The 541943-nt window shown below is 46.7% G+C and overlaps 178 protein-coding genes across 178 annotated transcripts in view; 85 read left to right on the top strand and 93 right to left on the bottom strand.

The window, feature by feature from the left end:
* JR316_0000467 (Peptidyl-prolyl cis-trans isomerase pin1) overlaps positions 1–476 on the bottom strand; it is a gene marked incomplete at both ends in the record, with an annotated part of 545 nt that extends 69 nt beyond the window's left edge. The window contains 2 exons of the mRNA XM_047886282.1: positions 1–198; positions 315–476. The exon at positions 1–198 is cut by the window's left edge and continues 69 nt beyond it. Of these exons, the coding sequence (XP_047754028.1) occupies positions 1–198; positions 315–476 (360 nt within the window). The remainder of the gene's footprint in view (positions 199–314) is intronic.
* Positions 477–1006: 530 nt separating this feature from the next.
* Positions 1007–3818, top strand: JR316_0000466 (uncharacterized protein; the record flags this gene model as incomplete). Its single annotated transcript, XM_047886281.1, has 8 exons — positions 1007–1165; positions 1222–1283; positions 1338–2028; positions 2084–2179; positions 2243–2367; positions 2518–2770; positions 3737–3746; positions 3802–3818. 8 exons carry the CDS (start codon positions 1007–1009, stop codon positions 3816–3818), a joined length of 1413 nt encoding a protein of 470 aa, XP_047754027.1.
* Positions 3819–6203: 2385 nt separating this feature from the next.
* Positions 6204–7675, bottom strand: JR316_0000465 (UDP-glucose 4-epimerase; the record flags this gene model as incomplete). The annotated part of the gene is made up of 8 exons (XM_047886280.1): positions 6204–6348; positions 6398–6625; positions 6676–6819; positions 6870–6909; positions 6959–7208; positions 7261–7520; positions 7577–7610; positions 7661–7675. 8 exons carry the CDS (start codon positions 7673–7675, stop codon positions 6204–6206), a joined length of 1116 nt encoding a protein of 371 aa, XP_047754026.1.
* A 192-nt stretch (positions 7676–7867) lies between these two features.
* Positions 7868–10428, bottom strand: JR316_0000464 (THO complex subunit 1; the record flags this gene model as incomplete). Its single annotated transcript, XM_047886279.1, has 7 exons — positions 7868–8110; positions 8162–8639; positions 8694–9178; positions 9231–9505; positions 9557–10033; positions 10091–10184; positions 10246–10428. The coding sequence occupies 7 exons, from the start codon at positions 10426–10428 to the stop codon at positions 7868–7870; spliced, it is 2235 nt and encodes a 744-aa protein (XP_047754025.1).
* Positions 10429–10510: 82 nt separating this feature from the next.
* JR316_0000463 (uncharacterized protein) lies at positions 10511–10882 on the top strand (the record flags this gene model as incomplete). Its single annotated transcript, XM_047886278.1, has 1 exon — positions 10511–10882. The coding sequence occupies one exon, from the start codon at positions 10511–10513 to the stop codon at positions 10880–10882; it is 372 nt and encodes a 123-aa protein (XP_047754024.1).
* A 575-nt stretch (positions 10883–11457) lies between these two features.
* JR316_0000462 (putative ubiquitin carboxyl-terminal hydrolase 2) lies at positions 11458–16436 on the bottom strand (the record flags this gene model as incomplete). Its single annotated transcript, XM_047886277.1, has 15 exons — positions 11458–11535; positions 11596–11994; positions 12047–12232; positions 12290–12530; positions 12580–12694; positions 12748–13278; positions 13333–13492; positions 13542–13630; positions 13681–13789; positions 13841–14346; positions 14393–14491; positions 14553–14878; positions 14927–15019; positions 15073–15202; positions 15227–16436. The coding sequence occupies 15 exons, from the start codon at positions 16434–16436 to the stop codon at positions 11458–11460; spliced, it is 4272 nt and encodes a 1423-aa protein (XP_047754023.1).
* Positions 16437–16962: 526 nt separating this feature from the next.
* On the bottom strand, positions 16963–18332 carry JR316_0000461 (putative quinone oxidoreductase; the record flags this gene model as incomplete). Its single annotated transcript, XM_047886276.1, has 7 exons — positions 16963–17158; positions 17217–17345; positions 17412–17806; positions 17869–18016; positions 18072–18112; positions 18164–18238; positions 18291–18332. 7 exons carry the CDS (start codon positions 18330–18332, stop codon positions 16963–16965), a joined length of 1026 nt encoding a protein of 341 aa, XP_047754022.1.
* A 603-nt stretch (positions 18333–18935) lies between these two features.
* Positions 18936–20264, bottom strand: JR316_0000460 (Tyrosine-protein phosphatase non-receptor type 11; the record flags this gene model as incomplete). The annotated part of the gene is made up of 1 exon (XM_047886275.1): positions 18936–20264. One exon carries the CDS (start codon positions 20262–20264, stop codon positions 18936–18938), a length of 1329 nt encoding a protein of 442 aa, XP_047754021.1.
* Positions 20265–20364: 100 nt separating this feature from the next.
* JR316_0000459 (Nuclear receptor 2C2-associated protein) lies at positions 20365–20925 on the top strand (the record flags this gene model as incomplete). The annotated part of the gene is made up of 3 exons (XM_047886274.1): positions 20365–20414; positions 20465–20546; positions 20608–20925. The coding sequence occupies 3 exons, from the start codon at positions 20365–20367 to the stop codon at positions 20923–20925; spliced, it is 450 nt and encodes a 149-aa protein (XP_047754020.1).
* An 88-nt stretch (positions 20926–21013) lies between these two features.
* JR316_0000458 (37S ribosomal protein S35, mitochondrial) lies at positions 21014–22583 on the bottom strand (the record flags this gene model as incomplete). Its single annotated transcript, XM_047886273.1, has 4 exons — positions 21014–21325; positions 21385–21609; positions 22053–22244; positions 22305–22583. 4 exons carry the CDS (start codon positions 22581–22583, stop codon positions 21014–21016), a joined length of 1008 nt encoding a protein of 335 aa, XP_047754019.1.
* A 126-nt stretch (positions 22584–22709) lies between these two features.
* On the top strand, positions 22710–24194 carry JR316_0000457 (Protein-lysine N-methyltransferase EEF2KMT; the record flags this gene model as incomplete). Its single annotated transcript, XM_047886272.1, has 7 exons — positions 22710–22943; positions 23000–23070; positions 23124–23389; positions 23442–23627; positions 23682–23818; positions 23871–24018; positions 24073–24194. 7 exons carry the CDS (start codon positions 22710–22712, stop codon positions 24192–24194), a joined length of 1164 nt encoding a protein of 387 aa, XP_047754018.1.
* A 42-nt stretch (positions 24195–24236) lies between these two features.
* JR316_0000456 (DNA-dependent metalloprotease WSS1) lies at positions 24237–25666 on the bottom strand (the record flags this gene model as incomplete). The annotated part of the gene is made up of 5 exons (XM_047886271.1): positions 24237–24280; positions 24468–24858; positions 24915–25208; positions 25264–25371; positions 25418–25666. The coding sequence occupies 5 exons, from the start codon at positions 25664–25666 to the stop codon at positions 24237–24239; spliced, it is 1086 nt and encodes a 361-aa protein (XP_047754017.1).
* Positions 25667–25781: 115 nt separating this feature from the next.
* Positions 25782–28323, bottom strand: JR316_0000455 (DNA-dependent metalloprotease WSS1; the record flags this gene model as incomplete). Its single annotated transcript, XM_047886270.1, has 8 exons — positions 25782–25879; positions 26321–26582; positions 26643–27026; positions 27090–27434; positions 27492–27788; positions 27853–27953; positions 28018–28023; positions 28080–28323. The coding sequence occupies 8 exons, from the start codon at positions 28321–28323 to the stop codon at positions 25782–25784; spliced, it is 1737 nt and encodes a 578-aa protein (XP_047754016.1).
* Positions 28324–28635: 312 nt separating this feature from the next.
* JR316_0000454 (uncharacterized protein) lies at positions 28636–29684 on the bottom strand (the record flags this gene model as incomplete). Its single annotated transcript, XM_047886269.1, has 4 exons — positions 28636–29192; positions 29251–29317; positions 29370–29398; positions 29462–29684. 4 exons carry the CDS (start codon positions 29682–29684, stop codon positions 28636–28638), a joined length of 876 nt encoding a protein of 291 aa, XP_047754015.1.
* Positions 29685–30163: 479 nt separating this feature from the next.
* Positions 30164–31073, bottom strand: JR316_0000453 (uncharacterized protein; the record flags this gene model as incomplete). The annotated part of the gene is made up of 2 exons (XM_047886268.1): positions 30164–30831; positions 30884–31073. 2 exons carry the CDS (start codon positions 31071–31073, stop codon positions 30164–30166), a joined length of 858 nt encoding a protein of 285 aa, XP_047754014.1.
* Positions 31074–31265: 192 nt separating this feature from the next.
* Positions 31266–34033, bottom strand: JR316_0000452 (Elongation factor 2; the record flags this gene model as incomplete). Its single annotated transcript, XM_047886267.1, has 6 exons — positions 31266–31603; positions 31655–31769; positions 31825–32271; positions 32325–33670; positions 33733–33933; positions 33988–34033. 6 exons carry the CDS (start codon positions 34031–34033, stop codon positions 31266–31268), a joined length of 2493 nt encoding a protein of 830 aa, XP_047754013.1.
* Positions 34034–34982: 949 nt separating this feature from the next.
* On the top strand, positions 34983–35831 carry JR316_0000451 (uncharacterized protein; the record flags this gene model as incomplete). Its single annotated transcript, XM_047886266.1, has 3 exons — positions 34983–35172; positions 35228–35515; positions 35572–35831. 3 exons carry the CDS (start codon positions 34983–34985, stop codon positions 35829–35831), a joined length of 738 nt encoding a protein of 245 aa, XP_047754012.1.
* A 725-nt stretch (positions 35832–36556) lies between these two features.
* JR316_0000450 (uncharacterized protein) lies at positions 36557–37416 on the top strand (the record flags this gene model as incomplete). The annotated part of the gene is made up of 3 exons (XM_047886265.1): positions 36557–36758; positions 36803–37063; positions 37127–37416. 3 exons carry the CDS (start codon positions 36557–36559, stop codon positions 37414–37416), a joined length of 753 nt encoding a protein of 250 aa, XP_047754011.1.
* A 388-nt stretch (positions 37417–37804) lies between these two features.
* On the top strand, positions 37805–39121 carry JR316_0000449 (uncharacterized protein; the record flags this gene model as incomplete). Its single annotated transcript, XM_047886264.1, has 4 exons — positions 37805–37885; positions 38208–38454; positions 38512–38814; positions 38871–39121. The coding sequence occupies 4 exons, from the start codon at positions 37805–37807 to the stop codon at positions 39119–39121; spliced, it is 882 nt and encodes a 293-aa protein (XP_047754010.1).
* A 63-nt stretch (positions 39122–39184) lies between these two features.
* On the bottom strand, positions 39185–39918 carry JR316_0000448 (uncharacterized protein; the record flags this gene model as incomplete). The annotated part of the gene is made up of 2 exons (XM_047886263.1): positions 39185–39736; positions 39790–39918. 2 exons carry the CDS (start codon positions 39916–39918, stop codon positions 39185–39187), a joined length of 681 nt encoding a protein of 226 aa, XP_047754009.1.
* A 251-nt stretch (positions 39919–40169) lies between these two features.
* Positions 40170–41411, top strand: JR316_0000447 (High osmolarity signaling protein SHO1; the record flags this gene model as incomplete). Its single annotated transcript, XM_047886262.1, has 5 exons — positions 40170–40253; positions 40319–40376; positions 40433–41161; positions 41212–41328; positions 41380–41411. The coding sequence occupies 5 exons, from the start codon at positions 40170–40172 to the stop codon at positions 41409–41411; spliced, it is 1020 nt and encodes a 339-aa protein (XP_047754008.1).
* Positions 41412–42277: 866 nt separating this feature from the next.
* JR316_0000446 (putative RING finger protein P8B7.23) lies at positions 42278–44448 on the bottom strand (the record flags this gene model as incomplete). The annotated part of the gene is made up of 4 exons (XM_047886261.1): positions 42278–43846; positions 43899–44061; positions 44123–44198; positions 44259–44448. 4 exons carry the CDS (start codon positions 44446–44448, stop codon positions 42278–42280), a joined length of 1998 nt encoding a protein of 665 aa, XP_047754007.1.
* Positions 44449–44629: 181 nt separating this feature from the next.
* Positions 44630–48325, top strand: JR316_0000445 (Protein EARLY FLOWERING 5; the record flags this gene model as incomplete). Its single annotated transcript, XM_047886260.1, has 11 exons — positions 44630–44666; positions 44720–44751; positions 44806–44863; positions 44914–45222; positions 45278–45316; positions 45366–45497; positions 45552–46428; positions 46522–46548; positions 46745–46834; positions 46975–47203; positions 47258–48325. 11 exons carry the CDS (start codon positions 44630–44632, stop codon positions 48323–48325), a joined length of 2898 nt encoding a protein of 965 aa, XP_047754006.1.
* Positions 48326–49022: 697 nt separating this feature from the next.
* JR316_0000444 (Phenazine biosynthesis-like domain-containing protein) lies at positions 49023–50048 on the top strand (the record flags this gene model as incomplete). The annotated part of the gene is made up of 3 exons (XM_047886259.1): positions 49023–49551; positions 49609–49673; positions 49731–50048. The coding sequence occupies 3 exons, from the start codon at positions 49023–49025 to the stop codon at positions 50046–50048; spliced, it is 912 nt and encodes a 303-aa protein (XP_047754005.1).
* A 482-nt stretch (positions 50049–50530) lies between these two features.
* On the bottom strand, positions 50531–51778 carry JR316_0000443 (Salicylate hydroxylase; the record flags this gene model as incomplete). Its single annotated transcript, XM_047886258.1, has 6 exons — positions 50531–50758; positions 50811–50921; positions 50975–51208; positions 51283–51318; positions 51369–51679; positions 51751–51778. The coding sequence occupies 6 exons, from the start codon at positions 51776–51778 to the stop codon at positions 50531–50533; spliced, it is 948 nt and encodes a 315-aa protein (XP_047754004.1).
* Positions 51779–53075: 1297 nt separating this feature from the next.
* JR316_0000442 (Bis(5'-nucleosyl)-tetraphosphatase [asymmetrical]) lies at positions 53076–53787 on the top strand (the record flags this gene model as incomplete). Its single annotated transcript, XM_047886257.1, has 4 exons — positions 53076–53181; positions 53248–53298; positions 53360–53454; positions 53518–53787. 4 exons carry the CDS (start codon positions 53076–53078, stop codon positions 53785–53787), a joined length of 522 nt encoding a protein of 173 aa, XP_047754003.1.
* A 113-nt stretch (positions 53788–53900) lies between these two features.
* On the bottom strand, positions 53901–55130 carry JR316_0000441 (uncharacterized protein; the record flags this gene model as incomplete). The annotated part of the gene is made up of 3 exons (XM_047886256.1): positions 53901–54779; positions 54837–54911; positions 54972–55130. The coding sequence occupies 3 exons, from the start codon at positions 55128–55130 to the stop codon at positions 53901–53903; spliced, it is 1113 nt and encodes a 370-aa protein (XP_047754002.1).
* A 643-nt stretch (positions 55131–55773) lies between these two features.
* On the top strand, positions 55774–57110 carry JR316_0000440 (Peptidyl-Lys metalloendopeptidase; the record flags this gene model as incomplete). The annotated part of the gene is made up of 6 exons (XM_047886255.1): positions 55774–55867; positions 55919–56179; positions 56238–56526; positions 56588–56767; positions 56827–56890; positions 56940–57110. 6 exons carry the CDS (start codon positions 55774–55776, stop codon positions 57108–57110), a joined length of 1059 nt encoding a protein of 352 aa, XP_047754001.1.
* Positions 57111–57460: 350 nt separating this feature from the next.
* JR316_0000439 (Sphingomyelin phosphodiesterase 2) lies at positions 57461–59175 on the bottom strand (the record flags this gene model as incomplete). The annotated part of the gene is made up of 13 exons (XM_047886254.1): positions 57461–57498; positions 57559–57722; positions 57803–57828; positions 57889–57957; positions 58010–58069; positions 58131–58299; positions 58383–58392; positions 58447–58515; positions 58595–58719; positions 58757–58763; positions 58823–58965; positions 59017–59070; positions 59120–59175. 13 exons carry the CDS (start codon positions 59173–59175, stop codon positions 57461–57463), a joined length of 990 nt encoding a protein of 329 aa, XP_047754000.1.
* Positions 59176–59328: 153 nt separating this feature from the next.
* Positions 59329–60551, bottom strand: JR316_0000438 (Sphingomyelin phosphodiesterase B; the record flags this gene model as incomplete). Its single annotated transcript, XM_047886253.1, has 5 exons — positions 59329–59467; positions 59521–59641; positions 59697–59862; positions 59918–60286; positions 60339–60551. 5 exons carry the CDS (start codon positions 60549–60551, stop codon positions 59329–59331), a joined length of 1008 nt encoding a protein of 335 aa, XP_047753999.1.
* A 1185-nt stretch (positions 60552–61736) lies between these two features.
* Positions 61737–62048, bottom strand: JR316_0000437 (uncharacterized protein; the record flags this gene model as incomplete). The annotated part of the gene is made up of 1 exon (XM_047886252.1): positions 61737–62048. One exon carries the CDS (start codon positions 62046–62048, stop codon positions 61737–61739), a length of 312 nt encoding a protein of 103 aa, XP_047753998.1.
* Positions 62049–62716: 668 nt separating this feature from the next.
* On the bottom strand, positions 62717–67154 carry JR316_0000436 (uncharacterized protein; the record flags this gene model as incomplete). Its single annotated transcript, XM_047886251.1, has 9 exons — positions 62717–63021; positions 63084–63530; positions 63585–63722; positions 63776–64099; positions 64177–64329; positions 64387–65561; positions 65618–66424; positions 66484–66554; positions 66606–67154. 9 exons carry the CDS (start codon positions 67152–67154, stop codon positions 62717–62719), a joined length of 3969 nt encoding a protein of 1322 aa, XP_047753997.1.
* A 1000-nt stretch (positions 67155–68154) lies between these two features.
* On the top strand, positions 68155–70690 carry JR316_0000435 (Protein sly1; the record flags this gene model as incomplete). Its single annotated transcript, XM_047886250.1, has 9 exons — positions 68155–68175; positions 68229–68467; positions 68519–68732; positions 68793–69012; positions 69069–69239; positions 69292–69589; positions 69640–69814; positions 69871–70197; positions 70265–70690. 9 exons carry the CDS (start codon positions 68155–68157, stop codon positions 70688–70690), a joined length of 2091 nt encoding a protein of 696 aa, XP_047753996.1.
* A 220-nt stretch (positions 70691–70910) lies between these two features.
* JR316_0000434 (Growth hormone-inducible transmembrane protein) lies at positions 70911–72037 on the bottom strand (the record flags this gene model as incomplete). Its single annotated transcript, XM_047886249.1, has 7 exons — positions 70911–70959; positions 71013–71117; positions 71171–71344; positions 71407–71534; positions 71586–71686; positions 71738–71933; positions 71987–72037. The coding sequence occupies 7 exons, from the start codon at positions 72035–72037 to the stop codon at positions 70911–70913; spliced, it is 804 nt and encodes a 267-aa protein (XP_047753995.1).
* A 581-nt stretch (positions 72038–72618) lies between these two features.
* Positions 72619–75450, bottom strand: JR316_0000433 (Protein MEI2-like 2; the record flags this gene model as incomplete). The annotated part of the gene is made up of 13 exons (XM_047886248.1): positions 72619–72654; positions 72709–73107; positions 73159–73200; positions 73250–73628; positions 73677–73777; positions 73828–73858; positions 73897–74048; positions 74100–74162; positions 74218–74283; positions 74343–74447; positions 74498–74503; positions 74633–74700; positions 75078–75450. The coding sequence occupies 13 exons, from the start codon at positions 75448–75450 to the stop codon at positions 72619–72621; spliced, it is 1821 nt and encodes a 606-aa protein (XP_047753994.1).
* A 335-nt stretch (positions 75451–75785) lies between these two features.
* Positions 75786–76801, top strand: JR316_0000432 (GTPase Ypt5; the record flags this gene model as incomplete). Its single annotated transcript, XM_047886247.1, has 7 exons — positions 75786–75822; positions 75876–75900; positions 75948–76006; positions 76057–76117; positions 76165–76195; positions 76329–76605; positions 76662–76801. The coding sequence occupies 7 exons, from the start codon at positions 75786–75788 to the stop codon at positions 76799–76801; spliced, it is 630 nt and encodes a 209-aa protein (XP_047753993.1).
* A 329-nt stretch (positions 76802–77130) lies between these two features.
* Positions 77131–79598, bottom strand: JR316_0000431 (Cell division control protein 25; the record flags this gene model as incomplete). The annotated part of the gene is made up of 4 exons (XM_047886246.1): positions 77131–77967; positions 78020–78348; positions 78404–79031; positions 79083–79598. 4 exons carry the CDS (start codon positions 79596–79598, stop codon positions 77131–77133), a joined length of 2310 nt encoding a protein of 769 aa, XP_047753992.1.
* A 736-nt stretch (positions 79599–80334) lies between these two features.
* On the top strand, positions 80335–81609 carry JR316_0000430 (IST1-like protein; the record flags this gene model as incomplete). Its single annotated transcript, XM_047886245.1, has 8 exons — positions 80335–80396; positions 80536–80663; positions 80717–80807; positions 80863–80882; positions 80937–80993; positions 81047–81141; positions 81202–81339; positions 81400–81609. 8 exons carry the CDS (start codon positions 80335–80337, stop codon positions 81607–81609), a joined length of 801 nt encoding a protein of 266 aa, XP_047753991.1.
* A 1906-nt stretch (positions 81610–83515) lies between these two features.
* JR316_0000429 (Putative ATP-dependent RNA helicase) lies at positions 83516–90219 on the top strand (the record flags this gene model as incomplete). The annotated part of the gene is made up of 28 exons (XM_047886244.1): positions 83516–83780; positions 83846–83975; positions 84253–84337; positions 84396–84758; positions 84817–84971; positions 85170–85229; positions 85291–85540; positions 85615–85716; positions 85776–86075; positions 86132–86197; positions 86256–86396; positions 86450–86595; positions 86647–86884; positions 86940–87046; positions 87104–87232; positions 87284–87687; positions 87738–87835; positions 87895–87960; positions 88015–88188; positions 88242–88430; positions 88487–88672; positions 88728–88863; positions 88925–89055; positions 89106–89333; positions 89384–89563; positions 89626–89913; positions 89966–90134; positions 90191–90219. The coding sequence occupies 28 exons, from the start codon at positions 83516–83518 to the stop codon at positions 90217–90219; spliced, it is 4815 nt and encodes a 1604-aa protein (XP_047753990.1).
* A 281-nt stretch (positions 90220–90500) lies between these two features.
* JR316_0000428 (uncharacterized protein) lies at positions 90501–91938 on the top strand (the record flags this gene model as incomplete). The annotated part of the gene is made up of 2 exons (XM_047886243.1): positions 90501–91001; positions 91051–91938. The coding sequence occupies 2 exons, from the start codon at positions 90501–90503 to the stop codon at positions 91936–91938; spliced, it is 1389 nt and encodes a 462-aa protein (XP_047753989.1).
* Positions 91939–95829: 3891 nt separating this feature from the next.
* JR316_0000427 (LEC14B-like protein) lies at positions 95830–98395 on the bottom strand (the record flags this gene model as incomplete). Its single annotated transcript, XM_047886242.1, has 9 exons — positions 95830–96084; positions 96351–96519; positions 96577–96801; positions 96855–96990; positions 97045–97199; positions 97335–97533; positions 97666–97741; positions 97804–98255; positions 98308–98395. The coding sequence occupies 9 exons, from the start codon at positions 98393–98395 to the stop codon at positions 95830–95832; spliced, it is 1755 nt and encodes a 584-aa protein (XP_047753988.1).
* Positions 98396–98634: 239 nt separating this feature from the next.
* JR316_0000426 (F-box-like/WD repeat-containing protein TBL1Y) lies at positions 98635–101036 on the top strand (the record flags this gene model as incomplete). Its single annotated transcript, XM_047886241.1, has 10 exons — positions 98635–98707; positions 98756–99304; positions 99361–99503; positions 99553–99602; positions 99661–99901; positions 99961–100090; positions 100155–100266; positions 100318–100557; positions 100610–100775; positions 100824–101036. The coding sequence occupies 10 exons, from the start codon at positions 98635–98637 to the stop codon at positions 101034–101036; spliced, it is 1917 nt and encodes a 638-aa protein (XP_047753987.1).
* Positions 101037–101169: 133 nt separating this feature from the next.
* JR316_0000425 (putative hexaprenyl pyrophosphate synthase, mitochondrial) lies at positions 101170–103568 on the top strand (the record flags this gene model as incomplete). Its single annotated transcript, XM_047886240.1, has 6 exons — positions 101170–101433; positions 101488–101625; positions 101689–101800; positions 102166–103160; positions 103218–103355; positions 103407–103568. The coding sequence occupies 6 exons, from the start codon at positions 101170–101172 to the stop codon at positions 103566–103568; spliced, it is 1809 nt and encodes a 602-aa protein (XP_047753986.1).
* Positions 103569–105988: 2420 nt separating this feature from the next.
* JR316_0000424 (uncharacterized protein) lies at positions 105989–107071 on the bottom strand (the record flags this gene model as incomplete). The annotated part of the gene is made up of 2 exons (XM_047886239.1): positions 105989–106615; positions 106673–107071. The coding sequence occupies 2 exons, from the start codon at positions 107069–107071 to the stop codon at positions 105989–105991; spliced, it is 1026 nt and encodes a 341-aa protein (XP_047753985.1).
* A 658-nt stretch (positions 107072–107729) lies between these two features.
* Positions 107730–111130, top strand: JR316_0000423 (Nucleus-vacuole junction protein 2; the record flags this gene model as incomplete). The annotated part of the gene is made up of 2 exons (XM_047886238.1): positions 107730–109136; positions 109193–111130. The coding sequence occupies 2 exons, from the start codon at positions 107730–107732 to the stop codon at positions 111128–111130; spliced, it is 3345 nt and encodes a 1114-aa protein (XP_047753984.1).
* An 829-nt stretch (positions 111131–111959) lies between these two features.
* JR316_0000422 (uncharacterized protein) lies at positions 111960–114998 on the top strand (the record flags this gene model as incomplete). Its single annotated transcript, XM_047886237.1, has 5 exons — positions 111960–112587; positions 112643–114060; positions 114119–114445; positions 114515–114883; positions 114945–114998. 5 exons carry the CDS (start codon positions 111960–111962, stop codon positions 114996–114998), a joined length of 2796 nt encoding a protein of 931 aa, XP_047753983.1.
* Positions 114999–115153: 155 nt separating this feature from the next.
* Positions 115154–119852, bottom strand: JR316_0000421 (Guanine nucleotide-binding protein subunit beta; the record flags this gene model as incomplete). Its single annotated transcript, XM_047886236.1, has 13 exons — positions 115154–115825; positions 115877–116692; positions 116744–116935; positions 116988–117175; positions 117200–117388; positions 117441–117721; positions 117787–117920; positions 117986–118211; positions 118578–118588; positions 118643–118955; positions 119019–119150; positions 119204–119684; positions 119741–119852. The coding sequence occupies 13 exons, from the start codon at positions 119850–119852 to the stop codon at positions 115154–115156; spliced, it is 3747 nt and encodes a 1248-aa protein (XP_047753982.1).
* A 3116-nt stretch (positions 119853–122968) lies between these two features.
* JR316_0000420 (uncharacterized protein) lies at positions 122969–123386 on the top strand (the record flags this gene model as incomplete). Its single annotated transcript, XM_047886235.1, has 4 exons — positions 122969–122987; positions 123041–123061; positions 123114–123206; positions 123265–123386. The coding sequence occupies 4 exons, from the start codon at positions 122969–122971 to the stop codon at positions 123384–123386; spliced, it is 255 nt and encodes an 84-aa protein (XP_047753981.1).
* A 1167-nt stretch (positions 123387–124553) lies between these two features.
* Positions 124554–125017, top strand: JR316_0000419 (uncharacterized protein; the record flags this gene model as incomplete). The annotated part of the gene is made up of 5 exons (XM_047886234.1): positions 124554–124560; positions 124618–124641; positions 124701–124793; positions 124850–124923; positions 124988–125017. The coding sequence occupies 5 exons, from the start codon at positions 124554–124556 to the stop codon at positions 125015–125017; spliced, it is 228 nt and encodes a 75-aa protein (XP_047753980.1).
* A 471-nt stretch (positions 125018–125488) lies between these two features.
* On the top strand, positions 125489–125802 carry JR316_0000418 (uncharacterized protein; the record flags this gene model as incomplete). Its single annotated transcript, XM_047886233.1, has 3 exons — positions 125489–125537; positions 125591–125648; positions 125709–125802. 3 exons carry the CDS (start codon positions 125489–125491, stop codon positions 125800–125802), a joined length of 201 nt encoding a protein of 66 aa, XP_047753979.1.
* A 133-nt stretch (positions 125803–125935) lies between these two features.
* Positions 125936–127903, bottom strand: JR316_0000417 (putative mRNA-splicing protein ubp10; the record flags this gene model as incomplete). Its single annotated transcript, XM_047886232.1, has 8 exons — positions 125936–125962; positions 126023–126249; positions 126304–126454; positions 126504–126649; positions 126712–126819; positions 126872–127370; positions 127423–127605; positions 127661–127903. 8 exons carry the CDS (start codon positions 127901–127903, stop codon positions 125936–125938), a joined length of 1584 nt encoding a protein of 527 aa, XP_047753978.1.
* A 196-nt stretch (positions 127904–128099) lies between these two features.
* Positions 128100–130368, top strand: JR316_0000416 (Rsm22-cox11 tandem protein 1, mitochondrial; the record flags this gene model as incomplete). Its single annotated transcript, XM_047886231.1, has 7 exons — positions 128100–128523; positions 128579–128864; positions 128915–129060; positions 129114–129298; positions 129348–129488; positions 129537–130011; positions 130067–130368. The coding sequence occupies 7 exons, from the start codon at positions 128100–128102 to the stop codon at positions 130366–130368; spliced, it is 1959 nt and encodes a 652-aa protein (XP_047753977.1).
* Positions 130369–130682: 314 nt separating this feature from the next.
* On the bottom strand, positions 130683–131820 carry JR316_0000415 (50S ribosomal protein L1; the record flags this gene model as incomplete). Its single annotated transcript, XM_047886230.1, has 6 exons — positions 130683–130750; positions 130804–130927; positions 130980–131201; positions 131252–131467; positions 131528–131722; positions 131779–131820. 6 exons carry the CDS (start codon positions 131818–131820, stop codon positions 130683–130685), a joined length of 867 nt encoding a protein of 288 aa, XP_047753976.1.
* A 541-nt stretch (positions 131821–132361) lies between these two features.
* On the top strand, positions 132362–133063 carry JR316_0000414 (54S ribosomal protein L28, mitochondrial; the record flags this gene model as incomplete). Its single annotated transcript, XM_047886229.1, has 2 exons — positions 132362–132418; positions 132485–133063. The coding sequence occupies 2 exons, from the start codon at positions 132362–132364 to the stop codon at positions 133061–133063; spliced, it is 636 nt and encodes a 211-aa protein (XP_047753975.1).
* A 195-nt stretch (positions 133064–133258) lies between these two features.
* On the bottom strand, positions 133259–135291 carry JR316_0000413 (COP9 signalosome complex subunit 2; the record flags this gene model as incomplete). Its single annotated transcript, XM_047886228.1, has 12 exons — positions 133259–133418; positions 133476–133588; positions 133644–133777; positions 133823–133914; positions 133975–134131; positions 134192–134291; positions 134345–134482; positions 134543–134617; positions 134667–134916; positions 134969–135047; positions 135108–135192; positions 135247–135291. The coding sequence occupies 12 exons, from the start codon at positions 135289–135291 to the stop codon at positions 133259–133261; spliced, it is 1428 nt and encodes a 475-aa protein (XP_047753974.1).
* Positions 135292–135764: 473 nt separating this feature from the next.
* On the top strand, positions 135765–143282 carry JR316_0000412 (1-phosphatidylinositol 3-phosphate 5-kinase FAB1; the record flags this gene model as incomplete). Its single annotated transcript, XM_047886227.1, has 14 exons — positions 135765–136398; positions 136446–136550; positions 136602–137343; positions 137394–140352; positions 140406–141682; positions 141733–141947; positions 142001–142171; positions 142228–142331; positions 142383–142529; positions 142578–142668; positions 142726–142847; positions 142898–142937; positions 142986–143140; positions 143199–143282. 14 exons carry the CDS (start codon positions 135765–135767, stop codon positions 143280–143282), a joined length of 6846 nt encoding a protein of 2281 aa, XP_047753973.1.
* A 162-nt stretch (positions 143283–143444) lies between these two features.
* On the bottom strand, positions 143445–149582 carry JR316_0000411 (Transcription initiation factor TFIID subunit 2; the record flags this gene model as incomplete). Its single annotated transcript, XM_047886226.1, has 16 exons — positions 143445–143787; positions 143836–144114; positions 144171–145092; positions 145144–145334; positions 145386–145973; positions 146026–146385; positions 146437–146504; positions 146553–146780; positions 146837–146947; positions 147002–147163; positions 147212–147331; positions 147387–147821; positions 147871–148890; positions 148939–149148; positions 149202–149350; positions 149411–149582. The coding sequence occupies 16 exons, from the start codon at positions 149580–149582 to the stop codon at positions 143445–143447; spliced, it is 5358 nt and encodes a 1785-aa protein (XP_047753972.1).
* Positions 149583–150199: 617 nt separating this feature from the next.
* On the top strand, positions 150200–152075 carry JR316_0000410 (Protein LTV1; the record flags this gene model as incomplete). Its single annotated transcript, XM_047886225.1, has 5 exons — positions 150200–150340; positions 150395–151162; positions 151224–151572; positions 151624–151830; positions 151882–152075. The coding sequence occupies 5 exons, from the start codon at positions 150200–150202 to the stop codon at positions 152073–152075; spliced, it is 1659 nt and encodes a 552-aa protein (XP_047753971.1).
* A 186-nt stretch (positions 152076–152261) lies between these two features.
* Positions 152262–156217, top strand: JR316_0000409 (uncharacterized protein; the record flags this gene model as incomplete). The annotated part of the gene is made up of 19 exons (XM_047886224.1): positions 152262–152376; positions 152436–152614; positions 152673–152699; positions 152752–152826; positions 152889–152954; positions 153008–153027; positions 153084–153186; positions 153236–153482; positions 153533–153589; positions 153646–153685; positions 153745–153793; positions 153852–154134; positions 154182–154213; positions 154272–154346; positions 154400–154450; positions 154503–154628; positions 154677–154811; positions 154872–155013; positions 155067–156217. 19 exons carry the CDS (start codon positions 152262–152264, stop codon positions 156215–156217), a joined length of 2973 nt encoding a protein of 990 aa, XP_047753970.1.
* Positions 156218–156400: 183 nt separating this feature from the next.
* On the top strand, positions 156401–157064 carry JR316_0000408 (uncharacterized protein; the record flags this gene model as incomplete). The annotated part of the gene is made up of 3 exons (XM_047886223.1): positions 156401–156505; positions 156619–156708; positions 156777–157064. 3 exons carry the CDS (start codon positions 156401–156403, stop codon positions 157062–157064), a joined length of 483 nt encoding a protein of 160 aa, XP_047753969.1.
* A 135-nt stretch (positions 157065–157199) lies between these two features.
* Positions 157200–157732, bottom strand: JR316_0000407 (Tubulin-specific chaperone A; the record flags this gene model as incomplete). Its single annotated transcript, XM_047886222.1, has 4 exons — positions 157200–157292; positions 157354–157440; positions 157512–157617; positions 157674–157732. The coding sequence occupies 4 exons, from the start codon at positions 157730–157732 to the stop codon at positions 157200–157202; spliced, it is 345 nt and encodes a 114-aa protein (XP_047753968.1).
* Positions 157733–160004: 2272 nt separating this feature from the next.
* Positions 160005–161119, bottom strand: JR316_0000406 (uncharacterized protein; the record flags this gene model as incomplete). Its single annotated transcript, XM_047886221.1, has 4 exons — positions 160005–160216; positions 160276–160415; positions 160470–160908; positions 160966–161119. The coding sequence occupies 4 exons, from the start codon at positions 161117–161119 to the stop codon at positions 160005–160007; spliced, it is 945 nt and encodes a 314-aa protein (XP_047753967.1).
* Positions 161120–161870: 751 nt separating this feature from the next.
* Positions 161871–162633, bottom strand: JR316_0000405 (uncharacterized protein; the record flags this gene model as incomplete). Its single annotated transcript, XM_047886220.1, has 5 exons — positions 161871–161890; positions 161958–162036; positions 162097–162271; positions 162370–162470; positions 162556–162633. The coding sequence occupies 5 exons, from the start codon at positions 162631–162633 to the stop codon at positions 161871–161873; spliced, it is 453 nt and encodes a 150-aa protein (XP_047753966.1).
* Positions 162634–171065: 8432 nt separating this feature from the next.
* JR316_0000404 (uncharacterized protein) lies at positions 171066–172150 on the bottom strand (the record flags this gene model as incomplete). Its single annotated transcript, XM_047886219.1, has 3 exons — positions 171066–171370; positions 171419–171952; positions 172009–172150. 3 exons carry the CDS (start codon positions 172148–172150, stop codon positions 171066–171068), a joined length of 981 nt encoding a protein of 326 aa, XP_047753965.1.
* Positions 172151–172266: 116 nt separating this feature from the next.
* JR316_0000403 (uncharacterized protein) lies at positions 172267–176793 on the top strand (the record flags this gene model as incomplete). The annotated part of the gene is made up of 4 exons (XM_047886218.1): positions 172267–174162; positions 174216–174290; positions 174346–174569; positions 174684–176793. 4 exons carry the CDS (start codon positions 172267–172269, stop codon positions 176791–176793), a joined length of 4305 nt encoding a protein of 1434 aa, XP_047753964.1.
* A 748-nt stretch (positions 176794–177541) lies between these two features.
* Positions 177542–181343, bottom strand: JR316_0000402 (Chitin synthase 2; the record flags this gene model as incomplete). The annotated part of the gene is made up of 18 exons (XM_047886217.1): positions 177542–177611; positions 177693–177806; positions 177933–178388; positions 178488–178618; positions 178681–178833; positions 178903–178980; positions 179039–179167; positions 179238–179286; positions 179354–179426; positions 179486–179636; positions 179701–179736; positions 179805–179877; positions 179938–179977; positions 180028–180090; positions 180155–180309; positions 180362–180432; positions 180484–180625; positions 180679–181343. The coding sequence occupies 18 exons, from the start codon at positions 181341–181343 to the stop codon at positions 177542–177544; spliced, it is 2649 nt and encodes an 882-aa protein (XP_047753963.1).
* Positions 181344–182517: 1174 nt separating this feature from the next.
* Positions 182518–183794, top strand: JR316_0000401 (casein kinase I; the record flags this gene model as incomplete). The annotated part of the gene is made up of 4 exons (XM_047886216.1): positions 182518–182602; positions 182662–182936; positions 182997–183643; positions 183704–183794. The coding sequence occupies 4 exons, from the start codon at positions 182518–182520 to the stop codon at positions 183792–183794; spliced, it is 1098 nt and encodes a 365-aa protein (XP_047753962.1).
* A 1571-nt stretch (positions 183795–185365) lies between these two features.
* Positions 185366–188750, top strand: JR316_0000400 (putative coatomer subunit gamma; the record flags this gene model as incomplete). Its single annotated transcript, XM_047886215.1, has 11 exons — positions 185366–185611; positions 185676–185834; positions 185919–186367; positions 186424–186557; positions 186609–186787; positions 186851–187350; positions 187406–187503; positions 187556–187690; positions 187741–187979; positions 188036–188453; positions 188512–188750. The coding sequence occupies 11 exons, from the start codon at positions 185366–185368 to the stop codon at positions 188748–188750; spliced, it is 2796 nt and encodes a 931-aa protein (XP_047753961.1).
* A 527-nt stretch (positions 188751–189277) lies between these two features.
* JR316_0000399 (Baculoviral IAP repeat-containing protein 6) lies at positions 189278–192174 on the top strand (the record flags this gene model as incomplete). Its single annotated transcript, XM_047886214.1, has 7 exons — positions 189278–189847; positions 189910–191228; positions 191290–191490; positions 191540–191632; positions 191691–191820; positions 191880–191929; positions 191985–192174. 7 exons carry the CDS (start codon positions 189278–189280, stop codon positions 192172–192174), a joined length of 2553 nt encoding a protein of 850 aa, XP_047753960.1.
* A 792-nt stretch (positions 192175–192966) lies between these two features.
* Positions 192967–194070, top strand: JR316_0000398 (uncharacterized protein; the record flags this gene model as incomplete). The annotated part of the gene is made up of 1 exon (XM_047886213.1): positions 192967–194070. One exon carries the CDS (start codon positions 192967–192969, stop codon positions 194068–194070), a length of 1104 nt encoding a protein of 367 aa, XP_047753959.1.
* Positions 194071–197459: 3389 nt separating this feature from the next.
* On the top strand, positions 197460–198374 carry JR316_0000397 (uncharacterized protein; the record flags this gene model as incomplete). Its single annotated transcript, XM_047886212.1, has 3 exons — positions 197460–197616; positions 197669–197809; positions 197860–198374. The coding sequence occupies 3 exons, from the start codon at positions 197460–197462 to the stop codon at positions 198372–198374; spliced, it is 813 nt and encodes a 270-aa protein (XP_047753958.1).
* Positions 198375–201489: 3115 nt separating this feature from the next.
* Positions 201490–203155, bottom strand: JR316_0000396 (Homeobox protein 10; the record flags this gene model as incomplete). Its single annotated transcript, XM_047886211.1, has 4 exons — positions 201490–201958; positions 202032–202385; positions 202496–202906; positions 202956–203155. The coding sequence occupies 4 exons, from the start codon at positions 203153–203155 to the stop codon at positions 201490–201492; spliced, it is 1434 nt and encodes a 477-aa protein (XP_047753957.1).
* Positions 203156–203342: 187 nt separating this feature from the next.
* On the bottom strand, positions 203343–205213 carry JR316_0000395 (Pantothenate kinase; the record flags this gene model as incomplete). The annotated part of the gene is made up of 7 exons (XM_047886210.1): positions 203343–203391; positions 203440–203533; positions 203590–203651; positions 203716–203935; positions 204007–204955; positions 205010–205075; positions 205124–205213. The coding sequence occupies 7 exons, from the start codon at positions 205211–205213 to the stop codon at positions 203343–203345; spliced, it is 1530 nt and encodes a 509-aa protein (XP_047753956.1).
* A 2733-nt stretch (positions 205214–207946) lies between these two features.
* Positions 207947–213664, bottom strand: JR316_0000394 (Lysophospholipase NTE1; the record flags this gene model as incomplete). Its single annotated transcript, XM_047886209.1, has 26 exons — positions 207947–208126; positions 208178–208253; positions 208310–208440; positions 208502–208558; positions 208608–208621; positions 208673–208747; positions 208799–208913; positions 208964–208993; positions 209045–209196; positions 209258–209309; positions 209370–209609; positions 209662–209703; positions 209753–209908; positions 209967–210068; positions 210117–210399; positions 210451–210471; positions 210527–210815; positions 210868–211026; positions 211076–211279; positions 211330–212217; positions 212273–212978; positions 213031–213042; positions 213098–213168; positions 213216–213369; positions 213421–213518; positions 213568–213664. 26 exons carry the CDS (start codon positions 213662–213664, stop codon positions 207947–207949), a joined length of 4404 nt encoding a protein of 1467 aa, XP_047753955.1.
* Positions 213665–214205: 541 nt separating this feature from the next.
* Positions 214206–216536, bottom strand: JR316_0000393 (2-methylisocitrate lyase, mitochondrial; the record flags this gene model as incomplete). Its single annotated transcript, XM_047886208.1, has 11 exons — positions 214206–214581; positions 214631–214673; positions 214732–214787; positions 214848–214972; positions 215020–215066; positions 215120–215269; positions 215334–215649; positions 215707–215754; positions 215808–215859; positions 215915–216082; positions 216145–216536. The coding sequence occupies 11 exons, from the start codon at positions 216534–216536 to the stop codon at positions 214206–214208; spliced, it is 1773 nt and encodes a 590-aa protein (XP_047753954.1).
* Positions 216537–216896: 360 nt separating this feature from the next.
* Positions 216897–219627, top strand: JR316_0000392 (Vacuolar protein sorting-associated protein 33A; the record flags this gene model as incomplete). Its single annotated transcript, XM_047886207.1, has 13 exons — positions 216897–216983; positions 217063–217143; positions 217194–217305; positions 217361–217569; positions 217630–217740; positions 217785–217991; positions 218067–218273; positions 218329–218419; positions 218479–218553; positions 218606–218772; positions 218835–219315; positions 219367–219459; positions 219515–219627. 13 exons carry the CDS (start codon positions 216897–216899, stop codon positions 219625–219627), a joined length of 2034 nt encoding a protein of 677 aa, XP_047753953.1.
* Positions 219628–221582: 1955 nt separating this feature from the next.
* Positions 221583–224543, top strand: JR316_0000391 (uncharacterized protein; the record flags this gene model as incomplete). The annotated part of the gene is made up of 2 exons (XM_047886206.1): positions 221583–222776; positions 222834–224543. 2 exons carry the CDS (start codon positions 221583–221585, stop codon positions 224541–224543), a joined length of 2904 nt encoding a protein of 967 aa, XP_047753952.1.
* A 1196-nt stretch (positions 224544–225739) lies between these two features.
* Positions 225740–226930, bottom strand: JR316_0000390 (Nuclear nucleic acid-binding protein C1D; the record flags this gene model as incomplete). The annotated part of the gene is made up of 5 exons (XM_047886205.1): positions 225740–225954; positions 226038–226484; positions 226531–226585; positions 226639–226694; positions 226744–226930. The coding sequence occupies 5 exons, from the start codon at positions 226928–226930 to the stop codon at positions 225740–225742; spliced, it is 960 nt and encodes a 319-aa protein (XP_047753951.1).
* An 811-nt stretch (positions 226931–227741) lies between these two features.
* Positions 227742–230981, top strand: JR316_0000389 (uncharacterized protein; the record flags this gene model as incomplete). The annotated part of the gene is made up of 4 exons (XM_047886204.1): positions 227742–228331; positions 228382–228630; positions 228668–230482; positions 230543–230981. The coding sequence occupies 4 exons, from the start codon at positions 227742–227744 to the stop codon at positions 230979–230981; spliced, it is 3093 nt and encodes a 1030-aa protein (XP_047753950.1).
* A 2612-nt stretch (positions 230982–233593) lies between these two features.
* Positions 233594–235379, bottom strand: JR316_0000388 (uncharacterized protein; the record flags this gene model as incomplete). The annotated part of the gene is made up of 3 exons (XM_047886203.1): positions 233594–233949; positions 234007–235170; positions 235229–235379. The coding sequence occupies 3 exons, from the start codon at positions 235377–235379 to the stop codon at positions 233594–233596; spliced, it is 1671 nt and encodes a 556-aa protein (XP_047753949.1).
* A 1268-nt stretch (positions 235380–236647) lies between these two features.
* JR316_0000387 (Putative agmatinase 1) lies at positions 236648–238444 on the top strand (the record flags this gene model as incomplete). Its single annotated transcript, XM_047886202.1, has 12 exons — positions 236648–236880; positions 236939–237062; positions 237112–237266; positions 237317–237338; positions 237397–237468; positions 237525–237659; positions 237715–237848; positions 237915–237934; positions 237993–238013; positions 238077–238155; positions 238220–238260; positions 238326–238444. The coding sequence occupies 12 exons, from the start codon at positions 236648–236650 to the stop codon at positions 238442–238444; spliced, it is 1155 nt and encodes a 384-aa protein (XP_047753948.1).
* Positions 238445–238863: 419 nt separating this feature from the next.
* JR316_0000386 (uncharacterized protein) lies at positions 238864–240702 on the bottom strand (the record flags this gene model as incomplete). The annotated part of the gene is made up of 3 exons (XM_047886201.1): positions 238864–239348; positions 239405–240406; positions 240474–240702. The coding sequence occupies 3 exons, from the start codon at positions 240700–240702 to the stop codon at positions 238864–238866; spliced, it is 1716 nt and encodes a 571-aa protein (XP_047753947.1).
* Positions 240703–242805: 2103 nt separating this feature from the next.
* JR316_0000385 (uncharacterized protein) lies at positions 242806–243958 on the top strand (the record flags this gene model as incomplete). Its single annotated transcript, XM_047886200.1, has 3 exons — positions 242806–242877; positions 242932–243673; positions 243732–243958. 3 exons carry the CDS (start codon positions 242806–242808, stop codon positions 243956–243958), a joined length of 1041 nt encoding a protein of 346 aa, XP_047753946.1.
* A 368-nt stretch (positions 243959–244326) lies between these two features.
* Positions 244327–248891, top strand: JR316_0000384 (Transcriptional regulatory protein SIN3; the record flags this gene model as incomplete). Its single annotated transcript, XM_047886199.1, has 10 exons — positions 244327–244649; positions 244715–245357; positions 245428–245703; positions 245773–246267; positions 246327–247586; positions 247753–248004; positions 248070–248120; positions 248230–248388; positions 248445–248620; positions 248690–248891. 10 exons carry the CDS (start codon positions 244327–244329, stop codon positions 248889–248891), a joined length of 3837 nt encoding a protein of 1278 aa, XP_047753945.1.
* Positions 248892–249217: 326 nt separating this feature from the next.
* On the top strand, positions 249218–254289 carry JR316_0000383 (putative ARM-like repeat-containing protein; the record flags this gene model as incomplete). Its single annotated transcript, XM_047886198.1, has 12 exons — positions 249218–249664; positions 249718–251185; positions 251504–251814; positions 251879–252054; positions 252116–252203; positions 252257–252369; positions 252422–252534; positions 252590–252757; positions 252826–253194; positions 253260–253705; positions 253772–253903; positions 253981–254289. The coding sequence occupies 12 exons, from the start codon at positions 249218–249220 to the stop codon at positions 254287–254289; spliced, it is 4140 nt and encodes a 1379-aa protein (XP_047753944.1).
* A 454-nt stretch (positions 254290–254743) lies between these two features.
* On the bottom strand, positions 254744–255656 carry JR316_0000382 (uncharacterized protein; the record flags this gene model as incomplete). Its single annotated transcript, XM_047886197.1, has 3 exons — positions 254744–255202; positions 255270–255427; positions 255476–255656. 3 exons carry the CDS (start codon positions 255654–255656, stop codon positions 254744–254746), a joined length of 798 nt encoding a protein of 265 aa, XP_047753943.1.
* A 496-nt stretch (positions 255657–256152) lies between these two features.
* Positions 256153–258646, bottom strand: JR316_0000381 (uncharacterized protein; the record flags this gene model as incomplete). Its single annotated transcript, XM_047886196.1, has 4 exons — positions 256153–256914; positions 256970–257136; positions 257193–258252; positions 258311–258646. The coding sequence occupies 4 exons, from the start codon at positions 258644–258646 to the stop codon at positions 256153–256155; spliced, it is 2325 nt and encodes a 774-aa protein (XP_047753942.1).
* Positions 258647–259654: 1008 nt separating this feature from the next.
* JR316_0000380 (uncharacterized protein) lies at positions 259655–261002 on the bottom strand (the record flags this gene model as incomplete). The annotated part of the gene is made up of 2 exons (XM_047886195.1): positions 259655–260586; positions 260639–261002. 2 exons carry the CDS (start codon positions 261000–261002, stop codon positions 259655–259657), a joined length of 1296 nt encoding a protein of 431 aa, XP_047753941.1.
* Positions 261003–261593: 591 nt separating this feature from the next.
* Positions 261594–262292, bottom strand: JR316_0000379 (Protein priA; the record flags this gene model as incomplete). The annotated part of the gene is made up of 3 exons (XM_047886194.1): positions 261594–261717; positions 261774–262123; positions 262176–262292. 3 exons carry the CDS (start codon positions 262290–262292, stop codon positions 261594–261596), a joined length of 591 nt encoding a protein of 196 aa, XP_047753940.1.
* Positions 262293–263316: 1024 nt separating this feature from the next.
* JR316_0000378 (Exonuclease V) lies at positions 263317–265727 on the top strand (the record flags this gene model as incomplete). Its single annotated transcript, XM_047886193.1, has 6 exons — positions 263317–263825; positions 263877–264027; positions 264083–264187; positions 264312–264386; positions 264433–265586; positions 265646–265727. The coding sequence occupies 6 exons, from the start codon at positions 263317–263319 to the stop codon at positions 265725–265727; spliced, it is 2076 nt and encodes a 691-aa protein (XP_047753939.1).
* Positions 265728–266260: 533 nt separating this feature from the next.
* On the top strand, positions 266261–267258 carry JR316_0000377 (uncharacterized protein; the record flags this gene model as incomplete). The annotated part of the gene is made up of 5 exons (XM_047886192.1): positions 266261–266391; positions 266455–266568; positions 266622–266657; positions 266732–266857; positions 266913–267258. The coding sequence occupies 5 exons, from the start codon at positions 266261–266263 to the stop codon at positions 267256–267258; spliced, it is 753 nt and encodes a 250-aa protein (XP_047753938.1).
* A 146-nt stretch (positions 267259–267404) lies between these two features.
* Positions 267405–271881, bottom strand: JR316_0000376 (Actin-regulating kinase 1; the record flags this gene model as incomplete). The annotated part of the gene is made up of 5 exons (XM_047886191.1): positions 267405–270826; positions 270882–271367; positions 271425–271530; positions 271585–271715; positions 271767–271881. The coding sequence occupies 5 exons, from the start codon at positions 271879–271881 to the stop codon at positions 267405–267407; spliced, it is 4260 nt and encodes a 1419-aa protein (XP_047753937.1).
* A 640-nt stretch (positions 271882–272521) lies between these two features.
* On the top strand, positions 272522–274035 carry JR316_0000375 (putative oxidoreductase YfjR; the record flags this gene model as incomplete). Its single annotated transcript, XM_047886190.1, has 8 exons — positions 272522–272878; positions 272930–272974; positions 273081–273297; positions 273348–273470; positions 273533–273551; positions 273607–273693; positions 273745–273943; positions 274000–274035. The coding sequence occupies 8 exons, from the start codon at positions 272522–272524 to the stop codon at positions 274033–274035; spliced, it is 1083 nt and encodes a 360-aa protein (XP_047753936.1).
* Positions 274036–278552: 4517 nt separating this feature from the next.
* JR316_0000374 (uncharacterized protein) lies at positions 278553–279935 on the top strand (the record flags this gene model as incomplete). Its single annotated transcript, XM_047886189.1, has 3 exons — positions 278553–278687; positions 278745–279339; positions 279406–279935. The coding sequence occupies 3 exons, from the start codon at positions 278553–278555 to the stop codon at positions 279933–279935; spliced, it is 1260 nt and encodes a 419-aa protein (XP_047753935.1).
* A 424-nt stretch (positions 279936–280359) lies between these two features.
* JR316_0000373 (Nicotinamidase) lies at positions 280360–281103 on the top strand (the record flags this gene model as incomplete). Its single annotated transcript, XM_047886188.1, has 1 exon — positions 280360–281103. The coding sequence occupies one exon, from the start codon at positions 280360–280362 to the stop codon at positions 281101–281103; it is 744 nt and encodes a 247-aa protein (XP_047753934.1).
* A 1213-nt stretch (positions 281104–282316) lies between these two features.
* On the bottom strand, positions 282317–287356 carry JR316_0000372 (Putative DEAH-box ATP-dependent helicase; the record flags this gene model as incomplete). The annotated part of the gene is made up of 19 exons (XM_047886187.1): positions 282317–282518; positions 282571–282710; positions 282761–283171; positions 283223–283346; positions 283399–283514; positions 283567–283599; positions 283656–283778; positions 283824–284117; positions 284167–284403; positions 284456–284630; positions 284681–284862; positions 284916–285187; positions 285238–285258; positions 285312–285420; positions 285477–286463; positions 286524–286823; positions 286888–287049; positions 287100–287139; positions 287202–287356. 19 exons carry the CDS (start codon positions 287354–287356, stop codon positions 282317–282319), a joined length of 4083 nt encoding a protein of 1360 aa, XP_047753933.1.
* Positions 287357–287509: 153 nt separating this feature from the next.
* Positions 287510–291317, top strand: JR316_0000371 (ATP-dependent RNA helicase DHX8; the record flags this gene model as incomplete). The annotated part of the gene is made up of 6 exons (XM_047886186.1): positions 287510–288242; positions 288294–289153; positions 289211–289577; positions 289632–290787; positions 290842–291244; positions 291300–291317. 6 exons carry the CDS (start codon positions 287510–287512, stop codon positions 291315–291317), a joined length of 3537 nt encoding a protein of 1178 aa, XP_047753932.1.
* Positions 291318–291862: 545 nt separating this feature from the next.
* Positions 291863–292465, bottom strand: JR316_0000370 (Nuclear transport factor 2; the record flags this gene model as incomplete). Its single annotated transcript, XM_047886185.1, has 3 exons — positions 291863–292086; positions 292144–292367; positions 292428–292465. 3 exons carry the CDS (start codon positions 292463–292465, stop codon positions 291863–291865), a joined length of 486 nt encoding a protein of 161 aa, XP_047753931.1.
* Positions 292466–292565: 100 nt separating this feature from the next.
* On the top strand, positions 292566–294074 carry JR316_0000369 (Inositol phosphosphingolipids phospholipase C; the record flags this gene model as incomplete). The annotated part of the gene is made up of 5 exons (XM_047886184.1): positions 292566–292609; positions 292662–292835; positions 292894–293080; positions 293132–293251; positions 293307–294074. The coding sequence occupies 5 exons, from the start codon at positions 292566–292568 to the stop codon at positions 294072–294074; spliced, it is 1293 nt and encodes a 430-aa protein (XP_047753930.1).
* Positions 294075–294501: 427 nt separating this feature from the next.
* Positions 294502–296687, bottom strand: JR316_0000368 (Putative epoxide hydrolase; the record flags this gene model as incomplete). Its single annotated transcript, XM_047886183.1, has 10 exons — positions 294502–294664; positions 294726–294906; positions 294964–295220; positions 295281–295348; positions 295406–295434; positions 295503–295545; positions 295609–295766; positions 295831–296142; positions 296229–296259; positions 296682–296687. The coding sequence occupies 10 exons, from the start codon at positions 296685–296687 to the stop codon at positions 294502–294504; spliced, it is 1248 nt and encodes a 415-aa protein (XP_047753929.1).
* A 472-nt stretch (positions 296688–297159) lies between these two features.
* On the bottom strand, positions 297160–301788 carry JR316_0000367 (Methionine aminopeptidase 2; the record flags this gene model as incomplete). Its single annotated transcript, XM_047886182.1, has 15 exons — positions 297160–298215; positions 298276–298562; positions 298621–298842; positions 298909–298989; positions 299046–299379; positions 299430–299560; positions 299609–299786; positions 300124–300313; positions 300383–300435; positions 300489–300655; positions 300709–300805; positions 300864–301009; positions 301068–301366; positions 301421–301559; positions 301617–301788. 15 exons carry the CDS (start codon positions 301786–301788, stop codon positions 297160–297162), a joined length of 3552 nt encoding a protein of 1183 aa, XP_047753928.1.
* Positions 301789–302891: 1103 nt separating this feature from the next.
* Positions 302892–304095, top strand: JR316_0000366 (uncharacterized protein; the record flags this gene model as incomplete). The annotated part of the gene is made up of 4 exons (XM_047886181.1): positions 302892–302947; positions 303004–303148; positions 303230–303527; positions 303587–304095. The coding sequence occupies 4 exons, from the start codon at positions 302892–302894 to the stop codon at positions 304093–304095; spliced, it is 1008 nt and encodes a 335-aa protein (XP_047753927.1).
* Positions 304096–304381: 286 nt separating this feature from the next.
* On the bottom strand, positions 304382–306627 carry JR316_0000365 (Protein polybromo-1; the record flags this gene model as incomplete). Its single annotated transcript, XM_047886180.1, has 6 exons — positions 304382–305509; positions 305564–305692; positions 305743–305845; positions 305900–306033; positions 306092–306308; positions 306410–306627. 6 exons carry the CDS (start codon positions 306625–306627, stop codon positions 304382–304384), a joined length of 1929 nt encoding a protein of 642 aa, XP_047753926.1.
* Positions 306628–306924: 297 nt separating this feature from the next.
* JR316_0000364 (Acyl-CoA desaturase) lies at positions 306925–308887 on the bottom strand (the record flags this gene model as incomplete). The annotated part of the gene is made up of 6 exons (XM_047886179.1): positions 306925–307086; positions 307143–307429; positions 308112–308221; positions 308276–308304; positions 308520–308631; positions 308688–308887. The coding sequence occupies 6 exons, from the start codon at positions 308885–308887 to the stop codon at positions 306925–306927; spliced, it is 900 nt and encodes a 299-aa protein (XP_047753925.1).
* Positions 308888–309470: 583 nt separating this feature from the next.
* On the bottom strand, positions 309471–310672 carry JR316_0000363 (Copper homeostasis protein cutC-like protein; the record flags this gene model as incomplete). Its single annotated transcript, XM_047886178.1, has 7 exons — positions 309471–309834; positions 309901–309949; positions 310018–310062; positions 310114–310142; positions 310197–310357; positions 310422–310545; positions 310605–310672. The coding sequence occupies 7 exons, from the start codon at positions 310670–310672 to the stop codon at positions 309471–309473; spliced, it is 840 nt and encodes a 279-aa protein (XP_047753924.1).
* Positions 310673–311527: 855 nt separating this feature from the next.
* On the top strand, positions 311528–313334 carry JR316_0000362 (FAD-linked oxidoreductase patO; the record flags this gene model as incomplete). Its single annotated transcript, XM_047886177.1, has 2 exons — positions 311528–311809; positions 311868–313334. 2 exons carry the CDS (start codon positions 311528–311530, stop codon positions 313332–313334), a joined length of 1749 nt encoding a protein of 582 aa, XP_047753923.1.
* Positions 313335–314029: 695 nt separating this feature from the next.
* Positions 314030–316646, top strand: JR316_0000361 (uncharacterized protein; the record flags this gene model as incomplete). Its single annotated transcript, XM_047886176.1, has 5 exons — positions 314030–314059; positions 314139–314249; positions 314316–315343; positions 315405–316182; positions 316251–316646. The coding sequence occupies 5 exons, from the start codon at positions 314030–314032 to the stop codon at positions 316644–316646; spliced, it is 2343 nt and encodes a 780-aa protein (XP_047753922.1).
* A 289-nt stretch (positions 316647–316935) lies between these two features.
* Positions 316936–318187, bottom strand: JR316_0000360 (Palmitoyltransferase PFA4; the record flags this gene model as incomplete). Its single annotated transcript, XM_047886175.1, has 6 exons — positions 316936–317429; positions 317619–317733; positions 317790–317804; positions 317863–317962; positions 318009–318094; positions 318143–318187. 6 exons carry the CDS (start codon positions 318185–318187, stop codon positions 316936–316938), a joined length of 855 nt encoding a protein of 284 aa, XP_047753921.1.
* Positions 318188–319211: 1024 nt separating this feature from the next.
* JR316_0000359 (uncharacterized protein) lies at positions 319212–321127 on the top strand (the record flags this gene model as incomplete). The annotated part of the gene is made up of 2 exons (XM_047886174.1): positions 319212–319473; positions 319824–321127. 2 exons carry the CDS (start codon positions 319212–319214, stop codon positions 321125–321127), a joined length of 1566 nt encoding a protein of 521 aa, XP_047753920.1.
* Positions 321128–322097: 970 nt separating this feature from the next.
* JR316_0000358 (uncharacterized protein) lies at positions 322098–323648 on the top strand (the record flags this gene model as incomplete). Its single annotated transcript, XM_047886173.1, has 2 exons — positions 322098–322230; positions 322291–323648. The coding sequence occupies 2 exons, from the start codon at positions 322098–322100 to the stop codon at positions 323646–323648; spliced, it is 1491 nt and encodes a 496-aa protein (XP_047753919.1).
* Positions 323649–323862: 214 nt separating this feature from the next.
* Positions 323863–326538, bottom strand: JR316_0000357 (uncharacterized protein; the record flags this gene model as incomplete). Its single annotated transcript, XM_047886172.1, has 3 exons — positions 323863–326028; positions 326098–326345; positions 326400–326538. The coding sequence occupies 3 exons, from the start codon at positions 326536–326538 to the stop codon at positions 323863–323865; spliced, it is 2553 nt and encodes an 850-aa protein (XP_047753918.1).
* A 495-nt stretch (positions 326539–327033) lies between these two features.
* Positions 327034–328611, top strand: JR316_0000356 (putative oxidoreductase C19A8.06; the record flags this gene model as incomplete). Its single annotated transcript, XM_047886171.1, has 3 exons — positions 327034–327198; positions 327249–328024; positions 328077–328611. 3 exons carry the CDS (start codon positions 327034–327036, stop codon positions 328609–328611), a joined length of 1476 nt encoding a protein of 491 aa, XP_047753917.1.
* Positions 328612–328907: 296 nt separating this feature from the next.
* Positions 328908–329478, bottom strand: JR316_0000355 (Cytosolic arginine sensor for mTORC1 subunit 1; the record flags this gene model as incomplete). The annotated part of the gene is made up of 3 exons (XM_047886170.1): positions 328908–329025; positions 329087–329162; positions 329220–329478. 3 exons carry the CDS (start codon positions 329476–329478, stop codon positions 328908–328910), a joined length of 453 nt encoding a protein of 150 aa, XP_047753916.1.
* A 5034-nt stretch (positions 329479–334512) lies between these two features.
* JR316_0000354 (uncharacterized protein) lies at positions 334513–336780 on the bottom strand (the record flags this gene model as incomplete). Its single annotated transcript, XM_047886169.1, has 1 exon — positions 334513–336780. One exon carries the CDS (start codon positions 336778–336780, stop codon positions 334513–334515), a length of 2268 nt encoding a protein of 755 aa, XP_047753915.1.
* Positions 336781–337357: 577 nt separating this feature from the next.
* Positions 337358–339902, bottom strand: JR316_0000353 (H/ACA ribonucleoprotein complex non-core subunit NAF1; the record flags this gene model as incomplete). The annotated part of the gene is made up of 5 exons (XM_047886168.1): positions 337358–337500; positions 337684–338759; positions 338818–339083; positions 339181–339592; positions 339652–339902. The coding sequence occupies 5 exons, from the start codon at positions 339900–339902 to the stop codon at positions 337358–337360; spliced, it is 2148 nt and encodes a 715-aa protein (XP_047753914.1).
* A 141-nt stretch (positions 339903–340043) lies between these two features.
* On the top strand, positions 340044–341069 carry JR316_0000352 (Elongation factor Ts, mitochondrial; the record flags this gene model as incomplete). The annotated part of the gene is made up of 1 exon (XM_047886167.1): positions 340044–341069. The coding sequence occupies one exon, from the start codon at positions 340044–340046 to the stop codon at positions 341067–341069; it is 1026 nt and encodes a 341-aa protein (XP_047753913.1).
* Positions 341070–341411: 342 nt separating this feature from the next.
* Positions 341412–342442, bottom strand: JR316_0000351 (Alkaline ceramidase 3; the record flags this gene model as incomplete). The annotated part of the gene is made up of 5 exons (XM_047886166.1): positions 341412–341419; positions 341484–341815; positions 341877–342088; positions 342158–342295; positions 342359–342442. 5 exons carry the CDS (start codon positions 342440–342442, stop codon positions 341412–341414), a joined length of 774 nt encoding a protein of 257 aa, XP_047753912.1.
* Positions 342443–343786: 1344 nt separating this feature from the next.
* Positions 343787–344131, top strand: JR316_0000350 (uncharacterized protein; the record flags this gene model as incomplete). The annotated part of the gene is made up of 1 exon (XM_047886165.1): positions 343787–344131. One exon carries the CDS (start codon positions 343787–343789, stop codon positions 344129–344131), a length of 345 nt encoding a protein of 114 aa, XP_047753911.1.
* Positions 344132–344264: 133 nt separating this feature from the next.
* On the bottom strand, positions 344265–346554 carry JR316_0000349 (Putative amidase; the record flags this gene model as incomplete). Its single annotated transcript, XM_047886164.1, has 10 exons — positions 344265–344569; positions 344667–344851; positions 344910–345040; positions 345112–345458; positions 345544–345804; positions 345867–345968; positions 346019–346046; positions 346097–346258; positions 346305–346487; positions 346534–346554. The coding sequence occupies 10 exons, from the start codon at positions 346552–346554 to the stop codon at positions 344265–344267; spliced, it is 1725 nt and encodes a 574-aa protein (XP_047753910.1).
* A 105-nt stretch (positions 346555–346659) lies between these two features.
* JR316_0000348 (Mitochondrial-processing peptidase subunit alpha) lies at positions 346660–348312 on the top strand (the record flags this gene model as incomplete). Its single annotated transcript, XM_047886163.1, has 3 exons — positions 346660–346878; positions 346929–348056; positions 348112–348312. The coding sequence occupies 3 exons, from the start codon at positions 346660–346662 to the stop codon at positions 348310–348312; spliced, it is 1548 nt and encodes a 515-aa protein (XP_047753909.1).
* Positions 348313–348973: 661 nt separating this feature from the next.
* JR316_0000347 (uncharacterized protein) lies at positions 348974–350269 on the bottom strand (the record flags this gene model as incomplete). The annotated part of the gene is made up of 1 exon (XM_047886162.1): positions 348974–350269. One exon carries the CDS (start codon positions 350267–350269, stop codon positions 348974–348976), a length of 1296 nt encoding a protein of 431 aa, XP_047753908.1.
* A 797-nt stretch (positions 350270–351066) lies between these two features.
* On the bottom strand, positions 351067–352155 carry JR316_0000346 (uncharacterized protein; the record flags this gene model as incomplete). Its single annotated transcript, XM_047886161.1, has 1 exon — positions 351067–352155. The coding sequence occupies one exon, from the start codon at positions 352153–352155 to the stop codon at positions 351067–351069; it is 1089 nt and encodes a 362-aa protein (XP_047753907.1).
* Positions 352156–353193: 1038 nt separating this feature from the next.
* Positions 353194–356849, bottom strand: JR316_0000345 (Breast cancer type 2 susceptibility protein-like protein; the record flags this gene model as incomplete). The annotated part of the gene is made up of 10 exons (XM_047886160.1): positions 353194–353322; positions 353401–353574; positions 353642–353817; positions 353880–354003; positions 354063–354170; positions 354240–354437; positions 354516–354792; positions 354858–355160; positions 355211–355259; positions 355349–356849. The coding sequence occupies 10 exons, from the start codon at positions 356847–356849 to the stop codon at positions 353194–353196; spliced, it is 3039 nt and encodes a 1012-aa protein (XP_047753906.1).
* A 1105-nt stretch (positions 356850–357954) lies between these two features.
* Positions 357955–360209, top strand: JR316_0000344 (Small ubiquitin-related modifier 1; the record flags this gene model as incomplete). The annotated part of the gene is made up of 13 exons (XM_047886159.1): positions 357955–358084; positions 358151–358309; positions 358379–358446; positions 358506–358578; positions 358645–358715; positions 358787–358804; positions 358858–358905; positions 358965–359390; positions 359440–359501; positions 359558–359593; positions 359646–359817; positions 359941–360024; positions 360090–360209. 13 exons carry the CDS (start codon positions 357955–357957, stop codon positions 360207–360209), a joined length of 1467 nt encoding a protein of 488 aa, XP_047753905.1.
* A 288-nt stretch (positions 360210–360497) lies between these two features.
* On the bottom strand, positions 360498–362026 carry JR316_0000343 (UDP-N-acetylhexosamine pyrophosphorylase; the record flags this gene model as incomplete). The annotated part of the gene is made up of 2 exons (XM_047886158.1): positions 360498–361381; positions 361432–362026. The coding sequence occupies 2 exons, from the start codon at positions 362024–362026 to the stop codon at positions 360498–360500; spliced, it is 1479 nt and encodes a 492-aa protein (XP_047753904.1).
* A 1193-nt stretch (positions 362027–363219) lies between these two features.
* Positions 363220–365016, top strand: JR316_0000342 (Glucan 1,3-beta-glucosidase; the record flags this gene model as incomplete). The annotated part of the gene is made up of 9 exons (XM_047886157.1): positions 363220–363360; positions 363425–363588; positions 363645–363794; positions 363927–363959; positions 364022–364135; positions 364220–364247; positions 364305–364333; positions 364387–364537; positions 364597–365016. 9 exons carry the CDS (start codon positions 363220–363222, stop codon positions 365014–365016), a joined length of 1230 nt encoding a protein of 409 aa, XP_047753903.1.
* Positions 365017–365937: 921 nt separating this feature from the next.
* On the top strand, positions 365938–367715 carry JR316_0000341 (Glucan 1,3-beta-glucosidase; the record flags this gene model as incomplete). Its single annotated transcript, XM_047886156.1, has 10 exons — positions 365938–366081; positions 366141–366304; positions 366359–366504; positions 366554–366575; positions 366633–366665; positions 366721–366834; positions 366894–366939; positions 366994–367022; positions 367081–367234; positions 367299–367715. The coding sequence occupies 10 exons, from the start codon at positions 365938–365940 to the stop codon at positions 367713–367715; spliced, it is 1269 nt and encodes a 422-aa protein (XP_047753902.1).
* Positions 367716–369326: 1611 nt separating this feature from the next.
* On the top strand, positions 369327–371857 carry JR316_0000340 (uncharacterized protein; the record flags this gene model as incomplete). Its single annotated transcript, XM_047886155.1, has 4 exons — positions 369327–370246; positions 370306–370961; positions 371022–371188; positions 371246–371857. The coding sequence occupies 4 exons, from the start codon at positions 369327–369329 to the stop codon at positions 371855–371857; spliced, it is 2355 nt and encodes a 784-aa protein (XP_047753901.1).
* A 317-nt stretch (positions 371858–372174) lies between these two features.
* Positions 372175–373773, bottom strand: JR316_0000339 (Mitochondrial oxaloacetate transport protein; the record flags this gene model as incomplete). The annotated part of the gene is made up of 12 exons (XM_047886154.1): positions 372175–372253; positions 372306–372342; positions 372395–372527; positions 372583–372609; positions 372665–372778; positions 372833–372979; positions 373038–373081; positions 373134–373244; positions 373297–373321; positions 373370–373381; positions 373447–373611; positions 373690–373773. The coding sequence occupies 12 exons, from the start codon at positions 373771–373773 to the stop codon at positions 372175–372177; spliced, it is 978 nt and encodes a 325-aa protein (XP_047753900.1).
* A 325-nt stretch (positions 373774–374098) lies between these two features.
* On the top strand, positions 374099–378264 carry JR316_0000338 (Sorting nexin-12; the record flags this gene model as incomplete). The annotated part of the gene is made up of 9 exons (XM_047886153.1): positions 374099–374989; positions 375048–375070; positions 375119–375360; positions 375410–375540; positions 375602–377179; positions 377236–377750; positions 377807–377988; positions 378049–378164; positions 378220–378264. The coding sequence occupies 9 exons, from the start codon at positions 374099–374101 to the stop codon at positions 378262–378264; spliced, it is 3723 nt and encodes a 1240-aa protein (XP_047753899.1).
* A 161-nt stretch (positions 378265–378425) lies between these two features.
* Positions 378426–380282, bottom strand: JR316_0000337 (tRNA (adenine(58)-N(1))-methyltransferase non-catalytic subunit TRM6; the record flags this gene model as incomplete). Its single annotated transcript, XM_047886152.1, has 10 exons — positions 378426–378585; positions 378644–378717; positions 378768–378957; positions 379015–379147; positions 379201–379341; positions 379394–379602; positions 379657–379748; positions 379820–379923; positions 379975–380102; positions 380155–380282. The coding sequence occupies 10 exons, from the start codon at positions 380280–380282 to the stop codon at positions 378426–378428; spliced, it is 1359 nt and encodes a 452-aa protein (XP_047753898.1).
* Positions 380283–380452: 170 nt separating this feature from the next.
* On the top strand, positions 380453–382528 carry JR316_0000336 (Protein unc-45-like protein A; the record flags this gene model as incomplete). The annotated part of the gene is made up of 1 exon (XM_047886151.1): positions 380453–382528. One exon carries the CDS (start codon positions 380453–380455, stop codon positions 382526–382528), a length of 2076 nt encoding a protein of 691 aa, XP_047753897.1.
* Positions 382529–382847: 319 nt separating this feature from the next.
* JR316_0000335 (class II myosin) lies at positions 382848–387448 on the top strand (the record flags this gene model as incomplete). The annotated part of the gene is made up of 16 exons (XM_047886150.1): positions 382848–382850; positions 382906–382980; positions 383031–383199; positions 383256–383578; positions 383625–383787; positions 383835–383938; positions 383992–384384; positions 384435–384965; positions 385019–385381; positions 385436–385742; positions 385794–385882; positions 385934–386062; positions 386120–386241; positions 386292–386502; positions 386555–387352; positions 387410–387448. 16 exons carry the CDS (start codon positions 382848–382850, stop codon positions 387446–387448), a joined length of 3819 nt encoding a protein of 1272 aa, XP_047753896.1.
* A 458-nt stretch (positions 387449–387906) lies between these two features.
* JR316_0000334 (UPF0654 protein C22G7.11c) lies at positions 387907–388604 on the bottom strand (the record flags this gene model as incomplete). The annotated part of the gene is made up of 5 exons (XM_047886149.1): positions 387907–387971; positions 388027–388188; positions 388241–388261; positions 388332–388538; positions 388595–388604. The coding sequence occupies 5 exons, from the start codon at positions 388602–388604 to the stop codon at positions 387907–387909; spliced, it is 465 nt and encodes a 154-aa protein (XP_047753895.1).
* A 1173-nt stretch (positions 388605–389777) lies between these two features.
* Positions 389778–390440, bottom strand: JR316_0000333 (UPF0654 protein C22G7.11c; the record flags this gene model as incomplete). Its single annotated transcript, XM_047886148.1, has 5 exons — positions 389778–389842; positions 389895–390035; positions 390093–390113; positions 390178–390378; positions 390431–390440. 5 exons carry the CDS (start codon positions 390438–390440, stop codon positions 389778–389780), a joined length of 438 nt encoding a protein of 145 aa, XP_047753894.1.
* A 1186-nt stretch (positions 390441–391626) lies between these two features.
* JR316_0000332 (Riboflavin synthase) lies at positions 391627–396143 on the bottom strand (the record flags this gene model as incomplete). Its single annotated transcript, XM_047886147.1, has 11 exons — positions 391627–392310; positions 392364–393523; positions 393576–393790; positions 393824–393963; positions 394093–394485; positions 394549–394628; positions 394682–394898; positions 395491–395547; positions 395599–395631; positions 395681–395791; positions 395856–396143. The coding sequence occupies 11 exons, from the start codon at positions 396141–396143 to the stop codon at positions 391627–391629; spliced, it is 3378 nt and encodes a 1125-aa protein (XP_047753893.1).
* A 618-nt stretch (positions 396144–396761) lies between these two features.
* On the top strand, positions 396762–397511 carry JR316_0000331 (uncharacterized protein; the record flags this gene model as incomplete). Its single annotated transcript, XM_047886146.1, has 1 exon — positions 396762–397511. The coding sequence occupies one exon, from the start codon at positions 396762–396764 to the stop codon at positions 397509–397511; it is 750 nt and encodes a 249-aa protein (XP_047753892.1).
* A 774-nt stretch (positions 397512–398285) lies between these two features.
* On the bottom strand, positions 398286–400568 carry JR316_0000330 (uncharacterized protein; the record flags this gene model as incomplete). Its single annotated transcript, XM_047886145.1, has 4 exons — positions 398286–398930; positions 398981–399147; positions 399209–399858; positions 399910–400568. The coding sequence occupies 4 exons, from the start codon at positions 400566–400568 to the stop codon at positions 398286–398288; spliced, it is 2121 nt and encodes a 706-aa protein (XP_047753891.1).
* A 327-nt stretch (positions 400569–400895) lies between these two features.
* JR316_0000329 (2,5-diamino-6-ribosylamino-4(3H)-pyrimidinone 5'-phosphate reductase) lies at positions 400896–401825 on the top strand (the record flags this gene model as incomplete). Its single annotated transcript, XM_047886144.1, has 3 exons — positions 400896–401077; positions 401133–401203; positions 401269–401825. 3 exons carry the CDS (start codon positions 400896–400898, stop codon positions 401823–401825), a joined length of 810 nt encoding a protein of 269 aa, XP_047753890.1.
* A 199-nt stretch (positions 401826–402024) lies between these two features.
* Positions 402025–404212, bottom strand: JR316_0000328 (Exocyst complex component SEC3; the record flags this gene model as incomplete). Its single annotated transcript, XM_047886143.1, has 7 exons — positions 402025–402915; positions 402973–403007; positions 403060–403105; positions 403164–403211; positions 403378–403839; positions 403891–404003; positions 404056–404212. The coding sequence occupies 7 exons, from the start codon at positions 404210–404212 to the stop codon at positions 402025–402027; spliced, it is 1752 nt and encodes a 583-aa protein (XP_047753889.1).
* Positions 404213–405436: 1224 nt separating this feature from the next.
* On the top strand, positions 405437–407308 carry JR316_0000327 (uncharacterized protein; the record flags this gene model as incomplete). The annotated part of the gene is made up of 4 exons (XM_047886142.1): positions 405437–405512; positions 405580–406209; positions 406272–406438; positions 406496–407308. The coding sequence occupies 4 exons, from the start codon at positions 405437–405439 to the stop codon at positions 407306–407308; spliced, it is 1686 nt and encodes a 561-aa protein (XP_047753888.1).
* A 1238-nt stretch (positions 407309–408546) lies between these two features.
* On the top strand, positions 408547–409630 carry JR316_0000326 (uncharacterized protein; the record flags this gene model as incomplete). Its single annotated transcript, XM_047886141.1, has 3 exons — positions 408547–408727; positions 408794–408948; positions 409001–409630. 3 exons carry the CDS (start codon positions 408547–408549, stop codon positions 409628–409630), a joined length of 966 nt encoding a protein of 321 aa, XP_047753887.1.
* Positions 409631–410696: 1066 nt separating this feature from the next.
* On the top strand, positions 410697–411877 carry JR316_0000325 (uncharacterized protein; the record flags this gene model as incomplete). The annotated part of the gene is made up of 4 exons (XM_047886140.1): positions 410697–410880; positions 410942–411093; positions 411146–411240; positions 411283–411877. The coding sequence occupies 4 exons, from the start codon at positions 410697–410699 to the stop codon at positions 411875–411877; spliced, it is 1026 nt and encodes a 341-aa protein (XP_047753886.1).
* Positions 411878–412885: 1008 nt separating this feature from the next.
* On the bottom strand, positions 412886–416980 carry JR316_0000324 (Protein JOKA2; the record flags this gene model as incomplete). The annotated part of the gene is made up of 12 exons (XM_047886139.1): positions 412886–413291; positions 413352–413434; positions 413501–414905; positions 414999–415033; positions 415091–415136; positions 415191–415254; positions 415309–415336; positions 415409–415677; positions 415733–416048; positions 416191–416540; positions 416608–416752; positions 416885–416980. The coding sequence occupies 12 exons, from the start codon at positions 416978–416980 to the stop codon at positions 412886–412888; spliced, it is 3243 nt and encodes a 1080-aa protein (XP_047753885.1).
* Positions 416981–417717: 737 nt separating this feature from the next.
* JR316_0000323 (O-methyltransferase tpcA) lies at positions 417718–419720 on the bottom strand (the record flags this gene model as incomplete). The annotated part of the gene is made up of 10 exons (XM_047886138.1): positions 417718–417754; positions 417808–417886; positions 417942–418140; positions 418198–418268; positions 418322–418488; positions 418544–418678; positions 418837–419025; positions 419084–419210; positions 419276–419462; positions 419526–419720. The coding sequence occupies 10 exons, from the start codon at positions 419718–419720 to the stop codon at positions 417718–417720; spliced, it is 1386 nt and encodes a 461-aa protein (XP_047753884.1).
* Positions 419721–421910: 2190 nt separating this feature from the next.
* JR316_0000322 (uncharacterized protein) lies at positions 421911–423282 on the top strand (the record flags this gene model as incomplete). The annotated part of the gene is made up of 9 exons (XM_047886137.1): positions 421911–421959; positions 422013–422069; positions 422123–422195; positions 422245–422306; positions 422356–422434; positions 422486–422596; positions 422653–422732; positions 422787–422989; positions 423052–423282. The coding sequence occupies 9 exons, from the start codon at positions 421911–421913 to the stop codon at positions 423280–423282; spliced, it is 945 nt and encodes a 314-aa protein (XP_047753883.1).
* A 188-nt stretch (positions 423283–423470) lies between these two features.
* JR316_0000321 (Putative aminodeoxychorismate lyase) lies at positions 423471–424384 on the top strand (the record flags this gene model as incomplete). The annotated part of the gene is made up of 2 exons (XM_047886136.1): positions 423471–423740; positions 423827–424384. 2 exons carry the CDS (start codon positions 423471–423473, stop codon positions 424382–424384), a joined length of 828 nt encoding a protein of 275 aa, XP_047753882.1.
* Positions 424385–424389: 5 nt separating this feature from the next.
* On the bottom strand, positions 424390–427573 carry JR316_0000320 (Transducin beta-like protein 3; the record flags this gene model as incomplete). Its single annotated transcript, XM_047886135.1, has 6 exons — positions 424390–424918; positions 424992–425128; positions 425188–426235; positions 426293–427224; positions 427312–427459; positions 427530–427573. 6 exons carry the CDS (start codon positions 427571–427573, stop codon positions 424390–424392), a joined length of 2838 nt encoding a protein of 945 aa, XP_047753881.1.
* A 1236-nt stretch (positions 427574–428809) lies between these two features.
* JR316_0000319 (Forkhead box protein J2) lies at positions 428810–430836 on the bottom strand (the record flags this gene model as incomplete). Its single annotated transcript, XM_047886134.1, has 2 exons — positions 428810–430093; positions 430147–430836. 2 exons carry the CDS (start codon positions 430834–430836, stop codon positions 428810–428812), a joined length of 1974 nt encoding a protein of 657 aa, XP_047753880.1.
* Positions 430837–431011: 175 nt separating this feature from the next.
* JR316_0000318 (Nitrogen assimilation transcription factor nirA) lies at positions 431012–435181 on the bottom strand (the record flags this gene model as incomplete). The annotated part of the gene is made up of 21 exons (XM_047886133.1): positions 431012–431716; positions 431767–431840; positions 431904–431923; positions 431974–432046; positions 432098–432183; positions 432252–432269; positions 432330–432558; positions 432629–432734; positions 432800–432858; positions 432909–432928; positions 432988–433109; positions 433165–433181; positions 433235–433339; positions 433396–433610; positions 433662–433856; positions 433905–433987; positions 434038–434105; positions 434160–434360; positions 434413–434563; positions 434622–434809; positions 434977–435181. 21 exons carry the CDS (start codon positions 435179–435181, stop codon positions 431012–431014), a joined length of 2940 nt encoding a protein of 979 aa, XP_047753879.1.
* Positions 435182–435818: 637 nt separating this feature from the next.
* JR316_0000317 (Protein NipSnap-like protein 2) lies at positions 435819–436646 on the bottom strand (the record flags this gene model as incomplete). The annotated part of the gene is made up of 5 exons (XM_047886132.1): positions 435819–435887; positions 435944–436016; positions 436076–436177; positions 436233–436402; positions 436458–436646. The coding sequence occupies 5 exons, from the start codon at positions 436644–436646 to the stop codon at positions 435819–435821; spliced, it is 603 nt and encodes a 200-aa protein (XP_047753878.1).
* An 828-nt stretch (positions 436647–437474) lies between these two features.
* Positions 437475–440229, bottom strand: JR316_0000316 (Proteasome subunit beta type-3; the record flags this gene model as incomplete). The annotated part of the gene is made up of 11 exons (XM_047886131.1): positions 437475–437651; positions 437730–437875; positions 437944–438271; positions 438328–438711; positions 438768–438890; positions 438949–439130; positions 439411–439433; positions 439487–439876; positions 439939–440003; positions 440057–440176; positions 440227–440229. The coding sequence occupies 11 exons, from the start codon at positions 440227–440229 to the stop codon at positions 437475–437477; spliced, it is 1941 nt and encodes a 646-aa protein (XP_047753877.1).
* A 284-nt stretch (positions 440230–440513) lies between these two features.
* Positions 440514–442770, top strand: JR316_0000315 (Molybdenum cofactor biosynthesis protein 1; the record flags this gene model as incomplete). Its single annotated transcript, XM_047886130.1, has 8 exons — positions 440514–440639; positions 440701–440815; positions 440868–441035; positions 441087–441207; positions 441264–441487; positions 441538–441761; positions 441808–441979; positions 442067–442770. The coding sequence occupies 8 exons, from the start codon at positions 440514–440516 to the stop codon at positions 442768–442770; spliced, it is 1854 nt and encodes a 617-aa protein (XP_047753876.1).
* Positions 442771–443614: 844 nt separating this feature from the next.
* JR316_0000314 (Thioredoxin-like protein Clot) lies at positions 443615–444264 on the bottom strand (the record flags this gene model as incomplete). The annotated part of the gene is made up of 3 exons (XM_047886129.1): positions 443615–443689; positions 443806–443884; positions 444011–444264. 3 exons carry the CDS (start codon positions 444262–444264, stop codon positions 443615–443617), a joined length of 408 nt encoding a protein of 135 aa, XP_047753875.1.
* Positions 444265–444766: 502 nt separating this feature from the next.
* On the bottom strand, positions 444767–446484 carry JR316_0000313 (uncharacterized protein; the record flags this gene model as incomplete). Its single annotated transcript, XM_047886128.1, has 6 exons — positions 444767–444967; positions 445035–445187; positions 445250–445423; positions 445480–445963; positions 446021–446073; positions 446131–446484. 6 exons carry the CDS (start codon positions 446482–446484, stop codon positions 444767–444769), a joined length of 1419 nt encoding a protein of 472 aa, XP_047753874.1.
* Positions 446485–447034: 550 nt separating this feature from the next.
* JR316_0000312 (Calcium-binding mitochondrial carrier protein) lies at positions 447035–450342 on the bottom strand (the record flags this gene model as incomplete). Its single annotated transcript, XM_047886127.1, has 18 exons — positions 447035–447220; positions 447354–447376; positions 447434–447520; positions 447584–447667; positions 447734–447768; positions 447836–448087; positions 448141–448166; positions 448223–448357; positions 448406–448532; positions 448697–448769; positions 448825–449120; positions 449176–449194; positions 449254–449374; positions 449432–449553; positions 449609–449661; positions 449719–449808; positions 449861–450064; positions 450167–450342. 18 exons carry the CDS (start codon positions 450340–450342, stop codon positions 447035–447037), a joined length of 2109 nt encoding a protein of 702 aa, XP_047753873.1.
* A 276-nt stretch (positions 450343–450618) lies between these two features.
* Positions 450619–452449, bottom strand: JR316_0000311 (tRNA(m(1)G37)methyltransferase; the record flags this gene model as incomplete). The annotated part of the gene is made up of 9 exons (XM_047886126.1): positions 450619–450753; positions 450813–451205; positions 451267–451503; positions 451558–451668; positions 451728–451792; positions 451843–451920; positions 451971–452066; positions 452132–452226; positions 452292–452449. The coding sequence occupies 9 exons, from the start codon at positions 452447–452449 to the stop codon at positions 450619–450621; spliced, it is 1368 nt and encodes a 455-aa protein (XP_047753872.1).
* A 250-nt stretch (positions 452450–452699) lies between these two features.
* JR316_0000310 (uncharacterized protein) lies at positions 452700–453823 on the top strand (the record flags this gene model as incomplete). Its single annotated transcript, XM_047886125.1, has 5 exons — positions 452700–453151; positions 453213–453456; positions 453507–453555; positions 453617–453675; positions 453737–453823. The coding sequence occupies 5 exons, from the start codon at positions 452700–452702 to the stop codon at positions 453821–453823; spliced, it is 891 nt and encodes a 296-aa protein (XP_047753871.1).
* A 934-nt stretch (positions 453824–454757) lies between these two features.
* Positions 454758–456195, top strand: JR316_0000309 (Cut9-interacting protein scn1; the record flags this gene model as incomplete). The annotated part of the gene is made up of 3 exons (XM_047886124.1): positions 454758–454977; positions 455193–455767; positions 455830–456195. The coding sequence occupies 3 exons, from the start codon at positions 454758–454760 to the stop codon at positions 456193–456195; spliced, it is 1161 nt and encodes a 386-aa protein (XP_047753870.1).
* Positions 456196–456698: 503 nt separating this feature from the next.
* Positions 456699–457377, bottom strand: JR316_0000308 (Golgi SNAP receptor complex member 1-2; the record flags this gene model as incomplete). Its single annotated transcript, XM_047886123.1, has 4 exons — positions 456699–456825; positions 456887–456948; positions 457001–457132; positions 457195–457377. The coding sequence occupies 4 exons, from the start codon at positions 457375–457377 to the stop codon at positions 456699–456701; spliced, it is 504 nt and encodes a 167-aa protein (XP_047753869.1).
* A 1163-nt stretch (positions 457378–458540) lies between these two features.
* JR316_0000307 (uncharacterized protein) lies at positions 458541–459338 on the top strand (the record flags this gene model as incomplete). The annotated part of the gene is made up of 4 exons (XM_047886122.1): positions 458541–458726; positions 458793–458816; positions 458864–458965; positions 459018–459338. The coding sequence occupies 4 exons, from the start codon at positions 458541–458543 to the stop codon at positions 459336–459338; spliced, it is 633 nt and encodes a 210-aa protein (XP_047753868.1).
* Positions 459339–459483: 145 nt separating this feature from the next.
* JR316_0000306 (uncharacterized protein) lies at positions 459484–463664 on the bottom strand (the record flags this gene model as incomplete). The annotated part of the gene is made up of 16 exons (XM_047886121.1): positions 459484–459534; positions 459597–459666; positions 459727–459892; positions 459965–460227; positions 460280–460385; positions 460437–460814; positions 460873–461076; positions 461135–462533; positions 462588–462665; positions 462720–462742; positions 462793–462846; positions 462905–463058; positions 463113–463143; positions 463199–463283; positions 463333–463458; positions 463511–463664. 16 exons carry the CDS (start codon positions 463662–463664, stop codon positions 459484–459486), a joined length of 3342 nt encoding a protein of 1113 aa, XP_047753867.1.
* Positions 463665–464119: 455 nt separating this feature from the next.
* Positions 464120–468998, bottom strand: JR316_0000305 (uncharacterized protein; the record flags this gene model as incomplete). Its single annotated transcript, XM_047886120.1, has 6 exons — positions 464120–464930; positions 464983–465261; positions 465316–467784; positions 467836–468728; positions 468784–468875; positions 468923–468998. 6 exons carry the CDS (start codon positions 468996–468998, stop codon positions 464120–464122), a joined length of 4620 nt encoding a protein of 1539 aa, XP_047753866.1.
* Positions 468999–470423: 1425 nt separating this feature from the next.
* Positions 470424–472348, top strand: JR316_0000304 (Damage-control phosphatase; the record flags this gene model as incomplete). Its single annotated transcript, XM_047886119.1, has 8 exons — positions 470424–470558; positions 470614–470908; positions 470979–471097; positions 471150–471288; positions 471351–471587; positions 471642–471832; positions 471883–472239; positions 472295–472348. 8 exons carry the CDS (start codon positions 470424–470426, stop codon positions 472346–472348), a joined length of 1527 nt encoding a protein of 508 aa, XP_047753865.1.
* Positions 472349–474881: 2533 nt separating this feature from the next.
* On the top strand, positions 474882–476619 carry JR316_0000303 (Polyporopepsin; the record flags this gene model as incomplete). Its single annotated transcript, XM_047886118.1, has 10 exons — positions 474882–475158; positions 475219–475243; positions 475306–475378; positions 475435–475542; positions 475602–475636; positions 475690–475859; positions 475915–475957; positions 476013–476122; positions 476179–476324; positions 476383–476619. 10 exons carry the CDS (start codon positions 474882–474884, stop codon positions 476617–476619), a joined length of 1224 nt encoding a protein of 407 aa, XP_047753864.1.
* A 1304-nt stretch (positions 476620–477923) lies between these two features.
* Positions 477924–479774, bottom strand: JR316_0000302 (putative RING finger protein P32A8.03c; the record flags this gene model as incomplete). The annotated part of the gene is made up of 10 exons (XM_047886117.1): positions 477924–478372; positions 478522–478614; positions 478668–478778; positions 478836–479005; positions 479055–479185; positions 479236–479309; positions 479368–479479; positions 479540–479587; positions 479642–479668; positions 479730–479774. The coding sequence occupies 10 exons, from the start codon at positions 479772–479774 to the stop codon at positions 477924–477926; spliced, it is 1260 nt and encodes a 419-aa protein (XP_047753863.1).
* A 1425-nt stretch (positions 479775–481199) lies between these two features.
* JR316_0000301 (Pleiotropic ABC efflux transporter of multiple drugs YBT1) lies at positions 481200–486675 on the top strand (the record flags this gene model as incomplete). The annotated part of the gene is made up of 23 exons (XM_047886116.1): positions 481200–481430; positions 481489–481676; positions 481738–481832; positions 481892–482186; positions 482242–482337; positions 482390–482477; positions 482534–482627; positions 482685–482781; positions 482836–482999; positions 483053–483340; positions 483525–483662; positions 483718–483800; positions 483861–483880; positions 483934–484411; positions 484462–485094; positions 485143–485175; positions 485223–485259; positions 485314–485672; positions 485731–485749; positions 485802–485862; positions 485913–485967; positions 486027–486326; positions 486379–486675. 23 exons carry the CDS (start codon positions 481200–481202, stop codon positions 486673–486675), a joined length of 4149 nt encoding a protein of 1382 aa, XP_047753862.1.
* Positions 486676–487124: 449 nt separating this feature from the next.
* Positions 487125–488756, bottom strand: JR316_0000300 (uncharacterized protein; the record flags this gene model as incomplete). The annotated part of the gene is made up of 1 exon (XM_047886115.1): positions 487125–488756. One exon carries the CDS (start codon positions 488754–488756, stop codon positions 487125–487127), a length of 1632 nt encoding a protein of 543 aa, XP_047753861.1.
* An 11441-nt stretch (positions 488757–500197) lies between these two features.
* JR316_0000299 (uncharacterized protein) lies at positions 500198–501182 on the bottom strand (the record flags this gene model as incomplete). The annotated part of the gene is made up of 2 exons (XM_047886114.1): positions 500198–500492; positions 500941–501182. 2 exons carry the CDS (start codon positions 501180–501182, stop codon positions 500198–500200), a joined length of 537 nt encoding a protein of 178 aa, XP_047753860.1.
* Positions 501183–503938: 2756 nt separating this feature from the next.
* JR316_0000298 (uncharacterized protein) lies at positions 503939–506070 on the top strand (the record flags this gene model as incomplete). Its single annotated transcript, XM_047886113.1, has 2 exons — positions 503939–505754; positions 505913–506070. 2 exons carry the CDS (start codon positions 503939–503941, stop codon positions 506068–506070), a joined length of 1974 nt encoding a protein of 657 aa, XP_047753859.1.
* Positions 506071–518062: 11992 nt separating this feature from the next.
* JR316_0000297 (Calcium-binding component of the spindle pole body (SPB) half-bridge) lies at positions 518063–518778 on the bottom strand (the record flags this gene model as incomplete). Its single annotated transcript, XM_047886112.1, has 3 exons — positions 518063–518150; positions 518208–518355; positions 518517–518778. The coding sequence occupies 3 exons, from the start codon at positions 518776–518778 to the stop codon at positions 518063–518065; spliced, it is 498 nt and encodes a 165-aa protein (XP_047753858.1).
* A 1526-nt stretch (positions 518779–520304) lies between these two features.
* On the top strand, positions 520305–523687 carry JR316_0000296 (RNA-dependent RNA polymerase 1; the record flags this gene model as incomplete). The annotated part of the gene is made up of 10 exons (XM_047886111.1): positions 520305–520504; positions 520565–521027; positions 521081–521180; positions 521238–521882; positions 521935–522108; positions 522165–522271; positions 522324–522365; positions 522413–522512; positions 522631–522925; positions 522976–523687. The coding sequence occupies 10 exons, from the start codon at positions 520305–520307 to the stop codon at positions 523685–523687; spliced, it is 2838 nt and encodes a 945-aa protein (XP_047753857.1).
* A 1104-nt stretch (positions 523688–524791) lies between these two features.
* Positions 524792–527582, top strand: JR316_0000295 (uncharacterized protein; the record flags this gene model as incomplete). Its single annotated transcript, XM_047886110.1, has 4 exons — positions 524792–525109; positions 525166–525790; positions 525844–525901; positions 525950–527582. The coding sequence occupies 4 exons, from the start codon at positions 524792–524794 to the stop codon at positions 527580–527582; spliced, it is 2634 nt and encodes an 877-aa protein (XP_047753856.1).
* Positions 527583–528284: 702 nt separating this feature from the next.
* On the bottom strand, positions 528285–529245 carry JR316_0000294 (uncharacterized protein; the record flags this gene model as incomplete). The annotated part of the gene is made up of 3 exons (XM_047886109.1): positions 528285–528683; positions 528765–529024; positions 529083–529245. The coding sequence occupies 3 exons, from the start codon at positions 529243–529245 to the stop codon at positions 528285–528287; spliced, it is 822 nt and encodes a 273-aa protein (XP_047753855.1).
* A 787-nt stretch (positions 529246–530032) lies between these two features.
* JR316_0000293 (uncharacterized protein) lies at positions 530033–532060 on the bottom strand (the record flags this gene model as incomplete). The annotated part of the gene is made up of 14 exons (XM_047886108.1): positions 530033–530548; positions 530601–530673; positions 530730–530752; positions 530803–530840; positions 530895–531012; positions 531068–531075; positions 531134–531185; positions 531234–531259; positions 531316–531438; positions 531491–531533; positions 531585–531669; positions 531721–531770; positions 531821–531873; positions 532000–532060. The coding sequence occupies 14 exons, from the start codon at positions 532058–532060 to the stop codon at positions 530033–530035; spliced, it is 1269 nt and encodes a 422-aa protein (XP_047753854.1).
* An 859-nt stretch (positions 532061–532919) lies between these two features.
* On the top strand, positions 532920–535410 carry JR316_0000292 (Alpha-1,2-mannosyltransferase ALG9; the record flags this gene model as incomplete). Its single annotated transcript, XM_047886107.1, has 8 exons — positions 532920–533032; positions 533087–533193; positions 533260–533414; positions 533471–533630; positions 533685–533971; positions 534028–534489; positions 534555–535052; positions 535114–535410. The coding sequence occupies 8 exons, from the start codon at positions 532920–532922 to the stop codon at positions 535408–535410; spliced, it is 2079 nt and encodes a 692-aa protein (XP_047753853.1).
* Positions 535411–535692: 282 nt separating this feature from the next.
* JR316_0000291 (uncharacterized protein) lies at positions 535693–538038 on the top strand (the record flags this gene model as incomplete). Its single annotated transcript, XM_047886106.1, has 1 exon — positions 535693–538038. One exon carries the CDS (start codon positions 535693–535695, stop codon positions 538036–538038), a length of 2346 nt encoding a protein of 781 aa, XP_047753852.1.
* Positions 538039–538250: 212 nt separating this feature from the next.
* JR316_0000290 (Copper amine oxidase 1) lies at positions 538251–541202 on the bottom strand (the record flags this gene model as incomplete). The annotated part of the gene is made up of 13 exons (XM_047886105.1): positions 538251–538401; positions 538463–538499; positions 538559–539212; positions 539268–539445; positions 539501–539576; positions 539629–539782; positions 539835–540122; positions 540181–540229; positions 540282–540418; positions 540469–540641; positions 540701–540720; positions 540780–540968; positions 541020–541202. 13 exons carry the CDS (start codon positions 541200–541202, stop codon positions 538251–538253), a joined length of 2289 nt encoding a protein of 762 aa, XP_047753851.1.
* Between the last annotated feature and the right edge of the window lie 741 nt (positions 541203–541943).

Raw genomic sequence — 541943 nt, 5'->3', positions numbered from 1 at the left:
CAGTCCGTAAGCAGCATCTTCGAAAGGTTTCTGCATTTGCCCTCGTCCAAACCATCCAAGATCCCCTCCATTGCTGTGAGATGAGCAATCAGAGTGGAGCGTAGCGAGCTCAGCAAACTTCTCCTGCGATCCGTTGATCTGGGCTTGATATCCGCGTAGTATTTCAATCGCCTCCTCCTTTGTGCGCGTAATGTTGCTCTACATGATAATGTCAACCTTTGAACCCGTTGTAATAAAATTAGGGAAAACACCTCTTTCCAGCTTGAGGGGCGCCTACTGCCGCGGTGCTTCACCAGCAAATGGCTAGCACGCACTTGTCCGGCATGGGCACCTGCAGCTCCACCCTTTCCATTGAGATATTCCTTAGCGCCAGGTAGAGAGTCTATCTCTTGCTGAGATAACTCTGACGGCGCGTCCCAAGACGACTGTTTGGTTTGGTTATTGAAGAAATAAGGTAGCCCCTTGGACGAAGACATTCGGACTTCCCAATGCGACTTTAAGCACATACTTGAATACTAGCACCCAATAATTATTAGGCACATGCGTACCATTTTGCTTTGATGCTACAATGGGTTGGAAGATGGCAGATGAAAGTTGACGTTGGCAGTGCTGAGTTTGTGAGATTGTGGCTGGACGCGGAAGATAGGTGTCGATTATCTAAACAAAGTCCACGGTGACCTAGCCCCTATCTCCGACAACAGCCAGTAAGGAGTATACCATCACCCACTCACCTTGAAGTTCAACTAAGATATATGCAAAATATGTCTAATCAACTCTTCTCTGATAGGCATTTAGGGTATAGACATCCTTTTCTGTTTGGTATTCACTATTTGGGTGGAGTGGGAGGCAAGTCGCACATCTTATCAAGGAACGATGCTATTCTTCGACTGATATTTTGTTGTGACAGATACGCCGAGAACGGTAAGCCCTGAATGTGGGTATATACAAATCCTTTGGTCTTAAAAAAAGCAATACGGCTTGTATCCAAAAGCTTGCAGAGCTTGCAATGTCCCAGTTCTCAGCAGAAATCCGTCGTTCCCATGAATGGTGGGTTCAATATACAGAGAAGGAAGCAAGAAAGGAATGGGCTACTTCTGCTCTTGAAAGGACCTGGATTGTTCAAACTCCGTCACAACAGTCTAGTGTAAAGCTTTCCCAACGACAGGTACGTCAATCAAGACCAACTTCAGTTGAAGACCAACATTCTTTACCGCAAATCAGGTGGATTACGTATTGGATGAACTCGAAGGATACGCTGCTCTGCGCGATGAGCATGCCCGGTGGTAAACAACAGAAGCTTACTTTTCTTTTTCTCAGAATTAATTCTCGAATTTCAGCCAAGTATCTTGCTTTGAACGTATCTGGGAATCAGATAATCTCTTAGATCTGTCTGAGACAGCAGAACTAGTCAAAGCGCTTGAGCTGCTGAAATCTGAAGTCAGCTTATGCGACGACGGTATCACCAGATACTTTGTAGACCATAGACTATATCCTTTGATATACAACAAAACCTTGGTATCTCAACTGAATGGAAGGTTTCTCCGTCCGGTATCCCCCCCTCCATCTACTGATGTATACACCGTCTCTCCCAACTTCACATTTCTACCCTCCGACGTGTTTGTTTCGTCCGACGCTTCTTCAGTAAAATTTATTTCCTACATCAACAACCTTCATCCACAAACACATCGTAATACATACCGGCTGTTGGAAAATCTTTTGGCACGCTTCATACCACTCTTTGAACATTCCTTGACAGATCTTCACAGAAACAACCACCTCGTTCAGCGAATAGCCGGACACTGTCGGTACACCATCTGGGACGAGCCTGAACCTCCAGAGCACTCTGATGATGAAGACGGGTGGACGAATTATGAAAGAGCACTTCGTGAATGGACAATGAATCGGCCAATAAATCTTCCGGATGTTCCACATACTGGCTACCCAGGTGGGCTTGAGAAACGACGGTTCAACGTAAAGTTACGAAACAGAACTTTACAAATCATCGTCAGTGCCCTCGAAATTGAACTTGTGAGTTTGTGGCCGTGACTTAGTATTTTGCTGTTCTGAGAGTTCCCGCTTGAAGAGTCCTCAGCGGTCGACATTCTCAGGTTCGGTATGGCATGTGGAAGGAATGCGAAGCGAGAGAATTGTCGCATGTGGCTTCCATTGTCTTTCGATTGTAAGTTCCCTGTCTTCCCTGCTTGTTGGTCTGAATAGAACATTCGCCTATTCATTCATGTAGGATAACATCACCGAAACTTTACTAAAATTTCGCATGGCTGTGACGTATCCTAGAGGATTCTCTGCAGGTGACACAGGTGCTACACTCAGAACTTGGGGCATCCGAGATGGAGATTCATGTCACCAGTATGTTGGGGAAGTTCCTTTACGGCCAGGCCTAAGCCTGGTATTCCCCAACATTTATCAACATCAACAAACACCGTTTTCTCTTGTTGATTGCTCTCGAGATGGTCATTTGAAGGCAATCTGGTTCTATTTGGTTGACCCGGATATCAGACCAATAGTCTCCACCGCAAATGTCGCCCCTCAACAGAAATCCTGGATGCATAAGGCGTTGGATGACAATCTTGACACTCGCCTACCTCACGAAGTGATTGAAAAAATTCTGGAAAACGTAGAGGGTGTCATGACCTCTCAAGAAGCGGAAGAATACAGAAAGAAACTGGTCGAAGCAAATGAGCAATTCACACTGGCCAATAATAGTTATCATTTCTGTATTCCTTTCGACATATGGAACGGTCCCGAGATGGTGCATTGAATTCATACTCATATCGCTATACGATAAATGATATACAGAAGCACTAGTTTTCTTTTTCTGCAGCAATGATGAAAATTTCAGGATGGCGGGCGATCTGCACAAACTATCAGCCAGCATGCAACGAAAGATGTCGAATCAACACACGAATGATCTGACTCGCTTGCCGTAGATATACATGGGAATTGAGGAGAGCCAGCAGGTCGCTTGACAAGCGGCTAAAATCAGGAGAGAAACTTTGACACCCCTTCTGGCTATCATGCCATTCGCAAAAAATGTGAATCCGTAAAGGACCATATTCTTTGCGAAATTACTCATAGCCAGAATGTGGAGTGCATTTTCTTTATGGGTATCCAGAAGATAGGTCACCGCCGCAGATCCAGATATTGTCATGCTGAAATTTGCCATGCTGGAAAAAAGTAAACAAATGATAGAAAGCAACATGTCTGCTGAGAAGACGCACGCAATGCACGCTACTGCGCCAATCCAGGGCATATTCTGTGTCGTTCCGACTGGTCATACTTCATATCAGAGGAATGTTCGCAACAGCAATGATGGACTCACCTGCCCATCCAGCATAACCGAATACACCAAATAACATTGTGACCATAAACAATATGCGGAACTCAGGTTCATAAACTCCTTTATTGCGCCTAGAAAGCCAGACCGTTCCCCAGTCGGTCAGGGGGCCAGTTATACACGTTGCCAGCACTATTCCAACTATGCCACCGAGGTTCGTCAAGCCCTTCAGATATGTAAATATATGTTTAAGTCTTGTTTCCAAAGTGTCTTACAATTTGAGTAGCATTGAAGTTATACTCGATTGTGAAAATCGTTGAAGAGCATATTGGCATAAGGCCTGCCCATAAACAATTAGTATAAATTGCAAAAGGATATAGTATGACTTACTGAGCCACACAGTTTGCATGCCATGAGAAACAAAGATAAACCATGTCTTAGTGGTCATTGAGCCTTGTAGAAATAAAGCAATTTGAAAAAAATGAACTGACCACAGGGGATAACAGGAAAGGGAAAGGTCTGAAGAATAACTTGAAAATGCTGACATTGCTGAAAGTGCCATTCCAGATCTTTAATTCAGAAACGAAGTTATGGCGGGGAGACACTCCAGCTTCATCCACAGAGGACTTAGCTTCTTCAATGCTGTGTTTTTCTGGATCCTTCTCCGATACTGATATTATTTTTCTCTCACGTCCATATGTAGTCTTCAAAACTTTGAGATACGTCGTTGTGCGGTTCACAAGAACGGAGACTAACCTCCGGGACCAAAAAAAAGACGAGAAAAATGGACATTCCCAATGGGATAGTCACAAACCAGAACCCCATCTGCCACGATAGGTTCTGAATAACATAACTGTACAGAAGAGGACCACTGGGAAAAGATTTCTGTCATAATCGATTTCACGGAAATAAGTGATCTACACACAGCGTGATACCAGACAAGATGGCAAAACTCCATACAACGGTCCGACTTCCTCGCTCGTGAACACTGTATAGCCCATAAATTATTGTGTTTGGATTCTTGACTTAAGCGGACGCACAAATAGATTTGCTCGATTGTCGATGCAACGAGGCTATAGAGAATTGAATATTGGTGACCAACTGGTAAGGTTAGAGCACTATTACGCACCTTTGTAAAGCAGACATTCCAAATCCTTGGAACACCCGAGACGCTTTGATAGAAGCGATGTTGGGGCTGACTGCCGTCCATATGCAAGCGATAAACATCTATTCTTAGATCAACGAAGAAGGATCTGGTGTACAGCTGAACGAGACAAACCACCGTCACAGATGTAAGATAGACTATACGGTGGCCATACTTAGCGGCCAAGGTGTTTTGGAAAAGCCTACAGTCAAGAATATGTTTGATAGTAGCATTGTTTCAAGTACAATTCATGCTTACATGAAACACCCTAGTCCAAGTAGGATGGACCCGAAGGAAGAGGCCACTTCATCCACACTAACTCCAAACTGGTTTGAAAGCAGAACGTATCCCGGTCCCACCATCGGTGACAATGCGCCATCAAGAGAGGCCGCAAAAGCTCTGAAAACCAATATCAGACTACAACAATACCCCAACCTAACTTTGGAAATCTTACAATGTCCAAAAGCAGGCTTCTTTTCTCCACCTTGGCCAGTTTAACCTGGCATGAACACCGTAAGCATTTGGGCCATAAATTGGCAACGAAGACACAAACGGGTCATTAGGGTCATCTGACGGTTGGGGGACAAGAATGATGTGGCTATTCTTGCCCGTGCCTCGCTTCAAATGAGCACCTTCGCTTACCTTGACCTACTTACCTGTCCATAAATTCGTAAGAAAAAAGCCATAAGCTACACACCTGGTGGCCATGGACAATGCCCAAGTCTGATAAAAGTGCTGTTCCGGGAACAATTTGAAGATGCTTGTCTTCTATTGAGAGACAACCAGTCAGAGAACTGTAGCAAAAAGGTTATGCACTTTTTTGGAGTACCTAAAATCCCGATAGCCATTATGAGTGAAGATGTTGTAAAACTGAAAGCCAAGAGGCCCGTTTAAATAGCAAGCCCATCGGTTGGGAGGCCCGTGGCTGGATGATAAGAACCAATTAGAATGTGACGTCCCTGTAGGATCCCTGTATTTTTCCTCCTGAGCAAATATCGTTCGCAGCGATTCATTTCAGACAGCACATTAAAATAAACCTTCACATGTTATGTTCTCAAGAAAAATCGCGACTCCAACACGTCTCTGTCATGGCATGGGAAGATAACATCATATGGGGCCATGCAACTATTAAAACTTTTAGAAATTGAGTCCATGAGAGATAAAGGCAATTCACTAGGAGGTACGAGATCACCGTCCTTCGATAAACCAGACAGGGTTGAAGGATAGGTCAATGAAATCAGAACCCTCGTTCGGATCGTGTCGCAGGATATAGGGTTTTATGGTAACAAGACTGGTGTTCCAATGAAAATGGGATGGAATGCCCGTCTGCCTGCCCTAGAGAGAGAGAGAGAGTAAAGCCAGTGATAAGATGGGTTGGGAAGTCACTGTCAAGAGAATCCGACATGGATCGGATAACTGTGAGAGGCATGTGAGCACACGCGTGTTTTCAACTGAATCATTCGGCACCAACTTTCCAGATCTAGGGCCCTTCACAAACACGATTCATCAATAAGGCGAGAAATTCCCAGAGGTCAAATAACAGGACGTACCGACGGTAAGTGATGAAGACACGACATTACAGATTCAGACAAACCCAATGGAAGAAATACTGGGCGTTCCTAGGGTGAAACAAGTCGTGATAGGATGTATATAAACAAAATAATTCGACGTTTAGTTTGAGTGACAACAATATTATGAAAATCTATGCGACTGGGCCCATTCTTAACGCGCGTACCAATAGTGTTCGTTCTGCCTGTCAATAAATTACTGGGTATCGTATCCAAGACGATTCTTCGTTTGCCAGTTCCACAGGTCACGGCACATTGTTTCTAGATTCGCAGGCGCCTTGAACCCAAGTTCTTTCTCGGCCAGGGTAGGGTCGGCGGTGAGGTCAGGGACATCGCCACGCCTGACAGAACACGTCAAAATGTGCTGATGCGAAAAATGATTGATATTACCTTCGGCCAATGATCTCATATTTATAATCGAATCCAGTCGCTTTGCGCATAGCATCGACAATCTGCAAGACACTCAGTCCTTTGCCTTTGCCGAGATTGTACGCCTTGAAGAACGCGTCAGCATTAGCATCAAATACTTTAGACTCAGGTGCCAGAGCATCCAGAGCTAGAACGTGTCCAGACGCGAGATCCATGATGTGAAGGTAATCGCGGACACAAGTGCCATCTCTGTGGGGAATTGAGACCGTATTGCGGGAAGTATACTGTTTGTTACTCACGGGGTTGGGTAATCGTTGCCGAAGACCTTCAACGTCGCGTCTTTGACGCGTCCAACAGCCATCTGAGCTAACAGAGGAAGAAGATTTCCTGGTCTTCCACGGGGGTCTTCGCCAATTTGTCCCGAAGGATGAGCGCCTGCAGGGCTAATGTACAGATCAGCATCAGGGTTTATTTTTGAAGAAATGAGATTTACTTGAAGTATCGCAAAGAGATCGCCCTCCAGCTTTTATCCGCTAGTGTCCGATGAGAACGATGATTGGCCACAAAAAATATTGTACTTACAATGGCACAGATCATCAAGGATTGTTTCACACATCACTTTGGTCTTGCCATAAGGGCTGTCGGCTTGTAGCTTCGTTGATTCAGGGATTGGAATGACAGGGGGTGTTCCATAAACAGTCGCGGAAGAGGAATAGACAAAGCGATGGCATTCGTAGTCTGCCATCACTTGCAAAAGAAAAACAGTGGCGCTGACGTTGTTGGCATAGTATGTTAGTGGTATTTGAGTCGATTCTCCGACTGCCTTGTAAGCCTAGAGCAGATAGTTGGATGAATCGTCAGATGATCAAGCAGTAAGTACTCACAGCGATGTGAATTACACCCCAAATCCCGCCCTTCCCGTACTTTTCGAAGACCGCCTTGATTTGTTCTGGTTGAGTTAGATCGCATTTGTAGGACTCGATCTTTGTGCTCTCTCTATCGGCATCGGTTGCATCATCTGGCAACTCGCTTTGGGATAGTTTGGATACACGGTCCAAGGCAGCGGGGTGCGAGTTGTGGTGATTATCGATGGATATTACTTTATATCTTCGTGTTTTCTGGAGTACATAGATAACATGCGAGCCTGAGGAACATAGGTAATGCGAACAAGAAGCCCAGTCAGAAAGTAGCGGGACACACCTATATACCCTGCCCCCCCTGTGACGATTACATTCTAGTCAATCCGGTTAGGATTCAGGCGCCTAAAGAGACTCATTAACATACTTTGAGGGTTGTCATGGCTGCAAAAGCGGGTTTGACGACAGGGGAGATTGTGAACAGACTACTTAGAGAAATAGTTTGAAGAAGATCGGATCAAATGCTTGGTGCACTACTTACATAGCTTTTATATATTCTAGCCGATCACGCTTCAGGTTCACACTTGATGTACATCCAATATCAATAAAATTATAGTAGATATATTTACTGACTCTATCCTTCCATCTTCACATCTCCCTCAGTGTCTCTTTGGAGCTGCCCAAATGAAGGACTTCCAGACCCCTGTTCCTCCCCTATTGTTGAGCTAGCTACATCTTCCATCCTTTGCGGTTTATCTTTTTCTTTCTCGATTTCTTGGGCCAAAGCTTCGATGTCTCCGGTTCCAATCCTTCCGAAGTGTTGCAAATACTGGTCGCGGGCCGCACGAAGCGCAAGCCATGCCCATCGTTGCTTGTTCTGGATGACAGTCAGTGAAAGCAAGGTTATAGCTCTAAATCGAGAACTAACATCTTCGTATTTTGTAATCTCTGGATCAGTTGGGACAGGTACCGGTGTAGGGGCCGGCGAAGCCGCAGGTACTGGGGTAGACACAGGAAGTGGTGCGGGACCAACATTAGGGGAAGAATTAACAATCTTGACAGGTTCTTGCGATGAAGATGCGAGTTTCGATGGCGATCCAGGTTTTGGAGGGAGAGACGGGTGTATTGGTGAATTACTTACGGCTGATATAGGTCGCGGTGCAGCAAGGGTTCCGGGAGCCGGCTCGGCGCGAGTTGTGGCAGTTTCTGACTTGACGGGTGTAGAGGACTCCGCTGAGACAACAATTGTCGGAGGTGGATTTGGCGTAGCGCTTTTAGCTTGATTGGCAGCGGAGGCGGCTCTACTTTTGGCTAAGGCAGCCATTTTCTCCAACCTTTGGTTTCGCAATGATATACGCGCATCTTCTTGTTTGATTTTTTTAACGAAGTCCTTGACGTCGCCAGGCCTAAATATCAAGAAATTTCATAATATTATTTGATAGAGTAAGTAAATGACATACTGGAAAGGCATCTTCAAATCTTCCAAGTTGGTGTACCCCATATCCCAAATCTCAGTCAATGCCTCGGTCCCCATTTTCCATTGCCATTCTGAAGGCGGTTTGCGCAGCTGTTCTCTATCGCCTTTTGTAGCCTCAAAAAAGTCGACCTTCTCACCGTTAATATCTTGCGACCAAGGCTCTCGATCGAAAGGCGTGCATAATTCGTTTTTCCATTTCACCCAATTTCGTTCTCTCTCCAATATGACGTTAACGGTATCGGCGAATGTTCTACCATTTGGTGTCGTTTGTCGCAGTTCTTCTGTTATTTTCGTCAAAGTATCTTGAACCCACTGTACTTCCAAGTCTTCAAGGGTGAAATCCATTTGCAGTGACCGGTTGCGTACGGTGTACCAAGCGGCTTTTGCGGTTTTGGTGAAGTTAAGAAGATGGTTCAACAATGTCGCAAGTTGGAATAAGAATTGTCGACGGAAGTGTGTATCTGCGATCTTCAAAGCAAACCATTGACATCAAATAGTTACCTTCGTTTGGAGAGCTTACCTCTAGGTCAAGTAAATCTGGGTTTGTCAAGAATTTAGCGAAGAAGTATTCGTTTGAGTTGGTTTCTTCTTCAGAATCTCGTTTCCTCTTGAGGGTACCCAAGTTACCGACGCCACTTCTACTACCCATCATTGCTCTTTCTTTCGCAGTTGCTTCCTTAATTACCGGCATAACTTTGCCAACTGCTTCCTTGAATTCTTCAAAAGTTGTCTTCTGCGCAAAAAGGGAAGGTTTTGAGAATGGCAGCTGGAGTGACCAAAATGTATTGTAGAAATCTAGTAATATAAGGCATTTATATTAGGCCACAAGAAAGGTGATTCACGTACCTTCTTTCTTTTCTGCGGGGGTTTGGACCGGAAGCGCTTTCTTTTCGTCCACCTCCATTTTCTCACTATCCTTTATGTTTTCTTGTGTGGGTCCATTCACTTTATTTTCTTCGGCTCTGACATCTGCACTAGAATTATCAGGCTTTGCCTTATCCGTGAACAGAACGCCTTCCCATGTCGGTCCATATTCTCCTCGGAGGTTGACGCCACTTCGCTCTCCTAGAGGGAATACGCCGCTTAGGAAAGTCAGGATCCGACCGCAGAATATCGTGGTCGTCCCCATCTTCGATAGTCGTCGCAAGAGATCATTCAGAGTACGCAACAAAATAAGAGCCTTGCCCTTTTGCGGTATCATACCCTCGGTCAATCTGTCAGCGCGCGACTCTATCCATGAGAAAATATGGGAGCAGGATGCAATGGTCTGTGTTTCAAGTAGGTCTTGAAGCACAATCAAAGGAAAAGATGGTTCGCAGGCATCTTTTGTAGTGCAAAAGTGAGTGTCTGACCGCCGAAGGAACTGTAGTATCCTCGTACCTTGCTCTGTAAATGTTAAAATGACATCGAGTTTCTCGCACAACTGAGTGTAGTACTTCTGTTCGTCGCTTTTCAAAGCGGTCCCTTCGCTGGCCTGTATGAGAGCTCACTAAGCTTTTGGACGCAGCGGAGCTGAGCCCAAAGAATTGACGTACAGCCAACAAGAATATGTCATTCTTTAACAAATACTCCCATTGACTTTTTTTGTTTTCTGGCGAGGATTTGTTTTTGGTTTCGAGTAAAGTGTGTTCTACGAGTTTGTCAAGAGCTTCCTTGTCGGCAGGTGAAGGCGGTAGAGACTTCAAGAGGCTCGTCAGATGTGGTTGGAGGGAAGCCATAATTGGCGGAATTTCAAATAGGAACAATCGACAATAACAACAACAACAACACCACTTGCTTTGGCCGATCACTACATATATCATGTCCTTACGCCCAAACACAACTTCAAACCATGTACAAACGTCGGCCGATCGCATAGCCATTGCTGAAACAGAAAAAGAGATAGCAGAGGTTGAAGCAGAGCTGAATGCACTCATGGACGAGAATTCTAATTTACTAGGCAGCGAGGATGTCACTGAACTACTCCAGCGTCTAGCAAATGCAGAGAATATGGCTGAAGACATGGAGAGCAAGGTTGATAGCGTTCTGCAAAAGCTGGACGAGCTTCTTTCTGGTCTAGGTGCCTCAGAGTGTGTTACGGGTCCATCTGACGATGGTGTGACGGGCGCCACTCCAACTGAAGAACAGCATTCTGCACCTCTTCCCAGCACAGCAGTAGAAAGACCTACTTAAAACTGCCTTCGGTAGGTCTGTTGAACAGTATATATAAATTTGACATTCAAAGCTGAAGAGGGCGTTAAACCCACTTGTTCGTTTTTCTCAATCATTTGTTTTCGCTCAGCAGGTACCACTATCACGCATTCACCATCCTATATTTCATTATTGTACACCCGTATTGCAATTTTTCAGTATTTACACTACTCTGCATCGATTGTACACCTACACATGGACATTGCCATATCGTAGAGGGTCCATCATCTACCTTGTTCCACTTTCACTTGCAAATTAACCTACTCCGTACGATTAAACTAACTTCTACAATTCAAATTTAACGAACCGACGCGAAGAGAAGCCAAAGAATGAGGCTGTGAGTCCTGACGGTATAGCATCCCCGTATTTTTTTTTTTCAAAACAAACCAAAACGAAGTACGAATGATGATCAGCTAGTAATACATCGTATAAATGTATGGTCCGATGATAAGTTAATCTAATTATGCCATTGAATACACTGTCATATCAACCAGTCAATAGTAACTTGGCCTACTATACAAAAATGCAAGATTCTGAGAAATAAAACAACAGTATCATTACGACGAATCGAGCATCGATGGATCGAACCGTTTTACGGTATCAACTACGTTGGAGTCTTTGCGAGCAAACACGAGCTAGAGTAATCAATCAGTACAGTAGCCTCCGGGCCATAGTGTGTAGAGAATACAACATACCAGATATGGGTTGGCAGTGGAACCCGTCGTATCACAGAGAACTTCATCTTTCGAAACAACCGTTACATCGGAATCGTTGTATTTAAACCATGAGTCGGGAGATCCAGGCAAATGTCGAGAGTAAAAAAAATAATGTCCCCAAGATGGTGACGAGCCACGATGAATGAAGACAGATGTAAGCTCGTACGCAGCCTGTTTGCAATCTGCCCAGATGGTTTCTAATTCGGTTTTCAACACATCGATGCGAGCGCGAAGGCGATCAATATCATCATTGATTCGTTTCTTTTCATCCTCCAATTGCTGCAATGTTTCGTCTTCAATTGCAGATATACTCCCTGTGCTTTGTAAGCCGAACAAGAACTTCTGTGTATGCTCAAGGGACGAAGCATAGGGTAAATCCTGCATGAGATAGATAAGTAATTATCGTTTGTGATTTACCACATCAACTCACTTTTCCTTCAACCAGAATGCGAACTCTTTCTCTACATGCATTCAACTCTGTCTGTATGGCCTTTGACTTTGACTTCTTATCTGGGTTTGCACTATCCAAAAAACGATCCATGTAGAGGTTCTCTCCAAACTTTACATACGCTTGCGATTTGTAAGGCTGCAGTGTTTCACGATTAAATTGGACTCTCTGGAACAAATTTTATCAATATATTGGTCTCATAGTTGTAATGGAAAGATGACAAACCTGGAGTTGGATCTGAAGCACTGGAGGCAAGTCTACAAGAGTGACTTCCATGCGCGCTTTTCGACCTTCAAAGTCAACTATGTCGTCAAAATAGCCGCTCAGTCCGTCATAAATATCAACACCATCGTTGGTCACATTGACCGGAAGGTGGGAGAAAAGGTCCTCCTTTTCATGGATTGACGCCCTTGATTGTTGAGCATCCGCTGCGGTCAGACGTTGGCGGATTTTTCCGTAAAATAAGCTGAAAGTGTATCAGTACTGACAAAAAAAACTAGAAAGCTTGGATAAACCTCTTGACAACACTGGTCTTTCCGGAATCATCATTCATGTCATCGAACCTCAACAAAGCAGTTTCAATCTGGAACATGCAGTTGTCCATGCACTCAGCAACGTCGTGTTGTTTCCCTTATGGTGAAGAGTTAGCTAAATATCAGTCGGTCTATGATAGATAAACTCACCGAACATCATTGTTGAGTCATTGGTCTCAACTCTTTTTCTGGGAGGGGGAACTGGTTTCTGGGAGGTTGGCACAGAGAGCATCTTGCTGTCACCGTCTGTGCCTTTCGCTAGAAGTTTGGACGATGACGCTTCTGCTCGCGAGGAATTAGAACCAGACGAACTAGGATCTTTTTGGGAAGGGGAAAAATTAAATCCGTCTTTGTCTTTCGGTGATTGTATAAGAGGCACGTCGACATCCATCGCAGTGTTTTGTCGTTCCATGTCTCGAGGTCTTTTTCCCAGCACGGAGTTCGGGGAGCTTGGAGAACGTATAGTTTGAGGATATTCAGGGGCACTTGACCTTAAAGGACCATCGTCGACCAATGTAGCGTCGGTATCATTCGATGAGTCTGTTCCACCCTTGTCCATTTCGTCCTCTTCCTCGTCCCTTGAAGTGATCAAGGCAAGCTTGGCAAGTTCTATGGTCGGAGTAACCGCTGGATTTTCGCTATATTCCAAATGGAAAAATAGCTCCGCAAGTTGATTGATGACTATAATATTCAAATTAGCATCCGTTACAGATAGCCAACATATGAAGGATATACATTTCCTAGAACGGATGATTTCCCTTCTTGTTACCAGTCTTCCGCCTACGCGATGACGTTTCAGATCTTCATCGGACAACTTCTCATCATCGAGAGCTTTGATGTCCAGCTTTGACATAGGTAGTACAGCTTCCCGCAGGTCTTTGATTGTATAAAAATACTACAAAAGATTAAGATGACGAAGTTTGACTAGAAAGATGAATGAGTACCTGTAACAATGAATTAAGATAGCAGGTGTTTCCCAATTGATTAAGCCCTCGGGGTAAATCTGACCTAGTTGGGGCGATAATCTCGCCAGCTACAATGAAAATGAACATCACTATTTAAAAACACAATAGAAAGACGTACGATCCAGTCCAGAGGAAATGAATTGTCTTAGACGTTCACTGTCTCGAACTTCTGCTATCACTGACATAGCCTCGCGCATTTTTTCCAGCTGCATTGGCGTTTCTTCAAGCTAAAACAACGCATGTCAACTGCCTATTCATATCTTCTAGTAGGACCATACCCTCATATTATAAACCGTGATTAACATGTGGTCATCCACGTCTTTGGGTATCTCCAGGGTATCGTAAGCGCGATCGGGGTTCATATACTTGTTTTTTCCAACTTCCCAGGCCTTTCTGAGAGTTATGCTTCCTCTTGATTCTGCCAGAATTCTCAAAGCCTCGTTGGAATGCCTTTGTGTCTCTGAGCCATGTTCATGATCACGCCACGACCGTTTTACACAATCCTTCCAAGCGTTTTCCACAAACTCGTCGGGGATATCGTCTTGGTCGTATTCCACGCCCAATACATTTTCAGAACCGAACCCAAGGGTCGTAGCAGCATTAGCTACATCATCCAGCGTAAACCGTTCGCGAGACTGTTCCATCACAACGAGTTCCTGCACTTGCGCAGGACAACCTCCATATTCCTCAAGCTGCTTTACAATAGCCGTTAGATAGCTGAAATATTTTGAAGTTCCACCAGGATCGCATCGACATTGTGCCAGGTAAGCGAATATCAACATATCTAAGAGACGTTAGTTAACCAATGATACGAAATAGATAACGCCCACCTGCGGAGAAAGTCGTCGCGGTAAGGCCAAGGCCTCTCCAGGCGGCCTCTAAAGGCCTCACTGCTTCAAGTAAGGTATCTGACAACCCGCCTCGTGGGACTATAGAAACCATAACGTCAACATTAGTACTAATGAATTGAGACCGGCCCCCTTCACTGACTTTGATCAGGATGAGCCCCAATAGCAGTTTGGTACATCTCCCTAGCGCTGTCCAATTGGACGTAAAGTTTGAACTCTTTCACAATATCCTTAAGATAAGAAGCTAGATCACAAATAAGTGAGCATATTGCCAAGGAAGAAACAAAAAACATGCCTTGAAGTTTCTTGTAGTCTGCGACCCAGGATCCTATCTCCACCCAAGCACGAAGTAGCTTGCGGCGATTTTGTTTTCCAACAGCAGAGATTGTATCCGTTACGGGGGGTTTCAGCGTGCTATCTCGCTCCATGGCTTCTTCCACGAAGCCCAAGCATTCAAATATACGTTTACTACAAGACATTAAGTAGTAAATATATAAAGAAGATAACGCGACCTACATATTTGGATTCCATCCCACTTTTGCCTGGAATCCAGAACTCATGACCTTAATTTGACGGTTATTGCCTTTCCATAGTTTATTTTCAATGGCACTGAAGAACGTTAGATGCGGAGGAAATCATGGTTCAACAAAAAAAACACTCACGTCAAAAAAGTCTCAAGGGCACAGAGAACGGTCGCTTCACCAGTTCTGTTTAGCATTGGGTGTGCTTTTTTCTCCTTTACGAGCTCATCGATATATTTACGGGGTATGACTCCTGGAATCACGCCCGACGCTATGCAATAAAAAGAGCACTGACAGCAAACATAGAGATCCAAGAGTTGTCCCTCGTCCTCGAGTTCTCCTTCCTGCTCACCTGGTTCTGCGGTATTGATATCTGTGTCAGATGTGATGATTGTACCAGCGCGTCGTCTCTGCTTGAGATTTTCGAGGATTTGCCACTCATCTTGCCTGAAAGGTGGTGTTAATTTGTGACTGTCGACGGCCTTTTCATATTTATGAAAGTGGTGTGTCTTGTTTGTTTTACCGAAAGGCTGGTCAGAATCTTCTATACAAGATTGGGTTTGTCTCCGACGCGATTGATCGGGAAGAGGAGATCCTGAATTATTGATGTAGGTGCGTGAAAGGGGAGGTGGAACAGAAGACGATTTCCAGCTCAGGATGACCCATCCATTGTCCTTGGGGCAATAGTACGCATTTGGGTGAGGAACTGACATCCTAATTTCGTCTTCCGATGGCGGAGGAGAATTATCGCTGGTGGCATGATGTGCATGGGGGGGACTAGAGGAAGTGTTAGAAGGACCAGGAGAAGATTGATCTTTTGTTGGAGTAGAAGAAATATGCGTATTTGCTGGGTGTTGCGGGGTGGTGATGTTAACAGAGAACAAGGAGTGATTTGGGTCATGAAGTTCTTCTGCCAGAATAGGGGGAAGTATACCGAATCCTGGACGCTTGTTTTTGGCACGCTCTTCTGGGTTCCACCAATTTAATTCTTCAAAATGACTTCTACCATCGATGGTGAAGTCATCGATCCTACTCGAGTTGAGATAATCCATGGAATAGTCGGTAGTTCCGACCGTTGTGTGCACCTTTTCAGCCCAATTTGAAGGTGTGTTGGAATTTTCCCAATCTGTTAATGATGAGCTCCAATTATGGGCTTGCCAGACGCTGTTATCTTCAGGAATATCTGAGGCCCAGTTTGTATCTGACTGAGGAATTAGATCCGGAAGCGTGTCATCTTCATCAGCAACATCTTCCACCAGCTCAGGCTCTCGATACCCAGATGAACCATCGTATGACGGTGAATTGTAACGCGCTGGTGGTACATATGCTGTGTGAGACGAGCCTGGATTTTTAGGCCTCGAAGGAAGCGGTGGTGCCTTTGTGCCATAGAAGCTGGAGGTTGGAATCGGGGCAGGACTCAAGATTGGAGTGCTTGGCCTTTGCGACGCTGGTGCGCCGGGGGTTGGCAACGGACGCCTGGTTTTCGGGGTATCCGGATTATCCATAGCCAGATCTTCGTCTTGTTGATATCTGGATTATAGTTATGAGCGTTTAAAGGATCCTGTACAAGACCTGATGAGTGGCATACGTAGTTGTAGTGCTCGGGAGATCGGTTGTTGGCTTGGACTTCTCGATATACAAAGAGGGCTAATATGTGCACAAAGATACTTCCCCGAAGTAGACCAGCGATTTGGAGAATGGTAGCGGTATATAGGAGATTAAGAAGATAAACGCGAGTTCAAAGCTGGAACGCCTACAAAAGCACTTCTAAATCAGAGCCCACGCAGTGTCCATTATTATGTAATTCACCAAGTTAGGGGACAATTACTTGACTTGAATGTCACTTGTCGTCCCTTTTCAATCTGCTCTTCCATATCACACTCGCATATTTTACAATGCTGGTTGCATTTTGTCTTTCCCTCTTTTGCTTCGGATTGGAACATTTATGTTTCTGTTATAGCTCTTTGGTCATTTTTTGTAAACATTCACGGCGTGTGAAGCTTGGATCATCTATCGAGACTTTCTTTACATTTACACCTTGATCAGCAACTTCCCGGTGGTCTTCCCTCCAGCGGCGGTGAGATCGCTTTGTGCCTGCCTCACTCCCTCTACAGTGAAGGGGTACTCTTTATAAATCTGGATCTTGAGGTCCCCTTTCACCACCAAGTCAAAAAGAATCTTGCCATAGTGCTCGGCTTCTTCTGGGGTGTAAACATAGTTACTCATTCTGAATCATTAGCCATGTTTTCAGTACCTGTCCATCCTGAGCAAATATGACAACTCACGTTGGGCGCAATAGTTTGACATTTTTTTCGACAAGCCTAGGGATTGAAAACGGCGGGACGGCACCAGAAGCGTTCCCAACTGAGACTATGGTACCCTTGCGCTTGATCAACTTAAAGTTATTGTCAAACCTGGAACACGAAAACATGTATTAGCCTTCTAAACAATGGAACTGGGAATTTTTTTCCATTACATACGTGTCTTTTCCAACACCATCGAAAACGGCATCTACACCCTCGCCATTAGTGATTTCCAAAACCCTTGCCACAGTGTCTTCTACAGGATATAAAATAACGTGATCGGCTCCATTCTGCTTCGCAAGTTCTGCTTTTGCCGGAGTGGACGTCGTACCAATCACCGTGGCTCCAACGCGTCTTCCAAGCTGTGCAAAAAGTAATCCCAAACCACCTGCAATTGTATGTATGAGGATGGTATCACCCTTTTTAACCTTGTACGCCTCTTCAAAAAATGTGACCGCTGTCAAGCCCTGAAGTGCTGCGGCAGCAGCTATCTTAGTCGACAGGGAGTCGGGCACGGGATACACGAATTTCCAAGGTACTGAGATGTATGTAGCATGGGATCCAAGGAAATCCTAGTTTATTTGAAGGCATGTAAATCGAAGTTTATTGAAATAGCTGTTAGGGATCGACTTACGGCAGCGACTTTGCCGCCAATCTTATATCCTCGCTTCTTGTATGTCTCGTTGGACAAAACGGCATCGTCTGTTGGCAGTGCGACAATTGTACCAGAGGTCTCCTTTCCTATAATGGCCGGGAATTCTGTGTACTTATACAACCCAGACCTTCAAATAAAATATATGGTCAGTTTCGCGGAATCCAAGTTACAAGTGACATCACCTATAGTATGTATCTATGAAGTTAACACCGAAGTATTCAACCTGGTGAATGGAGTTCAACTGAATCTCAAAGTAGATTATCGGATTGATTACCTTGATAACAACATCACCAGGGTTAACTTTAGGGAATGGGATTGTGGTTTTCTCAAGCACTTCCACGCCCCCTGTCTTTGCAAGGATTGAGATTACCCTCACACAAAGACTGGACACTTTCACTTACATGGGGAATAGTGATGGCCTCAACTGTGGAAGGAAGGGACATTGATCGAGTATTCTGTGCAATGTGAGAAAGGTGGCGAAGGTATTGGGAAAGACGAAATTGCACCGCTCGGTATGGGAACATAAATCTTGGGGGCAAACAGAGCGGACATATACTGACCATATAAATAATCCGTACGCTACATGAGATAAAGGCTGATTAATCGGTCGTCTATGACGCCTTTTCAGGAATTTCACCATCATTCGCACATTCTGAAATCAAGCACACAGGCCTCGTGAACGGCGGCATGGCATGTCCGTAGGGAGCCGTAAATGTTAGCTCTCACGTCTACTTGTCCTTCATAACCGTTTCTTATATAGATAGAACGCTGCTTCGAGAATGCGCATCTCGCAAGTACAGTAGTCTTGTCAAAATCAAGCCGAGTATGGAATAAAGTGAGTCTAGGTCGTTAGGCGCTGGCTACAGAAACTTAGTAATTTCAGTTTTTTCCTTCAAATTCTACACATTCGACGAGCAGTGAAAAGAAAAGGGCCTGAGGGAGAAATAGAAAACATCACACAAGGACATTGCATTCCATGCAACATTCAGAAAGTTATAATGTCATTCGAGAAACTTACATTAAACATATGAGGCAATGACGAGCGCCTAATTACTCTCACTGGCAAGCACGGATGCCAAAACTTCGTAAATGAGTGACATCTGTACCTTTCGCTCAACCATCCCTGGTCTTTGTTCTCTCAGGGAATCAACTTCTTGTAGCACCAGGTCATCCTGGAGATCAGGATCAGATGGTATTGGACCAAGAGGTGAGGTGTACACATGAGGTGCAATAGTCGGATGTGCTGCTGGCAAGAGGAAGCCATATTTACGCAGAAGTGAAGAAAGCGCCACAAATGCTCCAGTACGGCCAATTCCAGCAGAGCATCCAACAATGATTGGTGGGTCGGGATCAAGCTCTTCACAGATATGATTTGTAGTCGCTGCTGAATGAATAGGACACTGAGAGGTGTCACGATTGATTCGGTCTACAAGTTGTATGAAGTGGACTAAACTGAGGCGATCTTCTGGACTTGGAACACCGTGATCAGGCCACGAAAGATATAACAGATGGTTGAATACTATTGCTTGGCCATGATTGTCTTCGTCTTGTACACCCGTTCCGTGACGTCCTTCTGCGAGGTGCGAGGTTGCGTTTTTGATTGGTGCAACCGACACAGTACTTTGGATGCAGTGGGCTTCGTCGATGGCTTTCTTGGCCAAAAGAGTAACCTTTAATGGAGGCGCACGCCATCCATGTTCGGCGAGCACCACAACGGATCTCCCCACTTCACTCGGGAAATAAGCATCTGCTTTCTTGCGACCGTTTTCGACATTTCGCGCCAACTGTACGACGGTCCGTACGCGCCTAGTTTTCGAATCTTTTAGAGGCAAATCAACATGAGGTGGGCGTACAGATGGTTGGAGCATGACACTCAAAAATGCGTGTGCAGTGTGTCGTAGGGGTGCCTGCGTCGCGATCCACCATTTATGCCCAAACTTTTCCAACACCCAATTGGCGTTCAAGTATCGTTCGTGCCGTTTCCCTTCGCTCTCATCCCCAACAGCTGGTGGGCTTCCATCGTGAACAATAATGCGGGTGCGATCGTAAGGTATAATGTCAGTATACCGGTTGAGATCGCGGTTGTCTTCATGCAGACCAGCTGTGATTCCGTAATATTCAACGAAATCCACTGCGCTCCCCTCTTTCCTCTGAGACGATCTTTTGAAAACTGGAGATTTATCGTGTTGTGTAGATTCAGAAGCTTTCAATGCAATCTGGTGTGATGCATCCCGAGCGGCATACCGCGTTGCTTCTCTCGAAGAAAGCAAACGCTCAACCTTGTAGATATGCTTGTCGGTGTTAGCAAGAATAAGCCAGGGTGGTATCGTCGTCGTCTTGGCTGTTGTTTGTTTAGATTTTAGAAACGACGGCATATGGATAGAGGAATGAAGGTGGAATAGTCGCAAAACGTCACGTTACAGGTGAAGTTAATTTTAAATTTCTAAAAGATAATGTTCTCTTGTCTATACAGCGATGGCAAGCCACGAGTGGGTGTCCCTCATTGACAGTAATACATCCTTAAAGTCTGTTTTTTTGTTTAAATCAGTTTAATCACATTGCTGATCGAATATAGAGTTAGTTCAACCCTCGAAAAAGCCACAGGAAAGAAAAATTTAATCGACAACAACCCAGAAACATGTTGGACATCACAACAGGTTTGTAGTTGCTCAATCTTAATTTCGTGTTCTCGTACATTTATTCAGTGTAATCTTGAAGGGTCTTCCTCAATTCATACAGTTAGGGTTCGAGGATAGAGTATTACCCAAGCGCCTCTCGATCACTTTTCAAGGAGGATTCGTTGGGACACGCTGTGCATTGTTCGTCACGGATGGCAAAAATAAAAAGGATTGGCAGATATTTGCCACTGTCTACCCGGAAGATGTTAATCGCAGGCAGGCGTTTAACCTGATGCCTGAACAATACGATGGATTCAAAGAAGGAATAGTGGCATTAAAACTAGTCTTCGAAACCAGTTCAGACTTCTTCGGAAGAATAACTGTGTATGACTTGAAGATCGAAGGACTTATAATATAATCTCGACACCATCTAGTTTATTATTCACTATAAGAGAGATATACACAAATCGACTGTATTCATGGATAAACAAAGGCACAAGGAATATCTACTGCTTCGAGTTCAAAATTTTCTGCATCTTTTCAGCAGCTTTCTTTTGCCGTTGCTCTTGCCTGTGCCTGCGAGGCGCGGTGTTCTTGTTTAATTCCTCCACGCTCAAGAACTCAGCCCCGACGTCGACGAATCTGGTAGCGACACGGCCCTGCCTCCAGGAAACGAAGGATGGACGCGAGGGTCGACGTATCCAAGGACTCTTCGGCAGTCGGCCTTGCAGAAGTCTTGCAGCAGCCTTCTTCCTGCGTTGCTCCCTCAGCAGCGCTCTCGTCTTCACAGCCTCCAACACTCCAGGTACGATAGGTTCCTGCGAGGTCATTGATATGGTAAGCAGTTTAGTACTAAATAAAATACGGGACACCTTACCCGTCCATCTTCGGGAGTAGATTCCCAATATAAACGTTCATAGCGATAACGCGCAGCATCACGTTTCTCCGCTTGTTCCAGGGCATCGGCTTGGGAAACATCTTCACGTTCCTCGATTTTGCTTTTGCTCTTAACACCTGCCTTATAAAAAGGTGTTTTCGGATGAGTCCAAGCGTTGAGTAACCTATCCATGCCAATCTGAAACCCGGTTTGTAGAGGAATTCCCTGTAAATAAGCTAGTCAGCATCACTTTGCAAAACATGTACACAATTCAGGGGAAAAAAAGTTCAGATGGGGTTGAAACAGGTTATAACCATATCCCGGGCGATGTAAGGCACCACAGAATTATCTTCCATTTCGCGAATGAAGTTATGTCTCATCTCAAGAGCTGGAATGGTTGCAGTAAAGAGTACTCACAGTCTAGAACAATGACGAAAAGGTAGCACGAGTTAGCAATGAGTGAAAGTGATCATTTAGATATGTACCTGGAAAGAAGAGAAAGGTCAGCGCAGCTCTTCACAAACATAGTTCTTAGAAGAGTGAGATGTCAGGGTTTAAATACGAGTTGTAACCATGGGGTTGTCTATAAGACTAATCGAAGAAGGCATCATTCATCGATCCGCCAATGATATTGGGGGAAGATGGTTGAATAGAAAGATGAGACAAACCTTAGTGAAGTGCCTTTCCAGTCCCTTGAGGCGAAGGATTGCATCAACACGTTTCAAACTCAGGTGATAGCGCTGAGCAAGTCGCCGAGGAGAATGTAATAGAGGGTCCGCAAGAAATTGTTGAAATATTATATCCTTTTGAACATCAGATATTGGGGGAGGCGGTTTGAAAGAAGGATTCATAGGAAATGGCTAAAGCGAAAGAGTACATGTAAGTCTGGCGGAACGGAGAGGAAGTGGAGTTAACTGAACTGTTTTTGGCGCTAACCAATTCTGTGGTGAGGCATAGCGAAACTTGGGGCCAATGGTTGCCATGAACTCCTTATAATTCCTGGGTCCTTTGTCGCCCTGGTCAGCGTCCTGTGAATCTGCCTCCTCAAACTCAGAGACACCATCCTCTGAATCATGTAACTTCTCCGATGTGACAACAGTTGAGTTACTCCTATATTGGGACAGACGAGATGTGCTGGCTACAGGACGTGATACCGAGCGCAGACATGGTCTGAAAGAAGAGAGGTGGTGGCAAAACATTGAGGAGCGCCAGCAAAAAATTTGAAGGATTTCTGGGAACAGTCACGTGAATTTCGGACTTTGAAATATCTGAGTCCAAATAATTGCAATCAAACGCGATGGGGTTTTAACGTTTAACTTATGATCATGGACGCCCAACTCTTTGCTCTCCTGCGATGTTTCTTTTCTCTGACTTCACCCAGTGAACTTCAATTTCCCGATAATTGCTCTCTGACTCAAATAAATAATTTTCTTGTTAACAATATTTTGCTTAATGACCATTTCAGGGCCTATCCACCCTCTGATCAATACCAACAACGCTTTTGGAAATGGGCTATTGAAAATCTTGAAGACAGAGCACGCAAGTGCATAGAAGAAGAGGTACGTTTTTTCTGTGCCATTTTTCAATTCGAGCAGCAAACGACATGCTTTAGTAGTTTTATGCCGACTTCGAAATCGATGCTCGAATCTACAACCATTATGTCTCTCTCATGCCAGGCTCCGGTCCGTAAGTAGCTAAGCCTGCCATGAGGTCACGATTCCAATCGCATTAATACTTAGGGCAACTGGGTCAATGCAACCAAGTATACGTTCCCAAATATGCGGGCGAGGCCTTCCTGGGAGGGCAGCACCACAGCATTCATATATTACACATTACTGGAATCCCAGAAATCCTAACCGCTCAACCTCGGAGTTCTCTATAAATCTATCGCAGTATCAAACTACTACACTTCTTGAATCGAGAACTACGATTGAAAACGGGACTACAGGGTTAAGAACCTGGATGGCAAGTTTCGTGTTGTCTCATTATGTGATTAAGCATCCAGGTAGTGTCACTCAAACCTTTCGATGGTCCTTATAATTCATTTCCACAATTAGAAGTAATCACTTCTAGACGTGTTCTTGAACTTGGGTCAGGGATAGGTTTTCTCGGAATCGTCGTTGCTAGCCTGCAGAAATTCTGGGAGAGCAAGGATCAGTCATCTCCTTTGTCATCTCTATTCCTCACTGATGTCAACAACGAAGTTTTGCTTCGGTGTCGCGACAATATTAATTTATCTTGTAGTACGTCTTATCATATTTTTTATATAGCCATTATTCTTGACTTTTTTGGTGTAGACTTGTCTTCCCGACACCACAATATCCACTTTTTAAATCTTGATTGGTCCGAATCAACCGACTCCATCCAGTGCAGCGCATTGAAAACTTTAATACAACATAAGATAGACCCTGATGTGATCCTGGGTGCTGACGTCGTAAGATCTACTACCCTTCTTTTACATCCTATAGATTGATCCACGACTATAGGTTTTCGACCCATCTCTAATTCCGTTTTTGGTTGGGACTCTCAAAATTGCTCTTTTTCAAACGGAGTCACGGAGTCCCAGATACGCTATCATCGCGCTCACAGTTAGAAACGAATCGACTGTCAATATTTTCATTGCTCATGTACGAGGTAATTTGCTTTTTTCCCTGATTGTTGGTCATCATCAGCTGACAGCCGTACCAGAGTCACATCTTGTCATTGAGGAAATGAATACCGGCATTGATGAAACAACTTTTTCAGAGACATTTGAAACCCATAGCTCATTTGAGAGTGTCAAAATGTTTCGCATTATGAAGGCTACTTAACTTTTCATGTGATGGTCGATGGTATCTGATAAATAAACAGTACTATCCAAAAGAAGGGTTCCACGAATTCAGACCGTCCCGCCAGTCTACAGTGACCATATCAACTGTGTAACTTGATTGCCCCGCAGAACTTACATGCCCAGTGTTCATGCAAGTTACCTCTTTCACCGCAAATATGACAGGACCATCCCTCATTGTCCTCGAACGGCCTCTTCATTCCGCAAGCATCACACTGGACAGCGTTCGTTGGATTTATCAACGTGCAAAACGAACACGACCAATTGGTCGCAGCGCCCGAAGGGCGTAGCTTCACCCTTTCCGCAGAAACAAATGGTACATTCTGGCCTATTTCAGTCACCGGGGACTTCGTCGTAGGTTTTGACGATGGGGCTATGGTAATATTTGAACTCTTGAATGAATTTTTGGTTGAAAAACCATGAGTCATAGCAGCGGATGTGGTAGGCCTTGGAAACAAGTCTTTGACGAGAATAACCTCTGAATTAGAATCAGAATCAGGTTCTGTCTTTTCAATGTCCATATCATCATCTAGCGTCAAATCGATGACCTTGTTTGTGACGCTCTCTTTGGCTGCTTTGGCTACTTCTCGTTGAGCTTCGGCTCCTGTTCCACACGATTTTTCATCGCGGAGCCTTTTTTCAGCGGCCTTAGTCACAATTTGTCAATCCAGGCATTCGAATTCTGATAAGGAATGATACGTACCCTGGATGCTAGCTCTCTGGGACTCAGTCCAGTATTTCTAGTTGACCCACCCAGTCGACCACCCGACCCAAGGACTTTCGATGCCTTAACACGCTTCTCTGCGGCCTCTAAAGCTTTCAAGCGGGCTAAGTGTGGTGGAAGGTTATGGGATATGTTGGTACCCAGGCGTTTTCCTTCAGAAAAGAATCCTTCGCCAGCGTAGCCTGACCGTTGCAATGCATCATATTCGTCCTGCAGGCCGTCGAGGTATTTGTAAAACTTTTCATCGTGAGGACCATGGACGTTGTGTGTAAGCTGTGCAGGCGATAACTACATTGCAGCTCGTGTAGCAGTTTCTCACTGGGCATACCTCGTGAAGCATGGTCCCAACTACGTCGGCTTCTGGGAGAAATGAGCTGGGAGAATGAGCTGGACGAAGTCGAACAAGAATTTCCTGTCCCATGTTCACATCTAAGCGCTTATCAGGATCATATTCGATGAAACACAGTCCACAAAGAACGCACTAAGTCCTGCCAGTTAAGAGAGCAGGATATATTAGCAAAGTTGGCATAATTGTGCAATGTAGCCAAGTCATCATCACCTAGTAGATTGGGATTATCCGGAAAGAATTCGGCGAGAACTGGTAAAACCCAATTATGCTTTCGCATAATGGGCTTGACCAGGGATGCTACCCTCTGGAGTGTATGTAGTGCCTTGTCGGCATTTGGCTTGTCCTTGAGGTGGGTGAAAGACTGCACAAAGATGTCGGGCATGACCCTGCAATCTTTACTATGTGAAGGTTGGGGAGAAAGGTGAGAAATTCATGTGAAGAACGTGAAGCCTTTTATGAGCGCTTGCGTAAGTGCTCGTGGTCTTTTCTACAGTTTTCTATAACTTCATGGTGACAAACCTCATTAGTCGTCGCGTTACGAAAAACCTCGTGATGTGATTAATGCCAATGTACGCGTCCGTAGTGTCACGCGCCACTTAAAATAGATCTATTTTTTACAATGAAGTACAGTCCTCGTGTGAGTCAGACACAAAAAAGAAACGGTAAACATTCGATGTCCAGAATCGGAATAGAATGTTGCGAAGAAGTAATTTTTTTGCTATCTCCACTTGACCCAATCGCAAGAGTTGCCACCACTCCCAAGTTTTCTTCTGAAAACCAGTAATTGCTCACTACCAGTCAACCTGAAAATGAAAAGCCCATGCGCAACGCACAGGTTATCATAAAAATCGACGCCGCCACTAACTCTGTGTTTTTATCCATCCACAGAAACGGCATGACCAATGCTCAGGTATATTTCCGGGCTCACCGCACAGGAGACATGACCATCCTTCATATTCATTATGCAGTTTGCGCAGGGCTCGACAAGCGTCACACTGAAAATTTTTGGATGAGATTATCGTAGCACATCCCATACATGTTCGTTCATTGCTTGCTTTTGTGATAGTTGATTTATGCCGAACTTTCACCTGCTCTGGAGGTCCAAGGTTTGCAGACAATAATCTGGACTTCAGGGCTTTTGAAACTGGACGCAGCATAGCTTGAGAATTTCTGGATGAACCAACGAGAGATCGGAGTGCAAAATCCTTGACTTTGCTTGAATCGTCCTCTAGAGCCGCCATTTTCTCTTCATGGACAGATGTACATGCCTCTATACGTTGCAGGCTTTGTTCCATCGTCTATGCACAAATAAGGTCGTTATCTCTCATTAATACTATTGATCCTGCAATAACACTAACCTGTTCGGCTGACTCTTTGGCTTCAGATACAGCCTTTTGGCCTGATTCGTTTGTCTTCGAGCCGGCAGGTGGTGTTTTGATCAAGAGAGGTGAAGCAGTTGGATTTTGTCCGATTTTCAGCTGCTTTGCAAGTCCAAAATTTCCTGTAAGTAACCTCGATCTATAAGTTTTCGGAACCGACCGCAGTTCAGACTGAAGGTTTCTAGATGAACCGGCGAGGTGAGAGTTAGATGGGGAATCCTTGATTTTGCCAGAACTGTGGCAAGAAATAATCTCGTCCTGGGGCTTGTAGGTGACATCCTCTACACCTGCCTTTTTCGCTTCTTGTTGTGCTTCTTCCTCAGATGCACATTCCTTTGTACTTCGTAGACTTTGTCCTGCTGCCTATGTGCAGATAACGACGTATATCAAAACGCTATTTGATCTTAGAGAGAAAAAAAAACAAACCTGTTCGGTTGGTTCCTTGGCTTCAGATTCTGCCTTTTTACCTGGATTGTTTGCTTTCGAGCTTGCTGGTGGTGATACCTTTAAGGGAGGTAATATAGCTGAGTTTTGTCTGACTTTGACCGGCTCTGCAAGACCAAGGTTTCCCGTAAGTAACCGTGACTTAGAGCTCTTGGGAACCGGCCTCAGGTCAGAGGTAACTTTACTTGGACCGGGATTGCGGCTAAAAGAAATGTTCGTTTCCGTCGGCTTGGAAGTGATGCTTTGTTTAGCTGCTTTTTCCACTTCGCGTTGAGCTTCTTCGCCCGATGCGCACGCCTTTGAATCTCTCAGCCTTTTGTCCGCTGCCTGCATACATTAACGTTAAACCTTCATTGCTAGTGTTTATCATGCAAAGACACCAACCCGTGCGGCCGACTCTCTGGCTGCAACTATCGCTTTCCGATTTTGAGCTCCTATAGGAGCTGCAGAATTAGCCAAGCGCGCTGCCTTTGCACGGTTTTCCGCCCCCTCCAAACCCTTCAATCGTCCAACCTGAGGGGGTAGATGTGTGGAGAGATCGTTTATTCCAAGGAGGTGTCCAACGGAGAGAAAGCCTTCGCCGTCCCAGCCTGACCATTCCAAGCCTTTATATTCTAGCCTCAGATCGTCGAGGTATCTATAAAAATTGTCGTCGTGGTCGGAATACACGTTATGCGTGAGCTGTCGGGGAAGAGGAAGCGTAAGCCTGAATCGTGATTCATGCATAGAATTATTCAAGTCTCACTTCGTGCAGCATAGTCTGAACAACTTGGTCTTCTGGGAGAAGAATGACCTTTGAGTTGGGCGGTCGAAGCCTCAATAGTATCTGTTGTCCCTTATTTTCATCTAAATATCTTGCTGTTAGAAACAAGTAAACAGGCGGTGGTGTCCGCGCTCGCAAAGAACGTACTAAGGCCTGATGAGACGGAGTGAGTATCAAAAGTCTGACTTCAATCTTTAGATCCTGCTCACCATATAAGTTTGGGTTCTCTGGATAAAATTCGGAGAGAACGGGTATGACCCATCCCCGCTTGCGCAGGATAGGCTTCACCAGGGACGCTACTCTCTGGAGCAGATGTAGTGCTTTATCGGCATCGAATTGATCCTTAAGGTGTGTAAAAGACAGCACGTAGGTATTGCGCATTTCTAGATCGATTTTGGCTTTGTAAGAGTTAAATGGAAAGTAAAGGGGGTCGTGGGCGCCAAATTCCAACATCAAGGTGTGAAATGAGCGTGGTCGTTCGCGGGAATATCTGCCAATCACAGTGTATCGGTTACAACGGTCTGACTCGACCTGGGGTCTTTAATTAGAGGTCGCGTGCCAACAAACACCGATGCGCGTTATGAAATAGGATAGCAATTGTAATCATCGCCAGTATCAAACAATTCAAGGTATTAGATGTAACTGGGCGATGAGATTCTCTCTCAAGAAAAAGAAAATCAAGAACCATCCAAGCAAAAATTTGATGTTCAATGAGAATACAAGCTTCATATAACAAAGACTTCCAAAACTTCCCTTCAGATGTTATCAGGTCCTCTTTGCATTTGTCGTCCGCAAAGGGGTAATAATCCATCTGCGCCTATTCCTCGTTTTTTCCGACAGCAACAAATCCATCATGTTCTTCTCCGCGGTCGGCACCGAGACGATCGTGACTTTCCTGGCAGGTTCAGGCGAATCGTCGACCTCTGCCTCCTCGCCTCTCTCTTCTTCCACAAGTTCGTTTTCGTTCAGGTCGATATCCGCATTGAACACATCGTCAGGCCTCGCCGGAGTAGGCGCCGGCCCTCCGGTCAGATAAGATATCGGTGTGAAAATGTTTGTAGCAAGAAACTCGGACGCGTCGTCGATGATTGTCCGTGGCTTCCTCAGAGGAACGGAGGTGAGAAGATAAGTCTTGTGCTGCCATGCTGTCGAGGCGGTTTCGCCTGGTCCTGGTGGAGGAGGATAGGCCGGATCGCATGAAAATTTAACAGAGATCTCGCCTGTGTGCGGATTGTACGAGAATTTGGGTAATGGGTGGGCATATGCGTTAGGGAAAGGATATGAAACTGGGCGTCTGTGGCGCAGCACAAGGCGAGAAGCGTCTGTATCAACAGTCTGAGTCCCAGTTAACTAGTATATCAAGCAAGTGTAGAACGTCACCTTCAACGTCTATGGCATGGCCAGAAGACCTTGAACATAGCGCGCCAGACGTGTCGATAAAGAAAACCTAGCAGGTGGACCGATTATTACAATTCGAGGGGGTCGACACACAGGCTAACCTGGTTATTTGTCTTAGGGTCTCTAAAGCCTGAGTAGTGCGAAAGAGAGTCAAATAAAAGAGATGGGCTGGTATTGTATTTGCTCTGCTTACTTTCCACTAGAGATTTCTCCTTCTCCGTCCAGAGAGCAACTTCCGTCCCATCCTCAATCTCGTCCAGAGTTACATCAAGAAGCCTGTTGGTAGCCACTGATTTAATGACGAAATAACCCGGTGGAAAACCCGAGGTATCGACATCTGAGGTTTGAGTCATGGTTTGTTCGATAGAAAACTGGGCGTTGGCGCGGGGCGCTTGATGATAAATGCCAGACACCATATCGGGTGCAAGCAAGGAGCACGGACGCATTCCACTGCTTCTGGCGCGTTCTATTCATAGGGGGATTACCTCTTTTCCTCAATCGATGAGCCTAACGACAAATGCACTGCGGGTGCTGTGAATTACGACCAGCAAGTCGTGCAGGGCTAGTTGGTACCATTGGATTTGTTACTGCGGTGCGGTGTAATAGATATACATCATATGCAAATGCATATCCTGAAGCGAGCATGGCTCTTTATAAAAAGGATGTACTAAATGTACGTATTAATCGACCAAAGCGCGACGGGAAAGGTGGGACCAGCTAATCCTCGCTCATTCAACACAGGGAAGATCATAGAGAAAGCCGGGCGAAAAATCAATACGAAAAAGCAAAAAGGGGGAACAAGGAATGGAAATATTACCAACAATCAATCAGGATAACACTACAATGCAGACCCGACAATACACAGACTCTCTCAAAGGCGGCATACGTGTGCTGTTTACTCGGCAACAACGAGACCTCCCATTGCCCTCTGCATGTCCCGCATGTGGTCAACGCCATTCCCTTGGGCAGGGCCTGGGCTAGCACCTCCACCTCCATTAACCATCCTGGGCCCGAGAGCAGGGTGCCTTACTCCCAAGGCAGCACCTAGCATGCGTTTGCCGGGATCGCCAATTCTAGGTCCGCTTAGGGACTCGTGCTGCTGTTGCAAGCTCGTGGTGAGAATTGCAGGGTCTGCAGGAAGACTTGGATTGGTACCAGCGACTGCCTCGCCGAGAGAGGAGCTTATGAGGGCGTTGAGGGTTGGGTGTGATGGAAGAGAGGGGAGGGTTGGAGATGGCTGACCCTCTGAACGCTCTGTCAAGGGCGGAATGTGCTGAGCGGTGGCGGTAGAATGGTTGTTACGAGAGTGGTGGTTGGCGGAGTTGTTTGGGTGGGCGTTGGAGTTGGAAGAGGAGCGAGAATTGGGGAAAACGGACACAGAGGCGGCACGGGGATTGTGGGTGCGAGACGGGTTGGAGTTGTGCTGTCCGCGTGAGTTGACGTTCTGTATTACTGCCTGGGCATCAGGGCCATCGTAGGGCCTGATAGAGACCGAGAGACCAGGTGCTGAAGAAGTGAGAATAGGCGGGGGGAAAGCGACGGTGTTGAGATAAGCGCGCTTCGCTGTCGGGGGGGATGAAGATGGAATTGAGTGTAAAAAAAGAGGAGGACATACCGACAGCGGCGTCGTGGAAGACGATGAGGAGACTGGTGTCGTCCCTCCACTTTATCTTGAAGCCACCAGAGGCATTCTCGTAGTCAGCAAAGGCAGCCTGGATGTCCTTTGTTTTGAGCTCCTTTGGAAAGCCAGTGAGATAGAGAATGCGGGTAACGGAGGCAGAGAGACCCGAGAGAGAGGCGGCCATCTGAAAGGACTGTAGTAGTATATCGACTGTTTTAAAAGCTGGTAATGGTAATGGTAGTGGAGAAAGAAAGAAAAGTGGAAAATCATTTCATGTTTTACAACTCATCCACTTTTGAAACAAGTCACGCGGTGTCACATAAATTGGTCTCGTTACAATGCTATGCTATGGATGTACAACAAATCGATTCATATCTTAGAGCTTGTCGTAGTATGTGTCCAGAGGCGGGATTTCTGGCTTCAGTCCCTTGCGCACTCGGATATTCCTCACAAGCTCCTCCATCTTGCTGCCCTTCTCCAGCGGCGATCCGTTCATGATCTCCCAGTGGTCGAACACACTCTGCGGGAATGCCTGTCCAGCAGTATGCGAGCGCAGCTCTCCGTTGAAGCCAAATGACTCTGCGACGGGCAGGAACGCCTTCACTGTGAACATGGGCGTTCCTGGCCTCTGTTCCTCGCTGAACACCTGTCCACGGCGCTTGTTCAGACAACTGTAGATGCCACCGATGGCATTTTCAGGGCATTGGATCTCGACTGTCGTATTCATCTGTAAGTACATGCATGCTCTCCTGGCTTGTTACTCACCGAGGTAGATGGGCTCCTGGAGAGTGGGGGTGGCCAGCAGGCAGGCAGCATAGGTGGCCCGACGCATAGTGGGGATAATCTGTCCTCCTCCACGATGGATGGCATCAGTGTGCAGCTGTCGAGAATGAATTAAGTTTCCCAATTTCAATAAAGCAATGCAATAGTCTTACAGTGACATCAAGAACGTTGACACGGACACCACGCATGTTCTCTTCGCAAGTAACACCCTCCTTGGTGGCCCATTGGAAGGCAGCAACGCAAGAGTCCTTAATTTCGTTCAGGTACTGCACTCCCTTGGTCACATCAACCAACAAGTTAGGTCCAGTGGTGTCGGGACCGAAACACCAGATCTTCCTGGCATCAGTGACATCCCATCCATACTCATCAGCAAGGACACGAGCACGGAGCTTGTAATCATCACGGGCGTTGACCTTGCCTCCCTCGATAGCCTTGGTCAGTTCCTCGTCGATGGGCATAGCCTTGACAAAGAGACGATTGTGCTTGTTCTGCGACTTGGAGAGAGCCACAATGCTTGACTCAGTCTTGACTGTCTCACGGTAAGGAACAACGGGGTCGGAAATCTTGAGGGGGACACCAGCGTGGTCTTCTTGGAGATCCTAATACAATCATCAACATCAAGATACTCCGTCATATCGAACACAGAATTTACCTTCAAGCAAATCTCCAAGTGAAGCTCACCAGCACCAGCAACAATGTGCTCACCAGTCTCAGAGATCCAGGCTTGCACACAGGGATCGGACTTGGATAGGCGCTTAAGACCTTCAACGAGTTTGGGGAGATCAGCAGCGTTTTTGACCTCAACAGCAACCTGCACGACAGGGGAGACGGAGAACCTCATAACACGCATGTTGTGGGCGGTTTCGGAGGTGGTCAGGGTTCCACTCTTTAGCAAGAACTGATCGATACCGACGAGACCAACGATGTTACCAGCAGGGCAATCTTCAATAGGTTCGATGTAACGACCCATCATGAGCACAGTGCGTTGGATAGATTTGATGAAGAGATCGTCCTTCTTTCCGGGGAGATAATTGGGTCCCTGGATACGGATCTTGGGTCCGGACTTGACAGTTCCAGAGAACACACGACCGAACGCATAGAAGCGTCCCTTATCGGAAGTAGGCACCATCTTGGAGACGTAAAGGACGAGGGGGCCAGCAGGGTTGCAATCACGGATACCGATAGCAGACTCATCGTCCATAGGGCCTTCGTAGAGGGTCTCAACACGGTACCGTTGAGCAGTGGCAGGGGATGGAAGGTTAATGACTATCATCTCCAAAAGGGAATCACCAGCGGGCAAGAACTTGCGCATGATGACCTTAAGGAGAGCCTTTCCTTCGAGATCACGCTCATCCTGAGCAAGTTTAACGTCGAGCTTGTCGAGCATGGGGCCGATAGCATCCTTCTTGAAATTCATGACGGCATCGAAGATCTTGAAGATGGGGTCCAACACGAAGGTGTTGAAAGCACGGTCAAGGGCCTTACCGCTAGCGTCAGTGCCAACGGTGGTCCACTTGCGGGTGGCAGGGTTGAAATAATTGTCGCCCCAGAGCTTGGTCATCATCTTGTCCTTGTCAACACCAAACTTCTTGGCGTATCTTCCAGCGAATTGACGGAGGGTGAAACCCCATCCGTGGAGACCTGAACCAAAGGCCACAGTTCCTTTTTCAGGATATACCTGAACGTCACCGAGAGCAGCATCGTGGTAAGTGGAAATGGTGACGTTGACGTTCTCGATGGTACGTTGGAAAGATTGGTACAGGGATTCCTTGTCGACCTGGAGTTCGAGGAGGGCACGATCAACCTTGTTGATAATAACAACGGGCTTGATACGCTCGGCGAGAGCTTGTCGGAGTACTGTTTCCGTCTGCACGCAAACACCCTCCACGCAATCAACGACAACAAGAGCACCGTCAGTGACACGGAGAGCAGCAGTAACTTCCGAAGAGAAATCGACGTGTCCAGGAGAATCGATCAAGTTAATTAAGAACTCAGTTCCTATATTGGGCAAATGGGGGTTAGATTTCGTCGGCTGAAAAAAAGAATAAAGTATTACTAACCAACAGTTTTTTGTTTTATAGCACCAACATCCTCCTCGTCGACCTTAAAGTACATTGAAATGGCAGTAGATTTGATGGTGATACCACGCTCCTTCTCGTCATCTCGAGTATCGGTAAAACGCATTTCACCAGCCTTTGCATGGGCTATGATACCGGCCTTCGATACCAGCGAGTCGGTGAGAGTGGACTTTCCGTGATCGACTGTGAGATTGATTTAGCTTTTCCATTGGTTTGAGAGAAAGCAAGAAATTTTACCATGGGCAATGACACTCATGTTACGGATGTTGGTGGGCTTGTCCATGAGCTCACGGATCTGGTCTTTTTACAAGAAGAGCATTGATCTACAGGAACGCAATCTGACACAATTTTTTACTGACCTACGGTGAAGTTACTGGAGACGATCAACGAAAATCGATGAGCACTGTGGCGACAAGGATATAGACTGAAAACTTACACCATGGTGGCCTAGCTGATATGGGAAGGAGATAGAAAAAGGGTTTGGTAAGAGTACAACAATCTCGGCGATGGAGATTAGTTTTGAACAGCGGGTGCAAGCACTTTCACTGTTGACGAGCAGGATAAGGTTTCAAAAAAGTTGACAAATCCTTGTCTTATCGATCTTTTGCGTGAGGGGAGGTCATATACTTCACCACGTGACTCATTTTTGGGTCGGCCCCGGCTCATCTAAAAATAAATTTTCACTTTCTTATCAGCAACGTCCACGGTCGTCTGTTGCCAGCAGCAGAAATACACGAGATAGAACGTGCCTATACAAAAGTGACTTTATCTGGTTCGAAATTATTAACCATTGTTAGCTTTGCGCATATGATACCATATGTTAGCGCGTCGGCAGTGGTGTATCATACAATCCGTCAAAAAATGGAGGAGTCATTCTTTTTGCTAACGGCCCGATTTTTATCGTATCTCGTCGACAATTAGGCGTCTATAACTGGTACTCTGGGGTAAATTTTTCTATCTGTCGATATTGATGCATCAATCTGCCAGCGCAGGTGCGCCGACCATCCTTAGCTCCTTTCCTCTCGGCGAACAGCCCCGACTGAAGTTCCACAGCAAAATACGTCGAGATTATGTCAGTCATACATTTCAGATAGTTCATATAACTCAATCTATGAATCAAGGGAAAACTTGCTGTCGAGTCATCATCCGAGTCATCTTCGTGAGCAATCTGCTCCCGGCGGTGATCATATAAAAGAGGCGGGTTTGCGGAATGGCTGACAATACTAGCGAAAATGCCTGTTGATCAGTTCTTCCCTCTCGAAAGAAACCCGTTGACTCAAGAACCGTTCCTGCGGTTACGACAGCATAAAAATGTTATCATGACTCCAATGCGTTGGGATGACGCGCCACATATCGCCGCATTACTGAATGACCCACGCGTCTATAAATGGTTAATGTACACACCCTATCCGTATACACACGGTGGGTTCTCTTCCCCTTCGCTCATTTCCAAGACAACTTTAATTTCTCATTACAGAGGACGGAGAGGAATGGATTCAACTCACCAAACCAAAACTTGATGCTATTCTTCAGGAACTGCAAATTGCGCAAGGTCAAGACGAGCTCAAGATTGTTGGTGGTGCCCCCATTTGTTCCATACGTGAAATTCAGGAAGATGGAACGGACAAATACATCGGGTCTCTCGACATTATCCGCTGTCTAGAAGTTGCGTTGCTCGATGTTGACACGAAAGAAGCCCAGCAGAAAGCTGATCGCAACAAAATTCTCGGAAAAGGAGACCCAGATATTATATGGTCGTTCGGCGGTATGTCGGTCATCAACTCATACTACGGTATGAACTATCTCATATTTGCACTCTAGATTACCTTGCACCAAGTCACCATGGTCAAGGCATCATGACAGACGCGATCAACACACTCTTACACGACTGGGCTATCCCGCGCATGAACGTTCATAGAATTATCTGTTCTGCTTTTCTTGGAAACCGCGGCAGTGTACGGGTATTCGAAAAGAATGGCTTCGTAATGACGCGGACAATCCAAGAGCATGCAGTCGTAAGAGGGGAATTGAGGGGTTCGCATATTCTAGAATGGACCATGGAGGAAAGCAAAAAGTCCTAACAAGCTATATGTTTTTATACTAATAATAATAACTAGCAGTGCCCCCGTGCTTTACACGGAAAGTTGGGCGGCAATTTATCATGTTATTTCCCCAGCGTTACCATATTTTTCAGGCCCAATTACAGTGATCCAAAAAGCAATGTTGCTTTGATTATATTGATTGATTGATATACCGCGCCTTGTTCCATTCCGAAGACCCTTCTCAGACGTTATTGAAGATAGATCCCAAACAAAACTGAATAGTGTTTCCGACTGTGGATGCTCAATCAATATCATACCTAAACGCTCGCATATTTATACATTTTGGACCAAGCTCATCGAACCAGGATGGATAGTGACGGGATATGGGGAGCTTGTTGTCAATCCTTCTTGGGACAAGTTCGATTTCTTGTTGCACGATACTAAAGAGAACAAAAAAAAATCGACGTCAATGAATTTACGAGTATTATTTTTTTCTCGATCCTGACTAGTAAATCCCGTGCTCCATTATAACAGATTTACATGATCCAAATTTACGAATCAGCGCTTATATGCGTCTCAGGAAGCCTAGGCCCTCGTCATAGACGCCCGGAGAATTAGAAAACTATTTTTACTCATCCTATCCAGGTGCAAGACAGAGCACGTGAATAGTCAGTGATTGAGTCATTTTTCCCCCGGACTATAGTACGCTTTAAAGCTGACCCATCGCTAGATCGACAAGAAACCTCAACCCTTGACAGACCACCATGAGCAATCCTCTTCCATTCCCTTTGCAAAGAAACCCAGTCAACAATGAGATTGTCCTTCCCTTACGGAAACATAAAAACATTGTACTCACGCCAACCAGACAGGAGGACTCAGCGCCTCTGGTAGAATATTTCAACGACGTTAGGGTGTATCATTGGTTGGCTAGTCCCCCACGCCCATTCCTTAAAGGCAAGTTGCCCAGTAGTCTTCATCCGTATCCAAACATTCGAACACCACTATTTTAGAACACGCAGAAGAGCTACTAGGAAATTTAAAGGCGTTGTTTGATGTCGCATTGAGCCAGCTAGAGGAAGTAGAGCTCGGTAACTCCCCAACATCCAGGCTTTACGACGGTGCCCCTGTGGGTTGTATTCGCGAGCTTCAAGAAGATGGCTCCGACCTGCTCATTGGCATTATTAAAATCAGACGGGATAACTTCGGTGAACACCTCCACACAGATTCAACCAACTGGGAAAACAAAATAAAGAACGAAATGGAAAATACAAGTAAAAATATAGGAGATCCATCCATCTACTGGATGATCGGATGTAAGTGCTGAATGTTTGAAGAACTTGAAAGGGCTACTGACCAGGACACGAAAGGTTCCCTTGCACCAAGTCATCACAACAAAGGTATTATGACGGATGCTGTTGACACGTTATTACAGGATTGGGCCGTGCCGCACATGGCAGTGCGTCGAGTGATTGTGGGCGCCTTTTCCGAAAACATTGCTAGCATCAAGATGTTCGAGAAAAACGGGTTTCGTAGAACCCGGTTCATTGAAAGTTATCGGGAGGTACGAGGCGAAATGAGAAATTTACAGCTTTTGGAAAGGGAATACGACATTGAAGAATCATAGTCTTAATAGTTATATGATTATATTTTCTCCCATAGATGATAGTGACACGGTTATATATTTATTGGACTTGTTTATGATCGCGGCGGCTACTCCTACTGAGAGAACGATTAAAATCATCATACTCATACCATGTAGACTGGAGAAATCTTCATCACTTCTGAAAGAATAAATAGTTATGATCTGGCGTGACTGTATATATCTCATATGAAGATTCCGAATCACTACTATATGAATATCGAATGTTGAAAAGGCAGAAGCTGAAAATGAATCAGCTCGTAGTAGAAGTTAACCGTCGGTGTGACCAAGAGACTTACTTGGGCAATCCACCACAAATTTCGGCCATCCATTATTCACCGAACGCTTCTATGTAGACAAACTATATCGAGCAATGGCCCCCGAGAACATGAAGTGCCCTACTCGTACGGTGAAAGATGCCTGCAGAGGTTTGGGAAAGAGGTGGGGCATTAAGGTACCGACTTCCGAATGTGTTATTAAAGACGCCGCGCGGTATATATGCAGTTCGTATTGTCTTCCACTGCAAATGATCATCTTATCTTTTGGGCCAATACACCTATATACAAATTCTAAAATTAGATCACGATCATAGGCGCTGAGTGGCGCTCAAGATTAAAAGTCGCTTAGGTGACCGCTTGCCCTTCTCGACATAAAACTCTTCTGCCAAAAGATGAAGCTGACCTTAAAGTTTTTTTTACTAGCAATAACGACTTCCTATTATTATTATACCCCAACGTCGGCGTTCGCCTAAAACACGCGCAAATCTATTTACAAAGCGGCTCTTTTTGGAACCCAGTACTGCGTACGACTCGACAGTCAACACAGTCGGAATGGGGTACAACCCTCAGCTCTACCCTCTCGAGGTCAATCCAACAACAGGAGAGCCCTTCCTTCGACTGCGTGGTCACCACAATATCATAATAACTCCCCCACGGCCTGAAGATGTACCAGCGATGGTTCCTTATCATAACGACCCACGGATTTGCGAATATTTGGGAGGTCCTCCATTTCCATATACTCTAGGTAAAGGTCGCTCTTGAGCAGCATTTAGTGCTTTTAACGTTCTTCTCTATTCGGTAGCTCATGCACAGAGTTTTTTTGACATCACAAGATCACTTTCCGACCGTTTGCTGAGCCAATTAGAAGATACAAAGGATCAACGAGGACTGGTCATACTGGAAAACTGCCCAGTAAGAGCCATAAGAGAGGTTCATGAGGATGGAAGCGACACGTTCATTGGGGACATAGGATTTATGCGGTGCCCAATTGGAGAACTTATGGGCACCAATGCCGCGAGTCTAGATTGGGAAAACAAAACCATTGTGGAGGAACGTAACAACAAACTTCCTGCAGGCGATCCAAATATCATCTGGAGCATAGGAGGTATGTCAAATCTACCTGTAAAAAGCACGATCTCACAAAGCACATCTTTTATGTAGATTTTTTAGCTCCCTCTCATCACGGCCGGGGAATAATGACTGAGGCAGTCAGAACGATACTTCATGATTGGGGTGTTCCACGAATGGGCATACGCCATGTTTGGGTATCAACATTTACAGGAAACGATGGCAGTGTGAAAGTGTTCATGAAGAACGGGTTCAAATTGATTTACACTTGCGATGAGCATAAGGAAGCGAAAGGGAAGATGCGTGGGATAAATGTTTTGGAATGGAAATATGGCGAGAGTTAGATGTAATGGCTAAAGGCACTGTGAATTTTAACCTGGAACAAATCTAGGAAATCAGAATATGCTTTAGATTACTTTGTTATTTGCACAAAACCCAATTTCTTTCCACATAGGCGCCGTTTCGGGGTGCTCCTGAACGTATGCTCTGACACCTTCAATGGCTTCCTGCAGGAACCAATCAGGCAACCAGGTATGATTCTCGATTTTTACCTTGTGAATTTTGACAGCAAAATCGAGCAGTTCACTGATGTCTTGTTCATCATTAGATCGCTTGATGCGGGCGCTTTCTTTTGGTGAAGCGCGATGGGCAAGCCAAGCTTGGACTTTGTGAAGGAGGGTTGGAAAAAACGGCATGGTGGGTAGTGCAGTCTGTGCAGAGTAGATTATGTAACTGGGAGGTATGGGAGGTAGATGTATCATCCCTGGCAAGAAAATGTCGACATGACAGCAGCTATTGTTTTGCGATGATATGAGCCGATATTTTAAAATGAAATATGATGCATTGGGGTTCGTTACTGGCTTCTCGAGGAAGAAGCGTGAATCTTTTGAGACGAGTAAATTCTTCATTTCGGCTGGATTCATGGATTTGGCGCCTGATAAAACTAAAATGTCAACATCCTAATTGCATGATATATGAGTGAATTAAGAAGCCAAACACGGGACAGGCGTACGTTGGGTATCCTAGAAATACCATGCTCTGCCCCTGCTGCGCTGCCAACCAAGCAGGCAACCATGTCCGATGCCCTGAGTATTGATACAACAGCATGGGCTGTAGAGTGAATATCATCCAAAGTCAACATTACTGAGGGGGTTAAAGGGTGTGTGAGAGTAGGAAATGGGCAGAAATAGAAGCCTGCTCGGCTGTGATAAATTATGGGATTGCTTGGAATCTGTCAGAAAATATTGGCGGATCTGTAGGAACGAGCTCTCAGCTACTGGCCAAGTTTCAAGTTTGTTGAAGCCACTCTTGTTGTAAGCGTGAGAAAATGCAAGAGTAGTGTGGTCATTCCCAACTTTGACCATTTGCACATTTCGCACTCTCTCTCCAACCATGCCTCCCCGTGGAAACGAAGGGCTTGACTTCACTCCAATACTTACCCATTATCTCTTTCTTTTTACCAGTTTCCTCTCCGTCGTATGTATTGTCTCCTATATATTTCCGCGCGCTCTTCTCTGACAGCGCAACGCGATGGTCCATAGGCAGGATGGTTGACCGCGTTCATATCACTATGTATTGTCACCGCAACTCCAGCAGACGGTGCGTATCCATCTATTTCGCTCAATGGCATGTTGCATCTAATACCCGGCACACAGGTGGTAGAGCAGCAACTGGCTCATCCTGGTTCGCCATCTTCCTCCAACTATTCCTCATCCTCGGTGTCTTGTACACCCTCGCGACAGATTCAATATCCATGAATCGCTTCCAAATATCAGTCTTCGGTGCAATTGCTATTGTGTTTGCCGTAGAGGGCGTCACATTGGGCATATTTGCTTCAAACAGTGCTCTCAATACGCTAGGCGCAGGTTGGCTTATCCTGGCCATCGTCGATATTCTATGGGTCCTCTATTTCACATCAGAAGAAGATTCCCTCACTCTTCATATCTTCAACATGTTGGGCACAGGTGGCCTTACACCGCCTTCACGGCGTCGTAGACGGACTCAGTCAGTTATGAATATGCAAGCCGGCAACGGATATCCGACCAACTACGCCCAAGGCGGAGGTATCGGATCACATGATGCCTATGACGCCAAGTTAGGCGGTGGTGCTTATTCCAGTCCCAACCAAACTGGCATCAGAAGTCAGAACAGCTTTGGAGGTAGTTTGAACGACAACATGACTAGGAGCATGGGAGGAACAGGAGGTGGAGGCAGTATTCACAACCAGACAACTACTGGAGGTCCTGGCTCTATCAACGATAACGGTCCAAACTCACCGCTAATGGCTGGAATTGGCGCTGGAAACTCTACTACAGGGACAAACCCTGAACAGCCTCAAGCTCAAACGGAGAGCTACTCGTACAAGGCCAAGGCCTTATATGCTTGTATGTCATCACTATTCTCATGTAATCCTCAATCTGACTTGATTTTGCAGATGTCGCAAATACTGATGACCCCAATGAAATTTCATTCACAAAGGGAGAGATTCTTGATATCGTAGACAAGCAAGGAAAGTGGTGGCAGGCTAAGAAAAGTGATGGAACGACTGGAAGTATGTGTATTCCTTACTTTCGAAACTTGTGTCTAACGTTTCATTCCGCAGTTGCGCCATCTAATTATCTGCAAATAATCTAAAGTGGCCCTGGGCGGATACCATAAAACAAACATACCATTGGGATCTTTCCTTCACACATGGAGGTTTGATCACTTGATATCACGATACGACATATTACCCAACTGCTTACGACAAGCTATGCCATTCTCCCTTCTTCTCATTCTCTTAATTATATGGAGACCAACCAACGGCTATACATCGTTGTTTCCCAAATTCAAGACACACTTCACACGGAAACTCGCATTTCAAAGCATACACATTCTCTCTCGATGTACTGTTGTATATGTTGTATCCATCTATCTTATTTGGTCTATATGCCGACCATTTTTTCTTCCCGACCCCTTTATATCCCGGTAACATTGTTTTTTGTCTGCTTTTTCTTCATAATGGTCCGAACAGAATCTTGATGATATTATCGGTGACACCTCCGGAAAGGATTTCACGTTTGCCATTGGAGGATGTGTTCTATCAACATCCTTCCAGCAAGAGCGATGTCCAAGAAAGGCCATCATGGACATACGCCAAATCATAGCCAGATTCTAGGTCAGCAGGCGCCATTCAATTCCCCTTTGTACTTCAGCAGCGACCTGGAAATATATAAATATATTACTAGTATACTCATGCTTTGTTGTACTGTTGCTACACTGATAAAAGAAAGATATGGATGTTTGTATGTATGATGATGATGATGTATAATTGAAAACCAATGAAGAGCGCCAAGGAAATGTAACGTTTCGGGTGTGGAATGTCGATTGTATATATCTACACTTAAATTGTGTCTGGAAAGGGACGGACTGTAACGAAAGGAAAAGAAAGCAATAACGTCAACAAACAAGGTGGTTGAGAGAGTACAGGACAGAAAAAAGGTGTTTGAAAACTTGTTCCTTCACCGTCGGCGGGCCCCACCGCCACCGCTGCCCAGCACTACTAGTTTGTTTGCACGCTTTCTGCGCCCGCCGCTGTTGCCGCTTCGTTGCTCAAGCTCGTGCCAGGCAACGTCAATATCCCATTCATCTTCGACACTTTGTCTCGTTCTTTGCGATCCGGCAGAGGAACGATTCGCAGGAGACGAAGAGTGCAACGCAGAAGCAAAACTCCTAGCGCCCCAAGCACCCGGTGCTGTAACAACTGGAGCTGGAGGCAGTGTGTCTGTCTGCAAAGAGCCCGCTGGAGATAGTTCTCCTAACGCAGAAAGGTCTTCTCTAGGAAGGTCTGCAATTAAAACGGGAGCGCTTGTACTGTACCCAGCCGACGACAGCCATGGTAGATGTGCATTCTCCCTCTCCTTTTCTTCTGCTCGCTGACGAGCGCGATCTTCTTTACGGCCTTTCTCCTTCCTACGTGACGTACGCATTTTTAGAGGGCCTTCAAAGTTCTTGAGGCCCTCAGCACCGACAACTCCCTCCAGATCGGCTTCAACGAACACCACATCTGCACCCTCTGGCATATGACCCAGATATTTGCACCGTTTTCGCAGATCGTCATCAACAGAACCTTCGTTTGCAGATTCAACCCGAACTGTGATTGTGTCTGGAAAGGCGGAGTAACTGTTGAAATGAGATAACAAGATTCTTATGTCGAGAGGGTGCAAAAACAGGGGAAGGCCGGAGGCAGCTTGGTAATAATAATAAGTTGATGTTGATGGAGGAGGTGGATTGAGATTTCGTCGCTGGCGCGGCTGGTTGCGACTTTGGGGAGGAATGTTATTTTCCACCGCCGGTCGCACTGGAGGGTTAGGGGCGTTGGCTATGTTTGATCGAGATTCAAGGAACTCGCGGGGAATCTCAGATACAAGTGTAGATGCAGATGAGTATGCCTCTTCCTCGGCTTTCTTTCTCTGGGTGTGAAAAGCCACTCTTTCGTCGATCTCCTGTTGAGCGTGTTGGGCCTTTTCAATTTTTTCCTTGAGAGCGGGTGTTTCTAGCGCAGCAGCTTTGGCAATCTGTTCTCGGACTTTATGGTCTGCACCATCAATGAACATGACTCCGAGAGTGTCGTTCATTGATGATAAAATGCGACGCTCGTCTGCAAGTTCATCGAGGTCTTTTGCTAAACTGGCAATGAGATACGCAGGTGTCGCTAACATAAACTTTGCAAAACTGAAAACATCGTGGAGAAAGTGGAAGGGAGCCTGATGAGGAGGAAGGAGGTCCGAAGGCCATGTGGGCGACCGGGGTAGCGCAAGCGTAGTGATTTGCGGACGCTGGACGAGTCTCATTCGCAAGAAAGATCCAGCACGAGGCGTCGTGCTATCAAATCCTAAATTGACGGTGGATGACGACGATGATCCCTCGGCGTGCATGCTATCAACATCTTCATCCGACTGCACAGGTCCATCGTACCATTTGACGCTCTTAAGTTGCCTCTCATTGACAGAATCAAAGCATATAGGGCAACGAGCCCATTTGTTCGTCGATGTGCTTAGATAATGCAGAATACAAGGGAAGCAAAAGACCTGTTAGATAGATTAACAGTTATGTCCTTGTTATAAAATGTTTACGACTGACATGACCACATTTTGTCATGCGAGGTGCAGTTGGGGGAGAAAGACAAATTGGGCATGTAGTATAGCCTTCACCCTGTCCAGAGAGCTCCTCCGATGCGGCAGCGGTTGCTAATGCGGACGAACGAGGTATGATAACCTGAAGAATGTCCTGCCATTGGAAAAAGCTAGAACATATAACTTATCAACACACTTCGAAGTAGCAGACTTATGCAAATGTGTATTTACATATCCGGATCAGCGAAATGCACAGTGTAATCACCCGTAGGATTCATGACGAAGCGATACTGAGCATTCACAAACCCTGCATGGTAACCTTGGAGGTCGGAGAGATGACCACAAAACTGAAAATATCTCAACTCACGTTCTTTGTTCCAGACACCTTGCGATGTACCTGTCTTCCTGCTCCTCCTGGGCAGGTTACTCAAGGGCCGGGTCTGCCTCGGAGGCAAGGTGAAGTTGAGGAGATGATTCAAATTCACAGCCTGATTGGAGGGCATCTTGGAGAGACGTTTGGGGGTAGGTACCTGGACAGATCGAGGAGTGCTAGTCATTGGAAAGTGTGTCGATGGGCTGATAAGACTCCCTGCCAGTAGGAAGGATGACCTTCACTGGAAAGGGTAACTAGAGGCCCTGTGTGAAGTCGCTCCTCTATGTCATGACTCAAGCGTATCCACGTGCCCGGTCCCGGGCCTAGCAATCCATTCGATCCGCTGTCGTTTCTTCCCTATAACAATGGCTAAGAAAAGTCTTAACCCAGCAGATGCTCACCGTAAGTTTTCCATATGACATTCTGAGCATACACATATGAATTTTCTTCCTTAGGCAAAGCCTTGCGCAAAAAAGAACTCAAAAAGGCACAGTTTATCCCCCAGAACTGTTGTTTTGTTCTAATGGCAATCTTGCAGTAGAACAAGGCCGAGCGTTCTAAAGCTCGTGATTTTGCACTAGTGAAGAAAGATACTACAGGTAGCCCCTTCTTCAACTGCCTCTACCACGAGGTTTGATTCCTTGTCCAGATCTTGAGAATACTATCAAGGAATTCGAAGAGAGTCGCGCAGACCCTGTCAAACTCGCGGAATTAAAGGCAGAACTCGAAAAAATCAACAAAAAGAAAGCCGAATATGTTGCAGAACATCCCGAGCAAAGGCGACTGGTGTATCGACGACGTAAAGAAGGAGAGCCTGAGCCTGAACTGCCTACCAAGAAGAAACGCAATCTATTCAACAAAAATGGCCTTCCTCGTCACCCAGAACGCAGTATCTACTATGACCCAATCATGAATCCATTTGGAGTTGCTCCTCCTGGAATGCCATACCTAGAAAGAGGTGTGTATATATGATGCGTTTGGTTCGTTTTTTCATGTATTGATCTGTTACTTAGCGTTACTACCTGGTGAGGTGGACAGCGAAGCCGAGGAAGGTATGTCCCCCGCGATGATGGTTAAATTCACTATTTATCAGTGGTTCAGATGAGGATGAGGACGATGACGATGACGATGTTCCATTGCCTCAGGGTCTTCCGCCTGGTACAGAAGAAGTTCATAGTGACGACGATATCCCGATGCCGGATGGACCCCTACCGGGTCGAGAAGTAAATGAAGGTATCTACAACCACCTTAAATATTTGACTTGCTTTGAAGACAATGGGCTTTTAGACGAAGATGAAAACATGTTGCCTCCGTTATCTCATCCCCTTCCCGTAGGATTACCTCCGCCTCCGCCTTCTGGCTTGCCTTCAAATACTGGTCCGGGAAGTACATTACCTCCCCCGCCCCCACCTCCTCCCGGATTCCAAATTGTGGGTGGACCTATGCCATTCCCTCCCCCTCCTCCCCCTTTTCCTCCGGGATTTAATACGGCTGCACTACCTAATTCGTACCCACCACCACCTCCTGGACCTCCTGGATGGAGTGGCAGTATCCCCCTTCCACCACCGCCTCCTGGTTTCTCTCAATTTCTGCAGACTTCGATTCCTCCTTTTCCTCCAAATGCGTTTCCTCCCCCTCCTCCTAAATTTTTACCTCGAAATCAAAGTGCATCTGCAATGCAAGATCCCTTATCGTCTGTTCCTCATCAAACTTTCCAAGCCCATAGAGCCAGCCAACTTGCTCCTCCCCATCCTTCTCTGCCCGCTAATCCCAATCCAAAGGCTACTCCAACCCTGCCGCCTAACCCTTCATTACCTCCCAGACCGACGGCGGCTGCAGAGTTGGCGGCTGCAACAGTTTTTTCTGCACCTCAACTTCGTGACTTTAAGAAGGAAGCGACTGCGTTTGTTCCTACGGCTGTAAAGCGTAAGAAAGCGCCAGCTGGTTCTAGTTCTAAAGTCAATGCTGCACCTGTGATTAACTCGTCAGCACCATTGGTCGAAGACTCAGGAGATGCTGAGACTTCACCTGCTCGGCCCGATCTTGTAAATGCTCTCAAGAACCAATTTGGACCTGCTCCTCCGAAACCTACGACACCTATGAAGTCTGCAAAGAGTGACTACGATAAATTTGTGGAGGAAATGGGAGATATTTTAGACCCGAAGTAATTTGTTTATGGTATAGGTCTGATATATTATGAACCACCACCACCACACAACACATTTTGGTGGATATTTTTGACTGTTTTCCATTTCAGACTTCCACTTGGGCCAGTGGACGACCCGTGAATGCCTCTAGATCTAGTTTTCATGCTGTTTGCTTCGCTAGCTAGACATAAATCGACCTAGGTTAATATCAAAGGCTGCTTTTTATTATTCAAGGGGTATAGAGACGGGAAGTAACCTATGCTCCAATCCCTGTTGACATTTGACTGAGGAATGCCAATCTGATGAAAAACTATGTTTTATTTTATGACTAAGTACTAAATCTTACCTTGAAGTAAGGGAGGATGCAGGCCCTCAAGATCTTGTTTGGTTCCCACGCGGGGCAATTACGGAATGTGGGGAACGGTTCCTCAAGAAATAGAAATATCCCAAGGATATCCCGCAACTGCTACCATTATGTTCTAATCTCATCTATCATGTTATATCTATAAAATCCACGTCTTCAACACGATACGTGGTCTATACTCATTAACATTTTGCTTCAGAGCCTCCATGAGCCCAACCGGAACTGCGATTCTTCTCCGACCAAGACCATATGCCAGCTTTTCGGGGGCCCTTCTCCTCCTTCCCTTACTACCCCAGCCAAAACCAGTGAAACCTCTGCCATCTGAGATATGGTCAGAGATATTTGAGTTTGCCTTCGCTGGGTATTCGGGGAGGAGCGGAACAAAACCATGGGCTTGGTCTACCTTGACGATTTCCAAAAGCTTTAGTGTGAGTGATACTTTCTCCACACGAGTGTATTCTATTCAACTGGATGTCACACAGGCACTAATTCTCCCTCTACTTTACGCGTCTATCAACCTTTCTAATATCAAAAGCATTGAATTGTTTTCCAACCAACTCCATATTGCGGACCGCAAATGGGACTCTATACGACGCATCCCTTACTCAACACCTGGACGATGGGTCCAAAGCTTAGATCTTTCGGAACTAACTTTTGAGGGTCAAGCCCAAGCTGTTCTTCTTGATAGGATCCTCACACGCCTATTTCCCTTGATCCCATTCCTCTCAACACTCTCTATCAACCCTGCTTTCGTTTTGAGTAGCGGAGCATTGTTGTCGTTGGCGCGACGAGAAGGCTCGATCAATCTTCGGTCCATCTCTGGTCTTAGTTATATCCCCCCACAGAACGCCGAACCGGACCTAGACCCCTTCGTGCAGCTTCTCAGACTCACCCCCAACCTGGAAATATTGATTGTCATCGGTCAGGGACTGGACCCTACCGAACTTGAGATTCCATTCCAAGGAGTAGAATTACCCTCTATGACAAACTTTGTGCCTCTTTCTCTCCCTAAACTGCAGGTGTTATCAATTTTATCAATGCACTCCTCGCCTCTCATGCTCGCTCTACTTCATTCACCTCTTCCTCGTTTACGGAAACTAACTTTGACTCCCTACGAGGATATTCCGTATCCAGCGTCTTTGGCTTCACATTTCATTGACATTCATGGGTCCCGCTTGACTTCTCTACTGCTATTTACGCCTAAGTCGTGGCCGACGCGGCTGCGCCCCTCACCAACAAACTTACTGGCATGTGCACCTGATCTTAATCACCTTTCATTGGAAATTCCTCTTCCTCCGTTAACTCTTTCCGATAAACATGGCCTCAAGATTCTCTCCATTCCTCGCCCAACGGCCGAGTTCTGGCGAGTTCTTGAACGACTTCTCCCTTTACTTCCCAACCTAGCAGTACTACATACAAGGGACATACGTTGGCTGCCAAAGGGTATTTCGAACGTGGCACAGGAGGCTGGAGTTCAGGGAGAAATGAAAGAATGGAAACGACGCCTTGGCCGAAGGCGAATCCAGCTCCTTGATTGTGACTGGCAATAAGCCACTGAAAGTTTGCTTTTTTCCACGGTAATTTCTATTATAAAATCTCCAATTTATACTTGGTTGTAAACTTAGCAATGTACCAATTTCAGGCATTTCCAAATTCCAGACGTCCCATATTTCGGCTAATCTCGCTTGAACCTCCCTCGTTCGTGGTCAAAGAAGAATTGGATGGAGTGCAATCACCGTTCATTCTTGACGTCAGTGTTTGTTGACCACATATATTCATGATACAGGAAAAATGGTTTTCCGTTCGTATGGGTGGTTATCCCAAACGGGAAGTTATGGTTTACAGGGAACTGGCTATTAAGTACGACTATGTGTGGATACAAGGGCGTCGGGTTCAGGCGCAATTTCTTGCTGACAAAAGGCAAAATGAAAATCGTTCAAGTTTAAAATCCTTGGCCAGATAAGACTCAATAGTTGCTAAACCCAATATATTCCTGGAACTGATTGTCTAGTGCAGCTCTGCCGGCAGCGACAAAAAAAGGTACGATGGTGGGAGGTGACTCCCTCCCATATTGTGCAAACTCCCAACGGCCGAGATATCCGATGGAATATATCTATCATCACAGTTATGACTCGAGTCGGTCGTTTATATATATATATAAGTGACTAACTAATTATTATTCGTTTATGACTTCCCTCCTTGCTCAATTTCAAAAAATCTGCTACAAATACTCAAACATCCTCTGCTATGTTATCGAAAACCGCCCAATTTTATCTCGGAACAGCGTTTACCACGTCTCCGTTCAAGGGCAACCCAGCGGCCGTACTCTTCTTGGACACACTGGAGTCTATATCTATTGAAACTTTGGGAGAATATGCCAAAAACTTTAACCAACCAATGCTTTCCGTGGTATCGCCCTCCTCCCTTCCATCAGATAGAAAGAAAACTTTGCTACGTTCTGTGAGGTTCTTTGCCCCAAATGGCAAGCCCGTGCCAATTTGTGGCCATGGGCTGCTTGTCGCTAGCAAGCTGGTGTTCTCTTTACCTGAAGCCGTAGCTTGTGGTATAGATACTATCCGCTTTGAAAACGGGCACGGGCAAATTTTATCGGCTTTCAAACACGATGACGGATCCGTGGCGATAGAAATACCTGCTACCATTCCTGGCATCGTTTCAGACGAGCACAAGGAAAGAATCAAGGAAGCAGTCTACAAATCCTTTGGAAGGGAAGTTAAAATAGATGATATCGTTAACGGTGGTGAGGTCTACGGCCAATGTAAGTTCCAAATATGCATGCCTTTATGTATGTCTAATCGCGACATGGTCCTGCCAGATGTCCTAGTGAAATTGCATGAAAATGAAGACTTAGCCGGATCCTCTGTAAACGCAAAAGAATTAGTACGCCCCCCTTAACGCTGACTACCCATCTTGAAGAAAGGCTAACGATACGTACAGATATCCACTGGTTTTAGCGTCAATGTTTTCACAACTAAATCGCCGACCTCGGATCAACTGTTTGTCTCCCGCATGTTCTCTCCCTCAATGTTACCCGAGCCATATGAGGACCATGTTTGTGGCTCGGCGCATGGTGTGCTGGCGCCATACTGGTCTTCGAAATTGCCAATCAAACCAGGCGAGCAGTTCAAAGCAAAGATGGTTAGCCATCGAAGTGGGGATCTGAATTTGACATATATGAAGGCAGAAGGGATACTAAAACTAAGCGGTGACGTCACAATTTTTGCTTCTGGGACTGTCCCTTTAGCCACTCTTTAATTTCAGAGTCTGCGTGGTAAAACTATTTTTTCATTGATTTGCCTCGAATTTTGGTGTTGTATACAAACTTTACTACTTTGCTGAAATGTAGATTTTTGTGCGCCCTGAAATATTGATATACATATCTCGCACCTTCATTCTCATGTGCAGAGTAGTCAAAAGGTCGCTGTGATGTTATCACTTTCGCGTCTATAAATAAATTTTCGAGCGCTTGTCCGAAATGGCAAGCGCCTATAATCAGAAAACTTATTATCGCAATTGCATGTTTGGTGCAATGTAGCGCATGATCAAGATTTCAATATGTATGGATTTAAATAATTGCCTATACCTATTTCTACGTTAAATAAATCGGGTGCCACTATGCTCATGAGCCACCACACTGTGAGGGTTTACCTGTCAATCCAAGGACAATCTACAAGCTGCGACGTGCATTACAATTTCATATACATATCATGATTTGCCACCCCTATCTTCGCATAACTTCACAACTTCTGCTTCAATTTATCAAAGTATTGCAGAGCGCGTGAGATCTGCGTTTCAAGGTCAAAATTCCAAACAGGTTCCCACATTCCGGTAAGTTTCTGAACCATTTCAGGGATGTCGTAAAGACCTGGACCGTAGTTTTCATATATCCTTCCCATCCTGATACTTCTTTCTAAAACCATACTAGCGCGGGGAGGCCTAATCTCATTGTAGATTTTCAGGGCATCCTATGTTAACCGTAAATATGCAAAGGACTGCCGCATTGATATGAAAACTAACCTCAAGATTGGCCTTGTGGACAGTAGGGTGAGCGAGAAGCCGGCATAAAGCATAGGTGTCTTCAAAACCTTGTCCGGCTCCAGCACCCAAGTGCGGCACCATAGCGTGAGCCTAGATATACACCACATCAATAAGGATAGAATATTGGATATACAAATACTGACTGCGTCACCGATCAAAACAATTTTACCCTTGACATAATTCTTTAGAGGTGGGTAGGTTGTGTGAATTGACCATTTGGTAGGTTGCTTCATATGCTTCAAAATAGCCCTAGAGTCTCTCCCCCAATCAGAGAATCGATCAATGACCTCCTGTTCGGATGCTGACTCAACCCATGGCTGAGGAAGTTCGGGGATCATATCACCGCCACTGATATTGTAGAGAGCGACAATGTTCAACTGTATTTCAAATGGTTGAGTAGATTGTGAGTATAACCCAGCATATATCAGCAAGGAAAGCAGTGCAAACATACCACAGTATTATTTTTGATAGGCAAGGTGATGATATGCTACAAATGCGTCATTGCCAGATCAGAACCGGATAAAGGCGTAAATTGACCTTATTCTTTCCAACCCAGCAATAAGGTCGATGCTTTATGTCTGCCTTAATCCCTTCTGCCATTAAAATATCCATTGGTATCAATGCACGATAGGCATACGAGCCAGAAAAAGCAAGGTGACGAGTATTTGGAGGAAGAACGGCAGTTCGAATGGTGCTCTTGATGCCGTCAGCGCCAATAACGAGATCGGTCTCGTGAAAAGTGCCGTCGGAAAACCGCAACAAAAGGCGACCAGATTCAATTTCTTCGACGGCAATGCAACGCTTATTGAAGTGGATAGTGTTGGGATTTAATAATGGCATGACTGCATCTAAATAAAATGGCCTTAAGATATGATGAGTTTTCAATGGAGTTACACCTACAGACCGGAAATTAACGTACCGATATACCGCGAGACCCTGATGGCCATGATTTCCATAGGATTCTCGATACTGGTATCCTTAGTCTCCTCTAAGCCGATACACCAAAATAGAATTACTTACGTCAAAAACCTTCTCATGGTTTCCAGCGCCCTCCAGAAAAAAGAAAAGACGTTGATTCGGTTCTGGCTCGTCAACAGCTTTAAGTAAAACGTCAAGTAACCCAAGCTTGTCAAGGGCACGAATAGCATTTGGCCCTGCGAGTATGGCTTATCATATGGTCGTTGGTTTGGAATACAGATACCAATACCTATACCAACACCCGCCCCAACTTGATGAAATTGAGCCTGTCAGGAAAGTCATTTTCAAACAGAGTCGCATGATGCATACACTCTCACTGTAGATTCGAAGAGATCAACTCGAATACCCGCTTTGGCAAGGCCGTGTGCGCTGTATGCCAATATACTCTTTAGCCAGCCATCATATGCTTTATCTGAACGTGATCATGCACCAAGCGAGGCCACACAACCCTCCACCGATGATGGCAACCGCGAAATCTTTTGGCGTAGGGGACATCGATGTTGAAAAATGCAGTTTGCTCGTCAAAAGTTCAAATCGTAAGTTTGGGGAAGAAATTTGAGTTATTATATACCTATGCGCAGCCACATAGTATATTCTTAAGCTTTGTGATTCAATGGGCAATGGTGGCAGACCGTCCTGGTGTCGGGGACAGCATCCCTTCTGCATCAGCCAAATGTGGTGCTTGTTGCATATTTTCGTTCAAATAACATCTCGATATACTTGCAAGGGTGAAAGGGCATGGGAAGAACTCTGAATAGTTGGAAATGATTGGGAATAGTTGGTAATAACTTCTGTCTTGATTGGCTGGTCTTGATACTAGCGAGCCACATGAGCAAGTCAGCACAATGCACATTGACCTCGCTCTGGAGGGCCCGAGTCTAGTCGTTATGTGATAAATCAGTCACAGTGCATACTATGTAAAGTAAATGACGACTCACTCTGGAGTCTGAGATAACATAAATGATCTAAATCTGTAAAATAGTGGAGGCGGCTAAACGGAAGCATGCATCTACCGCGAATGGCCAGCCGTCCTCTTGTTTCGCTTAAATAATCCATTCCGTGTACATGAAGACAGTACTGGCCGTAAAAATACATCACAATACATGTGCTTGTCCGGGTCGTTTCGAGACGGTGCTGGGGAAAGACGGGGTTGGATGGGGTTTAGAAATGAGATGTTGAGTACAAGTTCGCCCATTAGCTCAGCACGATTGCAAATAAATAAAGTCAATTATGCATGTAGATGCCACACAACGTGCACGCGCTCCGATGTCCTCCAAATTACTATTCTCCACCTTCGAAGTCACAACTCAGGCTTTCTACCGTGCTTCGTTGTCTTATGCGATTGTCAATCTCAAGCCTATAGTCCCCGGCCGTATGTATTCATTTCATTGCCTTACGGTCCGAAACTGTAGCATGGCTTATCAATATTTTGAGCTAGATGTACTTGTGATACCTAACAGAAATGTCCCCCGCATAACAGACCTCAACGGTTGTGTTCAAGGTCTATTTTGATATACATAATTGCGCCTAATGCCCTCTTTCCAAGTTAGACGATGAACTTGCATGCATGATGCGCTCTATCAAACGCGTTGGCAGTGTTATCCAGAAAGTATACGGTGCGAATGCATTGACCATTGCTTGCCAGGTCCTTCGCCCTCTATCAGAATCAATCATTCAAAGCTCTTATCTCTTGTTACCTTTTTTATAGGATGGGGTAGGGGCTGGTCAATCAGTTCCACATGTTCACTTTCATCTCCTCCCTCGCAAATCCACCGATCCATTTGCTGGGAGAAACGACGATATTTACCCAGAGCTGGAAAAGACGGAAGGGAATTTAGCCTCGGATATGAATGATGTGTCAGGATCTTCCCGTCTTAAAGTCGACGCTGACGAAGATAGGGCACCCCGCTCTCTTAGAGACATGGAAGAAGAAGCTGCTCACCTCAGACGATTTTTTACGGAAGCTGAATCACCCTAGAGCATAAAATTATCATCAACTTCTGACACGCATTGAGGGAATCAAGAGATCATTCAGTTTAAGTATTTCTACCAGGCTATTGTTAGGCTTCCATATCTAAGCTGATTTTGCCCCTAAATCAACCGCATTTGAGTCTGCTCAGACAGCTGCAATTCTCTACCGCTATTCCTAAGATTTTCTTGAATAGCAGCAAACCGAGGATGACGAAGAATACCCCAATCTCCGTGAAGGACAACCCTTTGCAGCCCAGGTAAGCTGACACCACAAAGAATTTCAAAATGTTGGTCTATCAAGGTCCATATAGAGTTTCCATCGTCAAGCAATGCGTTCACGTGTGGATGAAGTCCGATCGTTGTAAGATTTGAATGAACATACGTTGACTCCGGTGGGGCAGTGAAAAAAAGGTAGTAGTTCAGCTCCTTCAAATTAGGACAGCCTTTTAAGCATGGTGTTAGACAATCGTTCATCCAAAAGCGAACGTGCTTTCCAAATTCTACAGTTTCGAGACGGTCACCAAGTACCTCCCATACTTCTTGAAGACCATCTTTAACTGGAGGTGAATCCAAAACGAGGTGAGTCAAAGAAGGTAAGGACCAGCGGGTGATTATTTGTCGAAGAAACAGCCCACTCCTGATGTATAAGCGTAGAATACGTAGATGCGGTAGAATAATGTTCTGTCTTTCCTGCAAAGTGGTGGTTGTACCGACGACGCCGCCAATAAAAAGATAGTGTATGTTTGGCGCACCACGAAGCACAGCACCGAGCGAGTTGATGCCACCCGATCGTTCAGCTTCGTTGCTATGCCACCATTCAAGATGTTGCAGTGAAGGTAGAGACACTCCCATGACCTCGTTATCAAAATTGAGACCATCAAAGACCGAGCGTTGGGGGCGAATAAGAGTGTGGAGATATGAACATAATCCGAGAATTTCGAGTGATAGAGGAAAGCATGTCGGCACAGTGCTTTGATATGGAAGAACCACGCGTTGGACCTACGCGTGATAATGAGGACATGCGTACACAGTAGCAAACGGAAGGTATCAACGAACCGATTCTCCGTAGCTGCGACCTGATGGTTGGCGCACTTCTAGAGCACGTTTGAGAGCATGTGCACCAGGCCTTATCTGAATGTCCCTATACAAAGATCGCGTTGTCCACATCCACATCTGCCATGTACGACACACCCCAGAAAGACTGGCCCTAACTGGTAGATCAGAGTCATCGCCGTGGTGAGGAACATCGCGGAAGGGAGCATGATGATCCTGGGGAAAGCTAGAATTATAGGTAGCCCATTCAAATATTTCAAGCCATATTTCTTTAGGAAGGCTTCGGTGGTCGTACATGGTCAGAACCAAGTGAGTCAGCAAGCTACTCTAACTTGTGACACTATAAACAACAAATCTTATCTAATCTCGCATCTTTCAAATTGCTTCAATGCGCTCTTGCTCTCAATAGCTGTCTTCTTGACAATCTCCAGACTCTGCGAGGGACTCATTCGCCCACCTCTTTTGCCCTTAGTATCATCAAGCTCCCATACTGATATAATGGAGATCGGTTCTACCCACTACCCATCAAAGTGTAATAACATAGACTGCATCTGCACATGGCTCTGGAAAACCAACTTCAACCGTGAGGCGTACTCCGAAATGGCGACTCTCCTTTCGCAGCCTCACATGGATTAACATTTCTCTTGGCTTCCTCTCTATTTACTCTGTTAGAAGTCCTTATGGTGCTCACCGAGAAACTGGCGCGTATTGCTGGTGTATTCTTTGTCCGCCCTCGTGAGCGTCTCTTGATAACGCCATCAGCTGTCGCAATCCTCTACTTTCTTCCTTTTTATCTGCAAAATAACCTGCTGCACCGCATATTATCGAATGGTTCTTTATTCTGCCAAGTAGGCTTAGCTTCTAACGTTGAGGTTTCTGTCGTCTATAAATTCAAGAGACACTGCAAAGGCGATATTGAACAACGCCCCTCTTCATACCAATGTTCTCTTTTTACCTCCGTTCAGTTTTGGCTGCCTTTGTGCTTACAGCTGTCGCTGTCTCAGCCTCTCCATCTCTTTCCCTGAAGCTGAAGGGTGCGCTTTTATCGAAATCGTTTTTATAACAATACACTGAACGTTTGATAGGTCCGAGCTCTGTTACTGGCGTTGAGAACTTGAAGATTACCGCCACCATTACCAACACGGGCACCGAGACTCTTAAGATCTTAAATGATCCTCGTAGTCTCCTCTCCAAGCGCCCTGCCAACAAGTTTTCCATTACTGATGGCAAGGGCACCCGCCCCTCATTCACTGGTATCAAAGTGAAATATTCCCCCGAGTACGCCGCGCAGCAAGGTGCATTCACCGTCCTCACGCCTGGTGCATCGGTATCCATAACACACAATTGTACGTTCTGTAACATTTCAAGCATGATTTTCTATTTAACGTGATGTTTATGTATCAGTGTCTGAGGGTTACAACTTTACCATCTCTGGTGCTGGAGATTACGATTTTGAGGCCGACAGCACCTTCTACGTTGTGAACCCCAATAACGAAATTGGAGTTGTTCATGCTACTACACAAGAAGCCGTTATCACCACCAAGGTGGTTGGAAACTTGGCCGTTGCGCGCCGGGACGAGATTAACTCCCATCTTTCCAAGCGTGCTACCTTTATAAGCTGTTCGTCTTCGAGACAGAGCCTTCTCAACACCGCCATTGCTTCTGCAGAGACCTATGCATCCAACTCGTACAGGTTTGCTGCTACTTAATTTTCTTTTGCTTGAAGGGGATCTCACCTATATCACCGACAACAGTTATCTTAATTCTCTCACCACCGGCTCTCCTAGGTATACCACCTGGTTCGGAGCCTATACATCTGCTCGTCGAAGCACCGTCCTGTCTCACTTCAACCTTATCAACGCTAACGACTTCTCTACCTTTACTTACGATTGCTCTTGCACCGACTCTGCATACGCTTATGTTTACCCTGGAACGTAGGTTTAAACCAAATTTGCTATACACTTTCATAATACTAATCCTCGTCTCTTTCAAGTTTCGGAAAGATCTATCTCTGCAGTGCTTTCTGGAATGCTCCTAACACCGGTACTGACTCCAAGGTTCGTCGTTGTAAATTATTCCAAAGACATATTTAGAACTCTTGTTTAGGCTGGCACCATCATTCACGAAGCATCACACTTTACAAGGAATGGTGGCACTGATGACTATGCTTATGGTCACTCCGCTGCGAAGAGCCTCGCCACGAGCAACCCGGCTCGCGCCGTCATGAACGCCGACTCGCATGAATACTTTGCTGAGAACACTCCCGCCCTCTCTTAATCAACTGCGTAACGTCTGAAGTGAGGGTTGCCTTCTAAATCTATGTCGACCATAATTTGTAGAAGAAGAGCACTGCGTAACGCCTAATTGTATGTAATAAGAAAATAGAATGTAACTGATAGGAAAATATTCCTTTATTGCACTGATCCGAAGCCTGTCTGGCAATTCTGCATCGCGATGGGCACTGACCCACTCCTAATGTAGCAGATTTTGGCCGTAATACAGTCGTCTTTGCAGGGCGGTGTGAGCAGAGAGCTTTTGCCTTGGAACGTGTTGAAGGTCTACAGGTTTGTAAAAATGAGCATCGGGCGGCTTTGACTACTCCGACGAGTATGTGAGGTGGGGAGCGATTAACTCACGGTGACCAGACCAGAATCAGCTTCCATTGCTATCATTTGAGAGTCAATCAGCTTCAATATAAAAAGTGGACAAAAATTTAAGACTTCACCTTCTGTGACCCGATGCCACCACGTTGCATTCAGGGGATCGTTTGGTCCCCATTCAGTAATTGTGCCCCCATATGTCTGTCGGGTGTTATACTCATACGAAAACGTGGGCCCAAGAGCAACTTGAGCATCAAGAGCGGGGTAAGAATTGACGTCGCTGATCCACCTAAAAAGGACGAAATAGACAATCGTGTAAGCTATGATGGATTGTATCTGTTAAATATATGGAAGAAGGAAAGAACAAACGTATGTGCGTCCAGAATCTCAAAAGTCTAGAATTTGTGTATTCAGCTGAACAGAGTAGAGTCAATCAAACAGACTGTTAAGCTAACCGCAGTATCAACTTCGTAAAGCCGGAAACCAGAGTTTATGTTTGTTCCTGGTGTTATTGAAGGTCCGGTCTTCGAATAAAGTAAAAATATGCAGTATAAGAGTGATTTAATAGGCACTTACCCAAGCAAGGGTTTGAGCAGTCTCAACTGACATTGTCGTGCCATTATTGGCATAATAAATCTATATTTGACCATGTAAGAACCCAAAAGCATAGTGGCGAATCGAAGCAGGTAATACGCACGCTCATCTGGTCTTCATGAGTGCTAGACAAAGCTTTGGTCTGAGCTTCTTCGTCAAGAAGAAAGGCATACGCACTGTCCCCAAAAAATATCTGCAACGTGTTCAATTTATGTTTTGCCGAATCAAACTGGATCTTACTGGCTATGACATGAGGGCTGAATCGATCAACTCTAGTGAGACAGAATGGCAGAAGAAGGGTTGATTTAATTTAATTCTCCTTCCGATTTTTGGGGTAACAATGTGAACCACTTACATCTGGTAAACTGCGAGATGTGTGCTTTAATTTTCACGCTATCCATATATGGAAAGACACGCACAGAGATTGGTTGGATTTCTGAGTGGGTTTGTACCATCCCAGCCACTAATTACATGCCCGATGATCCATACTGCAGATAAAAATGGTATCAATACGGATATTGATAGAACAGTGAGCTATGACGATTATAATGACGAACACAACCGTACCTCTATCTCCAGAATCCTCTGCATCTTGAAGTTCGTCCGTTAGAAACCGCAACATCCCGGATGTATCAGGATTCGTCATATTAATATAGTTGAAATAATTGGCTCTGTTTATCTCAGTGAGCCTTCTGCACAAGCTGAATCATTTGTAGGAGAAATTCGTACCTGTACCCTAAGTAAAATAAGGATAGTTAACGCTATATTGACAAAAAGTAACAGATGTATACACACATAAGTTTGTGTTCAGGCTAATGATCCGCAATCCATCCGATCGTTTTACCATGTAGCCGGCATAGTGGGTACGGGCCAAATTCACAGCAGCTTCTGGAAGCCAGTGTTCATGCTCCCAAAGACTAGCGAGGTGGTCGTAATTCCTGGCTTGACATCACTACGACACAACTTGTTACTGAAAACAAACTACTTACCAACTGAATTGTTGGGCCAATTCTCCCCCGATGGCGTGCGGAGCATCTTGTGCCCTATTTAATATATAAAGAGACTGAAATTCTTCGAATAGGACACTCTTACTGATTGAAACTGTCGTGATTGCCAACAGCCGCATACACTGGCCCGTTTCCAAGCATCCGTTTGAAAAGATCGTAAACTACCGTCTACGGAGGAGATGGCATAAATAGGATGGCATTAGTAGAACAAAGATGCAAATTAACCTCAGCGTATTCGACGTATGCCCTTTTTCTCCATCAATCTAAAGGTAATAAGAAACATAGCACAAATGCCTACCTTGAAAGTTGGTTATCAGGATCATGAGACACTAGATCGCCCGTGTAAAGGGTGATAGGAAAACCGGTATTGGCCGTGCCAGTCAATATAGGAATTGCATCAAGGGCAGCAATAGCAAGCGATAGAGGAGAATCACTGCAATAACTGATAAATAAATAGCATAAAGTTCAAGGCGCTTTTGCGCATACCATTGGTATGCTCCAAATCTAGGAGCGGACAGTAGTATTGAGTTCGGACTGTTGGCGTTACGCTTGTTCGTACGGCAGCATGAACCAGATGTACAATTGGCTTCTGACCCAGTAGAATATCCTATCAAAGTTTAATAAGACTACCATTCGGTATATCATGTCGAAAATGTACCCACTAGGATCCAAATGAAGATCTGATATGTGCAAAACATTCATTCTCTTCCCACTTGGTTTTCTAGGAGGCGGGAGAGGATGGGGTTTGGGTTTTGTAAACCAGTTGGTCAAATTCAATTCTACAGTGGGCGGCGAAGGACACATGCTGAAAAAATTCTGGCATAGCGCCTTTGGAAAATGATTAACGACACCCCGAATAAGATCACAAAGAGCAAGATAGTACCTGTCCATCATAACCGCCAACGTCCGCATTTGCCACAACTTGAGTGAGAACTGACCCAACACCTGTGAACTGACCATACGTAACTTCGCATGCACTTGTAATATTAAATATTTCACAAAAATGTACAAAAAATTCTGGACCGTTGGCTGGTGTTGCGAGGGAAATGAACTTTCCGATTTCCAGAGCAGCTTGGCAGCGGGCACACGCGTTGGATCCAAAAATAGAACTGGTTGAAAGTGATTCCAATTGCGTAAATGCGCTGTGCAAAATCAAGGTTGAAGGTGCTGTTGGGGGTAACGGATGAGGATCTGTTGTATCATTTACAGGAATATCGTTGGGATCCGTTAAAGCGAATGGATACGTCGTATGCTAAACATTGAATTAGCTCATAAAAAGAAGCACGAAAAGAAGATAGCGCAACAGTAATAGGGTCTGATATGACTGGTTGGGGCTGAGCCGACGTAGCAGTAGGTTGATTGTAATATTTTGAAAACACCGAAGTGGGAAATGCTCCTGGGACGGTGAAAGTTGACGGTTGTATCGCCGTGACAGCAGCGGAAGTGCCAGCCACCACCTGGATAACTCTGAGGGCCCAAATCATGGAGACAAGAGGAGCAGACTCTCCAGGGGACATTACAGAGAAGCCTCTTTTAAACCTGTAGCCGCCGTCGAAACCATGTGCTTCTCGTTGGTAGCTGCGTTTAGCTGTTGTGGTTCACACAAGGCGGCGGAATTTGTGTGGTTTCTCGAGCTATAAATAAATTGAGCTACTTCAACATTGCTGAACCTTCACAAGCAGTCGAATCAGGATAGACAACAAAGCTGCTTCACTCGCCACATGTTCAGCAAGGAGGACTTCACTAGCATCATGTCAAAGAGAAGGTGTACTGAGAAGACCATCGGCATGACAAAAGCAGAAAGCTCAGGGTATCTGCTTGTACATATAAGCGGTCGGTTGAACGTGGTAATGTCTGTGGGTATGGTATACCCTAGCGCGGTTAGTGGTAGGTTGCATCGAAAAACGTTCGAGGTAACTGAGAAATAAATTTGAAGCTCCTATTTACGTAGCTTTCCTGTCACGGGTGCCTGTAAACAAGTTCTGATCGATGTCCATTTCTGGATTGGTTTTGATTTGCTTGATTGATGACGCAGTGTTTCCCACAGTGAGCTTGAACATTCACAAAGTGTCTTGGCGGCATTGAACTGAGAGTCGGGATTTCATAACCGAGGGACACCGAACAGATGCTATCCAATGAATGCTTTCGAGTGGCCAGGGCCATTTTCTTTCGCCTACATGTTGAATTCATGAGTGAGCACTCTAAGAGCCTCATCGAAGGAGGACAACGATCCTCCTTCGGGGGCTAGCTTTGACTGCCGCTTGTTCCGGGCAGTCAAATATGGTTGAAATATGTGCATCGCTGACGGAATGCGTGAAATAGATGGATGTAAACCATAATATATATATACAACTGAGATAATGAGGTATTGGGTGTCTAGATTATAGTAGAGAAGATGGATGGCAGCGACGTGCAAGGTGGGAGGTGTCCCCAGTAATGAAGCAGAAAATACAAGAACAAATCCGTCATATAAATAATGATTGAATGTGGGCAACGTCGACGTTGTAGGTATTGATTGTTGCAGCCAAGCGTCGGACATCCAGAAGTATTCACAGAAAAAAGACCATTGGTATTTGATATCAGGTCTGTCGAAAAATGGCCTAAAGAATAAAAGGGCTACGGCCGGTCAGTTTGTTGAACCAGTAAAAAAGATGCGACTCAACCAACCAGAAAAAATGCAAAGACAGATTCAAGCTTTGCATCTAGCCAGATAATGTGGCATCCTCTTGCCTGTCTGCGTCCGGGTGATTCGTCGGCGCCAATACGTCTGTATCAACCGAAGACGTGGATGGCGTCAACTGAAGGACCTCGATCTTCTCCTTTATCTCGTTTGATGTGGGCGAGTGGACAGATGACGATTGAACGGTCGGAGAACCCTCACTGCGAGCCTTCTCTTCTGCAATTCTCCGCGATTCTGTCCAAAGCGCGAGAGTATAATTGTGCAACGAGCGGGTGTAAAGAGCAAGCGAGTCGAGAGTATTATCGGTAGGTTGGGAGTTGGGGGACTCGGCCATTTGGTGAAAGTTAATATAAAGGTGTAGCGAACGTATAAAAGTTTGAAAAAAAAGCTCCGAGCTGTGCTTCGTGTATGTTGGCAGCTGGCGGACGGAATAAAGGCGTGAACGTGAGGAAGAAAAAGAGAACAAATTTTGTGTCGCGATGATGATTATATAGGCATTCCGACCCCAGATCACATTACCTCGATATTGAAACATTTGTTTTAAAAGAGCACTCTTCGCCAATGTAGCGCCCTCTATCGTTGAGGCGTGGTGTGCCTGCAGGAAATTGAGCACCGAGTCTCCTCCGATGGAAACAACGACTTTCTGGACATCAGGACAGGTGTATGGAGGGACAGGTTCAAGAATCTGATGATTTCATGGGAATACCAACACAATCCAAGGGTCGAGGTTTCAACGGGTCAAAATCGTTTTATCCTCATCGTACACACCAAATGGCGTATATCATGACGTCACTTAGCAGATCCGCCCTCGGGACCCCTAAGCGAAGGCCTAGAACAACCTGGATTCCTGATGGATTTCAAATGTTTCCTCTACAGAAATCGCAGATCATTACAAGATCATTAGCCTAAGTACAACAAGCAAGATGGAGGATATACAGTTGTCAAGAATTGTTCAGTAGTCATCAGTACCAGGGAACTGTCCATACATAGCACAACAATAGATTATCTAGAGTTTCGACGCGTCGACGAAGACCTTCTTGTCATTACGTCTTCCTTGGCCCGCACGTCCAGAGTGACTTGCAGATCATGATATTTCTGCAAATCGACAGCCTCCGACCGAGCTACACCTGCTGAATCATTCGGCAACCAGATAATAGGAGGTGGAGCTATCAACTCTGGTGCGTACATGATCCCAGCCATATCTTCAGCGTGATCAGTGAAAGGCAATGGCGGCAAATGGGGTGGGGCGTCAGGATGTGTACGCGCTGCCCTCTCCGTGGCCGTTAGGTCATCCAAGGTTTCGGTTTCTACGTAAGGAAGGGATTAATAAGAAATCCTGTCACGTACAGCAAAAGAAGGCAAAACTCACGAAGGGGTAGAGCACCTTTATAGGAAGAGGCTGAAGGCATCACAGCCAAAGTCACACTCATCATTTCGAGCACAGAGGCCATAGAACCACGGGTTCGCGTTCCAGGAATACTACTTCCATTGGCTGTATCCGTCTCGAAGTTGAGATATCTATCAGCTCCACTTGCAAACGTATCCAATGAGTTTATGGTGATTGGACTCAAAGATTTACGTCCCGGCAACCGTGTTTTCCAGCTGGTGTATGCTTCGACAAAAATAATCACGAAGACCCCTGTTCCAACGAGAATGCCGCCTTCGGCCCAAAAACGCAAAGACAAGACAATAAGCCCAAGAAGAATGGGTTGAAATGATAGTAATGTTCCGAATCTTTTCAAGAGCCATATTTGTAACAGGCCGCCTGTCTGGGAATGGGTACGAGCATATACATATCCAACAAGATATCGATGAGCTGATAGAATCAAATCAGCGGGGCGTCAGACGTAAATGACACAAAGAACCATACCAATCAGTGTAAGGAAAACCAATATGACTACAGCAGGCGCAATGAGAGGGAAAATAAGAGCAAAGGTGGAAGCAAAAACAATCGCCAGGACGCATGCTCCGATGGCATACGAAGGGTCATAGGTTCTCGGATAAACAGCTAGATATTATACGTCAAACTGGTGGCAGTTACCAGAAAATCAAATTTCCTACCCCGGAATCTTTGCCGTGGAGTCAATGCCTGCTTCTCGGCGCGGAGAACACGCCAAAGGCGGATGGGCTGCAACATGAGGAGTGCAGGGAAGATGATGGCGATATTGATAACGATGGCAAGAGCAAGCACGCTCATATATATTGCACCAGTAGCGATGGTTTTCGTGGTGTTTACATCTGTGCTGAAGGCCTGCATGGAGAAAAGGATCGCACCAATCGCGATCAACCAGACTGCGCCAATAGCAGCTAAAATGAAAAATGAAATTTTGAAGACGAGAAGTTGGTTTCCTGAGATAGAAACAGAACCATGGATTTTGGCCACCCCTGTCACAGATTGATCGATTAATATCAACATAAGCAGAAATGGCGTCTGAAAGACGAACAATTTATCATAGCTAGACCCAAAACAATGAAGATAGTCACAGCCACTGCTGGTGCCAGAATAGTGGCAACCCCTGCAGCAATAGTATTCGCCGAAATGAGGGGCTGTAGAAATGGAATGAAATGTGCAACATCAGGTGCTGGTGCAAGAGTTAAGCCAACAGCTGCAGTCACTGAAAAAAATGCAGTTCAGCCCTTTCCCCTAGTGTGTGAAGAATAGAAACCCTTACAAGCAGCTCCTAACATAACCGCCACAACGATGATAACAGACCACATAGCAATTAAATCGAGACTGGTCCTCTCGTTCTGAAGTACGTCCCATCTGATGTCTTCTTTCGCCCTGCCTTCGATCATCTGAATGCCTGGAATAAAACGAAGACCTTTCCCAATCATCAACCATCCATTTATACCCGTGCCAGACGCGATATCGTTATAACTGTCCCTCTGAGCGTCAGCAATTTCAGCGTTGATAATCTTCAGCCGTGAGCGCCATTGAGTTATTTCAGCATAGACATTTCCGAGTTCCTCGAAGCCTAGGCCGTCGAGGGGTCGCACAAAGGGCTGGGAAGGTTGAAGCCGAAGGTGTGGAGGTGGAACAGATTCAGGATCAACCACTTGTGTTTGACGACGAGGAAATGTTTCTCGTCGTGTAGAAGGAGGAGGATCCGATTTCGGGGTGCGAGGTCGACGTAAGAAGGATGAGGGCCCTGCTTGCTCTGGCGGGAAGCCATTATGATCGTCTCCGATCATTTCTGGGCCATCTTGAGATATATCCACCCATTCCTCGTCCTGTTCGTGAATAGTACGGACAACTCCATGTTCGTCTACTTCCATATCTTCATACGGAGTGATTCCATAATTGGGCCCGAATAATCTGGGATCCGGTATATGTGGAAGCCAACTTCCATGTCCGTCCACTGGTCCCAATTCGCCTGTTTTTTCTATCGCTACGCTGGTACCTAAGGGTAACCGGCCATAGGCGACAGAGTTCCGATTCACTTCCATAAATCTACTGCCAATAACGCGCGAGTTTATTGACTCTGACAGGCTCTGGTGTCGATCAACACCAACTTCTGCAAACCTTCCCCCGCTGACACCCGAAACTCCTCTAAGTTTGTAATAGGATGATGGTGCGACAAACGAAGTAGGGGCTAGCGAAGAGGCTGCAAAGGCGCGATTCATATGTCTTCGTGAACGAGACCTTCGTTGCTGAGGTGCAAGTGGAAGAGGTCGGCTGATATATGGGCGTGATGGATCTGCAGGAGGAGGAGGAGGAACAAAATCTATGATGGAAGGGTCTGGAGTAGTCACTCGGAAAGAGCTTATATACTTCGTTTCTGATATCTCAAGGTTTTCCAAAATTTCGTCTCGTTCATCTATGAGTAGTGCTAGTTTGTGGGTATCTCTAAGTGTAATAGTTCGGCGCTGATTTAGCACAAATTACAGTCAAAATAGACTCACCCTATAGAAAATAGGCTCTGAATGTCAACTTCTGCACCAGTCATATCTTCGTTCCGATTCAGTGGCTGTTCTTCTTCTCTATTTCTAGTTCTTCTTTCGCCATTTCTAGGACGGACACCTGCGCTCTTGGAAGTATGGTTTCGTTTTCCAGCATCACCCAACGACGAACTCAAGCCAATTTTCACCAGATGATCCTTCAGCTGCTTTTCACCCCACATAGCGTAACCAGGCGCTTTCTTCGCGCTCAACCATCCCATATCTTTTCCCTCGCATTTTACCGCCAACCACCGTTGTCTATAGTCTACGACTCTGTTGAACTCCTTGATGATTTTGTATAGAGGCGGAAGGATCCCCAGCACGATGGTCATAACGGTCAGCACAATCACTCGAACATGAGCATGGAAAGGATCAGAGTCGGACAGAGTTTCCCTCCTTTTAATCGAGGAAGACCCGGTGACTGTGATACCTGCATCTTCAAAGAGTCTCACAAGGCGGATTAGGCTGAGGTCCGTGAGCGTTGAGTAACCGCCTCCAAAAACGGAGGCAGGAGGAAGATTGCCATTACAAGGTGTGTTGATAAGATATAGAGGGAGAGCACCAGCAAGAGCTAGGAAGGACCATCCAAGCGTAATAAGTAAGGCAACCCATAACGCGCGTTGGCTGAGTTGTTCATCTGATGGGAATAATTTGGCGTCTTGGTTTGGAGAACGGCCTGCATCTGATACGTCTGAAGGTAGTGAAGGGACTAGAGGGACCTTTGGAAAAAGAAACGCAAAAAATGAAGAACCCAAGGGCTTTGGTCGAAGACTTTGAATGTCGTGGTTAGGCTCAAACTACGAAAAGCAAACATTCAGGTTTGAACTTACTCCTGCTGTACAAACCATTCTCGTAGGCCGTATACTTGTCGGAAACGGGGTCGCAGAATCGCAAATGTGAGCTATTGAACAATCAATACCCTCGGGTTCTAGAATGATGTAAAAAATCATACCCATAGTATGAAACCGATTGCACTCGGAACAATGACTACAGATAAAATCCCCGCAGCGGTAGAGTCCAAGCCATCGCCTGGGCAAAGTTCACCAGACCTTGACAATATTGGAGAAGAGGTGCTGAACGCGGCGGAAACCATTGAAGTCGTTGAGGATAATGTAGTTGAACTTGAGGATATACTTGTACTCCGGGTTACCAAAGATTCGGAAAAGGATGTAAACGTAGTGAACTCTTGTGTAATGGTGGATATAGGGAAGATTGTTGTGAACACCAGAGAACCATCGGCAGACGATGCTCTGGTAGCGTCAGATGGTGTGGGTGTCGCGTCAAGAGTAGAAATTGATATATCCTGAGGATCAGTCGGGATAGGTGGTGTATTTGTGGGTATCGCAGGAGGTATAGAAAGCGAAGTCGGCGTGGAAGTAGGTAGGCTTGGGCTAGAAGCGACTACCCCAGTCGTGGTCCAGTCGTTATTGAGTTCGTCTGTGCGCCGTTGAAGGTACACTGGATATCGTAATTCATGAGCATCTTTAGAGAGCGGAAGCATCCTAGACCTGAGGCCAGGGGGTATATGGAATACAAAAGCAAGAAGGTGTAGTAGTAACGTTAACTTTTCAACCATGAACAGATAACCCCAATAAGGCAAGTGACCTACTTCTGATCCCGGCTTGTTATTCGCTTATGGTGGGTTTGGTTTTAGTCTTTGCAAACACCTATTGTTCGGGAAATAAGAGGGTCGAAGATCGTACTGTTCGATGGCCATGCCTCTGTAAACACGTTTTCTCCCAAGGAACTTCCAAGTTCGGGCACATTTGCCTTCACCTGGAATAATACAACAGTTTGGGAGTTGCCATAACTATAATTTAATTCGGGTTCCCTTAGGCGTCTTTTATTCTCATGAACATACCTCGATGCTGCTGGTATAAGGTAGAACATCTGAATACCAGAGCGTCGACAAGTCAACTCGTCTCCAATAGTAATTGTCAACCTTTGCCCATGATACTTGTGCCATGCGGCGGGTTGTAAATAACCATGGTTCTCTTACGGAAATGTCGGGCCTGGGACGTCATCATAGTTCTCAGGTGGAGATCACGACAGATCACAGTAAAGTCCGTTTAAGTGTCAAGGTATACCAGTGGAGATTGGACGCTTCCTGACCACCCAAAACCACTGGTAAAGGAGTTGACTTGTCAGCAATAATGATACTTGAGACTATGGTGTGCACTGTGATTGGAACGTCGCCGCTTGCAAGAAACCTTGGGTATGGCAGAGTGTTGTCCGTTTCTGTTCCTACTTTGAGAGACTGGTTAAGATTTTGCGAAAAGGACCAAGTTGTGGCCGGTCGGTGGTAGTCGAACCAACTTGTCGAATGCCAGAACAAGCACTCATCAATGAATAGATGCACAAAGTTAATGCGATGATTGCACTGACAATCTATAATCATGTGATCCCAGTCACCTTCAGTCGCCACACTCGAGTGGTAGCTACTTGACTTGTTACTTGGTTGCTACAACTTCTACGAGTTTAATTTCCATTTCAGCCTCGCGATGGCGAGCGCCTCGAAGCAGGTCAGTCATACGCTGGATTACTTGTCATAGCATTGGTATTGAATGTGCCTTAGTCTGTGGTATCGACGTTACAGCATGCACAAACAACTGCCCTGCTGAACTTGCTTAACCTCAATCAACCTGTTGAGGCTCCCTCTGCACACTCAGGAAAGGGTGCCCCAGGCTTTAAAACCCCTCCAGTATCCGGGCCACCTGTATGGAAAATTCTGGTCCTGGATCAGCAAACCAAGGATGTTCTTGCGACTGTCCTGCGCGTTCAGGATCTACGTGACGCGGGGGTGACCCTCCACGTGTAAGCTATTGCTCCTATTCATCGTAGTAATTGTATTGAAGGGTACTCCAGACAGCTTCACTCCTTACGACCTCCTTTGCCTGATGTTCCCGCCGTATATTTTGTCTCTCCAACATTGACAAATATCAAGCGCATCGCTCAAGACCTACAAAAGTCGTTATACGAATCTTTCCATTTAAACTTCGTCGAACCGCTTCCCCGCGCTCTTCTAGAAGAACTTGCAGCTTCTGTGGCACAGGACGGTACTGGAGAGCTCGTCGAACAAGTGCGTCATAATAGCAATTCCCGGCGACGGTTATTGATCTAGATACATGTCGAATTACAGGTCGTTGACCAGTACCTCTCATTTATAGCCCCTTCACCTTCACTTTTCTCCCTTTTACCTCATCCACTTATACCCTCTGTAACGTCCCCTACACCACCGACTTCATCTGGGCCTGTTGCCACTTATACCATACTGAATTCTCCTTCCTCCACTGAACAACAAATCGAAGAAGAGATTGAACGCGTAGCTAATGGACTCTTCAGTGCAGTCGCTACCATGGGTGTGTCATGTTCTTTTCTTACATCCTTGATTTTAAGCAATTTACAACCATTTCAGGACACGTACCCTTTATTCGAGCACCAAGAGGAAATGCAGCCGAGATGGTTGCAAAGAAACTGGAGACCAAGATTCGGGACGCCATTCTTTCCGGCGCCCGTTCTCATGGCACATCTACTACTTCACTCTTCTCTCAAGATTCTACTGGACTTTCAAATTTACAGCGCCCTCGTAAGTCTCATCATGAATTCTTTCTATATGGTACTTAGTGACTTTCTTCCAGTTTTGCTTATCCTGGACCGTAATGTGGATTTGGTGTCAGTCGTTGCTCATGGTTGGACATATCAAGCTCTGGTTTCCGACTGTCTCGACATTAAACTCAACCGCGTGACCGTCACTCAGCAGCAAGGGAAGAAGTCATACGACCTAGACTCAAAAGACTTTTTCTGGGCTCAGAATGCCGCCAACCCGTTTCCCCAGGTCGCAGAGGAGATTGACTTGGAGCTGAACAAATACAAACAAGATGCCGCGGAAATTACGCGAAGTACCGGTGTCAGTGATGTTAACGATATATCACAGCTGTGGGTATTCCATGATATTGTAATGGTACAGTCTGCTCATTGCTATACAGAGACCTCACAGCAAATGCTGCACATCTGAAAACCGCTATAACTCAGCTACCTGAGTTGACAGCGAGAAAAGCAACATTGGATACCCATATGAATATAGCAACTGCCCTGCTAGAACAAATCAAGAAACGCTCCCTTGACGAATTGTTTAGCACAGAAGAAGCCATTACAAGACAGGTGAACCGTTTTGAATGATGTATGCCTGCGTAATAGTTTACACATAGTTTTGTTAGACAACTGCGTCCATTCTGGAGTTCCTACGTGCCCCTCGTCCCGATGGAGAACTCACCGCTAATGATAAGCTCCGTCTCGTTCTTGTGTTCTACCTCTCAGCACCCGACAATTCAGTTTCAAAGGACGACGTCGCAGAGCTAGAGAAAGAGTTAAAGTCTGCAGGCGCAGATGTGGCAGCGTTCGAATATGTCAGACGAACACGCGAAATTTCGCGCATGACCTCTTCTATCAGCGCTGCAAATACAGGGACTGCAACTCCCGCCCTTGGAGGTGTAGCTGGTCAAGGAGGGGAACTGTTCAAAGGCTTCAGTGCTCTAGGGAATAAGGTACCATCAACATTGCACATGCTCCCCCTTTTGCATCTCTGACTCAATTATTTTCATGCTTCTATAGCTTACAGACCGCCTCAAAGATGGAAGATTTGACACCCTCATCTCAGGCGTCAAGAACTTTTTACCCACCAACAAACTTTTCCCCGTTTCAAGGCTCACTGAGGCGCTCATGGACTCATCAGCGGCTTCTAACCAATCTTTGGCGGAAACCGACGAATATGTCTTCCTGGACCCCCGCGCCCCACGGCATGGCCATACAGGGATGCCTGGAGCTCCTGGTAGCAGTGGAGTTGGGAGAGCCAAACGCATGGCATTTTCGGAGGGAATGGTCTTCATAGTGGGTGGTGCCGGTTATGTGGAATACGGTAACCTACAGGAGTGGGCAAGCAAAACAGGCAAAAGAGTGACGTACGGTGGAACTGAGATTGTCGACCCAGGAGGTTTTGTTAAAATTTTAGAGAGCCTTGGGAAGGCCGGAACTTCTTAAATCGAATTAGCGAACTTTCGGTTAATATGATCATCTTTCCTCTGGTTGTACAGCAGCTTTTACCTTGAAATAAATTGATATCCACGAGTTAGTAGAAGTTCGTCGCATCGACTGGCACGTAGATAGAAATACACATTGTATGATAGAAGATACATGAATTTAAATGTAAATAATGAGAGTAAGTGGCGAAGGATCGTTTTACCTGCAAGATAACAACTGTTTACTTTTTGCGGTTGCCCTGCATAGCGAGGATCTGGACAAGTCGAATGCTATGCATTAAGAGATTAGAATATATTTGAATTGATATGTTGCGGAATCTTACAAGATATTGATCATATCGAGTTCGAGGCTGATAGATTCTTTGATGGGGTCTGCTTTCATAATGCCCTGTTCAGCTAGACGGGCGTGCTTAAGGATCTTTTGCGTACTGCATACCAATTAGGGTTGAAAAATTAGGGCAGAACAGAGACAGAGACGCACTCATAGAGCACAAATCCGCCAAATAGAGCTAGTCCTCCGTAGAGAGAAATAGATTCGGCAATCATAAGACTACGCATACCCATAGAAGGCAGAAGCATTGGCGCAAGGGAGCTAAGAGCGACTACAGTCACTCCTGCCAGAAGAGGTCCTCCGAGGTTCAAATACTTATCATTGCTGTTACACGAAGGTAGATCAGATCAGATAACAAAGTAAAACGAATCAACTTCAGGGCTCACGTAGCAGTTGCACCGACATATGAGATAGAACCAACTACACCAACGGTATACAAGGCTGCTCTTGAAAGTATAGCTGGGCTAAAGAAAAAGAGGGGACTCAAAGTTGCTGCCTGGCATGCATTAAACCCCTGGAAGATGTGAGTAATTTTTTAATAAACGGCTGTGCTCAAATGACTTACAAGCCAGAACAAGTGCTTCTGAACTGTATTTTCAGGAGCAGTATATATCGTCCCCATCATTGTGCCAATGCTTCCAACCAAACTGACACCAAGTACCATCCCTAGAAAGTTTGTCAGAGACATTCACAAAACAATAAAATGACCCAATCTACATGGATTGGCAGACATGAGTCTGAAAGCGAAGCCAGAGCGAAACAGGTTGCGAGCAGCCAGTGCTGTTAGGACAAGACCACCACCAGTGTACTTGAAGCTATCGTTCAGTAAGCTCCTTTCAGCGACAGTAAGTGGATCTCGTGTGTCGCGATTGAATATAGCCTCAACAGCTACCACGGCGCCAGCAACGCCAGCCTGAATTGCAGAAAATGTGAGTTATTAACATCATTATAGGATACAATACTTACAGCCGTGATGGCAAATTTTCTCCAGTTGAAGGCTGTATCTTGCTGGAGCATTGGCCTTTCGGTTACAATGGACCTGACTCCCTTGAAGTAGGGCGAAATCTGCAGATTGGAAGTAGGTTTGCGGTGAGACAATTGTTGAATAGAACCTAGTCCATGGCTGAAGCTCCGTGAACCACACGAGAACCTATGGAACGACGAGAGTAGTGTTGAATTAACAGTGGGTCTCAAAGAAGAGACTGAAAGACGTAGCATAGCGAATGGCAGTGAAAGAAAGCGGAAGATGGGAATGTTTCTGGTGCTCTACCTATATTTATGTGCTATTTGCCTCCGGTGCCCAGCCAAACTGTCGCCGACACAACCACGTCATGCGCCATTCCCTCATGTTCCGTCGGCATCCGCTAATTGAAATTCATAATCGGTGTGCTACAAGATACTAGAAGATACCCGAACACTACATAACTATAGCACAGCGAAAGAAAACTTCAAAGTAATAATGATAGATAAGCAAAAGAAAAACAGCCACAAAGCACGTTGAATGACAGATAAAACAACTACAAATTAATAAAGTCGAATTCAGTATTTTGGGAGGATGCCTCTATTCATCCATGTAACTTAGTGAAGACACTCATTCGTTATGGCTTCGGTACCTGAGCAGTGGCCTGGGTTTGCTGATGGTTAATTGTAAGTCATTATCCCATGCCAATAGCTAAGCCAGTACTCACCAGATAGGCCATCAACTGCTGGTATTGTGGATTAGTCGATGATGGTGGCGCACCAGCCATGGCCCCAGGTGGTGGTGTGCCCATTAAATGGGGTGGAGGAGCACTAAAAGCTTGTCCTGGAGGTGGAGGTCGTTGTTGCGACTGCTGCTGTGCAGATTGCAATAGCGCAAGGATGTTCGGAGGCAAGTTAGCCAAGTTAGGGTTAACAGGTGGTACACTAGCAGGAGGTGCGTTGGGTGCACCATAAGGATTGGCGGGACCTGGATATTGGGCAGGCGGCTGCGAGTAATATGAGTTTGATGTAGGCGGTGCTGCTGGGATTGCAGGCATTGGGGGAGCGGACGTTGGAGGGGGTACAGCCGGTGGAGCAGATACAGGTTGCTTCAACGCGGCCAACAGCTACATCATATAGTAAGAATATGACAGATGAGTTTGATTGGTTTTGCTTACTTGTTGAACTTTTCTTGCTTGTTCAAGACGGTCATCCTGAGCCTTATGATGTTGTCAGATAGATCAACAAGGAATAAATTATATAACCCACAGATGGAGGTGGCGGCGGAGGTGCCGGAGGCATGCCATATCCTGGAGGTCCTCCGCCATATCCACTTATAGGTGGGGCACCATAACCACCAGACTGAGGAGGAGGAGGCGGCGGTCCACCATAACCGCCACGGTTATTTTCGTAACGGTCGTTGTACCCACCTTGCCTTCCGCCACGTCCTGGGTTTTCGTCGTCGTATCGACCATTCCGTTGCCTGTAGTCGCGATCTTGACGACCAAAATCCCCACGGCGATCATCATAATCTTCACCTCTACCCCTTCCGCCGCGATGGGCGCCTCGATTTCCCCCTCGACCGCCCCTCATCCCACCACGCATCCCGCCACGATCTTCCCAGTGGCCGCCACCACCGCCACCCTCACTAAACAATATAAGCGCATCGTTCATCCAATCCACGTCGAAACCTTACCGGTGGCCAGCTGAAATAGTTTCATCCCATGCAAAGACTATGTCCATTACACCATCTTGTAGGCCCTGATGACGCAGACGATCATGGGCCTCACCACAAGCCTATCATAACTTTCAGGGGAAAAAATTGCGAATGAAATTCAATCACTGACCCTTGTGTCGTAAAATTCAACGTAACGTGAGCTGCAATAAAAGAATGTCAACATAGTGTTGACACAGACAGTCGGAAATGTTCTAACTCGATGCGATCGCCAACAGGTTTCACGGCCTTAACGTCTCCAAATTGCTGGAATTTACGACGCACTTCGTTGTCATCGATGGGTAAACCAGAAACGGAATTCCGCAAAGTCACTTGAAGAGTTCCTTGGAATTGCTACAAAGGTTGTAAACAACGGCCCTTCAACTGAGAGAAGATGTTACTGACTTGATTTTTTTCGCGATCGTTGCCTTTTTGGTCGTCCCGTGGCAAAGAGTAATGGACATCGATCTGCGAATATGCGTATTGTTAAAGAGAAAGGATCTGTGCTTTCATTTGTGCTCACTGGTCGGCCACTGATTTCCGAGCCTTGAAGACGCTCCCGTGCTCTTTCAGCTGCCCGAAGATCAAACTAAACATTGACACAATACTCAGCGGTCACGGAAATCGCCGTATACATGCGTCACGTACATAGGTAACAAAAACCATCCCTCTTGTTGATATCAAATCAAAAAAGGTCTTGATTTCACCATGTTCTTCAAATATTCGGCGCACATCCTCGCTTGGAGTTTCGTACTAGCAGTGGAAGTATATTAGCACACTTAAATTGAAATACATAAAAATACGTAGGTCTGATGAACAGAAGCAAAATTCGTAACTCAAAAAAAATTTTCATGGCGACTTGCCTTTATATTGCGAATGAAAAGAGTTCGACATGGTCTTTCGCGTTGGATGCGCTCTTCAATTATTGAGTCATGTACTTTGTCATCTCTTTCCTTCCTAATAGGTCGTCGATTCCGATCTTCTTCATCGTAGGTTCCTGGTCCGTCTAACACGGTGAATAGGCACAAGTGAGAAACTTAAACATCATGGCGTGGAGAAAAAATCAAGTAAGATAGGACGTAGCATTGAGAGGGAAGCACGGGGTATCGGCAATATTTCATGATTCTCAAGGACAGATCCATGTCATCATCTGGCGTAGACGCTCAAGGAGACACCGATATTTACGATTCAAGTCAACCAAAGTGAACGGGGATCGTGGAACATATCACTGAAGCTCGCAGCAGTTACCAAGATATGATGCTGATTTCGAAACAAAAAATGCGCCAGATCCCGCGTGCCTCACACCCGAAAAAGACTAAGACGAACGAATAGTTCTTCTTTTCCTATCCTTTATATTTATGTTAAATCTTAATTGTAGCGCACCTGCAAATTTAGAATAGTCTTGGTATCCTGATTGACCTGTTGATGGAGGAAAATGGGCAGGAGTTGAATCTGCATAACTGTTTTGGTAATATGACTGTTGGTGGTTTGGTGGTGGAGGCTCATAATTATTGTAGCCACCAAAATCGTTTTGGCTTGGTCCTTGATCGTAAGCACCTTGATTGCTCATTCCCTGATCATAATGCCCGTAGCCTCCGCGACCTCGTTGGAAACCACCGCCTCTTGCTCTGAAGGGTGGGCCGCCTCGATCTGGATAGCGGTGGCCTCGATCACCTGGAGGGGCAGGAGAATGGTTACCCCGACGACCTGGAGAAGAGTGGTCGAAATTTGCACCGTAGGGATGGTGTCGATTCATGTTTGCTCTCAAATATGACTGATTTAACGGTCTGCGCTGATGACGTGGGACTGAAGACAGGCCAATGAACGCTGAACTGGATAGACTGCTGACTCGAACGAACACAGCCAAAAAAAACTGCAGACGAAAGGAGATCAGAAACTTAGAACTTAAGCCGAGGACAGAAGTGCAGAACGGGAGAAAAGCAGTTGGTGGTATGGAGAAGAGGGACGTGAACAAAAACTGTTTGCAATTCACTAACCGGAAAATGCCGGCAACAGCAGCCGTCCCGTGCGGTCAGGCTGCGGTGCTGCTGCATCATCAGACAGTCAGAGCTACCCCTACTCTTAACGACCATGTCCAAACAGTTTCAATTCAAACTCGTTCTCTTAGGTCAGTTTTCTTTATCTATTGTATTCTTTTTCTTCTCATTTCTTCTTTCTTAGGCGAATCTGCCGTTGGTAAATCAAGGTTAGTCTAGCATGGTTCTCTATCGCCGCTAACTCACACCTGTCCAGTCTGGTCCTTCGCTTTGTGAAAGACCAATTTGACGACTATCGCGAGAGCACTATTGGAGGTCAGTTGTACGCTTACATCACGTCTAACAGTCTAATACTCCTCTATCAGCCGCTTTTCTGACGCAGACTGTCACTCTCGATGACCAGACGACGGTGAAGTTCGAGATATGGTGCGGACTCCTCTTCATATGACATAACCGATGGAACTCAAATCCAGCAGGGATACGGCTGGACAGGAGCGCTATAAGGTGTGTTCACTGTGTTCACTGTTTGACTCATTCATAAGTTGTGGAACTGACTCGCAAGCCTATTTACAGTCTCTTGTGCGTAATCAATCTATTCCTAATGTCAAGAGCATACCCTGATCTTCACATCCCGTAGGCACCTATGTACTACCGAAATGCTAATTGCGCCGTCGTTGTGTATGATATTACACAATCAGCATCACTGGAAAAGGCTCGCACATGGATACGAGAGTTGCAGCGACAGGCCGACCCTTCAATAGTAATCGCTTTATGCGGAAACAAGTCAGATTTAGCGGCACGACGCCAAGTCTCACAGGAAGAAGCAAAGAAGTATGCTGATGAGGAGGGTCTCATGTGGACAGAAACCAGTGCAAAGACGGGCGAGGGCGTCACAGAGATCTTTACTGCTATCGGTAAGCTTTTGAGGATCCGCAGTTTTGAACACTGAATTGAAATGTGCGACCCTCAGCTCAGAAACTTCCTCTAACTGCTCCTTCGGCTACACGAGCTGGAGCTGGTAGAACTGGTACAGCCGCTAGACCTGGCCTCGATCTCAATAAACAAGCTGGTGCGGGAGCTGCAGGCCAACCTGATGCCTGCAACTGTTAATTTCTCGCTTCCTCATCAAAGCCACATTTTTTCTCTTCCACATCTGTCTGTTTTTCTGTAACGTACTACCATACCTTTTTGCCTCGAATTTTTCTTTTTTCTGGTTACTTCGGACCTTCTGGGATATACAATCTATTTCATAGCTGCCTTCTCACACTTTCAGAAACCCCCTCATTGGGGCGATAGTGCTACGCCACTTATCATTCTGGTTATTCAGATTTTCGTTTCTATATAATCGATAGGATGTGGTGACATACACAGTTGATACAGTTAAATAATGTTACATATATTACATATTAGACGTCCAAGATAGGCGTCAAGCTTGCTCTTCAGAAGCCTGCAGCCTCTAGACCTTTCCTGATGTCTGCATGCGCCATTTCGCTGCGCTGAAGCTCCTTGCTCCTCTTCCAAAACCAATCCTTGTCTCTGACGTCACGAAGCTGCGCTTCAATGAATAGCGTCGTTGACTCACTGGTGACGAGTTTGTACGTCCGAGTTTGGAACTTCAGCATATTGGTGATGATTTCATACCACCGCGCTTTCTGGAAAAAGCAAACTCGACCATCGGCTTGTTTATGTTGGTCGTTTGCATGTACAAGGTCAGTTAAGTACATCCCTATAAATGGCACACAGGGACCTTCGGCCTTTTGGGCTAAATTGCGATACCCAGCAAAACCGCCTGTGGGCTCATTGTGCCGCAGCAAGTGATCTAGTTGTGATTTCCGATGTACGTGCGACCAAGTCAGATGTAGATCTTTGATGTCCATACTGGACAAGGCTATGATTATAGCACTCATGGACGAGAAGTTGTTCAACGTTCGGCACTTTTCGGCGACTTTGATCCAGAATTCGACGGTGTCTGCTCGTTTGGGAAGGGAGTCGGAGATGAGGATAGTTTTCTTTACCCATCCGTTGAGCTTGTCATGAGTAGCACAAAACTCCTGTAAATTGGCGAACGCGGGGTCTGGATTAGTTCTTGCCTTGGCTTTCGCATAAGAGAGACATTGTTGTGGAGTTATTTTGATATACAAGGCATACTCCCAGAGAGTGAGTTGCTCTGCTACGCGTATGGGATCCAGTTTAAGTAGGTCGATCCTTTGCGCTTTGGCCATTTTGGTTTTGCTCGGAGAAACAGCACGCAACGATGAAGATGGGAGGACTGATGACTGTAAATACAAGATTAGAGTTTTCTTCTGTATATACTATTCTTGGTCATACCGATTGTGCGATCTCCTTTGCTAGCTTGATAGCCATCTCTGCATGTGTACCGCCCAAATTACTCAGAAAGGCGCCAAGAGCTCGTCCAATGTGAGGTTCCTCTTCCAAAAGACGGTGCTTCGATAGCCATAGTTCAAAAACTTCAAGAACCCTTTGACGAACGGGTTCTCGAAGATTTGTCGACCAATCCTCGTACTCAGTTTCTATTAGTGATTTGGGGGGTCTCAAATTGAACCTGTCAATGAGTAGCTCGAAAAGTTGATCTGCAGTCATGAACGTCCGAAAGGTTGTAAGAAAAACATTTGTGAAGGAATTGCCTTCGGTTTGTTCTAAACATATACTGTTTAGTGTACATATGCCAGATTTGAAAGCAGTTCAACTTACTTGTAAGATCGTTACTTCCTGTAACTAGCGTTAGTCGTTCAATTAGAGCTGGTATTGATGCAAAGCGTATGTGCCCCTTGTCATCCTCATCAATCTGATCGGCATATTGTGGCTTGAAATAGCGAGGTTTACAAATGGATATTGTCGGTATGTAATTTTTCTTCGTCATCTGTTTGATTGTCTGGCTGGGTTTTCGGCGAAGCTGGTCCTGCCGCGTGCTCTTGAACATGGCATCGAATGAACCAGTGATGTCTGGACTTGCTATTTCATCGATCTTCTTCAAGTCCTGGGTTTCAATAAGAGTAGACAACTGCCGCAATGTTGGGTCATCGTTGACCATGACAGGTCGCCGACGAATATGACGGTTGGACAGGGAACCCGCTCTCGCTCGGCTATCGGTGTCTGGCGGAGGTGTCAGTGGAGTAGGTTTATCAAGCGATATAGACCGCGAAACTCCGGCAGGGGGTATAGGCATGGGCGATGACGGAGATGGTGGCGGATGTAGTTGTTGGCACCGCCGTGATGAAGAGGATGACGACTGTGAAGTGGAGGGTATTGTTCGGCCTTCGACCTTGTTTGGGGTATCTTTTGAATTATAGGATGTGGCAATCGAAGAACTAGAATGCGACTGGAATTCATTCATTAGCAACTTGATTCAGCGAGTAGAACACAGATGTACCTTGAAGAAGTCTTCGTAAGTAGCAGATGTGGGACTGTCAGAATCGGAATCAAAAACATGTGCGCCGCTCTCGTAGGTGTGTGTGTTGTTATAGAGCTCTTCGGCCTCGAATTCAGGTATTCGAAACTCTTCGCCCAAGTTTCGTAACCGATCAGCCATATCGCTAGAAAGAGCACGAACAAAGGCCTGAGGTATCCAGCCCACGACGGTACCTTCTTTCGGCATGGCTGCCCACCAGCCCGTCCCATCACGTTTGACAACATCTAATATCTGCCCCTTCCTGAACGATAGCATACCGGATTCTTGGGCTTCAAAGTCGTATTGGCAAAGTACGGAGAACATGACGGAATCGGGTTGTTGGGGGCTCGGTGGAGGGCTAATATTGTCGGATTGAACGACCAAAGGAGCCGAATCAGGGGTCTGAGGGGCGACAGCAACCTTGGAATTGGGATGTGGAGGGGATATGAGGAGATGCAGCGACTGACGCACAGCCTGTGAGCGAGTCTGAGAGACCATGATTATAGTTGTAGAAAACGATCGTATCAAGAAAGTGGAGCGATTATATATTGAACAGCAAGAAAGGTATTACAGAATTGGCAAATGAGCGAGCATGTAGATGAAGATAGAGAGAGAATCGAAAGGAAGGGGCGAGAGTCGGTCGTGAGTAAGAAATCGAGTTGTAACGGGCAGACTGTCCTAATCCAGGTGTCTGGGCCCCGACAACCATCAACACAGACGGTTAATCGCCATTAGGGGTAAAACCCTTCATCGGCCATTGGCTTATCAGCTAGCTATAGTCGACATATAAGAATCATTGCAAAAAATACCATGTTTCCTCCACCAACCCGCCGTAAATCACTCACGAATAAGCACAGCACAACGGAGATGTGCCCCGGCCGAGATGCTGTCTAGTCACTGCATTTCTTTGCAAACTGAACAGTGTTCCATGCCCTGTTTTTCTCGAACGAAATATGTTCCTCGACTTGTCGAATCATTTGAACAAAGAAATCATTGAAACGGTTCCTCGCTGAGGTTGCGACTTTAAAGTGTCGTCGTCCCTGAACCTGATCGCTTACGGTGCCTTGAGAGGACTTCTGCATGACTCATCTCAATTTGTCATTCATATTTGCCAACAGCCTTCAATGCAAGCACACCGTCATTTGCAATGATCGCGGGCCAGCACTCCTTGCACACTCTTTGTCAAGTTAAAGCTGCCTCCTGACTACTTCGCTTTCTAATAGATATCTTGACGATGTCGATGTGGAACTCCGCCAAAGCCAAGGTGAGATCGCTGCCAAATGATCCTGCGCACTCGTAGAAAGTAACCACAGTCGCGCGCTGACTGGACGATCAAGTACATAACTCATCACAACCTATCTGTCTGAAGGTTCAACTGAAGTGATCGTTAATTCTGCAAGTCCATACCCTCATATCTTATCCATCACTCTTTCAGGTTGTCAGTTCAGCGCTTGCGAACGCTTCAGCAAAAGAAAGAAGCACAGGCTAAGGCTGCTCGCCGCGACATAGCCAACTTGATAGAGCGAGGAAAGATAGAAACTGCCCGTATCAAGGTAGAGACGAGTATGTTACCCTTTACCTCACCATCCCAGCAACGTTGGTTGATCCCTGGACAGTAATCAATGAAGACATTTATATCGAGTTACTGGAGCTCCTGGAATTGTATTGCGAGTTGCTATTGGCGCGATTCGGGCTTCTAGATCAGAAGTGAGCATTCTATATTTTACTTCTACGACGACATCGGGCATTAATAGGCTCTCAGTACTCGAGAGCCCGATCCAGGTGGGCAGGAAAAATAGTCAAGCTGGAGCGGAAAGTTTAATTTGTTCCTTGCAGGTATTGTTGAAGGGGTGTGCAGTATTATTCATGCCGCACCACGTACTGAACTCAAGGGTAGGTTATAAAAGTTTGCATATTTTCCATGCTGGTTCACGCCATGCGAATAGAATTGCATATCCTTCGGGATATCTTGATGCACAAATACGGACGTGAATTCGCTGTGGGTGTCATGGAGAACCGCAATGGCTGTGTAAGCAATCGCGTAAGTTGTCGAGTTTCTAAGTATCTAAATATGCGAACGTTTTAACACCGCATCTTGTAGGTTATGAGCAAGATAATTAATGTTACTCCTGCCCCTGCATTGGTAGACGCCTACATAAGAGAAATCACCAAGGCATATGGTGTACCCTGGTCGTCTCCCGATGACCCTAATCCCGCGAGCCTTGTCCAAGACATGAAGGTACGTCATAACTCTTAGATAGGAAAAGAACCTCACAGATTCTAATTTATCCGTTTCCAGGACGAACAAAAGGAAGACGTACCACCTACTGATCCAACCGAAAAGACGGACGAAGCAAACAAATCAAAGGATCAAGGGAGTTCTTCTACAACTCCTGAACCATCTTCAAAAGCAACAGACTCTAAAAAGTCTTCTGTTTCGAGTCCACCGCCGATCGAGGACGAATTCGAGGTTCTATCCAGAAGGTTTGCTCAACTCAAGAAGCGATAGGTTGACTAGGGAGGTTAAATAATTATACCCATTGCAATGTACCAGTCAACATGTTTTTCTCAGAATAGAAGAATTATAACCCGGGTCGCTTTCATTGTCAAAATTTTCTTTTGAGTCGTGGCTTGTAAGAGCTCCACCCGACTGTGAAGACCATGCGCCTTACATGCTTTAGATATGCAAGTTTACTATGTAATGGGTATGCAAACGGTGATCAACTAGGTACCCGAAATTACAGTTAAATACGAGAATGAGTTATGGGAGCTCAGATCAAAATTTGCATGGCATATACAAGCTAGCGAGGTTGAAGACATGCATGGGTTATCTAGCTGTAGGACAGAAGAACCTAGAAGGGTTTGTGGCAAATGGATAATGACATATATCGGTCGGACATGCATTTCTTTACCTTTGACACTACAACTTGAAGAAGTCGCACTTTAGCTGCAATGTATCATGTCCCTTCTAGTCTTGCAATTGTCAGGGGGCAGGCTTAGCTCAACAGGGCTCCAAAAATATCAAAAGGCGGCTCCAATTCCTATGGCAAAGGTGAGGCTATTCAATCCACCACGAGAATCCAGAAAATTCTTCTAGTCTGTGCGGAAACCAAAGATACATTTGGTAGGTAATCCTGTCCCTTGCCACAATGTTTACATCGACAGGACATCCTCGCGGAATTATGCTATAAGACCCGATGTTTTTAACGACTGCGGTACAGATGGCGGAGGTAAGAAGTATGAGATGGAAAAGAATCCAGTATGAGATAAATCGTCAGATTTTTTCATCCTTAAAGCACACCTGATTCGACGGAATATGATTCAAAAGTATCATATGCAGCAGTCGCCGTGCCCTGTTATCGGCGGGGGTAACGGAGCGTGTCGTTTTGAAATCGGGACAAAACACGCAGCATGTCCTACATGAATTGATGGATTGTCCAGGCAGATCAAGCCACCACAAGGGTTATCACAGGGACTTTGGTGTACCATGACGGCTGAGATTGTTTCAGAGGGTATATACGGTATGTTTGTCTGCACAGTTGAGCAGCTGATGTCAGGGGTTTTCAAAGAAAGATTATGTCCCGTAGGTTGTGCTTGTGTTTAACACGGTGTGTAAGCGCAATATTTAGCCCCGTAGTACCGGCAAAATGGATTCACAGCTTCCCCAGATCACTGCCTCATACAGGAAGGGTCTGTAGGGGTCTGTTAACCCGGGTGACGCATTGTTGATACCTTTTGTAAATAAGTGTAGCCCAAAGAGACTCCGTGTACCGAAAAATACCCTGCGCCTGTATCTGCGGCCAGAAATAAAGCGTGGTAGTATCAGCGAGAGCACCCCAGAGTTTCTAAAAACAGCTGGCTGTAGTGAGAACAACCAACATAGGCGTGTTAGCCCACAGAAAGGATATTTCTTCCTGATAAACCGAGAATAAAGTTGCAGAGAAGAAGCGACCAAGTCCTAATAGACAGATACGTTTAGCGGAGCTGGATTGGGCGTGGTATGCAGGGGCATGTACAGCCAACTGGCGGAATAGACCTTCCAAGTTACCGAGTCAGATTGTGGGTTTGGCGCGAGACTGGCGAGGGCGAGCCCTTACGGCGGTGTGGCCAGAAATTGCCTAAAATGGAAGAAAAGGCCGGTAACATTCGGCAGCGGACAGAAATAACACAACCGTGCCAAGTAAACGCCAACTCCAATTGCAGAAGTTGGCACAAACAGTAGTCTGGTCTGTCCCTTGTATTTTGATTTTGCGTGTTCCTCCTCATCCTTGCCACGTTTATATATTCTTCGGGGATCACCAATATCCGCCGAATCCGACTCGCACGCTGATCTATTCAAAAAACTACTTTAAGCCTGTTTTTTTTCGTATAAATGGCCGTCCTCTCCCAAATTCAGTACTAGTCCATTGATAACCATGGACGTGGACAGCGACACCGAAAGCGAAATCAACTCTGTGCGCTCAGGAATGCCTCCCCCTAGCGAGTCGGACTACAGTATGGCAAGCTCACTCACCTCTTACGACGTAGACCCGTCCATGCGTTCAGAATCCCCGGAATCAGTCCTTTCTCTGACCGATTCAATGCAAGCAAACTTCCAAAGGCAAGAATACGGTCGCGGTCTCCAAACGTACTCAGAACTTTACCGTCTTCCCGCAGACGAACAGGAGCTAGAACGACTTGGTATGCCCTGTTGATGCCCAATTCCTCCGGATGCGCCACCAACGACTATTTTCCATCTTTCTAAGACAAACAGCATACAATATTTGTCGATATCATGGGCGAAAAATATGCACCTCCCATGGAGGCTGTCATGGCAGACGATGTCCCGGGGGAGACGAAGGCATGCTTAGATCTTGGTTGCGGAAGCGGAAGTTGGTAAGGCGGATAGTTTATATCATTTACGCAGTTCACTGACCTTCATGAATGGATTTCCTCAGGATTATGGACGTTGCTCGGGATTTTCCTCATTGCAGTGCTGTCGCAGTTGATTTGATACCTATGCAATCTCCGTTAGTCGTCTATTACCTCCTTCCAGTCTATAGACGAATGCTAACATATAGCCTGCTTCGATAGAAGCATGCCACCAAACCTTAGGCGAGTGTCCAATTCTCTGACATTTCTATGCACACTGAACTGTGTAATTTACCTATAGGAGCGAGGTAGATGATGTTAATCTTGGTTTGGAGCACTTCTACGGAGATTTCAATGTTGTACATGCACGTCTTATCTCATCAGGAGTACGGACTTTTAAGTCTTTTCTGTACTCGCCTCATGGCTTATTAATGCATTTCTCAGGTCAAAGACTATCATCTTCTTGTCGATCAGATGTGCCGTGTTCTGCGGCCTCATGGCCTACTTGACATTTCTGAGTTCGATTTCCACATGTACGACAAAGACCATAACCGCCTTGAACTGGGCACTCACGAAGTCGCTCCGCCTTGGTGGGCCCGTTGGATGTCATTTTTGGCTGCCTCGATCAAGAACATCGGCGGAGATGTGGACGCTGCAACGCATCTTCACGAATGGGTACTAAGCAATCCCTTGTTCGAAGATGTCGTATATAGAGAATTTTGGTTGCCAATAGTCCCTCCGCCTTACAGTCCCAATGAAACAGAGGCTACACGGCGGTTTTATCGGAAAATGAAAGAAAATACAACGGTGCGGCATCTCACTATTTCAAAATTTATTTTCCGAAGCTAATCCTTAGTGAACACAGGCATTTCTAGGCGCTGGTAGGCCTTTACTTTTGGGAAGTGGCCTGCCGGAGGAGATTGTTGACACCCTGGAACAAGGCGCAATACGAGAAATGGAAGAGCGAAAAGTTACACAATACACGCGATTACAATGTGTATACGCTCGGAAGAAAGTAAGGTAAACATAGTCCCGGTCAACCTTAAGCTTTTCAGAGTTGGCTTGAGGCTTGCTACTTACGAAACCAATCATACTAATGTGATACCCTAACATCCTGCGTAATACTGTGCTCTATACAAAAACTTCAGACATTATTTCTGTTTAATGGAATTGTTCTCTATATCGATCAACGAATTATTTCATTGTTGCTTGGTTCAGGTACCTAAGCGAGATGAAGTTCATAGCGCTTGAGCCAGCCTCATCCAACAACACTTTCAGGTGGCTGTGTTATTACGTTAGTTCAATGTAGTGAGTTTTACTACTGTATCATTATTTTCAGCTCGCAATTACATGCCTATGTGTCGCCTGCTCTACAGGACTATCTAATCAAACATTCTCAAATGGATATGAATTCCCGCCTTGAAGTTATCGACCGGATCGTAAATCCTAGCATTGAGGATGCTTCAAAGTTTTTAGCACGATTACAATTAGCTGAAACGCCAACGGCTTCCGAGGTTCACAACGATATAGAAAAAAGGCTTCTTTTACCTCCCAGTACTTTCCCAGACCAATGGCTACCTTCTTATCAAGTGTGCGATCTGCCTTCACTTCAGCATCAGTGGCGACTGACCCTTTCATTTCTATCAGTCATTGGCAACACCAGATCTCCGTTCCTGATTTGCTGAACGCAGAGCCGGCGCCTCCACCTACAGTCTTAAACTTTATTCGTTCTGGCCTTGATGGAAGGGTAACGGGATACAGGGAGGTTCGATAAGATTTCATTGGGGTGTGGCTTCTTCGTTAAATTAAATTTGTTTCCTGTAGACGGTTCCAGTTCGTCAAAAAACTGGCTCGACATCAACGTCGCTTGACAGAACCCCGGCACCCAGCAAAAATTTTGTAAGAGGGAAATCTGGATATGTACCGTTTTGGCCGGGAGGATTTGAGGACACACAGCTTGAACTATCCAAAGATAGCAAGAATACGGAGCAACCAAAGGGCATCAGGACAATTCCGCCTGGGTTTGAGAGGGGTCTGCGCCTTCCTGGAGATCCAGTCGAGGATGAGAATTTAGTTGATTTTGAACAGGACGTTGAAGCAGATGTGGATGAAGCAGAGAATGAGGTCAGAATTAACAACAAAACAGTGCCCACAGCCCCAATGCTAATCACAATATGAAGGCTGACGTAGAAGACGAGATTCCTCTGGATCAGACCAAGGAAGTAGATGCCCTTCTACCCGCTTCGGTGAGTATTCTCGTTTTTTTAAAAAAATTCTATACCCTTTAACTTTTCTGTAATGCAGCGCTCAAACCTTAGGCCTGTTGGGTTGAAGAAACGACGCATGAAGAGAGTTATGGCTCAAACACGGGATTGGGCACATGTCATCGACGTCAATATGCCTCTAACGAACTTTCACGAACTTGTCCCAGAAATGGCCCATAAAGTATGCTCTAATGTTTTCCGCTGCATTTCAGAAACTAACGCAAATACATTAAGTACCCCTTTGAACTTGATACTTTTCAAAAACAAGCGGTATATCACCTTGAAATGGGTGATTCAGTTTTTGTTGCTGCTCATACCTCTGCAGGAAAAACTGTGGTGGCCGAGTATGCTATAGCTTTGGCCGAGAAGCATATGACACGGTAAGTACTTGGATCAAGTATCGATTCTTGAGTTTAACTTTTTCCATTTAGAGCTATATATACATCCCCTATCAAAGCCCTCTCAAATCAAAAGTTTCGTGATTTCAAGCAAACATTTTCTTCTTCATCGGTCGGAATTCTAACTGGAGACGTTCAAATAAATCCTGAAGCAAGTTGCTTGATTATGACTACCGAAATCTTGCGAAGCATGCTCTACAAAGGTGCCGATCTTATACGCGACGTGGAGTTTGTCATATTTGACGAAGTACACTATGTCAATGACGCTGAGGTATACGCGCCTCACTAGCCTTGCAAAACTTTGAGCTCATTCCTGATTGCAATAGCGAGGTGTCGTTTGGGAAGAAGTCATTATCATGCTCCCTGACCATGTCAATATCATCTTGTTGTCCGCAACCGTCCCGAACACAAAAGAGTTTGCTGATTGGGTTGGGTGAGATGCTCATATCCGACTATGTTTTTCTGATTTTTATATTATTTGGCCACACAGGCGGACGAAGAAAAAGGATATTTATGTGATATCTACACCTCAACGTCCCGTTCCACTTGAACATTATCTATATGCTGGTCGTGATACGTATAAGATTGTCGATGCACAGAGAAACTTTGTTAGCCAAGGGCAAGTCGCTGTCTTAAATAAACTCCTCCGTGTGGATTTACATTTTATTAGATACAAAGAAGCTGGAGAAGCTTTGCGGCGAAAACAAGATAAAGAACGCGAAGCTGCAGGACTCCCCCCTGTTCAACGTGTTGGTGCTCGTGGCACCGCCCCAGCCCAGCGAGGACAGCAACGCGGTGGCGGTGGTCGAGGTGGTCCTGTACCTCTGAGAGGTGGGCGTGGCGGCAGCGGAGGAGCACCTGGGAGAACAATTCACACCGGAGCGGACAAAAATCTTTACGTGCACCTGCTTGGTCATCTGCGTAAAAAGGCCCTACTCCCGGTTGTTGTTTTCACCTTCTCGAAGAAACGTTGCGAAGAGAACGCTGCGACATTAACAAATGCAGATTTGTGTACGTCTGTGGAAAAGAGCGAAGTTCACGTCGCCGTTGAGAAGGCACTCGCCCGTCTGAAGGGTAAGTCTGATTTCCCTTTCATAAATTCTATCCTAAATGTGAATGGGAAGGCTCGGATAGAAAACTTCCACAGATTGTGAGAACTCGGGATTTACTATCTCGTGGAATTGGTATTCATCACGGTGGTCTTCTTCCATTGGTGAAAGAGGTAGGTTTTTATTTTGTTTTGCTAATGCCAATCTCGCCTAATTAATGTTGTTCTGGAAGTTGGTAGAGATCTTATTTGCTCGTGGATTGGTGAAGATACTTTTTGCCACAGAAACCTTCGCCATGGTGGGGAACGAATACTATCCTCCCTATCGTTGCTCATTTTTTTGTGGTTTATAGGGCGTAAACATGCCAGCAAAATGCGTGGTTTTCTCCAGTATTAGGAAGCACGATGGTCGCAATTTTCGTGATATTCTTCCCGGTGAATATACGCAGATGGCCGGTAGAGCTGGTAGACGTGGTCTTGACCCTACTGGGACGGTTATTATTATTGCAAACGACAATCTGCCTGAGGTCTGCTTCCCTGTGTGTTATCACCAATTCTATGTCGCTCAAACCAATATTAGCAAACGACACTCCATACTATGATTCTTGGCGTCCCAGGAAAGCTTTCTTCTCAATTCCGATTAACGTATAACATGATTTTAAACTTACTACGAGTGGAAGCTTTGAGGGTGGAAGAGATGATTAAACGTAGTTTCTCCGAAAATTCTTCCCAACGACTTTTACCCGAGCAGCAACAGAAGGTGATAGAGGTCAGTCATTAACAGTCCTGATCATCAGTTTTTAATTGTGCTAATTAGCGACTTAGAGCGAAAGGTCTCTATCCGCCTTGCCACGGTTGGATTGCCCAAAGTGTTTGCCGGATATCGAGCATCATTATGATCAAACTCGAGATATCATAGAAAAAAATCAAAGCCTGTTGGAAATGGCACTCAGTCAATCTCAAGGTTCCAAGATACTCAATGCTGGACGTGTTGTCATTTTACGGGATGGGGTAAGAGTCCTCTGTAATATTTAAGTGTCCATTTTTATCGAGAGCTGCACATTAGCACTTCCGACTTAACAACGTTGCTGTGATTCTCAAACAAGCCCCTATTCAAACCTTGGACTCTGGACTGCTCGCCAAGGTTAAGACTTATTTTGTGCTTGCTTGGGTCCATCCAAATACTAAGAGTGGTGGAGAAGGTGAACTTTTGTGAATGCTCTCGTTCATCCTTGGCATTTAACTGGTGAATTCAATTCCAAGATATCGAATCCTATGCCATTCCCCCTGCATGGCCAATAAAACCCCAGCAACTGAAAGTCGAATCCGGAGTTTATGAACTAACAGCTGTTCCGCTAACTAGTATTGTCATGGTTAGCAACCGCATGATTCAGGTCCGTTTTTGATTCGTAACATGTACACAAACTACTCATATCGTCGACAGGTTCAGGTCAATGACATTGTCGATCGGCATCTGATTTCACGAATGAAAGATGCCATCTCATCTCTCCAGTCAGTTGTTGAAGAATGGTCATCAGGGGAATCGATACCAGAGGTTGACTGGAGCCGGATGCGTTCTTTGGAGTTCCAAGAAGTTCTACGCTCTCGAGATTTTCTGGTCAGACAAATCCAGAACAATATCTGTGTTATGTGTCCGGATTTTGATCATCATGTAACGTCATATTCCAAATCTCTAAAGCACAACGTCCTGACAGCGAGCAGTATAGGCTGATACACGGACAGAAGATACTCCGAGCTAACATAGCCTTCTTAAAACTTGCGATATCGGATCAAAACTTGGAGTTAATACCAGACTACGAACAACGCATTGCTGTTTTGAAAGACCTCAAATTCATCGATGAAAATTCTACCATCCAGTTGAAAGGCCGTGTGGCTTGTGAGGTATGTTGCTTTATATTTTGGCAGCATGGGTACACTCATGCAGGTGTATGAAAATGTTGTAGATCAATTCAGCGAATGAGCTTGTCCTGACTGAGCTGATTTTGGAAAACACATTGGCCAGTTATGACCCTGAGGAAGTTGTTGCTTTACTGTCGTGTTTTGTTTTCCAAGAAAAAACGGACGTGGAGCCTCTGCTATCACCAAAGCTGGAAGTGGGCCGAGATGCCATCGTGGCAATTAGCGACCGAGTTGGCAGAGTTCAAGACTTCCACAAGGTTTCTGTAGAAGAATTCCGATCCAACCTCAAGTTTGGGCTCGTCGAAGTGGTCTATGAATGGGCTAAAGGCATGGTAAATGGAGCAGTCCTCGTTAATTTGCCTTATATTCTCACTATTATTCCAGCCATTCGAACAAATAACTGCACTGACAGACGTCGCGGAAGGGACCATTGTTCGCGTTATCACTCGACTAGATGAGACTTGCCGTGAAGTTCGAGATGCCGCTCGTGTTATAGGCGATGCTGAACTGTTCAAGAAGATGGAGGAGTGTCAGATCAAGATCAAACGAGACAGTAAGTCTTCAGTCTGTTTTTTATTATTCATTCATGATATCTTATTTTTTGTCTAGTTGTGTTTGCTGCTAGCTTGTACTTTTAAGAATACACAACTCAACTAGGACAGAATGAATAATGTTTGTCAATGTATCGGATATATCCCTAGTGATAACGCAAACATAGAAGATTACTGTGTTTGGTACCGTCATATCTAAATTTTGTCGTACTGCAGACGAACCATTGTCAACGAAGCGCTGGTGCACAGTCACGTGCATGTATTTTCCATAATGACGCGTTCGTCTCTTACTTCCTAATGCGGTTACGTTTGTGCCTTGATTTTTTGTCACTCAGTGTTGTCCCAGTGCCGACATTTCGCCAATACCTATGGCGACACCTTCAAGCTCCCGAGACGATGAAGGTGTTACTTCCGAATGTCCATCTGATTCGGGGCTTTTATATACACCTGACTCGAAAAACTCGCGAAAGCGCATCCGCGACTCTGTAGAGGATAGCTATGATGATGGGATGCTGTGGGATCTCACCGAAGATGGTCGCCCTAAGACTCGTCGAGTCAATCCACAACGTCTTGCTATACGTCTTGGGCCAGATCTTGTTGCTGAAATGGAAGCTCACATCGTTCCTGGTGCAAAAATGCCAACGTTTGCCGTAAGGAAAGATTTTCAAGAGCGTTACTCGGTCGACCGAAGGCACATATATGACTATTTTCACTCAAGAGGTAAAGGCGTATCTCTCGCACGCCAAATATATGTTCTTTGGCTAAACGAAGTCGCAGGTCTACGTGTTGCAAAGGAGGACAAACACACCAATCTCATTCGAGGGCGCGCGGCGAAAGCAGCCCAGGCACAACTTCAAGCAGCATCTAAAGTAAGTTGACTAAAGTTCTCTTTCACCTAACACGATAACCCCAGTGTAGTCTGCCGATATAGATAAAGAAGTCAGCCCTTCCTGTAACGCACCACCTAAAAGACCTTTCCTGAGCAAAGTCGCACCTTCCGCGAGGGGTCGACCAAAGGTACCGAAGAGACAAGTCAAAGCCCAGGAAAGAAAACTTCGAGTAAAATTGGAGCAATCTCCGGAAATACCCCCAGTCGCTATCAAAACCGAACCGGATTTTTTCATTCCTGCTTTGTGTGGCGTTTCTTCTGAAAATGAAGCTGGCCCTTTTAACTCTTCTTCTGGAACTGAGACCGACTGGGAATCGTCTATGCCTTGTCCTGGACTTTCTGTTTCTTGCGACACCTCCGATGAGAAGGAAGAAGATACTGTCGACATGTCGGACTTCTTGACTTTACCTGACGACGAATTTGTTTCTGGATATTCCGAGCTCCCTGTACCTGCTTTGCAGCAGCCTTTCTTGGAAACTGAATCGAGCGCCATCGAAATGGATTCTATAACTGCGATTGATCATGGCCTACTTACTGAGGCGGAGAGAACTGAGCTTTACAATCTAATCGACAACAATATACCCATGGTTCTATACGAATCTGTTGGGACATACCACAGCTTCATGAACGAAAAGGCGCAAGCTTTTTTTGACCATATGCTTCCCATGTCGGTGCAGTCACTGCGTTCTCGATCTTGGAGAATGGGTTCTAAATCAACGAAAACACTGCTTGTTGATTCTGCTTCGGACTGTCCTGAGCTACATAAATGGCTTTCTGATGATCTCGATATCTGCCAGAGTAGCGCCATCGATGCCTTTGAATTAGATGCTATTCATGATAATCTCGACAGGAACAATGCCCTTGATATAGCATCGGGCCATTATCATGGAACATCTGGTGGCCCATATCATGTCTGATGACATACCAACAGCATTGAGGTTGGTAATGCACCTGTTCTTGGAAGGTGAGTTTTTTACTATTTAATCTGACAAACATAGCCAACGTCAAGTGCGCAAAGGTTTATGAACACATGAGTCTCAATCGCACGCAATGACACCCCCCGCCTTCGTATGGCCTTCCTCATATCAATGTTTTTATCCCGACCGGCGAAGTTTTGTCGTTGTTCGGCCAAGTTAGTTTCCCTCCGCTTCGTAACTTTGAAACACCATATATTCCAGCGCCTCCAACCCTGTACAGTTAATGGATTGCGATACCTTTCATTTTCTATCTTCTATTTCCAAATGCCGGCGATATACCAATTTTGGATACCAAGCATGTCCTTTTTCGTTATTTATGAATGATTCGATTTGTAATGTATCCTTCTATTCTGTAATGTACTGTAAACGTCGGTCTCTCTCATGCAGTAGTAATAACGATGATAATGTGTATGATGTTTGTACAAATGGGCGAAAATAATTGAAGTCAATAGAGGGTTTCAAAGTTAATGGAATGGATATGATGTCGTGCTTTGACCGCAACCGCAAGAGCACATAATGGTACTTCCCACTTGCAATGTCGACCTGTAATCTCCTGTGTCGATACTGACAGGGAAAGAACGTGTAGAAGAATGATTACTGGATGAATACATTGGACCTGCGAATGTTGACATAGAAGGACGACTAGTTGGATTCTTCCTTTCCGGCGCATTGGATTTCGGCTCCTTTGAATGCGTAGGAAGTGTGTCACACGCGGAAGCTAAATCTGACAGAGAAATAATGGGAATTCGACGAGAAGGCCGAGGTTGATGAAGTTTCAATGGAGGCTGGCCCGTAGTAGGTGGACAAGATGATGGAGATATTGGCAACGGTTCTGGAAGAGCCGGAGTTGACATATTTTCAGACAGGGGAGAAGAAAATAATGATGATGCAGAATGTCCAAAATCTGTGATCAACTTGTTGTCGACAGATGTGTGTGGGTAAGATGATGACGAAATTTGGTGCGTTGAGGTGTAATCGTCAAACGAGTCCAACATGACATTGGGTGACTCGGTGGTTTTGTGGTGATAATGCTTCCAACTGCAATTGGTATCAATCGGGGCTATTGTGGGGCGCGAGGCGAGGTTTGGGCCAGCGAACGATGTTTGCCATGACGAAGGTAGATAAAGTGGCTCATTAGCCTTGAATTTAGGTTCAGACGGCTCCCATGACATCGGCCAGTCTGGCGATGGAGTTGAGACCATGTTCAAAGAAGTGGCTGAGGGAGGAGAAGGCCAGCCCTGGTCATAATATAGCTCTGGAAGATCACTGGGCAAGTAAGTCTGCGAAGATGAAGCGAGTTGATTTCGTGTGAGCGCGGAGGAACTTGATTCTCCAGATGTGCACTGGTAGGAAAAATTTGTCGGCACATTGGCGGACTCAAGGTACACTGAACCTGCAGGGTATGGAGAAAATAGGGGGTTGGCGTTTCCTTGATAGCTTGCCATATCTCTCCAGAAATGGGTGATGGGGAGAGTGAGAGAAGTGTATGGGAGGGAAAGGAAGAAGGCGAGAATGGCGACTGTAGGGGCCTTTTAACTGCATCACGTACGCTGGAGCCAGATAGTTCTCCAGAGTTCCTATGCCCAGCCACAAGGGACATGTGTTATACTGGCAAGTTAATTATATGGCGAATAGACAAAGGGAGATCAGGTACGCCACGCCGTTGATGGCCATACTTGGGTCAGCCAATACTATGGACTGCGGCAATGACGACCGGGGCGCTAAGCTTTCGCCGAAACGTGAAGCATCTTTTCTTTCAGATCGCAAGACAATCGCAGAACCGGAAACGTCTGACACTGGTCCTGGCAAATGCTATATCAGGGTAATCAGTTCAGAAGGCCATGGAAAGCACCGCAACGCCACTCACCAATCCCCTTCCGAGTCAGTTGGGCCCGTTTTCGCAGCCTTTTGCGGCAGGCTGTCGTAAGTTTAATGCTGCCTACCTTCTTAATCCACGTTCTCGATGTATTATTGCCAAAGAACTGCGCCCGCGTTGCTGTCCTCATGTAGCCACAGGCCCTGCCCAGTTGCCAACAGCCAGACCCATCCTGTACATAATTACATTTGCATATCCTGATATCACGAGTCATCAGTTGCTGTTCAACGCACCGTTAAAATGCTCAGCCGTCGCCTTTTGGACCCACCTTTCATGCTGGATCCGGGCACCCACGTCCACCAGAACAGCGACATGCATGATGTCTGTTTGCACTGTTGTTTCCGATTAATACGATGCACTTATAGCGAATTTCTAGCTGAGCCTTACATTTTTGAATGACAAAATTTATTGAACCTTTCTGTCAGCCATCGCGAGTCCCATTTTCCGGTACATATTCACCCCGATTTCTCATAGAAGCAAGCAATTTTTGCCTGCTTTCACAGGTACTCGTGGTTCATTGTGAATTCATTCCATCGATACCGGCTTTGGGACTCAAGGCGGAGCTGGCTGCAGTCCAAGCCCTATCACATATGACCAACTCCAATCTCGAAATGACCATTCTGATCGACAGGTATCTTTTCTTGTTGACGGCCCTTTTTCAAGAAATAACATGAAAAATTTAACCCATTGTGGATGGTCTACCTTGATTCAAAATACAGAAAGTATATGCTCTGTATTCTGATTTAGATGGATGCTTACCACCTCTTTCGGCGATAAGAGGCTCTTTTGAAACAGCGCATAGACATTCAACTACATTCAAACGCTTAGATGATCGGAGAAGGCATGACGAACTTATCAAACAGGAGTTGCTCTTACTGTGCTGTGGCTAAATTTCTAGTTTTCTAAAGCCTCCATGGGGACTCTAAAACCCTGCATATGCAGTTGTGCAATGGGTTTTTGGGCGGGCGAAGCCAACCGGCTCCCATAGTCCAATCAACTGCGATTCGCAACACCTGTGCACCAATATCCGGTTTAAGAATTCCTCACACAGGGTATTTTTACTTGCGAACTTTGGAATACGAATAGACGAGATTCCCAGTGCTTCGATTTACTCTGCTAAAGGCAAAACGGGAATGGCGTGGTGCCCAACAAGTGATTTCATCACATGAAAGATGTCCGATGGCACTGCGCACGCAATAGATAGTCCCGGAAGTGGCCATCGTTGGTGAGCAAAAATGATAGTTTGCTCACTAAAGACGGTGGACATGATAACAGGAATACACATTGTTAGTGAATCGGGAGACGATATTGATAACGGTACAAACAGAGTTGAAACGCTGACTGTGGATATGAATGCTACCAACATTTGACCAAAATAGGGTGGGAGCGAGCATTAAATATTCGGCGAAGTACGTGTATCTGAGCTGTTGGAGTTGTGTTAGGTATGCATGACAATAATGTCAGCCAAGGGATGTGGCAAGCTCAGGTTGTCTTGATTTGACGGCATATTTAATCGGTGCCATGTGTGGCGACTTCGTCAACGATATTTAACACAAGTGAGGAACGGAAACATGCCACTGGAGCCGAAGTCTAGCTCAGGTCAAGAGACCGACAAATTATAAAACAGCCATTCAGGGGTTAATCTCGAGCTACCAATGCTCCTGACCCACAAAATATCCTTCGTTTCTCGCACTTCCCAACTCTTCTTGGGCACCCAAGCCCTTCAAAGATGCTCTGAAAGCCGTGAACCACGATTTCATCATTAGGATGTCATTTTCCACGGTGAAGACACCTCGGCCCCTCGTGGCTTGGGCAAATGAATATCCCCATAAGACCATCTACTATACATTAGATGCACACACATTTATATACGACATGCTTCAATCCTATAGATACTCACACAACTCCCATCATTTCCAGAGCCACAGGGCATTGATACTCTGGAATAAGGAAGCTCAGAAAAAATCGAAATCATCTTCGTCTTCCTCCTCGTCTTCATCATGATGAAAAGTTCCAGGCATGAGACCTCGTTGCTGGGCGAGGCGGCCTGATCTCCTAGGTCTATTTTCCGTTTCTTCTGTCTCTAGGCGATTCTTTTCTACCCAGTCTTCCAAAGCCCCTGGCATCTTTGATAACCCTTTATACTCGTGCCGAGCGATGACAGTACCACCCCGGGCGTTCTCCCATCCAGCGCTCATGATAACCGGTTCCTGTTAAATGGCCCATCGTCATGAGGGAAGTGCGTCAAGAAAAATAATAATAGACTCGCCTGTGAATGCCAACTGACATCGCGAACACAACTGCTTTGCATACCTCTTGTGGATTCTGGTTCCCTTCCTGAAGGTGAAAATGATGCTGGCAAAGTGCGTGAACGGTTCAGAACCTGAACTATCCGTCCATCAAGAGACCAGATCTAAATATGCGGAGACGACATGATGATCCAAACCACGGTGGTTGAAGCGAAGAGATGCCTTACATGTATTAGCCCATTCGCTGAGCCAGAATAGATGTACTGAGATCCAGTAGACTCTGCAGGACTGAAGTGACATCTAATAAGCGTCCGTAGTACACTGTGACCACGGAAGGTCATAACACTACAGTCCTTAGGATGGGCCGGATAATTCGGTTCAGGATAGTACGGATATCTACAAAATAACATATCAACGCCCGCTTCCCGCATCTGACACAAGGAATGGAATTACCTGTAATCGAATTCAGGAATACCATAGTACCTGCGATCGAGTCGTATTTCGTCAAACTCGGCGCTAGATCGCATTTTTCTCAGGTCCCATAGACGGGCAGCCTGATCCTTGCCATTGGAGACAATATATCTCCCATCGCCTTTCGCCGATACATAGGTAATTCCCTCAGTATGTCCAACGAGAACACCAGATGGTTTGCGAGATGAGCCCAATGACCGACGATCCCTTTCAAAGGTTCAATTACGACGGACCACACGAGAAATCAAATCGATACATACCAGACTTTGATATAAGTGTCATCAGATGCACTTACAAGAACGTTGCCAGATGCTGTATCTGCCCAGCAGCAACTGTTCACATCATCTTCGTGAGCCTGTATCTTGACCGTCCTTTTGTTGGCCAAAAGATCATAAACTATTGATCCCGTATGTGAGTTAAAGATAGAAAAGGTGTTGCAAGGCGCCTGACCGAATAGCTTTCCATCTCCTCCAGCCACGATTTCATTCCCATCAGCTGAAAACCTGCAACTCCATATTCCGAAACTAGAATGATAATGTCCCCTACCACTAGGGTGGTCAGCAAACGGAATAGGAATTTGTGAATTGTTTCCATCAGGTGAGGTACTGGTCATGTAAACTGTCGGTGTCTAGAAATACATCAGTGGAACTTGGCCATGCGAATGTGAATGAAGCACCTACTATGGACGAGTACACAATGCTGATGCAGGACTTGTGATCAGAACTGTTACAATATGCGACGAGGAGTAAAATATGCACCGTTCGTTATCTGGAGAAAGGTTTGCATCGGTAATGGTCCACCGACCTGGGTGGCCTTGGATGACCTTCCTCAAAGGCATTCGAGTGGTGAGACCACTGTCACTCATGCTTCGGCTGGATGGTCCAGGAGTTGAATGTGTGAGTGGGGGAGCCCTCATGTCAAAGATATGAAGTTTAAAATCTGTTGGAAAGCACATAAGGTACCGCTAAGAAAATAGATACTTTGGTTCTGGCCTTGAGAGCATGTGTAATAAAAAGATGAATCTGAAGCAATGTATGAGCTTGACAGTAAGGGGAGTGCACGCATACAAACCATCTGAAAACTGTGCAGTATACATGTTTGCATCATAAATTGCAACTGTCGTTCCATTGGTGTTGGGTACGAATTTCTGAGCAAATTACAAAAATAGATTGGCTGAGTAACAGGATTATAAACAGAATGGGGACGCACATTAAGAATGTCCTCTCGATTGAACAAAGGAATTGGATGAGAGCCCCTTCCTAATATAGTTCTTGCAATATTGGCTCTATTTCTCCTGCCGCGGCTCTTTACCCCGACCCTCCCAAAGTCACCACTAGCCAACAATTCCAAACCTTCTTTCTTTGGTTCTGTGACTGGGGGAAAGAACGGGCGTCCTCGCCTTCTGGCTGGCCGATTATATGTATCTTCGTCGTCGTCATCATCGTCAATGGGGATGTATTCATCATCATCATCGTCGTCGTCGGCGACCATGGAATGGTGAGCGCGTGCGGAGGCCGATCGTTGATCAGCGGTTGTAACTGGCCTTGAGCTTAGTAGTCGTGCCATGTCTCGTAGCGTTAGTTCAGACACTCTCAAACGTGTGTTTCCCCCGGCGTCGATAGATACGTGAGAAGCATTTTGGGGCTGCAGAGCGAAGAGAGCTAGAAACTAGTTCAACGAGTGGGTGTAAAGAAGGCAATACGGAAGACTAACCAGACAAGACATCCTGAAGAGAAGCGGGCTCCCCGCGGGAAGGATTAGCTCTTCTGTAGGATTCGCGAGTATCATCTTGGTCTGCCATGTCTTGGACCAGCAGAAGAAGCTGGAGGCTTCACCTCCATCGGCAAGAGTCCACTCATATCTGGACCGAGTGGCTTATGTCACTTGAGGACTCGGTGCAGGGAATTGATCAGCAGCTCCTTTGAGTCCCTTGCCAAGCATTTGCAAACAAACGAGTTATCACGCCTGTGACCCTGTCACTTTCGCACTTCAAACTTGGACGCCGATATCATACAAAGCGCACGCTCTGTGCGTTCAACCATGATTTCTCCCCCCAATGTTATTACCTCGGAAGAGGTAAACTGCCTCATCTACTCCTACTTTCAAGACTGCGGCAAGTCTTTTCTCTGCTTCTTTGATACAAATTCTAATTTCATTTTAGGCTTCAACCATTCTGCTTTCGCTCTTAGGAATGAAGGCCGTTTGCAAAATTCGCCCTTTTCACAAAAACACATTCCGCGCGGGCAGCTCGTAGATCTTCTTAGCAAGGCTCTGCTTTATATTGAAGTCGAGGCTCATTGGCGGAATGATTCCCTCACAACTAACTGCAAAAGCAATTTCTCCCTTATTGACCACCATATATGCTCTCTGGACGCGCCTCAGGAAACACACGACTCTCTTCAGGATAATCAGATGGATATTGGTGAATCTGATTCAATATCCACACACGGCATTACTTCGTCATTGGCCAACACATCACGTCCGTACGCCACCTCACAGCCGAAGGATGTACCATCCAGAAACGGTCCCCAGACTAATGATACAAAAGCGCCCAATCATACCTCTCATAGAATTAGCCCACCACGATCACTTCCATCTGCCCCCGATATCAATACGAAACGGAAAACATCACCAATACCGAGTGAGGGACCTGTAGAGAAACGTGCAAGGCGTGCCTCTACCGACATGGACATTGACGAACGCTCCGAATGTCTGTGCCTTTGTATCAATGCGCATCGGAAATTAAGCTTATTGTTGGCTTTTTAGCTGCCGCATCAACTTCACAAGATCTTAGTCTTAAAATTGAAACCAACCGGGCGTCTACGAGGATGGAAACACGCGCACAAGGCCCTGGTGATAACAAAACAGATCCTCGCGTTATGTTGTTACTTCCCGGACATCAGACAGAGGTATTTATGTTTCATGATCTTACTGAAAATTTTACTGACGCAAAGATAGGTATTCGTATGTGCCTTCAATCCCAAAATGCACAATTTGCTGGCTTCAGGGTCAGTAGTAATCGGTGAACAATAGCCTTTATGTTTTTTCTGATTTAATCTATCTCAGATCGAAAGACGCCGTTGTCAATCTATGGGACCTTCCAGACCCACCTACTACTCCTGGCGAGTATGCTGAGAGTCCAGGGGAACCTCTTGTTTTGGATAATGTGTCAAGAGCTGTACAGGGAGACCTTACTTCACTGCATTGGAATCGAGAAGGAACACTACTTGCCATCGGTTCATATGATTCAATTCTTCGTGTATGTACCGATTCTGGTTCGGTATACTTCTCGCATCCTCAGCACCAGGTAGGATATCTCACCACATAATCCTTGACTGTATCTGAATAATCGCGTCTTGTAATGAGAAGGGCCCGATCTTTTCAACACGGTTTTCCAAAGATGGCTCGTGGTTATTGACTGCGAGTCTTGACGGAACCACGTGCCTATGGGATGTGAAAGAAAAGCGCTTGCACAGACAGTATCGATGTCACAAAGGTGGCTGTCTGTCTTCGTTCTCTTCTTTATGTATATGAACGGTTGATTCTAACATATTTTATAGATTGTTGTTTGGATATTGAGTGGCTTAGTGAAGACACATTTGCAAGCGCCGGCGCGGACATGCGTATTTTTGTAATGCGCGTTGACGAGGATGAGCCGATCAAAACATTAGTGTATGTATCCAATTGGTCGAATTATGACTTGATATCTAACGGTTTCTTCAGTGGGCACAAAGATGAGATCAACCAGATTAGAGTTAATCCTGCTGGGACCAGATTAGCATCCTGTTCTGACGATGGGACAGCCCATATATGGAGAGTGGATAATATTGACGAGGCCGCTGATTCCATTCCTGGTTTATCCGCATCGGATCATGGTGTTTCCCTAAAAGGCCACACGCATTCCGTCAGTACTGTGGGTTGGTGTGTCGATCATCCGGCAGGGACGAATGAACTTCTTGCCACGTAAGAAACCCAAGAGTTTGATACGAAGAGACAACTAAATTTTTGTTATCAGGTCATCCTTTGACTGCACTGCCCGGCTGTGGGATTCAGTGACAGGGGAATGCTTACATGTGTTCAAGGATCATAGAGCACCATTATACGCACTAACCTTTAGCCCTGACGGAAAATTCTTTGCCACTGGGAGTGGAGACGGATGGCTGCATTTGTACCAAACAAGGGTACGTGTTAACCATGTTAATTTCCGTGCGTTGCCTAATGCGTCACAGACATATGCTCGAATATGGTCATGGTTCGCTGGGTTCGAAAAACCGGGTATATTTGAGATCGACTGGCAGGAATATGATGGGGTGAACCGGATCGCAATGGCGCTCGAGTGTCGACAGGTTGCGGTGCTGGACGTGAATAAGCTGGATAGTTATCGGACAGCAATAGCAGGTGAAAAACGGACAGCCTCTCGGATAGAGGAGGTTGTTGTATGATTGATCTTTAATATTATACTTAATGCATAATTGTAACACGACAATGTATACCTATTCACCATGGACTCTAGATCTGTTTTGCCACGTGGCTATTAGGGGTTGCACGTGATATGGAAAACTTTTTAGGCTATTCATGGAATGGTTATGGCGCGGTGCAAGTGGTGCCCTGTTCAAACTCACAGAAATGTTGATGCTATCCACACTGCACGCCCTGCTCGCACAGGTCCTGTCTCCGCCTCATCTGCACACCGCCGTTCTTCTCACACCCGCAGGCGAGCTTGTCTCTTTTGCAAGCGAGCCCTCGCGCCCAAAGGACGAAATCCGAATCATCGTCGGTTTGTGTGGAGAGGTGTGGCAGGAGACCAGAGAACAAGGATATGGCATGGTCGACAGCGAGGTCAGGACCTTTCCTCCGCATCCATTTCAACCCTAATCATCCTTTGTCGCACAGCTCGGCAGAATCATTGTTCTTCCAGTGGACGAGTTTACCGAAGGGCCCGAACCCGTTTTCTCAGAAGAACATCAACCACTGATGTTGATCGCCTTGAACGCGACAGATGCAGTCGAGTGGGAAGAACTGCAGACAAAGGTTCGCACCCTGCGTTCATACATTTCTCGTGACGAACACGAGTCGACACCGAGTCTCTGACAGGGAAAGGCCCTTGCCACACACTTTGCAAAGCCTCTGAGCAAATTCCGAGACCTTGTAACTGTGCGCAAGTCCTCGATGGGTACGACGACAGCCATGTCACCCGCGCCTGCCCGTATGTGAGCGCGCGCAAAACCCGCAGCAGCTTACGGCCATCATGGACACTGATACCCCTTTGTTCGCTTTCACCCTTTGCATAGCTATCTAATTGCTTTAGAGATAAATTGTACAGCACACTAATATCGCGGTAGCATATGTAAAATATCAATTAGAACAACTACAAATGGATTTATTTTTAAGAGCCGAGTCCGTCATGTATGAGCGAATAATTGTGCGCGGGAAATTTGGCAAAAAGCCTGTTGTAATTCCCTGAGTTGGGCTGCGATCACATTCGACAGCCGAGTCCCTCTCTTCCCAGTCGACTCGTTATCCATGAGATGAGACCTTCTTCTCTCCATTCATTACTCAAATCACTGCCAGTTACGCGCTGTCAACGACGAAATCTCTCCGTCTTGGCCCAACATCTCGAGCCAACTGCAAAGTCACGACCGGAACCTATTTCAAACCAGCATGACCTCCCAAAAACGCGCCAGCGGCCAGATCCCTACCTCCTCGTCGCCTCAGAACTCACTCATGTACGAAAAAACATGCTTAACCTCCTGGGTTCAGCGCATCCCGGACTAGCCGATATGGCAGAGTACTATTTCCTGCATCCTTCAAAGCAACTTCGCTCTTTGCTGGTGCTGCTATTTTCACATGCGACAAATGGCCTGGGGCAGGACTGGGAACAAAAACAGTGGGATGCTGCGTATGAGTCCAGTTCAGGTCAGCTAGAGGTGCTCGATCGCCCTTTGCGGCTTCCTGAAACCCTCAATGAATGGAATCCTAGCATGCCGGACCACACGAAATCATTCGAGGATGTGTTTGCATTGCAGAGACCAATACCACCGCCAGCACCGCCGCCACGAGCACCCCTCCATAACATCCCTCCATCGCTCATCTCGCCGCCCCTGCTTCTTCCTACACAAATACGGCTAGCGCAGATTGTAGAAATGATTCATGTGGCATCATTGCTGCATGAAACGATCGCCTCAACTGCAGAAGAAGAGCAAAATGGCTTTGGGAACAAACTGTCAATCCTGGGAGGGGACTTTTTGCTAGGACGTGCCAGTACGGCTCTGTCACGTCTTGGGGAGAGCGAGGTTGTCGAGCTTGTCGCGAGCGTCATCTCAAACCTGGTCGAGGGAGAGATCCTGAGTATGCAACAAGTCAAGACGCCCGAGCTGGGTATCCTACAGGGACCTACAACGCTCTCGGCTGCGTGGGAACTTTACCTCCGAAAGACATACCTCAAGACAGCCAGCCTGATGGCAAAGGGGGCCCGTTCCGCCGTTATTCTGGGAGGAGCTCTGGAGGGTGACATCCGGAAAGAAGTTGCGTATGCTTATGGCCGGAATTTGGGTATGGCGTACCAAGTGAGCGGGTTCGACAGACATGTTTAACTAAACATGGTCATTGACTTTCCTATTTAGCTTCTGGAAGATTCGGAGAATCTGAAAAATATCCAGCCAGGACTGGCTACTGGACCAGCTTTGTTTGCCTCCGAAGAATGTCCTGAGTTGCTACCCCTTATTCAACGTAATTTCACGGCACCAGGTGATGTGGACATCGTAAGCAATCAAGAAATATGTTCGTCGTGTGACAGGCTAACCAAATATCAGGCCGTGGATTATATCCAAAACACGACGGGCGTTGAACGTACAAGACTACTAGCCCATGCGTATGCTCAAAAGGCGCAAGATGTGCTCCATTTGCTACCGGACAGCGAAACCAGACAGGCGCTGGATATGCTCACAGAACTCGTCACTAAACCAACATGGTGACCTGCATTTCCTCTGCGATGTACTTATTTCTTGGACAACGAACTCTTTGCAGTGAACTTTTGCAGTATTTATTCATAGATTAGACCTCGTACGTTGTCATTTGCTTAATCTATAATATCTAGGGAAGAGCATTTCCCCTTTGTTACGAAACTTTCGCATACAGACGGTTAACGACAGCATAAAGCCCAAAGTATTGGGTGCTGCAGTAACTGAGCAAATGATGTGTCCAAAACGTTATAATAGTTACTCGTAGTGGAAAACGGCCAAGGTCAAACGCATTGCCAGCGAAGTCTGACAACCCAGAAGTGCGCTGTTGGTACTTGGTAGACAAACCGACAGGTCTTTAGCTGGATTGATCAGGATGTCGGGCGTTGACCAGGCGGTGGGCGCAATGTTCAGTTTCTCTAGTGAAAAATTTCGTAGGGATGGTCATGGCATACGAACAGCGGACCTGGGTTACTCGACACGAGATAGCTTTCAAATGTTGACGCTGGTGTGATGTACCAAAACCGCCATGCCGGGATTGACTCTTATCCTGGAGACGTTGCTATCTTGGAGAAAGACAAATCACAGCTGTTCTTCAGATCACTAGTTTAATTTCATCTTGGGTCTTTTCATGGACATGCCTACCTTCGCCCAGGATTCACCAAAGAGTTTACTTTCTCGTATATTTATCATTTGATGGAGATTGATGATTGTGCTGATGTTGAGTGAACAGTTGCCGCGGGACTCATCAGGATGATAAACATCATTAACGTTAGTGCTTTAGCCTTCGTGTTGATGGCAGATGGCAAACTTAAAAAGACAAAAATAGACTATGGAATTAGGCATCGGCAAATGGGTTACCGGGTAGCCGGATCTATGCGGGGGAAGTGACCAGGCTGCCTGCCCCTACAGGAAGTTTGTCCTTCTTCTCCATGGTTTGCTGTAGACGGTCATCCGCATCTCCGTTGAATTCTTACTACGTTGCAGGAGAGGCTTTAGTAGCCCTCATGTTGGCCCGTATCACTACAGCAACCGCTCACTTGGTGAACGTATGCTTTGATTCTTCTGCGCTTTCCACGCAGGAGAATGAGGATGGCGAACATGCCTTGGTGGGTTTCTTTTTCATAACCTGCACTCTCCTCTTTGAATCGAATAAAATGCTAGGTGATTGACCTTGAAGCCTTGCGGAGCCTTCTTCCATCAGCAAAAGACAACTTATGGAGTCCCGTCATGGCTTGCGGGAGAGTCATTGCTCCCCTTTGCTCAAACCTGCAACAAGCGCTGAGCAGCGATTTGGAAAATATTGCGCAACTTCTTCATGATCTGGAATCTCGTCATGAAGAATCTTTTCAGAATATATTGGTGTGTCGATCTGCTAGGGTGTTTTGTCCGCTGTATTAATTGGATATTGTTTGGATTATAGCCTGTAGGTTTATTAAACGACAATGAAAAGGTTGAAATCGTAGAGAAAATGGAACGTAGCAATGAAATTCTGTGTCCGAAACTTCTTATGGGCGACCGGCCTCCAAGAAAACGTCGGAGGTCTTCTCAGGTCAAGTTCGAAACAAATAATAATCACTACTTGGATTCTTACCCTCCCTTACACAGACCAAGCAGAACATTATTATTCATAGTACTCATCCTTCTACTCCGTCAATCATTATCACTTTGGCGCCACCACAACGTCGAGAAAGATCTAGTTGCATCCCATACCAAGATAACGCATTCGGAAATCTCCTTCCTGTTCCATCTCACCCGGTATTCAACAAAATATATCCCCCAATGTCCCTAGAGTCCAGCTTCTTACCCAATATTGACGATTGGGAATGGAGAAATGGGCGGTGGGTTGCCATTCTACCTTCTTTGGAAGAGCAGCATAGACGTGGGCTTTTTTCAAAGCCCATTTCGTCCAAGAAGAAACCATGCCGGTCACTCGTTTGCAGTGGAAGTAAAGGTCGTCACTGCAGATAAAGTTTCAACATAGGGGTACTTCAAGATTACATTCCAAATTACGATAAAGCTGCAAAAAAAGCAATTTCAATGTTCATGTACCCTGAAGGCTTCGATAGCATTAATGCCGCTTCAGTGTATTAGATACCCTGATACTTCTCTTCGTTTTATTGTTAGAAAACTGTGTTGTCAACTGTCGTTGTTAGTAATTCTTCTATCCCTGTAATTTTGGAGTTATCCTTGTATAGTATCTTCGAGTTGTATAGTACTGTTGTATCTGTGAATATGATTTCCAAGAAATTACTCGATTGTACATAAGAAATATTATGGACGAACAAATATATTACATGTGGTAGTAGCGAGCTTGGTTATTGGAGACTGCAGCGAATATCAAAGATACCAGAACGGTGTCTGATGTTGAAGTTGTGGGCATGGAGGTAAAGCATACTACATGCCGAATATCAAGAAAGGAAGAAGTGCATGTATCAAGAGATTGTAGTAAGATCTAGGAAGATATTCCATGTGTCAAGTCGCTTGCTATCTGGAAACGAGGATTTTATTTTTTGATCCGATCCAAGAAGATACATGCGTCCATTGGCAACCGTAAATCCTTGAAAATCAGCATCCATTTGGGAGACTTTTTGCATATAATCAAGATTTTCGCATTCGTCCATAGGTCCAAAGGTGATTCGCCATATTTCGGGCTTATAATTCACCACAACAGGGTCTGTCCGTTCTAAATCTATATATCCATGAGGGGTCTCGCGTTGGGCGATCCACGCGCATATGACAATGGAGGGGATTGGAGGGAAGAATGGAGTTCTTGGGTGAGAAGGGGGTGCAAAGGCCACAGAGGGTGATGGTGATGATGATGATGGCAAATTTCTAGGTGGGCGGCCCCTCTTTTTTGGTACAGAACCGACAGTAGCTGAAACATTCAGGTTTATGAAAGGTGGTAGATTACCCGCAGTAACGGTGGCCATTGTAGACTGGAGGTCGCAAATTACATACCACCCAATATCTTTAGGGGTATCTCCCTGGAGGAATAGAGGTCGAAAAGTTTCATCAGAGGGACGAAAATAGAATAAGTTCTGGTTTGTAAATCGAAGATACTGTAAAGCATAATCTAACATTAGTCAAGATAGAAAAACACAGGATTTAATACCCACTTTGTTGTTTTTGTCGTGTTCGTTGGTTTTCCCGGGGGCCAACAAAATGAATTTGCCATTATATACTGATAAAGCTTCTCCAATTATTGTTTTCTCAGGCATAGGTTGTTTATACGGATTATTGCAGCATTTCCAGGACCAAAGACTTCGTGAAGTGGCCGACGAAGGTTCCCATTCCAAAACACTATAGGAATAACATGGCATTGGATCAACATTGTACGATTGGTAGCCGCCAAATATGTAGATCTTGTTGCCCACAGTTACGAGAGACGGGGAAATGCAGGGAGTAGGCCCTCCTATGTCCAGATGTTCTTCGTACCACCATTCAGTAGCACTAGGATTTATAATGATGACTCGAGCACTTGGTTTGTCTGCCTCCAGATCATACCCTCCAAACATAACAATTAGACTAGTATTTCCGCAGCGCCAAAAGGTACATCCTGGCTGTCCAAGACGGGGTAAGGGTCTGTTAGGTTTATCCAAAGTCTGTCGAGGGCTGATTTAAATCATCGCCAGGCCGGATCCCTCCATACATATACACCTTGTTATTAGTTGGGTCATCAACCCAAGTGGAATTATCGTTGTACGGAGGGAGTGTGCCTGTCATTTTCTTGATTATAGATGCAGGTAGACTTTGATTTCTCTGGGAGGAACCAGACGGATCGTTTCTCTGGGGAACCGTCCTAATACGTTTATTGGATGCACCACGGATCCTCCGCGTGGTACTATAATTACTGGAATCTGAATCCGAATCACGAGAGTTGGCGGATATCATGTCAATATCACGTTTTCTTGAGCTCGGAGAAAGAGGAGAACAATACGGGGATGTGAACGTCCCATTGTTAGAGTCGAATTTAGGCCCATATGAACCCATCATCGAAGTATTAAAGTTGAACCAAAGTTGAACACGCTGAAAAGTAACAAACCATTATAATTCTTTGATGGTGACTACTGTCACGTACACGTGTACAGTCGTCACCGTGACCCTCTTGGGCTCGCCATTGTACGGACTCCTTCCACACCCATTTCTTCAGTAACCTCCACCAGGCATTAGGCGATGCTTAGAGCCCTCTTCTATGCATACGTTCTCGGAGGTATAACATTCGTTCCCCTACTTATTATTTCTGTCATCTTCATCACTATCTATACGTCTGTCCCGGTTGGGGATGCCGATGTCGCCAAGAAGACCAGGGAACGACTAGAAACCACCAACAAAGAGGACGGGGAGGATGGGGGCAAAGAACAAGCATCACCTGAGAAACTTTCCAACACTGAGATAAACGACACCCCGCGTACGCGAAAAGGATGGCTGACCATGCGCCGGACATTCGAGGAGACTGCTGGGGATGGGAGCTACGTCACTCTCGTTCGTTCATTTTTGGATTCGCGCTCCAAGGATCCAAAGAGGTCGCGGCCTAAAGACATGTGGTATGTCGTGCTGAAGGGTAAGGTTCTTTACCTTTATGAAGATGAGGATATGTCGGAATGCGAGGCAGCGGTGGAACTCAGCGGACACCAGGTCGTCATCTACCCCGAGGACTTGCCTGATGGGGAACTATTTGCTAAACGCAACGCCATCTGCCTCAAGCCAAAGATAATCCAATCAAACTGTATGCCCAGTGTTACCAGACAAATGGGCCACGAACAGGAGAGCGTAGAAGACAGACTAGACTCTTCGAATGGGAAAAAGCGGGACGTCCAGCGGGAAAATAAGCTAGACTCCGAGAAGGTCAAAGATGAGGCCAGGAAGGAAGCGTTGGATCCCTCGACACCTTGGTTTATTTTTGTCCGGTCGAACGTCGAAATGGAGGACTGGTATTTTGCTCTTATTCACGCCTCGGAGCATCCAGCTCAAACGCCAACTCTTTCGCCACTGAACAGTATTTTTTCCGTTGATGATATGAACCATCTCGTCTCGACCTTGGATGCACAACCGGACGTAATACCCATGCGTTGGTTAAACGCACTTTTGGGACGCATATTCTTTAGTCACTACAGGACCCATAACCTTGAGGCGTACATCATTGGCAGGCTGATGAAGAAGCTTTCTAAAGTCAAACGTCCAGCTTTTCTTACAGAAATCGCTGTTACGCAAGTGTCGGTTGGCAATAAGCCTCCTATGTTGAGTAAACCCATGCTCAAGGAGCTGACCAAAGAAGGAGACGCGTCTATGGAAGTTCATCTTCAATACAAGGGGGAGGTGCGAATTACAGTTGAAGCCACTGCAGTCATCAACCTAGGTGCTAGATTTAAATCCTACACAGTCAAACTGGTTCTGGCTGCTGTCCTCAAGGAACTGGAAGGAAACCTCCTAATCAAGGTTAAGCGCCCGCCTAGCAATCGTATTTGGTATGCATTCACACAGACACCGAGAATGGTCCTCGAGGTAGAACCTATTGTAAGCGATCGTCAAATTACGTGGGGCATGATTCTGGGTACCATTGAATCGAAATTCAAAGAAATTGTATGTACCAACGTTTATTTTTTCTTGCTTGTAATTCATGTTTGGCATTTGTTTAGATCCAAGAGTCGGTTGTAATGCCAAATATGGACGATATTGCGTTCTTCGAAACAGCACCTTATGAACACCGCGGCGGCATCTGGCCAGAGGCAGGACGAAAACCACACGTCTCCACAACTGTCCCTTCCCCAATACCAGATGATGTCCAATCTGTTGCGTCCATGCCATTACCGGACACTTCATCCATAATTTCTAAGGATTCCACCCCCTCAACTAGTTCGAAACACACAGAAGAGACATCTACGAATTCAATGGAGCGTTCTGTGTCGGCCCCTGTGGATATTCCCATAATTTCCACAGATCTGGTTGACGATCACCAAGATTCAGCCAATAACAGTACAAGACGTTCTACTTGGTTCAACTCTCTTCGCAGTGAAGATCTTAATTCGTTGACTACAGATAGTATATTTCCTAATGTCAAGGAAGGTTCTTCCGACGGAGATCGTGGCCGTACTGTTGAACAGGAGAGAAATTCAAGTCCCCGTTCTCAATCTACTCCGAAATCGTCAAGTCCTCGGTCTCTTACACCAGAGCGCTCGGTGAAAGACGAGTCTGAACAATTGCGTACAAGCCAAAGCTCCCGTCGTTCTTCGTCGTCGCAGTTCTCGTATAGCGCCGGCAACTATTCAGAAAACGAAGAATCCGGAATAAAACCGAAATCCGTACCAAATACCCCTCGCAAAAATTCGGACGCAGCCCAGATCGCCCGTTCTGCAAGCCCGCCTTCCTTCTTTTCAACTTTGAAATCGAAAGCTGCAGGAGCCGATAAACAAGCTATCAGTAACTCTGCGAAAGAGGCTATCCGAAAATGGGGTGCTAATTGGGCAGGATTCAAGAAAGATTCGGCTAGTTCGTCTGGGGAAGATGGTCCCCAAGTGGGGAGTAGCCCACCACGGTCTGACGGATCTAGTACGCTTGCTCAGAAGGCAAGGGCAAGTTATGCGGAGGTGCGAGCAGCGGTAGCCGAGCGGAAGGAGAGAGCACCTCATCAGCGTGGCGAATCCTCGGACACACTGCAGTCGGCTGCGTCTCCTACTACACCACGGGCAAGAGTTATGAGCTCACCCAATCAGGCGTTACCCAGTAACTCTGTTTATTCCGAGGTACCTGCCAATCCTTCGATCATTACGTCGGCGGCCCGTTTGACAACCCCTCGATTGACAACGAAGAAATCCTCCCCTTCACTTAGCGGGGTAGAGACTGAAGTAGACTTGAAGGATCTGCCAGAGGCCAATGAACCTGTCAGACATGCCCCTATACATGTTCAACCCGTTGCAAAGACCATGTCTATTCCCGGCATTCATGCCAGCCATCGTGGAGAAGTACAGTCGATGGGGCATGTTGCTGCACCTCAACCACCGGCACAGTCGGACACTCCCCTTTTAAAAAATCCAGCCATTCAATCTGTGTATCGTTTGTGGAAGAATCCGTCAAATCAGGGCCACGATTCGGATACCCGTGGTCAACCAGAGCCAAATGTGCAACAGCAACAGCAGTCTATTGATGATCCTATGCGGACTGAGACCCCTGATGATGACCCCCCATCGTTAGCACCAGCAGCAATAATTGTTTCGTCACCGACTCATACTATGGCGAAGCCGACCCCACCGCCACTACCACCAAGGTTTCCAACAATGCGACCCGCGACTATCGTTTCGCCAGACACCACGACTGCATCACAAACTCTGAAGAATATTGTGGAGAAGGACATAAACCGTTCGCAGCCTATTAATGCTAATACCTCTTTAGCGTCCAAGTCCGATCCTGTAGTCAAATCCGATTCTACTGAAGAATTGTCAACAAGCAGCAACATAGACATGGACTCAAGCACCGAAAATTCTCATCCGTCCAGCTCGGTGGCCATTGATGTTCAGTCTCAGCCCAAGTCACCTCCGGCTCTTCCTCCTCGCCGGCCTCAGATGCCAGCTCCAGCTTGAATTACTTTACGGAACAACTTTTTTTTTGGAATCATCTCCCAGACATTCACTTGCACTGTATCATGTATACACCTATTATTACTTACATTGTATTCTAACTCAATCTATCATGAAATTTCTGCCCCTTCTCGACTTTTCTGGGAACCATTGTGCACATTGATCGACGGGTAAGAAGACCAATAATACTGACCCAAAGTTCGTGAGGTGCACAAATGGTAAGAAAAAGCTGATGATCTGTCATATACCCATAGGTTGTCATGAAAACCACTCATGTGTCTATTAATCAAGAGGTACACAGCCTTCTGGAGAGTTGTGTCCTTTCATTTCGTTAGCTCAAGTGGGTACATTTGCTTATGTTGAAGGAGACTGTCTGAATAATATAACAATCCTACCATAGCCTATAAACTGGAGCTTTTTCTTGGAACGGATACTAGAGATGGATAGAAAGCGGAGGTTTCCTTGACGCCTTTGGGTCGGACGAAGCGGAGGAAGTAAGGCGTTTTACTGTGTGAACGTTGCACGGCATCATCAAAAATGGAACACGAGGAGACAGCTTTCGCGGTGTCTATCAGATATCAAGAGAGTGGTGGATGAAGTTGGACAGACATCATCCTCCTAACTATAACCTGCTAGAAGAACCAGATAGGCGCAGGCTTCAATTAAATTCTAGCAATAGCGATAGACACAGAGTCCGGCGGCCGCTGTCCAAGGTATCTACAGTTTTCAGTTTGAATGAGAGTTGTACTGACGTTTGGCCAGTTGCTTCAGATTGTAACCGCGGGGTCGCATATCTAGGCAGGTGCCAGTACCATCAGGTTGGGGATATAGTATGAGTCTGAGTACAGCAACGGATCCGTCGTCGAATGCAATAGACGATGTTGTGTCGCCAGGACAAACAAGAAGGGTAACACCACGGTCATTAGTAATCTCGCCCAATCTCGACGCGCTACTGGAGCATGAAGATCGGATACGCGCCCAGATTAGCAACACGGCAGGCGGGACAGAGCCAGGCACGCCAGAGTCCGCACTGAGAGTCTCGCCTCAGCACGGAGAGTTACCAGGGCTTCCGCCGCCGCCCAGACGGGTGAAAGGACCAAAGTGGCCGCATTTGGCAGCAAAAGGGGGGCGACAGACATTGGAAATGGAGGATAAAAGAGGAGCAGAGACGGTGAGCAGGGTGATGGGAGCAGCGAGCTCGTCGTTGTCGAACCCGTACATTAATCCTGCGCCGACACTGGAGGACGTGCTTATGCGGGTTGAAGAGGAGGAAGTGCGTGACGGATCAGAGTCAGTGACATTATTAGCACTGCCATGGACCCCGAATGATGGCTCAAATGCACGGCAACAATCACATCCAACTCGAACATATGTCGCTAAACTCGATTCGCCCTCTTCCCTCAGTCCTCTCCGCCACCCGAGGAGCGCTGTCAGGCTCTTAACCAAGCCGATGTCCCAAGGTATGTCTTGCTTTCTCCCCGCTGGGCATTAGGTTTACCTTTGACCCTCTTTTAGACATGCCGCGAGCAGCCATTGCAAATTTTAATGCAGTGCCGTACCCGCTTGGCCCCAGCCCAGATGACCCTGACGGTGACGGTGTCGTCAACACACCCTGGCGGCGGCGACCCTTACTTTCTCACGGACCACAGTCGTCTATCTCTTCTATGGACTCTTCAAACACATCTTCTATTCGCCCAGCATCTACAGAGGAAAACGGTCCTCGTTTCAGCATCTCAAGCACTATATACCCCGGAAGTTCGGACCAATCTCATCAGCATTCACTCCTCAACGAGCCTATTTCTTACGACATGGCCCGCAACTCCTTCATGGATATTTATTCCCCAGCCAATCCGGCTTTTAATTTCGGACAGCATTCACCCTCAGATTCAACACAAGAGCCACTGTCGCCCATAAGCTTCGCTCCTTCTCCAGTCTCTGAGAACAGTTTTATCCCATATCCCGACGATACCAAACCAAAACAGTCTACCAAACCCCCTCTTCCTACTACTCCGAAACCTATCTTCAACCGTCAGACAATGAAGTCGAGACAAACGTCTCCGAGGCGTTCCCCGCCGCCATTAGCTTTGCATGACCAAACCACTATGGATACCCAGCTACCGCCAACGACAAACTTTCTCGATGTCGACGAACGTGCTGACCTCGTACGAAAATCCCGTAAATTAGCCCGTGTTTTTGGCCAAACTCCCGGAGCAGACGCTATGGCTCAACAGGATACTGGCCGTGATTCTTCAGACCCATCTTCAAAACCGCGACGTCGAAAATCCAACGCTGTTTACTTGGACGGCATGAGAAGGCATTCTATGCCGCTCTCTCCAGATGATGTCTCATTTTTGAGCATCGTGAGCCCTACATTGGAAGGTTATCCTGCTCCACCACGAGCAAAGTCTAAAAACAGTTCAGCAATTTACTCGGGTAAATCAAATGACCTACATCAGCCAATAAGTCAAATCAAATCAGGTTCACGTACATCGTTCATTGATCTGTCTGACGACGAGAAGGAGGTCCCAGTTTCTGCTAGCCAACCATCGGAGAAACTGCTCCCAGAGTCACCACCTCATTCTTTGCTTGAAACAATGTCCCTGGATGACCAGCCTGACGACGAACGCAGGAGGAAACGTGAAAGATTAGCCAAGCTTCATCGCTTTCTGGGTTCCCGCGTCCCAGCCAATTTAGTTTTGGGGATCGAAGATCTTGAAGCATCTTTGCCTGCTGCCAGCATGGCCCCTTCAGCGTATAGGGGAAGCTCCTCTGACAACGACGAAAACAGCCGCAAGGCCTGGCTGAGACGCAGAAGGAGCAACTCTTCGAGCACTCCGCAATCCACTAGGCCTGATGAACTTGACAGAGTAAAGGAAGATTTGGACGACAAGGAGAAGGCTCTCAATGTACGAAGAGCTCAGAAGATGGAAAAGGTATGTCGCAATGGATAATTTTCTTTATCTCGAGGCACCCACTTAATCTTTGTTGCAGGTCTTTGGAGTCGCCCCTCCTCTCACGCTTTATCACACTCGCCATTGTCCATCCCCTTCCTCGTCAACCCCTCCAATCCCTATTGGCGTCCTTTCCGATTCCGCTTTACCTGCCACAAAGACTCTGAATATGAGTCTCACTTATATCAAACCCAAGACGAAGAAGACTCATCGTCCTGGTACATCTGAATCTAACCGACAACTCTTGCCAAAGGGCAAAGACGACCACGGATTTGAAGACCGCGGTGCCCATATAAACATCCGACACTCTTTAATATACAACCATTATCAACACTCTTTGAATTCTTTGAATGATATCTTGGACCGAGTAAGTATTTCGATCTACCTTTGTAGTTGAACGGACTGTTAAATCCCGGACCATTTGTCCCCTATTCAGGACGATAGAGAGTCTTTGGCTGAGCTACATGACTATCTCAACAATACGGACACTCCTACTCCCAAAGCAGATGAAGATTTCTCAACTCGGCTGGACCGACGTGCCTCAATAGCTTCCACAATCAAGTCCGAACGACGCCGTTCGCTTCCTGCCAGGACATCCATGATATCTTTGGCAGGTTCAGAATACAGTGTAACCACGCCCAAGGCGGAGATTACAACCTTCCAATTGCGTCGAAGAAGGGCCGCAAAACTTACCCAATTCTTTGGTGTCAACTACCGAGAATTGATCAACGATGTTCTTGAAAGCATTGAAAGCGGAGTGGAACATGAGCAACGGCGAGGTACCTTGCGGGCAGAAGAAGTAGAGGTCTGTCTTCGACTAATGATTCTCTCTTTATCTGTCTTTTAATGATTTTTTGCTTTGTCAGGATCTTCGTACCAGGCTTCGCAATCTGAAATCTAAACGCCAGGGGCTGTTTTAAATAATGCCAGACAATGTCCACTCATGAAATCATGCGCGAACTATTTTTCTCTCTTTTGTTTTGTTCATCGGAATTCATCACATTCAATGTCACTTCAATTTTGTGTAATACCTTCACAGCCGTAGCTACTATAATCCCAATACTAGGTGGACATTTTACAGAATTACAAGATCCCCTTGGCATGAGTGGCACCAAAATACGTGAGACTCGTCCAAAAACTGCGGTCGATGTATATGCGGTACTGATGCTACCGATGATGGTCGAGAATGGCCTTCAGAATGAACTGGTGACAATGCCCGGGATGCTGGCTGGGAGATCGGTTTCGCCTCACTTTCTATGCGAGCTTTCAGCATACTGAGGCTGACCTTCCGTTTATGGCGTGTCTCGGGGGTCATGGCATGATCGAATATTGTGCGAGCTAAAGGTGGCTGGTTCCCTCGGTGGGAGTGCAAAGACGACCGGCGGACATCATTTTCCAGCGACCGACTGGCTGGTCTTGAGGGCGGTCCCAGTCGCGAGTTCGACCTCAAGTGAGCCAACTCCTCTTCTAATTTGTTGATTTGCTTCTGGAGTGAGTGATTGATACTATCCTTGTCAAAGATGGTGTTTTCCAAGGCTCTAATTTGAGAGGTGGCGGCGGAAATCTCTATTGCGTGCTGCTGCCTGATCGAGCTGAGTAATTCGTCGTCAAGAGATCTAGGTGCATCAGACTGAGGGGATTTGGTAGATTCACGAAGATGTTCAATTTCGCTATCTCGGGCACTAATTTCGGCTCGAAGGGTTTCAATCTCGTTTTGGGCACGCTCCAAAAAATCTTGTTCTTCCTCCTACCAAAAAAAATCAGATATAGAATATGGAACTGAAAGAGAAATTTTTACATGTGCCTCATTCCGTGCTTCCAGTTCATGCCTAACGGCGTCTAATTCTTCTCCCTGCGTTTGTAGGAGAATTGTCAAACGCTCGACCTCCTCCAAAAGACGTGATGCTTCTTGATGCTGATTTGTGCGTTGGGTTTCCAAATTTTTGACACTAGCTAAGGCGCTATTGAGTTCTTCCTGAAGTTCGGTATACGCCTTTTGAATATCCGTGACACCATTTTGAGTTTCTTTGTGTCGCTTTTCTTGTTCCTCCATGCGTTTTTTCCATGTTGCCTCAATCTGTTCATTCTGTTCGCGTGCTTCCCCTAAGTCATTTTCCAACTGCGATATGACAGAATCCCGGTTTCGAAGTGTGTGTTCCAGATTTTCCACCCGCTCAGAAAGTTCAAGCTTGGTAGACGTAAGCTCCACGATCTTCGGGCGCATTTCATCAACAGCTTCCATAAGTCTGCTCCCTTCAGCTTGCAGGTTTCTCTGAGTATTCTCTGCATCGTCTGCTCGTCGGATAGCATTCTTCAGATCCTGCTGAAGATTTTGAGCCTGTTTGGCACTAATAGCCAGAGCAGACGTGGCCAGAGTAAGCTTCTCTTCAAGGCCATTGATAGTATTGGATTGAGTTTCTGTGACCTCTTGAAGCTTCGACTTTTCTGCAATGATGGCATTGCGCTCAGATTGGATGGCAGTTAGCTCTTTTCGAGCCTGGTCAACCTGTGATTCAAGCTTCGATCGCTGTACAGTCCAATCTGACTCCTTCGCTTTACTACTGTTCAATTGGGAGTCAAGAGCTTCTTTTTCGGACTTGAGGGATGCATAACTCTATGTTGACGATGAGTGGGGTTGTGTGAATAATTTCAATCATTTAAGTACCTGTTTGAGTTTGGATACTTGGAACTCCAGCTCATCGGCACGATCTTGAGTATTCTTTAAGGATGATTCCAGGCGTTCAACGCGGTCGTCGCTTTGGATTTGATCCTCCAATTCGCGCAGTTTGCGTTGCGCTTCGTCGGCCTCTTTGCGTGACTCTGCTCCCGCGGTAGTGGCAATGTGTAATTGGCGTTCCTATGAATGAGTTGATCATCGGTGTACCACATCGCAAAGTTATACACCGTACGTGATCTTTACAACGGTCAAGGATTTCTTTCTCTCTAAATTCGAGTTGTTTCAAACGTTGAGATACATCCTGAACCTGTGTTTGTAACTCTGAGGCTTGAGTTGTTAGATCCTTCGACCTCGTTTGCTCTGTCTCTAGCTGTTCTTCCAATGCTTGAGCCTCTGGAGCAATGTTATCAGTGACCGTCACTAGATGATATATCATTGGCTTACTAGATTCAAATTCTTCACGTTTCTGCAACTCCGAGGTTAAATGAGCCTTCTCTGTCACCAATAACGATACAGTTTCTCGTTCATTTGCAAGAGCAATATTTGTATCCGATTGTAACTTGGAATAGTCAAACTGAAGTGCCTGAAGTGCTTTCCGTTCGGCTTCCAGTAAGGTCTGCGCCTCCTGAGCAGCTTTAGGACGATAATTATGACAGGAAACCTATAGATTCATAACTGGACCCACCAGTCTCGAACTGCCGTAGCTGGGCTATTGTAGCAACCAGCGTTTCATTCTCTTTAGAAAGTAAGCCTAACTGGACTTGCAAAGTAGCGGGATCTGCAGATAGTAATGTTGCTGACGAAGAAGCCGGGTGGTCGTTTGGCACAGCTACGGCTTGGGGAGAAACCAGGGATACACGGCGACCAGGCGGTGGTGATTTTGGTGGGATGTGAGCAGGCGGAGGAGAGGATGTAACTCGCGGCAATGAAGTGAGCCATGAAGTGTCTGAGGTGTCTGCAGAGAAGCTGCGCGGATGCATATTAGCCCTGCTATTGTAAGAATGACCACGGCCTGGTAGAACATGACCTACACGTCTCCTAAATCTCGTTTATCTTCCTCCGGAGCTGGAGAGAAAGTCCTGGAAGGAACAACGGGCGAGCCAGAGGTTGAGCTCACTACGGCGGCAACAGAGTCCGCAGCCTTCTTTTGTTGGCGTTTCTTGAGCTACAGTACATTGATGAACATTGAAATTAAGCAGGGTAATAAAGTATTGAAAGAGAAATCATTACCAAAGCCTTTGCTCTTGCTGCCTTGGCTGCGCGGTCTTCTTCTGACATATTGAATGCTTGGAGTTGTTTGCCAACGATGGCAATATATGTGAAGGTGAATGAAAAATGAGCAACGTTTGTGAATCGACTTGTCGCGTCGACGACGTCAATATGTATTACCAAAAACGGAAGCCGTAGCACATCACGAGATTCAAACCACTCCCGATGTGTCGACGTGTCTTCCAAGCTGTGGTCAAACGTAAAAAGACAAAGGTTATGGCATAGGGAGTGCAGTAATAATAGAATTTGCCGGTATATAAACAGAAAGAAAGGAATAGAAACCAGAGAGCACAGAGAAAAGCAATGGAGCTGTGAACAATAGATGGAAAAGAAAACTGGTATCGAAGTTGGAACATTGATGAACGCTACAGTTACGCAGTAACAATAAACTCTTTTGCCCATTTCCATCATGTTCAAAAGCCCTCGCAAGTAAGTAATAGATTGTCATATAAGATGCAGACACCGAATCGCAACTGACATCGACGGATAAAAAAATTTCTTCTTCTATCGAAGAAGCGACGGTGAAAGAAACAAAACATTAGTTTGTAAACACTACGCCCAGACCTGAAAAAAGAGTGTAAGCAATTTTTTCGCGCATACATAAATCGGAGAGCGTACTCTGAGGGTGCTATCCCAACTACCGGTGCAAAGAGCCATTCCATCAACGCTGACGCCCAAGCAACTAACTCTGTTCTCGTGGCCTGTCAAAACACCAACACGCTCTCCCTTCAAGGTGTCCCAGACATTGCAAGTCCAATCATCGTAGCCTCCAAAAAGGATACGACCGGAGATTGAAAATGCTACAGACGTGATACCGCACAGAATGTTATCATGGGTGAAGGCGTTTAATTCACGATCCGCACGAATATCAAACAAACGGCAAGAGGCGTCGTCGGAACCGGTAGCAAATGCATCACCGTTGGGGAAGAATCTAGGGGTAAAAGCAATCAGTTGAAATTGTCTCAAATTGATTGCATATGAAATTGATACATACTGGACGGCGTTGATATCTGACTCGTGACCAGTGAATGTCTGTGTGGCGCGACCAGTTCTAATATCCCATAGTTTGGCAGTCGCATCACAGGCGCCAGAGACAAAGATGTTTTGATTAGGTCCCAAGGAAAGGCTAAGAAAAAATTAACGCCATGCAACAAAAGAAAAGTACATGAAGGACTCTACCTCATGACATCTCCGGTGTGGTCACTGAATTCGACTACTCGTACACCAGCTTCAATGTCCCAAAGCATACAAGTCATGTCACCCGAACTGGTCACAATTTGGCGATCGTTGATGAAGCGGCAGCAACTGAGATATCCAGAGTGGGCGCTCAGCTCACGGGCGCCTTTGGCACTTGTCCCGTCTTTGTTGTTCAAAGCGTAAATGGAGCAAATGTTGTCTAGCCCACCACAGGCAACAAAGTTACCCGATGGTGAGTAAGCACAAGTCATGACCCAACTGGATCGCAGGGGAATAGCATGAACTTTGTTAGTGGTATAAGCGTCCCAGACAATGAGCTTTCCATCTTGAGAGGCAGAAACAAGATGGCGTCTGTCTGCAGCCCAGTGCATAGCGTAAATCTTCGCAAGATGGCCCCTGAGAGCGCGCCTAGGGCGCATTACAATTCGAGGGAGCGCATCGACCTCTGCGGCCATAGCACGCACTGGATTCAGTGTAAGACACCGAGAGCGACATGCGTGAGGTGTCAGAAATACTCACAGCTAGTATCAGCTGATGATTCTCGCTTTGCTCTGATTTTTTCCTTCAAACTTTCCGCTTCTCTACGCGCGGCAGCAATACGCTCCTGGATATCGCCTTGATTTTGAGACATGGCTGGGGGGTGTGCTGTGGGACTTGGAGGAGACAGGCGGAGGATGGGGGTACTGGACGAAGTCAGTCAGAAAGCAGTTGAAATTGGGTACAAGAAGAGTCACCGTCGGAAGAATTAGAAAGGAACGCGGAGAGCGTGGGAAGAGAGACTGGGCCAAGAAATAGGATGGATAGGATGGCTGGAGGACGTCGTGGACGACGAGCAGGGCGGTGGGGAGGGAAAGGACGATGAGTGAGAAAAAGAGTGCTGATGTAAAAGGACAGACCCCGGTTGTCTTGTGCAGTTGTCTGATCCCTGTACGCTCACATCTCCGCAACTTGCCGCCCTTGCCACTCTCCGCGCCAATTCATTTTAAACAATCTTCATTCCGGCACGCCCTTCATTCAAGTGCCGTGCTCTGACATATCACCTCGTCTTGCCCTCATATATGCGCTCAATTACCTCTGCTTCTGTTCCTGTTTCATTAAGCTTTTTCAATATCCCCCACACCATCTCCTAGACGGAGATATTGCGAATGTAGGTTGCAGAAAAAATATCCAAGACATTTTCCCGTACAGCCGTACAGCCGCTGTTCGTCCTTATCACCGTCTGTTGCAACCTGGCAGTCTTTTGCTTTCAGGCCGTTCCAGTGTCTGTCCTTTATCAACCGATTAGATCCGCAGACCAGAATAGACATTTTCACTCGATTGGGTTGGCCATCTTCTCACTTTCAAATATGCATATGTATCTATGTTCTGATTGCAACATTCCTCGAAGCGCGCGAACACTTCCCGCCTGCTGTGATCTATCTTCGATGATTATATCGCAAAAAACAGGCCAACGCGAAGAACCTCTGGTGAACTATAATTCTCTCACTGCAAACGCACCGCTAAGATCCATAATGAGGTATGACCTCCCGAACTGATGTCGGTAACTCTGTTTTGACCAGTTTTTGTATCTTAGTAGGTGGCTCGTGTATCACGACATAGCCTCCGCAAATCGAACTTTTTTGTGCAGTCAATATGTATGTCATTGAGTTGTCTCAAAACAGAGCCATGTCGATGTCCATTATCAAGCCCATCACTTCTTCAAACTCGGAATTGTTATTTGCCGACACTGTGTCCAAAATGTAATCCCTCCGAGCTCAAGCGTACAAATTTTCCGCGGCCTCTCCGGTTACGATGACTGGTCTGCTGTTGGTGTTGCTTCATGTGCCATTTCTCTCTGGTATACTTTCAAATGATCCATCCTATTCGAAGCTCAAAGGTGGATACATTTTAGTGTTGCCAGGCTGCCTACCCGGTGAAATCATGAGTACTCTGGCATTTCGAAGCTTGACAGTGTCTGTGAAATAGAACCAAACACGGGTTTCATTCCAGCTCTTCGCAGATTCCTGTTGGATTTACTTAACTAAGTATCGAGTTAAAGCGCAACTATTTTGCAGCACGTACCGCAAATCCAAGGATCCACTTGCCAATCGGGGAACAACGATTTCCCTGGACAAAGCGATTCAATGCCATACCCCAATTTTTCAAAATTCCGACATGTTCGATTTGTATCTAAACTGCATCTCGCAGTTTTTCGCCGTGGTGAGCCTCTTTCAGTTCTTGACTCTGGTTCGGTGTCCGAAATATTCACTGTGGGATACCCAGTTAGCATATCCGACGTTTTGGACACGGGCGCTGTACAGATCTCACAGAATCTAGCCGATGGATAAGCATTTTGCTGGATGCTTGGTTACTCAACAAGAAAGAGAAAAAGAGAGAATCGCGATATGCATCAGGGCTCTCTATCCACGAAGTCCATAGCGTCAAATGAAGATTCTATGCGCTATGCCATTGGACTTCCTCTCCTCAGGTAACCAGTTAGGGTGAGTTTTGATCGATCTGTTTGCGGAAAATTCCACCGGCGTCTCTGATCCATCTTGATGATAAAATCGCCTTTAGTCTCATCCATTGAACGCGGGAACCCTAGATGGATGATTACTCGCTCTGTATTCTGAGCGTTGATGTAAATAATATGACAGACAAGGCCAAATGCCCGTCAGTACCTGTCGCATTTGCAAAATGAGGATTTTCTTCTCAAATCTTTCTCTTCGCACGATGTGTTTGGAAAGCTACGCCGCACCTTCTTCCTAAACTACTTTCTGCAAGGAGACACGTCCAAATTTACTTCATCAAGAAACGTTTTTATAGGCAACCGTACTTGGATCTCTGGAACCGATCTGGTACATATATGTGCTATCCCGCGCCATCTTTATCAGTATACGTTGAATATGACGTGAAGAACCATCTGGACCTTGCTTGCACACTGTTTTTGAAGAATCGTAGGATAACAGAAAATATTTGTGCCGATAAGTACGCGACCGCAATCAGCAAACTTGGGCCAAGTTTATGGTACAACAGCACCACGACTGAGCACGGCCTGCCATATTTTCATCCTCTAGTAGCCATCGATTAACCAGATCCACTTCTCAAATATCACAAAATATCACCTCTTACAATGCTATTATAGCCGCTGCAGTGATGCGTATGTATATCCACCTCTTCGCCGTGTTTTGGACTCGGTCTGTCTAACCGCCGTTCCATAGCTAATGTACCTTTGGACCCATATTTGAGTTCCGTAATTTTTTTGATGTTGCGGTTTTCATCGGATATTCGAGTCGAGTTCCGTTTCGTGCGTGGCCTCCGCGTGGCTGAAACCAACCTTCCAGTGTCCTTACCCGCAGCCTGGTAGTCCCAGCCATGTCTTTTGTTCCCACCAAGAGACTTCGCAAACAGGACAATGCAGAAATTGTCGAAGGAACCAGTGATCATAACCCCCGTCTTCTCCATTAAATGTTCAATCCGCGGTATTGCCTGACCTCGCGCACAGTGGCATCCCACCTTCGCTGTTTTTTATTTTCCCTGGAAATTGCAATCGTTTCATACACTCCACCATTCCCTCTTCTCTATACAGTATCCTTGGCTTCTCGCTTTGTCCAACTATCGAGATTTGCGACATGGATTAATGTTAATCTTCCGATGATTAATGGTGCCTTTTATGTCGAGCTGAAAGGACAAGGCACTTGCGGGGGTTCGTTGAAAGGGATATAAAGGCCGTCGAGGCTGAGAGGGGGAATCTTCAGCAGAGTTAGAATGTCACAGACATCGACAGGTGAGTAGACTCACACGATGTTTTTTCTCTGCATTATTTATCACGCATGACAGGCACTTCTCGCCTCAACATCTGTAAGTCGGCTCCAATATCAAGCACAGTTTGCTTACCCGGGCGGGAATCTAGACCTTCAAGCCCATGGGCGGTTAACAGCACTTAGTTGGCTTGAGTCATGCTCGGGCCCTGCCCACGAGAGAATGTGGACCTGTGTCTGCAAAAGTGAGCATCTACATGCCTGACCTTCTGACAGATAGCAGCTCAAATGGAAACAATGTAGTCAACGGTGTACCACGTGGGGAAGGGACTGCTCCTCAAAAGCATGCTGCCAAAAACATTGCGGCCGACATTGCGTGGGCCTATCTTGTGGGAGCAAGCACCAGTTCTTCAGGCACCTCTTGACGGATTTTACTCTTTCCATGCTCAATGATTCGCAGGCTTCTTTGTTTTGTCTAATTTGCCCTGTAATTTTGCATTTCTGTATGACGTACATCCCATTGATATTAATGCGATATATGCATGAAACTACTGGCTGACAATTGGCTCATGAACTAGTTAACAAAAGGGATGTATTCCCACCGCACGATTTGCTCCTTCTTGGTGACATATTTACACAACGACGCTTTCTTTTCTACATATACACTTTCAGATATTATTCGGAAATCGGACCGTCTTGCGCCCATGACCTAGCTGGGTATAAGCTACACGGGAACTATTTTTCGAAGTAAGTGAACCGACAAAAAGGGGGCTACAGATGATATCATTCGGGGGTTATTTGCTGATGTTTTCCTCAATCATAATGGAAATTTTAAAGATTATACTCTTTTTCCAGCTCTATGACTTTCCCTTATATTACCATTAGAACATGTGAACATCCAAGCGCAGATATCAAGCTCCTTAAAATACCTATCGCCGAGACGCTCATGTCAATTACCGACAAGACGACTATGGACAACGCTCCCGAGGCAAGCTGATCAGCCAGCGACTTTGTCCGGGACATACGGGCTACCCAGGATAGCGTCTTTGGCCTTTCAGGTCATTGAATACCCCTGAAATCCCTCGCAGATCCATATTTGAGAAATAGATCCATCTGTCCTGTCTCGAACCAATTGGAATTATCGCAGGGTTTTCCCCGAGTCTTGCTTTCACGACCACTGTCGGAGGGCTGGAATGCGCCTTCACTTTCCGAATACCCGTTTCGCACAAAAGCGTATATGATACGAACAAAGATGATTCATACTTTATCAATCTCTATCGAGCTCCACATTGACCCCATGGTTCATATAGGTTATTAAAGCATGCCACCTTTTGTTTTGTTTGGTATGTGTGGATCTGTCCGCAAGATGCGGGCGATCAATAGGATGATCTGAATGTACAAGCAGATGCATCATTACCCATCAAGTCTTTCACTCGGACATTTTTTAATTGGCATAGATACACAGTTTGCCGGGTTTTCTGATCACTAATATTTATTTCTCGGTCGACCAAGCGCCTACAAAAGGACGGACGATTGCTCACCAATTCTCAACTTCTGGTGCCCTCTTTTCAACTCACCTAGATCAACCTACCATGTCTAGTGAGTGCTCACGCTTTCACTCTGCATCATTATATAAGATCCTGACATTCACCTTAGACCCCGTTACTTCGCTTCACAATTGTGCGTTTTCATTTCCCCTCACTGTCCAATGATTATGGAATCATTTAATATACGTATAGACCTCGCTAAGACTCAATCAACGAGCTCCCTCAGCTGGGCGGAAACCAAGAAAGGCACTGATCATGCGCCGACTTGGCTTGTCGAATGCAAAAGTCAGACATATAGTTATACTAATGGGAGGTGGATTCTGAATCTCTCCTAGTTTCAGGAGTCGTCAAAGGTACCGCAGAGGCACCCACCATAAACCAAGCTAAGCAGGAGGCTGCTAAGAAGGCACTCGCGGTAAGCATTGATTGATATGTCCTCTGTATCATCTAGTAACTATATCTTTGCTTTCACTTATTAGGCGATCAAAGCCGACTTGGAAAAGAAATGAGATCCTGTGAACTTGAATGCATTCGTGAAAGACCCGTATTTCAAGTTCTCCTAAATATCAGGAATACGATATATCTTGCTTATTTTACCGAGTTCCGTTCTTTTGTTGGCCGATACCATAATTGATTGAGCAGCAGCATCGGTGTTCATCTGATGTTCAAGTTTGTTCTAGGATTTCCTTTTGCAGTAAATGTTACACCACCTTTGTCCTTGTAAACCCATTTGAATTTTGCGGGATCTCAATTCATCATTTTCAAAGTCGTTTGAAGTCCGTTTCAAACGGCGCTATGCGTTTGAAGTTGAACGACTTGATCACTTGACTCTTGACTCAACCTTGACTCACAGTTATATCCCGTTGTTCAGACATCGTGCGGGTAAGAGCTTCCAACGTTTACAATTCTCCCTTCAATTAGATATTTATCTTAATCTTTTCTTGAAGTGAGCACGGGACGGTTTTCATCAGGTACAAACTATGTCCGCAATTCGTCGAGCTACCCCATTCCTCGTTGCATCAACAGCAGGTGTGTGTTCGCTCGTTGTCGGGACTTGGTAAACGTCATTTCAACTTCTGCAGGCATTGTATCGGGAGTTTACATTTTCAGACCTTTGATTCTGCAGGAAACGGAGAAACGGTTCGTTATAGCAGATAAATCACATGCATTCAGGGACTGATTGCTGTTATTTCTAACTAGACGTAGCACTGGTACACCGAATCACCAAAACGTCATAGGCGCGAACGATCTCCCGAAGGGACAAGACAGTACCAAGAATAGGGAGACCCACTAACGTAAAAGTCGACTCCACTGTTTATGTCCAGTACCTCGAGTGCCCACGATGCCATTTAATCAATATACAGCAGCACCATTGCCAGCACCCAAGTGGGCAGGTTGACTAGCAGGCGCTAGGTGTCTTCCGCTTATTAAACGTCTTTTCTGCGCTCCCAGATCTATCAAACAAGTTGTTAGAGTTTGTTGCTCACTGCCCGGCAATCCAGACTAATAATTACCTGCAAGGTTGTCTCGCCTAAAAATATCATCTCTTTCCGTGTTTCTTCCACAATGAGATCTTGTATCATGAACCATTTTTCATTATCGCCTCCTCCTCCTCCTGCTCTGATGTAGGCTTTCCACACAGTATTTTCCTTATCTCTGGTGGTCCCTGCTACGGATTCATGGGTAACGTTGGCGATCAGATCGTACATTGTGGGCGAATTAGTTGGAGGAGCATCAACATCTGCGAAATAAAAAAGTGGGTTGATAGGCATTAAATGATGATGAGAGCACATACATTCTTTGAAATCTAGGCCACGTAACGGAAAATTAACGATAGTTGGGTTTTTCTCTTCTACGAATATATTCTTCGTAAAGCGTTTGAAGTGAAGAATAATGTAAGGGGGAAGTCTCTGGCATTTGTATCTACGAAGTTGACCGGGTGATTCCTACGTAACATTGGTCGTGGTAAAGATGATAAAAAAGCTAAACAAATACCTGGGCAGTCCTTCCGTCATACTTCGCTAACACAGAATGGATGCTAACTTGCGGAATAATATTTTTTTCAACGGCGTCTTGGAAGAGAGGAGGGGGAGGTAGATCGACGGCTAAAAACAGAAAAGGTGAAACTGATGTTTTCAATTCTATGGGATACTTTTTTTAGCACCTGAATCAACGAAAGAGTGAGTTAGCGATGAAGGCATACCACGATCTATATCAAATTTGGGTTTTTCATTTGGTCCAGACTCTGGTCGAACCAACACCTGTTGTGTTTCAACCCTAAGCTCTCCTTGGAAGGTCTTGAAAATTACACCTTCGATACCTCATGATTAAATGAAGCCATCTAATGCATGGAGCTAACTCACTAGAATCTTTCTTCTTGGTCCCACCGCAATCTTTATGGAGGCGGTTAAGTAACCAGCCAAGAAATTCGACTGGGTCACCTTGTTGTTCTAGACTGAACTTTCCTCCACTGGCTCTATTTACCTCTTGGAGAAACTCGTGAGGGCTGACTTGACTCTTGAACAATCTAGGATTCCAAATCTTCTTCGTTAAACCCGCAAACCTTTTCAAAAGTTCCGGTTCTTTCCCGCGAAAATTTGACAGCAAGAGATAATCCCGTAGAGGTGGGACATGCAAAAGGGAATGGATGATGACGTTCAGATGATCGTTCCTTTTGATGTTATTCAAGCCAACGTATCCGGATAGGTATGGTTTGTGTCCGAGATCGTAAGAGAGTCGAGAAAGGTGTGAAGGGGATGACAAGCTGGATACGGAATTTTTGGTGAAGGTCGGCGCCAGGACATAGGCAATGTCATCCAGCGAAGGATCAGACACAAGGTATCCATCTGGAAGTACGTAGACCTTATATCCCTGTTAGATCATATACATAATTATGATAGAACATAAAAGGCACTTTTGTAGTTTCAAGATTTATGAATACGTGGTGATCGTCGTGAATGGAATGTGCATATGCGTAGGATTTACGGCCTCGACCTTGGAAGTATTTGCCACAGACTAGACATCCATATATATTGATATTGGATAGAGAAACAGAGCAGACCTTTTCGAAGTCGAAATCCAAGCTAGCTCTATTAATCTAAACGCATAATGAATCAGTATGGGTAGAACGAGGAACTAATGAAGGAATATACCGTGTCCAAGTATAGGTCAGATGCTCGTGTTTCCTCAGATAGGTCTGGTGTTTCATTCTCATCCTCTTCATCCCCTTGTTCGATGACGGTCGCTTCTTTACCGGTTGATTTGTCCTGAGGCCTTGAACCAACCGTTTGGTCTTCTGGTTCAACGCTCATCCTTGCGCGTTTGCTGGGTCGATCTTCCTCCATTGATTCTTCATCCCCATCTACGCCATAGCGTTTAGATGCAATTGACGACATTCCGCGTAGGAATTTGGTAGATAATAGGTTTTCTCGAGAATTGAAAGCGGGTATACCGTGTTAGTCGCGATGACTGCAATGGTCGCGACTAATAGGACCTTACATAAGCGAACATCAAATTTCCCCGGCCCGAGTCATGAACTGGTTTTGTTGTCCCCTCAAGTTAAGGAAGGGACCTCACTTCCCCAAAGCAAGGATGCTAAGGAAGTCATTTTTAACTCCTCAGCGGATAGGGAATCGTATTTCGCTGAGGTACATTTTCTATGGTGCGCTTAGCACTACTGGGGCCAGGAGATATGCGTCTCCAAAACCTACCTTGAACCTCGATCCTAGCTATCAAGCTTTGCTCAACGACATCAATATTGCTTTGAACAGCAACAAAGCCAATCCACCGGTACATCGAGAATTGGAGATTATTGAAGGGTCATCAAGCCAGGTAACGCAAGAACTATCTGTTCAAGATTGGCTACCAATGCAAATGCCACTTGAACCCACAATCGAAGATGATTCCGACGATCCTGAACACCGAAAATCTCCTGCTGCATTGTTCGGTTCCAAGCGGATATCCATGGTCGTTCTCCCGGAACAATTAAAATCTACTGTAGACCAGTTGATCTTCGGTAATATTTCTGTAAAACTTGTTGGTGATTCATTAAATCGGTATTCCTGATATAGAGGAAGGAACTTTGGCTTTGCGCGGCGATTCGACACGTCTTTTCAAAGCGCCTGAGGATGAAAGTGGCGGAGGGCAGTGGGATACAGAGTATGATGTCAAATATTCTTCTCGAGAACAGGCTATGAGGCATGCTATCCGTGACGGAATGGCATTTGCTACTGTAGCTCTCCCGGCACACTATTCAGCAATCATGTCGGTTTTACAACACATCAAACAGAGATTGGAGCCTTCATGGGAAGTGAACAGAATAATAGACTGGGGTGCGGGTACTGGAAGTGGACTATGGTATGCATTTTGAGTCAAGCAAATTGCATCTTCTACTAAAAGTTGCCAAGGGCCTCAGTTTATTCTTTTCAACACCAAAGCAATCTGGATTCCGACGCTGTTCAGGATGCAGTTATCGAAAAATCTAAAATTTTATCCTACGTTGGGATTGAGAAACGTGTTGGACTAGCGTCTATCGGAAAGAAGTTGGCTGCCCGTACGTTTCGACCTTTTCTATTTAACTATCACTGCACATCTCACTATTCCCAGGTGTTCCAACTGGTTCCATTGATATTTCGTGGAAGAAGTCCTTTAACGAACAACAACACAAGGTGCTCCGGGAGGAAGGACCGGCTACAATAGCATTATCGGCATTCGCTCTCACGTCGTTGTCGACAGCTACAGCCCAGAAAAAAATTGTTCAGGAGATGTGGGACAGTGGTGCTCATACCATAGTAAGATTTGGTCATCATTTTTATACCATGAAATAACATACGCACACAGGTAATTATTGATCATAATACAGAAAAAGGTTTCCACGCTGTTGCTCAAGCAAGAGAATATCTGTTACGGTTGGGTAATGAAGAGGTTGAGGACCCTGCGATCGCGAAATTGGATGTTGTGGGCTCTCACGTTCTTGCTCCAGTAATATTTTTTTCGTCTACTCCCAATCGACTGTTAACATCAATTTAGTGTCCTCATGATCGTCCTTGCCCTTTGCTTCGTCCGGGAGGCGTCACTCTCACCTGCGGATTTTCTCAGCGGCTACAACGTCCACCATTCATGCGACACAGCAAACAAACACGTGTTGGCCACGAAGATATCGGGTATTCGTACACTGTCATTCGACGAGGCCCTCGTCCTACGCTAGTCAATACTTCGGTCGGTAGAGTTGGTGCAGTAGGGAAAAGGGCTATGGAAATGGCCCGTTTTGCCAATGAGGAAATGAGAGAATTGAAAGTCGAACTTGATGCAAATGACACTGTTAACAATATTCTCACTGCTGAAATACCCGAAACCGAGGGTACCATTACCCTTCAAGATGACGAACTAGGGGATTCAGATCTGCAGGTGGCGCTCCGAAGAGAAGCATACGAATGGCCCAGAGTTGTCTTCCGACCAATAAAAAATCCTGGGCACATCATCTTAGATAGCTGCACCAAAGAAGGTGTGTCAACCCTGGTAAAGATTAATTGAAAAACTTTCACTAATGCTTATATTAGGACAATTGATGCGAATTACCATTCCTAAGTCCCAAGGCAAACAGCCATTCTATGATGCTCGGAAGTCTAATTGGGGGGATCTTTTCCCCCATGCACCAAAAAACGCGCCGGTAGAGCGTCACCAACCAAGGATTAGGAAAGGCAATCGTGGCTCCGGGGCAGACATTGGGAAAAGAAAGGATAGTTTCAAGGCTCGCCAAAAACAAAGCTATGGCGAGATAGCGTTGAGTGTCCGAGAACGCAAGAAGCAATCTAAGCAGCAGTTCGCTCGCACTCGCGGAGACAAGGTTTGGCAAGATTGATACAATCGCTGATCCTATTGCCCTATACATTTAGCGACTTTGTCAGTCACTGTGTTAACTTGAAAGATGTAGCCATCCCCACCTCTACAATTCACCCCCTGCATTATAACCCATCGCTCTTTTGCCGTATAGATTATTTAATACTATAATGTACTAACCTGCTTATATTTTGTAAACCAGACATAGATTAAACTCAGCTATAACCTTTCCCAATCTGAGTTTATATGTTGCATTAAGTGCTTCGATAAGCAAACGAATACGAATTTTTTATCCGAGGGTAACAATAGTACATCTCATCTAGGCGCTGTACTTTTTCAGTAATCTTCTATCCGAATTCCTGGACCCTTTGAAGAGCTTAACAACACTCTGGTAATGGGTGTAACTAGAGTTGCGACCATCAGACGGCATCAACGACATTCTCAAAGAAGGACATACCAGGTTTAGCTCCTCCAGATTTACGATCTGTATTCTCCGAATCCTTCAAATTGCCGGTCGCTCGCTTCACGGACAACAAAAATTGACGGAAATTATTGGCGACATCTTCCACCGGAAAGCTCATCTATAATGTTGCTAAGTGGGAAAAAATGGGGGAATAAGCATTAACATCTCACTGTCGCTATTGGAGCCCGGATTGTCCCAGTTCTATCTGCCCTCCATTCGCTTGAACCGTGGAGCTTCTGAATGTATCCGGCAATGTCCTCTGTAACAGTGCCTCGTCGTTCAGATGGCATGAGACCTAAGGGGCCAAGGAAACGACCGAGTTTCGGTGTGATGGCTCTGATGAGAGCAGGTGTACACAAAATTGTAGTTGCACGGATACGATTGGTCAAAATCTGAAAAGCAGTCAAAAATCACAAGAATGTGGAGTATCACAGAGACGTACACCATCAATCAACTCGGTACCGCCTACAATGTGTGCTCCAGCTTTCTTTGCCTCTTCTGCGATTCTCCCCTCTGCGAAAACGAGAATCTTGTCTTCGGTCTTGGCTTTGGCCTCTCGAGGAAGGTTCACCCTGCCTCTGGGAACAGCGACACCATTTCCAACGCTGGTCTTGACCGTTAATTCATAGGTAGACTTTGGAGAGGCAACTTCCACGGCCTGGTTTACAGAGTATGTTATTAGCCAGTCACTACGTCAATGGTATATGTCCAGACTTACCCGGAGAACAGCGATGGCGTCTTCTAGAGTAAGCTTAAGAAAACGACTGTCTTCTTTCGCCGCAAGCAAAGCCTTTCTCCTAGCTTTGGCAGCCTGGGCCTTTTTCGAAGGCACGCGTATCGTAGATGCATTGTTTTTCCGGTTATATTGCAATGCCACAGATGTGCTGAATAGGCGTGCTCGAGACGCAGTACACTACGCCGAATTTCATGGTTCAGGACATTGTATAGTAAATGATGCTAAACACGTACTGGGGGTGATGAAACACACTGCCGAAGGAGTGGGGAAAGCATTTTGAACCTATGGAATTAGAGAACGCGACTTGCTCATCCGTAAACCAAATTGAGCCGTGTGAACGTTGGGCTGATGGCAATGGGAATGGCCGCCGCAGATGCCGCATCATATTCATATTCCACCGTGTCCGAGTCGGAGAAGTTCACATCGAAACCACTTGTGCATTCGAAGAATCAATGCATCGCCCGGATTGCAGATTGAAAAAAATCCGATCAGGAAATCCTAGGGTGCTCAAACATCTCGATATTAGTTTTTTTTTTGCTGAAACGTAACTCACGACCATGGCTCCTGGACTGAAGCTTCCGTTTCGGACAAGATATTTTCCAAGCTGCACAGACTCAGTTGATAATTAATGCCACCTGCTGTCTCCATCTGTCATAACCAACGTCACCAACTCGTTGTCTGCATTTTCTCCCATGTTTTTGGTAATTAACTGTCGCAGAACTACTGGTTTGTATCATCGCCGATCCAAGTGTCTACAGACGCGGGTCTTTCAAAACTTGCCTTGCTTCTGTATCATTTTCTCAAAAATACCTAGCGATGTCCATATATTACAATGTATATTCAAAGCCAGAGATGTTCGACAATTACAAGTCCGTAAGCCATTCGTGGGAATAACACCCAAATCCAGAAGACAACTCACTGCCAATTTTCTGTTCTCAGTCAGCCGCCAATATGTCGAATTCATTAATTCGTTCAGCAAAGTCCAGGCTCCCTATCAAAACACTTGCTGCCATCAGGCATTATGCTGCTCCTGGACTCGCTGAAATTCAAAACGATCCACAAAAAGAGATCATCCGACGCGTTCTCTATCCCGCGAATCTGCGGAATAAGGCGACACCAACTGGTACATGGCGCCCCGACGTGGGACGTGCCCTGCGTCTTGCCATTCCATCCGTTCAAGCCCACGAAACAATAGAGCGCGCGTGGCTCCTCCATAAACGACATATCAGAAAGGCTCGGGAGGCAGAGACGGCTAGGAAGTTTGAGTGCATGAAGAGAGCCATGGACGTTCTGCATGAGGTGGATCAGAGGTTGTTTATGGAAGCCAACAAGAAGGATGACCCGCGTGCTAGACTTCCAGAGGAGGTGGAAGCGATGAAAAATATGAAAGTGTCCCATATTCGTGCTTTGGAGGCCCGGATACGTGGGCTCTTCCCTCGCGAATTACGGATACCTACGGATACCCCGTCGCGTACAGGATGGAAATATGAGTGGCAAGCTATCAACAGGCATATTTAGATGTCAGTTCCACCTTTTCAATTTCATGAGGCATCATGCTGAATGGTATCTTTCAGTTTACACTCTTGTTGACTTATTCAACCCAATATACCTACCACCATGCCCAGTCGTTATACAGGCGAAAGAGGGTTCGTTTTAACAGTTCTTTAATATACAGAAAGTAATTCAATCAACTTGGACAAATGATATACACTATCAACTCCATCTGTCGTCCCGTACACCGAAGCTCTCTCCCCCCAACATCACAGGATCGGGACCCCTAGAAGTACTGGCAGTTTTGCCGACAACAACACCATGAACAGACTCTAGAGCGTCTGTCCATTGACTCAGCGCAGCATATCTTTTCTTCTCCAGACTTTGTCTAAAGTAATAATAAGAATTGACAGAAGAATTGTCAAAATAACACACTGACTTTCGATCAAGCTCAAGTCGCATGCCAACTTGGTCAATCCGGCCTTCGACCTTACCTTCCAAAATAAGGCCAATGAGGAGCTCTTCCACTTCTTCGATATCTACATTGAGTTGCTAATTTTCCGAGTAAACCTTCCATCGCCTTGCTGGTCTTTCTGAATATGCATACCTTGGCGAGAAACGAAAGCTCCAATCGGGTGTATGGTTTGATCAGGTCGATTAGGTACTGGGTACGCAAACTACGAAGTAGCTCGCCGATATATGACCGAATGAAGCCATCATCCATAATGGTTGACCGGTTGTCTGTAAAATCTTAAGCACCTTCATAAATCCACAGTTTGTACATACCTTTTAGAATCTTCTCCGCCAAGTGCACTTCACGACGTTGGTATGCATCAACTAGATCTGTCATTGCTTTGATCTCAGGTTTGGTCTTGTATCTAGAATGTGCAGCCGATCAGCAATTTGTTGTGTGCCAAACAGCGACAGAACGTGATTACGGTTTAGTTTCTTGACTGTCGAATGGATTGACTTCACTACCAGTAAGCATGTTCGCTAATACTAAGTACTTGAGAACTTGGATTCTTTGCGGCGATCCAGCCTCGTCGTAGTTTCTGAACGATTCAAAGAAGTCTTCACTGGCTCGGTTCCATTGACCTTTTGAGGTATAGTCATTGACTCTGGAAAATGAATAGACAATCGTATGCGAGAACTTACGTTCACCCATCCACATTTTGCCACCACATTCTTTGATAACGCCCATAATTCTAGGATGTGGTATAGCTGAGCGCACAGCATTACTGGCATTGTAAATTTCCTGTATCAAATAAGGCTTTCAGAGGGTTATTAATAGGCGGGAGAGGTATTTACTTTGAGCTTCTTGACGTTTCGGGTTTCGTTGTACATCTGAATCTCTAAAGCATATATTTCCAAGAGCTGGGTACCGCGTTGTGATTGGTCGTCAATCTCATTCGCAGAAGTTGTGGCATTGTGCAGTTCTCGAATAAGCTTCGGTAATGATTTAAGTATCAGCCATGTTCATATTCATTACTACCTTAAAGGACAAACCTTGGACAAACGTGTGTACTCTTTGCGGTCAAGCCACAACTTCGCTAATTTCAAATTTGTTTTGACCGAAAGACGCTGAGGGATATTTAATGAAAGACAAAGGTCACTAAAAGGTAAAACGTACCTCGTTCTTTGCATCTTCTAAGGCTTTCCGGGTGACCTGGTAGAACTTCTCAAGTACGTCAACTTCAACCACACCGCTCTTTCCACCGCCCACATAGTCCAGAATTCCATTGATAGATTTCTCGGAATAGTTGCGCGTTACTGCCGATTTGGTATACGTGAGAAGTTCTGTATACGTCTTCAGGGCCTCGCTAGGTCTGTGTAGCACCTGAAAGAGAAGTTTGGTCATTTGCTTAAGCGCTTTGAATCCCCTAAATACTTGTTAAATAGTTTATGATATGACAATTTTTGCGTATCACAAACCAGTCTCCCTTTTCATCTTCCTGATCCACGATGGCGCGGAATTCTTTCAAAGCTTCTTCAGGGCTATCTTCTTTCTTTGCTAGGTTCGAACACCGGAATTCAATGATGTGTTCGAGACAACAAACAACAAATAACACACATTTGGCTTTATAATACATGTTTTCTACATCCACACTGCCGGACTCGTTGGCATCATCGTTATCAGAGTAATCGAAGCCATAGTCCTAGGTAGTAAGTAATTGGTAAACATGACGCCGGGAAAGACATATAGTACATACTTCATCATCGCTTCCTTGCATATAGTCAGCATCATCATCATCCATATTTGCAAGGTAGGGTACAACGCGATTAGGATTTGAAGCGCTTTGGATGCGTGGATCTTCCTTGAGGACAATGGGTTACTGTAAGCCAAACCCAGATAATTACGGCAGTTAGTAGTTCAAGCCATTAGTGCACGTGCAAGAATAGGAGACTAAATACGTGCAAATAGTGACATAATCAAGTTAAAGCACATTATTTCTCAACGGAATAACTGAAAGTTATATAGAGAGATCCAATCTTTTTGTCTGTCTCAAAGACGCGAAATTTACTTGTGCACGACTTATATTCTGCTATGGTCAATTGTGCAGAAATGAAATGCCTGCCTTTGAGTCGGATTCAGTAAATTCGATCCACGTGATCTGCGATGATCGCATTGTGAAGGTCCCTAACTTGAAAGCGATTTAGCAGGTGTGCAACAGATGCTCCAGCTATTTATCGCTTCCCATCTCCCCACACTGTAACAGCAGGTCTGCCAATGGAATCTCCAACCGCGTCTCCTCTTGTAGACTCTGTCAGCGGCCAATCCTCCAGGTCGAGGAGCAGTACTAAATTGAACGATGATATAGCGAGTCTTACTTCATTCAACCCCTTCTCAGAAGAAGATGAACATGACCAGTCATCCTATACCCTTGTTACGTCAATACTTTCACGAGTAAAGAACTCCTTATCAGCCCCGCTTACTTCCGCGGCAGCAACTACTACAAATGCGACCACAAGCAATAACAACGCCAACACTGTGACCAATACCGCTGAAGCTCGACGTCCCACCTATGCGACTATTCAAACAAATTCATCTAATTTCTCTTCGAGGACGTCTGCATCTGACCGACCGAATCCTCTTGTTGCCGCTCCAGCACAAGCAGCTCCTCCGCTTGTCTCATTAACACCTGCTCAGTCAGAGCTTCCGACGTACACAGTTGAATATGACCGAAGCACAGCACCGAAAACTCCATACTCCCCTGGCATAGACCTTGCTGATAATGCTCCATTTGGAACTTCAATTCCTGGCTTTCCCATCCAGGATGATGCGCGCAGCATCAAAACCACAACCAGTATTCATAATAGATCTGGGTCAGTATCCAAAGTTATGCGAAGGTTAAGGGGTGAAGGTATGTATTATCTTAGAACTGTCAAGTTTATTATCTAATGAGTATAGGTTTGTCTCGCGACTATTGGATGGATGATGAGAACTGCAAGGAGTGCTATGACTGTAAGAGCATATTTACTACGTGGAGAAGGAAACACCACTGTCGGATATGCGGTAAGAAATCATTTTACTGTTGAGGTGAAGCTTCCATTCAAGTTACTCTAGGACAAATCTTTTGTTCGCGTTGCGCTTCGAACATAATCAAGGGAGCTAGGTTCGGCTCGGAAGGGATGGTCCGCGTCTGCAATTTATGTCTAGAAAAACTTGCTAAAGTGGAGGAGGACGATGATGATGATAGGCGCTCAGTGATATCGTCGGCTACCACATTCCCAGCACATCAAATGGGAATTGAATCATTTACTAGTTTACCTCACCCCCAATCGCCCTTTTCCGCTTCCCACCTTTTTGCGAACGAGCCATTTAACTTGTTCTCTATAGCAGAGACCAGAAAGCCCCTATACGGATCGGATGGTAGCTTTTCGCGTCCAGAAACACCTCTCATGAGAGAAGGAGAAGATGGAGTCTGGGAATCAGTTAGGGACAACCCCGCGCCGTTTCGTCGAGCATTGTCAGACGAAGAAAAAGAACACCAGGAAAGCCCTCCTGCTTCTTTACCCGTAGACCACACAGTACCGAATGGCAAGATTAAGAAGCAACTTGGAATCGACTTTCCGGCTTCCAAACCTATCGATATAGATGCTTCTCAAAGCTCCATTCAGTTTCCAATTGGGTCTCCAGAGCAATTAGGGACGCCTCGCCTCCAGTTGAAATCAAGAACTACTTCAAGCCATCCATACGGGGAATTTGATGTTGCAACGCCTTTTATCCGGAGTCGGGTGCAGAGCAGGTTGGAGCCACAGACCTTGGAAGTGGAGCCTGGATGGCGTATGAGACGAGAAAGTACCGCGTAAGTTTTACTTTGTTAGGTCACTGATATGCTTCTCATTATTTTGCTAGCTATGCACAAGAGCTTAACCTTGCATCAATGCACCATTTGAAGATTATGCTGCGTCAAATGTTGACTAGCGAACAAATCCCAAATATCAGGGAATGGGAAGAAACCTTGCTTCGACTAGCTCTTCGTATTGCAAGGGAGATGACCTTCACTTCGCTTCCTCATCGACAAGGACAAGATATGGATGTTCGACGATATGTCAAAATCAAGAAAATACCTGGTGGAAAACCGAGGGATTCAGAATACGTTACGGGAGCCGTCATCACCAAAAATGTTGCCCACAAGCGAATGTCGAGACTCCAGGCTAATCCACGGGTCATGTTAGTGACATTTCCCTTGGAATTTTCACGTGTCGAGGGTCAATATATGCACTTCGGTCAAATTGTGCGTCAGGAAAAAGAATACTTAGGCAATCTTGCCTCTCGCATCGCAGCTCTTAGGCCCCATGTTGTTCTGGTTGAAAAATCTGTGTCTAGACTTGCATTAGATGCTCTTGCACAACACAATATCGCTGTTGCTCGAACTGTTAAATCGTCCGCCATTCAGACCATAGCAAGGATGACACAGGGCGATGTGTTCTCATCAATGGATAAATTGGCACTTGAACCTAGATTAGGTCACTGTGCACGCTATTGTATTCAAACCTACGATCATCCACTGATACCAGGCCATCGCAAGACTTATATGCGTTTTGAAGGCTGCAATCGGGATATGGGATGCACAATCATCCTGCGCGGCGGAAATATTGATACTTTGCGGCGCATTAAAAAGGTCACACGTTTCCTTACCTTCGTCGTTCGAAATTTGAAGCTAGAAACCCACCTTTGGAAAGATTCTGTCATCAGCCTCCCGTCCGACAATGCCTTTGCTATACCCCTTTCTGAAAGTCGCCAGTTACAACTCGACGTGTCGATGAATTCGCTACCTTCTGCTAACTTCTCAGCACCTAAGCTTCTCATATCGAGTACGGAGCCTGAAAAGAAAGATGGCGTTGTAAGCCCTCCTATCGATGGAACAGAAGAGGATCTTCCCAATGAAGATGCGGAGCAACTTCGTTTGACTCGAAGGATCGACGATTCCCTCGAACCCTATACCAAGACCTTCATTTCCATCTCTTCTACACTACGATTCCCCCCGCCATACCCTATTCGAAGAATGAAGGAACTTGACAATAAATTGTTAGAGGCAAAGAGAGCTTGGGAAGATGAAATAGTTCGGAAAGAAGAACGCTTCCAATCGATGCATCGGCACGAGGAGACACTCACAGCGTTGACGCCAACTGGCAATGGACTACTCACTTCTAACATTGAAGAATGCGAAGATATATTCGCACAGATTGAGGCGCTACCTGTCTTAAATATTCCGTCTACTCCTTTGAACGCAGATGGTTTCCCTACCGCGAGCCTTGCAGATCAGGACTCGTATTTTTCATTGCCAACATCATCACCTAGCCCTTCGAAACCCACTACACCTGCACTCTCCGCCGTCTCATCCTCTTTCCTTACTCCAGAGGAACCGGAATGTTTGAAGACTGTCGCCGATATTCACCATCAGAGTTACTACACGTTCCTGAAATGGCAGCATGAAGAATTCCGTCGTATTTGGGAGTGGTATTTGCGAAAAAATGCCGACGATTTTGTCATCGAAAAATATCAATGCATTCATGTCAGAGAGTACACTGTTTCTTCCGCTGATGTCAATTTACATCGGCCTTGTTTCGCTCCTCGAATAACATATATCAAGTTCTACGGGGAAAATGACATGACACTCGGTCAATTTATCGAGAAGTCCGTTAATGAAACACTTATGCAGTACCAGGATCCGAAGGCTATTTGCACAGGCAAAGGTTGCGAACAACCTCTTGCTCGACATTGTAAAGTTTATGTGCACAATGAAACATCCTTATCGGTCGCCGTTGAGCAATGGGACGGCCAAATTATCGGCTATCCATCATACGACCTTGTTACAACATGGAGTGCTTGTAGAGTATGTGGATCAGCTACGCCATTCATTCCTGTTTCGGAAGAAATGATGCGATATTCGTTTGCCAAATTTTTGGAACTTCATTTCTACCCGGCGGATGTTTTGCTTGTACATGGAGCAGGGTGCCAACACAACATATATCAACACCACGTCCGATTCTTTGCCACCAAGGGCATGACAGTGCGATTCCAAGCAGATCCTGTCGTCTTACAGGAAATCGTATATCCGCCTTTCCGCATTCGCGTTCGGCCTGAGACACAACTTGAACTTAAAAATGCAGACTTCGAAAGGCTACATTATCGTAATATGCTTTGGTACACTGGTTTGATTGACGATCTCAAGTTGATTAGCATCGATGCCGCGACAGGGGATGAAGAGACAGACGCACGCCTTTTGGCGGACATCAATGCCTTGATCACCAGGGCAGAGTCTGAAAGAGAAGATATCAGTCGATCCATCAACGAGACCTATAGAAATACGCCACCTACAGATACACTGGCCCTTAATCAAATTCATGCATATCGTCAGGATAAAATTGTTGCATGGCAAATGGACTTCGATAGATTGCCTAAACCACGACCAGTTCAGAACTCCATCAATAGGAACAGTAATCGATCGTCTGCATTTGACTCCATAAGGTCTATGTGGCCTCGAAGATACGATTTAGCTAATGCTTTCGACAGTCCCCACCTGCCTTCTTCAAGCGTTTCTGAGGCCGAGGAAGTCCCATACAAGTCACGTAGGATTGCAGCTAGTAGTTCCGCATTTGCGTCATCTGCTTCAGACACCGAATCTAGCGCTGACAACAACGAACGGGGGGAGAAACTTTTCTTAAATTCAAATTTACAGGAGAATACAGAAGGGGTATCTGAGAATGAAGTCCATGAAGACCTTCCGAAGTCAGATCCGGACAGCGATTCCACTATCGGAGCTCCTCGTGAAGAAGTTGCCAACGCCGAAACAACGAATATCATAAAGGTTTGGCATTTACTTTTGTGCTCCAGTTATGCTTTACTAAACCTTTCTTCAAGGATGATGGGAAGTTCGAACCTACGATAGACGAATTAATTTCAAGGCCGTCTCGAGTTCCAAGGCGCCTCAATTCCAACATGAGTGTTGCGGACTTGGTCAAAAAATATCAAGATTTTTTACCTGCTCAGGGGATACACGAATTGACGAGAACAGCATTTCCACCGAAACCAGCCATGTCAGAAAGCGAACAAGAATATCCTTCCCAATTGACCTTAAGGCAGCCAATACGCAGTAAAAGTCGCCACCGAATTCCTGTCCGAAAAGCATCCACCTCTGATTTTGAACAAGGTTATGCTGCCAATGTTGCTCCAAAATATCTGACCCATTCTCGTCGATCACCTGCTGTAACAAACGGTAGTCGCATTCCAGCCCCGAAAGGTTCCAATCTTGAATCACAATCTTCCTCCCGAAGGCATTCTCCAGAAAAACGTTCTTTCAGCGCTCATGGGAAAGAGGTTCGTTTTAGTCGTCCTTCCTCTCCATCTGGCAAACAACCGGTTCCCCCTGGTCCTAAACAACCAAAGCCGCGCATCGTCAGTCGAACTAAAGACAAACCCCCACCCCGTCCTTCCTCGAGTTCCGCGACTAAGTCAACTTTTCGAAGGCTTCCTAGTGGCACTGGAAATAAAGTTTCCAATATAGCAAAACACTTTGAACGCTTGGGTCGCGACGCCGAACGGTCTAAAAGTAGATATGCTGTGATTCGCGGGAAACGCGCCCGCCCAGTTGCCTCTGCACGTGCTAAAGTTGAGGTGCTGAACAGTGTAAAGGACGCCATACGCGACGACTCTGAAAGTTCTGATTCTTCCAGCGAAGCTGATGATGAAGATGAAGGGAACGACGAAGATCAGCCTGCTACGGCAACCTCTGCGCAAACATTGCCAGAGAAAAATGAGGAATTACCCACGGAGCCTGTCACCAAAGTGATTCCGACGATTGATTTAGCATCAACAGAGCATTTACCCATAGGACAAGAAGAACCTACAACATCGCTTCCTCCTCCTGGTCAGATATCAGTACCTTCGTCACCATTCTTATCTGCCACAATCAGAAATAAGCAAGATACGACGCTCACACCCCCTCCATCGGATTTAGAGCTTACAGGCGGCACGGAAAGGAACTCTATTTTGAAGGCGTTATCAGGGTTTTGGCCTCAGCCCGTTAGACATTCCGTTGAAGGTGATGATCCTATGAGCGACCCTGAACACATTTTTCGTGATTCCTCTATGGTTGTTCGGCTTGATGAACCTACTTCAATCATAGCCCTTGCCTTGAAGTAACGCGATCTTGATTTCTGAATAAAACATTTCTAACAGTCTTCTCTAGTTCGCCACAGTATCGTGATCTGCTAGCCAAGTCACGGGCAGAAAAGAAAACCGCAAGGGAAGCAAAAATATCTGAAGGAAGTGAAGCATTCATGCCAGACGACGGTTCTGTCGGGGACTCATCCTCTACATGGGGTGTCGTTAACGTGGATTCTGACTCGGCCGATCCAACAGAAGACCTTAGAGCACCTTCTTCCAAGCTGCCTTGGGCAATCTGTATGTGCTTTCCTATTCTTATTATGGTGCCTCTTTCCTCATATAGGTCACAGCTTTTGAAAGTGGCGGATTGACGATCAGCTGCACTGTTCTGTACCCAGAACAGTTTGATGCTTTGCGCAGAACATACGATTGTGAGAAAAGTATGGTGGAGTCTTTATCACGATGCGTCAAATGGAATGCCAGCGGTGGTAAATCAGGATCCGCATTCCTAAAGACAAGAGGTTTATTTACTTCATACATCGCAATTGGCTGGTCAATTAACCCTCCTATTCTGAAGATGATCGATTTATTGCGAAAGAGTTATCCAAGCCTGAGCTACAGACCATGGAAACTTTCGCTCCTGCTTACTTTGACTATATGTCTTCTTCAGTACATGCAGATGTCAGTGTCCTTTTTGGAAGAAAATTTTCTGATTCTCAATTTATCTTGTAGCGGCCCACACTTTTGGCCAAAGTCTTTGGATGCTATAAATTAACATTCAGGAAGACAGGAAAGGATAAAGGCCCTGGCAAATCGAAATCGATGCAGATGAACTTGCTGGTTATGGAAAACCTCTTTTACGATAGACGTTTTACTAAGGTTAGTTATTTCGGTCATATCGTGACGCCTCGTCTTGACATAGTGTAGATATATGACTTGAAAGGGTCCACAAGGAACCGTCATGTCCAATCTACGGGAAGAGAAAACGAGGTTTTACTGGATGAGAATCTTGTTGAAAGTAAGTACATCTCAAAAGCTTCTGCAAAAATATAGTCACCTATGTCCGGTTATCTAGCCTCGCATCTCAATCCCTTTTACCTTCGTGAACATTCTAAGCGAATACTTCGCGGTGCATTATACAACGACAGCAAGTTCCTATCCGATATCAATGTCATGGATTATTCTCTTGTCTGTGGTGTAGGTGTTTTTCAAATTTGACTGCGGGATTCATTAAAAATTCGCCCCAGGTTGACAGCCAAAACAACGAGCTCGTTATTGGTATCGTTGGTAAGTATGTTCTTGAAAAGGCGAGTTATGTACCTATTTTTTACACAGATTATATTCGCACATACACTTGGGATAAGAAACTCGAAAGTTGGGTCAAGGAATCTGCGTTCTTAGGAGGAGCAGGAAGGGGAGAACCCACCATCGTTACTCCAAAACAGTATCGGCAACGGTTCATTAGCGCCATGGAACGCTATTTTCCTTTGGTGTGTTTCTTCCCTCTTAGCAAAAATACTGAAAATCCTTACTATGAGCAATTTAAAGATACCGGATAGATGGATGAAGCAACGCGACACACCAGAAGAAGAGTCATCTATCATTTTATCTGAATTATGGCCGGACTGGTAGATATTTCATCCTTTTTTCAATGTACTCCAAGCACCATGTACCATCACATCTTCCTCATTCACTTTGCATACATTTGCGTATACTACTGTACAATTTGTTTAATATCGACATTGTTGGTGTAATTAGGTTATAGAATAGTAATGTAAAACAACAAATATAGTATCATCCCGTCTTCAGTTTCTTTGCAACCGGTTGCGGCGTCCCATGGTCCCCCTCTTTACGTTTTTTGGATGGTCCCGATTTCCATCCTGCCACCAATGTCCGGAATTGCTCTCGCAATGAAACAGTAATAACCCCGACTTCTGAATCTATGCCATTGAATTTGATGGCATTATGGAACATGAGCTCAACATCGGCTTCAAACGCTTCGACGCTGTCGTATTTGTCAGTGTCAAGTTTTTGCCGGATAGTCTTGAGATCGCGTGCATCTTTCTTCGGAATAACATCAAAGTAAGTTGGAATACCCAGAGCGATAGGATCGACAGGGTTTTGGAAGATCCAACACCTGAAGCGTTGTTAGTTGAGAGTAAGTATTAGAAGTCGAATGACTAACATTGGATCTTTGCTAAGTGTGTTCAAGACTCCTTGTAGACCCCGTTTCTCTGTCCAGGACAATTTGCGTTCCATCGCTTTTGGCCATTCCTTCCGAAATACCTTCTCTACGACGGCCACGATGATGGTGGGTGACGTGCCAGGAGGATTAAACTGTCTACAATTGCTAAAGACAAGTTCGACATCCGCCTTGAATTCCTCCATGGTCACGTATCTGCCATCGTTCAATTTAGAGGATATAGTACCAAAATCCATGGGGTTTTCAATTTCGTCATAATAACTACGAAAATGTATGGCATTAGTGATGTAACATAAACGGAAAACACACACTCTCACGTTGGGCACCCGTCTAGAACAATATCAACAGGTCGCAAAAATATCCCAGACTCAGGCAGTTTGCACAAAACTTTCATGAGCTCTTTACACTTCTTCACGTTAATAGGAGTCGTCTGTGTAGGTTTGCGAGGCTTATTCTGTGGAGCAGGAGTAGGCGTAGAGGAAGGGGATGGCTTAGAAACCTCTCTTTCCTTGCCCTTCAGCGACGGTGGAAGTGGCTGGTCAATGGGTACCGATGAACGTGATGTATTCGATGATTCGGCCAATCTATCCTTCTTGGGCTTGGCCGGAGGTTCGCTAGGCCTTGGAGTTGATACTGGTGAGTTCTTGTGAATCTTGATATTGTTGGATGGTCCAGGGGGTGTTGGGCGCTCCTTTTTGGAAGTAGCTGCCAATGCCAAAATATCTTCTTCCACGTCCAGTTTCCGTCGTTTGCCCGAGCTTGTTGCGGACTCTGGTCTTTCTCTGTCAGAGATTCGATGGCGTTGTTCATTCTTCTCTCGCTCGATAGCAAGCACTTCCTGAAGAATGTCATGTGACCCGTCATCGACGTAGGGTGGAGGAGGGGCATCAAGTACTGTCGGTAGTTCAGACGGTTTAGACTTCCGCTTAAGGGGTTTAGTATTGTCTGGTGCCCTTTCATTGGGTTCTACTGACGCCTTGCTTTGGGAAGCAACTTTCAACTTGATCATCGGCCGAGACGTTGATGCAACCGAAGATGTTGTCTCATTTCGCTGTGGTTCTGGGCGTCGTTCAGCAGGAGATGGGGCAGAAGGAGGGGGGGCAGGGGTTCTTGAAGCAGAGATGATCCGGGGTTGTGGTTTAGGGGCTTGAACAACAGGGGGAGAGGAAGCAGCTGGAATCGGAGGAGGGGGCCGCGCATTATCAGTTGCCGCCAAAGTTTTATTGATGACCGCCCATTCTGAAAAAAAAGGTGAATAAAGAGATAAATCAAAAGAGAAAATATCCTCACGTTTCTCGAATATTGTTTCCAGGATGATAGCCTCATTGTGAACAAAACTACCCGCGACATTGTACAACTTGGCATTGTTCACCATCAACTTGAAATCTGCCTGGAAAGCAAATCTATCTTTGTACAATCCTTCCTCCAACTTGGCGCCCATAGTACCAAGGTCCATGGGGTCTTTGATAATGTTAAAGTAACTAAAACACACAGTCAAAACCAAGATGAAAAGGCATTCGCAGCAAACTTACTTCGGTGCATGATCTCTGATGGGGTCGACAGGTTGCAAAAATATTACAGCATGTTTGTTTGATTTGAGCTTCTTCAAGGCAGCTCTTGTAGCTTTAAGATCATTAAGCGACATTCCTCCCGATTGGGCTTTAGGCACATGAGCAGGTTTGGTTGTAACTTTGGCCACCTTGGAAGTTGAGGAGTGGACTGGAGCTGGAGTCGTTGAGGGTCGAGCTTTCAATGATTTAGGAACTTTCGGAGGCAAATCCGGTTTGGCAAAATTCACCACTTTCTTAGGAGCTTCAGGCACTGGTGTAGGAGGTAGAGGCTTTAATGAAGTGCTCTCTAGCATTGGACTAGCAGGCAATTTTAGCTTTGTGGGAGGATTAAGTGTGACGAGGGGTGATTTGATGGGTGGTCCACCCGATTTGATGACTCTCGGTACTTTGGGAGGTACTTTGACAGCAGGCAACATAGGCGCTGTGTCGAGTACCGGAGTGCTTGGGATGTGGATCTTCACAGATGGAGGCGACTCTTCAACAGGGCGAATAAGGAGATCGGCGAGTTTGAGGATACACCATCTAACTTCATGATCAAGGTCAGGATTTCTGTTTTGCCTCTGTCAGTTCATGGGAAGATAAAGAAAAAGGTCACACATACAGCGCAATGGGCATTAGGAATTCTCTTAATATTTCATTCTTGCCAACTTCGCGATCTTTGCGTAAAACTTTGATCATAGTTTCCATTTCGCTCCTCTTCGATTCTTTAGCCTTTTCTTGAGAGTTGCCGTCCTCTTCGATGAGAAGGGCCTCAGCCTCTTTTGACGTAGACTTCATTTCGCCCATTTGGACAAGGAGGGCCAAACTGTAGCAAGCGTTGCGGGCAACATGTCGCTTAACAACTTTGGAAGGATCATTGGCCATTACGGCCAGTATATATCGCATAATTTGAGGGGTATACCATTTTGTGAGAAAAAGACCGTCAAATGCAGCGATCCGAACTTGAGTAAAGTTTCCTTCCCTAATGATTATATGAGAACAAGAATAAAAGTAAAAATAAATAATGGGGAACCTTGTAAAAGGAAAGAAAATTCGGGGATGACTTGGTACAAGATTGGCAATACCGAGCATCATGTAAAACTACAAGACACAATCAGCAATTGTGGCATTGTAGTAAATAAAAAATACCTCAAGAGCAGAAATTGTAACAATGTTGTGGGGAGAAGGGATAAGTCTATCCATACTGCGGTAACGATCGACTTCAGTTCGCGTTTGTTTGACGAGGTCCATATCCTCTGCTGTATATTCAGTGCGAGTTTCAGAGGGTAGAAGCTCTCCACGTTCGGGAGGAGCTGTAGAAACATTAGCATGAGCAGCAGCAGAAATTATGGTACTGATGTAAAATCCATCAGAATACTATATAAAAAATGGATTAACTGAGATGCATAATTAAATGACGAAAAATCACATACAGGATTGGAAGTGTTATCGTTATAACGCAGTTGGTCAATGAAGAATTGTCGTACGACGGACGGTGTTTTGCCATTTTCGAAGCGGACTTGAGATATCGCAGTAACCAGACTCTAAATATCATACATGATCAACGGGTAATATTTTGTCGCATCATTACAACAAACCTTGCGGACGAAGTATTCAGAAAGATCAGAAAAATCGTTGGGCTTGGGTACGTATTTATGTGAAAAGAGATCTTGGTTTGGGTCTTCCGGATCGTAACAATATCGCAAAAAGAGCTTGAAAAGATGGAAGAGCCCCAAAAAATCGAGTTTGCGCACAGCACACTTGGAACGGTTAGTATTACCAAAAAATTGCACTATATTATCACGTACGTTAACCAATGCCGTAGCCGCCTCGCAACGAATCCGAAAGTAGTAGCTGGATACCAACACCGTCTTCGTCAAAGTGCTGGAAACAATTGCTGTAGGCTTCTCGGCAAGGGCATTTACGGCCTAGAAAGAGAAGCAATCGTATCAAAAAAATGACATATAACCAAATATTAATTACCTCAAGTTGCGCTACAACATCCCTATCTCTCTGCAGTTGCGAAACCCACATAAAGTCAGGCTGCTCAAACTTGATATTCGCTATCCATTCAAAATCTGCGTCCATTCGTATCCACTCGTAGGTCGCGCCACTCATAATCCCTTCGTCTTCTTCCGTCCAATCAGCGACTTTCCAATTCTCTCTCTCTTGCTCTTTCTCCCAGATATCCAAACCAAAGCTCATATCCACCATGCCCATAGCTTCGGCTGCCTCCGCATCGCCCTCGGCCGCAGCTTGGGCAGCAGCTTGCCGAGCGAGATACCGCTTCGTATTGCGGCGTACTCGCTTGTATTTTGTATTGAAAGGTACTTCATAACGTTTAAAAGGACTCCGTATATCAAGAACGTGTTCGTAGGGTGTCCCGTCCGCTTCATGAATCCGAATAGTCATTTGACCCTGATGTTCATTCTGAGAAAACTTTTCATTTGAAAAGAGTAAAAATTACCTCAAAAAATGGAACAGGCTTCATCAAGAGCTTGGATATCTCGTTATTTTCTAGCACGGAATGAGCAGGAGCCTCTTGTCGCATTGTGATTTCGACTGCCATTTTCTTTCGGTTGAACGAAGCCGAGAACGAAAAGGATGGACAACCACTTCCGTATATCCACTGTTCCGCAAAACTCCGTGGATCTACACCACTGACTTTCCGACATGTCCTAAGAAATGTATGCGTAGAAAGAGCATTGTTTTGAAGTTCCCCGCTGATCGCAGATAAGAAAAGCTTTGGTAAAACCCGACTGAGACCAAGTGAAGTGCCGGATTTACCTAGCCTTCGGTCAAGAATATGAAGTACCAGCGGCGCTTTGAGGTTGATGAAGGGTAAAGTGACTGAATCTGGAGGATCCAGAACTTGTGGTTGACATATTGGTGGCATCCCCCCCATGTCCCAGTCTACCACCCTTTGCATGTCTTTCTTCAGCCGGAAACGGTAATCGTTGTTACCAAAGAGCTTCCTCATGAAGAGACCGGTGATATACAATGCCAGGCCATTGACAAGCCAAAGATCCGACCAGCTCTTTGGAATGATGTTAATCCCTGCCCACTGACATGCAAGTGCATGGCCAAGGGCGTGCCTTGTTTCTATAGCCTGTTCAAGGGCGTCCTCGCCATGTAATAGATCTGTAGTTACAATAGACAGTGTAGCGCTGTCAAATCGTTGGGTGGGCAGTTGGTCAACAAATACGATCTTGTAGGATCCAAATGGATATGAACCGCATTCAGATGTATAGAACGTCATGGCAGACCGAAGGCAGGTGGTCGAGGAACTGAGGAGTTGTTCTTGTCCGGGCAGGCAAAATGCGTACATTAGAGGCTGTGAGGACCCAGAAGGCTCCTCGGCAATATTATCAGGGGGTATTGAAAGTAAATGGAATGGCCCAGCGGCGAAAGCAATATGTTGGACTGATGTTAGAACGGCTTGGGAAAATAGGAAAATAGTTTTGTTTGAATTGTATGGATGGGCGACCTAGGGAGAGCTTAGAACACTATCACCCAAATTACAGTAAAATCGTACCTGTTCTACGAGTTCACCACTACACACCACGATTGTTGGGCTTGCTTCACTCAATTCATCATCATCGTTCTGTAAATCCCGTTCTTCCAGATATCTAGGAACGACGAATTCAAATTCCCAAGTGCATTTTTCCCATAGGTTATCTAAGCAGGGAACCCAGCATCTCGCGGAGTCAGGAGAGGTGGGAGAGGTATATGCATGAGGTACGCGCTTTAAAGATTGAGTCAAGGAAACAAACGGATAGAATAGAGTATCTAACTTACGAATGGATAGGCATCACTAGGCAACACGAACTCAAATCCATCAACAGGATTTCGAAGGCTGTAGGCAATGTGGACCACTATAGGAGAGAATTCGGGTACGAGACCGTTGGATTGGTTAAACCCCGGTGTTTGTGGTTCCGGAGTGGACACTGGTGTTGAAAGTAAATATGAGTCATTGAAATGAATCTCGATAGAAAGGCCATGCTTACCATCGTTCGGGAACGAAATACCGGTTGAAGAGTGGCTCGAATGTTTGAGAGCAACCTCTGCTGGTATTGCGATAGATAGTTCCCCTTCATCACTTTCTTGAAGAGCAGAATAAATCTTTCGTTTTAGTTCGGGATGCCTATGGCAATCTTGAGTCTCTGAAGGGCCTCCCATGGTGATGTTTGTAAGAGGATCCACGTGTGTGAAGTCCGCTGGGTGGCCTGCAACGGTGACACTTTGGATGGCTAAGTAATGAACAAGGGTAAGCCTCAAAGAGTAGTAGTTGGAGTAGTAGTCAAAGACACACTGCATTGCCTCGAGTGAAGGTGAATGGTCCTGAGTTCGCTGCTGGTGGGTATAATCGTGATCTCCGTGTATCCCTAATTCAACATAAACGCCGGAACTGGAGATACGAGAACGGAGATTCGCGTACCCATAGGATACCTGAGAAATCTATCTCGAGAACGACCTTTTGGTGACTAGTATATACACACAGGATTGTCAGTACGGCGGAGTGACCATACCATAATGAAATGGGACTTATAGAGAAAAACCACGTCGTAGATGTTCGCGTTGAAGACTGATTCTGGTGTCCATGTCGAGCAGACAGAGACAAAAAGATCAATGAAGACCTATGTCCTGGGGTTGGTTGAGGAAAGGAGGGGGAAAGGGTCCAAATGAGCTGCGTCCTTATACAGAGAACGGGTAAGATGATGGTGGTCAGGCAAGACCAAGCTGAGGATTATGTAAGACATCCATCTCTCGCTTCAAGACTCCCATCATCCACTGGCATGCCGTCAAAGTCGATATTTCGCCAACCAGGCGCAAAACATTTTCAACTCGTCCATCGCTCTCAGCGAGATCCCCTTATAAACGATCCAGATGCGAGTGATCGTGTATTAAAGCCTTTCGAACGTGAAAACTCGAAAAAAGTATTTTCATTTCATTTTTTATTTTTTTGAAAAATTGAAAAACACTTTATATAGGGAAAATCTCGAGCTGATCTCGAAAATGTTCTATCTCCCGAAGACATTGTGGACGCCAGAGGAAACATCGGAGAAGCCAGTCTCTATGGAGTTTATTTTGATGATACAGAATATGACTACATGCGCCACCTTCGGACAGTCGGTGTACAAGAGGACGGTGTAGAAAGCGTTCTCATTGAGGCCCCTTCAACATCCACACAAAAATCTAAAAATCGCCGAAAAAACGGTGTCGAGATGCTGGATCTTCCTGAAGGTGTTCTTGCATCGACATCTGAATTACCTAGAACATATGAATCGCAACAGGCGGTCCCTGCAAGCATATCTGGATTTCAGCCAGACATGGATGCCCATCTTCGTCAAGTCCTTGAGGCCTTGGAGGATGATGCATTCGTAGATGATGATTTGAACGACGATTTTTTCGGTGAATTGGTAGCCGATGGAGAAAGAGCAAGCGATGAAGAGGTTGATTTTGATTTCACGGAAGAAACTGAGAATGCGGCTCAATCAGAGCCCGATGGAGAGGAACAGATTAGTTGGGAACAACGATTCGCAAACTTCAAAAAAACTCAGTCGGCTCCCCCTAGAAGTGATGATGGATATGATTCTGAAGGAGGCGATACCGTTGGCACATTGCCTGCGATATCTGTCATCGGTGGAAAGGGGAAAAAAAGAAGGAAGGGCACCAGTGAGGCTTCTGGATACAGTATGAGCAGTTCATCTATGTTCCGAAACGAAGCTCTCCAAACCCTCGACGAACGGTTTGATCAGGTATATTTCACATTTTTTCTGCTGGTCAGCTCAAGGCTTGCTCATCGCATCTGCGCTATAGATGATTTTGAAGCAGTATAATGAAGATGAAGAGGAAGAATACCAAACTGGATCAAACGATGAGAACGACTCTGACGAAGCCCCCGAATTGATTACTTCTCGTGAAGATTTTGATTCCATGGTTAACACTTTTTTGAACGACTTCGAGATTTTGGGCCGTAAGATGAAACCCAAGATGGAGGGCGAAAATGGTGTTGATAAGCTCGATGTCCTACGCCGTGCGCTAGGGCAAGATGAGCGTGTCCGGATAATGGATGGGGAAGAAGCAGAAGTCGATGATGCAGAACTGGATGCTCAACTTTTTCCTGAGGATGACAAAAAAGACAGATGGGATTGCGAAACTATTCTCAGTGAGTGCACTTTTTCCGTGTCTTAATTTACCTATTGATAACCTCTTAAAGCCACTTACACCAACCTTGAAAATCATCCCCGCCTCATTCGTGCTCGTGATATGACTCCTGGACCAAAAATTGTTCTTGATCGAAAGACCGGCATGCCCTCTGTTTTGAAAACTGCTGAAAGTAAGAAATTAAACTCCAAAACGACTAGAGTCTCCTTTGGTCCATCCACGGATGAAAGTAATGATACTGAATCTGACGAAGGCACTGGTGAGCAATACATCAAGCATTGCTAAGGAACATTTCTAATACGTTCTCAAGTCCGACGGTCAGCTGCTGTAGGCAGGCCCCGCGATGAAACCAAGGAGGAGAAGAAAGCCAGAAAAGCCGCAATAAAGGCTGAACGGCAGACCAGAAGAGCCGAGAAAAAATCAACGAAGGAACAATTTGGGGCAGAAGTCAAAGATCAGAAAAAGAGAATTGTGAATAAAGAACTTAGATTAAAGAAACTGTAGTCCCAAATGCCAAGCGCAAGTAGATAACTATGTCATAATCTGCGACGGCTAGATTGGCTTGGCATTACTAGGGGGAGCTCCTCATTAAGACACGACAAATCAAATCCTTGATTTCACTTTTTAACTCCCAACTCGACTATTAACCTCCTATATACTACCTGCACCATACTTGCTTCTGCACACAACATGGCAAACAGCTTTACAAATACTTTCCTCCTTTTCACGATTCTCATCGTTCTACTTCCTGTCGAAACTTATGCCTTTGGAGCTGGAGACATCCCTGACTTTGCTTACCTCAATGGTGCGTCGTTTCGTTTGATAACGCTGAGAATCCTCCTCATAAAGCAATCTCAAATTCAGAGAAAGCTTTCCGCCATGGAGACATCGAAAACATCTTGGAGACGTTGGTTAAATCCGCTGGAGGCGCAGCGATGGCGTCCCATGGGTCGGGTCTTTTGGGGAAACTCGCCTCGACTGTGATCAACCATGCCACTGGAGGATCGAAATTCACTAAAAGTGACATCAAAAAAGTTTACTTCGTGAGTCAAGACTGATCAATCGAGTCCAATCGCAACAGTTGAATGTTCTTATACGCAGGGAAATTGGCTCAGAGATTATTCTCAGGTATATCTGTGACATATTCTGATCGAGCTGACTTACTTATCTGAACTACAAGGCTATGGATATTGCTGGTTTGAGCAAACTGTCTGCTGATACATTGGTCCTCGTTGTTTCTATTCTTGGATTTATGGTCAGTCTATTCTACTCCCACAAACTACATACTTTTAATGCAGCTATCTCAACACCATTCAGACTTTTGGGTTCGCTTCTCAAGAATTTGAAGTCACTGCAGATCGTCTCGGAGTTTATCTTCCTGTGGTACGTTTTTGCCTTCTTATGTCAATTTTTTTTGCCGACCAAAGTCAATTCAGGAACATATCGATAATCCTAAGTGAGAACATATCAAACCACATCGCATCATCCTATACGTATCTTACCAATGTAAAGGGGCTATGCCGAGACTGAAGGAGATGCACGAAAATATCACCCGAAACTCCGTCCACCTGTTGATCCTCGTGAGCTTGAAATTGACGAAAGAACTGGAATGAAAGTAAATTAATTTGCAATACTAATTTATGCATGTTACTGACTGTCCCAAGAAATATATGGCTACAGAGGATCAAGGATGGGATACATCGACTGCTTTCATCCGTCGAACTCTCAAATCCTGCATCGAGCACGGACGTCGCGCGGGCGGAAATGAAAATGCCGACCTCTGGGAAGCATACCGCCTTCTCGGCACCGGTCTTCACACTTTGGAAGATCTACTTGCCCACAGTAATTGGTGTGAACTGGCTCTTCGAAAAATGGGCCACAATCAAGTTTTTTGCCATGTTGGTGATCAAGGTTAGTTTTGATTCAAGAACTAAAACTTTTTGTTTAATGATTTTAACTAGTTACTGTCAATACTCCAAATGGACATGCACCTCCTCTCGTAACGGGGACTTTTGGAAGTTAGTTCTAAGACCTCGAATTTTCCAATTTTTTCATTTAATCTTGCTTTATCAAGGCGCCGATTTTTTGCACTCCTTATTAGGAGAAGCAGGAGAGTAAGTCTCATTGCTTTTGAGTGAGACATAATTTTCCCTTTACTCACATCTGGATTCAGCAAATTGAGTCAGGCAAGCGTCACTGACCTTTCTCAAAAGATCGATAATGTAACAAATACATTCGTATTCGTTGAATTACTTGCTAACAAACCAATTGTTCGTATAGGCTGCCCAAAGCGGTAACGAATCCAAGATTATCGCCCTTAAGAACATTCTGAGCAAGTTTGGTGGTGGAAACGATGACAAACTTAACCAAGGGGAGAAAATTCAACAGGAAACAAAGGCGTTCGATTTCAATCCAGATAGTATTGCCTCTCCTGAAATCCAAAAGAAACTTTTGGATTTGTTGAGATGGCGTGATGACGTTATGAGAGACATTATTAAGAAGATCGAGATGGTTCCTGGTCTCTCCAATTTGCTCGAAGAATTATCCAATGCTATGAATGAGTGTACGCGGTCATGAAATACCCCCCGGAGTTGAACTAATTGTTCGCAGATGTCTATACCGTTCTGGCACCATATCTCGGGGTACGCAATACTTCTTCAAACTTGTGATTTCCTTGCTGATCCGGTAGTAATTATCTAGCCAATCTTGACTCAGGCAACAGCAGTCCTCGATGAAGGTAGCAAAGCTGTAATCGACAACGACGATCAGTATGAGGTGCGTCTACCTTTCTCTGATAGAAGTGAAACTTTTTCTGAAGATTTTCACAGGTGTTCAACAACCCCAGAGCGCATGATCCTTCGCATAGTCTTCTCTCTAAGGTCGGCTGGCATCCACTATTCATTCACATATGTTGCCTGAAAACCCTTTTAGGATCACTTTGGTCTGATCCTTAACGAGCCCGCTGGAAAGATCGCTCAGATCGTTGTTGAAAATACCGTCAACCTCATTGTCCAGGCCTGGGGAAACAACGACAACCCTGACCACACTCTAGATCGAGTACGTATAGAGACAACATATCTATTGCATTGATTTACAAAAATACAGATCCTTGAGGCCTTCCATCATCCATATTATGCGTCTGGTCGATCTGAAATCCAGAACAAAATGTACGACCACATGGAACGTTGGATCAATGGACTTGGTAGAGACTCGCGTGAGATTCTCGACTGTTTGACCAAGGTTTGTCTGATTCTATGTGTATGGGTCATCTCGGTTTAAAGTTGTTTTGTGAATATCCAGGAAAGTGTCCGTAACCACAAAAACAAACGACCCGGTTTAGATAATACGGTGGAAGCTGGTTATGGTAGCTGTGGCCATGGAACCAAGCCAATCCACAAGCCCGCAGTTGCAGTAGCAGGTGGTGCTGCAGCGGGTTACGCAGGTCAGATTCCATCGCTTTATTTTATGCAGCGCATGTATTAACGTCTCTTCAAGCATCTAACACTTACGGTCAACAAGCCCACGGCCGCCCCTCCCATGCCGATTCATCATATGGACAAAACACGTCGTATAACCAAACACAGCAGCAACAGAGTAGTCCTTATCGCAGAAACGACTCCTCAAATGCGTACGGAGCGTCCATAGGTGGCTATGGGTCTCAACGTCGAAATGACGAAGATGATCCATATGGAGGATCTCAGAGACAAGATAGTCATGGGGGATTTGGTGGTCAACGCCGTAACGATACGGCAGGATATGGAGGTCGTCGAGATGATATTTACAATCAAACAGCTTATGGAAGTCAGAGTCGTAGGGACGACGATGACGGTCGTTTAGGGGGTTCGCAAGGTTATGGTCGTCAAAACCGTAGGAACGAGGACGAGGAACGTGGAGGAAACAGTCAAGGTTATGGACATCAAGTACGCAGGGATGATGATGATACTCGACGTGGAGGCGGTCAAGGTTATCAAGCACGTAGGGATGATGATGATGACCGTCGCGGAGGTGGACGAGGTTATGGGCATCAAGCACGCAGGGATGACGACAACGACCGACGGGGAGGTAGTTCGGGTTATGATCATCTCGCCCGCAGGGATGATGACAATGACCGGCGCGGAGGTGGTCAAGGGTATGGCTATCAGGCTCGCAGAGATGATGAGGACGACCGACGTGGGGGAGGACAAGTGTACAGTGCTCAATTCGATAGACCAAGCTACGGTCAGACAGCCTATGGACAAGATTCTCGGCCTCACAAGTCAGGACGTGATCGTGATTCGGACAGTGACGATGACAAGAAGCACAGAAAAAACCAGCCTCAAGCTAGCTATGGAGGTTATGGTCGTCACAAAAATGACTCGGACGACGAGCAGAAGAGCCACGGCGGGCACAGGCAAGCCGCCTACGGACAAACTCAGCAACAAGAATACGGAGGATACCAACAATCTGGATATGCGCCAAGTTACGGTAGGCAGCCACAAGGTCATGGCCAGGGTTCATCAGGATATGCACCGAGCTACGGAGGGCGCAATGACACTTTTGGTGCTGAGAATCTTCATATTGGGGGCGGTCGAAACCGCCGAGGAGGTGACAGTGATTCAGATGACGACAAGAGAAAGAGACATGGAGGTAGACACGGGGGCTACTGAATGTCTACCCGAAATAAGGAGTGTTAAAGAAAAGTAAAAGAAAGGACATGTTCTGTACAATTAGCATATCAGAATGGACACCATTGTTGACTGATGCAATACTGATGCGTGATTGGTGGAAACACCTCAGTTCTATTTCGAGCCTTGCCTTTGACTTGACTTCTTCACTTGAGCGTTCAAGTAATGGCTTCCACCACTGAGCATGAGGTGGACCCTACGGAAATCGATCCTATCTGGACAACCAGTCGAACCGCTAGGCAAATATATGCCCTCGGTGAAGTGGATAAGGTAAACCTATTCACAATTGATCTTCGCGGTGTGATCTCATAGCGCAATACTAGGACATAACGCGCTTGCTCGCACTCGCTGCATCCTCTATCTCTTTATTGACCTTGCCACAGACGGATGCGCCAGGTGATAATTTACCACAGGGCGAGGAAAGGTCTGAGCAGTTTGTTCTTGAAGTCAGCGAATACTTTGAGCGCCTCGACGTGCGTTTGTGAATGCATTCCGAAGCTTGATGGATTCTAACTCCCCCCAATCCTTATAATCCATGTAGTCAATCCAAGTAGCTATACGTTCTTCACTTGCTCACATCAGGCATTCTCGTATTGCACCGTCTGCGATCAATGCTCCTCCTCCAGGATTCGTACCCCCATCGCTTGGGGTTGGTCTTCCGGCAGATGGCAATGTGTTGCAGACAAACCGGGGACTCCAAGAAGAAAGAGTGGAACGCGACGCGTGGAAGGGTATTTTGGATGCTCTCACCCGCTTAAAGGACGCGCGAGATCAGGAATTTCGACAGAATTCCCAGTCAGGTCCCAGTGCGAACGGTGTCCATGGATGATAAGGCCTATGTTCTGCCATTTTCAAGGTATTCGTTGTGTACATTGTCCGTGTTCGATGATTACATTTCCCGCCTGTCCCTTTTTTACATGTACATCCATTGTAACCTATCACACCCAGCATTTTCGTACGTCAATTACGCTGTAGTGGTCCCTTCTTTGATGACTTCTTCTGCTTTCACGAGAGCCTCGTCGTCCGCAGGCAAAGCCGATTCTTCTTTGGTCGACGTCTGGAGGTTATATTCAGTACAATTAGATACTGTGTAAAACGTAGCTGTTATGATTACGCACAACAAGTCCCTGAAGATCCTCCACTGCCTTCCCCAGACGAGTCGAGGCATCGAGGATCATCTTCTTGGATTCGTCGACCATCTTGCCCTAGGCAATATCAGACCCGATATCAGCACTACTTCAACCTTGGGGGGTCATAATTTTTGTACTCGACTTACGGCATTCTTCAAATCCCACTCATCCGCATTCTCCGCGGTAAGCTTGGCGAGCCTCGCCTCAAGCTGACTCGTCTCTTCGATGTAAACCTTACTCTCCTTCTGGAGTCTGAATGAGAGTGTGGTCAGTTCCCCGATCTTATCAATCCTGCCGAAAAAAGTGACCTTTGTACAACTCCGGTCTTGATTCTGAGTTGTCTTTGCAGAGCAGCGGTGTCACTCATCTTATCTAAAGGGGTATGTATGTGTGTGTGGGGGAGAGAGAGAGAGTTGCAATTTGGATTTGATGGGGATTTGAACAGAAACCTTTTGGTCTTTTCAAGTCAGAAAATATCAATGACGAGTCAAGACTCCAGTACCGAAAGCCGTCGTCCACATGAATATCTTCTCCACAGGTTGATACATGAGTCAAGACGGAAAGATAGACAAATGGTCCGGAAGCTTCTCGACAGTTCGATACGTTCAGGTTCACATACCACCGTTCTAAGAGGTTCTTAAATCAATTGACTAACAAGTATTCACACCTTGCAAAACATACAGGTTAACGTGGAGTTTCATTGCGTCGTAAGATCACACAGAAATCGTACTACAGCGTAACTATGTAGAACACAATCTCAGATTGAGGTGGATGAACGTGAGGTAGGATGTACGTAAGTAGAGGAGAACGGGATAGCGAGGAGCGAAAGCAGAGAGAGCAATACCGCATCGTGCGCAAGCACACGAAGGCGCGACAATAGCAATCCCATCGCAATACAAAGCATATACACTACTACGAATAAAGGGAGGGGATGTCTGGAAAGGGATAATGAACAATGGTGTCATGAAAAGGCGTAAAACTCGAGTCGTAAATAGATACTTGTGTGCCAACGCTGTGACAAGCTGGAGTATACCACAAACACCCGTGTCCCGAACCCGAAGGCGCCAGCGAAACCGAGCTAGCGGGGCGGCAGCAATCCGGAGATGGGAGGGTGAGAAAAGCGTCAAGCTCTTCAGCGAGGAGATTGGGCAATGAAGGGTCCCACAGTCCCTATTAGACCGGTCGCATAAGCCGCCGTCGGAATTTGCTGGCTGCCGTTGTTTCCGATGACCGCAGTCTGTTCCATGAATGTCCTACTATTCAGCGACTAGATCGAGGCGTTCGCGAGCTGACGGACTAGCCGTAGCTATAGGCGCGGCAGCGACGAAGAAGGCGAAAGGTAAGGCATCAGGATGTGACCGAACCGCATCGGGTGGGTTGACAGGACGGGGTGTAGGTGCGAGGTCGAGAGACGTTCCAAGCGCTAGGTTCCAACTGAGCAAAGAAGGCAATAAAAAGATCCGTTTCGTCGTCAAAGATAAAAGCCCGTCATAAAACCTTATCCGATTCCGTATCCCGAGTGCAATGCCAGCATGACAGGACTGCCATCATGCGCCCCACGAATAGGAACATGGTGCGGCAAAATGACCAAACGAGAAAGGGAGATCGAGAGGGAACAGGTAAACAGGCGCGAGATATGTGAAAGTCGAGGAGAACGTGAGGAAGATATGATAGGGATACATGATGAGTAAACGGGAGTTGACCGTCGCCGGGTATGTTGATCAGACATCACGGGCGAAGATCGGAATATGAAGGGGGTTCGCGGAGAGTAGAAGAGGTGTTGAGGAATAGCAAAAATGGTACAACAAATAATTCACAATAAAGATGCTGCGAAAAGAATATACAGAGAAGATGTCGATGGTAGACTGATCAGGACGGTGGTGCTTCGATCGAAGGCCAAAAATTGATATCCATGTTGTGGATCGTCTGCCGAATTCTCGAGGAGATGGTTGAACGAAGGATGTACGATGCCAGTGTGTCGGCCACAGCTGCGAGGCACGTAACCACAATTAAGTGGTCGTCGCCTCAAGCAGGTTGATGAATGGGGATGAATGGGAATGGGATTACAATGGTGGACAAGTCGACGGGTTTCAAAAAAAGATAGGATGCAAGAAAGCGCCTCAAACGTAGGCGAAGCATGCACTCACACACACTCATTAAGAGCGGGAAGATATTACGCCTCAAGCTCTAGTCTGGGTCTTGCGAGGTGTCGTGCCCGTGCCATGAATCAACCGATATCCGGGGGTCCCATTAACGTAATCGGTTTTCGTCGACGATAACCTCCACTTCGTCATTCCTGAAAATCGAGGATGCTCGAAGATGACCACAGGCCAAACATCGACGACCAAGAATATCCAGGCGACAAAAATGTGCAGCGCGGCTGCAAGAGAGGAGGGGTGCAGATGGTGGGAGATCGTGTGGACCATGGAAGAATGTGTCGGATGCCACAAGCCTATAAGCATGGCGTCCTGAACAGTGTGTTATCGACGATCATGAAGGAGATGAGTAACAAAACAAATGCAATGCGTGGGATAGATAGAATGCGTGAGAGTCCGTTGTCATAAATCAAATGCAGTGAGTGATGAGAGGAGAAATGGACGAGAACCTGGCCGGGCAGGTAAGCTGCCTGCTGACAGTATTCACGAGAATTTTGTGGGGGCGGTGATGTCAGCGGGGTTCATCGAGGGCAGGCAGTCAGCATAAGCGGCGGCAGGAACGGGTGCTCCAGGGATGCGGCCGAGCATCAACGCCTCATTGACATGGCGAAGACGGGCGACCTCGGCATCAGCGCTCTTGAGGCGAACTTCTAGCTGCTCCTTGACTGCTTCGAGATACCTTATGTGGCTTGTAGCTGGAGAAGAAAGAAAATAAGAGATTGACAATCGATCGAAAATCAGAAGGGATACACACCTCGGTCAAGAAGAGAGACTTTGCTGGCTTTCTGGTTCGAAGCTGGGAGGTACTCCTTGAGGCGAGAGTAGCCTTCCCTGAGCTCATCGCGGCGACGTTGCTCGGACTCGATGCGCTGCTTGCGAACAGTCTCGCGGCGCCTAAATGCTCGATAAGAATGGCAGAACAAGAGCAACAGACAAATAGAAACTCACGTGTCCCGAGGGGCGTCGGTGGCTCCAGCAATGGATCCAGGCTTGAATTCCTCGTCATCATCGTCATCGGAGTCGTCGTGGTCCCTTGTTGACCGTGTGCGCTTGTGGGCGGCAGCTGCGCGGGTGCTGGGCCTGTTGGCGGGCACAGCGATGGGGTTGAAGCGGTGGGAGCGGGGCACGGTGGCGGCGTAGGACACAGCCGGGGGCGAGTGAGAACCACTGCCGCGGCTGATGCGGCCAGAGGCCATGCCATCAGAAGAGAGCTCACCGGCGCTTAGGGGGTAGCTGAGCGTCTGTGGGGCGACGCCGGTGCTGCTGCTGCTGCTTGCGCTGCTTTCGGCCGGGGTAAAGGGGCGCTGGGGAGACGGGGGTCCGTAGGGCGATGTGTAGGTGTACTCATTCATGGGCATGTAGTCCATGTTTGGGCTGCTCTGGGGCACTGGCAAATGCAATAACAGTTAGCGCTGAAAGAGGCGCCAGCCGGGATTCAACTTACGACCGACGGGAACACCAAGAGGGGACGAGGGAGGATACTGGAAGTAGTCGAGGCCGCTGTCCATGTAGCCGAACGACGATTCAAAGACGGAGTCTGGGAAGGGAGCCTTTGGATCGAAGTCGATGTTAAGGATCTGGGAGGTAGAGGTCGACATTGCTGAATAGTGGAGCTCGAACAAGAAAGGGCTAAGGAGACGATAAGCAGGTGGAAATATGGTAGGAGGAGTATGTAGTTACCTGGGAGGAGGGGAACTGCAAGATCTAACGGAGAGGCGGGAGGCGGTGGCGGGAGGAAGGGAGATGGGGAATGATTGACTGGCCTGGGTGAGTGGACTTTATATAGCTGGGCCGGAGATTGAAGAAACGGAGATGAGTGCACACGAGGCATTCTCTACCGCCACATATTTTCTCAAGTTTGCCCACTGCCCACCGTCGCCTTTTCGCCCCGAAAACCGGCCAGTGATAGCTATCCAACCAGCTGGGTCTCTATCGCCTATCAAGATCCGACTTTCCGTCTCTTTTCGGTCTTGCTGGGACAAAACATCTCCTCCCTTCGTCACAAGACCCCCCATCGTTCGTTTAATCCCCCAGTTTCGCCCTTTCTCCCAATTTCACAACTTTGGTCCGATCAAGGTCTACAGATGTGTCCATACGGACTTAGTCTTCTTGCTCTCTCACTACTATACCCACTCCATTTATCCGGTCTTTCACTCAAAATAGTTACTAGCTCGCAATAGCAAACAAGGTTGTCATAAACCAGCGATGCCGGGCATCGTAGGCATGTCGTAAATTCGTGACGGGTCGTAAGCTTGTCCAAGTAGAGAACATAACAAAAAAACTGATAAAGACAGGGCGCCGCTAAGAACAAGGTCCGTGGGTCTCGACAGAATAAAGAATTCTAATGCCTTAGTATGCATTGTAATACCCTGTACAAATCAGGCATAAGCTTATCCTCTGTGTGTCACTGTGGGGTATAGGGTTTCATTTTCTCACCTCCGTGGAATGGCCCCTTCATGGTTGAATAGTGTTCCAACCGCTTCGAGAAACGCCATGTCAAGAAGAACATGTAAAACTAGATGTCACATTTCCCGTTATCAGTTTGCGTCCGAGGGACAATGTCTCTATCACCTACCTGGAAGACTAGGTCCACGAGAAGCGAAATTATGAAGGCGGTATTTAGGCTGGCAAACCCTAGAGTGCAGAACCCACTCGGAATAGATCCAGAATCTGCCGTAGTCGTCGTCGCAGCCATAGTAGAATTCCATAGCTGTCCGCCATTATTGCACTCCCATGTGATCTTGTCTTGCCTGTTATCACGTACGTAAAATAAATACAGAGTTAATATCAGCGGGTCAAGAATTAGGACGAGAAGGACAAGTTAGAAACAGGAAATTATTGTGCTTACCCTCGTTGGAGTTGGACGATCATTATGATAGCTCGGACAGCACATATCACAATAACGAATGGCCAAAGGAATTTGACGACACGTATCCAAATGTACGATCGCTATAAAAAAATAAAGAGAGAGGGATCAGTTACCGATCACAGTCGGAGCTCCTGCACTGGAGAAACTTCGCGTAAGGATACTAACATTGGACAGTGCAAACATGCTGATGACCGCAGCAGCAGCAACTCCCAAACCAATACCTCCATAGATTTGCCTGATCATCGTCGAATTAGTGAGTATCATTCAAATAGCATAGCATGGAGTGGAACACATCAAAGATGATAATATTTTACCATTCTGGGAAGACGAAGAAGAGAAACTGGCCCTTCATTAACAAGAAAACACCACCAGCGATACTGTACGCCTACAATGCCGTTAGCTTTCTCGGGTCGGATAAAGCGGAGCATGAAGGTTCTTACAGCGATCACGACAGCCCAGGCAATAGCTCCTCCCCTCTGTAAAACACAGACGAAACGGACGGATCAGACACTTTACTCCGACCATGGGAGTTGGGACAACTCACAAGAGGAAGCACGAGCAAGCAATTGTCACACCTGGGAGGATAAGAAACCTAGTAAAAAATCAGAGATATCGTTCCCAAAGGGGAGAACTTACCACATAGTCAACCAGATGATTTGGATATGGACTTTACTGGCACCAGAGGCAATGAAAGGGTATCGCAGAGAAGATCAAGCACTAATTAAAGGATTGTCTGGATGGATACTCCCTGATATTATCCAGTGATGTGATAGGATATCGTTAGTCGTGAGCAGGATGCAGCAAACGCTGCAGAGGTTGCCCTGCGTGGTGGAAAAAGGGGTGCGGCGTGACACTATATCATAGTGACAGACGCTCCTCAATACCACAGAGGGTCATGTGATATTAGTGTCACACGCGTCAACGGCCCTTTTTCGCTTAGTCGCAACGTTCGAACAAAACATCCATATACTCTTACTGCTGGCTCTTGCCTCACTCGTCCCTATGTTCTATTCAATTTGAAGCTTGTCGATCTTTTGCATGTACAGGTCTCCTTTGCTTTTGCGGTCTACTATGCTTCCCATCACACGCAGAAGTCCTTCCGAAATCGTCAACTTTGTCTCAGACCTCGTTATTCAACATGTCGCGTCTTGGTCCTGGACAAAGGCGTCTGCGGTCCTTGCTGGACTACTTAACGGTCTTAAAGTTTCGCCAGCCAATCATACCGCTACGCTCTGTATACAACACTAAGTATAAGCGTCATGTGCGATTATAATGAAGTTGATACACATCACCGTTTTCATTTCTGTTCTTAATTCTTTAAATACCTCTGTCCACGATCAGAGTGTATCCGATGGATGGGCTCACAGCCAGGGTTAAGGAAATATAAGTTTTCTAACTGCGACCCAGGTATGCTCTAATTAATCCTCTATTTTTGTGCAAGCTTGACACATCTCGCTCAGCGTCATTTTGTACACGAATCCTGTTCCTAACATGCCATTTGTCAAGAACGTAGAAAATGGCAAGGTATACTAACCAACTAGGTTTTTTGGACCACGGTCGTGGAATACGACAATGTATCGTCATCGGGCCTCCATTACATTAGCGAACCTCTGCTGTCGATGGAAGAGAAGCCTTCGCCACTCTTCCTAACTTCCCAGTTATCTTGGATTTTTGCTCCAGACTCGTGCTTTTACTCTCATCACAGTCATTTGGCGCCTCCACAGCCTTTGTCAGGTCAGAATTGTGTCCCTTGTCTTTCACCACGTTCCTTGTTCTATTGAACCTAGGCCTGGGCGCTCTTTCATATCTTTGACTCTTACTCTGGCATTGTCAATTCATATTGAATCACAATACTTCCTATCTATTTTGGCCGATTGGGTTTTGGAACGTGCCCTGAACCAATGCGATCTGCCGCACCCAGCACGGTGGCGCACCACTCATTTTTTTTCTCCGATGACAGGCTACACGACATATTAGGTCGCAGGGACACTTCTGGAGCGTCTTGGTCAAAATCGGACAGCGTGAGCAGTACAATGAAGGCGTCGATCTTCCGAGAGTGGGGTATAGGTATTACCTTGCTAAAAACGCGAAGCCCTTGTTCCTTTCAGAAAGAGGAAAGATGGCTCGTCGATAGCGGTGGCTATACTGATGGCGTTTCCTTTGAGGAAGATTTTCACTTATGCCCCCTGGATTCTCGGGACCACCGCATGGTTTTTCTTTGGGAAACGAATACCTGTAATACTGAACGAACTTGAAAGGGCTTGTAATATCAAAAACTACTCTCAAATGGGACATATACTATGGGAACCAAATCGGCTTAATCCTATTTTCCTCCGGTGTACTGCTTGCAAGCGAGCTCACGAGATGTGGCTTATCCTAACGATGGGATCAAAGGGGTGTCTTGCGACTCGCGAGGAAGCGAGGCGCCTGTTCATTTAAAGTCGCCTGGAATATATCAATAGACACTCGCCAAATTCTTGGCTTAGGACAGATGGGCATATTAGTCAGTTGATCACTTATGGGCAATTAGACAGTCCACTTGCAAGTTTCGGACCGCGGTCAAACTAGCCTCTTTCATAATTGTCCAACGGATTGTAAAGACGGTCAAGGTCGGCGGTGAGTCATTGCTCTTCCTATACCTCATCGATAGAACCTGAGTATACCAGTTATGAGTATCTCACCGTCCAGAATATACTGTTCATTTCGGCGAGTTGATATTATACCGAAGCTGTGCGCAATGAGGCTCACAATCACGGCTCGTTATGTGTTCTAATTATCGAGCCTCGACGACTCTCTATCATCTATTACAAAGCGATGCGATAAACGCGAAAGGGAAATGCTTTAATTGGATAGGCGAGCACTTATTCTTGGGCTTTATTTCGGGGGAAATCTCCTCGGTGACGCTTTGCCCAACCATTCGGATGGAGATAATAAATAACATATGAAGGCGGCACCTCTCAAATCCAGAACATACTACTCATTTTGTTATCTTGTTTCTACGCAGAGACAAAAGGAATCAGAAAAATGCATAGTTTTGGTTCATGGACGACCCGAAATTAATTAGCTTCTTGGGACAATCTATTCTTCAAACTATATTCTCATGTATGCCATCCCATTAAATTGCTGTGGAAAACTCTGAAATCAAAGTCCGCATAGTTGACCATTCATAACTCAATTAGAGGCGAAACAATCATACTAGCTGTGTCATAGGGGATTCCTATCCAACACCCTCGAACGGAAACCCGTTCGGAAAGAAACCCCAATTTCAAGGGGACACAAATTGTACTCGGAAGCTGGAGGAACGGATCTCTTGATGGTGATGGCCGCCATGGGAGGAGCTGTCCACGAGGCGCGCAGCTGGCCTCAGACTTGGACACTGCAACGAGGCGGCGGGACATGCTGTTAATATGTCGACTTTGTTTTTTTTTGACAAGTCTCACACACGCGTTTCAACTGTTGCGGCGTTGAATACAATGTATAGTTTGGCAGATACAAGTAGACCGTACTGTTAGGCCCAATTCCGGAATTCCAAAAACTTAGTGTCATATAGTAACAGGAAGTTCCGAGAGCACGATTACTCGGATGCGTATAGGCCAGGGGGGATTCCGAAGTGTTTAAAGACAGCGTCCGACATTCAGACTTGAGGCTATGAAACACGGAAACTTTTACATAGAAAACCCCCAAAGTTGGTTGCACAAAAATGAGACGATGATTCGTTTCCCGGCTCTTATTTGGAGCAAACTTGTCAGTAAGTAAAAACTTCTCTCTCTCTCAAATCTCAAATCAACAGAATAATGAAATGTCGAGGGTGGAATGGAACTTATTGACGGGCGTATTTCGACAAATCGCGACGCCTCAAACTCGAAAGAGACTCGGCCAGAGCACAATGCTTTCCACACGTGTAGGGTGGATGATGGCGTACGATCACCCAGTTCTCATTGGACGCGTTATTTCCAAGCCATCGATTACCTCTATGATATATATATGTCGCGACTCTCCGGCCAGCCAGCATGGAGGCTTTTGTGAGCGAACAATGACCTATTCACCCATACCCTTTGTTTTTTTTCTTTCTGGTGGACATAACTTGTATAGGTTTTGGATAGGTGAATAGGCTCCTCCAAATTCAGCCTCTTCCATTTTCCACGGACGAAAAGGCACCACAGAGCTGGCTCCGAGATATGATCATGATCTGCGGCTTCAAACCAGTCGAAGAGAACACGCGAGGGGGCGAGGATTTTGCGGTAAAAGTCGGATATCGGACTCCTGGAAGTCAGACTGGAGCTCTTCGACTCCAGTCGACGATCGCCAGATAGGGGGGCCAAATGGCGCAAAGCCTCGGGCACAAAGCTCTCGCCTCAACTTTCTTTCTGATGCGCTCCAGCAATACATTTGGGCGTATTATATATTACGCACACGCAGATGTCATATTCATATTCCCCCAGTTAGTGGGTGGTTTATGATGCGCGTATAATTAGCGCAAGGTTCGCAGTGGGCTCATGATTCATCAATGGACGTCGTGCAAACTTGGACGGGGGTCGTACTGTCGTGTTTTAAAATAGCCAAGGGACTCGGGGGACAGTGACCCGGCATCCTGGCGTCATGAATGGGTGAAGGTCGTCGGAGTCGCAAACCGCGATAAGACGTATCGTTCTCTTGAGAGAGAAGGGGAAGCCGAAGGGAGGGGGTGGCATTTCATATTCTGGGCCGTCTTCTGTGTTGGAGTGGGTAAGCACGATGTACGAAAATATCGAGATAGACAGAACATGAGAGGGAGAGAGGAGGGTCTGCGTTTTGAGCTTGAGGCCTGAAGGTTCAGGGGAGCATTGGTCACACCAGAAAAAAATGTCGCAGCTAGAGAAGAGAAAAAATTCAACGCTCAAGTCCGACCAACAAATTAGCAGCTGGAGAAAGAAAAGGAAAGAGCACCGATAGGCGGCTCGACGACAAACGTGCCTTCACACCAGGGCACTAGGGTGCAAGGGTACCACCCAGGCGCGTCTTCATCCAAAAATTCCGAGAGATTGGCATCCATCCATCATCACGCTGCCATCACAGAAGCAGTTGCAAGTTCTGACACAAGGGTGGTGTAAGGTATGTTTTTCGAGGACAAAATCAAATACCCGGATGTGCCACATGTGAGATTGGTAGTTGGAACTCGATAAATTTTGAGTTTCAAGAGCATCTGTATCAGCCTACTAGCAAGGCTCAGACGAAAGGACCAAATGCCAGGCTGGGAGCGATGATCATTGGGCCCATCTCGAAATACCAGATCTCCCCCGCAACACGACTTGGTGGCTGGTTGGGTGCAGGACATTATGGAGTCCCGAGTTTTCCGCTTTGCATCATCGAAGGACGAGAGGATGATCGCGAGATTATAGCAGTAGAAACGGACCGCCACGGCTTTCAAGAGCTCAATTGTTTAGCGCACGTACTGCAAGTTGGCGCCTAACGTACGGAGAAATGTGCTCTTGACTCGTACGATCGTTGGCACGGGACCAAGAGGGATTCTCAACCGCCCAGATACTTCCATTGCATCTCCCAATCACCGGTGGGCGAGTCATAAATTCATGATCATGCACTCATCGAACTGAGTCCTGGAAGAGAGCAGCGCAACCGTATCTAGAAACCATTCTCCCTGAGAGTATTATCTCTTTCCCTTTCCTTCCTACATTTCCCCAGCTTGGTGAGAGAACGCAGAGGACGAGAAACCGTGGCAAGAGAGCCACGGGCTCGATCGACTTGATGTGATGATAGATGATGACTCTGAGTCTGACAGTTGACGTCCCGTCCCTCGTTTCTTCTTCTTCTTCTTCTCCTTCCTTCCTTCTTCTCGGCGCCTATGTAGCAATTTATGGCAGTTCACGAGAGAAGGACGATATAGGACAGATTGCGATTCCTATTTCCGGCATGTACAGCGCAGCAACTTGAGAGCTGTAAGCTGCAATAAACCAGTAAATGGTGACCTAGTAGCATAATGGAAAAATTCCTCAGAAGTTAGCATACATCCAGCGCGTTGAGAGAAGAAGAAAAAAAAGAAGAGGAAGGAGCACTGGACGTACCGAGACTGCCTATACTCCACCATCCACGTATTCACGTAAATGTATCCGATTAATAATATCTAAACATTCCCAGATCTCGAATCAGATCTCAAAATAAAAAAACAAAAAAGAGTATAACGTTTTAAATGGTCAATGACAATCTCCATCTTCCAATCCGTTAGCTCATTAAAAGGAGGAAGGAGGAAGAACGACAAGATAGGCAATATCCAAGGATCACTTCAATCATAACTTGAAAAGAAGAACAGAACACCCTCCCGATATGTTCACATCTGCGGCATCGTTGTAAAAAAGGTTTTAGCGTAAAACATCCATACCAAATGGATATCCCCATTGCGAGATTCCAGCCCAAAGAAACCAAAATGCCAAAGAAAACAAAAGAAAGAAATAAAGAAAAAACACATTTTTCAGCCATCGGAGGAACGTGTGAACGGTGAAACTGATTGAAGAGAGAAATAAAGAGAAGGCAAAAAAATCACACCGTTCCAATTAATCATGATCATACTTCACGCTTCATGAATTTGAAAATTGTTGCGCGACTTGATGATCCTGGGTGCGTTGAAGGATAGAGCTGAAACAATCTTGAAAACAGGGTCATTGGGTGGTAGGGGTGTGGTTCGTCAAATCATAAATTGGTCGTACTATCTCGTATCTCGTAACTCGTTAAAAAGAAACCTGGGGGTTGGACGGCTGGCGTAAACATGCAGGTGTGATGTGGGTGGGGTATGGTGCGGTAAGATGTGGGTGATGTGGTGGGTGTGTGGTATGAGTGCGGGCGTGTGTGTATATGTGACAACATCATCAAAAAAGAGCAGCAAAAAAAGAGTGAAGAAAAAAATGCGAGCGAGCAAGTAGTGTATGCATGCATGTATGTATGTATGTACGATGTGGGCGTGTATGGGACTGTGTGTGTGCGTCGTCAGATGTGTGTATGTGGATGGATGGATATATGTAGTTCGTCAGAGGTCGTCGCAAAAAGAAAAAAAAACAAGCAAACAAAAGCCAAAGCATTCAAGGCAGAAAACAGATAAAACCGGGTTATGAAACAACGAGATGATCCAAAAAAAGGAGAAAAAAGACATAAAAAAACGAGGTAAAGATATGAGAAAAGATACAACACGGAAGAAATCTTGAGTAAGGACGCGGTGTCCCCGAACGGAAGTAGGAGGGGGAGTGAAGGAGGAGAGGGAGAAGAGAAGGAGAGAGAGGAACACAAACACAAACACAAAGCAAAACAACAACCGAGACGCAAGCCTCCACTGCCCGCCCCATCATGCCTCGCGCCAGCGCGCCCGCTTGCTAGAAGCGAGAACCAATGACTAAATAAGGCAAGTGGGGAAAGTAAAAAGGCCGGTCCATCGATCGTGTTCGAGAGTCCGTGTTCGCGTATGTATTCCATCCGACACAGCTCGCTCACGCTTACACGACGCGTCGCGTCGCGTAGAACAAAGCTTGCCGAGATTGCAGGGGGTGGGGGAATAGAGGAGGGGGGAAACAGGGACAGAGCGCGTCGGTTCAAGATGTTTTGGTGGTCAAGAATAAATCACGGAAAAAAGAAATCGATAAACACGTCCACGTCCATGTCTTATTCCTCGACTCTCGACTCTCGGCGCGAAAGGAGAAAAAATAACATAGACGGTAGATGCTGATGGCGTTATTCGCACGAGCAAGTGCCAAGTCCAGCTTGAGAGCGAACACCTGCATCAGGTCTCCTTCGAGGAGATTTTTGGGTTCTTCTGTTTCTGGAGTCGATGCCGCGAGAATTTGGAAGACGAGGGATAGAGGGGGTCGGAACGGATATAACACGAACGTGATGCGATACACGACGATAAACCGGCGATTCGTATTTGGATCGATCGATTGGTTGATCGCGGAAAGTTATCTGCAGCAATCAGAATTTACATTGACATGCAGAACCAGAACAAGCAACATAAACTCCCAATCGCATGGACCATGTGACCCTGGAGAAAACTTGGTGAAATTCCTCCCACTCGCAATCGAGGCATGCCATCGTGTTGTTTGCATCGTGTTCCGTCGTGTGATGTGTATGTAGTCCTCGAGTTGTGTATAGTGCGCAGCACGTAGTGTATGTATGGATGTGACTCGGAATAGGAACAGACAGCATCGAGCCATCCGTCCTAGTAATTCCACCGCGGACAAAACAAAACAAAAACAAGGCAGTGATGGATTCGGAATTGGGAATGGGAACGGGGGTAGGGAGGAGGAGAAAAGGGACAACAAGACGCTTTGGCAACCATGCAAATACACCAGCAAATCAAAACTAGACGGAATGAAAAAAACGTCCTTCGACACGCGACGCCTGCACAGCAGGTGGATGGAGGATGTTTAGTTCGGATTCGGATTCGGAGTTGGGTTCAGAGCTGGTTGTGCGTTTGTTATCGACCTAGCCTCCAAAGGAGTGTTTTTGAGTCCTGGGAATTATTCGAGTGGATAGGAACCAGTCCCGTATTTTGCATCGTCCAGAAATGAGAAATAAGTGAGAGAGGCAGAGAGGAGCAGGAAACGGCAAGAAGCGTGAATCTAAACAATGATAATAGAAGAAAGCAAGAATGGATGGATAACATGAGATGGGGTTGGAAAACGTCGCATCGTGAATGATCAATGCCCTCCTTCAGAAGCAGAGGGGCTGGAGTGCTCTGAGCTCATGTGCTGACCTCGGACGCTCACGAGGGAATGAGCGGGGGCAGCGGCAGTGGGGTTGGATCCAGGGAGAACATCGGGAGGGGGTGAGAGGGGCCGGCCGCCGAGGGCAGTGGCAGCGTGCTCTGGAGAGGGAGTGCCTTCGGTCGATAAGGAAATCTTTTCATTGAGGGCGCGGAGACGCTGGGCGTCAGCCTCGAGTTCTGCGATGCGTTTCTGGAGCTGCTGATTCTCTTCCTCCAAGGCACGGATATGGTTGGTAGCTTGATTGAAAAGGTTAGGTTAGACTAGATGAAAGAAACAAGACGGACCTCGCTCGAGCAGGGTGACCTTGCTGCTCTTTTGGTTAGAACTTGGGAGAGCATCCTTGAGCTTTGCATAACCATCTCTGAGCTCGTCGCGTCTGCGCTGCTCTGCCTCGATACGCTGACGACGAGTAGCCTCCTTGCGGGTGTTGGCGAGATTCTCTACAGCGTTGTAGGCGAGACCCATTTCTTCGTCGTCGGAATCGCCCTGAGAACGACCGCGGCGGTGGCGAGAGCCTGAACTTGAAGGAGAAGGAGGTGGATTGTACCTGTTTGGGGTAGTACGATGCACGAGACTGTGGCCCCTAGAGGAAGAGGGGGAGTTTGCAGAAGAGCTGTTGGAGTGGTGGTAGAGGCCGTCGGCGGAGGTATCTGATCCGGAAAGAGGAGGAGAAAGGGCCTCGTAGTTATCCGGGGAGGGAGGAGGGGGCGTGTTTGAGAGAGCCGGGGAAGAGGCGAACACGTTGCCTGGATAATGCTGCTGCTGTTGCTGCTGCTGCATGGCGAGATAGTTTGGATGGATATCCGGAACGATCTGGGCTAGAGAAGAGCTGGTGATCAGAATAAGGAGAGAAAGAGAAAAGAAAGAAACAAACCACGGGCGGATGGATGGGGGATGGATGCATAGGAGGCGAGAGAGGGAGGATAGCCCATCGCGTAGGCCGAGTCATGGTCTGTGCTATGATAGAAATTATAGACGGGCACAGAGGCAGCGGGGTCGTCGACGTGGGGATCCATGGAAGAATGCAATCCAACCTTTCTCTTTGTCCCAATTTATCGCTCTCTTGTTTGCACCAGTTGGGCAACACCCGCCCCTTTTTCGGTCTGCCTTCCCACCCTCCACTTCTTTGGACATGGCCATGCCCACCGACTCCCTCTCCCCGACATGGCGCCCTCCAAAGTCGCCTCTCCCGCCCCACCGCCTGGCCAAGCTCGCTAATGCCCTCGGCGTCGCCACCCCCATCCCCGCCGCCCCGCCCCGCCCCGCCCACGACCCCCTCCCCAGTCCTGTCCTCGACCCCCATTCCCGCCTCTCCCCTACGCCCTCCACCGCCGCCTCTGCCCGCTCCTTTGCCGCCCTCCAGCCCCCCACCTCCAAGTTCCTCCTCCATGTCGTGCCCCCCGCCCATCTCCCCCACAGGGCCGCCGACCCCCATCTGCGCCGCGGCACCCTCGTCCCTGTCCACCCCACCCTCCATGCCCAGCTCGGCGCCATCGCAAAGGAGTACGCGCTCCCGTCCCCCGCCGGCCTTGTCCTCTACCTCGTCACCCAGTCCCAGGAGGCTGCCGACGAGCCTGGCCCCCGTCTGTCCGAGGACATCTGGCGCCATCTCTGGACCCGCGTCCTCCGTGCTGAGCAGCGCGACGATGTCCTCAGTCCATCCCTCAGTCCCCTCTCTTCACGCAGCGTCACTCCAGCTACCCCGCGCACCCCCTTTGCTCTTGCCCCAGCCGCTCGCTCAACCCCCTTCCTCCCCCAGGAAAATGCACCTGCAACAGGCCCCCTGCGTCCCCTGCTCTCCATCTCTAGCACCGCTCCCACTGACTTTCCCCCATACTCACCCCAGGCCTCCTATTCCTCCTCCCCTTCCTCTCTCTCTGACATACGCGCAGCCCACAACAAATCTGCCCCTCCCTCCTCTTCCACTTCCCATTCCCACTCCGAGGCAGAGGAGGCGTCTACCCCAGACACATCTGTCGTAGATGACGCGAGCGGGCTACCACTACCCGGCCTCACATCCCCCTCGCTTATCCCCATCCTCGCCAAAGTCGAATTCGACATTGATAAGCGCAAGGCCGCCTGGTACGAGCCATGGCTGCGCAGCCGTCGCGCAAACCAGGCAAAGCGCGCCCGTGTCGAGAAGGAAAAGAAGGGCAAGGCGGAGCAGAGAGAGGGTAGTGAGAGCGGGGACGCAGAGGAGGAGGGAACCAGGGCCGCGCCGATTGAGCTCTTGATGGGCAAAAAGGACACGAAGGATCCATTCGGACTCGCCTCAGCTCCTGTCACTGTGCCCATCGAGCCAGAGGAGGAGGAGGAGGTAGCAGCCGAAAACGGATATGCACGTCTCTCAGACGATGACAGCGACGACGACGACGAATTTGCAGAAGAAAATACGGCGCGCGTTATGCCTCCACCACCCCCCGACGCCGATCCGCTGAGCGACGTGTTCGGGAACGATGCAGATACCTGGGCCGAGATTCACGCTGAACGACCGAAATCCAAACACCTCTCCAACCCTAACATTGTTCCTCTCGCGCTGACCGCACAGGAACTCGAAGACGACTCTCATGACCAAAACGACCACCACGATGACAACGACGACGAGACGAAATCGACGAAAGAAGAAGACGAGGTATTTGAGATGTTGGATATGATGGGCAACCCCAAACTCGCAATGTCGCTACCGTCGCCTGAAAAGCCGCATTCGCCAGATATGGGTGCGACCCCACGCAAGATCCCCCCGCCGCTTGTACTGAAAGGGAAAGACAAGTCGGTCGTTTCTGCCCTTGTCTCTGCTACCAAGGAGGACAGCGGCTCGAGTGCAGTGGGTTCGCCTGGTTCTGCGGGCCTTGCGTATCTGCGAGAGGGGGATGTGTCCCCTCAGAGTCAGGGGTCAACGGAGGAGAAGGAGAAGGCAGAGGAGGTGTATGTGACGCGCGTGCGTAGCCCGACAGAGTCGCTGGAAAAGCGCGCAGGCGCCGTGTTTGACGATTTGGACTTTGACCTTGGACTGGATCCTACTGAGGACGTGAGTACATGCAGTGATTATTTTTATTCATATTTTCATGTTCTATGTTACAGTTTGACGAAGACGACCCTCATGACCGACGGAGGAGCCAATATCTCATGCGCGCTCAGCTCGACGATCTCGAAAAGGTGTGCTTCCAGTCTTTTCTGGTCGTAACCATCCACTTACCCCGCATTCTTGCAGACAATGGCCCAACTCTCCCCACGAATTCTCAACCTCAGCCTCGAGGACGAGCCACACAACATGAGTTTCGGTAGTTCAGCCACGGGCCTCTCGCCGCGCTCCATGGGCGCGAAAACTGTATCGCTCTCGCCGGGACGCAATTCAGATCTCTTGCCTTCGACGACGCTGACGGGCTCGCCGCGCCTTCCGCGGCATCCTGAGCCTGATCCGGCTGATGGTCCTATGTACGTCTTTCACTTTTATTTGCTTCATTTCCGTCTGCCTTCTCCTTCCTTGCCTTGTATTGTTTACACAAGGTCTAACAAACTTTTTTTTTACCGTTTATTGTACTCGTTCAGGTCATGGCCCGCAGTTCCCTTCTCGGCGATCAAAGACCGCGAGGCGTCCTCTTCCAGCAACGCAGACGCGCCCCCGTCTCCACCGCGTCTCGCGGTCAACGGCGTCACGACCTCTGCGCCCCGCTCGTACATGCCCAGTCGCGCACCCACAGGCAGCGGTCTTTCTGAAAGCGAGCGCCGGAAGAAGCTAGAGGATAACGAGCAGGCGCTGTACCCTGGATCCTCCTCTGTACCTCCTCCGCCGAATAGCAACAATAACACGATCACCATTAACAGCAGCGGGACGGGCGCAGAGTCACCAGTGATACCGCTCTCGCCTGACCCCTTTGGGCGTCACGGACCATCGCCGTCTCCTTCTTCGCCAGAACCAATTGTTATGACAGGCGCTCAGTGGGATACGATGACGATAGGAAAAGGTGGTGGGCTGTCGCCTGATGCGTTTGGCGCCCACCAGCAGCATCTGCACTCGCCGTTTTTGGCGCAGCAGCAACAGCAGCCGATGCCTATGTCAATGCAGGGGCAAGGACAAGTGCAAGGGAGAGAGCGCTCGAACACCACCACGAGCCGGTTCTCTGCTGACTCGCTCAAGGGCGACGAGGTCGCTGCGTCCCTCGCCTCGGGCTCTTCATCGTCACTCGCTACCGCGTCGAGTGGGAGCCTCGCCCCGGCGAAAAACCAGAACAGGGCGACACTGATGTCAGTCAAGAGCATCAAGAAACTCTGGAGGAAGAGCAACAACAAGTCGCAGGGCGGGTCGAGCGCGAGCAATACCGTGCCGGTCCCCGCGCTGCCTCCTATCCAAACCAAAATGCAAAATCAAAATCAGACGCATGTGCGGGGACAGAGCTCGGTCTCGATGCCGCCTCCGACACCAACGTCCGCGTCGATGTCGATGGCACAGAAGGCTGCCGCCTCCGGGCGCACCTCGCCTCTTGTCCCGCCGCAGCGCCCTACCCGCCCGTCGGAGGAACAACTCGATTTGCCGGATGTGCCGGATATACCGGCCTCGGCACATGTGCACGCGGCGTACCCTGCGAGCGGGCGGGCGTCTGCCCAGTCGATGGCGTCGATGACGGTGCCGCAGGCGCAGGCGCAGATGCCGATGAATGGCGCGGGGGTGGGCGCTGGTGGCGGGCGGCTGTCGCCCCAGCCTTCATTGTCGGGGTCGGTGGGGAGGCCGTCGTTGGATGGACATAGACCTTCTTTGGAACAGCAGCAGTTTCAGCAGCAACAGCAACAGCAGTTTCAACAACAGCAATTTCAACAGCAGCAGCAACAGCAACAGTTTCAGCAACAACAATTTCAACAGCAGCAGCCGTTTCAGCAGTACCCACACCCACAGCAGCAGCAACATTTTCACCAACTCTCTGTCCCCTCTTATCCCGGGAGGAACCCTAACCCGGGGCCTATAATCACCCCGCATATGAAAGCCGGTAAAGCAGCCACATCGGGGCTCGATCGTCTGCACTTTGACCAGGAATCGCCTTACCCTATGCCCGCGCGCCGCTCACCCCAGCCGCAATCGCAATCTATGCGCCAGTCCCCTATCCCCACCTCGCCGCCACCACTGCCCGGGCATACCATAGTGTCGTCCGACCAGGAACAGCAGAACCTCGCACGCAAGTCGATTCTGCGGTGGAAGTCTGCTGCAGCGAGCACGACAGCGGGGTCCGCGCCGCCTACGCCCGTCGAGCTGCAGCCGCGGTCCGCGAGCGCGCGCGGGCGGCGGCCTAGCGCGGCTAACCTCGGTGGAAGCAGTAGCAGCAGCAGCAGCGGTGCCGCGTCCGCTCGCGCGTCGGTGACGTCACCTGACCTGCTACCGCCGCCAAGCCCACAAGTTCCAACGCAGTTTGCGGACCACCGCGCGTCGCAGCGCTCGCGGCTGACGACGTCGTCGACGGAGGACGCGGCGTCCGGGTCGTACTCGCCGCCGAAGCGGCAGGCGTCGCTGCTGAGCCAGGCGTCGTCGCTTGACGCACGGTCGATGGCGTCCTCGCGCTCGCGCGATTCGCAGGGCTCGCGGCCGAGCTTTGATGCATCCCAGTTCGAGTTTGTGTCGCCCAAGGCTGGCGGCACGTTGAGTTATCCGTACAACACCATTGATCGTTAGATCGCTAGACCCACATAGCTTTGTTCATTTTTTTTCTTTTTTACGCAACTCACTTTTATGGTTTATCTGTGTTTCATTTCCATCCTCTTTTATCGCATTATTACGCATTTTAAGTAGCTTGATTACGCATCGCATGCAGCATCGCCCCCAGCATACCCTTTTATACTTTCGTATTTACATATTCTCCCTCGATTTCATCTCACTGTAATTTATTAAAACACATAATGCTTCGATTTGCTATCTCGCAGGTTGCTCGTTTTATTAAAAAGAACTTTGGCCTTACGATTATATATTTCTTTAGACCACTCTTAAAGTAATTTCACCCGGGTCTTATTATCTTCAACTGTAGTATTCGACGCAATCAGATTCAAAAATACTATTAAAGTAGTCAACAAGGCCGAGGGGTCGTAAGCAGGTTATATATTCGTTCGAAGCATTATAAAATGACAAACAAGAAGAAATTCCGTTCCACGTCGTCGAAAAATGAGAAGATAAAGGATGATACGTGCAGGAAAAGGTTTGCAGATACCATTGTCGAAACCCCTAGAAAATCAATTTACAGGGGTGCAGGGAAAAGAGGAGGAGGGTCCATGGGAACATGGGAAGGGGTATCGGGTAGCAATACAAATTTAGGGTTCTCGAAATGACGGTCCGTAGGGGGGTTTATCACAGCAAGCAGCAATAACAGGCATATAGCAAGTGCGAAGCGTATAGGATAGTGGGTTATTACGTGGTCGGTTGGTGGACATTAAAGACCAACTAGTCGCAGGACCAGGTACAAAAATGAACCTGTGAACCGTACCGCTGATAGACCAGCACTAGATGAGGGAGAGAGCATTGTTTCAGTTCCAGGCTAGAGGTCAAGAAGCCCAGAGAGCGAGGTGAAAGGAAAAACTTACAAGGCATAGAAGAGGAAGGTCAGGTAAGGGTTAAACGCAGTCTCGCCGGATTTGTTCACATGCGTGGCCACCCAATCCGTGAAAGTGGTTGATGTGAAGACGATGATCATGAGCCTAATGCAAGAAAAGAAAGAGGGTAGACAGATTGCATCAGTATCAGTAGGAGATTAAGGTATAGATACAATTTTCCGCGTGCACGTTGCGTAATGGGAAAATGAAGGTTGAATGAAAGGTACATACATGTTGGATCCAACCCATGCCAGGACAACATTAGTTCGACTATTCCTGTCGTGGTCAGTCTGCTTCGTGGCAGCGTCGCGATGTTCCTTCTCCTCAGGGGGCTTGTTCTTGAGGGCATTTCTTGAAGCGGCCCAGAGCTGATCAACGTCTTCTCGCGCAGTTGGCAGCTCCACCTCCATCAGTTCCTTGCCATCGTCGCCCTTAACTTTTTTAGCACCACCCAAATCTTTTGCCGCTCCGTTGTCTCCCTTTGTACCCCAAGTGACATCGTGCAGATTGCACATGGCGTACATCATGAGAATGTTGACATACGAAGGGAGGAGGAACATGTATTGGGTGAAACTTGTGAACATGTGCCAGGGTTCAAAGTGCATGAAGGAGCTAATGAAGTACAATCCATAAGTAGCGAGAAGGGCGACACCAATTTCTTGGAGGGTCTTGTTAGTCCTGATGAGCCTGTAAAGTTTCCCATTCATGTTAGCAATATTTTGGGAGAAGCGTCGCCTGTGTTGATGCGAGGGATCGACGCCACCGACAATGAAGAAAGATACTCACTCAGGGAAGTTCTTCCAACCCTCGACGTTGTGCGGAACAGCAAGGTAAACAGTGTATCCAGCACACCATGTCGTAATAACGCTGCACAAGCCAAACAGCACCATTGCCACAACGTATGCCCATTTCGAACCCTATTCCGAAATGAATTTGAACATTCACATGGTCATGTAACTCGAGTCAAAAAAGCACACACCTGGGGTCGATTGCCCAAAGAACAAACAAGAACGAGGAACAGAAGACCAATGTACAGATTCAGGAAAATCTCGAAGACAGCCTTGCCGGCACCTCTACTAAGGAAATTGAATGCATCCGCATCCCCAGAGTCCTTCGTGGCCGAAGAAACAAGCTATAAGATGAAGCGGGGAGGCATTTAGCTTCGGAGAAATATGCAGGGTCTTTGAAACAAAATTCTTACGAAGAAGAATGAAAGATAGAAGTTAGCCAGGGACGTCCATGTGAAAATGAGCTGGATAGCGTTGTAGATGAACTCAATCTACTCGTCGTATGTCAGTCAGTACAATTCTGCTACGACATGATAACATATTTTTTACCTGTAGGAAAATTTTGCGGAAGAAGTTTTGACCGGATGTCCAAATTCTGAAGAAGAATACCGTGGCATGGATGGATGCGAAAAGAGAACCGTTAAGCCATCGTCGACGCTGGGAAATGAATTCCGGGACCTGATATCATGATGATCGATATAAGTCTATATTCGCTCAATGTATAAGAATAACGATGCAGATAACTTACACTGGCCGGCACATCGGTAGCGGCCTTCGCACTCTTGACGTATTTCAAACTAAGTATACGCCAAGAGTTCATGAGCTTTGCACGAAAGGGGTGTACATAAAAAGTTAAAGACTTACACCCATCCTTCACGCTTCTTGGTTACAATCTCGAAACAAAGGATACGATCCTCAGCGAGGTACATGTTTCGTTCTAATGGAGGAGATAGTTGAGAAATTTTCATAAATCAAAACAGCTTAACAAAGACTAACCGAAAAGACCAGCACCGCTGCCTCCAGCATGCATGGTCTCGCCCTTGAAGTATGAAGCAAGAGGCCCTTTGCCATCAGGACCATTCAAAAGCGCCCTGTAGCGGTAAGCACTGAATGCTCCGGGAAGCACGCTGATGTAGCCAAAGACACTCTAGGGGTAGATAGCGCATACATTAAGTATTTGATCAATCAACTTCAAAGCCGGCGTGACTAACCTCCAAGGGTTTGTCCAGAATATTTGACATTTTGTACTGGCGGAGATAAGAAGTTACATCAATGACGGGCGTACGACGCTAGTAAAATACAAGGACAGGTTTACCTCAAAATTCTGTGATGCGACAAGAGGCGACTTGAGCACTTCGCCGCAAGCACGACCAGAGTCGACACAGATTCTAACAAAAGTAAAGTACCATGACAAAATGCATCAGAAATTTTTTATGAACACCACTCACTCTCCGCAAGCGCCGCCAACATTTTTGTGTTTATCGAAGCCTGCCAAAGGGCATCAATAATACGACCGAGCATACCAGACGGTCACTAACATTTCCATAATTCGTAAATTGAGGTTCCCGTGGGTTTGGTGCCAACATCAAGAAGAACACAAACTATACAATTATGATGGTAAATATGGCAGCCGAGTAAGAAAAGTCGTATATAGAGCGGACATACCATTAGGTTTCAATAGAGGTCCGAAAGCGTTGAAGAACCAGCGGTGACTGTTCAACTTTTTCTTGTTCTGTTCCTTGAGACAGAACAAGACTTGGACGGGGCAGGAACCGGTCGAGACTTCGCCTGTATCTGTCACAATGACATTGGTTGTGTATCTGATCGTAGAACATGAGAAATATGGCGATCGAGTTGAGAAAATAGGCATACTCAAAGATGTGTGCTGTAACATCCTTTCCACCAACTGAATCTTTTGCAATGCCTTCTTGATAGCATCCCATCTAGAAGATGTGATCAGTATTGATGCGATGAACTATTTTTGATCGACTTACTAAATTGAGAACTTGGAGGGTACGTTTGTTAACTTTGTTTCGACCATCGGAGACGACACAGACGACGACTTTTTTCCAGCCTTCGGGGCCCCACATTTTGGACTTGGACCTACTGCACAAATGGGCAATGTTCTTAATGACGCTATGACACGAGATCAATTTGATGAACAGAAAGTGTAGATGGTAGTAACGCACGCGTTCATGGTCTTGACAAAGAGCACTTCATCTTCGTTGTACATTGTCATAACAATAAACAGCTCTGTCTGACGTCCCCACAGAAATTGGCGGAGAGAGTATCTTGAAGACTTGAAATCGTCAGGGTCGCAGGTCGCGGCGGTGTAGCGCATCTTGGAGAACTCTTCCACATCGGTCTTGCCTGCTGGAACAATGTGTGAAGGAACTGGTACGTCAAGCACCAAGTTGCCCTGGAAGAGCTGGACCTGCTTGACCGAACGGCGCTTCATGAGCTTATCCCGAGCCGTTGACCAGCCTGCGCTGCTCTGGTCGCGATACACGCCAGGCCTCTGCTGAGGTGGTGGATACTGCTGAGCGTAGGGCATGTTGGGTACAGGGGGGGTGTTGACGTTGACTTGTGACATTTCGTATGGATTGAGATGAGCTTGCGAGCCAGCGTAGCTACTTTGAAATGACTTTGCGGACTTGTTGTCCCATTGGTCCTGGTCATTTCGATAGCCCTGGTTATGAGCACCGTAGTCGACAACACCAGTGTTGCCGGGATTGGACGGTGGATAGGATGGATATGCGTCCTGTTGCCCAGGTTGCGGATAAGTTTGCTGCCGCTGGGGTTGTTGATAGGGCGAGTTGGCATAATAGGGATCTGTGTTCTGGCGGTAAGCCATAGTGGCTGACTCTATGTAGCGAACGTATTAGCCTTCAGTAGATGTCGAAGGGTATCCAAAGGAAAGAGAGACGAAAAGAGGGGCGGAAGAAAGAGACCGTGGTGGTTTGGGAACAAGCAAGGTTGCTTTCCTGAGATCAGTACATTTTTGGAGTCTGTTGAAATGGCAAATTTGCTCTAGTCCATCTTGGCTACGGCAACACTTGTGCAACCCCGTCTGACAAAACTCAGATGAGCTGCAAACTAATTTTATTCTGTATACGAATAATAGGCTACACAAAGAGCCAGAGGGGCGTATCTACTGTGTGAAAGGTGCTGGGGCGCCTCTGCTGACCGGCCAGCGCGACCAGGGGCAACGGGCCGCTGGGCAGCCGGCGCCTCTTAGCTGGCATGCCTACGAAATGCAATCAAGGAAGACATTAACGGTTGCAGGAAAGTGCATCCCGTTGCAGCCATACATAGATGGAGCCACGTTGCATGCAATGCAAGGCCGGGATTTGTAGGAAACAAGTCGGTGGGAGTATACGAGGCGGGATTGAGAGGAGGAACAAGGCAGTGCAGCGATGGGTTCATGTTCCTCCCGAGTCGCACTGACTGGAGAGACATCGGACTCGCTTTTCTTAGCTGACAAGACACGCCTGCAAATAGACAGCTGAGCGGACAGACAGCCCTTTGTTTTACAATAGGACTCAAGTAATCGATTAACCACACTTTCAAACTCCGCTGCACTGCTTGGTTTCGATTCTCGTTGTCTCCCTTTCCTCTCATCATCTAACGCCCACTCCCTCTCCCCCTCTCTCTTCCTCTCTTTCCTCCAAAAAAATAGGTATTTCCTCTTTCTTTTCTTTCTTGTTCGCTTCTCCTCCTTCTCCCCCCCGTATATCCCGCTGCTTCAAGCCTGCGTGCTGCCAGACCCTTTCCACGCCGCACACAACGTGGCTGGTGCAGGGCGAGTCCTTGCGCTGTCTCCTGATGTCGCTCGATTCTGCACAGAACGGGCTTAGTCCTCTATCATTCGTTTCGCTGTCAGCCGCCCGCAGGCTGGCGTGAGGGGCTGCATATAAACCACATGTCTGCCACTATTTAACTCCTCTTCTGCCCCACCTCTCACCCCTCTTCCTCCGTGCTAACTTTTCTCTTCCAGTTTCTTCTTCGCTCTTCATATATCTCATTCAATGGCCGACACGTCTACACACAGGCTCGATCTCAGAGTTGGCGGCAAATACAGGCTTGGGAAAAAGATCGGTTCTGGCTCCTTTGGTGCGTTCTTTTTCCGTTCTCTCTGCCCTTTTGTTCTCATCCATGTCTCTCCTCTATAGGTGACATCTATCTTGGGATTAACATAATCTCAGGCGAGGAGGTCGCCATCAAGCTTGAATCCGTCAAAGCCAAGCACCCGCAGCTCGAGTATGAGTCAAAGGTCTACAAGACCCTCGCCGGTGGTGTTGGAGTCCCCTTTGTCAGATGGTTTGGCACAGAGTGCGACTACAACGCCATGGTTCTCGATCTCCTTGGTCCTTCCCTCGAGGACCTCTTCAACTTTTGCAACCGCAAATTTAGTCTCAAGACAGTCCTTCTCCTTGCTGACCAATTGGTATTCATCTTTCTTGATCAATGCCTCATCTCTTTTTTTCTCACAACTCATCATGACTAGATTTCTCGTATCGAATACATTCACTCTCGCAACTTTATCCATCGCGATATCAAACCAGACAACTTTTTGATGGGCATTGGCAAGCGTGGCAATCAGGTCAACGTCATCGATTTCGGTCTTGCAAAGAAGTTCCGCGACCCCAAGACCCACCTTCACATCCCTTACCGCGAGAATAAGAACTTGACTGGTACTGCTCGTTATACGTCCATCAACACCCACTTGGGTGTCGAGCAGGCTCGCCGCGATGATCTCGAATCTCTCGCCTATGTTCTTATGTACTTCCTTCGTGGTGCTCTCCCGTGGCAAGGTCTCAAAGCTGCTACCAAGAAGCAGAAGTACGACCGTATCATGGAGAAGAAGATGACAACGCCAACTGATCTCCTTTGCCGCGGTTTCCCCAACGAATTCGGAATCTTCCTTAACTATACCCGTGCTCTTCGCTTCGATGACAAACCTGACTATTCATACCTTCGCAAACTCTTCCGCGACCTCTTCGTCCGTGAGGGTTACCAGTATGATTATGTCTTCGACTGGAGTGTCCAACGTGGCGCTCAGGAAGAAGGCACTCAGGGCTCTGGTTCCAAGTCAGGTGCCCCTAGGCGAAAGGTCGTTCAGGAAGAAGACGAGCACCGCGCAAGCGACAGGATGTAAGTTGACCTCGGTGCATTTTGTGGATTTAGATTTCCTTTACTCATGCTCTTTCCTAGGCTTCGCTCCCATACCCGCCAGGCGCAACAAGCGGCACCTGGCGCAGTTGGTCAGCAGCGAGGCGCTAGACGTGATGCGGAACTGTGGTAAAGGAGATCTCGTATCGACGGTGGAACTCTCATTCTCGGTTGCCTGTTTGTTCTCTTTGTTCTGTCTGCGCTTCCCGAGAGTATCCGGGCGAGTGGGGGGTGGAGGGTAGAATGCAACGTTTCGCTCGGTTTCGGGGTGGTTTGTTCTCTCGGCTGTCAATGGGAAGCCGGGAGTTCTTCGGCGGTGGAACGCGGTGATGTGGTATTATTGGTGTTTGGGGTGAAGCGCTTTTGGGATCAAGACTCTTTTCAGCGGTTGGGGCACGTCCGGTTCGATTATTACGATGCCATGCATACAGCTCACGGCAAATACTATCATTCAACAAATCGATATCGGCTCCTTATCTATACGTCCTGGCCCTATTGTTGCCATCCTCATCTCAACATCTCGACTAGAAGCAAAGATCTGGGAGTCGTACTCGACGCTCTAGACTTCCATGTATCTTCCTTCACCTCTACCATATCATGAACGCATAGAACGGCCAAATCAATACGCGTTACGACTTGAAATATACAATGGCTCGGTGCACCAATAACAAACTTATTTAAAAACGGACGCTTTTTTCTTTTCTTTAACAGGCCTGGGTCATTTCTCATACCCCTCCACTGACATTTCCTCTGCATCAGTAAGGAAATCAGCCGTGGGTATGATGTGTTTGCCTGTGTCTGCCTTTCCCTCTATTCCACATCATGTATGACCACAAATCTCCTCCGCGCCCGTTTTCTTCTCAAACTCCCCTATTTGCAACCCATTAATACTTTGGATATCTTTCTCCCAAGTCTTCTTCAAATCATTTTATTATTTTCTCGACCATTCCTCCCACTTTTTTCTTCATGTAATTCAACTCTGACGAGCTCCAAGAACACTCGCGCACATCTTCATCAATTCTGGATCGCATTTTAATCGACAACCAATCCAAACGTTCCTTACAACGCTTCCATCTCCTCTTTTTTCCATTCAGTTTTCTTTTTCTTTTTCTCTTCCTCCTTTCTGTTTCAGCACAACTCCCATCATCCATTCTCGTATTTGATTGTGTACTTCTGGTCTCTGGTTCCTTGCAATGTGTTCGTCCTTCTGTCCCCCACCTCTTCCTGGGCTCTTGCTTGTTCAAGAGCTCCGTTGAGGGCGAGTGGGATAGAAGAGGGCGCCAAGATAGTCGGGAGCGGCTCGAGTGCAATAGGAGGAAGACTAAAACTCTCATGGTCTGTTGTATGCGGTGGGCATGTCGGGTGTGTTAAGATGTTATGGTTATAGGGTGGTTTCTGCGGCACATAATGTTGAAGTGGATAAATGGAATACGCTTTAGGTCGTTTCTTATTTTACGTAGATACATTTGTTGTCGCGACTGTAGTATTATTGATGATGACGATAAGAACATTGTTATTGCACTCAAAATTGAAATCGTTTACCAATTGAATGTTGCCATGAATTCAGACACCGGGGCAGTTGCATCGATCTTACGGATGCTCTTGACAAACAGTGGGATGGTGTTGCCAAACAAACGTTCCACGTCCACGACACCGCATCTTACGCCTAAGTCGACCTCTTGACGACTCTGTAATCCCTCAAAAATGGCCTCTTTCGCCATGGTCTTTCCCTCTAAGAAAGAGGACGAAAGCGGCCTGAGCTCATACTATAACAACAAAACGACGATCATCCAGGAAGCACGCGTGTTCAATGAATCTCCAGTCAGTCCTAGGAAGTGCAGGGCACTCCTCACGCGGATCGTATATTTGCTCTATGTCGGGGAGACGTTTGGAACACAGGAGGCTACGACACTGTTCTTTGGGACAACAAAACTGTTCCAGAATAAAGATGTGCGTGATGCAGCTTCTGTGCATGTGCGATGTCCATTGGTGTTCTTACAATGTCGTTCCACAGAGCGCTCTGCGTCAGGCTGTATATCTGGCCATCAAGGAGCTCGCAGCATCGGCGGAGGATGTGATCATGGTTACGGCCAGTATAATGAAAGACATACAACCCAACTCAGAGGTCATTTACCGACCAAATGCCATCCGCGCTCTCTGCAAAATTATTGATGTATGTTTCTATTCCCTGTCTCCTATTAATGCGTTTTCCGCGCCATTTGGTCAAAGCAAGCTGCTGATGAAGTATTGGGATTAGCCGTCCATGGCGCAAGGTGTTGAACGGTTCTTCAAGGCGGCTATTGTGGACAAGAACCCGGCCATTGCGTCCGCTGCCCTCGTGTCTGCTTACCACCTCTTCCCGAATGCTAAGGAAGTTGTTAGACGATGGGTGAACGAGGTTCAGGAGGCCGTCAGCGCCAAATCTTCTTCGTCTTTCTTTGGCTCCGGCAGCAGCGGCGGATACCTCGGCTTTGGAGGAGGCTCGCAGCCTAGTGGACCCCAGACAATCCCATCGACGAGCTTCATCGCTCAGTACCATGCTCTCGGACTGCTTTACCTTATGCGCCAGCAAGATAGGATGGCGATCACTAAGATGATCCAGCAACTGGGTGGAGGAAAGTCTGGTGCTGGCACGACATTGAAAAACCCGATGGCTCTCTGCATGCTTATTCGATATGCTGCCAAAGTTATTGAGGACGATCCAAAGTGCGCGTTTTCACACATACATGAAATGAATATCCTGACCTCCTTTTCACCTATAGTGTGCAAAGACAGATGCTGGAACTTCTGGAAGGCTGGTTGCGTCATAAGAGTGACATGGTGAACTTTGAGGCTGCGCGAGCTATTTGCGAGATGAAGAATGTTCAGCCGGCGCAGTTGACGAAACCTATTGCTGGTACGTGAATTCTAAACTTGTGGGTGATACTTTGCTGAACTATTTCCGTAGTGCTCCAGGTTTTCCTTACTACTCCTAAACCTGTTCTCAAGTTCGCTGCTGCTCGCACCCTCGCTGCTCTCGCCGTATCACATCCTGCCAGTGTCGCAACATGTAACATTGATCTCGAGACCCTCATCGCCGATCCTAACCGCAGCGTTGCCACATACGCGATTACCACCCTGCTCAAGGTTTGTTTGTTTTTTTGCCCTTGAATGATCGTTTAGTGTGCTTACAATAGAGGGGGTTTGTAGACTGGCAATGAAGCCTCTGTTGACAGACTCATCAAACAAATCACTGGCTTCATGTCTGAGATCAGTGATGAATTCAAAGTCATCATCGTCGATGCCATTCGTTCACTTTGCCTCAAATTCCCTGCCAAACACGCGTCAATGCTCACTTTCCTATCTAGCGTTCTTCGAGATGAGGGTGGCTACGATTTCAAACGAGCCGTTGTTGAGGCCATGTTCGACATGATCAAGTTCATCCCTGAATCGAAGGAACAAGCTCTGTCGCACCTTTGTGAGTTTATCGAAGATTGCGAATTTACCAAGCTTTCTGTCCGTATTCTCCATTTGCTCGGTGTCGAAGGACCTCAATCACCACAACCGGCCAAGTATATTCGTTTCATCTATAACCGCGTCGTTCTGGAAAATGCAACTGTCCGTGCTGCTGCAGTCACAAGTTTGGCTAAATTCGGAGTCAACTCGGCAGAGCCTACTCTCAAAAAGAGTATCACAGTCCTTCTTAACCGGTATGTCCCATATATTCGTTATTGATCCTACGGCATTGGTTGATGTTTCTGATAGCTGCCTCGACGATGTGGACGATGAAGTTCGCGATCGCGCGGCTTTGTACTTGAAGGTCTTCAAGGTGAAGTCTTTGGAAGAGACCTATGTCAAAGAAGGTATGAATATATTCCTTTACGCTGTTCGATGCCCGTACTGAGTGCGCCACAGAATCAGTCTTTTCGTTATCCGCTCTCGAATCCAAGTTGGCGGCATATGTGAAGGACCCATCAGCGGCGGCGCAACCCTTTGACGCCTCATCGATACCTAAAATCAGTCGTGCTCAGGCTGCCCAGGAAGTCGCCCGTATGTTTCTCGAAGTACTTTATTCGTTCTTTTATTGATCGTATGCGTAGGCCCAAGCACTCTCGATACCATCGGTGCACCTGTGTCTAAAGTTGCCGAAGCCCCTGCTGCACCCTCAGCAGCTGAGAAGCAATCAACTTATGCTCAGGAACTTGCTGCTATTCCCGAGTTCGCTGCCTATGGACCGGTTATCAACAGTAGTGCCACTCCTTCACAGCTTACTGAAAGCGAGACTGAATACCAGGTCAACTGCGTCAAACATATTTTCAAAGAGCATGTTGTCTTCCAGGTATGCTTATTTTCTATTTGTTGAAAATGGACTCACGGACTTAATTCTACTTTTAGTTCAATCTTTCCAACACCATTCCCGACACTGTTTTGGAACAAGTTTCGGTCATCATGCAACCTCAGTCTGATGACACCGGCCTTGTAGAAGACTTTATCATTCCTTTGCCTGCTCTGTCCTCCACAAACTCGCCAGGGGTCGTGTTTGTCTCCTTCACTCGGGAAAATCCTGATGTATATGCCATTGCTTCATTCAAATGTACTCTCAAGTACATTAGCAAAGAGCTCGATCCTTCTACGGGCGTTCCTGAAGAAGATGGATACCCAGATGAATATGAGGTTGAAGATGTAGAGCTCAGCGCCGGCGGTGACTACATTGTGCCTAGCTACTCGAGCTTCAGCTCAGAATGGGAACGTTTGAAGTCGGCACCCAATGCTACGGAAACATTTGCACTATCTGCAATGGAGAGTCTCAAAGGTATGTAAACGGTTTCGCTTTTTGTTAGCCACGATGCTGACCTATTTTTTAAATCCAGCTGCTTGCGACTCTATCATCGAGGTGCTAAACATGGAACCTTTGGGAGGGACGGAGAATCCTTCATCGACTTCGGTGCACACTCTCCAATTGTCTGGCCTGGTAACAGGTGGTGGCGGAAAAGTCCTTGTACGTTGTCGGATGACATTCTCGAGGGGTGAGGGCGTCACACTGGAGTTGGGTGTTCGTGCGGAGAAGCAGGAAGTCTGCGACCTTGTCCTGGCTGCTGTGGGTGGTTGATAGACTATCTTTTTTACTCTTTTGTTATTTTTTTCGCATTTCTTTGTAAGCTTCAATACCATTTCGCGGATTTCTTTTGGTTTTGGTTTGTCGCTGGGATGTACTTGATAAAACTGCTATTATGCTGGTGGAGGTATGTTTGCCTGTTTAATATTATAATAATAAGAACCACGTACTTTAAAGTGCAATAGGTGAGGCGCAATTGAGTTACACATTCTGAAAAATACTACTCTATGTATCCTCTATACAAAAATTACTGTTGAGCATCCTTGCCAAGGAGCCGAGAGCGGTTGAATATCGGATAAATAAACAGCAAATTGACACAGCGAGTGCGCGTGCGAAAGCCAAAATTAGGTTCTTCGCGTCACTAACTACAAGGTATACCTTGGGGTCAGTTATACGCGCCCTTGGTTTATTACGCCCACCTCGGATTAGACTGCAAATTGGATTTCAAGATCGCTGTGAACTTTTCTCTCCACATAGTATTTTGGGATACAATTCTCTGGCAACCTCAACGCATCAACAACATGCCTCGCGCATCAAAGAGAAGGACTGCTCCTACGCAAGTTGTTGAGGGCAGCTCTAAACGCAGACGAACAACCCTTAAGCCAGATCCCAGAGATGTCATCATTATTGACTCGGACGTCGAACAAAGTGATGATGAGCTGAGAGACATAATTTCTCAAATCGAAGCTCAAGAACAAGTCATAAAGAAATCTGTTCGTACGCAGGATAAACCTGTTGCTTCGAGTTCAAAAATCGCACCAATCGACCTGGAAGGTGATGCTGAGTTTGCACGAAGGCTCGCTCAGGAATGGGCTTCAGAAGACAATAATAGAGGCGCGTCTTCTGATGTAGAGATAATTGAAGGACCATCAACAGTCGTCAATATAAGTCGGTCCAATGTCTCAGAATACAGTCAACGGCTTTCTGCTGGTCCCAATCTAAAATCTCCTTCACCACATTTCAATAGATCCAAAAATTACCAGCAATCGCCGACGAAGCCTGACGAGGCTCTAGAGCCCTTCAAAGATCTCTTTACAAAGACGAGGCGGTGTTCAAAGTGTTCAAAATCGGTGGAGTCGCCGCGGGGATGCGTAAGTTAAATAAATATACTCGCAACTTGAAAGGCATCGATATAGCTGATTATGCATTGTAGGTCATGCTCTCTGAATCCTTGATGCCGCTGTCTATGACACAACTACTTCACGCCCCATGCTCTTCTTGTCGCACAAATCATTGTCGAGGATGTTTTACGCCAATCGTTTGCCCTGTTACATGTAAAGGCCCAGGACGAAATGCAAAATGTCCGGTCTTAAAGTGTTGTGCGGAAGGCCGCGCTATTGCAATTTTCGAAGTACTGGGAGGTTTTGATCGTCAGTATAACGTTGAAAGAACAGCCTCTGAATCTCGGGCACTGGCTATAGCTAAAAATCAATCGAAAAGGACAAAAAAGTCTGTTGGACCCGGTGGTACAGGCTATGGAATCGATGACGGAGCATATGGATACTACGGAGGAGGACCTAAAGAGAAGTCTAACTCACGTCAGAAGGACGCCGCACAAAAATGGGATAAAATTTTACTGAGCGCTCTGAATACACTTACAGAGCTTTTGCCTGCACCGTATGCCGATGATCCTCAAGTTTACGACATGCTCCCGCAGGCATCTATAGGCCATTTGATCAACCTGTCCCAAATACCTACTCTGCTAGCTACTCTGCTGCGTAACGATTCCGTAACGGACTGGATATCTCGCAAGGAGATTTACAATGCAATGCTATCTCTCCTACGCCGTATGGCAGATTGCGAGCTCACCGTACCGTGTTTAATAGGAGAACGTTGGGAAGTGGCATCGACGTGCGGCCTGGAGAACTGGGTCTGGGGAAATGGCGAAATTACTCTGGAGAATTCGAAAACGCCTCCTTTGTATGCGTTTTTTAAAAAGTTGACCAAACAATCAGAAGCATTCATGGCGGGAGCTGCGCAAATGGTCGGTATGGGTGATGCCGACGCTGAAGTGGATGAGATGATGATACAAGGGACCTCTCTTTCTGGTGACATTGTAGCGGCGCGGGACGACTTGGAACGTGCCATTGCAGTCCTCGGAAAATCTGAGCATGCAGAGCGTGAAAACCGGATGGAAGGAGCGGAAGGTCGACCAAGTGACCTTCAGCAGCTAAAAGCGAACTCGTCTATAGGTAAAGGAAAGGGTCGAGACGTTTCTCTCGACTTTGACAAGGTCTATGCAGAAGCTTGTGAAAGGTTATCTTTCAAGCATGTGTCACTGGGTGAGGCCAGTGTCAGCGGAGATGAGCTGAACTACTCAGGTTATTATTATGCTGCTCAACTAAATCAGACACGAAATTCGACGCGTGTTCCAAAAGACCGTCTTCACCTATTGAAGGAACTGGCGGTTATGGCTACAAGTCTCCCTCCTGGAGTATGGGTGCGCGTAGACGAAGTTCGGAATGACGCAATGTACGTTCATTTTTAGATTGCCTTTCTTCTAAATGAACACATTTTCTGATTCTCTTTGCAGCAAAATAATGATTGCAGGACCCGATGGCACGCCGTATTCCGGGGGTTTATTTGAGTTCGATTGCTTTATGCCAATCCAATATCCAACAAATCCGCCTCTTATGCAACTCAAAACCACTGGAGGTGGCTCTGTACGGTTCAATCCGAATCTCTACAATGATGGAAAAGTTTGTTTGTCACTCCTTGGAACGTGGCCCGGACGGTGAATATTCTTTATGAACCTTCGTTTCATGCGGCTAAGAACAAAGCAGGCCCGAGGAGCAATGGTCTCCGAAGTCTACTCTTCTTCAAGTTCTTGTCAGCATACAAAGTATGATACTCATAGATGCACCCTATTACAACGAGTGCGTGCTCATTGATCCGATAACATTTATGAAATACACGTTAACCATCATAGAATAGACCCGGACATGGTCAAGCTAATCTGAAAGCTCCTGTCAGCATTCAATATAATCGCGAAATATCTAAACAAACTGTTAAATGGGCTATCGTGGAGTGGCTAAACGAGGACCACCGTAATGGGATCTGGAGAGTAAGTAAAAGCACGGCTTTGCAAATCAGTTTTATAAACGCATTCGTGTTTACTCTTAGGACGTCATTGCATCACACTTCAGTATCCGCAAGGAAAAAATTCGCAGCCAGTAAGAATCTCACTTTAAATTCATTGTCGATCGCTCATTTTTATCCACCTTAAAGGATTGTTGAATGGAGTAAGAGCGATTCTTCAATACGAAGATATCAAACAAGCCACGTCTACTATCGCGGGCCAACCAGAGGACGCACTACTTGGGAAGCTACTCCCCAAAACGATATAGACCTGCTCGCCGAATTCGACAAGGGTATCAAAAAGATTGAATCCTGGTGCAAAGAGCAAAATGGAGAGTGAAGGGCTTCACTTGCATTAGTCCACATAATTTTCCTCGCTAACTTACATCTAAATGCAAAGGTTTCCAGAAAGCGTCTGATATACGTTTGATGTAGTTATCTAGGGGACACTTATCGGTTTGATATCTGCTAATATATGCCATGGGTCACACCGGCGGTAGTTGTCGTTCTAGAGGCGGCAGGGGGTGCCCAATATGACATTCAAACAACAGCAAGAACGATTGTACTTAAAGTCCATTCAAAGCTAATGTTTCCCGAATAATGGCCCTCGGCGGCAACTCCGTCCTGGTCGCTGACTTGAAAATCGCACCGGATCAAAACCGAGATCTGAACGGAGGTCAATGGAGGCTCTGATGCACCCTACAACGTCCGCAAACAGTACGAGGTAGATTTTATTCGTAAACCATGAGGCACAGCACAGGGTAATCCACACTTAGGTCCTGCAATTCATTCGAAGCATGGTAGGCCTCCAATTTGGCATCCCCGAACCCCCAGCCTTCAGTTCCCCTACTTCTTCTTCCTTACAACAAAAGGGCGTTGAAGATGCCAGAGTCTTTAATACCTAGAAAGTCCCTCACACCTCTCAGGTGCTCCTGAATCTTCCACTGTACGAACTTCACGTCACGTCAATTCCGTTCTCAATTTTTGTTCTTTGGAGTCAAGACCACTGTTCCGAACCGATATCGGAGAACATCACGTATGTCTCCCTTATTTCCGCGCGATTTAGGAGGGTACTTATGTCGCTGTATAGGCCGCTTTTTAGTCTAACGACCCCCATTATAACATCCTCGCAATGTCAACCAATCCTGCTATCTCCACTACGAAACTTATCTTGATGCATGCTTCTCTCGCATATCTAACCGATGAAATACGAACTATAGACGACATCATACACTACCCATCCTCCACTGGAAAACCTTGCCTGCCGAACGAGATATTATTAATGATCAGGGGCTGGTTGTTTCCCTCCATGACTGCACAATTCATGAGACAATCGGTCTCAGCCCTGGAAGCATACGAGTACTCTCTATGCGAAATGCTTTGCTCTGACTGCCTTGCATATAATGTCGACATATACGGTCCCGATATTTGGAATTGGGAACAATTCTCGTGCGCGTGTACGCCGGCGGGTAACGAGGATCCCCATGGGCATCGGAGAGCGAGGATCAACGGAACCTACAAACAAGAGCGACATGACTGCGAACAAACCATTAACTGGAAGACCATACCTGATTCCATCCTCCTCGATGAAAAGCATTTTGCCGACCCCGAGGACTGGCTAGAATCCTACTTGTCTAAAGAGGCGGGCAGGATGATTTCACGCATCGGGCGACGTGGAAGACAACATTTATTGCCAGGGTTTTCCGAATACTGTAGACGGTCGCCATCAGTCAACATTTGGGAAGTTGTAGGATTCGTGCTTCGAGAGCTTGACTGCGAAGCTCTCGTCGGTGCAGATAGGGGACATTTCCACGCTGAACGGGATATAGTGCAAGTCATCCCTTTGAAACACCATACGAGTCCGGAAATGGACTGCCTCAGTATCGAGTCGGAACCATCCATTACGCAAGAAGACCTGGATTGGCGCGCACAGGCTGCATTACACCTTGCAGGGCGTGATATGGGATTGTCATTAAAGTATCCAGAAACGGCTGGCTTCGAGGCCACAGGTACTCGCCGTCCCTTCGTTAACCCCAAATTCACCCGTCGATTATGCTGGCCGACTGTATCCCATTCGAAGTACCCAGGAAGCAGCAAAGATATGATGGATGCGTTGGGAATGCTTCGCACTCTCACCAGTTTAGCCGGTGCCTGTCTAACGCTGCCCATCACCTGTGCCACACTTGTGCTTACCATCCTCTGCTTTTACTCTAAACGCCCTCTTCGAATTTTTTGAAGGCTGCTGCCTGTCGACGACTTTAGATCACTACACATCTCATTTTCATAACTCCACGGACTAGCCCATGCATAACTCTACTTCCATTAATTCCAATTACTCCGGAGGAATCCGACGCATTCTTAATCGGTTGCATAACCCTTTTAGTCTTCAGACCACCTTTCTGCATTCAAAGTCAAAGGTCAGCATAGTTGATATATAAACACAATACCCTTTCTGATTATATTTTTGTCTGGCAGGCGGCATTACGTCTCAGTAAGGCGTTCGTACGTGTACAGAATCATCCGGATACATACCCATTCTAGTTGTTTCTCTGCATCAATTACACTCCTAAACAATCATAAAATGGATTATGCAGGAGCGGAAAAAAGACAGACTATTCATCCGAGAGCCAACAGGAGATGGTGCATCGCATGTAACAAATTCTAACGTTACGATCTCCATTGACCCCTTGAGATAGAAAGGCAGTGCGGGTTGGATGCGGGGGCGCGCTGTGATGTGAGCAAGGGCCGTTGCTCAACATTGCTACAAATTACGCATGATTGCAGTTATTCACCATTAGTATCTGGGTTCTTTGGCAATGTTATGCCTTTGGCTGAAGAATATAAATTTAAAAGACACGTACATACCGACACCTTTGAGTAGGAAAAATCTAACGTGACCCTTGAATCTGTTGTCAATGGCCCAATACATTTTGTGAATAGGGGTTATACCGTCATGCCCATCCTTCGTAAAGTCGGTTTTCATTCTGACCTAGAATGCCTTTTGCTGTGCCTTGGGCCCTGAAGAGATAAACTAGGCTGGTAACAGTGAAAAAGAGTTTAAATGACTTGATTAGATTAGTTACAAGAATTTTGCTGGGACACCGCACAAGGAGGCGCAACATTCCACATCCATCACCGATTCATCAAACCAAGCGCTCAAATCTTGCGACCGACACTTCCCTTCAATGAACAATGCCAAGGCGATTAGAGATATAGAGTACAAAAATCCATTTGATGGACCGAAAAGTCAAATAGGCTACCAGAAGTATAGCATGAAGGGTGCTTTTGGCCAGCACTATTAACTATATTCATTGTAATTGCCATTAGCTTCTTCAGTCAACGGTTTTTAAGAGATTAGAGCGCGCGTTTGGAAAACGTGCTGCTGCCCTGTTTTCATTACGGATGGCAATAGCGCCATGACGCCCGAGAGATGGGTTTCATGGATGCACGAAAAAAAAGAATGGTTACTGCAATCGGCAAAAAAGAGGCTTTCGTCCCAAAGCCTCAGTCTGAAACCAGAAGAGGGTTGTACCTACAAAGTGCTGTGGCTTGACAGGGCGCCTAGAGGCCCAGTGAAGGGCCGCGACGTATATATATTGTCGATTGGTTTGCGAAGGCGTCCATCTTCATTAAACATCGCTCACAGATACTACAATGTCTCTCCCAACGGTCGAAGAGCTCCTCCACAATGTCAGGAGCCTTACCAGTACCAATGGCACCTTCCAGCAGGCGTGGAAGAATTCGTTCCCCGACAAATTCCATTGCTGCGAGCAGGGCGGGTTCATCTATATCGGTGGGTTAATTCTTGATAGGATGATATTGGCATAGACGCTAAGAAATTGCCCATAGACTTTCCTATTCATAGGCCAATTAGGAAAGTCTATGTGCAGATGGCACCAAAGGGAATGAGTATGAATCAAAGGACCAAGGGACCCAACGCCTCAATTAACTTGAATCGTCCCGGAATCAACATGAAGAATGTTATTCTAGGTGAAGACGGGCAGCCTAGCCACGCCAAAGTTGACGCTGACATTTTTTTGCAGTTGCCAATTTCCACACTCACCCGCTCTCAGAGCTTGTGCAAGGAAGAGCTGAACCATCTACATCCGACATGAACAACGCGTATTATCGCGGACTGCCGGGAATCGTCATTTCTCGCAAGGGTGTATATGCATACGGGCCCTCTGAGCGCAATGGTACCCGCAACCCCAAGGGCTACGCGCCATCTGTATCAATGACTGGAGTTCCAAGGCCACACCTCGTCATGCGCAACCATCCTCCATGGACCGTAGCCAACCAATGGCCGGAGGGAACGGGCGTCGAGAAGCCACGAACAAGGGTGTTGGGTATCGAGGAAGAAGAAAAGATCGAGATCCCTGGGTTGGAGAAGGGTAAGGAGCTCCTGGCGCGTGCATCGCATCTCCTGGACAAGATAGCACCACATAGGCACCACGATGAGAAAGGCGAAGGTGGGTCGAGGGAGATCATCCATGATGCAGATGAGGAAGAGGTTCAACATGACGATGTTGTTCTTGTCGAATGGTCAGACGAGGGTGTCGAGTATGGAGAGCACTTGGAGGAACATGCTCATGACTAAGGGGGAGGAGGATGACCCAAGAATCCAGTATATTCAGCGAGGTAAATTATTTGATGCCTTCTAGTTTGTTGTATATAAGAGATGGTTTGTCATTCACCAGTTCAGGCCCGCATAACTTGTCTTCTCTTATCCATGTCAAGGAAAGGAGGACACCCATAGGCACAGTCGCTAAGTTGAGGATGACTAATCTTCGCGTTCAACCAAACTTTGATACATAACGCGCAGTCTTCATGTTTTGAATCGTTCGTGTAAATGAGAGATGCCAAGGGTAGAATGTATAGCACAGGCAGCCATCCTGGAGGAATATGTTGTTGGTTGCAAAGGGACCGTGACGCGTACGCTCACGCGTCGTGCCAATGAACTGAGCGGAGATTGAAATTTATCCTCTTGAATTTCTCTTCGAACAACCAGTCGCGTCGCTGGTCTACGTTAGTCTCTAATTTCATGCCTTAGCTTCTGAGGAGGAAAAACTAGGCTGACCTGAGCCAAAAGAATTCAAATGACTACTGATTGGATTAGTTAGGGCAAATTGATGGACTCATAATCAAGTTGTCTAGAGGAAGTATAGCACCAACAGTGCTTTTGGACAACACCAGGAACCAGAGTTGATACTATCAGCGCAGCCAGCTTCTTCAATTGAGGTTGTGAGAGATCAAGAGGATGTACTTTTTTAGACTGCACTGTAAACCAAAGTTGGTGCTATCAGCGCAGTCAGCTTCTTCAACCGAGGTTTAGAGTCTAGAAAATGTTGTCATTGTATTTATCGGTACGGACAGTAGTAGTGCCATGACATCCACCAGATGGATTGAGTCATGGATACACAGACAATATAATTTTTTAATGTAATTGGCAAAACAACCTTTGATACCAGAGCTGCAGTCTGAAATCAGAAGAGATGGTTGTACTTACAAGTGCTGCGCCTCGACTGTATTTCAGGGCACTCGAAGAGCCAGTAAAGGGACGCGACGTATAAGTATTGACAGAACTTTCGAGAGCATCCATCTTCAGTAAACACCGCTCATACTATTATGTCGCCCTCCAAAGTCGAAGAACCTCCAACAGTCGAAGAACTCCTTCACAGCGTCAAGAGTCTGACCAGTACCAACGGCACCTTCCAACAGGCTTGGAAGAACTCGTTCCCCGACAAATTCCATTGCTGCGAGCAAGGAGGCTTCATCTATATTGGTAGGTGTATTCGCAATATCATTGGACGTAGACACTAAGAATTTGTCCGTAGACTTTCCTATCCACAGGCCGATTAAGAAGGTGTACGTGCAGATGTCATCGAAAGGAATGAGTATGAATCAAAGGACCGAAGGACCCAATGCGTCGATTGACTTAAATCGCCCCGGAATCAACAGAAAGAACGTCATTTTAGGTGAATATGAGCTGACCCCACGCCGAAGTTGACGCTGACAGTTTTTGCAGTTGCCAATTTCCACACTCACCCGCTCTCGGAGCTCGTACAAGGCAGAGCCGAGCCGTCCACTTCCGACATGAACAACGCGTATTATCGCGGACTGCCTGGAATCGTCATTTCTCGCAAGGGAATATATGCGTATGGCCCCACTGAGCGCAATGGCACCAGCAATCCCAAGGGTTACGCGCCATCTGTAACGATGACTGGCGTTCCAAGGCCACGACTCGTCATAAATAACCATCCTCCATGGACCGTTGACAATCAATGGCCAGAAGGAACGGGCGTCGAAAAACCACGCACTAGGGAACTGGGCATCGAGGAAGAAAAGATCGAGATTCCTGGATTAGAGAAGGGAAAGGAGATCTTGGCGCGTGCATCACACCTCCTGGACAAGATAGCACCGCATAGGCACCACGGTAGCGACAAGGAACAGGAGGTTCAACACGACGACGTTATTCTTGTGGAGTGGTCTGACGAGGGTGTCGAGTATGGAGAGCACTTGGAGGAACACGCTCATGATTAAATGAAGGGAGATGAGCGTAACAGACCCAAGAGACAGTGTATTTAACTCTGTTAATTATTTGATGCCTTCTGAAGCTTGTACTTGAATAACGGTTGTCGACCCGTTGTTTTGCAGTTATATATGTACGTTTACGCGTCAAGTTTTGACAATGATGCTGATCAAAAAGAGTTCTTGTTTGAGATGGAGTCGACGAGAGTAGAGTGTAAGCCAGGTTTCGTATAGGCAAATTCAAGGTGGCAGGATATCGTTGAGGAGAAGATACAGACGCGTGACGCGTATCACGAGTCATGTACAGCAGCATTGAAGCGGAGATTGAAATTCATCAGTTTTGTCTCTGGACTCTGCCTTGGTATTTGATTCTTTCCTCGTTGGAGTATTCGTCGAAGAAAACTACTACAATGCTGATAACCGTTTACATGGAATCACCGACGTCGACAATGATGATATGGTGAAATCATATGGCCATACGATTACAAAGCATACACATAGTTACCCCTAATGGCCGGTGGAATGGGGATCATCTGGTCCTTTTGGCTCTCGTAAGATTGGGCTCATCAGAAACCAGCACCCTTACGTAATCAATGGGCTTGGCGCCAAGAGCGGCCAAAATCCAGCTCGAAAAAAAAATCAAAAGTTATGTTGACGGAAAATGGTTTCAGACAAAAAGTTTAAAAAAAAAAAATTCATAAATGTGCATATACAATCCTTACTACTAGCCTTTATGCCCACAATAATAGAATTACACCTCAGAGGTCAAATTGTAGTCTCTGGAAGTCCATAATGAGTCTGAGAGGTATTACTTAGGCGTGACTTATTGTCACGTGTGGTCACGTGTACCATTATATAAGCGGCCAAAAGAACATTGTCAAATTTTCGAAAATCTCCCAAACTCGAGAAAACACCATTTCTGACGTGTTAGACTAAAAAAAAAGGAAAAAAATTAAAATCTTTATAACTTCTTGAGATCAAAATTTTTTTGAAAAAAAAAACCACAGATGTGTTCAAAGAAGCATAACCTACATATCTGTGGTTCAAAAATGTAGAATAGTGTGAGTGCAGAAGGGTTGAAAAGGTTCGGAGGTAAGCCAACTTTTGCTTACCTAAGGGGGTGCTGGTTCCTGATGAGCCCAATCTTACGCAGAAACCCAAGTAACTGACCGAGAAAATGCCAACGAGAATGAACCCCGTTGTGCGAAATAGCTCCACCCGAAGGTCTTCTGAAGTCTACTCCAGGACACTCCTTCCGTCTTTTACTTATACCAAGCCCCGCAATTGGTAAGAAGATGACACTAAATTGCTGCTAAAACCATGTTCTGGAAAGAAACATTTTGGAGAGACATATGAACAGCATTTGGCCATCAAATGACATACTTTGAAACAAGACATAGTCTGAGAAAGAAGAACCCTGGTTTTTTCAGTTCATCCTGATCCCTCCTTCCGGAACGTGCGACTCTGCGACAATTGTCATACGATTCACGAACTGCGACAATAATTACAGACCGATCCGTATTCCGAGATTAATGTTTCTCCAAAACTGTGGTTTCCCAAGTGATTAGTGAGCAGATATAGAGCCCAAGTACTAGAATACGTTGATATGGGTTAAATCCGTAGCACACTTTGACAGAAAAGGCAGTGTTTTTAGGGTGTTTTTGACTTTGATTGAAGCGAGAGCGTGGCGTTGATCATGGACATGGAACATGAACGTCATGGGATGGCTGAAAGATAAAGCTCCCATTACCCGGTATCGGTATGGGCACATGCATAAGCATAAGCACAGGCCAACTCCCCTGTCCGAGCGTTTCCGCCGCTCTAGCAACGATAACATGAAGCCAATCATAGTATCAATTAATGGCTAGCTCAGTCAGCTGAAATTATACGTATGCCAACTTACAAACTACCATTCATCCAATCGCGCAACAAAACCGAGGTCTCCCTACTTCGTAAATGTAGATGTACATACGTCGACGAAATCAATTCAGTAACCGTCTTCGGTGACCATGCACCGACAAGCAGAGACGCAAGAAATGACGCGTGAAATGAAAGCTTGTGTTCCCGTGCTCCCACATCACCCATATGCAGAGTCAGATATTATTCTTGCCTGGAAGACTTCGTTTGGGGGGCCCATTTATTCGAAGCTCCGGGGCCCCCTCACTACCGGATGTGGGAAGAGTGTCATATGCATCGTACCCATGGCACAAACCGGGATCAACTAAATTTCTGATCTTGGAAAAAGCTCGCAGTAGATGCCTGCCAATTTATCAAACATATACATCAACAGGGAAGCAAGAACGTAGGTAAAATAAAGGCGGATCCGGAGTGAACAATTGCAAGAGGCTTGACGGCCGGGCAAATTAGCACTCTGGTCAGTCGTGTTGGTCTTGTACCGCTGAAAGAGTGGCATAAAGGGCTCACATACGGTCAGGGGTTCATAAGCACCTGAGCTACGTGCTTATCCGCACAATGAGAATCTGCAAGAAAATGATAGAAAGGGGAGGTCTAAGTTCTTGTATTTGACCGAGCTAAGCGTACATTATTCCATTAATGGGAGGGACCAAGGCAGCCGATCTAATTCACTCGAGCCACGGCAAAATAAATATTGACGGCGATCCTTTCAAGGAAACACGGAAATGTGGATTTGAATACGATTGGATAGTTGTATGAATGCAAGGTGCGAACAGGCCAAATTGTAAAGCAAAGAGGAGGGATGAGTATGTTATAAACGTTACTCTAAAAACACAGGATTTTACGATTTTATGGAGGCGCCTTGGTGATATACATGATTGATTTTTTTGGTCTCGTCTTTTCGGGATTTGTAAAATTCTACAACAGGGAATGCAAGTCCAGGCGGTCGAAAAGAATTTAGAGGGATAGATATAGCAGGTAGTTGAAACACGGCAAGGGCTACAGCAAGTAGAAAATCGATTTCGTCGAGTAAGTGCATTGATATCGCAGCGGGGCAGTCGGGTCGCATAGAGATCCATACAATATCGAAGATTTTGTGTCGAATAATACTAGATAAATAGATAAAAGCAATTCTATGAATACAGAATCAGCCGGCTGTGATTGATCGTCAGAAGTGTTTGGCAACTCACAATTTTTTAAGATACTTTTGAGCTCAATAATGTAGATCACGACCGCTGATACCACGCTGAAAGCTGATGAGGAGCATAGCATCGTCATAATTGATGCCAGTGGGAGAAACTTTGCCGGTTCCAACCGGATATGGCATTGACAATGTATCCAGCGATTTGTATTCCTTCTCTTGAGGGTTTATGGAAGATCGCGGCGGAGATGGCGAGTGTTCAGGTGAAGGGGTAACGGCCTCCTGGTAGTCATCCTCTTCACTTCCATCAGAATGTGCATTATGCATATAAAAGTCGTCCATGTCTACTGAGTAGTCGTTGACAGAAGATGAGGACGACGAGCCAAAAGAAGGAGTGCCAAAGCGCGATGCTGAAGCGGAATACATATCGCCTCCAAGGTAACTATCGTCGTCGTCGTCGTCCCCACTGCCAGACTTTTTCGCGCGTTTGCGTGCCGTCTGCCGCAGATTGCGGAACCAGTTGGTGACTTTTCCGACATCCCTGTGAAAATAGTGATATATCAGTTGGCTGAAACTTTTTTTACAAGGTCGGTGATAAAGGAATGATCACGTACATTCCGATCTCTAGTGCTAAGGCAGAGCGTTCTTCGATGGTGGGTGTGGCTGTCTTTGTAAAGAGAACCTTCAAGGCGTCAAGCTGATACGGTTCAGGACGCGAACGGCGTGGGCGTGCGAAAGTGGTAGTACGGGGTCCATATGGAGATGGGCTCCTGCGCAGAGACCTTGGTGGGGAGTTGTCGTGGAGGATGCTGGATGAGGTGAAGGGAGGCGGAGGGAATGCCGAATAGTGCCGTGACTCGTGGGGATACTCGGGCTTTGGGACGGAATACGAGTCTGGCTCGTCTTCTTTCCTCTTTTTTGCCAAACTCCGCTGGTTTTGGAACCAATTGGTGACACTTTCGTAACGCCTGTAAATGAGGGAGGATCTAATTAGACTCAAAATCGTCTGGGCTCCAAAATAGGAAAAACGGATTCCCCCGAAGGATACAGGTGCACAAAAATAGATTAGATTACTTACATGCCAATATTTTGCGCCAGAGTCGTCCTTTGCTCGGTGCTGGGATGTGGGTTGATGTTGTATAGTTTTCGGAGCTCCTCTGTCTGCTCCGGAGACGGTCGTATGCGCATGCGGCGGGGCATATTTTCTGACTCTGTGTAAAAGTGGGCCTGATCCGGATGGCCTGCATAAAACGATTCTGATTTCACTACAGACACCGAGCGTGAGTGCACCGATAGACATTCGTCGTCTGGATAGACGATCTCGCTGTGGCGAGACATATCGTGTTTCTGCATGGATGGGGGCGGGGGTGGACATGGGACAGCGGTAGTTATGGGCTGGGGGTCATACTGGGGAGCAGCACCCCCACGGACCCGCTTCTTTGAAGAGGCCCGTTTATTTTGAAACCAGGCATTGACAGTCTTTGTCTCCCTGGAGAGCGATGAGACAAAGAGGATAGCTAGAAAGAGGGACGACGTACATCCCCAGACGGTCAGCAAGAGCTGATCTCTGCTCCAAGGGCGGGTGCTCGTTCTGGTCGAAAAGATGTTTGAGGGCGGCGAGCTGGGAGGGAGAATGGCGATGCCTGGGCTTCTTGCTCTGCTGGTTGGCATTGGGTTGGACAGCGGGGGCGGCGGGGGCGGGACTGGAGTCAGCCCAGTGGTCAAAGGGAGGAGACATTTTGTGGGTGAGGAGGAAAGGAATGGACGGAAGCTATGAAAGGATTTTTGAATGATTATGGTATTATGATGCATATGACTGATCGGTTGACATTTCAATTTAGCAATCTTCCCACGTCTGCATAGTATACTGTTCCTGCTCATAAATTACACTGCTATCTTTTTTGGGTATGTCATTACATATTCTACTAACTGTCTTCATAGTCAATGTTTCGAATCCATGCCCCAATCGATCCCCTTGTCCGTGTCAGCACTTGTCCTCTTCCTTATAAATGTATCACTTACAAGAATCCCTCGTGCCGTAGGAATAGTGCCCGTTTCGTTCCTTTACTCCAGAATCGTATTGCATACGATAGCGTCGCAATTGTCGCCGCGTGTCCTGCCCCATACAGTTTAGAACCAGTGCCAGCGACTCCAGTTCCGTTGCTCTCTCACCTCGAATAAAGCATCCGCCAAAATAGATTCTGTCCAGATTGTACTTTTCTGCATTCATGTATCTGTTCAAGTTCAATCCGCAATCAATATCCCGTTCTTTCTTGTCCTCCTCTTTTTTGCACTCACGCAATCTGTCCAATGTTGTTCGACACAGCGTAGAGTAGGCTTTTGCTGATGTCTTGCGGAGAGAATTTGCCCTTCTCTCCTCCTTTTTTGAACACTTTCCCAAATGTACTGGCGATCATCGTCGATTTGAGTCCGAGTTTGCTGTAATCTTGTCCGTAGATATCCCCAACAAGCATGTCCACCGTCGAATTATCGCCACCTTCTGAAAAGGCCAGCATTTCTAAATTTCACAAGATTTGAGTCTGCCATGCCTTATCTGCCACCGGCTTCCCCACATGAGAAGATGCTTACCGTCGAACGTCGTGGCTGGTGTAAGAAGACTCAATAGACCCCACAACGTGCCTCCTCCGAGACTCGTGCCAGAGACACGCTCGAATGCCCCGTCTTCGTCAACTTTAATGAGTGACACTCCTGATCCAATGTTCACGAGCAGGCATGGCAGCTGAGGCGTTGGGTTGCTCTCAAACGTCACTCCGTATTTAGGTGGGTCGGGACTAGGTCGTTCCAGGGGCGGAGGATTAACGGAAGACCCAGAAGCACTCGAAGTCACGGTCGAGGAATAACGACCATTGGGTGGGAGAGAAGGATCATAAGAAGCAGCCACGGACGAATTCGAATTCGAGCTTGTTGGGTGGGAGACGGACTGTATCAGTTCATCGGAAAAGTAGTAGACCTCATCCGGGATAAGGGTAATAAATTTCAGGCCTTCAATCAAACACTCCATCTCGTCCTCCCGTCGCACCTCCACGCCCAGCGTATCCCGGAAGAGCTCGTAGAACTTGTGTGCACCCCCGCCTGTCGCCATGATCTTCACGCCCTTGCGCATCTCCTCGATCGTCACCCCGTTCACCTGCGCGGACCGCTGGATCAGCTCCTGAATGAACTCGACACACGCCTGGATGTTGTCCGTCTCGAACCGCTCAAAGTTGAGCGACCCGCCCGGAAAGTGCTGCACACTGCGCTTCAGGTATGTATCGCGCACCAGTCCGTCTGTCAATCCGTTCAGGCCGTTCCCAATGGGCGACGAGGGCTGCTCTAGTACCAGGGGCGTCAGTGCCCCTGTCATCTTGCTGCTCGACGGCGTTGAGGAACACGATACCGCATCGTTAGTTGGTGAAAGTGATCGTGGGCTGGATATGTCGCTCGCTGTGCTAGTTCCGCGAGTGGCTACTATCGACGGCGAGGATGGGGGGTCAGGGGACCGGGTAAAATAGACAACCTTTGCCAACGATCCTCCTACCTAGAAGTAGCGAATATGAGCGAAGCTATTATGCATGCGCAGATACGCTCTTACATCGACTGCTATATGAGACACTGGTTCAATGTGGTTGGGTAGGTATATGCCGCGGCTGTCTCTTGTCTGCAATCATGTCAGGGTCAGTAGACCGTCGAGAAACGACCAACGCACCTCGGGAGATTCTTCGGACAAGATAATTGCCCCTCGAGTGTCGACATGAATAACTTTGGCCGACGGTAATGAAGGTGTATTCAAAGCCATTTCGATCGTAAATCCCCAAGAACAAGCGCACAAGGTACTGGGGAAGTCTTTCGGCAAAGCCTATTAGCAAACGCTGAGTGATGGCTGCGGCTTTGATTCCTGGAAAGTCGACTACGCGGTTATGTTGAGAAAGAAAGAATATGTAGTTGGTGGTGCTCCCCGAAGTAAGTCTGCGAGCATTTTGGAGATACTTATTTCGATTAGTATGTACCCTATCATACGATTACCATTCCAGTTCCACCCAACCCACCTACCTGACCCCGGTTCCAGAATCACCGATAATCTTGGTCCCTCTGTAATTACCGGCATTCCCGCAAACTGTACCCGCCCACCGTGCGGCCGCCAAGTTTACGACACGCTGGTGGTACAGAGCAGTATTTACCACTGCCGACGTCCAACAGACCGATATCAATCTACTACTCTATCAAACCCCCTCTTCGCAGCGCCTCCTAAGCGCATATATCTCCAAACTTCTCTTCTGTCGGCCCACTCCCGTACGTTCACAGCGCACTTTCCGCTTTAACATAAATTGAATTGCACAATCAATTTCAAAGTGTGCCGCTTAGTTGCAGATTGTGGGGAAAGGGGCCTAAGATGAGGCGGGCGTGACCCATCCGGAAGCCAGTCAGGAATTCACTACGGTCTACCCGCGACAGCCTACACGAGCACGAGAAGACCTTCACAAAATGGTATTCACATTGACACAGTAAAATTAGAAAATAAGCCAAGAACCATGGATACACTACACAAAACGGAGCAATTCAACGGAGAAGGTAACAAGATGAAAACCGATGTCAAAGGTTATTTACAACGTATCATTCAGAGGATCACAGAACTGGAATGTATACATGATCTACACGGAAGGTCGGGATAGTGATATTCGTCCGCGGAGGCTAATGCGACCGATTCCCTATGTTTAAAGTCAACTACTTTCCGACTATTCTATTCAGTTTCACTGCCTCTGATCATACAGTCTCCTTGCAATGCTCGTTTAACGCCGACTTTTGGTAGGCCTGCTTTCCTTGTTTCTACTGTCATGCTATTTACTTTGCTTTCAGACTAGAGAACAACTAGGGCTTCGCTTAGTAAAAGAATTTCGTTTCTAGCGATGCCTTCGATGTCGTCCATATGCTCAAAAACATCACACTGGTCGGATCCTGAACGTCGATCTAGACCGGAATCCTTGAACTGCCGCTTTCGCTGTCAGCGATGATCCACACTGCACATAGAAACCAACTGCTCCTCGGACAATCAGAAGAACTTTGACTAAGGGTATATCCAACCTTCTCCGTCAATTCACAACCAGAATCACGACGGGTCTCCAGCAATTACCGGTGAATCAACTCTATCGTTGTTAGTAGCCTGGCTGAAAGCTACAAGGTTATTTCTGAACAGATGACATCGTGGTTTTCACAGTGCAATGTAGCTCAGTACCTGCACTAAATGTAGCAATGCTTCCCGCACCTGAGACCTGCTTCATCACCAATCAGGATGACACTGGCTGTCCTTCCAGTTGTATCGTTCCACCAGTGTCCTTTCTGGTGTTTGAACCTGCTTGAAAAAAGTTTATAAATGTCGTGAATATTCAAGAGTTGAACATTAGAAGAAAATCAACGTTCATTTTTTGTTGTAATCATGAACCTCACATTTTGAAGATCATAACATCCCCGGCGCTTATGTCGCGAAGGAAAACGCCGGCACCATCAAAGCTTGTCAATGTCCATAAATGTCAAGTGAATCTAGCGCCTGTGATTCCGGGGAAATAGCTCCGCTCACCCCTCCCTTCATAACCTGAAAAGCCTTCACCACCTCCGTCGGACTCCGCCAAATTGACAAATTCCGGGAGCGATTTTCCATTTTGGTCTAGGCCAGAGGTCTCCTTGTCCCGCCGCCTGCTTTCTCGGTCCTCCGGTAAAGTAAACAAGTCAGAGATGTAAAAAAACCGCCAAACAGGTTTCAGGAGCATATGAATGGCAATTGCGTGTTCTGCCGAACTGTATGTTTACCTACCCTTGGACCTTGACGGACACTAGTAGTCAGGTAGGCGCTCAAAATGTGGGACCTGGTCAGCATTGCATTAATGATTGACGCTTTTCTATCCTTTGGATACCACCTCGCCTAAATTTAAGGGTGTGTGTATATAAAAAGTTAAATGATGCCTAACCTTGTCCCTATTGTACTGTCTTTTTGCCCTTTCATGTAAGTAAATATATATACATTCCTTCAATATATTCCATATTCCATCTACCATGTCTGAGCCACGATTGAGGTTCGGATGAATGGTGATAAACTGTGATAGGTGTACACTGGCTGGTTTATGTATAGGAGCTAATGTTCTATAAAAGGAAGCGCATAGCCCCTAACATCGTCAACGCGTCGGTCGCCAGATCACGGGTCTGTAAGCGTACCATACATTGTTAGTACTTCGACTTCCAAGTCGTGGCATAACTTCCAAATAAATTCTGGTGTACGTCCTCCCAAAGCTTCACAGAAAACAAATGCGTTTAAAACCTAAATCGAAAAAAGTGTGTAAATATACAATGAATGGCCCTTTCCCTATGATACATGTGCGTGACTATTTGATCCTATTATAAGTATCAATGAGAAAGAAGTGGAATCCTAGATATAGTAGCCTATATGTGTCTGTGAAAAAGGTTCATGATAGCAAGAACAAATTGCAGTTGAATACAAGTGAAAATATTGAGATTGATAAAAACCAAGGGCCGATGATCTTTAAATGGAGTTTCGGCGAGCACTCCTTCCTTTCTTCTTTCCTGGGATATGACCATCTTTGCAATCGATGACAGCGGCAGGTAAGCGTCCTTCCTCCTCCATCTTATCCAGAATGTCGATGGCAGCATGATAACCCTTCTTCAATAGTTCTTCGAATTTACCGAATTGCATAGTACCGTACTAAAGAAGTATATTAGAAAGAAAGAATTCGCAAAGCTTGCAACTTCTTACCTCTTGAACGGGCATACCAAAATAGAGGCAGTTCTTGGCTATTTTAGCTTGTTCTAGAGTGTTAACACTGGACACACTGGCAACAAAACAGGTGTTAGTATTAGCAACATAATTCATGGAAAAGTTTCTTACTATGCGAGTCGACTCTGAATTTCCGTAATAGCAGGGACATGACGAGCGTTGGAAAAAGGATTCCACCTATTGATGAGAAGCCACCATCCTGAAACAGTATCTCCAAAGTTTCTCGGTGAATTGTCATCGATCTGGCGCGCAAGGACAATGTAAGAAGATGATTCGATTCACTATTCAAGGGATACTACTCACAGAGCCGACGTCTGACGCAAAAATGAAGCTCGCGCCCATTGAGGTCATAGCTGCCACCTGTATTGGGAATGAGATTCAATCCAAAGCAGGAAAGCGTAGCGCATACTGGTAAATTGTCAACTTTGAAGATCATCAGTAACTACATTTGTCGTTCAAGAACTTTTGACTCACTATATCCTCCATCAACCAATAAATTTCCATTGTCGCAAAGGGGAGGAAGAAGACCAACCAGGGTCATTGAAGCACCTGAGGCACGATATAAATACCTTGGTGTTCAGGCAGTAGAAACGAACTTACGGATGAACCTCCAGGCATATCCAGTCTCATGAATTTCCATTCGAGAAGTAATGATGTTGGTTGTATTACAGAAGTAAGGAAGCCACATATCCTCAATATGGAGATCGTAGAACGCCTTGATGCATGTCAGAAAGTGGAGACATAACACGGCATGGCGGTACACACCTTGTATAAGGCTCTGTTGAATTCATGACCCTATCATGCGATAATCAGACGAACCAGGATGAGGAGAAAACAAAGACCCACAGTAGTATATGCCACGATCGGGTACGTTACATCAGAAAGAATTCTCCAGATGTTGCCCATCCTTCCACTGAATTGTTTGGCACGACCAGTGCTAGAAATAAGATCACCTTCGCGAGCATACAAGCCGCCAATGAAGGCGCCGATACTTGTTCCTAGAAAAATAGACGAAACATATATTACTAAATTGACATCTCAAATCTACACCAAACTTACCAGCGATATGGTCAATGGGAATGCCATACTCTTCAAGTGCCCGGATAACACCCTAGAGAAATTATGAAAGAAGTCAGTTACTGGCTTTAACAATGAAAAGAGGACGACAGACAAGGTGCGCAATTCCTCGGGCGCCTCCTCCACCGAGCACAAGCCCAATCGATCGGCCACATATACGTCTAGCTAAGCGGGAGAAGTCGTTTGTGTGAGGGAGGCGTTGTGGTCTAACATCAGCCGTTCCGCGACGGTACTTTTGAATTTCGCTTTGAACTTTGTCTTTGAGGTTTTTCAGCGCTGTGACCGCATCTGGATCTTTTGGGACTGCAGATTTCGGGATTGGCAAAACGAGGCCCTGATAATTTGGAAGTAAATATAAGTGGCTCAACAAAAAAATTATTACGCACTGGAAGTTCCATGTGAATGTGTTGATGTACCCAAGGTCGATTCTACACACATTGAGAAAGAATGCCACCAACATCATTCATATCTTCATACCTTCAGCCATTCGCGGGTAGTGCCGGGCGTAACTGATCTATCTGGATGAAGGAGTACAAGCTCCTTACGCGCTGTGGTCTTCATAGATAGCAAGAGGCGTTCGTATTCTCCAATCGAGGGATCATCTCCCATTCCGACAACCATAACACAGTCAGCCTGATAACAAGTTACAATAAAAAATAAAACAACAATAAAAAAACCATGATAGACCCACTTGACGAATACATGTTTGCGTCCAAGAGCTGTTCACGGGTGAATCGGCAACATATAAAACGGTGTGAAATCTTTGTTCTTGATTGGCCAGCCAGCCAGCCGACTAAGAGACATCCGTTAGATTTGATGAAACTAAAGAGAACTTTGGTACCTTGAGCTTTCCCATTCTGGTAAATGCATGCCTTCCCAGCTGGTTCGCGATTGTCGCTTGATTAAGATATGCAGTAGACGCGCCTATGCCTTCTAAGGCTTGCTGCAACTTTTTCGCAAAAGCTTCCACAGGAACGTTGCGAGAGACGGGAAGTACAGCGACAGTCTTTAAATTGGTGTTGTTATAACCAAGCTCTGCGCCTCCTTTGCCCGCTTTTCTTTGTTGGCCTGTCGATGAACTATCTACTTCATCTCTTACTCGAGAAGCGATCATACGCAGTAACCTGATAACCCAATCAAGGTTCCATTCTGTACGCTCAGAGACATAAACTTACTGAGCTGTAGTTTGGGGATTCCTATGATCATACATAAGTAATGGTAAAGAGTATACCATGAACTCAATAAGCATACCTGGCAGAAATAGCATTGAACAGAGTTTGAGGCATTCTAATCAACTCAGTGTCTCGAATGGCATGAACAGTGCTTCTTCGGGGCGAACTTGTGATAACGTCCAGTTCGCCAACGGTATCTCCTTGACCATATTCACCTAAAATTGTCACCTCGCCGTTTTCTGTCTCTGTGATTGCACGAAGACGACCATTGATAACGATGTAGAAGCTATCACTGACGTCTTGGGGACGCCAGAGAACTTGACCAGCATTGACTTGCATCCAGTCTAAAGACGCATCTATATGTAAAACTAATCATAAAGTCAGACATCGAAAAAGAAACAGTTAAGAAAATCATCGTACTGAGGGGAGAGAGCAACGAGATGAGACGTTTGGCGAGAGTAAGAAGAACAATGGGTCTCTTCTCCAAGATCCTTTCAAGAGCAGGCAATGGCAAAAATCCCACGTAAGTGTCCGTTTTAGCCTTGATATCGACGTAGGATGCAGTATTACAAAGTGAGGCTAAGAATGGTTTAGACATAATTGGTGCAAAGAAGACATGTAAACTGACCGAGATATCCAGCAATTCCACCGGGTTTGACAGTAAAGAGTAATTTCTGCTGAGAATTTTGGGCTGTTGGGCCACTGGGCGACCTCCAATACTCGTCATGCTCCTCAGGTCGAGGCGTCTTTGGAAACGATGGTGCCTGGTTTTTCTTAGTATCATCAACCGGAAGGAGAATATCCAAGAATCCCTCAATAACGTAAAAGAGCCCTAGGTATAGTCAGTGGCAATTTCAATCCAAAGTCGGTGACATATCTCACCAATGTTTAACTCTCCTGCTTTGGCCAATGTCGTACCCGCAGCGTAAAAGAGAATCTCCACTTCGTTATCCAGCCCTCTGAGATTGTTGCTCATTGATGTAATCGAACCACCAGTCATGGAAGAAGCGTCATCTCCAAGGTCGAGTAGCGAAAGGGAACCAAATGGTGAGTTGAAAGTACTGGGAACCTTAGTTGTAGTACTACGATATTCCGATGGAGGAGAGGCGGGCAATTCCTCTGTAGACTCATTACCACTCATGGGAGGTTGCAGGAGCCCAATAGACTTCGCTATACACGACATGACTTCTTCTCTTAGATCGAAATCATCGGCAGACCAGCGGGAACTTCTTTGAGAGACGGATTTCTTAGTGTTGTCAGAGTTATCCAAGGAGTTTTGTCCCAACCGAGGAGTGTTGAGAAGACTGAATGAACGACTGAGGGGGCGGAAAACGTCATTCCCGTTTCCTTTGGCGACAAATAAATCTCCAGCTTGAACCATCTGGCGCGGTGATTTTATTGTGGCTGCCTTGCCTTGTTGCTTATAGAAAGACGGTTTGATGGGGATTGGATTATCATTTATCTTTCCTAAGGACACAGTCGATGAATCTCGCGACTTAGAGAGGTCGGAGGACGATGACAAGGAATTTAGAGGTGGCGGATGAGATTGGGAAAAGCTGAAATAGTCACTCTCCGATTCAGAAGCACTCGAACCAGTTCCATCAAATCGATGTCGTAGATACTGCAGCCCTCCTCCTTCATAAAAAGACGGAGGAAGAGGATGACACGCAATATCGTTGATAGCCTTTTCTGTACGGAGGACCTCGCTAGTCAAGCCCAGATATTTATGGGCTGCATTGAATGTTACGCGAGAGAATCTGGTCAGGATGACTAAAGGAAGCATTAGTATAGTGCCGAAAACCTGTAGGCCACATTAGTACGGTACCTTGTACTATATGTCCTGTAGCCTTGGGAAACTTCTTGGTTAATCGACGGAAGGCTTCGGCGGGAATAACAGCTAAAGTGGTGTCAACTGTTGCACGAGCGACAACTCCTCTATGGATCTGGCTCGGACGGGGAGGCTTGGAAGGATGCGATGGAGGAGTTGGCGGTCCTGATGTACTATGATTGTCGTCTTGAGTCGAGTATTCAGTTGGAACCCGCAAGGGTGATCGAAATTCCCGTGCATTCACAGTCGAGGCCGTAGAAGAGACGGAGGAGCGGCGGATTGGTTGCTTCTGCGGTGTTCCTCTGCCTCCAAGTTCATATTGAGAAACGTCGGAATTAGACCGTCGAGCTCTACGTCGCGGAAGCGTAGTGGTATTCGTTTCATCGAATGAAGCCATATCGTCCAGAGAAACGTCCGGATATTCATCCTGCCAGCTCATTTGGACATCTTCTGTAAATAAGCTGAGAATCGTGAACAGACTCGAGAGTGTTCCACCACTTCCAACTTCGTTGAGCAGTTGATAACCATTCATATCTTCGTCATCCCATGAGCTATGTTGAACTTCAGGTGCATGACCGGTTTGTGCAAACACTTGAACAGTGCCTTCGACAACGCAATAGAAACTCTTGTCTTGGTCGAGAGACAGACTATCTCCTGCTATGAGTCTCCTTGTTTGTAGATGGCGGGCGAGTTCATGGAAAACCTGGAAACCTCACTAAGCGAATAGATGATATCCGAAACGATGACACACGTACCGGTTTTTCGAGCTGGAGGTAATGGTTCTTAGTTACTGGCTCACAAACATGAATATATAATGCTCACAAATCCGAAAACCCTAACGGCCTGCAAGAATTCATCTAGATAGTTATGGAAAGTGGGAGGAGGGTCTATTCCTAATTTTCATTAATGAAGGTTTCAGTTCAAAAGGTGATCGCCCTACCCGTATTGACATCAGGGTGAAGTTCATTCACGTCAGGTTTGACGAGTGGTGGTTCTTTAAGCTGCATGTAGTCGTTCAGGTATTTGAATCGGATCCAGTAGTTTAACGCGATGGCGGAACATATAAAGAGTATCGCGAAATTCCAGAAACCGAGCTAAAGAATATAATGGTTAGAACATTCCTGCTGTAAGGAGAACATGTATACCGTGAGTGTCATTGAGTAGGATAGCACTGCATACACGAATCGAGGGACGGATATGGTCACAAATGCGACCAAGGATTTCGTCCATGATAGCAACCACACTATAGAGACTTTCAGCATGGTTCAGCGTAGGCTAGTCCCGAAACTTACAGATTACCCAGAAACATGCAGAGACGAGGGATACCAATGGGTGACGGTCGATAGACTCGGTCACTGTAAGTACGTCCGATGCAGCTGCTGCATCCATGATGGTGGGTGAGACGAAGCCGTAGCGAACCCCAGCCGTAGCGTTTGTTGCGACTTGATCTTGATAATAAAGAAGGTCGAGATTTTCGATTTGAAATGAAAGTGCAAAGTGAATGTGTCGGCACGGCAGGAACTGGCACAGAAACGAGATTGGGTGTTTATAACATCAAGTACGTTGATCGGAGCTTCAGGCCCGGCGCCTGAAGTATCCTGTGACGTAACCTCCAGTCTGCCGGTCAATGACGATCATCATCATGTCAAATCAGGCCCAACGACTCCTGCCGAACTTCACAGAGTCCTCATCCTTAAGTACATACAACGCGAGTTTAGAGACGAATTATATGCTTAGATAAATCTAACAGTATGATTATCTCTGCATGCTATACACGTGGGCCCAGCGGCAAGTTTAGCTTTAATATCTTTTTTGATAGAAGTGAACAAAAAGCGCAAATCGTGGCCGTGACCGAACGCCAATGGTCCGCCAAGGGGGACAAACGGGCCAGATAATAGATCGCCATAGATTATCATCTGAATTGCTACATCTAGAACGAATGTTCTGTTGAATCTTTCCCAACAGCAGACGTGCTCGACGACCCTGAAGAGACAGTTGACAGAATTCTATCGATGTAATTGGCACCGCTCCTGCACTCAGAACAATTTTCAGTCATATTACGGTATGGAGGAACACCGACGACCGACCATTTTTGATGGGTTAGGACGTCGCAGCCAATCTCCTTCTCCTTGCGCTGGATAAGTTTGACATAGGCCAGCATTCCCTCCTCTTTGAATCGTGCCGATAATTCGGCTGTGGGGGCATCGCTCATTAGCTGTGCATCGAGGAAGGAAAACAAAGCTCGCTTACCCGTTGTAACTGCGTTGCTGTGCAATCCCGCCAATGAGATTAACTGAAGAACGAAGCTGATCGACTGTAAGCGATTTGCAGTGGGAAAATATACATGACACCAACCTTTCTTTAGCCAGATCCCACACGAAGTTTTTCAGGTCGACATCTATAGAAAAAGGCCGTTTAATGCCACTATCTTAGGATGTTCGGTTACTGATCCCCACCAGAGAAGCCATGCTGAGACCAGTTGAAACTTGGGCTGAGATTGTATACAAACCATCTAAAATGCACAAAGACCATCAAGTCCAACGTAAGCGTTTATCTTGCTTAATCAACTCACTTTCCGGGATGGACTTTTCTAATCTTTCGAGAGAAATAGCGAGCTTGTTCGAGGTTTGGTGATTTAGTTTCTAGCCAGAGAAGATCGGCGTATGGCGCAAAGGCTTTGGTACGTTTGATAGCAGCCTAAGCGTGATTAGCTTTATGTGCACGGTACCAAACGAGTAACGTACTTCAACGCCCCCTGTATAATGATAATATCCCTCTTTGGTGCGAGGAGCTGAGATGTTTGTTTTAGTGGCATTCAAACGAATTTAGGATTAATCGACGGACCATCCCAGTCCCAAAATACTTCGTAGCCCAGGATATCCGCTGCAACCGCTCGAGCTTCAGCATTTGACTTGCCACGCGATACTTCGTGGTAGGTCTGCATTGCTGCTTCTTTATTTTCGATGGTCGACAGCTGTATTTCTTTGATCACGGCTATATTTGAAGAAAAGGGGACATCCTTCATTGTTGACATAGCCTATAATGCATAAAAGTATACCTTGGTCGAATGTACACATTTCGTGGCTATCCATCCAAGTTTTTTCAATTAAATCAATTTCAGGCCCTGATTTCCCTTCAGCTTCAGCCTTAGCCAAAACTTCAGCCAGAGGTTCCGGACTTCTAGTAGTTGTGCCAACAATGAATTCGTGGTCTGCAATGTCGATGTTGGATGAAATTAATTTTCCAGACTCAGAATCCGTGCGGGCAATCAAAAGCATAGTGGACTTCATCAAGTCGAGTTGGAATCGAGCAGAAACAAGACGGGAGATGTGAGTCGAAGTCGGCACAAGGACTTTGCCACCTAAATGGCCACACTAAGTAGTTCACAATTAATTTGGTTAAAGAAGTGTAGGTGATATATGCAAAGTTACCTTTTTTCCACCGTGAAGCTGATCTTCTAGATGAATAGCCGAGGCGCCCTATACAACATTGTTAAAGGTCATCGATTTGGATTGACTACACTGGAACTTACGGATTCGGCGAAGAGTTTGACGAGTTTCATTACTGCAGACAGTCCGCCATGACTAAAGGTAACCGTAAGATACGACTTTGACATAGATACAGATGAAGAAATTATACCCAGTATCAGCATCAGCAATAATAGGCCTAAGGTAATCCACGAAGGGTGTCTTAGCGCGTTGCTCAGGTGTTAATGAAAGCCGTTCGTCATAATGTTTCTTGTCATGTAGCTGTTGAGCACGGAACAGACGATGTACTTGGTTAGGAACAGTAGTATAAGGGTAATCGCTGGTATTCACAGTAGATAATTTAAGTTGGAAGTGATTATGCTAGCACGAATGAAAGCTTACCCAAGATCCGGTCCAACTTCGTTGTTTCCCGTCGTGAGCACGCTAGAGGCTGCCCAGCCAGAAACATAGACAACTTCTTGATTGTGGGCCATTTGGGTCATTTGGACAGGATCGATAGCACCCATTGTATGTACCGGTGTCCCTGCATCTGCATTTTTCTTAAGGATGCCAAACAACTTATCTGCAAGTAAAGTGGAAGGAAGAGGTGTTACTGGGAGAGATCCTTGCTTCGACGCGACTGAAGCAGCAGTGTAAGGACGTTTGATGCCTTTAAACCTGGGCTGAGCAAAGTACTCAGCCATTTCCTGCGTTCGGGCCTCGAATTGGGCAGCCTCTTCATCTATGGTTGGGGGTTGAAGAGGCAAAGCTGGGATAGTATGTGAAGCAGACATCGCACGAGACGCTGATCGCGCAATTCTGGGAGTTGTTCGCAAACGCAGCATAGCACAAACAAGAGGCGGTGGACCTCTGAAGACCTTGCTCAGTAATACGACTGGCGACTCCGTTTTGGAGAAGGTATTTGGGTGCGGGGAAAGCTGGAGAGAAGTGTCAATTCACGTGTGTTTTGGCGAGAGATAGCATCCGGACCCCGGTTGGGGTACTCAGCAATAGCATGCCGGCGGGGTCATTGAAGAACAGGGGAGTTGCTATAAATAGTGGCTGAAGGCAAACATGAACATCGGGCCGTCGGTTACGGTGATGCCATCGACGCAAGTAGCACCTTTCTATTGACACCCACCTCGTCCTCCACAATGGCTTCTGGAGAGCAGGCCTCGACTTCCAGCGCTGATAAACAACTGGACGTGAACATACTTAAGGAGATAGCGAAAAAGGATCTCGTTGATGCTTTGAATTCAGGACGTTTTTCTATTATTCACCTGTGCACTCTCCCCTGAACTAACCTCAATCAATATCTAGGTAAATGGTGCCAAAACACTTGTTCTGGACGCGTCACTGGCGGGACCCCTTGGACTTGTCACTGAAGTCTCGCTACTGAAGGTGTGAACATACTTGTACGCAGCCTTCTGTGGAGATTCTAACAAAACCAGCATCATGGCGTGGACAAGATGTTTTGGTTAGAGCCAGGTCCATTGACTTCGTCAACCAACAACATCGTATACATATGTCGGCCGCGGATCAAACACGTTAAGATTATTGCTGGTAAGTTCTCCCATGCCAATGCAGTACATTATGCAGAGATTGACACTATCCCAAGATCATATTAAAAGACACGCGAAAGAGTCCCGGAAACACAATTATACGCTGCTACTGGTTCCACGGGTTTCCACTCTCGTATCTAGAATTCTAGAAGAAGAGGGTGTCCTCGGAGACGTTACCATATCCTCATACAATTTACAATTTATCCCTATAGCTGAAGACGTCATATCACTGGAACACGAGAACACACTGAGAGAATTATGGGTTGTGAGTGAGAGCACATGTCTTGTATGACTTGCTGGAGGAGATAAATGTTGTGCACTACAGGATGGAGATGAGACCATTATCTATGATTCTGCACAGGCTTTACTCAACGTACAGAGAATCTTCGGACACTTTCCTCAGATAATTGGGAAAGGAGACTACGCTCAGGCAAGAGTTCTAACTTGTTTGATGAAACCAATATAATGAATCAATTCTAGCGTCTTGCGACTTTATTGTCACGTCAAAACCCCAAAGCGAGTAATGGCTCGAGTCCGGAACCGCTTTCCTCATCTTCCTCCAAGATCGATTCATTGATCATTCTGGATAGAAGGGTGGATATGATAACCCCATTGCTTACGCAGCTAACATACGAAGGTCTTGTGGATGAATTGGTCGGAATTAAGAATTGCAAGTCTTTCAACACTGTTAGTTTTAAACACGTCCTTATACATTTCTATACAGCGCACGTAGAACTTCCTTTATCAATTCTATCCCCTCAGACGGCTGGAGCTACGAGCGCTCCAACTGCCTCTACCTCGACGACTCCTGCTGCCATTCCGGTCGTCGCGGTAAAAAAGGACGCGAAGAAAAAGCATCACCTGACAACTGCAACGGACCCTCTTTTCGCGGAGCTGAGGGATCTCAATTTTTCATCTGTGGGTAAGAAACTTAACCAGGTTGCACGCCGCCTGAACGAGGACTACAAGGTCTGTCAGGAAAAAATTGCCACATCAGAAAAGGCATCTGATTTTCTATTTTAAGACCAACTTGCAAGGACAGACTGTCGCCCAATTGCGGGATTTTGTCGGGAAGCTTGGAGGTCTCCAAACAGAGCACCAAGCTCTGGGACTACGTACGTTCTCTGGGCTTCATTGGCTCCCTGATATCGAGTGCTAAGATTTAAGGACACAGACACAAGGCTATCGGAATTGATCGTTCCTCTTACCAGGACCGATGTATTCAACAAATCTCTTGAGATCCAGCAAAGTGCGATAAATCTTATTTATGACTCAATTTTCTCACTAAAGCCTAAAAACAGATTTATTGGCTTCTTACGAGGTCACTGCACAACTCAATGCAATTGAAGACCTCATAGCACAAGGTGCCGACATGCAGATTGTGCTGCGACTGTTGTGCCTCGCCAGCTTGACAGCGGGAGGTGTGAAGGCCAAGAACCTGGAAAACATTAAGCGTGAGATTCTGCAAGTTTGTCCGGTTCATGTTCAATCCACAATATCACTATATTCTGATTCTGTTCTGACCGAAAGGCTTATGGATACGAATATCTACCGTTGCTACTTTCTTTATCTGCACCATCTCTCTCCGTACTGTTCCCGAACCCACTTCCGCCGTCCACGCCTTCATCAGTTGCTGCACTGAAATACCCCTTTGCTCAGCTTCGCAAGTCACTCCGCCTTCTTATCGACGACAATCCAGAAGCTTTGGATGAAGTGGAAAATGACATCAGCTTCGTTTATTCTGGATACGCCCCCATTAGCGTGAGGCTTGTTCAATGCATAGCTCAAAAGGGAGGTGTCATAAGCAACCCGGCTGAGAAGGAGAAAGCGAGCAACGAGGCGAACAGTGCAGGGGATCAGAAGAAGCTATCTATCGGAAAAGTTCAAGCACATCCTATTGTTGGATGGAAAGGATTCGAAGACGTGGTGTCTGTGATTCCTGGCCAGACTGTGGAAATAGTGCAAAAAACTTCGAATAACGTTGTAGCTTCCGGTCCGTTGGCTGCCCTCGGTGAGTAATAGATTACGCCCTGCATGCATTCTTATCAATGAAGTATTGTAGGGTCGACAACAACAACCACTGTTGTCTTTTTCCTAGGTGGATGCACGTACACCGAGATTGCTGCTTTACGCTGGGTGGGGCGGCAAAACAAAGGTATTAAACATCCTTATCATGGAAGAGCTTTTCTGAAATTATTATTAATGTCTAGGCCGCAAGTTCTTGGTAGCCACGACAGGTATTGTTAGCGGTGCAAGTATAATCGAGGGAATCGCTGGTATCGGGCAGTCAGCAGGACCCAAGACGACAGCGGCGACTGTGTAAGTTAGCAAAACAGCACATGGACATAATTGTACGCTCCTACGATGTTAGTTATAATTCGACTCCGCGATTACTCAACTTCCCACAGATGATACATGGCACATGGCATCATTATGAACCAGGCTGGGTGGACTATTCTGTGTTTAGAACTATGAATGATCCAGATCGCTGCGTTCCTTGATTAAGTTACGCGACGCGTTGTTGGACGCGTTTGTTTGTTTTCTCTTTACGGACATCTTTGAAGAGGTCCCCCGGCACCCTCGGAATAACTCTGACGTATCCGGTGAGCTTGCCTGGAACAATGAAATCGGAGGTTGACTGCGAATCATACCAAGAAGGCAATTTTGTTGTCCGGGTATTTTACAATGAGTAAAATTGAGGCGGAATCAACGTGTTGGGACGAAGTAGCTTTTAGATTAGCACGGGGTCATTAAATGACCAAGATAACACCCCTGCCACTCCTAGCAGGAGATAATCGAAAAGCGACGTGTTGAGGGAAGGGACTTAAAAAAGAGTGTGAACAATCTAGTGCGTATGGAATTGTTTCAAAGAATTATGAACAAACTAGATAATATATTCACACCGAGTTGTGGACAGGAAGTTGTTCGGCAGTGACCGACATGCGGGGAGTGTCAGGGGCCCACTATGCACGATCGAAGTCCTGTCATTTGAATGCCCTCGTAAGTATAAGTTCCGTCACTTGAACCAAAATGCATCCTTGAACCTTTTTTTCCTGCACCCACAACCCTGCCCTTGTCTCTCACATCCGATTCCTTCTCGCCTACAGTACGTCCCCCTTTCCCTCTGTTATTTTTATTTTCAGTGCTCAAGTTGTTTTCTTCTTTCTGCCGTTAGTCTCTTGGCTATCATCACATAGCCCACAACGCGAAAAAGAACGCGTCACTGCCTTTTCATCCCATCCGCGATAAAATATTCTAAACGTCCGTTCCAATGGCACCTCGTACCAACGCCAAAGCCGCTGCAGAAAAACCACCAAAGAAAGGCAAGTAGTTTTTTAGTGCCCCGCTTTTGACGACATCTCATGCCACTGAACCGTGACGTTTTGTAGTCAAATCCACCGGTGGGGCCGGTAGGAAAAAACTATCGCTGTTCAACAAGTTTATGGTGTGTATTCTGCAATTTATCAATGCGAAGGAATACCAACGGTGACGGCTGCCTTCTTATCTTCCAGCAAAGCGAGATGGCCCGCCTCAAGGAGCAGCAACCTGACATGCTGCATAAGGACCGGTACGTAATTGCATGCGTTGTCAGACTCAGTATCACGAGTGGGCTGACGATAACTCTCGTGGCCAGGTTTAAATTAGCCACTGCGAACTGGAAAACCTCGAAGGAAAACCCCAAGGCCTGAACACCACCAACCGGTTAATACCCCTTCGAGATCACACGAGGCTCTGGGACCTTATTCGACCATTTCTCCTTGTACAGCATACTGCCGACGGTTTATCTTAATTGGTGCTGCTTTATGGATCTAGTCTTGCATTTGCTTGTCACCCGTTTCCGTGGGTTGTTATCGCTTTCGTGCAATTTTTATTATTACATATATACATACGATACATAGTTGAGACTGTTGTTATTTACCTCTTGCACTCCTTGTTGAATATATTTATAATTGCTGAACATGCCAGCTGGCTTTGGGAGTTCTGTGAGAGAGGTGGAGGTGTGGGGTAAGTTCAGACTAACCCCTAGATTAGTGATGTGATCTCGTGCCTTGTGCGTCACAGACTATATCAGGACAGGACATTTCAAGAGACTGCCTCAAGTAGCGACTTGAGAAATGCAAAGTCTTATCTTTTTGTTTCATCTGGTGTTATAGCCGCAAGCACCCCTCCGCCTCAAGGTTCCCGTGTGTCCGCTTAATAGTAACTTCTCTCTTTCATACTTTCTTCACTCTGCTTATATAGCGGCACCCATTGAAATTAGTGGCATTGCCCACACCCATGTCTTCTCATGATGAGCCCCTCACATCTGTGGAGTCTGTGGACGATGGAAATGCCCAGGCGACTGTGGGTAAAGGTAAAGCAAGGACGATGCCAGTTCCCATTCGCCCCTCCTCGGTCCTGCACGATCTCTTTGATATGTCGCCCTCAGCTGTAACGAGCTACAGAACTGGCGAAAGTTCATCTGGGTCTTTGGCTTTCAGCCCTGCTACATCCAACTTTTCATCCCCTGACTTTGATAACAGATATCGAAACCACAATTTGTCTATCGAGAGCATGGAACAGCTAGAGTCACCAGGTTCCGAAAGCTTCCTATCAGACACTACCTCTGCAAAGGGCAAAGGCAGGGAGTCGTTTCCCTACCTACCCCCACTCAGTTTCTCCGTGATTAGGCTCGACTACGAGGGTGACCTCTCCCCTACTCCTGGTCCATCGTCATATGGCGCTCTGTACAGTCCTACGCCGGTCACCGCCAATTTACCTAGTTCCCGAGAAATTTCCATTGCGTCCCCATCTTCTTCTCCAGAGCCAGACTCGCCGGATGCTGCAAGATCCCACCTGCTTCGATGTCAATCCCTATCTAATTTATCTCGCCCAATTTCTCCTCTGCTCAGTACTGCGTTAACAACGCCCCCTGTGTTTGGACCATCCCGCACCCCTAGCAATATCTCTCGCCAGCTCATTCTCGACCAGAATGCCAATAGCAATGAATCTCCACCTCTAGATCCGACCGCGCACACAACTGCACTTTCGTCAGTCATTTCGTCATCTACTTTATCTGTCATCGAAAGAGAACCTAGCAGCTACCCTCCGGCATGGTACACTGTATCCAAACCCAAGTCTCCAATTGTAACAACACAACCTGGTACCATACACCTCCCGACCCCTCGCTCTAGCTTAAAGCCTAAAGTCCGGTCTAAATCCTCTCCGTATCCAATCTCAGTTCTAGATTTTATTCCTGCTACTTCATCTGATCTCTTTGAACCTATTCCAATTGTCATTCCAAATTATTTTGATCTGATTCTCCCCAAAGAGCTGCGACTACATATTCTACGCAGCCTAATTGATGTACACGAACAGGACTACTTGCGCTCAGTGCGCGAGGGTCGTCTTACCGCGGCCAAGGCAACTTCGTCCAGAGGTCGATGGGTTGGCAGAGACAAAGGGGTCAGAGAACTGTTCAAATTGAGCAGAGTATGCCTATGAGCCATGCTTATATTTAACTCGTCTGACCGCATTATGATATCACAGGTCTCGAAAGGCTGGAGGTCGCTTGTTTTCGATGGAGAGCTATGGATTGACGTTGACCTGCGCTCTTTTCATTCGCTGCCCCCCGCGATCGTTGTACGACTAGTGCAGGCAGCGGGTACATTCGTCCAAAGTCTTAACGTTGCAGGACATGTACAGCTCCATGCAGACGCCATGACCGATATCACCACCAGCCTTTGCCTTACAGTGCCCCAGACGCCGCTATCTTACACACAAATCACCAAGGCCAATTTCCAAGGCTGCGTTTCTCTGACCACCCGGTCTCTGCACCACTTCCTCGTCAGATCTCGTTCTTTACAGACACTCTCGGTCAAGGGTCTGTCAGCGGTCACAAACACGACATGTGATATCCTCGCCAACTTTTGTCCAAGCCTCGTATCTCTCAACATGAGCCGATGCCCTAATCTGGACGGCCATGGGATCGAGGCGTTGACGCTCTCTGCGCTCTTCCGCAAGGAGCACCTCCTATTAAAGGAACTCCGTGTATCTGGGCTCAAATACGTTTCGGACTCCGTCATGCAGGCGCTGGGCAGGGCGGCGCCGTACCTGGAGGTGCTGGACCTAAGCTACTCACGCCAGCTGCACAATTCGGCGCTGGACGCGTTCGTTGCGTGTGAAGGCTACACGGACAATCTGCTTGCGCTCGAAACTGTCCTCGTCTCCCCGAGGGATCTTGGGAGGGATGTTAATGATAGCACAAAGTTAAAGCGTAGGGTGACGAGGCTGAGGCACCTTATTCTGTCCTCGTGCCTGCTCTTGACGGATACGGCCTGTGCAAATCTGGCGCATTCTGTTCCAAAGCTCGAGTTTTTGGAGCTCGCAGGTATCGGCGGATCGATGAAGGACACAGGACTCATATGCTTATTATCGACAACGCCGCATATCAGACGGCTGGATCTCGAGGATGCGCTTGATATTACAGATAAAGTATTGGCTACAATCACACCAGCCCCTATCCCTGTCGAGGACGCCTCTGCAGCGACGACGCCGTTGAAGAAGAAAACACCGCCTCCGAAGCAGCCAGGGTACGCGCTGCAGCAGCTGAACGTCTCATACGCGACGCAGCTCACGGACGACGCGTTCTTGAACCTCATCCACAACTGCCCGCGGCTCGCGGTGCTCGAGGCGGACAACACGCGCATGAGCGCGGCGGTGCTCAGGGAGTTCGTGCGTGTGGCGCGGGAGCGGACGACGCGGCACGCGCGCATCGTCGCGATTGACTGCCGGGGCATTCACGAGGGGCTGGTGAAGGAGCTCGCGCCGATGACGCGGCCGCGCGTGGGGTGGCGCGCGTACGGGGCGCGCAAGCTGGGCTTCTTGGACGCGCGGGACGATAATGACGACGAGATGCGGGCGGGGCATGGGCAGGATGAGATGGACGAGGAGCGGGTGGTGCTCAAGTCGTTTTACTCGTGGCAGACGGTGGACGCGGTGAAGGCGGCGAGGGAGAAGAGGCGGCGGGCGACGGCTGCGCGGAGGACGGCGAGCGAGTCGTCGACGGGGAGTGCGGGTGGGGTGGCGGGGGATTTTGAGAGGGTGTTTGGGGGAGGTGGGAGTGGGAGGGCGAGGTGGTGGTCGCCTGGTGGGAGGCGGAGTCCGAGGGCCGGGGGTGGTAATGCTGGTGGTGAACAGGACAGGAATTCGCCGCCTATCCTTCCGGATCTGAATGGTGAAGGATGCAGAACCATGTAAGCCAACCAAAGGAGGTTCTCACTCGACTCTTTGCCGAAGACTCGTCTGGATGGCATCTCCCTCTGCGCGGCCTGATATTTATATTTTGACGACAACACGCTTGGACGTTCAAACGACAACAATCTTTTGGATATCTCTGCAATGACAACTTCTCGAACGCAACCTGGCAATTTAAATCTCAACCAACAACAAGAACAACAATATGTAACTTTATCGACACGCCCATTCTCAGTTATCTTTCATCTTCATCTTCATCTTCATCTCCAATTTTCACGACAACTTCTGCGCTGTTATATTATATTCATTTGCGTTTTTTTAAAGTTGAACGGCATACATCCAATTTTTTACTGTGTGCTGGCGATGATGATTGTTAAACTTTGTCATCTTTTTCGAATCTCATATTTTTCTGTTGTGTATGTATTGTACCATTTGCTCTTTTTCTTTCTTTCTTTCTTTCTTTCTTACTGTAATATCTCACCCATTTATTTTTCTGTTGTTCCTTTTCTCTTTTTTTCCCTTTTCTTTTGACTTCCTTTCATCCGTCCATCGTTGCTTTTCTGTCTATCATCACTTCATCCATCGACATCACTCTCAACAGTTCAATCGAGTGAATTCTTTCTTCTTTCCATTCCATTTTCTTTCTTTTGCTTTTTGTTGTATTTGTCCATCCATCGAACATAACAGAACTCATAACCAAGAACCCAGAATCGCAAATCTTGAATCGCGAACTAACATATAGAAAGGTCTTTGAACCGTGTACTTTTTATATATATGTATATATGTAAATGTAAATAAAACTTCCCAAGAGACGTACGGTTGTGTGTTTGTGTGTATAGAAGTTGTTGTTGATGCAGCATGAAGGTTTTTAAACAACTAGCAGTGCCCCCGTGCTTTGCACGGAAAGTTGGGCTGCAATTCATCATGCTATTTCCCCAGTGTTTTTGCACGGAAAGACGGGAGGTAATTTATCACGTTATTTCCCCCGTGTTACCATGTTTTCAGGCCCGATTACAGTGTTTTTCAGCCTCAATTACAACGTTTTCAGGCATATTTCGAATTTTTGGGTGATCGAAAAAGCAATGTTGGTTTGATTATATTGATGTATGAAGTGTATTCACGGATGTGGATGAGGATGAGGGTGTATTATCTATCTATGAGTACGAGTATGAGGTGTGTAAGAAAAGGTGGAACGGGTGTTATGACGAGGATGCAGCAGCAGCAGCAGCTTTTTTAGCTTTCTTTTTCGACTTTTTATTCGAACTTGAATTTGAAGATTTAGATTTGTCGCTCTCGCCGAAAGCAGGTGACGGAGCTGTCGATTCAGGAGGCGACGAGCTCGTTTCAGGCGAGGATTTTGCTTTTTTGGAAGGTTCGGTGGAGAGGGAGGGTTGGGGTGCGTCGTCGCCGTATCCTTCATTTCATAGAAAAAAACATTGGATTAGATTAGATTAGTTTGATTGATTGGCGGTATATTTTCCGAGTGGTATGGCTTACCGGCGAAATGGTCGATTGCGGGTCTGCGCCGTTTGTTGGATGTTGTGGTTATGGTTGTGGATATGCTTGTGGTGGAGGATGTTTCTTTGCCTTTGCCTTTGCCTTTGGATTTGGAGTTTGTAGGTAACGCTTCGTCATCCACGTCCACGTCCATCTTCGTACTCTCCTCATCTTCATCTTCATCCTCATCACCATCAACCACGACTAAATCGCTCTCCTCCTCACCCGCCTCGTCCGCGCGGCGAACCTCTGCCTCGTACTCTGCACGCGCGCGCATTTTGGAAGTGATTTTCAGGGGGACGCGGGTTGCTGTTGAAGAGGATGACGGCGCGGCAGCATCATCGTCCTGCGCGTCCTCGGCGGCTGTCTTTTTCCATTTTGTCTGTGCTTGGGAGATGGCGTGTTTGATGAAGCGCGAGGCGGCTGCTTTGTCGAGCTCTGTGCGTTCTGTGCGGGGGTAAGTAGAGTGTTTTTGAAGGAAGTGAAGACGTACTGGTTGGTGGGTTCTCTGCGGAGGAGATTTTTTCAAAGTAGCCTCTTATTCTGTCCTGAGTAAAGTTATATAAATTAGAGTGCGGAAGAGATGGAGGTGGAGGCGTACGAGTTCTGGGACGACGGGGTGGGTTTTAGGATCGATGCCTCGTGATTTTAGGTAGACTGTGAAGCGAGGTTATAACGAGTAGGTTGATGAGTGAAGGAAACGCACTGAATATGAGATCGTAGACGAGGTATGGGAGGACGGTCTGGAGCTTTGCCTGCTGGAGCGGCTCGAGGCCGACGAGGGTCTCGGGGAGCGACTGGGCGAATAACGGGTCGAGGAGGGACTCGAGCTCTGAGAAGGAGGCGTTCAGCGAGGCGAGGCGGGCTTTGATTTTATTAGTCTCTGCGTTCATGTTCGCAAAGAAAAGGTGGAGGGAGGAGAAGGTTTCCGGATTAGGCAAGGATGGGAAGGAGAAATTGATGTGAAAGCCTTTGGAAGGCAACAACAGCAATCAACACGCTTTTTGGATATGGTCAGTCATGTCTTTGCGCGCTAACGGGTGGTATTAACATGGTTGCAGTCTTCTGAGCTTAGGTATACAGCCAACACGCAGCTCGAGCATTGTGAGTGGGTTATATTATTTGTACTACGAGTGGGAGCTGACGGTAAGACAGTGCATGCGCGGTACACTGGTACTGGTGAGTGAATAGTGGCTTGTCGGTGAACGAGGCTGAATGAACCAAAGGCCACGCGGACTTGTCCAAGTAGTATGTACCGTATTCGAGATAGTGGACGGAAGAGCAGCTGATGGTGGAACAGTGAATGGCTGGCGCACCAGCACCGGGACACGCTGTCGTCTATAGTAGGACACCCGACGCTGACGTCCTTCCTGGCGATCGCGGACGGGGAGGCGATAGGGCGTGTGAAGTTTGAGATGACAGAGGTGGGTGACTGTCAGAAACGGGGGCTGAGTAGCTGATTGATTTGGAGTCACAGAGAATGCTGCAGCCGTGCGGGCCACCTCCGAAAAAGGACGAGGATTAGATTAGTATTAATACATTGATTTCTGTCAGGCCGGTAGAACAAGGACTGCCTTAATTGAATGTTGTACGTACATTAACAGACTGGCCATCCTTTCCCAGCCCTACTTTGTTCCTCCTAGTCGTGGCCCGCATTCACAAAGGGCCTAAGCGTCCCCTTTCTAATCTTTCTATATAGCCCACATGCAGCCAACCACTCTTCCTAGACGCCCCCAGGCTCACTATCGTCCGTTTTCCACCCTCTACACAGACTCCGACATAGAACCACGACGGCTCAAGCGCTCATCTTCGCTAGGTGGCTTGCACTCCTTCCGAGGCATGAATCTCGGACTGTCGTTCAAGCCAAAAAAGCACGCGCAGTTGTGCGTGACCCCGCCTGCATCACCCACATCCCAATCGGGAACTCCCTCCCAAAAAGTCTCATATCCTTTGAGTCTCAAACAGAGGCTAAAGACAAACCAGGATGGCACAACCTCCCAAAACTCTCTCCATCCTCCCTCCATCAAGAAGAAGCGTTCCGTCATGTCCCTCTTCTCTCCTGCTTCCACGCATCCAGATCCCCCAGAGCGTCCGACAGACATCCCAGAAGAGTCCCCCCGCCCGTCTACAGCAAAGTCTGTCAAGTTCAAGACCCCAGACGACTTTGACAACCACAGCGATCCGGATTCCTTCGTCCGCAAAACAGTCTGGACAACCAGGTTCAACATGAAGCTCCACCCGTACCAGACAGAGGTTCCCTATATGCAGGCTTACAATTCTATTCTGCTAGAAAAGTGCGTATTCTCCCTCTTCATTTCGTGCGCATCTCAACCATTCCCTCCAGCGACCGCTATACAGATCTGCTTTTGCAGCGTCTTTCAGGCGGTTACCCCTCCTTTGGTCATCACCGCGCAAAGCCTCCTTTGCGCGTCCTCGATTTAGGTTGTGGTCAAGGCACTTGGATCCTATATGCCGCCAACATCTGGTCCCACACCCACTTTACCGGCTTTGACCTCGTCAATATCACAACCCCCGCCTTTGAAGCCATGGACAACACCACTTTTGTCCAAGGAAATTTGCAAGTCATTTTCTTGTCCAATTCCCTCTCTCACGCTAATATATACACATAGCATCAATTTCCCGCTACCTTTTGCGGATGCATCCTTTGACTTTGTCCGTCTCGCCAACCTCGTCCTTTGTGTACCCTACACCCACTGGGACAAACTCCTCCGAGAGGTCAAACGCATACTGTGCGTCGGCGGACGCATTGAACTCATCGACGACGAGATCTTCTTTCCTTACGCAAACCCGCCGAAACTGAGAGATCATCTACTACCCTCATCCTCCCCGCGGAAACGGCACCGCTCCAGCGCATCCTCGTTCGACATGGACGACGACGACCTCTTCTCGGACGCCGACCTCGATGGGGATACCCTGCAGGGCTACGAGTCTGGCGAAGACTCCATGTTCAATCACAGCGAGACCACATGCGTCTCGTCTTCCTTTGACGACAAAGAAATTGACCAGCAACAACCCTTTCTTTCGTCTTCAGAGACCGCGCGTCCGAGTTCCTACGCGCGCTGGCGGCGGCACGCGTCCACCACGTCCGCTGCTTCATCATCATCACCCTCTTCCTCTTCCACTCTCTTTTCACCCACCAGCACCATCTCTTCCACCTCTACCTCTTCAGATCCATACGCCAAACCCCCTATCACCGACCCGTACCTCGCACAACCCGCACACGTGATCTGGGCACAGCGCGCGGCCGCATCGCGCGAGCTAGAAGCTGCCTTCCTCGGCATGCTCTCGGGGTCGTACGGCGTGTACCCGCGCCCGGCCGAATTTGTCTCCGAATTTATGCAGAATATATTTGGGAAAAAGGCGGGCAAGACGCAGAGTTATCGGGTACGGCTTGCGGAGTGGGGGTCGCCGATTGGCGTGTGTGCGGATGTGGGAGCTACAGAGGGAGCTGATGGGAAGGTGGAGGGTGAGGAGGAGAGAGAGGGTAGAGAGAGGGAGAAGAAGCAGTGGATGGCGGGGAGAGATTCGGACAAGAAAAAAGCGAGAAGAAAGGAACAGGTGTTGGGCGATGCGGGGATGGCGAGTGACCGCGCGAGTGTCAGTATGGATGTGTCGTTGGCGTCCCCGATACCAGATGTTGTCAAGCCCAAAGCGGCCAAGCAGCTTGGGATGGATATGTCACTCCCGTTCCCTATACCAGACGTCGTCAAACCCAAAGCAGCCAAGCAACTTGGGCTGCTGATACCTCCTCCAACGACAACGACAACTTCGCCGTCAAAGAGCAAAGGATATTCATCGTCTGGGTCGACGTCGCCTAGCACACCGAGCTCGCCGGTGTCATTTTCGTCGTCCTCGTCTACACCCACGAGCGCGGGTACGCCAGTGGGTTCGGGAGGATCCTCCTCGTCGTCCTCTCTTGTTTCTAGCAGGCAGCATTCGCCTGTGAAGATGACTCAGCCGAAAGCACCGAACGCAAAGACAGCCGCGTTGCTGGGGATGAGCTACAACGAGCTCGTCGCTGCAACATCCAAAGCGCTGCAGGCGTCCACGGCCTCAACCAACGCTCAAGCAGCCGCGCGGCATTCGCAACACCAGAACCACAAGCACAAACACTCGTCTCAGCACCATTCTGAAAAACATCAACGGCATCAAGAAGAGCAGGCGCAGGAGCGGGAGGAGCAGCCGCAGCAGATATTCCGGTTCAAGCCTGCTGGGCTCGTGCAGTCGCCTGGGCTGCTGGTCGGGCGCGATCGGTATATTGCGGTGGACGCGCGCGAGCTGGAGATGCATGCGTGCAAGTATATGCATACGCTGCTTGGTTGCCGTCCTGCGCTTGCTGCGTATGTAGCGAGGTTTCAGGATGAGATGGGGCGGTTGATTGTGGAAGAGGATATGTTTACTTATTATCTTTGGGAGTACGAGACGTGAGTTTGTTTTTGGTTTTCGGTTTTGGTTTGGTGGAAGCTGATGGTATTTTTGTGTAGATTTAGGAGGACCAGGCTCGGATGGCCTTCGCAGATCCCAGAGAAAGATGATGATGATCCTCTACCTACCATCGACGAGTCCCAAGAGACGGCATCCACTTTCAACTCCAAACCCTCATCGTCGTATCGCGCGGCAGACACGCCGCAGCACCAGGTGTTCGACTGCCAGCCGGACGAGACGGTGCATATCCGTACGATACGCGTGTTTCAGGCTGTCAAGATGGGGTCGGTGGAGGAGGAGCAGGAGGAAGATGATGGTAAGGAGAAGGAGTGGCAGGGGGAGTGGGATGGAGAGGATGGGATGAGGTTTTCGAGGTTGGGGTGTGAGTTGATGTTTGATGTGCCATTTTCGAATGGAGGAGGGTCGGCGGGGATGAAGGAGTGGGAGAGGAGGTGGCAGGGGCAGTGGGAGAAGGAGAGGGTTGAGCGCGAGCTGTGATTTTTGTTGATGCTTGGTGCATCTTCTATCTTCACCTGCCCTGCCCTTGTTCTTGTGTCCCTTTCTTGTGTTGTTTTTTTCTTCCCTTTCCCTTTCTTTTGCTCGCTTATCTTTCCTTTTAGTCCATGCTCATAATTCTGGACCTCATCTTAGATTCGCTTTTCTTTTCCTTTTTTTTGGGTTTCTTGGTTTCTTCAGCATCATCGCATTGTTCCACCACATGACACTTTATGACTTTACGACATCGCATTTTTTGTTCTTGGTTTTTTCGTCGCTCGCATCATCTGCATCTGCATCATCATCATCATCCATTCATCCACATCCATCCACATCCATCCGTTTTATTCTACCATCCACATCCATCCGTTTCACTCCACCATCCATCCACATCTCGCACTCGCATCTACTACAGCATGAATTCACCGCATTCGCATTTTTGCATCTATCAATTTCTTTTTCACGACGCTTTTTACGACCACCACTCGCATACTCTCGTTCATTTGCGACATGATCTCTCTCTCTGTCTCTCTCTCATTACTTGCCACTTTTTTATTTCTTTCGCTCGTATCTTCTCTTCGTTCGTTGTTTTTGTCTTGTTTTTTGTTGTTGTATCGTATTGCACTGTATAGTACACATATACTTCTCTTTGTGTAACGTATTCATATCGTCGTATTTGTACCCTGTTAGCACCCTACCCAACCACCCACCCATGCCCTTCCTTTTTTTGATTGTTGTGCGCCCGCATCGTCGCTCCTTTTTTTTCCTTCTTTTTTGCATCGGTATAATCGGTACGAATACGCAGTGCTTGGTGCAACTGATCATGACCGAGACTCGAACGCATCTCCACTATCCTTCAAGTTTCAGTGTTCAAGCTTCAATATTCAAACGTTCAAACGCTCAACGTCAACGTTCAGTCCTCCATCCGAGTCGAGTCAAATATGATCACATCGTCGATTCTTCTCGTCTCGAAGTCATACATCTACTTCCTTTCCTTTCCTTTCCTTTACTTTCCTTTACTATTTCTATCCTTTGCAGTGCCTTTAGCGCCACCTCCCATCCGCTCCCTATGATCTATTCTGCATTCTGTATCCTGGTTCTCATCTCATCTCATCTCACTTCAGTTCATTTTGTGCATTACATAGTGTAGTCTATGACTCAGATGTATCAGTATTATTATCGATTATCAATATCATTATTTGTTATATCAAGGTTTTATCAAGTTATCTCGGTACTTTGATGTTTTTTGAAATGTTTTGATTCCTTTTCTTGTGCGTGTTGTTCACGTCGACGCGTCCGTGTTTTCATTTACCACTCCACATTTTTAAAATTTAATTATGCTACTCCATTTGCATGCTCCAACTCGACCTGATTGGCATGAGATGCATCACGTCTGGATTCACGCCCCACTACACGTCGGCCTCGGTGCATCAGATGTTATGATAGATCCGAGTCGAGAGCACAGAGAGCAACATACATTGCGACCGGGTGGTAGGCTCGGATTTTGGCATTTTGCTGCTTATTGGAGCACGATTGAAGAAGTATGTCATAGTCAATCTTCGTACATACGAGCAACGAGCACGAGCAACGCAGACTCGAGTTACTTCAGAGTACATGCTACATGTCCCATAATGTCCATTGAATGTCTGCCAGTTGCATGGCGTGATTAATCGATCTATTTTTAAAGTCGGTTTCACTCGGGGCACCCTTGTACTGTACATGTACGTACACATTGGCAGAGGCCAGGAGACTGGCCGTTGGGTCTCATTGACGTCCTCGATGTCGTTGTCGAGTTTGAGTTCGTTTCTCGGAGTTGAAGTCCGAGTCCGAATCCGAGTTTGAGTCTGGACGACTGTCATGTCGAACGTACGACAAGTTTGAGTGGTTGACTAGACGTGGAAATGGGACGTCATCTGTTCATCTATTATCAGCTACCTTGATTTTTTTGAGCCTTGCGAGTTAGTTGCGACTCCAGGCTGAACCGCCGCAATGAGCGCTTGATAGCACGTCATTGTTATGCATACTACCATGTACTAGTATGGTTCCATATGGCTGATACAGTCGAGTAAGCGTTTGACGTCCGGGCGTCTGGCAACGCATAACTTCGCAGATTTCCCAAATATGTAAACTTCTTTGCCATGTCTGCTCTTTGGCCTTCACCGACTTCCCCGTCGCGCGCTAATTGCGAAATTAGAGAATGTATTACTACCTACCTATCCTTCCCTCGTAAAGCCCCTTTTAGTCATTCGCGATCCTTTTTGGGGTGAAAACCGACGCAAAGCACTTTTCACGATCCATTCGCTAATTTGCAACGATTTGTGTTTTCCATTTCTATAGTACATATGGACTTACTGACCATGTATACGAATAGAGGCAAGAAAAAAAATTGCCTTTGGTTAAGTATTCAGTATGGTGTGCGATTGGGGTATTACAAAAAAGGGGAAAAATCAATAATTTACGATGAACGTCCCTAAGAAAGGGTGGATGAACGAATGGAAAATGAATGGAAAGCAAGTTGAGTGTCCGGAACAGGATGCGATGTCATCATGGAAACAATAAAGATAAGGTGCTAATCGTGTCGAAAAAGCCAGTCGTGTCGAGAAGGCCAACCAATTCTATGTAGAGTGCGACGGCGTTTCCTGCTGTCTTGTCGGCAAATCATGTAGTGGATCTCTAGGTAGAGTTTCCTGTGGCCCGTCAAATGAATCAGACACTTCTCCCCGTGGCGCACCCAAGGATTCAGGCAGCATTTCCTGCTGTTTCTGTAGAGCTTGTAATACTGAATAACGAGGCATCTTCGGTACTTCGGGTATTGAAGCAGGTTCTGGGACTCTGGGTAGAGCACGGAGGCTTTGGAAAAGAGCAATCGCGCCTGAATTTTCTACGTCTGGATAGTCGGCCGTGCCTGGGAACGTATCCATGAACGGTGTTCTTGGGGCCATTGACATACGCGATCGCTGCGATTTGGTAGCTGCAAAATTATCGTCAGTACACTTAAAAACAAATAGAAGGGGGCAATGAAACTAACATGGCTTCTTCGAAAGTATATTAGATCCTTGGGAAGGAGGTCGAGTATTAGGGTGCATAAACACTGAAGATGCACGGGCGGGCAAGAACACGCTCGATCCTCCAATAGAAAACTGTCCAAACGATTTTCTCGTCTTTGTCGAAGATGCACTGTCGATGTGATCGAGACATGAAGACGATGCGCGGGAAGGATCGAGATAGAGCACTACATCCTCCGGCACTTCGATGTTAGGATTGTACGGCAGAGGGGAGGAAGAGATCGAGGTGCCCCGTTGGTAACTTGATGGAGCGAAGGGAATACTGGTTGTACGTCGAGTGGAGGTTGGTGACTGGGAGGAGTAGGACGACCGAATTGTATACCGAGAATCATTGGATAGGCCCGCTGGGCTATCGGGAGAGCTGTACCTGTCCGTGCCTGCGAACATTCCAGTTCTCCTCTTTGGGATAATTCTCATGGTTCGCGGAGGGGAAAATAGAGGCCCACTGCTTTGGGAGCGGCGTAAATCACTGTCATCAGCTGCTTGCGCAGTTTCCATTGATACCGGCGTTGGAGGCAGGCTTTTAAGGAATTTACGAGGACGGTTCGGTTGATTATTGGCGACCTTGATAGGCGATGTTGTGTCAATGAATTCCAATAAACCAGGTCCGATCTCTCCTAAACCTTCGACGTCGCTATTTGGTTTGTCAACTTGTGGCCGGTTAGAAGGCGGTATCAGACTCGAAGGTGGTATATCAAACTTCTCTCCTTGTTCAGCAGTTCGGTCCACCGAAGGGGACGGCGATTGACGAGAACGCTTTGTCCAAATTTTGAATTGGCACGCGCCTAGAAAAAGCAACACAAATGCGATAAGAGAGTACCACGTTCCCTGCTTCAGACTAATCACCGGCTCTAAAACTTGACCTGTGTTGTCTACCGAAGAAAACGAAGTAGCGATCGAAGAAGAAAGGCTTAAATCCACTGCCAAAGCGGCCAAGGTAGTGGCGGAGATGAACAGTGTGATTTCAGATATCCATTCGCCTATTGAGGTTATTTTCAGGAATGAAAGGATGACGGCCGCCATTTCGAGAGAACAAAAGCTGAAAGCTATGACATGGAAGACTAGGGCGTTGCTAATCGGTGTAGACCAGGATGTAAACACAGTTGGGTCGAAGGTATGAAGCGCCTCTGAAAAAAGCAATTGCTGTTAATTTCTTGTCAAAATCTCGAAAAGATAAACACACACCGAGGTTATATCCTAATCTTGGAGTAGAGCATTCTTTGACTGCGGTGGGGCTGGATTGATAGCAAAATCCTAGAACTCCAAGAGTGACTACCTCCTCCTGTCCTGATACCGATGTTGTATCCCCCCCTGTCGAAACATCAACCGTCGTCATAATTTTGGCTTCAGTAAGGGGTGTCGATTCATTGTCAAAGCATGTTAAACCGAGAAGTATCGAGGAAAACAGAGTGAAACACAGTATAACAATATGTGGATCTACCAATTTTTGCCAAATTGTCTTGCCCTCACTAAGAGAAAGGCGGGCAGACATGCGGAGGGAAGGGAAGCCACTTTAAGTGGCGCTGCCGGCAGGTAGAAAGGAAAAAGAATAACAAAGAGGGCTAGAAGGGAAACAAATCAAACTGCGAGCTATGCCATAGTTATAGCAATGCCGCACAGTATTATTGCATGTTCGGAAAATAGCTATCATGAGATTTGGTCGGTGTCGCCGGGACTGACTTCTTGGATCATTCTTTGGACAGCGATGCGGTAGTCTTTACCTAGCTGATTAACAGAAGGGCGACGGATGAATTGCCACCGTGTGCACAATCCCATGCGACCGCGAGAAAAGAATTAAAGAGAAAAAAGTCACTAACATTGCACATTATCGCAGCACTACTTGCTTCAGCATCCTGGACTTTGGCAGAAACGCTCCAGATTGGCGTAAAAGACGCCCTTTGGGATAATTGACAAGTCAAGTAGCAGACCGTAAGTATTTCGTGTCAGACATCCGTGATGGTCTCTGTGAAGCGCAATGATGGAGTATCCACAGGAAACAGTAAATCTAGATGAGCGCATTGGTTTTCACCCCTTGCTCACTGGTTGGTAAAAGTAGAATTGTTGATTGTTGCTGACGAAGTTTGATCTTCAGAGTCCATAAATCACTCTGCAGACCAATCTACGGCGGTTGAGAGGCGTCTACCAATACCGTTGATTTGTGTCATGGCATGGACACGGCTGGGCAAGCCGCAAAGATGGTGGACAACTGTCAACTGACTCAGGTGCACTCACCACTTCCAATGTTTCTCACGGTAGTAGCGCTTGAAGAACATCACTGTTGAAGTTGGAGGCTTTGGATTATGCAACCATCTTCATCCCCTAACTTTTTTCCATAACAACCCTTTTTTCACAATCGACGAAGTTATTCAGGATTGACTCTGGACCCACATGAAGGATGCTTTCTTCAACCCGTGTTGCAGTTCACGTTGACATGTAGTGAGGCAAAAATAACGGCATCGTTTTGTTATCCATTCAGGGTACACACGCTTATCGTCTTATCTCTTGCCCTGGCTTTCTTCAAAGTGAACCATAACATCGCAAGCAATTGTCCAAAGAATGCGTATTTCTAGTATTCTTGTTATAACACTTTCATGCGTGGTCTCAATGGCCCATCATCATGGGCTCGACGACCATAAGCAACACGCTTTCGGACATCAAACCAAGCAGTCAGACAAGACTTGGTTGGAGAAGTATGGCTCACAGTTCGACCAGTCATTTTCTGGGCCTCTGTCGTTCTCTCACCTCCCATACTTTCGATGTCTCGAGAACGAACAGGAAAGCTTTGACATTGCTATTCTGGGGATGCCTTTTGATACAGCCGTTACATATAGGCCTGGGTACGCACGCATATAAGCCAAGAGTTGCCAACACTGGTTACTTATTTGCTGATCTTAGTGCTCGTTTCGGGCCATTTGCTATCCGTTCAGGCAGCCGTAGGCAGCGTACAGCAAGAGGATACACGCTTTCTTGGGCAAATGACCCATATGCATTGGGTCAGAAGATCATTGATTGCGGTGATGTGAGTGGCGATAATGCAAATGAAATGACTGCAAACTGAGGGTATACAGGTACCAATTAATCCATTCGACAATGCATTGGCTGTCGATCAAATGGAGGTAGCCTACTCGACGCTATTAAGGAGAACTGTTGCTCGCGACCCGGAAGCTCAACCAGTGACCAGTTTACTATCTAAGGACGGAGAGGAACATCCGCGGATCGTCAGGTATGGTCTTCAGTCCTCGTCAAGTGAAGATCGCTCAGGTGGATTATCAGTCTCGGAGGGGACCACACAATTGTGCGGATGTCCTTATGCCCATTTATTGAATTCTTTTAACCCGATGATACGTCTCCAGGTATTGCCTATTTTGCGTTCCTTGCATAAAGTATACGGACCCATTTCGGTGATACACTTTGACGCGCACCTGGTCAGTTTACACAGTATTTGTTGGAATTCACCTCTGAGTCGACTTATCAATTCAAGGACACATGGGCAGCATACCCAGGACAAACCAGCGCACAGTCTCGAGTCACTCATGGAACTTTTTTCTATCTTGCCAACGAAGAAGGTTTGCTTGCAAACAATAGTGTGCACGGCGGCATCAGATGCAAACTAGCTGTGAGTATACTTTCGTCAACAATTTCACACTGTTGCTGATATCCAGAGACAACAGGGACTCGAGGATCTCTCGAACGATGAATCAGTCGGATTCCAAGTAATCTCAACAGATGACATCGACGACCTTGGAATCCCAACTATCATCAATAAAATTAGAAAAAGGATTGGGGATAGCCCTGTTTATTTGAGGTGAGTAAATAGTGTTATCCGTTGCGATTACTTCGTTACATATCAATTTGATGCACTTCAAAATAGTCTTGATATAGATGTAATTGGTGAGAAGCCTAGAGCTTGTTTAAGAAGAAACCTACTTATATTCCGTATCTCTTTTAGATCCCGGTTTGGCCCCTGCTAGTAAGCTTTCCAATCGTTTGGTTGGTACTACTACCACTATTTAACTATTCGATCCATAAATAGCTGGTACGCCGGAAGCCGGTGGTTGGACTACTCGCGAACTAAAGAGGATAATCCGAGGCCTCGCGGGGCTCAATTTTGTGTAAGATTGTCATAATATTGGCTATGCTGTTAATGTGAACAAGGCTGAAATACATCTTACACAGCGGTGCGGATATTGTGGAGGTGGCTCCCGCATATGACAATGGTGAGGCGCCTCTATTTCCTCGATGATATTTGGTGTAGCCTGATGGGTATTTTTATCATTGTCAGCTGAAATTACTGGAATTGCCGCTGCTGATTTCGTTCATGATTTCCTGTCCATGTTTTTATCGAAAGAGCCCCCCAAGCGACAGGGGCACCATAAAAAATCAGAGACGCAGCTATTCTAGGGGAATCAAAGTCTTTGGTACAAAATGCAAGTAAGCGTATGAATCTGGAATGGTTTTAACACACGTACATACAAATAGAATGGCGTCGTACCCGCACAAGATTGATGCGGCCTAGTGATGTTCCACGATTTTCGTAGTAACTAAGTAAGCGTTATGAAGTGCCAATCTATAGACGTACAACGGAGTACATCCGTGGCTAGAGCGGGAGAATTGGCAGGCGGTGTATGGTGTGAATAAAGTCGTGAGGTTCAGTTGATCATAATATAAGTAAAACAAATACAAGTCCATGACCTTGTACATAACATATAAATAACAAAAAAAGGAGTTAAGAGATCGAGTCGAATACTGCAAGGTGATGACAGTGATGAATAAGGTATCAATGAAAACCTCAAGGTGTCAAGAAAGTATTCTGAGTCATACTACCGTTTGCCCCAGTTACCAGTCACGCCAGATGTACCAGCATCATAACCTGGAGGCGCATCCTCACCTATTGACCCTGGTTGTGGTCTAGGCCCCTTGATAGGGCTTGTTTGGGTTGGCTGCTCAAAGGCAAGATTCGTGTTGATTGTTGGAGGAGATTGGGTGAGGAAATGGCCACCAGTGTTATTGTGGCTGTAATCTTGTAGCGGTGGTACTGAGCTCGCGCCATACCCGTCACCTCCTAGTGTGTAACTTCGATCGTGCTGAGCTTGGGGAAGAGGTGGAGAATTTGGACTGTTATAGTATGGGTTTGGGGTACCTGCATAATTCGTAGCGGCGGGCATTGGGGGGTTAGCGGCGTATGAATCATGGAGATAAGAGGGTTCGGCGTAGTGCGATTGTTGTTGAGGTTGAGGTTGCGCGGAGTACGGGTCATAGTGGGAGTAGCTTGATGGGTGTTGTTCATGAGGCGATGCAGTGTGGTCTGTGGGAATACGGTAAGTCATCTGTAGATAATCGAGAGGAAGAGTAACGTCTTACAGGATGAGCCACCTGCACTGTGCCCGTATTCCCTACGTTGGTCTTGATGATATTGTCCAGGAATGGCCAAAAGTTGGTTTTGACCTTGAGGAGAGGCTGTCACCGGAGCATTATACGAATAAGGTGATGATTCATATCCTGAAGCACCCTGAGGGCCTGAGGAATGCGGAACATTGGCAGTAAATGTAGACGGTGCATATACGCTAGGTGAATAACCACTAGCTTGCCGATTGGGATGCTGTGGGGGATATGTGTTGCTGGCTGGCGATTGCGGCTGATTGTAGTACTCGTCTACAGCACGTGTACCAGGAGCACCTTGAACATATCCTCCTGCTGTTCTTCGTGCAGGTGGTGTTGTAGAGGAGGGAAGTTGGGAGCTACTGGCGTTATCCTCGCCATCGATATACACATGATCGCCTTCCACACGGCCTGTAAGAGGTTGCGTCTCTGCGAAAGCAGGCAGTCCAACTTCGGCCTTCTGCGTTCGTGCTTTCCAGTCTGCCTCCGCCTTGACCGCATCCAGCCGTAGTCTTTCGTCTCCATTCACGTTTCGTCCACTCTCCGAGTCCCTACCACCCCACTTCCCTCCTCCCCAACTGCTATTCTTGCCGGTGTTGGGTGCCCTAGGTCGATTTGAGATGCAACATCTACCGAGGGTATAGAAGCAACCACTGAAGAACAGAAGCAACCAAGCCGCTAGTGTGAGCCATATCGCATTTCCCATTGTCGCAGTTCCAACTTCGTTGATTCTAGCCTTTGCGACAAAAAAGAAGACGAGATCGAATATGAAAGCGAGCATTGCAATTACGGCAGCAAAGCCAGATATGCAGGTACTGCAGCATGCCATCGACATTTCACGGACATGAGCCAGCAAACCGAAAACGGCGGACCCTGCAGCACCAGCAAGCGCAATAACATGGAGGAACAGAGCGTATGTGATCCATTTAACAACCACTTGCGGAATTTCAACGGGGAGCTTATTTCCAACTAGTCCGTTAATATCTGGAATTAAGATGAAAGATAAGGTGAATTGAATCCATGAGACGTAGGAGAGAAGTGTGTCACTTACCGAGCTCATATCCAATGGATGGTTTTGAACATGTCGTCCCGTTTGATAACTCTAGACAATATCCCAAGGTTCCAAAGGTGATGTTTCCACTGATATTATCAACAGTAATCGATGCTTTGAGGAAAAAAATAGTCTTGAAGTATGGGACGCAGAAAGAGACTACTGCCAGGAGGACGGTGGCGACCAACGTGACGATAAAACCTGGGGTAGCCGGGCGTATAATACCCATATTTCAAGGGAAAGACAAAGACCAAGTGAGCTCTCTGAGTCAGCTATGGTATATGAGCGAAATAATGTTATAGACGACCAGCAAAAAGGAGAATGGTGAGTGGTGGTGGTTAAGCAAGACGGATTGAACGCAGTGAGAACTGCGCTAGTCAACCCAAATCGGGCAACCGTAACGGCACTGCCTTTGAACAGAGCCTCTCATGGTCACGGCTTTACAAGCTCTCCACTGTGTTCCAAGGCCTTGTTGCGCCTCCTGCGGTCGTATTTTCTGCAATCCTAACCAATACGGCATGTAAATTTGGAAAAACAAGCACCTCAGAGCCTACTGCCAGACATATAAAGGCCAAGACTCTGTCGTCTACTCAGTGAGCGTCATCCGTCGACGGTTAATCTAGCCCGAGACAGAACCTTGACGGAGCATACGCTTGTTAATATCGCCCCCTTAGGCATTTTTCAGATAATGCTGAATATCATAATCATGTACTTGTCCACAGTGGGCCTTACGAAGACATTTACCCTTTTCTGTTTCGCTGGCTTGAACTCAAAAGTACACACAAGATACACATCGCTTTTTTTGCTCTGCCTCTTGCCTTGGCAATTCCATGCTCGATTAAACGTAACGTTTCTCAATTAAAGGCTCAGCCCGACACACTTCAACTCGTCGGATGCTCGATACCGACAATCAAATTCACAAAAGTGCGTTGTGCGCAATTTTGTAAAAATAAATGCCATCTCACTTCACCGCGCAGGAATTGTGTCCATGGACTCGGGCATGTAATGTTAAGATGTGCATTTAAAATAGCGAAACCAAACCTGACCCAATCGACTTGTGACTGGAAAGACTTTGCAAGCCAGAGTGGTATTGAAGTGGGTAGCAGCACGTAGTACGTCATATCGCCCGAGCTCGGCTTTCTCGACATGATACTGCTGAGGCTGAGGAAGACGGAACACTACATCCTCGGAATGACGTCTAGCGATATTAACGAAAGGAATTAGGCAATGTCGAGCAAACAACGGAAAGCGACACTCGGAGTGCATAGTGGAGTCATGCCACCGCCGACAATTTATACGCAGCGATCTGTAGGTCGTTGCCTTTTGGTGAAGTCGTTCAGACATTAACTGGATGGTTACAATCAACTCTGCATTGGACAGTGCAGCATCAGAAAAGTACGACCGTTTAACTATATGATGAAATTAGTCATTTTAGACTCAAAATCGTTTACATTTTACACAAAGTAGTCCAAATGCATCTTCCCCGACCCCCGAGGAATGTATCCGAATCTAATACATCATCATTTTTGCGATAATTGCTGCAAAAATGACAAAAGTAATGTATTAGATTATATACAGGTGGTCGATAGAGCAAGTTCTGACAAAAACTTATATTTTCTTAGAGCTTTACGGCGGTACATTTCACCTTGTTTGTACCGTATTATGAATTCAAACTAGTCGCAAGCGATGACCTTCCTTGGTAATTTCCAATGCAATTTCAATGATCAACATCTCTTCGCGCTCATAGCCATTGCAGGTTTCATCCAAGTCGTTAACCTCGGAAACGAAATGGGTCCTGGGACTGGAAGATTGAAAAATGCATCGATTTATTCATTATTACTGACTCAGCGGGGCCAGGAAGGTGTGAACCGGTAATCAGCGATTGGACCGGGCGCAAATGCGACGGGTACTTCGGCCGGCTGCTCGAGGTATTAGAACCTCACTAATACGCGTACGTTAATCTTGGACCATGCCCGCCGAGTTCTCCTACATATATATCACGTCGACAGGTTAGCAACCCATACTACGATCTGCCGTTTCTCCACGTTGGCTTTATCACTACCACGAAGCACATTGTGCCACCAACAGGCCTTTCACAGGCGCTCAGAACTGCGCCCTGCGCCGCTAGTGCCACTGCATTAACGCCATTTGATTTTGATACTTGTTGCAACGCGTCCTCGGCTTCATTGTTTCACGACCAAATAGTGACCGGAATAGGATCATTTTGGCAAGCATTAAGGATCCTTTGGGATCCTTTAATCGCCCACTCAAATACTCCGGGCGCCCGCTAACTTCCTGCCCACTGACCACCATCATTGACGACACCAACTAGATGGACACTCGGTCGCAGGGACTACTTGTCAATGCGGCGGGGTTCCTGTATGGTACATTAGGCTTTGCACTGGTGAGTCTCAGTTGAATTCTTGTTGTAAGATTGTGGAGTAACAATAGAACGTAGAGCGTGTTGGCAGCCTTACTCAGCGCGATCTATCCTAGCAAAGTCCAATATGCAGGTGGCATCGCATTCCATAAACAGCCTACACTCCCTAATGCCGCCAGAGGCCGGCGCCCAGTGCGTACTATTTCAGATCAGCAAGTGGAGGGTGCAAAGGAGAAGCTGCCTCTTCTCCAAGTTGTCGAGGAGGTCAAAAAAGTGTCTCGCGACAAGACAGTGAGAAGATCTGTCTCGGCACACGAACTTCGTCATTCAGTGTCGATGGTTCCCGTCATTACCGTTGATTATTTCGGTTCTGCCGAGAGCCCACGTCGTGCATCTGCCGGGCCTGTATTAATCGATTCCCCAAGTATCTCAAACCCAGTAACAACGTTACCGGAACACATTCCTTTTGTAATCACACCACCTCCTACTCCGCCTACTGTTGCTTCCTCACTTCCAACCTCTCCTCCTGCCTCTGCACCATGCTCACCGCCTGCCACCATTTCATCCATTTCTACTGATGCAAGTGTTAAAAGCGACAAATCTGGATTCCGCTTGTTTCATATTAAACACTGGGGTAAAGACAAACCTAAGAACACACCGAATCTTGCACGACGCCAGTCTTCCCCACATCTATGCCCGAAAAAATTGTGCCATAAGCATACGAACAGCGATGGGAATATACCAATTGTTGTGAACATTGAAACGAAGCCCAAATCGCGCAAAATGTTGCGCAAGATGTCGAGCGGTCCTGTTCAAGAAAGTAGGCGCCCATCCTTTTTGGTGTCTATATTTTGTGCTAATTTTGTTATCCTCATCAGAAGTTACCACCACCCCACCTCCCCGTAAATCAGAGAAAAAACGATCACAAACTCTTCGGACACACCCGTATGACGCTCCTTACTTTGCTGTACCCCCTGTACCACCACTACCCGCTTACCGACCCCAGTTTCGCGAAGAGGCCATTCAGCAAACCCGAGATCCAAACGCTTCTCCTGGCAGATCGCTGGAAAAGAAGTCGTCGAGGTCTCGGTTGTTGAAGGCGTAGCATAGTGGACACGCTCAGATATTCTTTACTATATCTTTATCTTTCTAATGTAACACCATTGTACAATACATGCGACATTACAAGCTGGGACTGAAGATTGCCATGATCTTTTAATCTAATCTTATCTGATAAATGATATAGATCCGTCTTTCACACGGTGATTTTAAGGGAGAAGGGGTGAAAGTCGACCTGGACGAGGATATATCGACAACAGATTGTGTGTATTCATGGATGGGACTGTACCAATATCGAATATACTGTCTGGCGGGGAGAGAGCTGGTGTGGAGCTTGGCGGTCGGGTAAGCGACTTGGCTTCGGGGACTAGATCTATTTTGGCCCCTGCAAGCCCTGTTACACACCAGTTAGGGATGTCAGAATCCGTCCCTGTCATCCCAACAAACGCAATTCCTCCTTTTCCTCCTTCCTTCACCGACCCCACCCTCCTCCTCCACGCCCTCAACACCGCCAACCCCGTCCAGGACATGCATCCCCGCTCATCAAAGCCATCTACCCCCAGGCCAGAGACCGCAGACTCCACCTCCTCTGGCCACCAGCGCTCTCCAGAGGTCGGCAGACCACTCAACGTCACTGACGCTCTGAGCTACCTCGATGCCGTCAAAAACCAGTTCCACGAGAGCCCGGACGTGTACAACCAATTCCTCGACATCATGAAGGACTTCAAGAGCCAGGTGTGAGTAACAGTTCCTCCAGCCTTTCAGCGCTCATGTACAGTCTCTAACAATACCCTCGTCTCAGAATCGACACACCGGGCGTCATTCAGCGTGTCTCCCGGCTCTTCCACGGCAATCCATATCTTATTCAAGGCTTTAACACCTTTTTGCCCATGGGCTATCGAATAGATATTGCAGTAGACCCCTCCGACCCCAACATAATCACGGTGACGACGCCACTGGGAACGACCACTCAAAACACGAACAACACCGCCCCGATACCTCGGAATGCACGAGAATTGGACCCAATGCTTCCAGCACCCGCATACGTTAACGCAGGCCCGGGGCCATACCCCATCACATCCACACTACTTCAGAATACCGCCAACGGCCCCGGGTCGCGCTCACATACCCCTCATCTTTTCCCCACCCCCACTGGACCCCCTCCACCATACGAACCTGTATACTCGCCAGGAATACAAGGGCCACAAACAACCGCTGCTGCCGCCTCATTCCTGAACTACCTCAACAACAATAATAACAATAACGTCAACAACGTCGCAGGCAGCAGCAGCAAACAGGTCGAGAAGCAGCCAGCCGGGGAGTTCAACCATGCTATCCAATATCTCAACAAGATAAAAGCGCGTTATGGCGACGACCCCAACACTTACAAACAGTTTTTGGACATCCTGCAGACTTTTCAGAAGGAGCAGAGACATTCTCCCGACGTGCGTCCTCTTATCTTAAATGTATTTTTGGTACCGGCAATGACTAACTAAACCTTTTATTTCCCTCTAGGCTCAGGTGTATGTGCAAGTACAAATGCTTTTCAAAGATGCGCCCGATCTACTCGCCGAGTTCAAGGACTTCCTTCCAGAGGCCATGCCTGGTTCTATGGGGCCCAATGGTGTTCATATCATGCCCCAGTCTTCGACCACATCCTGGGGTCCTGGAGAATCCAGTCCGCCACACACACAAGTCAAAAAGCCTACACAAGCTCCCAAGCGCAGTAGAAAGCGGGTGCCAGAGAAAGAAGCCACACCCGTCCCGCCATCGAAACCTGCTCCGTCACGGGTATGTGTTCCCCCTTTGCCAGACACCATATTCCCGCCGATCACTAATGTCACCTTTTTTCCCTTGTAGCAACCGAAGAAAGTCAAGCATAGTCATAACCCGGACAACGAACCGGCACCTTTTGCGTCATACCCTGTACCCCTCTCACCTTCACAAAGTCATGCCTATCCAGTTGCCCAAGGGCCGCCTCCAATACATTCCCATGCAGGCCCACACGGAGTGCACCACCTTAGCGATTATCAATCGAATACATCCCCAGGCAAACTGCTATTCTTCGATCGCGCGAAAAAGTCGTTGGAGAGTCAAGAATACGACGAATTCCTGAAACTGTTGAGTTTGTTCTCGAAGGATATCATTGATCTTCAAACTTTGATTGAACGCGCGAACGTGTTTTTGGGTGAAGGTGACCTCATGACGGACTTCAAGGACCTGGTAGGATATGATGACAGAGATAAGGTAGAAAGGGGTCCACCAGGAAGCATTAGGACGGGTCCGCCTGAGCTCCCCACTGCCTTGCCGGTGGACGACGGAGAAGGCCCAAGCTATAGAAAATTACCGCCTAGCGTGCGTTGCACTAAATTTTTGAATTGTTTAATCCGCGCTGACTTGATCTATACTTGCAGGAAACTCAATTGGCATGTTCTGGGCGAGACGAGCTATGCCGTTCAGTTCTCAATGATGAATGGGTTTCGCATCCTACTTGGGCTTCTGAGGAATCCGGGTTTGTAGCACATAAGAAGACACCATTTGAAGAGGCTGTTCATCGAAGCGAGGAGGAGCGACACGAATACCACGTTCAAATTGAAGCTCTAGTCAGAACGATTGCTGTTCTAGAGCCACTGAACTCGCGAATCGACGAAATGACAAATGAAGAACGTTCCCACTTTAGATTGAAACCTGACTTCGGTGGATCGGGTATGTCGATTTATCATCGTATCATCAAGAAGATATATGGGAAGGATATGGGGTTGGAGGTCATCCAGGCGCTGCAAGACTGCCCAAGTGTTGCGGTGCCGGTGGTTTTGAATCGTCTGAAGGCGAAGGATGAAGAATGGAGACGCGCTCAGCGGGAATGGAGTCGTACATGGAAAGAAGTCGATTGTAAAAACTTTTACAAATCCCTCGACCACCAAGGAACGAACTTCAAGCAAAACGACAAGAAGAATATTACGGCAAAGTACTTTGTCACCGATATTCAGTCTATCAAAAAGCAGCAGCTAAAGAAATGGGAGCGGAAAGGCGTCAAGGCCTTCACGCAGGGCACAGTGGGGCATCAGCTCGAATATTCTTTCAAGAATACTGCGGTGCTGCATGACGCGGTCAAGATGGTGTATACCTTCTTGGAACACAATCATGCCCAGTACAGCCCACCAGAGCGACGTGGAGTCGAAAAGTTTTTGCGTGCATTCATTCCAACATTATGCATGTCGTCCGAGGCTGAGTTTTGGGCTACTGTGCCCTTAGATGGAACCGCAGGCTCTGGTGCAAGCGCTGAAGAGGACGCCGGGCATGATGTGAACAAACAGCAGCCAGAAGGGTCACGTAGCGGGAGAAGGTCCACTGGGAGCGGAGGACAGGGTCATAGCACACCGATACCGGCCAATGACCTAAGAAAAAAGCTGCTTAAGACCGCACAGGAGAAAGTGTCTGCCAACAAACGGGGAGGAGCGTCTGTCTCCGGGTCTCGCGCCGAATCGCCTTCTGCTTCAGGACATGGATCGCCACGACCTGGTCGTACGGACGACGATTCGTCGGATCCGCATGACATTTGGATCAAAGAATCCGGTGTAAAGTCGACAATGGACAACGTCGTATCTCCGTCCGACAAAGAACGCCCATATTTCGTGAATACGACATTTTACACGTTGATTCGTCTTTTTGAGGTGAGTGTGAACATGGTTCTAGTTGGACTTTCCTTTTTTTCCATAGTTCGGTTGTGGTGCTGTGTCCTATTCTAATCTGTTCTTTTTTCTTCGTATTGATAAAAATAACTGACGTTATATTTGGGGTATGAAGTTGCTTTATTCTAGGCTGCTAATGTGTTATGAGATTGGGGCCCAGTACGCTGCCCAGAAGCACGCTTCGCTTCTAGCTAATCGCGTGGCAGTTGATTTGGGGTTGGATGATCCAAATGGGCCGGCTTCGGTCCTGAAGCAGACGATAGACCATCTAGGAAAGCCTGCTGCTGAAGACACCAATATCGTCTACATGTACCTGCTCACTGCCTGCGAAAAGATGTTCGACAACGAACTCGACCAGGGAACGTTTGAAGAGCATATGCGATGGTTCTTTGGCACCAAGGTGGGTAACGACATCTAATTTTTAGTTTCGCGAAGTTCCATGCTTAGCTCGGGCGATAATTATAGGCGTATACGTTGTTCACTTTGGACAAATCGATTATAGCTCTGATCAAGCAGGTGAGTCATGGACACCGGGTGTGCGGGATAGGGTCGTTGCCCTGTCATGCTTCTTTCCCGCTAGCAGCTGATTGAGGTTGCGGTTGCTGAATGATGGCCCATTCCATAGGTTCAAACGATCCTGGGCGATAACAAGTGCCAGGAGCTGTGGTCGCTGCTCAAAAGCGCACAGAGCTCCAAAAATATATCCACGCAAGATATTATAAGATATCGACGAGAGGCAGAGCGGCATGTTGGACAAGATGATCATTTATATCGCCTTCAATGGGTGGGTCTATGTTTATGAACCGGGAGAAATTGGACTAACAAAGTTGGTATGGAAAGGTGCGAGAAACACGCTGCATCCGTGTTTCACTGTGCAGCGCTAATGAACCGAGTGTCGAGACGGACGGTTCTGAGCTAGCGCGGTGGAGGGAGTACGTGAACACATATGTCATGACGCACCCGACAGAGTGGTTGCCAGAGGGGAAGAAAGAGAGCAGCCCTGTGTTTCTACGAAGGCAGGTTTCGATTTCGCAGTGACAGGATGTTTGTCGGCTAATCATGCTGGGATTGCGCTGTATTTTTAGGTGTGTCCGTGTGGGTGAAGAAAGGCGGAGCACAGCCTCGGTGGTGGAGGACCGAATAAAGATACGTGTGAGCTATCCGCGATACAAGCTGGTGTACGAGGCAGGATGTGAGGATTTGGTTGTGCAGCGGCAGAGCAGCGAGCTGAGGGGGCGGGCACGGCAGCGGGAGGAGGAGCGGCGCAAGTGCGAGCTGCTTAGTTGATTCGTGTAATAGAATAGTTAATTAAATATAAGTCTAATAATTGCTATCGTTGATGTTTACTCTCGTTTGTCCGTTTTGGGTGCCTGGGAGAATGGGAATCCTGGGTAATCCTGGATTTGGTTGTGACCGTCCTCCTCGACCTCTTCTCCACACCCTTGGCTCGCTGTCTCTCCTCCCTCCCCACGCCGTCCAGCTCCCCCACACATACTTATATCCTTTTCTTCTTCATACCACCATCCACCGTCCACATCATCGCCAACCAAGTCAGCGGCTAGAGGTGCAAGACTTGCTTGGCGCATACACAAAGCCTCAGCCCCTTTGTAAGAATGGCCAAGCCATTGCCAGTCGCGTCCTCAGGCGCTCCTGGAACATCCAAATCTACAATCGTTCGTCGGCAGCACATCCCAGAGCACCCTTATCCATCTCGCCATCGCAGGAATCCTTCTCCGAAATCGCCCTCGTCCCTTTTTGCCCCATCATCTGGCCTACTTGTGCTTCTCGCCTCTGTCGCCTCTGCATCCACCGTCAGCGGTAGTCCTGCCCCTCCGTCCTTTCTCTGCCCGTCAATAGACTCTGAAGACACTGTGGATGCACCCCGCGAACGAAGAGCACTCCCATCATCCTCGGTCACCGTCACGCCGACGCCGTCAGCAGCCTACAATATTTTACTGCCCAGACATGTGCCAGATCAGTATCGCCAGGGCCCCGACGGGATTTGGAGGAGGTTGGGAACATATACTCTCTACGGATCGACTGTGTCGGCGTGCGACGGGGTGAGTACAGATGGATTTCTTTTTTTGTTCATCATCTCACATGGTATTGACAGATATGTCGCCAGCCAACGAATGCTGTATCAGCCGTCGACGACCAGATACAAGTCTCCGGTAATACCAACAAATCCGACTCTACTACCTACGACCAGTTAGATGATATTCGTGACTCCCTACCGCCTGGGTGGAAGCCAACCAGGACAAGCGAAAATCGCACTCCCCTCATTCTTGCCGTCTCCCTCGTTCTTGCATTCCTCATATGCTCTTTTATCATTGGATGCCTGTTTTGGCGGAAGACTGTCAAGAAAAACCATAGGAGTTATGACGTGGAGGCAAAGGCAAGGCGGAAAAGGTCTGCGATTAGTGTGGAAAGCCTTGTCGCGGAGAAAGAGCACAAGACCAAGCAGAAAATATGGGCCAGGGCTACCGCGCGGTGGAAAGCCAACGTCAGATATACCGCGCGTCAGCGAAGGGGCAGACGTTTTGGTTCTCGTGCATCTATTGCCAACCAATCTACCCTCAGCCTCGATCGCTCTCGCAGCCGTTTAGCAGGATCTAACTCGTCGATTCGGTCGACGGCATCGTCTCGCAGGTCTTCTACATCATCTATTCGCAGTCAACTACACGACGAAGATGCTATTCCAACATCGCCCACGTCGGCGCAGGTATCCAATTCCCGGCCTTCATCACCAGCCCAACCCACTATCAACAATCCTCCTGCCTATCAACATCGTAGTCAAATTCCTCCTATTATCATTTCATCGGATGATCCAACAGGCGGTGAATATCCAACAAGTACTCCACAGTTTGGTCGTTCAAGGAGGCCATCCCATTCATCGAACTATTCCGCCTCGGCGGCTATCACTAACGATGGCCATGTGGTAGAACTATCACCCACTCATCTGCATGCAGCCCATGTTGCCACCGATGATAAATCTCTACTTGCTCGTTTGCAGGACCTTGCAAGCGCTCCACCAACAGACGACAGTTTGCCGTCTGCGGGGACATCCGAAATACAGGTTTCAGCTCCCGAGTGGCAAGATGATGATATTGAGGCTTTTGCGCCCGAACTGACTACATCCCCTGGCCAATCATCAACCTCGCCATCAATGTTTCCCCCACCACCCTCAAAAGGAGTTCTGGCCGCGTCAGAATTCTACACCCACCCTTACTCATTCGAGGAGATGGAAGATCTGGATGCTGAATGCGGGCCCTCAGCACCTCCATTTGAGGAAGGCGCATCGCCTCCTTTGCAGGACACCCATCTTCTAGTTCCATCTGCCCCTCCGCTTTTAGGGGAGGATGACCATATCCACGATATGTGTCCTAGTGCACCCGAGTGGGATGATTCTAGCCCGGCACTCGACTCCTGCGAAGAATGTATTGCCGGGCAGGACCACGACCGGATACCCACTGAATTGACAGCTCCTCATCCGTCAGAGCCTCCACCACCGCGCGCACCCACGCCTTCTATTGGATCATCCACACCTCATCCCACTGCCAATGATAATATAGCCCTTCCTGGTTACCGACCATAAACTAATTGACAATCCCGTTCACCACTTTTTGCTCTCCATCTGCTTGGTGACAATGTACTACCTGCGTTTTTTGTTGTTGTTGTCTGTAATCATCCAAAGCATCGTATTTCTTTGTTCTAGGCTTTCTATTTCGTTCTACTCTCTTTGGGCTTTTATTGGGCAAATAGCGAGCAAAAATCATTTGTATTTAGTTAAGCATCTCTGCATACCCCAAAATCTAACATTTCTTGGAACATGCGCATTTTTTCGTTTTTTTGTTGAGGTCAATGATGTTTTGTTTCGTTGCTTTGCCGGTCTTGTTTAGACATTGCAACATCATGGAGAGGAGTCGTCCGTGTTTTCCGCGACGAACCTCATTTAGCTGAGATCACGTGCTATCATTTTTTTGCAAACGCGATCGAACTCTGCAAGAGCTTTTGGAAAAACAAAACGCTCTACTCGCGCTTCCCAACCTATTTCATCGGCGAATCGCACACGATGGGCAAATCACAAAAGAAAAAAACGATGCGAAGGCACAACCCTATGCGTGTACCTGATTCGCATCTACCGCACGGGCTCGCATCTGCATCACAGTCCTCGTCCAGGTCGAATGAGATCTTACCCATCATGCAGAAGGTGCGCCGTAGTTTGACGGAAGTATGTTTGTTATTGTGCTACATTCATGAGGCTTATTCTATAGATGGAAAGCGCAGAGGCTTCGGAGCGCAAATGGGCCTGTGTAGCAGTTTCTAATCTTATACAGAATGATCCATCTACTAGGAGATTACTGCAGGGCAAAAATATTGTTGGTGCCTTGATCACCAGGCTCACGGATAGCGAGGAGGAAGTCGTCGTTGAAGCTGCAGGTGCTTTGAGGTGTGCAATTTTGTTTCAAGTTTACTTAATTTGATAACTGATCACTGTTTTTCATCATCAGAAATTTATGCATTGACGGTGGCTACGATATCTGCGCCGAGATGTACAACAAAAATATCCTCACACCCTTGAAATCGTTTATACCAAAGGTTTTTTGCTGTCTTTACCAACGTGATCTTCATACCTCAACAATGGTTTATAGATTTCCGACACACTTTCCCAATTTCTTGCTGATCCCAAGGCTTCAACTGAGGCTATTCGAAGGATTGTTTATGACTTTGCTGACAATGTCATTACTACGCTGTGGTGTCTTTCGTGAGTTGACTGTTTTCCAATGGTTTGTGTTGCACCAATCTCACATCTGTAGAGAGACATCAAATAAGGCTTTGAATGCAATTAATGATATCCGCCTTGCCCCATTTTTAATGTCTTTCCTCGGTGCACATGATAAACTCCCTCTAGGACCTGTGACCGCAGCCGGTATGTTTTTCTTATTCCGTTTAATTGAATATTGCCGGTCTATAATTTCTTTCAGCACAGTGTTTGTATGTCCTCACGGACGACAATTACCCTACCATCTCCGATATCAGAGCTGATGCAGGCTATATCTCGTGTCTTCTCTCTTTGGCTCGTCAAGAAGTGGCTGGAGCGGTCATACCCAAGACTGACCCCAAGTCCGTTACGCTCGCCGTTCTCGCCGCTGGTACACCTATTTCCAATACAACAACATTTTAATCATACTAACTCCAAATTTTCTCTCTCTCTACCCAGGCACTCTGCGCAACATCCTGCCTATTCCACCTCCGTCTGCAGCTTCGTTCGTTGACATTGACAAGGATGTCGTGCTACCCCTATTGTTGCCGGTGATATCGTCAATTTCGTTGCCAGATACGTCCAATGCCGTACAAGAGCTTGTGCAACGGCAGGCTACAGAACCCCAGATACAGAATCTCTCGCTGAATCATACACCAAAATCAGATCATAAATCTGAAGCTGAAAAGGAGCTTGAGCTCTTGGAATCGAAACTACGAACAGTGCAACTTGCACTTGAAATCCTGACCGGGACTTGTGCGACTCTTCCTGACCCAGAACCCGACGTCGCCGCAAATGAGGAAGAAGGCGATGAGGAAGGTGATGAAGGTAACGTTCAACGTTTATTTACGTGTGCTTCACACCGTTTGACTTGTATGCTTATCGTCCGGTAGTCATAGAAGACCTGGAAGATGCAAGTGAAGACGCCATTGATGTCGATATGAATATGGATGAGACAGAGGGCGCCTCTCCCGAAAAATCCAGCCCGGCCTTTTTGACGACCCTTGTAGTTCCTCTGCTCGCACTTGTGCAACCTACGGCTCTTTCATTCCCTCCCCTTGCGTCTCCTTCTATACACCCCCCTACAACATCCGCTCTGAGCGCCGTGCACATCTGCGCATTGGAATGCCTCAACAACGTCTTCTTATCCCTTACTACGTCCCCGAACCCTAGCGTCACGTCGGATATCAAGAGCGGAATCACAGTTTGGAATGGAATCTGGTCTGCTCTAGGCCTCGTCGGTACTGAGACGGGTTTGGGTCAGGAGCGACGCCAGCAGATGTGGGAAGTTTCTGTTGGCGTTCTCTGGGGTATTGGGCGCGTTTGGCTTGGGTCTTTGGTATGTCGTCATCTCGTACCATTTATCCTCTTTGAAGGCACGTATAACTTACGTATACTTCTGTAGCCAGCAGACAATGAGCAAGTCAGTGTTCTAATTCAGCTGTGCACTGCGACGACCGATGCACGTCTTAAAGTGAAATGCATCGGTACGCTAGAGTGCATTGCGCAGAATCCTTCCGCAATCGAAGCAAACCGGGTACATATATATTTCTATCTTCCCCTTCTCTCTATACTTTTCTTTTGCAGTGTAATTGACATCGGTACTACCAACAGGTCATCTCCGATTACTTACTTTCTATTCTTCCTACCTCTGGCAAACCTTCGGCGGTGGATGCAGAACCCATCGTACAGGCCGCATCGTCGCTCATCGACATCTTCTCTGATGAGACACGGCCCTACGACGTGAATTTCCGTCAAGGGCAATACCTTCAACGACTAGCAGCGAGCGTAGGCAGCTTAAAGGCCGTTGTGAGAGCCATTGACAGGCGGAAAGAGGGGGGTAGAGAACTCAGGCGTCGGGGTGATGAGGTCCAGGAAAATTTAGTCGATTTTATCCAGTACCGGAAAGAGCTGCGACTCTAATTTCAAGCCCATTTTGGACGGTTTGGTACCTATGTGTTGTATAAAAATGCATAGGCAGATACTTATGTCATCTGCGTTATGAACGATAAAATTACAAATGATGCGGGCAAAGATACTATACATTGGGTAAGCGACCCCCATATTATTCCTCGACCTCGTGAACACTTGTCAACAAAGCTGTCGAGTCTATGCGTGCTTTCTTATTGAGGTGTTAGTCATTGTCTCCGACGTCAATATAGCTACAATCAGATATATCTGACTTGCGCTTCATCAAAGATCTCCTGGCAGTCGTCGATAACTCCGGTCGAGGGATATTCGCACAACCAGTGACCCAATCACCACTCTCACCATTAGGACCAAAAAGTTCTTCATAAAGTTTTGGTGCCCAAACAGGTCTGAGAGACTCAAAAAAAACACAGGTTCGATTCTAAGGGGGAATTTCATCGGCGTTTTTTTATTTGCCTTTATCCGGCGCCTCTAGTTCCAAAACAATTTCATCGTTTGCGAGACCTTCTGGATTGGCTTTCAGTATTTCGTCCTTCCATGAGATAAGTAAATTTTTGTGCTTCTCTTGAAGAATGTATCGCTGGCTAACTATGTTGTGGAATTGTTCCAGGAAGGCATCAATGGCGGGCGATTTAAATCTTGCATTTGGAATGGTCCGCGAGTTTTGAAGGACCTTTCTACCTTCAGGAACAACAGGTTTATCACCCATTGGGACCGCCAAATCGTAGTTGTGTTCCAAAATGGCTCTCAATTCGTCAATGGTCATTCCGTGGCCGCAGCACCTCAGTGCTATCCAATATAGCACATGAAAGAAGGATTCCAGATCATCGTCTTTACTATGAATAAGAATGGGATATTCGGGCTCGTGTTTGCCTCCCTGATTGTAGGCAATGAATTGCCATGTTCCCTGAGGAGATGAACGTTAGAAACCATGAAGTGTTCGGGAGAGAAAAGAACAGGAAATGCGACCCTACAGTGCGCTCCGGTTGGTGTGTCCCGTCATCGTGCGTGTTGATCGCTTTGGACAAATCCCAGTCAATCAAAAGACCCCGACCGTTCTGGTTAATCATAATATTTCCTGCGCTGATATCGCGATGTAGAATATGTGCCTTTTCATACGCATCATGATGTGCTACCAGTTGATTAGTATATATCTTGAGGTGAAAACGATGAAGAATACCTTGTATGACATCTGAAATTACGATGAGAAGCTCCTTTACGTCTTTAAATTCTTCGAGGGACTTGGCCAATTCCTGAAATACTAGCCTGTAATGCTGGAATTTACAGAACTTGTTCTTTAACTCTCCGCGCTTGGTGCCTTTATGGAGGTCCAGCGAGGCCCATGCTTGTTGGTCCGTCATGTCGTGAAAGTCAAAGACTGTGGTAATATGTTGCACTCAGGCATAGTAATGATTAAGACCGCGAGTGTGGGTGTTTAGATTGGAAACATTTTTATTTGCTGAACGAGCCTAGTAATATCTTGACTGGTTATTATGTTGCCAGACAGCCTCAGCTGTCCCAGCAATCCTGGAGTGATTGAAGCTGCACTAATCGAGGGAATGACCGATCCAATTACCTGGAAATTGGGAGTGCACCTTGCTTGTTTTCCTCTCTCCATTCATAGTCTGCCATTGGATTGATTTTCTGTTTTTATCTTGGAAAACTCAGGTTCGTAACTTTGTTGCCAGACAAAATTTGCGTTATCACATATTCAATTAACAGTTTATACGTGAATGAATCAGTGTATCGGCGAAATGTACTAAAATGAAATCGTATACTATGAAACGGTAATAGAGATTCATATTTAAACACAATCTCGGTCAAGTGTGGGCCAAGTAAAATAATGGAAAAATAAGATTAATACTCTTCATGGACGCTGGGCAGAGTCCCATCTTTGCGCACTTTCTTGTTGACCGGTTTACCCTCGTCATCGTCGTAGTCAGATATCTCCGACTTACGTTTGTTCAGGGATAGTCTGGTGCTCGTTGATAATTCTCCACGAAATACGCGAGAACTCCCAGTTTTCCAATCACATTTCTCGCCATCAGATCCGAAAAGTTGTGCGAAGATGCTGGATGCCCAGTTGGGTTCCAAAGACCGAGCAAAGTAAGATAACTCAGTGTGAGCAAGAGCGACAGGAGAGGTCGGATTCGCAATATCGTGGATGATCATTTGAGTTGTCACCTCCACAGTGAGCTCTGTCTCGGTCAAAGACCCTTTATGTTTCTCTAATGCCGCATTTCTCCAGGATGTCAACAAGTTTTTGTGTTCTTCGCTGAGAACATATCGAAGGCGCACAAATTTATGCAATGTCGTGAGGAAAGCCACTAGAGCAGGTGAGGCAAACGTAGCGGACTTAATAATGTAGGGATCACGAAGTAAGCCCAATCTACATTCAGGAACGACCTGTTTGTCGGGTAATGTGGTCGCTGCATCATAATTGGTCTTCAGAGTAGTCTTGACCTCTTCAACGTGATACGTATGTTCACAATACCTGAGGGCTAACCAATGCAGCACATAAAAGAACGATTCAAGGTCATCATCCTTTGAATGAATCGGAACGGGGTCTCCTGGATTTCGCTTCCCTCCTAACCTGTAAGAAATGAATTGCCAAGTTCCCTGAAATTTGAACATTGAGAATTGTGACATTGAAAATATAGCAGGAAGGATTTACTGTACGCTCCGGCTGCTGAACAGCATCATCATCCGGATGTGGGCCAATGGTCGACTTAGATAAATCCCAATCAACCAAAAGACCGCGTCCATTCTGATCAATCATAATATTGCCGGCACTGATATCTCGATGAAGTATATGAGCGATATCGTGGGCCACAGAATGAGCTAATTCCCATTAATGAGTAACTATCTTCAGGAGATGATTCGGTCAAATAAAATACCTTCGATGGCATCGGAAAACGCGACCAATAGTTCCTTAACGTCCTTAAAGTCTTCAATGGGTTTCGCGAACTCTTTAAGTACTAGCCTGTAATGACGAAATGTTCGAAATTTGTCCGGCAAACCACTACGTTTGGTATTATGGAGCTGCAGCGAAGTTCGTGTTTGTTGGTCCTCTATATCGTGGTAATCGATAACTGTCGGAATGTGGGGTACTCCCGCGGCAAGCAATGCACTGTAACGTTCGTGCTCAGGTTTCAAAGAGCCGCCAATGACTCTCCATGAATCCTTCATAAAGACAAAGGTCTTAGTCTGCATGTCGTACGCTTTGAATGTGCGAGTTGACCTTCCTGTCGGCGAGGCGGTCCCCATAAACCGTGGTACTGCGACAATGTATGACTTCGATTGCGACTGCGTCGCGCACATCCTGATCTTATAAAACGGACCCTGGGAATTTTTGACGAGCCGCGCTTTCACTCGCTCATCTATCAAGGATCCTGAAATCGGTTCCACGTTTGGATCTACGCCCCTCTCTGTAGGCGTCGCACGGGCATAACGTGCGAAAAATTCGGCCAAGGGCTGCGCTCCGCTAGGATTGAGCGAAATTTGTTCAGTGACAACAACACCCGCTCTGTCCCAGTACAAGATACGCGCGTAGTCACAGAAGACCAAGACGGAGAACACATGTGTTCGAAATTGGTTCGCCATATGTGCAGTTGCGTATGAGCAGATTTGTCCGAGGAGCTGTCCTCTGGGGGAGCTTTCTTTGGCTGATTTTCCATCCTTAGCGCCGATTTCGAATGAGTCCGCTTGTGGGTCATCTGTGAATGGATCTGTGGTAGCACCTTTAGTTTTGAACTCAAGCATTATGCCGATGCTTTCAATGGAGGGGTTGGAGAACTTGGTAGGTGACTTTGGATCTGGAATCCACGTGGTGTCCGTCGAATCATCGATGAGAATTATATCGGGGGAGATGGGGCTCTTGTCCCAGCTCGCTAAGGTAGACTTGTGGCTATTTACAAACCTTGGGCCTGATGTAACATAGCTTTCAAAGGCATCAATCTATAAAGTAGTAATAGATTAAGCGTGAAATGACTATAACATTGGATACCATACTTACGAAAGGGTTGTACATTTCCGACTCCGTTTTTGCCTTGTTGACTTTGTCGAGGTGAGAAGCGTCAGGAACCGCTACAGGATTGGAATCACTAGGAAGAAAGTTCTTCAGGAAATCTTTGACAGGCATTGGACCAATGATCTTTCCACTAATGTCGCGGCGAAACGATTCGAAATTCTGTGCTCGCTTTGCGTCCTCAGCTGCATGAGGTGTCATTCCCGCTCTCTTGTGAACAACAGGTGTCCCCTGTACCTCAGGCAACGTGGAAGAGTTTGGTGGTGTTGTAGAAGATTTAGAATCCTGTGCAGGTTGATCATGGGAGGTAGTACTATCAGTCATGATTGTCAAGTCAAATGAGAGGGGAAAACAGCGAAAAGCTTGCTGGGATAGCAGGGCTATGTCGCATTTAAGTACCTTTTACAATGCCACCGAGGCGGAATGCAATGGAATTAGTTGGAAGCCTGAATTGGGTCTGGCGGTTGTAACAAAGAGTTACTTGTCAATGGAAAGAGAGTCCAAGTTAGGTCGCGTCTGTGTCGGGCCCAAGATTAACAACCGTGATGGGCCATATTCAAAACACGGTCACGTTGCTTGATGGGCCACATTTGGACAAATCGTATATACTGATTCCGGACCCATCACCATTTTCATTGTCTCTCCCAAGTCTCTCCAGCCAAATACAATTTACCGAGGGAGACAATGAAAAGCAGTCATGAATACCTAAAAGGAGGCAGCCCACGAGGGGAGCAAGAGAGGGTGGACATTCTGGAGTAATAAACAGCTTCCAAAGACTGCTTCGATGTAATTTGAGAAGGAAATCCAATTCGGCCAGCCTGACCTAGGAAGGATTATTTGCCAGAACACGATGTCCCAGATCTGCTGAGTGCCGACGTCTTCCCGGTAGTGAGAAATAGTGAATGTGAATTTAACAGAACTTAAAATTACTGCTATATGTTCATATATGCGCATTTCTTTGACTCGCATCTCACGAGTTTTTTGACGCGTGTTGTTTGACGCCCACTGATATCGGATACCGGCCCATCGTGTATCTGTTAGAAGAGGGTGGGAATAACACGCGCCATTTTCGCCAGAATCGGCTTTTTTGTAATCCGATGTTACATTATGTACAATGGGTAAGTACTATATCCTATCTATTGTTGTCAGCCTACACTAATGTACCTGTGGTCCCTGGGAGGGTGGCATCATTGCGACGGAGAACCTCAACCATGATGTAGCACAGCCGGACATGCTATCACAGGCCGTCATTAAAGGACCTTGCGACCTCCTCCGGGGGCCTACTGTCCTTCTGAATCTGATCGCTAGCTAATTATTTCGAAACCTTTTATTTCAATATTGTCCGTCGTCGTCGTGATCGTTATTGTTGGTACACATGTCGATTGAATGAAATTTCCGTTTTTCTGTCAGATGAATCTGAGTAGAGGGCAGGAGCTTGGTACTATTCCCAAATTCCCAGTCAGCTTTCTCACCGTTATGCCCAAAAAGGTTTACAAAGATATTTGAAGCCCAGTCGCTTTTCAAGTATTGAATAAAATGTCGAATTTCGGAGAAAGAAAGATCCAGTGCAGTGGGATCTGTATAGTCTGAATCTTGTGCGTACATTTTTGCCCTCAATTCCAAAGCAATTTCTCTTTCGGTCAAAGTTTTTTTGCACTTCAGAGCAGCATCTATCCATGAAATCAGCAAGATTTTGTGGTCTTCCCTGATGAGATATCGAAGGCGCAACGTTTGATGTAGGACCGTAAGAAAAGCTATGAGAGGAGGTGAAGCAAATCTGGCGTTCATGATTGACATTGAATTACTGAAAAGATCCTTCCTGGCAAGAGGTGCCACATGTTTGCCGCCTACTACTATCGCCGTGTAGTAGTTGTTCTTCATGTGTGCCTTTAGGTCTCCAATGATATAACCGTGATTACAACACCTGAGTGCTATCCAATAAAGCACAAGGAAGAATGATTCAAGATCGTCATCCTTATTATGTCTCGGAACAGGTTCTCCTTTTTCTTGTTTCCCGCCCAGTCTGTATGCCATGAAATGCAAGGCTCCCTGGCGAACAATAATGAGGAAACTTGTCACACTCTCGGAGAATGAGAAATAAGGTACTGTGCGTTTGAACAGATGAGCCTCATTGGCTTGTCCACTTGTCAATTCAGGCAGGTCCCAATCCAACAGAACGCCATGGCCGTCGCAGCGAATCATGATATTTCCGGGAGCAATGTCGCGATGAAGAATTTGGGCTTTGTCGTGTGCTTTTCCGTGTGCTAATTGTTGGTTAATTTCTTTATCCGAGGAGAAGATGAAGAAAACATTCACCTATAATGGCGTCCGAGAATGCGTTCAAGAGTTCCCGCACATCTCTAAATTCTACTATGGTTTTTGCGCGTTCCTGGAGAACAAGCTTGTGTTTATTAGATTTAAAATGCTGCTTCGGCCATTTGCAGGCAGCAGAGTCCACTGGAGTATGGGTATAGAGGCTCTTCATGTCCTCATTATCGATGTTTATGCTGATGCCCCGTTCTTCCCGGGCCGCGGCCGCAACCAATGTAGTACATCTACCAAGGATTCTCCATGAATTCGTGGTGAAATTAAGACCGCTACTAGTTTGCATGTCGTGGTCCGCTTTGAAAGTGGATGTTGACCTCCGAGTATGAGGAATGGTTCGTATAGACTGTGGCATGGAGACAATACAGAAAGATGTTTACGGTGGCCCGCGAGATGGGTGGACCGCGCCGCTGCGCGACTCATATATATGTGCCCTCGTTGTGCCCTCGTAGCAATTTCCGCGGTCACATGCACCAGTTCATTGAGGTCAAAGGCCATGTTTTACCGGAGGCGTTGCTTCTAGCACAACGCTTCGTGTCCATATTTTTAAAAGAAGGTTCACGAATCGAGCAACGATAGTTCGTTTTGCGGCACATGGCTAAGCGGATTACAACAATGCTAGTGATTTGGCTTGAGAAGAAAGAAGTTTATTTTGCCAAATGATACAAACCGTCGCAGAATGCCGGTAGCACGTGGCCAACAAAAGCAGTAGAAAAGTTGCCTGTTGGGGAGATCAAACTTTGCAGATTGTCCGAGAGGTCAAATCCACCTATTTGATAACACACAACAAAGAAAGGTGCTTTATTAATTAAATGAGACAAATAAACCCATGGCAGGTAAAGCATCAAATTAAACTTGAGTAGAGAAAAAGTGTCATAAAGGGTGTATCATACACCACATCCGAGTGATTTCTAAAGATATATAAAGTTCTGTTTTCCATAAGATTCTACTTGCGAACACAAGCGTTGTTTTTCGAGTCCAGTGAATAACCTGGCAGGCAAGAATCCACGACACAGGTTCCGACGGCGCATGAAATATCATTGGCGCCTTCAATGGTTGTGCAGTCGTGTCTACAGTAAGGTAATCAGATTTGACCACAAAACCTAGATGAAGTCAAAAAACGCACTTTGAGTCGATACTAGCGCAACCACCACATGCTCGCAAATCGGCTTTGGTGTCTATGCACTCGAAACCCTGTTCTGTCCAAGTCGATAGAGATGTCGGGAGTGACGACAGCGACCCAGGCTTAGCGATCGGACAGCCATAAAGGCCAGACGGGCAGATCGATTCCGCAAGTTCAGATGGTGGGACAGAGCTCAGCAATCTGGACTTCAGATTCCTGGGCTTGGGTCTGTGAGAAGGGGTGGGATAATTGTCGCCTCCGCCATTGTTATCGCCCCATCGGTTAGCGCTGTTTCCTGGGTCATTATAACTCCCTGCCCCGGAGTCATATTGTCTTGGGTAATTAACGGCATCCTGGGAAAATCGTTTTGAGCAAAATGATGCATAAAGTAACAAAAGAACATACCGCTTTGCTGACAGGTACACGATTGTCTAAAGCGGTATATGTTGGACTCGCAGCGCTGGAAGCCGATGCGAGAGCAAGAGCCAGGACCACGAAATGGCGACAAAAGACGGCAAACATAGCGAAGGAGCGTGGAACAGCAAAACCCCGAAGTGGGTAAAGGAAGGAGAATAAAGTCCAGACGAGCCAAATAATATTGACCGCGGAGTATTGATGAAAAGGGCTATGAAAAATTTGCCAGAAAAATTTATTGCCGCTCTTGCAAGCGGGTATTTATACGGGCATGACACTGCAGATGACTGGTGTTCTCCTTTCATATGCGAAACCCAAGGCGTAGAGATAAAACAAAGACCTTGCGACCATGTAAATAGCACCGCACTTGACTACGAATTCATGATCCACGGAAAGGAGATATCCAGTAGAGAGACACGGTTGGACTTCATCAAGTTCGGACCAGCAAGGCACTGTAGTTTTGCTTCCGTTTATGAATGATCCAAAGCCGATCGCGGACATCATCACAAAACATAAACTGGCAATTAATGGTGATTAATTGTTCCCAACAAGTGTCGGGTTGATGATAACAAAAGACTGAACAGTTCGTAGTTACAGGGGTTTTAGGTCTGTGAAACTAAGCTGAGTCCAGGGTTCATCGATGAGGAAGGTGAGGAAGGATGCCTGAGTCAACGGTGCTTGTCATTATATATATAGTATGACAGAATTATACGTCGCTTGGATAGGGGAAATGACTCGGAAGATCGAGAGTTATTCAGTTGGATCCTTGAACAAGCCTTGGATGTGTCGAGACTTGAGTGTCGGAGATAAGTTTTTAAAACTCAGAAGCACCGAGCGGCGAAGTCCGAAGGACCGAAGAATGATTCGAACAACGCTGATTCGCAGGACACTCAAAGAATGTTTTGCAAGCGACAACCACCCTCCCAACCAGCCAACATCTTATAAGATGCTTTGACATATTATTGATGACACACACGATATCTAGGCGGCTTCTATTGGATATCTATGACCAGAAGATACTCATTGGCATTGACCAACATCATAATCATCATCCAACGAACTCTCGATAATCGAAGTTATCGAATGTCCTATTGGTCACAATCGGAAAATAATATACTTTCTATCGAACGTCATGTCAGGTTACAGTTCTGATGATTTTCACGACTTGGATCTTTCTGAATTCACAGCTGAGGATTTTGCATACATAGACGCCAACATTGCATCGCTTTCAGGATCTGGTCGTCATGGAACCACAGAAGCTGAGCCCAAGTTGTCTGAAGAGAGGTATCGCCTTAATTCAGCAGACTCTAAAGCTTTCGACACCGACGATGAAGATATATATTGTGCAAACGAGACGTCATTCCGGTCTGACACTTTCGACCTCAACCTAAGCACCTTAACCAACGAAGAGTTGGATGCGCTGGATGAATATGTATCAAAAAAGATACCTAAACCAAGTGCTGGTCCATCTATCGCTATTGAGATTGAAGGACCAGTTGATGTGTCTGGTACTTCCAAACATACAGTCGGAGAAAATAAACATATCAATGGTACCTGGAAGCCACGATTGTCTAACTCTCCACTTAACCAATTTCGTCCGTATATGACCCTTTCTGTAACGGACCTCACTTCACCTGCATGGTAAGCCAACTATATTTTAATGACCTTTCCTATCTCTACTTACGAACGAAGGTGTGAAGTTCAGTATGACTATGGGTTGCGAGGCAGGAGATCGCGTCCGATCAGCGAGCGTCCTCAAACTTTCCAATCTTCTTCCGGGAAGACGATCCGCCCAGAACCAAACATTGTCAAGAAAAATGATATACAAACAAGACAGGGACTTGTAAGCTCCGTTTACATGCGCAAGAGTCGACCATCTCATCTCACCATGGAAATAGGCCGTTCACAAGGAACTTGAAAGGGAGATCAAATTCGAGGAACTTCAAGTGGATATTACAAGCGAAGAGACGCGTTGGGCTTTGCGGTACGTGGCTGCAAATTCTGTCTTCTAATTAGAGTTGTTGATGGTTTTCAAAGACTCGTGAACATGCTTGCTTGTTTAAAAAGTATTATGGGAGGCTTCACGGTAATTAGAACTCGCTTATCAGTGGAAAAAAGTCGTGAAAGCTTATACTACTTCATCTTCAGAGGGAGATGCCCGTTTTTGGAGTGATTCACGATGAAGTCGTTGTTGGTATTATGGTAAGTACACAATCTTTAGGAAAAACAATTTTTTCAATCTTTAAAGGATGAAGTGATAAAAGAAGAGGTACCAAAAATGCCCAACTCGATTGCATTTAAAAGTTCCAAGCGTCCGTCAGACCATCTGCAGCCTTCCTCCATCTCAAAGAAGCCGCGCACAAGCTTGCCTTATCCACAAACTCGAATAGATTCCTGTTTCGAAAGCTCCAAGAAAGAGAAGAAACCTTCACAATCACCATCGCTAGTGGTTGAGGAAGAACAAACGCAGACGCGAAGTTCGTCGGAATACGTTTTGCACATCAAGGACAACAAAACGCGGGAAAAGCCTTATATACCTTCAGAGGCTGATATGCAGTCAGGTCGTATGCAGCTTATGTTGTATCGAAGACTCCTTTCACAGCTTATATCAACAAATCCTCCCTACGACTTCTCACCCTTTTGGAGCAAATTGGGTGTCAACTCAGCAGCCATTTTTCCAACGAAGTTTCTTGTCCAAGCTCACCTTATCGAAGAATCCTCCGGCTTCCAGTCCACCTGTTTGGACGACTTGGTGTCATTGTGGCATAGCGAAATCAAGGATTTAAATATTGTTGGTGTCGATCCTACCTTGGAATTGGTATATCGCTTGAGGCCATCTCCTAGACGTAAAAAGAAGAAGCATGGTTTGACAACACCTAGGCCACCTCAAACCATCAGCGATGAAGAAAGAGATTTGATGATCGCAATTGCTGCCAGTTTGGAAGATGTATCTGCCTCGCAAACCCAGGTCGATATGAGCCATATAGGCCCGTCAACACATTTTTATAAGAAAAATCAATTTGACAGCCCTAATTCTGGCACTGAAGATACGAAATTTCAAACGACACTTGCTGAATCCATTATAGCTCAGAATGTGTCAAAGACTTTTGACAACTCAGGTATCGACTTTGCGGACCTAATAATAAGCAACGCTTATTTACAGTTACCATTAGTAGATCTTCCGGAAATTGAGTGCGTTGATGTCACTGAAAAAATTGGCAAGGGTAAAGAAAAGGAAATTGAAGCAGAAGAACAAGGAATTCGGCGCTTCAAGATAATCGGAACGAAAAGGTTTTTGCACAATGATGAGGAACTGGACAAGTACCTTGACCATGTACTAGAGTGGTGGCGAGGGGAACGGAGACCTGAAGGGGTGCCTCTGGATCGCACTTATCGTTGCTCGTGAGTTGGTGGTGGCGGTGATTACTGAGCAGCACTTGACCAACTTTTCGTACTTCTAGATACTGCGAATATGAAAACGACTGTGAATGGAGAGCTGAAAAGGCTGCAGAGATCAGGCAGAAAAAACTACCCGATCCATGATTGGCATTACATTACATCAAGGTGTCGTCCACCGGAAGCACAACAGTCTTGCGTGGCGATTGCGTTGTTGAAAATATTTTAATATTGTATTCCATATTTTTGCGGTGTATCACACATCGTTGAAGTGCATAACTCAATACAAAGGTGGTTGAAGGTTCAACACAAAAACCGCGGGTGTAATGTAGACCGTCTATATCAACGACTTGGTTTGCAACCGATCAAATAATACAAATGTCGCAGCCTAAGTAGACATCTACGAAGGCTGATAGTGAAGACTTGAGGATACAAAACCTGACAGCTGGGTTCCTCTGATATCCCACAATTGCGCGCTAGGTACAACGGTTTTTTCTGTGTTGAGATGATGAGATCGTAATTGTTGTGAGTTAGACAGGTACTGCCAATTTGAGTCGCGACATGTTGGAATAACCAATTTCCGTCAGTTATAACATCAAATCAAATGGTTACCACCTTCTTTCACGACCTCCACTGCAATATTTAATACCGTTGCGCGACGCGCTCATTTTCCACCAAACATGACCTTCGAACCTCATCTGCATTGGTCATTCAATAACGAACACGTCCTTCTACCCAGCATCGTGCTGACGTCATTTGGAAACTTTGTGGTAGCCTTACTGTTAATTGTCAGCATATGTCTCTTGGAGAGGTGCGCCTCAAGCCGTTCAACTTCTACACATGCTTATTGACCTCCTATGAACCTGAAATGCAGATATCTAACGTTTCTGCTTGAGAAGCAATGCAGTCCCCGATTCTTCAAATTGTCACGGATATCTTTCGCTTTTTGGAGGACTGGCCTATATTCCATAGCCACCTTGCTTAGATTGTGAGACCGCTTCCTACTAAACTGCAGTTATCTGAGTATACTTCCATCCTTAGATGCTATATGCTCGTTGCAATGACATTTCACCTTGGGTGAGTACTGTATTTTATCTCGTAAAACCTTTTTGCTGATGGATTTCTTAATAGATTACTGGCAACAATTGTAGGCATCACCGTAAAATATCAGCTATCTTGACATATCTTGATGCGTTACGACAGGTCATCACTCTTTCTGCAGCCCAATTTATCATCGAGCTGCGCAATTTACCAAAAGCACGCGACGTTTATCCCCAGTATGTTGCTCCTTTATGACCTCTTAAAACTTAAACCATCTTCACTATGTTATAGTCAGAAATACGAATCGATCTCGCGGCCACTGCTATCGGACGAAGAACAAACCTACCCTCCCAGGACCGTCAAGACGCGTCCCCGATCTAAATCAAAGCCTGACGACATATTTATACATCCGACGCAATCCAATATTGCTCGAGCTGATGCTGTTGCTCTAGAGATGGGTTTAGGTGGAGAAACTGAGAGGGTACAAGCTAACACCTACCCACGGGAAGAGTCTGGATGGGAGGTTGGGAAAGGCAGGGATATGGCACGGGAATTGCTTTTGGGTTCTAAAGAAAAGAAAAAATCACGCGAGTCGTTCTACATCAACGACTCGGACTCGGATTCATCTCAGAGATGACCTATCATTATTTAACACTGCCTTTCATAACTTAGATATGTGTAATTGTAGTGAATCCATTACGATAGTCCATCCATATAATATAAGTAAACCAAGAATACAAGTACAACGATAACATGACGACATAAAAGGACAGCAGATTCGTGTCATCTATCCTCCCCACGCAACATTCCAGGTCTTTTCGACAAGAATTTGCCAGGTACAGGTCGCGATTGTTCAGCCTCAGCAGATTTCTTTTGCCACTGATCGATTAACCTTCCAACACCTTGATAGGGCTGTTCGGGAGGGGATGATATCGGTTCTTCCTGCTTTGATAAAATGTCCTCGTTGATGGAAATTGGTGGTTTCCGAGGAGAGCTAGGTTTGAACGACTCGGACGGGTGAGAGACCTTGGCGGGTCGTGAAGATGAAAGTTCCAACTTAGAATAGGAAGCGGCAGGTGGATCTGGCTTTGCTGAGACGTTGCCAGAGGATGTCTCTGGTGAAGAAGGACGAACAAAATTATCTCGCCGATTGTCGAGCGTAGTTTTCCTTACTGTCTTTGTTGTTGGCGTGCGACTGAGACCAGTGTTGGTATTGGCATGACGGGGTGGTTCGGATTTCGTAGAGAATTCTTCAGTGTGTCGAACAGACGCTTCAATCGATACTGGAAATTGAGATGTGACAGGTTTCAACTTGGTAAACTCTGTAGAGACTTTGTTATTGATCATGCGCCCATTTCCAGAAGCCATAGTGGTCGCCTTGGTAGAAACTGGCCTGTTAATCGGTGACGGCGGGGTGGGAGGTACTGAGGTGGGAGATTTAACCGAGCCACCGATGGCCTCGTAATGTTGAACCATATCTGATATCGATGTTCGTCTTGTCGCTCGCGGCCTGGTTTCTTGAGGGGGCATTAAATTAGTGGTAGGCGTCGATGAGCTATCCGCTGACTTAGACGGGAAAATGAACATAGACTGAGGGCGGGAACGGGCAGAGGACGTCTGTTTTGTGCCATTTATAGGAGCCAGAGGTTTATCATTGAGGGGTATGGTTTGTAGACGCGGTGACCGATTCATGGTTGTTGATGAAAAATTGTTTGTATTGCTTGTCGGGGAAGGCGTCTTGCGATCAAGATCCTGGGCTGCTGGAGGTGCTAATCCCGGCGCTTTTGGCTTATAAACTTTATAGTCACCGACACTATAGTGCATAGGCGGACGTTCTCGTTCACGGTCCCGTTCTTTCTCTTTCTCCCTTTCCAGCTCTAGGTTCTTCAACTTCTCCCGTTCTCTTACAATCTCTTTTTCCCTTTCTGCCTCTTTTATTTCCTTTTCTCGCTGCCTCTCTCTGTTTATTTCCCTCTCCCGTTCCAATTCTCTTTCTCTTTCCTTCTCCCTCTCTCGTTCACTCTCTCGTTCTTTCACACTCTCTTGTTCTCTTGTTCTTTGGATAGCAGCTGTATTAGCTTCCTTTTCTGACTCCTTCTCCTTGACTAAAGCAGGTCCGCCGTACTGATACACAAGTTCATGCACTGAACTTTGCCTTCCTTTCGTCCTCGAAGCGTGCCTTTTCCGATCTAGCGATGGTATACCTCTCACATCCTCTGGCCCTTCATCCGCGCTTGAGGAATCCTCATCTGCATCCTTTCCTCCTCGCCTTGCCACTGGACTCCAATTATCAGTAAGACCTGATGCAGTTGGTTGCTGCGAAGGAGCAGTGTCGATCTTGTCGATAGCAGGGAACGCACGTTTGAATTTGGACACGGTAGGTGAAATATCAGCAGATGGTGGCTCATCGATAATTCGTTCTGGTGCAATGGCGTACTGAGTAATTGCACTAGATTGAGGAATCTCGAAGTCATCGACTTCAATAAACGAGGCCCTTTTGCTGGGTGAATCACGAAGCACTGGCGTAGGCACACGTTTGATGTCGTCGAAGTCATCTCCAGTCAGCCAATCACGCGGTTGTACGTTGGTATGTGGTCTGGCTGGGAATTTGGGAGGGACGAGGTTTTCGCTGGGCGTGATGTTTACAGCCTGCGGTGTATGCGGTGTATCTTTCTCTGCAGATTTACTCGTCGAAAAGGAGGGATTCATAGTGACAGAGCTAGGATGTTTTCTAATGACCATAGGTTTTATAGCAAATTTGCTACTTCCAGCTTCATCAATATTCTGAGATGAGACGTTCTTCTTGCTTTGACTACCTTCGGATTTACGACTTTCCTTAGTTTCCCGCATTGCGATGCCTGTCACCTGCTCCGACCTCACACCCTCAACGGAATGGGGATTAACCGCCTGTGGAACAGATGGTCTTAACAAAGTGTTGACCGATCCAGATAATTCGCTAGTAGGTTTAGCTTGATGCTGAGCGCGATTACTAGCAGCATTTCTGGACATTGCAGGCATATAATGAGACGAGGAGTCGTTCACTACAGCTGGGTAAAGTGCATTAATTGTGGGCGAGAATTGAGCATCCAATTCCTCAAGCGAAGGATATTTAGATTCAATAGGGCCATCTTGGCCGGCAGACGGAGATGGACTAGGAACCGAGGGTGAATAGTGAGGATGTTTGTAGGAGCTTCCTGAACCTGGAGTGGGTACAGGAGATACCGACTGGGCTTGAAGGGGAGTAGTAGATAGATATCTCGGTTGTGGGGAAGGTGAGGGTCGAGCTGAGTGGGTATTGAGTTGGCCATTGTCACGATAATAGTTTTCATGCGCCGAGGACAATGTCATACTAGCTAACCCAGTGCGCAGTTTACGAGCTTCTCCTAGTGTAGGTGCCGCCTTAGGCATCGATGACATGAGGCCAAGGCCTTCGAATGCATCCTTGTCTCTGTTTTGAATCAAACGCTCTGGCTTTGGCCGAATCGTACTAGTTCCAGTGAAGGCCAGGGGAGTGAGAGGGGCGTCGTTCAATTTCGTGGAATTGATATTCGGCCGAGAACTAGATTTCGGAGGCTGGGGAGCAGTTACTGTGTTGGGGTCAGGAGAACTCCATAACTTCTCTGCGAAATCATCACCGAATCCTCGTGACTGCTCCTTTGTCTCTCCTTGAGATTTTTTATCTGACGCCTTAAGGCTCCAACCATCATCTATATTATTCAAATCAGTACCCATCGAAGATGATTTCTCTGTAACAGATTTCCAAAGGTGATCCTTCTCGTTTTCGAAACCACTATCCATCCAATCTGTTGTCTTCTCTCGAGTAGGGTGGAGCTTTTGAGGACTTGCTGGTCTAGAAGATGAATGCGTCGCTGATGGTCGGCCTCGCCTCATTGGAGCGATGGCTTCCAAAACCTTTTCTCGGGCCTGGACGCCTTGGTTTGAAGCAGGAGGAATGGTTTGGGGATGTACCTTGGAGTCATATACGGAAATAACAGGTTTTGATGAGGGCGACTTGTAAGAAATGACGTCTTCCAATGGATTTTGAGCAGGCTGGGGTTTGGCGTGTGTTGGGTGACGAGCCAAGAGTGGTGGGGGTACCGGTACGTTGTATGAGAATTTTGACTTCGTTCCGCGGAGGCGATGTACGTGATTCAGCAACTCAAAAACAGTTGGTCTCTGTGCTCCATGTTCCCTCAACATGGACCCTATGAAGGAAATTGAGGTCGGCATATTGTGACAAGTGGTTTGGGCAAAACATACCAATCAACATATTCATGTCTTGTGAGTACACAGGATAAGATGGTATGCGGTATTGAACATTGAGGATGGCCAGTGGACCGTGTTCTTCAAACGGCGTGGTATAGTAGCAAAGTTTATAAAGCAGGACACCAAGAGCCCAGATATCGCTCTTTTCGTTAACTGGGCGTTTTGAGTATACGTCAACCATTTCAGGGGCCCGGTACTGCAACGTTGTATGCTTGTTGAGGTCTGCTTCCAGAGCACGAATCTCTTGCATGTTGGTCGGCGGATTTGATACAGTGGTTGCTGACCCAAAATCGCAAAGTTTAAAAGAAGTTGGAGAAGATTGCAAAATGTTTTCAACTTTTAAGTCCCGATGAAGTAAGGGTGGTCGTGAATTATGCATGTACGCCAGTCCTTCGCAAACATCTACGAAAATCTGCAAGATTTCTGCTTCTGTCAGTCGTTCGCGGAGTCGGCGATTCATCATGTCAATTATCCCGCCACCTTTGACAAAGAATTTTTAGGGAAACACCCGAAGTCAGTCATTGAATAAACTCTTACCAGGGCAATATTCCATCAGAATGAATACTTCGAATGTGCCATTGGGCAACTTGTGCCATGCCGCATCGATGAGATGGACAATGTTCGGATGACCTTTCAACAGGCGCTTTATAAGAAATATTAAGTTGGATGGATAACAAAGTAGTAGGGCGTGACACACCATTATATCAACCTCCTTCTTGACCTCCGTCAGCATTGACTCGCTAGCAACTGCGATTCGTTTTAGGACGTGGTGCGTCGTGTTGTATACAGGAGTAGGAGTCCGAACAAGATAGACATGGGCGAAGCCACCTATGAGAATCATTAGAATAAATTGCGGATCGATTCAAGTGTAAATTTCACCTTGGGATAGATAACGTTCGACCTGAACAGTGTAGTTATTCACCGAAATCGTCTGGCCAGGTATTAGGGTCCCCTTGTTTTGTGGATAAGCTTGGTAGACTTGTTGGTGGGCCATTTCGATAGTTTCGAGTGAAGTGCACTATGTTGTACTCTTATTCAGGTCAATTAACAGCAACTCCAGTCCATGGAGATCGTTCGGGGTATGTAGCGTCGCACTAATCGTGAACTTGAACCCTTGCATCGTCGATTTGGAAATGAGGTCACATGATTATCATTAACCAGCTCCTTCAGGTACAATACTTTCCTGCCTTGAACGGTACTCCGAGTTTGGTCTAATCCTAATATGCTCGTATTCTCCAAGTTCTCACCATATCCATATAAAATAGCAGTTCTTCTCAAGTGATAAAACTTTTGTGGTACCTATTTAAGTTTCATTATAGGACGTCGCAGCTCGCTGGGACGACAGGCTTACGACGGGCTTCACTTGACTGAACTTAGCTCTCAAAAACGCTAGCCGATGCTGGCCTCAAAATATTTCTCAAACTGGCTTGTACATTCCGCGTTGCTATAGGGTCAATGTATTACTATGCGATTCATCCGCCGTATCTCGCGCCTATGCTACGTCAGTGACTAATAGACTCATGTCTGTGTTTCATCGACTCCAGGTTTATATAGGCAACTGTTATTGGTTTCAGACCTCGTTCAAGAACCCACTCACCAGCGCATCAATACCGGTATCCTCATAACAGCACACAATGCAACAGGACACTCTTACGCCTGAGAATCCAACGCCGCCCTATACCAGTAGGCCCCATACGCCCAAACTTTTCCCTCCTCAAATCGGGTGCATTGGGCTTGGGAACATCGGATTCTTGATGACTCGCAATTTGGCGCTGAATGCCCCAACGGACGATGGCCCATTGCCTCCGATTATGATATGGAACCGGACGGTTTCGAAGGCTGAAAAACTCATTGAACTAGTTGGTGATCAAAAGTGTCGTATTGCGAAGGATCCCGAGGAAATAGCAAAAGAATGCGACATCATTTTTGTCAACTTGGCGAATGACGACGTTGTTCGGTCAATTTACAATCGCTTGACTTCGTCTTTAAGAGTCAGTCCACCACAGAACATATCGTCGATTCTTTCTCATCCTTTTTTTTAGCGTAATCCGCCTACTCGAGAGAAAATCTTTGTCGAAACAAGCACAGTATGTCCATCGCCTTTTCAATGTCAGTCAGAGATCAATCAGATTATCCTTAGATTTACCCATCTTTATCTGGTAAGGTGTTGACTTACTTCAACTCTAATGGTAGTTGACACAACATGTAGCCGAACTGGACAGCATGCTCTCAAACTTTCCCCGCGTGCACCTCATCAGTTGCCCAGTCATAGGCTCACCAATAGTAGCTGAAAAGTCCCAGTTATTGCTCGTCATGAGCGGCGATTATCGATCCAAGAAGGAGGTGGCTTATTGGCTTGTACCCGCCGTAGGTAAAAGGGTTATTGATCTTGGGGGAGACTTGCAGAAAGGTATTTTTCCACTCTTTGAATTCATCCGGTTATCTGAGCCATCATTCCAGCACTCACTTTCAAACTTCTCGCCAACTCATTAATTCTGGGTAACTTGGAAATTTTGGCGGAGGCATTTACATTTGCTCAAAAATCTGGTATCGGCGAAAATCATGTCGACGCCCTCATCAAAGGTTGTTACTTTGACAATTATACATTCCATTTTTATCTGTTATCTGACGTCAATTTCCTATAGAGTATTTCCCTGCGCCTAGGTAAATTGGAGTTGATTCTTTTCTTGAAAACAACTTGACACATATTCCGCGACAGCATTGTGAACTATGCCGAAAAGATGATGAATGATAGCTTCGACGGAAGTCAGGGTTTCAGCATTGATGGCGGTATCAAGGATGCAACGCGAGTCCTTAACCTTTTCGTTATCAAGTTTCGGCGCTGATCCCTCTCTAGTCATATCCGTCGGTTAACTGCCAAACACAACTCGCCCATGCCAGCCATTGACGTTGCGCATCAAAACTTGCTCACCGCCCGTGCTCACTTCCGGAGAATGCAACAACAAGGCCACTCTCCTTACGAGGAGTTAGATTGGAGTGGTCTCATCGCAGGCACTCGGGTGTCTGCGGGCCTGTACCCTTTCGATCAGAGAAAGGTAACGCCTCGAATTATCAAGCCCCTGCCTGCGGAATCTGATGACCTTATAACTAGGATTTTGGTTTGACAATGGTCAAAGAACAAAATTAGGCACTCGAAAAGACAGCGTTTCTGTTTCAGCATCAAACTTAATTTTTTTCACAACGCAAGCTTTCTATTCTAATGTAATTGTATGTGATATATTTTCCAGCACCGACACGTTGATATTTACCTATTCTTGAACACCAGTTCTTATTACCCGTAGAAATTTAATCGGGCGCTGCGGTAAATCTTTGAGAATAGGATTGGTCATTTTGTTGTTCGTTTTATCTAACGTGGCAGCTGGCTGTAACTGTATGCAACAGGTAGATCATACACTTAATCTTCATGATCTTAATCCCTATAATTTTGGCTTTCACACCGATGGTGATGTGCTATACATGTTACAGACTTTAAACACAAACGGCATGTACTTTTGCGCGACGAAATTAAGTCAACTTGACATATGCCTTCCAAAAGGAGGTATCAAACTTTATGAATCGAGTGTTCAAACATCTAAGAACAGAAGCAATTTGGTCAAGAGTTCACGTATACGGTCGCAGACATGACACGCAAATATACCTGAGCACCAAACAGAATTTTGTTTGCACCTGAAAGACTGAACAGGTCCTCCGGTGTCGACCTTCAAACATTGGTTGTTCAGGGTAAACACGGGGATTTTACTTCCAGTGCAACCACTTCCGGTGTAGTATTGAATGCAATCGTTTTTCCCAGATGGCTGTATAACACGAAAGTAAGTTAGCCGCAGTTTCGCGACGGAAATAGATCCGGTGTAGTTCTTAAAGATGTACCTTGAGAGAATGTCTACCTGCGAAGGAGTGGCAACTGTTGTCACAATTGACGGTATTTCCAACTGATCTGTGCAATCGTAGTTGCTGTAGGCTTTGATTGTATTCGCCGCTTGCACAGAGGAAATGGCAAGGGTGGCAGCCAAACTAAGAGAGGTGAAGAGATTGGTGAACATGATAACTGATTTGTTGAAATCTGTACCAACAATAATCACCACTGACACACTTTATATGAGAGCTGCTGTGGTCCTCAATGGCCGATGACAACTTCGAAATTTGAAAAATGGCCCAAAGTTTCCGTGTCTCCACCCAGTACCATACCACGCGTTCTACACTGGAGTAACGCATATGTATATGATGCTCGCTGTACTGATATATCATTGCTTCTTCAATGTCCTTGACGCCCGTAATTATTACTGGCGACTTAAAATTCCTTGATGTTCCGATGCCAATTCGAAGGTATGAACACCGGCGTACGTCAGGCAGACCGTTGATTTCGGGTATGGTGTGGAGATTAAAATCCCTCATAAGTAGTAGGAGTATGTCAGATTTTATTCCTAAGTATCCCATAATACTACAAATCCTAAGAAATCGCCAAGCGCAATTCTCCTCCATGATGCGGCAATGTGCACTTACGCCTATTACACGCGGATGCTTTACAGTCACTGACCTCCACTGACACGCAAGAAAAAACATTCACAAGAGATTTCAAGGTAATTTGATGGTACCTGTGTGTGCTTGAGTGTTTTAACTTTTATGGAGTCAAGGCGTAGTATGCTGGTGAGGAGATGGCGATGTATAAATCTTAATGGGGTGCGTAACAATCATTGTACATAAATTGAACGCCTATAACGGAGTAACTTGAATCCAGAGCACAGCTTCCCCAGATTAAAAGAGAGGCCCCAAAACTGGTCGCCTTTGATTTACTTACACTTCTATTGAGCGAACCTCAAACGGACATGAGCCCAATGACCGATATGGAAGTCAATATCCCAATTTAGGAAGGTGAGGGCTTTCAGGGGCTTTCTGCAGAGGCTGCCAAGTTGGCAACAAACGGGCAATCAGGACCGTTATGATGTCGTGATGCACACGATAGTGCGGTATATCAACTCTGGGCATTCGTGACTGCGAGAACTATTTGATTTTGAAATTGCGACTTTTTACCGTGAGTCAAGGACTGTCAAGGATCTACTAGAGTAGAGAGAATCAACATCATTAGCACCTTGAAGATAACAGTATTTTGTAGAAAAAAACTGTGAGAGAGTTGGTTTATGTTTGATTGTGTGGGTACTGACTACTCAAGATCTAATTCAGCGAACGCTTTGGCATGGAGGGTCATTTTTCCCAGATTGGACGAAGTTGGGCGCTCTTTTTCTGAACGTCAAGATAAATCATACTCAATAAGACTCAATGTAGCCAAGCCTCACCGATCTCTACGTACAATGGCTCTACGTACTCTACCTTACGCCAATGTTTCATTACGATTTCTTTCTATGTAATGCTTTCTGCCTAGCCGGACAAAATCGTGCTTCTGAAAAGTATACGCCCCTTAAAGTCTTCAGGTGACTCATTTGCCAACCCAATCGAGCATATAGTCGGAGGAATTTGCCCCCACTCACAATAGTCTTTTGTTTTACATTTGGCTTATGATTCGCTTCTGCCTAATATCGAGGCAATGGTTTGGTCACCTGAGAGCGTTATGAATGTTCTAGGTCACCAGCTCTCTGTTCAGTACCCATGATATCGATCTTTTTACGAAAAGATTGCTTGCTTCTGTATGAATACTTTAGCATCCAAATCGTCGAACGAATTTGGCGACATATCCCTGGATGACAAAAGCAGAGTGGCAAAATAGAGACATTATACAATAGAGTCAAGGTAGTGTCACAAAGTGTAGTTCAAAATCGATTGCAACGGAGGGATAGAGCGGAACGGGGTAATGATCGTCGCTCAAATTAACAAGTTTGAAAAGGACTAAAGATGAAGAAAGACTCCATACCTTTCGTAAATTTAGTATGCCTGACCAACCATCCAACAGACAAGGATAGACGCTCTCGACATTGGTCTGCCAATTTTGGACCAAAATCTGGGATTACGGAATCAAAGCCGTGATTGGGGCGAAAATGAGAAAGAGCTTCCTGTCAAATTGCGACTGTAGGTGCAAATTTGTATTGTACGGATTAGAAAGTCTGGGGGAGTCTGCAAGGTTACGACTAAGCCCATTATGATTGCTCTATAGTATCCTCTGCCAGAGGCACGACCAGGCATTTGACCTGACAACATGCCGATGCCCGGACGCTGTTTAAAGCCACGAAAACCATAGTCGGTCTTCGGCGCTTGATATAGGGAAAGACTTGATAGCATGAGTGCTCCGATTGCGAATAGTCAAAAGGATGATGTAGTGGAGCGGATATACTTGCAAAATGTCAATAATCCGGCCAACGTTCAAGTCTGGAACAGAATCCTGCTCTTTGGCATATCTTTTGTGTACAAAATGATAGATCTAATGATTCTACCATGTCGGACACCGAAGGTGGATATGTTAAGCATACACAAGTTGTCTACAAAATTGTCACGCGTCAGAGGAAATTTCCAAAGCTAGTTGCGTAAGACTGCACGGATGAATTCGTCAAGAATAGTGATTAAAGGACGTCGTACATGTTTAGAGCGATGTTAATTCTAGCCATCCCGGAAATGACGGTATTTTTGGCGCTGCTTGTGATCTACAATGAAAGAAGATCTTTTCCTATATCAAGTTCGTAGCTAAGTCGGCGATGGAGGCGGAGCAGTTACGTTAAGGTATGATAAACAACAGAGACGTGATTCAAGGCGACTTCGTCTAATCAGGCGACAGAGCGGGTAGGTCTTCGGAAGCCGGTCAGACGAGTCAAGTAGAACCATGTTGGCGTCAACGCGAGAATGCTGTTTCCAGAAGCAGGATCTACACATGGAACACGGATTCGAGCATAGGCCTGAATAATTTGGTACCCGGTGTCCCGACCTTCTTCCTTCGGGCCACGATAAAAATGTCCGGGGTATGTTCTGAGCCAAAGTTGATCAAGGATACGACGCTAGAGACAGGGCGAAAGGATGATTTGAAAATTGCAAATTACGTTGCCAGTGGTGCAGACTAGCAACGAGAGAGCAGATATTGCTTCGGGCGAGATACTGGGAGCAAGGAACAAAATTTGGCATAAACCGTCGGATGGGACGACATGCAGGTTGCGGATTAAAATAGTGACGCAAATGGCTCGAGAACTGGAAAATCATCTGGGTCTGCATCATCTCGACAGAGTCAGACGACAAATGTCACGGGAGAACGGCCTGTTGGACAAAAAAGGTCCGGGGTGCTAGACAGTCCCAGACCGACGACAGACCTCTGCAAGCAGCGGAGATGGAGGGACTAGCAAATACACTGGATGCACTGGGCCAGAGATAGTATAGCAGGAGTACTTGGAGAGACAGAGCAGGTGGAACGAGGTAAGAGGAGGGAGCGGAAAGAGCCGGTGACATGGACTGCTTACGTGAATAAAGAAAAGTGGGCTGACAATTGGTTTATGCGGCCTTCGCTTTTCGTGAGTTTTAATTCAGTAACGCGCCCATGGGCCACTTGTTATTTTAAACATGCCATCCCTTTCTTTCTCTTTCTTTATAACTCTATGCTTATCTCCCCTTGACTCCCTGCCCTCCTATTGAAGGCCCACATCGGGCCCGATGAGCAGATTGTGCCTTGCTTTTCGCAACTATTTCTCTTCAGGTTTTGTGTACATCACCTTTTCTATGCCTCGCAAGCCCCTTCACGAAAACACCAACGCCAACGACCACCAATTGACCGTACTCGAGAAGAATGACGACCGCGCACCTATACTCATTTTAATCTCTGCACAAGCTCTTGGTCACCTCGGCTTGGCAGTGGTAAGAACCGTTCATTAATTAAGCTTCATCATCGACTCAATTTCGTGCGCGTTACAGAGCATTTTCGCGATATGGTTTGGATGGCTTCTCCCAGCTTCAATTACAGCTACTGTAGTACCAGAAGAACCGGAAGTCAAGAAGACAAAGCCCAGATTGCCCTCCAGACATGTTCGACGATCTACAGTCGATGCTGGCCGTGCATCAATTCCGCCACCAACTCCAATCAGGCGTGCTTCTGCCCCAGTAAACCTTACACCCATACTAGTCCCTCATCCAGAAGATGCACAGCAACATTCTCGTCGTGTATACTTTACAGACTCCCCGCCTGCTCCCATCATCAGGCGCAACACTATGCCGGAGCAAAAATCAAATGATAGTGGTTCACTCGTAAACGACCCCGTTCCTTCTTCTGCATGCGGTAGCCCCCGTTCATCAACCTCAACTCTTCCCACTCCTATTGGTCCGCCTGGGTTAGATGGTTTGGAAGAGGTTGTTCATATTGCTCATGAATCCGATTCATCCCCCCATTCTTCAAAGGCTTCCCTACCAAAGCCATCTCGTCTTCAAAAATTTAAACTTGGCTTTCATAGCAAGGGACATCGGCCGGAACCATTGGAAAAACTGGTGGATCAGGCTTCAATAGCCAGTACAGGTCAGCATATTCTCGTAAAAAATGAATAAACATTACTAATGTCTGCATTTTTGTTTCACTTTACAGAGACGACAGTATCTGAACCAGGAAAACGCGCAAGCGGCGGCATTGTTGCTGCTTGGACCCTGTCACGAAACAGGACTGCCCCTGACGTAACCGCGGTCGAATCGGCCTCGCCTTCACCTTCTCGTTTATCATTCGCTCGCCGAATGTCGCCGTCGAGGCCTGCGACGAGCCCTGCAACTCCCAATTCTGGTCGTTGCAACGATTGCCTTTCTCCGACCTTCCTGAATCGTAAAGCCCAGAAACGGGTTTCTGCTCCAATTCCGAGGACTTCCCCTTACGGTGCACCATATTTTGCTACACCGCCGACAGTAGTCAACCCGGATTACCCTGCATATCTGAAGACTCTGCCTCAGTTTGAGGATGAAATCCGCCATACTCCAACACATCAATCAGACAGTGAGGATGCGGAGCGCCATAGAGGCAGAACTTCGTCAATAAGACGGGTAAAGTTGAATGCTGCTCCGCGAAGTCCGACTAAGCGGAGGTCGGCAAGCGTTGATTGGACGCCACGACAGGAGTCTAGCTCATGATCACATCTCGCATTGGTACTCTACACGTATTTAATTCTGTAAGTCTAATGGAATCCAACAAGCCAATAATCCATCTAATCTGATCGTTGTTCTAGATTCGTATTGCATGGTAATTATTTAGACCGGAGATGTTTGATTCTTCAGCCCACCACTTTGAATTTGCAATGTACTTATATAACGACCCACATCATCCATCGCGCACTACAACTCCTCACGATTCTTTTGTTATAAATTATTCAGTAATTACTTTCGTTGTTTTCCTTGTAGTCAATGGAATCTATCCTTCACTCAATGAACTTTGGGCGCCTAAAACGATATATTTAGCCAACACGTGATTGACATTGCATCTGGTCGCTGATAACGGGGGTTGTCTCATCATGTCCTAAGCAAATCTGGCAGTAACACCAATCTACCTTCCACCACAATGAGCACACCGATTTCCACTACGCCGCCTCTGATCCAAATCAACGACGATTCCCCGAAGGGCGATAAAACTGCATTCGTACCTGCTCTGCTCGTCATAGACATGCAAAATGACTTTGTCTATGGATCACTTGCTGTACCTGGAGGGGAGAGCCTAATCGAGCGTATCAACACTTTGATTGACCTGCCATTCAAAGCTCGAATTGCCACCAGAGACTTCCACCCCGACAACCACGTTTCGTTCGCGCAGACCCATCAAAAACCGACCTTCTCGAAGGCGACGGTCTTCCACCCTGGGGACGAGGAAGAAAAGGAAGGCGCGCAACTAACGATGTGGCCCATACACTGCGTGGCGTACTCTGGTGGTGCTGATTTTGTTCCCGGGCTGAAGACAACCACATTCGACGCTGTTGTGCACAAGGGAACACACCCTAGGATCGAGTCTTACTCTGCCTTCCGCGATGTCTGGGGAAAGACTGAAACGGAGCTGCCGGGCATCCTGGAGGAGCTGGGTGTCACCGACGTATATCTTGCAGGCCTTGCGGGGGATTACTGCGTCAAGTATACGGCCTTGGATGCAGTGGATTACGGGTACAATACATGGTTGGTCAGGGACGGTATTAAAAGCATCTCAAAGGAGGAGTCGGACAAATCTTTTGCGCAGATGGAGAAAAAGGGCGTTAAGTTCACCACGATTAAGGAGCTACAAAAGCTACTGGCACCATCTGTCCCCGTACTCAACTGAATCGGATGGTTTTGAACTATTGTATATGGTAACAGTGTAGGTTTGCATTTTGCGCGGCGGTTGTTTGTGTTTATCCGAAGTTTCGGTTCCGATTAATAACTACAACATTGTATTAGTTCTCTGTATTTGTACTCTAAGTTGTGAACACATTTTACTATTGGTTGGTCGCATTGGTCGGCTCGTCGTCTCTCGCTGTATGTAACGAGAATTTCCATACGGTTGCTATTCAAGCTGTTTGGCTGCTATGTATTTGGTTAAGATGTGACTGCTCAATGAGACATCGGCATACAGAGGACAATATTCAGCCGCCGACTTCCTCTTATGCTGGATTTAAGGCTGGACCACCCTTCAACCGATCCATATATGTCCTTCTGTCCCTGAGTTCGACGGTCTCACTCTTGAATTTTGTTTGAACATCGGGATACTTCAGATATCACCCTCAATTATTGACAACCTTCACCACTCCTTTATTATCATACTGTCAATGCCAGAGACACTCACTGGAGCTCCACCGCCATTCTTTATTCGGCTTTTTACTCAAGTGGCAACAGGACTACATTATCTAGAGGTATGCACAAGAACTCGCCAAATTCAACTCGCCTTGTTGAAGGACTTTTAAAATCGTTGGCAGAGCGTAGGAGCTGTTTTTGTCCTTTGGCTTTGGCCTTCTCTCGCACCCGAACCACGAATCCACCAATTTATTTCAACGAGTCCTGTCCATCATAAACATCATAAGCACCATCATCACCATCGTTGCTCATCATATCGGACAGACGGCGACGCTATAGTTTCCAAGTCAGACCCTGCGTCTAATATGATATCGGAAGCGTCGAGCCCAACGCTCGAAGAATTGGACAGGGTTGACCAAGCGCTATGGGAGGAACAACAGAAGCAAACACAAAATCCCGACACAAGACTCCAATCTGCGCGCTGGAGAGCTGGAGAACGAAAAACGGAAGAAGATAGCGTCCTAGATTCGAAGGAAGAAAGAGGGCAACCTCCAATCGCTGACTCTGTAAAAGACCTATCATGTTATTGAACGACAATATACTGGACAAAACGAATGAGATAGAGATAATGTCATTTTATTTACTGCATGGATGGAATTTATATGCCAAACGGGCAGGCCCTGTGCCTCTGTTAAAGGCTGAGAGAGGTGTCGCAGAAGCTCGAGTTAAGGTTATGTCCGTTTTGACGATCAGTCATCTTGATATCAACGCGTGAGTGGACTCGCCCTATTGGATGGCGTTTTCGAATCCTCTTCACGATTAGTGGGGGTATTTGTCCCCAGATCTTCAGTGCGTCCATCATGCGTAAGGAGCGCCATGATGGCATGAACAACTGGATTGCCTGACTCTGCCGTCAACATTGTGCCGTCCTCTATGGACCTTTGTAGCTGTGCATCCAGCAAGCGTCTTCAAAATTGTGTTACCAGGGATTCAAACTACCAGATGAAATACAACATACCGAAGTTGGTTAACGAGAATACCAATTCGTGGAATGGCCGCGAGCTTGATGAAATTATCTTTGCTGCCTATAGTAAGACCTCCACGAATGTGGTTTACGGAAACAGGGCCTCCAAATAATAGAAGAGCATACATGGGCACCTAAGCGGCGTCAACAAGAGACCGATGTACGATAAATGAGAGAGCCTCACCTTGGTGGCATCCCTCAGAAATATTTTGTTCGTCATGTATTTGTGGAAATAGAACAAAAAAGGAGGTTTCCAGGTAGACTTTGCAAAGAGCACACTACCTGGATGGAGGAATACCCGCCCTTCTTTGAGATCCAGAATTTTGTAATCTTTCGCGCTGTTATCACGTTGGACTGTTCCACCGGATACTTTATCGTATTTAATTTTATCTGTTGGCAGCTGGACTCTGGCGACACGAGGCCAAAGACCACCTAGCATTGCAGCTTTAACGAGGTTTAAGTTGTCGCTGCATGTGTTAAGACTTTGCGTCGTCGGCTTTGAATTTAGAGGAATCAGGCCTATTTCAGCCAGGGAGGAAATAAAATCCTGTCGAAGAGTGGTGATTTCTCGAACAACCGCTGCAGATATAAAGTTCTACACTGATTAATAAGCGAACTGACCAAATTGACATTTCGTATCACTCACTTGATCATAGAAGGCCCGGATGGTGCTCTGCGACTTTCCTTCAGCGCGCAGTTTCATACATTCATCGAACGCATTGACATCGGTCAACAGGTCACTATCGCCGTATAGGAAGCGCGCACGAGCTCTAGAGGACGTTATAAGTCATGAGCTCAAAGTACATGGCAAGGATCACATACACCGCTGCTTCATCGCGCTTATCCATGGGACTGTTGAATAGCGGCTTTGATGACAGGAGGGCGGCAACTGTCGCGACAGGTCCAATGCATTGGAATATGGTACCCAATATCAACATCTTTTCATAGTTAAAGTTAAATGACGATACTGGGGTAGAAAAGACTACAGACCTTTGCAAGTCTTATATCAACGGGAAGCATTGACTGACAATTGTTTGAGTCAGGAGCATACACAACAGACTGAACAACAGTGATCTTACCATATACTTTCCAAGTGCCGTCAATCCTCCATTTTGATCAATTGCTCCAATTTCTTCCAAGGTTGTCCAAGCTCTATCCAAAGCAGCGATAGCCGGAGGGTCAATGACTCTACTCAAAAAGGCCTAGATAACGTTAGATAGATTAGGATGAATGATTGATAGGCTTACCTTTACATCTTCATCCTCCCGCGTTGCTTTCACAGACAAAGAAATGCTCTCCAACGGCACGCGGAGTATTTCTGGCACCGGGAATGGAGCCATACTCAATTCATGTTTTCTTGTATACAATTTGTAACAGACTCCAGGCCGGGTACGTCCAGCACGTCCTCTTCTCTGTCTCGCCGCAGCTCGATTAATCCATGTTTCTACCAAGCGTGACATGTTGGTTTCTGGATCAAATTGTGTTTCTTTCACTTTGCCAGCATCAACGACATAGATGATATCATCTATGGTGATGGAGGTCTGGCAGAAATGTTAGCCATAGCATAGCCGAAGTCAGTGTCATACTGACCTCAGCTACGTTAGTAGATGCAATGATCTTCCAATTTTTCGTAGTTTGGAATACTCTGCGTTGTTCTTCGTTCGATAGGTTGGCATGGAGAGGCAATACTAAGGCATCTCTGTGTCCGACACTGCTCCGAACGGCTTCCACACACTGTCTAATTTCGTTAACCCCCGGGAGGAAAATGAGTATACCGCCAATAGTTTTCGCTGTCGCAATGATGTGATTCACAAGAGCAGAAATTAACTGAAAAATGCGAGTTAAATACTTTAATGGATGTGATGATAGCAGCGCTTACCTGGTAATCAATTCTATCTGACCGCATGATATTTTGAATGCCTTCTGCAACTAAGCTAGAGATACCTTCAGCTTCATGCTCTTCTTTTAGTCTGCGTGTCGTTTGTAATTTTTCTTTGGTCTGTCTGACTACAGGGGGTCTATAGTTGGTTTCAGATAATATGTCTTCAAGATACCTAATGATGCCGTTAGGATGTCCAAAGGAAATGGTAATTGAAAAACACACTTGTCTTCGACAGGATGCATGAAGCCCGGAATAGTAAGAAGAGGTGCATCGTCAAAATATTTGACAAATGTTTCGTGGTTAATAGTGGCTGACATGAGAACAACTTTCAATGTTGGATGAACCTTGAGAAGTTCTTTCAATTCCAATAACAGAAAATCGCCGTCCATGGATCGTTCGTGAACCTGTGTAAAGGGTCAGTTTATTATATCACTTTTCTGAAAGCAAGCACATTTACTTCATCAACGACAATGTGTGAAATATCTTTAAGAGTATCTCCGGTGCTAAGTCGCCTCAAGACAACTCCGGTAGTACAGAAGAGAAGTTTGGTATCTTTTCCTTGCCTGCTTTCACCTCGAATAGCATATCCAACAGAGCCGTCTTCAATACGTTCCTCTGAAACGCGAGCTGCAACTGAGATCGCTGATAACCGGCGTGGCTGAGTGACAAGTATCGACGCCGTAGAACCACGGTTTGTTTGAATGAGAGAATCAAGAATGAACTGAGGAACTAAAGCGAAAATCTCAATAAAATGATAATTTCAAAAAACCTTTGGTTACGTTGAGTTGTCTTTCCACATCCTATATAAAAGCAATGTCATAATAAGAATTGACAACATCCTAAATAAGCTTACCAGTCTCTCCAACGACCACAACAACTCTGTTGCGCTCTAACTTATCTAGAAAATCTTCTCTGGCTTGGAAAGCCGGTAACTTCATCCTTTTCTCCAACATGGCTTTGTACTAGAGAGACCGTTAGTATTTTTTTTTCAAATTTCATGAGAGTGACACCAGACTACTTTATCGGTTTGCACTAGCATGTCAAATGCCCTTTTGATATCTGAATCGTCCTGAATATCAATTCGTCTCGACCGCACTGAGTTTGGACCTTTGACAACAGGAGACGTTGGAGTATTTGTAATAGAGCGAATGAATCTTTGAGGAGTCGGGATTAGATCCTTGAGCACTACTGAGATGTTAGGTGGGCCATTATCTTCAATGTCGGCCCACGCCTCTTCAATTATTCGCATCACGGTCATAAAAAAACCTTCGCCATGTTCTAGTTCACTCCTAGACTCCATCGCTTTTAAGAACTTAGAAAGGAGGTGTAATCGAATATATGCGGGAGCTGTTGCCGAGGTGATATATATAGGAATATAGCCTGGTCGAGGATATTTCTCTGTCTCAGAGAAGAGAATATGAACGACGATCGGTGCACTGAATAAGGGTAAGATCAAGTGTCCTTCTTCTTCCAGATGAGCACCAAGAGCTTCGTATTCCTCCACCTCTATAGAGTAAGGTGCACTTTCGTCAGCATTTGACGCTATTATTGGGCTTCCAACCAATTTTCGCCCAAGGGCGACCATCAGTGAATCCCATTTGAAAATTAATTCGGGATTAACTTTGGTGCATTCATTGACAGCATTCAGTGGCCAACCAGCTTCCTTGACGGCCTTTTCTTCGATCCAACGCTTTTTTAGATCGTCTTGGCCAGAATGAGCTGAGGTGATGAATGGATTAGAAGCGTTATTTGAAGGTAGAAATCGTTGTGGGAGGTCGCATTCCGGTAGGTGGAGAACAAGGTATTCGATAGCAGCTTCAAGAGGCGACAAGGAGCTCAACAAACTGAAAGTCAACGGTGATTCCTCCGATAAAAACTTTGTAGCATCTTGTATCTGCGATTTCTTGAAGTCTAAATGTCCGAGTTGTTGCGCAATTTCTGGGATTACTTCAGGGGAGAGCGTGAGACGTAACGAATCGGAAGTATCTGGATAAAGTTCAATGCTCTGCAAAACGGATTTACCTTGAATCAGTCCTGTTGTTCAGGTCCATGTCAGTGTATTTACCTTCTTTATGGCATCTTCTACCAGCTCCCTGAGAGATGAAGCCATTATTACTTCTGGATAATCAGATGATATGTGACCGCTGGACTTAGATTCGGCTTGTCTCCCTGCGACTGACTTGGACTCATCTCGTTGAGACGCCTTGGCTTGTCTTTCTTCGACTGCTTTTTGAGCAGAAAATGGATCAGCTTCGTACATCCATTTCTGGTGCTCTCGAATTGATTTATGTTCTGCTGCAAGCTCTTTCCAATAATCGCGAGGTCCTGGCGGTAGGATCTGATTGAGTTGAAGTCCATTGCAAAACTGTTGGAATAAACGCATTCAGAATGAAGATCCGACGCGCCGTTATGAATACAGACCGACGAACACGATAAAGAGCGTAAGTGGCACCCCAATGTTTGGCTTCCATGGCAGTAGGTCTGAAGTAGGGTGGATGCGGTTCCATGCGCACTCGGTCAATTTCGGAAGTCTTAGGGTTGCGTCTACTCAAGGTAACGACGAACGAAAAGCCACTACTTCCTCGAGAACGCTATTCATACTATTAAGATGGCTGAAAGACGTGATAACATTGGCTCGCACTGTATCCACAACAGGCTTTTCCCAACCTAATTTTTGGCATCTGGGATAATAAAAAAGGTGGTTATTTTATGCATATGAGAGCTGATGAATCATAGGTCTTACCTTTCTTGAAGTATGCTCAAAGGGTATTTGGATCCTGGAGGAAACAGAGGTGGTGGACCTGGTGTATCTGTGGTAGAAGCGGGTGTCTTATTCTTATCCGATTTTGACGAGTTTCCGGCATTTCCAGATTTTACAATCCCTCTCTTGGGTGGCATAAGCAACAGAGTAAAATATGAGGTAACGAGAAACCATTTTGGTGGGAGATAAAAAGAAAATGAAGTGCGTTGATCTGTTTGCTTACGCTATCAAACATTGGCTCCGCCGTTGAAGTCTACTCATAACTCGGTCATATACCAACTTCACGATAAATGGCGGATTCGGACCTCTACCAACTCGAATTCCTCTCACTCATTAACAAAATCACCCAAGAGCTCGACAATCATGTTGGTGTCAATGACAAAACTGTTGCCGAGTTTATAGTCGCTCTACATGAAAGTTCGGGAAAAAGTCTGGCTAACTTCAAGGCGAAGTTACAGGAAAATGGACTCTCACCCCCTGACTCTTTCGTCGAAACTGTAGACCGCCTTATCCTAACTTTGCACCCTAAATACAAGAAGCGCCAGGTGAACAAGTCTGCTAAAGCTAAAGGAAAAGCAAAGGCAAATGACGACGAGGTGTCGGACCTCGAGCTCAAAAGGCGCATGTTTCCTGGACTAGCTATGAAGGATAAGGAGGTCCCACCCGCAGTATCTGAGGATGACTTCTTGAAGGAGCTTGGTGATCTGGTAGCAGGAAAGAAAAGAGCTGCGTCGCCTAACATGGATGCCTCACCGAAACGAAGAAGACCAGACTTGTCACCACCACGTCGAGGTCGTAGTCGAAGTCCACGCCGTGGAGATGGAAGGGTCAATGATAACTTTGGAGATGGAAGGGATGCAAGATATGGGGATGGCAGAAGCGATAGAAATGGCTATAGAAATGGAGGCCGCCGTCAACTCGATGAAAGACCCGTTCTTTTCAAAATCTATGATGGAAAGGTATCGTCTCTGAAAGAATTTGGCGCTTTTGTGACACTGGAAGGCGTCGCGGGTCGAGTAGAAGGTACGTTATTTCTCTTCGTTGCGTTGACATGCCGTTCTTATCGTATATAAGGTATGGTCCACGTCTCTAATATACAAGTTGGGGCCAGAGCCAATTCTGCTGCCGACTTACTGAGTCGAGGACAGCATGTTAAAGTGAAGGTCATGAGCGTTGCGGGTAACCGTATTGGGTTATCTATGAAGGACGTTGACCAAGCTACTGGCAAAGATTTAACTCCCCACCTACGCATCAAGTCGGAAGCTGAGATGGAAGAAGAGCGCATCCGGGCGGAACGCGCTGCCTCATCTGGTGCCAACGCAGTACCATTACGCTCCAAAGAAGATAGTGCTCCTGTCCGATCTGCAAAGCGCTTAACGTCTCCTGAACGATGGGAAATTAAGCAACTCATTGCTTCCGGCGCTATTGATGCCTCAGAATATCCCGATCTGGATGAAGAATACAACAACCCGATGGCACATGCTGAAATAGAGGAAGAGCTAGACGTGGAGATTCGCGAGGATGAGCCGCCCTTCCTTGCTGGCCAAACGAAGCGGACTCTGGATCTTAGTCCTGTTAAAATTGTCAAGGCTCCAGATGGATCACTTAACAGGGCTGCACTTGCAGGCGCTTCATTGGCAAAGGAGCGACGAGAATTGAGGCAGCAAGAGGCCAACGAAGAGGCTGATTCACAAGCACGGGATTTCAGTCAACCTTGGCTTGATCCTATGTCCAAAGACAGTGACAAAATTTTTGCCCAAGATCTACGGGGCAACCTGAAAGGACAAAAGGCAGGAGACGTCCCGGCGTGGAAAGAGTCAAGTTTCAACAAAACTACGACATTCGGGCAGATTACCAATCTCAGTATACAAGATCAACGAAAAAGCCTTCCTATCTACAAACTCCGCGAACCATTACTCAAAGCTATCGAAGAGGTATGTGTTGTATATTTTTTTCCGCGTATCATGTACCGATACCGACATTTTTTACAGCATCAAGTTCTTATAGTCGTCGGCGACACTGGATCAGGGAAAACAACGCAGATGGTACAATATCTAGCAGAATCAGGTTATGCTGACCGAGGGCGCATTGGTTGCACACAACCCCGACGTGTAGCAGCTATGTCTGTGGCTAAACGTGTCTCGGAAGAAGTTGGATGCAGACTTGGTCAAGAGGTCGGGTATACAATCCGTTTCGAGGATTGCACAAGCCCCGAAACGCGAATCAAATACATGACGGATGGTATGTTGCAGCGCGAGTGCCTAATTGACCCTCTGTGTAGCAGCTACTCTGTTATCATGTTGGACGAAGCTCATGAACGGACAATTGCTACCGACGTTTTGTTCGGTCTTTTGAAGAGTGAGTTGTTAACCAAATGAAAAGCGCTGACTTCTATACTGAATAGTATTTTAGAGGCTGTAAAGCGACGCCCTGATCTTAAACTCATTGTTACATCTGCAACTCTTGACGCCGAAAAGTTCTCAAAATACTTCTTTGGTTGTCCCATCTTCACGATCCCTGGTCGAACATATCCTGTTGAGATTCTATACACCAAGGAGCCTGAAACCGATTACTTGGATGCGTCTCTCATCACCGTTATGCAAATTCATTTATCAGAACCTCCAGGTGATATTCTTCTTTTCTTGACAGGTCAAGAGGAAATCGACACATCCTGCGAGATCCTCTTCGAGCGTATGAAGGCATTAGGCCCTAAAGTTCCAGAGCTTATTATCCTTCCCATTTATTCCGCCCTTCCGTCCGAAGTGCAATCGCGAGTGTTTGAGCCCACACCCCCTGGTGCCCGTAAAGTCGTCATTGCCACGAACGTTGCCGAGACTAGTTTGACGATTCCAGGTATCTATTATGTCATCGACCCAGGTTTCTCAAAGCAAAACGCCTATGACCCTCGATTGGGAATGGACTCACTGGTGGTCATGCCCATCTCGCAAGCTCAAGCCCGACAACGTTCGGGTCGTGCAGGACGTACAGGCCCTGGAAAATGTTACCGCCTCTACACAGAAGCCGCTTACAGAAACGAAATGTTGCCCAACTCCATTCCCGATATACAGCGTACTAATCTCGCGGCTACGATTCTACAATTGAAAGCCATGGGCATCAATGACTTGCTCAGTTTCGATTTTATGGATCCTCCTCCTGCGCAGACAATGTTAACAGCGCTCGAATCTCTTTACGCGCTGTCCGCTCTGGATGACGAGGGTTTGCTAACGAAACTAGGGCGCAAGATGGCAGATTTCCCTATGGACCCCCCAATGGCAAAGATGTTGATTGCGTCCGTTGAATTGGGATGTTCAGAGGAGATATTGTCTGTTGTAGCGATGCTATCCGTCCAATCTGTATTTTATAGACCGAAGGAAAAACAAGGACAAGCTGACTCAAAGAAGGCCAAGTTCCATCAGCCTGAAGGAGACCACTTGACACTGTTGACGGTATATAATGGATGGAAGGCAGCCAATTTCTCAAATCCGTGGTGTTATGAAAACTTCATCCAGGCCAGAAGTATGCGAAGGGCGCAGGATGTGCGCAAACAATTGTTGGGTATTATGGACCGGTAAGTGCTTTCAGAAAGCGGAATTTGTGACAGAAACTGATCGTTGTCCCATAGATATAAACATGACATACTTTCTTCTGGAAGAGATTATAACCTTGTACGTAAAGCTATCTGCTCTGGATATTTCAGGAACGCGGCCAAAAAAGACCCTCAAGAGGGTTACAAGACGCTTGTCGAGGGAACACCGGTTTATATCCATCCATCATCGGCATTGTTCAACCGTAACCCGGAATGGCTCGTGTACCACGAATTAGTTCTGACGACTCGCGAGTATTGTCATAACGTCACAGCTGTCGAACCCAAATGGCTCGTGGAGGTGGCACCTCAGTTCTTCAAGGTCGCTGACGCCAACAAGATCAGTAAACGGAAGAGACAGGAGAAGATCGAGCCGTTGTACAACAAGTACGAGAAGCCGGACGAGTGGCGGTTGTCCAAGATCAAGAGGAGTGCGCGCTCGGTACGTTTCATATTTTGAAATTATCATGGACTGCGGCTTACTGATTTAATTACAGAGTCAAACGTTTGGTTAATGACACATTTCATCGAATATGCTTTATTTGTTTTTTTGTATGTCTAGCTGTAATCCGGAAAACGTTTTACTCTTTTTAATAAAAATACTATACCAAACATTAGTGGCTATAGCTCTGAAACTGATACTACAAGTGGTTTAGGCATTTAATTCTTCTGTCGTGGGTGAACACATTTGCAATCATCTCAGTGGGTGATAAATGGGTGGATTAAAGTGAAGCAATGAATTAACTTTTAAGGTCATTTGCGTCGCTATTAAACTATGTGTACGATGTATATACAAAAACATCCCCAAGAATATGTTGTCCATCAAACATTATAAACTGAATTAGAGGAAGGATGGCGATTATTGGGCACTTTAAAATATAAACAATGTTAATACAGATACAGATAAGTGAAAACAAGAATATGGTATCATCTCCTCGGGCATACAGTCTATATGTTATTGACGTATACAATGAATGATATTCGCTAGAAGTACAACAAACTGTCAACGATTAGCACCGGACAAATTAAAGTTGGGAAACAATCTTAATACTTACAATATCTAACCAACAAATCGCAAGGCATCTGCGCTGACGTAGTATTTTGCTACCTCTCCTGGCTTTGTGGGAGGGGCATTGGGGTCTGGGACCAAAATAAAGGTTTGCGAAAAGACGCGTGGGTGGCCTTCTATGGCACGAGCAGGTGTGTCGGGCGGATTTCCTGATGGACCTTTGCCATGTATGACATTCCCTGAAACAGTGATCAAGAGGGACGGTGGTTGGGCACCTAATGAATAGACATAGTTTAGTACGGCACCTGCGAGAGCGCGCAATTGTTACAAACCTGGTATTGGATGGCAATCAAAAGACTGGACTTCATGTTTTGTGGCAGGCATTTTGGTCACCAGGTCTTTTAAGCCTTCTACGCCCTGAAACGGGGTCCCATTCCATGTTAGAGATGAATTTGCGCGGTAAAACGGAGGTAGGTCCGCAAGGCGCGTGTCGGAGTCATAGGCGGTATAGTAAATTCGGGTGAAATGGTCTGCTGCTCTTGTCGCGATTTCAATGCTGTCGGTGTAGGATAAAGTTTAGGTTTCGAGGAGAGGAGAGGAATTGAGTGAAACGCACTCATTGGGAGTTAGGGTAGTCGAAGGTGTCGCGGCCATGGTCGTTGAAAGTAAAGGGACTTGAACGTGACTCTGAGTTCATCTACACTGTCACGCCTGCCCTAAATATAGCGTCGTCACTCTTGCCCCAACGATCATCATGCCAGACGAGTCGCGTATCCGTGTTCTCACTCTCAATTGCTGGTATTCCCTGGAATTACATCCTATGTATCCCCCGAGTCTGATGGATTACCAGGGGTCTCAAATACGTCGCCAAAAACCTCGAGGAGCGCATTGAGACTATTGCACACGAGTTGGCCCATTCCGACTATGATATCATTGCCCTGCAAGAAATATGGGTCTTTGCCCACTATGAAAGAGTACAGAAAAGAATAGCTGCCCGTTTACCGCACTCGAAATTTTTCTATAGGTCAGCCTTTTCTTATTCAGTTCCAGCAGGTGGCCACCAGACTCATTTCTGGTTCCAGCGGTGCACTTGGAGCGGGTCTCGCCATATTCAGCCGTTATCCTTTCATATCCTCATCAATTTACCCATATTCTCTCAACGGTACACCCTTAGATGTTGCGGCTGGCGACTGGTTTGTCGGGAAAGCAGCCGCCAATGTTGTCATCATGCATCCTATCCTCGGTCAAGTGCAAGTCTTCAATACACATGTATGCCTGTGAAACACTTCTTCAGACCCCTTCATCTAATCAAGTGTTCAGCTTTTTGCTAAAGGGGGAGAGGATGGACCTGAGTATAATCGAGCACACCGTCTTGTCAACGCTTGGGAATTTTCGAAACTTGCTCGACAAGCTGCAGAAGTTGGAAGATATGTACTAGCGGTATGTCAGCGTGGATCAGGGAGAGTTTCGATTGGGTGTACTAAAGAACATCCAGCTGGGTGATTTTAACAGCATTCCAACCACCTTGCCAATGACCATCATCTTCCAACATGCTGCCCTGAAGGACTCTTGGGCAGTCACCCATCCAAACGTTCAAGCATCACATGTGGTTTCTGCCCAACAAGCTGTTCAGCAACTTGGCATCACGGCTGACTCTCCTCTAAACAGCTGGTCAGCAGGAAAGCTTTATGCTCGAGGCACGTGGGGTAAGCGTCTGGATTACATTCTCTATCGGCAGCCAAACCGTCCTGGCCAGACATCACCGAGTTTGAAAGCCGTTGACACCAAAGTGGTGCTCACAGAAACTGTTCCTGGACGGTCTTTCTCTATCTCAGACCATTTTGGTCTTGAAGCCACCTTTGAGATTATCACCGATCTTTCCAACGAGGAAACAGATCCAAGTTTGGTACCCCCGTTTCAACAACCCAGCGAACTATCAGGCTCAACTATTAACGCAACGATACACGCACTTACGGCTTGTTTTCGCTTCTCGCGAGAGAGGTCGCGCAGAGAGTTGATCATCTTCGGCTTATGCCTGTTAATCCTAGTTGGCGTGGTCGTCGGTACCGCATGGCTGCCGCATTCCTGGATAAATCCCATCTTTATCCTGTTCACGGTGTTTGTGGCATGGTTGGCTACGACTATGCTATACGAAGGTTATATTTTTGGGAACTGGGAATGCAACGCTCTTATGAACGTCATCGAAGAACTAGAGATTCATAGAAAAGGGCAAGAAATATTGAATGGACGACCAGGAGATTGATTCATGTTCACTCGACTCTTCGGCTCATTGTATTATTCCACGCATTGGTTCGTCGTGGCTCTGTTGCGGGGGATTTTTTTATTATTAATGATATACTGACTTAATTCGATTACTAGCATAATTTAAATTACACACTTCGATGGTGGCATACTCTACGACGTTGTATTGCTTGACAGCAGAATACTTTTGTTACTTATGACGTTTTGTAAGCTGTTCCCTATCACCTTTTTTTACAGTTCTCAAGTACAAAACGAGATTTTAACACTAAAAAACAAAGTTCTTTCGGCTTCCTCATTCATAAGTAAGTAGCATATACGCATGTTAAGTATCATTGATTCCTGCACTGCGTAGCCAGACTCGTACATTCGAAAGATATTGCTAAGAACTTTTGTCGACAACGACAATTCGATTTATAACTTCTCGGGAATTATGCATATCCATTCTTCCCTGGTACGACACCGAATGCAGGTCCTCCTCGCCCAAACATTTTGCGCAAATCATCAGTCAACTCCTGCGGTCTCTCGTGAGAAGCGAAGTGGCCTCCTTTTTGGTGGTCAGATTCAAAAACCAGGTTCGGTGCTTTAAGCCACCTAAGAGTGCGTTTATATATAGTGAGTTTAAATATACACGCATGATATGGCTTCAGCGTACTTGCGAGGAGGGATAATGAGCTCTTTAGGGAAATAGGAGTGACCCATTGGAATGGTCGTTGGCTGTGGTTTCGGGTTACCACCAAGGAACCCTGGATTCGCTTTGGAGACCTCATAGTATATTCGCACAGACGCTGCAGGTCCGGCGCGCGAAAACCAGTAGATGGAAATCCATGTCAAGACTGAATATACTTTTCAACATCAAACCGAAAATATACTAAAGATGAAACAGGCCATACCTTCATCGTCTTCCCAGGGATAATCATCGGTCCAAACAACCAACTTCTCATATATCCACCCGAGCAGGCCGACCGGAGAATCAGCCAAACTGTAACCTAGAGTCTGAGGCTGCGTGGACTGTTCTTGGAAATATCCACTTGATTTCTGATAGTACCACTGAGATCTTTCCATGCCTTGCTTTTCAGCTGCAGTATAACTGGAGAATAGGTGGGATAGATAGGTTAAAGGATTGCGGGTTAGATACGGAGGCGGTGCCCTTTATTTTAAAGTAAGCGTGCAGAAATGGTAAAGGCAGTGTCTAGAACAGTTTACTCACAGGGGGAGATTGGTGTGCCATGCTTTACAATGTTTAGGACCATACAATTGTGCCAACCTACGAGTTATCTACCAATTTTATATGTGTTAGCAATATGACATGGCTCTTGAAAAACTTGAACCAACGAAGAAGCCCCAGTCGCCTCCTTGAGTGACTGCCGTTCATTTACAGAGACGTGAGTCATGGCATGATATCGATGATTTATTGTGTTATGCAACGAACCATATTCGTTATACCCAAGTGCCACCATCAACTTATTCCCAACCTTACGTTTTGTATACACAATGTCAGATTATTGATATCGGTCCGAGAGGTTTGAAAACAATACCTCTGCAAATTGGACGAGTTCAAATCCTTTCTTCTTTGGGGCCTCAGAAAATCCGTATCCTGGTAGGCTGAAAGCGACAACATGGAAGCTAGGATGGTCTGAAGAGCTGTCGGTAAGTAATGGTAATATTTTTCGTATTTCATAAAAGCTCCCAGGCCCTAAAATTTATATGAGTCAATGCAGAATTAAAACAACAAGGTGGCCCTTGAAGATTTCACTTACATCCATGAACAAACAACAGTGGAATGGCATTTGTTACTTCGCTTTTCTTATGGACGTAATGGATGTTGAGTTTTCCAAAGCCGTCGACCTCTATATCTCGAGTAAACTGTGGTAACTCTTCATTGAGTTGTGCCTCGTATTTTCTCCAATCATAACCGCCTTTCCATCGAGAAACCAGGCGTCGCATGTCGGCTAATGGGGCACCATAGTCCCATCCAGCTTCATCTAATTCATCTGGGAAGACCGCTGCCTCTAGTTTTCGACGCAGTTGGTCGATCTGTTCATCTGAGACGGCAATTTTGAATGGTACCTCTGCCATGGGAGGTTTCAGGGAGACGATTGAATTATGAACACAGGTCAGTATAAATTTGAAAAGGGTGAGACTGGTGGGTTCTTACCTATTGAACAAGTGCTGGGTTTGTCAATGTTCTAAAGCAGCCGGCAACCTTCTTTCTTGATAGCAATATAAGAATAGTTGATTTTCTTCCCACCCTCAAGTTGGCGAAGCAAAGACTCTAGACAGATTGCATAGAAACAGTAGATATTAGCAGATGTCCTGAGAAGAAAAGCCTGACTTTCTAGACATTTTTGACTCGCCAGTGATCAGGTGAAAAGGAGACAAGCCGAACGTGACCGCGTTTCAACGTCATGGCCCTCATAAGTATACACAAACCAGTAGACCTGTGACTGGTCTGTATAAGAGGATGGGATGCTGGGGAAATCCTCGTCATTCATATAAAGGATGGGCACGATTATTTGTGTATTAATTTCTGTGACATTTAAAAAAGTATCTATGCGCGACATAACCCGCTGTTCTTCAAGCAACCCTCTATTCTCTTTATTCGACTTACAATCATTTATCGTGGCTGAAGCACACGTGATAGTGCGGATACGGATGCGAACCTCACTCAGCCTTCATGCAACAAAACGCGGGGCACTCCAAAACAAGCTATATATGTTTTAGCAATATATTCTTGTAGATGCTTGTACTCCAGAAGTTCGCAAAGCCGCTCCCAAGATTTTGCAGATGTAAAGGAGCTTCTCACTTCAATCAAGAATCCAGTATCCTCTGATTCATTGGGGAGCTTGGTCCCCTTTGTACTGCTAGGGACAATGATATTATGACTATGTACGGGTGCGAGTCATGACAATGCGTGCGATGTGGTATGAATATGGGTGACGGATACATGATGGTGATAATTCAGTGTGACGTTAGTAATGAAATGCAGTCAGTAAAATGTCGGTGGCCTCTAGTATGGTACCACAACGAAGCTCGAAACGGAGACGACTGAATATTCGCCATCTCATCGTTTTCGGCTCCTGCACAGGTCACCGATTCGCTATTGATGGATGGGCACTGACAACTACGGTCTGGTTTGCAGGGCCAGTCCGTGTCCATTCATCAACGAGAGTCTTGATGTCCTCTTGACAATCATCAGTATACGCCGACGCCGTTGCTTCAGTCGTAGACAAAGTTTTAGAGCCATTACAGCTTGTCATTGCCAATGCTGATGACAACCTTCTCTTTCGAATAGAAGGAGAAGGAAGTGGTGATGGTGGTGGTGTCGTATCTCCTATGAGACTAGCTGTTGAACGTGAGCGACGTTGGCGCTTAGCGCTAAGTGAGTGTGTCGAGCTAAACAGGTTAAATCCAAAACTACGATGAATAGGAGAACGCATAGAATGATAATGCGGCTGAGACGATTGAACTTCAGCAAGTTGTTGGTCATGAGCTGACGAAAATGCCTTGAGTAATGAACTCGTCGACTGTATCCGCCGGGGTCCCCTCTCGTCTGAAATTGGAGCTGGTGACGGATCGGGAGATGATGCATCATTCGTCGATGAATTAGACAAAAACGTTGAAAGGGTTGGCCTAGATGGAAGGACGGGAGCGGAATGGCGAGGCAGGGATGATTCGATAGGCGGCGAAAGGTAAAAGTATGGAACGTCTTTGACATCGCTATTTTCGATATGCTCAAAATCGCCTTTATCAGCCTCAAATACCTTCAGGCTGTTTATGGGAGATCCTTTGGCAGCAGCTAGAGGCCTCGACGACCAGGCGGGTGATCGCACCCAGCTTGCAGTATCGCTATCTTCAGAGTCGTCCATGCCAATCGTCCTCTCATAAATGCCACCGTCTTTCCCACAATTTACGTTATCAACCGACAGTTTCCTGTCTTGCATCTTCTCCTCCAATCCATCTCCACCCACAAACACCGACCTCTCTGTTTCGATTTCTCGCTCCATTCCTAGCTCGGCAATAGACGCAAGAAGTTGAGGCGATCGGCTCTGGTACTTGGGCAGAACGTCTCGTACGAAATTACGCATCGATTCGAAGGATCGACGAGAGGCGTCCAAAAACGGATATGCTTGAAAGACATGGATCTGGTACGCATATGAATTTAAGTATGTCATACGGACAGAGATTCGCCTGAAGGAACTTACAGCATCCTCGTAGAGCTCGTGCATTACTTGTACACCAGCCATGGTCGCTTTATGGGCTAATAACGTAATCTCATCCCGCAGCACCTCAGCGTCACCAGCTTGCACAAGCAGAGGTGGAAGTCCCCTGAAGTCTCCGAAAAGTGGACTTGCGTACGGATGAGTCAGATATTCTTCGGTGTGTTCCCCGAGATAGAGGGCGATGGGATTCATGTGATTATCGGCTGTGGGGAAGGGTACGACGTCGTAAGTTGCATTTGAATCCCAAGACTCGCAGCTCATGGTCAAATCTTATATTTGAATTGACGTGAGTGTATTGGTAAGGATGTAGGTGAGCAAAACACTCACCAACCCAAGGAGACATGAGGATTGCACCTGACGGAAGTGTATAACAATTATCTCGCAAGTACATCAAAAGTGCCAGTGTAAGGCCGCCGCCTGCACTGTCCCCACAAATAATAATATTTTCAGGAGGAATGTGCAAGTCTTCGACAAGCCGCAGGTATGCGATAACAACATCGTGTAGGGGTCCAGGAAAGCATGTTTCGGGTGCCAGTCGATAATCCACAGCTTTTTGTACCGGAGGCGAACAAAGTTTTATAAAAAGAATGTACCGAACAAGAGCAACATACGTACCAAATACGCGGGAGTCAGTATATTTCGCCAACGGGATCGAGATGATTCGTTGAGCTGCTGCGCTTGACAGGTAGTATGCACCTGGAAACGTCTAACGTCAACTTGAATCTAAACTTGGGAATGCGGCGTAAACGTACCCCCGTGAATGTACAAGATGACCCTCTCCTTTCTCTTCATAGAGTCAGAGTTACTGACCGTATTCAAATCGAAGGGTTCACTGCTGGAAACCGAATGTGATCTTCTGACGGTAGGTTTATTTGATGCTTTCCATTCTGTTTGCATCCTTTGCCAAGTCTTACGACCCACAACCCATTCTCCAGAGAGCTCACGCTGACCAGTTTCTTTAGCATCGAAATCTGCTAGAATTCCGCGAAGGTTGAGCTTCTTGACACGAAAAGTAACAGGCGACACGAGCGCATCGGATGGCAGTGGTACTAGTCCACCAATGCCCATAAGCATGCGTATGGTTCCCTACACCATGTATCAGACCATTGAAGTATTGAAAAGAACAAAAAGCTCACAATATCCACCATTGCGCTATGACGCTCTGCTCCACGTATAAGGCTGGTCACAATTGTCATTTCAATTCCCCAAGATTTACGCCGGGGCCCCCATATGTGATGGGAGACAACATCAGACGTAACCTCGGTAGCTGGATACGAGTGAGCTGGAGAAGAGCATGGCAAGTCATCGAACTCACCTTTCGCAGCGACAATGAACCCAAACTTCCAATAGTCCCAAAGACGCAATGGGCGCCTCGGCTGGAGCTTAAGCTTTGGGTCAACTCGAGCTGAAGGCGGGGGAGATCCGGTTTCATAATGGAGGAGAGATTGAGCAGGCGAGCGTTGGGTAGGCTGCTCTTTCGGAAGGGTAATGCGCTTCGAAGAAAAGAACCAAGGAGACATGCATGCGAATAGTTGGGATAAGAAGAATAAATAATGAAAAGGTGGACTAGTACATGGCAGAGAAAAGAGTTTCAGGAATATGGAACATAGCATCGTCTGCACAACCTGATCGGACCCAAAGGGGAAAGTCATATGATCACAAATGATCTTACCCCGCACCGTCGCCCCGCAACGTCATCACCAAGAGGTCATTGCCTTAATAGTCGTCTCCACGACTTACAACTTCTTTTACCGTCGGTCGAAGTAAAATCGTGTGCTCCTACAACTAATCAGAAAATACTGCGCGATGCTCCAACAAAATGCCACTCACAAATTGAGCGGTCATCGATCCACGTTGATCGCACAGAGGAGGATAGTCTTGCACAATGCCCTGATTGACTAGATGGTTGAGGGCAAGCAGGTACTTGCTTTCTCCTGCCCGGTCAAGGTACCTGCGGCAGAATGGAAGAGTTCCGAAATGAGTGTTGATTGATTTCAGAAGCGATTTCGCCGAAGTGAGTCTGACGCAATCACAATGAAATATCAATAATCGTCAGTAAACATGCGCCAATGTCCTGCACGAGACCCACCGAAGAGGGACATGAGGCGCGTCCACTCGTTTGGCATAGTGAGAGCATTCGCCCTGGTTGAAAAAAGTCAGTTACGGATCTTTTAATCAAAACATGTGATCCATACGCTCTCAACTATCCGACCTCGTCCCGTTGAACCGAAAGTCTCAATTGCGAAGTATTCCCCTTCCTCCATTTTGGTCTGATCGTCGTTCTTTACGAGCATGACTGATTTTCCTCCATGGATTTGATATTTGTTGATGGAGTGCCCGCTAAGATTTTCGATGGGTTTCACTGATATTTGAAGTAAGTTTGGTTTCTCCAAATAAGCATAACAATTTGCTAACCAGGATACACCTTCCCTCCAACCTCGACTTCATATGATTCCATCGTTTCTTGGATGTATCCTGCGAGTTCTCCTAATCTGACGTCAATTCCTGCTTCCTGTATAAAGCATGACCTACGTTAGTAAATAAATTGGATATACCCGCGGGAAACTTACCCGAATGCCAGTATCAGTTGCAGCCTTGACAGCTTCAACAAGTTTGTCATATGTGTGATCAAATGTGAGGGTGAAGGCAGAATCCACGATTCTTCCATTCACATGGATGCCGAAATCGACCTTGAGTACATCTCCTTGTTGGAGTACTACATCAAAAGAACGTTAAGAAGGTGCGAGAATATGTACAATTAGAAATAAGCATACCAGTAGTGTCGCCCGCATTTGGGGTGTAGTGAGCAGCACAGTGATTCAAGCTCACCCCAGTTGGGAACCCAATGCCGCTCTGCATTCCATTTTCCTCAACCAGTGCTCTTGTACCATCTTCAATGTAATTGACAATCTCGGTGGTGGTCATTCCAGGACGAATAAATTTTCTTGCCCGTTCTCGGACTTGACGATGAACTTCAGCGGCACGTCGAATGTCATTGTAAGTAGTTTCTGGATCTTCATTAGCCAACTTTTCCTTATATCGCGCCTCCTCGGATGTAATACGATAGGTGTTGCTATTAAGAAGCAAGCTTAAGAGCATCGCTTCGAGAATTTAATACGACACTTACTCATCCTTGTAAGGCTGAAGCTCGCCCTCCGGATAAATCCCACTGGGGAACAGTTTGGACAAACCAACTCTTGGAGGATCAGACTGTTCCTGTTTCTTCTTCTTGGGTTTCTTCTTCTTTTTCTTCTTCTTTCCCTCTCCTGCAAAACACAGCTGATTAAGACCAATGATATAGGCAAAATATGTTAGTAGCTTACCTCCAGTTGCACCCTCGCCGGCTACTTCCTCGTCACCATCTTCATTTTCTTCACCTTCAATTTCTTCAGATGGAATATCGTCTCCTTTCGTTTCGATTTTTGTGGTCGCAATGGGTTTTTTGAGTTGCGCCTCGACTTTCGTTTCAGAGGGTGCAACTGCTGTGGGTGCCATTTTGTGTCTTTCAATAATTTACAAACAGTTGCGCTGGTGTATATTACACGGTGAGTCGTCACAGTTGTTTTGTAGAGATTTTGACTGACTCATATAAGATTTCGCTTCAATAGTGGGGTAAGTGGTGCTCTGCACCAAACTTCAGATCGCACAGATATGTCACTACGAAAACTTTATGAGTTCTACCCGAGTTTTGTACATATGCACACTCACATGGAAGACGTTTTTTTATCGATACTGCAAACAACTATCCTCAGCAGCAACACGCTGACAAAATGATGAAGGGATCAAGATTCAAGAGTGAAAATGGGCCAATTAATGATCTTGAAGTGCACGTGATGTCTACCAGAACATATAAATATTCCAGGCCAATGGTGTCAATGCAATTGCGTCAATGCGATTGCTCTAGCTTTCTGACGTCTGTCGACACTGCGAAAACTCACTGCAAGTTGCTTGGAATCATCGTGAGAGAAATTTCACGTAATTTCTGGAGCTCTGACTTTTGAAGTTGAGCAAGTTCTTCATGATTACGTCCAAATCACGTCTCAAAGGCTGGCAGCTGCGTTGAGAGCAATCGAGATAGCCATTGGTGATACTTCAAGTCATTAGAGACTCAGGCTTCTTGGGCATCGTCTACCCGTTTGGTGGAATCCTACAATCTACTGTCGTAGTCAAATGTGGCCAATCCTGAACGTTACCTGAATCTACGATCAGAAATCTCTTGTCAGTCCCTGGAACTTGAATGGCCCGCCAATAAACAAGACAAATGTGCGATGAGCTGGCCTCCATCTCATATGTGGATTGTAGGGCCGTCGACCATAAACTTGTACAATCATAGATGACATTGGCACCAATGGCCTACATGAAGCCAAACAGTACCCCCAATGCGGTTTGCAGACCCATCTATCTGGCCTCAATGCTTTGGCCAAAGCATACTTTGCAAACGTGTTAGGCCAGTAGAATATTTCATCAAGTTGTTATGTGGCACTGACGCGCATAAGACGTTGCTTTGTATGCTTGTGAGCGTTTATAAGGGTGCTCTTCACCTCATCGACCCACCTATCCCGCCCACTGACTAACTCTTGGACTATTGTTTGATAAAGATGTCGGCTACCCCATACATTGAATTTTCTGTCAATACCCCCGAGTTTGCTAGAGCGTTAGTCATTTTGTTTGTTATCACCACTCATTACTTGTTTGATTAACTTGATCCAGCGTTGTCGAAGCCGGCGCCAATGGCATAGAAATCGTTGGTACTGAGGGCATCACAACGACATTTCATAACTTCGCACTAATTATGAAGGCTACTGAAAACGGACTAACAGCAAGAGGCGGAGATAGAACCTCATTTGAAGTAACTGTAAGTCCCAAATTCTGACCACAACTTTCAAATGTTCAAACGCAATGTACCTAATGGCGATTCGTTACTCTATTGAATTAGATGGTTATTCGTCCAAGAACAGGGGATCTTGTCTACAACTCTGATGAGCTAAAGGAAATCAGGGAAGACATAAAATACTTCAAGAAAAATCCTCTTGTGACAGGATTCAAAGTCGGTGCTATGACTGTAGATGGTGACCTCAATTTTGATGCTATGCTGCATCTGCAGAAGATATCAAGTCCAAAGAAATGTCTGTGGATATTTTCTATAATTTTTTACCCACTGACATGTTTGCCGATGTCAGTGTGCTTTGCCGGATATGCTTTTGAATACATCAACCAGCAGAAACTATCCTCCGGTCAGTCTACCCACCTTGCTTGTTATATTTTTGCAACGGCAGCTCAAAAATCTTTCTAGTCCTGTATAAGTTGCAACTAATCGAAGGTATTGCATGGATCGGGTCAAGGGAAATTGTGAATATCGAAGATATCCAATCATCAGAGCCCAATCATGCCCTTTTTCTAGTGAAAAAAGCCGTTTCACTGAACGAAGGATTTACGCCCTTAAAATTTGCTTGGGAAGTAGCGACGCAATCTGTTGGAGATGCATTCTTCAAACATCCTTATTATTTTTTTCTAATGTTTTACTTTGGGCGGAGCGAACTAGATGAAGCACACCTCACATCTCTCAGTAGGAGGCTGCTTCTGACGGGATGTTCGTCCTTGGAAACTTTCGGAGGGCGTTCAGCTACTATCGGAGTCATAACCAATGTTATTATGGCAGTACAGGACGCATGGTCCCATTACGTGAAGAGTAAACGTTCGATGTCAGGCCCTTCTATCCAACTTGACCTCCTTCTTTCCAAGTACGAATCGAAGGCAAATGTTAGGATTTCCGACATAGTGGAACTTTATGCTTTGGACTGATAAAGAAGCTGATAGACGTCTTATATCATCGAGTGGTGCAGTGTGTTATGCGATTTAAATTTTTTCAACTTCTTGGATACTTCTACCAAGTGTTTGTTACAATGCAACATAATTATATCCATCATGAAGTTGATTTTGTCGCATAACGACAGTCCGACATACATGAGTATGAAAAAAAATCAGAGATGTATGAAGAAGAAAATGCAATAAAAAGAACTACAAAGCATGCGCACATAAACACCTTTTACAGAACGCTTGCAAAAAAAAAGAACGCCGTAATACACAATTACACATCCCCTAACCTTTCTGCATAGACCTTCCATACCATCCCTCCAGTTTCCCCAACTTCAATGACATTCGAGCCAACAGGCAAATATACACTCCATTCACCCGTTTGATCAGGTTGCTCCTTGACCGCAAATTTGTTAAGTTTAAGTTGAACTTCTCCAATTTTGGTCACAGTCTTTTTCTTCGCATCCTTCGCCGCTTTTGTAGCAGCAGCCTTGGCTGCCATTGTAGTAGCTTTAGGAGGTCGACCTCTTCCGCGACCTTTACCCTTCTTCCGCCCATTCTTCGGAGACACCGACCCACTCTCTACGTCAACATCCATATCTATATCGTCCTCCTCTTCCTCACTGCTCTCCTCATCTTCCTCATCACCCATGAACATGATATTGCTAACATAAACCGTAGTTTCTCCTGGCATTAGCCGCAAAGCCCACCCTTTGACCCCATCTCGGTGGTCCAGACTCAGTGTGCGTCCCGACGGTTGTATTCGAAGGTTTATCGACTTCAATTGGTGACTAAGAGGGAGGACAACAGGGGCAGGTGATTGAGAGGCAGAATGTGCGATGGAAACAGCAGATGTCGGGCGTATGGCATTAGGCTGCAGGGGAGTGGGGACCGGAGATGGCACACTTGTAGCATTTGGAGGAGCGTAAGGTGCCCGAGGGTAATGAGACGATGTTGCGTTGACGAAAGAGATTGTTTGTTGGATTGGTGGAACGGGGGTTGGAGCTTTGCCAGGCGTAGGAGCTTTGATGGAGGAAGGTAACTGTGAAGTAGTTGTCTTCGGCGTGGAGATTTTGGGTGAGGCAACCTTTTTGGCCGCTGTGACCGGTGCAACAGGAAGGGTGGGTGCGGGAGTAGGTGCTGTTGCGGGTGCGGGTACGGGAGTAGGTGTAGGTATAGGCAACGTAGAGGTTGTTGCTTTGGGCGATGCCTTGTGTTGATGTGGGGCAGGCACTCGAAGGGTAAGGCCAGCGGATTCTTGCTTTTGCGCTGGAAGATGTGAACTAGAGGCAGTAGGTTGGGTTGCATGAGGAGGCTTAATCTTAATTTTATTCGACGGTTTGGTATATTCCGGAAGATTGTGAGGAGGAGGTAGATCTGACATTAGCTGTCGGAAGTAATCCTGAAAATCAAGTGGTCAGCGACAACAAAAGGTTCAAGCAGCAGAATGCCGTACCCGCAAAGTCATGGCGTCATGCCATATCTGAGCTTCTTCTGCGTTGAAAGCCAGCGCGTTGGAGAATATCTTTTCCACGTCGGCGGCGAATGCTGCAGATGATTGATACTCTTTCTGTTTGATCCGTTTCTGTGGGGCAAGTTTAGAAAGAGCAAATAGGTGCATTAACAGATACTAACTGAAACAATGTCGAAAGCCATAGGACTCTTAATTTCTTTATAGTAGATAGGCCATAACTTTCTTGAGGGAAGCTGCATGAACTCCGTTGACAAAACTCGCCCGCTGTCGACAAAGGTCAGTGTACGATCCATTGAAACACGCTGCAGCGGGACGCACTCGGATGTAGTTTTTGCAACCAGCTTCTCCAGTCTGACCTTGATTAGCCTGTTGAGCGAAGGAGGTTTAGGTTTGTTGTTCTCTCCATCTTCCTCCTTGGGCACCATCTTGTTGTATGTCTTGTGTACCAGTTTCTACGTCCACGATAAGTCATCTAGTAGAATACGACAGCCATTATCAATACCAACGCACCAGTAGTTCCTTTGCATCCTGATATATGATGCTTTCAGGCAGGTTGTACTGTTTCGCATTGCCAAAAAGCAGATCGAAATCATTCTTGACGGCTTCTAGGGACGAGTATTCATTGTTCTCGAGAGCCTTCTTGATATCTTCAAGTGCAATTGGTTGCTTGATAATAACATAGTAGTCTGGGTAGAGGCGCTTGGATGGTTTGCGTAGGAAGATGTCACTGAGAGACAAATGTTGGGAGTTAGAGAAAGGGAGGGTGACAAAAGGCGTCAGGAGGAGATCTAATAAGGCAGGACGTGCGAGCTTTAATAGTTTACTCACTCTTTGGTTGCATCTTTCACAGTCTGCCACAACTTCAACCCTTGCTCTTTCACCTGTCCAATACTGCCACCACCATTTGTTGCAGCGGGTACCACAGGATCCGACATTGTTACATCCACGTCCGAGGACGATCCACCCGCTTCTCTGCGTCGCTTATTATGCCTTGATCCATCGTGGTCCCCTAAACCGTTTAGCGCTTCAAGCTCTCTCTTGGACATTTTCCTAAACACCGCTCTTTTTCAACGCCAGGCACTGCGAAGGGATGCAAACAACAGGGCTAAGCGCAACGATATAACCGAAATGACTGTGAGCGACTATAATATGCAAGAACCTACTTACTGCCTTACCACAACATCACGTGACATTCAACGCGTTGATCTGCGTCAACCAAATTGTACGCGACTTGTCCTTGTTTCTGAAACTCATGCTTGAGTAAACGAACTGCATTATATCCACAACAATCCAAGAAGAAAATCTAATCTACGGAGTCACTTCTTCATTCACCCACTTCCACATCAGTCAACGAGCTTCGCTACTCTCATTTCCCGCATCTGTCTCCTCGCGGCACGAGAATGGTTGTTCAGTCCGCCCTTGAATGCCCAATCCGCCTTCCTCCATGAATCTATATCACTTGTAAGTCTGATAGAGTACTCCCTCAATAGCTTTGCACCCCCAGGCTAGAAATATAGAAGTGTTAAGTAATTATTGTCTGCTTTTGTGTTACTGAGCTTACATGCTGTCCAAGATACGCAGTGACGTCAACCGCATATCCGTCTATCAGCACAATACACCTTCCAGTCTTCGCTTTTGCGAAATCTACTACCTGGACATTGTTCCAAGTTTCTCCGTCCCATCTTCTATCTTCTGGTTCGTCAACGCCGGTTGACGCTTTCTTTTTCATATGATGGATAGCCTCATCAAGATCTTCTTTGCGGGCCCGACGAAGTGACGCCACAAGACCCAGTTGCTGTAATGCTATAATGATCCATTTGCTTGGATCCCAGTCAGCCAAAGACGGCCCTGATCGAAAATCGTGTGGGAAGGAATGCTGGGTTGCTTTATATCAGCTCCTCAGATTTAAGTCAAGTCACAAAGGACTGAAAACCAACATGCTGTTTGAAGCGTTGAGCAGGACGTGTATCGGTAGAAAATAAACACTTACAAAATTATGGTTTCCCTCTCCACCAGTCAAAAGTGCAAGTATCTGTTATACTTAGACACAGAATGAATCAACAGATATATTTGCTCACCAGGTTTCCTCTTGATGTGTCCTCATCGGAATAAGGTTGCAACCCATCCCAATGAGCCAAACTATTACCATCTATTAGCCCTATACGAAAGAAGATGGTACCGGACTAACGAATTAACGAGAAAGGTACAATGCCAAACTAGAAGTCAGCAAGGTGAGTCGTGCACAAAATATGCAAGCTATAGTTATTCACTGAATAATCTTGCAACGAGGCCTCCCCAAACGAATGCTCCTAATTTATCATCCCACCACGACCCAATAAGAACGGGACAAAAGAACCCGAAAAACAGAGCCAATGGAACTAGAAACAGGCGAAAGTGTCAATACGAGAGGATAGGCCCCCTTAAATTTAAATGAGTTACAAACCGTAGTAGTGGTGCTGGTATTGAACCACTTTCGGAATAAGAAACGATGTTAAACTGCAATATTTATATTATCAAAAGTATGCCGCACCTGGATCACTCTCGAGGTCATCCTTCTCTATCAATGCCATGCGCGTGTAATTCGGCTTGTAAAATATCCAGCCCATATGGGAGTAGAACAAACCTCGCGTGGCAGCATATCTTGTTTGACTTTATCAATATCAAAACACGCTCGATTAGACCAATTTGACGTACGGATCGTGAACCGGGTCGTCCGTAAATCTCTGCCAACACAAAGTATGGATCCATAAACCAAAAAAGAAGTATAGCAGCGCAATGGGGCGTACATGATGTAATCTGTGCCTCAAACACCTGGACAGGATTAAAAAGAAGCATTGATGAGAAACCGTGTTTAACTCGTATTGCACTTCACTTACCACCACTGTGAGGATATTGGTGAGTCAAGATGGAGAATATAAGGAAGACATGATTCTCAAACCTTGATAGAACCTTGAAATGCAGCCGACCCTAATATAGCCAAAACGACGCGAACGCCTAATGTGGCGCGAAACGCCTTGTGCGAGTACAGTCTATGGTACCCAATCGTAATACTAGAAATATATAAGTAACCCGTAAGAGAGAAGATCGCGAGGTAAAATGCACGTACCCAAAATCAGACATTTGCCATGTCAGGAACCACAGCAACAACGTCTTCTTGTGAACAGCCCAAGGTGGCAAGTAATACACCCCCACGGCCGCCGCAACGTGAACTAGAATGAAGAAGACAGCGTTAGACCACCAAACTTGAGGTTGAGCGCCTTCAGGGGCGTTTTCAGAAGCACTCTTGGTCTTGACGGCCTGAGACATTAGAAAAGACAAACGAGTAAGAAGATAGTGAACAAGGGTCAATCCGCGCCCTCGCGTTTGCGGGATGCCGAATTGCACGGTTGAAGAAGACGTATTCAGTTTAAATGTTCCCTTGTTGTCCAGTGCCGCTGTGTATGCCGCGATACATGATTACAAGATCTCTATGATTCGATCGTCCCAACCTCTGATCCCAATCCCCAACGTTTGCTTCATGCATGAAATATCAACTTGGCAATTCTCCAGAGTTTACGGGATGCCATTGTTATATGGTTGGCTAGTATGTTAGCTGAAATACGAGAGATAGCGGGCAATTAAAACTTGTTGGGTAGAGAAATTGAAAGGCATACGTCCGCAATCCGAGACTAACGGAAGCCACACGTTATTCCGGCCTGTAGCAACGGATTCCCCAAGGGAAGCATTGCACGCGCGCAGTCGATGTTGATGGCCTTCAACTGAAGTCGGCCACAAATCGCGCTCGGATGCGAGCTGACAAATAACCAATTTTTCTACCATATATAGGCTTGATTGGGAGTCACAAACGAGCCACCGATGATCATCCAGTACGCCTATTTCAACTTTGGCGCTACGTAACAGGACTCTTGCTTGAACTATACTGGAGCCACATATTTCTCGCCACCTCCCTGACTTTTCTGATTTCGTCTTTCTGAGTACGCCAGATTTTCCATTCTGTTTCTTGGTCAACACCCATCGCCATGCCCGCGCGTTTGAAGGACATATCTCCTGGAATCCATTTCCCTCCACTGAGATGTACCTCCCTGAGACCTAATGGCAGCAGTTGGCTCATCAAAACTGGGAGGGTATTTTCGTTGATGCCTGAACCCGGCATGATTGTCAAGCCCCATACAGCATCTCCTACAATTTCCTTGCGCCTGGCAAAAAGCTTCTCTAACGTATTTACTCCGTCGGGAGCCTTCGGCTGATGACCACTGATTTGGACAGGATTAGTGACGCACATTAAACTACCGATCTTTTACTGGTTATAGACTGCATACCTCGTCAATATTCGGGCCACTCCGCCAATGTCGATGATATCAGACAAGGCTGCAACACACAAAGAGCATACTTGTTTACGCTATCATGGTGGCTATTTCTTGATCAGTTTACAGTACCTTGTAATGGGTCTCGGGTCATATCAAACGCCCGATGAAAACAAACTGAGGAGTTTGGAGGGATTCTCTATCAAAGGAATCAGGAGTTGAGCGTACCTTCCAAGGGCAAAATTTCATCCACAAACCTGTAACCAATGTTTATTTCTTTTTTCACCAAAAGGATCAAATGGCAAACCTACAATCTCATGCGCTCGACATCGACGCGTCCATCTTTAGTCAAAGCTCCTACGACAAAGCCTCGCACATGCCCAAAATTCTTGAACATTCGAATGTCCTCCAGCATGACCCCAACATCCTCTTTGCTATAGAAAAAATCCCCAACGCGTGGTCTGATCATAACCTACAATCATGCCAAGTTTGATTATCAATTTTGCGTCATAATAGGATGTTCAACGTGGACTTACCATTAAGGACGCGTTCGGAACTGCGCGTTGTATGGATCTAAAAAGACCTATGCTGGGCGTTGTACCACCGCCGAGCCCTAAGTTGCCGCATATCTCTAGCCTGTCTGCGCCTCCTTGTACAGCCCTTAAAAGATGTGCATTGAGTACAAAGACAATGAGGACGTGATTGAACATTGAACAGACGCGACGGCTGATTGCACCGAGTCAACACACACTTCTATGAGCACAGAGTCTGAAATCGCCGCCATCATTCTAGAGAGCAACAAGTTTGAACAACGCTGATGATTGAAGGTGATTAAAGTCAAGTCTTCTAAAAGAATAATTATAGCAACCAATTGCTTTTTGCTTTGTCCCATCCTTCAAATTTCACGGCGTTTGCCCCAAGGCCGATGCAACGGCTCGTGGGACAATTGTCGGATGCGCGGAGCAGCTGGCCAGCCGGACAGAGAGGTACGGAAGGCGGCGCCTGCTCATCGACATCGGTGTGTCACCTCTTGACACGATCGCACATTGTTTCCCCCTGCAGTTCCTACCCATCCATCTGCAGCGTCTGCAGCATCCTCTGACGTCCTTCATCATCTGAAGTTGCAAGCATGCAAGGACGCTAACTATGTATGAATAATGATGACTGTGCACTTCAGACGGTTCGCTGACTTCGGTATCCACGACAACTCAAAAATTATATGATACAAGGGCGCTTATATTTGTTCCGATAAACACATGAATTCTTGGACTACGACTCACAAACTGCCCAACCACCAGTTTCGCAATCGCATTCAAATCAACAACATGGTTTGAAGCCAGATGTGCGCCAGAACGAATGATGCATGAATAGGTTTCATAACGGAGGTTGTGGCCAAATGTGCAACCGAAACTTGACCTGTTTTCACCCTTCGGTTCCTTGTTATGCTGCACGCCGCCGTTCTTCATCCAGGGGTTAGGCTGGGCCAACTGCATCGCTTACGTCGCTTTCTGGTATTAATTGCGATGATCTTTGAATATACAGCTCGACAATCATGGATAAATTGCATTTAGGCTCATATAAAGCAGCTTCGACACATTGCCTTTGCCCCTTGTACCTCCTCACATCGAATTGTGCAAAACGGATGCATCTCAAGCAGGCGTTGTTGACTGCCTTTGCAGTGTCTGGTCTATCATACGCAAATTCAGTCAATCATCGGGCAGAATGTAAATGTGGGCCGACGGACGAGTGCTGGCCATCTACTGCAAAGTGGGCAGCGTTAAATAACACCGTCGATGGACGCCTTATCAAGACTATTCCCATTGGAAGTGTTTGTCATAACACTACTATTGTTGACTCTGTCGAGATAAATACGTTCGATGCGGAAAAATGTGCTGAAGTCCAAGCCAATTGGCATTTCCCACAGGTATATCGCCTTTTCTATTCCAGATAACCTTCACACACCTGACGACCTTGAAATCCAGTGGCATGAGCTGTCATCAAGCTCAATCATGACACCCTGGTGGTCGAATAATTCATGCAATCCGTTTGAGCCGACTGAATCTATATGCAATATGGGAACTTATGTCAACTATGCAGTAAACGTGTCGACAGTCGCGCATGTGCAAGCCGCTATCGCGTTTGCCAGGCAACATAACATCCGCTTCGTAATTCGTAATACTGGTCACGATTACATGGGCAAATCTACTGGCTACGGCTCACTCGCCATCTGGACCCACCATGTCAAAGGCATGGAACTGATCGCAAATTACAACACGTCTTATTACAGTGGACCTGCTGTAAAGGGCTACGCTGGAACCATAGTCAACGAGCTCTATTCGTTCACAGCCGAGCATGGGTACCTGTCGGTTGGTGGAGAATGCCCTACAGTCGGTTGGGCTGGAGGTTACACGAGCGGAGGTGGACATTCTGCTCTCAGTTCATGGAAGGGGCTTGCAGCTGATCAGACTTTGGAATTTGAGGTGATCCTTGCCAATGGAGACTTCATCACTGCGTCTCGCACTAACAATTCTGACCTCTGGTGGGCACTCTCTGGCGGAGGACCTGGAAACTATGCTGTCGTTTGGTCAATGACTGCTAAAATCTTTCCTGACGTGCACGTCACATCCGCGGTTATCACAGCACCTCAGGGAACCATTAGCAACGATACATTCTGGGACTTCATCAGCTTTTACCACACCCTTGTACCTTCCTATGTCGATGCAGGCGCTTATGCTTATGCATTCTATAACGTCGGGTATTTCCAGCTTTGGCCCCTCTTCGTACCTAACAAGACGACCGAAGAAGTTAACGATTTGGTTGCACCCCTCACCGCGAAGCTCGCCGAGCTTGGATTCAACTTTACCTCCTCAATCGACACCTACCCCACCTTCAAACAAGCCTACGACGCATCGTTTGGTGCAATCAACACCGGCGAATTCCAGTTCGGTGGACGTCTTATTCCGCGATCAACCCTTCTCACCAATGGAACGGCACTAACAAATACTGTTCGCCACATTGCTGAAGGTGGTGCTGCCATCATCGAAGTCGGCATTGCGCCATCGGAAGCCGTCGGCGGAAATCCAGGAAACTCTGTCCTACCTGCTTGGCGCGACAGCGTCATGTATATCATTCCCGCTGCCCCGTGGTACGATGCTGCAGGGTCTCTTGAAAAGAACATCGCAGTCCGCAAAACTATTACTTATGACTGGGACGAGAAGCTGCGGCAACTGGCTCCGAACTCCGGCGCCTACATGTCTGAAGCGGACGGCGACAACCCAAAGTGGAAAGAGGACTGGTACGGCGCTAATTACGTGAGCTTACTGAAGATTAAGGCCAAGTACGACAAGGACAAGTTTTTCTACGCAGAGAAAGCGGTAGGAAGCGAATACTGGTCGGTCGATGTGGATGGCAAGATGTGTCGTGCGAAGACCCCCGGAATTAACAAGTAATGCTGTCTTTCATGCATACATGTTCAGCAATGATTTAATTTCATGCACCCTCTAATGCCGATCATAAGATTTATCTTTCTCTTTGAGATAGCCTGGATTCGATGTAATAAGAATCAGGCAAGCCTGAATTGGAGTTCTTTGCTTTGATATGTTGAGAATAAATTAAATCATCCTGTGCTTCTCTGCTGACGTAGATGCAAAGTTAAAACTTGGCAGTCAACGAGAAATAAAAAGAGCACTCGAAATCGATCAATTTCCCTGCGTCCTCCTATCCAAAGCTGTCATAGGTCACATAGGTCTGGGAGTTTGCACTATATGTACCCTACCAAACAACTCAAATATTCACCTTTTATAAGAATTATTTGAGTATATATTGTGTACTGTATGTCGAGTGTACAACCGAATTTACATAACACATTTATAAAAATCGCTCTTTTGTTCAACATACAGCGCTCATCGCTCGCAGTGTCGGCGGGATTCACGACGGTGAAGGGAAAAGGTAATTTGAAGGCATGATCATGTGATGAAACATTCAACGCATAGTCAAGCCGAATCTCTTTTAAGTCCTTTCTAGTGAACACTATTTTTACCCGACGTTCTTACTGTGCCACAATTTGTACACTATAAGGTACCGTCTGAGTCCACCAAACTGAAAATTACTGAAATCAAAAACAGGTGTCCTTCAACACAACATTATGTCTCATCAATACCCCCCAAAATGTTGGGTGAGTTCGCCATTGAGCGCTTGAGCGCTTACTAGAATTTGTCAAATGCCAACTTAGGGGGATTTCAATCCTTTTGCAGGGCTTTGAAGACGATGGGTCATTCAATGGAAAATGCAGGAAATCTGCAGCTGAATGCAGATTTACCCACCCTGAGTCCGCTGACTGGGCCAAGGCCAGACGCTTACCAAATGTCTGTCTGCCCTCACACATTTCATTTACTTTCTCATGGATTAACGCGCCTTTTCCCCCCGTGAAGCAAAGTGGCCACAAGAAGTCGGGGTCTTTTACAGGATCTAATCAAGGAAAGCGAGATTCTGATTATTCTGACGCGTGGAAAACTTCATCAGATGCACGGGCATCTACAGCTACATCCACAAACACGACAATACTACCTGAATCGGGCAGTCGATGGGGAAAAGCATCCTCTACCGGAGGAGGAAGGTCAGAGCCAGCTGGAAGCCACGCGAGTTGGGAGAAATCTAGTGGGAAAACATCAAAACCAGAATCCATGAATAAGCCTGAAAGCTCTGGGTGGGGATCCGCGGTTTCTGGTGGCAGGGGCAATCAAACTGATAGTCCTGCCTGGGGTAAAAGTAACAGCCCTGGCTGGGGAAGTCCTGGATGGGGAAGTCCTGGGTGGGAAAGCGGAAGTGGCTGGGGAGGTGGTTGGAAAGATTCTGGAACCAAAAGCAACGGAGAAGAGAAGGAGAAGGATGACGGTTGGCCAGGAACCAGCACTGGGACGGAAAATTGGAGTGAGGGGGTTAAGCCGGGTTCGGGATGGGGAACCGCCGACGGTACTGGGGCCGAAAAAACACCCACCCACAAAATTCCTTCGCCTCATCACACTCAATCTGCAGGAAACCCATCGATGATTGTTTCAGAAGATGTTATCATGAGGCCACCTTCTCCGAAAAAGATGCTGCCTCTTCCACAACGATCACTGACCACCAATGCTAAATCATCGAAGCCTGGCTCTGGACAATCGTCAACGAATACGTTTCCCTCCCATCCTGCCGAGGAAGCAGTCAATACTGGATTGAAGGAGCATGATACAGACAGCACTGTAAAATCTTCAACTTCTGCAATGTCTCGCCTCCCGATACCCAAGATCCCGAAAAAAGTTCATAATCAAATATCCTCACAGCCAGAAAACTTGAAAGATGTATATAAAAACCTCGTCTCAGTGAAGCAGAGCAGATTTGGGACTTCAACATCACAATCATATCCTGTAAAATATGTCGGACACGAAGGTCGCATTGCTTTGTACACCGACATTTTGACGTGAGTTTACCACTCTCTATTTCTCTCAAATTTATATCCCCATTAACCACGCCGCGTATAGTTACATGCAAGATGTTGTAATTGCAGAGATAAGATACGTTGAAGCAAAATCGAAGTATGACAAATGGAAAGAATATCTCGCTTCGTCTAGTTACTCCCGTGCCACGCCTGCAACGCGGAAGATTCTCGAAGGGACTCGCGATCAATACTTCAAGGACTCGCTAGAGGCAAAGGAAGTGCGGGACGCTGCTCTACTGAAGTTGGGCAATCTGCCCGATTTTCTCCCGAGTGAACCCATCAACGATCCAGCTGTGACAAAGCAAATAGTGATGCACTACACAAACGAGCTTAGATCCTGGTTTTTGGACCTCAAAATCCACGAACGGCTCGCAATCAAAAAGCAAGAAAGCGAGTTAAAAGCCAAAGAGCTGGAAGCTCAGGCTGCAATGATAGAGGCACAGCAACAACCATCTGCTCAAGAGCTGCTTCATCGTGGTAATTGGAATTGGACGGACCTCAAAGCTGCCCTCAAGTTGGCAGAGGATCGGGTTACCGCAGCAGAAGAGCAGGTTTATATCAAGGCGTGGACAAATCAAGATTTGCTTGACGAGCAATTTTGCCATTTACCAGCGGTGGAAGAGCCTATTCAAGAGACTATCGGGCCAGACACACGACCTGGAACTTACCTAGCTTTGGAGAATATGTTGAAAGCCGTGGATGCACATTTATCAGCGCAATCTATACAAGCAGGAACCGTCATAGAGAAAGTAAACAACCTCGAAGAGGAGATTGCCAGCTTACGGGCAGGGACATCCGAGATCAATAGAGTTTGCGACGAAGTGAGTAATGTCCAGGAACATATATCCACCCTAACTCATTGTGCATGGACATCTTTGTGTATCTCTAGGCAGAAGAGCAATTCCCGAAGTTTGAGGAAGAAAATACTGAATTGCTGAAGCAGGCAGAGTCTCTCCAAGCTCATTTGACCAACTTACATTTGCATAGATGGTCTGGTCAGAGATCGACATCTCCAGAATTACTGAAAGAAGCAGTTGAGCCGATACTAAATGAGCTTCTCCCGTATTTCCAAAAGCGAATGGAAGATGAATTGAGAGGTATTTTGGATCTGTTGCGTCAACGCTGTCTCGAGAACCAGGCAGAATTGGGGAGACAGGTCGAAGAGATGCTGAAGCCACTTTTGGCGAATACAGATGAGATCGAAAGGATTTGCAAAACCTTCATGGCATCCGCTCAGGATTTGCCACCACCTATCGCTTCGACGTCAATCTCCACTGTTCAATGATTTTGTGTATATTTACTGATTATTATCTTGTCGTTGTTGCCATATTTCCACTATTTTTATTCCTTGCTGTCTCATTCTTTCTATTGTATCACCATATATCAACCTTCATTGTATCCATATCACATAGAACCTATTTTGCACATATATACCACTTACCATCTCATCGTTCTGAACCTGCTACTTGATCATCGTCTTATCTTCAATTCAAAACTGTTTTATCAATGGTATTATAACTAATCATAATATACACTAATGTCCTCGACACGGACCAATATTTTGAATCAAAGTGCTACTGTTCACCATTGGCCATGGTGTATATAAGTGGTTTATCATCATCGGAGTCGGTTTCGTCTGGTTGGGGAATATAACGAATGTATCGACCAGGCTCCTCGCCAATCTCTGTCAAGTATCGCCTGAGCATGTCTTCGCGTCCTGATGGTAGAACCTCATAACCCTCTGATCCTCTTCGAACGCGGACATTGCCTGGGACCGAGTTGGATATCTCTTCCTCCTCCGAGCTGGTAGTATAGTAATCGTGATATTCTTCTTCCTCTTTATAGTTAGGATGGTATGGAGGTAAGGAGGATGTTCCCGGTATGTTTCGTTTGGGCGTCCGACGTCTCCGCGTGCGCATTTGGGAATTAGACGCGCTCAGTGCGGGATTTACAGATCCATTTTTGTAAGTCCAGGGAGATGCACTTGGCGACATATCGATGGCATCTTCAGAAGATTCAGATGCTGACCAGGTTTTTGTTTTATCTTCCTTAGGAGGCCACGGGGCTCCTAGAAATCAATATCAGGTCAGATAATGCTGGACAAAGCGCAAACAGGGAAAGGAACTGGATTTACTCATGGTGAGTTCGTACAAAGCTCCTAGTGACGTACGCACTTACAATGGCCGTCATGCTAGGTGCTCGGCATCCTTGTCGTGGCCAGTGCTGGAGTGAAAGGAGGACATAGGCACCAACTCACCATCCGAATCAGATAATTGAAATTTGAGACCCGAGCCCGGGGGTCGGATTGGACAACACCATAATAAAGGATTGCGGCCTAGAACAGATTCTACGTTGCGTCGCATACCAAGATCCTGTAAAAGTGGTTGTTATGGTGCCATTACATTTGTCTCATCATCCGTATACACACATATGGAAATTTGACCTGAAAAAGAGTTTGAGGACTGAAGGAACGGTTCGCGTTGATTTATTGATAAACATACCTCACGAGTTTTTCCTCGTTTTACCATAATTGATATTTTATCCTTTTCCCAACCTTCAATCGTTGTAGTATTTCTAATCAAAGAGAAGAAATGGTATATACTAACAAAAAGTTAAAATAGCAACCTCAGAGTCCAAAATAACTTACCTGAATCCTCCAACAGCGAGAAGTACAGGTATACAAGCAACATAGTTCATCACTATCATGATGAGTTCCAATGCTGATGGATTATCCTATAACATGTCAGATCGTGATTTGAATAATGGCAACGATTGTCTTACCCAATAAGTTCCTCCTGTCGAATAAAGCACTCGCTTCGTGACCATTGTAATGTGGTAAGAGCACGCGACATCGACAAAGAACAGGAATCGCAGAAAATGTGCGTAGTTATAATGACCAACGCAGTTGTTTATCCATGGACAATGATGGTCTGAAATTTCTCATAAACGTCAACCTCTGACAGATGGCAAGCCGATTAGCCGCGTACCCATCCTCAACACACATCTGCACAATAAAGACCGCATGAGCAACGCAATTGGAATAAAGGATGTGATTAATCGAGCTGGGCTCACCGGTTACACTGTCGGCAATGGTGGGCTCGTGGAGGTTTGTAATTTTCGCACATGCGACAATAGCGAGGTGTCCCAGTCACTTTCTTGACCTCGTAGCCATCCAGAGTCGTGTCAGGTTTCTTTTGAATAGTCTTAGTTTAAGCATTGAACACTACGTCGTGAAACACTTACCCATCCAGCTGGAACTCGCCCAGGGTCGGTGAAAACACATAGGAAATAATTCCAGAGTAAAAGGCCAACCAGAATACTGTAAAATATTTGAGAGACGACCTCAGGAAATGATTTACGACATACTTGAACGGAAGCAAAAGAGTGATGAGCTCAACAGAGACTACACGACCATACCATGGCCATATAATAAATATTTGTGAGGAATATGCAATGAAAGAAATAAGACAGAGTACAAAATTGACGATAAGACGTCCCAGGAACGGATGCATGAAGCAATTAGAGGACAAGTGGTGGTTACCAGGATTTTCCCACCCTTCTTCCTTTCTTTCTCCCCTCTTGCCTCCCCTTGCTCGCTGGCTCTCTCACCCTTCCTACCCTCCTCTCCCCTTGGGATACGCCTTCTACAGCTCTGGCAACGGCTGCCAGTTTATTAAGTCCACTCTCTGCACCCACCAAAACACGGTCTTTTTTCGGAACCTTCCACTCTTTCAGCTAACGCCAGAACCTGAACTTTACACTTGTTTCAACATTTGTGATATTATTCGACATTTGTCAAGCTATCCTTTTCTTGCTTTTTTAACAATTCCACGTCCAGCTTTCGTAGAACATGACGCTCCTGCAAAACGTACGACACAGAACGCTTGAGGAACATCGCAGGCAGAAGGTCACCCTGCGCGATGAACTAGATACCGAGGACTGCCTTAAGGACAACGCGGTTTGTAAACGTGAAGTTCCAGGTGAAGGCATCGGAGAGGGCAGAAAGGGAAAGATGGCTGACCGTGTTGAGGCTGACTCCCCTGGCGAGATCGTCGTTAGGGAACTTGTCGCGCGTCAGAGGCCAACTTCCTCAGAAACACTGAAACCGAGCAGTACGCCTATTGATAAAATGCGTTCTTTGAGACAATATAGCTAACTGCGCGTGGTTATTCGTATTGTAGCTTCAACAACTGCGTCAACTACAGCCAGGACCACGGCTAAGGTCACAACAACGCCTGCTAGGACCACATCTATATCATCAACTAGTGCGAGATCGACATCCGTTTCGGCCACATCGAGCACATCGGCTTCTTCCACCTCTTCCACCTCTATCTCTTCAACGAGCTCAAGCTCGACCACTAGTTCGTCCTCTACTACTGTATGTATATGAACCCTGGTTGTCGTCTTCTCAAGATATTGACCTACTGGATATAGTCTTCAACCATCAACACTTCTTCCATAGATCGTGCTTTAACGTCGCTCAGTACGAGCTCTACCGCCAGCGCCCCTGGTAGTAGTGCTAGCTTGGGTTCTGCAAATGACAACAATACTTCCGCCACGACCTCGGGCCTACAAACCGGAACCATTATCGGGATTATAGCCGGTTCTATCGCAGCCTTGATGGTTCTTGGTGCTGTGATATCATTTTTCTTGCGCAGGCTACGCACCAAACGAAGGGGTGATGAAATTTTCAATGCATCTGAATTCCGCCGCTCTGCAGTTTTGCTTGAAGAGAAGAAGCCCGACGTCCGTCCTCGACCGCCTTCAATGATTGAGCGTCGCAACGTCCAAGGAACTCCCTCTGTGGTCACCAATAGTTTGCCTCCACCGCCATCAATGGCATATCCGTATTCTGATCGTGCTATACCACCATCACCCTCTGTGCCGCCATCTTTATACGGTGGTAATGGAAGTGACAATGGACATAATCAGCAACACTATGCTCAGTATGGCACTGCTGGTGCTCATTTCGGCAATCTACCTTCACCTGCACCTCCCCCGTCAGCTGGTGGCATGTATAATGGACCACCTCCGCCTGGTGCTTTTGGAGCCCATTATGATCAAGCTGGATACGGCGCACCTCCTGTCCCCGGAACGTATGCACCTGGGGCTTATGCGCCATATGGACAGGATACCAGATACCAACAAATGCAATATTATCAACAGCGTCAGCAGCAAAATTACCAGTTTGCTGGGTATCAACAACAACATCCGCACCCAGTACAGTATGGACCTGGTCCTCAATCTTACCCAGCTGGCTATGGCGCTGGACATCATGATCCTCAACCTTATCACGCTGGCTATGGTACCGGACATACTGTCCCTCAAATGTCGAACAATCCTTCCTTGGCCAATTCCTTTGTTCAACCTGCTGTCGCGCAATCCGCTTCCTCTGTTTCAACAACGCCATCAACTGGCAAGCAGAATTTACATCTAGCTTCTGCCCCTGATGATGTTTTGGAAGGTGCATCTGGTTCTGGCTTGAGACGCCAAGACACTCAATCCAGCGGCGCGCCCCCTGCATATGTTGATGAGACAGGAGAATCGAATAAGTACAGGGATGTCAAGATGAGACCTGTAGTCATGAACCCCCCTGCCGAATCATCCACCGCGCAGCTGTCCACTCCGTCAACTTCGGCGGCAGCCGCTGGTGTAACTACAGCAACGTCTAATCCCGCGCCTGCGGCTTCGACTGCTCAGAAACGCACATCTACTCGCTCCACCTATTCACTGTACGATCAGGATGATATTTATGGCGGGATATAAGTCGATGACTGGCTTCGGTCGCACCTATGTGGCAAGGACGAAGGGAAGGAAGATAAACTATTGTCTACATTTTCTGGAAAGCTCGATGCTCTTTTTTGATTTTTTCTCTTCTTTTGAAGATGATACCCCAATCCCTTTCTCCCTGAAAATTCTTGGATTTTCACCAGTGTGCCGTTTTCCGTACCACACTTCATCACGAATCATTCATAGGCAGTCGCATGTGGCAACATCACTTCCTAGATTTGCTATGGTTATGACTTCAATGCTCTGTTTGTTCTTCGTGATACTGTGTTCCGAAACCTGTATCTCCTTCCATTTCTTCAAACCTTTCTTCCCTGTATCTGATTGGTGGAACCTGTGTTTTCTTCTTTTCAGTGGTTTGAGAGTGGTTTTTATTGCCTATTATATTCCTAAATCATTGAACCTGTAATGCTTCTATTCCTTAGCCCGGGTTTTTTTTTGTGATTTCTTCTACCTTCCCACTTGCTCCTCGACCACATTCCTCATAATCACGAAGTTTTGTCTTAAAATCTAGAATCTGGTCTTTATTGATCGATGATTTTAGCACTCTACATACTATCAACAGCCTTCATCCTTTTGTTTTGTTGTCAAAGTTATGTTTCTTCCAGCGACCACCACCCGAGAAGTTTTCTCGTCGAATACGAAATTGGTGTCTCCGAGTCTGGACCTTTTTGGTGTCTTGTGTTAAGTAGTTTTTGTGCAGTATACCCTTTGTGTCAATGATGCCATCCCATGTTTTTGTATCGAACAAAAGAACTTGCTTGAGTGAGCGGTGATTATGATATGGATTATACTTGTTAATGACGCAGTGGAGGGTTGCTGAAATCACTAATGGGGCCTGTAACCCCCGAAAGTTACAGGACCAAACACAACAACTTTCGGAATTCTTTCTCCGGCCACTGGTCAGGCGGTGTTGACAAAACAACTATAAGTAACTGTGCGTCGAGCAATGCAGCGCGTAGGGACTTCCCGACCTGGGCTAGTCTCTTCGGTGTCGAGGTTTTGTCGCTACTCTACCAACAAGCCTGACAAGTCTTCCCAGCCCAGGCAGCTGGTTACAGAATGGGGAGGCATCGTCATTCGTAAGTTCAAACTTTTTCAATTAATATGCTTACCAACGTGTATAATCATTGTGCTATTAGCAAGTCGCTCGGAAATTCAGGAGAAGGAGAAGGAGCAGATCCGTAAACTCGAGGAATCGAAAACCGATTTGAGCTATCTGAAGAACGCCTCGAATCACAGCTTGGCTGCCCGTCTCGCGCGTCGCAAGGATGCTGCTCCCGCATCCCCACCACCGGCAAAAGTTGAACCTATCTCACCTGAAGCCATGGAGGAAATGATTCAAAAGCGACGGGAGATTCGTCTGGCAAGAGAAAAGGCGGAAGCAGAGAGAGCTATGCGCCTTTACACACCTAACGCGGCACTCAAAAATTCTTTGGAGACTGTGGCAGCAAATTATCAATCTACCCCAACCGTATTGCCACGAACACAATCCCTGCGTATGGGCAATGTTCGGCCTCCTTCCGACAATGCTCCACGAACCAGGAATGCACGACCTTCGCGCCAAGATGTACCCCGTGTCGATAACGCTCCACGACGTTCTGGCAACGTTGAACGAGTACGGGAGCGTCCCCAAGTATCTGTACATCCTGTCATTTCTGACTCAACCATTGAAAATGCTTCACATGAGGCACCTGTAGAGGATGTCCAGGATGACGGGGAACAACCAGCGGTTACAGACCAGCTGACTTTAGATGATATAACTCGGGCAACCATCCGTACTAATGACTTAGAGCGTGCTGATGATCGTAGCAGCCGTCGAGGCCGCATCGCTACTTCCCAAGCCAAAAAGTTGGAGAAACGTATTCGCGACGGACTTGTCGACGAGGGCGAGGCCACAAAATTTAAGAATTCCGGAATTGTCATCAAGCAAAAATTCGTCACAAAGGAAGCAATCCAGGTCAATATTGAGCAACGGCGACAAGCGCGCCTTGACCGCGAGCAAGAGTCTGAGGCCAATGGCAGAAGACAAGCTCGAAGGGGCCCGAATACAAGGTTGACTAAACGAGAAACAGACAGCACCTCGATGCAACCCCTCGAGGATGGAGCAGAAGTGGACTTTAGTGCAGAGGTGAACTTGGGCGAGATGTCCATTTCGGAAGATGTGGTGAACGTAGATCCTGCCTACACTGAGGAACCCGAATCTATCTCGGCCACGCTCACCGACATTTTCAAAGGCACCTCTGCCTTTAGAAGCGCAGGATTCAAAAAGGTCGGCCTTCGAAAGGCTGGCCTTATAAAAGAGAACTACTCCATATACGTGCCAGATTCAACAGCAGCCCTCTTCTCCGTTCCCGCTCGCGAACTTTCTGCTGTAGATATTGCCAATCTGGCTCTTGCACATCACTCGGAGATCGATGTCCCCAGGCGCAAGGTAGCTCTCGATTTGATTGCGGCTGCTACTCGCCCCCGTTCAGCTGGCATACAAGCAAATTCTTAAGCAGGTTGTATGTAATATAGCTTACAGCCGGCAACCTTAATAAACGTACAGATCCCGATCGCAAAAAAGAAGAGAAATATACATATTTTCATAAACTAAAGGTGGACGATAATGCCCATTAAGCCACGAAGAAATAGGTATTGTATTGGTTTAAAGAACCAAGAAAGTGTTCATAATGATCTGTAAAGAGGCGATACATACTAGAAATAACACATCACCATTCGAGTAGTTCATCTTCGTCGTCGTCTACAGGTCGGGATAATATCCTAGGCCTGATGCGAGAATCAGTTTCGGATTCCATATCCTCTGGTGCTGGAGTAGTCGTATCGTTCTCGTCGTCTGGAAGCACGTCTTTGTGTTCGAGTTCTGGAGCCACAGTGGGCGCATCAGCCTGAACGGCATCGTCACTTCTCTCGAGGGTGTTTGCCTCCTCCATGGAATGTTCATCAGGCACATCCACCTGTTTATCTCCTCGCTCTTGAAAGGGCTCATTATATTCCTGTTCAGTTGGTTTTGGTGCGACAGGTTCGGCTGTATCGACGTCCATTGGCATGCCTTCGTGGTTCCCATCAGCTTGTGTTGCATTATCGATAGGCAGAGCAGAGTTGTTTAGGGAAAACTCTGTGGGTTCCCGATGAGGATCAGGTTGAGCAACGCGAGGAGTGCCTGGTTCACTTTCAGGGAAGTGAATCCACTCGGGGATCTCAAAATCTATCTGCGTGAATTTTGGGGTCTCGATTCCGAATGATGTGGTATGCCTCACTGAGTCGGTGGTCCGTGTTCCTTTCCGAATAGCAGCCATGAGAAGAAGACAAAAAGTTGTCTCCTTCTCGCCTGCCGAGTTGGTGTAAGTCGTATAAGGTTTCCCTCTTGCTCCGAGATACTTGCGAGGGCCGGCTGTAGAGGCGGTTTCAGCAGGTTGAGCAGAAGGTGTACGAGCGGATGGCTCTACGGCGACTGCTGACAGCTTTTTGCGTTTGTACGGCCGCTTCGACGTGGTTGAAATCGACTCCATTTCAGGCACAGGTTGTGGGAAAGTCTCCTGCTGCTTCGATGCATCCGCAGGAACTTGAGATGGTTCTGCGACTGTAGCATTTTGCAACATTGTGGACAGGTCTCGGACCTCCTGGGATTCGATTTGTTGTTGCGCTGGTAGCTGCTCAAGAACGACTTTCTTTTTGCGGCCTCGCTTTTTCTTAGGCGCAGGCAGAATTGGCTCTGGTTCAGGCTCTGGACGTGGCTCCACTTGAGGCTCGGGTTGAAATTCAGCTTCAAGCTCTGACCGAGGCTCTGGTTGAAGCTCTGGTTCAGGTTCAGCTGGTGGCTCCTGCTCATCTTGTGGCTCAGGTGCATGTTCTGGCTCAGGTGGTACCTGCTGCTCTAGAACATGTTCTGTTTCTTCTGTTGCCTCATCCTCGGAGGGGGCCTTCTCCGATTCGCCATCATCGGCCATATCGACATCTTGCCCTCCGGACGGAATGAAAGGTTTGGCTGAGGGTAGAATGGGCGATACAACCTGTGGAGGGACAGACCGGTGATCTTGTTCATTTCCATTTTGCATATGGTCATGGACTTCTGGTTCGGCTGTATTTGAGGCACCACGAACGTTAGACAGTGGGGTGTTCGGCAGATGATCATAGTCGAATGAACTAGGAGGGGCAGGAGTTAAAGGGCGTACGTTGTCAGGTTCATTCATCTCGACATCGTTATATTGAGCGGGTGGCGGAGTTTCTTGCTCTTGAGGGGCAGGGGTGGTGACACTTCCTCTCACTAAACGAGAATTTGGTTGCTTGGGAACAACTGCGCTTGCTCTTGGTTTTTTTGGTGCGACTGGCTTTGGAGAAGGGGCAGGAGTAGTTGATGCACTCGACCTCGCAGGGATGCGAAGTTTCATACTTTCTTCCCTTCTCGACGAGGCATTTGAGGGTATCTTTTCGGTATCTGATTCTTCCCCATCACGTATATCTGAAGGAAGTTTTGCGCCAGACTCGTTTGGTGTATCAGCTGTTTTTCGAACACGGTCGGGAGGAAGTAGATAAGCATATCGCTTTTCAAGCTTGTAAGCAGTTTCAAGCATTTCTTTTCTGCGTCTTTCCCCTTCGGAGTTGGATACGACGCCATTGATTTGCGCATATGGACTGCCAGAGGTAATAAGATCGTCCAACTCGGCAGTTGCTTGTGGGGGTGCCGGTGAGAATGAAGAAGCCGGAAGTGTCATGAAAGCAGCGCTGTCCATAGCCCTGAGTTGCTCGATCCTTTCTTTCAATTTGTAATGCTCATGTTTGAGTTTCTCCTTCTCGCGTAAGCGCTGGCGCTTTTCAAGCGTCTCAAACTTCCTATGGCGTTTTTCATAGGCAGCATCAGAAGTATCGACTGTGGCCTACAAGGAGGAAAGTGAGGTGCAGCATTGATTAGTGAAAACGCCAGATTGAGATTTGCGAGTCCATACATCTTCAGGTCTCGGTCTTGTACGTGTTCCAACGTAGGAAGACTCTCCAATACTCTCGTATTCGGGGGTTTGTATGAGTTGCTGCTCGCGGAAGGCTTTCAGGACTTCCGGGCGCGCGAAATACCGTTCATTTGCGACAACATTGATGTGGATCCCAGCCTCATTAGCAGATTCAGTATTCTTAGCGGCGTCGGCTTTGGTAGAAAGTAGGAATGGGGTGCTCAGTGGGATGAGGGGCTCGATTTCGTCTGTGCAAGCCAAATAAAAAGGTTGTCTAGAATCAAAAGGATGATGAAACTCACATTGACGTTTGTAAGTCTCCAATATCAGTACGTCTGAGTCACAGTTCCCCACACCTGGTCCTCCTCGCCTGGATCTTGAAGGTAGGACGCGTTTCTGGCGCCCTGGTGCGCTGACGGTTGATGACGAAGGAGTGTCCATATGTGACGCAGCAGATACACGCAGAGAGTTCAGAATCGGTCCGTGAGTATTTGTACGCCTAAGGTTCTAAAAGAAACCTTGTAGGCACTAGGGGCGACTATATGGCCGCCAACGGGTTGTCTGCTGGGTGAGTGCGCGGTGGAAGAAGGAGGAACGAATCTCCAAGGCGCGGCTTGTTGGACAAATTTTCGGGGATCGAAAGAGAGGCGCGTTCCTGGCCCGCGGGCCATTCGCGACCATTTCTCACTTACTACAACCATCCCAAGAATGCTCAAAAATTTATCAAACAAATTTGTACTTCAAATAAACTTCATTCATTTACATGCCTATAACAACTAGTGAAGAAGCAAAATATATGAGTGAGACGGTGAGAACGGCTACCGGAGGCTCAATCAATGGGAAGTCCGAGGTACAACACGTATTCTCGAACAGTCACCATCTACGCTCCTTTGCACCGCAACGTGAACCTATGCTCCAGTGATACGCAGTATAACCATGGTATTAGGCGTTTTAGAGGCATTGGTATACACCTATTTCCCAACACAGTATACCGTGCACATTGCTATTGGCATTGTCAGCATACTCGCCCTCAGGGTTTTCTCGCAGGGCCGACGAACGACTCGAGAACGAGATCTACACAACAGAACCATCTTATTGACGGTAAGTCTGTGGTTCTATTTCATGAAGGACTGACAACCAACAACTTCTAGGGAGGTTTCACGCCGCTGGGACTAACACTTATTCAATCATTGGCTCAACGAGGCGCACATATAATCGCACTTTCTCCAGATCCTATAGATTCTGAAAATATCACTATTTTGGTTGATCTCTTACGGACTACTACCTCTAACGAAGAGATATACGCGGACGAATGCGACCTAACATCCCCCGCCTCCATAAGGGCATTTTGTACCAAGTTCCTGACCGAAAAGGAGCAGAGACTAGACGCAATCATATTTGCTCATGAACACAAACATATTGGGGTACCCAGCATTTTCTCCCGAAGTTCGAAGGAGCAGGATCAGAAAGCGAGGGACGCCAACTCTCTGGCTACGTTCTTGATCACCACCCTGCTACTTCCAGCTCTCCTGGTAGCTCCTCCGGAACGAGATATACGAATAATCAATGTTGTAAACCCCTTTTATGCCGCAGCTGCAGGACTCCCCTTTTCTCCATCATTTGTTATCCCAGGATCTGAGGAACCGTCGACTTCCAAGTCCATATTTCTTGAAGAGGGGCGAAGGTCGCTGCGATCTGTTGTCTTCACTAGACATCTTCAGCGGATTCTCGATGCCCTTCCGACAGCGGCCCAAGTACCCAAAACAGAAGAAGGCAGTACATCTGTGCCTGTTGTCAGCCCTAAAATCCAGAAATCAAATATTGTTGCTATTTCAGCATCTCCAGGGATTGGCAGAGTCGATACAGTTTCAAACTTCCTTAACGCCGATCTTCTTTCACCGACGGGTTCTTACTTTGGGCTGTTCCTGTGAGTTTTATTCATTTTTTCTCTATGCTTACATTTTGAAAGACTGCTTTAGATATCTTGTATTGCAACCTATACTCCGAATTGTTACCAAATCGCCTACATTAGCTATGCAAAGCATTCTACACGTACTATTCCTGCCAACGCCGTTCAAGATCCTCTCTGTCGCTGCAAATACTGCAAATTCCAAAGTTGCTACTCAAGGGCCCCTGGATACCTCTTTGCCTGAAGAAGTCCTTCTTCCTGGTGCTCTGTATGCCAATTGTGCAGCGGTGAAGCTCAACGTCAAAGTACCCGAAGAATTAGTAGAAAGGGATCGAGAGGCCAAGGCTGGAGAAAAAAGAAAAACAGGAAAAGGGAAAAGCAAAGCCACTGAAGAAATCCTAGATATTGCTGATGATGGAGAGTACGGAGGAGAGCTGGCTGGTCGTTTGGTTTGGGAAGAATATGAGGGCGCCCTTAAAGTCTGGGAAAGTCAAAATCCAGGAGATGTTGAAAAAGAAAAAAAGAAATATGCTTCGAGCACGGCAAAGGCACCACCCAAAGTCTCCCCGATGACGGATGCGGCAGAAGATCCAAACGTATATTAAATAGAAGGTCCCGGTCAACCACTATAACGATCCTCATCAGATCCAGTGAACCTTATCATTCTTTATTCGCAGAACTTTATACATTATCTTATTCACTTATGGTATATCCAACAAGATATTTACTCAAAACTGTACTTCGTCTGATCTTCCCAACATATGCTAATTGACCAACGACTACACCCCTTCGGAATTATCCATTTTTGTATGACCTCCTTTATTCTCGTGTCGTGGTTTTTTTTACTGAAGAGCTTCAAATGGATTCCGAAGTTAATTATCTAACCACATAATTACTAATCTCACAACCTCGCGACTCGGACACCCTTAATACCTTGAGCAAATACCCAACCATCCCTCTCAAGTGTTCTGACTGCGTCTGATAGCATTTCTTTCGGTACTAGGAGGTAGTCCGTGTTCCTGTGGTCACACCTTGACTTAAGCACGTAGCTCCTTTCTGGCATCCCAATTTTTGACATACCATGTTGACAATGCAAATATGGGCACCTTTGACACCTTCAGTGGTGCTGTTAAAGACGCTAGAATTCCTGTCAGGTCTGGGAGGACGTTGATCAAGTTCATTCTTTTTAAACGAGGCCATCGTGTGTACTCACTGTGTTCCATCGGCCCCTGTACTTTGATGCACATCCATGTTGACTGCTCTTTATAGCTCGCTGGCATTGACTTGTAGGCCTCTCCAACCAACGACACCTCCTCCGTTGTCCGAGTCACTGAAAAGAACCCGCCTCTGCCATGTGTGAGATCCCTGAATATGCACGGCGGGATCTCTTCTCCGGGCTGGAGTTTTACAACAAAGAATGGCTCCGGAAGAACTATCAGGTTTAAAGCAGGGCTATTAGATGGCGGTGGCATTGTGTATTGCTGGTCAGGTATGAAAGAATGCAAGGAAATGCAATAATGCTAAAACGTTGCCGGATTACGACAAATTCGAGTCAGGCTAAGTATCCCCAAGCGTGTGCAAGCACATCTCGGTGGCGGCCTCGGTCTTATAAGCCCTCAACCAACGAGACATGATATAGCAGTTTTCATTGACTTGGGAGAAGCTAGGTTTCCACCTGGAATATTAAAAATGGCACAGAGAAAACGGCGAGAGAGCGGCGTTAGAGGGCGCTAATGTTCGATCAATGTCATGGGCACAGTCTAACTTTGCTCCAAAACATACGTTCAGACTGAATGAGTGGGAACAGATTTTAGCTTCTTCGACAAAAGAATATTTCGATAAAGTTTGAATTGTAACATCGAACTACACATTTATGGTATAGACCCAAAAAATTGACATTTTCTGTCTTCCTACGAGCTGACGATGGAAAGGGTGTAGTCGTTGGAATGCCCGGATCCTGTGAAAACAGGGAAGACAGTGGTACCGCTCGGAACACCGTCACTGCTGAAAGCTGTCGATCCACCTGATGCTAGGAGTAGATTGCCTCCGGATGATACCTTGTTTTGACGTGTCAATCCCAATTGTAACAGGACGCTATTGCCCACAAGTAAAAGAACTTACAGCTGAAAAGGTTGTTAACGCGACACCGCTGCCACAGGAAAATGTTCCACCGCTGACACCACAGTTTCCTTTGGAAGACGTCATTGTAAAGCTGTCAGTTGTTCCTGAGAGGGTATATGTTGCTAGCGTTTGCGTCGACAAAGTGCCGAGAGACAACAGTCCACCAACAGACGCATGGATCGTCGCTTTACCTGGTAAACTGCCAGGTGCCTGTGATGTGGTATCTCAGTGATCATGATTGACATTTTCAGGATAAAATCTCGACTCACAGGCGATGATGTTGGTCCCTATTATGACATAGGATATCAGCTCAAAACGTCTAACGGCATAACCGAGCTTTTTACTCACACTCCCGGAAGTGGACTGTCAAACATGAATCAGCATGCCGTTTGTTTGTTGAAAAATTAACAACATCGCTTACTGTGGGGGTTCCACCGCCTCCTGAAGAAGACGACCCGCTCTTTGGGGGATACTTGATTCCAGAACTTGGGCAAGATCCTTGCTGGGGTGCATCTATTCAACGTGTTCATGAGCTGATGTCTCATGATTCCAAAAGGTATACCACGAACTGATAGGAACAAATGTTCCATCGATAACAGAACCCTTAAGGTTGAAGTACCAACTGATCTGATTCAACACTCCCGAGTCGCAATCGAGAGATGGAGTAAATCCCTACGAAGCGATGACTGCTTTAGCGAGGATAGATGAAAAGCCAAGGTAAGCGTATACTGACTGATTGTGCCTTCAAAGCTGAGGTTAATTGTGAGAGAGTAAAAGTCTTGCTAGTAGAAGGAGTAATTCCTTCGTTCGATAACCAAGTGAATGTTGGGAGTGTCTGGGGGTTCGTGGTCAGAACGGATGTTTAGACCTGTAGGTCCAGCTTGGCACGGAGCTGAAAATAGCGGAATTGGACACTGACTTGGAAGAGTCTGACAACGGTCTCAAAGAAAGCCACGGCCTGTTATAACACTGCATGAGTCCACGGAATATAGCGTTGTGAAAACCCGGCCTACCTCAGCGCCTTTAACGCTACCACTTGGCAAGCATTTGGGTACAAGAGTACTACAGTTACAAGTTATTGTACAATTTGATCAGAGCATTAAATCGTACATGCCTCATGCAAGTTCCATGTGTTGCCCATTCGTGCTATTTGCCCGTAGTTGAGGCCCCAGGATTGAATGCGGAGGCTGAATACAACGCACCTCCCAGAACTGTTCGTTCTGACCATTGATGTCCACCCAGTGCTACGAAATGCTGTTTCAGGACGACGGACAATTCAAGAAGAGGCAGCAGTACCGTTTGCATGAACGACAATGTGCTGCTTGCGCCATTGTCCGATAACAGCTGTAGCAATAGGTTCAGTTAAGCGTGCATACAAACTTCATGAGTAAATGGCAACTCACAGTCGAAATTCCTGTGTAAGCCCTTGATGGATCACAGTTCTCGCTGAAGGTGGTATCGCAGCTGGAGAAAGCAGCGACACAACGCTAAGTACATGATATAATCGAATATAAGATCACATTTCGACGTACTGGTCCGGCCAAAGACCTGGTGACGAAATACTGTCTAAGTACCTCGGAAGGAAGACGATGCTAATTACGGTTCTCACCGTGGATTGTCCAGCTATCACTTGGCCCCGTGGAAGGGTTAGTGTCCCAGAACTAGAACAGAAGCGATGGATTTAATACAGACGACGAGACAGAAAAGAGTGGCTTCGTACCTGGGTTTGCAGCAGCAATCCCTGTACGGATACAAGAGAAATCGTGAGATGAACATTCACAAGCCAGTGTAAATGGTTGACCACATACCCCAGGAGCTTCAAAGCAGCATAAATTCGACACGGAAGAGGTGTTATGGCAAGACGCCGTTCCTGTTGTCGAACACCCAGAGGACAACAACGTCGAGCGATCGAACAGCTCAGACGTGCCAAAGTGGCTGTTAAGAGCAGCCGCGAGTGCAGTGCCCAGGAGAGTAGACGAGAACAAGAGCGTCGAGAGAACCATCTCTGCCACAATCACGCAAAGATTGGAGGGAGAAAAGAGGGCGTTTTACAGGTCGCCGAATTGGCCATTTTGAAGGAACGGGAAGATAGAAGCTCTCAGATCTGCCCCTGTCCAATAGGAAAGAAGGTCAACTGAGGTAGCTCATGTATCAGAGGCACGATGTCATTCAATTAACGAACTTGACCACCGCAATCACGATTCGGCAGACGGTTCGTTGCTCTGTATGCAAGAACAAACGATGCAGGGTTTATAATTAGTACCAGTGTTCTTGCCGCTGATTGTGGAAGAACTTGAGTACGAACGATGATCTTTCGGCGTTGCTGTTGCGCATGGGACACCAAGATAGAAAGATACACGGGTAGCTGAAAACGCCTGCAATAAACACGGATCTGGCATGCAAGCTTCGAACGAACGTTCGCGTGCGTTTTTTTTGCTCGAATTGATGCACATAGAACACGTCAACGTCGCCGTAAAACTCCTCAGGCAGATGGGCAATTGAATGATATACGACCCCATCCATGCGGTTTCTATTTCCAATCTTTTTTAAAGTCAGGCATATAGAAAACCCACATGCGAAGGAATGTCTGGTAGAAGAATGGACGACATACGCTAGGACTAAATAGAGCTGATCAATTGAGCTTTCAAAACTGCGGCTAGTGCGAAAAAAAAACAGATAACAGTACCACGAGAAAAGAGAGGAACCGGGAAGTGAGATAACCATTAAATTGAAATTACGCCTGTATCTGAACGCCGCGTGGAGCATTAGCTTGCATGGACTAGAAAAGGGAGCAGAGAGCTTACCTGACGAATCAACCCCGGCTCCGTAAATTGTGCCCCGAATATCGACAAGGGATGAAAGTGCTTACAGATGAAGAAGGAGAGTATGGATGCGCGCGAGACTGACCGAAAATAGCTACCTGTCAGACGAGTTCGGTCATCCCAAAAAATAGATAGTTGCAACGCACAGCAACCAGACGCTTCGCGGGCAACTGAGACGATAACAAATTTAATTTAGAACCGGGATGGTTTTCGTATCGTCACCGTCCGGATTCAAGTGAGAGGATATTGCAAACACTGGGTACACATAATTAACCTACAAGGAACCATTGCTAAGTGTCGACTGAACGGTACTGCCTTGATCCGTCCAACAAACCATTCAGATCTCTAATTTTCTGAAAAAACCGAAGTCAAGATAAGGAGTGAAGCCAGATAATATAAGTATCCTCACCCACGTGCGTAGATACGCAATGATCATTAGAATCGCTTTGGTCCATATGTACTCTTTCCTTTGGAAGGTGATGGTCTTCACAGGAGGGGAAAAAGACTAAAAATATAGAAGGGCAGCCTCTCGAAATCAGCCCCGAGATTGATAGACTACACGCAGAGAAAGAGGTCCATTATTAGGACGCCTTCACACTCGAGACGCGCTGCCTACTGCCTATTCTTGGAAGCATGTAAAAGCGCATGGTGCAGTTAACGACTGATTTTTAGAATTGACAACATTGGCGGCATGAATTTATCCGATAGTTTTTGCGCTTAGTTGAGGAGAGCAAAGTGGTTCGCGGAAGTGTTTGTACCCAGGATGACTGGGAGAGCAGATCGCTAAATTGCGTAGATGTCAGTGTCGCAGAGGTTCTCCGCTTCAGCGCTGAAAAATCGTGATATTTCAAGGTGATGTACTAGGCTTAAAATTGACAGGTCAGACATATCCGTCTAGTCAATGGAAGTGATACTCACCTTGTAGTTACCCATTGTTCTCAAGCTTCATATGCATCATCCCATTCACTTGAGCTATTTTTCAGAAAGTTGTTACTAACATTAAACACAATGAACATATCGGAAGATTCTTCTGTCTGGCCATACGCAACATTCAAGTATGTAGTCAAGAATTCAGATACAATTTTTAAGAACGACTTCGGGTTGATATCGCATGTTTATGCGGTTCACAGATGACAATGTCGAGGAATGAGCCATTGCCCCGCAGTGATGGAGGCACACACACACGCGCTCGTGGGAAAGCAGGACATATCACGTGACATACGCGTCCCTCATTTATTACCCCTGAGTCAGACCTTCAACAATAACGATATTATTTTAAAACCTCTCCCCCACAGCCCTCAGTGGTTCTATAAGATATCTATAAATTATTAGAGAAGTAACTAAAAAAGAGAGCAGGTGTATTATACCAAGTAATAAGTAACAAAAAAAAACTTTTCTTTTAGAGTCCCATAAATCGTAAAAGCTTCGTCCCAGTAGTACTAATAAATTAAAAAAGCACCAACTTATCGGCAATTAAAAAAACAAAAGAAGGGGCTCAAACCAAATAATCATCTCCATCATCATCAGTCGTATAACACATCCCTCCATCCCTCCATCCAAAAATCATATTTCCCTCAACTTCTGAATAACATCCATAATCGTCGGCTGATTCCACTCCCCACTCCACCCCTGCCTCCTCTCCCTCCTGCGCGTCCCCGATCCAAACTTATCCGGCACATCAAGCAAGCCTCCGCCCGCATGGTGCAACCCCGACGCATGTCCCTCGGAGGTATACGAGTTTGACGGTGTATGTCCGACGGAGCGCTGTGCCGCGTTATTGGCAGCAGCAGAAGCAGCACCTACGCCAGCACTCCCTTTCGGTGGCGGCACAGGCGAACCCGTGCTATCACTCGACAAATCAATCGCAACGTCAATCGGATGCCGATGCAGCTCCGCGTTCTCCTCGCTCTCCTCGATCTCATAGATATTCCTAAACGCAGGCATAGACGGAGACGACGCAGGGGAATCGCAGTACGACAGCTCGCTGCCCTCCGGGAACGCAGCGTCTACATCAAAGGGAGCCGACGCCGAGGACGCGATGGCAAGGCGCGAAGGACCAGCTTGAGGCTGGGCAGGGGGAGTAGAAATCGCAGTAGCAGTGGCAGTAGCGTGCGCAGAACCCGGGGCGGGCGATGGCGATGCACCCAGACGCGACGGGCCGAGTAGCATCGACGAGCGCTGTCGGAAATGATGATACTGCGTCGACACCGGCCTCGACATCGACACCGTCGACATTGCCGTCGCATGAACAGGATGCACAACCTGCCCGTCCTCATACTGCACCCCCGCAATCCGACTGACCCTATCCAAATTCCTTCCCTGGCTCTTATTCACAAACACCAGCAACCCCGACGCCCGCGCGCTAGCCCTCTTCCTCTTGGGCCGCGCCGGCTCATCTTCGTCCAGCCAAATACTATTATCGCCCCGATCCTCATCGTGCTCCTCCAACACAGACGGCGACGACGCACCCGCCACCTCTTCCTCCTCCTCCTTCCTTTTAATCACCATCTGCGTCTTCCTCAACGTATTATGCGGCACCTTCGCCGTCTGGCGCGGCGCCACCGCCAACTTCAACACACTCTGCAGCGCACCACCCGCACCGCCCGCAGACACCGACGGCCCAATCTGATCCAACGCCCAATCCCTCGCAACACCCGACACCGGCGTCCCATTCGCATTCACATCAAACGGCGGATAAAACACCGCCGGCGCACGGTACGACACGACCGACAGGCGATGCGACGTCGAGCGGCGGCGGCGCGGGCTGACAGTGACCAGTTCCAGCGGCACGCGCTCGCCGAACGTGCGTTGGAGCTTGAGAATGCGGCGACGGTGCAGTTCCTTCGTCGAGAACTGGACCCGCGCCGCGCCGCCGACGCAGCGCGCGGAGGAGGTGTAGGAGAAGCGGAAGGATTTGATGGAGATGGGCGTCATCGTGCGCGAGTGCGAGACGACGGAGTGCTGTGGGCTCGGCGCGGGTGCGAGGGACGATGTGCCTACCCCTGCAACAGCACCGCCGACGCCGCGCAGATTCGCAGCGGGGTGCGGGACAAAGTACGCCGCTGTGTTTTCGCCGAGCTGTAACTGCGCGCTGATGCGGCGCGAGCGGCGGCGGTAATTGGATGTTTTGAGCTGAAGCTGGGGTGGCGCCTTGCGCTGGTACTTGTGTCCCGTTCCCCCTGCCGCTCCTGTTCCTCTGGAGAACCCAGGATCACTCAGCTGCACAGACTGCTGGTGCTGCTGCATCTGGACCTGGACGCGCATAGCTGGGGGCGCAGGCGACGGAGCGCGAGACGAGAGCGGGTACGGCGAGTGCAGGTACGCCGAGGGAATCTTGGACATGGTGCGCGGGCGCGTGAGCACGATCACCTCCGAGTCGAGCTGAAGCGCGCTGCAGTCGGCCTCGAGCTCGAGGAACGACTGGTGCTTCGCGTCCGCGTCCTGGGTTGCATGTATAGCCTGGGGCGGTAGGAGTGATTCGAGGCTGGGCCGCGGGCTCGTAGAGGCCTTGGTGTTGTTGTTGGTGTTGCTGGATTTGCTATTGTCATCGGCATCGACATTATTGGAGACGCCTAAAGAGAGCCCATTCACAACGGCATGGAACTGCGGGGAGGGAATCAGCCGGGAGTCAAAGTCGGGGAGATCCAAGTCGATAATATAACTGGAGCGGGGTTCGGAGGAGAGATCATTGTCCTCGTCAAAGCTTGGGAGAATAGATTTTCGTGGGTGTGGGTCGGCGCGGACGGGGCTGGCGAATAAATGGTGTTGTTTTGGATTCTGATTCGGGTGTTGGTGGTAATGGTGCAATGGAGACTGGGAAATAGACTGCATATATGAAAGTTTTTATTTTGATGAAACGAGGAGATGAAGAAAATCGTTGGTCCTTGCTTGTTTTTAGTTGCTTCTGAGGGAATGTGGGATTTACAGAGTAGATTCGTTGAGCTTGGAAGACAGGGGACCAGCTTTACATGAAATAATGGGATGAAAAGAAAAACGAAGAAGAAATAGAAACAAAATAGCGACCCGCACAGCGGTCAAGCAAAGGAATGGAACGGAACACGTCCAAAAAGAAACGTTAAGAGAGTGTAAGAGAGCGGGGGGAAAAGAGCGTCAGTCGTAAAACACACAAATAAAAGAAGAAAAAAAAACGAGTTGAAATCAGTCCCCCCCAATGGAAAGCTTAAGCCGCATAACAATACTTAGCACCTTTCCATTTGCACAGAGCAAAGCAAATCAGCTTCTGATCAAATTGTAATTTGCAAAGTAAAAAAAATACAAACGAGATAGAAATGCGGGCTCAATATATAACAAATTGCGCACGGCCGCGCGTTTCTACAGAGATGTTTGGTTGAAGTAGTAGCATTACCGCGGCTGTGTCGCAGGTAATGGGATGTTGCTGGGGCAGCTACTAGTGCATGAGACCAAGTCGCACGATACGGATGAAGAGCAGGGTATACGAGGAGAGAGACAGGGGAGTGAGGAGGCGTGAGAAAAGGAAGTGATTGGTCGTGTGTCGGGGTCGGGTGGGCATGGCTTGGCGGGCAGCACCTCCTGACAACAAGCATCTCAGATACGTCATAGACGAGGCCAACAGTCGCGTAGAGACCTCTGCAACACTCTCTGTCTAATATTTATAGAACCATCTCAAATTAGATGGATGGGCGTCTAGCCTCATTAACATACATAGATACTATAAGAATACTTTTCTTGTACATTTTCACGATTCTTTGTTACCAGATCCCTCATTCATGCGCTCGCCACCAGACATCCCTAGTCCAAACGCAGATGCAAAGCGGGGGTTGATATGTGGTTGGACAAAGCCAGCACCTAAACCAGGAATGGCTGCCGCTGCACTCCCCCCTCCGCCCGAGCCACCGCTAGTCGCGTACCCGGCAGCATACCCCTGTCCTTGCGCGTGATACCCCGCACTCGCTCCTGCATAACCAAAGCCGCCACCCATCCCCATGCCAAACGCAGCATTAAACGCAGGATTGTACCCCTGCTGCTGCTGTTGCAGCATATACATCATCTGCTGCTGATCCTGCGCGCCGACCCCATACGCCCACTCGGAAGAAGGCGCGTACGCCCTCCCATATCCATATTCCCCGCCTCCTGTGTGGCCATATTCCTGGTTATGGGATTGCCCCTGGCCTTGCCATGACGCCATTGTCCGATACTGTTGCTGGTCGGCATACGCGCCTTGTCCCTGCGCGTGCCTTTGTCCCTGTCCCTGGCTGCCGTTCTGACTGTAATTGTGGTTCTGGCCTCGCCCCCGCCCCCTCTGTCCCCCACGCTCCCTGTCCCTGTCCCTGTCCCGTCCTCTTCCTCTTCCACGCTCTCTACCATCCCTACCCCGCCCTTGATTCTGGCTCTGACTCTGACCCTGGTATGCGCCCCTCGTAGTCCATGCCTTCTCATCCGTGTACGCGCTTCTCGCCTTCTCATCTGACCTATATCCCCCCGTCCCCACCGCTCCTCCTCCCGCACTAGCCTCCCTCTCCCTCTCCACCAAATCCGGCGCAGTATACTCCTCCCCATACGGATCATCATACGGTATCGGCGGCGGTCTCCCCGGCACACCATACGCATCAGCCGCCGCCGACCTCGACCCCGACGCAACTTCACTATAATCCACATCGTACGGCCCATGCTCGTCATACGCGTTACGGCTCAGAAACGCCGCTTCGTCCGCTGCAGCTGCAAATCCAAATGAGGACGACGCGGCCAGATCTTGGTCGCGCATGAGCGTGGGGTTGGGCGTCGACTGTCTCGAGGACGCAGCGACCGAGTTCGCGCGCGATTCACCGCGTCTACAAACACATTCAATGGTATCCACAAAAAATATACAGAGAAAGAAGAAAAACCCACTTTCTCTTCATCCGGCTTCTAAACGCAGCTTCCATCTCATCGTCCGAAAACTCCACTTCGTCCTCCGCGGGCTCTTCGTCGTGTACATTCGACGCGTCGCTGCCTTTGATCGCTTTTATCTGGCTAACAAAGACAAAGCGGCTGCGTGCGGGAACGTGGAACACCTCTCGACCGGGGCGCACGCGCGCGGGGTCCAAGGGGAATTTGGTAGGGTCGAATCGGACTTGGTAGAGCGGCTGCGTCGTAGGCCCGAACGTCTCGTAGATCTGCACTAATTGTGTGTGAGATTTTAAAATGTATGTAGTAGCAACACAAAAGAAAAACACGCGAATGCAAGAAAAGAATGAAAGAGAGACGACGTACATAGCCCATGACTTTACGATCTTCAAACACCAACAACGTGTCCGAGTCCAACGCGCGCTCCGAGGCGCGGTTAAGCTGCTCCGACGGCAGCCCGCGCACAATCGCGACTTTATCCAGCGTGTTCATCACCTCGCCCACTTTCTCGAGCACCTCGTCAGGCCCGACCTCGTCCACGTCAGGGATGGTAATCTCCGCCTCTGCAATCTCGTGTTTGGTCTGGAAGTACGTGGTGGAGGATGTGCCGGGTACGGCCCCGCCCTCGTCGTCGTCGATGTCTTCAACCAGGTCGGCGTCCAGACCGTCTTTCCCGCTTGTCTTCTTTGCATCCTCCTCCTCTTCGTCGTCAGAAGAATCAGAGCTGGATGAATCCGAGTCCTGGTCCGATTCAGAGGTAGACGCTGTAGGCTCTGCACTAGAAAGTGTCTGTAAGAACAGAAAAAAATGGATGCGTAGGTGGGTCAAGCAGCGTACATTGACGGGACCTTGACAAAGTCGTCTTCGTCCGTAGCCGCGCCCGTAATAAGGTCCGCCGCGATCTCTTCTTCGCTCGCGATATCATCGTCGTCGTCGTCGTCGCTGCTGCTGCTTATGTCTTGGTCCGATATGCTCTTCGCGGGTTGCTGGGTTTTTGGTTTGGGAGAAGGCGGAGCGGGGACGCTGACATATTCTTGAATGAGGAGCAAGTCCTGTGGGATGCTTTCTGGGACTTTGAACTCTGCCATAGATGTCGATGAACGTTCAAAGCAAAAGCCCAAAAAAGCCCCTGAAAAAATAACCGCGGCAAAAAATTTCCACGCGCGAGAGGGTAACCCAATCAGGATTCAATCCTCTTCCAAGTTGTCCACCCAACCCAACCGCCAACGATGACACTCACACGGCGGCTCTACAGCACAGCGAGCAAAGTGCCTATTAGCCTCATCGCCGAGCTACGCCGGCAAACGACCGTAAGCCTCCCCAAAGCCCGGGAAGCCCTCGCCGCCTCCAACCTCTCCGTCCCGCGCGCCCTCGAATGGCTCCAACACGACCTCTCATCCACCGGCGCCGCCAAAGCCGCGAAAGTCTCGTCCCGCGCAACAAACCAAGGCCTCATCGCACAGAGCCTCCTCTCCCCCAGCTCCGCGCTCAAGGGCACCCCGCACCCGACACTCGGCGGCATCCGCGCCGCCCTCGTCGAGCTTAACTGCGAAACGGACTTTGTGGCGCGTAACGCCCTCTTTGCGCGGCTCGCTGCGGATATCGCGCATACAGCCGCCTTCCTCGCTGAGCCCGGCGCACCGCCCCCGTCCCCCGCCGCGCTCGCTGAGCTTCCACTCGTACCAAGCCCCAGCACCAGCACCAGCGCCGGGGCAGGGGAACAGCAGCTCCATGCGCCCGGAGACACAGTCGCAGCCGCAATCCGCGCCACCATCGTCAAAGTCGGCGAGAACATCACCCTGCGCCGCGCGCACACCGTCGCGCAGGACCAGCTCCTCCGTACCTCCGCCCTCCGCCTCGCATCCTACACCCACTCCCCCTTACACTCCCTCCCATGCGGCCCGACAAGCGTTCTCGCGCGCCTGCGCATCTCCTCTCCGTCTCTCCCACAACGCTGGACCGACCCCGCGTTCACCCAATCCCTCGGCGCCCTCGAGCGCTCCATTGCCCGCCAGCTCGTCGCGTTCGACACGCGTGCGGTAGAGCACAATGAATCTTTGGATAACCCGGAGCAGGCGCTGCTCAATCAGCCATTTATCACCATCCAAGGCGAGCTCAACGGCAAACCCGTCGGCGAGGCTCTCGCAGAGTGGGCTGCGGCACAAGGGCTCGAGGCCAGCGAGGACGCGCCGCGCGTCGTCGACGTGCTAGATTTCACCAAGTGGACCGTGGGCGAGCCGCTGCCCGAGCAGTAATTTTATTCTATCCTCACGCTCATTCATATCTAACTACGCTACTTATGCTATGCCATATAATCGCTGTCCCCGCACAAAATTACTCATTAGATGCTTTGTCGCTAGTACATTTTATAATCAATCCATCACCGCTCTACGAAATACAACAATTAGTCTGTGCTTTGATTCGTCTTCTTTGGAGATTACAGTCCACTCTACTCGGCCTTTACACTCCCGCCTTCTCGTACAATGTGAGGTAGCCCATACCGGTACTGCACCTGATAATTCTTCGGGTCGTCCTTCGTGCACAATGTTCTATACCAATATCAGTCATCCACAAACCACGCGTCCAATATGAAAAACTTACACAACTAAACCCAAAAAAAGACGCGTCAGCTAACCTCAAACCGACAAAAAGAAAACGCAAACACGTACACTGAATCCCAATAAACATATAATACGACCCCAAGCCCGTCAACACATGCCACCACGAATGCCCCTCAAGCAAAAACGCGCCCGGCCAGCCCACACCCACCTTCCACACCGTCAACCGCCCACAAAATATATTATCCAAATTCCACAAAAAGAAACCAAACGCAAAGAGCCCCGCGCCCGTACTAAAAATGTGTCCAATCGCGCTCTTCTTCTTCGGCGGGATGCGCGTCGCCGCGGATGTGTATTGCAGGATATACGTGATCCGCAGTGTCGTGCTGATCACGAGCGTGGCGAAGACGAGTTGGTGGTAGACTGGGTTTCGGTATAGCATGCTATCCCGCTCCCGCGCCTTGTCAGATTTTGATGTAGGGAATGAGGAGGTGAGAGACGCACTAGCTTAACGTGAACACGGCGTCAAATACGACTAACGCTGCTATCAGCCCCTGCGACCGCGCATTCGCGAGTCCGAAGCCCGGTTTACTATCGAACAGCAAAAACAGACTCATCGAGCCAACATAAATCATAGGCAGCTCGTCCGCAAGCTGCGCTGAGAAGAGGAGCGTTGCATGGAAGAGGAAAGAGCCGATGCCTACGAGCCCAACGCCCTATCCAAGTTCAACAGCCCAGTTCAGTACATCTAAGCTCGGTGTGCAAAACAAGGATTTGAAACGCACCGCATACCCAAGTTTATACCTCACGGGCAGCTTCTCGCGTGCCGCCTGGACATAGCCCAACAACGCGATGCCCACTGTAAACAAGTTCGAGAACGTGTTCGCCATTTCCGCGATATACGGCGAGAACTGGTGGTTGAGCTGTTAAATGTTAACGTTCGTGTTCGATTTTTACGTATTTTTTTATCAAGAGAAAACACGCACCTCGCACCAGTCAAGTGTGGCGGTGACAGGCCCGTACACGCCCGTCTTCTGCAGGAGGGGCGCTACCGTCGTCAGGTTCAGCATTGTTTGCAAGACTAGGTTCGATGCTCGAAGTGTAAACGGCGATGTAAGGTGTATATGCGGTGTGGTTGGGTATAAACCAAGTATAGACGCCGGACGAGGTTCCAAGCAGTATTCAAGCTCAAGACTCAACCCCGCCGAGACGTATAGACAGCAAAACCAATTAAACTAGGGTATCTAGTCCTAGGCGGGCAGTTCAGCTGCTCGAGCGGGCGACAACAGAGAAGGAGCGAGCAACCAAACGTCAGAAGAGGCAGAGGAGAGACGGGAAAAATCACAGGCTTGCCGCTCACTCAAAAGAGGTTCAAATGATGATGACGATGTGGATGATGATGTCGTTGCTGACAAACCACAACTTACCAGTGATGCATGATGGTGATGGACGATCGCCCAGGTAGACCAATAAGGCAACTATGAGGCTTCTTTAGGTAGTGGGACCCCGGGTTCTGCGCGTGCAAGACGGTTTAGGCCGCTGGGTGTGTCCGATTCGGACCGGATCGTTATGCACTCGGAAAGAACTGCAAATTTTGTGGGACTTGGGATAGTCGTTCGGACTCGTAAGTATGGCTAGGATATAATACTGGAACGCGTATACATCAGAAGCCATTCATCGTGCAAAAAAAAGTCGTAGGAGAGAAGAAGGAAGAAAAGCGGTTCTTGTATTGCGGATCGCTGCCTCAAATTCCGCATCCAAAAATAGCTCGTGCGTCAAAAACCAATTACGCTTAATCTCATGGAAACCGTGACCCTCACTGGATGTGGAGGTTTGAGTCTTCGACTTGTGGTGGACACATCCAAAATCTCAAAAAAAATTGAGAACACCAAAGTCTTCGTGATATTTAAGACCAGCCATGCTCGTCTTTTTTTTACCCAACGCAATCGCCTGGAATCAACCACCCAGCGCTCATCCAACACCAAGATCTCTCAAACCTCTATAATTTCTGATCCTCAACTTGAAAAAGACAAAGACATGTCCAATCCTTACAGACCAAACCGAAAATGTGAGTTTACAATATACATCCCAAGCAAAAAAAAAAACACCATTGTAACAAAAACACCCACACAGACTTCAAGTGCCAACGCGCCGCACCAGACCCCTTCGGTTACTCCGGTCGCAAGCTCTACTTCTGCAAACCCTGCCGCGACACAAAACCGCGCGAAGCTTACCACTGCAAAGAACACGAAGCCACTAGGAACATAGAGACAACGTGAAAGTATACGACACCCCCTTGTCCCCTCCCTCTCCCTCTCCTCCTCCTCCAGCAGCGCGGCGGGACGCGCATACATCTGGGGGGGGGGGGGGGCACGCCTGCAAATTCTCATTCTGGTAATGCTGCGTACGACGTTATGCGGTGGCCCGAGGAGCTTCGTGGGTTGATTGCTATATGCAATGCCATGGCCGCCGAGCACGCGCTCAAATCAAGGTCTGCCGATCATCATGCTGCTGGATCCAACTCGAACGCGACATACACCGACCACGATGCCGAAGAATCAGCGACAGCGCCCACGCAGTCTCCGGAGGACAAATCAACCACTCAAAGTCCCCCATCATCTCCTAACACATCACTTTCATGGGCAGAATTTTGGGATTCGTATGAGGCTGAAGAGTTAGCGAGAGGGCTTTCACGGGAGGAACTGTTACGACGAGATATAGAACAAGCCGTCCTTGATTTACGGAACGGCAACATTTAGCGACCACTCCGTCTGAACTACAGATCGAGCAGATACACTCGATCAGTTAACTGTAACAATATTATACATGTACAAATCTTACTTTACACACGCACCTAACAAACCCATCCAATCAAAAATCCATCTATCCTACCTACCTAACCCACCCCAACCCACCCCTCCAATCCCACCACCGCACTCGCACCTTCCTCCCAACAACATGTCGCAGCTGCACCACCGGAGTGATACTCCCTCTCCCACCCTCCCTTACCCTCGTCGCACGCTCAAACGCATACCCGATCCCAAGCAACACGTCTTCGCTCCCTTTTGTCCCCCAGAAGCTTATACCAAACGGCATACCGGGGGCAGGATACACCGTCCGTGGGCCCGTCGCGCGTGGGCGGGTGTGTGCTGGGTAGAAGCCGAGCGGGAGGGTCAGAATTGGGTAGCCTGCGATAGCTAGATGACGCGAATAAAGTATAAGGAAGGACGTCAGTGTAATAAATTGGCGCATACAGAACAGAAAAAAATCAAGGAGGAGGAGGCAGAAGCTAACCTGGTGGCCCAGTGACGAACCCCGGCGCAGGAAACACAAATCCCGGAGCAGGCAGCACCAGCGCGTCGAGGTTATACGCCTTGAGTGCACCATCAATTCCACGCGTTGCGCCCAGCTCCCGGTTCAGCGCCAGCGCCTCGTAGTACGCCGCGTTCCTGCCCGTGGTTGCTTGTGCTCTGATAAGACTATTGAAAAGTTTGGAAATGAATGAAAAGGAAGAAAAAGAGAGAGAACGAGACTTACTCGCTCTGCGATCCGTAACCAAGCGGCTTCTCGAGCTCGGGGTGCGCGTTGTTAAACGCGATGAGGTCCGCAAGACTACGCACACCCGACGGGTTCGCTTCCAACGCCTCCAAATACGCGTTCAGTTCGATCTATACACGTCCCAAACACCACGCAAATTAAGACGCCCGAAAATACACAGCCAGACGCGTGTAGAGCGCACCTTCAAATCTGTATCACACACCAGCGTCTCGTTCCCATGCGCAACTAGTATTTCGTCTGCGTCTGGCAGGTCCGCCGGGTCCACTAGCACCGCGCCCAACTTTTCCATCACACGCAGCGCCCATGCAAATCGCTCATACACGTATGCATCGACGCCGCTGATCGCTGGGTCCATGAAGACTCGGCGGGGGATACCAATGCGTTTGCCGCTCAGGAAGGAGGGGGAAAGCGCGCGAGTGTAGTTGGACGCGGAGGAAGAGGGCTCTGCAAGAGAGAGAAGGATGGCGGAATCAGCGACGGTGCGTGTCATTGGGCCGACACTGTCTTGTGTAGAAGAAATTGGGATAACTGGAGAAACGAAATATACAAGATACGTTGCATTAAGTGAGTGACGCCTAATTCTGGAAGATTATAAAAGATAGCGAATACAAACCTCCCGCACCCGAAATAAGCCCCACTGTCGGTTTCAGACCCACAATGTTATTGTTACTCGCAGGGCAGGCGATACTCCCGTCTGTCTCTGTGCCGAGCGCTGCTGCAGAGAGGCCAATGGAGACAGCAATAGCGGAGCCAGACGACGAGCCGCAAGGGTCGCCGTTGGGGTAGAACGCGCTGACTGACTGGCCGCCGCGGCCGGACCAGCCGAGTGCGAGAGCACCCCTAGCATGCGAAAACTCTGAGAGGTTGGTTTTTCCTAAAGCAAGAAAGCAGGAGGGTTAGATGGTAGGTATTTGGTGGGATGAGAGGTGGTTGTACCGAGGATGATGGCTCCGGCTTTGCGTAGGCGCTTGACGACTTCCGCATCATCTGGGACAATGGATCCAAGGAGCGCGTAGGATCCTGCAGTCGTGTTCATGCCTGACAATTGCCGGTCAGAGTGAAATATAGGTTACTACATTTAAACTGACCTTCTGAGGCAAGAGTAGCAATTGTATCCTGAACCATACATTATTCCACGTTGTATTCCACAGGCTCGACGGGCATACCTTGAGCAGAATAGGGATGCCATGCATCAATGACCTCTTTCCTGTCTTTCTCCTCTCCTCGTCTAGAGCTGCTGCTTGCTCCAACGCAGACGGGTTTGTCTCGAGGACCGCACGGAGAGTAGGCCCTTTGAGATTAACTTCTTCTATGCGCGCAAAATAAGCCTGAAAGTGTTAGTAACCTTGATATTTCTAACATTAAATAACTCACATTGACCAAGTCTACACTGGAAAAATGACCTGCGTCCAACCCATCTTGCAACTCAGGGATTGATGCGTCGTATAGGTCTGGAAAGTGGTCCTCTTCCCTCGATCGACCAAGGACGTGAATAAAGACGAGGGCAACAGAAACAGCCAATATCCATCGCTTGAGACTGTGTGATCGAGGCAGTATCTATTGCAGAGGTGAGCTGATAGGCTAACAAAATGAGAGAGCATACCTGAGTGATGCCCTTGGGCATGGTGTGGACGGAAGAACATCCCAAAATAGACAGACGGTGATGTCAGCGAGTCACGTGAGCTTGTAGTTTTCCTGTGGCGGAGGAGAGGTTCTTTGGCCAGATACTATGAGGAAGGGGCTTACGCAGACCGTGCGTCGCTCACTCAGCCATGCATCGCCGCCCCCAACGACCCAGATAACAACCCTCCCCAACAAAATCCGCGTCGCCACAGAGAGCACCCCAGGCCACTTCTCCTCCGTTGGTCTCTACGTCGACGCCGGCTCTCGCTATGAGACTCCCGTCACCTCTGGTGTCTCCCATTTCTTGGATAGAATGGCGTTCAAGGTGTGCAATGTGTCATATAATACCTCTGGAGATGCTTATATGCGGTATAGAGCACACTGACCAGGTCAGACGAGCAAATGGCGTCCGACATCCACTCGCTCGGCGGCCAGATAATGTGCTCGTCCTCGCGCGAGTCGATCATGTACCAGTCCTCGCACGCACACAAGGGCACACCTCTCGCCCTCTCCCTCATAGCAGACACCGTTCTCAACCCCGCATTTCGCGCTGAAGAGCTCGAGGCTCAGCGCGATGCAGCCTCATACGAAATCCGCGAGATCAACGCAAAGCCCGAGATGATTCTCCCCGAGATCCTTCACGCCGTCGCCTACAACAACCAGGGACTCGGCAACCCCCTGCTCTGCCCCGAAGACCGCATCCCGGCCATGAACGACGCCCTGCTTCGGCATTCAATAACAGAATGGTACCGCCCCGAGCGTATGGTCATCGCCGGCGCTGGTATGCCCCACCAAGAGCTCGTCGAGCTTGTCGACAAATACTTCTCCTCCCTCAAGCCTTCCTCCGCTACCGCATCACCTCAAGCACAGACGTCCCGTATTAGCGGCAGTGCGCCTGTCCCACCGCACCTGCTAGGCCCATCCACCCCCGGGGTCGCTAAATCCCTCACCCGTGCCGCATCCTACCTCTTCCCGCAGTCCCTCACCTCAACCTCCACCGCAATTCCGAAATCGCCCACGTCAACATACACCGGCGGCTACCGCTTCATCCACGACCCTACACAGGAGCTGAACCACCTATACATCGCCTATGAGGGCGTGGGTATCAACGACGACGACGTGTATGCGCTCGCGACGATGCAAGTTCTGCTTGGCGGCGGCGGCTCCTTCTCCGCGGGCGGCCCGGGCAAGGGCATGTACTCGCGCCTCTACACTCACATCCTCAACTATTACACCCAGATCGAGCATTGCGCATCGTTCCACCACATCTACAACGACTCGTCGCTCTTTGGTTTGTTTGCGTCCTTTGTCCCCGCGGCGTCGGGCCTGTCGGGCGGTAATACGCCTGCGCAGATTTTGCCTCATTTGGTGAACCAGTTGAGTATGCTGTTGTATTCGCCACTGCCCGATGTTGAGCTGCAGAGAGCGAAGAACCAGCTGACGTCGAGTTTGATGATGGCGCTCGAGAGCAGGGCGATCGAGGTGGAGGATCTAGGCAGACAGGTTCGTCATTCTTTGCATATTTTTGTTAGTTCTTTTTTACTGATAATGCACCTAGATGCTCGTGCATAACCGCAAAGTCCCAGTGACAGAGATGACCGAGCAGATCAGCAAAGTGACGCAGAACGACATCAAGCGCGTCGCGAACCGCATATTTGGGCCTGACTCGGGTAGCAAGCCCACCGTCGTCTGCATGGGCCATGAGGACCTTGGTTCGGCCTGGCGGAAGGACTTTGCTACTTACCGCATTGCCGATTAGATTTGCTGTGCGCTGATGTGATCACGTAGATTCCTGACTTGATTTGCTGGGCTGCGACTGTTGCATGTTTTGTGTGTTACCCCGGTTGTCGATTTACATAGCATTAATTATATGAGGCAGTTTTGCGACACTGCGGCTGCCTGTAACACCACTCATTGCTAACTTTTCAAACCCTAATTGCACTGAACGTCTCACAAAAAAATACTGGCGATTTGATATTTCGGAGATACTCCAAAACAGGTAATAATCTCCTATTTAGGCAAGGACGATCATCTGAAATTGCTACTTTGCGAAAGCTTGGAGGGAATTAACATCAATGCAGAATGAGTCTGAGAATTACTTTAAGGTGTTTAAAGCACTTTCAAGGCGCAGGTTTTTCATATAAATATTGAAGATTATTCACGGATGGAAACCTACTTGAGCGAATTTATTTCGATCTCTCATTTTCATGTGGGCCGTACATGGTGTGGAAGTGGTACAAGTGTACAAATAAGAAGTACAGACACATGGGGAACAAATCGCAGTTTTGAAAGTACTGGAAAAGTCACTAAATTGTGCAGGTATTAATGGACAGCAATGTGCATGTCAATAATACACCACTGGCATGGATGTAAGATGTTTGGAAAATCGATAAAAGATAGTCCTGTTCATGGCCAACATATCAAAGTTCCATATCTATATTAAGCTTTGTCATTTTCTGTGCAAGATGTTCCAGATAGCGCTCTTCGTCCCCATTGTTGTGACCCGGCCAAAGCGTAAGCATTTGACGCCACTGCAAAAGAAGTGAGAGTCTGAGGAAACCACGAGAAGCATGAGATTCAGTCGGAGGCCCGAGCCGTAGCCAATCCTTGCACGCAGAAATCGACTCGTCTAAATCTCCGATACTACGTGTGGCTTGAAATCGGATGGCGAGGTAGTCGCAAAGAGTAATAAATGTTACACTTCGAAGTTCAGTGACCAGAGGTTCAAGTTGCAAGGCTTGTTTAATGACTGTAATGGCCTCGTCTAAATGCTGCGCTTTACGCCCGAGACAGAAATATTGAATCCGGAGCGCAGTGCCGAGACCGAACAGTACGTTCCATCGACGCTCGGTCTCATGAGGCAACACTGGATTCTTCAGAGCTCGTTTGTACCATGCGACACTCTCCTCGAGTCTTTCCAAACGTTTATTGGCCGGGGTCTGGTTAACTTCAGAATGTATCATAGCCGCAATGCTGCTTTCCAACCAGAACCGACTGACGTCACGATGTGCAGCCGGAGGTTCTTCAAATCGTTCCATGATTGACAAAATCTCGTCTAGATCCCTCTTATTCCCTCCTCTCACGAGTCGAATGGCACGACCGTACGCGAGTTCGTCGAATATCGTTGACCGGTCCCCACTAAATTCAGGCGGGAACTCCAGCGGGTGTCCAGAGGGAGGAAACAGTTTGTAGATAGCAGCACTATCCTCCAAGTCTTTCAAATGCTTTCTATGATGATATCGCGCCATCAAGGCGTAGCCGAGCGCAAGAAGTGCATTGGGACGATCAGGATGAGATAGAGATTGCAGCTCAATGGCTTCCTTGTACAGAGCTATACTTTCATCCAAGTCGACACGATCCTTTCCTTCCTGATATCGGGTGACCAAAGCATCCGCAAGGATCCGGAGCCTGTTCGGTCGTTCGAAAGACGCCGGCTGAGGCAGGCATGCCAAAGCTGTCCTGTAAAGCAAGATGCATTCATCTATGTCGTTTATGTTGCTGATTCCAAGGGTGAATTCAGCAAGAAAGGCGTTCCCCAAGTTGCAGATGGTTGGGAATAGCTCGGGATGGTCTTTAGGAAAGGACTGTAGAAGTTTCCTGAAGAGGGAGACAGCACGCTCTCGACTGGTCAAATCACCCCCTTGTCGATATTTAACAAACAAGGCGTTGGCTGACTTCCATTGCTCGGGTTCATGGAATTGGGGTAATTGCTCCATAGAAGCCTTTGTGGTGTTCTAAGTAATCAGCTCATGGAAGACACGGCCTGAGAAGGAACAGATTCAAGTTGTCAGTAATAACCGGTAGTACTTCCTCCGAGGCCATGATGTACACTCGGATTGCCACTTACAAACCTCCAATATCGGTCCGCATCTGCGCTTTGTGGTGTTCTAAGTAATCAGCTCATGGAAGACACGGCCTGAGAAGGAACAGATCCAAGTTGTCAGTAATAACCGGTAGTACTTCCTCCGAGGCCATGATGTACACTCGGATTGCCACTTACAAACCTCCAATATCGGTCCGCATCTGCGCCTCGTGATGTGTTGTCGCTCTGAGGACTCAAAGGAGGAACTGGGCAGGTTTATGGTTGTGATGAAGTGGTGACCAAATTGGAGATGGACGCAAACAAAAAGAACGTGATCTTAAGTACCCAGGACACACGAACACTTGCCTTCGTTCTAGTCAAGTGAGTCAAGTTAACTTGACTACGTACTTAAACTGCTGTATTTAGAGTTAGTTCATAGATGCGTAGTCTATCAGAGATTTTAGAAGGCAACCACTTGCAGAAATCACGAACAATATGATAAGCAAGGTCATAGCTAGCCAGCACAGTAGCGCAGTGAATCAAAAAGTCGAAGATGATTATAGAAGCAAAGAAAAATCGAATGTGAAACGGCACGGACACTTCACGAAGAATTATGAATAAAATGTGGGCGCCATTGAATCGACGATAGGTATATCTGATGTGTTGGATAATATTTTAGGTCCATAGGGGAATCGTTTCGTGGAATCGTCATTAAGTTGCCAAATCAAGATCGAGTACAGATCGAAGTCCCAATGCATCGTTGAGCTTGCGAAGAGATACTGAATGACTGGGTTCAGAGGGATGGCTTTTGTTTGAAGCTCGCTTGTAGAGGGAAATGCTTTGATCTAGGTCTTTTCTATGGCCATGTTTTGCGAATCGAGCGAGCAAAACGTCCGCATAATTGTTGAGCATGATCGCTGAGATGAATGATGAATTGAGATCTGGATCCAGTGCTCGTTTGTAAAGAGACAAACTTTCTTCAAAGTCACTTGTGTTGCACGTTAGCTTGTAACGAGCAAATAACAAGGCGGCAAGTCCGGTAAGAAACTCAGTTTGATCAACATGAGGGGGGAGTCCAATCTGAATCATTTTCCTTGAGAAAGAGATACCTTCTTCAAGGTCATTGGGATCGCCCTCCTTCTTAAATTGAACAAGAAGTGAACGAGCAAAAAGACTGATTAGGTGATGCAAAATGGGGTGCAGCATGGGATTAGCTTCATCCAGTATTCCAAGAGCGCGACGGCAGATGGGGAGGCATTCATCGTTGTCACGTAGTTCACCTCTTTTATCGTATCGCAAGAATAAGAAAACCGCGAGCTCAATGTGTAGTTTCATGAAACTTGACGGCGGTCCAAATTTTACACGTTCCCTATAGATAGAAATGAGTTCATCCAACTCACTGCTTGCCAATCCACCCGATCGCAATATTCGAGCGTGCAACCCTGCTCTCAGAATGTCGAACAAGCGAAGCCTATTTAACGGGAACTTTGGAGGAGGAGGTAACTCGAGAGCTTCCCTGCAGAGTGCCGCCATTTCATCGGCAATGACATCATCCTCTTCTTTAAAGTCTTCATATCTTTTAGGCTGTATATGTGAATATAGTGCTTCCGCCAGATAGAAGAGATATTGAGGTCGATCAGGATGTGGGACAGGGACGAACTCTAGAGCCTGTCGGAGGAGGTACATGGCTTCTTCCAGGTCTCTCATGTCGCCTCTTTGATCATATCGTATCTTCAATGTGTTTGCGAGTTTGCTGAGTTCTAGAAACAATGTAGGGAAACCAACGGGTCGAAGATCCATGCCTTTCCTGAGAAGAAAGATGCATTCGTCGATCACCGGCGCTGGCTGTACCTACAGAAATAGAAGAAAAATATGGGTGATTAGCACGAGGTGCAAATCACAAGCTCAGAGCCCAAAGAGTGAACTCTTTCGCTTTAGATTACCTATCTCACCTCAGGTCTCATCAGTATTGTATTTGCCAACATATATAGACAATTGGCTTCAAGGGCTTCAGGAAGCTCGTAGTTCAAGCTTTCTCGGAATAGAGAAATAGTTTCTTCTAGAACATTTCTGTCTTGTTCGACCATGTACCGACGCATACAATAGTCAGCACGACGCCAGGGAGGCGAGTTGAGTAGCGTGTCATTGGAAGGTGTCGAACGGTGCATAGCGATGAGTTGCAACCTCAAATTGCTTTGTGCGGATTATGTCCCAAGAAATATGTCGTTGAAAGGCCTGGTAGCTTGCCATGTGGGCAAGGCCTACCCCGGAACGGCCGTGGATTCTATTGAACAATGGAGGAAAGCAGGCCGAGTCCGGATGGAATATGCACGTCGAGTACATCATTCGTTCTCACTGAATGTGTGAATGATTTGAGAGGCAAGAAGTGACTCAAGAAGTTATGAAACCATCTTGAATCGCTTGCAGTGTGCAGTGTTGGACGATATAGAATGACGACGTGAAGAATTGTATTCTGGAGTGGCGTGGAAGTCGAAAATATGAGCTGGGTATCAGCTAAAATACTGAGAGGCTTCATGCAATACGTTTTCGTGGTTGAAATGTTTGAGGCCGACGCCCAGATGTTGAAATCCAAGAACAAGCCGGATGATGAACGGTGTGCCGTTGTTTGATCGAGATTTGGCTTCAGCGGTCCTACAGTAACTAGTTATTGTGAATGCATTACGCGGTCCAATACACAAACTGTAGGTACACGATAGATGCTATTGCATTGTCGGTTGATATGTGCTAGTATGGTACATTGTGAATTGGAAGCAGCCGAATGATAAATACGATGCCAACTACGAGGCGCTCAGCCCATGCTTGTGATAAATCCATAATTCAACTCGGAACAGCGCCTGTACCCTTGATCTTCGTCCACCGTGTATTGCGCGTCGTACACAGATAGACCTCTGAGCCAGGCTCACAGTCCATCCACGCGCTCGCGCTTGTCGGTACCAAGTTAGTAGCCTGTTAAATTTACATGTAGTTAGTTGCATGTTCTTGCTTGACAGATAGACAACAAAGCCAAAAAGAAAAAAAACTTACAAGGAACCGCTGTCCAACCTGAAAGTCACCGGCCTGACTCCCTTCTTCTAATGTGATCCCAAGGATATTCCACACTGTCAACATTGCCTTCCTATTCGCTGGTCGCCGTATTGTACGTGCGTCTTGTACAATTAACACGCGGAATGAGCGAACGTCTCGAGGGGGGCATATCGTCTGTAGGTCGATCGATATAACGAGTGAACATTACTTTTCAAGATTGAGGAGAACAAAATGAACGGACCATGAGCTCCTTTTCAATCTCCTCCGCTATCCGTTCGTGACCCTCTTCTATCTGCTTGCGAATATATCGCGCCAGCCAGCCAGCCTCCCGGGAAGAAATACGTGCAATAACGGCGACAGCAGAGTCTGGGTACTCAAGTTCATCGTAGAGCGAGTCAATGTTGTCCGGCGCATAGTCTATTGCTCCATTTTTCAGCTTGAATGATACCAGAGAATGTTGATTATAGGCTACTACACACCATCTTCACCTGGATTGAAGCCACCCCCTGCCTTCCTCTCCAGACGGTCAATGTACCCTTGATACCGTACTGTCTTCTTCTCGTACACCGCTCTCAGCTTCGCAGCCTCCATTTCGTATTTTTTCTACATTTCAGTATATTGAGTTTATGTGCTCTTGTATTAAATAGTGACCCACGACGTACTTTCCATTGCTCATTGAGTCTGCTTTCCTCAGCCTCCTTCCATGGACCCTCTTGATACTTTTTCCCATCCTCGCCCTCAAACATCTCAATAAACGCAATAGCATGGACCTACACCACAGAACAAAAGTAAAAAAAAAATTGCCACAAGCTATACAACAACGGTGACAAAATGCATACCTGGGTAATCACGAAATCTAACGCCGTCACTATACCCCCGTCCGGCGTCAGACTATGCAGCGTCGAGATGCACGGGCCGCGCATGAACCCCAGCTTCGCATGCCACGGCATTAGATGTGACGAGTTGCCCGCAAAAACAAGCTTCGTCGAGTTATACGCGTCGAGAATTTCCATAGGCTCTTTCCTCTCTGTCTCCAGCTATATGGTCAAAGCAAACATAGCGAACATAATCAACTTCACCGAACCATCATTAAGCAAATGATGATCAAAACGCACTTTTGCTCCAGCAACACCAATCTTCCTCCCCACACAGAGCACACCTTTCCTTACAGCGCGCGCCATCGGTGCATCGACTTGCGCTCGTAGTCTGTACCATCCGTCCGTCACCTCCAGCTCCGGGTGTGGCTCGATAGGCAGCCCGTCCTCCGTCATACCAGGCGGTGACCAAAAGATGTTGGAAACACATAACACCAACGGAAATGCAGGGGGAGCGTCCTGGTTCGCAATCTTTCGAAGTGGTGGTCTAGTCCCGCCATTTAGCTCACGTTCGTACCTATGTCGCATATACGACAATCAACATGGCACGCACATAATACAAATAAGACAGGAAAAACGTACCGATACAACAGCTGCCTGATCACCTCCGCCCAGCGCCATCTCGTCGTATCTGGATGCGCCTCTTTCTCCGGGTCAAGCATCACCATACCCGCGAGCTTCCACAGAATCAAGCACCAATGATTATCCACCCATGGCTTCGTCGCGAGCGTACATCCACGATCCAGTAGCTCCTTTAGCGCGGCCGCAGGGTCGAGGAGAGTTTTGGGCGTGGAGGGTGTGTTTGGCGGAGGTGTTGCCTCAGTGGTGTGGAAGGTGTAATATATCGCAGTGTCAGGCGTGATTTGGGCAAGAGTGGTGTGATTGCTGTAGAATTGTTAGACGTTGCGATTTGATAATGTGAAAAAAAATCATACACTCCGAAGTATTCCAGGTCCTGGATATTGTATCTTTGTGGATACAGCCCTGAATTTGCTAAACTGTTTCTATTTGAACCAGCGGCTTTTTAGGAACCATCAGATACCACATATCCATCACTCAATCACAACACTTACTCAAGTTAAAAAATGTCTTTCTGGGAAGGTTAGATGAAAGTCGTTCATTGATGGTGCGGTTCACAGGCTCTTTCGCCGCCGGCGCTATATTGCCAACCAGATGTCGCTGCTGAGGCGTGCTGGGTTTAGGTGTTTGAACGGGAGCAGGACGAGCAGGTCTGCCTGGGCCCATACCAGGTTTGAACGGAGTCTTGAAAGGGGCAGGGGTTGTACGGATTCTCGGAGGTGCCTTGTCTCGTAATGGGGTAGTAAATGAAGATGGTGTTCCATTAACAGCGCGTGAAGCGACAATGGGGGGTAATGACAACGGGTGGCCATGCTGAGCAGCAGCTGATGTAAATCCTAGTGATGGTGCCATGCGATTTGGATTTAGAGGTGAATTAACAATTGGGCTGGGCCTTGGTGCGTTGAACGATGGCGGCTTAAATGCACCTGGGCGATGTTGCAGACTCGGTGATGAAGTATTCTTTGGTTGTACAGCTGAAAGCGAGGCCCGTGTAAAACCAGAGCCAGGTGTTACTGGTGGCTTCGGAGTATTTATCACTGAGGAAAAGGCTTTTCTTTGAGGAGACTGAAGAGACTCGTCGACAGAAGCGGGTTTAAGGCCAGGGAATATATGCGGCTTTTCAATAGCATGGTCATTTTCATTATTTACGGGCATGTTTATTTCCATGTTCTCCTCATTGTCCCAAGATTCGAGTAAAGCTTTTGCTTTAGCCAAGGCCTCCTTTGAAGGGAGGATAACACCGCCACCCTTGGTATTGATAGACGGTTTCTTAAAGCCAGGTAGTCCAGATGCGGATGTAAATCCAGGCAAAGGCATATTGGCTGGTGCCGACTTGAACCACGAATCCATGTCTGAATCTTCTCTAGGAGGCTGGGAGCTCGGAGCATCGACGGTATTCGCTATTGTAGATGCTTTCCGGAAAGCTGGGATCGCCGAGGCGGTAGAGGCAAAAGCTGCGGTTTGGAAGCCCATAGGTGCACCTATAGGAGCTGGTTTAAACCAGCCATCGTAATTTGGTTCGGGAGGTGGTTCTTCAGGTGACGGTGACCGTTCGAAGTGCCGGGATTCCTCTAAAAGCTTTGATGCAGAGGCAAAGCCCAAGAGAGGTGGAGTAAATGCAGACATAGACCGTTCTTTCGTGGTTTTGGAAGAGCCTATGGTGAAAGGATTTTCTGGGTCATCTCGGAGGTTGGAGTCGATGGCATTTGCAGAGGTGAAACCTGGAAACGAAGTCGATTCATTTGGTTGTGAACTATGCCAGTCAAGGTTCCTCTTTATTCGTGACACACTGGGGGTTTCAAAGTTTTCATGTTCGTCAAAGTTCAAATGCGCAACAGGCGGACGTGAACTATTCGTTGGCTGTGATAACCGTAACTCTATCTCATCAAATGCGGCCAAGTCCTCCTGGGTGAAGCCTTCGACCTGATCATCGTATGTGGGTGAAGAGAGTCGTTGTCTTTTACGTTCAGGTGATCCCGACACTTCCTTTGTCATTGAGCACAAGAAAAAGTGTATTGTGAGCAGGAGACTCACATGAACGGGACATTACACTGGTTAGGGGACGGGTCAAAGCAAACGATCGAGCTCAGTGTCCCACGCTCGTGAACGCGACCCATCACGTGTACGTTATTTTCTTATTCTAGGTTAGGGCTTGGCAATGTACTTGACTCCTCCCACTACATGCCTCTTTTATCGTCGGACGACACCAAGTGGTTACCGCCTATGTGAACGTCTTGTTTGTGCTCCCAGAGGAACTTGCAGCCACCTTTCTCCCTGTCTCTGATAAAGCAGATATGCTTTTACGCTTTCCTAGGATCTATGTGCGTCAATCAGAAAGATGGTTATGACTTGCATCATTCTCCTCGACTATCCCAGGACACTTTCGGAGAGCAGTCTTTCCGGTAATCTATTCTTGGGACGCCAGCAATATCGACTTTCTCGAAGAGATTTGAATCGAAAAGCTCCGTGTCGCTACTGCGTAGTGGAGATTAGACACTCAAAATTTCTCGGCTTCTCACTGTCGTGAAAGTCATTCTCAAGATCCTAGAGCCACCTCAAGCCTACCTGCTGACTTTCGTTGGGCCTCTCAAATTGCGAGCGAGTATCCAAGTTTGTCGCATTAATATCAAATGACCCGTTTCCTGTCGTGGATCTATTTTGGACGCGTCCGGCTCATAGTGAGTCGCAAGCTTAGCGCAGGATTTCCGATTATTCTCTTGACTTTTTGAGTCTCCCGCCTCGCTGGCGATGCCATTTTGTGACGTTCAGTGGCCATGCACTTGACCAAAAAGCGAAAAGACAATTTTCTTCCGCGCAGTACATTCCATGTAATTAAATACAAATTTCTTGTTCGGTCTCATAAACGCAGTCCAATTAAGCGTGAGCGACCATGTATGTCAATCGTAGCAGAACAAAGTTGAGATTTGCATGAGAGAGTGAGACGGGACTTGTGCAAACAAGGGTCCCATAAGCATTCCCTTTTCTGTCCAGCAAAGAACATTGCCATCACCCACACTTGGTTTGTAAACTTTTGTTTTCCTCATAACTATTCCTCCCGCAATTTCACTCCCCTTCTCGTCGTCAGGGTGTCTTGCTCCCAATGAACACCAACGACACGAGCACTCCCCAGCACACCGCGCCGCCTCCCAGACAGCCCAAACCACCACCAGCCGGTCCAGCTCCTCCGGCACCTGCCACTGCACCCCCCGCGCCGCCAAATCAGACAAATAGTGCGCCTGTGCATTCTGTTCAAACGCTTAATAGTTCTGTTCACCGCTGTTGCTGCTGCTCGTCAGATGTCAATGGCCACCACCCTCCACCCGCGCAGACTTCCAAGGGGAAGAAGCGGAACGACGTTCCTATCGACCCTGCCACTATGTACGAGTCTCTGAAAAATCGAATAGCTGCGCTGGAGGAGGAGGAGGTTCTGGAGGAAGAGGAGGAGAGGAGATTTGGTGCGTACAAATTTCCATGAGGCCTGCGTCCTACCATGCGTTGACCACCCCGTTTGCTCATTTATCCAGCTGAGGAGGCACAGAAATCAGTGAAAGGATTAGAAGAGAATGCCATTCATAGCAAATACATCGAATTGGTAACGTCATGCTCGGAACCCATACATGATGGTCAGAATGTTCACTCTCGTCACTCCAGTTCGCCGAGCTCAAGCGCATGGAACGAGATCATTCTAAGGAGAAACAGAAGTTGGTCAAGGACAAGGATGCGGGTGCGTCTTTATCATTTAAATCTTCTTTAAACAAATTTTGAATGACTATTCATTTGACAACTGTAGCTAAAGGGCAGTTAACCAAAGCCAATCAGACGAAAACTAAAATGGAGAACCTCGCTCGTGAACTCCAGAAAGTGCGGCAATAAACTCTTAACACCTTTAAATCCAAGCTATTTCTTATGAAGCCTCATGTTTTTGATCTTAGGACAACAAACGTCTACGAGTGCGCCTCATTCAACGAGCTCAATTGACCACGATTTAATATTTTCGTTGTAGGAGGACGGGAAACGCCTAGCACAAAGCGTAGAAGAAGCCCAAGAAGAGGTAAACCATCGTCCTCCTATCCCCATTTCTCTCTGCTATCTATTCATTTGTTATCCCAGTTAGCCCGCATGAAAAGCGACTTCGCCAAGCGTGCAGACAAAGCGAAGCAACAGGACGTAAAGTACCGCGAAATGCCCGACATCGTTGTGAAAGTGGTTTGCCGATACCGTGCCGAGTTGTTCTTCAAGATATCCCGCAAGACCAAACTTTCCCGTCTGATCAACTCGTGGACTGAACGGATGGAACGGAGTGGAGGCGGGGAGGACCTTGGGTCAATGAACGGGTCGGCGAAGACGGACGCGGCAAGCACTCATTATTCTGGCTCTACGGGGTCGAGCTCGGGCATGCAGTTTATCTTCACATATAATGGGCGTATGTTGGAAGCTGAACAGACTCCCGAGGAGATTGGGATTGATGAAGGGGATGAAATTGTAGCTGTGGAGATGATGGATTTGACAGAGGGAGGGGGTGGTTCAGAGGAATGGGTGAGCTTTACTTTACGCCTCTAAATTTCAAGAGACCAAATCATTCTAGGAGGAACACGTGGAACCCCGTCGCGAGAAACTGAAGAAGAATTGGACGGATAACCCTCAGGAGTAATAAAATAAACCATTCCTTTCTCTTTAGAATTCGGCTGACTTGAACTTTATAGAGCGAGGCGGACTATCGAAGAGATTTTCGATGGAGTGTAAGGATATATAGTTGCGCGTTGATTATCTTTCACTAATCATACCTCAAAGCGTCCGCGAGCGTCTGAAAGAAGTACTACGTCAGTACGAGCTTCGGGAACGCCATTTCGAGTGTGTCATTCGCTCGAAGGAGCTGGAAGTTCTGCTCTCTCGGGCTCGAGCTGCCGAGCAAAAGCAGTTAGCAGAGGGGGAGAAAGCTAGATCAAGTAAACAAGAGGAAGAGGTATGCAATCATTTGCACAACCAGTCATAATTCCTTCGTTCTGAGGCAATGATGATAATTTTTTCCTCTCCTTTTTGCAAACCCACCCCCACTCCTCTCTCATTATGTCATCTCGTCAACCAGAACCAACAATTGAGGAAAGATCTGGAGGACGCTCAGAACGGACAGACGATGCTCATTGACAAATTAATCACCTGCTGTAAAGAGGTATGAAATTGTTGCTTTCCCCTCAGGGTCGGTTATGCATCTGAGCCAAATGGCCGTCTCTGCAGATCATCCAGAAACCGAATGCGGAGCGCACCCAGCGCTTATTTGCTTCTCTTCGGGAAGAATTGGAAAGGAAAAACCCTCGGGGTGCCAAGAAACCTGTTGATGGTTCCGTGGGTGGGTGAGGACTAGGCTACTGCCGTCGCTGTCTTTACCATAAAGCAACAAATGGATATTTACTATCCTCTATTCCTGGACTATGGCCTCATCCCTTTGAATTTCAGTGTTCCATGATCAGAAAAGGCGTAAGTTTTTCTTTGCTGGCTTTCAAGCGTCCAATGAATTAAGTCCGGAGGGATGTATGTAACTAAGGTAAAAATGCAGAAGTCCACGATTACTATCTATACAGTTCTGTCCTTGTCCGAAACCTTAAAGTCCTATGAGGGTCCCTTTGGCATTGCAGCCATAAAAGCCTATGCCAACACTTCCAGTTCCTCGACAGCTGCAACTGGCCCTGATTTTTGAAAAGTTTTGCCTTTGATACTTTCCAGTCCCTCGCCGGCGTAGCTCACCAGTGGTGAAATTTCAATCTCAACACCTTCAGCAACCTTGGCTCCAGCGTTTTCCAGGAATCGCTTGTGCTGGGCCAAAAGGTCGCGACGACTGGTTTCCGGGTCATCTGAACCAGTTCCAGGTGCATTTTTTAGAGGGCTAAATTCCTCCTTCCTGTCCACTTCCAACACGGCGAAACGCTCGGTGTAAGGAAAGACGTCGAAGACAAACATCTCGAGCTTCATGCCATTAGGCTTATTCGGTTTAATAGTTTCCCCTGTCTCCAAATCCACGTAGGGGATCTTCTTGCGGGCAATGTGGAATGCCAAATCCTCTTCGAATGATTCCACCTTGTTCAGGTATGCGGTGGTGTAGAAGTGATTCGCAATGTTTCCAGCGCGGAAAGTTAACTCTCCCGTTTCGGGATCGCGACGCTCAGATTGTTCCTTCGATATTTCGGAGTACTCCACAACGCTGAATTTATTGCCACGGCATGCAACGACGCCGACGGATTCTGTAGGGTGGGTTTTGGGAACAACTTTCGCGGCACAATCGGCTTGCTTGTTGATGCTGTACCCGAGGAAAACAGGGTCAGCCACGCGAACAAGGCAGTTGTCGACGCAGTATGCATGCACGTAGAGAATTTTACGCTTCGCAAGATCGGAAAGCACAGTGTCGGTCTTTCCGGGAGACAGGGGGGAGCGCGTGGCAGCGTAAAGACCGCCATTGCCGTCTGGTGCAACAGCGACTTTGGAAGGGGTTTCAAGGATGACTTTGCCCTCCATAGTAAGGCAAGGAAGGGTTCCTGTCCGCATATTAGCTATATTTCTTTTGACTTGTGAATTTGGAACACACCTTGCTCGAAGAATACCACATTCTTAGGGTCCAAACCAAAGTGGCCATTGGTTTTGAAGAAGTCCTCAGTGTCGCGACGCGTCGGCCCGCTGGTCATGACGTACCATGGGATGATAACCGATCCGGCAGGTTTGGAGAATTCAGATTCTGCTAGAGTCTGTAAACGGGCAATCCGTTCTGCTTGGTATTGGAAAAGCGATTTGTGAGAAGGAAGGCCAATATCATAGCATCCTTTAGGGGCACTGCTTCCCAGTCTAGTCCCCTGACCGCCCGCCATGAGCAGCACGCCGACCTGCCCTTCAGAAATAGCCTTCAATCCGCGCTCTCGCCATTCCTTGACTTTAGCAGGATCGCTAACAGATTCGGACGCGCCTTTGGGTAAAGGTTGAATAGGATCAACAGTTGTGGTTGGGTTGAGGGCTTCCGCCTCAGAAGTGACCGCTTTGGAATAGATACGGTTAACACGCTCGATATTGAGGCACTCCAACTGGGCCTTTAATTCATCCTGTTGAGCGGCAGAGAGTTTTGACCAGAACTTGAAGAGGTGGCCTTGGCCAGCGGTGTCATAACGTTGACGAAGGGTATCGATGGCCATGGTGGTATGTAGTCGAGAGTTGCAAAGCCGTCGCAACGAGGTGGGGTGGTGGGCTTTTGGGCTCGGCCATTGCCGTGCAGTCTATTTCCGTGTAAATTCCTGTGCTCGTTGCAACTTCAACCATATCTTGCTTACCGTCCAACGCGAACAACGAGCGCCGTTCGTTGATGAACACAGCGACGACGCACACTTACAAGTTACGCCTGAACGAACCACGGTCACATTCCTATTGTCAAGTTAATAAGTCCGAGATTTTCGCGGGACTACCCATCGACAGTCCGCACGCATTTTTGGAACATAGCTTTCAAAAATATCGCAAGCATCTTGTTCCGGACTTACTTCTAGCTTCATATGAATTGGCATTTGTTCAGACACCTATGACCTATCGAATGACCATACTTCCCATACAACGCGGATGGCCCGAGTGAGCTCTGACTCAGACGACACCTCAATGTTTCCACAAAGGATTACCTCTCTCAGCGCGCTTGGTTACCGGATCGAAGAGATAAAAATACTAAAACAAGCACTCGACCTTTACTCGACATCCACCTTATATCATTACTATATACTTGCAGTAATGTGTATTCCTATGAATACTTTTCGAACGGCTCGGCTGGCTACCCACGTGTAAAGAAAGGACATTAGACGGATGTTAGACTCTTCCCTTACAAAGTTAACTGGATCCATTCACTTTGCCTATATCAGAACACCATTTTAGAAGCATATGCAGCACCTAACTGTCTTGTCTGCTCTTACAACAACCGCCAGCCTTTTGTCTCAGCTTCTCTTATTGGTGGTCACTACGGCCAATACCAGGTTCATGTTTGTCCCTTCATTGGACATGTCTTCCTTACATGTATCGTGGACATCATGCTTCGAACAATGCAAACTGCTGGTCTTTGTACTACGAGTGTATTGACACGTATGCAGTACGCAAAGGGATGCATCCTCCGATATGAACCTCGGCAGAAGTACTCAAACACTCGAGCGTTAACGCCAAAAGGCAGAATGACTACAGTGGCGCGCCATGCATCCCTCATCCACGCGACTTTGGAAGCTATTCTTGGAGTTCTTGATTTCATTCTGTTCGCATCAGCTCATTGGCTTCTTACTGGAACTGTAGGGTAAACTGATGCTGGTATAAAAGTGGTAGGTAACAACCTGATCCATATTGCAGCCCCTTCACTCAGCCTATGATGAGGATACGCTCTGTTTTTGTCACGCTCTTTGGGGCCTTTTCTTCGCTGCCAATGACAACAGCCGCCAATTGGGGTTTCCCCTACGGAACTCAAAAAGTACGCGGTGTTAACTTGGGGGGATGGCTTGTCCTCGAGGTCCGTCGTGACGATAAGTTGCGTGTTGACATATTTTGCAAACGAACAATATTATTTTATTTAGCCCTGGATTACTCCCTCTTTGTTCGATAACACTGGCGACTCGAGGATTGTCGATGAATGGACTTTTGGTCAATTTCAGGATAAGGCAACCGCTACAAGCGTTCTTCAGAATCACTGGAACACGTGGATTACCGAGGCGGACTTCGCAGCCATTGCTGCTGCTGGGTGTGTACAAGCTTTATCTTCAACATTTCGGATTCGATCAGTGACGAATAGAAAAGCCTCAACCATGTTCGACTTCCTATCGGCTATTGGGCATTCGACGTGTCCGGGGGCGAACCTTTCATACAAGGACAACTTCCATATCTTACCAAAGCGGTCACTTGGGCACAAAACCACGGGTTAAAGTTAATTGTTGACTTACATGGCGAGTAATGAATCGTCTTGGACTCACCTTAAGTTGCTGATTTATGCGTTTATGGCTCATTAGGTGTTCCCGGTAGTCAAAATGGGTTTGTGATATGCTTTATTACATGTATCCCCTTTGATCCTCGTCAATACAGCTATGACAACTCTGGTCAGAAAATGAGCTCACCGTACGTATATGTTATGATGCTCTATGGTGATATATTCTTATTTATGACATTTATTGTTGCAGGACATGGCAAACCAAGCAAAACAATATTGATCGTTCTGACGCTATCATCATGCGTTTGGCGTCCATGTTTGCAGGAAACACCGGCACGGTGCCCATCATTGCCCCTCTAAACGAGTAAGCATATACAACTTCAATGTGTCGTTATCAAAGAATCTTACGTTTTCCTCTTAATTAATTAAGACCTGCAGGTTACTTCAGTGACCAGTTATTATCCGTTACCAGACAGGTCAGTAATTTATGGATCCAGTTTTAATGACTATCATCAATCAGAACGGTTGTCTAGTACTGGTACGATAGCTACGGAAACATCAGGTACACCTGCACCATGATACCCTACAAGCCGATTTTTTCATTCCATTTGATAGATTTCCATTCGGGACATCGCAGCAGAGCAACATAGTCGTGATGATCCATGATGCCTTCCAACCTCTCAGCTACTGGAGTAACTTCATGCCTTCTCCCCAATGGCAGGGCGTTATAATTGACACTCACATTTACCAGATGTTCTCTCAAGCCGTGAGTTTTAATATGATATTTGAAATATCAATTTCATTGTTGACCATCAATTTCTGTAGCTGGTTTCCCAAACCAACGCTCAGCACATATCTACCGCATGCGGCCAGCTGTCTTCCCTCTCGAACTCCCCGCTCTGGACTGTTGTTGGAGAATGGACTCCTGCCCCCAACGACTGTGCCAAATATCTGAATGGCCGTGGCACAGGTTCTCGTTACGAAGGCACCCTTTCCGGATCAACGAGAGTTGGGAGTTGCACGGGCCTCACTGGGAAAGCTTCAGGCTTTAGCTCTAGTTACAAGACCTTCCTCCGCCAGTACTGGGAAGCGCAGACCCAAACGTACGAAAAGGGAAACCAAGGATGGATTCAGTGGACGTGGAAAGCTGAAGCTGCTGATGAATGGAGCTACCAGGCTGGTTTAGCTAACGGTTGGATTCCGCAGAACCCTACAAACTATCAATTCCCGAATATCTGTGGATAAGGTATAACTTCCTTGTTAATTTTTTTCTTGATTAGCTTTATGATTATCCGTGACGAATTTCTTAACCCATTCAATCTTGGATCCATATTTAATACCCTGACCCATGTTTATTACACGAAATACACTTAACATGACGCGCTATTGGATTTCACAACCTAAATTGAGCGTTCGATTCTGTCTTTCCTTTCAGCGCCTGAGCGCCCGTTCAGTGAACGCATTCAACCTAGATCAAACTCGTGAGAAAGAAGGAATTTAATCAGTCAGGCGTCGGTCAAGCGTCAGCTCTGAACTGATATCTTGGATCCGACCAAGATCCAACTCACTTCAATTGCTTTGCTCACTTTCATTGTCTTCTACAAGCCAACTGACATATTCAGCGCACATCTTTAATAAAGATTCGGGAAAGTGGCCTGAGCTCGACCTTTACTGGCAACTTAGCTTACCAAAGTCACGTCAACCATGGTTGATCAGTGATGGATCAGTGGCAATACTACTAGTTCCTTCCGCATGCCACGCTCCTGAAAGGGGGTTAGCAGGATCTATTGAACTCTTGAAATGACTATAACACCACAAGGTGTGATATATTCGAGAGATTAACTTTGACTGGTCTTTTGATATGACAAACAAACGAGAAGTCTGCCTACTGCGTAGGCGTTTCGGATGTCCGTCGCGTACCCGTTTAACAGAATATACTAGCTTCCTGGCGCGTTATTCTGGGATATCATGCCTGATAATCGGTTCCATGTTTATTTTGGATGGATCGGGATGCCTACCGTCACCGTCAACCTCCCGATCGTATCATGAACTGGACTAGAAGCCATTTCCTAGGTATATAAATGCTATTTCATTGTTTCTGGGCGATCCTCTAAACTCTTACGAGTTGAATACCCACTTGGTTTTGTGTCATACTCTGTTGCTACTATGCTCATCACTGTCTCTCGTTTAATCACTGTCGTTACTCTTCCTCTCTCGCTCATCACTTCTGTCTACGGTCTTGCTCTTGGATTCCCATATGGCTCACAGAAGGTACGAGGGGTGAACCTTGGTGGCTGGCTTGTGCTTGAAGTGCGTACTCAGGAGTTAGCTTTTATACTCTCAAAGTTGTAAATCTGACATTGTCTCAGCCCTGGATAACACCCTCTCTATTCGACAATACCCACGACCCCCGTATTATCGACGAATATACATTTGGACAATATCAGGATCACGAGGTTGCGTTAAGAACTCTACAGCATCACTGGGATACTTGGATTACAGAGACTGATTTTGCTGCTATTGCAGCTGCAGGGTGAGTCGGGCCCTGGCGCTTCGCTCGCATCAGCACCTCACCAATTTTCGTCAGACTCAATCATGTCCGCCTTCCAATCGGATACTGGGCATTCGACGTCTCGGCTGGAGAACCGTACATTCAAGGACAACTCCCATACCTCCTAAAAGCCGTACAGTGGGCACAGCACCACGGACTCAAGGTCATAGTCGATCTTCATGGTAGGTGTCCATGCTGGTGCGGGTGCCACACAATTCTCACATTTTTCAGGTGTCCCTGGAAGCCAGAATGGGTAAATCATTTAGCTACTTGGTTTGTCTTCTCTACCGGGCTGATACATATCATCCAGTTTTGATAATTCTGGAGAAAAGATGACATTCCCGTCAGTTCCAATTTTTTAACCTTCGAAAATCCCAAAGAATTCAGAATCTCTACAGACAATGGCAAACACAACAATCATACATTGATCGTTCCAAGGCCATCATTAAGACATTGGCGTCCATGTTTAAGGATTCCACTGGAACCGTTCCAATCATTGCCCCTTTGAACGAGTCAGTCTTCAATTTCATCTGCAGATTGGAACGGCAGATGTTCAATTTCTATGTTGCAGGCCTGCTGGTTTCGACGGACAAGCTATCCTAGATGCTACCAAACAGGTAAATGAATGATATTATTTATGTATCCGTCTACACACGCTAAAGTACCGTTAGTATTGGTATGACAGCTACGATATTGTTCGGTAAGCTTCAGCTGTACTTGTTGTCTCGTTTTCTTTTTGATATCGATTGTTTTGCTAGACGCCCATACGCAGATCAGGCTAGAGACAGCAACACAGTCGTTATGATACATGACGCGTTCCAACCAGCTTCCTACTGGAAGGATTTCATGCCAGCGCCTAAATGGGATGGCGTTATTCTGGACACTCATGTCTATCAAATGTTTTCTGATGCTGTAAGTTATTCCTTTTCTGCTACTTCATGCATTATGGTACCAATAATATTTATTCCAATCAAAGGAAAACCATAGAACTTACGAGGAACATATCCAAGCAGCTTGTGCCAAAAGCTCTGACCTAACATCTGGAACCTTGTGGACAGTTGTAGGCGAGTGGACACCAGCAGGAAATGACTGTGCCAAGTATCTCAATGGCCGAGGTGTTGGCGCACGGTACGATGGGAGCTATTCTGGATCTTCACGCGTCGGGAGCTGCGTTGGAGTCAGTGGCAAAGCGTGGTCCTTTACTGCTGACTACAAGACCTTCCTTCGCCAATATTGGGAGGCTCAAGTTATAACGTTTGAAAAAGCCCAAGGCTGGATTCAGTGGACCTGGAAGGCGGAAGAGGCCGATGATTGGTCTTACAAAGCTGGTTTGGACTACGGTTGGATTCCTAGAAACCCCACTGATCTAAGATACCGCAACATCTGCGGGTAGTAGTAGGGCCTACACTGGCCGACATATTTAATTCGTTATAATCCTACATTAATTCTCACTTACTTTATCAAATTTGACTATTTCCTTTCCACTTCAACTTGAACATATCACTGTTTCGTGGGCGTTTGACCCAGGGTTGATCAAGCCGCTACACTATCGGAAAGCGGCAGAGTAGAAAGAGAAAATCTCTGTTATTTTCAGTCCTATCTTGCGAATTCCATTTGATGGATAAAGTTGTTCCCCGGGTCTATCGTGGATATACGTAAGGTCGCGTTTCTAGTGTAGCCGCAGTTTGGAGAGAATAGTATGATTGATAGTCTTATCAGAGTTACTGCCTTCTGGTCAACCGATGCTTGCGTTTATGGAGGTAAGAAAACATGCAGAATAAGGAAGAAAAAAAAAGAAAAAAGACAAGAACAGAAGGAAAAGACTATATAGGCTTAGCTTGAACCTGAAATTTAAAAGCTCGAAGGGCGTTAATTGCCATTCGTGTAAGAACCAAGTGTCACACACAACATTTACACCTAAACCCTCTTTCTGTCACGCAAAGAAATATCTACACACACCCCAGTGGCTCTCACTGTCCACTCTGCTTAAATGTCAATGCGCAGGAGAACTATGCATGCCCGACCACCGAGTGGACGAATCCCGTTTAGAACAAAACCATCCTTAAGTGCCGGATATCCCTCAAAACACGATCTTTTCCATTGTTGACCTTGAAGACTCTGATTACACTCTGCTGCCCTCAAGAGCCTTTTTTCAGTGAGTTTTCGCTTCATCCCCATTTCAGTATAATTTACAACAAAGCTTGAAGGGACTAAATAAAATCAATAGGACTGAAGCCTCTCTGCCTCCACTGAACTTTCAGCTGGATAGAGCAAGCCAATATATTCTGGAATCTGAATTGTCAACAGACGAACAACTTGGAAAATCTGATAATGTGATGTCAGTTTCCTGACTCTTTGGAAAATATAGCAATATTCCTTCCGCGCCTTGAGTCCAGCCTGAATCATGTACTCTGGCATAGGTGAAATCCAGCTGGCATTGACTACGCAGTATTGCAACTGAAATCTACTTCCACGGACCTTTCTGCTCCCAGGCCAACCGTGTCTTCGGAGCCCAATTATTCTAATTGCAGTCTCAAGTCTGATAGTTGTCTTAAATATGAGGTTCTATATCTGGTTCGTTCGCCGTTATGCACTTCAATTATTTATCTTGATCCACTAACTTTTTGTTGGTGCCCAATTCAACTATTTCCCCAATAGTTGAGTTTTCAATAGACCCAATAATATGGGGATGGACAAGTCTCAGATACTTCATACAAGTCAACCCTTACCATAGGTACGGAGAGAGTACCTGTGATTTTGGGCTACACCGAAGAACTTAAGGAGGCCGACCAAGCACGGTCACGTGGATTTATATATTGGCGAGGGGCACACCGCGTTGGAATACGGTGCCATGATACGATTGATGTTCACTTCGCTTTGAACACAATGGCTCACATGACCCCTTCTATCTGAACTCGATTTGAACTCACGTTTCTATATTCCTGAAACCCTTGGTGACTGCCTTCCTTTTCACTTCAACAACACGTTCGCGTATCTCTCCACCATGGATAAAACCTCTCCGTCTAAAAACAAGTCAGGATCGTCTTCCAAGACCCGTTCAAAGGCCAAGAACAAGCCAGACGATAGAGTGCCCAGGTCAAGTTGGCTAGACTATTATCTATCACAGACAGGATTTTCGGACGAGGAGATCCAGGTGTGTCGTGAATTGACTATGGTTCGTGGTAGTCAATCCTCCAAGGAAAGGGACCAGTCGGTATTGAAGCTAGAGCTGAACGGAATCGTTATTGCACCTCTTCCTGTAAAGAAAAAGCGACGCCGCAAAACTCCTCAGAAACACACGTCTAGAGGACGTGATGTGAACAGCATCGAACAACAACACTTCCTAACTTTCAGCGATTTGACCAACCGATACTTTCGCTTCTGTGGGACACCAAGTTATGACATTGGAGCGCTTCAGGAAGAATCGGCCATTCTGGACAAAAACATCGAACATCATGTTTTCCAAAACAACAAATGGTTCCCAAAGCATTCTTTTGGTGACTCTGCAGCATTTAGTGCAGAAATTCGGGATTTTATGTCTAGTTCTCCACTGTGGGACGATAGGAACCAGAGATGGCTAGAAATGCCCAATCACCCAAAGGCCGCGGAAGATCTCCATGCGCCTCTCATTAATTTGATTACCGCGGTCATGCAACGTTTCAGGGGATTTGAACGAAGAACGATTCAAACCAATCGCGATTTTTATAGCAACTCTTTAGATGCCACTCCAGCTCAACAAGTATGCAAATTCATACCTGACATCGCTATACTAGATCCTAGTCTGAGCCCGTTGCGGCCTGCAGGAAGTGGAAGGCAAATATCGTCGACATATGTCAATTGCATTAGCCCAATCCTGGTAACGTTACGTTCCAAAAAAGCAGTGGACAAAAACCACCATCTAGGGCAGATGAACCGTTTTGCCTGGTAGTACTCCCTTTGCCCAATCTTAACCGACGCTTCTCGGCTAATAAACTTCATACTAGGCAATGTTTTCTAGCTCAGGATAATCGTGAAATCGTTTATGGTCTCCATTTGCTTGGCCCGGGACATTTTCAGTGCTACAGCTTCGACCGCAGTGGCGTACATTGCGGTCCTGTCTTAGAAACCTCCTTGGATGCAGTCGAGTTTGTCCGCACGATCATAGCTCTCGCATGCTACGATATTGGTGCTCTTGGATTTAATAAGAATGTATACTGGGGCTTGGAGGGTAAAAGATATTTAAAAACTGTTGACGCGGAAAGCAGAGCTACGCGTTATGTGCTTACGGACACTCGGCCAGTATTTCGGTCTCACTGTTTACAAGGTCGCGGAACGAGCATATGGTCAACAAAGGATTCCAATGGAAAACATATTTTTATTCGGGACTCCTGGTACACGACGGGTGGCTTTCCAGAGGAAGGGTTCTTGGAAGCTGCAGAACAGCTCGTGCCTCTCGGACCATGTATCACCACCGAACGAAAGGAATTGGTTTCGAAGATGAGAAATTTGGAGCAGACACAAGGGACCATCGAAAGCCCTCACGAAAATGTGTTTTGGGACCGAGTATTGACTAGGACAACCTTCGAAGACACATCTGCCCAACTCTCTGGTTTTGGTTCCCCAAAAGGACTTCTATCTTACCTCGGTGATATCTTTAGATGTGAGTAATCAGTTGTATCTACCATTTTCATACGCTCAATAATAGTCAATTTTATAACAGGGCATCAAAATGTCTCGAGATTTGGATTTGAATACCGTTGGCGACGAGTATCTACTATTTCTTTGCCAATTGAGAAAAGTCCAGTTGGGTTACCCATGCCCGTGGAAATGAACCTTGCGTACTGGCTAAACCGCTCGACGAGTATTTTAGGTGTGTTCCATAAGCAGGTATGTTTTCTTTTGCATTATTTTTTAAGATCTGTGACCCACAGCAAAGGTTCTCAGGAAAGTCTTGGGATCCTACCTCTTAACTCTCTGAAGGACCATCTTCAAGTGCCCAGGCCACCGAAGGGATCCTACGATCACCTTGACACTATTGAATCATTGTTTTATGCTCTGTGCTGGGTGACCATCGGGTACTCAAATCTTAGCCAGGCAGTCTATCCCATCCCCAATTGCCTCCAGGAATGGGATGCGTCGAATCCTTCTATATCATATTATAGTAAGATAAAAATGTGGACCCAGGACGAGTTCTTGCACGCCAGCGAAGTCACACCTTTTTTCGGACCAGTTTTTGCGGACCTTTTGAAGCAAATTTACCTGCACTTGAAGCCATATGTGACTTACAAATGTCTGCCCATAGTCGCAGCTTCCCCGTTGATTAACGCAGACCGCGACTACTCATGCATGTTATCGCTTGTCGACGGGGCTTTCAAGAATTTAGAGAACGTTTCTGCCGGAGTAGCCATTACTGAAGAAGCTCTGTCAAATGGGTTTGAGAGCGATATCACCTGGCCCTCCCCTCAGAACAAGCGACCACTGGAAAGGGATGACGAAGATGGGCAGAAACCTAGTTCGCCCAAGAAAAGGCAAAGGAGAAGCTCAAAAGACATCTAGGGTCACGTAATTGGGGTACGAGAAACCGACGAACAGTCTGCTATGTGCTGTATCTTTATTTCGTGTTGATCTACATTGATCTTTACTGATCTGTCGCCATGTTGTAATGCATAATGCTTGTAAACATAGACTTTCCAAATCATAACCGACAACCTTAAGTTTAAATAAATTCTGTTATGACTTGTTATGCCAATAGCAATTAGCAAACAAGGGTGTATCAATGGCAGGTTGTTGATTTAAACTTGGCTAAGATATGTAAGTTATATTTTATCTATCATTGGATTTAACTTTGTATCCTGAATTTACAATAATTTTCATCAACCCTCTTCTAAGTCCCGGTCTCTAGCGGCTGTATACAAATTAACTATAATGTCATTGGCCGTCAGCGTGATGATGCTGAAATATAAAGTATCAGAAAACATTCAACAACAAGAGAAGGAAGACATACGTATGAGGAGCAATGCGCATAAAGTGGGCTGTCGAGCCTAAGAGTATCGGGGTTAGATGTCGTTGTGTCAGTATGTATATGTTAAATACCTTTATACAGCCCACGGATGCCTTCTATTTTGAATGTCTTCCATAGACAGTCTATAGGGTTCCGATATAATGTTCCTTTAAGTTTTCCATCGGGTCCAATCACCGTGGGTTGGTTGTACATTCTAGTCAAAGCCTATAGCAAAACGTCATTAGAGCGTTCTTTACAAGGTTAAGAAAAAAATTCTTACAGTATCAGCGGGTTGCATAGCAAGGCACTGTAGAGTAACTATTTAGAGAATTTTCAAATTCTATAAAAAATTGTGTACATACAACACACGCTCCTGAGAAGGTGCTGCTAAGTATAAAAGTCCATGTGCTATCCGCCGGCAGGATGTTGTGCTTCACTATTTGTGACTTGGTGAAATTATAACTAGGAAGTTGCACCTAGCATGTATTTATGAGATGATTGTATCCGTTACAAAACAGATATGAACACACAGATGACCCCATTGATGTCCGTAAAATTGCAGCATCTATTCCTCGAACCAAACCTCTAGGACCTTCCGCACGGAATATGGTAACCAGTGCATCAAAAGCATTCTTGTAATTATGTTGAGCACCAACAGGTAAACTAGGCGAATATGCCTAGCGAATAACTTTTAAGAATTAAGAAAGAAATCAAGACATTGAAGTTAATGCTTACCTGCATGCGGGCCTTGATCAAGAAAAGTGGATTACCCAGTGAAGCTATAAGATTATTTAGACAAAGCGAACACCTCGAGATTGATATATTCCATACCCCCCACAGCACCACTCGTGGCCCCTGCGATTACGGAGGTGATTGGAATTTGTTCATCGGCTGGACGTCCGATGAATCTGTTCAGACTTCTTCTGAAAGGTTCATAGAATCCTAAAATATGATGTGAATCGCCATAGGGAAAAGAACAATTGTATATGCTCACCTAGCCGTGAACCATTTAGCAGAATCTAGGTATGACGTTAGTTTTAGGGAAGGTAATGCATTACCGATCTTACTTGGTACGCATACTGTATAAAATCAAACAAGGAACGTTAACGTGGACAATAGAAAGAATAAGGCAAATAGAACTCACAGCAGGGGGTAGGCCTCGTTGAATACCTCGAATGCCCTCGTGTTTCCAGGTCTTCGCGAGGACGTCAAAAGCATTGTTATAGACCTTCTTTCCTCCTCCCTTAGAAAGCTCGCCCTGCAGTTGTAAACGCGTCTTGGCTACCTCAGCCGGATTGGATACAGTAACCTTGAGATAAGAGGTCAAATTTCATTGAAACTAAATGCCGAGACCATAGACAGACTCTGGCCTTGTGGAATGACCTACAGCCAAACATGCGGCAATGCCTCCGCAGATAAAACCTTCAGTTGTCGACACAGACCGGGCTTTCTTAGGAGGAGCCTCCGCCATACACACCACCGGTATGTCCTCCTAGACGCTGACTAGGACCGAGAAGAAAGAGGATAGAAGAGTAGTACTCCTGGTAGAACTCCAACGAGCAAGTTGTATTTTTGGGGTAGGATAAATGTGGACGCCTCGGAGTTAGTCGCGTGATGAGTTATCGGGCCGGATTTGGCACTAACTGGCGCGACGCTTGAACGCGGTCCCACTGTTCTGTTCAACGTACTGAACAACAGCTAAGACCTTCTGGTGGTCAGACTACTCAACGAGCTCAAAGGACCGCGTCCTAAAGCATAGCATTGTCCCCAATGCTTTGAACGACCATCGCTGCGCCATGCCACAAAACCTCCTGAGCACCGGAATCGTCGTGTTCGTTGGCATACTGGCCGTAGTTTTACCCATTATTTCACGCATCGTATCCTCTCCATTTATTCTTTTGCTTATATCTCCTTTTTTGCTTTCTGCTCTAGCGATCGTTTATCTCTTGCTCAACGTATATCTTGGGTGGTATCTAGATACTCGTCGCACACATTCCCACAATCATCTACACAAGGCTGCTCGGCCATTCGCCTTCTCAACGCCAGCAGCATGGGAGGCCGTCCTTACTCGCTCCCAGTGGTCCCAGAATACACCCAAGACACTATCACCTCTCTATCCCGATTCACTAGAAGTTTCCGACGCTCTGAACGATATTGTTAGCAAGGTCATCAGAGATTTTGTGTCGAGCTGGTACAAGGACCTGTCCACTTCGCCTGCCTTTCCAATAGCAGTGTCTTCTGTGATACATGCATCCTTAGAACAAATCAATCGTAGGGCATCCCACATTGATTTATCTGCACTAGTCGTCAAACGTATATTGCCCAAAGTTACTGCACACATTGACCAGTTCCGGCAGTCCGAGGTCGCTCTTCGTGGTGCTGGCCTTGAACGAAGCCTCACGCAGTCAGAGGAACTTGATCTTCTTTTAGCCAGTCGGTATGCTAGCAAAGGCATCAAACTTCATCCAGCAGTCGAAAATCTCTCCACCACCTTCACTCGCCAAACCGAGGAAATGCATATTAGACAATTAGTCGACCGCGCTCTTCCTTATATCTTGCCACCTAAAGAACGCAGCAGTAAGGGTCTCAGAATTGTCGTTCGAGAGATTGTGACATGCTCCGTCTTATTTCCTGTGATGGAAATGGTATCAGATCCTGACTTTTGGAATAGAACGATTGACCAAGTGGTAAGTAATCCTCGTTTATGTATATATCCATCCCTGTCTTTATTCACAACTTCTTTAGGCAGGTGCTGCTATACACCAACAGTAAGATGTTGTTCCATGCTTTTTCTTACCAGGCGCTGATAGTTGTAGGCAACTTATCTCCAAGGTTCGAAACGTCCTCGAAGCTCAACTACCCCGCCAACGCAGTAGAATAACTACATCAACACCTGCAGCTTCTGCGTCGGGATACACCGAACGAGTAACAATTCGGACAAACCCTAAACAATTTGAATCATTTCTGCGCAGCATTAGCAATTGTTCGTCATTGTTAGATGCTCGTAGACTCAAAAACGACATCGTTGGGGAGATAAGAAGGACACGGGTTCTACTCGGTAGGTGTTTATTATATCACTGCAGGGCTTTTACACTCACTACCAGTAGCAAACCACGAAAAGGATGACTGGATTGACGGGGAAAAGACAGAAGATGTAGTGGCCTTCCTGGACAGGCTTTATACCGCAAAACGCAAAGTGGAAGAAAGGATTGTAGTTCTTGGTGGGGAGGACAGCTCAGTAAGTAATTGGTGCTGTTAATTATATGATATGTATAATGTATTCTAAAATTGGCCAATAGAGACAAAATACCATTCAAGATGATGGCACAAAGTCTAGCGTTACTTTGCGGGACATCCTTCGAAATCCAAATTCTCTTTCATATTTCATGGAGTTCATGGACCGCCGACATCGTTCATTACCTGTTCAGTTTTGGTTGACAGTCGAAAGTTTCAAAAATCCGCTAGAGACGGTGGATTCTGATACATCGGGTGAGGAAGAAGAAATTATTCAGGACCCATCTACCTCCACCACTGTAAAGGAGGATATTTCCATGATCAACGACCTTTACTTTTTGGACGGGAAAACTCAGGCGGGATTAGGATCTATCTCCAAGAAACACGTCGACATCATTCGCGATTTTGTCTCTGACCCTGATCCATCGGTACAGTCACAAAGGAGAGTGCGCCGCAGCGTTTTGCTTTCACAAAGACAAGTAGAGCGGGACATGGAACAAGACTTTGAAGACTTTGAAAGGTCCGAGCTCTGGTTCAGAGCTATTGGTGATTCGGCTTTTTTAAGCAACAAATCAGAGCCAGATCCGTTCGCTAAGGCGAAAGACTCCCCATCGGACACTCCACGTGGAGATCGGTCTCCTGCGATTCCATCTGCACAGATTAAACACTATACGATCTCACAGGCAACACATACGCGCGAATCACCGCCATTTGGTATGCAAAGGACTATCAGCTCAACTTCGAATCGGTCAGGGCAGTCAAAAGTGTCCAGCACGCATACACCTTCAAATATTGAGGTTTTGATGTCTCCTGTTGCCGAATCCTCTAATGAACCATCACGGGCTCCTCTTTTTGATGACCCAGAAGATGAGATGCAGAGGGCAGAGGAGAAAAGGATGGAAGCGATTCATGCCGCTCTCACGGATATCATGGCTCTGGAACAAGAAAATTCTGAACGACCTTCGCTCGCCGAACGGAATTCAGAGCCCCTGTTCAAGTCTGTTAGAAAGTCAGACCGGCCTAAAAGACCGAGTATCTTGAATAACGCCCCTCCCGAACCTGAAGAGGAGCCGGAGGATGTTGAGCACGATGGACTTGATGAAACAGGATCTTTCCAGTTGGCTGCACCGGGCGATTTGCAACTCTCTTACGAGATTTCGAGACTTGGTGAAAATATCGCCAACCTAGAAGCCCAAAATGCCATGCTACAAACTTTGATCAAGAAGGCTGAACTCACCGGCGATACGCAAGAATTAAGGTTGCTCACGAAATCGAAGGCGTCGATGACCAGGGAGCTGCGGGAGCTTCACTTCCAGAAACAACAGTACGAGCAACAAGAGTCTGCGAACCGATTAATATCCGATCGGACTAGGGTTAGCATTGTTAATTCGACTGTTGCTGAGGAAGACGGCAAATCGGTTGTGCGGTATCTTGTTGAGGTGCAGCAGCTCGGCCTGGATGGAAGTTTTGCTTCTGGGTGGGTCGTCGCAAGGCGGTATAATGAGTTTCATAATATGCATAACAAGTTAAAGGAGAGATATATCCTGGTGAAAAACCTTGATTTTCCTGGAAAACGACTGGTGACTTCACTCTCTGGCAGTTTCTTGGACACTCGTAGGGTTGCACTCGAAAAGTATCTACAGGTAAGCCCATTGAAATTACGTGGTTATTGTTGCTCATAGGTTATTCACCCATTCAGAGCGTTATTGCTATACCTGTGGTATGCGAAAGCCACGAACTCAGAGCTTTCCTGTCGCGAGATTCTCCTTTCATGACGGCGGCAGTCCCTTTGCAAGAACAGACGTCCAAAAGCTCCGCTCACTTTTCCGGAACTGATCTCGTTCGCAATGTGTACCGCTCAGTGGCCGAGAGTATTGATGATATGTTTTTTGGCCCTTCAATGTTGGATGTTATGATTCAGCGACTTACTCGCCAGGCTGCGGAATTCACTGGGATTGTCGGCTCGGGAATCAATGATGAGGATCTTGTGGCACAAGCGTTAAATGCTTCGGGAAAAGCAGCATCTGAAGCGACTTTGCTGAAGTTGACAGGCGATCTGAAGCCCTTGGAAGGAGAAACGAGCACCTCGACCTTCTCGGCGCCTATTTGTGATCTCATTTTGGCAGTATTCGAATTGCATAAGAAGAATAACTGGTTGAGGAGGCAGGCTATCGTGATTATTTTGCAGCAGGTTCTTGGAGGGACCATCGAAAGGTGCATAGTTTTCAAGTCTTCATCAGCAAGCCCAGCTCAGCTGATATTGATATTAGAAAAATTCGTGAAACTGTCAAAGGCTTACTTAGCGAAGCTCGATTAATGTCCTATATTAACTTGCTACGGGATAGCCTCTGGCCTGGAGGTAGATTGCGAGCTTGGGGTCCACCACGTACCACAGAGGAGAAGATTCGGACAAGAGATGACGCCAATAGGAAACTGTCCTCATTGGTACCAGGTATATCTTCACACCACTACCTATCTTTCATTTTCTCACCTGCTTCTATACTTTTCGTAGACCTTGCAGCCAATATGATTGGGAGGACTAACGCTCGTCGCGGTGCTCGCAGAATCTTTGCTGTTCTCCAAAACAGGCGTCTAAACCAGCATATTGCTTACACCATCATGGATGAGGTTTGCAGAGTCCTTGTTCAGGTTAATGTTTACTGCTGACATATCTTTGGTGTAGCTCTTTGCAGCATTGTTCCCTGAGGTTGCACAGCAGCATCCATGATTGCTTGACCTTGCCAATATGTTGACCCTCTTTCGACTTGAAGAGTGTAAAAGGGGGTCTTTGAGACCCCGTCCTCCATTATGACACGCTACGCCACGACCCATTCTAATGCGCCTGTGTATTGATATATCTTTGTATAATAAACTCCTCGAGAGATAATCCTAGTCGACCCTCATTTCTATGTCAGCATGGCTATCCGATTCACTGATGACTGTCGCTAGTTCAGTAACAACTGAAGCATCTTGCGCTTCGGGTGAGGGCTTTGGCCTCTTTTTCTGTTTGCGCTGCAATAGGGCGGCTTCAGCGGTGGGATCATCATAACTGTACAAAGTTGCCCGGTTGAGAAGCGTCCCTTTCAAAACCTACTGCCGAAACTTACATTTTGGTCGCCTGTAGGATGAACCCTCCGGAACCGGACATGGCCATCATCGGATGGGTTCTACCAGGGAGAACCTGAAAGAAAAATGTTAATAACTACAATTGATGTTCAAGTCAACACCAACCTGATATTTCCTTGTCCATGCTTCTGTTACCGTTGGACACAGATAATGAGGAATATGGCGCATCTGTGCTTGTAGTTCCACGACCACTTGCGAATAAGGACTGTGCACAACGATCGATGCTGAACCTGCGAGGTAAGGGGATAGTCTTTCCACGATAGAGAATGGATCGTATTCGGTCGATATAAGAAGACTTTCCATCAGGGTCAGTGCCAGAAACCTGATAGATTTTACAAAGAAAGATACGGACCTGTCAAATTCGCCAGCGAACAGCTCCTCTCGTGTATTTGACAACAAATCGGAGATGGCTTTTCTTTTATTTAATCTATTTTTTTGGCGTTCAGACCTCACTTCTTCCATTGGAAGCTCAGATGGAGGAAGGACTAAGGCAGAAAAAAATCAATAAACAATCCACCTCAGGCATTTCTGTGCGTACTGGGAGTATAGTCTTCCTCAGCCGTAGCCCAATTGAGGGATATTAGGACGTCGGTAATTGATGAGTCAAAATTCATCTGTTCGACAACGGGGTACGGAGGAGGGGAGTCAGTGTGGCATATTGTGATGAGCTTCCCTTCACCTGCCTCAAGGTTTCAATAAAAAAGATAGGTTGGAAAACATTGGAAACACACCGCCCATCCGTTCAAGTATTCCTGCTACTAGCACTCCTGAAGCGTCATCAACAGCAAGGTGCCTTCCTCCAGGTCTTACGTTGCCCATGTTCAGCATTTGGGATAGTGAGTCTATCCGCAAGTCACGTAGGCGTACTTGATCCTTTAACCACCAGTATTCACAAACATTGAAAAGTGTTGGTTCAATTGTACTGAATGTTTTGGAATATCTAGCACAAAGCAAAGTTAGAAATCGCTAGAATGCAAATTGGGGTATAACATACTTCGCCTCTTTGCGTTTCTTGTACTTGTCTTTACTGTATTCTGTCTTAAGAGAGTAATTTGCATGCTGCTCGATTTGCTTTTTGATGATGTCCTGACATTCAATGAGAAATCTGGTCACTGACGTGAAAAAGAGAAGGAAGTTGGAAGAAGGCTGCGACTTACAGACGCATGTACGCCTGACTGTTTTAGTGCTTGAATTTCGGTCACAGTCAAGGGCTGGACAAATACTCCATCGTTAATCAACTCATTAGTAGCGTCGGTATCCTCTATGTAAAATGATAAGTGTGTATGGGGACTGTACGGTGTACTTGACGTACCAAATTCTTCCAGAGTGCGCGGAGGTAAAAGCTTTAATTTTTTGTCCACGATTTCGTAATTTAGACCATAAGGTTGACCTATAAGTTCATCGGCATGGAATGAACCGAATTTTCCAATGACAACGGACCTGGAAGCAGGGTCGATAGAGAGGAATAGCAGCAAAATCTAATTGGACGCACAAATTTTTATCGACCTTCACCGACTTGACTTCTCCGTTCGGCAAGCGAACGAGAACAAGATCCCCCGATTGTATTCCAGGCTCCTTTTTGGTCTTCTGTTTTGACTTTGGGACTTTGAAAGTACTCATGTGTTGGAGCAACTGAAGGGTTTGAGCTGAAAAGCCTGAAATTATCCGAGAGGCTTCGCGAGAGGAACAGACAAGATCTCGATCAATTTCCTTTCTTGCCATTACACGGTCATGCTCTACTCCTGCCTCACCTTCAGATTAGATATTCCTTTTTCTCATCCTCATCATCCATGGCCGAAAACACTGACGACCAGAGGCTCAATGATATCCTCAGAAAAATTCAAGCTGGCTCGAACTATAAACTACTACCCCAAGAAATTGCATGCTTGACCTCAGCATTTCTCTCCTCTAGATCTGATGCGTCAAACGTACGACCGAAGGCCTACGTCGTCCTATCGGCCCTTTGTCAGGAAGCAAGGAAAACAAAAGAGAAAGGAAAAGAAAAGGAGAATGATGTTTCTACCAAAACGCTCACCAAAATCTTCGCCCCCACGGTTCTGAATTATTTAGGAGAGACAGACGAAGCTTCGCTTATGACAGGGATATGTTTCCTGACTGCTCTATTTCAAGTAGAACCACTCGCTGCATCTTCCCTTTTCTCAGAAGATGGACTGGTAGAAAACATGATGGATGCAGTGGATTTGTCTCCATCTGCTCTTCTTTGCCAGGACGTCGCTCACCTCCTTGGCCAGGCGTGCGGACATAAATCATGTCGAACAATCATCACACCGCAAATTGTCCGCTGGTTGGAGTTTAAATCACAGCAAACTTCAGATCCCGTACTACAAAGTGCCGCATCGGTCGCTCTAATAAAGTATAAAAAAGGGTCGGCTACCGACAATTCAGAGGCCGGAGCTATCGAAGTTCGAGATAGTCAAACCGATGACTTGGCAAGGAAATTGGTGGATGTTGTTGTAACGCAAGATGCTACGTCATGTACAGACGCTGTGGAAGGATTGGCATATGTCAGCACTGACCCAGCCGTAAAGGAGAGTCTTTCTCAAAATTTCACCTTCCTCAAGAAACTGTTTACGCTTATTCCCTCATCAAAAAACAAGCAAAAACTCATCAGCGAACAAAATGCCACTCAGATCTTTGGGGTTATCCTTATTATTTGCAACATAATTAGCTTCCGACCTCGAATCAGTGAGGAACAGAAACAGGTCGAGAAATTAAAGCGAATGACAAAAGCGGGGAAAGAATTATCAGAGGCCGCAGAGACCGCTTCATTGCTGGACAATGATGATCATGTCAAAAAGCGCATTCGTTTGCTCATAGAAGCAGGTGTTCTCCCCGTTTTCTCATCAGCTATTGCAGCAACAGACTCAGCAGGAGTACGGCTCAATGTTGGAAAGTGCCTATTGAGTATCGTGGAGGAAAAAGAAAATAGGGGGAAGGTATTGCAGGCTGGAGGTGCTAAAGTGTTACATAGCATCATCAAGCAAGTTTTGTCGTCAAACCCGGATATCGCTAGACAAAACCAGCCGAATCTCACTCCTGCGGATTTGGAAGCTATTCAGGCATTAGCCAAACTCGCCATAACTTCTTCGCCTGTTCAAGTTTTTGGTCCCAATGTCGGTATGATATATGATGCCATTCGACCACTATCCTGTTTGCTACAAAACAGTGGATCGAATTTATTGCAGCAGTTTGAAGCTATAATGGCTTTAACCAATTTGTCGTCCCATAGTCCCGAAGTGGCATCCCGCATCGCTGCCGCCAATGGTCTTTTGAATAAAGTGGAGTTATTACTCCTCGAAGAACACACACTCATCCGGAGGGCCTCGACTGAGCTCATATGCAATCTTATTGCCGGATCTGACGAGGCATTTCAACGCTACACCGGAGATTCCCCGAACTCTGTGAACAAAATCCATATTCTTTTGGCTTTGTCTGACGAGAATGACTTACCTACGCGGATGGCCGCCTCAGGAGCGTTGGCGACAGTGACTATGACTCCTACAGCATGTAACGCGCTACTAGCTCTCCAATTTGAGAAGCACCGCTTTTTGTCCCTGATGACGCAGCTAATTGACCCTTCAGTCCTCAAAAAAGACGGTAATGAAGAAGACGAAGCGCCTTTAGCGACCGATCCTGGCCTTGTTCACCGTGGAATCGTTTGTATTCACAATGTTTTCAAGAGCATCAATGACACTCAGACCCGAGAAAAAATTCAGAAAGAGGCGGCAGACAGCGGTTTATTGCAAGCAATTGGTAACCTAATAAAAGGTCAAGGCGTTGTGAAAGACCAAGTGATTTTACATCAGGCTGCGGAAGCACTTCAGGCACTGATAGGAAGTAAATGATATGTTAGCTGCAGACATTATATTCAAGCATTCATGTGTTTTGTTTTATGATTGTTTTATGATATAAAGTAGTATAGTACCTGTAGTATGGTCGATGTGATGAGATATATTTGTGCGACATATGCGGAAGAAGCCGATGATCACAATGACGGTAATAGGAACAGGCCTCATTGGAATTTAACTACCCTTTCCTTTCTTATATACAACCCTCTTTCTCTTGAAACGCCGATCAGCTACCAGCTATCGACCACTGGCCATTCTCTTTGGGCTTGTGGGACCAGCATACCTATAATCATAATCAGGAAGAGTAGATCTCAAGATGGTATGCCACTACGCTCAATCTCTGTGCATGTGCGCAGTCCAATACTTCATTACAGGCACCATCGAAAAAGGCTGGAAAGAAGGTGACTCCAGCCGCTAAAAAGTCAGCTGGCCAGTCGAAGGTTGCGAAGGTGTGTGCCTTGTAACATATTCGGAAGACCTGATTCAACCTCGAGAGTAGGCAGATTGGAAGGAGGGCTTCAAGAAGAAGCAGGTCGGGGTAGCGGACATGACATTGCTGACCACTATCAGCAACGAGAGCATCAACGACAACCTTCAAAAACGATGGACCAATGCCGAAATTTACACTTACATTGGCTCTGTCCTGATATCAGTCAATCCTTTCAGAGGTACGTGACAGTTCTGGAGCTGCTATTAATTCGTTCATTGACATATTCTTCTAAAGATCTCGGCATATACACGGATGAAATCTTGAAAAGATACCAGGGCAAGAACAGGCTAGAAGTCCCTCCCCATGTATTCAGCATTGCAGAAAGTGCATATTACAATATGAACGCATACCATGAAAATCAATGCGTGATCATCACTGGAGAATCAGGAGCAGGAAAGACAGAGGCCGCTAAGAGAATCATGCAGTACATTGCCGCCGTTTCTGGGGGACAGGATAGCAGCATCCAGGAGATCAAGGACATGGTTCTGGCAACCAATCCTTTGCTTGAAAGTTTCGGGTGTGCCAAAACGTTGCGCAATAATAACTCTAGTCGACATGTATGCTTCATCATCTTGACCGGGATCGAAACTAACTCTGTGATAGGGGAAATATCTCGAAATCATGTTCAATAGTAGAGGAGAGCCTGTGGGTGCTCAGATCACAAATTATCTTTTGGAGAAGGGCAGAGTTGTAGGGCAAGTTGAGAACGAGCGCAACTTCCACATTTTCTATCAATTCACCAAAGCGGCATCCGACGAACAACGAGGTGTGTTGCATTTTCTTTGGGTTCTCGCGGTTGTTAATCAGACGCAGAGGCGTTTGGATTACAGGGTCCAGAGGCGTATTTATATACCAGCATGAGCAACTGTCTTTCTGTCTCCGATATCGACGATACGAAAGACTTCCATGATACATTGGTAGGTCTTTGTAGTGTCGGTTCCCATTTCCAGTATGCTTACGATGGCTTTAGCAAGCCATGCAAGTCATCGGTTTAACTCCAGAAGAGCAACATGAGATCTTCAAAATGCTCGCTACCATTTTGTGGGTTGGCAATGTTCAATTCGAAGAAAATGACGATGGCAATTCTTCCATCGCTGATACAGGGGTCACGGACTTTATTGCATATCTCATGGAAGTTGACGGCGAGCAAGTTCAAAAAGTTCTTACTTCAAGGATCATGGAAACTAGCAGAGGTGGCAAGCGAGGCTCGGTATATGAAGTTCCATTGAATCCTGCTCAGGCATCTTCTGGACGCGATGCCCTCGCAAAAGCCATTTACAACAACTTGTTCGAATGGATCGTATCTCGTGTCAACGTATCCATGAAGACGCGTTCAGCACACGCACAGGTCATTGGTATCTTGGTACGTTAGCTGATCATTATGTTTGAAGTCGGGGTATTTACGTAAAGCAGGATATCTTCGGTTTCGAAATTTTCGAGGACAATTCGTTTGAACAGCTTTGCATTAATTACGTCAACGAAAAACTGCAACAGATCTTTATCGAGCTTACACTGAAGACGGAGCAAGAAGAATACGTCCGGGAACAGATCAAGTGGACACCAATCAAGTACTTTAATAACAAGATCGTCTGTGACCTTATCGAAGAGCGCCGCCCCCCTGGAATATTTGCGGCCCTCAACGACGCTTGCGCGACTGCTCACGCCGATCCCGCAGCTGCCGATAACAGCTTCATGCAACGTGCTTCGGGACTAGCTTCCAATCCACACTTTGAGGCTCGCGGTGCCCAATTTTTGGTTCGCCATTATGCCGGAGACGTCATGTACAACGTATCGGGAATGACAGATAAGAACAAGGACTCTTTGATCAAAGATTTACTGGATCTTATTGCGAGCAGTGGAAATTCCTTCTTGCAGACATTGTTCCCTGATCGGGTGGATCCAAATAGCAAGAAACGTCCGCCAACAGCAGGTGACAGGATCAAAGTGCGTAATTGTATTCCTCACATTGCCATGTTAAAAAGCTTATGTCCTCTTAGCAATCTGCAGGCGCTTTGGTTGATAATCTAATGAAAGCCCAGCCATCATACATTCGTACAATCAAGCCAAATCAAAATCGAAGTCCGTCGGAGTATGACTCAAAGGCTATTCTCCACCAAATCAAGTATCTTGGTCTCCAGGAAAACATACGGGTTCGCCGAGCAGGATTTGCATACCGAAATACATTTGAGAAAATGGTTGAACGTTTCTACTTGCTGTCACCGAATACATCATACGCAGGAGAATATACTTGGTCTGGTGATCCTAAATCTGGATGTCAACAAATCCTGAAAGACACAGGCATTGCGCCAGAGGAGTGGCAAATGGGTGTCACAAAAGCCTTCATCAAGAACCCAGAGACGGTAAAGTAACTTTCAAACTTAACGTCTATGGACTCTTACCTTCCTACTTGCTAGTTGTTTGCTCTAGAGACAATGAGAGATCGCTACTGGCATAACATGGCTGGCCGCATTCAAAGAGCCTTCCGAAACTATATGCGTTATAAGCACGAATGCGCGCGTCGTATTCAACGCTTTTGGAAGAACAATAAGGAAGGGATTGTTTATTCCCAAATTCGCGATTATGGGCATCAGCTACTCGCCGGACGTAAAGAACGCAGGCGGTTCAGTCTGCTTAGCTACCGACGATTTATGGGAGATTATCTTGATATCAACGGCAAGAGTGCTTTGGGTGAGGAATTGTCAGAAGCAGCTGGTATCGGGCGTGAGTTTCTTTTGATTCTTGATTATAAACGTATCATTGATTTCTCTATAGGTGATAATGTGGCTTTCAGCTCGAGAGCACAGCTGCTTGTGTCAAAGCTTGGGCGCTCGAGCAAGCCTAGTCCGCGATATCTAGTTCTGGTGAGTTTCACCGAACTATGTGTTTACAATATTCCTGAAGTGAGGTTACAGACAGCGAAAGCCATTCATATTCTTGTTACCACGGCAAAAGACGGCCAGTACCTAACGACATTGGAAAGAAAAATTCCTCTTGTAACCATAAAGAGCGTGGCTATGTCTACCCTTCGTGATGATTGGATGGTAAGACCCCCCTTATTCTTAGAAATTCATCGATAGTGATTGAGTGTTATTCATCAGGCGATAAATGTTGGTTCCTCTGAAGAAGGAGATCCCATTATTAGCTGCGTTTTCAAGACCGAATTTGTAACGCAGCTTGTTAAACTGACCTCATCAAACATCAATGTTGTCATTTCCCCTATGTGAGTTTAGACAAAACATCGTAGAGCAGGAGTGTATTTACCTTTACTAGGATTGACTACGTCAAAAAGAAGGATAAACGAGCGCAAATCAAATTTATCAAAGACGAGACTGTCCCTCGAAATGATGTATACAAGAGCCATACAGTTCACGTCCCATCAGGAGAACCTCCCAATAGTGTGTCACGCCCTCCAGCGAAGAGAAAGCCGGGAGTTGTTCGTCCAATTACTCAGGGAAAATTATTAAGGGCTGGTGGCCCAGATGTGAGTCGCATGCCATTTTTTGTTTATTTTTTACTGATAATTTTGTCTTCAGAAGAAATCCCAACCCGCAAGGGCAAAACCCAAACCTGCCACCCAACCGTTACCGGGCCAAACGACATCAAGTACTCTCAAATCCACCCCTATGCCGATATCGACACCTGCGGTTGCAAGCAATGGTGCTAAGTCAAAACCACCTCCAGCACCACCTCGTAACGTTGCTCCTCCCCCTCCTCCCCCTCCTCCCAAGCAACCTGAAGTACCGCTTTACCGAGCTAAATTTGCATTTGAAGGGCAGGAAGGCGAAATGTCTTTGAAAAAAGACGACGTGGTTGAACTGGTAGAGAAGGACGACAACGGCTGGTGGCTAGTGAAAAAAGACGGTCAGGAAGGGTGGGCGCCTAATAATTACCTTGAGCTTATCCCACCACAGCCTGCAGCACCAGCAGCTCCACCACCACCTCCACGAAACAAGGTTCCAGCTCCTACAGCAGTCAAAATTACACCTTCTGCGGTTACTGCTAATCCATCTGCAAAGCCTGTCTCAGTTTTCCCAGGAATGGCTGCTGCCAATGGCTCTGCAACTCCCTGGAAAAAGGCGCCAACCAGTGATGACAACTCCCCAGCCAGCTCGCGCCCATCAAGCTCTTTAGGTTCCAAACCGCCGCCTCCCGTCGCCACAAAACCTAAACCAACACCTCCTCCCATCGGTGCTAAGCCTGGTGCCCCTAAGGTTGGCGCTAAGCCAGCAGTACCTTCTGCGCCCCGACCTCCGCCCGCTTCCTCAGGGCCAGTCAAAGGTTCTGTCACGAAACCATCGACAGCACCAGGGCAAGTTGACCTTGCTGCTGCCGTAAGCGCTCTTTACAAGTCCCGCGTCTCTGTTATCTGACATTATATATGAAACCAGTTAGCAAAACGTGCTCAGATGATGGGCAACGGTAACTAGAAATCAACAGCAAATACTATCTCTGTATGCGTAATTTTGAACACCTGCGTGAGTATAGTGTTGGGAAGTTTGGATGGATGGTAAATATTTTGCACCAAAGTATACTTAGTTAATCTCTGGCAGATAAAATTTTTTGTTTGTAATGTAACGGACGGACGACTGATTCTCTATAGACTGGAAATTGGAACTACATATAAATCTAATACTATATATATAGATTCTGTGCTCTTCACGTCATCATATTGCACGCGTTACGAGCATCCTTTTAACTCCCCGCTACTCGATTTTAAGTCGCAGCTGACTATCACACGAAGTTAACCTTTTATAAATACATTGACGATGATTGATTACCCATTACAAGGCTACAGATGGCACAAGAAAGTAGTAATCGTTACATTGGGTTCTTAGTTGAGCGCTGCAGACAACGAGTCAAAGTTGCAAGAAAGAAATGCAGTTGTTTAATCACACGCCTCACGCAAGACGTCCTCGGCGTGTTGCTTGGCTTGATCAGATACATTTGGGTCTGAAAAAAATACATTAGTCAAACTGGTCAGAAATTGGCAGTGAAAATAACATACTCTTTAAGGTTGCCTTGTAGCCTCCTAAGACGCGATTCGTCTCTTTACCGCTGGTTTCCACGTCCACTGCGTCGCCTTCAGCATCGTGATCAGTGTAACCGGGCTCGTCTCCCGCAAGCATCGCCCGTGCATGGTCCTTTGCTTCGTTGGACGTATTGTCTCCTATATAATTAGTCAGTAATGGGATTTCCGCAGCATTCATATGGTGACTTACTCGATAAAACTGATTTGTAACCTGACAGAAACCCAAAGTTACAGTTAGTAAATTCAATCTTACAGCACTTCTAGTGAGCAAAAGAACGCACCGCGTTCCTGGTTAGGATTCAGGCTTCTAGAATCGTCAAAGTTGGTTCCTCCAGATCGGCCACCACCTGAGCTGAAATCAGAGGGTACTTCCGAGCCCATGTTCTTGAGGCGCTGTGCGGCATTTTTCTTCGCTTCATCGGAGACGTTGTCGTTGTGAATAGCGGCTTTAAGCCCGCGAGTGACGTAGTCTTGGTTCTTATCATTGGCTTAGAGTTTCAAGTCAACAACGAATAACCAGCTAGTGGAACGATGTAGCACGCACTTCCGGCCATGTTCAAAAGAGTAGTTATTGGTGTGATCGATGTGTTGATGTGACAAGTTGAGCTGAGGACTCAGACAGTGCAAGAAAATACTCTTTTTATACATGACTTTCCGTGCAGGGTCAAGGTCGAGGGACGCGCATCAGCCTTCCTTTGCTGCACCAATGATGCAAAAGTATTATCATCGTCATCATCAAGCCCCAGGCTCCAAAGATGTGTAAAGCAAAAAAGACCTAAAATCCGGTTCAGCACCAAGGGTATTACCATAATCGAAGAATAATTCATTGTAGCCGTAAAAATGATTATTCCGCTGCCCCACCCAACGTATTGCATGGCTGGAACAGATGCGGCAGAAGTCCACGGACTGCTACTCCATTGCAAAGAAGTGATTTATTACTGCAGGAAGGAGGTCAAAACGGGTTCATTTACGGCGATCGAAATTTGCTGTTTGTGAGTTGACTCAGGGGCAATTATATTGGACACTCCTTGGGCACTCCATGCTGTCGTCTTTGCCAGTTTTATCGAGGTTCACATAGTATAAGTTCTCCGTTAGTAGAATTGACGGGGAAGTTGCCATTTGAGAGTTGCACAGTAGTAACCAGACGTTAAAGACCACTGGTGACACATTTTGGTCCAGAGGCATGAGCATTATAATGAGCGGTCGTGACTGTTTGTAAACAAAAAGGAAAGAATCGCGGTCATTCAGCGACCTTCCCTTTCTGGACTTGATGTGTACGGTTTCGCGTGACCCCTTTTAGGCACACTTTCGAGCAGTGAACAGAAAGAGTTGAAAACCCAAAGAAAACCAATTGATAAAACTTTGAACAGAAGGATCTCTGATTATATTTTCTTGCTGGCGTGGCTGGATAAAATTCAAAGGGACATTGATTGACAATTGACCGCTCAACTTGAAGTATCCCAGATCTAGAGACAAATACGTACTGATCATTGGCCTACACTAACAAACGGCACTAGAAACTCTTAATATGCATTCTCAATACATTTCAACATGTCATGTCCACACAACTCATCAACTTGAACACAAGGCGTATGATGTATACAAGCAGTCAACGTGTCAAAATAACATCGTCAATTATATTTTGTACATAAACAATGTCGATACACTTGGAAAAATGTCCAAGAGAGATTGCATCCCATTATATGGATTGGTCGCTTTCCAATGGCTTAGATCTCGGCATCATCCAGCATTTCTTGAGCATGTTGTTTGGCTTGATTCGATACGCGAGGGTCTGGCAACAATATAAACACTACTGTCCCGAGAGCCTAACGAGCAAGACTTACTCTTCAAAGTAGCTTTGTATCCTCCCAAGACACGGTTGGTTTCTCCACCGTGCTGGACGTCTTCGCCGACACTTTCACCTTGAGCGTAGTCAAGATCTGTCTCGATCTCGGATGGTGAAAATAAGCCTTCGTCATTGGCCTCTAACAACAATTTTTCAACGGCTGAACCTGAACAAACAGTACAAAATTAAGGCTTACTCGACGCCGACGATCTAGTCCCTGAAAAGAGATACATATATCACAAATCTGTCACAGATCCGATGGAGAATAAAATAAAACATACCTCGCATTCGACTTCCACTCAAATCATCGGAATCAGGTTTGTATGTGTCGTTTCCCGATTGCGCGCCCGAGGAAAAATCACCCGGAACTTCTTCTCCCATTTGCGCGAGGCGTTGAGCAGCGTTTTCCTTTGCTTCTTCCGAGACATTGGCGTTGTGTATAGTGGCCTTGAGACCACGCGCAACGTTTCCAGGGTTCTTAGCTGTATGAAAGTAGATGAGAAAAACGCAGCATGAGGAACGCGACCGACTCACTGTCAGCCATGTCCAAACAAGAGATGTACTAGCAAATTTAGTTGGAATCGAAGGGTGAAAAGTAGTCGAGTTGTCTCTGGGTGTTTCACCCAAAAATTATGGGTTTTATGGGTTTGGCCTCATGCAGAATGGACCATGACTTTGTCGCACATAGGTTGTCTCATGCCCCAATGATGCAACCACTATCACCAGCATCGTCATTTATTGCAACAGCAATCGTGGCTCGTAGAAGCGCTCCAAAATGAAATGGACGACACGTTTTCCAAATCGGCAGACGGTCTAACCTTTTCTGAGCCAATTAAAGCTATACTTGGTAATGTGTATAATAGAATTGGCGCGCATTGGGTCAAACCATCCGCACGAGAGCTCGCGTAAGTGTGGGGCGTCGCCCTCACTGCCCTGATTTTGGAGTTGGAAAGTTATTGTCCCGGGTGGCAGGCAAGTAGCGTTACAAGCCAGCAAGATTTGTACATGAGTATGGAAAACAGCCAAAGAATAGTCATCATCCTGTAGAATTTACACAGACGAGTTTATGTCATTCTTTGCTTCGATGTTGTGTCGCAGTGGAGATTTAGTCTACGTAGCAATTTGTGAGTTAGGACCGCCGATGGCTCGGGTTCCCTTGTCTTGCCTCGCCATTCGGCATCAAGTTAACAACATAGAAAATATCAACCCTTAGACTTTCGCAGCAACAGAAGATGTATGGAGAATTTGAGAATTAAGCATGTGTACGGGAAGGGAAGAGTACTAGAAAAAAAAAGAAGTCATTGGTGTTGTTAGTCTCACAAGTCTGGAATAAACAGTTGATGGGTATAAATAAATCACATAGTCTCCAGAGGTTATTAGCTTTGGATACAAGAAAATTGTCATGTTGTCAATGAATTCAGAACAACCAGGAAAGATTGGGACGGGTTTGCATAATCCAATATACGATGAGATCGAATGAATTTATATCAAATGACAATAATGAATAGGACATAGATGTGTCCTGAAGATGTACAATAGAAGTAACAAGTACTATGAGAAAGGAGTGAATTGTACATTCCAAGTAAGTAACAAAGGTATCTAGGTGTGTGGTTGTATCAGAATATCCGGGTTCATGAATTTATTTTAGTTAATGCGCGACGCATGAAACAAACTATGGTATCAACGGGACGACCAACCGCGTGTAGTTAACGGTCACTCATATTTCTCATCTATGTAGGTTGTGTGATGAGAATAGGTGGAGGGGGAGGACTTGAAGGTGGGGAAAGAGCTGATATCGTCATCGCTTCCACCTCTTCTTCAGAGGTAATCGTCTCATTGCCTGCATCATCAATTGAGTCTCCGTCGGCACTATAATTAGAAGTATCGTATTCGCCTTCATCCATGTCTCCGCGACTTCCGTTGGGTATATTAGCGCCTCCATGTTCGTGATTTTGGGTACTCGCCTCTGATGAATCGGGTTCAGGGGGTGGCGTGCTTGAACTGGATCCTTGTTCATCTTGATCCAGTTCATTTTCACCATGGTAGTCTCTTTGTTCCTCTGGAGACAGGACTTTAGCAGCACCCTTTCCAGCTTCCGGGAAGTCCTTCGGTTGCGTTTCGAGTGCAGTTCTCCCTGATACTAGCAATGTCTCAAGGATGAGTTTGACCCGTTTGTATATTTCGTCCCCTTCGGTGTCTTCAATGTCCGAGCCTTCGAATTCATCGTCGTCATCTTCTAGCTCCTTAGGATCCTGAGAGCTCAAAGACCGGTATGTGCGGGGAGGAAGAATCAATCGCGATTCACGCAGCTTTTTCTTAAGCTCATGGATTTCCTTGGCTTGTCGATGCTTTGTCGCCTCGAGAGATGCGTTAATGACGAGCAAGGACCGGTTTGTTATTTCCAAGTCTGCAATCTGAAAAGATGATCAAAGGTAGCTCGATAATGAAGGCTCAGATTGCTACGCACCTTACGATTCGACTTAGCTTCTGCCTTCACGTTGTTGTCTTCAGCGCCCTCACCATCGGTGTCGCGATCCAAACCGCTGTCGTCATCGTCCGACGTAGAGTTTGCTCCAGATGTATATTCCACGAGATTGTCTAGCGTTGCCCGCAAACCTTCCGAATTTCCTTGAAACCTGGCACCAGGACTCCGCGCACTGCCACTCTCCGTCGAAGAAGATAACGAAGCATCTCCTCCAGCTCCAAGATGTGAGGCATTGGCAGATGAGCGTGACGCGGATGACCGAGATGAAAATGAGACCGCAGAGGCCGGTGGAGAGTGCGGCGGCAATGGTATCAATGTAGGGTCAACCTTGGCTGAGGGTGATTTACCATTTAGCAGCCCTCCTGCCGACCGTGGTCTGCTTGAAGATAATGATGACTGGTCTACAAGTGGAGTGGAAGATGGTTGACTGAACGACTGGAAAACATGATGGCCTGGAGAAGAATTTATGCGTTGCGCTGCCGGTGGTCGACTGGGAGCAAACCGATGAGGATTAGCAGCCGGGACTGTAGTGGTAATAGGGAAAAACTGTTGAGGTGGACTGGTTGAAGACTGAGGCGGATGCTGCTGGTTAATTAGATTTACAGAGGACGATACAGAAGGTGTACGTGTACGTTGTGCTGGCGCAAGGCGCGTCGATGACAAAATGTTCACGGTGGGTGGACTTGAGGGTGACGGTGGTCGTGCGGAGGATTCGCTAGCTGACTTGACGAGATTGGACACCTTTGAACGGATTTTAGGAGTGGGGGAACTTGAACGCTCCCCAACCCCCACCGCGGAGTTGGTGGACAATAGTCTAGGTGATACTGAGGCGGACCCAATACCCGAAACTACAGACCCGGAGCCAGACACCACAGACGACGCGGACTGCCGAAAGTTGGCCATTGAGGGGGCATGTCGGAGAGAAGTACTGATCGTTCGCGCCCGTGGTTCTTCTGAACGTAATGAGGATATAGATTGTGTCTTTGCAGACCGTCGTAGCTCGGGAGTCGCAGGGGCTGAAGTGGCCGTCGGAGATCGCAACGTCCCATTGTTGACTCCATTGGTGGGTGACAGGACACCAACTTTGACACGCGGGTTTAGCTTCGTAGGAGAATTGGCGCGAGGAGTAGTACTTGTACTGGCTGCTAGAATATTGAGTGAAACAGACGAGACGATGCTTCGAATACAACTGACATGAAATTGTGCTGCCTGCGGCCTTCCGTGTAGTAGCGCTACTGTTAACTTTAGCCTTCGGGCGAAAGTTAAGTTCTGTATTGCTCGAAGAAACGTATGATTTGGCAGGCGATGGGGGTCTTGAAACCTGAATCCGGGTGTGAGGTACTGTGGAGGTGGATGGTTTGTCGTAGTTTAGTTTCACAGTGACCTGTACCAAAGACCAGCCAATTAGTCTTCGCTGAAGTTGGGCAACAAAGCAAACGCACCTTCGGTCTAAAAGTGGTTCCCGAATCCATTTCGACGAGGTGGGGTTCAGGACGAAGGTGTAAGGTTGGCCGAAGAACGATCTGGCGTGCAAATTGACATCAACGTTCGCGTTCAAACCGAGCTTTGCATTGTTCACATGCTTCCGTAATTGTGATAAGATACAGAATACAGAGGTTTGTTTTTGCAAATATAGTGTTTTACAACTGATTTCTGTCTACATACTGCATACAGCTGAGTATGACCGGCGGAGGCCTTACGACGAAGGTACTACGCCCTTCTTGACCAGGGTATCCTCTACAATTTTTTCGATCAATGACTTTAGCCCCTGATCTTCACCTCCTCCGAGGGCAGCAACAACGCTTTTCTGCACATATTTCCCGACCATGTCCACCTCGATATTTACTTTGCTTCCTATAGGTTTTCCGCTTAGAGTAATCATTTCCTGGGTATGTTTGATCAGCATGACACTGAACGTCCTTTCAGAATCGTTGACTCCTGTTAGAGTTAAAGAAGCACCGTCGATGGTCACATATCCTTTTGGAATTAGGTATGGCAAGAGTGAGGGACGTTCTGTCGTAGGCACAGGTAACTGGAAGGTAAGTCGCAGAGAGTCACCGTCGGGAACCCGGTTGACCACATTTGCTGTCCCGTCTACATGTGCCTTAATAGGCGTAACCGAACAATGAATCCCGCTATCGAGAGAAATGATAAACGCAAGTCGTACCTGTACAAAATGACCCCCAAATCGTACGTGTGCAGCCATCGCACGCTCAAGGTTGACTTGGTCTCCCACTTGTCTTTCGCCTAACAATCAAATCAACAAATTTAAACTACACAGGGTGAGATGGACAACGCACCAAGATCTGTCCTATCTAACGTCTCATTGGCTAGCCAAACTTTGAAGAATCCTCCCTGAGCCTGGGTATCAAACTCGGTGACCGTCAAGCAGGCCCCATTTACTGCAATTGAGTCGCCGATGTGACAGTCTCCAAGAATCGTAGCGGAATCGGCAATCGTCAGGGTGCATCCACCATCATCCTTGATAACAGATGATACGGTTCCTTTGTGTTCAATCTACACCATCGAGTGAGATTCCCCTTGTCGGGCGACGATGTCAGTGTGCAAAACGGCTTACAAGGCCAGTAAACATAATTGAGGTTCAAGAGATCGAGGTCTCGTTCACGTGATATTCACGCCTGCGCGTTTAAATTGAATTCCCTAATGCGGCTGGTCCGGGGATTCGCGATTTCACGCGTCCGACATATCAACTCTGATATATGGATAATGTGTGTAATTGAAACAAAGCAGATACAACAGGACGAGGTACAGTAGCTAGTGCCCTGTAGGATAGTACACAAAGAATTGGATACAAGTACAACAGGATTATCGCAAACGTTAATGCCTGTGAGACGTTTCAATCAAATCACCACTCTTCTCCACCTCCACATGTTCCACCTCTCAAAGATTCATCTGCCCCCCGCACACTTCAATACATCGTGTCATGCCCACCGCCACCTCTTTTTCCACTGCTTCCAGATCCAGAACCTTTGATATCGTTGTACACATCCTTGGCTTTGTCCAGAAGACTTTCCTTATCGCCTGCTACAAATAAGCGAAGCAATTTTATGTCAAAAATTATAATGGCGAGTCATGAATGCAGACTCACGCTTCGAATGAGATTTATTGCTTCCATAGCCTTGACCGCTTGACTGCTGACTTCCATCTAAAAAAATGCTCGGAAAAGAACAAAATATGAATAAACGTTTATACTTACATTTACTGTGGCTGGATTGAGTAGATCCTCCGTCTGCAATGTTTTGGTAAGTAAAGATTAAGCGTATCCCACAAAGACTTACAATTCCCAGAGTCATCGTAATAACCGCCTCCGGAACCGCTGCCTCCAAAGCCTTGACCGCTGCTGCCAAATCCAGAGTTGCCGCCGCTCCTGCGGCCATAATCACCTCCAGCTTGGGTCCCACTCACTAAAAGAACGTGAGCCTAAGGTTGAAGCACCGATGATACAAAACTCACAACCTCCACCAGAATAGTCATCACCGTACCCGCCACTGCCTTGATTACCTCTGCCATAACTGCCCTGGCTCCAGCCTCGGTCCCTGCTTCCATAGTAGCCATCTTCGTGATCGTCGCTCCTTCCATAGGTTCCGTGACTTGAACCTCGATTACCCGAGGAGTAACCTCCCTGACTGCTTCGAGTATCGCCCCCGTATCCGGTCTGATAGCCTTGATTGCTACCATAACCACCTTGGGTGCTACCTTTTCCTGAGCGAGGCTGATTCGTCGAGTTGGAATATTGGTCATAGTCGTCTGGACCAGGGAAAGAGTTCCGTCAGACACTGGCAGTTACTGCAGAAGAACATAAGCTACTTACAGTCATTATCCCGACCTCGACGTCCTTTGGAGCCGTAACTGTCCATGATGCTGAAATACAAAATTGGTAGCGGACTTGATGATTGTTCACTGAGTGCGACGGACTGAGTTGGGTATTCAAGGAATGCGAATCGACCGATGACTTATATCAGAATTTTCTTCCAGCTTTCAGGAATGACGCACTGGTTCAGACTACTGAGACAGATACACATCCACCGACCCATTCATTCCTTGTCGATCTTGGAGCAACGGAGTCGGAGAAACAAGACCTAATATCTCAGAAAAATGATCGAGTGCCCGTCAGCAAACCCTGTTTTGCGCAATTCCAAGTCCCCTGGATTCAGAGAAAAAGTGAGTGCTACAATATTTGCCCTGAGTGTCGTAGATCGATAAGCAAGATTATGCATTGGAGGATAGAAGCCAAATCGCAGATTAAAGTGGATGGGAGAGTGTAGACGACGCGCACGGAGGCCTAAAGGGGTACTTGATCGATCGTCCTGCACGTCAAGCTGGCAGCTCGCTCTCACATATGTACTTTAACCTCCTAGCATGAGACTACCAGTGTGGATATGCTATTTCCATGTTTTTGCAGGGTTAGTCACTTCTCGCCCTGTCGAATATCAACGAACCGCCCTGCGCGATACACGAGATCTATTAGGATTGCTTGGGGACGACGCGAATGTCCCCGCTAACGCAAATATCATCACTCCAACAGTCACATCAACCGCTGCTACTCCAGTTCCAACTACGACCACCGCCGCCATTGAGACACGTGCATCCCCCACGCGCGTTAAAATGACAGCGGCAAGCACAGTGGCGAGCGGGGCTTCAGAGCATAGTGTTGAAGCCACGTCTTCACAAGCTTCAGCCAGTACCACATTCCCTTCAGTAGAGTCTGCACCCGAATCCTCATCCACATCCCTGAGTATAACCTCATATGCCCCAGGCGTACTGGAAGACGCGTCGACGACACCACCAGCCGAGCTAAAGCAGTGGAAAGTCATCGGAATAGCGGTGATCACCATCACGTTCCTCGCGGTCCTTGCAATGGCGATCTCCTTTTTTGACGCGTGGTGGGGATTTGTGCGTGCAGCAATATGTGGGAAACGACGAAAGATGGGCTACGGCGGGGAGACAATGATACCAGACTGGGAAAAGAGGAGCTGGGAGTTCCAGTTGGCTAATGAAGATGGGCACCGATACCCAACACTGGCATCACTGGAATCGATTGTGAAAGAAAAAGAAAAAGCGCGTCCATTTGCGAGTCTCGAAGGTGAAAAAAAAAACAGCTTCGCCTGAAGCGACATACGGATGGTGATCTTCCGGAAAGCACCAATATTATCTGGTTGTATATCTTCACACCCATTGGTATTATTGCGTACAGTTTTTTTGAGATATAGGTCTAGACTTTGCAGGTCTTGGGTATCATCCAGCAGTCTACTTTTGTTAAGAACTCACAATGTATTCATTGTTACTTCATATTCCGACATAAACACATTTTCTGCGGAATCAAAGAGAGGAACCGGTACGGGCACTTGACTGCGACTTCTCTTTTTGTGCTGCTATAAGTGTACTTTCATAATAGTCCGAAACAGCAAGTCCGACTACAGCGAAGGTGCAAACACCAAGGGAAAGAAGAAGGCGCGATTTTGCTGGAATTGCTACACATCCGTTATATTCAGCACCTCTCAACACAAACAAGATTATTTGAAGTTTCTTGCCTGTCCAAGATTGAAGAAGAGTTCGATTCCGAGGTGGAGGAAGATTTGAACGCGATTCTGTTCCAGACATTCTTTTGGTATGAGTTCGGTTATCTCGAATGTTGTCAAGTTTGTTCGAGCGGAGATTGAAAACCGCTCCTATTGAATTCGACGAGAGATGGGAAAAAGATGAGAGCTACGGATTACACAAAATAATGAATACTAACAACTATCATAAAAATACAACACTGCCAATGGCTTTTACAAATAATCGTGTTCCTGAAAACAAAACCCAAGATACAAATAAGATGGAAGAAAATGGAAGTAGGCCTCGGAGTAAAGTAAGAATGATAACAAAAGAATCCTCCACTCATCAACATCGACGTTGCTGAGGGAGAGAAGATGGGCTACCATTCGCATATATCTTAGGCCTTTTCTTTCCAATGGCTCTGGCCTCGGAAAATCGACCCAGTTCCAAAGCGGACCTTTTTCGAGAAGTCGATACAACGGTGGCGGATACATAAGAAGTGTCCACCTGTGGTTGAACCATTTCTGGTCGCCTTTCATCCAAGATGCATAGTTCCTCCAGAGCCTCGTCGATGAATCCAAGAATAGTGGCATAGTCAACAACAGCAGTAGATATCACGGGCTGCACAATGTCGAAGTTCGCAGAAATCAGCTTGCGAGCAATTCGTGGTCTCAGAAACGTATGAATTTGACGCAGTAGATGTTGAAAGACCGGCCCAAAGAAAGAAGTCACCTGTCGAGCGGGCAGAAATTCATCAAGAAGTAAGACCGCTTGTTTGCTGTAAGCCGCGATTTTAAGGTCGGAATCGCCCCAATCATTGAGACAACTTGGAAAGGGCGAAACCTCATCTTGTAGATTGACATTACCGATAGTTACCCAGCAAAGAGCATAGAAAATTGACTCTATGTCATCTATGTGGTCATGCTTGTTGAAACCTTTTTCTTGATCCCCATTCATGAGTTCATTGATCGAAAGAAATGCAGGACTCCCCTGCAAAGCAGTTAGTTCACAACCGTTCAACACGTCGAAGCATCACTTACGGCTCTGACTTGTACCCCGAGCAGACTCGTAGAACGATTCAACCAAAAGGATAAATTCATGTCGATCATCCCTGGTTCACCTGCCGGGTTTTCCTTTTCCCCCACAATGAAGTTGTTGAGGTTGACGCGACGATATAGAAGACCACCCTCCCATAAACTTTGGTTACCTGACGAATGTAAAAAAAGTGAATACCCAATAGCTACAACAAAATTGAGTAAACCACAAACCTTCAATAACGTTACGGACATTTAACAGAAAATCCCGACTGGTGGAGATTTTGCAGAGCAGTGTACTACCGTCTTCAAAGGTTGTCCTACTGAAAACTCGATCCCAAAAAACATTCTCTGGATGGGAGGGAATTGCATCACGGGCAAAGTCTCGTATGCTCGATACAAGGTCACCTTGCTGAGATGCGACCATCGATCCCACGGCCACAAATTCCTCTGCTGCTTCCAGGAAGCCTTCCTCCGGGATGTTCCCCTTTGTGTGCCAAGAATCTTTGATAAGCAACTTCTTCCCATTGGCGTCTTTAGCTGACCAGAAGCGAGTTCCAACACCACGCAAAGAACGAGAGCTAAAGACCGGGCGAGTGTCGACAAGCTCATAGCACACTTGCTCCTCGTTTTGATCAACCGTAGCAATGAAGCGCCTCGTTTTATCCGTATTCCAGAACACATCGGTGTCAAATCCAACCACAGAGTCATTCGGAGAACATATACCTAGGATTAGGCGAACCAGTAGACGAGGTTTCAGGTGTATATCAATGGCAGAACTAGAATGAGATCCACTGCGATCGAAGGTGCAAATATGGACGTAGCGTTCGTTGAGAAGAAGGGTGTAAACAAATTTCCTGTTGTCCTGTTCTATGAAGCATTGCCTAGAGAAATACATCAGCTTTAGATTGTCGTGAAATGAAATGGGAAAGTACCTAGCATAATGGCCCATCTGAACCAGATAGTGTTCGAAGTCTTGGGAGGTTCGCTGAGATGTGCTGACCTCTATCGGTGACACACAATTAACATATGCCGAAGATAGGATCCCAGAGCCCGGTGTCCCACTTGAGGAGAAATTCGCTCCTGTGCCCATGATGGTAATGTCGGGCACAAGTTTAAATAGCTCCTGTTCCTCACTTGTAGTTGGGTCGAACACAATGTCCTTGTGAGTCAGATGAACAGACCTATTTTCAAAATCTCCAAAGTAGCCTAGAACCGTGCTAATCAACTCGACAAAGGGTATGTGAAGATCTTGCTCAGAATCCGGCTCATGGGGTATATATCGCCATCGTTCCGTTTTTTTATCCCAAAGAGGTGAGGCATATAAAAAGCCTTGAATTTCTTCTAGAGAAGCTACCTTTCCCCGGAAGACGCGGCGGCCCCATGTATCGTCCCAGAAGGAATGGTACCGCAAATCGTCCCTGACATTTTTGACATTCCGATGTATCTCTGCCAAAGATTCTTTAGAGATGTTTGAGAACCTCAGGTACCTGCTAAGTAGCCGCTCGGAGGACATAAGTTTTTCCTTCTGTATGGTTTGGTGACTCCAGGTATCCTGAGAGTTGGCAGAGATTGTTTTTGAGGGTTCTAACATTGCGGATGAAGTGACGATGAATTGAGCGGAACAAAAGCGAAAGGTGCCTACTTGAACATCACCCGCTTTTATTTCATCTGTTGAACCCGGAGGCAAAGACATTCTTAGATATATAGGTAGAGGGCGAACAATGGGGAGGCCCACAACGTGCATGGTCCTTCACAACAGAGGGAGGAAAACAACAATGCTCATGACGGGCCACTGATTAGATCCTGCACGTGATCGCGTTTGTCGCATCACACAGGCAAAGTTTCTCGAATCTCAAGCCTGTTTTCAGGCCAACGGAAGTTCGTACTGTCGAGCTACCAGGCCCACGAAGTAAAAAGAATGAATATGGCCTTCCCAGAGTTTCTGAAAAATGTTGTTGGACGCTATCAATCTTCTCCAATCCCACTCACTCGGCCTCGTGTTACTTTAACATTTGCTCAATCTTTGGACGCGAAGATAGCTGGGGCGGGCAGACGTCAACTTATTCTCAGTGGGAAAGAAAGCATGCTTATGACACACTGGTACGATAAGGAGCTCGCATACAGCTACTGAGCCTTTTCCCATTATTTTGAGCAGGATGAGGACTATGCATGATGCCATTCTTGTGGGGATCGGAACGGCGATAAATGACGACCCGCAGCTCAACGGTCAGTCCACACCATAAACAAACATGTCGGTTATTGTCGGCATGAATCTCATTTACTGCATACAGTACGCCATTTACCACCGCCAACATCAACACCACATCACCTACCCCGCCCCATAATTATTGACACCCACCTTCGTCTGTCACCCACTTGCAAATTGTTACGCAATTTTCAAAATGGCATTGGGAGAAGGCCTTGGATTCTCTGTGGAGAAAACTCATTGTCATCTCAGGGCCATGACATTGATAAGCAAGCCAGAATGATTGCTCTCATAGCTGCGGGGGCAAAGATTTTGGAAGTTGCAGTAATACCGTCCGAGGACAGGAAGACTGGAATTGTATCCATTGCTAACGCCCTCAAAACTCTGAAGGACCATGGGGTGCAAACGTTGATGGTTGAAGGAGGGGCTCAGATTATCGCCTCTTTCTTATCCGAAGCGGTCGTAGATTCTCTGATAATCACTACTGCCCCAGTCCTTGTGGGAGATGCAGGCGTAGGTTATACTTATCCTGCCAACATGTCTGACAACGGAGAGAGTTTACCAAAGTATAAAGAGGTACACACTGAGTTATTTGGTAGAGACTTTGTAACGGCATTGTTGTGTACCCCCACAATGCTATAGTTTTGACATCACATTTTTGGTATCAGAGGCTAACTTGGTTCCATTGTCCAAAGATACAAGCAAACTTATGGCAATCAATATATACACTGGCGTATATTGATTAATACGATGTGTTTTGATGTTTTATATATGTGGAATAGAAAAGGTTCTGAAGTGATTTGTTTTAGTCAAATATGAACGAGTCACCTGAAATGCCATATTAGTGTTTGTATACAAAATCGTCCACAAGAACATAATCTTTGGCAGATTCACTTTCGCGGAGCATACGCCCAGTGAGAACAGGCTCAGGAGAAATATGAATTCGACATTCCCGAAACAGTCCTTCGTCATCATCGTCAATGGGGGACGAAGACACACTGACCAAATCAATGTCGTCTTCCTCCTCAGGGGAAACAACCAACGAGGTCGAATGAGCTGTGGAACGAGAATATCCATCTTTACCGTTGGTTAATGAAGGAGATAGTTCTTCACACCCAAGCTGAGATGACTGGGTAATGAATGGATGGTCAATTGCGATGGATGAATCGTTAGTATTGAACTGCAAGGGTTCGGGTAGTTTCGATGGCTTCGTTAGAGTAAGATTAGATGCACAAGATGGCCGCATTTCCATGGGTATAGCAGACTTTGGGTTGTACGCGGATGTGGATACAGAGTTGGGATTGTCGGGAATGGTCATATCAGTAAAAGTGTTTGCATTTGTCAAAGAAACTCTCGTTTGAAGAGGATCGACCAGATTGGTGACTGTCAGGGGCACAGGCAGAGATCTCCTCTTAGGAAGCTCGGACGTGACATTTTTATTCGTCAACGAGTTGGACCAGGGATTGGTATCCGTTGGCAATTGGAAGACCGTGCTTTCAAATTCTAGCTTAGGGATAAGCTCCAGTTTTGGGATAACAGTGGTCCGATCTGTGGGGGACGTAAATGACGGTGATTCACAGGCCATATTTCCGTGCATGCTGCTGCGCACAAGAGGAATCAACGTCCCGGGTGTCTTGATCTTTAGCATTGGATGCAAAACAGAATGGACAGGAATCGGAAGTGCTTCGCAGGTTTCACAAAGATTGTAATCAGGACACTCGGGGTGCATGCACTTTTTCGTTTTACTATCAGTGTAAAGAAACTATTCGCAAGAAAAGAATTTAATCACCTTGAATCTGCAACCATATATGGACATAGAGCATCCTATATAAACGAGCTTGAACACATCAGCGAAAACGCAAAGTTTTGAGCATACCCTTGCAAGTAGTGTTATGCATCTGTTTCACAGAAGGACGGGCACGCTAAGAAAGAAATGAGCCTGATGCGTAAATACGAAGTTGACATAATATATTGGCTTACAATGTGATCTTCTGATGCCTTGATTCGTACAAAAGCGTGGTCAGGGTGCTGTTGAGGGGTAATACTACCAAGAAAATAAGGACAACATTGACATGGATGTCCGAAGAACGTACACGAAGCAGGTGCTACAGCAGTCAAAGTCGGGACAGTCCAAACATTTCTTAACGGGCTGTGTTTAGATTGTGTCCAGGCTTAAGGCGATGAAAAGACATACATATCGGTCACCAACAATCCGAGAGTCGCAGAAAAAGCACAAAGCAGAATGGATGGGTGGATCCTGCTTGAGAGAAGAGGAATTTGCGGGATTGACCGGTGCGCTTGAAATAGCGAACATGGTCTGCATAGATGCAATAGAATTATCCTGTGAAACTGAGATCTGGCGGTAGGAACTCTCGTTGCAATTCCTGGAAGGTGATGGGCTCTTGCCGTCGATCTGGCTGCTATCAGGAGCTGAGTGCGACGGGACATCATCTGTAGGGGTATCCACGTCAATATCGAACAGCGTCTTCATTTCATAAAGCTCACAATCATGGAGACCCGTCAACTGCAGCGGTATCTGCCCTTTAGTGACCTTTCGAAAGGTAGAAATCAAGGTTTCCAAGAATTCAGTTTGGTCGGCTCTAGCTTCCGATCGCCATCTGTACGTTTTGCTAAAGATTAAGCTAAAGAGGTATGGCTGAGGGGCAATTCAGAACCAATACCCAATTGGTGAAATGTCTTGCCTTACACTCGACACCACAACTTTTCGCAATCCTGACAACCGAAAGGTTTTGCCAACAGAGAGTGTGCCATTGCTATTTAACTTGGATTTGTGCAGACATGCGGAACCATCGTGGTGCTCTATTCGAACAACTCAATTTACAGATTGTTTAATACGTGATTTACCACAAACCAGAGAGGACAATGTATCGACATTGCATCGAATCTCCTTCACGGCCAGCTCCTTGCCATACTTTGAGGTGGGAAACGTACGTTTGCTCATTGGGTTCTCCAGTATCTTTCTCTGGAAACGAGGTAGCGATGGTGAAGCGGTCAAGAATGCCATCCATAGGTGAAGTATGGCCCGGGAATGGCACTTGACTTGGGTCTGGCGTTAAGCAGTTGCTAAGCACAGGAAGACGTGCTGGTTGACAGTGAGAGATGGGCGGCTATGCTGCGGACCAAAATAGCTTTAAACTGTGTTGGTACAGCGGCACTTGCCGATTCTTTTCTACACCTTCCGAATCCTGAGGTGAAAAAAGACGTCGACGCGGTGGCCCATCAAAAGTTTGATTTTCGCATGGGTTGAATAACGAGTGTTAATGCAACTGATTTGTCGAAATAGATCGCAATCATTCGAATTTGAATGCGCTCGCCTTCGTCTTGACCAATTTGTCAGGAAAGCAGTTTTACTCGCAGACTGGAAGCTTAATGGCAGTCTTCCGTTGAAAGGGAAAGTAGAAGTCGACCATTGCTCGCCAACTCGAAAATTTTTCTTAGAGCGAGGGGGAGTATGTAGTCCTGGAGGATAACTGAATCAAGGAAGGTTCAAGGAACCAACCAATCTGGAGGATGTTGCCAGTAGAAAAGAAAGCGTTCTTGTGCCAATGTCGGAGTCAGGTTCAAGGCACAGCCACTTGTCGCTTGCCATGTTTGGCGCGTCAATCCATTCTATCTGGAAGCTCGTCGCGCATCCTAACTTCCTTTTCCTGACCTCTCGCACCCACAACATCGTCTAGGATATTATGTATCAAACTTTCTACAATTCTCTCTATGCTCAAATTTCACTCGCAATGGAACAACATCAAGTCTGTCAATACCATTTGTGACTAAGACGACACTGCCGATTCCAGCCTGCATCTCAGGAAGAATTTATCCTTCCAAGTTACAGCCATTTTATCGGAACCTGAAGTCCGCGTTACAATATATTTCAATAGACATCATAAAAATCCCGGATTCTGTGAGGCCTCGACACTGGGGAATAGAGAACCTAAGACTGGCACTTACATCCAATGCGATTGCGGTTCATGTTCATCTGTAGTATGCCCCTTTTGCCAATCACAGTCATGTCGATACTGATACCGTGACCTGGTTGAATTTGCTTTTGGCGATGGCCAGCTCTTGTTCTGCTTGAACCGCGTTATCCTTTCACAGTAACTGGGTGGAACTGCACTCTATTAAAGACAATATTCAATTTCAGCTGGCCAGGATCATCTTCTTTCATGACTCCATCGCCAAGAACGGGGTGACCGTCCATACAGATTTCGAAAATCCGAATTCATAATTTGGCCCTTATGCCATCTTCAAAGCCATTGGAGGAGTTCTACAATGTCAAGAAGCTTCTAGGTGCATTTACAGATGCTATCGAAGGTAAACTACATCATACTCGGTACTATACAATTCTACAATTGATATTGCTATCACCTTCAACGTGAAGCCTTCGAGAAAACTCACATTCTTCATGGCGATGCTAGTCCTGGAAATATTCTGATTGGTGAAAATGGTCGCGGGCTTCTGATGGACTGGGATATAACTCCGGAAGCCAGGGGCGTTGATCCCAATGCCACTCGTTTAGTTCCTGCAGACCCTGCCCTCCCAGCTGCTGTTAAAAGTGCGCTCGACATCAACGCGGAGGGACCATTCTATAGAATCACCATCAAGGCAATGTCTTTTATTATTGCGGCGCCACAGTTTATGGCAACTGCCTCGCCGACTGGACGCTCAACACGCACATTCAAAGCCTATGACATGCAAACTAAAAAATATGTGTTCATGAAAGACAGCTGGCGGATTCTTTCGCGTTCTCTGAAACCCGAGCATGAAACATATGCTACTTTAGCTGCCGCTGGAGTCCACCATATACCAACAGTGCTTACATACGATGACATGGACCTTCAGGAGACGAAAACCTGCCTAGATGTCAAAAAAGATACCAAGCGTGGAGATCGTCCTGATAAGTTCCGGAGTTTTAGGCATTATCGATTAGTCCTCAATGAATATGCAAAACCTCTCGAAGAATTCAAGGATATGAAAGAGCTTCTCACTGTGTTTTCTGACACGATCCAAGGTAATTATATCTCATCTTACATCGCGGAAGGAGATCGAATTGACTCTGTCGTTCCCATCCAGCTTACCATGAGGCGTGCGAGCTGGGCCATATACTTCATCGTGACGTCAGTGCAGGGAACGTCATGATTGATGACGATGGGCATGGTCTCCTGGTGGATTGGGATTTGTCGAAGTCTACCAAGTTGCCCATTGAGCAAAGTGAGGGGCCTAGCCTGCCTGAGCGTACGGTACGGAATTGTTCTTTGTTATATTTACGAGTAGATATCTAATTTTCTTGTCATCAGGGAACTTGGCAATTCATTGCCTATCGCCTTGTTGCTGAAAGTGGGCCCAACGACACTCTTCCGAAGCCATTACACAATAAGGACGATGATCTGGAATCCTTCTGGCACGTCTTGTTCTGGACAGCTCTTAGACGTGCCGAACATGACAAAGAAACGGAACACATCAAACATATTCTATTCGACGTGTACGATAGGAGACGCATTCTTGCAGATTCTAAATACACACCAAGTGTTACAAAGAAGTATATCTTACGCCAGAGCCAGTACATCACCAGTGAATTCCAATTCACCTCTTCCCCTCTTGCCACCACTCTTGAGAATTATCTCGCTGTGATCAACAAAAGATATATTATCACTGAAGCTTCAAAGCAGCTACTTGTGTCATGGAGAGATGCCTTCTTAAAACAGAACAATGAAGCTGCAACAGACGAACAAATTGGCTTACATTTGTTGTCAAAGATTTACTCTCACAACATGAAAACGAAGGATCTCAATGACAGGATTGCTTTAATTGATCCGAACGAATTCTTGCTTTCGCTTCAACCCAACTGGGCAGCAAAACTTTTGGAGGACGTGTTTTCAACTACCGATGTCAGTCAACGGAATCACGGGGGCTCCAACCAGCGTCGGCTTGAGTTATTGACTTATCAAAAAAGCTCGATGCAAAAACGCAGATCGGAATCTCAGTATTCTGCTATGTCGAGCGAGAACGATGATGAACGTGACGGAAAGCCACGTAACAAAAGGGCGCGCAAGACACCAGCGCTTTCGAGTATCAACGAAGAGGGAGGCAAATTTGGTAACCCTGTATAGGATGTGTTACTGCTCGGTGGGAAAACCGTGCTGATAAAACCCTATCTCGAACACAATTACCTTTGGCCTTAGCTTGGGCAATTACAATTCACAAAAGTCAGGGTTTAACGCTGACACATGCTACTATTCAACTAGGATTAAAGGAATTCTCATCGGGTCTTTCATATGTTGCAATTTCACGGGTCAAGTCTTTAAAAGGCTTGGTTTTTAAAGATCACTTTCCACTTTCAAGATTACAGCGGTCTGAAGAGACTCCTTCTATGAAAATGTTACAGGAAGATACTATACGTAGGATTCGGAATGAACTTGGATTTACTTTAGATACATATGGCATTGATCTTAGTGAATATATATAACGATTGAATGTTGTATTCTAGCAAATACAAAATTCAAATCCAGTATTCGAATAAAGCAAGCTCCCCACTAGAGCATGCCAGGTGCTGGCATTTAAAGATTAAGGCATGAAGCTTGAAGTTGTCGGATGCTGCCGTGAGAACTTATTTTGTTTGCATTTTGTTTCTTTGGACCCACTCCATAGGAGTCCATTGGCGGGACAAATTCAGCTTCTTCGCATTTGCTTTCTCGGGCCTTAACAGGCTAATGTATGGACTTTGTCTTTATCACGGGTTTTCATCGACGAGTCGGAGTTCTACTAGCACTCGGGTTTTATGGGAACACAGTACTTCAAGCAGTGAAGGCCAACAAAAGCGGCTTGAAAAGCCACCAACAATTAGGCCCATGGTTCACTCAAAATTTGTTCGCAGTCTTTTCAAATTTTGTTTGAACTCCTATCTCGAGCTCTCAGTGTTGCCCACTTATTGACGGCAATCCATAATGCCTTTCAACTCTTTTCCAGCTCCTCGATATTCCGCCGATGCACTTTTGGTTTCAGCTCAGTATTGATCTCTGTGGACAAGATGTTTCAGTCCTTTTTTCAATTGTACAGAATTTGTGTACTCTTATTGTCTTTCTCAGGTACTTTACATATCTAATATCTAATATCTAATCTACTGACCATCTCCCGCCGTGCAGCGTGCCCATGCCACTCATTGTTCGAAACTTGAATCATGCGTCGGCGTGACCTGGGTTGAACTTTTTGATTGGGTTGCTCCTAAATCTATCTGTCTGCTTTGCGAATTTGTGCTACATCAAACACGAACACTCCACGTTCTTCCTACTCAGGAAGGCTTTACCTTGGTCGCCGACGGTATACACCATACTACAACTGTTACTTTGATATGTGCCTTCAAACAACCAAAATCTTCTTGCCAACAAAATCAGAAACTAGACGGGGTGATCGAGCATACAAGTTCCTCAAATACCAGACCTTCAAGTTGACTTTTGACAAAAATTTCAAACCTTTAACGCAGTTCTCGAACGTCAAGGAACTTTTAACCGCATTTACAGATGCGATCCAAGGTAATTCGTTTACTTAGTAATCATCCCCAGAAATGACCAATCAAATATCTGCTACTCGGACTGCAGCCCACCATGAAGTTTTCGAGTTGGCTCGTATTCTCCACCGAGATATCAGCGTCGGAAGCATTGTGATTGAGAAGAACGGCGGTGGAATCCTGGTTGATTGGGATTTGTCCGAGTCGACTCTTGGACGGAATGAATCTACTATAGCGGAGCACACAGTAAGAGACCTTATCAATAGTGGTTGCACAATTGCTCATCCTATTATATTAGGGAACCTGGCAGTTCATTTCTTACCGTCTTGTGGCACCGCGCAAAGTCGATGAACCAATGCCAATACCTACGAAAGAAGATGATCTGGAATCATTCTGGCATGTTTTATTCTGGGTAGCAATGAGGCATGCTGAACACGGTCAGCCTATTTCTGAAATCAAGTCAATCATGAAGAATGTCTACGACAATAGACAATATACTGAAGCTGGAATCTCATGCCCCGAAACTAAATATGATAAGCTTTTGAACCCGCTCACCGTTCGGAAACAAATTTTCGCCTCACGTCCTCTAGAAACCATTCTAGAGGAGTTCCAACAAATTATCAGCAGCCGATACCAATTACACGAGCGGGACAAGGAGGCATTTCTTAAGTGGCATCAGCAAGTTTTAGAGGGCTCCCCGAAAGCCACAGAGTCCGAAGTGTGGGACAAGTTGGACAGCATCATTAAGCAAAATAAACGATTCCGATATCTTCAATCCAGATGTGCTTTGTCCCTTTGTTTGAAGGACGACTGGGCGCTCCAGCTCTGTAGAAATGTTTGTGACACCACCACAGAAGCTGAATGGAAAATTGGAGGTACCAACAAATATAGGCCAGAATTACTTAACTCCCAGCAATACTCTCGATAAATGCGCCAATCCAAGTCTCAGTACATGTCGAGTGCAAGCGATGCCAACGACAACGAAATACCACGCAACAAAACACCCTGCAAGGGTTCGACACTTATCAATGTACAGGTAACAGCAAATAGTTCGTAACTTTGTCTACCTCCATGATTTTTTCATTCGAGGTTCTATTTCTATCTCATCCTTCACCGTTATGCCACGATAAGTAACAGCTTTAGTCGCTTGATTTCTCGCAACTTTAAGCTTCATCAATGCTCAGCAGTGCGGCCCATATACCTATTGTATATATATGCTCTCTCTATGTACCTCAAATCATCTCAATGAATAATGAGTCAATGATACACTGTCCAAGTAAAATTTGAAGTTTACCAGTGAAGTGATCATGCTGCTAGGCACGTTACGCCCACCATGTTGTTGGACACCTACCGTGTGACTTTTGACTATACGCAATGGTCCTCATACTCTCACCTTTTCGTCCTCTCGCCTTAACTGACCGTTGACAAGCTACGACTCCGACTCTGCAGCCTACTCATGGGCATCTCATTGATTTGATTCGAAAAGCTTCTTGGGAACCTCGTTGTGCTTAAATAACCAATCAAGGCAATAGTCAGCAGACATACTCACCAAAGTCTCTTAAAAAGATTGGCCATTCACGCACCACATCGTATTTCCCAAATGGTCGACCGTTAGCCGACCTTGCAAATTGTGAATGGACTGAAGGCGCCGTGTTACTGCATAATTTTGTTCGTTTAACTCGAAACCCGAAGTCACTGTCCTTTTCCCGTGCATGTAAACGGTATCTTCGATATCTTCATAATCAAACGACATATTTTCGTTTTTAACCGACTCTGTGAGGGCAGACTTTGGGCAGGCTCATTGTAGGCCATTCAGAGGCACTGGACAATTCCGTGTGTGCCTCATTACCCAAATCGTGCGCCAGCGTGACCATTTGACTAACTATCTAACTCTACTTTGTACTACACTAAACGCGAATACTCCATTCCATATCTATCGACTCTGCCTTTGTCCCCGCTAGTATTCAACATAACAGCATCGTCTCTCCCTGGATATGCAGCCTCAGCAAACAAAAACCTACTTGGTAGCAAAGCCCCACATTCCGAAATGCGGTAGTTGGGCAGAACGCACCACGAAATTTCAACATTATACCGTTGCTTTCAACAAAAATGCCAAACCCTTGACCCAGTTTTCGCACATCAGGGAACTTTTAACGGCATTTACAGATGCAGTTCATGGTATACAGTATTTGTCCAAGTCCCCTCAGAGACGCGCAACTTAACAAATCTGTTGGTATAGCTCACCATGAAGCTTTTGAGTCGGCTCGTATGCTCCACCGTGATATCAGTTCAGACAACATAATGATCGACGAGAACAGTCGTGGTCTTCTAGTTGATTGGGACCAAAATAAGTCCACCATCGGCCAGCAGGCTAGTTTGCCTGAGCGAACTGTGGGGTATTTTATTTATATTTGTTACTTAGTTGCTCATCCTGTCTTATTAGGGTACCTGGCCATTCATGGCTTACCGCCTTATAGGAGAGCGTGAAGATGATGCGTCGCCAACACACGTGAAGGACTATGACTTAGAATCTTTTTGGTATGTTTTATTCTGGGTGGCAATGAGGCATGGTGAACACAGCCAGTCTATTGTCACAATTAAATCGCTTATGAGGGGTGTATACAACGACGTGCTACACACCGAAACTGGAACGTGGTGTTCCGAGACCAAATACGACAGGATTTTGAACACCCATACCGTTCGCAAACAGAAATTCACTTCGCGTCCCCTGGAAACTATCCTAAGGAAATACCAACAAATTATCAGCAATCGTTACCAACTGGAGGACCGGGACAAGAGGGCATTTATGCTGTGGCATGAGCAAGTCTTAAACGATTTCCCAGATGCTACAGAATCACAAGTATGCCAGAAGTTGGATAAGATCATTCGAGAACATATACATTTCCCGGACGTTCGGGCCAGTCATCTTCTATCACTTTACTTGAAGAAAGGCTGGGCACTCCAACTCTGTCGAGATGTTTGTTCCACCACCACGGAAGCTGATTGGAAAATTGGAGGCAGCAACAAATTCAGGCCAGAATTATTCACCTTTCAACAAAGTTCTCGAAACAAGCGTAAATCCGACTCTCAGTATGGCATGTCAAGTAGTTCCGATTCTGATACTAAGAAACACCTGCAGACCAAGAGGTCTCGCAAGGATCCACCACATTCTTGATTCAGTCTGCCTCGACATTATTGTCAGGGATTGGCCTTTGGCCCTGTTCGGGACTTTGATCGATTTCCATTTTTACAGCCGAGAAATGTGACGGTTAAATCTCTTGTATACCCAGTGGCCATCAGTTATTGTGGGGTTTTCTTGTTGTGTTACAGTGTGTCCAACGCAACCCATCCTCGCCAATTCAATCACATAGTTTTTTTGCTGCTTGACTCGGCAAGCCACAGATTGTGCACCAACCATGAACTTTTATTTATATTTTAATGGCCAGAACTAGGGTAGTAGGGTTCTTGTGAACCACGCTTCTTCAGGATGCCAATTATGCCAGTTTTACGTTGAAGTGAATCATTTCCCCTAACAACCGTTCTAGAGGCTCACCAACAAATCATAGCCAGTCGGTATCAACTGCAGAAACAAGAGAAGGGGAACTTCCTCTCATGGAACGAGCAGGTCCTAAAGGATTCCTCACAATTTACAGAATTGGAGATATAGAAAAAGTTAGGTAGCCTCATTCGGGGAGACGATTCCTTCCCATGCGTTCACTCCAGAGCACTTGTTTCATTTTTTCTGAAGGACAACTGGGCACTTGAACTTTGTCGAAGCTTTGAGCTGAACCTTACCTGAACGTCGTGGAGACATTTCTACAATGTTTGTATTCAAAATTTTTACCTTTTACTTGTGTCCAGTTTGAATGGCCATCGGTATCTTCCACCAGAACATGCATGACCTTAAAATTGGGATTAAAACCAACTTGATATTGCCGAACGTGTATGTAGCAACATAAAATGGGCATCCCTTTTTCTACACAATTGAGTATGGGGTGTATGACTTATCGGCCACATCATGGCACAGTACAACAACAGCGCATAATAGGGGAGACAGGAAGTAGTTTTACAGACAGTGGGTTTAGTTTAAAAAAATGAAAGACGACGCATGAATAAGGTTCGAGCAATATGACCGGATAATGTGATGATACAAATACACTTGTTGATTTACCTTGTCGTGAGATCAATCCTCGGAAGAAGATGTATCGTCGTACAGGAGTACATAATCCATAGCCGATGAGAGACGAGAGTTCTGAACACTGCGAGTCCTAGAAGAAGAGGCGACCACAGAAGCGGCGGCGGCGGACTCGGCAGTGATGAACGAACGGCTATCGTGGAAGAGTCCTTCGTCCTCATCGTCAGATGGCGAGGATGGCATGCTGATCAACGAAATGTCAGAGCCAGCATCGGAGAGGTCATCCTCAGTGGAAATGGTGGACGTATCCCCAGCGGCGGATTGTACGGTAGAAGAAACAGCTTGGCGGCTTGCACCATCCTGGGCGATTGCTGACGACTGCGGCATGATAACAGAGGAAGCCGCCATAGAAGACTCGTCGGAAGAGTGGTGGTCCGCTTCCACTACATTGATTCTAAAAATTAAAAAAAATTAGAGGTTGCGATGAAACAATTAGCGAATGACAACAACGCACTCAATCCATAAGCTACTTCCAAATAATTCACCGTTAGCTTTCAATCTCCAATAACCTACGTATCGCCCAGGACCTTCGGGAGCCTGAAAAGTCAAAGCATAAGTATCACATGAAGCAAAAAAATATGGAAGAACGAGGATGCTACAAACCTTTAATTCTCCCGTCCACACATCAATTTCCTTACCGGCTTCAACCTTACCCAACTCAACAGCCAACTCGCCTTTCTGGGTCGCCAGCGATTCTCCAGCAACAAATACCAACTGTGTCGACTCCGGCCAGTCTCGGGTGCTATCATTGCGCAGCCGCCAGCATTTCACGAACTCTGCGCCAGGAGGGAACACTTGACCATCTGGCACCGTCACGTCTTCGATGAAAGATGCACTCAAAGGGACAAGAGGGAGAGTGGCTTCCTTTGCATCGGTTGTTAGTGATGATGGAGGAAGAACATCAGCTGCCTTGGGAACAAGGGTGGGCAGTTCAGCGATCAAGTGCGCAAGAGAGGGAGGATACGAGAGTGTGTTATTAGACATCGAGGGTTCTGAAGTTGGTCGTTTGAGGAGAGCCTCCTCCGATAGAGATGACCCTGTGACGCTAGGAAGCTTATCTTCGTCAACGTCACTATTGGCTTTCAAAGAAGCGACTCGGTCCTCAAGGTCATGCAACAAATGTGACAACGAAAGGTTAGAAAAGTCGCGCGGAGATACAGTCTGTGATTTTTCGGACTTGGAAGAAGGCTCAGGATTACTGTCAGAGATTTCATGGATAGAAACAAGGTGCTCGACAGGCGGTGCAGGCGGCGTAAGTGGTTTAGCAGTTTGCTCTGCAGGGACGACGGGCGGGCCATGGGATCCTGAAGCATTGGCAATGAGCTGCAAAAGCTCCTGACGTTCTGCCGCATTGGTTGTAGGCCATGGGTTCATCGGTGTATGATTCGGTACAGTGGGCAAAGTAATTTCTGATGATGCAACAGGTGGCAAGTTCGGCGTGGTCTTTGGGACTGGACCAAAGGTCGGTGCAGCCGAAATCGTTGAGACATTCAAGAGAGGAATGTCTGCGAAAGGGTTGCCCAATGAAGCCTTGGGTTGGAAGATATCACCAAGGTTATCCGACACTGGTGGATAATGTTCATACGGGTGTGGAGGTCTGATTTCCCATTGTGCAGAGGACCCGAAGAACCCAGGAATCGAGGCCCATGATGCATGTGAGATCATTTCCGGCTTCGGTGGTACAGGTGGAGGTTTAGCTGGGGATGCCTTGATAGGTGAAGAGGGCTTTGCAGAAGGTGTTGGAGTCTTGACTCGCTCGTCGTCATGAAGGAAAGGGTTAACCAATGGTTCCGTAGGGACAGGCACTGGAGACTTGGGTGGCACCGTTGGCTTTGAGGCAGGGGACTCAGCGACAGGAGTCTTCACTTGTGTGACGACTCGTGGCGTAGTCTCAGGGATTACCTGCCTTTCACCGACTCTGTAGACTGTCGGAATCACAGATTCTGGCAGCCTCATCTTCAACATAGGGTGCAAAGGGGGGTGGACTGGAATTGGCAGCGCTTCACAGCTTTCGCAAAGATCGTAATCTGGGCAGTCAGGATGCATGCACTATATTTTTGTTGGCTTGCGCTCACTACCAAGTATGAGATGATATACTTACCTTGAATCTGCAACCATAAATTGGTTTGTTACAGCCTATGATACAGGCCGCTTAGAAAACAAATGTTGCACCCGGATATTCATAAAACATACCATCACAAGTAGCGTAATGCATTGGGTTAGTGACATTGCGCGCACGCTGCGGAATGATTAGGTTTTTCATTGCAACCTTACAACGGATGACAATGCTTACGACATAATCTTCAGGGGTTTGAAGTCGGGCAAAAGCATGTCGAGGATGTTGCTCCGGTGTAATGCTATAAAATAAAGGTCAGAAAGCTTCTAAGTACCAAATAAGACGATGAACTTACCTGAAACAGGAGTCGCAAGCATCGAAGTCTGGACATACAAGACATTTCTAAACATATGATTAATCATCCGCAAAGTCACTCGGACAGGCAGAAAACGTACATAACGATTGCCAATGATTCGCGATTCGCAGAGGTCACAAGTGGCAGGGTGGACAGCCGGAGATGAAGGCGCAGCGGGCTCGGGGGCAGGAACGGATGCTGATGCTGATGACCGCCTTTGAGACGGCCTTGCTGTCTCTCTGTCGCTATCACCGTTGAAGACTGTATGGACAATAACCCTGCCTGGTTCCAGTATGTCAAAGAACTCGTGGAAAGGGTTGTGCGCTTCAGCGGCACCATTTCCAATGCACGAATCGCATAAATCATAGTCTTCAAACAAAGCGTCTTAGATTCGATTCAACAATGAAAGATGCAATTAACACACCGGGACAATCGAGGCATTTGTGGCGAACACCTTCAACGACCTTGTTGCAAACATCACATATAATACCTACATGAACCACAGGTGTAGGATTCGAAGAGTCTACAGGAACTTGTGGAGTGGTATTGGATGGAGAAGATGATTGCGGGGTTGATGAACTAGGTGGCCCTGTCATGAATCTATCCCATGGTGTTGGAAGATGAGGAATGGGTAGATTAGATCCTCGAGCGTCTGATGCGCTAGCTAACTTCATCTGATGTGTCCCCATGTTGCTCAAACAGAAGCCAGCAGGCTTGTCGACGATATGGCACGAATCACACTTAGGATATTGTCAATTTTACAATAAAAATAAGCCAAGGAAAATAGTTACTCACCACCACAACATGGCAGTTCTCACACGAGTACCAATCCCCATGACCGTTACGGACTGCTCCAATGTTTCTAGTGCAATTTGAACAGACCGACGGAGGCGGTGCCTCATTAGCAGTATTGGAGCCATTTGTCATCATGGAGAGATTGGTGGCTAACGCGCTGTCGACAATGTCTTTAAACTCGGTCAAGATGACGCGCATGTCCTCGTTGGCACTTTTAGCCGAGCAACAAGCAACATCTGATGCCCTGCGCTGCGCAGCCGGTCGAACAGGCTGCGGCCTAGTTTGTCTCATAGAGACACTGCGGGTTGCCGAGGGTGCGGGGGTGGAATCGACGTCCATTGCATTAGTCTGACTTTCAATGGCGTTCGCAGAGGAGAATGCCACTCGAGGGCCGACAGGAGGGAACCGAGTATAGATTGTGCTCGTCGTCGGCAAGGCTAGAAAGGGGGAACCGGTTATTAATAAAGAGTGGACAGATAAATGCTTAGAAAGCATAGTACTCACAAGTAGTTTCAGCAACGCGAGAGGACACGTCTATGATTGTGAATCTCAGCATAGCATGGGGCCAAGAACGATTCCTGAACTGGCGAATGCACTTGTTATACTCGTACGCGTTGTGAACTTCCTTGCCGATTAAGATGCGAGAAGGCTGGGCAGCATCGGGAGAAAATAATAGTTTGGAATAATAAACATTGTTAGATAAAGAAAAGGAGTGATTTAGCTGGGGAAATGTATTAGTCGTTGTCGTTATCTGGGACGAGTCTTTGAACGTGAGACTCACTTGGGTGGAGATATCGTCGTAACTGGGGAAAGTATTGGTGTCTGGGAAGGTGTGTCTTCGAGTCAGCCCTCGATACGTGATTTTGATAGTAAACATGTGGCAGAATAAAGAGGACACAAAGCAAAGAGATGATTCAAGTTGTTAAGAAAAGAGGAGGTGGCCGCAGCAGAAGAGCAATCAGACCTAATGACTCTTTCGGTTTCAAGCACCGCCGTGCCGTCACTGTCACATTGCCGCCCGGTCCGTAAGCGCTGACGACGACACCAAACAAAGCTCGGCGATTGGTGGCACAATTCATTCAACTCGAGCATTCTATCTCATACACTTCAGCTCCTCGACGCGTAAGTGTCTTTATAAGCATTCTTGTAACCTCTCAGTTTACTGAATATTTGGTCCTTCAAGCATGAGTCGTGACGATGGAAGCGCCCACAGTGCTCCAAGTCACTTTGAAGGCGCCGAAAAATTACACCGCCTTGCGGATCTACTAGAGAAGCCTGACTTGAAAAATGGCCCCTTGATGCTGTTCCAGAGTTCGCACTTTATCATAGTCACTTCATAAGTCAGGATACCGTATTTCCATCTAGTATCCATCTTCATGATATTGATATCTTATCAGCTGATAAATAATGTCCACTATCTCATTAAAAGATGGTCTTCAGCAGTTTGCAGAAAAACACAGATATGCAACCGTCATTAGATAGTCACCAATCAGTAAGCAGCTCCTATGCAACGATCTTATGATGATTTTTTATTCCGCAAAGATGATACATACATTTTTGATTTCAATGTCCCTCAAGTAAGATAAAAAATAAAAAAAATGTACATGACCACAATCAAGCTGGGACGACTTCCGTGATTGATGCCCAACCCCTGCGGACGAGAAGGTCAAATCAAGGATAAAACTGCGGAAGAAAAAAATATACCTGGTAGCATTAACCTTCTTGATCTTCATTCCGCCAAGCTCTACCATCTCCTGCAACTGCGGCAAAGTCCTCTCAAACGCTATCATCAAATACAGTCAGCACAAGCTCCCCCAAAAAATCAAGAAAGTCCTCACAATTGCACAGAGCAGTCAACGCAACATTAATCTGGTGCTGAATACGACTGGCCTCTCCAAAATCAACGGGGATAAATTCAGGAGGTGGCACCGGTTGATAAACGCTCTTGTTCAGCTTCAACAGCGATTGGACGAGGTCCTGGCCTTCAGAAGAGACAACTCCCGGTTGAATCACGGTATCAACAATTAACAGACAACTCTACGGAATGGATTTTGGTAAGTATAATGAAACCAGAACTGATGGGAGACCACGAACATCTTCATTCAAAACATCTCGAATTTGTTTGATCATGATCGCGCCTTTCTCAGTGCTCCAGTCGTGCAGAACTATCCAAGACGATTTTTAATAACAAAAAATAAACTGAAAAAAAAATACAAACCTCGCTGCATCACGTAGACATATTTTCCTTTACGCTGTTGTGGCTTGAAGAAATCTTGTACCTCAAACTCCACGCGTCCTGTAAGTCCTTTCGATGCAATGTAGGCCTCGGCTCCTTCACGTGTCTCAGGCAGATCCTGAACAACGAATTTCTTAATGTTGGGGTACCTATGGCGATAATTTAGCTTCAAAATAACAAATATCATCGAAGAAAATCACTTACTTGGCTGCGAGTGAGCAGCATAGTGAGCCCTGTCCTCCTCCAACGTCCACAATACCATCCTTGTCTTTCGCAATCTCATCCCATGCAAAGTCTGCAACAACACCGGGATCCGATGTAGGCCCGACAGCCACCATACTATTAGGTCAACAACGCCACCGCACCCAAACAGAAGATTCGTACAGAAGCATAGCAAAGGAATCGAAAGAAAAAATTGAAGAAAAGAGTTAACGTCAGCTCCAACTCGTTATCACGCCGCTATTACCCCACAAAAGAAGAACCGAAGCCAAACTTACGATTGTCCAAATTTAACAGCTTCTTCAGGGTCTTTCGTCAGCCATCCGTCGGCACCAAAGTAGCTGATATCGGTCTTGTACGCGAGCTGGAATGCCGTATGCAGCGGGTCCGTGTTCTTGCGGAATTCCGGGTCAGGATGATTGATCATCTCTGGGAAGTTGGTCGCAACTTTCATGAAGAGTTCGTTCCTAATAAATTTCAAGTTCAATTCAGGGAGCTTGCAGCACGATCGTTGGGAGCACGTACATATAAGTTGCAAGGTGGAATCCTGGCAAGCCCTTCTTGATCAGATTGCTCAGACGGTTATTAGCAAAATATCCCTGCTTTGGTTCGCGGAACCATCCTTGAGTGATCAAAAGGCGCAAGACGCGTTCTACAAAAATATAACAAACCAAGTCAATCATTAATCATGGTCAAGTTAAAAGGCAATCTACGCACCAAGTTTCAACTCATCAACGCCTGTTTTCTCAGCGATCTCCTTGATGCTCAAACCTTCTTCCGAGTCTCCCAGGATAGACGCCAGACCGATCTCAGCAGTAAGTCGGACACCAGCAACTTCCATAACCATCCACGTATTCGCTGTAAGCGCATCATACGGAGACTGAATCAACGATTTGATAAGACCCTACACGCAAATAAATCCAGATAAGCCTTAAAGTTAATCTGCAGCAGGAAAAAAAATACACACCAAACTGGCAAGTGCAGCGCGACGAGCCTCGAACATCGCTGGCGTTGGGATGAAGGCGAGATCATCGATGGGATGCGGCTTGGACGTGTTCAACGAGAGCTCAGGCATATTCTGCGCGGCGAGCTCAGCCTTGAACGTGTCAATTGCCGCGTTCAGCGTCTTTTGTAGGCTGCTAAGTTCAGATATCGAGGTCATGGTAGGTGCCAGTATAAAGTCGCGATTGCAGTGTATCGTCGAAAGCTAGAGCGATGGCCTCTAAGATATGGGTTGCTGCGATGCCCAAGCGATATCTGCTTTAAATGATGCGGTATATGCACCCTTGATGCTCCAGGACCATATTAGTGAGCTCCTAAGCGAGCGAATCGCTCTCAAGGTCTACACCAACCCCGCCGTTTTTTTTTCATAAACCTCATTGGGGTTGTACAGAGCGCCGTTCGCCGTTCGAAGGTTCCATAACTTCCTATTCCAGGGTCGCAAGTCCTTCCCCGGTCTATGGGGCCCCCTCTGGAGTTTGAGATCAATGCAACATGACCTGTTCGCGCTTCGCTAATGGGGTTGAGGAGATCATGTTCGCAGGTTATAGTTGTACGCGCACTAATCCACCGGGCACCAGATCAGCAATCAGCCATCTTTTCCATTTGGTGTGCCTGACAACGTAACATCTAGACCGCGGCGTCCCACCTGGGATGGCTTAACGCGTCCTGTTAGTGCGTTCCACCTGTTACTGTAGTCGCCGCACGGCGCACGCGCTCTGGTACGCTGACCGCGCGCTACCGCGCGAGCTAGAAAAATCCATACGTTCAACCCTTCGAAATCGAGCGGGGCGAAACGCTAGCGCAGAAAATAAAACCCTCGAAATAAAAGGCCAATTAATCAATCAGAAAACCCTCGCCTTTACGCAAAGGAAAAGAACGCTAAGTCAGAGACTCTAGACTCCATTAAGTATTTCCGGTCCATCGACTTGAACTGAACTGAATGGTATTAACGTTGAATAGAGTTATGCGTCAAGGTTTTTTTCTTTCTTTCTTCTCGTATACGGTGTAGGTGATTCTGTGGGAATGGGAGTAGGGTCTATCCGCAATTCGGGCTGCCCCGATGTCAAAAAATTGTTTGGACATGGACAGACACTTTGGGTTTCCCGCCCTCGAGGCTCCGAGTCGTCACAGTCTACAGACACCGACAAGTTTTGTCCCCAGATATTTAGACGCCTTCCATTGCGTGGACCACAGTGCATTGAACTCCAGCAAGAAATTTTCACATTGATGCTCCAACAAGGGTACCAACGCGGTCCGCTTCACAGAAACAACAAGTGTGCATATCCGTCATAATCGATGTCGATTGTGAAAAAGCGGCGAAATCAATCGCGAAACAGCATTGGCCAAGTGGACGAGTGGCTGAAAGGCTCTGAAAGGGAACAACCCATGCAGGGTTGTGCGAATCAATGGACGAACGGCGTCACCTCCGGCGACGATGAATGTTTGCTCGGCCGCCGGCTCCAGCTCCGGACTTACCCATGACACCGCCACAGAAACTTCTTTCTCACCTTGTCCACCAACAAAAAACGTCAGTCAAAATCTACTTAGCGAAAACCATAACGTGAAGAAAAGCATTCACAACATAACTTTGACCTCTGAAAATTTTACCTGCTCCGCATCCCGGATCGTGTCCATCCGATACTCCAGCGTTTCCTCCGTCTGATAGCCAGCTTGACAAAGTGTGCATTTCGGCTCAGCCGCGAACATTATTGCCTCTACGACTTAAACCCGCCTTCTCTCTGGCAGGCATCATGGACAGACAATTAAGTTACCTGCAAAGTCCAAAATTCTCATGACATCCATTCCCAGCCTTGACCATCTCCGTCTCAAGTCCAACGCTTCGAGCGGGGGAAACTCGAAAGAATTCAAAGGAAAAAACCAGCGCTGTGCCTTCTAGCGTCTCTCCCACATTCTGATATTATAATCACACCTGTACACAATCAACGAATCACCAAACACCCCAACGTAAAAAACTAAATGCATATCTTCGCGGCGTCCTTTCGCTCGCCAAAGCTCAATCTAAAGCTCACTGGACTGAATTCATCCATTTGTTTCGGTCTAGGTTTCAACAGGACAGGACAGGACAGGCCCTGTGCCGACCCTTACCCATCGAACACCCTTGACGGAATGTGGATCTCAATTAAATTCACAGTTATCTCATCTCATTGAATCGCGTTAACGTTACCCTGCCGCTTGTTTTGGACTAGTTTTTCCCCCTCTGTACCTGCTCACAGACAGTTTAAAACGCCCTTGACTTTCGGTGGTGTTTGGTTCGTCGTTGGAATCCACCCCAGCTCCCCCTTCGCCTATCTTCCTCCTCTACAGTACCTACCTCTGTACGTCGGCTAAAATGGGTGCTTTCGATACCACCGTTGGCGTTCTCCTCCTTGGTATTCTCTGTGCGTGTCGAAATAGTACTTCGGTCGTATGTATGAAACTGATGTATTTTTAGTCAACACCTACCTCTACGGTTTGGTGACGTACCAGTTCCTGGTGTATCGCAACACGAGTATGCTTCATATTTATCTTACTCGGATAGTATTTTCTGATGGAGACACGCAGAGTTCAACGACGCACTTTGGATCAAATCCATCGTTGGAATTCTCTTCGTGGTTGATACGATTCACAGCGCCGTGTAAGTCAGCTGGAAAATATTTTAGGGAAGATATCTGACCAATTAACAGGGCTGTTTATGCTGCTTGGCAAACTGGAGTCACCAACTATGCCAACCCGGCAGCTTTGGGATGTAAGCTCTGCTCCACCACTAAATTAGAACTCTGCTCATCCAATAACAGCGGTAGGATGGACAATCCCTTTCACAGCTGTCGCCACATCCGTCGCTGCCATCTTCACCCAATTCTTCTTGGGCCATCGGTACATCTTCCATATTTTTACTCTAACCCAAAATCTAACCATGCCTTTCAGCGTTCTTCTCCTGACCAAGAACTACACCATTGTAGGCATCATTGGCCTGTTCAGTTTGACTGGATTCATATTTGGTGTATACGCCGGAGTCCGCTCTGGGATCATCGACAAGTAAGTCGTTCTATCTTCCAAAATTGGAATAATCACTGACTTTTTTTTTCCTGTAGAGTCGCATACTTTGCTCCTCTCACTCCCTACGTCATCTGCTGGCTCGGATTCCAAACCGCCGCAGATCTCACCATAACCAGTACGCTTTACTTATCCCTCTCTCTCTCCACATCGAAAATAACCATTTTTCCAGCTGTACTGACCTACGTACTCGCGCGCTCGCGCACGGGCTTCCGCAAGACCGACACCGTCGTCAACCGCCTCATCCGCGGAGCGATCCAAACAGGCCTTTTCGCCTCGCTCTTCGCACTCGCAGACCTGTTCAGCTTCGTGCTCCACCGCAACACGAACCTGTACGCCATGTTCGCGTACCCCATTGGACGTATTTATACCAACGTACGGCTTTTCCGCGGTGTCAGCATTGTTTTTTTGTTTGGCTGATTGCGTATGCATGATAGACTTTGTTGGATACTCTTAACTCGCGTGCAGAGCTCAAGGCTGCGAGCGCGAATGCGCAGAACACGTCGGAGATTGGAAACGGGACTAGTGCGAACGCGTTCAGGCTGCAACAGCAGAGCCAGACTTTCGCGGCACAAACTGCAAGTTTTCTATCTTTACTCTTGAAAAACCTAGATGCTAACACATCCGCACAGGTGGACGCTGACGCGAAAATCGCGGTTGAAGTCTGATAAAGTTATTGAATAAATAGATACTTGTCATGTAAATAGTAGTTAACGAAAATGTAAACTCAAGTGACCGTGTTGCATTACATCATTTTCAAGTGGGTGAGCCAATGGGCAGGAGTGTATTTGTAGAAAGAGGGCCCAGAACCTGCCTAGATTCATCTCTCCGCATTCCTATGATCTATCTCGCCAGGATGGAAGGAGCAGCTGGCTTGACTCCGTACCAATTACTCACGTCGACGCGGTACGACCCCTATCTGACGTCTTTTGGATGGAACAACGACAAGGACGGGCCCTCGCCGTTTTTCCTGCTCCCTCTGCACCTCGAGCGGCTCATCGAGGCCGCAGACACCCACAGCTGGCTCTACGCCAAAACGCTACTGCGATATGAATACCTCAAAGCGAGCTGCCTCGACGCTATACTCGAACAGCGCATACGCGGGCATACTTCCACCGCATACAAAGTAAACCTTTTCTTTTCTTTTCTTTTTGTTTTTTTTTTTTTTGCAAAAGTCTTTTTTACTTTTCGCTAATTTTACAACATCCACAGCTCCGCATCACGGTGACGAAAGAGGGCCGGATCGCAGCTACAGCTACGCCTCTCGCGCAGAATCTGACAGAGGACCCAACGACGGTGCCCGAGCCCTCTGCGATCGCGATCGCAGCGAGCGATAACGATGAAGGATTAGACGCCGGGCCGACAGGCCCCCCAATGAAGGTGTACATCGATAAGGAACCGACAGAGCCGTCGATTTTTACAGAGACAAAGACGACGCTGCGGGACGTGTACGAGCGGGTGAAGGAGCGCAACGCGGGGCAGTGTGACGGCAGTGGGTGGGACGTGCTGTTGTACAACGGGGACGGACAGGTGATGGAGACGACAATCTTCAATGTGTCGTTCTACCGGGGTGGACAGTGGGTGACGCCTGGAGCAGGGACGGGATGCCTGGCAGGTGTGATGCGGCGGTGGCTGCTGGAGCACGGGCGTATCTTGGAGGACACAGAGGGCATTCTCACACGGGACACTATCTCAGACGGCGAGTGGGTGCTGCTGTGCAACGGGGTGCAGGGCTGCCGGCTGGGCAAAATATACACAGAGTCTGCATAAGTAAACTAAGTATCGACGTCCATCCCATCGTCCATCTCGCCCAGGATATAGTCCACCACGTAGCTCTCCTGCACCAGCCTCTCTATCCGCCCCTGGTGCCGCTCAGAGTACGGTATCAGTGCTTCCAAAACTTCCTTGACTGCCGTCCGTCCCGTCTTTGCCCCACTCGTTGCATCTTCCTCCTCTTCGCCCTCCGCAAACGCCCGCTCCGCTGTCTCCTCTCCAAACGCCCCAATCACCCGCTCCGCCCTCTGCAGCTTCACAATCGCATACAGCACCTGCTGCGCCACAACAGACGTCTTTGCATTCGTGTTCCAGTCCCGCACGAACCGCAGCAGCTTCGCCAGCTCACTGCCCCGCAGCGTCCGTATCACCTCGTCCACAGCCGTGCTGCCGGTCAGCGAACTGCTCTCTCCCTCTCCCGCTACATCTCGGAACAGATTGAACAGCCGCCCAGGCTGCGCCATCGCCAATGCCAACTCTATCGCCCGCTTGTAATCCCGCAGTGCAACGTAGTTCATAAAATCCTGGTCCCTAGAGAGTTTACGTAGACACAAAAAAATTAATTAATAATACGCGATGGGACTTGCAAAAAATAAAATCGTACTTGAGAACAGCATCGGCGCGTTTGTTTTCTTTTTCCGTCTCGGCTTCTTCAGTGCAGTCTTCCCAAAAGGTGACCACAGAGTCTGCAGCGCCAGATATGATCGTGCGCTCGTCCGAGCTAACAGCCAGAGCCCACACCTAACCAAAAATCCAATCAACATCTCACTCATCCAACTACCAAAAAAAAAATCACTAACCTTATCCTCATGATTATCCAGCGTAGCAACACACTCCTCCTCCCTCACATTCCACACCTTGACAAGCCCATCCGAGCCCGCGCTCACCAGCTGCATCCCCGCGCACAAAAAGTCCACACGGAGCACCGAGTTCGTGTGGCCCTCGAACGTGCGCAGGCACGCGTAGTCGTCCAGACTCCAGAGCTTCACCGTCTTGTCCCCGCTGCCCGTCGCCAGCACGCGCTCCGCCCGCCCGAACCGCACCGTCCACACCCCGCGCTTGTGGCCCTTGCACGTCCCCACCAGCTTCAGCTCGCCGCGCACCGAGCCGTTGCTGCTCGTGATATACTGGATCTCGAAGATTTTAGCTGTACGGTCCTGCGAGCCAGACACGAGGAATCGGTCATTTGGCGAAATGTCGAGCGCGTTGATGTCCTTCTCGTGCGCCTTGTGCGTCGTCAGACTTTTACATCTCACAACGTCCACGTCCGAAGACGAGGCAACAGTTGTAGGCACATCGGACACATCCCACATCTTGATCGTCCGGTCCTGGCTGCCCGTAAACATAAACTTGAGCCCTCCACGCCCACCCTCCGGCGCGCTGCCGCCGCGTGCCATCGCAACAGCACCAACACTCTCCGCATGGCCCTCGCACACACCCACGCACTTGTACCCCCACGACGCAGACGACGCATCATCATCCACAACGACCGGCGCCCAGATCCTCGCCGTCTTGTCTTTACTCCCGCTCGCGAGCACCGTGCCGTCCGCCGACCGATCGAGCGCGAGCACAATCTCCGAGTGGCCCTCCAACAGCCGCGCGTCGAGGTTCGCTGTGGAATAAACGCGGATGAGAGACGAGTTGGTCGCGAATGCCACGTGCGTGTCGCGCTGCTGCTGCTGCTGTGGTGATAGTGAAGAAGAAGAGGGGTGGCTGAGGAACGTCGCGTCGACGATTTCGTCGTTGTACCCGATCATCTGGCGGGACAGCGTTCCGTCCACTGCAGAATGGAAAATGATGTTTTGGTCGGCGTGGATAGACACCATGGTCGATTTTGAGGGGAGGTATCTGTACAGCCAAAAATTAGTTACAACCATACCTCAATAGAAAATCGAGAATACACACAAAATATTTGTGATCTGCCGCTGCTCTTCCATATCTTCGTCTGCAGAAGCAGTGGCCGTCGTCGTCGCGGCATCCTCCCGCCCAAACGTCTCCAGAACCTGGCCCTTCTTCGCATCCCAAATTTTAATCACACCCTTCTCACCACCCGTATAAAATCTCAACTGTCCTTTCTCCACATCCTCCTCCTCCTCCTGCATAAATCCCACCGCCTCAACACGCTCAAGCACCGGCACAGTCTTCGCCAAACTAGGCGTCATCCCCACCGCCTTCCCACTCGCCTTTTTCGTCTTGCCTTTCATCGCCGTCGTCGACGCCGCAGCGGACTTCGAGTGCATATCCCAAATAAGCACAACAGCGTCTCGGCCACCACTGACGAGCCACCGCCCGTCAGGCGTCACATCCAGCCCCCTCGGCACCGACACATGGCCCTCCAACACCGCCTCAGGCTTCCCGCCCCCACTCGACGTCGACGCGCCCTCCGTCAAATTAAACACCCTAATCCGCGTATCCACCGACGCCGTCACAAGGTGCATCGTCCTCCTCCCCCCCACAGAATCCAATCCCAATGCATCGGCTTTCACACGCGGGAAGCTAAATGCCAGCGCGCTGACGACCCCGCCGTGCCCGCGGAACACATGCGTCACGAACCCGCGGCGGATGTCCCATACTTTCACGACGCCGTCTGCCGCGCCTGATGCGAGATACGTCGATGTGGGGTCCGCGCGGCATACGTGCACCGGGGCGTCGTGTGCGCGCCCGACGACGCGTACGGGCGGCACGCGCTTTTTCAGTTGTTCTGGTGGGCTGCTTGCGTTTGTGTTTGAATTTGGGATGGGAGGGAGCTCGTAAATGCGCAGCGAGAGCGAAGATGTGAATACAAGAAGATGCGATCCAGACGGCGTAATACATAACGAGCTTATCGGTTGCGTATCCTAATTTTCAAAAACGAACATCAGCACAATTTAAAGAAGAAGAAAAAAAAATTTTGACGGGGACACAAAAAAATTAAAAAAACGCACCCCTACAAAGCGGCAAATCTGCACTCCAGTCTCCACATCCGTCAAGAGTATATCCTCCGCAACACACGTAACGAGCCTCGTGCCATCTAGCGTGATAGCGACAGCACCAGAGGTATAAAGCGGCGCGATCGTACGCGCCTTTTTGAATCTACAGTAAGAAAATACCATCAAAAATTGTCATTCACAAAACAAAAAAAGAAAAAGAAAAATATGCGCACGCAGTCTTAAGTTTTGGTCGTCCGCTGCCTACAGGGACAGCCATCGCAACCTTCACAAGTAATTTCAGACAGAGCCCAAGAGACAAAAAAGAGTGTTCACGAAACCCTGAATCCCGATCAAACTTCAAAGAGTAATGGAAAATGTTGTTGTTTGTGCGTGTATGTACGTAATTGGCCATGGTTGCCTGTAACTTCCCGCACGCCCCTCCTCCCCCAACGTACTGCAAACTACTTTACAAATCATGATGCTGTTATACATACAACATATTCCCTCCCATAGCCTACAAAATCTGCAAGCTTAAGCCCCACGAACCCCCAACTACAATCCACGCTCCTCCATAGCCATGGCCTTATTTCTATCGACATACATACATGCAGGAGAAAGTGGGCGATAAGCTGTACGCAGCACCATAGCCCACATCCTTGTAGACACAGGTCCAGAATCACCGAATCGCGGAATAATATAATAATATTGCACTGGAGATTTGAGCTGAACGGCAAGAACCAGTTCCCAGTAGAAGAAGACGGCAAAGGGGGCGTTAAAATCGTCCACCAACCACCGTGACCGACCTGATTTTATGTCTCTTGATATTTTGAACGTTTTCATGAGTGGTAGCATGAGCATGAAAGAAAGAAAATGTGCGGTTGGTTTGTTGTTGAGTTTTGAGTGGTCCAAGAGAGCTTGAGCCTGTAAATTCCGGCCATGCAGCCAGAGAGAGAGAGCCAGAGATAGAGATAGAAAGAAACACAATCCAGATAGCAAGGGTAGTGGATGGGTACATGGAAATGAGTGGGGATGTTGATAACGATATAAGTGTGGTTTGGTGTGTGTGTGTGTGTCGTGTCGTTCAATGCAGTGCAGATGTGAATGAAAACCGAGAAACCGAAAAAATGAGAAAAACAAGGAAAGAAAAAAAAAATCAGAAGCGCGGCCTAGGAGAAAAAAGTCCTGTGTCTAACTTTCTCCTTCCCCAAATGCTAGCAACCAATTGGCACAGCAGGGATAAGAGAAATATATCAAAGTAGTATCCGTCTCTATATTGGTTGGTGGGGGTAAACATTTTGCCCACTGCAGAGCACCACCTGCAAGGGGGCGGGCGGAATAGATAGTGTCGCACATTGATAAAATGAAGCGTGTTGTGGTCTGTAATCCGGGAAGAGAAAAGGGGTTGCCCTTCCAGAGGCCCTCCGAGGCGAGAATAAAGAGAGAGTTAGAAACGCAGGTAGCCGTAAGTTGTTCTGTGAACTGCATCGTTTGGCATTAAAATTTGCCCAGTTCATCACGTCGTCGTCGTCGGCCTCGCACGCGCAATAGGCGACCTATTTGCCAAAGATCCCAGCGCATGCTCCGCCGCACGCCGCCTCTCAATCTCCTGGTCTTTCAACCTCTCCGCCTCCTTCCTCTGTGTGGCCTCGCGCTGCAACATGTCCTCTAAATCCCTGACAGCTTCTCTCGAACGCGACACCTCCAAATTCGCGTTCGCCAGCTGCTCTGTAAGTCTGAGCGAAGTCGACACCGCCTCCGCAGACGTGCGCCGCAATGACGCGATCTCCTGCCGCATGTGCTCCATAATTTCCTCCTTGTTATGCTCCAGCTTCGAGAATGGAGGTAGCGTAAAGATGGGCGATGGGCGCGTCGCCACGAATGCCGCTTCGCGCCGCACATACGGCGGTCGCATCTCCTCCTCGCTCTCAAATTCGTCGTCGGACACGATGGGCCCATTTGTGTCCATCCCGTTCTCCGCCTCCGATTCCTTCGACGAGTGCGGCGTCATGGGTGTCGCTGGTTTGCGGTGGCTGACCAGATCGCTAGTCGGTGGTGGTGGGGGCGGCGGTGGTCTATTCAAGGAGTTTCGGCGCGTGTCATAGGAATGACGTTGGGAATCTGAGGATCGATGCGCGTCGTGTGCACGTTGTGCCTCGTGGTGCCTATGTGCGGCTTCTTGTTGTCTTTGTATATCAAGGGCGCGAGAATCTGGGGGTCGCCCGTCATGCGGATATGGACGATGTGGGTGCAGATGTGTAGGTGATTTTAGCAATGGCGGATAGCCAGGTGGTGTAGGATGGTGTTGTCGTGGATCGTACATAGTGAGTTGTATAGGCGCAAACTGCGAATTGTGAACAATGGGAACGTGAGATGCATGTGACGAAGATGATTGGGGTGTCGGTGGGGGATGGCGCGACGACGGGGAAAGCTGCGGGTTGCTGAGTGACTGTGGGTGGGGCTGTGGAGGGGGGCCAAGGGACAGCGGCGATATCGATGTTTGAATGGAGCTGATTTGGGGGAGGGGCAGAGGTGGCAGGGGCGGGGCGGGGTGCGTCTGTGGCTGGAACTGGAACTTGGTTGGCGCTGGCATAAGGGTGATGGGCGAGTTCTCGCCCGACATCTCGCCCGACCTCGCGCCCTCGCCCTCCTTCTGCGGCCTACCCCTCTTGCGAGGGCGCTTCGTTCCAGGGGGGGCGGACAAGTTAACCGTCCAGTATGAGCCAAACCCCGGATCAGTCACAGGCCGCGGCTGGCGCTCAAACAGCCGATTCAGCGAGAGATGGTGGCGAACCGATTGCTGTACAAAATGGGTCAATATATGCGCCAACCAACACTTGGCTGCGCACGCACCTTCCAAGTCTGTCCGGCCGACTTGTAGTACGGGTACTTGGACTCCATTGTCGCGTAGATTTCGCGGATCGTGAGGCGCTTGCGAGGGCTGCCGAGGATCGCACAGCGCAGGATAACGGGGAGGGTGTGCTGGGGGCGGCCGGGGGTATCTGGGAGACATGCGAGGGTGTCCGGGCAGTCCGCATGTGCCTTGTGGTCGTGGAGGCCGAGGTCAATCTTCCTGTCATGCTTTTCAAGGCGCCTGCGCGGGGCAGGCTCGAGCGCCTTTTCTGGCCGCGCCTCCTCCTTGAGCGAGATAATGTTGTCGTCCTTCGCCTCGGCATCCTCCTGAGGACTCTCTGCCTCCGCAGCTGGCCTCGACCCCGACGCCTTTTCTGCCTTCTCCCTGGCCCGCCGCACCGCAGTGTGCGTCCGGCCCTTGCGCTGCCGCGTCGCAGGCGGGGGACCCTCGTCCTCCTCCTCGGGGGACTCTTCGTCGAGCTCGTCGATCTCGTCCTCGGATGCGGGGGAGATCTCGTCCTCGCCCTCAGAGGACTGGCTATCGGATGGCTCTGGCTCTGTCTCCACGGCTAATCTGGAAGAGGGTGGGAAGTTCAGCGGGGGCACAGGGACAATTGGGGATTGAGAGACATACGTTGGAGACTGGTTCTCAGTTGAATCTGGGTTGAGGAGGTCATGGAGGTGGGACATGGTGGGTGTGGTTAGCGCTGGACAAGGCTGGACCAACAAGTGGGAAATCGTCAATCGTGGGTCCACGAAGGTCCAAGGTGATTGCGATCACATCCGCTCACGTAACCAACCATCAGAAAAACAGATTAGATTCTCACAAACATAATAAGTCCCATACTATACAATAATATTTATACTACAACCCATACTGTCCAAAGTCATACGTGTAGTTCAAATTGCCAGTGTGGCTATTCCCAGCCGTCATTCCATAGTCACCCACCTGCCCCACCCCAGTTCCAGCCATGCTCTGTTCCCAGTTTGTCCCATCCAAGTTCCCAGCCCCGCCTCCCCCAGCCGCCCCAAGGCTCTGCTGCATCTCAGCCCCACCAAACTCCGCACTCGTGGCATACTGTCCGCTTTGTCCTCCCTGCTGCTGCTGCTGTTGCTGCTGTTGTTGTTGTTGTTGCTGCTGCTGCTGAGACGCTTGCTGGGGCGTAATCGTATACCCCCCGCCCTGGTTCATCCGCGGCCACCACTCGTACCCAGGATAGTACGACGTCGACGGCTCTACCCCAGGGATCTCCAGCCCCAGCATGTGCGCCATCAGCCGCGTGCTGACATCCTGTACACCATTTGCATTCAGATTGCTCTCGTTCACCAGCTCGCCCCCGCCGCTGGCCGTGTGGTCCGGCGTGCCAGACGCGGAAGGCCTGAACACCTCGCGCTGAAGATAATCCGATGGCTTCTCGTCCCCAAATGCATCCTGTGCCCCCCGCTTATTGCGGTCTGTGTACGCATACTGCGGCGGGGAGCGCATGGGTTGCGCAAGCGGGTGCGCCTGTGCGCGCAAATGCACCCCGTTAAGCAGCTCCCACGCACGCGCTGCACTCGGCCACACGACCTGTCATGTATTCAACAAAGAACCTTTGTTGTTGTACAAATATAGCATACCTCCATTTCCTTGAGAGCCGTCATGCAATTCTGCAGTGCAACACTCGCCTCAATATTATCCGGTCGAACAGTTACTGGAAATATAGCCGATTTAGCGCCCAAGCACAAAAAAATTCTTGGTATTCTCGGCAACTTACGCGTCAAAATGTGCATTATTCTAAACGATGAGTCAGATCCCGAACGGACGGATGCAAACATAACGCTTACGCTGCAGCTAGGAGATAGGACGTCAAGAATGGGGACGCCTTTTTCATAGTAAAGGTCTCCCTGTAACTCGTTACTAAAAACAACACATTAGCCTCCTATTCTCGGTGATAATCCATTATAGTACCGATCGAAATGATATGGCACGCGGCCGAATGCGAGAGATCAAACGCCCGCGTGCCCACAGACGAACGATGAAGCGCCTGTGGTTGCCTGTCCAGAAGAGAACCAAAAAGAAATAAGCCAAAATTTCTCCAATGAACAACACTCAAAGTCCGCACCCTTTCCAATTGGGTATGCTAAGAAAACCAGATGATTCAGTCGCGGGAAATACGGAACATTGACAGAACAATGCTCACAAAGCACGATGAAGTAACAGAACCGCCCCCCAATATCGCACGTGCAGATAACATATTTGCGGTGGCGGTGTCAATTTCTTACTTGAGCCGTCGTAATGTAGTTCGTCAGGTAGTGTGATATACCATTGGTCCAGCCGGCTCTCCAAGTCAGCCAGCATGGTGTGTCGTGTCGAGCTTGACCTAGAGCGCACCGGATATATTTGGGTCACGATGGCACCCAAAATTACGGCTTTTCGAAGAAAACAAAAAGAAAAATTAAATTTATGACAGGGTGAGAGAAAATAGATAAGTGAACCCACCTAATCGAGACGTAGCACAAAATGCGCTCATAACTCGGCCAGGGACCGGAGGGTAAGGAATGTTATCTCTGGTTAGACTAGGCTGCCATGGCTGGCGATCTTGTATCTATATCACGTCCAATGATTTCTGAGCATTGAGTAAAATTCGACAAAGGTACTAAAAACACTCACAGGATCGACACCAGGTAATGGAGTATCGAAGTCCTCATCTTTGATCATTGTGGGACGACCTACAAACACCTTCAATATCAGAAGATTGTTTTAATGAGAAAAATCGTACCCATATAGATAGATCCATATCTAATGGAGGGATATATTCAGCACCAGTTCAGGTAAATCTTGGATTGGCGCATGCTTACCTGTCTGTTAAAGTACATGCCCACCATATCTGACGTCGGGTTTGCGTTTCTTCGGGTGAAAACAGGTCATGCCCGTGCATTTTCCATCCCGCTGAATCACAATTCAAGCCAAGGTCAAAAGCCTACAGCCATACAAATCAGAAATCGATCATTCGAACGGATACAAGCACCACACACCATACGAATGCCCGAACCTGGCATAACCCGATCAACAGCATGCTAAACAAAACACCTGATAAAAGCCCACCGATAAATATCCATCCCTGTTCCATAGAGCCAATGCCAAATTCCCTGTATCCCAAGAGCAACAATGCCTGTACCGTCGATGGCCGGGATACATGGAACACGTTTGCTAAAAATAGAACATGAATGAAAATTTCAAATTAACTCCAGATTGAGGCCTTTTACTCAAGATTTTGCGGGCGTGGTCCAAATATTCGTACCCAGCGTCCCACATCTTGTTCCCTTCTCGTGAATCTGGCTGGTCGGCGACGTAGCGGGCGGCAACAGCAAACATTGAGAATAACAGTAGGCGGGTGACTTCTTGAGTCGGCTCTGGTCTCGGTGATGAGTATGTAGATCCTGAGCTAGTCCCGGGAGAATCTCTAAAGTCTTGACCCTCGCTGATCATGTTATCAATACAAAAATGACATCCGAAATTGATAATTACATACCTTTTTCTTGAATTATATTCAGCCAAAAATCTTGTTTTGTGAATAACCGGGAAGACTGGGTGTATATTGATAAAGTAGAGGTCAATTAGTTCATCCTGAATGTTTTGTGGGGGTAGATCAACGCGTGGATAGGGTAGTGCTTGTGTGTCGATGCCAAATTTAGAAGGGGGCCATACTCTGGCCATGGGTAGGCGCCTGAGATTCTCATCAGACCGAATCAAAGGGAGTCAACAAGAAACATACCATACACCACCCTCTATTCGATCATCTGTCCGCTCGTTTCGACCAAGAAGATGTAGCCCGCTGGCTTGCCCATGGAAACGGACCTACTGAGCTTCAGCCATTACGTGTCAAAACATCAAGCACAATATCTTACTTCTTGGTTCTCATCCAATGACAATTGGCCCATACCCTCAGATGTGTTCTTTAGTTCGTCAGTTTCATCTAGACGTCAAACACATTAGAAGAGATAACCAAAGGTGATAAAAATAAACATACCCGGGGCAGGATCAATCGTATACAACTGGTTCCAATTCGATGGAGACAGTCCGTTGTTATCGTTTAATCGCCTTCGACGTGATGAGGGAGCACCTTGATCATCAGGTAGTCGGGTGCTGGTGCTTGCGCTAGGACCAAATGCCAAACGTTTCGATAGGTTGTCTTGCCATTCTTTTGTGGGCACAACGGAAAGACCATGATCTTCGAAGTTTTAGTTAGTGAAGCCAGTCAGGAAAAAAGAGATCCATCTTACCTTGATTTGACGAAACAATCTCTCTTGAAACCCGCGACTGCCTCCGAGCCCTTGATGAATCTCCGTGAGCGCTTTCATTGCTCTTCAATATCGAGGCGAAAAAATCCTCTTTCGTTGCGTCTGCTCGTTGCGTCCGTCGGCCAGACGGTCCCTGTATATGATATCATCGTTTGAGCCCAAGAGACATGAGTTGAAATTCAAATACGCACGTAAGGTCCCGAATCTACTCTCCCAAGAATCTCTCTGGCCAAATCATCCTGCCGAAGATCAGAGACAATGCTCTGCACCCTCGGATCGGGGCACTGAAGAATAGAGCCTAAAAGTGCTTCTACCTGGTGCCAACGCTGCTCGATAGCATGGATATAACCTTTTGGTGGACCACGTTTATAGCTTGGGCCTGTTACGGTATCCAAGGTGAATATATTTCAGGAATGACGGCGAACTGCAATTGGCATACCCAAAAAAGTGCAAGCTAGATAGTGAGCGATGAATGAGACATGATTGAACTGTGAGGCACAAATATCCCGGACGACTTGCCTGTTCCCGTCAGCGCGCAGCTTTTACATGTCTTCATATCTCCTCCAGATCTCTCGCATTTGCTCTTCGTCTTGCGACACTGATCGCATGCTGTGATCAACGGCTCAGAGATGCTAATATTGAGAGACATAGGGAAAGAGGTACCTCTGCTGCTTCGCTTCCTGGAGGTTGTCTGTGATTCGTCTAGATGGTGATGCTCGTCGTCGGACTGGTCTGATTCGTGCCACTCCATAGTTGGGGAGTAGTATTGAAGAAGATTAATGGATGGAGGATGGAGTCAAGACGTACAATATTGGATGTATTTGGAATGACTGATCTTGGCCTGAGACGCGAAGGGGCGCACGTGAGCGCTTGTCATGGGTGATCGAACCGCAGAGCCGCCGGCAATCATTCACACACTGCCAGATGGTCCCAGGTCTCTTCAACCCAGTTTCTTGGTCAACCAGCTCATTCGGTAGCTTTCCTTCTCCCGTGAGCACATCTCTCAATCTCTTACACTCTCCGCTCAAACAAGTTGGCGCCTGACGCTGCGGAGCATGCCCGCTTCCCCTGATTTCCCGAGGTATCCCGATGGTATTCCGTTTAAATGTTGTATATGCAAGTATAACATCCCCGTCGTTTGTTCGCAACCTAATTTCTTCACGATCACACACTCCAGGGTGTGAGAAGTAGATTAGTCTTGGGCAAAGCATCTCGGAACTTACTCGTGTGCTGCGCTATTATCAGTTATCTCCTCCGTTCGTCATGAGATACAAGTCGCAAGCTCACGCCGCCTGCCAGTGTATTTTACTCTTCATTAGAAGGTCCAGAGTCGCCGTAATAGAAGCCTCGCTAATTGTGAAAAATGATATAGAAATACAACGATTGCCTTATTTCAGAGGGCTAAATGATAGTGGTGTCAAAATGAAAGCATCCATCGACTCTGCCAGTTGAGCAGTCTGAACAGAACCCCGTCAAGAAAATCTTCTCATAGATCAAAACAGTGCCGTCATACCTTTGAAACCGTCTCTGCCCAACCATCGATCTGCCATGCTTTCTCTCGGATATCCCTCCGCGTTTGCAAGTCCCTGAATCAAGACCAAGGATTTCAGTGGTCTAGTTTTCAGAAGTCCGGGTTGTGACTTACGGATATTGCCACATATGATGAACCTGATGTAAACGTCCCACTTGCGAAAACCATGCTCCAACAGGAGCGACGGACTTGCGCCGCGCTTCGATGCCTCTTCTCCTGTCAAAGCAGCCGTTTAAACCTGGGAATGTCTCTAAATTCATACGAATCTTACCATGTGTTCTCCCATTCAAGAAGTGTTCCGGGCTTCAACTGATAGGTCCTCAGCTCAAAAATCCCCCCCTCAGCATGTGGGGGAGCCGTTGGCAAGATCGCGAACTCTTGGTTTAGCTGCGTCGTGCGTGATGTTAGGAAAGGCAGCATGGCTCGATATGCTTCAAGGTGCTGTGTGTACGTATTAGTTTCATCGGACAACCTATTCCATATTATCAAACCTTACCTCCGTTGACCTGACAAGTTGTGTAGTCTTGTCATATCCTGCATAGTTCTCGTATTCCAAAATGTGGATAAAAGTGTCTTGATCTCCAACAAGTGTTTCCCAATTCCCTGATAGCTTGACACGAAGATTCGAATCTTCCTTCATTCCCTTGTAGTAACGTTCCCTACGCGCCGAACCAGCTTTTAGCATGCGCCACGCTTGGCAACGACAGTACTGTCAACCCAAAACTTACGCAGCCTTCTTATATTCTTCGACCTTTTCGGGTTTCACGCGATGTGCTGAAGAAAACGTTCAGGAATGCACACATCGAAATGTAAACACGACAGTGCTCTTACTTTGGAACTCATGGATATATTTCCCCCTTCCAACCAATCGTGAGTGCTGCTGGATATCGAGGTCTCCTGCCTGTTTAGCCTCCGGAGATCCATGTAGTAAGGACTGTGCATTGTTTCGTCGTCAGTATCACGACATTCATGCCGACCTGAGGGTCCCAAGCAACCAATGAAATGTTCATACTACCTGTACAGAGATGCTACGTTTCGCTGTGCCCAGGGTTCCAGGTGTGGCCACACGACGAACAGCTGTGACGAACATTGGATTAAGGATTACTTTCAAGAAAACGAATATAAGAATGAGTGAGAGCAAGCGGCGTAAAGCCAACATCACCGCACGCTGCCCTCGCGTATACCAGGAGAGTATGACGTAAGCGGAGACCCGCCTATGACCCAGGCCAATTGGAAATTCACCATATTGAAAATTGATCCACAAACGGGATAGGGGGAGGCTTCAAAAGCCTGCAAAGTTGTTTGGAATTTTGCTTGCGGTGTGCAAAGGAATGCTATCAAGGCTACGCCTCTATTACTTGGGATTAATAAGATGACCGACGATACTTTTGGTTCTTTTCCTCATGTCCCTCGAAAACAAAACATCTCTTAACCCCTTACCCCAGAATCCTAAATTAACTCATATCAAATAAATGGGTTCAGGTGGAACTCCAGGAGGTCAAGTGATTCTAATTCATTCGACAAATACTTCATGTATAACCCATTTCTGTTGTATATCATCCAACAAGCGCACTCTGTAAAATCGTTGTCCACCACCTTCACACACAATCTTACATGCCATTAACTGTGCTATAGCAGTATGTTCTGTCTTCAACATATCGAAGCACTCCAAGGCATTGGAAAAACCATCCTAAAGTTGATAACGCAGAAATACCATGCAATCAGCGACAACAGGGCAATTGGCGGTTACAGAGTTATTAAAACTCACCCAGATTTTTCCGTCCCGGGAGACTTCATAAATAGCCTCCCGAAGAATAGGTTCGGTTTCCCGACCAACTACTAAGACAAACGTGGATTGACTGGACGTGAAAGGTCGGAACATATCCAAGATAATCCAATCTCCCGCTTTGGCATCTACCAACACAGTCAGTTCGGATAATTAGGCAAAGACACTACTCCAGAGTAAAAGCCAAGCAACTTACTGTCAAAGCTACGGAAGACCGTATCATACCGGGAATCCACCATGTTCGACGGGGGAAATTCCAGATAATGAAACTTCCTTATTTCGCCTAGATGTTCTAACCTACGTTTCTCAAGTTCGAGTATATCTGAAACTCCCGACACAAGCGATTTGTCGAACTCTTGCGGGAACAGACGGATAGAAGTCTCGACCAAGCACAAGTCGCGTTGACACGGTGCGCGGGAGCTATCATCCTCTGTCTTTGACTGCGGTGGAAAGCGGACATAAGGCAGATCCAAAGCATGAACATCATTTTGTGTGATAGAGTTCAAAATACTTGCTGCCCTGATCTATGTTTCGTCTCGAATGTCAATGCAGATAAAAATGTCAGAAGCATGGATATTACAATATGCTGATTGTTCCTCTGTTCTCCTTCTGCACCAACCGTGAATGGCTGCCCACCTCCCAGAAGTGTCCCAGGATCAAACCATCGTTCAGGAACCGTATTGCTGAGTATAGTGAAGTAGTTATCCGACATTTTATGTACTTCGTCGGAAAGTTGCAGTTTTTCTAGTAAAGCTAAGAATTCGACAGCTAACGAGCGTTTGATGATAGTTCCATAACCCAACCATGCAAAGGTAGTATGAACAGAAGAATCAATGTTGATAGTCCTGAGTTGGCTGGAAAGCATGTCATGTGGTGGCTGTAGGTGAATAGAATTCAAAGATTTCTCTTGCATCCGCAAGGTCAACATTTTGATAACTGTAGGTAGAACAAAGTAATCGTCGTCCTATGCCACACTTAAGCGCAAAGATTCGGAAGGAGAAGATATAGCATACAATTTACCTGGATAAAACAAAACTCAGTACCAGCGTACGTGCAGGCTACATAACGCGCCTCAAAGTATAGATTTTCGGGAGAGTTTATTATGTTTAATGCCCATTGTGGACAGGAGCCGTTCATAAAGTTCTATAAATGCGTAAGTTAGCTTTCATCCTTGAACGAGGACAAAAACAAGACTACACACCTCATAGGATAAAGGGATAGGATTGTTGTTCCACACAATGATAGTTTGTACCGTATCATTCAGTAGATTTTTGCAGATGGTTGAAGTAATTAGTTTGACATTGTCAAATCGCGACCAATTCAAGATAACCACGGTCGTATTGAGAGTGTGCCCATATATGTGGTCAGCCACTCGAAATGTATCTTGAGAAAGGTCATTTGATGGTCCGACAATAATCGCGATGAAGGAGACAATGAAAATCGCGATAAAAGCTTGAAAATATGCCAACATTGCATACCCATTACTATGAAATGGCTGCTGAAGCCGAAGGAACTGGGTACCAACCAGAGGTGGCAAGCGTGAGAATGGCTTGCCCTTCTGAGCAAAGAGGACGAAAGGATATACAATTTGAAGTCAATAACAACAGTAGGTAACGGACGAGAGAAGCATAGCGAAGTTAATCCATCCTTCCTTTCAGCGTACGCGTGACTACTCTGTCTTTCGTTCTGCAGAAGGCGGAAATTAGTAACTGTAGATGAAATTGGGTGGACATACTGACATTACATGCACAACGCAACCCCAACCGGAGAATGCATCACGGTCGACGGCATTCATTAATGTCTGCGAGATCGTCTCGAACAAATCCTCAGGTTCCAAATCTGGCTCCCAGAGACCTTCAGCCACACCGTACAGCTTCGAACTCGCGGTTCCTGCAACGACAAAGTCCTTCGCAAAGTTTAGACATCCAATAAGATCAGTCGCCGCAATGAAGGGTTTCACGCCGCCTGATGGTGTCTTCGAAATACCGGCCATAACGGGCTCGACAAAATAGGGCCCAAAACGATGTTCATATAGGGTTGAAGATACCAGATGGGCAAAAGTTTCTGGTTCGATTTCGCGTTCTTCTTTAATTGTATACATATTGAGCCTGTAACGTAGACGTTCATGCCTATATTTTCAAATTTCTTTTAGTATGGGTATTTCAAGGCATGGTAATTGAAAGCGCCTTACACTGTTGCAACATCTGTTGCAAGACCGGGAAGACCAAGGAAGATTCGATCTGTCACAGGGAATATCTAAACAGTATGTTATTCTATAGTAAACCAGTTTTATATATTCATTTGCTTACCCTTTGAAAGTTTGACGAGATTCCGAGAGCTTGATTTCCCAATCGCAAATCTGAGGCGATGGCTACGCAGTCCTTTCCTACCATGGCTATCACGGAGCCACCGTTGTTATCCATGATCGACTATAGAAAGAGTCAACAACGGTTGAGGGTAGTAGCATTAGGATACTCACCATGTTGAAATATGCGTAAGGGAAATAATGGTCTGAAGAAAGTGAAAGTGGTAGAGAATTACGCGTCTTGCCCGCCAATGCTATTGAGGTGACGCGTCGTTTCTGTAACAGCCGTCACGCGACTGGCAGCACCGGACCGCTGTTCAGTTGCTGGTTCAGACTAACCGAAGTTCGACCAAGTGTGTTTTGGGAGTCATCTCACCGACCATCACCGTATATCCGTTATCATAGGAGTTTATGGCGTCCAGTTTCTTATAAATCCATGAAATCATATCTCTTGCTGAACAATGACTTTTCCTGCGACCAAAATCACTCCGAATTTATGGACAAAGCTTCCTCTTTCGATGGCCAGAGGCATCGCAACTCAAGTTGAGTTGCCATCAACTTCGTTGAACTTGCAGCGTCGTGCTCAGGTGCGGTAAACCATTTTGACTGCGAGGATCAAATTTTGCTCACATTCATCCGGTGGCCCAGGCCAGAATCCGCGAGATCGACTTTGCTTCACCTGTAAACAAGCACTTGATAGACACATTCAATCGCCAGCATAACTATCTGAGAATATCTCTGACAGAGAGGTGCAACCTACGATGTTTGTCACTCCTACTACTTCTATGCTTTTAAAGGTTACCGACCTTTTTCAGGCTTTTATTGCATGCCAAGCGAAGGCATAGAACTCTCTCCTGATGGCAAACTGTTGACCAACGCAGAAATCATACGTCTGGCTACACTTTTTGTCAAAAGTGGTGTTACTAAGATCAGGCTTACCGGCGGAGAGCCAACCATTCGTAAAGGGATAGCAGAGATTATCGGTGCGTGTATCTGGTATTCGGCAAACCGCTGTAAATTGAACAATAATGCAGGTGACTTGAATTCATTGCGAAAATATGGCTTGAAATCCATTGGAATGACTTCAAATGGCCTTGCTCTCCATCGTCACCTGCCCCAGTTAGTTGAAAATGGCCTGAGTCATCTTAACCTGAGGTTTGCTTTTTGATTCATACTCTATGGGCACAGGAACTTACCCCGATGGACTGTAGTCTCGATACTTTAGATCCATTCAAATTTGAGCTCATCACTCGGCGAAGAGGTCATGATGCGGTTCTAAAAGCTCTCAAAGTAGCTCTTGAATCCCCTCTCGCATCTGTGAAGATTAATGTCGTGGTCATCAAAGATTTGAACGACTCAGAGGTCCTTGACTTCGTAGAAATGACAAAAACTGAGAATATCTCAGTGCGGTTCATCGAATTTATGCCGTTTACAGGTTCGCCTTTCTTGATCCTTCGGAAACTGAGATGTTCAAGCTGTTTCCAGGCAATAAATGGGACAAAAAGAAGATGGTCCCTTCGTCTGAATTGTTGGAACGTATACGGGCTAAGCACCCGAATGTGGAACGCGCACCAGACGAACTCAACGACACGGCAAGGTCATGGTCGATACCAGGCCACAAAGGGCATTTTGGGTTTATTTCAAGCATGTCAGATCATTTTTGCAGTTCCTGCAATCGTCTGCGTCTAACTGCGGATGGCCAAATAAAAGTACGTTCTTTTGTTTTGTGTCGAAGTTTTGTACTCATAAATGTAGGTTTGCCTATTCGACGCGACAGAAGTCTCCCTCCGCGATAAACTTCGCACGGGAGCGTCCGATCAAGAGCTTCTGGAAACTATCGGACGCTCAGTGTCTGGGAAGAAAGAAAAACACGCAGGCATGGAAGACATTGATGTCATCACAAATCGTCCGATGATACTTATTGGTGGTTGAGTGTTCTTCTTTCATGAACAATGTGTGTATTGCCTTACATATTTCCACTATGTGCACACTCTTATTCACTTTCTATCACCAGGCCGCCTCAAGAAATCAATGTACCCAACATTACATTTAGTTCATTCACCTTCAGGTTCAGTGCACAGACACCAGAAGTCAGGTTTACGTGTTTATAGCACCTCATCATCACCATCGCCATCACTAACCCACATCGACGAACGTGGTCGTGCATCTATGGTTGATGTTGGCGAGAAACAGCCCACGAAGCGCACTGCGACAGCTTCTGGTCGAATATACATAACGAAACTGGCATATGAATTAGTCACAGCCTCCTACCCAACGGAAGATTCTTCGTCCTCATCCGCAGAATCTAGAGCCGTCGCCAAAGCGAGGCACAAGGGTGACGTGCTAACGGTTGCCCAGCTGGCTGCGATTATGGGGGCAAAACAAACTTCATCTTTGATACCGCTTTGCCATCCTCTCGCACTTTCAAAAATTGGCGTTGTTCTACAGCCAGAGACTACAACAAGAAAATCAGGAAGTGGCGAAGATGTAACGTATAGCATTCTATGTACTGCGACCGTTGCATGCGAGGGCAAGACTGGAGTCGAAATGGAGGCATTGACATCTGTGTCTGTAGGCCTGTTGACAGTCTGGGACATGCTGAAAGCTGTGGCTGGGCAGGAAATGATTATCGGTGAAATTATGGTCACTCACAAAGCTGGCGGACGAAGTGGTGATTTCAGCAGGCCAGAGATTGATACAATGCTATGCGATACTTGACACCATCTAAAAGTTTGTGTTACTACCATCTACTACCATCCGTCTAAACGTATCCGTGAAACAAGACCCGATGATGTTTGGAAACGCAACTGTGGGGCCCTAGGCGAATTGTGATACCGTACTATTTTTGAGTTGTTCCCGACTAATCAGAATTATATTAGTTCTAATATCAGTATCTCTGATTCTGGATAGCGCAAGGGTGACTCTGGTATTGAAAGTAAATCTAAGCTCTCTAAGCTTATTTAAACCCGTAAGTGAAACATTCATCGTTACGATGGTTTCGAGATTTGAACACACAATGCATGCTGACAATGTGCATGCATACGGACTAAGGACCGAGTGTTGTGTTGGGTACCGGACGCATAATATGTATCGCCGAGGGTATTGATGCGTATTTGCTGCCACCCCCTACCCGCTGCACAGTTGGCTGTCTTGATTATTGATATGAGGATTAATTAGAACGACCCAGTCGATGGATTGAACGCGGACGGTGAAGTCTACCGAAACTGACCTGGACATCGATCCGTAGAATTCAGAGTTTACTTGTGGCCAACATTGGCTGCCTGTAAGTACCCATTGAAACGTAGTGAGGATCCCCGATCGACAAATAAGCCTTCACATTTTGCCGCTTCCATGGCAATATGTTTAAGTTCCAGTTCCTCGGGGCATGCGCTTAGCTGCTTTTTAATATGAAGATGGCACTTTAAATTGGCGAAAAAATCTTGGAAGAACGTGCAAATCGCCTGAGCACTATAGTACAATCACCGACGAGGCAAAAAAAAAAAACAATACTGAATTCAGAGTACTTCGATGCAAAAATTGGCTTTTATTGATGCGGTAATATTTATTGTGGCTTGACAAAAGCTGCGATTCCCTGCTGAATGGGACCAGGATCCTCGAGCCTCGCCTCTTCCTTTCCCTAAAAACACAGAACCAGGTTAGCGGTTCACAGAATCACAAGGTACCTCAGGCACTGCCCGAAAGTAGGGCACGCCGGCAACAACATTCTACAGAGAAAAGAAAGATTGGACGCACGTCTTTCAAGCGCACGATTGTCGGTACGCTCGTGATCTTCCATGGTTCTTGGCGGTACACATTAGACGCCGTTTTCCATCTAAGGAGGAAACAGACAGAACAAAGGAAAAAATAGAGAAAACATGAGAAAATGATGGTTGCAATGGTTTTCGCTCGAGTAAAGGTCCCCTGGCGATTCGAGGAGTTGCAAAGATGAGTAACTCACTGTCCTCTATCGCCGACGTAGACAATTAGAGCTGCTGGGCCGCCTTCGGAAAACGTGTTCTGTACAAGCTGGTCAATTTCTCGACAATCCTGATCAACAGAAATCAGATCCCGAATCAGCTCAAACGACAGTCTAGGACACACTGGACACCACATCTGTCCATCTACAATGGAAGAGTAAAAGATCACAAACTTCTCCGGTACAGATAGGAGAGAGAGAGGGTCAATCGATCCATCTGCGATGTATAGAGGCATGATCAAGGGTGTTGAATGGCAAAGAGTATCGATCTGAAGAGCATTCAACTGATGCTGCTAATGACGTCATCTTTCTTTCGAATGAGTAAATCTTTCCATCATTTATATAGCGCTTTTCAATGCATTTCATTGCAACGCTAACCTAGTAGACCTGGACCAGAGAAAGCGAAAGACAGTAGTAGAGGGTAAGAAGAAAAAGGGATAAATACGTCGAAAGAAGAACCGTTTGGGGCAAGTGAACACCTGTCAACAAAGAAAAAATAACTACGCATTGAAAAACGTATTAAGCACCAAATATTGATAGCAGCTCGAAAGAAATCGAAGGTATATATAATAGTCCGTTGTGAGCAAGCTTTATGTTAATGCGGGGTGAGGGTCCGTGGTTTGTGTATCAGTACGGCCAGAACGGAAAAAACTCTACGATGAGTGACGTTATGACATGACGGCAGTGTAAGCTGCGGAAACAGAGACCTGTTAAGGAGAATCTTTTTGACTTAAAGCTTTAGTATGATCCTCCATAGCCGCCAGACGACGAGCCACTTGAGCCATATGATCCTCCATAGCCGCCAGACGACGAGCCGCTTGAGCCATATGATCCCGAGGACCCACCGTAGCTGGCAGCAGTGGTGGTCGCGGCAGGGGGGCTGGCGTAGGTGTTCCATTGGTTGCTGTTTCCTGTCGTCAACCAGTATTGCGACTTGCACTGCAAAGTATCACAAGATTTTAATCGGCTGGGTGTTCAGAAATCCCTAAGAAGAAAGAAAACCTACCTTGCCAAGGCACTCTGAAAGACCAGTTTCCAATACCTTCTTGATCTCAGTTGTAGTCGCAGTGGCGGTAGCGGTGGCTGTCGATACCCAGGTAGTTGTGTAAGTTCTATCCATAACCTGAGTAGATGTGATGGTGTTCACAACTGTTTGGGTCTAAATGGGTGATTATATTATCAGTTCTTCATCGTGACATTTCTGATGAGGCTGAAACGTACGTTGTCAATGGTCTTGGTCTCCTTCCACACTGATGTGACGGTGGTGGGCTGTACGTAGGTACTGACTTGAGTGACCGTTACACTGTCAGTCATGGTCTCTGTCAAGGTGGCAGTTTGTATAGAGGTGACGGCCGAAGTAACGGTGTCGGTCATAGTTTTCTCGATTGTCTTCGTCTATATTTCACCGTGAAATTAAGTGGAAGTTCCATAGAGATTTTACCATTACTCACGTTATCGATGACCTGTGTCGAGACCCAAACCTTGGTGTACGTAGTGGGCTGGATGATCGTGCTAAGTTGAGTGCGGGTGACAAAGTCGGTCATTGTCTCCTTGACGGTCTCCGTAGCAGTGTCGGTCTGGGTCGCAGTCTGAGTGTAAATGTTGGTCTGTGTCATAGTCTCTGTTGCAGTCATGGTGTGCTCAATGACGTGGGTCTTATCGACGATCTCAGTCGAAATCCAGACTCGGGTAGTTGGCACAACTTCCACAGAGGTAACGACTTGGGTTTGAGTAACACTTTGGACGTCGGTCATGGTCTGGAAAACAGTCTCGTGCATCGTAACGGTGGTAGGCACAAGTTGGGTAGAGAGCTCAGTCTTCGTGGCAGTTTCTGTGCAGGTCGTCGTCGATACAGACGTAGAGGTCACAGTGACCGTCTGGACGCTGTTGTAGTTATATCCACCGTTGTAGCCATAACCGTAGCCTCCACAGTTGCTGAAAAGAAGAAGCAAGTAAGCAAAAAAGTGATGCATAAACACCGCAAAATCTCACTTGTTCTCAATGTTAATAATTGTGGTAGCATAGCACGATTCGACATCCGTGTACTGAAAAGAAAAAGTCTCGGCATTTAAATTGAACCCTCAAAATTGGTAAGGACGTACCCAAGACAGCCTTTTGCAGGACCCATCCGACTGCTTCGAGTATCCGTAACCACACTGGAGAGTTTTGTATCCACCGTTCTGGTAGGAAGAATAGGGCATGTACTGGTAGAAATCAATCGAACTCTGGGGAGCCTGCGTCTGAATGGACGGCTCTGCTCCTCCATACCCTCCGCCATACCCTCCAGCAGGGGTGGGTGTTGGTGTGATGATGGAATCCGAGGCTCCTGCGGAAGAGCTGGACGCAGCGACCGAAGCGGTAGCCGAGGGGTCGACAGAGACCATGGAAATCCCCACCACGCTGATTTGAGCCACAGCGGCGCTCACAAGAGAAAGACCAAAGGCAATCGATTTCATGATGACTTAAAAGAAAGTGGGCTGCAAAGATGCAAAAAAAGAATACGATGTTGTAGCGATTATAGAGCGATCTACGCTGGCGTTGACACTGTCTTGCAGGTGCGGTGTACGAAACGGTGCTACGAGCAACTAGGGAAGGGATAAATAAGGACCGCAAGAGAGCCAGTATAACAGAAAAAGACGTACCGCGTTCAAAAAAAAGAACGAAAGAAAAAGAAAGGGGGAAGAGAAACGAAGAGAAGGAGGGTGGAAAGAGATGGAATAAGCCAAGGAGGTATTTGAATGGGATCACTCTCTGGCTGTCACCACTCTCACACTCCCAACATCGCAACCATTGGCATGCTCATCACGCTCCTCATCAACAAGGACGGTCCATCCGGAGGAAATCCAAGGAGATCTCGGTCGTGATTGATTGTACATACCGAATCCCTGCCATATATCAATCACACTCCGATTGGTACAAACAAATCCTGAATATTGAATCCTACTAATAATATATACGCGTACTAAAGATTTCTCCAATTGATCCCTCTCATCCATCACCCAATCATCATGAGGACAGCCTTGGATTGGATAGAGACAGAGGCTTGCCGGCAAATGCAGCTGCCCGATGTCCAAAGTCCCCATGAACATCCAACAAAATTTTGAGTGCATTTCTAGCCCGCACTTTCGACATTTCGTCAGGGCGAGAGGTAAGTGCAGTCTCCACCTTGATAGGCTTATCTGCCCAAGGATACTGTAAAAGGTTCGGTGAGAAAAGAGCAGTCGCCGCCAAGCTCACACGGCACTTACGGGTAGCTAAGAAGCGGCGAATAGTAAAGCATGTTCATCATTTGTGACCAAAGGCTATGTATAAATAGACCACTTACAACGTCCTTCAACGTTTCATAGGCTGCAGAAAAAGCACATCAGTGCCATGCACGTAAGGCAAAAATACAAGGATTCTTACCGAGAAGTGTAAATCCGAACTGAGGACTGCTACGGATTACACGTGCGGGGCCTCCTTTGAATAGAGCACGGAATCCTTCTTCACGATCTAATGAAGACAAAATCATGATCAGTGTCGGGACTTGATTGTGACTACAATGGTGACACGCACAGATCTTTACGAAGGCATCACGAAGACCTGAGTAATTTGTTTGACCTTTTCGTGCTTCAACCTGTAATCTCGTCTTCACGACATCTGGAAGGATTAGGAATAGATGAGATCATGGATGAGGCAGTAAAGGAAGCAACGGGAGATTCTCACCTGCTGGTGTTGTAAGATATGCCGCAGGCATGCCACTGACAGCATCACAATGATATCAGACATCTGGCATACAGTTGCAGAGCAGAAAATACCAAGACGTACGCTATACCAGCAGCCGCGAGAGTTTCCAAAAACGAGAGACGTTTGTCGTTATATCCTTCTTGGAAAACATCTTTCTTCAGATGCGAATACGCGGTGAAATAAATGGCAGAGAATGGAATGTCACGGAGCAAGCACGCCGTGGATCCTTTGTATAACCCGAGTATTCCCAGTTGACGAATGATGTGAATAGCACCCTTCGGTACGGCACCTTCAACTTTCGCAGCCTCGCCTTGTACTTGCAAGCGAATTTTGCTGTGAAGAATATGTCAATGAGTGATTTCACGCCATTGTTATTTGATCCGTACACAATCTCCAAAGGGTTAGTGAACACCTGTGCGACATGTCAAACGCTAAACTTGGAAACCTTAAAACCTGAACTCGACGTACCACTTGTGATCCTCCTGCCAATCCTCCTGCCACGAGCTCCCAGCCGACTGCAATGCGCCCCGTTTCAGGATCCATGGCACGAGAACGGACAAGGTCATTGACAGTCAATTTAATAGCTTTCTCGGGAGCAACGCCCTAAAATTTGGTGAATAGACGCCCAAGTTTTCCGATTTCCATACATACAACAAGTTGGGGGCCAAGTCCACGGTAGAAGCCCAAAAAGCCCTCGTTACGAAAAATTTTCTTTGCGCAATCTATGCTGTTCTTGTATAGCAACTGGCCAACCACCGTAGAGCGTTGGTTTTGCATTCTATCCACAGATGAGCATCGTGAGGGACACCTGAGATGAATGAAGAATAACGAACCTTGTCTGTCCGATTGCAATTGAGTATCACCGCCCTGAATTATACTAATAAATATGAGAAAGGGAACACACCTTGACTACAAATTATTATCAGCCTGAAATGTTGATACCCCTTCGTATGAAAGCAAAACTCACCCATGTCAATAGGGTAAACAATAGTTGCTCCAAAGGCACCAGCGACACCTATATTATTTAATTATTAGTTAAGAAGAAGTTCCCCTAAATCAGATCTACTGACCTCCTTGGACAAAGTTGTACGATGAATGGAGGAAGTTCTGGAGAAATGATACCTTGACTGCCGGTTTCGCGTCAAAAAGTTCCTCATGAGGAGGTCTCCAACGTGGGTCCAGTAACTGTCCAAAATCGATGAGGGCCAAGCGTTGCGAGGCAAGTCCGCGACTGGCAAAATGGAAGACAATAGAAGCCTCCATGGGTGTGAACAACGAGTAGCGGGAGCTTGACGCTGCATGGTTGAGGAAGTCTGCCTGGTCAATCCGTCCATCTTTGCTTTTCGCAGTCGCTTCACGAATTATTCTTCCAAGAAAAATGATTGATATAAATCATCGGTAACAATAGCGGTGAATCATACCGTTCTACCATATCCATTTCTAAAAGGCGATAAAAATTATCAATAATGATTTAACGTGTCTCTGAAAGATCAACGTGCCTCTAATAACATTATGAAATGCAACGACTTCTGAATAAGATATACGCTGCCCAGGGCTCAAAGTACAAAGAGTGGGCAGACGATCTATAACGGAATCTGATAGTTTATGTCCCGCAATTTCCTGTGACAGACCTGTTAGAACCTGTACGCGCACAAGTATGCGATATGAGCCACATACTAGAATGATTCTTTTGAACTCCTCCGGTCTAATAAATCCATCCTGGTCGGTATCTAGGTATTTGAAGGCCTGGCGCAGCCGCTCGCCCTGCAAGCCCTTCATAAGCTGCGTAAATTCATTATCTAAAGGTTGCTTTAAATGATCGGAGTTTGGATGATAAGGGAAGGGTAAACGGACATCCTAACACGTGGGATCCATTCTTCTTCCCGAGGTATAGTTTGATCCAGTCGCTGTCGTGTAGCCGAGTGAATTGGCGCCCATTAACGACATCATAGGGATGGGCTCACCAGTCGAAATCAAAAGGTATAGCGTCCGGTCCGAGGTTGGCAGAAAAGACAGTCTTGAATTCATTATAGTCGATATACCCAGAATGATCACTTTATGAGGCATCATTGACTTGTAGAACATTTGGATAGTAAGATGACATACACATCGAAGTACTGGAACGCCATCCAGTAATCAGCATCGGGCCGCTTCAAGAGAGTCTCGAACACCGTGAAATCATCCCAGGAAATGAGGCCACGTCGGGAAGTGTCGGCGATGCGAAATAGAATGCCAAACTGTGCGCGACCAATCTTTGAGAGATCCCCTGCAGGTGCAATAGCGTCGATGAATCCATCCGCGTCCAAAAACCTAACAAAAATGGGAATAAAAGAACACGCCTAGGTCAGCAATCCAGAACCATTGCCTCTCTCTCACCGTCAGGTTCATGTGACAGTGAATGTTACCACTTACTTTTCGCCATTGATAACCTTCGCGTTAGCCTCGAAAGTACGCCTCCACCGCTTAAGCTCGCTCTCGGGTACAGCTACCGCGGTGCGCACCGACTGGAGAGCCGACTTTGTGATAGAAGAGGAGCCATCTGGCGAGTCGCAGTGGACAGTCGGAAGTATGCGGGTCCAGGGCGACATGGCTGGAGGTGAGGCACTAGGATATAATATAATACTTGAAGGGGTATATCTAGGCTGGCGTTAGAGAGCCAGCAGGGATGGAGGGAGTGGAGCAGAAAGAGAGGAGCGGACACAACGTTGAACGGACAGCTCGCAAAGTTTTTCCTGTGCGGGGTTAACGCCGGCTACTGCTTGCCCGATTAGGGTCCTTATCCAACCCTGAATGAACGGCCGAAAGTTGTCCCTTATGTAATTATCCCGAATATCACTTCCGGAACGAAAATTTTATTCCAGCGTTCAGCTACAAGCAAACGCTACTTCGCGAGGAAGTCGGAAACTAATACAATACATCTCTTTGTTAGGGGCCACAGAACGAACAAGGTGAAATATGGTATCTGCAGGCAAGGGGTACCCCAGTTTTTCTTCCGCTCGCTGATTTTCAAATGCATCAGTGATGGCCCGGAACACGGAACAGACATTCCTCGACGTACCTGCCGAATATCCTTCTCGGCCAACACTGGGTCGAGCTCGCGAGTAAAGCAATGGCAATGCACCATTGGCATTTCGTCGTACACACCGCTCAAATTCCGACCCTTATCATCATTTAATAATCCTCGGAAAGCGTCCAAGAACGTGAGCGCAGAATCAGGTAAATTCATCACGAAATGTGATATTTTTTGGCGAGGTTGAGGTGTTGGTGTTGCTGGAGGAGGAGGGTGTCCTTCAGCAGCCAGTTTTTGCAATATTTTGCGTTCTCGTTCCTCCTGTACTCTGCTTTTTTTCGGTCCAGTGTACGCTGGGAATGGATCGTCATATGCTGACGCGACACTTCTTCGGATGAAATCGCGACCGTCTTCACACGAAACGCGCACAAGGGCGGTAACCTGTTGACAATGACGACGAACGTCAGCAAACGGTGATAACATTCAATAACACGTAAATTACCCGGTTATCTTTCACGTTTTTATCCAAGTATTTGGCGCTGTTCGGATTCAGATCATTTGCAAGAACGGCACAACCTTTCCTTGCTGCAGGGACAGCAAATGGTCCAACTCCGGCGAATGCATCTGCTACAATGTCTTCCGGTTTGAATGAATCGACCAGTCGCTTATGTTCTGTATGAAGACGCGAGTTCCAGTAGACCTCCGCAAAATTGAATGTAAATTTACAGTCAGCTTCACGCTATAGAATAATGTTTTTGTATCAGACATTTTGCTATAATCGGAATGCACGTACATGTTCTACAACGTATTCTGGCTTGCCAGCAAGCAGTTCCATTTTGAAAAAACGAAATTTGGTATCGATGGAATCCAACTTGTTCACAACAGTCTCCACTTGGCTGTTTTTCTAAATATGATACCACCTGAATTAGCAATCACATAGAATAATATTTGATAAAAGCTGACATCGAGAATTAATTGTCCAATGATATGTTTGTAAGGAAGGTATTCATCGTTGAGGTTGACGTGAGCTAAAGGAAAATTATAAAATGTTGAAAAACGATGTTTAGAGCCTGCACACCAATGTGTCCTGTCAATGCAAAACCACTGGGTGCCCCTTCACGCAGCTCTTCAGGGAGAAAGGCACGTAGGCATTCATCTAATACAAGCCATCAGTTTGGTTGACAATGACCATACAGAGACGCGCACCTGCTGTCCAATAGTTGTAATTCAGGTCAATCTGAAAATCTACAAGACCCTTCGATTCTTTATCCAAGTATTCTTTAGCCTCTGGAGGAATATCAGCTGCCTTGCATAAACAGTTAGAATATTGGTGAAAATTTATTGTTACAAGGTCGGGTTTGACGTACACTTGTTGGCCATTCTCAATAGAACGAGACGGTCGCCATCTGGATTGGAGGAATCATGAACAACAGTTCGAATTTTAGGAAGGTCCATCAAACAGCTGGAACCAAATAAAGTCACAACTTGTTTGGTCAAAGAAATGCAAAGGAAAGTAGCAATGCGCACCTCTTTAGTTCCTTGGCCTTGAGAAAGACACCCGCTCTCTCGGGTACAACGCGTGCTGCAAGTACTGAAATTGTTTTCTTAAAAGCTTCTCGATCGATAAAATCTCTAGTTCCATTGTACGGAGGAGGTGAAGCATCGAGATATAGATGACGAGTCATGTTCATAAATAGACGGTGTGTTTGCCTGGCCAATACTCTCCACGCCAGTAGCATGAACTTGGGTGAAACTGCTCTCGCCTCTGGTCATTAATTGATCGATTATGTGCTTACTGGAGGGTGTAGCCAAACAAATGTTACGGTACGTCATACCACGATCACGTGGAATTAATGTTAACAATTCGGCGGCGCGTCAAATTTCTTCTCGTTGAAGTTGGAATCACATTTTCTTGAACTCCTTAAACGCTGTATCATGACACCCAAAACCAAAAGGCAAAAAGTTGATAAAACCATTTTGGAACCCGTACCAAAAACTGGTCAAGATTTTGATCCTCCTGTAAGGGAAGGCACCCGTGAGGATGTCTCGAACTCTGAGAAGGGTTTATTGTCGCTTCCGGTCGAATTGCGAACTGAAATCATTGGAAACCTATTGAAGATCACAGTGTTTACCGAAACTCCCCAGCGTGATCCAGTCCTCCCTGCCAAATATCGCGAACGCACCAGTACTCTCCGCGCTTTGTCCCAGGTCTGCGTTGCATATCGACGCGAATATTTGCCAGCTCTTTGGGAACAGCTCAATATCTGCTGGGATATTCGTGGCATTGTCATTGGTGCATCTGCACTATTTCATATAAACATTGGGAAAGCCTTAGACAGGAATTGCGATGGTCTTGCTATTAGCCCTCATCTGCGCCCTCACATTCGGTCAGTTGTTTTTTGCCAAAATTTACCGTAACTAGAAACTAATTTATCTGCGTCATTTCAGAACAGCAAATATAGTACTCACTCGTTATAAAGCCGCAACCAGTATTCCCAAATTTCGGGCGTTACTCCATTCATTAGAAAACCTTCACACCCTGTATCTTCTGCATACTCACACTCAACTGGGAAAATTCCTGAATCAAACCTTCCATGACGGCGTCACTTTCCCGCAGATTCGTACTTTGGCGATACAGGGCTACTGTCAACATATCTTACGCTGCTGCCCTAACCTGACCACCCTCTGGTGCGTAAGGACGATGGATCAAAACTCTTGTCCACAATCAAGCGTTTTTGCAAGAATATAGAAGAAATCCGAGGGTTCTCTGGGGATGAAAAAATTATAGCAGGTGGATGATTGCAGTTTCAAATATTGATCAAACCTTCTTTATCCTAATTCCTTCCTTACAGGGTTGACGAAGGCTGCACCAAATTTACGTGTTTTCGAGGTCTGGGATACAAACTATTCTGTCAGTTCCATTGTTTGGCTCTTTAAATTGTTATTGAATCCTGTTACGAAACGAAACTCAGTCTTTTCTCCAACATCTTCCCTCTTTCAAGAATTTCACTAAACTGATTATCAAAACAAGCTCAACCTATATCGACCAACATAATTAACCTAGAAAATTATACAACCAACTATCTGAGACAAGAGGCTGCTTCCTTTAACGGACGCACGCTTGCTAAGCAATGCATTTTAGATTTTAAAAAACAAATCGAAAGCCTGCCCGCTCATAGTGAGAGGAGGCGAATCGTTCTGATGCATGCAGTGGCGTCTAAGCCACAGCAACATTGGTCATCGAATGTACATGTGGATCCGGATCGTTGTTCGGGAAAATACTACGAAGTCGATCTCGAAAATATCTAAAAGGCCTTCAATTGGCCCCTTGTCTCGCCTTCATTTTGTAAATTCTTTGGTCTACCTTTCATCCTGATTCTAGTGTACCATAATTTCTTCGCCATCTGGAATTTAGTTCAGAAGATTTTTCATGGTATGTTATGTCATGTAACATATGGTTGAAGACACAAGAATGACCCATTTAAAATATCTCTGTTGCCCTAATTTTACAATTGTACCTTTTAATTCAACCTCCCCTGCTCGAATCGTGTCTGCTGTAACGAGATTCAATATTCTTAGGATTCCAGCCCGATGAGGAATCCTAATCTTAGGATTCCCCCATCAGTGCGGCCGCTAGTTATTTTGGGTAAATCACAGCCACTGGTACTGTGCCAACACGCTGGTAACTTGTATCTGTTCATCAGCAACCAACGAGAAACCGGTTCGATGCCAATATCCATATGCTTTCTTGCCTCGAGGCAATTCATTACCTTTTTTCCAGTGCCCCAATCGCTTCGAGCTTGATTTCTTGGCCTTTAATTTTGGCACCGCAGAACATATATCTTGATCTAACCTTCGTTGTTAGTGTACGACCAACAGGTGCAGATATTTCTGTCGGATCCGCCTGCTTAAACCGCTCTTAAGATTGAAGTCGCACAGAGGCCGACACACCGATTGTACGATTGTTCTGGAATATATTGGAGATAACACAAAATGTCAAACCCGGCACCAACTCAGAATTTGCCCAGTCCAGAGATTCTCAAACATATCGTCGATGTCCATTGTCACCCTACGGATGCTCCAGCGGGAGTCGGAGCTTCATCGATGCAGAATCTTTCCATCACGGTGTGTGCTATGTCGACGATGCAGTTCGATCAACACAAGGTCAGGGAGCTGGCTTCGTCGTATCCCGAGAAGGTCGTTCCGTGTTTTGGTTAGTGATTATTCCAGGCCTGTATCATCTCACAGCACGCCTCTTGGCTATGTGTGTGGCTGGTGAGGTTGGAACTAAATTCGAAAACATGAATAAAAAATGAGGTGGGATGTTGCCCGAAAGATTTCGGTTGGGGCCTGTTCACTGCCGCCTCTAATCAAGCAACGTCATCAATGCTGAAAACTGATAACCTTTCTCCGATCAATATTTTATAGGATACCATCCATGGTTTTCCCATCTGATTTGCACGGGCGCATCACCGTCGTCATCGTCGTCCAACAAAGAGAAACATTATCGCAATCTCTTCCTTCCCAATACCGCGCCCACAACTTCGAATGGTGATCAAGACTGTGTTCAAAACGACGGCGACCAGGAGAAACGTGCACTCCTCGAAGCCCAATTCCAAACACTTCTTGCAGCATTGCCTGAGCCTCGGCCATTGTCAGCTATCATAGCTGAGCTGAGAAAGAACCTGTCCGATTTCCCCAACGCGATGCTCGGCGAAGTGGGACTGGACCGCATATTCCGCGTGCCTATCGATTACTTTGCCTCCCCACGCGTGTTGACGTCGTTCACGATCCCGCTGGAGCACCAACTCACTGTCTTAGAGGCACAGATGGATCTGGCAGTCGAGCTGGGCCGGAATATCAGCATTCACAGCGTGAAATCGCAGCTTGCGACGACCGATCTTTTGGCAAAGATGAGATCCAAATTTGGGAACCAATGGAATAATATCAGTGTTGACCTACACAGCTGTGGGCTCAGTCCACAGACGTGGCGTGAATTGGAGGTGAGAAACACGAAAAATAAAGCAATACAATTGGGAAGTACTAAAGCATCCCTTTTCAATAGAAAAAGCATGTCAACGTTTTCTTGTCGTTGTCGACAGTTATCAATCATAAGCACGCTAACCATCGGGCGCTGATAGCTCAGTGCTCATCGAATCGGATTCTTGCTGAGTCTGATTACAACGATATTGATATGTGCACACCTCAAACTTGGGATATCATTAAAATCATTGGTGAGGTAAAAGGTTGGCCTGTTGAAGAAAATTGGATCGACGAAAATGAAATCGAAGAAAACGATTGGGGCGTCGTACGCAGATTGGAAAAGAATTGGTTTCGCTTCAAAAATGGCCATCACCCACTACCGCCTAAGAAGAAACCCAAGATGAAAAATTATGACACTGAAGATTCGGATACTGGGGAAGAGAAGTGAAGCAAGCTGGTAAGTCAACATTACAACCAATTGTTTAAAATGACGGTATTTCTTCATGTTGCTCAAGGCCTACTGACTCTTGTATTTGATTAGTAGAATTTTCCTTTGTCCGACGACACTGCATCAAAAGACAACGCTCCCGGAAACAAACCTCTTGCATCCACACTCAGCGGTAACCAGATTTGAATAAAATGGAAGTGTAGAAATGCTCCTTCTCAATTCCAAACGTAAGATAAGATAATGATGATACACACTCCAATAACCAGGCCCATGATGATTGAATCTCTCCGTCGGCGCGATTTGATCATACCGATGAGGTTGTTAATCCCAGGCATGGTGCCTTTACGCGCAACTCAGCCTCGGAGGAAGGAGAAAATAAAAACATAACAACGCACCAATAACTTGAAGCATACGGTTGTTGATTCCCGCCAATGAAGCTCTCTGTCGCGCAAATTCTGACCGTGTCTCGTATGCTTGCCTGTGATTAGAATGGACGAATTGATTCAGCCGAGTATATTTTTCCATTCAGAGTAAGATACGAACTGTAACACGTCGTCTGTCATTCGATGCGAACTGTCAATCCGACCCCTCTCTGCTAACAACGAGTCCGCAGCCGATGACTTATACGAACTATAAAAATAATGTTTGTAAGTTGGGAGGCGATCTCGACTTAAACATGAGAAGACTGTACTCAATATCATTCCGTACGCCTGAAAGGAGATTGGCCTGGTCGAGTGCATGCTTAACATTGGTCTGAGGAAACAAAGTTAGCACAGTTATTTCCATTAGTTGCGAATTTCTGCACCTTCGTTCGTTTCAGCTCGCGCATGTTGTCCTGCTGGAGTTCCCTGTGTCTCTGAATTGTTCGAAGCATGGAGGCTGACATGAGTTCTGGATTACTGGCCAATGCACGCAATTGGTCATTGATTTCTTCCAACTACGCGTTTGAAGGGAGTGTCAGCCATACAGAGGTCAACGTGAATTGAACGGGTTGCGCACCTTTGATGATAGGTCATCCAACTCTATTTCCAAGTCTCTCCATCGTTCTCCAGAGCCCGAAGATTCAATATCCTGACCCGGTCGCGCAATGCTGGACGCCAGTTGTGAGTATGATGTGAGTTTAGCATCGAACAGATTCTCGAGTGTCCTGCACTGTCTGTGTAGCTGGTCGTAACTTGACATTATAAAAATGATATTAATGGAAAGAGAATTACGAATTGGCTAAGGTGGTAGTGGTGGTGAACAGTGAGGGCAGCGTAGTAAGCGCAGTGCCGCCGTGTGCCTGCCCCCTTGGACTGCTTTCGGCATTTGCCGCAGAGTCCAAGTGTACCGTCTTTCTGATTCATTACGGACAACACTGCGACCTACAACTTGAAAGAAATTTCGTGGCTCTTACGGATTCCATACATAATGTACCATTTTTCCCGTGCCCAATTACCTTCGACCATGTGGGTACAACACCGTTGCAGGCATTGACTTGCAAATCTGTCAACAGTCATTGGGAAGCGGGGATCGTGGACAATGCTGCTTCGACGCGACAGCCTTATATAATTTCTCTAGATGAACCGCCCAGATCAGCTGAACTCTCCCCGAAACTATTCCAACGATATCGACGGACAATATTCAAGCATATGGGCCCTTAATGCCTGGTATACACAAATCAATCCTACGCTTCTTTTTAGCATCTGAGTTGGGTATAACATTCGAATAAACGGCCCGTGCGTTGTACTTTTGTTGCGCGATTTCTTTGACGTCGGGATTCATATTGCCAAATTTCTTGGGCACCCTTGATGAGAACTGTCCTTCAAGTCCTTAACCATTCATCATTGGCATGTTTTTCAACTTTGTCGCGGACATGCCAATCCGAGACCTGTTTTTGCACCGGCTTAATACTATCAAATTCCCAATATGCTTGGAATATTTGTGTCCGTAATTCGCAAGTAATTGGTTCGAAGTTACTTGTGAGCTCATATAGCCCGATGCTCCTATTCTAAATTTCTAACTTTTCGTTTGTGATATTTGTTCACAAGTTCACAACAGAACCCATATTAGAATCTGTCCGGCGACAATTACAGTGTTGCCAATGACCATTGGATAATGGGCACTGAGTTTTCTCCGACCAATGTGAAAGGTTTCGCTCTTGCTTACCTATAAACGAATTTCTTCACACTACTCCGGATATTTTTATGTTTGCTAATTCTGCCCGTCCTCCAACATAATGCTCGATCGGCGTTCCTCGATCTTTGCCTTGTCTTGTCTTGCATGACGCACGATATGACAATCTCAGTCTCCAAGAGTAATGCTAGGAGGTTTTCGATTCAAGTCTATAAAACTATTTCCCCCTCATGCAGAGAACACTACCTCGATCTATTTTCCAAAGTCTCAACATCAGTAAAACCACAAAAGTTAGAATGTCCTCGAAGGTCGATTCGTCACTCAATTCTGCAGGCTTGAAGCCAGACCAAACTAAAGCTCTCAGCGAGCGTAAAATGCTCCCTCAAGAAGGCCCTATCATCGCCGCCATAAAGGAGGTACGTCTGCATTTCGACTGTTCCAGTGATGGTTTTCGCTGATCTTTGCATGGTTCTGCTCACCAGCTATATTCTTGCAAACCTACAAGTGTAAAGATATACCCAGATCCAAGTTTATATATTGACCTCGATGATAGAATACTTTCAACATATACGCGCGCGAGGCAGTGTTTCATGACCCTGTAGGTATAGCGAAAGGAATTGACTCGGTCCGTTCCCAATTTTTCGGTCTTGCGAAGGTTAGCTACCATTCATCCAGTTTGTATTCCAGCGCTCATTCCTATGGTTCAGATTTTTCCTCGAGCAGACATTCCCAAATTCCGAATCCTGGAAACTCCACCCACCTTACCCTCAAACACCATTCTCATTGACCAAGACGTTGCATACTATCGGGATGCAAAATCAACCTCTCCTACTAAAGTGGTTAATTCTCTTCTGACACTCAAACTTGACAATTTCAACAAAGTGATCAGTCACAATGAGGAATGGAACCATCAGAAGACAACGACAGGAGAAGATGGATTCCTCGGGATGATCAACGAGCAACGGAAGAAGCTAACAGCAGGCCTCACCGACGTATTTGTGGGGGGCGGGTCAAAAGGCAAGAACTGATATTGCGCTGCCAATTTCGAGCTGTGTAAAGTAGCCCTCGAAGCATCCATAATCCATTTGTTCCACTATGTTTTCAGTAGATTAAACTTTATGGAAATCTAATCTGCAATGTAGTCTTAAAAGTGTTTGAGACCGTCAACAAATTCTATAAACCAAACCACGATTTGGCAGTCTGTTTGGCAGCAAGACTTTTAGCCTGATTGCACGTTTCGTCAACAGACAGTCTGACAGGCTATTGCCAAAGTTTCGAACGCGCACCTGTGCCACCATATTTCTACTACCCTCTTCCAGAGAATTAAATCGTTCGTTCAGATCTCCCAACAGTTGTCTGCAGAGTAGTGAATCATGTCTTTAATTATGGAAAGTAGATTATGGAAACTGAACATACCCTCTTTCATTCATCGCGGCGGCAAATCTATTGTAAAGGTTTGCCTGAACTGCAGCTGCCCCGGCAATGATTCCTGAACCAGGACTAGAAGATCCTTCTGCTGGAGTGTCCTTGGAAGTGGATGCAGGACTAGGTTTGACTGGAATTGGTCTACTGGGTCCACCCACTAAGGAGACATGTTGTCAGCAACACGTTAAAAATTACCATGAAGGCATGGTCAGTGTTCATTATCACCCACGTAATTCGTCTATCTGTTGACCAGTTTTAGTCTGGTTATATGTAAACCACGAGCCTAGAATTGACGTAGGCCCTAGAGGTACAGGTTGCGGTTGAGGTGGAATAGTGCCTCGGCCAATCATAAAATCGATAACTGGCAACGTATAGGCGCGTCGAACGTCGAAAAATGTACCATATGTTGCCGATTGCATTACACCAGCTGATCGAGCTTGAGCTGCTAGAGTCCAGGCGATGAAATCTCCACTTTCATCAATGGAGAGTGGCCTGCAGGCAGGTTCAGAAATAAAGATAGGAGATGCCTTCCGAAAGTACACACAACGAAGTAATGACGGGAAGTTGAACCGTATGAACATGTTCTAGATGAGGTAGTGAATATATTACCGCCATGTGCCGATCTGTTTGAATGACGAGAGTGCGCGAATCTGCGTAAGGGTTTAGTCATCTCAAAAGTCCAAGTAGGCTCTAGAACAGACCAGCATGCTCCACTATACGTGCATCCTGTACAGAGCCATGCTTATTTCCCCAATCCACTTTCCCTACCTTTGCTCCCGTAATGTCGACAGTGGTACGGGCACCCTTAACGCCCACCGACACCAAGATGCAATGTGAATCCCTAGAGCTGTTGGTTCCTTTCATAGCAGCACCAAGCCGGGTACGATCAACTTTACACTGTGCGCCCGATTTGCTATCAAGAACAAATGTGCCACCAGTGATAGGATCAGGCATAACTTTGGCTACCATGGGCTCCCCAGCGATACTCCACGATGAATGGTTGCCGGAATGAACTAGAGTGTACACCTCCGCATGACCTGATTGATGTCCAGCTATAAGTCTCACACCAAGACTTGGGTCTTTGAAGCGTACAGTCAGAAAGTTCGGTACACGTACGGCCTAAAAAAAATCCTTTACCTTTCTCTAGGTGAGCAACGGCCCATGTCAGTGACATGACAACGTCGAGTCCTGAGCCATGGCCAAGAGGAGAAACCAAATGTCCAGAACTCAAAGCGGAAGTGCGTTTTTGTCTTTTGTCTGTCCCTCGTGCAAGAATCACAGTAGGTCCACGCATATCAATTGCGAACAATGATCCATCCTTGTAAGACATTGCTAAGAAACCTGAAGAAGAAGAAAGATGTATCCCAAAAATTCGATATCGTGTCGAAATGATACTTACCAGTGTCAGCAAGAGCGCAAGCCTCCACAGGTCCTTTCCTAGGAACGAACATAAAGTAAGGTGCAAGCCTGCACCCAGGACGAGGACATAAATGATCCAACATGACAATTTGAGGATCCGTTGTTTGATTTAATGATCGTACCATAGATCTATGTGAAGACGAATTGTAAACAATGACTTCTCCGCTTTTCATCAGAATGGCCAGTTCCAGCGCTTCTGACGCAATGAGAACAGACTGAATAGAGAGAGAAGGAAGAGCATTGCCAAAGATCTGAGCGATACCGGGGTCTTCGAGTATCTCATAGAGTTGAATGGTCAAGCCAGGAATAGGTTCTGGCCAATCGTTTTCTAGGTGATCAGAGGCAGCCGAAGGAATCAATAGCTGTGTGCTGAAATCAAAAAACCGAATGCTCAAGTCTTTGTTATAGCTCATCAAGACTCTGCGCGGCTGATATTTGGAGAGTTTCAGTTCATTTGCCTTCGCGGGGTCGGGTTGCGCTTGGCCGCCTTGCAAATTAAGTCGAATGTCAAAAATTGTTTTGTGGCTAATGAAATTGTCGTAGATGTCATTAGGCAGTTTTATCAACTGTCCGCCAAGAATACCAGCATGGCCAGCCAGCAATGCAGTAGGCAATGTCATGGGTAAAGGGGTATGGTTGACATGACTTGGGGATACCGGCAAAGGTGTCGGAGAAGGGGGACTAAGGGTTCCTTCATCTGTTGATATATTTTTTACAACTTTAGACGATGTAGCGGCGGTCGTGATGAAGCCCGGAGGAGGAAATTGATACCCTTCTACAGTCCGCATCTCATTTGATTCCGAAATAAGCAAAATCCCATAGGGGTCATAACTTCCTCCAAAGTGGGGACTAGCCCTTGGTAACAACAAGTAATCCTGAATAACACCTTTTGTTTCGTAATAGAAAGACTTTTTCGGCGTCAACGATTGGTGCATAGCATCACGGAAGAAAGGATGAAGAGTATCTTGTCCAGGTACGGGAGAGTCGGAAGGCGGTTCCGGAGGGTTAAACGCCGGCAAGAGCAAGGTCGTAAGACCAGGAGGTTTATCAGAATCAAGTCCACCGAGCACGGTGAGGACTGTTTCACCACCACGCGGGTCCGATGAATTCTCGAAACTACTCCATGAAAGTTTGAATATTGGTTCTGGTAACGATGATGGATGCTTGGATTGACCGGAATTTGAGAGATGTTTCTCTAACAGGTCGGCTTGGATCACGTTGACGTCGATTGTGTCCAAAGTGCGGACTAGAATTGGTTTGTTGTCATCTTCTACAGCCCAGAAAGCAATAGACCCATCTGCGTAGCCGACAGCCAACATATGTCCAGAGGGGTGGATGGCTAGACAAGTCACCATGATTCTTCGATGAGTGAGGATATCCTATTGAGACTGAGGGTTGAGTAAATAAGCTTTGGGTTGCTGGAATGGACCCACATCCACGGCATATCCAGAGCCACCCGGAGCACCAGGGGACAGAGTTAGTTCATAGACACGGATTGTATTTCGTTCAGTCTATGTATACGGAATGAATGCCTAGAAGCTAAGAAAGCTGAAGGAATGGCTCACGAGGTCAGTTAGTACTACCCCACCTGAAAGGATTTGAGACACAGACACGAGCGCAACGATACATCGCACATACCTGAATATGCCACAAACAAAAGGTCTAAATTTCTGGGGTGAATCACGATCTCAACTGCATTGACGCTGACATGCGATCATAGGGCTCAATTTAAAGCAGCGCGAGGTGAGACCAACATACGGAAAATTGGGTGCCAACGATGGCATACCACTGGCGGCCAATTTCTCTTCGTATAACTTCCAGAGATTGGGTGTGGTGTACGGCGATTTGCGTAGGCACGTCAAATCGTATGTTTTGATCTCTCCACTTTGGGATGCGAGGAAAACCTAACAGGTCTCGGAGGTCAACCCAACATTGGGTGTTGTAGATAAACCACAAACATGGGTATGTGAAGGAGAGAGTGTGATGGAACTGACATGTACACATGAGTTAGGTTTCTGGCTTTCATCACGAGAAACTAACGCACTTCGTTTGGTCAAATCTTGAAGAAGAGACATGTTTCGGTCTTCCATACTCCGCAAGACTATAAACATGAAGTTGATTATTACCATCTGAAGAAATTAGTGCCTTTATAGATGTCAAAAATTACTGAACTCTTACCAAGGCAGACAATATTGGATGTCGAGACCGAGAATTGGAGGAAGCGAACATCGACAGGCTGCGGTAAATGTAATATGGATTCGACACCTGGACGACCAAAGATATGTACATCGCCACTGCTAGTTCCTATGGTAGGTGAATTGGCACTCATTCGCCTTGAAGTGTACAAATTACGTACCGATTCCCAGAAGACCGTTTACAGGTTCGATTGCGAGCGACGTAATGTTCAGAGGGAAGTCGAAGGATCTCAGTGAGCCCACCTTCCAGTCAAACTCGTCTCGTAAGTCTGGAGATAGATCAGGGAGGACAAGTTCTGATTGTTTTGAGAACATAATGGCATAGATGTAAGGAGTTCCGATCGTTTAAACAATGTCCGATATCGTCACATATGGCAATTGCCATGACCACATTCCATGATGGCTAGTGGATTGCATATGTAATATTATAGTAAACAGTTTCAATCAAAGATGGGGAGGAGCAAGTGTAAGGGAGGCAGTCGGAGGAGGCCAGTCCAGGAAACTATACTCCTACGCATGCTACTCAGGCAAATTTCCAAGCGCTCCCCGCTGCTGCATACCTATCGGCTCTCTTTAGGGCCGTATGGTAACATCGCGCTGAATCATACAAAAAGATGAAATCAAGGAGTCTGACTAGAAATACAAGGTACAACATGTGATACGTGTAAAAGCTACATAATGCCATAGATGTACTGTGAAGAAAGACAAGAAATGCGCCCTAGGACAACGAATACCAGACAACAAAAGGAATAGGATTGACTTGTGGCACCTCAAGAAACTTCCCCTCTTTCGAATATAGACTTGGCACTGGAAGGCTTATCCTGAGAAGAACCCCTAATCTTTCCCAGCCAACTCCTCTTGCTTCCAGAAGGTTTTGCGGAGGAAGGCATTGGCTGCATATGTGGAGTGTTCGTCAGGTCAGCAATGAAAGTAGGGGGAGTTCGAGCGGGAGCAGCGCGTCGAGGGGACGGCATAGGCACAGTCGGCCTCTGATGTCGGACAGGAGTGAATCCAGATTGCAGACTGTTCAATACTCTGCGCACCCTAGGCGTTTTATTTTCCACGTCTTCGCCATCTGGTGTGAAAGCCTGTGCGGGCATATTTTCGCAAGCTTCGAAATCGTCAGGTGCTGCCCGTTTCTTGCCAATTACAACCTCTGAGTGCAAATCATCGGCCTCAGGTGCGATACGCCTTTCTGGTGTACGAGCCTTGAACACCGGGGCGATTGCCCTGCTTCTTTCTGGAGTTTTAGGCCTGGGCAAAGACGATGGACCCGAAGTATTTCGCGTGAGCGATTTGCGTCTAGATTCAGAAGCAACCTCCTGTGGGGTTCTCACTGAGGATGAGGGTGTTGCAGTCACTGTAGCTGAACGAGGCCGTGATATAACTGCAGGAGCATGCTGAGGCGTTTCGGCAGCGGATGTAGATGCGCGCGATGAAATTGGGGGAGTAGTCCCTATGTGTAATTCAGGGGGAGCAGATACTGAGGCTTTGGCGGCAGCTAGCTTGGCTTGCAGATTCTGCACTTTACGATTCAGGGTTTCTACCTTTGCAGAAAGTTTCTTCTTTTCTTTCAACATCCTGCGAAAAAATGGTCAAGGTATGTTGCCACATGACTTCGGAAACCACTCACTCAAGAACTCGGTCATCGTTTTCTTCAATTTCAGTACATTTAGCACGCAGTAACTCTTCCATTTCGGTATTGCGTTCTTCCAGCTCGCTGAGCGCAAGTTCAAGATTGGGCCGTGACCGCAGTGCAGACAATTCACGCTGGAACTCGGTAGTCTCGCGTTTGTGCTGCGCATTTTGCAAACTAAGATTGACTTCTGCGGCTTTGCACGCCTTTTCGGAACGGGCGAGGTCAGATTGTAGTCGTTCGATATCGCCTTTCAAGGTAGAAACAAGGTGTTCGCTATAGTTAGGCAGAATGAGAAACATGACCACGTCATGTCCGAAAATTGCTTACCTTTCCTTAACTTGAGATTCGAGGTATCGACTGAGAGATTTTGATTTCTGAATTTCTGCCTCCATACTGGTGATTTCCTGCTGCAACGTTGTCTTCTCTTCTTCAGAGCTAGCAAAGTTAGTCTGAGCAACTTGGAGTTCCTTTTGAAGTGCAGACAACTCGAGTCGCAACCCGGCGATAATTTCCTCGGCTTGTGCGTATTGTTCATTGGCAGATGCTAACGCTGATGCGTGCGATTTGTGATCTTGGGATCGAGCGTTAACTTCCTTTTGGAGACGATGTTCCAAACGGGCGGCTTCTTCCTTAGAAATTTCCAAAAGCCGCGTCTCCTCTTCGAATCTCCCTTGTAACGAATGAACCTTTCGTTCAAGATCCTGTTGGGCAGCTAGCTTATCGCTTTGAGCAGTAAGGAGAGCGCTCTGCTCCTGTTGCAGATGATCAATATCAGCAAGAAGCCGGTCTTTCTCGACTTGGAGAGCATCCCGCGAGATGAATGCCTCCTTCTCACGTTGTTCGGCTGCAAGTAATTGAGCTTTAAGCTCAGAAAGTTCGTGCTCATTGCCAGATTGAACTGTCTGAAGTTGCTCGTGCAATTGTTGTGTATGAGATAGTTGTTGTTCGGCTGCACTGAGTTTCTCTTGGAGCTCATGTATCGAGTTTGCAGATTCTTGCTGCGCTTTCTGATGATCGCGTACAGCAGTAGCATATCGGGCTCGAAGATCCTCCAAGCTAGTTTCGGCTTCAGCAAGTCGTTGTTCAAGCGCAGATACAGCGTCAGAATGTTTGGGTTTGAGCTCATCCAGTTTGTCCTTCATATCCTCATGCTGCGTTTCGGGGTTTACAACATCAACAGTCGGCTCCTTCGATACTGGATTATTCTCGTCGCCAGAAAGCACAGCATTAGTGGTTTTAAGCCGTAAGCTCCGCGCAATCGTAGACAGCTCTAGGGCCTCCATTTGACATTGCTTGAGTGCGGCGCTGATCCCGGTAAGCTCATTACGACGAGTATCAGAATTATTTGGCGATTCAGCCAAACGTGTTATGTCACTCTGTAATTGCTGTAGATTGTTGTCCTCCGTCCTAGTCTCTGAAGATGCAGTACCATCTCTAACACGAAGGAAAGCTTCGCGAACATGATTGACCGACTCTTTGAAGATAGACACCAGATTATTGATGATGGCTTGATTATCTGCATCCTGTCCCTCCAACGCCGTCTTTTGGTTTTCCAATGCCGCCTTTTGATCTTCCAGTGCTACCTTTGCCCCTTCTAAGACTGCCTGCTGCTCTTTCAATGCGGCTATTTGTCCTTCCAACAGCACTTTCTTCCCTTCCATGTTTTCCATGTCAATTTCCAGAGATTCGATGCGAAGCAAGGCTTCATTCCTTGCTTCACGGGCGTCTGCGCAATCCTCAACCATGGCATCTTTCTGAGCAGCCATCATCTCCAGCTCGCTTGTCATCTCCATCAGACGTTCTTCTTGTAGCCGCAGGTTAGTATCCAGACGGCGGACATCATGTTGGAGGATCCCAACAAGCTCGTTTCGCCTCATAACACGACCTTCGAGCTCTTCGATATGCTCCCGCAGTGTTCTTGTAGCTTCATTAGAAGTCATGTTAGACAATTGGTGGAATTGTAGGTTAGTATAACGGCTCTCTGCGTTGGTAAGTTCTTCTTGTGCGAGTTGTAGATCTGATGTGAGGTTCGTCACTTGGAGAATCAGGGAGTCGCGTTCGGATTCAACAGCGTCAATATGATTGTTAAGTTCAGCAATTTCATGCATCGCGTCTTCGAGATGTTCCCGGGCATCCTGTTCGGCTACTCGAAGAGCTTCTAGCTCCCTTTCCCAATTGATATCCTTATCACGTTGTTGAACGAGCAACCCGTCGCGCTGATTTGCCATGTCTTGAAGCGAGCGTACGCTTCCAGCATATTTCTGCTCCAGGTCCTTTACATCTGGTTGAGAATGAGATTGACTCTGCATGACTCCAAAAGAGCCGACACGATCTAGAATAACAGCCAAAGCCTGAACTTGCACGCCAAGCCTCTTGATTTGAATATTCTTTTGGAGTATTGTGGCAGCATTCTTCCTATTGGCAGCGTCAAATTGTGCATGCAAGTCATCCATCTCGGTTCGCAGCTGGTCGATGGTTGCTATGGTGTGAGGATCGCTGTTTGTTGATATAGATGCTGATAATTTGGCTTCCAATGCTTCAATAGCAAATCTGGATTCAGTTTCTAGGAATTGAACGTCTCGTCGAAGAGCGTCCCGTTCTCCACGAAGCCTATCGATAGCCCCCAGGAGTCTCTCGATTTGAGCGATTGCATCGAGATCAGGTTCTTGTTCAGGTAAAGATTCAGCTGCAGAAGGTGCAGTCTGTGCGGCACATGCATCCATGCTGTCCATATCAATGAGGCAAGAATCCTCGTTCATGAGGGGGTCTTCGCACGCTTCCAAAGACTTTCTGGCTCTGTGCTCACAAATGAGATGTGTGCGACATAAGAACGGTTGTTCGACTCACTTATCCTTGAGGGTACGTTCTCGTCGTTCCATCTCTTGCAAATCTCCAGCAAGACGTTGCACTTCTTGACGAGTCTCAATTAGTTGATCAAGGGCTTTTTGGTTGGCTTTTGAAAGCTCTTTGCATCGTTCCTGGGCATCAGCTCCTCGCTGTTGTTCCTCCTTCAGTGCATTTTCCATCTTGCGGAGCCTCTCTTTTAGCTCTCTTGCCCCTTCTTCTTCGCGCAACATCAGTTCTAGAGCAGCGATCCGTGCGTCATCCTCTTCAATTCGTTTAAGCAGTTCGTCTTCACGACTCCCTTCTCCTTGTTGTTGCCTCATATACTCTAATTCCTCTTCCTTTTCCTCCACCAAGGCCTTAAGTGTGTTGATCTGAGAACCAAGTTGTTTCTCGATCGCCGACTTCTCATTGTCAGCCTTCATGAGATCTTGCGAAGCCTGCGCTAGCTTTTGACTGACGGTCTGAAGATGACATTCTTTCTTCGCTAGCGAATCACGAACATCTAAAAGATCTTGCTCTAGGGTGGTAATTCGAAAGTTGGATAGTGAGGATGAGCGTGCCCTTGAAATGGTTCGTCTGCCAGGCGTTGCGGTGGCATTAGGCTGAGTGACGTTGCGTAAGTTAGATTCCAGTTCCTTAACTCGAGACTCGAGAATAGTTTTCTCCCGTTCAAGTTTTTCGCTGCGACCTTTATGATCATCCGAAGTATTCGATATTCTCTCCAATGTACTCTCCATCTGTCGTAATTCCAAATGGCTCGACTTGGTTTTCTCCTGAGCAGTGATGAGCGCAGTCTTGGCATTCTCCGACGCTATCTTCTCATTTCGCAGGTCTTCTGAGCGTTGATTAAGGTCGACCTCGAGTTGCAAAGCACGCTGGCTTTCCGCAGTGAGCTAGCAAATATGTCATGGATTCATACCGGACCTAAAGAGATTAGGGTGGCGGTACCTTGTGTAGTGCTTCATTCAATCGTTCCTTCATTTCTTCGAGTTCTTCAGCTTGTTTAACTAGACGATCTTGTTGGGCTGCGATTTGACCATCTGCGAGTGTTGTGAGCCACATTTTGCATGTTCACCTGCTTGCTTACCTTTGCTAGCGATTTTGTCTTTATATGCACGGGTTTCTTCGGAAACATCACCTATACCGAGGTTCCAGGTAGACATAGCTACCTCCGTCGAACAAAAGTTGTCTAGAGAGAAGTCAATATAATATCAAGGAATTGAAGTCAGCGAGGCTGGAACAAGAATACATTGAACATCACGTGACACAACAAACGTAACAAACGCGTCAAGGCACTTGCCATGTGATCGTGACGCGACTTATTACTAATATCCTCCAATGGTAATTAACAGTCGCGTACTTGGCCCTTCTCATATGTAACGCAAAACAGTACTTTACTTGCATTACTCGTAAGGTAAATAGAAAACAATCACTTTATTGAGATACCAAAACATTTACCCGTGCGCTCCGGCGCTGGATAATGTGAGAAAGTTACCGCTGGCAATCCACGCGGATGTGGAGACCAGAAGCCAACCTCGGGAAGTATCGATGAACTTCTGAATACTCATACGCCATGGAGTCATAACCTTATCGTAAGAACGATATCTGTTGCTTTCGTATGACTCGGAGCATGTATATACTATTTGGCAGACAATATCCGTTCAACGTCCTGTTTTCAGATAGCTCTGATATTTTGTTAGTCAACCAAGTAAGCAGGATCGTCAAGACCGTCTTTTGGAGAATTAGTTGAAGGTATGGAAGATGCATTTTTACAGTGCATTAATTTTGGAATGAGTCGGCGCCCCTGCAACCAGAATGCCGATCATTTCCTTCCATTAATAGAGTGATGCTTTGTCGAGCACGACGGACCCTAAATCACAAATGGTGCCTTTCGCAGGGGTGCGATTGCTCTCATATACTAGGCCATAATTTCATAGCTAATCTTGCAATTAGTGCAACACTGTTAAATGCTTCGAACGGGGGAATAAGATTATGTTTGCAGTGTTGTGGGACGTGGATACTCGGGAGAAAGATAACAAGCGACGGCGCCACTGCGTCGGCCTGCCTGGACTTGGACTGTGGTTGGATTGTGGAGTAACAGTCGGAGAAATATTTCAAATAGAACCGTTTGGACAAGGATGATCACAGCAAAAGGAATCGATTAGCCTAATGACGTCAGTAACTTCCCGACATACCATTGACCCACCTTTTCTGAGCCTGTTGGTCCATTCTGGATCAGGTATGTCGTGTTATCAGTAAATATCAAAATCACTCCGACGTGGACTGTGTATTTATAACGGGCAGTGTATCTCTTATAAAATACCCCACCAAGCGTTCCTCCTTTGTAGCCAGTTAACTACGCCAATCACGCGTCACTTTCGAAACTGAGACACTCGCTACTCGGAGGGCACAGTAAATTGCGAATATCGAGTCGGAAGACGACGCTTTCACATTCATATCATCGCTTTATACACCTTGTCTCCACAATATATACCATTTACACCCATCCCAAGGTCAGTGACTCTGACCCGTCTGACTCGCCTTGTATAACGCTAACAACGTTTGCTGTAACAGGCAAAACCTTCACCATGGCCGCTCCAACTCAAAACGGAAATGGCGTCCAGCATTCGTCCGGAGCAGCACCTTCTCGAGTAACCCTCCACCTAGGACATCTTCCAAGCAAAAAAGATATTAAGGCGCCCTGGCCGCGAACTCCTACCAGGGTTAGTTTCGGGAATTCTAGTGTATATATTGAGTCTGTAATTGATAATTGCTTAGGTTGACCCAAATAACCCGCCATGGCCAGCGTATCGTGGCTACCATGAATACTCATTCGCACACGCCACTATGCAATCGCGCTTACCTACTATCTTGGGCAAGGCAATTGAAGACGCAACCCGCACTTTAAACAGTCAATCCTCAGAGGAGCGCGTTGTTGACCTTGTGCAATGCATTGATCGTATGGGTGATCTCATGATTGACCTGAGTGGAAACGCAAAGCTTAGACCTATCATCGATGATGACGAGGCCGACGTTGCTTTGTGGAACAAAGAAATCGCAAAATATTTTCAAGGTGTGTGTGCCTTAGGAAACTTGATTGCCAAGATTAGAACAATGACGTCATTCGTGTCTAATCTGTTTAGGGAAGGATTTCATGAACGCCCCTTGGTTATTCGCCGAAGCCTACAAGTATCGCAGACTTCACGAAGCTTTCAGCATCAGCAAATTTTGGCGCGACTATGATGTTTTTTACAGACAGAAGGTATGTATGTGAGATGAGATATTTTGCATTTTGCATTAACACCTCCTTGAAGTGCGATACTTTTTCCCGCTCAAGCGATGCAGTATTTGAACTGTCTTTGCGTTTCGCGGAGCCTTTCAAAATCAACGAATCACTGTCACCTAAAGAGAAACTTGAAGCCGAGCGTTTGATGTTCCTGGAATTGACCCAAGGTGTGTTTTCAATCTGTACACTTTGGCTGCATCTCCAGTGCAATTCCTTATTTTCATCACAGTTTGCCTGTGGGGAAATTCGACAGATCTTTCCCTTCTGATCAATATGACCGAGGACCAAATTAAATCTCTTCAATCTACCGGTGGAGATTCCCTGGCAGCCACCGAAAAAAACATTCTTGGCAATGACATGCATCGTCTATGGGACCGTGTCAGGCAACTTCGCGAGAAGACCGGCGGTAGAATAGACTTCGTCCTTGACAATGCCGGCTTCGAGTTGTATTGTGACTGTGTATATGGTGAAGCTTCTTCTTGCTCTGTTTGATCCGTGTTTAATCTTTTATTATATCCAGCCGACTTCCTCATTCAAAGTGGATTGGCAAATCAGATTCGCTTCCATGGAAAAAGATACCCTTGGTTTGTGTCCGATGTAACCAAGAAAGACTGGGAATGGCTCCTAAACACCATGGTTTATGGTCAACTGTTCCCAAAAGCAAGCGATGCTGAAAGAGAATCTCTCCGTAGGTTGGGACTCCGCTGGAAGGTGATTTGCATCCATCTTGATTCGTAACCGGAGTCTGACACCATTTCTAGCAATATGAAAAGGAAGGGAAATGGGTTTATGAGCAACATCCTTTTTGGTGCACTGGGTACACCTTTTGGGACTTGCACTCAGAAGCCCCTGATTTATTCCTTCATCTTTCTCGTTCGGATCTGGTGATATTTAAAGGGGACCTTAACCATCGCAAATTGACATATGATTGCGCTGCACCAGCAAGCACTCAATTTGAAGATGCAATTGGTCCAATGGCTAGTTCGGCGGGTGCCCCGGTCATTGCCAGCTTGAGGACTATCAAGAGCGACGTGGTGGTCGGTCTCGGTCCACAAGGCGATGAAATTTCAGATGAGCTTACCAAGAATGAACCCGGGTGGAAGATCAGTGGAAAATACGTGCGTATTTCGTTAAGAATTTTTCTTATCGTAAGCTGTTTCTGATATATTTTAGGCCGTTGTTCTTTTGTCCGAGGGTCGTCCAGGAGAGCCTGTCCGCTTTGCGTAGTCAATTATTTGCCATCAATTACCTGTCTTTCACTCTCTTCTTTATGTTCAGTTAAAGCGACTTGTTTGATTAATTTTGTATGCGACTCTGTTTGAAATTATCCATTAGAAGATTTCTACAAACTACAAATTTATCAAGTTACCGTTTTTTTGTAAAATATGTGGTCCATGTGCTCAACTTTGTGAGGCTTTCGTTGATGTTACCGTCTAAAATTAGACGGATGGTTCTAGTGAAAGCTTGGCGAGTTCTATAAATAATAAACAACAGCCTCTTTTGCTTTCCGCACACTTCTTCGAGTGCATGAGTGACATGAACGACTGTTTCCCCGCACTCCTGACTTCGAAGAACATCGGCATCGCTGAATCCGGTTTAGGTCGACGATAACCCTTAATGGAAGAAACCAATGCATATGCTCTCAATTTTTGTTGTCCGCAGTCAAATGGTGCACAATGGGTTGAAGGGGTTTCACAAGTATTTTCGGTGGAAAGAACTCAAACCGACCTCATGGACAACTACCCGGTATACATATGCAATGTAAAGTTTCTCATCCCTATTACTTTATACATGGGTGTGGAGGGAACGCAAGGTGTATGAACCACGCGTCCCCTGAAGGACAAGTCATCCGTTAAAGGTATGCATATGAAGCTCTGATTGAGATTGGTCAGTCAATGCTTTTTCAAATGTATTGAAAAAATAGAACCGACGATCGGGATATGGATAATCACAGGCGGCGGAGCAAGTTTCTACTGTGTTACTCCGTGCATTGGTAACTAAACAAACAAATGTGAGTTCGATTGTATGAAGAAGCTCTCAAATTTGTCCGTCCTAGCTCGGTGTCAAAGAGCCGTGACTAGTTGGCACACAGAACAGACAGAGCAAACGTTTACTCACCAAAAAATGTTTGTCAATTTTTGGTCAGCTACTGAACCAGGTTCAAACTTCTTTGTGCACCTAACAACTGCGACTTCGTTTTGATGATTCATCTGCCAATCGCCGGAAACCGTGATTCAACGTTCAACGTTTGACTGCCCTGGCTTGTGAGTGAAATGCAGTGACTTCACATGTCTAGATATTTGCACAACGCAGAGCGCATGACGCTACTTCAAAGAAGCGGTAGTATGTGAAAAGAGATTGAAGATAACGGGGTAATTTTAGTCAGTTTAAAAAGGTACCAGAGCGCGCGTTGTGACGTCTGTATTTTGAGAGGTTTTGCCCAGCAGGATAGATAAACTTTACTATTTAAGACTAGTTTCTGTTGTGTTCGGTCACGGTGGGCACCTCTGGACTTGCGTCAACTTGAGAAGGTGATTGAAGGAGTAGCGGATGGTAACTTGTCGCCGTTGTCCTCTTCGAAAATGACGCCCATGTGCAGACAGGCCGTGAGACCTTGGAATATGTATAATGTGCACTGAGGCTTTCGTTTGAGGCTTAAAGAAGTACAGATGGTGCAGTAAAGATTACGATGGTGTCATGCTTCAATACAGCGAAGGGTTTCGGGAGGAGTAGATTTTTTAACCGGCCCTTATGTTCGGAATCTAAATTGGTCTCTGAGCATAGCTTCGATGTAAAATTAACTCAACCACTGTCTACAACTGCCTGATGTGGTCAACCGTCCAGACATACAGTTGCCTTTCATTTTATAATACCTCAAATTCCATGTACGCACCATGCTGCTCATAGTGACTTGTAAACAACCCTCCAACTGTGCATGATCATGCAGACGGTTGCGCAGCGGCGGCCTAACTTTCACATCTCTCGACAGCTCGTCTCGATTTAGTCGGTTGAATTATTTGAAGAGGTTACAAACAAGACAGACAGGAGGTCAATTGGTGCAATCAGGCAAAGCTTCCCTCTTTCATAGGACTTTATGCTGAGTACTCTTGCATCAAAAGTTGCACCCATGATGATCCATTTTGATGTGGCGACTTCTTTCCCCAGAGTGCCCTGCAACTTCGAATATCCCAGCTTTGAGTTACAGGCTCCATTCCGGAAGACCAGCTAATACACTCGCAGATCTAATTCCCAAGTACTTTGCTCCATGCAACGGCAAACGAGAGCTTTGAATAGAGGTAATTCCAATTTGGTCTCTGATCTATTTTTGTTATCAATACCTCCGTGTGAGTACAGGTCCCCGGCATCACCATAACCTGTTCATCTGCTTCTTACTGCTAGTTGTCGACTCTAGGTGAGTTTCGTCTCCATACGCTCATTCAACTGACCTTATGGCCAACCAGAGACATGCCAAAAATAATGCTGATAAATATAGCACCGAATCGCCATCGTTCGGGCATATCTCAACTCAGTATGAGAGAAACGCCAAAACATAGATTCTTGATTATCGACATAATTGATACTCGTGGATTACTACGCAGTTCTTTCGGCTTCGCAATCTCGAGATTTTCTGGCGAAAGATTTGCATGTGATCTTGCACATACAACTCTTGTATAAAAGGACAGCAATTTAACTTTCAAATACTCATCGAATATTTGCATTCACGAGCTTCATTCGATTGTCCACCATGTTCCCCACCACCATGTTGACCACTCTCCTTCTCGCTTTGTCGGTTGCTGCCAACCCAGTTTTGGTCGACAGGTCTCCCGTGACTTTGCCCATTGCTCGTCGCACCAACTTTACGAGCGTCCACAACCTCCTCCGACACGATCAGACCCGTGCTAAGTTCCTCAAGGCCAAGGGTGCCGCCAAGGCCGCTGGTCTTCCTTTGCAACAAGACGCAGTCATTAACGAGCAGGTTGATAACCAAGTTGTCACCTACGTTGCAGCTGTCGGAGTTGGCAGCCCAGCCACTACTTGTGAGATTGTTTAATGGGTTTCAAGTTGATATTGCAGAACTAATATATGATCAACATCAGTCAATCTCCTCATTGATACCGGAAGGTTTGTGTTTCCACGCCAGCGACGCTACTTGAAGACTAATTCGGGTTTTGCGTTTTTGAAAGTTCAAACACATGGGTCGGAGCTGGTACACCTTACAAGAAGACTAGCACCAGTGTCCAGACATCGAACAAGGTGGTAAGTAATTTCACCTTCTTTTCGTTCAAAGTCCATTCTGAGAAATGCACCGCTAGTCCGTCACATATGGATCAGGCTCCTTCTCCGGAACTGAATTCACTGATACCGTCACCATTGCGTCTGGACTCGTCATCCCTAAGCAATCCATTGGTGTTGCTTCCACTGTAAATAATATTTTTCTTTGTATTTTAAGTTGGTCTTCTTATTTTTTCTGTCATTTCAGTCCCAAGGATTCCAAGGTGTTGACGGTATTCTAGGGCACGTACGAGTGTCTGTGTACTTTGGTTGCCAGCTGACATTGTCTACCACAGAATTGGGCCCGTTGACCTTACATTGGACACACTCTCCCCTGCCACCAACTCCTTGATCCCGACCGTGACTGACAACTTGTTCGCAAACGGTGTCATCAGTGCTAACGAGATTGGCATTTCCTTCAACCCAACCACTGTTGAGGACAATGAGAACGGAGAGATCACATGGGGTATGTTACCATAAAAAAGTACCAAGAGATTCATCTTTATTGATCATTTTTACAGGTGGAACCGACCCATCCAAATTCACTGGATCAATTTCCTTCATGTGAGTGTTGGTTCGAAGTACAGAAAAAGTTAATTTAATCTGTTCTGTAATATAGTCCATTGACGACTACTTCCCCTGCCAATGAATTCTGGGGTATCAACCAGTCTGTCCGGTACGGTTCTTCCACTTCTATCCTGACGACCACCGCCGGTATTGTCGACACTGGTACATCCTTTTTTTTGCTTATTTGGAGCCTTTCTAATGAAGATTGTATGAACTAGGAACCACTCTTGTCCTCCTCGCTACCAATGGATTTACTAAATATAAGAGTGCTACCAAGGCCACCAGTGACGCTGCCACTGGTCTGCTCAAGTTGACCTCTGCCAACTTCGCTGCATTGCAGAGTCTATTCTTCACTGCTGGAGGTGTAAGTTTTGGTGTTTGACTTTACTTTCAACTTGATTTTTAATTCTTCATTAAACCAGTCCACTTTCGAGCTGACTGCCAATGCTCAAATCTGGCCTCGTGCTCTTAACACCGACATTGGTGGTGTTGCCGGAAACATTTACCTCATCGTCGCCGACCTTGGCTCCAACAGTGGTGAGGGTCTCGACTTCATCAACGGTTTCACCTTCCTCGAGCGCTTCTACTCGGTCTTCGACACTGCCAACAAGCGTGTCGGATTCGCTACCACTCCTTTCACCACCTCCACCGTCAACTAAATGTTTCCGCGGGAAAAAGGCAATAGAATCGAATGCAAATCGAAGATGGAACCCATTTCTCCGGGAATCAGCATGTACACATCACTATTCATATTCTGCACAAACATATACCATTTCTTTCTCTTAACGTTAACTGCTGTGAACATTTCGTGCACTTGAGAAGAACGGAAATTCGTAAGTCTCACCCTGTGGAGTGATAAAAGGGAATGATAGCAACCGCCCTCCTTCTGAGGTGATGGTGTCGACTACCCGTCGCCTCATGATCAGCAAAAAAAAGTTCAATCAAGGGCTTGAGGATATCTATTTACATTGCATGGTATCTCTGCATCGTGTCCGGACTTTTGGTTTCCTAGCCTCAACATGAATCTAATTTGGTGGCGTCACTATTAGCATTAATTTACTGTTGCCAATCGTAAGCTCATTAATATAGTATTGACCTGGGCAATGGGGATGGGGTGTGGTGTGCGACTCTTGACAAGTAATAGGCGGTCTTTATTCCTCGATCCAAACGATAAATGCCTATGCATCCGAGAGCTACACGAGCCCCGGAAACGAATTGCAGGAGTTTGAAGGGTATTTGAATTATGAAACTCGCTATCAACCCGATTCTACTACGCAACACAACAGAATGTCCAAACTCTCAGTGCGAAACTCGAAACAAAGGAATGTCCCAATGGAAAGCTCTAGTACAACCTAATGTTGAAGCTAGAAGTTTATCCGAGAATCAGCACATGTATCGTGTTATATCCGTGTCGAAGAGCAGCATACAGTGTTGTCAACTGATCGATGATGTCCACGTCGATAAGCTTGATTCGAGGGCAATTCATGGGAACACAAGCGTCCTGTTCTATTTTTCGCGCAGCTGTGTGCGTTGTTGCCTGATATAGCATGTGCGCAGCAAGCGAATGCCAACGCATTTATCAAGCGAACACAGATAGGAACGATACAAGTATGTCTATGTACGTCCTAGCTCAAAATGGGTTGTTGTTACCCTTTCCCGCAGCAAATCTGAAATGAACAGAATCAGACAAAGGTTAGCTGATGTACATATTATCTGATTCAGTAGTGTATCGACGTAGGTAAACTGGAGCACAAAACAAACAGACAGAATTATACCTAGTAGCAGAAATTCAGCAAATCCTATCGAGCCAGATATCTATGTGGCTACAGTCCAAAGATTTCTCTCCTCTGGAATTAGCAGACTGGTAGGGCAGCCCCACCGCGAGCAATAAATCTTACGTCCTCCTTTTAACGTTTTATACAATTGGCTTCGTTATAGCCATTATCCACGCCATTGGCAATAACTAATCCAAATCTTCGGACCAGCTTCCGGGAACATTGGGGTTTCCCCTACTCTGACCCTGCCCTCCACTAGAACGTGAATTAGAATTCGAAGATGGAGAATTCCTTGAACGCGAAAATGGGTCTGAATTGGACCGACGGTGCGGCGAGTGCGATGGTGACTCGGGTCGAGCCTGAGTATTTGATCGCGGAGGCGACCTCGCCCCACTTCTGTTCCCAGTCGATGGGGTGCTATGACTATCCTGGTTGGAGTTATTGTGGTGTGCCAGCCCACTTAGCCCACTAAAAATGGATTGAAAAATGCCGCCACCACCTTGTTCTCGACCTGGACCGGAGCCGGAGTCGCGTTGATTGGATGCATTCGACCCTGGACTTTGGGGTCTGCTTCCACTGCCGCCAGATGTATTTGCTCCAGGATTCCGAGGCGGTGGGGGGTGTTGTTCCGGTTGTGCTATTAAAGCATACCTACAGAACCAGACACGTACAGAATCAGAAATGTTCATTTTGTTCAATACAGATCTTAAACCCACCGACAGACAGGACATGTACCGCTAGACTTTAACCATGGGACGATACATGGTTCGTGAAATGGGTGTTTACATGGTAATGTCACTACAATTTGCTCGTCTGGATCCTCTGATTCGAGCTTAAATTGCTCTTTGCACACAGCACAATCATGCTCTAAAGTAGCACCTGAGAGAGATTATTAGAATCAGTACAACGGACATCAGAGCTACACGACTCACTTCCTTCCTCTAGTACTTCTCGAGGTAGCTTCTGGATAATCTCTTCTGTAGCTGGAACTGGACGATGACTGTTGGAATTTTCCATGATTTGAGTGATGATGTTATCTAGAGCTGTGAGGGAGAGTTGAATATAATTGAATGGTTAGGGATAAGAATACCGATAGTCACCCTCTTGGTTGAACACATAGTCACCCATCCGTCCGTTTTCTGGAATCCCTCCGGGCATATGCAATTCATGGTGACCAAGAAGCGCCATTAGATATTGGGCCATTAATGGACCACTGATATCTCGACCACCTGCGCCACCAAAAGCATGTGGGTTAGATCCTCCTAGAAAACTGAAAATGATGTGAGTGGTCAAAGCAAAACAGTTAAAGTCGGATTTACGTAGACATGTTAGGAATAGCGTTCGGACTATCTGGCCGTGAACTGGGCACACCATTATGTGGACCCCCTAGAATGTTTGTTCCGCCTATCCGTACTGTCCGTCCTCCAGGCCCTCTCATTTCAAATGCAACCTAAAACTTGTAGTACCGAGCCCAGTAAAATTAATAAAACAGCGACATACTGCAGGAGCAGCTCCAGATGGTCTCGGAGATCCATTCCGTGGAATACCTCGATCCATCATAGCTTGCAGGGCGACTGAGAAGGAGATGGTCAACCAATAAATACTCAATGTCAGCCGCCGATAATGACGCACAAAACAAGCCTTCCAGTGGCATTGGCCCGGGTTCACCATCCTCGGGACCATCTAGATGTTCTCCTCCAATATCGTGTGCGAATTGACGAGGGTCGTCTGCCTCGTTCTCCATCTAGAGGATTGGGATGTTGAACAGATCGCCCCGGGACGGCACAAAGGCGATATTACCGACCTTCTCCACAAAGCTGCCATGACAGGACGCGCATACAGGGTCGGGTACCTAAGAGTAGCATTGTATGGGATAAGCGTGTCGACTTGAATCCGGGATACTAACCATTAGCGGTCTCATCTCTGCATGGCACTATCAAGCGATTAGAGGTTAGTACCCCAAGGGAAGACTGGAGATAAGAGCAAAGACAGACTTCATGACAGAACCATAGAGGCTCCCTAGAAGCAGGTGCAGACATTGTATATGTGAGAAGCTTGTGCGAGAAGGCAAGGAGGAGTGGAGGAAGATGGATGAGTGGTTTGCGTCGAGGTCTCTGCAGTGGATATTGATTACCTTTCTGGCCTAATCTGGAAAGGACTGTGACGTCACAACCAGTGACTGTTCTATTGGATTCGATTCCCATCGATCGCGCCTGGTCGCGCTTGCCTTCCACGTATACAACTCTGCCTTTTGGTCGCTCGTCTGGTACGTCGCTTTTCTTCGTGTCCGCTGTCGACAAGATGATCAATGGTTCCCTATTAAACGATCGCATGCTCTGCATGTTCTGAGATCATATACCGGGTTTTCCTGATTTCATCTCGTGGGCGTATGTCCTACCTACACGCGTTGCTAATTGACATTTCTCCCTCAGACTGCTCGGTCCGACCTGCAACGTTCAGTACCGCACCCCCATCCAGGCACGACATCTACTTTTCGGCTTTGTTTCATCTCCTGCATTGTGCATTGTGCAGAGTGCGCTTTGCTATTTGTCTTGTACAGACTTGTTCCCAGTATTTCCTAAACCCACTTTCATCTCCGCCGCACTCTTCCCCAACTTGTGCTCCGTCTACTTTATTTGGTATCTTTTACGCTGTTCGGAACGGTGGACCATGTTCATCTTCCGCCTCCTTACATCCTTGGCACCTTAGAGTACAGAATGTGGTAGTAATTTCAACTTCTGGCAACGCTTTCTCCATGCGTTGTGTTATTTGTGGTTAGAATTGGCAGCAGCACCCGTCGTGCGTGTTCTCCATGTGTGTCTGACTTTCCGAGATATGGCATCATGATATACCTGAGAAAGAAAATGCAAAAGTTCAAAGACTAGAGAAGCACGGTCCGCGGACCTAGTAGTTCACGAACGTCGACGACACTCCCACAGCGCTTTCGTCAATTCAAGACCTTTATGAGCTTCTTGGTGAGTAGTGCCCAGAATTTCTTCGACAATACGACCATCATTGACTTCCTTGACTTGAAAGTTTGATTTTGATACTAATGACGGACCGCTCTCAACACCGACAGGGCTAGACACCCTCTTACCTGCATCAATATTCCTTCTCGTCTTCCTCCTCGACTTTTTTTCTTCACTTCACTATCCCAATCTAATACGGCAGTTGTGGCGATCTCTCTCTTCCCCGTTTCGGAATTTCTTGTCCCTAGACGACCTCATAGAGCCCGTTGACCGTACACTACCCGTCTCTCCACACAAAGCTCGCCGTCTTGCTGTTCTTTCAGGGGTTTCGTTCATAGGATGGGCGGGCTTTCTGGCGCATAGCATTTATGCGCATGATAGAGAATATGCCACGAAATGTCTAGTTTTGTCAATTGCATGGGTGAGTGCCATTGAGTTGATCATAGGTGATGTCGTATTGACCGTTTCCACCGCTAGGGTTATGTCGCTCTTAAAATGACACTGAGACCACCGTTGACACCACCGTATCTATTCATTACTCTGGCTATATCTCAGGTCCTTATTTCACTTGTGGCATTTGGCAATGATTTATTCAAGTCTGATGACACCGAGGCGGCTATCCTGGATATACTCGCCACAGTGGTTCCGACTGCCTACGCGTATATTGCTGGAACCCTGCCTTTGAAGACATACAAGCCTTCATTAAACGTCGCCAAACCGAACGATGTGAGCTGGACCACGTAGCAGACATATTTTGGGTCTCGCCTAACGATTCGACGTCCAGGTGCCCTCTTCCAAGTTGACATGTCCAGAAGATAACGTTAACCTATGGACATGGGTAACATTTTCTTTCGTGCAGCCAATCATGAACGTCGCTGTGAAAAGAACTTTACACGACACCGACGTCTGGAGTCTTTCTCCCTTTTTCAGCCACAAAAACCTCTTTCAGAAATACCAGGAATATCACGCAAAGTATGCAAAATTGTTGTTCATCTCCGTCACTTCTTCTCAGTAGCACTTGAAATCATTCCAGATACCCATCCCATTCTCTTCTACGGTTTCTTTTGTGGTCAAACTCCTTGGACCTTACTCTTGATGTCCTTTTGGAAATGTGGAGTGCCACTGTTGGTATGCCACTTTATTTTTTGTCCCGGTATTAACCGTCTGACACCGACGCGTTATTTCAGGATTTGTTTCCCCATATGCTCTTCAAAGAATATTGGCGGCCCTGGCGATTAATACTCAAGAATCCAGATCCGAGGCCTACTTCTGGACTCTCGTAACCTTCATTGCCAACTTGTCATTCGGTCAGGTTGATCTGTTCCAGAATTGGTACACAAGACGATGCTACGAAAGAACACGCGGGCAGTTGTTTTGTATGCTGCATTACAAGTCTCTTAAAAGGCAGGACATCAGTGGCAAGGTTCACCGTGAAGGAGAGGAAAATGATGCGGATCTAGGCAAGATTCTGAACCTGATGGAGTAGGTCTGCTCTTGAGAAGTCCTGGTCTCTATTACTCAACATCGGAACCATTAGGAGAGATACGTACGCGGTGGCTCAACGTTTCTGGGAATTCTCCGGACTGTTCACGTCTCCCGTGCGCATTGCTATTGCGCTGTATTTTTTATACCGGTAAGAGTTCATGACTATGGGCGTTTTGATTTTGATCGTTAATTCGGTTCAGAATTTTGGGCTGGAGCGCTCTTTCTGGTGTCGTCGTTGTCATCGTTGCTTTCACCCTGGATTACCCAATTTTGCGCTATACCTTCTATGTCAGTTGTTTAATTGTAACGTTTATTACGTCCGTTTTGATGCAACCTATCCACAGCTTTCCAAGTCTTCTGCAAAAGCAAACGATGTACGGATGCGGACCGTTAACGAGCTTGTGCAAAACATCAGATTCCTCAAGTTTTATGGGTGGGGTTAGTCACGTTGTATTGCATATTTGAACCTAGAGCTGACTTGAGGACAACGCCTAGAGTTCCAATGGTCAAGGAAGGCAGAGAAGGACCGCGAGACGGAGCTGAAATGGCGCATCAGGCGAAATATTGTTGAAACTGCAACCAATTTCATTTGGTAGGTGTATGATATTGCGCCCCGCCCCTGAGAATTTCTAATGATCATATACAGGGTCTGGATGCCTTCCGCCACGGCTCTTATATCTTTTTTGTGCTATACCTTGGTCGCGGGGAAGCACTTGACTGTTTCGACAGCATTCACGTCTATTGCCTTGTTTTCTCAACTTCAAACCCCAATGGTTGCGCTACCTGATCAAGTCAAGGCAATGTTAGATGGTCAGGAAACATTACATTCAAAGCCATAGTTCATGATCTAAAAATATTCCCAGCCTATATCTCGATGCAACGCATTGAGGATTTTTTGAAAGAAGGAGAAGTGCCTGGATGGGCGTCTTCATTGTCATCAGAAGTCGTCGAAAATGGCAATAAAGACAACTACGAAGTTGGTTTCAAGGAGGCCGCTTTTGAATGGGAAGAAAGTCACAACAGCTCTTCTGCCCCTTCTTCCCGCTTCCGGTTGGGGCCACTGGATTTTGTCTTCCCGCCAGGAAATTTGACTATTGTCAGCGGCGCCACAGGGTCGGGAAAGAGTGCGCTTTTGGTTGCGCTCCTCGGAGGTATGTTCTTATTACATATAATTTTGCTAAATTGGTTTAGTAACATTTTGCCTTAAGAAATGCATTGTGTTTCTGGTCGAGTGCTGATTGACAAATCTAATCATCGAGTTGCATATTGTGCCCAAAATCCATGTGAGCACCTGTTTCTTACTCAGAAGTACGAGGACGTATTAATGTGATGCAGGGTTGGAGCTAGCGACGATACGGGACAACATCATCTTTGGCTCGTCTTCCCCATTCGATGAAACTCGTTATCAGGCAGTCTTGGATGCTTGTGCTTTAAGGCAAGACCTTTCCATCCTGGATGCTGGTGATATGACTGGTGTGTAATTTTATCTCAAAAATACCTTATCGTTCTATTTTGACTGTTTTGATAGAAATTGGAGAGAAGGGAATTACGTTGTCTGGAGGACAACGTGCGCGGGTCGCTCTGGCCCGAGCTATGTATTCCCAAGCAAAGGTTGTTTGGACATGGACTTGTTTTTAAAAAAGCGCTGACAGTTGTTTTTCTCTCACGTAGGTTATTCTCTTGGATGACCCGTACGTCTATTTCGCCATTTTTGGGCATAGTGGTGACCTAAATGATACAACAGTCTATCGGCCGTGGACATGCATACTGCCCAACACATTGTCAGCAAATGTCTTATTGGAGATTTAGCTCGTGACCGGACAATCATCCTCGTCACTCATCACATAACTCTTTGCCTTCCTGTGGCATCCTACCTCGTCGAATTGGATAAAGGAAAGATTCTGCATCATGGGACTATTCCGGAGCTCGAAGCAAGAGGTCTATTACTCAAGGTGATAGAAACAGAAGAGGACACATTCCCCCAGGCCAAATCACCTACTCTACCGTCTTTCAATGAAATGGATGCAAGTCAGGATCTCAGCAGCTCAAGACTGGTGCATCGCCAACCTACAGACGGAAAGCTTGTCGAAAAAGAGGCTAGAGCAGAAGGGCGGGTTGCTTTTCGCAGCTATATAACGTACCTCCGTGCTTCTGGCATTTCTTCATGGGTTGCAACGATTACCGTCGCTGTACTTATTCGTGCAATCAACATACTCAATCAGGTACAATTTGTCTTCCTCCTACTATACATCCTCCCTCATGAAAAGTGCAGGTTTATCTATCGGATTGGGGTGAAGCATACGATAACAAGTATCCTGAGGTAGCTTTTGTCGCCCAGTTTCGAAATCTTGGCTTTCGACCTCCGTGGAAAGACTTGCCGCCGCCTGATCAAAACGTAAAGCCTTGGTTGATGATATACCTTTACATCTCCATCACAGGGGCTTTAACCGTCCTTTTATATATCGTGATAGGCTACTATGCAAGTTTGCAGGCATCAAGGCGGCTGTTTACCGCCCTCCTTCGAAGGGTAACGAGAGCCCCTGCACGCTTCTTCGATGTCACACCAATTGGACGTATTTTGAATCGGTTTACGACGGATATAGGAACCATTGACAATGCATTACAAGGCTCGGCGAGGTCATGCCTAAGCGGTGTTTTGAATTTTATGGCTTCATTTGGGTTCATACTATACAAAGTTCCTAGCTTTATACCATTCGCCTTCTTCATTGCTTGGCTATACGTCCGGTTGGCGCCATCGTACATTCATGCATCTAGGGATCTCAGAAGGTTGGAATCAATATCACGGTCGCCTACATTCGCCGGCTACGACGAGCTTTTGAGGGGAATAACTCATATTCGAGCGTTCGCGATGGAGAAAAGATATCAGGACAACTTCTATGCCCGGGTAGGTTTCAAACCCTTGATTTGGTTCTCAATTCTGACATGACTTTAGGTGGACAAATTCCAGTCGTTCGACCATGTTTATGTAAGTTGAATATTCATTTTATAAAGGCACCGATTAACCTTGACTAGTGGTTGGTCAACGGATGGTTGATGTGGAGATATGATTGTAAATTTTCTCTCTTTCCTGTATATGTAAATTATTTCTAACTTGTTTTTGTAGGCTTAGGCTCAGTCGTCGTGTTCTCTGCGACGATTTTTGCATTGCTATCAGGTCTTACGGATGGTTCGGCGGCCATTGTCATTGTGCAAGCCGGGCTCTTCGCAGATGCAAGCCGACAGCTTATCAAAGTTGCTGCCCAACTCGAACTCGATTTCAACAGTGTCGAACGTGTGGTAGAATACCTTGGCCTTCCACAAGAGGCCCCTCCTATCATCGAGAAAAATCGACCACCGGCTTATTGGCCATCGACATCGGGAGAACTTGTCGTTGAAAACTTGGTAGTCCAATATGCACCTAAATTGCCGGCTGTCCTTCATAACATCAGCTTCGTTGTAAAGCCTTCTGAAAAGATTGGCGTGGTGCGTCATAAAGCTTATTTCCTGACACTTCAGCTCATAATTTCATTGGCATGATTAGGTCGGCAGGACTGGTTCTGGTATGATGTCTTATGCAAATACAACTTCTGGCTAACTTCTCCTGCAAATTAGGTAAATCGACCCTTGCAATGTCTTTGCTCCGTATTGTAGAGCCTACAGGTGGAAGAATCGTGTAAACTTAATTTTAATTACCCATTCTATTTTTTGACCATTGCCTCTCAGCCTCGATGGTATCGACATATCCACCTTGGGGCTTGAAGATCTCCGGACACGCGTCGTAAGTTTTTTTTGTTTCTTTTATTTATTTTACATTCGACTTTGATTGTTTTATGGTAGACAATTGTCAGTCAGGACGTTTCTCTCTTTTCCGGCACCATCCGAAGCAACCTTGATCCTCTTGGACAACATACAACAGAAGAATGTATTCAAGTGCTGGAGAGATGCCACCTCACACCTCTTCTCAACCACAAACCAAACGAAGCGCAACCAACGGTTTTGGATATTGAAATCACTCAAGACTCGCTCAGTGCCGGAGAAAAGCAACTGCTCGCGCTAGCCAGGGCAACATTGAGGCGTACCTCAATAATTATCATGGACGAAGCCACATCGCAAATCGACTCCAATCTGGATGATCAAGTATTTATCACTTTGTTCCGTATCCAGGCATACATTGACGTAGTGGTACCAGATTCAACGAACAATCCGGGAGGAACTGGCCGGGGCAATAGTAATCACTATTGCCCATCGTCTCAAAACCGTCATGGATTATGATCGAGTTCTTGTATTGGAGGACGGCCGCATCGTAGAGTTTGATACCCCTCATGCCTTGCTTTCGACGCCTAGGGGAGTGTTTCGTGGGATGTGTAGAAAGAGTGCAGATTGGCAGCTCTTTATGGAAATTGCAGGTGAAAGCAGCAGGCGGAGTGAACGGAGCGAGAGAAGTGAGAGAAGTGAAAGATCTAGGTCGAGTGAGGGTTCCCTTTGATGTTTAATGCTGGCTCCTTAATCTGGGTATTTTGGTTTTCTCGTGGTCTTTTCTTTTTCTTTGTATGGACATTTTTCACGATTGTATATATGATTCTATTGCTAGGTCTCTCGGTCCGCTGAGGACTTCTTAATCTTCGTGGATAGGGCATTGCTAGTACAATGCATTACGTACGATATAATGTGATGTCCTTGTAGGTCCCCTATATATATATTGCTGAATGGAACTGAAATCAGCAGTTACTGCCAATGGCATTTGCCGTAATTGATGCTGATGATGGAAGGGCAAACTGAATTGGCGTTGCTCAAATCGTCTGTGGGCGTACAAAGGTCCCGGAGAACACAACGTATTTGGTGAAGGCCTCCTATTTGTTCCAGAAATAGTGTGATCTTTATCCAATGATAGCTACACTTTTCATAGGTCTTTACTATCAGCTAATTGATAAAAAGTTACCTCGAACCTGGTATCACCTCTTCTCCATTGACCAATAAACGTTTCAACTCTGGGAGTCCAGCTCTTTTCAATACGACACTCCCTAACTCTATCAGTTCCTCGCGTTTGAGAACTACTGATCTCAGTTCCAGACTCCGGAGTTCACAGAACAGCCCGACCCATTGTGGTAGGGTAGTTGATAATCCCATTTCGTTCGGTTTGATCTTGCGGTCAATTAACAAAGTTAGGTTTATGACGTATCGGAGGTGGTGAGGAGGATCTTGGGCCTCATAACGCCTGTAGTCCTCTAACAGTGCCCAACCCGGGTTTCTTCCTAGGGTGACTCTAAGATGAACCAACAAGGAATGTCGTGATGAACGCAATAAGAGATTCGGAATACTGTTAGGGCGCGCTGGTGTCTCCAACCAATCGAAGAGGCCGTCGTTACGAAGATTGTAGACAATTGCAATGCTCCGAAGATTTGGTATTGCATTGATTTGTGAGGACAGAAGCTTCAATAACCATGCCGCAGGAGTGGTCAACGTTGTAAGATTCCTGAATTCAGGAAATGGTCCAACTTCTGGACTGTCGTTGTTGTACCACTCTACGCTCGATGAAATGCTGAGCGTTTCTAATTTGGAGAGGCGGCCGAGAAATCGAAGCATTTGGGAAGCGGTTATGTGTCGAATGTGAGAAAGCTTGAGGCCAGTTAGATGTGGACAGCTTTCGGCAATTAAAGCCAAAAATATCATCCAAGCGGTTCGGGTTATGGCCAAATGTTTTAGGTGAAGGTTTTGTATCGTTGGGAGACGTAAAACTGATATAGTCCAATGAAGTACTGGCGGAGAAGCAAACATCGACGACTGAATGATCAAAGTTCGTAAAGCCGAACGTGATTGAGCGGCACGAGTTATGGGTGTTAAAACGAGGGTCCTCCCTGTGTCGGACGCACGCTTGTATATCCACGAATCGCCGTGTAACACGTCAATCCATTCATAAGAATTCGGTAAACCCGCAAGCTTTACTTTCCTAAGAAATTGCCTCCATCGTGACATAATCCTGCCTTTTCTACTGGTTTCTGGAACATATGAGTGCACCATGTATTTGCCCCCAGAAACAGTTAGTGTTCGACAACCCTTCTCCAGTATCGTGCTGAGAACCGAGCCTATCGCATCAGACCATTCCGTCAGATCCCGGTCTAGCGTCATTCCTGGATCTAATTCTGAGCAACATCCGCATCGTTTATTCGAGAATTGTAAAGAAACTGTGTTGATAGACGACAATTTCAATATGAAGTCGTTGAGTCGGCGCAAATGCATCGCTGTGTACAGAAAATCTTCTATGTCTCCCGGCATGTGAAATTTGCATATAAGATGCTTGACAGAGGGGATGAAGAGTGCGACCTTGAGTCCCGTCAGAGCGTCGAGAGATCCTGGGGTTTTTTGAGGGCTGCGTAGAATAAAGTCACAATGCTCCGATGGATTCATAATTTCGAATTTCGCAAGAAACAAGGGGAGGCAGATGAAATGCAAACGCTTCGACGATAGTGCGACATTCAGAAGGGTAGCCGCTGGAATATCAGATCGATCGAAGATCTGGAGGAGAATTTCGTCTGGGAGGTCGTCAACCCCTACGATTGCTTGAGACATGTTATCGTATAAGGAGAAAAATAGTGCCAATGTGCCAGTGGCGAGCAGCCTGACACTGGGATGCGTAAATTTAATTTCAAACTTTAAAATCTGCTTTCAAACACGAATGATGGAATACGCACAAACCATATACGCTTTATTTATATATGGGAGAAATCTTCCCTCTAGAGTGATTGGAGCCTGCAATACAAGTGAATGTAGATGAGTAAAGAAACCGATAAAAAGTCCATTTTGATTACCATCAAAAAAGGATTTGGAGATGTTTGAGTCATCCAGTGTAAGGCACACATAGCTCTGAGTTCTGAGCCGGCAATTGGTAACGTGCAACGCAACGTTCAAGCCCATTCAAGTCAATGTGGACAGTACTGAGCACCTATGGGAGGTATTAAAATTATCTCATAATTTAGCGAGTTATTGACGCCCTCTAGGTCATCAAGTAAATGTGGTGGGATTGTACGGTTTTTGAGGTGGAGATTAGTGGTACAAAGTGATAATCGCCACTGTTATTTTTGGGTAGTTTTTGAACTTAAAAGGCCCCAAGAGAAATCTTTCAGACAGAAGAAGGTCGCAAAGAAAGTTTGGTATCTTCAGCATTGTACAGGATCGACCATGAGGCATGAAATTGTGCCCATGACCATTTAATTTCCTCGCAGATCGTGGCAAGAACGTGCTGCTTTGTGGTCGCCTTGTTGACTTGATATTTCGCTTCACCATTACTTGATATTATGTAATATCGGAATCGTCCCAACTCAATTCTCGACTCGGTTGTTGCGGTTGTTTGCTGAGGCACGACTTCCATACAGCCTTTACAATTGCTTCACCCACACGTTGATTCCTCAATTCAACAGAACCCAAACTGTGCACCTGTTCTGTTGTATTCCATTACTTTGTCGGACCACATTCGGGGGACACTGTTACTTCAAGGTCTAGACGCCAAGTTGTTTGTTGTTTGGGAGTTCACGGCTTGCGGAATGTTTCGGGCCAGACCCTCAAATTTGCCAGGTTTCACGCCCATGACATGTACAGAAATCGATTGACGTGAATACGGTTACTGGTGATAGTGCATTCCTTGGTCCTACTGAGACAGTTCATCAAACGAACAGCACACTGAATCGGTATTTATGAACATGTATTCCGTAGCGTTATCACTGACGCATTTAAAATAACATCAATACATATAGGCTGGCCCACTTTCTAACCTCTTTGTGAACTAATATCTGTTCTTTACCGGATAGAAGACTGCCCCATTGTAGCATCGATTCAATGATGATACATCGACGCACCGATGAGTTGATTACCTTCTCCATACATCGTGGACTTGCTATCATACGGTTGAGCATCGTGTAGCACGAATAGGAATTATGGAGCTCCTCGCTTTGTAGTCCTTTTGTTGGTGAACCACACTGATATTATTGAAGGTCATAGGCTGCACCGGCTACTTCCCGCCATCGAACCTGCATTCATTTTTAGAAGCTTCACTCTTGGCTCTAAGTGTTGCCTCCGACTCTTGCTTCATCATATTCTCCAGGACATGTTGTCACAGTGGAATATTCCACACAAACCGTTATGTATATTTACTCAAAGTCATTGAGTGGTTCCTTCTTGCGACGGGGTACTGAATAATATTCTTTTCAGACTTCAAAATTCATTCGTTCGATGAATAAATTTGGACATGTCTGTGGCCTTCGAACCTGTCAATTAATTCTCACCGACCAGTTTATAATCGACATCCAAAAGCTCCGCTGAATTGACCATTTGCATGGAAGCTCAGGTTCGCTTCCGAATTCCGCAGTCACCCAAAATGGGTTTCTTCAGTCGTGAGCTACCTCTTGTTACCATCCGATGTAGAGTTGCTATTATGTTTTATTTAACATACAGTTCTTCCACATAGTCTCTTCACTCTTGTGAGCCTGCCTGTTCTATCCCACACTATTTTACCACACAATCAAATGACCGGCCGAGCATTGATATCCAAGGTGAAGTGTCAACGAATTGTTCTCACCTTCGGCCATGGAGAGAGAGATCCCTTTCTCATGTGTTTGTTTCTTTCACGAATCTTGCCGCGATTCTATGCTCCCATGTCTGACTATTGTTTATTCTTCTTTGTACGCAACTATTGCAACTATGCACTTCTCTTTTTTTCAATCCCAGCCTCTAATAAAAAACGAGAAATTGGCGCGCCTCTTTGTAAGCACTAATCTTTTCCACCTTAAATGGTACCTCACCACTCGTCCAACCGACATAATGCAGATTTCGCAAAGCATACAGCGCCGTCCTCGAAGAGTCTCAAATGCACCGGTCAGTTATTATTTCGTCCTCTTCTTTATGTACTTTGCTGCCCGCTGGCTACTCCCAAAGCAGTCGGATCTGCTACAAGTGTGTCTTGAATAACAGATTTCTTTGACAGCTATCCTGTGTGACCCATGGTGGTATCAAAATTTTCGGTGCCAATCCCTTTTCCTGGAGGCCTTATGGGCGCAGTCACCGGGTTTCTCATGTATCTGGATATCCGTTCAACCTGTTGACTTGTAACCACCCGTCCCGTTACATCGGATCGAAGCTGAATGGATTTTTCATTATCATACCCGCCACTGTCGTGATGAATTGCACAACACCCAGATGAGTATCTTCATTATTGGCATAGCTTACGGGCTCTCTCAGCTTACTATCCTATCAGTTCTGCCACTAGAGTATTAGAGCACCCATTCGCTCAATTAATGACCAAATGGCTACATGTCTGAGTCTCATATCGGTTATCCCAATGTTTGGGAATGGAATACGTCCGCTCCGCAGCCCATTCATCTTTGAATGCATGTATCCGGAAGTTCCGTTTTTATCTTCAGAGCGGTCGTGAACAGCTGTAATTTTAATATGGTCAGCCGTTCAAACCCCAGCAACTTTATATGCCCACTACTCTATATTCCCGAAGTCAAGGTCCGGCCAGACAATCGGACGTTGATCATGTCTGCCACTGAGAATATAAGAGCCATGGAATCACCACCGTGGAACTTGAGTTGGCAGTACTTGTTGACAACCTCTCATCTTTGGACAAGTCAAAATGTACGTTTTGTTTTTAGGTACTGTGCTTGGCAGGAATGTGCCTGCCTGCAACGTCAACAACGAAAAATATCTTTTGAAATCTCGTGATTGTTTGGTGCGTGCAAGCCCTCACATTCTCCTTAAGGCTATGTTCTACGAAACAACTTCTCTGCCTTTCAACAGGACAGTACGATGGATACGGGATGTTGATCTTACTTGACTGTAATTAGCGCCCATTTGAATTGAACAATCCAATGGCCAATCAGGAAACACCACATGACCCTCGACATGCAATGCAATTAGGCGCTCAGAATTCCAGTATTGGATCTTAAAATGTAACGCCGTAAGTTTTAAATGGGAAGAAAGTGGACAAGATTCAAATGTTATCCTTCAAAACAGCGAGTAGGACAGTTAAAGAATGGTAAATTCGAGTTAACTGTGTTGGTAGCGTTCAATACCTTTTGTAAGGCTGAATGTCACTCCGGTGTATTTGAGGAGCGATATGGATATTTTTCTGTTTCCGAGTCCTTCAGGTATTCACGGGTAAAGATTGGATATTATATGCACCTCAATCATAATCGTCCATGTGCGTCAATACAAAGCTTCCGATAGTTAGACCGTCAGCAATCACTTAAGGTGTAACTTGACCGTATACGTATCCATAGTTTAAGCTCGCTGAAAGCTGCTATTTCCCAGGTTAATCAACGGTACCATGTGGTTCTGTGTGGGTGAGTACCATGCGTCAAAGTTCTTCCTAACCAGATGAGAAATTATTTTGGTAAAACAATGGATATCCACCACTTTACAAGGTAAAATACTTATACGACAAAAGAGAGAACCAGAAAGTCTAACATGCACAACAGTATGATATCCATCATTCAATCATAAATGTCTTTAATAAATTGCTGGTTAAGACCTGGAGTTCAAACTGACCCCGAGTATAACGTAGTAAGTCAGGTATGCAAAGCAATGTTATATGGTGCATTTTTATTCGCCAACCTGAAGGGCAACTATTTGTTATTTAACTGTCAACTGTCATATGCAAAATTTGTTTCTATGTTTTTACATCCAATTGGTCGGTTGTCCAGCTTCTCGGAGCAACTAGCATTGCTGATTTCTCCGTAATCAAATGCTCTCTGAGCCGTGCTTCTATACCAACGGTGATCCAACTTATACAAAAGAAGTCCAATACAAAACCAGATGTCTATGCTAATTTCTCCGAGTGGCAACCTTTTTCTTCACATCTGGAGCGTGCGCCGTGAAGACCATAAGCTGACAGCAAGTTATTGTGTGCTGGACCATTGGAAAGACTCCCAAGACCTATTGATAACTTTAGACATGTAAAAATAGATTCTGACGTATGAAACTTAGGACTCTGATGCGATAGCACTTTGTTGTCGATCAAAAGGTGTTGAGTTCAGCATGGCTTGATCATTACACCTGGCGTCACCAAAAAGCTTAGGGGATGGAAAATATCTTTTTCCTCATAGAAGCAATTCCAAGCCCGATAGTGGGGCAGGTGAACGACAGCACAACGTTAATTCTTTCCCTACGTCTTTTATCTTATTTTCAAGACTGTTTTCCCATGTCTTATTGGAAATTTTTTGTCCACACATGCGCAATCACAAGTATATTTTCTGTTCAATACAGTGTGCACATGAGAGAAAATGACTTCCAAATGGCGCATTACGGAAGAACCCATGACAAGTAGACAGATAAAATGCCTCTTCAAAGAATTGGCCTGACTTTATGGACCAAAATAGATGTAAGGGCAACAGTATGTTCTGACAATATGTCGGAAGACCCCGGGTTATACAAGAGTAACAAATAAGAATAACTTTAGGTTTCAGTGCATATTCGCCGTTGAGTAGTGGATGCAGCATAACGGGCCCTCCATCTTGGTATTAATATAGCTCATAAGCAGACAATTAAGTTTTTCTGTATATGTAGCTAATAACCGACCACAAGACCCAAATGAGTTGCTATGTATGTCTTGAAGAACCAAGAGAGCTCATTTCAGGCCTGTCATGGACAAGCTCATCAACATCGCTCGTTGAAACGAGCTTATCATTGCACCATCCATTAACATCTAACCTGTTATGTACGCCTTACCCTCTTCATTCAGTATCAAACTTTGCCTGCTAACTGTTATATCATTTCAAAATTACCTATTAACAGCATAGATTCACTTCAATATATCAGATAAGGTTGCTATTGGGTGCTTTTGCAGATCCTATATGTCCATGAACCTATCATTCTGGATGTTGTAGTCGACTGGAGTGAGTGGATCTAGCTATGTTTACCGTGCCTATATGAAGTTTACAAATGCGACGGTGCCGCGGTGCCGATAAGTAAAGATGCACAATTCCCCACCGCCAAATTAACATGTTTGAAATATTTGGATCATGATGTTAAGACATTTGTCCTGTTGTGGATACTGATAATGATGAGCCATATACCACCATCCTCAGATTTGACCCGCTGTACTTCTGGATGGGCGCACAGTATAAAATTGTGTGTATAGCTTCTGATATAAGACAGCTGAAAGTACTCCTCACGATTGATATAACTACGTGCAAGGAAGAAAGGTAACTGAATGGCTGAGGCCATTTCGAAGTTTTTTTCCTTCAAAAAGATGATACTGAGCTTAAGTATGTTACTAGTATACATTGCTACTGGGTTGATTGGTGTACCCAAGAATATCATTGTCATTCTGTCCAGTTGAATTGTCAGATGTAATTCAGTTAAATCATTAGGCGCCCATCACGCAGGGTTGGTACTTGCCTGGAAACCTCATTAATGTTCCCGTCCGCTACGGAGGTCATGGAATGATATGTATATCTATAGAATTTGAACTGTATCTCACTGAACAAAACTGATGTTCCACTCACTTGAACCTAGTAAACCGTGAAGTCTTGAATGTGGTACTTCAGTAGAAGAAGCAGGAATTGTTTATCCAAATTCACCTAATTTTTAACCAGGACTGAGAAATTGCAAGTAAAATACATTGTGCACGTGTAAAGTTTGGCTGCGGAGTCAACTTATTTAAGCCATGTAGTAGGAGACTTGAGTACAAGTTCTGCCGAAGAGTCTGTGTTACGGCGCGTTGCATCTCACGTGATACATTTCGCAGGCTTGAAAATCGCACGCACAGAGTCAAGTAAGCGCCGTGGACTACCTCACACTGCGCCAGAGTTGGAGCCTCGTCAAAGTAATACGCAAATTCGATAAAGAATCTTTCCAATAGTTTTCGGTAGTAATAGATTCCATATTTCTTCGATGCATTGGTCCTCTTAATTGAGATGATAACTCGAAATGTGGCACTTCATGTGCAATCTTTAGACTGATAGTACACGCCAGTTCTGCCAGTGACGATCACCCAAAAGGTGTGACAGATGTATCAGAGTCTATTGTTGATTAGAGCTACGAAGCATATCTCCCTCTGAATGTGATTAACCTGACTCGGGGATTGAATATCTACGAAGGAATGGTATATAATCATTCCTTGGGACTTCGGAATGCATTGGACAGTGGCCGGATTTGTTAGCCAGTTTGAGACTACTTGCACAGTTACCGGTTCTTTTTGTTGAGTCTTATCTTCTTAGAGGTTTCTCAGAGGCGGCCAGATCAGGACACCATAATAGCAAAGAGAAGCCCTAGACCGACCAAAAGCTATAATTGCTTATCCGCAGCTAGAATGATTAAAGTGAAAATAATGTAAGGTCCTATTAAGCTAACTGAATAGCATGGCAGTATACAAAGACATGCTTCATACTTTGATATTGCTGTGATCCATCAGTCTATATGCTCAAGCTATTGATTAATAGTAGCAACTGGATTGAATCAGAAATGCAGCTTCGCGTGTGGTAATTTAAAGACGGAATCAATAATTGGTGAGTATCTTTGTCAGCATCTTTCTACCGAATGCGGCGAGTCTACGGTACTTATCACAAAGGGATCAGTGAGACAATGATGTCCCTTTCTCTAGATTTGGATGCAAATGATTCTTGTCACCAGAGCAGGGTCATTATTAACTTCTTCCAGATCACCTTGGTTTTGAAGAGCTTGTCATCGCTGAGCCACAGAGTGCCGAGAGTGAGTGTAAGAATATGTTGGAGCATGCCCAGAACATGAAAAAAAATCAATTAAGTAGATGTGGAGCTGTTTGTTCTATTATTAGACCCCATTGTTGTGCTTGACCATACCGCCACTCGAACTGAAAACCGTCTAGAAACGGAATTTAAAAAATCCTGGTCTTGGTGTACTTCAGAAAGAACAGGCAGAATTATCGTCCAAGATATGCGGTGCTTTATCTCAATAGTATAGACAGGAGTCGGTTTCAAACAGTGGACAAGCGCGCTCAATATCCATAGGTTTTGGATGACTGGAAGGCAGGGACTCGGAGTCATATTAGTCAGTCCTGGGAAAGATCCCAAGTAAGGCTTGAGCTACAGGTTGAAATCCTAGTGCATTTTTTCCCCAACAAGGACAAAGGTATCAGGCTTTCAAGAAGATCTGGATGCATGTTTTCTCGTGAATTACCGTTCCAAAGGACCGTGTCATGGATACCTATCCACCAGGAACATAGAGAAGCCACCGTACACCTCGTTGAATATCCCCATCAGCTCCACAAAGTAATCCGTAAAGAATTACCGGCTCATACAATGGGAACAAGCGTTGCAACTGAATGACACGTTGTTCGAGATGCGGAAAGTTACGCATGGCTGAATCTTGAACAAAGAAAGATAAACGTTTGTTTGCAATAGATGATCAGGATCTATACTGACATATACACAATGAAAAAAGATTTCACCAAAACACGAGGGAAATAGTAGAACTGCCTCATTCCCTCTACCAAACACCTGGATTGAAGTACAGCACGAAGCTCTTCTATATCAAAGAACCCAAACAGTGCCAAAAAAAATGAGGTTCGGATCCCCGATATTGACATCTGATTTATGGTAAGCATCCTGAGCCTGAGAGTAAACGGAAATCTAGGGTGCACTTAGCAGAGCGGGTCAAATAAAAGGGCAGGTCAATACGATTGTCTTGACTCACGAGGTAGTACGATCATACTAATCGGCAACGAGGTTACATCCGGAAACAACCTCCTTATCATTATGTTGGCTCTGTGCCACTCAACTCAGCCATGGTGATAATCTCGTGGTGAGATACTATGAGATGAGAGATCTATCATGGGCGCTACCTGAGTATTTGAAGTTATTAGGCAGCCACGACTTTATTTTGATGCAGAAAGAATTTGATCATCATAATGGAAGGTAAAGTTGATGAAGGGCACTACCGGCACTGTCGCTCTGCCCTCAACTTATGACAACGAGGTCTTGTAGTATGCTTGATTGAAGCCGGCGCTTCTTATACAAAACAATGAAACAGCAGACAATTTGAAATAGCATCTATCATAAAGATGCACGCGTTTGCCTTGAGGTTGATTCGAAAGATGTAGATTACAGGTATTCCTGTAAGTGTAGTCCTGGATCTCCCAATGGTCCATAAAGAAACCAACGTCTGAGAAAGTCGGTCCGGCCGCCTTCGGCCGTGCCGTAAAGTTCGGCGCTTTGAATATTATATTCAGAATTGAATTCTGCGGGAATGCCTGCCAGAGGTGTCTTTTTCCGTAAAGAAATATGCGATTTGGAAGAGGTTTCTGTGCTGTGGGCTACAATGTAGCAAGTTGACATTTTCCCAGATAATAAATACTCTCGCCCTACAAGTATTCCGGCGGCAACAAATATTGTTGTGCAGTGGAACACGACGCACTTGTGAGAAAACGAATTCCCATAGGCCAAAGTCCCGGAAATTCATGCTATCGTAGCACATAAGTGTAACATGACCTAGTATACAGGAAATTGTCAGGTGAAGTCCCAAATCATGCCTACACGGGGGATAGAACTGTCAACAACAGACGTCACGACCTATCCCAACGTCAGTGCCACAAGATAGTCCATTCTTTACTGCTATTACCTCGTTACGGCCTGTGTAGGAATCCACTGCATTTTGCTTGTCCCGAAAATTCCAGAGTCCAGGCTCGAACTCCTGACTCGTGGAGATTAACGCGCGCCTACGAAATTCCAATTTGTCCACAACCCCACAACGCATTACGGACCTTGCCGAATCGTATATCCGGGTACTCTCGACCCGGTTTAGAAAAGGCTGAAGGTGAACAGACGGTTTGATTTTTTGTGGTTATTCCGAATGTAGTGTGAACGCAAGCGAAGACACGCACTGAGGCTTGAAGGATGAAGCAGGATGAGGCAAAAGGCAGTGCCAAGTCTTACGTCCCGGCACAGTTTCGTCATTGACCAAGGCCTGCAACGTTTATCCAAGGTCCGTAGACCGCGAAAGCACACAATCACACTCGATCGAACAGGCGACGTACATAGTTCCGAGAATCGAAAAGCTATCCAGCCTTGCCCGACTCTAGGTCTTTAGAAAAATACCGGAAAAGAATCAAAGCAAAAAAAAAGTTGAATAAAAAAAGATAGGCAAGAAGAAATGGATGCCATCGGAATCGACAAGGAAGAAATTAAACGGTGCCTTGCATTTTGCCCCTGCTCTCCACTGCCCCCGCCGTCTGATGTACGAGGTACACAGATGATAGTCCAATGGGCGATACGACACACAATTCCGCACGGTCGCCGGCCAATGTTCAATAATGATGGTGATCCTTGGGTACATAATAGACAAAGATCTCATTCTGGGGATACGCGGATATGCAGAGAGGGCAACCCGAGAGAACTCAGCAAAAAAAAAAGCTGAGAGAAGGGGCAGAGAAGGGGCATCGAAAAGCGCAAATTTCAAAAAAAGGAAATTATGCTACTGGATAGCAAATAGGAAATGGATCAAATTGATTGATTTCGTGCGAAATTGTCACCCAATCAATTTGAAATTTTGGCGCCTGACGAAATTGTGCCCGATGTGGCGGGGCTGACTGACTGGCCACGAGAGCACCCTTGATAGTTTTCCGTTCTCCGTTGCATGCATCCGCCCACATTTCTTCCTTAACCATATGTCTCCTGTATGCGTCGCGCTGTAATCCAGGTATTGAGATTCTATTAGCACAGCCAAGTAGGAGAGAAAGGGAAACAACCCGGGAGCGAGTCGATTGGAAGAGCATTCAAGGAATCGACACATTCAAATGCAAAGCATCGGATGTTTGAGTGGTTGACGTGCGTATTTGACGCTCGTCGATCGGGGCACGGACCTATGCGGCGCCGCCTTTGCAGATTCGCGTTTGTTTTGTTTGTTTGTTTATTTTTTTATCTGCGTGCCAGGCCCACGGGTTTCACAATGGAAAAGAGTCTCGGAGCCGACAAGGACACTCTCTTGCTCTCTTTCTCACAGCTTCGAAGAATGGAGTGTACCGCATTTGGAAATTCCCGACGCACGTCGAAATTGTGTGCCTGCGGTTTACGGTCTCCAAAAAACCGATGGCGTAATGCAGCATTAGATGTTTAATGGAGTCGGCGACAGAACAGGTTGGTGGCGGTGAGGCTCAGCGACCTGCACTATGAAATTCGACACCCCGGAGCTCCGTAAATACTGTCTGGAAGTGAGCCCGAGACCGGGCCTCGGAGGAAAGATAATGCACAGTCGAGTAACGTAGCGTCCAGTCCTTCCTCGAAAAAACAGCCTCCAGAGATGCCAGCATCCTATCCAATTCCAATTCGCAAATGGGGAGCTAATTCCCGAAGGTGGGCTAGTCGGCCATGTCATACCCTAGTAGAGCCCTGGTGTCCACATCGTCCATATCCACAACTTGGAGCCTGCCAGTGGAGTCTCCGGGCACGATAAAAATAAAGCAAGGCTATAGCACTCCTTCCCAAGTGTCCAACCCTATGCCCTTTCATTCATTCAAAAGGTCCCAGTTCCAAGCGATTCGATTCGGCCGAGGACCCCTTGTATTAGACATGAGCAGTGAGCAGTGGGTAATGTATAGGTTGATAGATGGCACAGTGACAGGGCACGACACGAAGGCGCTGTTCTCGATAATCAAATTTGTGAGTGAAAGACTGCAACGACGCCAGCGCGTGTATCGATAGCATTAGCCTCTAACTTATCGATTAAACTGTCAATGCATCATATCACGACATACATATAATACGTAGCTTTACACAACCGTCGGTTCGATGTTCCTAGACATATTCCAGAAACGAAAGTTCAGAAGACGGAAATTTTGAAGAAGAAAGAAGAAGAGCACACGCGCACGACATACAAATAAATCATACGCATATCACATACGTATGTGTGTATGTAACATAAACGCATCCTCACCGGCTCCTTCTCTGGCAAATCCCTAGTTGATCTGAAATTCTGAACGACTTCGCAAAGTTGGCGTTAGCTTTGGGGCGCACCTCCCTATAGCATAGCATAGCTAAGTATATCTACGTACAGACGCATTCCTTTATCCCTCTGAGGATTCGGTGTATGCCAAGCGACAGCCTAAGACGTCCAAATTGAGTTATTACGAACTTTATACCTGACAGGTCCTGCAGGGTCGACGGAACTGGAGGAACCTGAATAGGTATCGCTCGGCTCCGGGATACTGAGTATATTGACATGCTAACAAATGTGTAAGTAGGAGTGGGTCCCTCTTTCCATTCGGTTTTGCGCGCATATATGGAGAGGTCTTGGAAGTTGAAAGGCCGCAGAGACGGGGAGTCGCGGTCTAGCCAGAGGCTGGAGGGTATGTGAATAGCTTTGATAGTTGCACAGTGGGTTTCGATATATACCCGCTTGCATCGTGCATAGCAGCAGTCATCCAGGCAGCAGTCAGAACGCGACCACGATGCATCCGAATTCCTTCGCCGTAGTCGACTGTCGACAACAGGCAACAGTCAACACGTCGTTGAACCATGAAACTGGCGCGAACGCTGACGAGTAGAGGTGGTGGAACTGGAAGTACCTAATCGCAAAAAGTCCCGCACGGGACGTAAACCAACCATCCAATTTCTGAACGAATATAAAAAAAACGGTCTTTTAGAGTCGAGACCGTCGACGGGGGGCCGTAATCGTTCAGGATTGTGTGTCGCTTCGGCGCACATCGAGTGCGATTGCTTTATCTATAGTTTATTTTCGTCCATTCAGAACCACCGCAGGCGATGATGACAACAACATATATACATACATGTATCCTGCAAGTGCAGACATTCGAAAGCGCGAGGCGTGAGTCCCTCCAACAACATGGAGTGGAGCCGAACTTCCGAATTTTTGTAGAATTGAAGTGGGTTGCAATTTGGATAATGTCGCCAACGACTCGGGGCGACGGTGCAATGTCGGATTCGATTTCGCGCGCTCGCGAACTAGGAATTGCGAATTGGGGAATTCCTTGGCCACTATGGCGAATCCCGCGAAAGATAGAGATGTCATACTGCATAAGAAGTCAAGTCCTAAGAAGTCGAAGAAGAAGCACGCCAAAAGAAGGAAGTAGAAAAAAAGGTATGTTACATGGTGTGCTAATTCTGTCAAACATAAAATAACACACACCGGCCGGTCATTTTTTTTTGTACATTTCTTTTCGTTGCATGTTCTGGTGTTATGCTGGTTTAGCGTGTTAGGATTGACAGTATGTATCGGTCGTGTACGTACACGGATTAACCAAGTATGTACTTGCGAGATTTCGAAAGCACCGTCCACGTTGCCACTGTCAACGTCAAACATTTCGCGCTAGTCGTCGATGGCGATGCTGAAGAGCGTATTTTGGAAGCATTTAGACCCTCGAGCAAGCTAGATTTAGGATGGATTATATTAGACAAGTCGCCACAATTGAACTTGAGAATCTGATGATGATGAGAGCGTTGATACATCCTGCCCATCACTGACAGCGCAGCCTAAATGCCTACAACAACTGAATCAAATTTAATAGAGTTGGAACTGAATTGAATTGAAGATAATAGACACACTTGTTTTTGGCCTTGTGCTGCACCCACGAGACCGAGAGGGTGATACTGATACTGATAATGATAATGACGCGACGGTGCTCGATGCTTTCTTAGCTCGTGGATGAATGATGGCATGGTGTGGGTGCCAGGTGGGTGATTAATTGATTGCTGCTCGCGTCACGCGTGCTATTTCTGGATTCAAGGTCGCTCGCGCCGATGTAGGCCCACGGGGATCGGCATCGAACCACTACCTTCATTCACTGGCGCAGTAAAACCTTGCGTCGTCTCTCAAGGTATGATCCACTCCAAGCTTTCGCCAGGCGCTCGTACCGTTTGGCTTCAATATACGCGGGGGCGCAGAGGTAAGTCAACAACACACGCCCAGTGCCCACGCTCGAATCGCTCGCACCGTTCGCGCTTTCCCCGGACAATCCAAAGAATTCGTTCGGCGCACCGTCTTTATGCAGCACGAATTCCCCAAGGCTACATTATACACGCGACACAGGTGGAACCCAAGGCGGCTCTGGCTTGTTCTCTATATATAAATTATTAGTACCATATTGACAATTGACGCGGTTGATTTGGGTGAAAATTTTTAGAGTGGCTTCTTGAATCGAAGTAATATAATGATGCATATGATGAATCAAAATCGAATGGCTCATTGGACCCGTTTGTAAAGTCCTCCGGACGCTGTATAATAAGCGTGCATCTACGAATATATTATAAATTTATCAGGATGTGTATGTGTGTGTGGCCGGGATCTGAAGGTCCTCATCTGCCTGCATCTTCCATCCAAATAAATTTGGCTTTATTCGGTGTGATGCAATCCACTGGCGTGCGTTCTTGAAGGCGATAACATAGAGACCGCGCATGACGACAGAGACTCAATATCCATGGCGAGCGAGGACGAATGAAAAGAAAAAAGGTCCTAGAATTGCCATCAACACACCGCGTCATCCGCGACGGATGACGGACAGACGCAGAGACAACCTCGGAAAAAGGAAAGACGACGTCACTACCTCTGACGGTTCATAGTCATAGCAGCTCTGAAAATTCCGAGTGTGGGGGGCACGAGAAAAGGCACCCCGCACCACGACCGATTGGGGGCACGGGTGGGGTGGGGTGTGGCCCACGCATGCCCACGACGCACAGCCGTCTCAGATGGACTTGGCCACCACTGCACCGCACCGCACTTGGGACGACGAGGACGAGGACGAGAATCCGCATTGAGTCCCTGGAAATTTTTTTAGCGTCCTTCTACGATCACAGGTGTTCGTTCTTCCGTCTTCTATCTATCGGTTCTTGATTCTTCTTTCTACGTATCTCTGGGTTCTATTCTCGTGACACACTGACAGGACGCCGACGACGCAAGGCCTGCGAACACACAACGAACGGATGCGACAATAGAGAAAAAATGGTTCTTGGGTGCAGCGTGAAAGTCTTCTCTCGCATGTACATGATCAATCGATCAAACAAAATATAAAATTTTTATCGTAAAGGACGCGAGGAAAGGAGAGGAGAGAGCTACATATTATCATCGCACACACATTGAGCAGATTAGATTTCCTAAAATGACCGAGAACCCAAGTCCGAAAAAAAGAGTCGAGGAGATGTGGGGAGTGGCGTGGAGGCGGAGTGTCAGCGTCCGACGGAGTCATGGATAGACGGACGCAAAAAAGGACAGAAAATAGAGAGAATAGGCAGAAAGTATTAGAGGCGAGAGGCGGGGGAGGTGGGGCGACGAATGTTCTAGACTCTGAGACAGGTGGACTTGGCGCGCCTGGAATTTGTTGTCCTCCGTTCGCTACGAGGGTCTGCAGAGAGCAGCTGGTGGGTATACTATATTTCGGAAAGCGAGTGTTGGACAGAGACAGGGAGAAATGGATTAGACGAATAAAGTAGAGCCGGGAGGAGATGGCTGGGCGTTGTGTCGTCGTTTTCCTTATCGAGGCAGAAGGGCGGCCGACGGCACGGTGTGTCTTTGCATGCTGAGGTGAGAATGGATCAGGCACTGTTATTGGATATGTTCTTTAGACGCGCATCGGAGATCGAATAATTTTAATAGTAAATATCGGGATGGCCGGAGGACGGAGGGGTGGCCCAAAAGAGTGGATATGGGATCTGAGATTGAGCTGGATTGGATCGGCGCAGGATTCTTGGAAGTTGGCTAATTCGAGATAATGTAAATGTACATCCTACATAACCGCAGCTGGCGTTTATCTGCCCATTCTCCCCACCGCCAGTATGAACTACCAACTCCATTCGCAGGACTACTACGACCCAGCTCTCGAGCTCGACTTTACCCAGTCCTGGTCTCCCGAGAGCAAGAAGCAGATCCCCCGTGCTGCTTCCTACTACAACAACTCTTACGACCTCGCCACAGACGACTGGGGCTACCCTCTCCCAGCGCCCCAGTATCCAGACCACGACCAGCCTAGGATCAAGCAGGAGGACCTCTACGATCCCCATGCTTTTCACCAGCCGCTTCAATCCCATCCACACTCCGCCACCTACTATCCTCCCCAGTCCTTCCACTCCCAGACTCCTTCCCAGCCCCAGCCTCCCTCCCAGCCCCAGCCCCAGCCACAGTCCCAGCCTCTCCTCCATCCACTCGCCAGACCCGCCTTCCAGTACGCTCAGACAATCCACCCCGCTGAGCTCTCCCCAGTCACAGACTCCTGCCCCTCCGTCTCCCCGCTCTCCGCCTACACAGATCTCTCTACCGCCGTCCATGACCCATCCCACTACGCCGTCTGCCAGCCCCAGCACACCACCATCGACCTCAAGTCATGGAACGACGACCGTCGCGCGTCTCTCGCCAGCACCGCCAGTCTAGAGAGCGACCTCAGCTCCGTGCCCTCCCACCACTCCCACCACATGGTCCCCCTCGACATGGGTCTTGACCCCATCGACGGCATGGCCCTGGGCATGGCTGGCGTCGTCGTTGGCGGTCTGCCGATCGACATGACAGGTGTGCCACAGGAGGCCGTGTGTGCCCCGGAGGAGGACATTGGCGGCGAGGAGGACGCCGAGGGCGAGGACGACTGGGACCACACCCAGCAGCAGGACGTCCAGCAGGTCCAGTATCAGCAGCAGCAGCAGCAGCAGCAGCAGTATATGAGCGAGGGTGTTGAGAGTGTAGCGGACGGCACGGATCGGGATGGTGAGGGCGACGAAGAATTCCACAGCGCCGTCGACAGCAGCATTCAGCAACACCAGCAGCAACAGCAACAGCACGTACTCGATGAAGATGGCGAGGAGGAGATGCCAGTCGAAGAGTCAGACTTGTCAGAGGACATCGAGGCAGAGGCTGAACCAGAGATCAAGCGCGAGTACGAGGACAGCGATCTCAGCGAGACAGAGGAGGAGACAGAGGAGGACGAAGACGACCCGGACGACCCAGAATTCGTGCCCCGGCCCAGGCGTCGCACCAGCTTGCGCAGGCAGTCGACATTCCCTTCAGCCGATGGCGAGCTCTACGCGCAGTATGGCGCGACGGTGCCCTTTAGCAATATCATGAACGAGGGCCGCACGCTTCGTTCGCGCTCTTCTTCCGCGCGGTATACGCCTTATCCCAGCAATTACCCCGAGGGCTCGACTTACAACGGAAACGGCGAACATGGATTCGACCACCACGGCAGCAACGACAACAGCGGCGCGTACAACGAACGCGCGCGCGGAAGGAGGTACAACTCTACATCATCTACCACATCCTCGTCTGCCCACCCTCCGCGATCTGCGTCGTCGCTTTCTGGCTCTTCGGGCATCACAACAACAACAACAACGACGGCGACGAGACGGCGCCTACGGCCATCCAACACGCTCCCTGTGCCGATCCCTGTGCCGAATCTGACGAAGAAATCGCGGGGACGACGAGTGCCAACGATGTCGTCGCTGGAGGATGTGCGTAGCGCGGCGAGCGGTGCGGGGAGGAAGAGGCAGAACGCGGGAGGCAAGGCGGCGCGGATGTACCTGTGCGATGTGGACGGGTGTGGGAAATGCTTTGCGAGAGGCGAGCACCTCAAGCGGCATGTGCGAAGCATCCACACCTATGAGAAACGTGAGTTGTCTCTCTGCTTATTTCTTTCCCCTTTGCGCTTGGGTTTTGGTTTTGGCTTTGGCTTTGGCTTGACGGCTGGCGACATTTGGCTTTTCGATCTTGGCCCTGCTCTGTTGTGCTATTTTGGACTAGGAACTAACCGCGTGTCTATTTTGCAGCACACAAATGCCTGTATCCTGGCTGTGGCAAGGACTTTAGCAGGCACGACAACCTTGGGCAGCACATGCGGGTGCACAAGGACTATGTGCAGGAGGGCGTCACAGTGCCCAACAGCGGCTCGTCAGGGTCGTCGCGACGCAAGTCGACGCAGAGCTGAACCTGGGAGAGGCAAGATTGGGCACGGCGGCGAATACAAAGCATCTCGGCGATTCGCAAGGCTTATTTTTGGGGCAGACTATCTCTCTTTCACTGTGGGTTGACCGTTGGACATGCTTTTCGCCGTGGTTCCTCCGAACATATGTCATATTCGCCACTCAGACCCTCAGCTGCTCACCACCAATCCTGTTCGCAATCTCACGCGAACACCGACGACCCAGTACTGCGACTACCTGCCATTCTCTCCACTCCCACCCCCAACCCCGCCGTTCGCCGTTCGCCGATGTCCCTGCCTGTCCATCTCATGTCCTCTCCAGGTCTCTGAAGGACCTGTGTTCTTTTTTTCCCTTGCCTGCCTGCTCTCCAATCGTCTCTTATCCATTCACCAACTCTTTTTTTTCAGACGACCACTCAAGCGAATGCTCATTGGACATTCAATCTCAATTTTCCCTTACTCATTTTTTTTTCTTATCGTCTTTATTTCCTCTATTTTTTTGGTTTTTGGGCATCAGCATAGCATCCATGGCTTCCGCGCATCGCATCGTATTTCAGTACCTGCATCGTCTATCCCGCATACATACACACACACAAGCACACATTTTTCAACACGTTGTCTTTATCATCACAATTTTTTATTGATTTCAATTTTTCTGGGGTTTAACGTTAACACTTCGGGCGGCTGTGAGAAGAGCAAAAAAACTGTGTACCAAGTACATTTTTACGAGTATGCTTCTTCTTTTTTGGTGTTTTTTTTTATAACCATCAAAAACTTTCAATTCTATTTTGTTTTTCCTCCCCACCCACCCACCGCCCTCCCACACATTCACATTCCTTGGCTCCTCTCTCCCTCTGTCATCCTGTCGTCTCTTCATACCCTCTTTTTTTCGACTCTCATGCATCGCGGCAAACAGACTTTAAAATTAACATTCGCCCCGGCCCACCTCTTCCCGTTCTCCAAGCACACAGCACACAGCAGACATTCATTCTATCTATGTCCTACCCTCCGCCCCCTTCGACCCCCCCATTACCCTTCCTTCCCTTCCACGCCAAGCATCCGCCACCGAAATTTAAATCTAAACTTTGTCCGACAGCGCCATTATGTCTTTTTTATGTTTTTTTTTTCTTTCGTATGTTCATTTCGGGTCTTGCGCAGCGCAGCGCATGTTGGGGTGTATGTATCTGTGTTTTTTCGCACCGCGCTCGTGCGTGTTCGTGCTTAGTCCCTCGTCCGCTTGCCCCCGACTTCCCTCCGCTACATGTCGTCTCACTTATCGGTCATCGCACAGCCCATCCGCCATCCGCCATCCCTCCTTCACGCTCGCTCGCTTTTTTGCGTGTTTTTCATTTCATTTTATTTCATGCCATCTCATTTCATGCCATTTCATCTCATCTCATCTCAAGTTTCGCTTTATGCTTTATGCTCCTTCCTTCCTTCCTTTCTTCTTTCTTTCTTTCTTTCAAAGTTGCTTTATGTCCTTCCCCTACTTCTTTCCCCTTCTTGTCCCTTTCATTTTCACCCCTTCTTTTTTATATTCATTCTTGATATGATATGTGTCTTTCTGCCTTTGTCTGTTTTTGGTTCTGATACCGAGCGACCTCGTGGGGGGTGGGGGGTGGGTGGATGGGCCCGGTCGGCTGCGAAGGCGAAAGCGAATGTCAAGGAAGGTCAAGGCGAAGAGAAGCTCAAGCTCATGCTCATGCTTAAACTAAAACTAAAACTAAAGCGATCATCACCCCTTGAAGCTTGAAGTTTTTCATTGTCTTCAATCTTCGAGTCGAGTCGAGGCGTTTTGGACGACGCTATACTTGCACTTGTTTTATGATGAGGAGATATGCGTATGATTGTTTTTTTCTTTTTTTGTTTTGGTGCCGGCTCCGGGTCTGCTTCTTTCTTCCTTCTTTCTTTCTTTCCTTCCTTCCTTCGGTTCTTGTTCGACGCCATCCCTCGTCCCTCATCGCCATCGCCAATCGCCATTGTCAATCGACCAATCGATCTCGACATACCGTGACAGACATACATACCCATCCCGATTCTCAATTCTCGATTCCACATCTCGCATCTCGTGTTTTATTTTTCCTTCCAGCTCTAGCCCTCCGCAACCTGTCCTGTCAACCGCTTTATCTTATTTTATTTCAAAACAACAACAATAGCCATGCACCCGCACACCCGACATCAATAACAACGTCAACATCAACAACAGTGACAATGACGATAATAAATCCGCACAATACCACATATGCTATGCTCCCTTTTAAACTATACATTATCTAAACCCGCTTTCTTCTTCTGCTTCCTTCATCATCGTCATCATCACCATCTCCCCACCCTCCTCCTCCTTCGTCTTTTTCTTCTTTATCTTTTCCGTATTTTATTAACAATCCAATAACAAACAAAGTATGATATGTAACTGCCTATTCAGCTGATCCGTTTCTGTTTCTGCTATTTTACAACTCCTACCTTACCAATCAATCAATAACCTTACCCTACCCTATCTTATCTTACCTTACCCTTACCTTACCTACCCTACCCTATTTTTCAGATAGTTATTGTCATGTGGACGAAGCAGGGAGAAGGGACACCCCCCTCTTTCCTTTCCTTTCCCCTTCTGTTGATACACCGGCGTTCTTGTTTATTAATGGGATCAGTCTCTGTCTCTGTTTTCTCTATCTCTCTCTTTCGTGTTTTGGTGTGATGACGATCGTAATTTCTGATTTACTGATACCTGATTCGTGAAAGCCGCAGAAGAACTCGAATCATGTACGGACGTCGGGAGTTCTAACTGTTCGGTGCCTTTTGCTCTCGCGGCCCAGTTCGCTTCTTCTTCATGATCATGATCATGATCTCAAGTGTGAGTATGTGTATGTGTACCGCCGTGAGGGTTTTCCCAGCACCGTCCTTCGATCGAGAACTTGAATAATTGGGAGGGGTGTCGGTCGCATATGTCAATGGATGGATATGGTTAATTTGCTAATTTGCTCCGGTCGGTCTCGGTGTGCACTGTGCACTGTGTAAGGTTGTCATTGTCAATAATCCATACCATACATACATATTCAATGTGTTACATAAGGTTTTTTTTATAATTGCCGAAGGGCGAAGGCGAGAGCTAAGTAACCCCATGTCGACGTTGTTGGTATATTTTTAGGTCGGTTGCGGTTGAACAGCCTGAAGTTGAACGTTGAACGTTGAACGTTGAACGAAACGTTGAAATTTGAAACGTTGAGTTGAGGTTTGGACAATGGATGCGGTGTCCTTGTTTCTTGCATTTAGAGTAGACTGGCTGGTCAGTTTCGGGGTTAATGTATTGATTGCGAAACAGTGGGTGTCCCCATTACGTGAACGCCTGACAGTGAAAAAGCGTCCAGGGTCCGACTTGGCTGATCATGATCCTGAGTCCTATTTTTGGCACCTAACCCCCCTCGCCTGTCTCTCAGAGTCAAGTGATTTCAGATTTACTCACTTTCGTGTCCGTGGGCAAAAAAACAAAAAAACTTGGTCTGACATGTTTCGTCCATCTGCTAACGTGCTATTTTCGCGTCTTTTTTGTTTTTGACCGACCGTGTTCGTGTTTTTTTCAGCTGGGCTTTTTCGCGGTGGTGCCACTGATGTTGATGTTGATGCTGATGGATTCTTGGTGTCCAGTGTCCAGTGTCCAGTGTCCCACCCTGGGCCTTGTGCGCGCGTTATTTTTTGCCTTTAGCACATACGACGTACCACTCCATACATTCCGTTTGCGGTGTGCGTTTGCGGTAACAGAAGGATAAGAATGTCAAATGACACGGTTGATTCAAGATTGCTACTTATGAATATACTATGATGGAATGCACAGTCGAGCGTGATTTTCCGTGCTCGCTGCTACTGTGTGTCCGTTTACCGTTTGGGAAACACTCGATCAGGTGCTGGGGTGTCTCTCTTGCCCCTCCCCACGCAACAGGTTCAATGCTGAACGTTGAACGTAACGGTGAACGTGAACCTTGGATGGAACCACTCAGCCAGCCAGCCAGTCAGTTCCTTTTTTCCTTCGTCTCTCTTTCAATTCGAATTTTTCCCCACAGTGTGCCAGCTGGATGACGGTATGATTTTTTACTCGTGCTCTTTACCCCAGATTGTCAAAGGGACTCGGAGCCATCGATCGACCCATCTATCTGGTTGGTGTGTTCTGCAATCTGTTCTCAGTCCAGTTCTATTCTATTCTATCACATCCTAATCTATCTATCTGGCAATCTATTCAGAGGCCGTTGGGCACTGGCCCTGCGTCTCCCGGGTACGCAACGGGTCACGACGCCATCCTCGCGCAGTCGCGTTGCTTTCCAGGCTCATTTCCACCACTTTCTTCCGACACTTCCCGTTCAAGGTGTTCTTTCGGGTTCTGAAACTCTCAACGCTCTGTCATGATTATGATCCCGCTTATATGCAGTGTGCGTCCCAACCACCGCCGCTTCAATTTATTTAATACAAATGACATGCCCCGCGACGGCGCATCCCGAATGACAATTTACACGTACAGATGTCGAGGAGGCCGTGATCATGAGCCGTGAGCGGTGTGGGAGCGCTTTTTCTGGCAGGCGGCAGCAGTCCTCGGTGTCATGATCATGATCAATGTCATCCGCAAGCGTGTCGTGCGTGCCCAGGGGCAATTGAAACTGCTCTGGCGTCAGTGCGGGGCTTGTCTCGTCTCTTCAGTCGCCCACGGTACACTGCTCAACTCTTTTTTGGGAGTGGTCACGGTGCTTGCTGCTGGCTACTATACTATACTACTACCTTTTTTTTTCGCATGACAAAAAGGTAATGGCTCAAACCTTAAACCAGAAAGGTTGTATGACAAATGGCAGTGTTTTTATCTCACCCTCACTTTTAGATGTACACTGTGCGGGTTTTATTCGAGTGATTCTGTAGGAGGCATCTGGTGTCTTTGATATACTGCCTGAACGCTCCCAGATCTATCTCTGTTCCTGCCTATCCTGTCCTGTTCTATCGTTTCTATCTGTGTGCTAGCCTGCAACCGTTATTTCAAACGCATGCCTTTATGGTTCTTCTTCTGGACGGCCAAGGCCCGCGTGTCCTGCTCGTATCTCTGCGCGCGTCTCGCGTCGTTCAAGCTTCCATACATGTCGCGTTGCCAACCTCTTCGAAATACCTCGCGTTGGGATAGAGATGAACAAGAAAATTTGCTTTACCTCCGTTTTTTCTTTCTTCTTTCAATTCTCTTCAGGCTTCTAGAAAGTACGCCGTGCAATCTGTAAAACCAAAACAATTCAGGATGACATACATCATGCCACCCACCGCGTCGGCGCCGGCGGGTTGGCTGGTGGCGAACTGCTGGGTGCAAGCTACTCTGGAGAGTGTCAGTTGATCTCAGCGCGTCTGGAATTAACGCCTCTCCCGGGCTCATATGATCAGACAGCGAGGGTCAGTCCTTCTGCTACCATGGGTCCTGATACGGAGCCGGGAGAACCCCCCCTCGTTTTTGGGTGTACCAGTGGAGAGGGCAGGGCTGCAGAGGGGGGGCTGCTGCGCAATACCCCTTCCCGGGGCGAAGGTGTCCATGTCAGTACCAACTCGACCCACCCACCTAGCGCACCCACGCATGCTTTTTTTCGCGCCAGTCATGGTCCTGGGATATTTATAGCCACGCCTTCTTCTTGTCGCCCATGACTCCGGGCCTATTTTGTCGCTGTGGACCCCCAAGATATCCACGCCCTCAGCTTAAACCTGGAAGGCGTCCCTGCTATTTTTCGCACACACCCCCGCCCCGGCCCCGTGAGCAAATGTTTGGCTGGGACCGAGCCTGGGTACTTGTTCTTTCTTGGTGCTTTCCCTTCTGTATGATGATTGCGACAGCGCTATCAAGAATAGACACCGCTTCCGACCGTGCTGGGCCCTTTTTTGGAGGGTGGAAAAAAAAAGTTCTGGGTGATGAGATTGGAAACTATTTCTGTTATCCATGGATGGGTGACTGGTTCTGCCTACTTTGTCCTGCGATCGGGTGTTTCTTATTTCTCTTTTGTACGCTCGGACTACGGTTTCTCACTGGAGGTGCTGGGTTTACAAACTGATCATCTGTCGTGGTGCTCTTGTCCGGGTACTCTAGCACGACTCCGAGTGGCTAGAAATCCTGGAATGATTATTCGTGTTGAACTTTGATTCAATGCTAAATCTTGCTCGCATACCTCGCTCGCAATAGAGGACGGCATTCCGAACGGGACCTTATTTCCGTTTAACGATCATGGGAGACAAAGAAGCAGCAGTTAGAAGAACGATAGACGATAATATCATCATTGGCATGCACGACATTGTTTTGGAGTGTGCACATCAAGTGCATACAAACTGTTCATTACGACTGTAATCCAACTAATGAGGCCCTGCCGCAGCGTTCTGCTGTAGTATACCTGGGTTCTCCAGCATGTGCAGACAGCTTTGATGCTCCCGGGCGTAGCATATCTATAGAATGAAAGCACCAAATACTCGGAGGAGCTATGAGAAAGGTGGTGGGCAGACGTTCGGTACTCGCCTTCCTCTGACAATGCTAGTAGACCACCTGTTCTGTTAGCCAGCTTATCGCGAGAGTCTCGTCCTCGGAGCTTGACGATATCCTTGTCAGTAATATAATGGTACAACGATCGAGTCTTCTCTCCATTTCGGACACTCAAGAATACCCGTGGGCTTGATATGTATACGTCGCAGGACCTTGGACACTACGTCTCGGTCAGTGGCTCCGTCCTGGAAGTTCTGACCTTTGGAGACATCAGTCTATTTCGAGTTTCATTGTTTACTACGCAGTCAAATGGATTTAATTGGCATTGTATTAGTTGCCACCGCCGCGTGCAGCGTATTGACATATCTCCTTCTCCTTGAGCTTCGCAGGCGAAGTTTACTTGACTGATGTTGTCTGTAGCTTGTTGGGGCCCGTGCTCTCTTGATGTTCCTTCGTTTTCGCTCTCGATTTCCATGATATGATGACGATTTTCATCCCGGTCTTCCTTCTAGTTCCGCAGGATCGCCACTTGAATGGGCACACTACGCCACGGTATGAGCCCACATGACGGTGCGTGTACTAAACCAGACTCGGACGATATTGAAGCCAAATGAGACTGTGGGGGAGGAAGGACGTCGCAATCAATCGCTAGGGAAGTCGAATTCGTTTCTCCAAAAGACATTGAAGTTTATTGACACCAACACCAGCGAGCGACAAGCAATTTATGCTCGAGCTAATTACTCTATCTTCTACCTTAGCGCAGAATTCGTAGCGTCAATCACTGGAGATACAGCTCTGTATCTGCATCGACGCGCGTGCTTCTGGTCCTTCTCGACGATTTTATGGCGTCTTCGCTCCGTGATCAGATATTATCTCCTCGCTCGCCTTACTACCGCCGTATGGGACCAGGTCCATATCTTACCCGAGCTCGTCCTCTAGATTGTTTCTCCAAAGAGCCTTGTTCTCTACGACTCTGCAGTACTAATAGACACAATATGTGCCGATTTATCGGGTATCGCTCGATACAGGCCGCTTGTTCTATTTTCATGAGATGTTAACACGGCAGTTAGAACCAGGTATCTCCGTGAATGACCTATGGTGCCTTCAAGAAGCACCGACTTCAAATATGGAATGGATGTTAACAATACGAGGCGTTTCCCAAGGCCCAGGTGGACTTCATCAAAGCAAAGAAGGACTAGATGCGGTTGACAGACTGAGTTTTATGAATTGATTCAACCATCATATCCCAGAACCATGTACACGGCGCGCAAGGCGGCCAGAAGGAGTGTGTCAAGGCGGGGCGATAGCCTGGATAATATTTTTTTTTTCTCTTCAAACCTTGGCCACAAATTCAACACATATGTAACACCCGTCGCGTGAGCGTCTGGACGATCCGGAATACACTAGGAAAATATTTCTTATGGGAGACGGAGTGTCCCTCAAATGGAGTTCATTTCGACCTTGGGTAACTTGGGCCTCCAGACCCGCATTGCGTGCTTTAGCGATAAGTATATTTGCGCATCCGTTGGCCAATCGTTGGGTGGAGTAAACAAGGCAAGAACCAGTGCATAAACAGGAATTCCAATTTTAACACCGAGCCATCATTTGCCATCATCTACTCTGCTAAAATTCATTAAGCAGCACTTGGCTGTGACAACTATTTGTAAATCAGCGCTTCTCACAGAATGCAGAGACGCGGACCTATTGACCGGCTTTATTGACTCTCAGCCTGCCGGTTGGCCACTGAACACCTGAGCAACTGATCACGCTAAGTTGAATTGTTCACGCAGTCAGTATTTATAAATCCGACACAAGAGACTATCTGAGAGGCAGACATATGACCCAAGACAGTTGCGAACAGTGTTGCAAGTGGCTGTCGTGGCTCAACCCAACTTAACCATGTGTGGAGATGAAGATCAATATGGATGAAATTATTGAATTTCGTAACATCAAATCTTTTCGCCCAAAGTGGGATAAAATGTGGCGCTTTCGTGCCAACTGGAAGCGCCTTTTTAGATTCAGGGTCATCAAAGTTGGTGATGGCCCTCAAATGGCAGGGAGGAACAAGGACCCCTGACAATAGGCCCAGAGGACGTTCCCGAAAAAGGTCGATTTTTGGGTTTTTTGTCCGTCGCGATTTTCAAAATTTCTGTCCGGATATAGAACGACCTACCAATTTTTTCAAAAATTTGTCCGGAAATCGGGAACAACCCTCGGGAGGCCCAATTTGTGTCCGGACAGGCCTAAAAATCGATTTTTTCGCCGCTGCGCGCGTTCAGCTGAGTTCAGTCGCAAATGGGACGCTTCAGAACAATGTTAAGAATCACTGTAATAAAAAAAAACCTGCCTAGTACAATACAAAACCATAAAACGAGTATGCGATGCAAAAAAAGCTATGTACTACTATCTAGGTTTCGCTTTGCAAACATTTTCATCGCTTTTTTGATGCTCCCTACTCCCTCAACCAATGTCTTGTAAAGCGAAATATCTTGCGCATGAACTTCAAAACCTGCTGCAGTGACAGACAAGGGTTTATGATAGAGGAGGGTGAGTAACTTGCAGGAAGGCAGGTGTGCAAATTCAGATACATTGAGCAAGGCAGTTTTGGTGGGTCTTGCAGTGAAGTAGAGGCCATGACTGTGCTCGAAGACTTGAAAAGATGCTTTTGAAAGGGCACAGACATTGGTAGTAGTCGCAACCGGCTGGTTTCGTGAGTGCTTTCCGTTTGGTTTCTCACTCAAAGCAATGACTAAAGTACGGCGTGATCATTAGTCACTACATCGAAACAGCTCCAACTGATAGTCCACTTTACCTTTGCCAATCTGAATCCTATCATCAAGAAAAAGGAACTACAATTGAATGTGTGATGCAGAAAATCTATGTAATAATATCTAAATTTCGCTTTGCAAACATTTTCATTGCCTTTTTTATTCTCTTGAACTATGGGTTTACTAAGGGCAAAATACTAAAAAGGCGATATTGAGATTAGAAACAACGACGTAGTATCACAATACGAAGGGCGGGAGCGACTACACGCTCAGCCTCTATACTAACCGATGACTTATATTTTGAGGGTCGTTGATCACGATATATGTCCGGTTTTTGGATCGACCTCGGCGGTCCTGCAACTTTTCTGTCCGGATTTTTGGAACGACATTTTGCTCAAAATCTGGGATTTCTGTCCGGTTTCGGAACGTCCGAAGGGGTCGATTTTCAAAATTTTTGTCCGTCCGACGGAACGTCCTCTGGGCCTATTGTCAGGGGTCCTGAGGAACATTGCCGGGATCCAGTATGCCATCTGGCCGGGATCGTCCATGGTCACCTGCAATAAAGTTTTTCGACGGCATGGCATATGAAGCATGGCATTGAAAATAAAGCTATCTTTGCTGATCTCTCCGGTAAACGAATTGGTTTTTCGTTGGGGGCACTCCCCCTGGTCTATGGCTTAGGATATCCAGAACATCTGAGCACAGCTGACCACCAAACACACTTTATGAGCACCAAGATGGTGCATATGTGAAGCAAGGTCGCAAAGAAATAATAAACGGTTACAAATCTCGACCGTGCCTAGTGTATTACCTTGAAATTGCCGGTTTAACGACGGATTAGGGACCTTGCACGCTTGTTTTTTGATTCTCGCCATCGGGAACAGATATCCGGATTGAGCGTTTCGGCCTTTGCCTGTCCCAACATGGCGTCCACAATTGCCTACAATTGCCCATAAACGGACATTCAATACCAAGATTCTGCAAAAGAGTTGCAATCTGTTGCAATAGACAAGGAAAATATAACGGCAATAAAACAACTACCGATATGAGACACAACGAAACACCGTTAGAAGTTTATCTCTCATCCTCACAAGGCCTGTCAAGGACGATCCAGCATCCGTCCTCATTAAAGATATCTTCAGTTACATTACGGGCTTATCGGCCGCTTATTTCCCATAGCATGTTCGGCCGTTTCCTGGGTGTCCTATCTCTTCAAAACGGATTGCAATACATCGAAAAGCGCTGAGGACAAATGAGAGAACTTGCCTCCGTTTTCCCCGCTTTTTGCTTTGTTGCAGATAACAGAATCCCCAATTGCCGAAAATCGGTCTGTTATATGACGGAGGATCTGAGATAGATTTTCCAAGTTAGGCCGAGTCCAGCAAGCTCCGGGGCCATGCGTCTAAACGGGGCAGGTAGTTTACACCTGGAGCAAACAAATGCAAGCAAGATCAGTGCTAAAAGATTTCTATTCAATGAAGAGGCAATTTGTTTATTCACCTTGCCAGTTTCTTGTCAGTAACCTGCGGCTACTTTGTTATATGAATTAGAGTTTTTACCACAAGCCTCTCAATGTAAAATCCCCAAGGGACTATTCAATGAGATACGAAGAATGGACACCTACTTGCTTGTTCCCGAAAATCGGGTGTGCCTGTGGAGGAAGGAACGAATGCGAGACGTAAAGTGTGTCTATCGTTCCCTCGTTCCTTGGCCTTCAGGACCGATTGCCTTGAGATGGGATGTCTGGAGGCCCACTTGAGTTTCAGCAAATTGCGAAGGTCATGGCAACATGAGTCTTTGAGAGTATGACTTACGACTGCATGGCCCCACACTTTCGCCTTACTCTTCGGATCCTTTCACCTTGTCGGCGATCGTGCTGAACATCCCCCACTGGTTCATATGGTATCATTGAATACCTGGGGAATGGCCCAACTGTTTTTCGGCGATAGCTCAAAGCTTTGAAAGTACAGTCAAGCTCTTACCTTGACATCATCGTTTTTTTCTCATGGGTCCCAGTTATTTGTCCGAGATCAACCAGTTTTGCCGCATCCCTGGAAGAATCGCTTAACATTTTCTCTTGTAAAGACCTCCGAGAATAAATCGATTGGCTACAGAGCAACGTCTAACGGCATGAACGTGAGCAACGCGAAATAATGTAGGCAGGCAAAAGTTGTGAGGCTAATAAAAGCTTACAGAGTGAGTGAAGGTTGAGGGAGAGGAAAAAAGTTAAGCGTGTTGGAAATGTGGTTCTTTCTCCGTTGTTCCTCGTTCTCTGAGGCATCCGAAATGAAGGAATTTCTCGTCGATTGGGACCGGGATAATTTGAGCGATTTCTTGCCAGCCCAAACCGATGGAGAACGGTTTGTAATAAAGTTCCCATTCCGCTCTGGCTTGTCGAAGGAAAAAGTTGCAAAATATGGGCTGAAGCATCAATCGAGATACAGTATCTTGCTGCCAAACTGATACTTAACATCGCCGTTTGACAAATATAGGTTCGGCATTGTTATATATGCTGAACAAGTAGCTAATACAACGGTGGTAGAAGTCTGCGGAGTAGCAATGAGTATTTTGAGAGTTGCGTGGAACATAGAGATAGAAGATGACACTCACAACTAGGGATTATAATCACACAGTGAGATGTAATGCGAAAGCATGGGGAATACATGAAGAGACAAGACGAATGCGGTAAAATAGATGATAGCGTAACAAGCAGGTACGACACGAATCCACGGACAGGGCGAGGGAGCTGCGGTTACGCATCGTCTGTCATGATGGCGAAGAACTCTTGTTCACTGATTTCGCCATCCTGATCAAGATCGAATTCGTCAATCATAGCTTTTCTGTATAGAAAGGTCAGTAATGGTCATGTCAGGAACCATATGAGGTGGCAGACTCACAATTCGTCATCCTCCAATCTATCCCCAATCTCCTTGGCTACACGCCTGAGATTTCTCAGACTAATCTTGCCCGTTCCATCGTCGTCGAACAGTTTGAAAGCTCGACGAATCTCTTCCATTGGATCACGTTCTAATATCCGTTCGCTCACTGTGAAATACACGCTGTGAGCCAAACTTCTAAGCAGGAGCGTGGAAAAAGAAGATGGGTTCCAGCCATCTAAGGTATTTTATATGCTCCCGTGGCTTGGGCGCGTCGTCCGTGACAGAAAGCATCCAGCCCCACACATTTGTAATGTCTTGTTTACTCACTGATTTTGGCAAAATCCTGGAAGTCCATTAGGCCAGAGTTCTCTTTATCATGGTCTCGGAGAAGTTTCAGCACTTCAGCCTTCTTCAGGTCGAACCCTAGGGCTCGCATCGCGACTTTCAATTCGTGATAGTCAACACATCCATCCTTGTCCGTGTCGAAGAGTTCAAAAGCCTCTTTAATTTCTTGTTTCTGTTCGTCCGTAAGTTCAGGGCGGGTATGTGTGCGTCTCTTGGCTTTTTGAGCAGCAGAGGATGTATACATGATGGTAGTTTGTTGGAACAGTGGATAAACGGTGTTGAGAACTTCGAACGTGACAGAATCACGCGGAACAGAACGCGTCTCTCACGTGATAGGTCACAAATTTATTCTTGGCTTCGTCACTCTCCTTCTTTCCTCGTTCCGTTAGTGCCTGGTGAAGTTGGGCGGATGTCATGAGCCCGTTATCAACAGTCTAATCTCAACTCTTCTTTCTTGGATATCAACCTTCATCATCTCTATACCCGCTTTGTGATACCTCTAACTCAGTTTCAGTCGTTGTAGTTTTATTTCAAGACTCTATCTGGGTCCTTGATGCCTAAACAAGTGCCCAATAAGGTTCGTGTTTTTTGTAGATTACAATGGAAATGCGTGTAAATAACAAAGGGAAAGGGAAATAGCGGTGATTCTCGTGGAACTGTCTACGTTGAGTCATCCGACGAGGAGCAGGATGGTTCGTATTTGTGGCCTGACACCAGTGAAGAGTCTGGCTTTGACTGACTAACCATACAGACGATGCTTGGACTTCATCTCCAGGACGACAAAATGGAAAGGCAGTAATGAATTACACGACTCCAGTAGCTCCGAAAAAATCAGATACTCGACACACGCCTGCATTAAACCCTTTGAAAACCTCTTCCCCATTTACAATTGCAACACCTCAATCGCATGGTAAAATGTCTACAGTGCAGTGCTATACTTGGCAATCGCTGAAACATTATTCTATTACTAGGTAAACCAAGCAATATACCATCATCCAGTCGGACTGGCGTCCTAGACGTCCGAACCCCCGTTAAGGATGTCAGTAAAACAGCAAGCATATCCTCTAGTATTAGTTCAGGCATAGATTCTGCCTTCAAGAATCTAAATCTTGGTAGAGGATCTCGTGAGCTCGAATATTTCTTTATATTCTAGATCAATTACAATTTAACCAATCTTACTAGCGACCAAAGAAACTAGGATCCGAGAGAAAGTATGTTATCATCACAATCATTGTAATCAATACTTACATTTACATGAATATAGCCGATTATTATCGATGATTCTGATAATGATGAAGGTTCGACTTACGTCCGACTTCAAACAACTTCGTTGAACCATGCATTGATAATCCATCTTCAGTCCCAACAGATATCGAATCTGTGCCATCGCCCACTCGACCATCGTATTCACAAGATACATTATTCACGAACTCATCCTTATCTTCAAGAAGCTCTCTTTTCTCTCCTCCGATATCTTCTGCAAGTAGCTTTTCGTCCGTTGCTTCTTCTAGCAAAGGTTCTGAACAAACGACGCACCTTTTTTCGACGCCTACTCGTGTGGATGATATTTTCAACACACATCGGTCAGACAATGTGACTACACGAAAAACGCCTAAATCGCAGCCTCAGCCTTCTAAGAAACTAAACCAAACCCTGCCCATTATCTCTGACCAGCCAGGCACGGATGCAGCGGTCGTAAGGTTCGCAAACAGTTTATTTTGCGCAGACCTAGAACAATGCATAATTGCACATTGTGACGAGACACAAAAAATGTTGGACAACAATCTGATCGCATGGGGTACACAATATGAACTTGCACGCGGTGTTGCCAATGGAGCTTGGACTTGGGCCAATGTCCGAGAAAATATTGCGAAATTGCAAGGCAAATCTGCCGACTCTGCTTACAGAGTAAGGAGTGTTTTGCGTGGTCAGGAAAATATGCTAAAGGAATCTATTGATCTCAGTCTTTGGTTTGTGTATTGCCTTTACATCAATTTGTCTAATTTCTAAAGAACCATCATTTCCCACAGGCAGGAGCTTGACCGTGAGCAAGATGCTATCTTCGAGAACCAAGGCGCTGGTCTTGGTCTCAATCAATCCAACCAGAACTGGTACGGCGGCCAGATCCAACAGCTCGCTCGTTTGATCGGTGAAAATGGAAATTATAAGATTATTCTCGAGCCCATGGAGAAACGCCGATCTCATCGTTTTGCTCGTTTCTATGGTTCAAGGAGGTTTCTTCAGCTTCGTATTCCTGAACAAACTCTGCAGAAAGAAAGTCATCAAGTGGTAAAGTTTCTCACGAGAAGTTTTGTGCTATGTGGTCGAATCTTTGTCCCTTTCCACTCTAAAGAAGGTTCACTTTACATGGTTGAAACTGACCAGAACTATGGACGCTTATCCATGGACTTCTTTGGTGATCAGTATCGCATGCCATTTTGTAAATTTATCAATTGGCACAATCCTCTCGCAGAACCCAAGAATTACAACCAGGTTAGTGATCTGATATGCAACTATGCTATCGTGACAACGTCTTCTCTTTCCAGACAATCACCAAGTATGCGACGCGTTTTGCTATTGGTTTGTCGAATTCGGTACCTGCCCTGGAATTCCAGGCAAAAAATATAATCTTCATAGATGACATTAGTACGTCCACATTCTAATCATCCGCGCGCTGTGCTAACCAGATTGCTGTAATTTCAGCCACCGATGACTGGCCTGAAGGAAAACCCAATCCTCCGGCCGAAAAATTAATGACTGATGGATGTGGTTATATAAACCATTCAGCTTTACATGCCATCGTCAAGCACATGGATTACGAAGCACTTCCTGCAGCCGTACAAGGACGTATTGCTGGTGCAAAGGGCTTGTGGATTCTACATCCTGACGATACCTCTGACGAACCGAAGATTTGGATTCGAAATTCTCAGAACAAGATCAAGTATAGCGAGTTTGATCGCTCCCATAGGATTTTCGACCTTCTCGGCCCTTCACGTCCCTCTTCTTCTATATGTCTATCCGAACAGAGCATTGTAAACCTTTTTAACAACGGAGTTCCTGCCGAGACACTTATACGGCTTATGGAAGAAGGACTGGAAGAAGATGTTGCACCGCTCATGGACTGGGATAGACCACACGCAATGGTTTTCTTATGGGACGCCATTAATAAATGCGGCAATGTTTCTGGGTCTAGAACCCAGCGAATTTCAGTTGCTCTTAACCGTGCACTTGGTTTGAAAGGACGCGATTGGGGCCGTGATAATGATGACATCGATGCCGATGAGGATGGTGTTGAAGGTGCTGATGATGGACCTACCTTGAATACAGGCAGGAATATGTACAGTGGCGGTAAGCGAACGAACTTCTTGCTTTTTTCTACCTTTGCTAATACTTTTGTTAGCACCATATGCCCTTCATGAAGTCGCTGCTGAACTTATTCAGGCTGGGTTTCACCCCGCTGAAATGGAACTTTTGTACGACAAGATTCGATGGATCGTCGATAGTGCCATGCGCACTTCCATACAAAAGTATCGTATACCGATTCCTGAATCCCTTGGCGCATATATTGCTCCAGGTCCGGTCACTTGTTGGTGTTCTCTTGTGCGATGCTTTAATTGTACCCTTTTATAGATTATTTCGGAGTTCTCGAAGAAGACGAGATTTTTTATCAGTTCTCCAAACCTCGTAAGGACCCAGCATCAAGCATGCTTAAGCATACCCTAGAAGGGCCAGTAATTGTGGGTTAAATTTGTGGGTATGCACTGCTATAGTTACACAGTTACGCAACAGATTGGTCGGTATCCGATCATGTTGGGCTCCGACATGAAGAAGGTAGTTTGATCTTCCATGCTTTGACAATGGTTAACCTCGATTTCTAGGTAACTGCTTGTTACTATAGGGAGTTGGAATTGTTTCAGGATGTTGTCGTTTTGCCGATCAAAGGATATAGAAGTTTGGCCAATCAACTCTCTGATGGAGGTATGTACAGAAATTTCTGTCTATAATAGTTTCTCGCTCATGAATTCTGTCAGATATGGACGGAGGTATGGTTACAATTTGGTCTGGTGGCAGATAAATATCTGAACCGGTGCTGAAGATCAATCCATTGTGATATGGGCCGAGGACATTGTCGCGCCGTTCAAAAATACGCCTTTGGTTGAGCAACCAAAGGATTTCATGAAGGACAATTTCGAATCAGGCTCTAAAGTCCAGAGCGTGCGCGACTTCTGTCATAATAAATATATTTCGCCACGCGCGACAAACGAGGCATTTATGGCTCATCTCCTGGCCAATCTCAACGACTCTGAGGTTGGGCTCTATAACATGATGCACAAGAATGCCGCGATCGCGTATGGCTACCATGACTCAAAAACTATTCGCCTGGCATACATGTACCCTTTTTTTTATGAATTTGAAGGATATACTGACAATAATTCATCAGATTCACGACGTTGTTGGATGCCAGCAAGACGGGTCATAGACTAAAACAGGGTATCAAAGCGAAGGACCTTGCGAAGTACAGCAACACATCTCCAGATATCCAAGCTCTCAAGGATAAGGCACCTAACCGCGACATACTTTTCCTCCTCAACGACGCCGCTAAGAAGAAAGCAGATGAGCTCTTCGAGCGGTATGAAGCGAAAAGGCCTTCGAAATACGACAACCAGGACAAAGACCTAAGAAGTCCATATGACGATATGTTCAAATTTGCACTTGAGGCAAAAGAATCTCAAAAAATGCCAAAATTCTTGGAGGAGTTGAGTAACATCCGAGCACACGTCAACAAGGCGAAAGACAAGTGGATAATTGCCTGTGCGAAGGCGAAAGAAAAACAGTCGCCTGTTAAAGGCAAACCGTTCAAAAAGGCCAAAAACGAAGATTTGATGTTGGAATGTACCCAGGCTTATGCAGCACCGATTGAAGGGATCTTCCTCCTCAAAAAACAACTCAAACAGATCAAAGCGTCGTACGCATATTGTGACTCGCCGAAATTTGCTTTTACCGTGGCGTTCCTCGACCTTTGTCATATCAAAGCGGCAGCCTCCCCGGGAGGCCTTGCACCATCACTGCGCATCTTTGACGATGCGAAAACCATATCTCCGTCATTTTTAAGAGCTCTCAGAGCCGTTGACGAAGACAGTATTTACTCTTAAGGAGTTAAGACCACGCCACGATGAAGAATCGGATTATTTTTTCGCAATCACCATTCTTTCAACGAATGGTTTTGATATACCCACAATTCTATGTCACTTCAATCTCTCGACCATTTGTTATATTCTTCGGTTTTCTAGTTTACAGTTAGTTTATTTACGACGGCCTTGATCTTCCGTCCCCATTGTAGCTATACGATCAATTCAAATTTGTCATGTATATACCTTCTTTCATTTGGTTAACACCTGTACATACGCGCTACTTTCGTTTCCTATCGCATACTGTGTATTGTGTCTTTGGTATCGTAAAAACGTTGGTTTCCAATAGTAGTACGAATAATGATTATTCCTTTTAATGAGCATGCTATCGGCCTGATCAACATTCTGTGATTAATATTAACTATCGCCCCTGGAGTATGGAGGAGCGAGTTTCTCCGTCGTCAGCAATAAATACCATTAAATTGAATGGTCGTATGCCACTCTGTTCGACACGTATTCTCCTAAAGCCAAAACAAGTAGATGAAACGCGAATTGGAGTAGCTTCGGAGTGTGAGGTTTTAGTTGACTGTTGGGTAGGAATTCAAGGTTTTGCAAATGCTTGATAACCAACGTTTCGCGGTGACAGACATCCTATAGAATGGAAACAATGAACATCACTGACACACGATTGATATCGATGTATTCGTGTTAAGCATCCCGCGAACTTCGAGCCTCCAGAGTCCATCCAATTTTGGCGCTTGAGTGTCTTGTATGGGCAAGCAAAATTGTCTGACCAAAATGCATATGCAGTCAAAATCACTTTGATTAAAGGAAAAGAGAATGAATGCAATGAGTGGTCCGTGTTCGTTCCAACAACACGCAAATATGGACAGAGCAAGAATGTAAAGCTTTGGCCAATGACGCTCACGCCAACGGTAATTTGAACGTGGGAAAACGCGGTTCCTCCACAGGGCCACAAATTTCTTAACCGGTATTATTGTTCCGTTACACCTGAACGTTGAGCTCGAATACTGAGTTCTTCATACTCAGCTTTCTTCTTTCTTCTTAGTTTTTTGTCCGATATATATACCAACCTGTTAATCTGTGACCCGACATACTTATCGCATCATGGTTTTGGCTTCATCTCCGACGCCGGACGTTCCCTCATCTCCAGACACCGACACTCTTCATACCAATGCTACTCCCTCAGAGCTATCGACACCTCTCACACAATCTGGACGGACTTCACCTAACTCTGTCGAAATTGAAGTTCCGGATGAATCTGCTACCACCACGCAGAAGAAAAAGAAGAAGAAGAAATCCAAGAAATCCAAGGCCAAGGACGCGTCTGTTGCCCATTCCCCTGATGACGCAGATACAGAGAACCGTCCGCCTGTTCTGTGTATTAGTAGAAATAAGCATTGGCGCTATATAAGCTCCTACCATGTATGTTTGCATTTGCGAATCCGCATTGGTTAACGATCAAACTCAACCTTCGCTAGGGACCTTGGCTGCAACTCCCTGCAGAGCTTCTCGATTCACTGTTAACTCTCAATCTAGATCCTGGTACTCTGTCAGGACCTGATACTCGTCTTCCACCCTTGCTTCCCCCTTCGTCAAGTGTATCGTCTAGCAAACAAAGAGACCGTGGCTTCCATGGCTTCGGCGACTTCTCGCCTCCAGATTCTCCACGAAATCCATTTACATCGATGCCCCTACCACCTCCATTTCCACCTCCAAAGCCTGGAAAGGCTACTCCCCCTCCAATAGACCCTGGCGTTTTTCGCTCTGTCAGAAACATACGACGGCTGATAGATGAGGCTGCTGAATTGTCTGTCCGTGCTTCTTCTGGTCTCTCTGCTGCAGAATTAGGTTCTATGAGGTCAGGCTCTGGCCCTGGTGGAAGTCCGTGGGCAGCTGCTCAATCTCTCGGTATTAACCCCCTTGGCAATAATAATAGCGGAGGAAGAAACGTAGCTATGTCTGCCACGCGAGTTCATAGATTACGCGCGCTGGCTGTTCAGAAACTGGCCCAAGCTTACAAAGCTGATGAAATTGCGTCGAGTGTCATGGTCATGCAAGGAGGCAGCGTCTTTGACGACCTCGCAGAGCGTGTTCTCAGAGTGGGCAAGTTTTCACCTGCTTTCTCGCTCGAGCAGATTCTAAACCTAATATCGTAGATCCAAATGACCCAGACGCGAGATATGTCCATTTTTTCCATGAAAAAATTCCCTCCAGGTGATTTGTGGTTGTTTCTCATGGTGTTTTATATAAATCTTTCAGTAGACAGCTGGCCGAATCGACTACGACAAACGTTCTGGACGACCTGATTGCGATGTACCCTCAACGTCTCGAATACTACCGTACTCGTGGCATCGTTCATTGCTTCCGAGATGAATTCCCTCAGGCAACGAAGGACTTTACTCATGCCCTCAAAGAAGCGCGAGCTGTTCGTAAAGCTAAGATGGCTCATCACAACAACGGATCTCAGAATGACTCGCGTACGACCAAGCATGGGAAACGCAGGAAAGGGTCCTCTGCGGCTCACACGAACGGTCAAGCACCACCCGACGGCACCAGCGCCATGGAAAATGGGGTCGAGGGGTCAGACGGGGAGCCGTTTCTGAAACATCCATCTGTTTTAGAAGACGCTCCCGACCCCATTGAACCACAACTTTTATTTCTCCGTGGTGCAGCTTATTTGCAGCATGCGATGCATTTGATTGAAACTGCCGTGTTAAATCTGGAGGGCGTCAGTAAAACCCCTTCCATAGACGGCGCTGAATTAAGACTCTGCTACATCGAACACGGTAAATATGGCGGCATCGAAATTGGCAACCCTGATGGACCTCTTGGAAAACGCGATGGACCCAAACTTGCCGCCTATTCTAGCACTCTTGGAGAGAAGGCTTTCAGGGACCAGGTCACCCAGTTGTTGAAAAGAAGCTTACGCGACCACGAGAAATTTCGTGCCCATTTTGATTCGCTCGAATCTCCGAATGCCATCCCTGACGGTGACCTGGCCTATCAGACTGAATACGCCTTCCTTCTGTCCGAGTGCATGAGGCCTGGAAACCACTCTGCACAGCCACCTCCGATTCCAGACGCCCCTGCGATGTTCACTACGTACCACCCGCTGCTTGTGGAGTCCCATTTTAGCGTGCTTATTTGTGAACTGATGCTTGCCGACTTTGTCAACATTCTTCCGACGTTCATCCACGTTGCTTCTGTGGTGGATGGGCTCGAAGGGTACCCCATTTTTCTGCCTCCCAGGTCCATGGCTCAGGCCGAGTTTATCGAGGTTCTTGAACGTCTTGCGAGCGGGTGGAAAAATGGTGTTCAGCCCCATTCTTTATCGGCACAGCGAGGGAAAAGTCGACTCGCCATTGATTTGCCTCCCCTCGTTCGGCCGACTCCGCCGCCGCCGACGCCCACTTACAAAATTGTAAGGTCAAGTTCATACCAGGGCTCGGACAATAGCCATCGTGTCAACGGCTCGTCGTCGTCGTCCTCTACTTTGAATTACAGTATGAGCAATGGCAGCTTATATTCCGCTTCATCATCTTCGCAGCATACACTCAGCCCGACTGGAGAAGAAAAAACTAACGAGAGCAATAGCTACACCTACAAGTACGATCACGACCATCTGTTGACATCTGGGCCTGCACCTTCTCCCGCTTCTACTACTAGCCACACCCGCTCGGACGCGATAGAAGCTTTGGACTGTGCACGCATCTTGCTGGCTCCTGTAGTCAAACGCCAACGCGAACGCGCAGAACGAGCGGCTGCTTTAGAAAGGAGCACACTGGGTAGGAAGAAAGTCATGCCCATTAATATCCCACTTCATGGACCTCGCGTCGAAATTGTCCTTGCCTGGCTTGCTGCTGTTCATTTGCCCGAACTGGACGATGCTTGTTGAAATTTACGTCATGCTTTTTGAAACAACGCAATCCAATCCTTCGCCTGGTATACCATCCGACCCAGAACTCATCATTTAACTAAGATTGTTATGCAACCCGGATATTTTTATTTGGAATGAGAGGTTATACTCAAGCTATACAACAGATTTCTTGTCTTTACTCTGACACGAAACCGCCCTTATTGCCTTTATTATTGTGTTCAACTTGATTATTCTTGTTGTACACTCTATTATTATTTTTATTTTTCGTTAAATACAAGCTTGTTTTGTTATGCTTTTGCTATGCATCCAGGCTGGAAGCGCCGTTGGTACGATGTGGCGGTAATGGGCAAAAATCAAAAAACGGTGATTTCTGTTTGATACACGTGACCGCGTTTTGGCGAAAATAGGGGTGAGTAGTATTGTTCACTCAGAGTACTCAGGTCCAAAATCTCTTCGAAAGGCATCTGAGATTGACAAGATGTAATAAAGTGAAAGATACAACAGTAATTGTTACAATTGTACATACATGATGTGTTGATAGGTATAGTAGCAAATGTGAGTAGAAGAGTGCCCCAAAAATATAACAAAGTCGTTTGTAGGCCGTAGCGGATATCCACCAACGTATGCGTCCAAAATGAAACCAACCAATTAAAGGATACGACATCGCTAGTAACGAGGTCTCAGGCCATTCATTTGGCATTTCCTGCCAATATTGCGACTTCAATTCGCAACGCTCAGCCTCTCAAAGAAGCTCCTGGCCCTATTGATATCCGGACAGAGCGCCAGGCGCACCTTCTCGCTGTCCGGGATAACCTTCCTCCCAAACCCCTCTCCACTCTCCATCCACGCGCCAATTCCCGTACGGATCGCACTGTGCTTAAATACGCGCGCGAGCCTGTCGCGCTGGATGGACCACTTGAGCTTGCGCACTATCGGAAGCAAACTCCGCGCGACGCGTGTCGAGGAACACTCGACGTCCGGGAGCACGTGTGAAGAGTGCAGACTCGCGAGGGACCGTGCGGGCGGGCCTGCGGTCGTCCGTCGTCGCAGCTGCACCGCGAGCTTGTGCGAAGCTTGTTGCCGCAAAATCCGCTTTCCAGTCTCGTATTGGAGCACGGACTTATGGAGGCGTCATATGTAAGTAAGAATGAGCGTATCGCTGAAGAAACAGCTTGAGACAGCCTTGCTCAAGAAACTCACCGTGAGGGAATACAAGTAGCACCCGGACCTCCAGCGCCGCTCGATGGCAATGCCCTTGATGACGCCACGGCGCACCAAATCAGAGACAGTCGGTCTAAGCTGATGACCTTGCGGGCTCTTCCCAAATAAATTGTGGTTTACCCTTGAGGGTGAGACAATCTTCAGTCTGTGGGTATGCAGGACTGGATCGTCGGTAAGGGGTATCAAGGACGGCGCGACCCGCGCGATCAGAGCTAGGTCAGGAAGGTCTAGATAAGAAACTGTTGTTGGAGAAAAGCTTCAGTTTGCCTGTTTTACTTTCTTTCTGTGTAAACTCACGAATGTGAAGCAAGACCTCGGGTGGAAAGCTCAGTAGCCCATTTGATTGTAGCCCATTTGACTCATGGACTCGGCCAGCTCCTGTCTCAAGTTCAGTGACATTATCGCTGTATTGCCTGCGTGAGCCTTTCTGTATGCTGGTACGTTCAACATCTGAGAGCATATTGTGGTAGTAGTTTGAGGAGGGAATCTAGGGCATGTGCAATGGCGCTAAAGGCACCGGTTGTTGTGAATCCAACTGCGGTTTGCCTGGGGAGGCTCGTCGAGGCTGTCTATTTTGGGTCATAAGATCACATGATGTCATTAATTAGCTGTTCTAAATTTAGATTGCATTTTCGTCCGGCAATGAGGTTTTAGCAAAAGCTTCTCCCGCGAAGGCAGGTGAAATATTACAATGGTGCGACAGCTTTTAATTGATTTCTATGTAATGACTGATTGTGGGATACAATGCTATAGCGAGCGGAAGGATCGTAATGTATGTAATGAATGGAACTACTCGAAATCCGGAGTAAACAAGTCGGAAAGAGAAGAGCTAAAAAGAAACACGGATAGACAACGAACAAGGGTCAAAAGAGGGAAAGTGTAGGAAGAACTTGGGGGCCGGATATGACAAGGCGTAATTCCTGGCGGATACGTTCGACGATGATAGCGATGAATGAAAACAAAAAAGAATCTAAAATAATGAAAGGGATTCGGTAATAATACAACTGCGAATGGGGCCAAATATGATACAAGCACCAAAAAGAACTTAAAAGAACGAATAGCCAAGAGAAGAACGGGTAAAATAAAAAAAAACAATGAGGAAAGCAAGGAACCTGGAACAAGAAAATATCTGAGCTACGATTACGAGTTCAAGAAAGGCGTCAATGGCGATGGTCGTGTTGCTGCCTTGCTTGAAAATTACTGGAGGTCCAAAACATTTCGTCGAATATTACGTTGCTTCTGTAACTTTATCGAGAGGAAGAGGCCTGTTCAACGTCAACTCTGATTCCTCTGACCGAATAGTTTGAGTGATTCTCCAGACTAGGGGAAGGAGATCGTCTCCTTCCCCTGTTACCCATTTCCAAGGTTTGGTATGCTGGCGCAGGACTATCTCGACGGTGACTTTGGCTATAACCATCTCCGTCCGGGAGAGGTTCTCCATCATCACCCCCGACCGCCGCACTCAATGTGCCGAGGGGCATTCCCATTCCATACCTAATATCGTCCATCTCAACTACGTCTTGTTCGATATCGATGTCCATATGGTCAGGATGAATGCTGCCCAGGGTTGTGAGCACCACATTGGAGCTGATGGTGCTGACTATTCCCCGACTCCTTCCATAGCGGCTGCCGCTTTTGGTGCGGTGGCCGGGTGGAGTGTACGGAGAACCTTGCTGGGTCATCGACTTGGTCGTGAAAGCTGCAATTCCTGTTCCCTCCGAGTGCGAGACAGTCTCGGAACCGCGCTCACGAAGATCGAGAATCTAGGTAAAACCATGTAGAATGTTACAAGTTCGACAGAAGTTGTGGTCTTACCAGACGACATGCAAGAACTGGCCCCAGCATCACACTCAAAGGAATGTTAATGGCGGAGATTACTTGTCGGGGTCTGGTAGAGTAGCCGAAATGAGAAGGCTGAGGTTGAGTCAAATAGAAAAAACGCACTGAAGGTAAAACACGCCATTTATCTGGTTGTATCTATTAGCACATACTTCACAGTAGAATAGAAATGAATTACCAGGTTGGCAATGGAAATCAGGATATAATAAAAAACACCTGGATAATGAACACTGAGGATAGTGAAAGACAGGAGGAGAGACAGGAACGAACCCTCTCGAAGGAAAGTTTGGATCAAACGACTGTTCGGACCACCATTACGTCTACGTATGGTAAACGCTTTCCAAACAGTCATCATGGTGACCACTGTATCAAAAAGGAGAGGTGCAATCTAGAATAAAAAGGTTGACCAAAAGTACTTCTTAAAGTGACGTTAAGAAGCTTACAAAGAAGCCTGGAAAGTAGGACTTGTCAGAGAATGGATTGCATGTATAGCAATTGTGGGCACAGACCTAGTAAGTGTGCCGAATGTGGCTTCGACATTGGAAAACAGGGTCCACTATCCTGTAATTCACTCAGAGTTTGTTTCCAGACGCAAGGAAAATAACCTACAAACGGGGGTTTGAAGAAAGGTAACACTATATGCGCGATAAAATGAGTCTAGAGGGTCACCAAAACGAGGATTGAGAGTTACATAGCATCTGGGTTGTATCCACGTAGAGTTGGTATGCAACCACCCCACCCAATGCCGAAACCAAGAACCAGAGAACAACAGCGTTCCTACTAAAGAAGGCATACGTGCGGATAAGGAGAACAGCTAAAGAAAAAGGTTCAAAGAGGAGTGTAGTAGCAAAAGAACGAGAACTTACATTCTGATCCCACTTGGTTCCACATGGCGAGGCCCACAGGAATCTAACGAAAGCGTTGCTGTTACCATCTATGCCGGCATTGATCAGAACGAACCTTGTAGATTCGTTCGCATGTTTCTCTTGAGTGGTCAACAACAAAGCAGTACAGTAGATACGGCACGACAATGATGACCCAATAACTACGGCAGAATGAGAACGTGGATGGTCTAGTTTATGCCGCATATACTCACCGGCAGAAGAGGTATGCCACTTTGACGGGCGTCCAATGGGTTCTCCACACCTGAAGGAAGAGATCAGAAAGAATATATGCGCAAAATGTATGAAACACACAAAGCGATATTCTCTGGTCAAACTGATGATCCAGTCCCAGAGAACTACGGCGTCTGTGGTAGAGGCCAAATCGATGTGCGTCAAAAGCAAGCAAACGGAGAAGTGAAGAGACTAGTTACACATGGCTATAAAATCCTCGGATAAGTTTTACAGTAGTAAGTGAGGTCAAGTATACGTACCACAGAAGTATACCTGAGTGACGTAGATGAAATGGTCCGCCGTGACCTGGGTGTCTGGCATGGCTGTGGAGAGCGACGAGGACGACGAAGAGACAGATGGTGATGGTGGTGGTTGAAGGGAGAAAGAGGGGATGATGGAGGAAAGAAAACAAGAGAGAAAGGCGGAAAGAAAAAGGAGTTGAATCGATCTGGGAGGTTTAAATGTAACGTCACAACAGACATTCTACAAACTCTGGAAGAAGCAATTCGGCGACCTTTTTGGGATAGAAGCGAGAATGCCGCCGTTACGCTGGTGACTTCCGTTGATTTCTAGGAAACATGACTCAACTCGCCGTCCTTTCTAGCTTTTACAATCGCCACCCACAGTTCTAATCTCCTGTGTTATTCAGTTTTTGGCAGGTTCACACAGCGCGCAGCACACATTTATATACAGCGCTGCCCAGAGCTTAAGTCTGATGATCTAGGACCAACGGTAATCAGCTGGAGCAACGCGGATACACCGTAATCGGCCGCCTCGAGGTCATCCGATCTGGCCGACTAGTAATTATCCAGCAAGCAAGAATCAGCATTCTTAATGGACCCCACAGGATGCCTTGAGATGAAACCAGAAGCGCGACGCCAGAAAGCACCTAAAAGACAATCACAGCCAGTGGTCAACAACAGTAGCATTCACGCCAGCCAGGATATCTGATGGCTCTGAGAAGCGGGCCATCATCGGAATCAACTTCAAGAAGCTAGATCTGAACAGACGCAGCGGTGAGTGGTTCTGATCAAAAGGTAAAAAGCGCGTACGATGCTCGCGTGACTAATCTCACAGAGCACGTGACCGATTTGACCGTAACGAGCCGTGGCCCGCGGCCCCGCGTTCCGCTGAGATTTCTGGTATCCGCCTCCAAGTGACGTTGCTCTGGTCCACCAAAATGTCCTCAAACGTGCAGGAGCTGCGCTTCAGAGGACCCACAAACTCTCAACAAAAGCCTAAACCACCTCCGGCGCCTCGCCACACCGGTATCTTGCAGGACCAGCTTCGTAGGTTCGTACTTGCGATCCTATATAGCTTGCTTGTCGCTCAATGAGCCTATGCTAGAGCACAACGTCGACCATGGGCACCATCTTTCTCTCTAGCCGTTCGCATCCTCTTCTTGATCCGTATTTCGGGCGCGATGTATTCTAATATCAATGATTGCGATGAAGGTGCGAGTTTATCTCGACAGGACTAATTGCCGACTCATTACTTATTCATTTCATCTGCTATCCCAGTTTTCAACTTTTGGGAGCCTTTGCACTTTCTCGACCAAGGTTATGGGTTCCAGACTTGGGAGCTTTCTCCAGTTTATGCTCTTAGAAGTTGGGCGTATATTCTGCTGCACGCCCTGCCTCCTCGCATCGGTAACATAATTGTCGCTGGAGACAAGGTGCGTATGCTAGGAACTGCGCCATTTTCCTGCATTTTGAAATCTCTGTTTGTTAGCGTGCAGCTTTCTTCGGTGTTCGAATTTTCTTGGGTGCAATCTCGGTACTCGTCGAGGCGAAATTATATCGCGCAATTACCGAAAGAATTAACGAACGCGTTGGACGTTATTTCTTCTTCATTATGCTTTTCAACGCTGGGATGTGGAACTCTGCTACAGGTGCGTTCACAATTCTGTAAGATTATTGCAAAGGCTTATATTGTTGCAATACAGCGTTTCTTCCATCTACCTTCGCTATGTACACCACTGCTTTGGCTTTTTCCTATGCTTGCATCCCATCAAGTACAGGCAACAAACGAAGGACTTTAGCTGCCACGGTGATATTTGCTCTTGGTGGTATCGTGGGATGGCCATTTGCTCTAGCTCTAGCTATTCCTTTCATTTTCGAAGAACTCTTCGTGTATGGGGCAGACACGGTCACCCCCGAGAATTGGAATAGTTGGTTTGCAGGTCGTGTTATCAGATTGGCTGGGGCAGGGCTGACTGCTTCTCTTATATTTGTAAGAAATCAAGTTTCTTCTGGATATTGCACGTTAACTCAAACCACGGCAATAAGATCCCCGTTATTGGTATCGACAGTCTCGCCTACGGAGAGCTTGCAATCGTTCCCTGGAACATTATCCGTTACAACATCTTCGGAGGCACTGAGCGCGGCCCAACATTATACGGAACAGAGCCTTGGCACTTTTATATCAAAAACCTTTTCCTCAACTTCAACGTCCTCATATTCTTCGCGCTTTTCTCTCTTCCAGCCTTAGTTATCACCTACTTTGTTGACCGAAAGAGGCTTGGACTCACCAAACCAAGCCCCAACCAAAGCTCGCCTTTCACACTTCTAGGCTTGAGACTTGCGCCGCTATATGTGTGGCTGGGCATCTTGACATTGCAGCCACATAAGGAGGAGAGGTTCATGTTCCCCGCATATCCCCTCCTGTGCTTTAACGCCGCCGTGTGCCTCTACCTCGCTAGAGGCTGGTTGGAAACCGCTTACATCTCGTGGACAAAGTCCCCTTACCAAGTAAGTGTCCAATTCACTTATGATACCAATTTTACATATTAATGTTGTTCATTTATCCCTACTAGGCGTCTCAGACGCTCATTTTCAGCAGATTTACACTCTCTGTGGTCTTCCTATCTTCCTTCCTCTCACTCGCTCGCATTCTCGGACAATGGTTCTACTACCATTCTCCTATGACCGTCGTATTCGAGCTGCAGTCCGCCGAGCTTCCCCGCCTACTCAACGTCACCGGCCTCCTCCCCGACTACCCAGAAGGTATGGACGAAGAAGAACGCCCGCGCATCGACCTGTCACCGATCAAAGAGTTTGACTTGACGTTATGCTATGGAAAAGACTGGTACCGCTTCCCAGGCCATTTCCTCGTTCCTAACCATATCAAGATCGAATTTGTGAAGAGCGAGTTTGATGGGATGTTGCCTAGACATTTCGAAGAGAAGCTTCCGACGGACGAGAGGGAGAGTAGTGCGATTACCGAGCTTGCAGATAGGTGGTGGTTAAGACCCGAGACTAGATTCGTGCCAAAAGATTTGAATGATCTGAACAAGGAGGATGCATCGCATTATGTGTGTAAATTCTTTGAACAGAACCCGTTACCTTTACTCATATTGTTATTTTGCATCGCAGGTCCCAGTCAGCGAGTGTGACTATCTCGTCGACCTTGACTTCCCTCAACACCCCAGGACCTCCGCTCTGGAACCGCGCTATGCAGTGATGAGCGATACTTGGGAGCGCGTCTCGTGCCACCCATTCCTCGACGCCGAAAATTCTTTCATCCTCACAAGAATGTTCTGGCTTCCTAACTCGGCGTGGCAGGCGAGCAATGAGTACGGAGATTTCTGCCTGCTAAAAAACATCGAGAAAATACATGAGAAGGAAGTTAGGATTGCCAACAGGGTTAAATCCGGATCTGTCCAGAAGTAAACTTGAAAAGGTCACAAACTATAATCAGCTAGAAAGTAGTTATACGTATGTAGTTAATGTTATTTAATACATAAGGGGCACCTTTCCGTTACATTGCGAAATGAGGCGAGGATGAGGCTTGATTAAGGCGAAGTAAATATTTGTCATCGGTTGACGCGTGGTCCGCCTCCCTGGAATCACACGCATACACGTCCACTGTATCGTTCTTTCTTGTTGACATTCACCACATTTCATAGCTCCACTTTCTTTTCTATAATCTGACCTGTAAATTATCCTTTAATAATGAGCGATTTCCCTCTTGACGAGGACCTCAACACCCCTCCCATATCCCCCGCAGCGTCGGAAAGCACTCTAGATGTCCTGCTGAACCCGCTCTCTCCAGACTTGACGCCTACTCAATTGACATTCAACCTGCACCGGTCATCAGGGCACATTCCTTTCGTTCTTTATGACGACGATTATATGGACTTGGAAGCGGAGCCTCTGGAGCTGCAAGGGTTCTCTATCTCGGATTTCTCGCTTGCTTCTGTTAATGCCAGTGGTCATGCTAGTCGATTTCGATCGGCCTCTCTGTCGCGCAATGGTTCTGACATCCAACAGCGCTCTTCTATTGGTCACTCTGGCTCCGAACGTAGAAGTAGCACTGCTACTACAAGTTCTACCATTTCTGCAGACAGTGCCAATGGTACGAGCTCCTCTAGCCGAACAACTGTGGCAGAATCTCTCTATCTAGGTCTGAACACCTTGGAAAGCTCGAATACTATAAGCTCAGTGGGTACCTTTGGCCCGAAACACAAACGTCACCAGCAAAGTATTCAGCCTGACCATGATGTAGTGGAAGGGTCTCCGCCTCTGCCAGATTCGCCCTCCTTGTCTCAGCAATTTCCGAATTCTGTGTCATTATCAAGAGGAAGCATCGGTACTGGAAGTGACCAGTCGACCATAGGTCGCAAGCGGTCTTCAATAGTGGCTAGTCGAGATCTGTCTGCCATGTTTGCTAGCCCTACTGTGTTCTCGGACGGGCATAGTAAACGGGCATCTCTAGTGGCTAGAATGGACTCATCTGAACCCGACTCTTTCTCGGCAGAGCATAGCGTTCCCCGAGAAGATATTAGTGCACTTAAGCTTGCTTCAGACTCGGAGTCACAGACTGATACCTCATTTGCGGTGGATGCTCAAGATGACAGTGATGGCTCTGAATCTGACTCTACAACTCCCAAAAAGCCAATTCCGAAGAATATTTCATGGATATCTACCCGTGACTGGGACTACAAGCAGTACAAAGAATATATCGCTAAAGTCGAAGGCTTGGAAGGCGGTCTCCCTCGCAGCCCAAGCCCTGTTTCTCATGTTCAGGACGTGGGGAATACGACTGTAAGCCCACGAAAACGAACACCTCCTCGCCTTAATGTCTTGCCAATGGAGCATCACCGAGATCTGGATGTCATCGTCGAGACGCCTCGCGCGTCTCTGTTTGCTCGCGAGATCTATGACCATCGACCAGAAGCATTATCCCAAGGCCAGACATCGCCGTCTGCAGCGCAGAAGAATTCACTTCGACAGGACGAACATAACTGGCTGAAGGAAGTCACCGTACAGTTTCTCATCGACCAAGAGGGGTTCCGCGCTGCCCATCCATCGTTCAAGTTCGGAGGAGTGGCGCGGATACGGCCTTCACAGAACTCGAAGGCACCGCTGATAGTCATGGCACAATTTAGGCCTGTCGCGAGACAGGCATTCCACTTCCATCACGCCCCTTTCGAGTCCCCTCCTATCCTTCGAAGAGTGACTGTCAACTTCGACGAAACACACGACTATCTGAGCAGGCAGGCCCTCCTTACTCTCAAGAATAACGGTGTGTATGTGTTGCATGGGCATGAGATATCCCACACTAGCCCGGAATTGGAATCTTCGAAGTTGTTCTGGCAATTCGAATATTTGATCGATGACCGCCGAGTGGAGACTTCAGGAAGAGTCATGGAAGGAGAGAAGATCATGACACCTTTAACGTTCTCTTGTACCCCTGCACTCCTATTGCCTGGGCAAGGGAAACGGAATAGTATCATGCACGTATTCAAGAAAGGCGTGGCGCCCAAACTGGTTGCTGAGAGGCTTCAGCCGCCTGGTTTATCAACAGCTCCAAAAAAGACTAGTGACGATCCACAAACGGCAGAAACAGACGGCCACATGACCTTCTTTTCATCAAAGGCGCATGCTTGGAATTTACATAGGCGCGGTCAGTCCCATGCTGTCCATACTCAAAAGCATACGGAGAGAACATCTAGAACAACACACGAGGAATCTGAAAACATTGAACCAATTTCACCTTCGCATCGTCGAGCGGTATCTGGAGGAGATGGTCACAAACCAGCAGGCGTTGTACCTCGATTCGACGCTTTGACATCTCCGAGTAAACGAACACAAGCAAGTCCTTTCGTTGGAGTACCTGCCCCTGCTCGCCACATCATACCTCCTCAAAAACTAGCTGAATTACTGGATGCTTCTGGGTCTCCAGAAAGACCTCCCGCACACCGCCCGCCTTCTATACGTAATAGTAACCAGTTCGTGCCTCTTACCCCTCGACCTCGACAACCCAATAGTGGCAGAGATCTGGCGCATATACGATGATTCTGGAGATAATTTAACGAATATGGGAATTGATCCAGAAAGTGCTACATGAAAGGGTAGATGTCATCAAATGTAGTATATCATAACCAGATAGAGATACAGAATAGTGGATGTTAGTTGTGATCAAATATACAGTTTTCATATGAAGAAGTCCATGCAACACCCATGACGAGATAATCGTCGACCCACATTCCAATTAATAGAACAATGACTTAATGACAGCAACTGTCCTTGGTACCGGTCGCAGCATCATTGAACGCAGGGACGCTGAGGGGGTCCTTGCTGCCAGGTACGTCCATGCTAGGATTGGCCTTGAAGAAGGAATTCGGTTTAAACGACACAGTAAGGTGTTCAACGGGCATACTAAGGTTTAATAGATAGTCAATATGAAGGCAGCAAAAAGGCTAAGGAGCATTCTACTCACACAGGCCAATCTTCTGGGCGAGGGATATGCGTAGTGCCTGCGTACGTCGTCGTGATCAGCACGTCATATAAATCGGAGAGCTACATCAACACTCACCGACAGTGACATAAACTAAGAGATCCTCGTTTACGACATTCTTCTTGCCTTCAACCCAAGAACCGACAGAGTCTTCGGGCTCCTCTTTGGTTTGGGGGACATACTTCCCAGCCGGCCACATTCTGACTGTTCCGCTATCTTCGCCCTCTTCATCTCGGCAAACCCAAAGAGTATTCTTCAAGAATGCAGCTCTCCTGGCCGCCCAGCCGTCAGCTTTGGCCATCATAGGCGTAGCTCCACCCTTGACACCAATGGTATATCCAACGTCCTTCCCGGAACTATAATGTTGCTTGTTCTTGTTGACAATTCGCCACCTACGCTCAGTCGCAAAGTCGTACTTCCTGCCGGACTCGACCTCAACCGTCGTGTCTTTTGAGTAGAAGGCGTTGCCAGCAAAATTGTCTTTTGACCCAGTTTGGGCATCAAGAGGGACGATGTCAGACTCAATAACAGTGTTCTTGAGACCGTCAATCATGGGGTCAACACGGACACTGAACATATGCTGATGGTAATGCCCATTAATGTTTGGGGCGACAGTGGTGCCGAATGGGTTCGGCTCTCCGTCCTTGCTAAGATAAACTGACAGGATGCCAGTCAGGCGGACCTCAAATTCTATGCTTCCGTCCTGATAGAAGTGGTAGTTCCAGATGTACTCTGCGGAAAACAATTTAATTTAGAGCCTAATGATATGAAATAAAATTACTCCTACCGTAGTTCGCGAGAGTACAGACCATGCTGATGACCAGCCTTCTGCGTCTCACGGTCTGTGACCTTCCATTGGGGCGATAGTCGCTGTGCTTCCATAATACACCAGCGTCCTCTTCATGGATGCAAATGACGTTCTTGATGACCATCGCGCTTCCATCGTGCGCTACGAAAGCACCGGGCTATAGAATACTCCGGTAAGTAAGATCAATGGTGAATCGAAAGAGGTTTACAAACCAGATAATGAATTTGGCCGAGGCAGTCGCAGCCAAGGGAAAGTTCATTTGCCATTGTACCCATGCCGTATTCACCCCTTGTCGTTGATTAAAGATCTTAGTCTTACGGGGAATGACGAATAAACTCACGAATCGAAAGCGAATTTCCTGGGATGAGGATATTCGGGTGCACCGTACGGGACAACCATCTCCGCCAATGACAAGCGGTACATAATGGGCCTAATTTCTCCATGGTCGTTGTACGTGATAGTGGATAATGCAATTCCCTCTCGGTGGGTGAAAGCTGGACCGAATTATGAGAAAAAGGCATAGGGAACGAGATGAAACCAAATTACCAATATGCATTTTCCAATTCTGCCATTCCAGAACATGACCGTCCATCTTGAAGCTCACACCTTCAGGCTGAACAACGTGCAAGGGTTTCAGGTCGGTCCTTGGTTTGTATCCTCCTTCTTCGGTCTCGGCCATGAGATCAGGCAAGAAGTCCCATGCCTTACGAGGGGGTGGAATTCGTTCACGTTTAGATGCCGCGAGAGCGTCCGCAGCGAGAGGAGGAGGAGCAGTGCTATATGTGCTCAACTTAACTGATCCATCCTCGGCGCGAATCCAGTGAGGAGGGAAGTCTAATACACATATTGTTAGGGGAAGGAAAACGTTGTATGATATATTATATGCACTAACCAACACCAAGAAGTTCTTCCGAGTTTGCGTCAATAACAGGAATGAAGTCCTAAATGACTGAGGTGAGGGTGATGGTTGTAAAATTAAAGTTTTTCGCGAACCATAGGATGTGCGTATAAGTTATCGTGCTCGGAAAATCGAGCGTACACAAGTGCCTGTTGCACACGTCGTTTCTGAGGGAAACGGTCATCATAACCAATAGACCATCCATCGCAGAAAATCTGTTCGGGAAGAACGCCTGCGGACGACCTGAGTATGTTATAAACAACGTGTCTGAATTAGACCCACCGACATCCGCTGCCAATTTCTGAATGATAGGGTTATTTTTTACGACAACCTCACATGCAATGAGCTCTTCCACAGATATTTGGGGATGGAAATGTTCCTCCAGGAGAGTAAAAGTGTTGACCTCCCATGAAGCCGTTTCATCATTCAGGCTCAACACAGAGTTGTATGCGCGGCTAATGGGCGTTTATTAGCGTAACCAAAAATAAACAAGTGTGCATTCGATCCTACTCACCCATTGAGGACGTCCAGGAACTATCAACAACGAAGTTTTTGAGATGTGGCACTACTAATAAGTGGATAGTGTAACTTACGTCGACTTCGGCTCTCCTAACAATCTTCGTGGGAGCTTCAGGCTTTTCGCCAGGACCCAGAGGTATTCCGAGGTAAGCCAAAACAACTTTCTTGGGAGGTGGAAGAAGTGTGCATGTAATGAATTTGATTGCCTTGATTTCAGTCTTGGTAGCAATATGTTGTCGAACTGCCAGAGACACTACCGGAATCTAAATGACGCAATATAAATGTAGGTCAGTCCATCAATACGGCTTGCTTACCTCTTCGGCAGACAGTGGGTCCAAGGGGTGTTTGAACGAAGCGGACGTTTGTCCAGGCTTCAAGGTTTCTACCCCAGTAGCTGTGCTTGGAACAGCACTGAACGTCGATGAATTTCCGTCTGGGCTCATTGTGCTTGTTGCTGTTGCGATGATGGTCTGGGAAAGGGGAGCTATATCAGCCATTGGCGCCGTTGAGATCCGTTTATATATACCCCGCGTCGGTTATTTTAATGCCTCGAGGAGCAAACCGTTCGTGTCTGAATCCCGATTAAGATAAGAGAGATCCAAAATATGGATCCCGTTTATCTAGACACTTGCGGTCTGGTTTCGTATGCAATACAACAAGTTGTGGTCCCTTGCAAAGCGTCGATCTTAAAAATGCTTGCGGATGAAATTGGTCAGGTGACCGGCTATAGAATACAGTTCCCACGCCTCCCTTCAAGCAGATAACGGCTTCCTTAGGTCAGATGCCTTTTCTCCATAACCAAGACGTACTCCAGTCTACTTCCTTCCCTTCTGACAATCGTGGTGATTAGAACGTACGATCCTTACCAACATTCTCAGCTATGTAGCATGGGTCACCCCACTCATCTAAGCTCTTACCTCAGATATAGTGTCAGGGTTCTCAAGGGCGTTCATGTGGTCTCCGAGCAGATTTATCTTCAAGTGTAACGATCCATTCCTCTCAATGAATAGGTTGAACCTTTACTCGAAAACCGCCACACAAGCCGTATGATAACCAACTTTCTCATATGTCCGATCTAAATGCTTCACATGCTTCTGATATTGAGAGTGAACAGGCGGTCGTGGACGGACAAGGCACCGCAGATAAGCCTATGCCCATAAACCACCCGTTACATGATCGCGGTGTTATAAATGAGCCATGACCCTCGATTACTTCCTCTTGTTCATTGGAGACTATGG

Source organism: Psilocybe cubensis, chromosome 1 (genome assembly GCF_017499595.1).
Source record: "Psilocybe cubensis strain MGC-MH-2018 chromosome 1, whole genome shotgun sequence".
NCBI classification, from domain to species: domain Eukaryota; kingdom Fungi; phylum Basidiomycota; class Agaricomycetes; order Agaricales; family Agrocybaceae; genus Psilocybe; species Psilocybe cubensis.
Note: the sequence above shows the minus strand (reverse complement) of the source record. Positions and strands in the feature narration are given on the sequence as shown.